Source organism: Macrosteles quadrilineatus, unplaced genomic scaffold, assembly GCF_028750875.1.
Source record: "Macrosteles quadrilineatus isolate MER2022 unplaced genomic scaffold, UCM_ALF_1.0 Scaffold_1__1_contigs__length_201487025, whole genome shotgun sequence".
Taxonomy (NCBI): Eukaryota; Metazoa; Arthropoda; class Insecta; order Hemiptera; family Cicadellidae; genus Macrosteles; species Macrosteles quadrilineatus.
The window spans coordinates 109,203,307-109,761,467 of record NW_026542594.1 but is presented as its reverse complement, the minus strand read 5'-3'; the positions used below and the strand labels follow the sequence as shown (position 1 = coordinate 109,761,467).

Here is a 558,161-nt window from a genome sequence, read left to right as displayed (position 1 = left end):
TCCGGTTAATCGGTCTTGTACATAGATACAGACAGATTTGTGTTGTAATAAAATCGGGAAAACATCGGTCTCGTATGCCTGGATCACCCCTTGCTTGCCTCTCTTTGTTATTCGTTCCAGGTCCACAGTACTGATAGCCGCGTATGTGAAACTCTACAGGTAAAATACCCTGTGTCTGTGTACAAGAAGATTATCTGTGTCCATACAGGGTGAAAAAAAGTCAAGACTCCCCCATCTAATATTTTTGTAAGTTAGAACACAGTACAGTCTTCTTGTACACAGGCACAGGGTATTTTACCTGTAGAACTTCACATACCCGTCTATCAGTACTGTGGACCTGGAACGAATTTAAGGAAGAGATTAACAAGAGGTGATTCAGGCATAAATAAATTGGATGCTGCATGCAAAAACCACGATATAGCATACTCAAGATCGAACTATTGTACAATATACACAGATACCCTTTTGGTGGTCGTGCAAACTTAGGACAAAGTTTCATTTTATGATTTTGAAAAGTTTTAGTGTCCCCAGAAAATGAGGGATTATGGGCTCAATTGGAGATTACTCCATATATAAGATGTATTAATCTTTAAACATTACCAATTTAATTTTAAACAGTATGATTTAAATTGATATTCTGTTAATTACGTTTTTTTTTTAACCCGCCCTTATGACAGTGTGTATGTGGATCTGGAATTTTTCAAGATCCGGAACCAGATCCGGTACCGACATTTTCTTGGATCCGCCCATCACTACTCTCTAAGACTATAAGGAGCATAGCCTACCTGATTAGATGTTACAACAGGAGCACTGCCTAGGTCAAGTTAACAAAACAAATATTTTCATGTATGTCCAATGTAAATCGGCCGACTTAAAGAACTGTAACTTCGTACATTAGATTTATAATTAATAAATGATACGTCTGTATTAATAGTGCATTATTTAACGAATTATAATATGAATGTATTCTGCTGTAAGGCTCCGGCATTATAGTGGACTGCAGTATCAAATTTAATTTATCATTATCTACTTATATTACGTAGCCTACAAAGCATATAATAAATAGTGTCAGCTAATAAATAATATATGTATACAAATACATAACCTAAACAAAAAATTAATAAAATAGAACTAAATCTATAGCTGTATACATTTATAAACAATTCATCTAGGCCTATAGTGTAGATGATGGTCTAAATTGGCTTTTCTACCAAAAATTCTTTGAGTTTTTATCCAAACCATTTTGATTTTATATATAATTAATCTATAATATTAATACGCTACATGAAACTTTGTGAACAATAAAGGCTTTTTTGTTTTAAGATCTAACCCCACATATTATATACCAAAATGTTCGTCTAGGTGTGTAGATTTGCAAACTAACCTTACATTTTTTTTTTAAGTCCCTTGGGCTCTGTCCCAGTGGCTTTTAAAGTTCCCATGTTATCCTTATTAAGAACATATTTGTTCACATTATGATCAGGTGGATAATTTAACCCTAGCAGTGGCCAACGAGCGTAATACGCTCGTTCGCCGTGACGCCCAGAATGGCCACCAGCGTTACACGCTAGTATGGGCCGGATTTTTTTTAACAGCGAAAAAACCGCTTTTAATCAACTCTGATGTGAACAACATGTATACCATTCGAAAGATCACATTCTGAACTTTCATTTTATTATATAAACAAACCCTGTAGCAGGTATATAATGATGTCACGACAATTAGAAATCAAATGAATTTTTGGCGCGCACGACTTTTACAGCTGACACTTGAGAACTGTCAAAACACGACTTGTTTGGCATTACCCTGCTCAATAATTTTCATCTTGGGTTGTTGCAGGAGGTACCACTGGATAGCCATTGATTTTATCTTCATTGTGGTATTGATATTTAGAACGAAATATTGATTGCACAATAGGTACGATTTTATGAAAACAGCTGTTTTCAAAATTTATAACAAATGGCCAACCAGTGTAATACGCTAGTACAGAAAATACGAATTACATACAGTGTGAGGGGTGCACAGAAGGAGCCTCCCCAAAAATGACCATTACACGCTAAGAACGACATCACAATTGGGCGCACCCCGGGCAACGCTGACATCTCAGCGGCAAATCCTTCTACAACCGGAAGACTTCGAAAAATGAATCTGCCTAAACGGTCTTTTTCAAGGCCATTAGTAACAATCTCGATTAATATCGAGGGAATATCGAGAGACAAGGAAATATTACTGTCTGATATGATATGAGGTTGGCAGCACTGAGTGCCTTATGAAGGTTTACCTGTTGGAAGTGCTCTCGGTTTTTAAAGGTTTAATAAGTTTATATGCAATTTCTTAGCCTGAAACGATTTCTAATACGTTTTAGTGTTTCTTACTGAAGAGGAGGATACTTCAAATCCAGCGTATCGGTAATATTTAGTTATCAAGATTGACATTAGCGTTGCTGTTCCACCGTACTTGCCATTATCAATGTTTACCCCAACTAGTGCCGACCAGTTCAGTTTGTGGTCGTGAGCTGTGCGTGACGTGGTTGTGCATATTTGTGCGTCATTGGTGTGTGAAAAGTACTTTATGGCACATAGTATTAAAGAGTATTTTACTCCTAAGGTGCAGAAAAAGCGAGCTCGAGTGTTTTCGCCGGACAGTGTAAAGGACTACGACGACGACAACATGGCGGACAAGGTAGGCGACATGACGTATGCAGATCTAACGCAAGTAATCAGTAATGTTATTGGAGGCTTATTGGACAATAAACTAGCCCCTCTGGCAACAAAAAGTGATATTCTAGGACTTAATGAGGAAATTACTCGGTTGAAAGAGGAGAACGTCAAAATTAATAACGAGTTAATTGCCGTTAGAGCTCGCGAAGCTGACATAATAGATAAGTTGGACGATTTAGAATGTAGATCCCGGCAAAACAATCTAATTTTCAAGGGTCTAAGGTGTAAGCGAGGTGAGGACTGTAAATCGGTTATAAGGAACTTTTGTGTCAACAGACTACAATGTAATGATAACCTGTGGATTAATCGTGCACATCCCCTAGGGGCAACTGGACTACTAATAGCACACTTTCCTGATGATGCGGATGTTAACTGGATTATGAGCAACACTAGAAACCTGGTAGGAACTGGATACTTTGTGAATAGAGACTATAGTAAAGAAGTTAGAACAAAAAGAAGCTACCTGATGGCGGTTAGGAAAGAGTTAGAGACATCTAGGACGTAGATCAATAAAGCTAGTGTTTGATCATTTGGTAATAGCAGATGTTAAATTTACTTGGTCTGGAGGGAAGCTGCGTGCAGGGGGTGAGGACGGTTGTACGAAGGTCAAGGAACTATTGGGTGTGGACATCAGTGCGTTCGTCGACAGATTAATGACCAATGGTGTGAAGAAGGCACAGTCAGACACACCACCTCTACCAAGAGATGCTGGTCCAGGGACAACACCACAGCTACAGGACGTCGGGGGTCCAGGGACAACACCACAGCTACAGGACGTCGGAAACGGGGACCCAGGGACAACTCATCAGGGAACGGCGACCAAGGGGGCCAAGTGAGGAGTCGGCGGCAGCACCAATCAGTGGGTGAATAAAACTCTAAATAGTGGTGAATTTATTAAGATAATAGCGTTTAATGTTAGAGGATTAAAAGAGAAAATATTAGATTTTAAGTTAATTAATTATTTGTCAAAGTTTGATATTGTTTTTCTTTCAGAAACATTTATTGTTGAAACAGATTTTGCATTGGTAAATCAATACTTTTCTAATTTTGAGATACATTTAATAGCAGCAGTAAAGGAAAATAGGTTAGGTAGGCCAAGAGGAGGGACTCTTATAGGTTTTAACTTATGTTCAAAAATAAAGGACTCTTTTATTTTTTCTAATGTAGAACTGCCAATAGTTTTTGTTAAAACAGGGGGTTTAAATGTTGAAATAATTCCAGGTTATCTTAATTTTAGTTATTGGGAGAGAGATTTTAATAAGTTAACAAATTATGTAAATGAGCACAGTGATAAAAAGATCATAGTCATAGGGGAGTAATGCAAGAATATCTGAGGAACAAGTCATTAACTGTAATTTATTGTATGAGAATCTTTCAATTATTAATACTAGATGTTCAAAAGATAAGGTTTTGAATGATAGAGGCAAGAAAGTGCTAGAGTTTTGTGATAATTATAACTTAATTGTTTTAAATGGCCGCACACCCTCTGATGTTAGCGGTGAATTAACATTTATAAACAAAAATGGTTCATCGGTAATAGATTTAGCATTAGCCTCACTGGAGTGTCTTAATGTAGTTAATGACTTTCGTGTATTAGATTTTGTAGGCTCTGACCATTTTCCAATTGAACTAACTCTTTGTTTAAGGCGCAAAAACACTTTAACTAGCACGGTATGTATCCCTTTGTTGCCAAAGATTAGTTGGACAGAGGAAGACGGTAAATTTTACAAACTAAGGGTTGAAAGACACTTAGACACCCTAGGATCAGTAGAAAATGTGGAGCCAAATGTTTTATTAGATAAGATAACAGCGTGTGTGAAGGCCGCGGCATTCCGGGGAAATCAGAGCTTTTCTAGTAACGCGCGATTTAAAAAGAAGAAACCGTGGTTTGACAGGGACTGCAATAAGAGTAGGAACAAGAGTTTAAAACTGCTAAAAATTTACCGTAGGTTAAACACGGAATTTTCAAAAAACGAATACTTGGAATCAAATAAGCAGTACAAAAAGTTGCTGCAAGTAAAACGATTAGACTATGAGAGAAATATGCTGCAAAAAATTAAGATGGCTAGTAATATGAGTGATTTTTGGAAAGCAGTAAAGCATTTAAAAACAAAAAATCATTTTGTGGGAGCAAATATAAGTGTTGAGGATTGGGTCCGGCACTTTAAAATGTTACTTGATCCGCCGATGGAGACTACGACCTTTTTATTTGCCGAACCACTAATAGTTGATCAGTTTCTAGATAAAGACATTAGTTTCTCAGAAGTAAATCGAGCTATCCAGGCATCAAAAGTAAATAAAGCCGCTGGTTTCAACCACACACCGTATGAGTTTTTTAAATTTGGACCAATGAGGCTAACAGATATTTTAGTTCAATTATTTAACAAAATTTTACATACAGGAGAGGTTCCAGAAAGTTTTAAGAAGTCAATTGTCTATCCACTACATAAAAAAGGGGATATTGGAGAGGTGTCTAATTATCAAGGTGTTGTTGGATGCAGTGGCTAAGTTGTTTATGGGTGTAATATTAAACCGGTTAGAATTGTGGGTTACAGATAAAAATATTTTGTGTGAGTACCAAGCAGGTTTTCGTAAAGGCTATTCTACAGTAGATAATGTTTTCTCTCTTTCTAATATGATTAATCTAAGGCTCTCAGTCAAAAAAGGCAAATTATAGCCTACTGTTTTTTTGTAGATTTTTCTGCCGCCTTTGACCGGATTGACAGAAACTCGTTGTTTTATAAACTTTATACAATTGGAATTTCTTCAAAGATAATAAGATTATTAAAAAGTTGCTATAATGGCACGTCAGCAGGTGTATGGTGTAAAGAAGGTGTGTCAGAGTGATTTGAGACAACAAAAGGCCTGAGGCAGGGATGTTTAGGGAGTCCTTTGTTATTCTCATTGTTTTTAAATGACCTACATGATGTTCTAGGGGGTGGGTGCATCTTTGGAAACTTCAAAGTGAAAGTTCTGTTATACGCGGATGATATTGTTTTGGTGTCACCTTCAGCGGCGGGTTTACAATTAATGATAAATGATCTGCAAAAATATTATGAGGATTGGAATTTGGTAGTAAATCTTGACAAATCCAAGGTTATGGTGTTTAGGAATGGTGGCGACTTACGAGCAAACGAGCGGTGGCGTTATAAAGAAAATTTAATAGAGTGTGTAAACATTTACAAGTATCTTGGGGTGGTTTTCTCATCAAAGTTTTCTTTCCAAAAACACTTTGAACAAAAGCTAACGTCCTCAAAAAATGCTGTAAATTTGTTATGGTCAAAGGTTTTTAAAAATAAAGACATTTCAGTATTGTTAAAATTTGAGTGTTTTTACTCCGTAGTAAGATCAATAATGTGTTATGCCGCACAAGTTTGGGGTTTTAATCTGTATAATGAAGTTGAAAAACTTTTACGTTTTTTCGTCAAAAAGGTTTTTTGTTTACCTCAATGCACACCTAATTACATTAACTTATATACTTAGAAACAGACCAAGACCCAATTTTCATTCATACGTTGAAACTTCACTTTGAATATGTTTTGAAAGTATTAAATATGCCCCAATCACGCTTACCAAAATTAATATGAGTTAATTAAAAATATGAGCCAGAACGTTAAGACTGAAGTTAACAAGCTAGATTCCAATCTTAATCACATGATCCACCTCTGAAAGCACTGGGAGTCGTGTGAGGGGACCCTCGTTTAGTCGTTGTGACACAGACCAGACCACCTCGACAGACGTCTCAGTCCTCAACTGTAGCCAGTTCTAAGCGAGCCGCTGCAAGCCCAGCTATGCTTGATAGGCTACTAAAAAGAAGAACAAAATCGACAAAAAACTAGGAGAGTGGGTGACTATGTGAGATGGAAGGGCAGGCAGAAGAACCCTGAATCTGCAATCTGTGGATCGTCCTAGTGATTAGTGAAGAGGCAGCAAAGAAGTCCAAGAATAAGAGAGCCTTTAAGCAACAACCTGATGTTCATCAAGCTGACAAGCGGAAAGACCTAGGTACACTGAATGCCTAGGCCTAGGTTAAAATTAGGCCTATACATATTTTCAATGCGCTATTTCTTTGAAATAAATTAAAACAATCACGGGTAAACACAAGGTCCCTTGCATTATCAATTATAAAACTATCCTTGATATAGCTGGAGGGACAACGAAAAGTGTGAGTAATGAAGGTGAATAATATCTTGGAAGTGTCTAGGTCTGTATTTAGTGGTGATAATTAGAGATGTTTTTATCAAATGACATTAGCAAAATAACAATACTTAATTAACCACTGGAGGATGTAGACATTAGGCCTGACTAACCAATGCGTAAGACTACACATTTTTTAGTAGCCTAAATTCAATTTCAGGAGATACATACCCTAATCGCTCTTCGAGTCTGAAATCCTCAAGAAAATTTTCAACATCATTCACGTCTGAGTGTTTTCTCCAAGATTTCTTTTTACTTTTCGATATACTTTTTCTCTTACCAGATACTTTAACCATATTTAATGTTTGTGATTGTAGATACCAAACCAGACACTAAAAAAGTTATAATGGCTCAAATAAACCTAACCAACAAACCAAACTGAAACTACTACATCTACATGTAGCCTACTACAGTGCATGTGCGCAATAAATACCGATGGGTCTGAGTGGTCTGACTTGCGGTGGGGCACACGGGAGGGACTAAGGCTAACATATCTTGTAGTGTCAGCGTTTGCCGCTAGAACTGCTAAGTTGAAATAATTTAAATTATTATTATTTTTTTTATTTTTTGTTATAAAATTAACTTTTTAATTATAAAATATTGTTTCAAATTATAAAATAAATTTTTAATTTTTAAAATTAAACTGTCATAACATAACCTAACCAACCAGACTTGCTGATAGTATAAAAACTATATAAGATAAAAATCTAATAAATAATTACTTATAATTTTTAATTAATTATAAAATTAATTTTAAAATTTAGTATTATAAAATTAAACTGTCATAACCTAACCTAACCAACCAAACTTGCTGATATGAAAAATTTGTTGACAAAAAGTTAGTGCTGCCAGCGGGATTCGAACCCGGGACCTCCTGAACATCACAATCCGAAACGCTACCAACCATGCCACGAACGCCGCTGAAATCTCATCGTTTCGTTACGGTAATCGTGTCGCCTCAAGAGAAGACATTAGCCACTAGAGATATGACGTCACTACACCTTTAGCCTTAGTCCCTTCCGTGTGCCCATTCCGTCTGACCTGACCATAAATAAAACCATATAAAACTATGGTCTGACTTAGGGGAGGTTCGAATGAGGCATTAGTTCAAAATTCCTCCATGGACAGCGCTGTAGTAGAGAGCACTTTGGCAATAAAGGTTTACTAGTCGCAAAAATAGTTCTGTTCATAAAATAAAATTATAAATGCTTCAAATTCTATTTTATAATTTTTTAATTATAAAATTAAACTATCATAACCTAACCGAACTAACCAAACTTGCTGATAATTAAATAATATAAAAAAGTTTACTAAAGAAAAATAATTATGAATATTAAATAAAACTAGAAATTGCTCAATTAAAATTGTATAATTACTTGAGAATAAAATTAAACTGTCATAACCGAACCAAACCAACCAAACTTGCTGATAAGGAAAAAATTGTAGACAATAAGTAAATGCTACCAGCGGGATTCGAACCCGGGACTTTCAGCACAGCAACCCGGCACGCTAACCTCTAGACCACCGAGGCCGATGTTTATAACCCGTATTGTTACGGTAATGGCGTTCCCTCAGCTAATAAGAAGCCCGGTGGGGCACACGGGAGGGACTAAGGCTAACATATCTTGTAGTGTCAGCGTTCGCCGCTAGAACTGCTAAGTTGAAAAAATTTAAATTATTTTTTTTTTTAGTTATAAAATTAACTTTCTAATTATAAAATATTGTTTTAAAATTATAAAATAAATTATTAATTTTTAAAATTAAACTGTCATAACATAACCTAACCAACCAGACTTGCTGATAATATAAAAACTATATAAGATAAAAATCTAATTAATGATTACTTATAATTTTTAAATAATTATAAAATTATTTTTAAAATTTAGTATTATAAAATTAAACTGTCATAACCTAACCTAACCAACCAAACTTGCTGATATGAAAAATGTGTTGACAAAAAGTTAGTGCTGCCAGCGGGATTCGAACCCGTGACCTCCTGAACATCAATCCGAAACGCTATCAACTATTCTACAAACGCCGCTGAAATCACATCGTTTCGTTACGGTAATCGTGTCGCCTCAAGAGAAGACATTAGCCACTAGAGATATGACGTCACTACACCTTTAGCCTTAGTCCCTCCCGTGTGCCCATTCCATAAGAAGCCCACAGCTGTGGAGCGGCTGAAGGGAGCCTCTCGGGATGAAGATGATGACGTCACCGTTTCTCGCGACTCGCGAGCGGCGAGAGCAGTCGTAAACAAAATCGTATGCTACTGGCGTGTGACGTAATTTTTTCTACTTGATTTGTTGACTGTTGAATAGTTGAGTTAGGTTAGGTTAGACGGTTAATAACGGTTGTTATTGTTTTTTGCTCTCCCTTTTTTTACTTTTTAAAATAATTTTGATTTTCTTTTGAAGTGTTTCTTTTCTATTTTTAGTTACTTTTTGTGTGTTTGTTTCGGACTTTCAATAAATTTCATATAAGTTAACACATTAAATGAACGGGACGAACCCTGTCTTGAAACCTCCAATTCTAACCTATCGTGAAGACCATAGCTACGCATCAACAAGTCAAAATATCTCTACAGTCAACAATGGTAAGCATCATATTTTAGACGACTCATCGGCACCACCAAACAAAATTTTCCTCCCAAATTCATCACACCAATTAGAAGTTAGCACAATGGAACTAGAAAACAACCAAGAAGGTGAATCAAGTGAATTTCAACTAGTATCCAATAAGAAAGCTAAATCACCATCTTCCAACTTCCAACACACTACGAAGCGATACAAAACAGTAATACAAAACAGGTTTAGTCCTTTAGCATCCACTACCGACAATGACGAATCTCCTAACTCTTCTGATAAATCTCGCATTCCACCCATTTTTCTTCATGACTCGAACAATTATCAAGCTTTGATCGCAGATCTTGACAAAGTCTTAACGCAAAATTATTTTACCGTGAACAAAGGTAGTACCATCAAAATAAATGTGTCTTCATCCGATGACTTCCGTGCACTAACAGCACATTTTGACAATTTAAAAGTACAATATCACTCTTTTTGTTCTCCTGAAAACAAACGTCTCTCTATCATAATGCGGAACGTCCCAATCTCCCTTTCTGACGAAGAAATTCACACAGAACTTAAACGAATGAATCTGCCAGTTCTTAAAGTTACTATACTATACAACAAAAATAAATATCCAATACCTCTTTGTGCCATCGAGCTCGAGGACTCCGACTCTGGCAATGACATTTTTGGCCTTGAATTTATTTTCCATTCAAAAATTCAGATTGAACTAAAGCGAAAGTCTAAAGCCATCCCTCAGTGTATTCGCTGTCAACGCTATGGACACACTAAAAACTATTGCAAACTTGATCCCCGTTGTGTTAAATGTACAGGAAACCATTTATTTTCAGATTGTCCTAAAAAGAGAGACGATCCAGTCCAGTGTGTTAACTGTAATGAGTCGCATACAGCTAATTATCGTGGTTACCCTTACTACCTCAGCCTTAAGACACGAGCAATCAGCAAAAGAAATCAACCAACAACCAATCAAACGGAAGTCAGCCATAATCTAGTTCAATACAACTCAAGTAGTACTCATTTTCCTGCTTTGTCAACCAAAAACCGCAATCCTCCAGCAAGTTCTCAAAGCGAAAACTTTGCTACCCCACACAAAACTTATGCCAATGTTACAAACGGATCGAAACATAAACGTACTGAAACACAAACTTCCCATCCTGAACCTGAAAACTCAGAACACGACTCTCTTCACCCTATTTTAAAATCACTATTATCTCTAGATAAACCTTACCTCCCTCAAATTAAATCGTTTATCTCTCAGTTAGTAACATCTATTTTCCAGAATGGATTATAATTTACACCCAGTGAATAACTTAAAAATACTTAATTGGAATGCGAATGGTTTAAAGGAAAAGCGTTCTTCATTTATTGTTTTTCTAGCTCAAAATAAAATTGACATTGCTTGTATCACAGAAACCCATCTGATATCAACGGAAAAATTTAAAATTCCAGGTTATCTCGTTTACAGATCAGACAGGGATGCGCCTAGAGCGTCTGGCGGAGTTGCCATTGCGGTTAAAAGAAACATTGCTCATCACTCATTGTATCTACCTCACATGAATAACCTAGAAATTACAGCCATAAAAATAAGAATAAACAACGATGATATTATTTTATATTCTGCTTATCATGCTCCACGGTACAAGTTTTCAAAAACGTACATTGAAAACCTCTTTCCAGATAATACTCCTACTATTTTACTAGGCGATCTAAACTGTAAGCATGAAGCTTGGGGATGCCTGAAGACAAATCCAAATGGAAGACTACTCTTAACCGCTGCTACTGCCTACGGAGTATCAATTGTTGCCCCAAATGAACCTACTCATTACTCATTTAACCACAATGTCAGGCCAGACATTTTAGACATTGGATTGTTTAGAAATATGCCTCGCCCAACACACATGACACCACTAATTGACCTTGATTCCGATCATCTACCAGTCATTCTTTCATTTGACGAACCACCTGAAATAGAACTTCCAAACGAAAAACTTATTAAAGGAGTAATCGACTGGGAAAAGTTTAAAGAATGCTTTCATGAAAATTTTCTCCTTCCTCGCCAACTAAAAGATAAAACCCAAATAGATGAGGCTATCGATTTGTTTGTCACTTCCATTCGTCTCTCAGTAGAACAAGCAACGGTTTGTCAGTTTAGACCTAACAAATCGTTTTCCTCGATTCCTCGATACATCCTGTCCCTTATTAATTTGAAGAATAGACATAGAAGATTATGGCAACGCTACAGAACTCCTTCTTTTCGCAGAAGATATAATCAGCTCATTAGACGAGTCAAATGGGAATTAGACCGATTAAGATACGAATCTTATAACAAATATGTATCAAATCTGTCCTCTGATGACAACAACTCCTTATGGCTCGCAACTAAACGAATATTGAAAGAACGCACCCCAATACCCAGTTTAATAAACAATGGTCAGGTATATGAAAGCAAAACGGACAAAGCTAATGTTTTAGCCGATTACTATCAGCGTTCATTTCGTCCGAATGATGAATTTCAAGACCCTGAATTTTCAGCTCATGTTGCCACAGTTAATTCCTGCCGACTTATCACGGTGGAACGGCCAATTAAATATACTTCTCCATCTGAAACTTCATCAAGTCTCTAAGGATCAAGAAAACTCCTGGACACGACGGAATACCTAACATTATTTTACATAATCTACCACGAAAAGGACTTGCTTTCCTTGCTTCTTTGTTCAATGCCTGTCTCACAAAATCATACTTCCCGCGAATGTGGAAACATTCTCTCATAATTGTCATCCACAAACCTGGAAAACCTGCATCACAAGTAAATAGTTATCGCCCGATTAGCCTCCTCCCCACCTTGTCTAAATTGTTTGAAAAAATCATTAAGCAACGCCTAGACTCCTACGTAGATAGTGCTTCCCTAATACCTCCTCATCAGTTTGGTTTTCGTTCCCAACTCCACGACACATCAACTTTTAAGAGTTTCTGAAGACATCATTAAAGGATTTGAAAGAAAATGTCATCATACTGCTGCAGTTTTTCTTGATGTAAGTCAGGCCTTTGACCGTGTTTGGCACGATGGTTTGTTGTATAAACTAAGAAAGTTCGGAGTCCCTTCATACCTACAGAGAATTATTGAAAGCTTCCTTGAAGATAGAACGTTTTCAGTTAATATTGATGGCTCCCTATCAACTGCCAGACCAATTCAAGCCGGAGTCCCACAGGGAGCAATTCTTTCACCTCTATTATATAACATTTACACCTCTGATTTGCCATTGTCAAACCATGTCCAAACAGCCGTGTTTGCTGATGACACCCTACTCTACTCTACACACCATGACATCGAAGTTGTGGCCAATAACATTCAAATTTCCTTAAACGATTTGGTGGAATGGTTCACAAAATGGAGAATAGCCATAAATCCGATGAAGAGTGAAGCGAAGATTTTTACCCTCCGAAAACCGTTAGACCTCCAAATTTAGAAATTCTAGGTGAACAAATTGCATGGAACCCTCCTGACCAAGTAATAAAATATTTAGGTGTGTACTTCGACCGAAAGTTAAATTGGAAATTTCATATTAATAAAAAATTAAATTTGGCTTATGGCAGATTATCAAAATTGTTTCCTTTAATCAACAAAAAATCATGTATGTCTATGAAGAATGGAACCCTTTTATACAAAACACTTACGTCCACTATTGTTATACGCCTGCCCAGTATGGGGAACTGCTTCACCAAGCTCAATTCGCAAACTGCAAACATTTCAAAATAAAGTTTTAAGGATAATTCTAAAATGTCCCTGGTATTTTCGAACCCGTCAAATTCATTTAGAACTGGGAATAAAACCTATAGAAGATTTTATCAAGAAAGTTACATCAAAATTGTTTACAAAACTTCCATTAACCAGCAGCATTGGATTTTATAACACAGGCCAACCTTCTGAAATCCAGAGACTCCAACTAAAACCCAGATTGCCTCAAGATGTTTTATTATAACCATTTTTTTTTTTTTGTTTTCATTGATTTGTGTTTCATTGGTGGACAGTGCCTTTACAGTCCGACCCGCTAAAACAGTGACAATAAGTGCCTGAGGGGCTAAGCTGACCTCTATCCATGTTAATGTAATTAATAATGTTATTTTTGTCTTTCTTATATTATACCTAACCTGTATAGCAATAAAATGCTGATCGGTTAATAAAACCTTTAAAAAAAGGTTAGGTTAGGAAGCCTACTTGTAGTAAGGTTTATTTTGTAATAAACAGTTTGATTAATTAAGTGAAGTGGATGTTAGTTTTGATCTCACTTCATTCGGCTATGGCCATAATCCTTTATGGTTTCAAACGCCATTGTAGTAATTAATCTTGAGAGTAATTAAGTGAACATAATATATCGATGTAAATTATGTTAATTTAATATGTTAAGTAACTTGTTAAGCTCAAGTAAGTTAGGCCTTAAGTCCAAGTTTAACTGTGGGACATTTATATAAGTGAAGATATGACACTGTGACAAAAACACCCATAAATTTTAAGTGATAGGTATAGGGCCTAACGATTTCATTTCAATAACATCCAGTCAGTAACTTAGTTGGTTACACGGCTGCACTTAAGTTTACGTCCCACACCCATTCAAATTGACAGTATCGAATTATCGATTATTCGATATATTGATTATTTCATTCGGTTATTTAGGTTAAGTTTTAAACTAAATAACTAACCAAACTTGATATATTGAATGAAATAATCGATATATCGATCGATATATTCCTTCTGATAAGTGTAGGACGTAAACTAAAGTGCAGCCGGTTACACTATTTTAAAGCTATCCCAATTAATTTCCATAACTAGCTATGAATTTGAAATTAATCTTGCATATTTAAGCTAATACTAAGTCTTTGTTACATTTTTTAACCAGTAAAATAAAATACTAAGTTAAACTTAAGCTTTTATAAACCTAACATAAAAAAACAAACTCAAAGCCTTTTAAAGGCTATCTAGGCCTAATCAATTGAGTTGTTAACAAATCAGTCGATAGATAAATTTGAAACCCAATCTATTTAGGCCTTGACTAAACTTACTTGGTCAGAATTAATCTGAAACAAAGATGTCAGATAGTCTGCTGGAATACTTTAAGTTAGCATCTAAGATCCTAATCAAAAGCAAGCTTCGACTTGAAAATTTACTTACTTAGGCTGTGTAACTTAGTGTGCTAATGACATTTATCGAATAAAAACTTATTGATGAAACTTGAGGTGTTGTTATTTTTATACATTCGTGTCAACGGATAAACCTACACCATCTTAGGTTTACTTAAAGTTCCGCAGAGGACCTGCAATATATTAACGTATTGAGTATTGATTAAATTAATATATCAAATATCAAATCAGTTTGAGGTAGTTATTTATTAAAAGTTATTTATTAATTTTTTTAAATTTGTACGTCTAACTTTTTTAGTTTTTTACATCCTGAATCCAAATATGCCATTACTTTTCACCGCTGATTAATATTTCTCAAGATATCGCCGTAAAAATATACAACATTACAATTAATATCATTGTATTAAGTTCACAAAATGATATTTATTCGAATAAAATAAAAAAAGGCGGACTACGAAAAAAGATGTTTCATTACATGTAAATGATCCAAATTAAATGTACAGTAATATCTTTTTGCATCCCAACCTTATATATTTAACAATTTTGGTTTTTCTTTTCCGAGTTCGTTTGGCTCCAGACCGATTTTTATGATTGAGGTCTCAAATTGAAGGTACGCACACACAGATTTGCCATCAAGCATCGGCATATATTTACCTACTGTATTACTCGGCCAAAAACAATATTTTAATTCATTTTCGAATTCTTACTTCAATTTAAGATGTATTTCACCAGTTATAATGATCTAATCCTATATGGGTATTTTGGTCAAGAACCTTAAGAGAAATACCGGCTTTCATTAAGCTTTTATTTATTTAAATCGGACGAGTTTCAAGCAAACACGAGGTGAACAACCAACATCAAGATTATTTTTCATAAGGTCCTTTTTTCTATGATTAAAAAACAATAGCGATCAGTGTCACCGGACATTGACTAGACACGAAATACGAGCTTCAAAGTTTACAATGGGATGTAAAGTTTACTTGTGTTGGTTAGTCTATGGTAAGACTATAATGCATTTTCCACCCTAATAATCATAAGAATAATATTAAACATACTTCTAAATATATTTATTTTATCAACTACGTTGCTCTTACTCCTAATTATTCGTAGGATACGACATTATGGTACCGATACGATCATAGGTACTACACTTTCGGCAACACTGGCCAAAAAATCTTCGTGCTTGGCTCCCATTGGACGGCGCGCGAGGCTTCTGATTGGGATCGAGTTAGCGAGTTCCGCCGAGGGACCGAGTTAGCGACTTCCGTACGAGGACGGAATTCGCTAACCCGGCTCTAGAGCGGGTTAGTGGGTACCGGAGTTAGCCAATTCCGAAACCGAACAAGTTAGCGAGTTAAATTTGAAGATAGGGCGTTTAACATGGGGTTAGCGAGTTCCAGAGTTAGCCAATTCCGCGGACCCATTAAAACAGTATTGAGTATTGACTTTTGATTTATTATTTGGTAAATTGAATTTAAATAATTAAAATGACATTGAAATGTAGTTAACATTATTAACTGGAAACAACTAATTCTATTTAAATAGGAAATAAATGTGATATTTTTATGGAGGCATTTTAGTGTAAATCGAATCAGGTTGATGGAAATTCGCTTAGTCTACAGGTTTGCTGGGGCGGGGGTATTATTGAAATATTTTAAGATTATGTCTGGATTCATTAAAGCTATGTGTTTGGGAAAAAACTTGAAAAAGTTACTTTTTGACATCAATACCCCTGCGCCTGTATCTAGTTCAAACGGAATAGGTTTCCCATTTATTTTTATGTTTAACATAATTTTCCTAAATTTATCTTCTGAGGTATTCATAGAACAATGTCAATAACATTAGTTTCCTTATAACAGAATTGTTCATATTTTGTTGTAGAAATATTTCACTTTGATCTTCGAACGAGTCTGTTATTTGTTTAACATTTCTTGAAGTAGTGTTAAATCTATATAATTAATACGCAACATGAAACTTTGTCGGTTGAACTCCTCCACCATTTCTTAACCGATTTTATCCATTGACGTCTCATTGGAAAGAGCGTGTCGCGTAGATTTGCAAACTGGCCTTACATTTTTGAAAACGTCCCTTGGGCTCTGCCCCAGTGGCTTTGAAAGTTCCCATGTTATCCTTATGGAGAACATAATTGTTTAAATTTTGATCAGCTGTATAATTTAATTGCTGTTATTTATTTTTCAATTCAATGAAACGCATTGAGTACATTTATTTACTACTAGCTGTAACCCGCGGGCTTTGCCCCGTTTAACTTCTTAATTTTCAAGATTAGCCTATCTCGTTCGCATGGCTCAATCACGTCCTGGTTGAAGTTTGTTCGCTACGCTCACTCACCTTTAGGTTGGAGCTCGTTCGCTACGCTCACTCACCTTTAGGTTGGAGCTCGTTCGCTGCGCTCACTTGCCTTCAGGTTAGCTCGTTCGCTACGCTAACTCGCCTCCAGGTTGAAGTTCGTTCGCTACGCTCACTCACCTTTTGGTTGCAAATTAGCTGTTGTCATAAATGTAAAAGAAATAATAGTGCTGCACCCTGTTGGTAATCCTTGTAACTTTAATGCTATTGAACATCATAGAACAGAACCAACTTGTTTAATTGAAACAGCTGTTAAGATTCAATAATTCCATTTCTCATAAGGTTATCATGGGAAACTCCAGAGCCACTGGGGCGGAGCCCGAAAGGATTTTTGAAATAAGAATATATGCCTATATGTTAATCGGGAATGTGAGCTATCATCATGCCAAATTTCAGCCCAATCCGACCAGTATTTTTCGCGTTCACTTGTCACAAACATACATCCATACATCCAAACTTTCTCATTTATAATATTAGTAGGATTAGTAGGATTTGAGTTTGTGTAAACATAACCCCCAAGATGGATCGTGTTAAGTATGGTTGCATCTTAAATTTATGTATTTATCGTTGTTTTGTGTCGCTATGAAGGATCGTGTTAGCATGATTGTAACTTAAATTTGTGCGTTTATCGTTGTTTTGTGTAGCTATAATTTGTTTATTTGTTGTTTTTTTTCTTTTAAATGCCTCCAACGCGACGACAACGAAACATAGACAGGAGGCGTAATCGTGATAACGACCGCAGCTACAGAACAGTGGCGCGTAATAGACTTAACTCATCACAGTCAGCACCTGACCCTAGACAATCTCAACTATTAGGTTACAAACGCGCCCTAACACTACCCCAAAACGACTTTTCGTTCTCAATTGGCCCTCTATCAATGACCTGTGTTGCCTGTGTGCATTTTGAGAAGGAGAAAACCGGCTGGAATGCTTTAGGTTTATCAATAACGAAGATAAACATGGTCTGAGTTACACACAGGTAATCTTTGAGTAGACTCTTTTAAACTCATTGTGAATATGATATTCGTTTTGAAATAACTCCTTTAATACTTTGCAATTGCTCGAATTCGAGCAATATGTACACTAGTGTAGTCTTATTTTGTCTTTGCAATTTGATAGGTGCATTAGGATTCCTAAAACAAATCTTTGCTGGATGCTCTATTTTTTTACAGATGTTACATGTTGTATTTTTGTGTTTGCATTCAGATATGTATTCATGTAACTCTCCACAACGGTAACATTGTTTCAGATTGGTACTGTTTTTAGGTTTTTGAAAACTTTTCTGTTGTACAACATTTAAGTTAACCGGCAATTCATTGTTTTCATAATTGACTTTTGATAAGATTGTTATTGAATCGTTTTGAGCCTTTTCAATGACTTGAGCCATAAAACCAGTTTTTTAGTAGAATACTCTGGATGGCTACTTTAAAAACATTTAATGGTAACTTTTTAACTTAACTGGTAGCTTGTTGTACAATTTGGTAGCGGTATATTTAAAGCTAGCTTAGAGTGGTGGCATAAGGCACTGATCTATTCTAATTATTACAATTCCTTGTGGCATAATCGTGCACGTCCTTATTATAAAGTAAAACATCACAGTTGTTTTTAATATACAGGGTGAGTTTTAATTGTCCCCCCCCACTTTTTCTACATTTTTTTCAAATATCAATCCCATCCCAGACCACTTTCAAACATTGTTGGGTAGTAGGTACTTCATTTTGACAAGGTGGTCATTTCCGGCCGCCATCTTGGATCCGCCATATTGGATTTAAAATATTTGTTTCAAAGTAAAGGTGGGGTTATTTCGAACAAGATTTTTACCCTGATTTCAATGCCACAAACCGTTTTTAAAAATCTTGATCCCTTATAAAGTTATGAGGGCTTTTTAAAACTTTATTTTTAGACCATTTTAACATTGTGCATTTACAAACTAAGACCATAATCTCAAAATAGTGCTAGAGAAAGATAAGTATACACTACCAGTCATTGTCTACCTATTTTCACTTGGTTATGACGAATGTATTTTTTCGGCCGCCATCTTGGATCCGCCATTTTAAAATGTGATAAGCTATTTTAAATATGAAGGGGGTGTTGTGACCAATCATTTCGAATTACTTTTTTAAGCTAAACTCAATGCTGCAATGCATTTTTTGTTGTCTAGTTTTATTTATGAAATTTTGCATTTTTTTGTTAAAAATGTCAATATTTCAAAATCAAAATATGAAATTGAAAAACGGATCATGAAATTGAGTTCAGCTCAATTTCAACGGCCGTCAACGGTTATAGTAGTACGTTTTCTGTGCTATAAGTCAGGAAATATTTGTAGAAAACATTTAAAAGCAATACCAGGTTATGAAATATGATACAATATTTACAGGAAATGTTGATTACTGTTGTGTACATCGTTAGTATCTCCATGAGTTACACACCGGTAACCTTTGAGTTGACTCTTTTAAACTCATGACTGTTATTCGTTTTGAAATACCTCCTGTAATACTTTGCAATTGCTCGAATTCGAGCAACATGTACAGTAGTGTAACAATAACACAATACTTTTACAATTAGAGAGTCTCACAACACAACCACCGCACCCTACGCTCCTCTGAGGTGTACTGGCTTTCCGCGCGTCCCTTTCCAGCTCTGGTGTGGAAGCACCTGTTTCCGCTGCGATATTATTGCCCAAGTATCGCAAATAAAATTCTAGGAATAGTATCGCTCCACTCCAGCGATAAAGTATCGCTCCACTCCAGCGATAAAGTATCGCTCCACTCCAGCGATAAAGTATCGCTCCGGTGTGTACAGGGCTGTTCACAAAATGTTGGCGGTATGAGTTTTCTCCATCAATGTATATTAGATGGTTTTCCCTTGTAGTTTCCCGCCATTATATCTGGTTAATGTTAATTTTTGTTTGCAGGTGATTGACGTACATTTATTTAAGAAACTAGCTGTACCCGCGGGCTTTGCCCCGTTTAACTTCACAAGTGAGCTCGTTCGCATGGCTCAATCACGTCTTGGTTGAAGTTCGTTCGCTACGCTCACTCACCTTTTGGTTGCAAATTGGCTGTAGTCATAAATAAAAAAAAATAATAGTGCTGCACCCTTTTGGTAATCCTTGTAACTTTAATGCTATTGCACATCATAGAACAGAACCAACTTGTTTAATTGAAACAGCTGTTAAGAAATTCCTTTTAAATATGAAAAATCATAAGGTTAACATGGGAAACTCCAGAGCCACTGGGGCGGAGTCCGAAAGCCCGATCAGAATAAAAACTACTTAGTTTTTCTATTTAATGCCCAAAGAATCGGTGTACCGAATTTCAGCCTCCTAGGTAAATGGTGATGAGTGAGTGAGTGAGTGAGTCAGTCAGTCAGTGAGGGCTTTGCCTTTTATATATTTAAGAAGATTTATATATTAAGATTTATATTTTTGTGGGACCATGTATATGGGTTTCATGATGTTTTAAATTGTTCCCAGGTTGCACTGGTGATGTATACCATGACGATGAACGGCCGACAAAAAGTTAAATCTCGTTTGTTGTTTATAAACTGACTAGCTGTAACCGCGGGCTTTGCCCCTTTTAACTTTCATTAATTCTTTTTAAATATGAGTACTCATAAGGTTAACATGGGAAACTCCAGAGCCACTGGGGCGGAGCCCGAGAGTCCGATCAGAATAAAAACAGCTTAGTTTTCCTTTTTAATGCCTAAAGAATCAGTGTACCAAATTTCAGCCTCCTAGGTAAATGGGAAGTAAGAGAATTAGTGATGAGTGAGTGAGTGAGTGAGTGAGTGAGTGAGTGAGTCAGTGAGGGCTTTGCCTTATATATATATAGATTATTAATTGTATTTGTAAATCATCACTCACAGTACTTTTGTATTTGAGAAAATATAGAATGTAGATTTGATTATTCAGCTGAGTTTAATAAAAAAGTGTAGTTCATTAGTTGAGACTAGTAAATTGTATTTGAGAAAGTAATGTAGAATATTGAGAAAGATTTAGTTTCATTTTAGAAAGGGGTCTTTTGGCATTTAATTATTGTATATTTAAAAAACCCTTCCTTATAGAGCTAAGCTAAAATTTGATTTTCTCATTACTATTAAATCACAAGTTCTCAAATACAACCTTTTCTTAAATACGTATAATTCACTGGTCTTAAATTATGACTTCTCATAAGATTGGAAAATGTTGTTAAATATTAGATTAAATAAATTTGTTGTTCCTATTGTTTTTAGCGGATATCCTGTATAGGGAATAAGCTATTACCGTAGGGCTCATAGTAAGATATTCAATTCATTTTCTCATCAATTTATTTGATTTGTTACTCATAAATAATTACTCTAAACTCTCTGGTTTTCGAAAAAATAGGTTAGAGAGTATGGGGTTAATTTTACCAAATATTCCTTTAAGTTATTCTTGCATTTACTTAAGTTTTGTTCACCAATAAATGACCTTCGTAAATGAAACAAAAATTGTGTTTCCATATATTTCGTTTTCTTTTTGAAAAACTCTAAATTGTGTGGTTCGATCGGTCTATTTAATCTAGTGTTGTAGGCCTACGGATGAACATTGTTTACAAATTGTGATTTTTTAGTTGTTTCACATACATTACAGTCTCTAAAATGTAAAGAGCATAAACCGTTACGATTTTTGTAGAAATAAATAAAGGTTTAACAGATTTACCCATTTTTAACTTAAACATAATTCTTAAAGCATTTTTTTGTTTCCGCAAGATTTTATCTAAATTTGTCTGAGTTGTTGCTCCGTAAATGCTCATTCCGTAGGACAGGTGAAAATGAATTAAAGAATAATAAACAGTGTTTAATGTTTCTAATTTACAAAATTTAGCCATTTATCTTGTCTCAAGGCAGACAAACCTGTTGACATTTTGTTAACAACATGTTTTGTATGATCGTCCCAGCTCAGATTAGCGTCAATGAAAAGTCCCAGAAATGTTGTCCTAAAAGACATCCTAAAAGACTTCCTACTTTGTAATTAATAACAAAACAATCTGTTTCCAAGCTAAACCGTGACTAAATGAAGCGCTTCGCGGTTAGTAAAAAGTTTTCGGCGACCCACACTAATCCTTTGATACAAACTACTACGTCCTGTCCTTCTCTTCAACCTTCCCGCTAACACGGGTTAGCTATCTGCTCTGCCATGAGTTTTAAACCGGTTGTTAGACTCTTTTGTATAAATCCTAAGACTTTTTACTTTGCACTTTACTACCATAACAATCTGTTTACAAGCTACACCGTGAACTGCCAAAACAATTATTATTTAGATGAACCCAACAATTAATTAGTACCCCACTATTTGTTATTGCCAGGCTTAGGTAAATTTATTCTCTACCTGCTTACTTGTTATACTTGTAATATTTGATTTTTGCATCTTTGGCCAACGAAAGTTGGATAGATTGAGTTATACAACACTAGGCCTAATACTTTAAAAATCTCTTTAAACATACTTATTTTTGCTCTTGCTTAAGTTATTATCTTTATTCAGCACCAATAGAACCAGCTTTGTTCCTCAAGATTTATACTGCGCCTTGCGGTCAGTAAAGATCCAAACAGTAAAATGAAAAAAAAAACTAAGAAGATAAAACTTAAACATTTTGTACATTTCTTAAATTTATTGTTGGTTTGAATTTGTTTCACAGATGAAGTAATAATTTTCTTTAATTATTTATGTCAATGGATAATTCTTTTTCAATGATGACCCAATTGGGTCTGACGATGATTGGAGTTTCCAATCGAAATCTATTAAGACTTATCTACTTTTGTTATGTATATTTACAGTCTCGTGAGTAAACATGAGTGTGAATTTATTTTTTAAGTCTAACAGTCGTACTTTCTTTTATTTATGTTTAATTAAATTAGTGCAATAAGGCGTATATCCAAAAGTTATCATGATTAAATAAAAATTAAAAAACTATATTCCTGTCCCTATACATGCAGGCAAGCCTATTTACTTGATACAGGCAGATTATGCAAATATTATTTCTTAACATATTGTAGATGTGTCCATCAGGCTGTGTTTTTTTTTCGTAAATTGGCAGTACTGTATTACAAATCATTTTTAGAGACTGTGAACTGTGAATCTTGGTAAAGTTCTGTTCTCTAATATTTGTTGTTTTTATGTTATCTTAATAATGAGTCAGCATAATAGTTATTTATTGGTTTGCGTTGGACAATAAGCGGGCGGGGCTGTGCGGTTGCTGTAAAGAAGCCTGCATGCGCTCTCTTTGCTGACGCCCCACACTACATCAGTTTGTTCAGCTCGTTTATATCTCTTTGAAAATAGTTTTTAGAAGATAACTTTAGTACAAAGGTTGTACATAAACGAATTATAAATAATACAATCAAATTTAAATACGATGGCATACGTAGAACTTGAATTACATCCAATAAAGTTAACGTCTACGATTTCCAGGTTTGGAGAGGGCGGGGGAAGGTTTAAGGCGGAGAATAGGCAACTTTTCGAAAATACACGTCTTGAGTGGTTCTATCACATACAGCAAATCCAGCTTTCCACGATTTCAGCTATATTTAGCTACGAAAAAAGGCAGTTTTGTGCGTTCATTGACAGGGCATAGACGCGACGACGCAGCGCAGAGGTGTTCAACTAGCGCGCACGCGCTCTTTTTGCCGACACCCAGCACTTAACCCGCTAACCTAGATTACTAACCAATATCATGTTTGTACACCTTAAAAACGTACTAAAACTTTTGTTTGAAGCATATTTCTAAATTATTTATATTTAAAAAAGTCTATTAAGAAAAACAAAATTGCGTACTCTGAAATAAAGCGTTTAACGAAGTTTAAATTTTATATCTCCCTAAGTACTAGTTTTAGAAAAATATTGTAAATATAAAAGTTGTAAGTAAATTAACTAGAAATAAAAAAACACAAATTGCAACACTCTAGCTTACATCTGACTCTACCTATGATCAGTTAAGTGAAACAATGCAATTTCTAGGTTTTGAGGTGGGTGGGGGGGAAGCTGAAGGGATAGAAATGGGGACTTTTGGAAAAATACACCTCTCACAAGGTTCTAACCAGCTTTCCACCATTTAGTTGCGATAAAAAACATTTATTTAGGAGGTCACGAATTGTGGATATTTATAGGGATGCAATGTGGATGCGAGGCTCCCCCTGGTGTGGATTAACGTCCGCGCTAGTGAGTACTACGACTATCCGCATTAGTACTATCCAAATAATTAGACCAATTCGTTAATTACGAGGAAACATGTGGTTCGGATTCCACAATAAACTATGTAGGTCCCTTAGTTGCTATTAATGCTGTATGGGCTATTAATTATCAGTTGTGTCTAAGGAACATGTCGGCCTTAGTCACTAACAAGACTACAAGATCGTTCCACTCATCCTACACTCATATTTGGGTTAAAATACGCACATAGTGGCGTGTCCCCATGTTAAATAATTGATAATTCACACAAACCATCCTTGAATAATGCCTAATAATGCCTGAAACTTCCATTACAATCTGTCGAGCGGTTTCGGAGTTCATAACGTTGAAATATATATATATATATATACATATACTCATATATACAAACTTCCTCTTTTATAAATACAGATTTATTTAAAATTGATGGCATTATTTTCCACATTTTAAGACGTTGTTCAAATAAAGCCGTAATAGTTATTCAAACAATTTTATAGTCCCAAAATTAGTTTTTTACGTTTCAAATGTGAGTATTTCTGTGTTATTTTGTCTTAAAAAACGTACACTAGTCTTTAAAAGGAGACCATGATTTATTTATTTATTCCAACGGGAAACCGGGAAACCCATTACATTTAAATCCATTACAATGTTACATAATCAATGCCCTACAATTGGTTTTCACTTTTGCGCCTTAACATCTGCAGTTGTTTAATTCTATGGAAACTCAAATCCCAAAATAAATTATATGTCGTCTGCACTTAGATAAACGATAAATAGATTATGGTCGTCTGCAATGAGTGGGCCACTGGGCCAGTCCAGTCAGTCAGGCTGTCAGGCAGTCAGACTAGTCAGTCAGCAGAGTCTAGTGATGTTAGATACCGTGATTTAAAAATATCGGTGACTTCGTTCCAGTGACAAAGAAATATCGGTGACTGAAATATCGGTGAGTCTTTTGGTTTTTTTGTCAACCACAGAGTGTGACAGTCAGTCAGTCAGTGACTTGACTACTTGACTACTAACTGACTGAGTGAAGACAGTTAATGACTAACTAACTAGTGTAGTGCTAAGTGCTAGTATGTTTTATCTATGGTGCTAGCTAGTCTGCTAGTATATTATAGTGAGCGAGAGCGAGAGACCAAGACCAAAACCAGGCCAGAGCCCAGAAGCACTGCAGAGCAGAAGTACCGAAGTCTGATTGTCTAGTGATTGATGATAGGCCACAGATAATATAACCCCTACTAGGGGTATACATTATACACACGGTTTATACATATTATATATTATACGGTCTTTTAGGGGTCATATTATCTGTGGTTAGGCCTATAGGGGAAGGGATAGGGAGTAGGCCTATAGATACTGTAGTCTGTAGTCAAATAACGACTACAATAGTAAATTTGGCCTTATATTAACTTAAGTAACTTATAAAGGAGTTGAAAATAGTTTCGGTGCGAATTAAATAATGGTTAAGTGCCAATAGGGGTACAGTTTCTTAACTGGGCTATGCTAATATCGATTGAAACTATAGATTCGATTAGTAAACCTTCATGCGATTTTTTCACCATCAGCAAGTTTGGTTGGTTAGGTTAGGTTAAGATAGTTTAATTTGATAATAAATATAAATATTGATTATTAATCAATATTTTCAATTCGATAGTTTCAATCAATATTAGCATAGCCCAGTTAAGAAACTGTACCCGCCAATAGTCCTAAATGCTGACAGTAACCTGCTCAGTGGAAAAGATAACGTTTTACCTTTTATTTGGTGTAGGCCTACAGCGATATATTTTTATCTAGGCTATTGCATTTTTCTTATTTCCCAGACCGTTAAGGCCTGAGGTGCTCTTTGTAGCTCGTGGGAAATATTTGTATTTTAATTTTCTTAAAATTCCAGACACTAGCCTACATCTTGATGCTAATGTTCAACAATGACGGTAAGTTTTATGTTTGGACTTGATAATCTACATTAGTTAGTAGCCTAGCCTAATTTTAGGTAACTTATTTAACTTTATTGGTGTTAAAAACGTTATAACAATTAATTTTATGATGGGATATTACAACAAATTCAATGCATTTGGCAAAATAACCACTTATTAACCCTTAGAGTGCCAGGCGAGAAATAAAAGTAACGCTCAAAAAATGCCGATGATTTTTCCCGAAGGTCGCGCTAAAAATGCCGAGCGCGATCTGGCGATTTTTAGGTTAAAATTTCGTAAAAATCGAATTTTCGATATTTCGACCAACGAAAATCGATGTATCGCATCTAGCAACTTTCGACTCAATGTTAATATATGGGTTAAAAGAATCCGAGTATTTATTCGGTTGTTATGACAGCTGTTCGATCATTACGAAACGTCCGGTCAGCCGGACGTTGGCACTTTTGGCTCGTTCTAAAAACGTCCGGTCGGCCGGACGTTGGCACTTTTGGCTCGTTTTAAAAACGTCCGGTTCCCCGGACGTTGGCACTCAAAGGGTTAAGATTTAGGCTAGATATTTACTTGAAACTTGCAACGAAGGTATATCCACATGTATTCTAAACGTATGTAAAATTTGGTAACAATTAAGTAAATAAACGGTATCAGCATTCTGACACATACTTTCTCCCATAAGTTTGTCAACCACCTTTATCATATTGTGTAAGCGGTGAGAGTAAATATACGGAATTGGGATTAGTATAATCTTGTTAAGAATTTAAAGGACTACATACAAAATTTTTATCAAAATCGTTTTGGGCCAGTTTTGTGAAAATCCGATTTTTCCGTTATTTTATGGGGTTTTTTATGGGAAAATAACATAATTTACCATAACTTTTGAACCGTAATTTTTAGAGAAATGGAATTTGTACCATTTTCTTTAGAATAGGTATAAAGGACTATAACATACCAAATGTTTATCAAAATCGTTTAGGCCGTTTTTGGGAAAATCCTATTTTTCCGTTATTTTATGGGGTTTTATGGGAAAATTTCCATAAAAAAATATTTTTTTTTTAAATAAAAAAAACTATCAAAACTTTAAGGACCATAACATACTATGTTAAATTAAAACCGGATTTTTTTTCTAAAATCCTATTTTCGTTATTTTACGGGGTTTTAATGGGAAAATAACATAATTTACCATAACTTTTGAACCGTAATTTTTAGAGAAATGGAATTTGTACCATTTTGTTCAGAATTTAAAGGGCTACAACATACTAAATTTTTATCAAAATCGTTCGGGCCATTTTTGAGAAAATTCGATTTTTCCGGTTTTTTATGGGGTTTTATGGGAAAATCCCAATTAAAAATCAAAATTTCAAAAAAATGAAAAAAGCCTGGAGATACCATGGATTAGAACCTACATACCAAATTTCATCGAAATCGGACCACAGGTGTAGTCCCTAGCTCTGTACACATCCAGACACACAGACACACACACACACACACACACACACACAGACTTCACTTCGAAAACCACTTTTTTGGGTCCAGGGGGACCCAAAACGAATATATCCACTCAAAACTCAAACTCGAAAATTTTGACGAAAACAATACTTTCTCCATATACTATGGTAGGGTATAGGGGGAGAAAGTAAAAATATTTAAACTAGGCCTATTTTATTAACAAAATACCCCCGCCGCAGCAAACCTGCAGACTAAGCGAATTTCAACTTGTCTGATTACATTTTTACTAAAATATTTCCATAAATAAGATACTTACCTACTTACTTACTTGATAAGTTACTTGAAGATTTCCCACTGGAAGCGTCCCTGCGCGTTGGTTGTCAAAAATATTGGCCTTTTCATTCATCCTCAAAGTACTCTCAGTGAGAAGTATGGCCTCATCAATAAGTAAGTTAATCCTTGAGTAGGCCTAGAATCTTGAATTTTTCCATTTCTTTAATATTTTTGATTTCTTTGGGATCTTGTTATAAATCTTGGAGCACATAAATTTAGGGCCATTTGCTACTAAAGTGGAGTTTACCTGGGTTAGGTGGACATTTTTACATTGCCTTGTGTTGTAATTGTGGAATGCTGCATTTTTTAGGAGAGAGAGAGAGAGAGAGAGAGAGAGAGACTTTATTACATGAGCGTTAAGCTCAGCAATGGTGTCAAAAATTACAATAAAAACAATAAACATTGACAAAAGTCAAAGTCTCTTCCACAGAGTGCAATGAACTCGTCGATCGTATAGACAGGGTTCTCAATCATCCAGCATCCTCTTCTTAAGGGACATGGAGTTTCCATTCTTAATGGTCGAAGGAAGGAGATTAAAAAGCTTGGCCCCGGCATATGATGGCTTCCTGGAGTATCTTGAAGTGTCATGTGCAGGTAAGTTGTAGTTTCCAGCATTTCTTGTGTAGTGTGGATGTACATCAGCGTTCCTGAGGAGGTTATTTTGACTGCTTGCATACACAACTACTTCACATATATATATAGTGGCAACAGTTGGAATCTTGAGTGCCTTGAAGGTGTTCCTGCAGCTTTCTCTCCACTGAAGATCTCCGAGAACTCTAATGGCTTTTTTCTGCCAGGTGAGAACCCGACTCATATTCTCTTTAGATGAATTCCCCCATAGAACAATTCCATATCTTATATGGGACTCGACCAAAGCGTGGTAGGCTGAACGAGTAGCTTCAGGTGTAGCGACATGGTTGATCCGCCTTAGAGCAAACAGGGAAGAACTGAGTTTGTGACAGAGGAAATCCACATGCATATCCCATCGCAAGTTGTCGTCTAGGATTACGCCAAGGTATTTGGTGAACAGAACTGTTTCAATTTCTGGAGGAGATGACACTTCATTCTTTAACCTTCCAAAGATAAGTTGTTGTGTTTTGCTCTCGTTAAAAACAAGATCATTGTTGAAACAGTAATCCCTGGCTCTATTGATTGAAATGAAATTTTCAATCTCCAAAGTTTTGGCAGATGAGTTGCTGGTTAACGGTACTGAGTCGTCAGCAAACATTACAGTATGACTGTGTGCCTCCATGTAGTTCGGAAGATCTGCAGCGAACAATGTGAAAATTATGGGACCCAGTACTGAACCTTGAGGGACTCCTCTGGCAACATTTATCAGCTTTGATCTGAAAGAGACGGTTTTGCCATTTTTCGTGGAACTGATTTCAACGACCTGGTGCCTTCCTTTCAGGTAGGACTGAAACCAGTCCTTAGCCGAGTCTCTAATCCCATAGGCTTCAAGTTTCTTGAGGATAAGCTGGTGGTCGAGGCCATCAAACGCCTTACTCAGGTCTAGAAAAGCTCCACTAACAGTCCTTCCGGTTTCCAGATTGTCAATGATGTACTCGACGATCTCGGTGATTGCCGTTATGGTAGATCTTCCAGGTTTAAAGCCATGTTGTCCTTTGGGCAGGATTTCGTTGGACTTAAGATGATGCATAAGTCGTGCCAGGACTATTTTTTCTAAAACCTTAGAGATTGTCGAGACAAGCGATATTGGTCTATAATTGCTTATATCTTCCTTGCAGCCTTATATACTTTTGCTATTTTCAGCTTGGGTGGAACAGTGGACTGAAATAAGGATTTGTTATTATGAATGTGAGAGGCAGACAGAGTTCTTCAATACAGGACTTTAAGAGTCTGGAGGATATGTCATCAACTCCAGTCGAGGATGACGACTTAAGAGAAGTTACTGTTGCTAGCACTTCTTCATTAGTGGCTGGATAAAGAAAGGTCATGTTATGTTCTAGGCCAAGGGGCTGAAGCACAGGGATGGTTCTTGAGAGGCTATCATCACTGTTGGCGTTTAATGTGTCCTCCGCAACAGTGGTGAAGTATCTGTTGAAACAATCTGCTATGGTTGTAGGGTTATCTATGGTTTCACCCTCGCTTATTATTTTCCAGACCACATCCTTCCTCTACTCACTAGCCTTTCTCTCGGAATTGACAATGTTCCAAATCCCCTTAATTCGGTTGCTGGATTGGGAAATCGACAGAGCATTGGTCTAACGCCTGATAGTTTTCAGCGCTAGGTCGTACACTTTTTTCTTTTGCGCAGCATCAAGCTTGTCATCATCTCTTCCAGTCAGTGTATATCTTTCCTGGGCTATTCGAAAATCATCTTTTAGTCCAAGTACGTCTTGGTTATAATGAATCATGTTCTGCCCTGACCGGCGGGGCCGTACAGTCTTGTAAGGACATGCTTTATTCAGTGCAAGAGTAAACAGGCTCATGAACACTGACAATGCTTTGTCTACATTTTTGGTCTGAAAAACCGCATCCCACGATGTCTCTCTCAGAATAGCTTTAAGATTGTTGATGTTGTGGTTACTCAGGTGCCTACGAGTAAAGGTCGGTAGGCGTATAGTTCTTTGTGGAAGGCTGAGAATGCAGAACTGGCCGGCGTGATCTGAAATGTGCTCATGTACCACTGTTGCAGCTAACTTCTCAGGATCAAGATTGGTGCACACGACATTGATTGATGTCTTAGATGTTGACGTGACTCTTGTGGCAGGTAGGTCGACCCTGTGCATGTCAAAACACGCCAAAAGATTTCTGAGGGCTTCATTTTCACGGTCTTTTGCTGGGTTGAGACTGTCAACATTTAAGTCCCCCATCAAGCATATGGGACTGTTATCAGGTGGTATTAATTCCAAGGCATTGGGAATTTTTAAAAGGGCTTCATCCAGCTGATTTCCTGCCGATAAACACCAAGCACGTAGAGATACTTCTCTCCTTTCAGGCGTAACTGAATACCAGCCATTTCGCAAACAAGTTCAGTTGTGTGGTCTCCTGTGTCAAATTCTTCAGCGTTGCTTCTCAAGGAATTATGGACGTAAATGGCGACTCCACCTCTCTGGTGGTCCTTTCTGCAGTTTAAAGATGTGACTAGGTTGTAGTTCAAAAGACGAGTACTAGTAATGCTTGAATTTTTAAGACCATGTTCAGATAATATGACAATGTCTGGTATAGATTGGCTGAGATAATGATTGATGCGCTCTATCTTGTTTGTGAGTCGGTCAACATTCTGGTGAAAAACTGTGATGCTTTGAGGGATGAGTTTGCAAAAACTCTGCCCCTTTGTTTTTGCTCCCCTCGGCACTTCTTTGTGTGGGGTGGTCCTAAAAAAGTATTCCCTTCATATCTTGAGTATGATGAGGCAGGAGAAATGCGACGATTCAAGTTGTTGTTTTCGCTTCCAGGTTTCATGCCAATGATCCCATTCTGGACGTTATCATACGAAGATATTATATCACTCTTTACCAAATTAGACTTAATATGTGCATCCAGTAAATCTACTAAGTTTGTGTTAGGTTTTAGGATAAATGCAGAGCAGGGTGGCTTCCTCGCTGGCTTTTCAGCCATAGAGCGATCTCCATTAGCTTTGGGAGTACACACGGTGGTCTCTTTGAATGATTCTGTTTTTATCCTTAGACTTATTTGAATTCTGGAGTGACTTGTTAGAATGTTCAGAAGAGCTGAAACTATGTGTAGATGGTTGTTCTTGTGTTTTTAGGGCAACAAAGTTCTCTTGCAGTGTTGACACACTCTGCCTCTTCTCCGCTAATGCTGATTTCTCCAGTGCAGACAACCTTACTTCCACGGATCTATATTTAGTCATTAGATCCTTAATTTCCTTGGTAGTGTTCACCAAGAAGTCACAGTCAGAAGGCTTTGTAGTGGGATCAATGCACGAGGGTTCAATGGTTGCCGTGAGGTCTATCAATTTACTTTTCCTTACAGTTATGTTTTCTATTGTTTTTTCAAGGTTCTTTATTTTAGTTAGATAATCAGAAATAGTCAGAAATAGGAAAAGTTGTGGATTCTTCTTTACACTCAAAGTCAAAGTCAAAGTCAAAGTCATCTTTATTGTCACAAAACGTTTTTTTTTAATGCTCTGGCTCAGCCAGACAAAACCGGTGACATTGTCAAACTATACTAAAATAAACTAGCTTATATTGGTAAAAATAAATATATAGCAGGTAACAAAACAAACAATTCACATTGATTTGTCTTCGAGAAACTGATCAATACTATAATAATTCTTTTCCAACAAAAATTCAAAAAATTTTTCTTTAAAAGATACTAATCCTATTATAGATTTGTAGTACCCAGGCAAATTGTTAAAAAATCTTTTACCCATATAAGAAGGTGTCCTTTCCACAAGATTTAATCTGTGTATAGGATATTGAAAATCTGTATGAAATCTAGTGTTATAATTGTGCCGATTATTTTCACTGTGGAGTTTTTCAAAATTTGATTTCACATACAATAAACATTTAAGAATATACAAATTAGGGACGGTTAGAATCTTTAGTTCTTTAAAAAGTTGTTTGCAAGAATGTTTTACGGGTTTAAAAGTCATAATTCTAAGTATTCTTTTTTGAAGTTTAAAAAGTTGATAGGAATCAGATGTGACGCCCCAAAGCTCTATTCCATACTGTAAAATTGACGAAAATAATGCGTGATAAATCATTAGTCTAGTGTTTAAATCAACAATATTTCTTAAGACCAACATTTGAAAACATACTGAATTTAACTTTTTAGAGGTGTTATGAATGTGATTCTTCAATAAACTATCTACATCAATTCCTAAAAATTTAGCTGTGTTGCTAAGATTTATTTTTTCATTATCAAAATAAACAAATTCAAAATAATAAACAAATAAATAAATAAATAAACAAACAAATAAACAAACTCAGTGCTGACTCCAGGATAAAAAGTGCTGTCATGGTAAGAACCTTGGCCTCGCCAAACAGTGTGCGAGAAATGGTTCCAAGAAAATAGATCTTATGATTCTTTTTTGTAGGAGAAGTACTCGTTGGGCAGCTGAGCTGTTTCCCCTATAGCAGGATCCCATATTTCATGATGCTGTGAAAACAGCCATGATATATCTTCATTAGTACTTCTTTTTCCAGGAGTGGCTGGAGCCTACGAACCATATAGCAAACTGCTGTGAGTCTCGCAGATATATTGTTGATATGTTGGTGCCATCTCAGGTCATCTCTGATGGTTAGGCCAAGATATTTTACAGAATTATCGATGTTAATGGTTGACCCTCCTAAGCGCAGTAATGGGCAACAATCAGGTTTTTTTCTATTGTGTATCTGAAGAGCCTTTGTCTTCTCATTACACCAACTAATCATTTCGTTAAGCCCTTCTTGAGCATTGATTCTTAAGGATCGAGTATCACAACCTCGTACAAGGTGGCAAACAACCAGGTTTTTCCTGTCGTTATCAAATCGGGCAGGTCATTGACGTAGAGGAGGAATAGGATAGGGCCTAAGTTCGATCCTTGAGGCACACTTATTAATACTCGGTATTATTACACTCGGTATTAATAGTAGGTGATAGAGTTGAGCGATAGTGGCGACACAGCCCGTCTTGACTTGAATGTCTAACATTGACTAGGCCTACCTGTCTCCTGTCTTTAAGGTATGTGGAGATCCATTGTAATGGCTTGCCTCTGAGGATGGTCTTCAAAAGTTCCAAAATCGGAAGATCCAAAGAATATATTGCCGATCGGAAGTTCCAAAATCGAAAGATCCAACGTTTATATTGCCGATCGGATCTTCCAAAATCGGAATTTCCAAAGGTTATTTAGCGGGTCGGAAGATCCAACATCAAAAGATCCAAAGAAAATATTGCCGATCGGAAGTTCCAAAATCGTAAGATCCAAAAGTACAGTCATAACTAGAAGTACAAATTTATTTCTTAAAGTAAACTTATGAAATAGGCTGTCCTTTTCACTTTGGATCTTGCGATCGTATGTCGGGTCGGAATTTCCAAAACGCTACTAGTCAGATCGGAACATCCAAAATGCTAGAACTGTTGCGTCTCTCAGATTGAAGGCGATGAACGCCGTAACCAGCCGCGTTGCTAATGTCAGGGGAAAAGTTTAGACACTCGAGTTTAGATCTGTATAGAAAAGTAACCAAACTACTTATTTGGTGTGTGTATTTTTTGTCCAAAAACCATTTCAACATCATATTTAAGACGTATATTCAGACAATGTTTAAAAACAACATTTTAATTCGCTCTATGTTAGATAAATATTGTCACATAAATTAGCCATTAAGTATAACGGAGTTTTTAATTAATTTTAGTTTTGTTCTAATTTATATCACGTAAAGGCAATTACTAAAATACTGTTTGTATTTTATCAATGGAGTATCAAAATGCCCTTTGAAGCACTCTTTGTATAGTTTTACAATTCTCTTAGCGTATGTATTGGCCTTAAATATATGCTATGATAATTTTTTTTACATCTCCTTTTTTAAATTTAACCATCATGACAACAATATTATCAAACATAGATGGAATGAAATACTCCTAATAGAAGAGTTAATCTTCTGAGAATACTCTCAGTAGGCTAACATTTTATTTTTTGCTATTAGAACATAGAATTAAGTATTATGGAACAAATAGGTAGTTTACTTTGTGGTTTATACTGTATTTATCTTAAGTAACTTATCTTTTTATAAAGTAAAATATGTATCTAGATAACAGCCCAATTTGTTTAGGAAATCTTAATTTTCCTCATACAGTTTCTAACTCCCGTATTAGTCAAATACTGCTTGCCTCACTGTGGTATATATAGATTGCCTTCTAACAAGGCACCATAATTGCAGACGGCGTATATCGGTTGATGCCATGTTGATGTATGTAACTAAATCATAATCCCTGAATTTAAAATCTTAGATCGAAAGACTTAATGCTAGACTTTAAAGACTTCATGATTGAAAGATACCAATTCAATAATACAAGTCTTGAATTAACTCAATAATTCACTAACTCTTGACTCTAACTCTTGTTTGTGTCTGATACTAAATACATTAAAATGTAGTATGCAAATTATTTGATTTGCATTTTATATTTATATGAAATTTTTTATATACTCAACAAATTTTTACCCTTCGTTCATTTGGGGTCTGAGGCATATCCCTAATAATTTCATGGCTTTTGTTTGATCAATGTCAATGTAAGGGTTATTAATTCCTTAGCAAGTACCTTCGGCTTCACCTGCGATGGTATAACCATAAATATCATATAGCATAAGAAATGCTTTATGATATATACTTATTTTTACGTAATTAAGTAAATCTGTATGTGTAATCTTTTTGGATTTAGTTACTTCTTTAATTATGTTACGGTAATAATAATAATTATCCGTAATGGTTGTGCCAATGATGATGAGTAAGATATCATTATTGTGTACTGCCTCCCGTAAAATTAAAATACTCCCGCGTCAGTGAACCTGCAGAGAAACCAATTTTCCATTTACCTTGCTGTAATTCTACTAAATTCTTCCCTAGTAATTGTAAGAAATATTTCCTATATGAATATTATTAATTTCAATGAGTACCTAGGTTTGCTGTTACAGGGGGGAGATAATTTGGTGTGTATGTTATTGATAGCTTGGTGTGAAGTAAACCAATTTGCCCAATCTGTTTCTCTAAGGTGTAGTTATTTCATAGGCTGTATCGTATATTTCAAATTAGTAAATCCTGTGTTGAATTATAATACAGATGTAGAAGAAACTTATGATATAAAGAAGAAGTGCTCAAATGTAATCATAGGTTGATATAGACCTTAATTGTCTTTGTTTGTAAAATACAATGTTGCAAATCCAAACTCTAACGGACAATCGAGTCGGGCGGAGCACGAAATGAGTTTTGAGAAAAAAATATGCCTATATTTTAATCGGGAAAGTGAGCCATCAGCATGCCAAATTTCAACCTAATCCGACCAGTGAGTGATTGAACCCCAATAAGAAAAACAAACACACAAACTTTCACAATGTATTATGTTGTTAGTATGGTAACACTTTCTTAATGTATTTTTGTCTATGTTTTGATAACTAGCTGTTGTACCCGTGCTTTTTAACGGCAATAGCACGGGAAATGAATACCTTTTGATCTATAAATGCATTTTATTAAATGTTAACACATCAGCCAATGTTTTGGCCTATTGATTCGTCGGAAAAGAACATACCATATTGCTGATGGATGTCAGGTGCTCAATAATTACTCTTTGTTGAACAGACATTGGTCTTATAAATATCACCATTGACTATATATACCTACCTGTAGGTATATATAGTCAATGATATCACGCATTTTAGCGAATTTCCCATATAGGGAATAAGCTATTACCGTAGTACTCATGGTAAGACCTGGACCCGAGACAGATTTAATTTTTCATTTTGAGGTCCCTAGAGGCCAAAAACACCATCCGTTCAAATTCATATATATATATATATATATATATTTATATATATATTTATATATATATATATATATATTTATATATATATTTATATATATATATATATATATATGTGTCCGTTAGCGCGATAACTCGAGCAAAAATGATCCGATTTTGATGAAATTTGGTACAAACGTGTAAACTTACGTTTATTCGAACGAGTTCGCGATCCAGCATAATCGGACCATGGGAACGGGGGATTATGGGGGGTTTTATGGGGTAAAAATGGGTTTTTCCCATTTTTGAACCTAAAAACAAAAAATTTTGCGATTTCTTTCTAAACCAATTTGTAGAGCTTAAAAAAAGAAATAATTTAGTATATTGAAGCGCTGTTGTATGCCTAACGGTCACGGAGAAAATTCAAAAATAGTGTAATTGAAAATTCCCATGTTATTCTTATGGAGAAAATGAAAATTGTTGTAGTTTACTTGTTTATGGGTATATATTGATAAAATTTGGCAAATTTATTTATTTTATCCTATACTATTGACGTATGGTCAAAAAACACTTTTTACCTTCCCCGTAGCAGCAAACCTAAGCACTCGTTAAATCTAATGTTATTTAAATAGGGAATAATATGTCTTATTTATGGAAATATTTTAGTAAAAATGTAATCAGACGAGTTGAAATTCGCTTAGTCTGCAGGTTTGCTGCGGCGGGGGTATTAAGTTTTTAGTACCGGGGGACTGAGCCTTGCTAGGTTGTGGTTTAAAGTACGTATAATCGTTAAAACCATTTGATAAAAAAATATTTTAAATATGATTTTCGAGAAATGATTTCATTACAATCCAAGACATTTGATTGATAAAAAAGTAACGACTCTGTAATACAAGCAATGTAGGCCTATAAGGTATGTAATAAGCAATCAGAATAATCATGTGTTGATGTGTTATTTTACTTAATTTTTACATTTATTTATTTATGACAAAAATACTGTTATTTATGTAGGTAGGTGCGTGATTAATTTCTTGGCACTTGACGAAATGTTTCTTTATGTTCAAGTAAGGCCCCTATTAGCCTTGAGCAACATGTGGCGCAGCTAGTGGAGCCGCCGGTGTCGGACGTGTAGAGGGCATGGAGTCAAAGGGTGCCTATTAGCCGCGGGGAGACCGGTGGCGCCGCCGAAAAAGCTGCCCGAGGTGTTGCCGGGAGTGAAACTAACACTTGAATACTATAAACAAAATTGAACAAAACACGACATCGACAGTGTACCGGACAGAACTAGACACAAAAACACAGCTTCAAAATTTATAATGTGATGGGAAGTATACTTGGTGTTGGTTAGTCAATGCCACAACCGAGCAAGGCTCGGTCCCCCAGTACTATTGTATGAAGAGGCCTTCACACTGATTCTTGTTTTCGAGTCGAACAGATAGACAGGCAGACAGTGGTCGCCTTTGTTTTCAACTAGATATAGAAAATAGGGTGGCAGAGCACAGCAAGAGTGACGTGTCCGCCACCCATCCTCCAACGCCCCCCCCCCCCCAACCAATCGACGACTCCGCAACCCTCATCACGTGGCCTTGATATGTTCGAGTGTTTAGTGTTGAGCGTCCGAGACTACGAGTGTGTTTGTTTTAATAAAACCGGGATGTTTTATTCACTCCACGGTCGTTCAGTCCACCAGCTAATTTTTACAAATTAACGCAAGTTGTATAATTTTTAGCTCCTGGTAACAGCGCTATGATGTTTTCTGTCTACGACTATTTCGTTTCGTTAAAAAAAACCGGTTCCCTGACTGCATTAACTTAACATGCTTGGATACGATAAATAGCCGAAAACGCACGATAATTTTTTGCCGGCATGGACTACGCCGGTTGTACAATGATGATACGAACAACAAAACGTTGACCTTGGCAACTTTCGTCCTAAAAATATGGGTTACTGTCCAGCGTATTGTTTCAATATTGACAGTCAAAATAGGTATTCTTCAATTATTATTTGCAAATGCTGTCTATGTAGGTTATGTTATGCAAATAATTTTATAAATTTTCATTTGAATATATTAGACTATTTTTAGTATTTAATTTTTTTCTTTCTTTTAGAATTTGGAATCGGTATCTAGAAACGTAATATTTCAGAACCTGTATAGAGAATTCTGTTATCGGCCAATTCCTATTTTAATGTTAATGTAATTCGGCTAGGACGTAATTCAAGCCATGACCCTGAGTTTTGGCTTTGTTCTATGTAATAAGTGCTATAGTCAATCGAATAAGTGCTAACATGGAATAACCATTGAAAGGCCTCTAAAATTGCTGGTTTTTTTACTGTAGTTTGGTTGTTTGCCATCTCCATTAGATATACTTTCTTCCCTCAAAGTATTCCGCACTGCGATGCATAGCTAAATAGGTGTTTCCTCTGTAAGATACTGAGAATTAAGTATTTTTTGTCATTAGCCAGGTTCCAAGGTACATTAGAATTATATTTCACCATTTATATTTCACCTTTTTCTAATTTACTTTTTGATCTTCGTTGGAAAACCTGAGCTGGCAAAATTATTAGAACACAACTGTGTTGACTTTTTTTATAGTACCGTATTGAAATTACTTATTGTGTACTTTGTGTTCTTTCGATGATTTGAAAAGAAAACATGTATTTATGTTTAACCGTTGTTAATGTTGTTTTGTTTTTACACCAGTATTCGTGTTCATCGATGCATTTAATTAAACATCATATTGAAGCTATATTGTAGCTTATATCATCGACTACATCATAGACAAGTTACGTCATTAGCTTACTAGCGTGTTTAATTTTGTTTAATTCCATCCACAGGTTATAAGTTCCCTTTTCAAATTAATGTTATTTCAACAAAACATCTGTTGAAAGATATAAGATTTAAAATTCATTTCGTATATGCATATTAATCGGATGAAAAAAATAGGTAGTCGTGTCGTGGTGTTACTGTTGGTTATTGAAGTTGGAACCAGTGAATTGAATTTTGTTGAAACAGGGTATACTCATGAATATACTCATGAATTCTACCAAACTTACGTACTCATACGATTGCCAAAACAGATTATCAAATCTTTTGTTCAATTTTTTTATATTAACAAAAACCAACTGTCTCTTTTATTACATTCATCGTATATACGAGTAAAGTCTGCTTTTATGTGTGCTTGCTTGCTTGCCTGCTTGCTTGCACAACAATATCAAATAAGAGTTCAAAGATTTTCCTTTAAAATATTCTAAATCATTTATTTCTAGCCTACAAACGTGTTTGAAGACTACTAATACCTCCGTGAAGTAATTATTTCACTACAGAACTAATGTGCACATTTAACAATTGATCATTGGCCGTATGGCTTAACAGTGACCATATTTGTTGAACGAAATGGAGCACTGAACTTTGTATTTAGATCGGAAAATTACAGTAGCAGAAATATATTTGATCATATCATTATAACAAAATGCCAAGAACATTAATTAAATCTGGGGGTTTTACTTTGCATTATTATAATACCGTATGCTACATCCCTAAGGAAAAAATCTCAATTCCTTTAAAAATAGTGGCGCAAAAATGAAAATCGTTTGCACAACCCATTTCGAAACTAATGTAATTACTTTGGTATCATAATGCTGTCATTAGTGAGCTTATAACTCAACAACGGGTTTAAACAACAAGGAGGGATAAAAATCCTGTGAGAGTATCACTTCTTGTAAGGTGATAAAAGTGTTACTAGTATCCTAGTACAGTAACCACAACCATCACAACAATAATCAATTACAATTGTTAACAGTTAGTTATAACTGGGTCAAAAATCTTACTAACATTATAAATGTGAAAGATTGTGTGTTTGTTTGTTTGAAGTTCAATCACGCAAACTACTGGACGGATCCGGCTGAAATTTGGCATGATGGTAGCTCACATTCCCAATTAACATATAGGCATATTCTTATCTCAAAAATCCTTTCGGGCTCCACCCCAGTGGCTCTGTAGTTTCCCATGTTAACCTTATGATGAGTATTCATATAAAGGGAATTAAAGAATTTAGTCAGCTGTTTCAAATAAAAAAGTTGGTTCTATGTAAAAGCATTAAAAGTTATAAGATTTACCAACAGGGTGCAAAACTACATTTTTTTGCATTTATGAAAACAGCTAATTTTAAGTAAGCAGCAACAACAAACTGTGGTATGCCATGAGAACTGTCAAGGTAGGATTGTTTACAGTTGTGTTTATGTTTTTAATTTCATGAATAATTTTTGATATTTTATGCACTTTTAATCATTTGTTTTTCTCTATTGTTCAGATGAAGTGGTGGAATATTATGGCTATGGTAGATGTGTAATACTATAGTATACTGTAAATTTATAGAAGCAAATTTTATCAACATGTGTCCTCCCCCATTGCAAGTTCCAAGTTTGAGTTCAATATAACTGCAATAAGCATTTTTTTACTTATATGCCAACCCCGTATACGAAGGACGGGTACTCTGCTAGTAATTAATATAGCAATTGAAAGTTCTATAGCAAATAAGTTGTCACAAAAGTAAGTATATTTCATATTTCGTCTATCGTATTACCTTTAATGCGGCCAATGACGATATATGACGATATAGCGATAGTTAGCAACCATAATCAATGGGAGTACAATAAATGTTATGGGAATAAAAGTAAAAAATTGAGTCATTAGAAACCAAAGATCCACATTAATTGTAGGTAACATTTGTAAGTTTATTTGTTGTGAAAAATTAACTACAGCTTTACTATACTTCCACAGTCTACCACTGTAGGCCTACCGTTACTATAGTTTTGTGAAGGTTCACTTTAGTTATCGAACACAAATGATTCTACATACTGTACAGTCTTCAGCACCTTCCAGTACTAATTCCTGTGTAACACTTATTTTTCTGTTTACTGTTTGGATCCTTCACAGTTCAAAGAGACTTATAACGAAATATCACACTCTTTACAATATCAACAAATTACTGGGCTGCGTATTCTTCATTAAATTTACCTTTACACGAACCCTCTTCTACAATACTTTCATTTTTTTATTTTATACCTACATGGCAGGACAATAAGAGCAAGTAAATTTGCATTTAGACAATTAGACTTCTAATAAATGTTTTTAAATTGTAGAAAATAATATACCTTAAACAAAAATAAATGAATATTAAACTAAAAGATAGTAACGGGTGACTAATCCTTGCTGAGTTTGGTTAATTACATTTAATTGTTAAAGAAATATACTACACAGACATGTTTTATTACAATACAAATATAATTCTATTAAATACCATAGAAATTTCATCGCAGAACTAATAACAACTTGAATAAGGTATGCAATTAAAAAAGGAATATTTAAGATCCTACTCCAGTTTTTTTTTAAACATTTATCATGCAAAATACGATTATTTTTATAGGTAAGGGGCATAATTTATCTCTCGGTACCGGTACCACACTAGACTTTTCGTTGATTAGTTGAAGCCGAAAACTGGTAAGTCCTATTGGAGCATAAATCTTTTACTGGAAAGATTATTATAATGAAATAATTAATTTAAATAATTATGTAACTAATTAGACCTGTCCATATTTTGTTTCAACTATAAAAAATAGTGTTTACAATTTGTACAATCTACCATTAAATACGGGTGAAACATTGAGTTGACGCCTGTGCACTCAAACGACACCAACTGGAAACACATTTATTGAAAATAATTGTTGTGCATTTGATAACAATATATCACTATTATTTAAACAAATTAAATGCTAAATTGATTCGTTTACGATAGCATACTTTTAATAAGCGGATTTAAAACAATTGCTTTATTTACACAATATTCGTCAATTAATAATCTGAGCCCTATCTATAATTACAGTGCCTTGTGATTCAGAACGCAACCCATATACATCACAGTTACGCAAACAGTATTTGAATAGTAAAGGGAGTTAATGTACAAATGTTGGCCAGTCGAACGCACGGGAATCGAGTAGTCAATTTTTTAAACAGTTTAATTCAGAACAGCTATTTACACATATAAAGACCAAAAAACTATGTCGTATAAGTCAATTCTCATATCTTCAACGATTAAGCGATAGTTTGCAGAACAATAAGTATTTTCAAACATGACTTAAAATTGTTACAACAAAACCTTTTACTTAGGTACACAAATTGAATCTCCAACAAAACTTGATTAGACGCAAATGTTTGATATACAGTTGAACATTTTACATTTTTTGATAAAACACATTCTTTGTAAGGAAAAAATTAAATTTCACTTGAATTAGGTTACAGCAGACATTCGCTAGTTGTGGGGAAAACTAAATATAATTTAACGTTACAATTTCAATTTAATTAAATTTGAAACTACCTGTTTGTTACAACAACCGGAAACAACTTCAAATATTTAGCGTTGGCTACTAGTACACTATTACAACTTAATAGTTCAGCTCAAATAAACCACGACAAATTCATTATCTTTTCATTTTTCAAATGATTTATTCTGGATTCTCTTACGGAGTAAACAAAAATTGTCATAAGCTATAAAAATAAGTTATTATTTGTTTAAGACGTTTGCCAGATAATTTAGTATTGTTATTGTCAAGGTTAATACTTAAACCATCTTTTAAGAATAAAAATAAACACGTTATTTTACTTTTGAAAATAAATAGTAAACAATACCAACACTAGCCCTGCATGCCTTCAAAGTCCCATATATACATGTATGTATGAATGCGTGTGTATTTAAGTGTGTGTACTTGAAAATACTAATAAAAAAATATTAATTAAAATATCAATTAACAAAACAAATAACCATTAACGTTGATGGTGACGACGTGTGTTTACGCCTTCAATCTGAGAGACGCAACAGTTCTAGCATTTTGGATGTTCCGATCTGACTAGTAGCGTTTTGGAAATTCCGACCCGGCATATGATCACAAGTTCCAAAGTGAAAAGGACAGTCTATTTCATAAGTTTACTTTAAGAAATAAATTTGTACTTCTAGTTATGACTGTACTTTTGGATCTTACGATTTTGGAACTTCCGATCGGCAATATTTTCTTTGGATCTTTTGATTTTGGATCTTCCGACCCGCTAAATAACCTTTGGAAATTCCGATTTTGGAAGATCCGATCGGCAATATAAACGTTGGATCTTACGATTTTGGAACTTCCGATCGGCAATATATTCTTTGGATCTTCCGATTTTGGAACTTTTGAAATACTCCCGCCTCTGATACCAATTTAGAATAGTTTATTTAATAGTATCTTATGTGAAAGAAAATCAAACGCCTTAGTCATGTCATAGAAGATGCACAACTGCTCTCCTATTTCGTCAAGATTATCATACAAATCAATGATCAAGCCAAATATTGCATCGGTAGTGCATTTCTTTGTTCTAAAACCAAATTGATGATCATTAAGCAGGTTTTTGTCATCCAAAAAGGGAATCAATCTTCTAAGAAATACAATTTCAAATATCTTGGAGAAAACACTTTGTACGGCTTCTGGCCTAAAGTTTTTGACCAGATTTTTACTTTCTCCCCCTATACCATAGGCTAGTATTTATATGGAGAAAGTATTGTTTTCGTCAAAATTTTCGAGTTTGAGTTTTGAATGGATATATCTGTTTTGGGTCCCCCTGGACCCAAAAAAGTGGTTTTTGAAGTGATGTCTGTGTGTCTGGATGTGTATACAGTGCTAGGGACTACACCTGTGGTCCGATTTCTATGAAATTTGGTATGTAGGTTCTAATTCATGGTATCTCCAGGCATTTTTTTTAATTTTTTTTAACTTTGATTTTTGATGGGGATTTTCCCATAAAAAACCGGAAAAATAGAATTTCCTAAAAAATGGCCGAACGATTTTGATGAAAATTTAGTATGTTGTAGCCCTTTAAATTCTGAACAAAATGGAACAAATCCCATTTCTGTAAAAATTACGGTTCAAAAGTTATTGTAAATTATGTTAATTTTCCATAAAACCCACATAAAATAACGAAAAATAGGAGTTCAGAAAAAAATCCGGTTTTGATTTGACATAGTATGTTTTGGTCCTTACAATTTTGATAGTTTTTTTAATTTTTTAGAAATTTTGATTTTTAATAGGGATTTTCCTATAAAACCCCATAAAATACTTTTCTTTGACTCCTGTACAGAGCCCTGATTTGTATACAGCAATGGGTTTACTTATCTCTGTGGTCTAATTATCACAAATCTTACTTATTTTCTATAATCAATGCCAAAATCAGAGTAAATAAAATAACCTCATAGTTCTAAATAGATCATAGTATCGGTAGGCAGCGCTACCAGCGTTGCTATGCTATTGCATGGCAACGCTGTTGGCGCTGCCTACGGATTGACAGGCAAAGCTCTCTCAAACCGCTTAATGCTTTTTACCATGCGGTTGGCATTCTGGGTTATAGTAGTACGTTTTCTGTGATTTAACCCTCCGAGTGTCCCTTGTTTTGGCCTTAACGTCTGCCTATTTTTTGCTCATTTGCAAGGTTTTATTAAAACGGATCTGAGAAAGCATGAAAACAATGTTAATTATACTGTTCTATATACCATTTTGTTTCGAAAATCATGGACTTCAATATTATACATAGAACATAAAGAACATTTGTTTCAAAAAATTTTTTTAGGTAAAAAAAAATATTTGGGAAAATTTGCAAAAGAAAATAAGTTCGCGCTCAATGAAATTGTATAAATTATAGGCCTATAAATATTTGAAAATAGCCACTTTGTTCTAAATTTTATGAGGATTACAAATATATAATAATATAAGGAAGTAGATGTTGTGAGAACAGTTTATTTAATACCACATGTTAATTTCTATTAATTATAATCATATGTTTATTTGTTATTCCATGTTTGTAAAAAGGTAAATAAACTTAGTTGAGTTTGAGTTATGACATATAACAGTGCATCCACTTAATTCTTAGTAAAATAGTACAGTAGATTTGCAAATAAATAAGTTATGGGCAAAAAACAGATTTCAGTACATAGCGTTTAGCTAAGAATGCATAGCCTAACCATAGCTAGGAATCTGGCTGATAATTTACATCAATATCACTACCTACTTCTTCAGGATCATCAACCAGCCCTTCAAAATCACTTAAATCTTATAATGCACCACGTATATCACTACTTTTGATTTTTAACACTAAAACAATGATAAACGTAATAAAACACATCAGTCATCGGTCCAAGGTTAACCAAGCTGTTTACAAATACGCACGTCAGCTGTCTGCTACAATATTTTTGGAACTAAAATGAATAGTGCTTAGAGACAGACCTCCGGAGAAAGCTCTGAATCTGTCAAATAAAACGATACCTAACTCGATCCAGTTCAATCCGATTTTGTCAGTCATAGGGCCTTCGCCGTAAACAGTGTTTGTGAGTCGCTGCAGCGACACAAAACACTACACAAAGTGTGTTATGTGTCGCTGCAGCGACAAATAACACTCGGAGGGTTAATTAATCTGTCATCCTCTTACTGAAGAATTGTACGTACCAATGATTATCATTACATTGTAGGCTACTGTATAAATAAGTCAGCCCTGAGTATGTCTTTTAATTTTCATCCAAATGCTGAATTGGTGTCACAAGTCCTGAATGTTTACAGCTTGTTATGTTAAGCAAATTATATTATTAAAAAAGCTAGTTTAGAATGTTAGCACGCTGCTAGACTTTTCAAAAACTAAAACTTAATTTCTAAAAAACTGGGGGACCCTAAACTAAAATTATGGCTTTGACATTCCCTAGTTCTCAAAATTATCTTTCTTTCAACACAAAAATCATGAAAATCTGTCGAGTGGTTGATTTAGAATCGTGAAATAAAAAAACCCTGTCACGTTTTAATATATACAAGCTTTTGGCCGTCCTACGTACGGGAATTGAGTATAGTCCTTTAAAAATGTATTTTACACTGCGTAGTTATGTCAATATGTCTATTCCTTCAAGCATATTTTAAGCAGTTCAAAATTTATTGTAAATAAAAAGCTGCCAAGATTAATTAAAACATGTGATCATTGTTATTTCTCAACCTTTCCTTAAAAAGTCTGGTAGTAAAATAATTTTGATAGCTTTTCTTTGAAGACTCGTGAGCTTCGATTCGTATACAGCAATGGTTATACTTAGGCGATCCAGAAAGTAAAGAACGTTTCGTTATGACGCTGCTAGGCGCTCGCCGATCTCGTACTTTTTGGTATGTGCGTACTCGGCAACTCAGTCGGCATCCAGCCGTGACAATTGGAGCATTCTAGCGCTGCCCGTTTTTTCACAATTTCAACTTAAGATGAGCGCTGCAATAAAAAATCCCGCCAGTTAAGGGGTGCGGTCAGTGATACGGTTTTTGTTGGAAAACACTTAAAACCGAAACTTCTCCTCAATTTTCACGGACTTTGTTGTTTAAAATTGTCACGCAACAAAGCGAAAGACCCGTTATCGGGAATCGGCGGTTTTTGCGAACCTTTTCATCAACTTTAGCGACCAGTTCCATCAGTCATAATGCTCGGGCGTCCACCCTTCGCTTCGTCATGACTCATGAGCGTCAGATCGGCCATTTTTAATCTGAATGCACCATTTTCTCAGAACTTTCAATCATTACGTTTTTTCCCTTAAACTTCATACCCTTGGCGATAAATGTCTATCGATTTTAAGTTTAATGCCAACACAAACCGTATCACTAACCGCACCCCTTAAATGGCGGGATTTTTTATTGCAGCGCTCATCTTAAGTTGAAATTGTGAAAAAACGGGCAGCGCTAGAATGCTCCAATTGTCTCGGCTGGATGCCGACTGAGTTGCCGAGTACGCACATACCAAAATGTACGAGATCGGCGCGCGCCTAGCGGCGTCATAACGAAACGTTCTTTACTTTCTGGATAACCCACGTATAATCAAATTACTTATTTCCTATAATCAATGACAAATCACAGAATAAAGAAACTAACCTCATAGTTCTATAGAATATTTTTATATTCAACCAGCTGTTAGATATAACAAATTAGCCTATATTGCACTAAAATAAACTAAAGATTTTAAAGACTGCTAAAAAGAATTAGAACTTCTAGGATTTTACTATGTAGGCCAATATTTAAACAATCTCTTGTCCTCTTACCGAAAAAATTAACGTACCAATGATTATAGCATTACACATAGGCCTAGTATAAATAAGTCGACCCTACATATGTCATTTCATTTTCATCCAAATGCTGAATTTGTGTCGAATACACTGAATGTTTATAGCTGTTAAGTTAAGCGAATTGTATCATAGGCTACCAAAAGCTAGAGTAGAACGTTAGCGTCGGCTGCTAGACGTTTTACAATTTTAAACTTATTTTCTAAAAAAAGAAACCCTAAACTAAAATTATGGCTTCGACATTCCCTAGTTCTCAAAATTATCTTTATTTCAACAGAAAAATCATGAAAATCCGTCAAGTGGTTGATTCAGAATCGTGAAATAAAAAAAACCAAGTCACGTTTTAATATATAAGATGATACCTTATGTTACACATTTTCACAGAAAAAAATTTCTTCATAACAACACACTATGGTGCATGTGGCATATTTAATGTAAATATTGATTGAAATCAAATCAAGAGTTAAATACAGGGTGATTCAAAAAGGACTTAACAACTTAACTTTGAAAATTCACATAAAATTAATGAAACAAGGTGCAGAGCTGGTATTGGTGTTGTTTTAAAGGAAAACATATCAAGTTTTGACGCGTGAAGTCCACTAGTGCCTAATCGAGCCGCATAAGCCACACAAGCTCTAGCGGTAGTTATGTTAAGAATTGCTGCTTTCACTGGACCTGAGCGTGCTATTTGTGTGTTTTGGTTTGAGGAATCAAAGTCGGCGACAACAGTTCAGCGTAATTTTCGTACCAAATACGCTAAAGATCCTTTTTGGGACAGTGGAAATCCAAATGAAACATTGCAACATGTTCCTGATAGCCCTAAAGTGAACGATTTTTTAACGTTGAGCAAGAGGAAAATGTACGGTCCCTTTTTCAAAGAGAGAACCATCAATGGGATAGTGTACCTTGATATGTTGCAACAATGTTTGATACCACAGATTGATGAGGAGGACCGAGAACGAAATGTCTACTTCATGCAAGATGGCGCACCCCCACACTATCTGTCTGACGTCCAGGATTTTCTCAAAACAATTGGCCGTGATGCGCCAATTGCATGGCCCCTTGCTCCCCTGACCTGACACCGCTAGATTTTTTTCTTCTGAGGTTTCATGAAAGATATTGTGTACGTATCTCCTATCCAAACTCTGAGCAAGAATTAACGCTGCCGCTGAGTAAGTTACACATGAAATGCTACTGCGAGTCTGGGAAGAAATCGGAGACCGATGGGATGTTTGCAGGATAACAAAAAGAACCCACATAGACAATCTTTATTTTAAGGTAAAAAAACTTGAAGTGTTTTCTTTAAAAACAACGCCAAAACCAGCTTTGTTCCTTGTTTCAATAAATTTATATGAACTTTCAAAGTTGTAACGTCCTTTATTAAACAACCTGTATTTATTATATTTATACTTTAGGATTGGATAATTAGTAGTTTTAACCTTGAAGGATCTCCTGGAGCATTTAATTGGTGTTTACATAGAATACTCCCATCTGGATTTGCAGTTTTTGTCTTGAATTGGTGTAGTTGTTCATTACTTATTTAACTTACATTAAAATGTAGGTAGTTTAGAAGAAAATCCCTTGACTTGACACTTTTTCAAATCATCACACTCATGAATACAGATATTATTTGATTTTAGAATTTAGCCTCCGGATTACGTTGAATATATTAAAATGGTGTAAATACCTGCTTCGTGGTAATCCTAATGTTGCTAGTGTCGCAACTAGTTTCGACTTTTTACAAAGTCATCTTCAGGCGAAGGCGTCAAGGATGTCAAATGGTGGTCACTTCATATGAAGGTCGTCATTACACATAAATGTACATAAAAACACGAACACGAACACGGACATTAACACGTAAAAACGGTACATTTAACACGATTAAACGAACAACGGTAACTGTAAAGGAATGATGTGACACGACCGGGATGGATGCAAGGTCTAGACTACCGGTCAACGTGGTCGGTCGGTGCGATGACGTCACTCCTTTTGTCTTGTTATCAGTCAGCTGTTGTAGGTCCCATCCCATTCATTCCTGACTCTTTCTCTAGTACTTTGATAGCCGTATCATAAATATAATTTGATTGGAAGGAAAGCTTGTCGTTTAAGATGTTTTGTCTGTCAAGTTTTACAGCTCGGTATATTTCGAATTCTTCTAGTGTGTTTCTATTAAAATGGTTGTTAGATAGATGCAGTACTGTCATGTTGTTGTCGATATTTGTATAATTATGGTTATCTGAGACTAAATGTTCGGCAAAAGTTGAGGTTTGAGCGGATGTTGTTTTTCTTGGTAAATGTTCTCTGAATCTTTTTTTGAACAACACAGAGACGTGTTAATTGATAAATTAATTCTCAAACACCAAAAAAGAAAAACATCAAAAACAAAAGATAAAAAAACCTATGTTTCAACGGAGTACGGCTCATCTCTAAGTACTAAATTCAAAAATATTATGGCCAAAAACAACGTCACTGTATCGTTTAAAACAGTAAACAAACTTGGGTCTTTATTAAAAGAACGGCCCCAAACGACAACTCCAATTTTCGATAAGACTGGCGTTTATAAGATAAATTGTGACAACTGCTCTAAATACTATATTGGCCAGAAACATTTGGAACTATTGAATAATTTGCATGCATCACAACAAAACAATGTTATAATTGAAATTGAACAACAAATATCACGAAAGATCCTAACCAAAAAGAAAATTCAATCAAAGAAACTCCACACTTTGATTGAGAAACAGCATAAAAAAGATATTATTTCATGCAACCACACATTTTACAAAAGAGTTTTAAACAAAACAAAAATTGCATTTAATGAAGATGAGTTAGCATTACTTAATAAAGGTTTAAATTTCAATTTCCCTAACAATAAAAAATCAAGTCTATTTTCAGAATTACTAAATATAGAAGCATCCATAAAAAGTGTAAGATCAGACGAAATTCGTGATTGTGCACGTATCATCATAGGGAATAAAGCAAAAGTTATTTTGAAAAACCAGCAGCGATCAAAGAAACAGCATTTAAAATATAAGCCTTTACAGCGAACCTTATCAAGCATCAAGAATAAACTTGCCGAACACAACGCTCTGATAACCAAAGCAGATAAGGGCAGTTCGATTGTTATTCTATATAATGACGACTACGTAGGAAAAGTTACCGATTTTATGAATAAGAATAACATTGAACCTTTAAACAAAGATCCCACACTCAATAACGCTAAAGAAATCAACAAAGCCATTACCAATAGTAAACATCTGATCACACCTAATGAAAAAATCGCACTGAAAGTTCCGAATCCTCGAGCCCCTATATTTCGAGGTCTTCCAAAGGTCCACAAACCTAATATCCCCATCAGGCCTTTGGTCAACTTTATGCCGAGTCCAGCCTACAAACTAGCAAAGAAACTGGATATTATAATTAGAAACCACATTATCTTAGAAAATAACCATAGTATCAAAAATAGTTTAGAACTGATTGAGAAAATACAGTCACACAAAGTCAACGGAAACCACAAATTAGTATCGTTTGATATAGTGAATCTGTATACAAACGTACCCATACAGGAAACCATGGTAATATTGCGACAGAACTTAATAAGGAATTCCAACTTACCCCCTGAGTCCATAGAGGAACTCTTATCAATGACGCAATTAGTGCTAAACCAAAACTATTTCCAATTTCAGAATAATTTTTACAACCAAAAGGAAGGATTAGCCATGGGCTCCCCACTCTCCAGCATCCTAGCAGAAATATTTTTAAACAGTTTTGAAAATGAACATCTATTTTCACCTGACAACCGTTATAGGGATAAAATAGTTTTTTACCACAGATACGTCGATGATACCATCGTACTATTCAACGGCAATAGTAGACAACTCTTTTGTTGAACAACTATCTGTGTAACATACACAAAAATATGAAATTCACGCTTGAAGAGGAGGAAAACAACAGTTTGAATTTTTTAGACCTAACCATAACAAAACAGAACTCAGCATTTACCTTCAAAATTTACCGAAAACCAACTATTACAGACCAAACCATCCACGCAGACTCTCATCATCCCCATTCACAAAAAATATCCGCCTACAATAGCTTTGTACATAGATTGCTTTCAGTGCCAATGAGTCCATCGAACTACAACGATGAAATAAACATTCTCAAACACATTGCTGTCGCTAACGGTTATCAGAGCAATATTATTGATAAATTAATTCTCAAACACCAAAAAAGAAAAACATCAAAAACAAAAGATAAAAAAACCTATGTTTCAACGGAGTACGGCTCATCTCTAAGTACTAAATTCAAAAATATAATGGCCAAAAACAACGTCACTGTATCGTTTAAAACAGTAAACAAACTTGGGTCTTTATTAAAAGAACGGCCCCAAACGACAACTCCAATTTTCGATAAGACTGGCGTTTATAAGATGAATTGTGACAACTGCTCTAAATACTATATTGGCCAGACAGCTCGTTCCTTCAAAAAAAGATTCAGAGAACATTTACCAAGAAAAACAACATCCGCTCAAACCTCAACTTTTGCCGAACATTTAGTCTCAGATAACCATAATTATACAAATATCGACAACAACATGACAGTACTGCATCTATCTAACAACCATTTTAATAGAAACACACTAGAAGAATTCGAAATATACCGAGCTGTAAAACTTGACAGACAAAACATCTTAAACGACAAGCTTTCCTTCCAATCAAATTATATTTATGATACGGCTATCAAAGTACTAGAGAAAGAGTCAGGAATGAATGGGATGGGACCTACAACAGCTGACTGATAACAAGACAAAAGGAGTGACGTCATCGCACCGACCGACCACGTTGACCGGTAGTCTAGACCTTGCATCCATCCCGGTCGTGTCACATCATTCCTTTACAGTTACCGTTGTTCGTTTAATCGTGTTAAATGTACCGTTTTTACGTGTTAATGTCCGTGTTCGTGTTCGTGTTTTTATGTACATTTATGTGTAATGACGACCTTCATATGAAGTGACCACCATTTGACATCCTTGACGCCTTCGCCTGAAGATGACTTTGTAAAAAGTCGAAACTAGTTGCGACACTAGCAACATTAGGATTACCACGAAGCAGGTATTTACACCATTTTGATATTATTTGGTTAGGGTAATACAGATAATATTGATAGTTAGGCTTAGGCTTGGGGTTCATTTGGCTGATTAATTGGGCGGTCGAGGTGTGTATGTGCGCGTATGTGTGGCTGTGTGTGTGTTGTGTGATTGTGGTATTTTTTCAAAATTAGGGACTCATAAGGGATGCAACTCTAAACCATCAAGAGACGAACAACCTCCCCTGGAGTCCCCCTCTCCCCCAGCTTACCATCTATGTTACTAAAGTAGGAGCCCGTCTCACGATGGAACCACTCTATCAACAGGGGGTCTGCTCCTGTAAGTGAAATATTATCATGCATGCACAACATAGCTGTGCAACATCGTTTCAAAACTGTACATTCAATTGTACAAAATTGTACAAACCAATACCGGTATTTTATAATTTTTTAAATGTCACCCCTCAATATCTTTGTTTGCAGAACTGTAAAAAGTTGTTTAATTTAAAATAATAGCCTAGCTAATGTGTCATAGGAAAGTCCTAACACTCAGGTTACAAATTGGAGTACCTATTCACAAAGTTTGATTAAAATTACAATTTTCAAGATTCCAAAAACAAAGAGAGAGAGAGAGAAGATATTAAAGGGGAGAATCTAAAGCCATTAAAAATTCAAAATCATTGCCCTAATATAGGTACTGTTGTAATTAATTAACATGTTAAAAACCTTTGTACAACATAAATAGTGCTAAAATGGATTTAAGTAATAATACAATTTGAATATGGAAAACAATAAACATTTGCTATTTAAATTAATAAAAAGCTGGCACCCCAGCCCCATCTTCAAATTCTCTAAGGGTCCTCCACTTCTTTCTTGTCCTCCTTAGACACATGCTGCTGGCCCTTAATGTCGCACAGATGGTTTTTACCCTTATCCAATTCATCACTAAACTGTAAGGTTTCTTCCATTTTTCTGTTAGGCGTTCTGCCATCGCTCTAAGCAAGGTCTGAAATTCTTTGCCTAGCATTCCATCTACAGACGTGACTAGTGGGGTGAAAGAAGCATTTCTTGTTTCTGTTATAGTTAAATATTTTCTCTTCTTCTCTCTTTCTGCATTTTCCTAAACTTTTTCGTATGGGAGGTTCAAGTACGATGGAGCATCAGTGTCAACGACACGTACATCGAATAATGCTTCCATCTGAACCTCCCATACACCCCTACAAGCCAAGTCTGCTTTCAGTGCTGCAGCATCCAATGACCCTTGCTCAGAGATCATTGGTTCTCGAACACAGTTTCCCCATGCAAGCTCCATCAAACTTCCAATTGTATCCCTTACCTCATTATGTCTTCTTCTCCTGTGCGACAGTTAAGGGCATGTTCCATATTGAAGTTTTTGCCACAGCCATCACATGAAGAGGGGAGGTGTATAGGAGTTTTCCCATATCTTAGTGCAAGAGCATCTCTGAACTCCAGTGGAGAAAGATCCAAGTTAAGTTTTTTTTAATGGAACACATGACAGCCATCCACTGTTTTTCACTTTAGTATTTGCTCCTCTCAAGATAATTCTTTGTTGTTTTTGAGGAAGATTTTGAATAGTCGATTTCAAAATGTTTTCTTCTTCTAATCTTCTCTCCTCTTTCAAGTCCTTTTTTGTGATAACTAAGTGTTCTTCATGGTCTTGCATACTTATTTTCCTCTTAGTTTTTAGGGAGTCTATAATGAATTTACAACATTTCTTTGAAGCTCGGAACAATGCTTTTCCTTGAGCGGTAGAATCAACTAAACCAATTCCTCCATTTTTTACTTGCAGATATAATATTTTTTGTTCATCTTGGTTTAGATGAGAGCCAAATAAAGCAGGAAATAGGTTTTGTTCTATTGAGTTTTTTATCGGATGAAAATTAATGTCTTCACTTTCCACAACTCTTTGAAAAAAATTCCATTCAGCTTGTATGGATTTTGTGGCAACGGCATGTGCAGATTGTGGATATTTTTCAGCTACATTCGCCAGACTTACCAAATGACTATTCCACTTTTCTACCTTCTTTTTAATAAAGACATCTTTTTATTTTTTGTCACATCCAACAAATCCTCCTAAAAAACTACTCCCAGTAACAACCTCTAATCCTGATATGTTGGCTAGGTCTAATGTTGATGGTTCAGATCCAACAATCAAACGGGTTTTGTGAGCTTGTGGATGGTAACCATATTTAGGCCCAATTTCTTGTAATTTCTCCCACCACTTCATCACATTACAAAGTTTTCCTTGGCATGATGAGTCATCCGCATACCATACTTGGTTTGTATCTGGGATGGTTTTTAATTCGTATATTAAAGGCAGAGTGGCTAATCCATACAATATCATAGATAGTGGGTCTCCCTGAGTAACGCCTGTTAGATAGTTAAATCTGTAAGTGATTAATTCATCAGCTGATTTATTATTATTAAGTTTGTTGGTAAATATTCTGTTTACATTGATGTGTTTAAGAATTAAATAAAATGGTTCTTTTGTATTTTGAATATCATTTAGTGTAATTCTATATTGGCGACGATGAGTAAACGAGCCAAAAGAAGAAATAGTTATTTCAATGAAGAAGAGAAGTATGAAACCAAAGAAGACACATTACAATCAAAGATAGAGAAGTTCAAATGTCAAAGCTATGATGAGTCTAGTAGGTGGGAAGATTATGAAGCACATTTTCTATTATTATGCAAGGTAAAAGGATTGGGAGAAGACTCTCAGAGAGCAGAGGATGCTCGAAGGGATCTTTTGCTTGCATATGTGGGTCCTGCACCATTAAGAAAGATTTCAAACTTTCTACTGCCTTTGAAAGTACATCAGGCTACGTGGGCAGAACTAGTTAATGGTTTCAGGTCAGTATACAAAGCTAGAAAGACTATATTTTCAGCTAGAATCAGTGCCGGATTTACCACTAGGCCGATTAGGCCGCGGCCTAGGGCCGCAAGCAAGAGGGGGCCGCAGAGGATTGCACAACAATTTTTTTAGATAGGCTAAAAAAATAATTTTTTTAACCATTAGTTTGCCGCGATCACAGGTGACCATAATAATGTTTCCGTGATTGCGGCCCACAGAAGATGTTCACGATTTTGCCACGGCCGTGGGTGTTGATGATGATGTCCCTGTGATTGCGGCCCACGGGAGATGTTAACGATTTCGCCCCGGCCGTGGGTGTCGATGATGATGTCCCCGTGATTGCGGCCCGCGGGAGATGTTCACGATTTTACTGTGGTCGTGGGTGACGGTGATAATGTCCCTTTGTTGCAGCCCGTGGGGGATGTTCATGATTTTGCCGTGCTCTCGGATACCTATGATGGCTTTGACTTGATTTAGGAGAGATGTCCACGATTTCATCCACGATCACGGGTGTCAATGATGATGTCCCCTTGATGCATAAGAGATATTCACGATTATTTCCGCGATTGCAAAGAATTTCCACCACAGGTGGAGGGGGAGGGCCGCTCAAGTAATTTGGCCTAGGGCCTCAAGTACCCTAAATCCGGCACTGGCTAGAATGGAGTTTGAAAAATGCATCAGAGAAGATAGTGAAAACCTTTCAGAATTTGTAATACGTTTGAAAAATTTAGCAGAATTTTGCAAGTATGAGAATAAGTTTGATGAAAGAATAAGAGACAGATTTGCAGGAGGTATAAATTTTCCAGAGTTTGAAGTAGAAATTAGACAACGATGGCCTGATGGTGTAAAAGAAAATGGTGACAAGTTAACATCTGAAGATATTTTTGAACTGGCCACTTCAATGGAAAGAGCTCGTCATGAGATATTCAAGAATAACGATAAAGAGTTGGAAGTATCGCAAGTAAGAAGAAACAATAAGGGATCTAAGAGAGAAGTGGAATATAACGAAAAGACAAATCATCCATGTAGTAGATGTGGAACAAAACATGAATTTCGCAAATGCCCAGCCTACCAAAAAAAGTGTTTGAATTGTAAAAAAATAGGACATTTTGCAAAGGTATGTCGGCAAAAACGAGTGAATAATTTGCATGAAAAATCAGAAGATGAAGAATCTGAAGCAGACTCTCATGACATGAGGATAAACGATGTTAAAAAGGAAAGAAGACATTTTTGTAAAGCACGTATTTATTTAAAGTTAAATAAGGTAGCTACAAACATGGAATTTGACTCAGGAGCTTGGGCCTCAATGATAGGTAAGCCTCTTTGGGAGAAGATTGGTTCACCACGACTTGACAAGACTAATTCAAAATATGTGGCATATGGAAACAATATTTTAGATATACTTGGTGAATGTTATGTCAATGTTTCAGTAGGTAATGAGACACGTAGATTAAAAGTAGCAGTAGTAAATGGAAATGAGAAACCATTATTTGGTTTACCATGGATATTAGCTTTTAATATGGAACTCCCTCCTGATGTAACTATTAGTATAAAGTGAGATGTAAGCAAAATCTAAAACAACAAAAGATGGATGATGTGAGGGTTAAGGAAGTACTAAAAGACTTTGAATATGTATTCTCTGAAGGACATGGGAAAATCAAGGGTTATAAAGCACAAATTCACGTTCAAGAAGATGCAAACCCCCAACATTTTTCTGCGCGCAGAGTTCCATTTCCCTTGAAAAAACGAATTGAGAGTGAACTTGCAAGACTTGTCAATGAGGATATCATTGAAGAGGTAGATCCTGCTACTACAGCTATTCCGTGGGCCACTCCAACAGTCAACGTAGAGAAGGACGATGTTTCAATAAGAATTTGTGGAGATTTTCGAGTCACGTTGAATCCCAATTTGGTCCCAGAAAATGCTATTATTCCAACATTTGAGGAACTAATAAATAAAGTTGCAGGTGGACAAGAGTTTTCCAAGATAGACCTACGAGATGCTTACCTACAAATGGAGGTTGCAGAAGAACACCGAAAGTATTTAGTAATAGCAACGCATAGTGGTTATTATAGATACAAATGTTTACCTTTTGGGATATCATCCAGCCCAGGTATTTTCCAGAGATATATGGAAAGACTCTTAGCTGGAATACCACAGGTTGGAGTTCTTCTGGATGATATTATAATAACTGGAAAGAATAAGAACGAACATCTAAGAAATTTAAGAGAGGTTTTGAAACGAATGAAAGAAGCTGGTATCAAAGCAAAATCTAGCAAATGCAAATTTTTTGAAGAGTCAGTAACTTACTTGGGACATACAATCGACCGAAATGGAATACATCCTACTGAAGAAAATACCCCCGCCGCAGCAAACCTGCAGACTAAGCGAATTTCCATTTGCCTGATTGGATTTACACTAAAATGTCTCCTTAAAAATATCACATTTATTCCCTATTTAAATCAAATCAGTTATACTTAGGTTTGCTGCAACAGGGAGGGTTAAAGTGTTTTTGTATGTAAAATGTTAATAGTTAGTAAGAAATAAAAACATTTTCCAAATTTGGGAAAAATATGTTAATAAATAAGCAAACTACAACAGTTTACTTATCCTCCATAAGAATAACATGGGAATTTTAAATTTACAATTTTTTGGAATTTTCTCCGCAACCATTAGGCGCATTATAACGCTTCAATATACTAAATTATTTGTTTTTTTAAGCTCTACAAAATAGTTTGGAAATAAATTGCAAAAATTTAAGTTTTTTGGGTCAAAAATGGGAAAAACCCATTTTTACCCCATAAAAGCCCCCATAAACCCCCGTTCCCATGGTTCGATCATGCTGGTTCGCGAACTCGTTCGAATAAACGTAGGTTTACACGTTTGTACCAAATTTCATCAAAATCGGATCATTTTTACTCGAGTTATCGCGCTAACGGACACATATATATATAAATATATATATATATAAATATATATATATATATATATATATGAATTTGAACGGATGCTATTTTTGGCCTCTAGGGACCTCAAAACGAAAAAAAAAATCAGTCCCGGGTCCAGGTCTTACCATGAGTACTACGGTAATAGCTTATTCCCTATATGGGAAATTCGCTAAAATAAAAGCCATACGAGAGGAACGGTCACCTACTAATGTCAAGGAACTCCGATCATTTTTAGGTTCTATTAACTACTATGAACGATTTATTCCGGGATTTCATGCCATTTGTAGTGATCTCCATAAGCTGACTGGAACTAACTCTAAATGGAAATGGTCTGAACAATAAGAGGTGACGTTTAAAATAGTAAAGGAAATTCTATCAAGTAAAGACACAGTAGTACCATGTGAAGAAATGAGACCATTGGTAATGGTCTGTGATGCATCAGAAAATGGATTGGGAAGTGTACTAATGCACAGATTTGAAAATGGACTAGAAAGACCAATTGCTTTTGCAAGTCGCACACTACTGCCTGCTGAGAAACAATATTCAAATATCGACAGAGAAGCACTAGCTATTATCTTTGGACTCAGGAAATTCCATCAATATGTATATGGTCGGGAGTTCACTTTGGTAACCGACCACAAACCTCTACAACGGATATTTGGAAAAATGTGAGATCTCCCAAAAGTAGTAAATAGCCGTTTAGTGAGGTGGGCTCTCCAGTTGAATCAATACAACTATGACATAGAGTACAGAAAAGGAGAAGATAACGTGTGTGCTGACGTTCTATCAAGACTTCCGATTGAAGAAGATCAACCTGAGGAGGCTCACATTGGTTTTTTGAATGTTGATAAGGTTAACACTATCATGTCTTATGACCTATTAAAACAAAATTCATTGACAGATAAAGCTATTAGAATGGCAAAAAACTTTACATTGAGGAATACATGACCCTCTGTTGTTCCTGAAATGTTAAAGTCGTACAAACAGAGAAAAGATGAATTGAATGTTGAAGATGATATATTATTGTGGTTTGGAAGAATCGTAGTTCCAGAATGCATGAGAACTGATGTTCTGAAGATATTGCATGCAGGACATCCTGGTATTGCATCAATGAGGTCTGTTGCGCGACACTATGTGTGGTGGCCCAACATGTATAAAGATATCGAAGTTTATATCAAGAAGTGTACATCTTGTCAAGAGAATAGAGATAATGTGGAAGAAGTACCATTATATTCTTGGAATGTACCTGATAGAGTTTGGGAAAGGGTACACATTGATCTGGCAGGGCCAGTCAACGGATCTATGTGGTTGGTAGGTATTGATGCGTTGTCTAAGTGGGCAGAAGTGGACTGTCTTAAGACAACAAACTCTTATACAATCATTCAACGATTAAGATCTTGGTTTAGTCGATATGGATTACCAAGTGAAATCGTGACAGACAACGGACCTCAATTTGTGTCAAAGGAGATTGAAACATTCTTCCAGAAAAATTCTATCAACCACATAAAAACAACTCCGTACCATCCTAAAAGTAATGGACTTGTTGAAAGACTAATTCGTACATTGAAAAGACGGTACTACACAACAAAGCAGGAGGTCGGAGATGGAATGCTAGCTCTTCAAAATGTTCTTTTTAGCTACCGAAACTCGCCTCAGAAAACAACCGGTAGGGCTCCGACAGAATTGTTTCTCGGTCGTAGACTACCAACAATTTTTGACAATATGAAACCTAATCTTAGGAAAAAGATGGAAATGAAACTTTGGAAAGAACAAGGGAGAGACAACAAGAAAGTTCGAACTTTTGAAGAAGGAGAAGATGTGTGGATTAAGAATGAACATGGAAATGGTTGGTCAGCTGGAATGGTGAAAAATAGAAATGGATTGTATTCATATGATGTACTTTGTGGAGGGGTCATTCCATGCCCATTCATCCAGGTCATGTCACCCATGATCTCAGATTTTGCTGAATTTTTTTTTATTTGTTCATTTGACCATTTTAATAAGATATACCAAGTTTTATAAAATTATCTTGAATAGTTTTTGAGTTATGAATTTTTGAAATTTTGCAAAATACGCTTATAACAGCGCTTCCGAGGCGAAAAGGTTCGGTGACGTTCTTATATAAAAAAATCCATAACTTCTACAATATTTAACATAAAGCAATATTTTTTTCACCAAAATGTTCAGAGAAATCAGAGGATTATAAAAAAAATACATTTGGTTGGTTATTTCTTCACATTTATATGTAATGTATTGCTAAATTTAAATTTTGAGTTATTTTTTAATTTACAAACAAAAAATCTTTAAAAGCGATTATTGACCAAAGGCATAGCAGTAACCAAAGCAATTTTTTTTTAAATTAACCCTAAAGATATAAACTAAAGTAATCTGGAATAAAATTAATGGTTTTTTACCAGCTAATATTTTTTTTTATTCATATAAGTTACAATATGGGTTATGGCGAAGAAATCCTATGAAATCGATAACTTGACTTTGCTATCCAAGTTTAAAACCTCTAATATTCATCCAATTGCAAACAACATCTTTTAATTAAATTAATGACTTGTCAATAGTCAATACTTAAAATTTGTGCACTAACCCTTAGATATTAAATGTGAAAACATGTGTTTTAACTGTAACCGGTACCGTATACTAGGCTGTACATAAAATTAAAGCTGCAGTAAATGATAGGCTATACCAATTATGTACTTACAAAGAAATGTATTTATTATTTATACAAGGGCTTATTGGATTAGAACATTTTTGTGATAATCATAAAGGCCTTTAACAGTAGAGGAGTTACCTTAGTTTTGGATATGGGTGCGTGTGAGCCTCAACATTTTCTTACAATGCAAGTCAGCAGCTTGAACTTCCTTTTCAGGAAAATAATACATCCTCCTTGAGCCTTTAGTTGTAGGTGGATTGACACTTGAAATTATGTTGCATAGGCAAGTAAAACAATTTTGCTGGTCCGTATGTAGAAATTTAACTTTAATATCACACTCAATGTCTTTTTTTTCTCATGACTAATCCGAAACACCAATTGTCATCATAAATGCTCAATGTAGTCAACCAAGCTATTGTCCTGTTAGATTTCAGCAAAAACAATTCCTATGTAATCTTACTAATATAAATGTGAAAGTTTGTGTCTTTGTTTGTTTGTTTGTGTGTTTGAAATTCAATCACGCATAAACCACTGGACGGATTGGGCTGAAATTTGGCATGATGATAGCTTACATTCCCGATTAACATATAGGCATATTCTTCGCTCAACCAAACTGGAGCGGAGCCCGAAAGGATTTTTGAGGTAAGAATATGCCTATATGTTAATCGGGAATGTAAGCTATCATCATGCCAAATTTCAGCCCAATCCGTCCAGTGGTTTATGCGTGATTGAACTTCAAACACACAAACAAACAAACACAGACACAAACTTTCACATTTATATTAGTAAGATTACATAGGAATTGTTTTTGCTGAAATCTAACAGGACAATAGCTTGGTTGACTACATTGTGCATTTATGATGACAATTGGTGTTTCGGATTAGTCATGAGAAAAAAAAGACATTGAGTACCTATATTAAAGTTAAATTTCTACATCCCCACGGACCAGCAAAATCATTTTACTGGCCTATGCAACATAATTTCAAGTGTCAATCCACCTACAACTAAAGGCTCAAGGAGGATGTATTATTTTCCTGAAAAGGAAGTTCAAGCTGCTGACTTGCATTGTAAGAAAATGTTGAGGCTCACACGCACCCATATCCAAAACTAAGGTAACTCCTCTACTGTTAAAGGCCTTTATGATTATCACAAAAATGTTCTAATCCAATAAGCCCTTGTATAAATAATAAATACATTTCTTTGTAAGTACAATTGGTATAGCCCATCATTTACTGCAGCTTTAATTTTCTGTACAGCCTAGTATACGGTACCGGTAACAGTTAAAAACACATGTTTTCACAATTAATATCTAAGGGTTAGTGCATACATTTTAAGTATTGACTATTGACAAGTCATTGTAATTTAATTAAAATATGTTGTTTGCAATTGGATGAATATTATAGGTTTTAAACTTGGATAGCAAAGTCAAGTTATCGATTTCATAGGATTTCTTTGCCATAACCCATATTGTAACTTATATGAATAAAAAAAATATTAGCTGGTAAAAAACCATTAATTTTATTCCAGATTACTTTAGTTTATATCTTTAGGGTTAATTTAAAAAAAAAATTGCTTTGGTTACTGCTATGCCTTTGGTCAATAATCGCTTTTAAAGATTTTTTGTTTGTAAATTAAAAAATAACTCAAAATTTAAATTTAGCAATGCATTACATATAAATGTGAAGAAATAACTAGCCAAATGTATTTTTTCTATAATCCTCTGATTTTTTTGAACATTTTGGTGAAAAAACTATTGCTTTATGTTAAATATTGTAGAAGTTATGGATTTTTTTATATAAGAACGTCACCGAACCTTTTCGCCTCGGAAGCGCCGTTATAAGTGTATTTAGCAAAATTTCAAAAATTCATAACTCAAAAACTATTTAAGATAATTTTTTAAAACTTGGTGTATCTTATTAAAATGGTCAAATGAACAAATAAAAAAAATTTCAGCCAAATCTGAGGTCATGGGTGACATTTTATTTTTTTATTGGATGATTTGAAATGGAATGACCCGGAGGTGTTATAAAAAGAAAGCATGCCGACCAGATGAGACAAAGAATGGGAGCTGTAGAATCTGCCTAAAAAGAAGGGGGGGAAAAGTGTTAGATAGTTAAATCTGTAAGTGATTAAGTCATCAGCTGATTTATTATTATTAAGTTTGTTGGTAAATATTCTGTTTACATTGATGTGTTTAAGAATTAAATAAAATGGTTCTTTTGTATTTTGAATATCATTTAGTGTAATTCTATAACGCCTTCCCTGCTATACAGTAGTTTTTTACTTCCTGGCATAATTAGTGCCGCCTCACTCTGGTATGTGTAGAAAATAAAACGTGCAGCCCTTGGCCATCTAATTCATGCGTGCCATAACGCATGTACTCTGTTTATCTTGTTGAAGGCATTGTCAGCATCAACCATTATCATACAGCTGTCTTCTTCAGTTTGACATTTTTCTTCATATTGGTCTCTCATAAAAAGTATTGCGCCTTCTATTCCTGCTTTTAATCCTACACAGAGTTGATCAGTGCCACATATGTCAATAACTTCATCACCAGCTGCAAAAATTATGCATTTTGCTAAGATACGGCGGAGCACTTCTCCGATACCGACCGGTCTAACACCAGGGCATTTGTCGATTGCAACCAAACGATTAGCCATAAGTGCTTGTATTTTTGACCAAGGTATGATTTCTTCATTTATCTTCATTGCTAATTCAGCAATTGACGCTCTTAAAAAAGCACTTTTTCTACCATGCCTTAGTAAAAAATCTGTCCATTGTTCAGAAGTACTCCCGCCAGGCCCACCACTCTCATGCAATTTTCTTGCAACTTTTTCTACATGTTCAGCTGTAATCTCAACTGACTCCAATCTAGGCATTTCTTTTACATGGCTGGGTAGTTTTAGCAATTCCGGATCAGGCATTGTGCCATTTGGATGTTTTTCTTTCAATACATCAAATACTGTGCGTCTATCACCATCTATTATAGTATCAGGACTTAATATGCCTCCTTTATTATCTTGACTAATAATCCGAGATGCTTCTTTTATTTTTCCTCTTTGAACTAATCTATTGAATTTAGTTTTAATGAACTCTTCATTATCATTGTATTCGGCTTTACCCTTTGATTTTAGGGACCTATTACATCGAATCGCTTCATCTATTAATTCGTCATAACATCTATTAGTACACTTATCAAGTCTTCTTTCAATAAATTTTCTAATATCTTTCGCCTGTCTCACCATCTTTTCTTTTTGTAATATAACAGCAATGAAACATATGAATCGCTCGGAACATTCTTGACCATTAGCTAAAAGTAAAATTTCTTCCCCTAACATTTTCACAAATCCGTCACCTATAGAGCCACATGGTAGGTCGTATTGTAATCTATTAATATGTATGATTTTTTCCCAACGAGACTTCCAATCTGAGGTAATTTGATGTTCTTCTATAGAATTACTTATGTTGAAAGATTCTACTAAAATTTTACATTCATTCAAGTTATCCAACTGTAAAAGCTTTGGTTGATACAATGTTTCAGAATTTTTCAGAGGACAAGGTGTTTTAGGTGGAATGGGTATGTTGATGAAACAGCTTCTCTTATTCTTTTTAATTTTAAGTGCATTATTATCATAGTATGGATTGTCAGTATTTGGTAAATAATCTTCAGATCTAACATTGCCTTTACAATTTTTACTATGAATTTTAAAGGCTCTTTTAGTATATTTCTTTTTACAATTGGGACAAAAATCGTATCTATCTGTGTCAAACAGAGACAAAGGAGAAGGTTCGGCAGATAATTGTGAAATTTCTGACGTAGCATCTGTAAATTCTGGTGTCACATGCACTTCTGATAAAAGCACATCTTCATCAGGGCACCGTGACTCACTCAAAAAACTGCTGTCGTCACCTTGCCACTTAAAACAAGGTCTCATGTATCTTTCGTCTCTGCCCATGGTTGTCTGATATAAACCGGTGGACGTGCTTGGAATGTCAGATCTTGCCCCTCTAACTGTTGAACAACCAGAATTAGGTTCTTGCCATGGTCCGGGATTTGATTCAACATCCCCACAAAGGAGTATTAAAGTAATTAGTATTGCAAATGTGTAATTAACATTTCTGTATTTACTTTTATGAATTAGTTTCCAAATTCGTTTGTGTTTTCCATACGAAATCCTTTCTAAACTATTAATGTCATAATGCATTGACTGTTGATTAAAGTTAATTGCCATCATCATACAGTTCATACTAGGGAATTTACTTAATGTCTCTCTATCTTCCCAAGAATACAAAGAATCCAATACACAAAGACGAATTAAAAGAAAAATTCTTAATAACAACATATCTTTCTTCATGTTTGTTCTTACTGGATTGTTTATAGGTTAGGATAGACATAAATTGGTTTATGGAACTATCTATGATAGGTACTCAATTTCAGATTGTAAGGCTTTGACTCAGAGAAAGCCAAATTGAAAAAAATTAGATTTTGCAGGTAAAGTATTTAAAGTGACACGTACAAAACTGAAAGAAAGTTTTTTTTGTGACCTCTGCTTGTCAAATGTAGCAAAAAATTACAATGTGATAATAAAGATCTTAATATTTTCAGGTTGGGATGGAGCAGTTACTTTTTATTGTAGCAGCAGTACATTTAGTTTACTGCCCTTTTACCAAAGTAGAGGAGAGTTTCAATTTGCAAGCAATGCATGATATTCTTTATCACAAATTCAATCTTTCGGAAGTAAGTGATTTTTTGTACAAGTAAAAGATTTGTTGTAGGATTCTACTATAGGTAATTAGTATATTACGCTTTTCCAATTTTTATTGTTAAATGCAGTCTGGATTGTTATTAATATTTTTGGCTTTATGGTATCTTTGTTGAGAACCTACTGAACAAAAGTTATAACCAAGCCTCTTTGCACTGTAAGAGTACTTAGTAAATTTATCAAGTCTCAGATGATTTTAAAATTTGTGTACAAAGGCTTTTTGTAAACAATGACTTTTTCCTACAGTCACCCGACAAAGTTGGCTTCCTTGTACTGTTTATAGTACAGAAAGCTGCTAATTGCTGCATATTTATACTTTGCCGTAGGGTTTATACTTTGTCGTATGGTTTATACTTTGCTGCACATCAGGATTCCAACGAAACAACACAAAACAGTGTGGTTCTATTATGCACGTAATCCGTGTACGCTTGGAAATAGGTTGGCAACACTTAAAGATAATACAATCTTTTTTCTATGAGCAGCTGATTGACTATTATAACTACGATTTAACCTGTCATTTTGTGTTTATAGTTTCGGTATTTCTGAACTTTCTGGACTTTTCTTTTAAACGTTTTTAAAACATTCCTACGATCTTAATAAACAAGAAAATACCTTTAAAGCATTTTTTTAGGCGTGGAAACCCTTTCAAATTACAAAAACATACGGAACTATATTCTCAAAACGCGGAACACATTTCTTGCCGAGGAAAAATAGCGGAGTGATACGGACCGCGGGTACTACTTTCTCTAGAGCACCATTTGTGTTGCCAGCTGAACCTAAAAACGTGTTGTATAGTGTTTGAAAGACTAATTATTTATATGCTTTATAGTGACTGTAGGAAAAATATAATGTGTAACACGAGTGCAAAAGGCCTTTGCTGCACTCGAGGTCATTCTGCACTCGCCTGCGGCTCCTGCGTAAACATTGCTCTCGTGTGCAGCAAAGTGCCACTTTGCCCACTAGTTACACAAATAACTATTTTCTCTACCGAGAGACCGGAAACCATCTGCTTACTGCATAATGTGGCAAAAAACAATTGGACTTTTTGGTTTTTTTCTGTTTTCTGTTCAAAGTAGTCCTATGTTGTCTGTTAAATTTTTGAAATGTATGTAGTAATTAATAGAAGTGGCTAGAAGGTTTCTCCGTACATTATATTCTTGATATTTTGAACAAGAAGGCTTACTCCTAAAATGGTTAATATAGCCTACTCAACTAAGGCCCGATTTCACCAAATTCGGTTAGATACCGCTTCGGTTAAAACTAACCGATGATTTAAACCACAGTTAAGGAAATCTGGTTTCACCAACGAAAACGCGACAAAACTAACACTGGTTTTATAAACGAGAGTTTAGAGTAAAATCCAGGTGGCAGTGGCAGTGAACTGTCATAATACCGGGCTGTTACGGGAGCAAGTAAACATAACCTAGAAAATAAATCAGTGTTTATGAGGTAGTGAAAACAAAACTGGAGATAGCAAGCTTACAGGAATACAATAGATTCTGAGCAAAATAACAACAGAAAGGAAGAATAAATACCAAAACAATTAACAATTAACCAAATAAAGGCAAAGCAATGTTGATCAAACATATTCGAGGAACAAATTGGTTGAGTTTTGCGGTCGAGTCAAGACTCAAAATCCAACTTTTTACAGGGATGTTCAATATTCTGTTTGTTCACTAACCGGTTTGGTACATTTGAAGTAGTGAAAAAAAAAAACTGGAGACAAAAGAATTACAAGAACGAGACACAATAAAGATAACACCAAAATAATTATTTTCTATAAAATACTAGCAGAATAATGACAATTTAGGTTTAGATTTTGCTTTACTTACGTCTGACCGAACGCAAAACAATTGTTTGAACGTTGGGTTAGGGTTACCCAAAGCCGGGAGAAGGAAAAGGGAGCCTATTTTTTGAACAATAAAATAATAAAGTTGATAATATTGGTAGAAGAGCCGGGACACTCTTTTTAGCCGAGATAAAATAGTACGGCTCTTGATCGCCAATCAGTTCAATGCGGTCGCTGATCACAGATATACGCCTTAACTAAAAACCTTGTGGGATAACCTAAATGCACTATGTGGGATAGCCTTGTATTCATTTCCTAAATGCTAAACGTTTTGATAGTTCATATCTAATAATAAAATTAATTTCATCTTTGTTATTAAAATCATTAACCCTTTCTCTCATCCACCTAGTTCGGCGAACAACATAGGCTACTCTTCATTGCCATCACTTACTTTCAAAAGCTAATTCGTACCGTATTCTCTTCTACCATTTCGCATTTCCATATAAACTTTAAACTTAAAGCCAGCTGATATTTAATTAACTAAGGATTAAAGAAGTTAACCGGTCAAAATTGGGCAGTTAATTATCTAATGACGGTTTAGTCTAAACTAGCTCTAACGGCGGGTGGTGAAATCTGATTTCGTCAGTTAAGAGTTAACTGCAGTTAGAGCATGGTTTAACGGCGGTTTAAGTGTTTGGTGAAATCGGGCCTAAGACAAAAAAAGCAACCCAACACCACAATTTCCCATTAAGCTGTGAAAATTTTGTGAGTGTTTTATCTTATAAGAAATAGAATTGTTTCTTTCCAAGAACATCAGACAATAGACAATATTTGATATATAACATACAATAGATCATGTTTAATAATTTTACTGATATGAATAACACAGCCAATTACATATACAGCTAATAATACTTTTAAGACATCCTGCAAACTATCAAATGTATTGTCTAACAACCAGACCTTGACTAACATTGATGAATTTTGTCAGTGTTTGCATGTGTTTAGTGCAAGATTACAAAGGTTTTCTTTGGTACGAATTAGACATTCCAGGGCTTACTGATTCACAACTGTTCAAATGTGTTTGTTCCATTTTAAATTGGCCTACAAAGCTAAAGATGGTGGGAATTGGTAATTATTCTACAGTACTTTTCTTTGTTGCTGTAAAAATATACATGAGTGCTATTACCCCCCTTATACAAACATACAGGCTTTTGTCAATTATATGGCTGCATAAAAGGTGTACATTTTGGATCATAAATATTACGAAAAGTAATTTTTTTATTATTTATATTAACAATGAAAAAAAGAACACGAAACCCAATGGTTACACTAGAGTGTGATGGTTTCAAGAAATGTAGTTTTGCTTGTTTCTGTTCATTTTGAACTGATCCTATTAGATTCATCCCTTTAAATAGTAAAAAAAGTAAAGTGATTTTCTTATTTATTTTTGACACTTCAAAGAACAAAGATTCTTCTTGTCAGATACCGGTACAGAAATGATTGAATTGTGTATAGTACTATTTATAGCTTTGTTGTCTAGAGTAATTTACAAAAAAAAATTATTTGGTTAATGATTGTTTCAGTATGACCATCATGAATTCCCAGGCGTTGTTCCTCGCACATTTATTGGACCTATGGCAATATCAGTTCTTTCTTTACCTATTTATTCCGTTATCAGTTCTCTTGGCCTCAACAAGTTTACAACACAATATTTGGGTATGAAAACTTTGTATTAATCAAACATGTTGTTAGTTTGCTGGGTTGTATTAGTTACGGAAAGTAAATAAAAGAAACGTCTTATAACACTTAAAACATATATTTACACTTATACTGTTACTCTCAAGGTAAATATACAAAAAAGATGGTAAGTGGTGATCGATTTCGATTGGACCCAATCATCGTCAGACCCAATAGGCGAATCTGATATGGATTAGCATTTACAGATCATCACAATCTGTTGGTGGCTCACATCAACTACGACGAATTTAATTTAAAAACTGGCGACAACTTCAACATGGGGATGGAATGTCTAGTTGTAAGTCAAAGGTACAGGCTTCTCTATTTTCACCCCTCACTGTAAATAAAACATATGATTGTAATTTCTTACATTTGTTTTGATTTTCTGTTTATATTTCGTTGTTATTTCGTCACCAGCATGGTAACCCATAAAGCCCATGTTAATTGTTATTACATTTCAAATTCATTTTTTGTGCTTATATTTGAGCCTATTTTAATTTTAAAGGGATTCTGCATATCTACAGGAAAATATATTTCTAACAGTATGCGTAGATTTTCTCTGTGATGCACACGAGATGAGAAAAAAGGTTTTAAAGAAACATGCTTGCCTATTAATATATAGATAGATAGATACTTTTAAATTAAATGGCAACCATTAATATATAGATAACATTATGTTTAAAAAGTACCTAGGTTTGCTGCTACAGGTAAACTATTAAAGTGTGTTTTTGATTAAGTTTAATCAAAATATATCCATAAACAAGCCAACGACTACAACATTTTACAACATTCTCCATAAGAATAGCATGGGAATTTTAATTGAACAATTTTTTAAATTTTCTCTGTAACCAATAACCATACAAAAACATTTTGATATGCTAAATTATTTGTTTTTTTAAGCTCTTTAAAAAGGTGTGAAGAAAAGTTGATACATTTTTTGGTTCAAGGGCAAAAATTGAGAAAAACCCATTTTTACCCCATAAAACCCGCTAAACAACGTTCCCATGGTCCGATCATGCTGGTTCGCAAACTTATTCAAGTTTATCCCGCCTTACACTCCAAACCAAATTTCATCAAAATCGTACAAAAATGACTCAAGCTAGAAAAGTTGTCCGGACGGACACACACACAAATCTATATATAGATATATATACATACATTTGTAAAAATTTTAACGAATAGTTTTTTTTGGCCTCGGGGACATCAAAATGAAACACTAAATCGGTCCCGGGCCTAGGTCTTACCATGAGACCTACGGTAATAGCTACTTTATAGGGAAATTCGCTAAAACACAATTTTCAAAGTTATTACACTTTACAGTTTTTTTATTAGTTTAACATTATATGAGTAATAATGTTGCCTGTTCAATGATAAATTTCTTACAATTGTTGCAGTTAGAGCAGTATTGGGCACTTGTGTGATAATGAGTCTGCGAAAGTTTAGACTTACTGTTCAACATATGTTTGGACCGGAGCTGGCCAGATGGTTTATAGTCATCACTGCCTCACAGTACCACTTCATGTTTTATCTCAGCCGTCCACTCCCCAACATCATCGCCTTGCCCTTGGGTAAGATAGAGTAATATGACTTAGAAAATACTGGATTTTGAGTTATGATGTTCAGCCTTACGTTTGGTCTCCTCAACACTGTAACCTTTTCAAAACTAAATCCGAACCATCAGAAGTTGATACTAATAAGTAAATAAGTTTTAAGATGACACATTATTAGCATTACACTATTAAATAATAATGGAAAACAGCAATAAATTGTGTTCATCCAAGGAGAAAGAGATTTGTGCGATTGCATATGTCATACACAAATAGCCGGCTAAACCAAAAACACTAGCAGGGGCGCCGAGCCCCCCCAAGAGCAATGGCGCATGCCCCCCCCCCCAAAACCAAGCCAAATGCTCCTCCTAAATCTAATCAAATATACAGCCGCATGTCTAAATACTATACACTCCCATAGTATGTAACTGACTCACGAACGATACACTTCCAGAGGAGGTAGAAATTTGGTACGATTGTAGGTCTTGGGTCCAAACCACCGAGAAAATTCCAAAAATTCACATTTTAAAATTTTACAATTTCTAAAATTCTACAAGTCACACCCCCATAAACCATATACTTCAAATGTTCGTCATAACGAGAAACCTTGCGCCAAACTATCCATTACTTCATAAATTGACCCTATAAGGTCGTAATTGCTTTCCAAAGGGAACTTTCCATTTACATAATGTTAAAAATACCTCAGCTGGGCCCTGTTTCATAAAGATACTAGTCTAGTAATTACTAGTCTAGTAAATACTAGTCCCGTATTTACCTGTCCTACTAATTTGTGTTTCATAAACGTTTTTATACCTGTGATAATATTTTGCCTTCCTTCTGTTCCTTGTTTAATTTGTTCAAAACTATTGTATTGTAAAACATATGATTTAATCTTTGTTTACATTCAGTCAAAACACAAAATGTTAGGATACTTGTTGTAGTACAGTTTTAGTTGATTAAAACTAGGGGTGTGCGAGTATTCGAACATCGAGCTTTTTCGAGCCGAATAGGACGCTATTCGGCTCGGCTCGTGATTTTCAAAAAGCTTGAAATGTTCGAGCCGAATACTTATTGAACTAGCAAATAAAAATTAAATTAATAAATAAGGAACTAACTTTCATTTAAATTTACTCTCCTCCGTTTCATAATTGTGTCTTGATAAGCACGAACCTCAGCTCTCAGTCAAGACGCAATGATTATCGATCGTAATTTTGAGGAAACTACCACCTATCGCGTTGTCTTTCTAACACAACTATTCGTATCGTAATATACAACGCAGTGCGAGTGCGTGATTGGCTAAGTAGCTATGACGACACACGGTTGCCGTGGCAACCTACAGTGCGCACTGAGCACTGCGCCTTGTGTGGGAGGGGAGATTATACCAACAAACTATTTCAGGAATTCTATTTTGGGACGGATGAAAGATAAGGAAGAAACAAAAAGTGGTCACGTGTGCAAATGTAGTGGGCGAGACAATAAGCTGTAAACGAGTATCGTCGTGTCGTTGTTCCTTGTTTGTTTACTTTTTCAGATTCCTTATTATCAAACGTCCCTATCTGCTATCTCTCTTTCTCTCTCTCTCTCTAACAATGTACTGATTAAACAGATAGTGGTTGACGACTTTTCTACTTATAAGTTTCCCTGCGGTTATTTTAGTTCAATCAATCCCATAACCTTTCTAATGTTTATCAAAATAATTAATTAATATGTTTTGTATTTTATTTCCTTTAAACCAACCCCTATTTACCATCTGTATTTTATAGAATAAAATGTTTGTTTATAAAGTTTGACTGGCCACACAATTTTGTACCTATTTTATTTTGTATAAAGTAACAGTTACTTTGAGTATTATATATATATATATATATATATATATATATATATCAATAAGTGGCGCGTGCTGTAATGAGTGCTTTTTATTATCAAAATAAGTAATGAGTTATTAATTTTTGATAGTACATGGGTCATTGAATACCATAATGTGTGTAGTTTCCTATTTGTATCTTGCAAATAATAATAATTGATAGTTAATTCTGGAAATGAAAAATAGTGATCGCATTCATAAACCTGTTGTCAAAACAGCAACGAGGGTGTAAGGGTTTATTGTTTCAGACGCAAGGGTGTTTCAAGGACAAAGTGTTGGGCCACCCGGATTGGGGGGGAAGGGGGGGCGGTGAGACTGTGTGAAGGGGAGGAAACTGGTTTTGGCTATTTATTGATTAGTTCGCCGACCCTTCTAGATAACAAAATTGAGTGACAGTGTTAAATCATCGTGTTCTGCATTTCATTTCTTGTTTACTTTGTGTGTTATTCTATTAATTCTAGTGCTTTGGTCTATTTCCTCTATATGTCAATTATATATTTTTTAATATATAAGTAAAACTTGTCTCTCCACCTTTTTGGATCCAAACCAACCATGTTCTTTTTTAATTAATAGGATTCATAAAACAAAAATATTTTGTGCATGGAAAACAACAAGAATAATCATGTGTTTTTAAATTTATTTTGTATTTATTTATACAAAATAGAATTAAATATTCATAGTAGTTACAATATACATATGTAATCGACTTGCTAGTTGTTTTGTCGTCATTCAAGGTCGCGTTGCTGTTCTGTTATGAAAGACAATCTGATTGTCTCAGTCTGCACTGCATATCTCTTCAGGCCTTCAATCGATATCCTTTTATTTCTTGCATCTTCATTTAGTTCAGTTCAGTTCTTATCGTGATTATCTACTATTTGATGTCTTGACAATTCTCAATGTTTTTAAACATATTAAAATAACATTGTGTTTATTTAAAAATTGACTGAACATTATTATTATTATGCACGTTTTTAAGAAAAAAAGTTTAATAATTAAGATAAGGTTACGCTAGGAAAAGCTCGGCTCGAAAAAGCTCGAGCTCGAACATTTTTTAAAAAGCTCGGCTCGGCTCGGCTCGAGGTTGAAAATCACTATTCGCACACCCCTAATTAAAACCTTATTAATCTGAGGTATTTATCATTACAATTAAATCAACTATCTCAACAACGAACTGAAGACTATGGATAAACTTCTGAAACCCGGGAAACTTAATATTGACCCTAATACAAACAATGCACAAGAAGAATGGATACACTGGTACAGAACATTTGGCAATTTCATTGATTCCTTGACGCCTGCACCAAATGACAAGATGAAACTCAATTTTCTCGTAAACTTTGTTGGACCAAACGTTTGTTTACGGCTTCATATCAGAATGCAAAAAATATCAAGAAGCAATTGGAATTTTGAAAAAATTATATGTAAAACCTAAGAATGAAATTTATGCCCGGCATCGACTTGCCATGCGAATGCAGAGGGCTGAGGAATCATTAGATGAATTTTTCCAAGCACTGAAAATCACTAGTAAAGAATGTAACTTTCAATCAGTTACGGCGGAACAGAATCGCAGTGAAAATATCAGAGATGCTTTTATCACTGGGCTTCGATCAAATTATATACGACAAAGATTGTTAGAGAAATCAACACTGTCGCTTGAAGAGGCTTTTGACCAAGCAAGGAGTATCGAAGTAGCTCAAGTTCAAGCAGAGTCGTACTTAAACAGTAGATTAAATGCCACCACTCAAATCACGCAGTCAAATCGCGCAGAGAGCAATAGTGCGAACTCAAGCCAATCACCTAACGAAGCAAATTTGGGGGACAATACTTTGTTTTCAGCTGCAGTACCGTCTCAGAAGTGTTATTTCTGTGGAGAAAACAGACATAAGCGTCATGTTTGTCCTGCAAAAAACTTCAAATGCTATAATTGCAATAAAATTGGCCATTTCAGCCGCGTCTGTAGATCAAAGAAAGAGAATGTAGATAGACCTAAACCCTTGGGGGGAAATTCCGCTAGTATTTGTGCACTGTCAAATAATAATTCAAAAAGTGTTTGTGCTTCATCCCCTCCGGTCTTATCTAAAGCTACAGTATCAGTGAGTAAAGGTAAACTCCACTCTGGCTGATGCTTTGATTGATACAGGAAGTTCTGAGAGTTTTGTCAGCAAACAGTTTGTTCAACATCACATCTTGCCATGTCGTCCTGGAAAACTTAGTGTAGCTATGGCATCCACATAACTTAATTCTGAAATAAATGAGGTCTGTCTGGCAAAGTTAGAACTTTCAGGTCACGTTTATGAGAACGTAAAACTGTATGTCATGAAAAATCTGTGTGCTGACGTTATAATTGGCCACAATATCTTACGAAATCACTCAAGTCTTAAAATGACATTTGGTGGAAACAGTGCTCCTCTCAAGATATGTGGCCTCGCTCAAGCTGGAATTGAACCGATTCAGTTGTTCACGAATTTAACTCCCAACTGTAAACCTATCGCAATTAAGTCGAGACAGTTTTCACCTGAAGATAGTGAGTTCATAAAAAAGTTAATAGAATGCAACAAGAGGGTATCATAGAAGAGAGTCAATCACCTTGGAGAGCAGAAGTTCTGGTTGTTAAGGGAGAATCCAAGAAGAAGAGGATGGTTATTGATTACTCCCAAACTATCAATAGATTCACTGAGCTAGACGGATATCCTTTGCCGAAAATTGAAACAATTGTCAACGAGGTGGCTAAGTACAAATTTTATAGCACCATAGATCTGAGCTCAGCGTATCATCAAATACCAATTGTGGAAGGTGAGAAACCATACACCGCCTTTGAGGCAGATGGTCGATTATTCCAATTCAAACGAATCCCGTTCGGAGTAACTAACGGAGTGCCTGCTTTCCAAAGAGTCATTAACGGAATCATATCACAGGAAAAACTAGTAAAAACCAAGGCTTATTTAGATGACATTACTATTGGGGGAGACAGTGAAGAAGAACATGATCGGAACCTTGAAGCCTTCCTAGCGGTTTCCCACAAGTATAATTTGACGATCAACAATGAAAAAAGTAAGTTTCGCCAGAAGTCAATAAACTTACTTGGGTACCTGATATCTTATCGTTCCATCAAACCTGATCCTGAACGTCTCCGACCACTTATGGAACTCCCAGTACCAAAGGACATAGCAGCTCTTCGACAAGGCATGGGAATGTTTACTCACTACGCAAATCTCATTCCTAAGTTTTCGGAGAAAATACAAGCTTTCAGTAATAATCAAAGCCTTCCTCTATCACCAGAATCCATCCAATCCTTTCACAAACTGAAAGCAGATATATCAGAAGCAGTCAAGTCACCAATCGATGATGAAGAACAGTTCACTGTGGAAACAGATGCCTCTGACCACGACCTGAGCGCGACTCTATCCCAGGGGGGAAGACCCGTTGCCTTTTTCTCCAAAAGTTTGACACCAACCGAACGGAAACATCCCATAGTAGAAAAAGAAGCTCAAGCAATAAATTGTGGAGTCATTAAAGCACTGGAGGTATTATCTCGTAGGAAGGGTTTTTCAGTTAATCACAGACCAAAAGTCGGTCGCTTACATGTTTGACAACAAGGCCTCTGGAAAAATAAAAAATGAAAAAATCCAAAGATGGCGCATGGAACTTTCGTGTTACAAATACAATATAGTTTACAGACCGGGTGTAGAGAACTCAACTGCCGATACTCTCTCTCGTGTTTGTTCTGTTACAGGAAGCCTTAGTCTCAAAGACATTCACAATTCACTGTGTCATCCGGGTGTCACGAGACTCATCACTGGGTTAGAAAAAAAAATCTCCCATTTTCACTTGACGATATTAGGAAGGTGACTTCATCTTGTACGGTGTGTGCAGAGTTGAAACCGAGATTCTGTAAGTTTCAAGAGCAATTAATCAAAGCAACAGCACCTTTTGAAAGACTTTATATTGACTTCAAGGGCCCTTTGCCATCTTCAACAAGAAACAAGTACATACTAACTGTTGTGGATTAATTTTCTCGATTCTCGTTCGCTTTTCCTTGTGCTGACATGGCTTCATCAACAGTAATCAAACACTTACAAAGTCTCTTTTATCTTTTTGGAATGCCTTCTTATGTTCACTCCGATAGAGGAACCTCTTTCCTGTCTCAAGAGGTTCAACAATTTCTTAACGCCTGTGGAATCGCATCCAGTCGTACAACGCCCTACAACCCCAGAGGAAACGGACAGGCTAAGAGGTATAACGGCATCATATGGAAGACAGTGAACCTTGCTTTGAAAACTCACAGTTTGCATGTTAGTCAATGGGAAAAAGTGTTAAAAGAGGCGCTGCACTCCATACGCAGTTTGCTTTGTACTGCCACAAACGCTACTCCACATGAGAGGATGTTCTACCACATGAGGAAATCCTTTTATAGCCAATCCTTACCCATGTGGCTCTCAGCACCAGGACCTGTATTGCTGAAGAAGTTCAACCATGCCAGCAAGTATTCACCTGCAGTAGAAGTTGTGGATCTAGTCAATGCTGGTCCTCAATACGCCAGAATCCGTTCAAGAGATGGCAGAGAATCAACCGTTTCCTTGAGGCACCTGGCTCCTTACGGGAATGATAACGGATCGCCCATAGATCATGAAACAGACATTGATCAAGTTCAAGAACTTGATGATCCATCAAATCAATCAACCTCTCAACCAAATGGAAGTATACGAACGGCTCAAAAGCGGCGACCTTGACGAGAACGCCGGCCACCTGACTTCTACACCGTCTGATTTGTAAAAATGAAGCCGGGAAGAATGTGATAATATTTTGCCTTCCTTCTGTTCCTTGTTTAATTTGTTCAAAACTATTGTATTGTAAAACATATGATTTAATCTTTGTTTACATTCAGTCAAAACACAAAATGTTAGGATACTTGTTGTAGTACAGTTTTAGTTGATTAAAACCTTATTAATCTGAGGTGTTTATCATTACAATACCGCTAGTAAATACTAGTGAATTTTACTAGTCACATGACCGAAACTACTAGTCACGTGACCAACTTTACAAAGGCGAACTCTCAAAACAAATTTCTAACCTCTATCACGGGGTTTCTGATGCTTCATAAAGCGTTTTAATTTTTTCTTTCATTTGATACTAAAAGTAAATAGCTGTAGAAACGCAGTGTCTTCTTTTAATAATAACTATATATAGACATATAAGTAAAACAATCACATATTATTTATCATACCGCTATTATTTATGTTCATCAATGAGCCCGCCGCCACGCCGCCGGCACGGCGTCGCTGCAAACACGGTCATTGTAGTAGCCAATTCCGAATGTAGGCCTAGTTGCGGCGCTCAAGCTCAACAGTTGGCTGGAAGTTGATCTGTTGCTGCCGCATTCGCTTTGATTTTTATAGTTTTTTTTTTTATTCTAACGTATAAAATTAAGCTTACTATTAGTAAAGAAAAGAAGATTCAAATTTTGAATGTATGCCTAATTCTATTATAAGGACGATATAAGGTCTAATATTCTTGACATTTTGTTTGGAACGTTTTTAAGTACCCTAACATATGTTTTCAAATATTCAAATGCATAAGAATATTTGGGATAAAAATCGTGTGGTGATTTTCTAATTTTGAGTCTACAAATCATGAATAATAAGCCTAAACGTTTATTGATGTAACAAATAATTATTGCAACACTGTTACAAGCAATGGAGAAGTAGGTTTTCAAGTATATTAGTAAAACACGGTCTAAGCGTCAATAGCGTAGCTCAGCAGTATAGTTCCCACTTTTCATGAGGTGGGTCCCTGGTTTGAATCCTCATCACCCACTAACCTTTTTATTCCATTAATTTAACTTTTACATGTTTTCCACTTAAATGACAGCGCTTAATCAACATAATTTATTTTATTACCTACTTTGAATAACAAATTCTGGATACTGTAGGTCTACCTAATTGAATTAAAAATAAAATGTTTTTATGATAAGCAGAAACTCCAACACAATAAATCTAATACTAGGCCTACAAAATTGTTACACATTTTAGCTATTTGGGAAGCAACTTAATAAGCACCTCAAAAAATACTATGCAACTCCTCTTTAAAATTGTCTTACTATTATTCCCAAATAAAACCGAGAGCCTTGGGTGTAAAATAATCTGATTAATGTTGCAATTGTGGATACATTTTTTAAGATCTTTGTATGCAATACGGTATGTTGTTTTAATTTGGTTTTGCTCAAAGCCTAATTTTTTATCCGTGTTATTATAGCTTAATATAGTTGATAAAACCATGAAATTTAACTCAAGTAAAAGTAAACTTTAACACAAATTTATAACTTGTAGAATTATTCTAATTAATTGGGAAATTGTACATTTATCAATATTACTAATTTTGTACTACGCCACATTTATTGATTGTAATTTATGTCTAATAATTATGTTTTTAGCACTCACAGAAGAATTTTTTTATAATAATTTGCAATTGTGAGCCAAATTTGCACTTGCAAAAGTAACTTAAAGATTCATTTTTCAATGATGTGAGTAATGAAATATCACTCTTTTAAAAAATACTAGTCTACTACAAATAATACGGGTGTAGAGAGGTTGGTATAAAATGGCAAGTATTTACCAGTGTAACTTACAAGAGTAAAACTTTATGAAACACACTTGCTGTCTACACTAGTAAAAACCACTAGTAATACTAGTCCCTACACTAGTAACTAGTATTTACACTAGTAGGTTTTTGAAACGTAGACTTGTAAAATACACTAGTATTACTAGTCCACGGACTAGTAAATACTAGACTAGTATTTTTATGAAACAGGGCCCTGTTATTATTTGTTTGTATTACCATTACTGTATTATGTTTTGTTTATTTCAGCTTAACTTAACCAATCAATAGTTTTATTAATACTTATGTAGTAAAACGGGGTGGAGCCCGTGGATAACAGCTAGTTGAAATAAGTTCAGGTTCGAAATAACTGTAATGCCAAAAATGAGGCAGGCAAACATAATGAGTTTTAACAATAATAATCACATAACAAACAACTTTGTGTACAAGGAACATAGAAAGGTAAACTAAATAAAAACCCCCGCCGCAGCAAACCTGCAGACTAAGCAAATTTCCATTTGCCTGATTGGATTTACTCTAAAATGTCTACTTAAAAATATAACATTAATTTCCTATTTAAATAGAATTAGTTTAACAAGTACTTAGGTTTGCTGCATCATGGAGGGTAAAACTGTTTTCTTTGTAAAATGTTAATAGTTAATTAGAAATAAAAACTTTTTCCAAATTTGATCAAAATACGTTCATAAACAAGCAAACTATAACGTTTACTTGTTCTCCATAAAAATAACGTGGGAATTTTAAATTTAAATTTTTTTTGAATTTTCTCCGTTACCATTAGGCGCATAATAACGCTTCAATATACTAAATTATTTGTTTTTTTAAGCTCTACAAAATGGTTTGGAAAGAAATTGCTAAATTTTTATGTTTTTTGGGTCAAAAATGGGAAAAACCTATTTTTACCCCATAAAACCCCCCGTAAACCCCCGTTCCTATAGTCCGATCTTGCTGGTTTACAGGTTTATACCAAATTTCATCAAAATCGGATCATTTTTGCTCAAGTTATCGTGCTAACGGACACACACATATATATATAATTATATACTAGCAGAGTACCCGTCCTTCGTACGGGGTTGGAATATAAGTATAAAATGCTTATTCCAGTTATACTCAAGCTTTGCGTTTGCAATAAGGGAGGACACAGTTTGATAAAATTAGCTTTTTTAAATTTACAGTATTCTATAGTATTACACATCTACCATAGCCATAATGTTCTACCACTTCACGTAAACAATAGAGAAAAATAAATTATCAACAATTCGCAAAATATCACAAATTATTCATGAAATTAAAAACATAAACATAACTGTAAACAATCCTACTTTGACAGTTCTCATTGTGAATCACAGTTTTTTGTTGCTGCTTAGTTCAAATTAGCTGTTTTCATAAATGCCAAAAAAAAATATAGTGCTGCACCTTGTTGGTAAATCTTATAACTTTTTATTGCTTTTCCATATCATAGAACCAACTTTTTTAGTTGAAACAGCTGACTAAATTCTTTAATTCCCTTTAACACTTAAAGTGCCGTTGACATGTTTGAACATGAAAATTGCATTTATTTCAATGTTAAGCAATGGCGGGAATTCCCATCATCAGCACCCAACGTGTTAAATATGAATACTCATAAGGTTAACATGGGGAATTACAGAACCACTGGGGCGGAGCCCGAAAGGATCTTTGAGATAAGAATATGCCTACAGTATATGTTAATCGGGAATTTAAGCTATCATCATGCCAAATTTCAGCCCAATCCGTCCAGTGGTTTATGCGTGATTGAACTTCAAACACACAAACTTTCACATTTATAATATTAGTAAGATAAGATATATATATATATGAATTTGAACGGATGGTGTTTTTGGCCTCTAGGGAACTCAAAACGAAAAAAAAATCTGTCCCGCGTCCATGTCTTACTATGAGTACTACAGTAATAGCTTATTCCCTATATGGGAAATTCGCTAAAACCATTTCAAAAACTGTGCTTTCAATTTAAACACATGGTACACAAATGGACACACATCTATTAGTACATATATAACACATATGTTGTATAGGACACGTCCTATAAGTACATACTAAATTTTTGTCCTAAACCACCTTTGCATAGCCTAACCTGCTAAACAATGTCTGTCTTCATTATTTTTTTGTTTGTTTAGTGCCGCCTTGAGTTTTCCTTTTCAAGATCTGACAAAATTACCTGTTTCGCCAGCTAATACTGGATTTATGAAATGTTTTTGTGACATTAAAGTAATATTTAATTTAATTTAATACTTGTTTCGTGTTCCAGTGTTGTTAGCTCTTCATTGTTGGATTCGACGACATTACTCAGCTTTCATTTGGCTGTCTGGAGCATCCATCATCTGGTTCCGCTCTGAACTTGCCATGTTCCTTGGATTCTTACTGCTCTTTGAACTGTTCTACCAACGGATATACCCATTACGGTAGACATATAAATATAACTTCTTGATCTAAATTTTAATAAGATTTCTTTCTTTCTTCAATTTGTATTCTAGGTATGAATCAAATAGAAATCCACAACCTTAGTTAACATTTAAAACTTAGCTGGCATACATGATCTATATAATAGAAAAGCATGTTTCTTTAAAAAAAATTTCTCAGCTTGTGCGCATCGCAGGGGAAATCTAATCACACTGTTAGAAATATATTTTCCTGTAGATGTGCACAATCCGTGTAAAAATTAAAATAGGCTAAAAAATAAGTACAAAAAATGAATTTGAAATTAAAAAAAAAATTAACATGGACTTTATGGGTTGCCAGGTGATGAAATAACATTGTATTGTAAACAGAAAAAAAATTGAAGAAATTCCAATCACATGTTTTATTTACAGTGTGGGGTGAAAAATAGAGAAGTCTGTACAGTGCAATTGGATTTTTTTAGCTGGAAGCGGTTAAGCTGTGGTGGAATATCTTTGAAGATGAACCTTTTTAGTGCGATCATGTGTTCATACGTATCAAGTTTTGAGGTTGAATCAAAAGAAACAAACTGGCATAATATATTCTAGGGGTGGGCGAGTGCAGTTGGCTCTCGATAGTCCGACACTTAACAGTCCGACACGCTCGGTAGTCCGACGCGGCGGCAAACTACAGTAGACAGCTGTCTAGACTGACATCGGTCTAGGCGTCTCACGTGTTTCTGGTAGCTGGTTCCAGTGTTCAGTAGCCAAGTGACTCGTGCATACGTACTGTACTTTTGGTGATCAAGTGACAGTTTACCTTCAGTGTTTTTAGTGTTAGAGTTTTGTTAAGTGTTGTGTGATGGCGAGCACAAGTGGAACCAATAAACGTAAGCATAAAACATTAACTCTTCCCGAAAAATGGGAAATTATTAAGAGGTATGACCGTGGTGAAACTCCCACGGCTATTTCTAAGGTTTATGACATCGGGCGACCTACCGTTTATGACATTTTGAAAAATAGGGAAAAAATAGAACATTTTATAAAATGTGTTGAAGACGATTCTAAGAGAAAAACACTTAAAATGAGCGAATATCCCCAAGTTGAGGAAGCTCTTTATGCGTGGTTTAAACAGCAAAGAAACAGACATGCCCCGATTTCTGGGGATATTTTAAAAGAGAAAGCACGGTTTTTTTATCGTGAAATCATCAAAAAAGATGATTTTCGTGCCAGCGATGGCTGGTTTGAAAATTTCAAAAAGCGACACGGTATTCGTTTCTTACAGATGAGTGGAGAGAAACTATCTGCCGATGTGACAGAAATTTCTAACTTTATTGAGACCCTTCAAGCTAAAATCAATGAACTAGGCCTTACGCCTGAACAAGTTTACAATGCCGACGAAACCGGCCTAAATTGGCGGCAACTTCCAACAAAAACTTTTGTAACAGGGGATGAAAAAAAGGTTTCTGGAAGAAAACTTCAAAAAGAAAGAATTACATTAATGGTGTGTTCGAATGGCGCTGGGAGTCATATGTTAAAACTGCTAGCTGTCGGTAAAAGTAAGAACCCCCGGGCATTTAAGAACATCAATATGGATTCCCTTCCAGTTGTTTACATGAATCAAAGCCGAGCTTGGGTAACTCAAGACGTTTTCAATGACTGGTTTTTTAACCATTTTGTCCCAGAGGTAAAACAACACTTAAAGAGTAAAAGTCTGCCTATAAAGGCTCTTTTACTGTTAGATAATGCTCCCGGACATCCGGACATGGAGGGATTAAAAGTGAAGACAACTGGTGGTTACATAGAGGCCATGTATTTGCCAAAAAATACAACTGCTCTGATTCAACCAATGGATCAAAATGTTATCAAGACAATGAAGGCACATTATAAGAAGCGTCTACTTATGGATATCGTCTGTCAACCTGACGCAGACATCACATCACTTTTGAAAAAATTTAACATCAAGGATGCCATTTTAAATGCAGCATTTGCATGGCAACAAGTCAAACCTGAAACTCTAATTAAGTCATGGAAAAATGTTTGGCCAGAAAACCCACTCCTCCAAAATAACGACGATGGAAATGACAATGGTCAAGATGACAACGGAGTTGTGGAGGACACACTTACACTTTGCGATGATATTAACGTTTCGCAAGAATCTTCAGAAGACCTAAGAAGATGGGTATTAGACGACAACCTGTGTGCTGACCTAACAGATGAAGATATAGTACAGGAAGTCATATCTAATGAACAAGACGACACAATTGAGGAGGCCGTGGAGGCAAAATACACGATCAGCTGTGACGAAGCTATGTTGGCTGCAAACACTTTGATTCGCTGGTGTGAAGAGCGTGGACTTGACTTGAACAACGTGTTAATGTTGAGACACATTCAAGAAAATGCAATGACAGACTGTTTACGTAAAAAGAAACAAAAGACTATCACAGATTTTTTCAACCCGTAAATGTGTAGGCCTACACCGCAGTTACAGTACAGTAATTACAATGTTGTAATGTATTTAGAAAAAACGGAGCACTAGCCTACATTGTATTTTAGTTTTGATTTATACTGTACTGATTTTTGTATTTTTATATGCAATAAATTTTTCTTTTTTGTAATATGTAATGCCTTAGTTGATTAGTTTATACCTATAACAGTTAAATAGTACGTGATATGTATTAAAAACTGGTTTTTCTTAACGTATGCAGTTAAATTCAGTGAAATAAAGCTAACCTTTGGTAGTCCGACGTTTTTTAATCCGACACCCCCCCGGTCCCGTAACTGTCGGATTATCGAGAGCCAACTGTAGTGATTTTTCAATTCGAGTCGAGTCGAGTCGAGTATTTGAGTAAAAACTCAAGTATCGAGTCGAGTCGAGTAGTTACGCGTTAAGTAGGCCTAGGCCCAGGGTTTAAGCTGCGGTAGTATTTTTAGCATCTTGCTATTCAAAACTTAAAAATGCTAAATTGTTTTGCAGGCTAGGCCTATGGCAAATTTTCTACAAATAAAATTGAAAGATGTAATGTTCAATCAAATGCAATATTAGCCTACTGGTATTTTTTGTTTTAAATGCTTAAGTTATTGAATAATATTTTTTCTACAGTTAACTTAGTTGTCTTGAGAGTTTGTAGCATTTTGCTGAAACAAATTTCATCCTAGCTTAAACCCTGCCTAGGCCTAAATAGGTAGTTTAAGTATCCCACATTTTCTAAGTTTGGTTACTAATTATTAGTTCCTCTTATTTTAGGCCTAGTAAAAAATTGGTCACAAAACCTTTTGACTGTAGCCTGGTATAGCCTATTTGGCATTTCTTTAATAAACTCACATCTTTCTAGGTTAAGTTACAATTCAAACTGTAGGGTTGTCATGTTTCTGCCACCAGATTGAAAATTGCACAATCAAAATCACAAACAGAACATGTTTATTTTACTTTTCCTACAGTTACCTAAAGCCCCCCATACACTATCGAACATGCCACCCGACCTGACAACCTGACCTGACGACAGACCCATCATCCAACCAGACTTATGTCGGGTGTTTCCCACACACTATCGAGCATGTTACCCAACAAGTCAGGTGAAATATTAGTTCTGAGATGGATTTTGAAACGACTGTTAGCTGTTTCAGGGGGATTTTTAGCGATGATTTTAGGGATTTTTAGAACCTATGGAACTAGGCTCTTAAATTTTCAATTTTATTTTTAACGAACTTCAAATCACACTCTGGATACAGTTCCTTGCACTTTTCCATCAGGATATTGTGCCCCTATGTGCATGTTTGTTGCAATAGAGTTTACTTTTGACATCCCACAACGCCTTCTGGTCTCTGTAGAGTTAAATAAATTTTGACCAGAACTGTTTATTATTATTAAATGACATCATGGAAAAATGGGACGGTTATCACGCACAACTCGCTAAATACAAGTTAACTGGAAACTGTGGCTAGTCGGGCGAGCAGTTCGACGGTTTCCCACACACGGTCCAACGTTGTGTTATATACTTCGATAGGTCCAACATGTCAGGCGGACGGCTCGAGTCGGTTGGTGCTATCGGACCGAGCATCCGACCTGACATATCCGTCGAGCATGTCGGGTTGGAACACACACTGTCCAATATGTTCGACAAGACGTTGGATCCCGACATGTCCGTCCAACATGTTGGATAGTGTATGGGGGGCTTAACAATGTACATGTTCTCTCACTGATTTGAGAAAGCAAAGTGGCCAATTCGTTCATCAGTAAGACAATGTTAACATTGTCTCACTCTAATTACTTTGTCTAACTCCAGATTTGCAACGTGAAGGCACGAAATAAATAGTGAACGCGTAACATGCAGGCAACGTCGTATGCGCGCAAAATACGTTGGCAGCACTGGCTGTAAATCAGCTGGTCAGCTGTTGTACTGTTGTATTTGTCATTTCACATTAAATGTTATATTAAAAGTTCACTTCTGTGTAAAAATAGGTTATGTTTCTTCACCAATTTATTTGTTTTATGGTAACTGTAGGAAAAGTATAATATAATGTGCAACTCGAGTTTAATGTACAATTGCCTCACTCGAGAAACCATTCCTCACTCGCCTACGGCTCGTGAGTAAGGATTTCTCTCGAGTGAGTCAATTGCTCACTTTTCTCACTAGTTGCACAAATAACTATTTTATTAAACTTCCACTAACAAAATCAATTTTATTTCAAGTTAGGCCTACTTGTAACTTCAAAGTAAAAACATTCAAAACTGACGTTGACATAACTTCACTCCAATCCATTGTTTTGTTGTTACGCTAGCTGTCACCATATCTGCTCTCTCTCTCTCTCTCTAGTCAGTCTACTCATTCTGCTTCTGCTTTGTTTTCCTATCAAAAAGCTGTTTTGCAGGGCTGACGTTGCCATATTTATCATTAAACCATTATGGTGAATGTCGGCAAAATTATCATAAAATTGCTATAGCTTTTATTTTGTAAAAAAGTAAATAGTTTGACGAATTTAAATCATGTTTATGTAAACTCATTAGAAAATTATACTGATAGTTTGTTTACGCCAATACCACAGTTGTAAAAGTACAAAAATTACCGTCCATCTGGCAGTTTAAAGTGGAACTGATCAACTGATCTTTTATTTCTGCCAATACCCAATGAGATTGCGTCATTCAGATGCATCGATGTTCCTTGCAGTAAGTTATCGGTTTGTAAAACTTAACACCAATACCGATTAATGTGAAAAAATATTATGCTATAATAGGTTATTTTTTATTTGTTGTATTACTATATTTTGGTATAAAATATTTTTTTATTTATATTTTTTGGTATAAAATATTTTTATGGCAGTTCAAACTAACTGTAGGCCTACTTAATAATATCTTCAAGAATCGTCTGCCATTGTTATACTAGTCACGAGACTCCCTTGTTGACTATCGACTATTGCAATTCGATAGATTCATTCAATGCTTTATTTAAACTTACTGTATCGTTATCAAGACGTATTGTTGACTGTTGACTGTTGTAGGAAAGTGAAAGTCTTAAGTAGTCCTCTTGCTAGCTCTGCCGAATGATGATGGTTGTTTGTTGAAAATTTGGTTTAAGCTGGTCTAACCTAACCTATATGAGTTTTTAGATCGTTGTTTTTTGTAGGAATGGGGATTAAATAAGCCATCAACACAAAACAAAATAAATACGGGTGTAGAAAATCGTGAAGTGGCACTATTTATAACTACTCGACTCGAATTTTCAAGTAGTAATTACTTTGAAAAAACTCAAGTAATTACTCGAAGGTAGAGTACTCGCCCACCCCTAATATATTCTTTTAATTGACAATAGTTAAATATAGGTACTGTGAAATAAAGACTTGATTCCTAATTCCAAATCAACTAATGAATAAAATAAATTGTTATTTAATTATTTTTGTCAAATTAAGTGATGGTTGCTTTGAAAATAATTAATTTAACATGAGTAAATATTAAAATATTGAATCTTCTTGCAAAATTAATGTAGATCATTATATTAATAGAATAATGTAGTTGCTGTGACTGGGATACACATGATAAACTGTTGGGACATAATCATGATTTACGTTTCATTTAGAAATATCTTAAGGCCCAGGCCCACCTTTTAAGGGTTTCAAGTTATGGGCCAGAATTAAGTATATACTCTTGAGATGACGAGATAAACCTTTATAGACTAACGTTTTGAGTTTTGACCCATTCAAATTATAATTATCAGCTAAATTGTATTGCTAATAATTCACTTAGGTATGCAATCTGATAAATTTTACCAGGTACGAAACAGGAAAAGGTTTTACGATAGGCCAAGGTAGCAAGATTTGAGTTTGGTTTATAAAATGCAGTAGCCTAAATAAATACTGAATGTTTTCTTATAAATCAGACTATGACATATACTAAATTAATTTATTTCATCTTAAATGAGCATTATTTTGTAAATTAAATCAACACGCCCCCTAATTGACAACATGCTAGTCTGTTTGTTTTGATTTGACCTCAAAATTTGACATGTGAACATTGAACACATGATTACACTCACTACAGCCAAAAAGGTTCAACATAAAGAAAGGAATAGCTTAAAGATATTCCAACATAACAACCACTTCTATCTTAAAAAATCCAACTGTAGGCCTAAATATTTTTGGTTCAATTTTCAACCACTGGATGGTTACTGTATTAGTTTATTCCAAACATTTGCAGACCTTGTAAACTGATTAGATGCGTAAAAAGGACTGTCTCCCTCACCTGGCCGAGGCCCCACTAGTAAAACAGGCCATGCTGCAGCGTGGGCTGCGCAACACTACATCATAGTGGTGGATAGTTGAAGCAGCAGTACCTGCGGATATTGTTAGTCTAGCAGCCACTGTCAACATAGATAATGTGTTGTGTACTAACCTTTGGCATGTATTGCTTGTTGCAGGATGGTGAAAGCAGCTGTACCCATGGGTATTCTTTGTCTAGCAGCCACTGTCAACGTAGATCCTATGTTCTGTACTAACCTCTGGCATTCATTGCTTGTTGCCGGATGGTGAAAGCAGATGTACTTGAGGGTATTCTTTGTCTAGCAGCCACTGTCAACATTGATACTGTTTTTTGTACTAACCTCTGGTATTCATTACTTGTTGCAGGATGGTGAAAGCAGATGTTCCTGTGGGTATTCTTTGTCTAGCAGCCACTGTCAATGTAGATCCTATGTTCTGTACTAACCTCTGGCATTCATTGCTTGTTGCAGGACGGTGAAAGCAGATACACCTGTGGGTATTCTTTGTCTAGCAGCCACTGTCAACGTAGATCCTATGTTCTGTACTAACCTCTGGCATTCATTGCTTGTTGCAGGATGGTGAAAGCAGATGTTCCTGTGGGTATTCTTTGTCTAGCAGCCACTGTCAACGTAGATCCTATGTTCTGTACTAACCTCTGGCATTCATTGCTTGTTGCAGGATGGTGAAAGCAGATGTTCCTGTGGGTATTCTTTGTCTAGCAGCCACTGTCAACGTAGATCCTATGTTCTGTACTAACCTCTGGCATTCATTGCTTGTTGCAGGATGGTGAAAGCAGATGTTCCTGTGGGTATTCTTTGTCTAGCAGCCACTGTCAACGTAGATCCTATGTTCTGTACTAACCTCTGGCATTCATTGCTTGTTGCAGGATGGTGAAAGCAGATGTTCCTGTGGGTATTCTTTGTCTAGCAGCCACTGTCAACGTAGATCCTATGTTCTGTACTAACCTCTGGCATTCATTGCTTGTTGCAGGATGGTGAAAGCAGATGTTCCTGTGGGTATTCTTTGTCTAGCAGCCACTGTCAACGTAGATCCTATGTTCTGTACTAACCTCTGGCATTCATTGCTTGTTGCAGGATGGTGAAAGCAGATGTTCCTGTGGGTATTCTTTGTCTAGCAACCACTGTCAACCTAGATCCATGTACTAACCAGTATCAGTGGCTTTACATTTTTTTACATAAATGACTGTTATCATAAACCCTGTGTTCTTTATTAACCTCTGGCCTTCATTGCTTGTTGCAGGGTGGTGAAAGCAGATGTTCCTGTGGGTATTCTTTGTCTAGCAGCCACTGTCAACGTAGATCCTATGTTCTGTACTAACCTCTGGCATTCATTGCTTGTTGCAGGGTGGTGAAAGCAGATGTTCCTGTGGGTATTCTTTGTCTAGCAGCCACTGTCAACGTAGATCCTATGTTCTGTACTAACCTCTGGCATTCATTGCTTGTTGCAGGATGGTGAAAGCAGATGTTCCTGTGGGTATTCTTTGTCTAGCAGCCACTGTCAACGTAGACCCTATGTTCTGTACTAACCTCTGGCATTCATTGCTTGTTGCAGGATGGTGAAAGCAGATGTTCCTGTGGGTATTCTTTGTCTAGCAGCCACTGTCAACGTAGATCCTATGTTCTGTACTAACCTCTGGCATTCATTGCTTGTTGCAGGATGGTGAAAGCAGATGTTCCTGTGGGTATTCTTTGTCTAGCAGCCACTGTCAACCTAGATCCATGTACTAACCAGTATCAGTGGCTTTACATTTTTTTACATAAATGACTGTTATCATAAACCCTGTGTTCTTTATTAACCTCTGGCCTTCATTGCTTGTTGCAGGGTGGTGAAAGCAGATGTACCTGCGGGTATTGTTTGTCTAGCCGCCACTGTTATCCTATATCCTGTGTTCTGTACTTAACAGTACCAGTGGCTTCCATTTTTATTCACAGAAATGACTGTTATAAACCCTGTATGACTGTTATCATACTTCCTGTGTTCTGTACTAACCTCTGGCCTTCATTGCTTGTTGCAGGGTGGTGAAAGCAGCAGTACCTGCGGGCATTGTTTGTCTAGCAGCCACTGTTATCATAGATTCTGTGTTTTGGCAGCGGCTCCTCTGGCCCGAGGGAGAGGTGTTTTGGTTCAATACCATTCTAAACAAAAGTTCTGAGTGGGGAGTATCCTTTATTTGCACTTCACCACACTCAAATTTAAACATAGCTTGTTTGATTTTCTTGTAAGTTATTTACTATTAAAAATGTAACCAAGATTGTTTTAGATTTTTAGAATAAATTGATTTCAGCTAGCTTACCCTAGGAAACGTCCAGATAGGTAGGTACACAGACAAGACACAGACAACACCCAATATTTAACCCCCTTGGGGAAGTGTAAACGAATATAGTTCAATCTCCATTTATGAGTGTAACCCGGGTCTGCGCCAAAAATCCATACCTAATCCCAGAGTTGAAAAAGATTATCTTTGGCATTCACCGACTGCGCCGGCACTAGTCCAGGTAGGCGAGATCTTGGTTTGGTACCCTAACTTAGAATATAAACAAACCACACATCCTTATGTTTTACAGCAAATTTAAGAAGTCTTGGTGTTCGCTGCATCCGAATATTTTTGGTTTTCTTATTGATATCAAGGAATCACAAACGAACACCATCGATGTATATATAACCTAACTGGATCGCTCCCTGGCATGAGAATACGGCTCTGAAAACGAGCCGCCACGCTGCTCACCTGAGGGGTACAGAGCGGCCCCACATCATTGAGTTAGCATTAGCAACCGCCGACATATCTTGCTTTTAACCTCCACTTTGTAATCAAAACGTTTTGAATTAATTTATTTCTGTTATTAGTTCAATACTGTATGTATTTTTTTTCATTACTTAGAATATAAAAACTATTACCGTATACAAAGACCCAGAACACACTTTTAAAACTTGTTTTGCATGAAGGCCTACCCAGCCGTGAATCTATAACCAAGGTCTGTATATACATTGCTATGGATCATCATTCTTTTTAACCGACTTCCCCACTACCAACAAAATGAGGAGGTTCTCAATTTGTCTGTGGCGATGTTTTTTTTTTCTATGTATGTTCACCAATTTCTCTGTGATTCTTTTACCGATCAGCGTGGTTCCACCACCAAAATAACCAGGAGAGTTTCTATTTGGTAACCTATATAGCATTGTGTTTAAGAAAAATATTTGTTTGGTGAAAAATGCTAAAAACCTCAAATATTCAACATTTATTTTGTTTATATTTTTGCAGAGAAGGCAATAAATAATAATAACATTCCTACAGCTGTTAGTTAAAACCATTTAAATGAAGCTACAGACAGTTTCTTCATGAAACAGTTGCTTCATATTGATTAATAAACTATTTCTTGCCATGGAGCCTAAATAAGTTACATTGAAAAAATTCATTTTGTTTTGGTTACTATAAAAAAGGTATTTCAACATTTGACCTGATTTGTGTATGATTCTGTTTTGAGTAATATTCTGACTTATAAAAATATAGTGAATAGCTGTATGATATTGACAATTTAAGGTGTATTGTGAAAACCAAAGCATTCGTAAAAACCGTGTCTCCTACTTCTGCGTCTGAGGTTCGTGAAGTCGTCTTATTAATAGGATCAAAAAAAAGTTCTGGCATTGATGAAGTCCCATGCAGCCTTCTCAAACTTTGCAATGAAAACATCTTTGAAGCATTGGCCTGCGCTATTAACAAGTCGTTTGAAACTGGTTGCTTTCCTGATTCGTTGAAAACTTCAAAGGTTGTCCCTGTATTTAAGAAAAATGATCCTCTTAATGCAAGTAACTACCGGCCTATTTCTGTCCAGCCTTGTTTTGGTAAAATCTTTGAGATTATTTTTCTTAAAAGATTGCTAAGTTTTATTGAAACAAATAACATCTTGTCAAATAACCAATTTGGGTTCAGAAAAAACATGTCTACCTGTGATGCCATTTTTGCCCTTTTAAAGGAAGTATATAACCACCTTGACATATCTGACAGCTTAGTATGTCTCTTTTACGACATGACAAAGGCTTTTGATCTTCTTGACCACAGGATCCTTCTGGATAAGCTGCGAATGCTTGGCATTTCTGGAAACCCACTGCGATGGATTTCATCGTATCTTAAAGATCGGCACATGATTGTATCCTGTCAATGTGGACAGTTAAGCAAATTTATCTGCCAATACTGATCCCATTGACAAAACTCATCAATCTGTCACTTCAGTCAGGAACTTTCCCATCTGCATTGAAAATTGCAAAAGTCATTCCAATATATAAAAAAGATGATCCACAAATTTTAAATAATTACCGCCCAATCTCAATCTTACCAGTTATGAGTAAAATATTTGAGAGGATCTTTCTCACTAGGCTTCAAAACTTTTTGGAAAAACATAATATTATCTCAGAAAATCAATATGGATTTAGACAAGGAAAATCCACGATAGACGCTGTAAATAAATTTATTGAAGATGTAATTGAAGGACTAGAGAATCGAAAAAAGACACTTGGTGTCTTCATCGATCTTTCAAAGGCGTTTGATTGTGTTGATCACGACATACTGTTAAGGAAACTGGAGCTCTGCGGCATCCGTGGAGTCCCACTTATGTGGCTTAGATCTTACCTCGAGGGTAGGACCCAGTACGTACAGGTGTCGACTTGCAGATTAAAGACCTTAAGGGTCTGTCAAGGGGTCCCACAGGGTTCAATCCTTGGTCCAGTTTTGTTCTTAATTTATGTTAATGACCTCCGCTCCTCTATGGTCGGCGGAAAAGTCATACAGTATGCAGATGACACGACTCTCAATCAGAATCCCAAGAAAGTCTTGAAATTGAAAGTTTTATCAATTTGAATGCATGCATCCAAAAGTTTCAGTCTGAAAATTTAAACACGAATCAGTCAAAAACGACGTACATAAATTTTTCCCTTCGTCACCGTAACGACGAGACAACGCCAACTGTAATGATGGATGAAACCTGCCTGAAAGAGGTTGATTCCACAAAGTTCTTAGGGATGCACTTGGATAGAGTGCTGAACTGGCAAAATCATGTAGATAGCATCTGTCCAAAAATTGCAAAAGGGGTTTTTGCCTTGCGTAATCTCAAGCCTGTAATGAGAGTAAGAATGAATGAAAAAGAACTTTTATTACCTTTAGAAAGGTTTTTAATAACTTGAACAATACTACATTGAATTATAATGGACTTGTTTACAAACACAACAAAACAATAATAAATAATTGAAGACACATGTTTTTTTACTACATTCTTCCTCCCTAATGTTAATGAACGTAGTCATTTAAATAATTAGGAGGTCTTCTGCTTCTGAAACTTCTTCTCGGATATGTGTCATGGTTCTCTCCTCTAGAAGCTTCTTGTCTAGGTTGTAAACTCTCGGCAGTAGTATTCATTTCATCTTCTTGGTTCTTTGATGATGATGGACTAGGAAAGTATTCAGGTTCAGGTTGAGAAGTGGGTAATAGAATATTTTCATCACTCTCAAAATCGGTTTGCTCTATGTCGGTTTGGTACTCACCAACCGGAGCAAGATGACGTGTAGACACGGTAGTTTCTCTTCCGTCAGGCAACTTAACATGAGCATACTCGGCATTCCCGTGAAAAAGTTGGACCTCTTCAACAAGTGGCTCATACTTGGACGTACGATTGAATCTCTTCAAGTAGACAGGGCCGGAATTGAGAAGCCATGAAGGAGCTGAAACACCATTGTTCCCAGATCTACGTGGATGTAAGAACATACGCTCGTGAGGAGTTTGATTTGTGGCTGTGCAAAGTAATGATCTCACTGAGCTGAGGGCATCCTCTAAAACTGTCTCCCATTGGTTTATTTCCAAGTTAAGTGATTTCAACACCAGTTCAATTGTTTTCCATAGAATGCCGTTATACCTTTCTACTTGCCCATTACCTGCTGGATTGTACGCAGTGGTTCTACTAGTTGAGATTCCAAGTGAGTTCAAGTAGCTTTTTAAGTCTTGGCTCAGAAATGATGTTCCTCTGTCCGAATGTATGTAACTAGGAACCCCAAAAGTAGAAAATAATGTTTTTAGTTTCGACTTAACTGTTGACGATGACATGTCTGAACAAGGGAAAGCGAAAGGGAACCGTGAAAACTCGTCTACTATTACTAATAAGTAACGGTTTCGACTTGATGAAGGCAGCGGGCCTTTGAAATCGATATTCAGCCGTTCAAATGCAGAAGTGGCTTTAATCAAAATCCCTTTGTGTTTGAAGAATCTAGGCTTCACAGCAGCACACACATTGCAGGAGTTTGTTATTCGTCTGATTTCATCAATCGAGTAGGGCAAGTTTTTACTTCGAACCCAGTGGTACAAACGTGTCACACCTGGATGACACAGATTCGCATGTAAATCAATCAACAGTTTTTCTTGATTTTAGATTGAAGAACATACTCTAGTCAGGGCATCTGCAGCCATATTATCTTTACCGGGTCTATATACAATATCATAATGAAAACACGACAATTCCAGTTTCCACCTCATTATCTTTTCATTTTTCACTTTGCCATGACGGTTGTTATCGAACATAAAAGAAACCGACCTCTGGTCAGTAATCAGTTTGAAATGTTTACCAACCAAATAGTGACGCCATTTCCGCAGTGCTTCCACAATAGCTTGTGCTTCTTTTTCGACACTTGAATGTCTTTGTTCTGCTGGAGAAAGTATCCTTGAGAAGAATGCGACTGGACGGTTCGATTGACTCAAAGTAGCAGCAATGGTACTCTCAGATGCATCAGTTTCTACGATGAACTGTGCTTCAGGGTCAATGCAGCTTACTACAGATCCGATGATTTCACTTTTTATAGTTTCGAAAGACTGGAGCCCTGCTTGGGACAAAGGGAATGTAGTACGCGCAAGTGGAATCACTTTGGTAGCATAATCTGGTATAAGTGATGCATAATGTGAAAACATACCAAGGGTCCTCCTCAGTGATGCGGTGTCTCTGGGTGCAGGTAAATTTTTCAAAGGATCTAGTCGACTGGGGTCAGGCTTGATAGTTTTGTTTGATATATGATAGCCCAACAAGTTGATCGATCGCAGTGAAAATGAAGACTTCTCATTATTAATAGTTAGGTTGTATTTGGATGCAGCTTCGATAAACTTTTTTAAGTTTATATCGTGTTGTTCTTGTGTTTTTCCACAGATTGTGACATCATCAAGATAGGCGTAAGTGTCTTGTAACTGTTCTGTTTGGATGACTTGGTCAATTACACGTTGGAATGCTGCCACCCCATTAGTGACCCCAAACGGGATACGCTTAAACTGGTAGAGTTGACCACAGGCCTCAAAAGCTGTGTAGTGCTTTTCTTCATTTCTTATCTTTACTTGGTGGTAAGCACTTTTCAAGTCGATAGTACTGAAAAACTCATAATTTGCAACTTTGTTAACAATATCATCGATTCTAGGTAGTGGGTAAGCGTCCAGTAATGTAAAACGATTTATAGTCCTGGAGTAGTCAATGACCATTCTTTTTCTATGATTTTCAGTAGTAACTACTAATGCTTGAGCCCTCCATGGAGACATACTAGGCTCTATAACGTCGTCTTTCAGCAATTTACTTACTTCGTTTTCAATAAACTTTAAATCATCGGTGCTATGGCGATGATACTTGATTGCGATTGGCTTACATTCCGGTTTTAAATTAGAAAACAAAGATACCGGTTCTACAGTTGAGGCTGCCACGCTACATACGGTTAGTTGTGACTTGTTGCCACCAAAGACTACTTTAATACTTGCATGGTTTTTCAAAATATCATGTCCAACAATTATATCTGCACAAAGATCTGGTAACAATGAAAGATTAACTTGCCTGTAAAAGTGATCAAGAATGACAAGATTTACTTTGCATTGACCCGTTATGTCGGACGTGATTGATGTAGTAGCCATTGAGACAGTACCCCTACCTGGTTTTATAGGAATACCTAAATTAAGAGCAGTAGATTTGTTTATAAAACTTAGAGAGCTTCCCGTATCTATCAAAGCAGAGACAGATTTACCATTAACTAGGGCTTGTACTGTACTCTTTGTTAACCCACCGGGCGAAGCTGCTAGGTCAATAGAGTTCATTACTTCTTTAGATTTATCCAATTGCTTGGTTTGTAGTTTACCTGCCCTGCAGACCTTAGCAAAATGCCCCTGTTTACCACAGTTATGACAAATTGTATTTTTAGCTGGACATTTGACCCTAGGATGTCTTAGATTACCGCAAAAGAAACATTTTTCAGTCACAGCAGCTAGAGAACACTTTTCCAAACTGCTTGAAGTTGCATCAACATTCTGATTGCTCGCTTGAGTTTCTTGGGACGAAGTTGCATTTACTATAGATTGGAAAGATTGAAAAGCTAATGATTGTTCATGTGCAAGTTCTAGGGATCTGGCTTGACTATATGCCTGATCTAGTGTCAAGGAAACATTTTCTAGTAAGCGCTGGCGAATAGCAGAAGATTTTATTCCAGCAATAAATGTGTCACGGATATAATCATCCCTATTCTTTTCAGCTGTGACAGCTTTAAACTGACAGTTTTACTTAGTAATTTTAAAGCCTGGAGATATTGGTCAATAGTCTCCTCAGGTTGCTGCTGACGTGCAGATAGTTTATGTCTGGAATATACTTCATTTACAGGTTTTACATAGATACTTCTTAGCACAGATATAGCATCGTTATACGTACCGCTTTCACTTATGTACTCGTTGATTTCCGCAGTAATAAAGTTTATAAGTATTTTGAGTTTATCAGAGTCGGATGGTTGTGGTGTGATGCTGGTAACAAAATTCTGAAATGTTTTGTGCCAATGTGTCCATTCCTTACTTGCAGATGATGAGCTTGGATCTACACTAAACTTGTCTGGCTTTAGGATCGTATCCATTTCACAATATCAAGTTATTAAAATTGTAATGAGAGTAAGAATGAATGAAAAAGAACTTTTATTACCTTTAGAAAGGTTTTTAATAACTTGAACAATACTACATTGAATTATAATGGACTTGTTTACAAACACAACAAAACAATAATAAATAATTGAAGACACATGTTTTTTTACTACAAAGCCTTTATGTTCAACACAAGTTTTGGTCATGGCCTATTATAGCCTCATTCATCCCCATCTTTCCTACGGATTAAGATTGTGGGGGGGTTGTGCCAGACAAAATTTTAACAGGGCATTTAGGCTTCAAAAAAGAGCCATCAGATTAATTGCAAATCTGAGGCGGAGAGAGTCGTGTAGACAAGCATTCAGGGAGCTTGGAATTTTGACCCTACCTTCCCTGTATATGTTGGAAACGGCTGTACACTGCCGGTTTCAACATAAGCCTATCCAAGGCACTGCTGTGCACAGCCACGGGACTAGAGCAAGGGAAAGTTTTCGCACTGTCCAACACCGAACAGCTGCATTTGAGAAACTTCCTTCTCAAGTAGGTGTCAGACTCCTCAACTGTCTTCCTGAAAGGCTTAAAAGTCTGGAAAGTTCCCTTCTATTCAAAACGAAACTGAAGCGTGACTTAATAAATCAGGCATTCTATTCGGTGGATGAGTTCACTGCACACCGTTGGAGTTAAGGGCCACAGTATTATATTCCCCAGGGGTTATGAGTTAAATATTTTAAGGTTTTCTTGATAAATGTATAATGTTTTTTTAGTTTTCCTCCATTTCTTAATGTATTGATTAATTTGTTTAAAGTTAAATTTAATATAAAGTGTAATTTTATAAAATAACCCCTATGTAATTATAAATAATAGAATCACACAATGTAAAAATGCTACACAATGTAAAAATTGTAAAGAGCAATAAATAAATAAATAAATAAATAAATCCTTGAAGCACAGAGGCCCTGACAACATCCTTCGGACATATAAATCGTCTCCATCACCAGCTCTGAACATCGGTGTCCCCCAGGGATCAAACCTTGGGCCCATCCTATTCCTGTTATACGTGAATGACTTGCCTGGCTCCATATCATCTGGAAATTTATGGCTTTTTGCCGATGACGCCTGTCACCTAGTCCCAAGCCCAAATCGAAACATCACGGTTGAAAACGCCCAAACTGGCTTGCTTGAAATGTCAACTTGGTGTAGCAAAAATCATCTGGTCCTAAATTCTAGTAAAACCAAATTAATGGAATTTTATAACAGGAAGAAGCCTGAACCACCTCCGATATTGACCTTGGACGGGGTGCTACTTGAAACCTGTAGTGAAACCAAATACTTGGGCCTACACATTGGGGAACACATGTCGATGCAATAGCGCCCAGACTGTCATCTGTCACCTACCTGCTGTTTAGACTTCAAAAGCTGGTTGACATCGAGATTCTCCTTAAGGTTTATTATGGCTGTTTTCATAGCATAATCTCATATGGTTTGGTATTTTGGGGTGGTTGTAGTGAGGCAAAACGCATCTTCATCCTTCAAAAGCGTGCAATTAGAAGAATATGTTGAGTCCATAGACGGACACACTGTAAACCTTTGTTCCAAGAACTGAACATCCTCACACTTCCGTCCCTCTTTATATTGGAATCCGCATTGCTTGTTAAGAAGAACCCCAATATTTTTGTAACAAACAGCATGGTCCACAATTACAAAACAAGAAGAGCAACAAATCCACATGTACCTCAAGTAAATTCCACCCTTGCAAGCAAGAGCCCTTACTTCAATAGTATAAAAATTTACAATAAATTGCCTCAGTCAGTACATCACACAAGAGCCCTCTATCAACAAATTCAAGAACCTGCTAAAAACATTCTTAAGTCAAGTGGCCTACTACAGTGTAGATGAAATATATGTCTAGGCCATGTACAATCTTGAAGAGGAAATGAAACCATCTATATAAATTAATATGAAGAAATGTATAAAAACCTGACGACCACGTCGCTGATGCGATACCAGTGAAAATTATAAAAAAAAAAAGGTCCAAGTATAAATTGGATGCAATTATTCCTTAAACGCAATAAGAGGTTTGAGATTGCGTAATCGTCAATCGTCTTAAAAGTGTTAAATTTTTAATTACTAAACATGCATTTGAAGATGTGGAATGTTTATTAATTTTCTTCACTGTCAATAATATTATGCCTGCTTCGGAAATGGGAAGCTGATTTGCAATTTCGACTACATCTTGAGCAAACAAAACCACCTACCACATACACCACTTTTAGCTGAACCAAACATATATATATTTTTCAAAGGTATTATACTGTACGTGATAACAAAAAAATTTCTACTTTTAAGAGATTTTTTAGTGCTGGTGGCTGAGGAATAACTTTCTTATTGTTCCAAAAGGCTTGGGACCTTACTGTATTTCGTTTTATAATGTAGAAGTACACCAATTGCAGGAAACGATGATGTCTGGCATTTCAATGTCTCTAGGAAAGACATTTAGTTTTTCATTAGGCCTAATATAATGGACAACTCATTGTTTTTTTTTTGGAAAATCCAAAAATGTTAATTTTTAATACCCATTGATTATGCAACCTGAACAGGTGACTTAAGCAGTTTAAAAATAATGATTGTTCTACTTTTGATTGTTTCAAACAGTTTTGCTTATCATAAAACTTCAAGTAATTAATAAATAACAAATTAAACAGTCACTAAAAATCATGAAATAATTTATTTTTGTAAAAAAAATACAACCGACTTCAAATGCTCTAAAAAGAATGAAATAATTTCAATAAAGTAAACTTTTGTATTAGTCAAGCTCACGTATTTCAAGTCTCTAACTGCAAAAATATGAATAAAATAAAAGATATTGAGAGAGTATTTTTAAAATCAATAAATTATCGCTGGATAACATAAATATATAAAAAAACATACTGAACTGTTTTGTTTATATATCAAAGGAAGTATTTTCGATTTTCTTGTATTTTATGTTTACTTCAGAATGATTGCATAGTAAAAATAACACACACAAATGTTCTACATGAATAGGAAAATTATTTATTTTGATATTATGATAGGGAAAAGAAGCTAGTTTAAAATTAAAACGTTACTTTTCCAAGTTAGAAATATGTAAATACATTTAGTCCAGTCAATAAAGGGATTGTAGAGGACATGGAGAGGGGGAAATTTTTTTTCTGCGGGAATGTGTTCGGGGTAGTTAGAAGATAAAAATACCAAAAGTCCCCGCCCCTGGCCCTGCTGCTTCAGCGGGGGGAGGGGGGGAAAGACCCCATTTTTTAGTTTTTTACTTCTACACTGAAAACCGTGCATCGTACGGAAAAAAGGAAATTACAAAAAGAAAGATGATGAAATTTTCTACAAGAATGGTTATATTCATTTCTTACGTATATGCATTAGTTTAAAAGATATTCTCAAAATAATATAAAAATTCTTCAATAAATTGATTTTTCACGCGTTTTTTGTCAAATAAGTTTATATAATCCATTAGCCTGTTGTTGTTTCACATCAATCAGGATAGAAAACAGGTTTTTGAACACTAACCTATATAATATAATATATCAATCGTATATATTGTGTTAAAAATTGTTTATATAAATTTAAATAAGTTATATATATTTGTCATGGAAACAAGTAATTTTTGCATAATTATTACATTAAAAATTAAACAGATTATGTTTGTAGCTATATTTTTCCAGGTTTATTTATATGAACTACCAAAACCAAGACTTAATACTATTGTTCATGGTCTCTCCATAATCCAATTCTTGTTCATCAGACTCAATATCTATACTGTTAATACTGTTCTATGAAATGGCAACCATACAAAGTAGGTATTTTAAAACAAGTGTGAATGGAGATGAGTGTAGGATGAGTGGCGCGATCTTGTAGTCTTGTTAGTGACTAAGACCGACTTATTCCTTAGACACAGCTGTTAATTAATAGCCCATACAGCTAATGGCAACTAAGGGACCTACAGTTTATAGTGGAATCCGAACCACATTTTTGCCTTGGCAATTACGAATTGGTCTAATTATCACGAAAGTACTGCGGATAGTTGTAGTACTCACCCGTGCGGACGTTAATCCACACCAGGGAGTATCGCATCCACCTTGCATGCCTATAAATATCCACAATTCGTATAAAAGGCGGGACATAACCGTATCTATATCATTATTATAGATATTTTGAGGTTAATGTAAATAATATTTATGCTTAGAACATAATAAACTCTTTAATTATATATTACCCTCATACATGAGCCCAAAACGTTTAATTTGAGACATAAATAAGGTCTTTCGGACAATTACTTCAAAAGATACGGCATGAAATCTAAATTCCAAGATGGCGGCAGTTTTTTCAAAATGGCGGCCGTTCCCCAACTGGGATTTCTTGGGACTTTGTGTGGGCCACTCAGGACATTGTTTTGAACATTTCCACCAATTTTCAGCCTGTTATCAATTTTGTCCGGGTCATAACCTAATTGCACTGGATTAATAAATTTCAACTATACAATATCATATACAAAGATAGTTTCTAATCAGAACTTCCCCCCCTCTCAAGGGACCGCCTCTAGTCAGTAAGATATTTATTTGAACAGAGACACCAAAATTATAGTAACCAGGAACAGTTAATCCCTTAACCAAGTTTTTTGCAAATGTACTCAAGATTATAACAGTACCAGACGGGCAATTTGTGCATGCAAGAAAATTTCCAATAAGTGTTCTCCGTTATGCCAGAACTGCTAAAGGATCTTTTTACATGAAATGCCCATTCTGGTGAATGAGGAAGATGAAGAATATACAGGCCTACGCCGAATTCTCACTTTGATAGACAATATTGAGTCTAATCAACAAGAATTGAATAATGGAAATGTCCTAGATGGTGGTTTTCAGTTCCAGATGGCACCAGTTTTTGGGACAGAAGTCGGACCCTCTCGTCCCAAGTGAGCCAGACCATGAACAATAATATTAAGTCTTGGTTTCGGTAATTGTTATAAATAAACCTGGACAAAAATAGCTACAAACACAATCTTTTTAATTTTTAATGTAATAATTATGCAAAAATTACTTGTTTCCATGACAAATATATATAACTTATTTAAATTTATATAAACTATTTTTAACACAATATATACGATTGATATATTATATTATATAGGTTAGTGTTCAAAAACCTGTTTTCTATCCTGATTGATGTGAAACAACAACAGGCTAATGGATTATATAAACTTATTTGACAAAAAACGCGTGAAAAATCAATTTATTGAAGAATTTTTATATTATTTTGAGAATATCTTTTAAACTAATGCATATACGTAAGAAATGAATATAACCATTCTTGTAGAGAATTTCATCATCTTTCTTTTTGTAATTTACATTTTTTCCGTACGATGCACGGTTTTCAGTGTAGAAGTAAAAAACTAAAAAATGGGGTCTTTCCCCCCCTCCCCCCGCTGAAGCAGCAGGGCCAGGGGCGGGGACTTTTGGTATTTTTATCTTCTAACTACCCCGAACACATTCCCGCAGAAAAAAAATTTCCCCCTCTCCATGTCCTCTACACCCCCCTTTTGAGCCTTCATTGACTGGACTAATTATAATCTTTTTAAAGATACTCGTTAATATCACTATAAGATTATAATCACCTTTAGTTATAGATAGTCATCTGCAATGTGGACATCCTCTTTAAATTTTGTATCAAAAATCATCATAGAGCCGCGCCGACTTAAAATACGTGAGCTTGACTAATACAAAAGTTTACTTTATGGAAATTATTTAATTCTTTTTAGAGCATTTGAAGTCGGCTGTATTTTTTACAAAAATAAATTATTTGTCATTCTGGCTCAGATGGTTCATCTATTAGTAAACAAATATATTAGATAGTATTAATGTTAAAATATCTTACAATTTAAAGAAAACTTTGGCTTGTCTTATGCTGTACAGTACTGCTTGCCCTATTTAAGTAAGTAAAAAAAATGTAAAGGATATCCATTAAAAACCCCTTTTTTTGGTGAATTTGTAACCAAACTAATTAATAACCCTGCTGCAGCAAACCTGCAGACTAACCGAATTTCCATTTGCCTGATTTCAATTAAACCATTTCAAATAACATTAGGTTTAACAAGCACCTAGGTTTGCTGCCTACAGGGTAATAAAGTGTGTTTTTTTTATAAAATAATAACACAGTAGCTTGGTATAAAATAAATAGATTGGTCAAGTTTGATCCAAATATATGCATAAACAAGCAAATTACAACAGTCTAGTTATTCTCCATAAGAATAACATGGAAATTTTTAATTTACAATTTTCTCCATAACCAATAACCATACAAAAACACTACAACATACTGAATTATTTGTTTTTTAAGCTCTTAAAAATGGCCTAAAGGAAATTTGGGTAATTTCATGTTTTGAGGGTCAAAAATGAGAAAAACCAATTTTTACCCCATAAATCCCCCCATAAAACCCCGTTCCCATAGTCCGATCATGGTGGTTCGCGAACTCGTTCAAATAAACGTAGGTTTACACGTTTGTACCAAATTTCATCGAAATCGGATATTTTTTGCTTTAGTTATCGTGCTAACGGACACATATATATATATATATAAATATATATATCTTTCAATATATATATGAATTTGAACGGATGGTATTTTTGGCTTCTAGGGACATCAAAATGAAAAAGTAAATCGGTCCCGGGACTAAGCCTAACTATGAGACCTACGGTAATAGCTTATTCCCTATAGGGAAATTCGCTAATATATAAATATATATGAATTTGAACGGATGGTGTTTTTGGCTTCTAGGGACATCAAAATGAAAAAGTAAATCGGTCCTGGGACTAAGTCTTACCACGAGACCTACGGTAATAGCTTATTCCCTATAGGGAAATTCGCTAAAAACAAAACTTATACATCTAAATGTTTTTCGCAATTGGTTTTTAAACTTCACTAATCAAATTAAAAATAAATTACACTGTAGAAAATGTAATCTACTAATTAAAAATTATCTGAATGTTGTTTTTAAAATTATATTACCATAGTGTGTTAAAGAAAAAAAAACTATGGAAATATAATCTTTAAAACACCGGCGTTTATCAGAAGTTACACAAACTTATTTTGTTGCTTCGTGTTTAGCAAATGACTTATCATTGGAAGATATAAATGGTATTTACTTATTAGATAAATTCTAGATTAATCAAATAAAGGTAATTCTATAAATTAAAGTTAATTAAAAAAAAAAAAAAATTAAAACATTCTGCGAACAAAGCGGATGTTAAAAAGTGTGATATGTCAGTGGTCACAATGCTATTTGAATGCTAAGGTAGGGTACACCACATGTGGTGGGGGGAGTGACGCGGCGGCGGCGGACTGTTTTCGCCTACCAGCCGAGCGTGATCCAGTTAGACTATATACATATATATATATATATGTCTATATATATATAGACTATATACGATTATGTACATCGATGACAAGACATACATGGACCCCAACACCACTACTTGGTTGATATAAGTTACATAATTATTCAGTGTTCTTAAAGTCACTAGTTTCCTTAACACAGCAGACTTCTCCGTTCCTGTGGTATTTCTACTCTGCCATCCCTCGTGGCCTTGGACTGTCAGTCTTACTGGTGCCTGTGGGAGCCTACTTTGACGTCAGAGTTAGAAGACTGCTTATTCCCTCAGTCGCTTTTGTATTTCTCTTCTCCTTTCTTCCTCACAAAGAGCTTCGGTTCATTATCTACGTTTTCCCTATATTCAACGTCGCAGCTGCATATGCATGCAATAAGATGTAAGTAGTAATTAATACGTAAATATTTAGGAGCTTTTCTATTTAAGAAAAAATGTTTTTTTATCTTTTGTCATTTTAATCAGTTATACCTTTAAAGATACTGTTTAGAGATTCAAGACTCGTCGTTGTGTCATTGGATTTTTCTTTTATTTGAAGATAAAGAAAGCGAGGTGACGACTGTGTTACTATCTCACTCTCTCTCTAACTCTCTTTGTCTAGGGAAGTAAAATGCTGAAAATAAAAGGGAAGTAGCTGGCGCTACGATCTTAGTGTCGGCTGTTTTCACTGACCCCTTTTTGTTAGCACCAAGTTAGCAACTGGAGATTCAAAAACAGTATGTGCTTACATGTGTTTCTTTACAATGTTGAGGTCACGCCAAACTATCTATATAAATAAAATTACAGTTTTGTCTGTACATTGCTTAGAATCATGCAGTTTTTGGTTTTTTTACGTTTCATAGCCTAAGAAAGCCGAAACGAGTCTTATCTCAATTTCTGTCTGTCTGTCTGTTTGTTTGTCCATTCTGTGATTCCGTCTGTAACGCCAAAATGTCATTTTACGCGGCCTACTCCTAGAAAACTAGAGTACCGATCAAGGTTCTAATCATTTTTCTTTATTTACTGGATTGGTGAGAGTATCTTTGGCTATAAAAACATGGCCTCGCTTCTTTGAAAACAAAATAACGAACCATAAAAAATCCAATTTTGTTAGATTTTTGTCAAATTTTCTCCCAATGTTTACTATTACATTTGATGAAATAACGATAAGCTGATGGATTAGTTCTCACTTCTAGCTGTCACTGATATGTTTATATTAAAATTTGTTTACAAATACCGCAACCATTTCCCATCAAGTTTTGTTAGCACATCCAAACCAAGTGAGATTAAAAACGTGCTTTACTTAACCGGTTTAATTAATCACAAGTGCAACGATTGTTCTTGAGTTTTGATAACCGGGGTAAATACCGTGAATCTGTGTTGTATTAGTGCTGGGAAACTTACATTTTATTAATCATCGTCACCAATAGCTTACAAAAAAGGTTTCCACTCATTGACGGCGCTTCAAGGACAGTAAGTGTTAAGTGCAAAGTAAAAAATCACAACTGCAGTGGGTGATCGTGGATGTTGCTGCGATCTTGGAAGATCTTTCTGATTTCGCTGTGATCGTAACAGAGGTTTAACTTACAGATGTAGCTAAACTCGCTTTTCCAATGTGTCACTTTTGGTTTCTACTTACTCACATTTCGACAACGATATCGGTACTTTTTCTACTTAGGAAGTAAAACTACACAAACGTCCAAAACCTTTATCATGTGTAAGCAGTGAGAGTAAATATACGGAAATGGGATTTGTACAATTTTGTTCAGAATATAAAGAACTATAACATACTAAATTTTTATCAAAATCGTTCGGGCCATTTTTGGGAAAATCTTATTTTTTCGTTATTTTATGGGGTTTTATGGGAAAATCCCCATTAAAAATCAAAATTTATAAAAAATGAAAAAAACTATCAAAACTGTAAGAACCATAACATACTATGTTAAATCAAAACTGGAGTTTTTTCTAAAATCCTATTTTTTGTTATTTTATGGGGTTTTTATGGGGTTTTTATGGGAAAATAACATAATTTACAATAACTTTCGAACCGTAATTTTTACAGAAATGGGATTTTTACCATTTTGTTCAGAATATAAAGAAGTATAATATTCTACATTTTTATCAAAATCGTTAGGGCCATTTTTGAGAAAATCCGATTTTTATGGGTTTTTATGGGAAAATCCCCATTAAAAATCAAAATTAAAAAAAAAATGAAAAAAAAACGCCTGGAGTTGTTTAGAGTGACAGAATATAGCAGTTCTGGCGGAGAACATGCCACTTGAGGTGGTTATAGTATACAAGTCCCTGAATGTAAAACCGCCCAGACCCCAATTTTCAAGGACCTCGGTCGACCGTAATGACGTCATCAAGATGGCGGCTGTAAGAGGATGCTGGATCGCCATGAATTGGTTATACAGTCGACCCCCTCTTAACCAACCTTTCATTAACCGATAATCGGATTATCCGCCCTTGATCGTAAAATATTACAGTTTGTGTTAACCGACCTTGCTTTGAGGGCAGTTCGGTTATCCACCGCTTTTTAGGAATCTCGGGATTTCCGCTCCCACGCTTGGCGATGGTAACCACGCTTATCTCCACAGGATGTGACTAAGAATAGATTTTTTTGTATTTATCCCAAAAAATATTGCATGTTGCCAGTTTGTCATCTAGCGCAAGCACATCTGTGCGGCAAAATTGTAAAGTGTGTTACGATTTTTATAACTGATTATCTTATCGCTAGAGTAAATAAAAATGTAACTTGTAGGGAGGGCAGGGGATGAGGGTTAACAACTCCAAGGTCAAGATCGTGACTCGAGCCTCCAGTGAGAGGCTATAAATAAACATCTTGTCTCGTAACAAAATGCGTTGCGTGTATCTTTAATTTCAACAATAAGTTCTGTACTGTATTACGATAGATTTCAAAATCATAAATTAATATTAGCCTGCAGTACCAAAGCTATTAAAATAAGAATTTTTTTATTGGCTTGCCTACAACTATAATTTATTCCACTGAGAATCAAGAATCAAGAGCTTTATTGTCATTGACCTTGTACAAGGAATAGACATAGTCAACAATAGAAATAAAACTAAAGCTATAAAATACAGTGGGTTCTAAATTAAAAATTAATATTAACATCAGAAACTAAATACTCTGTTATGCAGTAATATGGATTTTGGATGAGCCACTCAAACATTTTAGACTTAAACCTATTAAAAGGAACCTGTTTTGCCACTAGACCTAATTTATTAAAAAACCGTATGCAATTTATTTTATGGCAGTTATCTGTTTTGGCCAATCTATGGGCAGGGATATCTAGATTGGATTTGCCTCTTGTATTTTAAGAGTGTATACTCTCTCTACAAGTGAATTGATGAAGATTGGCTTTAGTGTAGAGGAGTATGTGAAAAATATACAAATTTACTACGGTCATAATATTATTAAGGTTTATAAAAAGAAGTCGACAGCTATCCACAGGGCCAGCCCCACAGATTGTTTGTATGACTTTTTTTTTTGTAATAAAAGAATTTCATTGGTATTCATTGGGTATTGGGAGAGTATTTGACTTAACCGTGTTTTGTGTTTGTTTGTGATTTTTCTATCAATTTAAACAAAGGAGGTAAGTTTAGTTTATTTTATAAAATATAATGCAATTACGACTTCAAAATAATGGGATTGCCCGTTTTAATCGAACTTTTGAGTTATCCGACGTAGGTCTGGTCCCATTAGGGTCGGTTAAGAGGCGGTCTACATACCCAAATGCCTAAACCGATTCAAATTTCATTAAAATCAGTTCAAGCACTTAGGCGTTATAACCGATTCATGGCGACCCAGCACCCTCTTTCGGCCGCCATCTTGATGACGTCATTATGGACGACCAAGGTCCTTAAAAATTGGGGTCTGGGCGGCTTCACATTATCTGTGTATATATTATCAGCATCCCAAGTGGCATGTTCTCCGCCAGAACTGCAATATTTTGTGCTACCCATCCCCACTAATATGTACTATTGTATCTATAAGGAAGAAGAACAAATTCCTTAAATATAACTATACAATTTTATACTCTTATTTTTAAAACCTCCACAGGAGTAAAAAATATCAGGTATGTTTAAAATTATTGTATGGGAGGTATAGCAACTGTGATGTGATGCATGCAATGCTACAGATGGACAGCCTCGCAGAAGTCACCTGTGGTCCGCTTGTTGAGGGTGGCAGTGGTGGGTCATGTGGCAGCCAACGCCATCTTCTCCTTGTTCCTGCTGAGCATCGCGGCTGTCAACTATCCGGGTGGCAAAGCCATTGCACGGCTGCAGAGATTAGAACCTGCAGACTTACCAGTCAATGTACACATCTGTAACCTGGCTGCTCAGACTGGCGTGTCACGCTTCACACAGATATATGACACTTGGAGGTGAGGACTTAAACAAACTTCTCTAATTGTATATAGTTTTTAAAGCTTTTATAACCAACTTAATACAATGGGATGTGGATAGTTCAAACGAAGAAGCACAACTTGAATTTTATACTTAAGGCAATCAAGGGCTTGAAAATTAAAAACTCACACTTTCAATTGCACAATTGTAATCCTACTAATATTATAAATGAGAAAGTTTGGATGTATGGATGTATGGATGTATGTTTGTGACAAGTGAACGCGAAAAATACTGGTCGGATTGGGCTGAAATTTGGCATGATGATAGCTCACATTCCCGATTAACATATAGGCATATTCTTATTTCAAAAATCCTTTCGGGCTCCGCCCCAGTGGCTCTGGAGTTTCCCATGTTAACCTTATGAGAAATGGAATTATTGAATCTTAACAGCTGTTTCAATTAAACAAGTTGGTTCTGTTCTTATTTCTTTTACATTTATGACAACAGCTAATTTGCAACCAAAAGGTGAGTAAGCATAGCGAACGAACTTCAACCTGGAGGCGAGTTAGCGTAGCGAACGAGCTAACCTGAAGGCAAGTGAGCGCAGCGAACGAGCTCCAACCTAAAGGTGAGTGGGCGTAGCGAACAAACTTCAACCAGGACGTGATTGAGCCATGCGAACGAGATAATCTTGAAAATTAAGAAGTTAAACGGGGCAAAGCCCGCGGGTTACAGCTAGTGAAAACATATATTCAGGTAATTAAAGGCATACTTTTTTATCTCGAGTAAACAATTTATAGATCGGTTTGCCGTTTCTTGATTTTACAAGCGTAAACATGTTTATCTACTTTATTTGCTAATGAAGTCATTGGTTTTCAGATACAATAAGACTGAAAACTTAGATGGGAGTCCTGAACTACTCAACTTTACTCATATGATAATTGAGGCTAAAAGTAGATTCTCTCCAAGTGTTAAACCTCTCCTTGATACTCACCAGGTAACATATAAATATTTTACCCTAATTTAAGTATTGTCTTAGCAAACAAATTCTAACAAAGTCCCTTGCATTTATACTTAGTACCTATTAAACTTTACAAAATTAAAATTTTTCTCTTGAGTATCATGTAATATGTGTACAGTAGATCCCCTCTTAACCAACCCCAATGGGACTGGACCTAAGTTTGATAACTCAAAAGGTCGGTTTAAACAAACAATCCCTAAAATCATAACAAAATGAAGTGTTATTTATTTGAAATTATATATTGTTTATTTTAAAGTCGTACTTGCATTATTTATATAATATTTTATTATGTACTTTGACTAATTTAATACAATTAAATTGTGCACATAATGTTGACTGTGTAGTGTATATTTATTACTGAATAACTTCACATACACATAAATAAAAACAACAACAAATAATTAACTGATCAGCTGGATTAAATAGGGACAGTCTTTGGAAATATGTATCAACTCTCCCCGCTTAAATTTCACATTTTAGAAGTTGATCGATATGCCTCCTCCACACAGTTCCGTCTTCCATTTTGACTTGGTATAAGAGGGTACCTTCTCTTCCAATGATAGTTCCAAAGCTCCATTTCCGTTTAGGACTTGAGTAGTCTCTAGCCTGTACACTGTCCCCCACTTGAAATTGTCTGCGTACAGCCATTGCACTTCTTGCTGACTTGTTACATTGAGGAAGCAATAATCCTAAGTGCGTTCTTATCTCTCTTCCGTACATTAAACTGTAAGCATTTGATCCGGTTGAGTTAGGGGATTGACGAAGTTGCATGAGAAGCCTATATAATTTAAGATCTAGTTTACCTCCTTCTTCTTCCATTGCCTTTAATGATTTCTTTATTGTTTGAACATATCGTTGGGCTTGCCCGTTCGAGGAAGGATGGTACGGCGCAGTAGTTTTGTGCACCACACCATTAGCAGACAAGAACTGTCAGAATGCGCTAGAAGTAAACTGACTCCCATTGTCTGATACTAGAACTAAAGGTAGACCGAATGTAGCAAAAGTTTTCCGAAGTTCCCTGATACACCATTCTGTAGACGTGTTTTTAGTTGGGATCACTTCGATCCATTTGGTGAATGCGTCTACAATAATGAAATACCATTGTCCTTGCATTGGGCCAGCAAAGTCTATGTGTACTCTTTCCCAAGGTCCTTGAGGAGTCAGCCATGGATGATTGGGTTCATTAGCAGGTTGGTTTTGTTTTAAGCGGCATTGTTTACAGGTGCGTACCAGTTATTCAATGTCCTTGTCGATGTTTCTCCATGTGCAATAGCTTCTAGCAAGAGCTTTCATTTTATCCATACCTAGATGTCCAACGTGTAGTTCTTGAAGCACAGCATGGTGAAGAACTTGTGGTATTATTACCCTATTACCCTTAAATATACACCATCTTGCAGCGTCAATTCATTGTCATGAAAACCCAGATGTTCAACAGACTACCCTGTCTGAAGGACACGTAGCACTGATTGTAGGAACTTGTCTTCAGTAGTTTTTCTAGATATCATTTGACTGTCTACTAGAAACGAGTCCAGCTGGCTGATTTGAAATAGACTACAGTCATCCACATGATTGATTGAAGTGTGTTCAGTTGGGAATCGTGATAAAAAATCAACATTCGCATGGTCTGTAGTTTTCCTGTATTCAATTTGATAGTTGAATCAAGATAAGAAGTGCGCGTAATTGAACAGCCTCGTTGCTGAGATTGATGGCAAAGTCTTGTTTGGATGAAATATTGATACTAACGGTTTGTGATCAGTCACTAGAATGAACTTACGTCCGTAACAATAGGGGAAAAACTTTTTGAGGCCCCAGTATATCCCTTTTGCTTCTTTGTCAATCTGACTGTATTTTTGTTCACATTTAGTCAAGAGTACGTGAAGCAAAACCAATAGGCCTTTCAGTTCCATCACTGTATCTGTGAGAGAGAATGGCCCCAAGGCCCACCGGTGACGCGTCTGTTGCAAGTACTAAGGTAAGATCTGCATCATAGTGAACAAGTACATTGTCACTTGTTATCTCTGATTTGACTTTCTGGAAACTCTCTTCACATTTAGTTGTCCATATATACTTTTTCCCATTCCGTAGCAGAGTGAAAATTTAAAAACGTACGTTTTCAGCAAAAGCACTTTGCAAATTCTTTTCCCCTCTTTCAAAACTTTTATTATTATTTTTATTTCATAAACATTTGAAGTTTCATAAAATGTCCATGGTAACGCAATATCTTTGGTAGTTTCTTTTTAAAAGAGCATCTTTAGTGGAAAAACGCAAAATCCTGTCACGACCATAACGGACGTTTAAATGAATATTAAAAATAGTTAATATTATTTTTATAACTATGTTTTGATATAAACTTATTTACTTTTATGACCATTATACAATAAAAAGGTCACTGAGCTTTTGGTATAATTGGTTTTTCTAGGAAAAAATAAAAAAAAACCCAAAAAATTGAAAAAGCCAATAAAATCTTTTTAAGTTTGTATAACTCCAAAAAAACTTACCTGAGACCCGAAAAATCGTTATGTTTGTATAGAGGTGTGCTTCTTTTGTGTATAAAACATTGAAATATGACGATATTTTAATTTTTGAAATTTTTATGATAGAAATCATAAACGTGATGGTCAGGGACAAGCGGTACGGTTGTGAATTGTCTGGAATAATCTAAATCTTTCTAAACAATCCTTCAATTATCCGGTTAGTTATAATAAAAATATGTGTTTCAATTGAACTAAACTGTTCAATTTACAATTATATTAAAGTTATTGTCACGACCAAACACACTATAATCCATAAGGCTGGATTGGTCGTGAAAAAACCCGCGATGGTCGTGAAACTTTGGTCGTGAAATTACGTGTTATTTGGCTCTGTTCTGGCGGTAGCCCTGCACCTCATGTTCGAGGATACAAAGTGGACTTCTAGGTTAATCTAGCAAATGAAATATCTTATAAACAAAAATTAACACCATGTCTACTTCATCGAATGACTACATACGGTCATGGACACACCAAAATTACAAAAAACACAATCTTTCCTTTATTAATCTTGTAATTCCTCCTTTCAACTCGAAACGACCGGCACTACAATCCTGACGTACACCCCGAACTAGTCTCTAAAACCAACTGACTCCATCGACGCCAGGCTTGCCACTGTCGTTCTCCAAAGTTGAAAATTTTTCCAAAATGGTCGTGACGCCAAATCGAGGGACAGACTTATTTTGTCATGGTAGTCAGTTTTTAATGACAATAAAATTATAATATGCTCCTTTTTTGTAAGTTTAATAACCATTGATGACATAAAAATATGGCTTTATATATTTCGGCATGAATAATTAGTCTAAAAACAGCGTGAAAGTTGGAAAATGCACCCTAGGGACACGTCATGGTCGTGAATTTTGAGACTTTAAAAATGCGAAAAAAATACCTAGAACCTATTTAAAACCAAATAAATGTGTGTAACATGTTGCCCCCGTCCCAAAAAATATTAAAACACATAATAATAAACTACAAATACAGTATCTACGAAGTAAAAGGCCAGGGACATGAAAACGTACGTTTTTAAATTTTCACTCAGCAGTTCATTAAGTGGGTAAAGGATTGTGGCCAAACTTTTAATGAACTTATTATAGTTGTTAGCCAATCCCAGGAACTTTCTCAATTCATTTACATTTTCTGGCTGTTTGCTGTTCACGATGGCAGAAATGTTTTCCTTTGTTTTGTGTAGTCCCTGAGCATCAATGGTGTGTCCCAAATATTGGATACTTGTTTGAAAGAATTTGCACTTGTCTCTGTTTAGTCTTAAGTTTTTGGATCTCATTCGCTCTAGTACAGTCCGTAGTCTGGTTAGTAACTCTTCTTCTGTCTTACCTTGAATAATGATGTCATTGTAAAAGCACTGTACACCAGGAATCCCCTGTAAGGTTTTGTCCAGAAACTGCTGCCAAAGGGAAGGTGCTACTTTGACTCCACACATTAAGCGATTTACTTTGTACATCCCTTTATGCGTGCTAAGTGATTGCATATGAACATTTTCTTCATCCATCCTCATATGAAGGTAGGCATTAGAAATGTCCAATGTGCAAAATAGTTTGCCTCCATTCATTTGGGTGTAAATGTCCTCAATTCTAGGAATAGGATAGTTTTCATCCTTGATCAATTTGTTCACTGTGACTTTGTAATCAGCACAAATGCGCACTTGACCATTTGGCTTGACAACAGGCACGATGGGGGTACCCCAGTCTGAGTGATCTACTTTGGTTATTATTCCACATTCTTCTAGTCTCTTGAGTTCCTTTTCAATTTCACTCCTTAGAGAATATGGCACTTGTCTTGGCTTCACAAATATCGGTTTTGCGTCATCCATGACCCTTAATTGTCCTAAATGATCAGGTATGACTCCAATTTTTCCATCGAATACATCACTAAAGTCGCTCAACATGTTTCCTAGACTTGATGTCTGATTCATTTCTAGACTTTTTATTTCACCCCAATCTAATTTGACTTCCCTAAGCCAATCTCTACCAAATATTGCATCGACATTTTGTTTGATCAAAAATAGTTTTCCGACAAAACTTTGCGTTTTGTACATGCAATTCACAAACGTTACACCTCTTGGCTTAATAGTTTCCCCTGTGTATGTACGAAGTTCAACGTTGGTTGAAAATACCTTTTGGGGAATTGACAACTTCTTAAAGTCTTTGTAGGACATATTGCTGAGGGCTGCACCCGTGTCTAGTTCCATTGGTACTGTTTTGCCCTCAATCTTCATGTTTACGATAAATTTGTCATTGCTTCTACTGTTGATGACATTAATGTGAAACTCATTCTCACTACTTTCTTCAGTTTCATATTCTGTTTGATGATTTCTGTACTTTTTTTGCATCTGCCTTTTTGTTTGCATGCATACACTTGCAATGTGTCCGTCCCACTTTGTTACACCTTCGACACGTTGCTTCCTGAAAACGACACTCATGTGCCCGATGAGATGGTGAACCGCAGCGATAACATTTTCCTTTGAGCTTTTCAAAAGCTGTTTTGAAATTAGGGCTGTTCGGTGAGGATTTCAGTTGTGTTGGCTTAACACTTTTTTCGTTATTATTTTTTACTTAATCTGATTCAATTAACTTTGTTCCAACGTATTATGGCTTACAGTCTTACTTTCTGATTTTGCAAGTTCCATTGCTGAAGCAATGTTCACTAAATCTTGATACATTCGTTTTTCACGATCTTGTAATAGTTTAGTTCGAATGTCTACGCCTTTCAACCCCCGGATAAACTGTAGTTTTAGAAATAGATCTGCAACAGATTTACCACAGCAACAATGAAATTCACAATTTACAGTCATCTTCTTAAGAGCAACTGAAAACTCATTCACTGTTTCATGTTCCATTTGATTCCGCGAAATAAATTTCTGTTGTAAAGCCCATTGGCTTGGCTGAGGATCCACGAATTCTTTCAAGAGCTGCACTAAGTCATCATATTGTTTGTCCAAAGAGTCCTCAGGAGTACAAACATCATAGAGTTGTTGATGTAGTTGAGGTGTTAGGGCATGTAGTAGTGTATATACTTTACCTTTAATATCAGGTTCTTGGTTATTTAGATACAAAAATACTTCCAGTCTTCTTATGGAGTTTGTGATAGTTTCTTCGGGGTGATATGGTGTGAAATTAATTCTTTCTGATGTGTTACATAAATGTGTACTGGGTGAAGAAGATGAAGAGGTGTTAGAGTTTTTCTGTTCAACAGCTAGCATCATTTCTTGAAGTGTACGGTAGTTGTAATCTGTAAATATTCATCTTCCATACTGCATCTGCATTCAATTTCTCTACTAAGCTCATCCAAATCTGTGCGTGAATCTATTTCATCTTGTATTTGTTTGTACTTTGTCCAGTATTTGGTAACAGTATTGAGCTTTACATTTAGTTCTGTCGCCGTTGGGTTGCCTTTTAATAATCTGTTTGCTCGTGTAAACTGGCCTTTGACCACCGTTCTTGCTTTGATTAGTTTCTGTAGTGTCTGTTCTTCAGTCATTTTGTTTTCCTCGTCGCCAATATTATGTACTTTGACTAATTTAATACAATTAAATTGTGCACATAATGTTGACTGTGTAGTGTATATTTATTACTGAATAACTTCACATAAACATAAATAAAAACAACAACAAATAATTAACTGATCAGCTGGATTAAATAGGGACAGTCTTTGGAAATATGTATCATATTTACACTTGCCTCCTATTTTTTGTATTGATAGAAAAGTCACAAATAAACACTTACCACAGTAAGTCAAATACTTTCAATGAAATAAATTATCATTCTAGGCAAGAGTCAATAAAAATTCTTATTTTAATAACTTTAGTACAGTAATATTATTGATGCTTTCCAAATCTATAGTAATACAGTGTAGATGTTTTTGTCGAAATTAAAGATACCATTTTAGATAAAGATACGAAAAAGCAACCATTTTATTACGAGACAGGACGTTTATTTACAGCCTCTCACTGGAGGCTCCAGTCACAACAACAATCTTACTTTGGAGTCTTTAACCCTCCTCCCCTGCCCTCCCTACAATTTGTGTTGTTTGTTTACTCTAGTTATAAGATAATCAGTTATCAAAATCGTAAAGCACTTAATGATTTGCTCATGCTACAAACAATGATGACAAACTGGCAATAATATGAAATATTTTTTTGGATAAATACAAAATTACTTATTCTTAGTCATATCCTGTGAAGATAAGCGTATGTATCCCATCGCCGAGCGTGGGAACGGAAATGCCGAGATTCTGCTCTTAAAGCAAGGTCAGTTTAAACAAACTGTAATATTTTACGATCGAGGGTGCATAATCCGATTATCGGTTAATGCGAGGTCTGTTAAGTACTGTAGGTAGTAACCTAATGAGTAACAAATCAACAAGTGAGAAATGCGTTCTCAGAGTATGGAATAAACTTAGTTATTAGAGGTGTGCTAGCCTGAGATTATCAATTGAGCCGAGCCATGAGCTTTTTCCAAGCCAAGCTTTTTTCTATCACATGAATTTACGCAATTAAAATAATAAGTTAATCAGGCCTAGTCAAAAAACTTTTTTTATGCAATTAAATGTTAAGATGTAGAGTAAAGTGAAATAACATTTTTTAGTAGATAAAAGGATAAAACAAAAAACTAAGTTATTGTAAATTTCACCTAATTTTATTTTCTTCAAAATAAAATTTTTTCTGGAAATTAACGTGGTCATAGATGAAGAATACAAGTGAATATTAAAATAACAAATAACTGTTCCAACAAAAACAAAGCAACTTATTAATTTGTTTAATACTTGAAGTGAACTTACTAGAATTAGCATAAAAGTTATTATTTTAAAGATTTGTAATAGGTAAATATTTTATGATCAAATTACGAGATTTTTTTTAGGAGGAATAGATAAATTTGCATAAAAATGGAAATGTAAGTAGGTCTACCTAAAATTCTCAAGTGTAAACTAGCATGAGTTTAAACTCGGGGTTAAGCATGTTCGATTTGGTCACCAGTAAAAAGCAGTATTAAATTTAGTACCTATCATAAATCTTTTTTAATTTCCATTCAACACAGTGTTGTGCTGACTATATACCTAAATATTATTTTCAAAATTTTAAATTACATCACGTGAGGTCACTAAAACATCGTCTTTTGCGATCAGGGTGAAATCCCCAGTATCTCCCGCAGTAACAGAAAAGTCATCGTCATCGTCCTAAATATCTCCTGTATCCGTCAAGTGATCCTAGGTTGTAGTTGGTTGACTACAGCTGTTTCCTGTTCTCAAATGAACACATCTTCAGGTCAAACGTAGGCCTATCATTGATTTAATCCTACTGTTGATAACATTGATTTAATCATCCACCGGCACCGCACGTGTCCGGCAATTTTTTTTAATTTCAGGTTTTTGTTACTATATTTGTGTTTAGGCCTATCAATGTATAATGTTTTGTGTACACGTGAGTGTTAGTTGTGAACTTTTAACCTTATGACGACCATTCCATGGATTAAAAAAAACATCGGCAGAATAATCAAGAAAATCTCACCTAAGGTTATCATCCTCTTTCACGGTCCCGGAATGTTTAATAATTATTATCATCCACGATCGCGGCAAAATGCTGAATATCTCCTGGCACTGTATGGTCATCAACATCGTTTTCTGCGGTCATGGAAATGTTATCATTGCTATGTGATTGGGGCAAAATCCTGATCATCTACCACAGTCGTTTGGTCATCATCATCGTCTCTCACGGTAATAGAAACTTTATCATTGTCATCTGCCATCATGGCAAAATCATGGACATCTTCCGCGGTTTGTAGACATTATTGTTGTCTCCCGTGGTCACAGAAACGTCATCATAGTCTTCTGCGATTGGGACAAAATCCTGGACATCTCCCACGGTTTGTAGACTTTATCGTCGTCTCTCGCGGTCCTGGAAACGTCATCATAGTCTTCAGTGACCGCGGCAAATTGTGGATTTTTCGATCATGGGATTTTTGCAGACACGTTTTACGATCGTGGTCGTAAAAGTTCGGCTTGGCTTGAAAATCGAGCCGCTCGCACACCTCTAGTTATTATATTTCAAATAATTTTGTAAATTTAAAATTCTACATTGGAATTCAAATTTCTCTTCCTGTCCTTTCAGCCATGAGCTTATTATTATAAAATAATAAAGTTAATAACAAGTTTTTGTTACTTCAACATTTGATCAATCAATTGTTTTTCCTAGCCTTTCTAATAATTTTGCTTTTATCTAAACTTTGTAATTCTGTGCAAGTCTCCCTTATTCAACCATCTTTCTTGGATGTTGATTAAACCCTAGTTTATTTTAACCATCTTTGATTGTTAATTTTTGTGTTAGAAAATTAAAATATTACTGAACAGTTTAACAGATATGGGATTGTATTGTTGATTTCCTATTAATGAGACAATCTTCAGTTTTAAGAAATTGTTGATTAAGAAGTGAATCCAAGTGCTTCCTTGTTTTTATGTTGGTTTTTGTGTCTAGGTACTGGATGTAGTGGATGGATTCTCACATATTGGTTTCAACTACAATCTATTCCCTCCAGTAAGAATTAAAACTAAGCCTCAATTATTCATCCTTAAACGAGTATCAAGTAGCAAAACGTTTATTTCAAATAAGTTTCAGAATGCTCCTGAAACAAAAACTGATCATGAAAGAGATGATGTTAACATTAAAGAAAATGCATCTGAAGAAATTACAGTAGAGGAAAAATTAGATGACAAATCCGATGAATCTTTAATATCCAACAGACATTTTGACGAATTGTTTGAAGATAATTTTGAAAAAAATGAAAATGAAGAAGTAGGAGACTTGGTCCTTGAAGAGCAATTAAAGTCTGTTGATGAAAAAGAAGTAAGTGAAGAAGAACCATTGCCCGCATGGAATTTATTTGACTTTGATCAAGATGTTAGTGAGGAAACAGAAATAGATAGTAACGATTTTGTTGAAAACACTGTTCCTGAGGATTTAAAGAGTTTGAATGACAGTAATGATGTAACAGAAACCCGTTTGATGCAAAATGTTAGTGTTGCTTTAAAAAATAATGACTTATTTAGTTCTGAACAAGAAAATCTTTCAACTAAAACCGATTCAGGAGAAAAAGAACAGTTTTTTAAGAAAGAAATTTCGAACACATCAGATCACTTGTTGTCAAACAAAAACATCATAGATGATAACAAATCAAACAAAGAAAACCAATCCCCTTTTTTGTCTCCAACAAAATTCAACAAAAAAGTTCCTCCTTCTAAAAAACAATCAGGGCAAGAACAAAATATCAAAGAAAACAGTAATAAATCAAAACAAATAAAAAATAGCATTAAAAATATAATTGAAAAATACTCTATGGTCCCAAGTGAGAAAGATGGTGAAGCAGATATGAGAGAAAAATCAGAACATGTGCAAAAGAAACTTGTTCCTAAAAATATACAAGCTGAGATGGAAGAGGAAGTATTAGATGAACTGATGCATGAGACTGCAACCCATTCTATAGATGATGAGAATGATCAAGTTGACAATAAAGTTAATACTGTAGAATCAAAACTCTTAGATAATGAAGAAGATCCAGTCTTCATCACTAAACAAAAAAGAGCAAATATCAAATCAAAATTAAAAGAAATAAAATTTAGTTCTGAGACTAACGCACCAGATAACAGGAACAAATACTCACAAAATAATAAATATTTTGAATTAAGAGAGAAAGAAACCAAGAATCAACTTTCAGGGAGTAAGTTAAAGCAAGTAACTGAATATGAAGTACTTGAAAACACACAGCCACAAGATGAAACAAAAAGCTCCAAGACTGTTGATAAAACTAATGATGAAATAAAAATTAAGGAAGTAAGCAAAGAGAGCCAACCCACAGTAAAATCCAGCATAGAAGTAAAAATACCCTCTAAGGGTATTAAAGTAAAAATTACTGATGGAAATGTAATTGAAATTTTAGAAACAGACTCAGGGGAATACAATGATGATGTCAAAGTAAAAATAACAGGCTTAGAAGGGGATACTATTGCCGAGGCATATAAAACTGAAGCTTCAAAAATCGATGATGATGATAATGACCTTATAAAAAGCTCATCAAAAGATACTTTTGAAAAAGATTTTAATAAAAGTAAAAGAAAAATAAAATTGAAAATGAGGTAGTAAATCTATTAAGCGATTGAATGTGCTATTACCAAAGATGAAAATTGAATTTGTATCGTGCTCCATAACAAACAAAATAAATGTTGTAATAAACATTGAACCGTTTTGATATGAACAAAAACCTCACAAAAGAATAGAAGAAAATACCAGAAAACTACCTCTACCTAAGCGAATGATCTCATTATACAAACTTAAGTCATTTGAATATCTGCCTTGTGTGGAGTTTATAAAAAAATTTGACCTTACTTTTCCGAAGAGAAAATTCACCTACAAGCTACTTACTGCAATACTATTAGTCAATTATTAACATTGATTTTACTAAATTGGGTTACTGGGGACTCAGACAATGCTTGAACATTACATAAGATTATCTGTTGGAAGATTAACAAATACTTTCGATAGAGTAGCATCATTAGTATAGTCTAGAGCTGCCCAATGGTATTACTCAAAACAACTCTTTTATGGTCTATCAGTAAACTGTTAAAAATCCGTACTATTGTTGGCTTGTAAACTTGTTTTTATAAACAGCTATAATTATTTATATCACATTGCTATTTTTGTAAACAACATGGCAAATCATTGAGCTACTCTCTATTGAAGAGGATAGTGTTGATTTTTAAAATCTAAATATATGACTATAATCGAATAATCCACCAGAAAACTTACAGACCTTTTCTTAAAAAATTATGGAGGGATCGCTATACTATACTCTATTCTCTTTACCATTAGGCAATGTGATTTGTCCCCTCTGTACTAAATATATCTGTAAGTAAACCACCAATAGCCTATTGATAGCTTCAGATAAACATTGATTCATCAGTAAAAAATAGCAGTACCCTTGGGGATAGTGTGCTGCTAGCTTTACGCTTAGTGTCGAGGTATCTTTGGCTTAAATCCTCCCCTTAAAGTTTATAATGGGCCCCTGCATATCGAAACTTTGATTAAAATGTTACTTGTTTGTAACAGTATGAATAAAGTTAACGCTCAACAACAGATGGACTGGAAAAAGCTCAATTTATATATAAGTTCATAGATTTTCTCTCCATGGCTATAATATTTGTTTACTGATTATGGTTTTAGTTTTGTCGCCTTGACTGGAACATTTAGGCTAGCAACAATAATGTAAAGCACTAAGCTGCAAAAAATTAGCAACACAATATTTTTAATTTTATGGTATTGTAAAATCTAGTTACTGCTACTTTAAATCTACAAAGGTTTCTGTTAATATTAATTTTTGTTGTATTTTATTTAGTTTGATTAAAACAATTTTAAATACCTTATTTATTTGTGCAACTAGTGTGTGAAGTGGCACTTTGCGCTTGTGTTACACATTATATTTTTCCTACAGTTCCTATAAAGCATAGAATTAATTAATCTTCAAACATTAAACAACACTTTTTAGGTTAGGTTAAATCCAAGCGTTGAACGAAATGGGGAAACACTGCACCAGCTGATCGTAGTCGTAGTATCTTTAAGTGTTGCCAAAATATTTTCAAACGTATACGTATTACGTGCCTAATAAAAGTACATTGTTTTTTTGTTGTTTGGTTGGAATACTGGAGTGCGGCAAAAGTAAGTAAATGTAGCTATTAGCTACTTTGCATGCCATAATCAACTAAGCCCGCTTTGTCAGGTAACTGTAGGAAAAAATAGTTTGTGTTGTTCTATATTCAGAAGAGTTGATTAGGGCCTAATTCTTTTTTGCTACACTACTGTGAAATCACCTGTTTTTGTTTAATGCTTATCACCTACAAAGATTCATCATTAAATTGTTAACTATGCAAAATGATTGTTTACTAGGCAAAAGTAATGTTTACTACAGTATCTTTTTTTTTTTTTTTGATTATTCTGAAATAAACAAACACAAATTTGTTATCGTTCCATCCACCGTTTCAATTTGCAGCTACCAAAACTGTACACCAAAAATGCTAATTGTAAATTTGAAATTTAGATAGATGGCCTAACCTAAAAATACTATTAGTTTTGAAATATTCCTAACTTTAATAAACAAATAGTCCAATGACTGTTTTTATAAAAAAAAATAATTACTCTTTGTAGTGTAGCAAAAAGTAACGTTCAAAACATGAATGAAAGTGTTCATTACATATTCTCGACCATATTTTAAATGCTCAATAAATGTCACACTTCAAACATATGGTCTTAAATATGTAATGACTCACTTTCTACTCTTGTTATGAAATGTAGAGGAGACAACTCACAAAATGAGTCACCTGTTTACGTGATATTTGTTGTTATAATATTACAACTTTTATTAGGGTTTTTCAGCTTATTTTACATAACTTAGCTACATAAGCACGTGTGTACCAAGCATTAATAGGTTAACTGATCTTTCAAAGGCAGAAGTTAAGTTTAATATTATGTATATCAGATCTGAGAACGTTGTAAATTATTTGAATTTAAGTACAACCTACTTTTTTGTAAAACATTCTGTGACGACAACTTTTAAAATGCCTATCTTACCATTGTAATAAATGGCACAACTATGTTCCACTGGTCTTCTTAAGCAAAATTATACAAATGTTATACTGTACTAAACATTGACCTCACCCAGACTTCTAGTGTATAACAGAACAGATAAATCACAATTTTTAATTGTACAGGCCAGAAAAAATAAGGCCAAACTGTCAGGGTGTGCCTCATTTTCCACCTAACAATCGAGAAGTTTTGCTATTTATTTTATTATTCAGTCTTTTAAAACTTGATGTTGTTAGATAAGAAATTTAAAATGCTAAGTAAAAAGGCTCTTGACATTAAATCAGTCATTAAAAATTTAATTTTAACTATACAAATTATTATTGCCGCTATTTGAAGTTTGTACACCAAAATAGTTTTAAAGATGCAAATTTCAAACACTAAATAACTAAGTAGATGACTCAGTAATGAGGCATTTTGGAGAAGGTTAGGGTGCGTGCACCAGTGAATGACCGTTTAAGTTTGAGTTTTCACTTGTATCCGACATGGGAAAGTAGGCCATTAAGTTAAACACTGTCTCAACCTAAGTTGAGGCGACTACCTGACCAGAGGGTGGAACAGGACAGTGACTATACTGACCCTTCCGACCCTCCGAGTAAATCCCTATGGCCAATAGGCAGGTGGTCATTCACTGGTACTCTTACCCTTTCTTCTATTTTGTTTTACTTTGTCACATAAAACCCATCTCCTAGAGTTTAGGTTTTTACTTACTGGACACCCTGTATATATAAATCAAGAATACAAAGTTGTTTTATCATGTCATGTGGAAGTCATGCTACGATTAAGGTCACAGCACCTCTGCACAATGTGTGAAAGTGGAGCAAACCAGCTAATTACTTAATGAACACCAACAGAATTGACGGATGTATCCGCTTCCTGTCCGCATAATGATGCGGACAGGAAGCGGATACATCCTGTCCAGCAAGAGCAGCAAGTTACATGCCTGTCCAGCAAGGGTTGTATTATCAAAACTGGATCTCAATAATATCAAAGCGTTCATTTGGAAGGATTGAATGTAATGAAAATTTTCGCACACAAAATGCAATACCCATACTTGCACATGTACAGCCAATCCTGTCTCAATGGCCAGAGATGTGTAGAAACTGATAGACTGCCAGGATCAAAATTGTGAAAACAAAACAAGCACTCAAATTTTAAAACAAATTTTTATAATTGCTTGATGTGCTGCATATGTGCCAAATATAATTACAATAGAAATGTAGATAGATACATTCAAATATGATGGTTTTGTTTTGTATATCATGTGTATTTAAATTTTGTCTCAGAAATAGAAATAGGTTTTTATCATACGGTCCAGAAAACAGCCGTTCTGAGCTCTGTAAATCATCCACAGAATCATTGTTTTTTGGTAACTACAAATGGGGAACAGAAAAAACATATGGTAAATTTTTGGTTCGCTAATCTGAAAATTAGTTTATGGCACAATATAAAATGTTTACTATTTGAAACACACATTATGAAAACCCTGCTAATCACACAATATTTTAAGTTATGTTTGTTTACAACAGAAATGTTAACCGTTTACCCATTTGTAGTTACCAAAAAACAATGATGTTGTGGATGATTTACAGAACTCAGAACAGCTGTTTTCCGGACGACTTTGTTTAACCTCAAATTTTGTGGTCTAATTTTGTAACAATTAGAAGGTTATTTCCACAGTATGATGAAAATAGTTGTTCATCACGATCACACGGAGCGAAAGGGTCTTTTTGGTACTTAATTCTATATACTATTTTCAACAAGTAGTCAATTAATAGATAAAAATACCTATTTTTTGTTAGCCTTTCCATGATGGATGAGATTTTTAGAACAAGTATTGTCAACCATCCTATTACTATGAAAAAAATGCTGATGGAAAAATGGCAAATATGCCCTTTCTATTGCCTTTTTTGGAGAGCCTTGGAATAAGTTTATAAATAGACTGATATATGCTCTCTCAGCAAATAATAAAGGGAGAAATTTTCAAACATTTCTACAAAAATTCAGTGTAGTATGTATTTAATTATATTAAATTGTTTGGCATTTAGACCTCAAGTACGTCATGATAAAACAAATTGTTTCTGGATGGTTAAAATGACAATACATATATAAACTCTTAACTATTTCAAAATAATAGACATTTATTCATATATTTTTATGAACTATTGTGCTGTGCTGGTAAACTAACATTTAAACTACTTGATTACGGTGATTGATACCGATCTCAATCTCAATCTCTTAGTTTTTGATATGAACTATAAGCTTGATAATATTTTATGTGTTTATTTTCTTGCATGTCCCAAGTGAATTTCAAACATTACAATGTGCTATAATAAATGTTTCACAGAAATTCTGCAATACAAAATTTAATGTAGGGTAGGTACAAGTACGGTTAAGTAACTTTTTCTAGTCATATGTTATATTGTACTTTTTATGTAAAAGAAAAAACATTAAAAGTCAGCCTTACTAATAGAAGCAAATAATGCACAGAATAATTAAATATTTTGGTTTAATTATTATATACCACCTTGAGAATAGTTTAAGGTTGACACCTTACTATTTATTACACTGATTATTATTAGATGTTTTAACAATATCATCCAATAATAATGATTGTTATGTGGGAATTTATCTAACTCAGCAAACAAAAGTAGAGTCTTGCAGTTTCACAAAACATATCATAAATATTGAAGATTAACTAATTTATCTTTTTAATTATTTATTTTCAACAAACTGTTCAATGCTGATTAGTGTGAATACTTAAGTGAGACTTAATTTTTATTACTGGGTGTTTTAACAGTAGACAGACCCACAAGTAGTACTGTATTGGTATTACAGTAATAACCAATTTTTTGCCTGTGGTATTTTGGGATATCTCCTATACATGGTTTGTTTTGTATATTATTTTGTCTAATAATAGTTTATAATATCAATAAGCTAACACCTATGGTTGTTTTAATACATTTAATGATGTCTGTATAAAATGTTTGAAGATGACAAATGAGTGTGACTTAAAGATGGGTAACTCACCTTACCTCCTGTAGCTTTGATTGTAGCACTTTTAACTACTGTACAGGTAGCCAAATCACTTGCCACTTGCTGGAGTCCTTGGGGACCAAAGGGTTCTGTTTGCTGCTACAGTCATTGCCTTGGAATTTTATCCTCGCTGGTGAATTTAAAACCATTGTATAGTATACATTTTAGGCCCGATTTCACCAAATTCTCGCTAACGATGGCTTAGTTGAACTTCGGTTAAAACTAGCCGATGATTTAAACCACAGTTAAGGAAATCCGGTTTCACCAACGAAAACGTGTCAAAACTAACGCTGGTTTTATAAACGAGAGTTTAGAGTAAAATCCAGGTGGCAGTGGCAGTGAACTGTCATAATACCGGGCTGTTACGGGAGCAAGTAAACATAACCTAGAAAATAAATCAGTGTTTATGAGGTAGTGAAAACAAAACTGGAGACAGCAAGCTTACAGGAATACAATAGATTCTGAGCAAAATAACAACAGAAAGCAAGAATAAATACCAAAACAATTAACATAAGTAAATAAAGGCAAAGCAATGTTGATCAAACATATTCGAGGAACTAATTGGTTGAGTTTTGCGGTCGAGTCAAGACTCAAAATCCAACTTTTTACAGGGATGTTCAATATTCTGTTTGTTCACTAACCAGTTTGATACATTTGAAGTAGTGAAAAAACTGGAGTCAAAAGAATTACAAGAACGAGACACAATGTAGATAACACCAAAATAATTATTTTCTATAAAATACTAGCAGAATAATGACAATTTAGGTTTAGATTTTGCTTTACTTACGTCTGACCGAACGCAAAACAATTGTTTGAACGTTGGGTTAGGGTTACCCAAAGCCGGGAGAAGGAAAAGGGAGCCTATTTTTTCGAACAATGAAATAATAAATTTGATAATGTTGGTAGAAGAGCCGGGATAAAAGAGTACGGCTCTTGATCGCCAACCAGTTCAATCACAGTCTAATATAAATAAAGTCTGTATAAATTATTTATTGTTAGACTGTGGTTCAATGCGGTCGCTGATCACAGATATACGCCTTAACTAAAAACCTTGTGGGATAACCTAAAGCAATGCACTATGTGGGATAGCCTAAACACAAATACTACAGTGGTTTGTATTCATTCCCTAAAAAAAGGCTAAACGTTTTGATAGCTCATATCTAATAATAAAATCAATTTCATCTTTGTTATTTAAATCATTAACCCTTTCTCTTATCCACCTAGTTGGTAGAACAACATAGGCTTACTCTTCATTGCCATCACTTACTTTCAAAAGCTAATTCGTACCATATTCTCTTCTACCATTTCGCCTTTCCATATAAACTTTAAACTTAAAGCCAGCTGATATTTACTTAACGAAAGATTAAAGAAGCTAACCGGTCAAAATTGGGCAGTTAATTATCTATTGACGGTTTAGTCTAAACTAGCGCTAACGGCGAGTTGTGAAATCCAATTTCGTCAGTTAAGAGCTAACTGCAGTTAGAGCAAGGCTTAACGGCGGTTTAAAAGTTTGGTGAAATCGGGCCTTAATGGTTAACTTTTACTATTATTTAAACCATTGTAAGTTATCCATATTTTTAGTTGTTTGTTAATATATTCTGTTACAAATGATATAAATTTTATAAAGTGTTGGAGAAACTAGCATTTGTAAATTGTATATAAAGAAATGTATATTTATGAAATATGGAGTCATTTTTTTTAACAAAATAAAAAGTTTAAACTCGATTTTATTGAATGTACTAATTGAAATGTTCCTAACAACAATTTAAATTGCCTGTTTTGTTGTGACTAAGATTTTTATTTTTTTTCATAGAGTGAAGTAAGCAAACTCCCAGTATTTTATTTTATAGAATGTAAATGCAATTTAAAAACGTTTGTATTCTTGACATTTTCTTTCTAAAACTACTCTTTTAGGAGTTGCATCGCTTTAAAACTCTAAAACAATCATAAAATCAGGGTATTCCATAAGAAATAACAAAGTTGTCGGCCATATTGGAAAATGGCAAAAGAATAAAAAGTTAGCAGTTAGCTATTGGTTTACTTCTGGTGAGACACTCTATATATGTATTTATTTATTTACTTACTAGAGAACCCGTGCGGCTCAATGAGCCGCATAGTATGAAACATAACGTTGAGGAAAATGTTATGCTTAAATTTGTGTGATTCTAGTTACATCTTAGAGTTGTTTTAAAACTTGTTATAAATATAAACTAATTTTAAATATCTCTATTTGCGTCGTCAAGGTTCACCTACATTATTTCTGCTGTCAGTTGTAACTGATAACGTCTAATGAATGCTAAACGCTCTGCTTCAAATCTATTCAACTTGTTGCAACATAGTTTTTCCAGTATTGAGAATTGAAGAAAACTGTTGCCTTACTGATAACCTGTGTTAAGTAATTTACGTTGGGTCATTTTATTTCTTTGATTTGAGACATACCAATAAACCAACAAATTTTCCCCATAAAGAATCCTGAAAAGTGGGGTGATATAAAATATTTCATCATGTGCTCAATTTTGTACCCACAAACTCTGGGTTAACAACTGGACAGCCATAATCTACCTTGAATAGGCTAAAGCAGCAACACCATTGAAAGTTGGTTAACATATTTTAACGTGTTGTCTGTCAGTCACAGTATATGCCCCGCATCAGAACATACTCGCGATGTTCAGAGGAGTCTTTCTTAATACCTATCCCAAAGTTTTTAAAGTGTGGATTCATTTGTCAAAATAGGTTGGATAATACTTGTAGCTATAAGATTTGGATAGCAATTTTCATTTTCTCCTTTTGAACAGCGTATATTATTTGCCTCTTCTGAATCATAAAATAAACTTGACCGTAGCTACTCGATCGTTGAATACATAAACACTTATTTCTTCAATTATGTTTGGTCTAATATTGCCACTAAAACTTTCAACAGCAAATGAGTTTTTGAAACTTCTTATTTTGACTTGAAATGTCTGGATTGTGTTGGTCAATTCAGTCAAAGAGATTTGTATAAGTTTGTCCGAGGAACTGGCAACATATCCTAGAAGTAAACAATTCATTTGCGTTTTTTTTCTTAATTGAAGTAGATGAGCAAGTAATACAAACGTTTACAATAAAAACATAAGGTCCGCCAAGATTTGGTATAATCTTACTACCGTACTTGAACTTATCATAGCCAAGGCATTATTATAGTTTCTACTAAATGTTTTGAAATATCTCGATCTGTCAGTGAAGAAGTAAACATTTCTTGCATGTATTCATTTGATATGACATTATGCAAGTTCACTTTACCACCGTGACAACACTATGTGCTTTCATATATTTTTTCACTCCCAAAGTAAGTTGCACAGCAGAACTGGCGAACAGTATTCATCCCACCAAGTGAATGTGTTTCTGTTAGACCAGGCCTCTCTTTTTCTACTCTCCTCATTCGCATAAGATATCTTAGTAGGCTACTGTATTAAAAATTGTCTCCTCCCGTTTTCAATATTTCTTCTTTGAACTCGAGGTATTTTCTGTTCTTCCAAAAAAACTGATTCTGTTTAACCTGGTCTTAACCTAATGACTATTACAAACATAATATTTACTCCCAAAAAGCTAATAAATTTATTTTTATAAACAGCTGATTTTTGTTTTTAAATTTGTTCTACGTATTTCTTATGGGGAAAACCCGACCTTTGAGAGGGTCTCACACCCTTAAGGGTAGGAATTTTAAAATTCTAAAACCTTATTGCAAAACTACATATTGAGACAAATCTTTTGACACCTTAAACGTTGAATTTGGTCCACAAATAAGGGAGGAGTAGTGTTAAGAAGGTGATGACCCTGAATACGCACAGATATATATAAGTAAGTACAACAATGTCACTAGAACCCAAAGGAGAACTAAGCACAAAAAAAATTCAATGAAAAAATATGCGGGAAATAGGGTCACTATGCCAACCTATTTGCAAATCTTTGAAGACTGTGGCAGACATTATGTAGGGACGAGAGCTCCGAGGAGTCAAGTGAGATTCTTATGTACATATAAGAGACAAAAGAAGTGTCTTCCCTCGCTACAATGGTGCTACCTGTGTAGATTTTGCAGCAATTTTTAAAGCTGAAAACAAAGCACCACCTGGCCAAATAAATCGTATAGTTTTTTCCAACACTAATAATGTTAAACGCGTATCCATTATATCTGTCGTTAGATCCACTTGCTTACCCTCTTATGTTCCCAACCGGAGACTTGGGTTGGGGCCCCTAATTTAAATACGCCTAAAACAGAACACATCAAAGAAATAATTTAACAATGCTAGAATAAGAGTAGTGATGGTTGGCGTCAAGAGAGGAATTGAGCTTTAGGTCAAAAGCTCAGTGTGTGGTTGACATCTACGTGCTCATAGAGTGCACCCGCCTACTATACATAAGAGATAACCAAAGCAGTATGAGAGTGAATGTAAATTTAAATATTATAGATTGCTTTTACATTTTTATACATCATAATATTTTTATATTTCTATAATCAGTCATATAAATTATTTTAGTGTGACTCTTTGATTAAGGTCTTGCTGTTTATGTTTTTTTTATAGGTACAAGTTTCAGTTTTACTCGATTTTGAGCAACAGGTTATCTAGTATATATAGATACTTGAACGAATAAGTATTTTTGGTGTCTGGGAAGATCAAAATGGTGTAATTCATACCATGCCACATATGGTAGTATCTTATCCCCATAGAATAAATTCACAAAAAATACTAATATGGCCAATCCAAACAATTATTACCCCTGCTAGCTTGTTAACACGTTCACTGCTGAAAACCTTTATACAGGTGCTCCTAAACTGCGGCGAGGCCCGGGCGGAGCCCCGACACGTTAACTGAATCAGCGATCGCTATTGGTATTGAAATATCTCATTAAGACGAATCACAAAAGAGCAGTGGGGATTGTTCTGCGTTACCCAGAAAGTGGACATAGTTCACTGAAATACCCAAAGGTAGGCAGCACTGCATGGATCAATAACCAGAGACTTTGTAATATGGCTCGAATAGAGAAAATCCCCGAAAACGGGACAAAAGCATTGCCAGACGGGATTTTACGGGAATGTTTGGTACCAACCTACACCAAAAGAAAGCTCGCATTCTACGCTACAGGTTGGCAACAATTACAACGATTCCCGGCAATGGCTGAGCTCACATTGAAGAAAAGTTGTTGGCATTGGTAAAGGACGTGATTTCCCGCCCCACACCAGTGGTACCGCGGGGCGAGAATTCCCGCCCCTCGCACTGAACGCGTTAAGCAACTCATTTTGTTTTAGTCCTAATCATAGATTGCATATAAATTTTGTAATAACTGAATAGAGAGCTCAAGGCTACATGGCTACATGCAGTTAAAAAAACATTGAAAACTGGGAGCCTTAAATTCAGAACCTTGTTTGCTCTTGTATCATCATGTTCCTTAGGTTGATTACAGAGCTATTCTATATATTTAAAACAATTTTAGTTTATAAATTTTGTAATACGTAAGTGAACTTAATTTCAAAACAAAATATAAATACTGTAGATAGCTACTTTAGTTATCTTAGGCTTATTAGTGTGAGTGTGAGGGTGACTCATATCATAAAAACACTTTAAGCTTCCTACCACCCCTACAACAGCTAACACCAAGGTAGAGTAGTAGAAGACTTTGTCCACAAACCCCCTCTTTATGTGTACTGGACATCCATCTTTTCTCTGCACAAAATTATCATGTTAGGGGTTATATGGCTGATATCTTCATGTAAATAGAAATAAATACTGACGTAGTATTTTACATGCTGTTTACACAAAAAATTAACTAAATTATTTTTACAATTTAATCTACTGCTTTTAAAAATCAATGTATAACCAAACAGGTTTTGTATTCATAACTTTATTAAAAAAATAAGTGTCTAAAATTACTCTTATTAATTACAAAATAATTAATAAATGCACGCATCTTAACTCAACACAAAATCTAATTCATGAATGTTTATAAAACAATAACAATAGAAAAACACATGATAGTAAAAATAGGTATAAATGAATTATTAACAGTCTTAGAGAAGACATAACAGTCTTCCCCACTATTTTGAACTTGCAGTGTACTATTATGAAAGCACAAAGTCCTTTGTATCGGCCCGGCATTTGCGGGTCTATTGCATTCACTCCAAAATCGTTCACTCCAAAAAGTATTTTTACAATTTATTTGCCTGTTCGTTCACTCCAATGTTCATTCGATCCAAAGGGTACAGTCAGCTCCAGAAGTAGACGGGCCTGTGGAAAATACAAATTTTAAAATGTACTGTACATTGGATCGAATGCACATTGGAGTGAACGAGCAGTATTATTGAAATATGTAATCATAGTAAACTGTCAAACTGTTGCATTCACTCCAAGATCGTTCGCTCCAAAAGTGATGGGTGTTGCGTTCCCCAATCTGCAGGCTCGCGGCACATTTACTGTCTGATAGTGGAACAAGACTGACGTATAAAAAAATGAAACAAATCTTGACCGAAGAAAAAATTATCAGTGGCACGTTCAAAGGAGATATAATCTTAATCCAATCCAAAGAATACCGATGATTTAATCTGAACCCCCATTTGAATTTAAGTGTCTACAATTTCCTTTGGTTCTTGTTTTTTTAGATTACGATTAATAAGGCACAATGGCATCCCTGAGTATCACATGTTTAATTTTAGGAAATGTATGATTTTCACACAAAGTACAAATAATAACATATTTAGTTATTGTCAATTGGTATCCCTATTGTTGTTATTTATCATAATAAAACGATTATCATTTAAATTAATAGTAGTTAAGTGCAGCAACGCGCGCTGGGTAACTGTTACTACAGTTTTAATATTAACAACTATTTTAGAATAAGATATTGTAGCATAATGATATTCTCATAATGTCCATAATGTGTCATATGCTCTTTTGTATGTGTGTGTCATGTGTGTAACTCTTTAAGGTCTCTGGGGAATTAGCTCATTTCTCTTTTGTTGGCTCATCTACAAACCAACCTTTCTTTGGACACATCTACCAAGTTTCTACACCCAGCCGTTCTCTCAAATTAGTTGAGACAAAGAAAACTAGTTTCCAATTAGATTAGGAAAATATATATGATATTGTGTGATGGCAATATATATATTCTAGGAAATATAGATGTTATATATTTGCATTACACAACTACGTAATTATTTGTGGTAAACCCATATTTTTTATTCAATTATTTTCTCTTTGAATTTAGTTTGATTATAAAAAGTCTTGACATTTTTAAAATTCGAAATCACAACGATCATGCTCTTATTTTATACACCATAGCCTTGGACATAGTTGACGTTGAACCTAGTGTTATTGTTTGGAGGAAATTATCAGAGGTGTAGATAAGAAACAGACAGAACGCATCTGTTGGTTAACATATTGTAGGGTTAGCGCAACCATCGATGTACAATACATCGATGAGCGCAACGAACTGAGTAGAAGCTGTAAATGTTTTTAGAAAGAAATACAGATGGTCCCATCTCTAGTCAAACTAGTAACTGTATAAGTCCGCCTCACGCGGGTATAGGTAAATAACTGTGTCATAATCTGTAGGTAGAGAACTTGTAAAATATCGACCTATCTATATATATACAATCTTCTTATATTTAGATCAGTTCTGAAAATCTAAGATTTATGTTAAAAAAACAAATATTTCCCATAAGAAATACATTGAAAACGGGGGTTTCACATTTTCTTTTTTGGAGGCAACTTTTGGCTGCCTTTTCTTCAGTATTAGTATCAGTTCACCTTCACTTTGGTTGATTTCCTTTTTGAAAAGTTATTTTCAAAAAAGCTAAGCAACTTACAAATAGTATTGAAGTGTGAAAATACTGAGCAAGATGTATTTTTTTTTACTTTGTACAATGAAATCTAGACTTCTACTGGACCGATTTTGGTAATTATTGGGTCGCTGGAAAGCCTAATTAGTTTAGGTTTGCAAATATTTATGACAGTTTGGTTCGATTAAATAATATTAGTGGTGACAAAATAACGACAATACATTATTGCGGTTTTTTTTTAGATTATATTTCCAAGTTCCTATTTATAGTTATTCATTGTGAAAAGTTATTTGCAGAGACAAACTCTAAAAATTAATTGTACGATTACGGTTTAAAGGCTCATCCAAAATGTTAGGTTCGTCCATTGATGCAGAAGCAACGTTTAATTGCCATGGAACGTAAGTTTTCACGTAACGAACATTTTACTATCTATAATATTAAAACGAAACAGTGTTTTTTTATTTCACGATTCTGAATCAACCACTCGACGGATTTTCATGATTTTTGTGTTGAAAGAAAGATAATTTTGAGAACTAGGGAATGTCGAAGCCATAATTTTAGTTTAGGGTCCCAGTTTTTTAGAAATTAAGTTTCAATTTTTAAAAAGTCTCGCAGCCGACGCTAAGATTCTAAACTAGCTTTTGGCATAAAATAATTTGCTTAACATAACAGCTGTTATGTATTCAGCTTTTGTGTCACAAATTCAGCATTTGGATAAAAATGTAAAGACATACTTAGGGTTGACGTATTTATACTATGTGTAATGCTAATCATTGATACGTTCAATTCTTCTGTAAGAGGATGACAGATTAAAATACTAGGATGTTCAAATTATTTTTTAAAGCAATCTTCGATTTGTTTTAGAGCAATATAATTTGTTTTAACAGCTGGTTAAATAAAAACTATGGAACTATGAGGTTATTTTATTTACTCTTATTTTGTCATTGATTATAGGCAATAAGTAAGATTAGTAGAGATAATTAGACCACAGTTTAAAATAGTTTAGACCAAAATTAATTAAACCACAGTACAAATCGAGGCTCTGTACACGAGTCTTAATAAAAATGGATGAATGCAAATTATTTTACTGCTCCACTTTTCAAGGAAAGATTAGAAAAATAACAATGTTTACATGTTTTAATTCTTCATGGTAGCTTTCTGTTTACAATTAATGTTTGTCTGCTTTAACTTTGTTTGGATTAGGCCCGGAAATATTGATGTCATAAAAAGAAGATCAAGAATAATCAGGAATCACGATTTTAAATAACCACCATAACCTCAGCCGGGTTTTATAAAAAGATAAACAGATGGATGACATAGATTGAACACAACGTCAACATTGACCTAGGATACTGCAATTAGACAAACCATCCTTTTATGAAATCTTGTTCAGTTGTGGTTACGTTTGGGGGTGCCTATATCAGCACCCCCAAACGTGAAAATGTCACTTTTATTTCAACTATGAATATATTGTAGTTTAAATGAACTAATATGGGAAATTACGATGTACATTTATTCAATGAGGGTGGGTAATTATCAAGGATAGAACTGATAACGGTATGGATAATAAACATTGACAATTACGTCACTAGCTTTACTAGCGTGTTTACTTTTTATATTCCTGCTACATGTGACCATTTCTTTTTTTTCAAATGAATGTTGTTTGAACCAAACAGCTGTTTCAAAACAAACTGTTATTGTTTTTACTTTTCTTTGTTTACACTTATTTATTTAGCAATTAATGCAGTAAAATTGATATAAAGGATAGGTGTGACGATTAGTTTTGATGTTAGGACACCAAAGTTAAATTATGTGTACTGTGAATTTTATTGGATATTATCGTTTTATTTTAGGTCGTTTCTATTCAGACCTACTGGAAATTGTGTATGGTAGTTGTATTGTGATGATAACTAGGTGGCGTTCACAGAGGCATCCACAAAATTGAGCGGAGTCATCAAGGGTTCATATTATATTGTTTTTGTCATACTGCAGTAAAAACAGTCGTTTTGAATGAATGCGTTGCGGGTCTAAAGTAGCATTTTTACTCTTTAGGGAGTAAAAATCGTTTTTAGCCTCTATGGAGTAAAAATCAGCTGTTGTCAACTCAGTTGTAAATGTTGATTGTAAACAATTGCATGTATCAAAAATATGTATCGATTCGTGCTTCGTAATCATTTTTACCTACAGTCCTACAGTCTTCCCATAGCATTTTAGCATTGCAGATACATTAATCCATTCTCACACTCAACACTGCTCACCTTTACTACTTCCTTCACCACACCCTACGTCGTGGACCTGTTTCCTTCTCTTCCCATTGCATTTTAGGATTGCAGATACATATTAACGTAATTGCCAAAGACAGTTCCCACACTCTGCACTGCTAGCCTTACTAATTCCTTCACCATTTCCTACGTCAGAGACCTGTTTTCCTCCCTTCCCATAGCATTTTTTGATTGCAGATCCCTCTAATCGCCATAAACATTTCCCACACTCCGGACCGCCCGCATTTACTACTTCCTTCACCACTTCCTACGTCATGGACCTGTTTTCCTCTCTTCCCGTAGCATTTTAGGATTGCAGATCCCTTAATCTAATCGTCATAAACATTTCCCACACCCCGGACTGCTTGCCTTTACTACTTCCTTCACCACTTCCTACGTCACGGACCTGTTTGCCTCCCTTTCCATAGCATTTTAGGATTGCAGATACGTTAATCTAATCATCAAAAAATTTCCCAAACCCTGGACTGCTTGCCTTTACTACATCCTTCACCACTTCCTACGTCACGGACCTGTTTTCCTCCCTTTCCATAGCATTTTACGATTGCAGATACCTTAATCTAATCGCCATAAAAAGTTCCCAAACTCCGGACTGTTCGCCTTTACTACTTCCTTCACCACTTCCTACGTCATGGACCTGTTTCCCTCCCTTTGCATGGCATTTTAGGATTGCAGATACCTTAATCTAATCTTCATAAAAAGTTCCCACACTCCGGATTACTTGTCTTTACTACTTCCTTCACCACTTCCTACGTCACAGACCTGTTTCCCTCCCTTCCCATAGCATTTTAGGATTGCAGATCCCTTAATCTAATCGTCATAAACATTTCCCACACTCCGGATCGCTCGCCTTTACTACTTCCTTCACCACTTCCTACGTCACGGACCTGTTTGCCTGCCTTTCCATAGCATTTTAGGATTGTAGATACCTTAATTTTGTCATCATTAACAGTTCCCATAGTCCGGACCGCTTGCATTTACTACTTCCTTCACCACTTCCTACGTCACAGACCTGTTTTCTCCCTTCCCATAGCATTTTAGGATTGCAAATACCTTAACCTAATGGTCATAAACAGATATACCACACTCCGAATAGCTCGCACTCACTACTTCCTTCAGCACTTCGTACATCACGGACCTGTTTCTCTCCCTTTTCATAGCATTTTAGGATAGCAGATACCTTAATCTAATCGTCAAAAAAAGTTCCCACACTCCGGACAGCTCACCTTGACTACTTCCTTCACAACTTCCTACATCGTGGACCTGTTTTCCACCCTTCCCATAGCATTTTAGGATTGTAGATACCTTAATCTAATCGTCATTAACAGTTTCCACACTCCGGACAGCTCGTCTTTACTACTTCCTTCACCACTTCCTACTTCGCGGACCTGTTTTACTACCTTCCCATAGTATTTTTGGATTGCAGATACTTTAATCTAATCGTCACAAACAGTTCCCCCAGTCCGGACTCCTTGCCTTTACTACTTCCTTCACCACTTCCTACGTGTCGGACCTGTTTCCTTCCCTTCCAATAGCATTTTAGGATTGTAGATACCTTAATCTAATTGTCATAAACGGTTCCCATACTCCGGACAGCTCGCCTTGACTACTTCCTTCAGAACTTCCTACTTCGCGGACCTGTCTTACCCCCTTTCCATAGAATTTTAGGAATGCATATACGTTTATCTAATCGTCATAAACAATTTCCACATTCCAGACTGCTCACCTTTACTACTTCCTCCACCACTTCCTACGTCACGTACCTCAAGTTAGTGTCGTCATTTGATTATATTTATGTTCCATACCGTTTCTGTTCTAATATCTGTGGAATAATGCTATCAGCTATTTCTTTAACTACTGCATTCAAAAGTCAACAGCTGATCATATGCCTTTGTTTATGTGTCAAATACTGCTTCCATAAGGATTACATTGAAACTTTGAGACCCAGTGGGGCGGATTCCTGAGAGACTTTTTTAACGCCATATAGATGTTGGCACTCACCGATATGGTCTTTATCACCATGCAAAATTTGAAAACGAATGATTCAGCCGTCTAGGAGGAGTTTGCGTATTACGAAATGCACAAGAGTCGACGTATAAGAGCTTCGCTCGCTTTGCTCGCTCCGCTCAATAATTATGGAAGAGGCAGGTATGATATGGAAGGTGGTATCGTTGACTAGGTCTATACACTTCTCAATTGACTATTACTCTCTCTACTGTAGGCTACTTATAATCAGTGTGCATCTGTGCGAATCGGCTGCAAATCTCACTTCAACGCTTTTCACATCGTAAAAATTGCAGAATTGCTGTTTTATTGTAAATTTATCAGATTTAAAATGCATATCGTATAGGCCTATGGTGGAATAAAAACATATTTGGTCACACAACATTTGTTTACAAGATGATTTTTCACATTAAAACTGCAAGAAACTTTGTCTTTATGTGTAAACTAGCTGATCTGAATTGTACACGGTTTTAACTGACTACTGAATTCCCGTACGTAGGACGGGCTAACACCTCGTTATTAATTATAACAAAATGACGTTACTAGCGTAAAAGCACACGTGTTTGTACTGTCATTTTTTAATTTAACCGTCAATAAAATTACCAAACCAATATGTTAATGTTACCATTGGTTTGAGCTAGTGACGTTATTTGTTTATGTGTATGATCTATACCGTTTCTGTTCAAATACCCTTGATAACTTTCAACTACGGCAAAATTACAACAAGTACAAATACACGAAAAATTTAAAATTTCCAGTAATAATAATTAAACCCTAGAGGTAGCTTCCGTTTCTTTACGTTTCACTTACTAAAAATATGTAGCTATATCAATGCTGATGAAAAGTATTTTCGTGATTGGTTTCGTTAACATGATAATGGAACCCTAACCAGTGGCAACAGAGTCCTACGTAGTGTCGGCCCGTCCTACGTACGGGAATCGAGTAGTCCATTAAAAATGTATATAGTTATATCAATATTTCTATTCCTAATTCAAGCATAGTTTAAGCAGCTCAAAATGTATTGTAAAGAAAAAGCTGATAAGATAAATTAAAACATCTGATCATTGTATTTTCCCAACCTTTCCTAAAAAATTTGAGTAGCAAAAGAAATTTTCATCTTTTTTTTAAAGCTCGTGAGCATCGATTCGTATAGCAATGGTTATAGAATCTTACTTATATCCTATAATCAATGACAAAATCACAATGACATTCCCTACTTCTCAAAATTATACTTATTTCAACACAAAAATCGTGAAATTCCGTCAAGTAATTCATTCAAAATCGTGAAATAAAAAAAAACCCTGTCACGGGACTGTCAAAAGTAAAGATATTTGAGTTTTAATATATGACGAGCTGTTAGCCCGTCTTACTTGCGGTAATCGAGTAGTCAGTTAAAACTGTGTATAATTCAGAACAGCTAGTTTACACGTACCAGATGATGATGATTTCATTTAAATGTAATTTAATATTTTTATTTAACAACCTATATGATGAAGAAAACGTCCAATAATTTGAAGATTCCCACAAAAAATGAACAATGATATGAGCCGAAGCGTGACTTTTTTTGTAGGAAACATGGACTTGACTTTGTGATGGTTGCAAAGAATGTTATTGTATGTTATTAAATGTTATTGCATATTATAGAAGAATTACTTTCGCCTATTGGGTCTGATGATGATTGGAGTGTCCAATCGAAATCTATCACCGCTTACCATCCTTTTTGTATATTAGCCTTCTTGTGAGTAACAGTATTTAAGCGTAAATATATGTTTTAAGTGTTATAAGACGTTTCTTTTATTTACTTTTCGTAAATTTAATAACACGAACAATGCTGATCAAGAAGTTATTTCTACTATATTTAATAGCATTAAAAAGTTATAAGGTTTACCAACAGACTTCACTAGTAATTCTTTTTGCACTAATAACAACAGCTTATTTGAACCAAGCACCAACACAAAGCTGTGTTAACTTTACTTTTTCTATGTTTGGGTGCAGTGGTAGAATATATTATGGTAAATGTGCAATACTATATTAAAATAACCAATTTACTTAAGCCGTGTCCTCTCCCATTGCTAACGCAAAGCCTGAGTATAACTACAATTACCATTTTATACTTATACGCCAACTCCGTACGAAGACGGGTACTCGGATGGCACAAACTATTTTTCATCATTTAGTGATTTTAAAACGTTAAATAATATTTCCGTCATATAGTAGTTGGAAAACGGCGATTTCTGGAAAGCTTCGCACGTAAACTAGCCAGACCTAGAAGTGGCCATGAAGACGACTATTGGACAAGCTAAAAAAAATCTAAAAACTCTAAAAATGTATCTAAAAACGTATTGAATTATTAACATTGAACACCATTTCCTATTAGCATATGTAATAATGGTTACAAACACAACACCTCCAAACCTTAATATTTTATACGAAAGTCAAAGTCTCTACTGTTAGTGATTACAAATTTTTGTTGTAAATAAAAGGTATACAACGCTAAGCTCTCCGTTGAAAAGGTAAATGCCAATATAAATGATCGCGTTGTCAAAACTTTAACTTTATTGAACTAGTTATTATTATTCTGTGTATAGTTAATGGTATTAATAATTTATGTGTATGTAAATTGTATTGCAGGCGTTTTCCAATATGCCCGTAGAGTAGGTCTTTAGTTATCGCCAATTAATGTCAACTAGTGGCTTGTAGGGACATAAGTCCCTAAAAAGCTCAATAATATAAAACAAATTATTCCAATATTTAAACAAACTAAGAAATATATTATCGCTGTGTCAGAATAGATATCACTGTGCGCCATATCTTTTGTGTAAAAAACAGTTTGTTGTTTGTCTTTGTTTGCCTTTGATGATGTTATTTTCAATAAATCTTTTGAATAACTACATAGCTTTTAACTCTGATAAAGGCAGCAAACATATAATTGTTTGTGAATAAATACTGGTTTATTAAGGTAGCTTTGGTCTTGTGGTTGATTGTAATAAAAAAGACCTCCCTGATTTTAACTTTGGAAATTGTCTTCGTCAAATAAGAAAAGGTAAATAAAGGTGTTTAATAACAAACGTGTTTATAATTCTAAGTTTATACTTTTTTTGTTAAGGTTTATTAGTGTAAAGTAATGGCATCCCATTGACCAAACTTAACCCTAGATTTCTTCTGATCAACATAAAAAAACTACAATTAGTGGAAGTTTATGTGGTGGTATTCCTCTTAAAGGTGCGATTGACGTTACATATTCTATCAAATTAGAGCTAATCATTGGCTGATTCTTAACTCTTTTGCGAGCAACAGACAGTACCCGTTTAAAATCTCCAAGCATATTGTTTATCCTCCCATTCGAACTTGTCATAATACTTACTTAATTAACAAATATATATTTCCTGTACGAACCTATTCCATCTTTATTTCAAGGTTATTTTCTAAAGCCTCCACTACATACAAAGTATTGATTAAACACTACAATAAATCTCAAATTTAAAAGAAAGAAAGTGTAGAATAAATCTAGAACATATGTTTTGAGATAAAAACAAAGCAGAAGTTTTTCATTTAATCTTGAATCGTTAATTATTTAGTCAATGTGGTTATTTAATGTTAAACGTTAAAAATACACAAATTTGAAAAGATTCACAGTAAAATTATTTATTTCCCCATTCCATAACGTAACTCTTAATTCTTACAGGTAACGTTATCCCTGGTTTTATATAGTACATTGCAGAATTGACTGGCAAATAAGTCATCCAGATTAATGTTATCATTGCTTATACTGGCTTGATGATAAATCACGATCAGCTGTATTGAAGTAAACAAAAATCAGCATTAAATGGCTTCTAATGCTTTTCTTATGGAGAACATTTTACGTTATATCTCGTTTTATGGTAACTTTATGGGAATTCTGCTATTTTTCCCGAGTCCTTGGGGTCAAGACCTTTAATTTAAGACCCCTCCCACTTTTCTGTGACCTACCAGACGTCCAAAATTTTCTGGTAAAAATTTTGTCTTACAGAATTATATATAAGGATTTTGCATAAAATATAATATAATATATAATATAATATAATATAATATAATATATAATATAAAATAACTATATCAAAGTATTATTTTTGTAAAGACATAACAGTTAAGGTGAACAAGTGGTCAAAAAGATTCATACTAAACTATCACAACAATATACATGCGCCACGAGCCTGCAGATTGGGGAACGCAACACCGATCACTTTTGGAGCGAACGATTTTGGAGTGAATGAAACAGTTCAAGATTGTTACATATTTAAATTATACTGATCGTTCTCTCCAATGTGCATTCGATCCAATGTACAGTAAAATTCAAATTTAATATTTTCTACTCGTTAGTCTACTTCTAGAGTTGACTGTACCCGTTGGATTGAATGAACATTGGAGCGAACGAACAGGCAAATAATTTATCAAATTAATTTTTGGAGTGAACGATTTTGGAGTGAATGAAACATCTCCGGCATTTGCCTTTGTCGCCTTGATCTCTCGTGATTCTCAGGAATATGACCATTGTTTGTTTCTGTTTCCTGAACTTCTGGAACCTCTGAATTGTTTGCTTTGGAAGTTGGCGGTTTTTCGGGAATTAATGGTCCTTCGGGAGTTGACGGTATTCCGGGATTTGATGTTCTTACGGCAGTTGATGGTCTTTCACGAGTTGACGGTCTTTCAGGATTAGCTAATTGATTATAAGGAGTAGCAGCCGTAGTGTTTCCTTTAGTGCTGTATTTAGAAGCCCGTGGAACATCAAATATGTGGATTGGTCCAGCCCTAACAACCTTTGGTTTTGGTATCAAAGTAGACCGCAATTGATCAATGTGTCGTTTTATAAGTCGGCCTGACTTATCAAGGGAAACTAGATAGTGTCGAGTTCCCAACTTCTTATTTACCTCTCCAAACTCCCAAACCTTTTTGTTGTTTATGAAGAGACGAACCTGAACTCTCTCCCCCTCATTGAATGGACGTGCAGAAGGAGCATTTCTAGTTGAAGCTTTTTGTACATTAGGAAAAATGGCATCCATTCGTATTCTTAACTTCCTGTGGAGGTAAAGTTCAGCAGGTGATTTGCCACATGCTAGAGGAGTTGCCCGGTACCGCATTAAGATCTTCTGGACCTTTATTGCCATTGGTATGTTTTCCGAAGCTGTGGACTTCAGGCGGTTCTTCAATGTTTGAACAGAGCGTTCTGCTAAGCCGTTTGTTGCTGGGTGTCCTGGAAATATGAATTTCTGGAAAACGCCAAGCAATTTGCAATAAGCTTGGAATGTATCACTTAGAAAAATTGAAGCGTTGTCAGATACCATAACATTTGGGTAGCCGTATGTAGCAAAAATCTGTTCAAGTAGATGTATGGTATTGGAGCTGGATGGTGCATCTTTGATTACTTTTATCTCCGCCCATTTTGATCTAGCATCAATACACACGAGGAAGTTGAAGCCTTGAAACGGTCCTGCGTAAACAATGTGTATTCTTTGATTCTTTCCCAGTTTTCTTTTGGGATTTCCCACGGGTGATTGGGAGCTTTGGGCGGATTTGACCGTGGTAGTGCACAATTTTCACATCCTTTCACAAGATGCTCAATGTCCTTGTCAATATTTGGCCAGTAAACATAGCGCCGTGCTAGCTGTTTCATTTTTGTGATTCCAAGATGACTTTCGTGAAGTTCATTTAGAATCTTGTTTCTAAGTAGTGATGGAATGTAAACTCTTTCTCCCCGGAAAATAATGTTTTCGACCAAAGTAAAATCAGAATCAGTTGAATTGGTGAGAAGGTCTTTCAAAATCTTAGAGAGCACTGGATCTTTGGCTGTCTCGATTTCAGCTGTGATTTCATGGCTTGAAATTTGAAAAATAACTTGGCTGCAGATTTGGTGTACCTCTTTTCCGATTTTCTTGTCTTTAGTAGAGTGAGTCTGTGAGAGAGGAGCTCTTAAAAACCAATCCACGTTTTTATTTTCCATGCCCTTTTTGAACACCAACTTGTAATTGAAACCTGACAGATATGATGAATATCTGAGTAAACGAGCTGAAGTCATTTGTGGTAGAGCCTTGTCATGTCTGAAGATCCTAGATATGGGCTGATTATCTGTTACAAGTTGAAATCGAGTCCCGAATAAGTAATAATAGAAGTGGGAGACACCAAAAACTATGGCCAATGCTTCCCGGTCTAGTTGACTATTGTTACATTCGGCATCAGTGAGTGAACGTGAGTTGTAAGCAATTGGTCTCTCAGTTCCGTCAATTAAGTGGCTAAGAACTGCAGCTAGTCCAGTAGGTGAAGCGTCCGTGGTGAGGACTAACGGTAGTTTTGGATCGAAAGGTAAGAGTATCCTGTTACTGCACAGCTCAGTTTTGATTCGTTGAAAAGCCTTTTCACATTCTGGTGTCCATTCCCATTTCTTATTTTTACGTAACAAACATCGTAAAGGAGAAGTGACAGTTGAAGCATCTGGAAAGAAACGAGAGTAGTAAGAAACCATTCCTAAGAATCGTCGTAATTCTTCAACTTTTGATGGACGCGACATTTCTTTAATAGCTTGAACTTTGGTAGGAGATTTCTTTATTTTGTTTAACTCCACCACTCGTCCTAGATATTCTATTTGTTCTTGAAAAAATGAACTTTTCTGTAGATTTTTTTGCACTCATCCATTGTTGAACCATGGAAAATTATGTCATCAAAGTAGGCCTCGGTTTTAGGCAATCCCTTCAAAATTTGTGTAAGAATTCGATTGGATTCAGAAGGTGCTGTCTTTATTCTGAAGCTTAGACGATTGACACGATATGTTCCACGGTGTGTTGACATTGTCTGGATAATACTGGACTCTTCGTCGACCTTGAGGTGCAGATAAGCTTTGTACAGATCAAGTTTACAAAAGTATAACGAGATCCTCTCAAACTATCGAGTACATCGTCAATTTTTCGAAAAGGATGGTTTGCCTGGACTATTCGTTCATTCACACCACATTTGTAGTCGACACAGAGACGGACACTTCCATCTGCCTTAGGTATCACGACTAGTGGTGACCCCCAACCACTTGACGTAACAGGTGAAATGATTCCTTCAATTTCAAGTAAATCTAGTTCCTTGTTGACCTGATCAATAAGAGCATGAGGAACGTTCCGTTCACGATTGAAAATAGGCTTTGCTTCTGATCGAAGATGTAATGATACTGTAAAGTTTGGAACGCATCCAATTTTTGGCTCGAAAATTGGCGCAAATTTTTCAAACAGTTCCTCAACTGAATTTACTGGTTGTAATTGAAGGGTAGTAGCTGGTCGGTTCATTTCAGCGTCATTTCACACAGCTCAATACCCAGTCCTCGGATCCATTGGCGCCCTAGAAGTGCGTCATGACCTGAAGGGACAATGTGAAGGTCACCTTTGAACTGTTTACCCTTGTATGATACAGAAACTGATACCTTTCCCTCTGGTTTGATTATGTCTCCAAAGTATGAACGGAAAGATGGCCTTGATGGTTCTACAGGTACGTTCAGATGTAGACGTTCAAAGTCATTCTTCGCAAGTAGAGAAAATTTAGCCCCACTGTCAACTTTATAACATTGTGATCTTCCATTTATACTGACAGAAACAATGTACTTGTCTGAATCATGTCCAACTTTAAATAAATCTACGACATCAAAGTTCTGGTAGATCGAATCAATTTTGTGCACTCCGTAATCAGAAGAGTTGTCACTTGAATAATCGTCATCATTTGATCCTGAATTTAGGTTGTTGGTTGAATTTAACTTTGATGTTGATTTCTTAGTCCTTGACATCAGTGTAGTTATGCACACCGCAGAGACATGTCCTCGTTTTAAACACTCCCCACATTGGAGTTTATACTTGTGTTTGTTACAATTTGCAGCAATGTGTTTGCTACTTCCACATCTAAGACAGAGGCCTTCTATTCCGAGGGCATTGAAGTCAGGTCTTTTGTTATTTGAACGTTGTTTACAGTTGAGAGATGTCTTGTTAGATGAGCGATTGTTAGAGAACTAGTGGGATCGTCTGGAAGACCTTGTAATTTTGTGTACTCCAGCGGAATCCACATTAAAGTTGGTAGAACATGCATGTTGGTGAAATTCTTTGCTTTCAATTTTTGATGCTTCAAGAGCAATAGCTTTCTCTAGAATGTCATCAAACTTTGTGTACACGGATTGTAAAATGTGTTCCCTAAGCCAATTGTCCTTCAATCCTCGTATGAACTGTGCCCGCAAGAAAACATCAGCAATTGACACAGATGTTCCACATTCATCGCTGGAGCATTCAACTGCAAATTCACATTCTTGAAGATCACGTCTGAGGTCGGCCACAAACTCTGAAATTGACTGGTTATCTTTTTCAAAGATATTTAAGAAATAATGTTGAGCAACAACAACACTTTTCTTTGGAGTCAATAGTTTCAATCAATCAATCAATCAATTATTTAAGATAGGGACGCCACTATGTGCGTAATTTAACCCAAATATGAGTGAAGGATGAGTGTAGGATGAGTGGCACGATCTTGTAGTCTTGTTAGTGACTAAGGCCGACATGTTCCTTAGACACAGCTGTTAATTAATAGCCCATACAGCTAATGGCAACTAAGGGACCTACAGTTTATAGTGGAATCCGAACCAAATTTTTTCCTTGTTTTTTCTTGATGTCATTTAACAGAGTTTCAAAATCTAATGATTTGAGTGGCTTGTCTGGACCCAAAAATGCAGATAGGTTGTTATAATGATCACTACCTATAGAATTACACAAGAGCTGAGCAATTTTCTTCTTGTCAGTCAAACCTTTCATTGTATAATGGTTTTCGAAACGTTCCAAATAGCTGGTAAACTTTTCTTGTTTGGCATTAAAGTTTTCGAATGTAGCAACATTTGACATTGTAAATTGAGAGCATTCTTCTCTGGGTTTTCCAATTGTTTGAATTTGAGCTTGAAACATGTTTGTTATCTCACGTACAAGTGCTTTTTGTTGTTCATTGAAAGTGTTTAGAAGCAATGTAAACTGTTGTGCATCCATTATAGTTTGAACTGTATAAAATATTAGTGTATCTTGAAACTAGAAATTGAATGTAAATTTGAAAAGTAAATGTGTTGAATTTTAAAGTGGCTAGTTGATTGTCACACTCGTCTCCAATTAAAATGACTCTTATTAATTACAAAATAATTAATAAATGCACACATCTTAACTCAACACAAAATCAAATTCACGAATGTTTACAAAACAAAAACAATAGAAAAACATATGATAGTAAAAATAGGTATAAATGAATTATTAACAGTCTTAGAGAAGACATAACAGTGTCCCATATAATTTGAGATCATTATTTGCAAAAATACTACAAACAACATTTACCATACCTTAATGGTTGGTAACAAAGGTAGCTCTACAATAATACGTAGGTAATACAAGTAGTAACTTTGTAAAATAGCTTCAGTCTATAACTAGGAAAACAATACCAAAGAGTGTTCTCACTCATTGGCTCAAAGACTCTGATTGTACTTGACTATTGAAATATTTTGTAACTAGTGGATCTGTTTCTCGAATTTGAGCAATTGCTAAGTATTACAGGCGTTATTTTAAAACGAATAACAGTCATAATTTTTGATGAAAGATTCGACTCAAAGATTATGGAAATACTCAAGATGTACTTAACAGATCGATACAATCATCATTTCTTTTAAATATCTTATCATTTTTCAAAAGCTGATCTTGTTTTTTAGTGTTTTATACAAATAGCCTTATTCATATTCATAGCCCCATAAGGTTGTCCATAATAACGATTATAAATAAAAAAAAATCATCATTTTTATTTCCTCTCCTCAGTGGTGTTCTATGACTTTCCTATGTTTCCATAGTTTGCAAATCGGCTCTTTCAATGATTACTAAGAAATGCAGCACAGTGCTAATTCAGTTTTCTTTTTAGTATATCAATTTATCCAGGCTCTCTCGCTTTTTTCCATTGTAATATTTACACCAACCCAAATTCAAATAATAGTAAATATTTCATTTCAACCAAGTCAGTAAATGTTTGTAGCAAACTGTTAAATTAGTAAACATTGACTGTTTACAGTTAAAATATGTTCTTCTTCTCACTTTTAATTTCTGACCACAGCTGGAGTTTCATAACAATATGTTTGTTTCCCATGTTAATCTTATGGAGAAATATGAAACTTTAAAGGGCCCCAGGGCCTCACTCGCTAATTATTTCCCTAAAAAGTCAATCGGTTCAGTAGTTTCGGAGGAGTAATTGTCACAAAAAACCTGCTTGCGTATTAAATAAGTATAGATTCCCTATTTATCTTATCTTACTAATATTATAAATCTGAAAGTTTGTGTGTTGTGTGTTGCTCAATCACGCATAAACTACTGGACGGATTGGGCTGAAATTTGGCATGATGATAGCTCACATTCCCGATTAACATTAAAGCATATTCTTATCTCAAAAATCCTTTCGGGCTCCGCCCCAGTGGCTCTGTAGTTCCCCATGTTAACCTTATGATTTTTCATATTTAAAAGGAATTAATGAATCAGCTGTTTCAATTAAACAAGTTGGTTCTGTTCTATGATGTTCCATAGCATAAAAGTTACAAGGATTACCAACAGGGTGCAGTACTATTATTTTTTTATTATTAGTGACAACAGCTAATTTCCAACCAAAAGGTGAGTGAGCGTAGCGAACGAACTTCAACCTGGAGGCGAGTTAGCGTAGCGAATGAGCTAACCTGAAGGCAAGTGAGCGCAGCGAACGAGCTCCAACCTAAAGGTGAGTGAGCGTAGCGAACGAACTTCAACCAGGACGTGAATGAGCCATGCGAATACTTATGAAGTTAAACGGGGCAAAGCCCGCGGGTACAGATAGTTAAAGTATAAAAGCCAATTTAGTCTATTCATATAGCTTAGAACTGCCACATTCAGGCAGCAGATACAGTATAAATATTTCAATGTATGGCTAGTCTTTGTCTTGTAGTTTTGAATTTATTATAGACAATCTATATATTAATTTAAAACTGTTTTAAAACCTAAAAATTCAAGAGTAACCGTCAATTTCGACGGGATTCACCTAGTTAATATTAACCAAACAAAGTTCTAGCAAACAGCAAAGTTTCCATGAAAAAATATTCTTACTAAAGCCTACTACAAAACAAATAACAACTATATTTACTTAACCATTGCAATGTGGTCTTAAAAATGTAAAAACTATTATTGTATGTATAACGTATAACAAATTACAATCAATTAGAAATCTATTCAATCTCACTTCTTCAAAATATATTTTAATTTTTAACTAAAGACTAGTGGTCGTCCAGTGGTCGAAAACTCGACCAAAAATATGTAATGTACCCGGATTGAGTATTGGATACTGAAGTAGACATTCCATCTATATGGACCAGTTGTCGCAATTTTTAAATTTAAAACATATGTAGTTGTGTGAGCCAGTCACAGTATGCGTGTCTAAAATTATATTTTCTATCTTATTTTTTGTTGCTAACAAAGTTGATGGGTCATAACAGTTAATTGCTATAGCTCTTACTAAGTCATTCCATAAGTTTAACTTGGTAAAAATCATCGTGTATTCAAGAGAAACTAGTAATTTAGATCAGCGCAATCTGTTGGTGGCCCACATCAACTACGGCGAATTTAATCAAAACTGGTGAAAACTTTAACAGGGATCACGATTACTAGAAAAATACCGGTATGGATCATAAACATAAACAAATGACGTTTTTGGCCCGTAAATAAACATGATTTAACATTGCTTAAATGGAACTGCCAAAACATATGTTCAATGCTATTAGTATAGGATTCGGGCCAACAACGTCATTTGTTTATGTTTATGATCCATACCGGTATTTTTCTAGTATTCGTGATAGGGATGGAATGTCTAGTTGTAAGTCAAAGGTACAGGTTTCTCTATTTTCACCCCACGCTGTAAATAAAACATGTGATTGTAATTTCTTCCATTTGTTTTGATTTTCTGTTTATATTTCGTTGTTATTTCGTCACCAGCATGGCAACACATGAAGCCTATGTTAATTTTTTTAAATTTAAAATTTATTTTTTGTGCTTATACAAGGTGCGGCAAAAAACCGAACTATTTTCTGCGGCGCGCTATTCAGCAACAATGCGTCTGAGCGTGCTGGGGGTAGGCTCGTTGAAAAGCCCAATAGATGCCATTTTAGTAGACATGGAGCAGTGGTCACCTGAGCAACGCGCGTTTGCTATTGGAGTCATATTTCAAAAGCAATGATTCAGTCATTAAAACTCAACGGCAGTTACGTAAATTCTTTAATTTAGAAGGTCAACATGGAGAAGTTCCGTCGCGTAACACAATTATGCGTTGGATAACCAACTTTAGAACAACGGGTTCTGCGTTGAAAAAGAAGCTGACAGGCCGTCCCAGGTCAGTTCGGACACCTGACAACATCGACAGAATTCGTGCTGCTGTGGAAAACAGTCCTCAAAGGCCCGCCCGCAAACAATCAGCTGCTTTGAACATGTCTGACCACTCAGTTAGACGAGTTTTGAGGTTTGAACTTAATTTTCATCCATACAAATTGGCTATTGTTCAGCAATTAAAGCCCACGGACCATGCCAAGCGACAAACATTTGCTGCACAAATGATTGATTTAAATGTGGATGAAAACATTTTAATGTTTAGTGACGAGGCGCATTTTCATCTGGACGGCTTCGTAAACAAACAGAACTATCGCTATTGGTCATTTGCAAATCCCGAACAAATATATGAACGTCCTCTACACAGTCCCAAGGTCACTGTGTGGTGTGGTGTCACAAAAACTTGTGTGATCAAATTTAAATTTTGTCTTTCTTGTCTTGGTGATATTTCTTTGAAGAGGGTTGCCAAACAGTCACGGTGGATTCGGAACGCTATCTGTTTATGTTACGAAACTTCCTCATCCCAGAACTTCTAGATCCCAGAAATTAAACTAGAGGACGTCCAGTGGTAGAAAACTCTACCAAAAATATGTAAATGAAATTAAATGTAAAAATACCCTGCCACAGCAAACCTGCAGACTTAGCGAATTTCCATGTGCCTGATTGGATTTACACTAAAATGTCTCCTTAAAAATATGACATTTATTCCCTACTAGCTGTACCCGCGGGCTTTGCCCCGTTTTACTTCATAAGTGAGGTCGTTCGCATGGCTCAATCACGTCCTGGTTGAAGTTCGTTCGCTAACGCTAACTCGCCTCCAGGTTGAAGTTTGTTCGCTATGCTCACTCAGCTGTACCCGCGGGCTTTGCCCCGTTTTACTTCATAAGTGAGCTCGTTTGCATGGCTCAAACACGTCCTGGTTGAAGTTCGTTCGCTACGCTCACTCACCTTTAGGTTGGAGCTCGTTCGCTGCGCTCACTTGCCTTCAGGTTAGCTCGTTCGCTACGCTAGGACTTCGACGGCCCCTACCCTCAACGGCACGATGGTGTCAATCCGTTTTTTTGTTGTTAATATAACGATCTCAGTTTTGCTCAAAGCGAGCGAGAGACCGTGGTCTGCCATCCATGCGTTTATGGTACGCATAACTCGGCTCAGCTTTAGCTGAGCCAGCTCAACGATATAGACGAGTCGATTTAGCCCAAAAAAGCCTCTAAGATAGAACAAATTCCAACAAATGGTTTTCGACGGTTTTTGGTAGTAATAGGTGTAGAAAGTACCAGGAAAAAAGTCTACCAAAATCGGACAACCGGAAGTCGGGGTTTTCCAAGATGGCCGCCGTGAGGCCCTCAAATCGACAAGATTACTGCAAATTCGTCGATTCATAGTTCCAGGATTGGCCTTTTTCACGAAAATTGGCAAACACATGTAGAACTATATTTCCAACCTTAAATGTGAATACTAGGCAGACAAAGTAACCCAAAGATGAATTTTCAGGGTATTATGTGCTAAAAAAATAAGGTTTTTTTACCTCAAATATATGTTTTTCTAATATTTTATACAAAGTTTGTTATAATTTCAAATTTACTTTTTCACCATTAGATTCAACACAAAAAAACCCAACAATTTAGTATATTGAATCTTTGTTCTGCTTCAATTTGTTACAGAGATATTTAAAGTAATAACTTTAGTATGTTTTCTTGCCGAGATAGCTCAATGTTAATCTTATGGAGAATAAGCATAAATATCTATCTATATATTAATAGGCAAGCATGTTTCTTTAAAACCTTTTTTCTCAGCTCGTGTGCATCGTAGGGAAAATCTACGCATACTGTTAGAAAGCTATTTTCCTGTAGGTGTGCAGAATCCCTTTATAAATTAAAATAGGCTCAAAAATAAGCACAAAAAATGAATTTAAAATTTTGAAAAATTTAACATGGATATTATGAGTTGCCATGCTGGTGACGAAATAACAACGAAATATAAACAGAAAATCAAAACAAATGAAGGAAACTCCAATCACATGTTCTATTCAAAGTGTGGAATGAAAATAAAGAAGTCTGTACATTAAATATTTTTGGTCGAGTTTCGACCACTGGACGACCTCTAGTTAATATTATTATGAAGGTCAGTTGAATATGACAAATATAATGTATCCCGTAATAATATCTGATATAGATAAATTTGAAAGACAAAATAATATAAGTGTTAATGTATTTGGAGTTGAAGACCAGAAATGTATATATCCATTAAGAAGAACCAAACTGAATAGTAATACTCACATCGATCTATTATTATTACAAGAAGGTCGTAAATCACATTACTGTTTAATTCGTGATTTTGATAAGTTAATGTTCCACTCTACAAAACATGACCAAAAGAAGCATTTTTGCAAGTTGTGTTTGCAACATTTTTACACTAATGATAAATTAGAACATCACACAACATATTGTAAAAACTTTGATGCCCAACGAGTGGAAATGTCTAAACAAGATACATTACAATTTAAAAATTATAAATATCAACTTAAAGCCCCTTTTGTAATTTATGCGGATTTTGAGTGCTTTATAAACGCAAACAACCATACTCCATCTGGATTTGCATTCGTCATAGTAAAAGATTCTAAGATTATTTCTGAAGAGTTATATAGTGGCGAAAATGTTATGGACGTGTTTTTCAAAAGGTTGTTTGAGACTTATGACTTCATTAAAAGTCAAATGGCGATATATATTCCCCTTGTAATGACTCCTGAACAAGAGGCATCTTTCCAAAACTCAACACATTGTCATATTTGTGAAAAGTCTCTATATTTTGATAGGGTGAGAGATCATTGTCATTCATCTGGTCGATACCGTGGAGCTGCCCACAATGATTGTAATTTAAACTATAAAGTAACAAAGAAAATCCCAGTATTCTTCCATAACTTGAAAAATTACGATGGTCATTTAATAATGCAACACTTGGGAAAATATAATCATAAATTAAATTGCATAGCCAAGGATATGGAAAAGTACATTTCATTTTCAGTTGATGATTTAGTATTTTTGGATTCTTATAACTTTCTGTCCCTCCCATTATACAAATTAGCTTCCAATTTAAATATATTTAGATTCATCGAAAATCCTCTACTACAACGTAAAGGTGTATATCCCTATGAATATATGACAGGACCAGATAAATCGCAGAGTCTCTACCCCCAAAAGAAGCATTTTACAGTTCTATAACTAAAGAACATATCTCTCCTAATGAATATGAACATGCTAAAAATGTATGGACCCATTTTAATATAAAAAATTTACAAGAATATCATGATTTATATCTTAAAACAGATGTATTGCTACTGGCTGATGTGTTCGAGACATTTAGAGACCTGTGTTTAAAAGATTACAAACTTGACCCCGTACATATGTATTCCCTTCCTGGACTAACATGGGAGGCCTGTCTTAGAATGACAGGAATAAAATTACAATTATTTAAAGATATTGACATGCATTTGTTTATAGAAAGTGCGATTAGAGGAGGAGTCAGTATGATTTCCACACGTTACGCTAAAGCCAATAATAAATATATGGGCGAACATTATGACCCCAATCAAGAGAGTGTCTATTTAATATATTTAGATTGTAACTCGCTATACTCCACAGCGATGTGTAAGCCGCTACCCATAGATGGATTTTGTTGGACGAATGAGATAGACTACAAATATAATCAAAATGATGAGTTTGGATACATTTTAGAAGTTGATTTAAAATATGATAAAGCTTACATGATTTACATAATGACTATCCATTAGCACCAGAGAAAATGATTGGCAAATTAATACCAAATTTAAATGACAAAACTAAATATATTTTACATTATAAAGCATTACAAAAATATGAGGAATTGGGTTTGATTGTTACAAAATACCATAGAATTTTAAAATTTAGACAGTCTAAATGGCTTGCGCCCTATATTAATTTTAATATTAAAAAACGCAAATGTGCTAAAACTGATTTCGAAAAAGAGTTTTACAAATTGTTAAATAATAGTCTCTTTGGTCGAACAATTATGAATCAACGAACGTTTCGCGACATATATCTCAAGGATGAGTCACTATTAACAAAATATGTCACTAATCCAAGGTTTGACTGTAGCAAAAAGTTTGATAACAATTTACATGCTATACATTTAAATAAATTAGTTGTAAAGTTTAATAAACCAATATATTTAGGAATGACCATTTTGGATATCAGTAAAGTAATAATGTATGATTTCCACTATAATTATATGTCAAAATTTAAGAATAAAATATTTCTAATGACAGATACAGATTCATTAATGTATGCTATAGTTACAGAGGACTTTTACAAGGAAATAGAATGTGACTTACACTATTTTGATACCTCTGGATATAGTAAAGACCATTTCTTATACTCTGATAAAAATAAAAAAGTCACTGGAAAGTTTAAAGACGAATTAGATGGTCATATTATGTATGAATATTGTGGTTTAAGACCAAAGTTATACTCTTACATTCCTCTAAAATGGTTATATGAGGAAGACAAGCAAGCTTTAGAGGTCAAAAAAGCTAAAGGAGCCGATGGTGCTACAGTTAAACATCTCCTTAGACATCAACATTATTTGAACTGTCTTGCAACTGGGCAAGATTACTATGAGAATGTGACAAGAATCAAATCTACAAATCATCACCTTCAAACCTTGACCATGAATAAGAAAGTACTATCCTTTGACGATGACAAGAGGTTTATTCTAGAAGATGGCATCAACACCCTTGCTCTTGGTCATTATAAAATTGATCAAACATAAATCTATATTTGCCATTATTCTTTGACCTTTCTTTGTCTATTACAAAAAAGCCATATTTAGTTTTATCCCAACATTGATGGCAGAGATTTCTAAATTGGTTAAATGAAAAATCATTACCAACATGATTGTTATATACATGTTTTAAATTTAAATCATCTTGTTTAAATAATATTATGAAATTTACATTATCACGTAAATGTTTATGTACTTTGCTGTAAGATTGACACAAGTAAAAACAGTTAATATTTTTATGTCGACCCATTGAGAAAAATTGTGTAATATTTGGACTATTTATGTCATCAAATACAACAACTGACTGTGATTTTACATCATTTGGTGTGATTTCACAGTCAGTAAACGTGTGTAATTTCACTTCATCACACAAACTAAATATTTCAATTATTTTTTTATATTTTTCTTGTTCTAAAGATTTAGATATTAAATATAAGTTTGTAAATTTTAATCCTTCCTTTCTTACAATTAAGTTATAAATTACAACCGTCTTCCCACTTCCACTTGGACCACAAATAACACATCGAATATTGGTAGGAAATAGACCCAACTTCTTTGGTATATTTTCCTTAGTATGTACTATTTTAAATTTATGTTTTTGTTGAATAAAAGACATTTTTTATATAATAAAAATGGTAAAAAATGATAATAAGAAAAAATGTAAAAAGGGCAAAGGTTTATTCCTAAAACCTTACAGGGGTCGAGGGTTATTGAATACTCTTATAAATAACCTTCCATTCCCACTTCACATACCATCATATCAGTACTGTGGACCTGGAACGAATATACGTGAGAATCTAGCTAAAAATGTACCTCCAAAAAATAAACTAGACTCTTATTGTAAAGAGCATGACATATTCTACATGAATAATCCCGATACCACTGCTCGGAACAAAGCAGACATGAGATTAGCAGACTTAGCTTGGACTAGAGTAACGGCCAAGGACGCAAGTCTTGCTGAAAGAGCTGCTGCTTATGCCGTGACAAATTTGATGAAGGCAAAAGCAAAAATGGGAATGGGATTAAAATTTAATAAAAAAGATGGACAACTACCAGCTGTTAGAGGCCGCAAAAGACGTGCCTCACTTCAGGGGGGTGTACCTAAAAAACGAGCTAAAAAATCTAACACCAAGAGTAAAAGAGTGTGGAATAGTTAATTTAGATAACTCATCTGGTACACATTGGACAGCATATCGTAAAAATAAAGATATTGTAATTTATTTTGACCCATTTGGAATCCAGCCTCCAAAAGAAGTAATTAAATATTTTGAGGGATATAAAATCTTCTATACAACCGATCAAATACAAGATTTAAATAGTTCCATTTGTGGAATTTTATGTTTATCATTCATAAAAAATATTTCTTTATAAAAATGGATTCATTTACTATAACATTTTCGGGTACAGAGCCAGAGCTAAAGTCAGTGTTCTTTCCTCCCATAGAATTAAATGATGATTATGTAATTGGATTAGTAGATTTTCAAAGTTATAATTCTATATTTAATGTTAAAAAACCTCTAAATACTTTAACATATTACAAAGTAGAGAAAATGACATTACCAAAAGGAGAGATCTCTGTCGATGATTTAAACCAGTTATTAAATGGCAAACTTAAAGTTATAATAGATAAAAATGGAGAAGCATTAATTAATACTAAATCCAAACTTTTATTCAAAGGGCTTATTCCAAAATTAAATCAACTTAAAGGCAATAAATTAACCATTAGAGAAGGTGATGATGTTTTCTATTATGACCACAATGCTCCAGTTACAATAGAAATTTCTGAAGGAACATATGAGGTGGTTGAGCTTGCAAAGGAAATTCAAAAGCAATTCCCAGACTTTTTCCTTACAGCTAATAATAAAACTATGAAAGCGACATTACTTTCTAGCCATGTGTTTGATTTTACAAAACCATGTTTAGGGTCTATTTTATTGGGATTTAAAGGTGTTTCTACTCCTGGTGTTCAGTTTGAATCTACAAATAAAATAAACATTAATAATGTAAATGTGATTAGAGTAAAATGTAATATTGCAAACGGGTCCTATTTAAATGGCAACAAATCACACACCATACATAGTTTTTATCCAGAAGCTCCTCCTGGCTACAAAATTATTGAAGTTCCAAGAAATATTATATATTTTCCTGTAAATAAGAGAAGTTTAGATGTTGTCAGTATTACATTTGCCGATCAGCACGACAAGGCAATTGACTTTAACGGAGAAGAAACTACAATTACTTGTCATATAAAAAAGATATGAGAATTTATAAGAGTGGGCAGCTATCTATAAGTGTACAAAATGCTAGGTCCCTAAAATCAATAGGACTAAAGTTAACATTTTCTATTAATAAAAATGGAAGATTTTCTAGACGTTACAGGGAAATCCCAATTCAACGATAGTGTGGTTAAAATTACAAATCACTCCTATGTTCCCCACAACACTTTGGCAATAAATAATTCTGATGAAATTCGAATATGTATTAATAATCAAGATTTGCTAACTCTCCCATGTAGGAGTTATCTGTATATTAAGGGAGAAATTGAAAATCATGATAAAGGTCATTTTATAAATAATGCATTTGCATTCTTATTTGATGAAATTAGATACGAAGTCGCAGGTAAAGAAATAGACATTGTAAGAAACCCAGGAATTTCTAGTCTTATGAAAATATTGAGCTCTTACAATAAAACAACTAAATTGTCAAATGTGGCATTTGATTCTGACACAAATTTAAAAGAGTTCCATAAAGGTGGCAAGTTTAGTACTTGTTTACCATTAGAACTGTTAATGGGTGTATTTGAGGATTTTAATAAGGTATTAGTAAATGTCAAACAAGAATTGGTGTTGAAAAGATCGAAAAATGATTTGAATTGTATATTAACAACCACTAGTGCTCCAGCCAGTGGCACTGCTGATACGATTCCCAAAATTACACTTAACTCTATTCAATGGGTCATGCCACATGTGATACCATCAGATGGAGAGAAGTTACGATTACAAAAGATGTTATTGCAAAATAAAAATTTGCAAATTGCATTTAGAAGTTTAGAGCTGCATGAACTTCCTTCATATCCCAATACTACAAGACATACATGGTAAGTAAAGACATCTTCAAGTTTGGAGAAGCCTAGGTATATTATATTTGGTTTCCAAACAGCTAGGGATAATAGTGCACGAAAAAGAACTGATGAATTTGATCACTGTAAATTAAAAAATCTCAAAGTGTTTCTAAACTCTGAATATTATCCTTATAGTGATTTAAATCTTGACTTTGAAAATGGAGATGTCTCTAAAGCTTATGAGATGTTTATAAGGTTTAGAGAGACTTACTATAATACTATCCCAGATCCTATGATTAGTAGGGCTGAGTTTATGAAGAAATATCCACTAATTGTAATAGACTGTTCTAGACAGAACGAAACAGTGAAAGAAGGAATTGTTGATATTAAATTAGAGATTGAAACTGCAGAAAATGTGCCAGTAAATACATCTGCATATTGTTTGATAATACATGATAAAGTGTTTGAGTACAATCCTTTGTCAAATGAGATAAATAAAATGTAAATAAAAGATGAAAAACATTCAACAAGAATTGGTTGACTCTGCAAATCAAATACGAGAAAAATATAGAGCTTTAAAACGTGGCAAGTTTCTAGAGGCTGAAGAGAGGTTCCAAACATTCCAACCTTTAATAGAGCCATTACAAGAATTAAAAAAATCGCATCTATTGGTAAAACAGAGAGGCCTCGAATGGAGATTCTTCCAATGACTCCATCTAGAATACCAATAATACCAAGATTACAACCATTACAACAATCCACCCCACAGAAATTAGATTTTGGTCTTTTAGCATCAGACTATTTAGGAAATTACCTCAGTTAATATGGCATTAGACGAGAGGCAAATCAATTTTTTATTGGGAATAAGGAAGCTGATATTGCTAATGATGATGTTACAGTTGCAAATAAAACCTACAAGGGGACAAAAGGTTTGTGGGAATTGTTAACTTTAAAAGAACCTGAGGATTATACTCAGGCTGATTTGCAAAATTATAAAGAGATTTTGGAAGCTACAAATGGACATTTAAAGAGTTACAAAGATGGTGCACCAATTTCAAGTAATAGACATACTAAATATCTTAATATAATTAAACCTCTATTTAAATCTGTTGGTGAAGGTTTGAGACAAGTGACTGGTAATAAAATAGACTATATTTATTGGGATGATCCTAATGAGCTTGTAGATAGGTTAAGACTTCTTTGGCTAAGTCGCCAAGCCGGTAACTCAGGAGTGGATAATGAAATAGATTCCATTATTGAGGAATTGAGAGAAAGTGGAATTATTTATTAAATAAAAATATGTTTATAGATAAATTTTATCGTTTATATAATCCATATAATAAGCCTGCAGAACCCAGGGCTAGTAGTGAACCTACTTTAAATTTACAAGACAATAGTTGGAATTGTTTAAACCATTTAATTGGTAATGTTAAAGATGGGGAGTTTGTAGATGATGTATCAACTTTAGGACAGACATTAACTAGAAAAGGTGATGTCTTTTTACAAGGTAAAACTAAATATGAGTTTTTAGAATCTAAGAATAAAAATTGGAATGCTAAAAAACAGAAAATTACTAATGTGGAAAAGGGTGAAAGTTTAGATGATGTGCCCACTTTACAACAGACTTTAATACGTAAAGATGGTGGTACATTTGTACAAGACAATCTATAATATTAAAACGAAACTGTGTTTTTTTATTTCACGATTCTGAATCAACCACTCGACGGATTTTCATGATTTTTGTATTGAAAGAAAGATAATTTTGAGAACTAGGGAATGTCGAAGCCATAATTTTAGTTTAGGGCCCCAGTTTTTTAGAAATTAAGTTTTAATTTTTAAAAAGTCTAGCAGCCGACGCTAAGATTCTAAACTAGCTTTTGGCATAAAATAATTTGCTTAACATAACAGCTGTAATAATTCAGCTTTTGTGTCACAAATTCAGCATTTGGATAAAAATGTAAAGCCATACTTAGGGTTGACTTATTTATACTATGTGTAATGCTAATCATTGATACGTTCAATTCTTCTGTAAGAGGATGACAGATTAATTAAATATACATAGTAAAATACTAGGATGTTCAAATTATTTTTTAAAGTAATCTTTGTAATCTTAGATTTGTTTTAGAGGGATATAATTTGTTTTAACTAACAGCTGGTTAAATATAAACTATGGAACTATGAGGTTATTTTATTTACTCTTATTTTGTCATTGATTATAGGAAATAAGTAAGATTAGTAGAGATAATTAGACCACAGTTTAAAATAGTTTAGACCAAAATTAATTAAACCACAGTACAAATCGAGGCTCTGTACACGAGTCTTATAATGAAAAAGGATAAATGAAAATTATTTTACTGCTCCAATTTCAAGGAAAGAATAGAAAAATAACAATGTTTACATGTTTTAATTCTTCATGGTAGCTTTCTGTTTACAATTAATTTTTGTCTGCTTTAACTTTGTTTGGATTAGGCCCGGAAATATTGATGTCCTAAAAATAAGATCAAGAATAATCAAGAATCACGATTTTAAATTACCACCACAACCTCAGCCGGGTTTTATACAAAGATAAACAGATGGATGACGTAGATTGAACACAACGTCAACATTGAACACAACTAGGATACTGCATTAGACAAACCATCCTTTTATAAAATCGTGTTCAATTGTGGTTACGTTTGGGGGTGCCTATATCAGCGCCCCCAAACGTGAAAATATCACTTTTATTTCAACTATGAATATATTGTAGTTTAAATGAACTAATATGGGAAATTACGATGTACATATATTCAATGAGGGTGGGTAATTATCAATGATAGAACTGATAACGGTGTGGATAATAAACATTGACAATTACGTCATTAGCTTAACTAGCGTGTTTCCTTTTTTCCTGCTACATGTGACCAAATTAATGTTATTTGAACCAAACAGCTGTTTCAAACTGTTGTTTTTTTTTACTTTTCTTTGTTTACGCTTATTTATTTAGCAATTAATGCAGTGAAATTGATATAAAGGATAAATGTGACGATTAGTTTTGATGTTAGTGCACCAAAGTTAAATTATGTGTACTATGAATTTTATTGGATATTATCGTTTTATTTTAGGTCGTTTCTATTCAGACCTACTGGAAATTGTGTATAGTAGTTGTATTGTGGTGATAATAATTATGGAAGAGGCAGGTATGCTATGGAAGGTGGTATCGTTGACTAGGTCTATACACTTCTCAATTGACTATTACTCTCTATACTGTAGACTACTTATAATCAGTGTGCGTAAGTGCGAATCGGCTGCAAATCTCACTTCAACGCTTTTCACATCGTAAAAATTGCAGAATTGCTGTTTTATTGTAAAATTATCGGATTTAAAATGCATATCGTATGGCCTATAATGGAATAAAAACATATTTGGTCACACAACATTTGTTTACAAGAGGATTTTCACATGAAAACTGCAAGAAACTTTGTCTTTATATGTGTAAACTAGCTGATCTGAATTGTACACGGTTTTAACTGACTACTGAATTCCCGTACGTAGGACGGGCTAACACCTCGTAATAATTATGAATTTTTAGAATCAGAAAATGGTGTTTGGAATGCTAAGAAAAGGAAAATTACTAATGTGGAAAAGGGTGAAAGTTTAAATGATGTGCCCACTTTACAACAAACTTTAATACGAAAAGAAGATGGTAAATTTGTACAAGACGATAATAATTATGAATTTTTAGAATCAGAGAATGGTGTTTGGAATGCTAAGAAACAGAAACTTGGCAATTTGATGGAAGGTACAGATAGTAAAGATGCTGTGAATGTTTCACAAGTTCCAAAAATGGAAGCAGGCTATTGGGATTTTAATAATAAAAGGTTAGTACGTGTTAAACCTGCCATTGATGACACTGACTGTGTTACAAAAGAACAGACTATAACTTTTGATAAAAAAGAAAAATGTTGGGATGCCAAAAAACAATATATAAGAAATCTACCAATGGGGGAATATTTAGATGATATTTGTTTAATGTCACAAGCTATGTATTATGATGGATCAAAATTTGTATATGGAGGAAGAAAATTTAATTTGATGGAATACAATCCTGATTTATTAGTTGCTGACCCCACATCTTTGAGCGGATTTAAGTATATAGATAATAGACCATATATACCAGAAAACTATGTATTTAAAAGAATGGAGGATAATCTATTGATTGGGGCTAATGGTAATATATTTCCAGTACAAGGAAAGAGTGATGTTATAAAAAATTAATGAAATTGCATACGAACTTCATAAGCCTGCAAGAAAGAATTTCATTAGAAGGTCTTTTAAAGTATTGGGTATAAATGACACCATACAAATAGATTTAATTGATATGCAAAACTATGCTAGAGAGAATTCTGGCAATAAATATATTTTAACTTTAATAGATACATTTTCTAAAAAAGCTTATGCTGCTCCACTAAAGAATAAGACAGGGTTGGTGGTTACAGAAGCCATTAAAACCATTCTACCAAAAGGGGTTAAAAACATTCAATCTGACAATGGAAAAGAATTTTGTAATCAATATTTTAGCAAACTAATGAAAAACTTAAATATTAATCACTATCACACTTTTTCTACAACTAGGGCTGCAATTGTGGAGAGGTTCCAGAGAACTTTAAAGAATTGGTTATATAGGGAATTTAGTGCTCAGGGGAGTTATAAATGGTTGGATTTACTTCCAAAGTTAATTCGAAAATATAATAATAAGGTGCATAGATCTATAGGTATGAAGCCTAACCAAGTGAGTATTAAGAACAGTAAATATGTGCATGAGAGGTTGACTTCTAAAGTAGTGCAAGTTAAAAAGCCAAGATATAAGGTAGGTGATAGCGTAAGGATTTCCAAGTATAAACATGTTTTTAGTAAAGGTTATACCCCAAATTGGACAGGGGAGCTATTTACAATAGCAGAAGTAAAAAATACAAAGCCTGTGACTTATATCTTGAAAGATGAAAATGGCAATATAATCAGAGGAGGATTCTATACAGAGGAGTTGTTAAAGACCAAGTATAAAGACATGTATTTGGTAGAGAAGATAATTCGGAGGAAGGGTGATTTATTGTATGTCAAATGGCTTGGATTCCCAAGTAGCCAGAATTCGTGGATTTCCACTAAGGATGTCCAAGGGAGCGCGCCCGAGTTCGCGTACAAACCTCGCTCGATTTTGAGAATATACATGTGAATGGATGTGGATTTCAAATAGTAATTGAGTTGTACAATGGTATTGAACATTTATATAGGCTTGTATAGGCCGAGAGCTGGATTTTTTAAAAAGTGGCTAAAAAATGATCCCCATGTTATTTTTTCTTATGGGGAAAACGTGCCTAAAGTGAGGTAAAACCGCCATATTGCCACTACTATTCTCCATAAGATTAATTTTGAGCTATCTCGGCAAGAAAACATACTAAAGTTATTACTTTAAATATCTCTGTAACAAATTGAAGCAGAACAAAGATTCAATATACTAAATTGTTAGGTTTTTTGTGTTGAATCTAATGGTGAAAAAATAAATTTGAAATTATAACAAACTTTGTACAAAATATTAGAAAAACATATATTGAGGTAAAAATATTATTTTTTTAGCACATAATACCCTGAAAATTCATCTTTGGGTTACTTTGTCTGCCTAGTATTCATATTTCAGGTTGGAAATAAAGTTCTACATGTGTTTGCCAATTTTCGTAGAAATAGGCCAATCCTGGAACTATGAATCGACGAATTTGCAGTCATCTTGTCGATTTGAGGGCCTCACGGCGGCCATCTTGGAAAAACCCGACTTCCGGTTGTCCGATTTTGGTAGACTTTTTTCCTGGTACTTTCTACGCCTATTACTACCAAAAACTGTCGAAAAACCATTTGTTGGAACTTGTTCTATCTCAAGTGCCTATATTTACTTGACTAATACGTGCAGCTATCAAAACTGCAACGTCGTCTGCGTACCCAACCAATACAATTTCCTCAGGCATTTCAGACCTCAGAAGGCTGTCATACGCGACATTCCAGAGGTCTGGGCCGAATATGGAACCTTGGGCAGCACCGGAAGTGACACTCATCGTCCGTGGGCCTTCTGTAGTGTCATACATGAGGAAGCGGAACCGGAGATAATCCTCTATGATACGTATGAGGTATGCCAGAACGTGGAAGGTGTTCTCCAGAGCTTCCAGCATATCGCACCACCTCGCAGAATTAAATGCGTTTCGCACATCGAGTGTTACGAGCAGCACAACTCTACGAGAGTAGTGGTTAAAATCCTCAGCTCTCATCACGGCTTGCTTCACCTCCTCAACAGCGTCAACAGTAGATCGCCTATCCTGAATCCATACTGTCGAGGGACAGGTCCCCCGCAGCGACCACGGCTGAATTCAGCCGGGAACGGATCATCTTCTCGAGGACTTTGCCAGCCGTATCCAACATACACAGAGGTCTGTAGAAGGATGGCAGGTCTGGGTCTCCCTTCCCTTTCCCAACAAGCACAAGCCTAGCTGTTTTCCAGCACGAGGGGAAGACTCCTTCGGCTAGGCAGGCGTTGTATATGCGCAAAAGGATCAAGGGGTTATAGTTGTCAAAATCTTTTTGAGGACTTCACCGGGTACCCCATCAGGTCCAGGACCATTATTGTTCTTCAGGGATAGGACGGCCGCCTATAGCTCTTCAAGGCTGAAAAGAGGGACGTCGTCCACCCTTCCGAAATCCCGCAGTGGGCGCAACGTGTGAGCCGGGAAAAGAGACCCAACTATCCTCTCCATTGTACAGTAGGTCAGTGAGTCAGGTCAGTACCGTCTTGCGAGTAACAGTATAAGCGTAAATACAGGGTGGCTGAAAAGTAACTTGCACCCCCACTTAACTTTTCAACCAATAATTGAGATATTTGAAATCGGTTTGCAGCAACCTTCTTAGATATCAAGGGCTACAATAATTATGTTCAATTTTGAAAATTTTGCCCTTAGGGGTAGCGGGGGTAGGGGGTAGCTCAAAATTTTCAAATGACAACCATAGTCGAGTTTGGTATCATTTTACAGGTCTTGACGAAACATAAACATTGACATAAAGAAAACCAAAATCGGCTCACTAATAACGAAATGGCGCCCTAAAACGTTTCAAATCCAAATAACCATGAGGGTGGCAAAAAAATTAACTTGCGCCCTCTTTAACTTTTTAACTATTTGAGATATTTGAAATCGCTTTGCGGCAACTTGTTTGGAAATGAAGGGCTACAATAATTATGGTTGGTTTGGCTGTTTGTCAGTTTGGCTTTTAAAATTTTTGCCCTTAGGGATAGCGGGGGTAGGGGGTAGCTCAAAATTTTCAAATCACAAGTATAGTCGAGTTTGGTATCATTTTACAGGTCTTGACAAAACATAAAAATAACATAAAGAAAATAGAAATCGGACCATTAATAACAAAATGGCAGTTCAAAATTACTTTAAATAACCATTGTCTCAATTATTTTTAGCTGCCATTTTGTTATTAATGGTCCGATTTATATTTTCTTTATGTTATTCGTTATGTTTTGTCAAGCCCTGTAAAATGATACCAAACTCGACTATACTTGTGATTTGAAAATTTTGAGCTACCCCCTACCCCCGCTACCCCTAAGGGCAAAAATTTTAAAACTGACCATAATTCTTGTAGCCCTTCATTTCCAAACAAGTTGCCGCAAAGCGATTTTAAATATCTCAAATAGTTAAAAAGTTAAAGAGGGTGCAAGTTAATTTTTTTGCCACCCTCATGGTTATTTGGATTTGAAACGTTTTAGGGCACCATTTCGTTATTAGTGAGCCGATTTTGGTTTTCTTTATGTCAATGTTTATGTTTCGTCAAGACCTGTAAAATGATACCAAACTCGACTATGGTTGTCGTTTGAAAATTTTGAGCTACCCCCTACCCCCACTACCCCTAAGGGCAAAATTTTCAAAACTGACCATAATTATTGTAGCCCCTCATATCTAAGAAGGTTGCCGCAAACCGATTTCAAATATCTCAAACGGTTGAAAAGTCAAGTGGGGGTGCAAGTTACTTTTCAGCCACCCTGTATATGTTTTAAGTGTTATAAGACGTTTCTTTTATTTACTTTCCGTAGGTAACATATTAAAGTAGCCCTTTTAAAAAGGAGTTTTCTGTTTTTATATAATAATTATTATTTTTATGTCTAGTGCAAGTGTATTGTGGTGTGTGTGTGTGTGTGTGTGTGTGTCGTCGACCGTCGTAGTCGTTATATACTTCGATGGTCGTAGCATAGATCAAAGGAGTATACTCCTTTTATCTATGGTCGTAGTAAAGGAGGCCCAAGGTCAACTCGCACGACGTGTAACGGCTTTGACCGAAATGTCCCGTGCTCCTCCGACGCCGAGTAGGCCGAACCGGGCCGAACCAGCCGAACCTATCCGAGCTCTCTCCCCGTGTTGTTATTATGTATCTATGGCTCTCTCGCACGACCGAACTCAACATCTGCCTTCTACAGTATTTCTATTTCTAGTTTCTAGTCCGGTGTACGTCATTACTAATTAAGAAACAATGGGAATTTGGGAAACATCTAGTATACTCGTTGAAAGGTATTATGTGGACACCAGACTATACCAAAAGCAGCTGAGTTTATCGTTGGTATTGCAATTACAAGCAGTATAACGCATGTTTGTGTTTCTCATAATTTTTTACGCAAATAATAACATTTATTTCTTAAATTTCGGAAGGGGGCCCAGACCCCCGGATCTCCCCCCCCCTCTGGCTACGACCACTGCTTTAATTGTACGACAACGCATCACAATTTTAGAAAATTTCAAAACCCTAAAGTACCATGTTCCCATAACTCAATCTTGCTGGTCCGCGAACTCATTCAAGTTTATCCCGCCTTACATCTTCAAGCCAAATTTAATCAAAATCGGACTTGAACCGGATTTGAACAAATCGTTTTTTTTTGCCTCTGGGGACATCAAAACGAAAAAGTAAATTGGTCCCGGGCCCTGGTCTTACTGTGCCACCTACGGCAATAGCTACTTCCCTATGAAACAATTTGCTAAAAAAGTCAATTATTGTTGTAGATTTAGATTTTATATTTGATAAACTGTTGTAGATACCTATGTGTTTTTTTCCTACTATCATATTACAATTTGTTATACTCTTCAGTCAATACTATTATACAACTGTTCAAAACTGTTAAATTAGCTATGTAAAAAATAACTCATTGATAATAATGACTTGGGAATAAGCGATAAGCCCATGCAAAAGGATTAGGGATTAGATTGATTTAGGCTCTGTGGGGGGTGGTGTCTTTTACAGGCTCAGGTATTCCCCTAAAGTGAATCGGAGCGAATTGACTTACGTCAGCGTCTACGAGGCAGTGTAAACTACGTTTCTACTTCGCTGACATCTCCCTCTACCATAGTAGGCAAATTTATTTCAGCTATTTCACTCAGCTGATAAATACTCATGGGAGTGTTTTACACTGATTCTGATTGTCTAGTAAGGTAATAGCTATTTACCTTACAAGTGTAGTAAAAGCGTTTTTACATCACGCAGGTGAATGTTGTGCAACGAGCGGAAGCGAGTTGCATAATTTACCTATGTGATGTAAACACGCTCTTGCGTAACTTGTAACGTACAAGATTTTACCTGACCCGACAATATACAGGAGGTTACGAACAATATTTTTCACTATCCATTTCACTCATCTTCTAACAGTAACATCCATGTACAAACAAAAGCTAGGTTAGGAAAATTCTTCAAAACATAACAATAAAATTCAAGAGCACAGCTGATTTCTAGCGCTGAACGTCGTTGGCTCCATAGAGGTATATTTTTTTAAGTTAAGCACTCAATGTTAATTAAATGGGTTTCATTACATCACCGAGTGAGTTTTTTCAACTTTACATCACTCGAGAAGTAAGGAAGTTGTATACATCACGCTTGGGATAGGGAAGTTTAACATGGCGGGTTAGGTAAAAGATAATGTATTACCGCTTTATCAGTTTCACGGATATCCGTTCGTTAACTGGATTCTACATTTTACACTTCTGACATTGGTTTTCAAGTACACGATTGCATGAATGAACTTTATGTGTGTGCGCCTTTTTATGAATCCATATATAATAATTATCTATCTATATATTAATAGGCAAGCATGTTTCTTTAAAACCTTTTTTCTCAGCTCGTGTGCAACACAGGGAAAATCTAAGCATACCGTTAGAAAGATATTTTCCTGTAGAAGTGCAGAGTCCCTTTAAAAATTAAAATAGGCTTAAATATAAGCACAAAAAATAATTTGAAATTTTAAAAAATTAACACGGGCTATATGGGTTGCCATGCCGGTGACTAAATAACAACGAAATGTAAACAGAAAATCAAAACAAATGGAAGAAACTCCATTTACATGTTTCATTTACAGCGTGGGGTGAAAATAGAGAAAACATTTTTGAATGAGCTATATCAACTGTTATGACCCATCAACTTTGTCAGGAACAAAAAATAAGGTAGAAAATAGAATTTAAGACATGCTTTCGGTGAATGGCTCACAGAACTACAGTACATGTTTTTTTTTTATAAAAAAATTGTGACAGCTGGTCCATAGAGATCACAAGAGATCTGATGGTCTACTTCAGTATTCAATAGTCAATACGTGTAGATTATATATTTTTGGTCGAGTTTTCGACCACTGGACGACCACTAGTAATAATAATTATTCAGGCATTGCGTGTTGTTGTATTTCAAACTCTGCAGTTAATTTTTCCTCCTTTCGTTTCTAATACAGCTGATTTCATGCAGCCTACTGATTTCTTCGGTTTACTAACAATCTAACCACCACCACGACAATTTGGATAAATGTTCAATTCTAAATTTTATATGGTTATATTTACATTGTTATTCAGCTTATAAATGGCTTATAGCCCAAGAAAATACACCAAAAAAGAAGCGAGGAATGATAACAACAAAAACAAGCCAAACGACCTTGGGACCTCAAAACTTACAGGTTTGATGAGGGCTGGGTCTATCGACTCGTCTAAGCCATTACAAGACACTCAAGCGATTTTGGCCGAACGGGACTTGAGGCTGGGGAGAGCTACGTGGAACAAGTACGTGCTGCCGATGCAAGACTTTGGCACCTCGCTGTTTAAGGAGTTATTTCAAACGTATCCTCAGTACGAGTCAATATTCGCGTACATGATAAAGTCACAAAACAGGGACCTATTCAGCTGCACTCAATTCAAGATGCTCTCTTCTCAACGCGTGATGACTAAGCTGAAGGGAATGATGGACAGTCTAGACAAGCACGACGAGCTGCTAGACATGATGACTAAGCTGGGACTGTACCACGCCAAGCTCGGAGTGACTCGCCAACATATGGAGAGCATGCAGAGGGCGATCGTCAACACAGTGAGATTGGCGATGAACAAGCAGATGCAGGGAGACGAGGAAGAGTCCCTCAACAAGTGTTTGACGTTCGCCTTCCGTATAGCCATCGCTGCTGGCGAGGAGTACCTTCAATCACAGGCACCAACAACAAACTGTCCAGGACAGACTGTGTGACAACGTCCAAGAAGAATTTGATCTAATAATAGCTGGATAAGATGAGAAATGTCTTGCGATTACATTAGCAATAAAGTTATCGTCAAAAGTGCGGGTATGGCATCTTTAACTTTTAATGTATTGAGCTAAAAATGAAAAAGACTAACTAAAAACAACACAATTAGCTGGACGTATTTTAAATTCAAGTAGGATTATACAATCATCCTTGGATCGATAAAGTCAAAATCAGATTAACAAATATTTTGCATTGGCAAGTCTTAACTAATAAAATTACATTTATTATGAAATTAATTAAGTACTAAACATATATTAGATTCATTCGTTAGATACATAAATTCACATAGTCCCGTCTCGTCCGATTGAAATCCCATTATTTATAATAACTTGTTTTAATTCAAACCAATTCATCACCATGTTAGGGCTACCGCACAAAAAACAATCAAGTTCTGAGGTAGACTTTTAAAATTTGGCTAAATAGAAGTATATTGGTCTCCATTTCAACAACTCGCAACGTTTACATTTCCATGGACATTTAAATGTAAACAAGCAGAACTTTCAAACTCACCTAATGTTAAAATTCCACACTATTCTGATCCAAACAAATTAAATACCTATTCTAATATTATCGAACTTCCCATATCGGGAATAAGCTATTATGCTATGTCTGTACGTCACATGGTAAGACCTGGACCCGGGGCTGATTTATTTTTCGTTTTGGCACAACAGTAGGCCTACTACCTGTACTGTACTGTAATGAGTTCTTGCCGGACACCATTTGGCATTGAGTGGTTATAAACCTAGAGGTTATGAGTAGTGAATGTTAGTCCTTTAGTCGGTGGTATAAGGATTTGTGCAGATTTTCTATTGTTATTTTAGATTAGGGTAGTATGGTGTAAAATATCGTGCGTCCAAAATGTGTTTACCGGACTCGTTATAGTAATCCCGCACTCGACTTCGTCTCACACGGGAACGTCCACACTCGTCCGGTAAACGCATATTTCTAGGACTAGTAACGTAATATATTTTTGCAATATAAATTTACAACGATGAGTTTACAACAGCTGATTTTTACACCCTAGATAGTGAAAATGCTACTTTAGATCCGAAATGCATGCATTAAAAACGGCTGTTTTTGCTGAAGTATGACGAAATAGTATATTTCAATACTAGGGCCTAAAGTGACTCCTTTTGACCCGAGGTCAAGTTTTACGATCGAGGCGAAGCCGAGCTTGGAAAATGAGTGAGGGTTAAAAAGACAATTTGGGAACTGGGAACGATTAGAAAGGTAATTTTTAAACCAATTAAGCAGTTCCAGTAACCCCCTATACACTTTAGCTTGTCCAGAAGCAACGATCTATCAACAGTATCAAACGCCTTGGCCAAGTCAATAAATAATACTTAGAGGTTTTTTTATTTTCACTAATTGATTCATGTATAGTGTTAGTTAGAGAGAAAAGATTGTAATTCAAACGTTTGTCTTTGCAGAAGCCGAATTGTTCATCAAAGAGAATATTAGAATGCATGAAATAGTTGTCAAACTGAATTCTAACGCACTTCTCAATTTCTTTAGCCAGGACACTAGCCAAAGTAATTGGTCTATAGTTAACACATTGAGTTTTCCCCTCCTTTGTATATAGGCAAGACTTTACCTACTTTTACTATTTTGTTTTGTAATTTACCTTGAAGTAAACTCTTGTTGATAACGTGCAAAAGGGGTTATTTCAGTTCAATAAAGTTCTCTTTAATAATTTTTGTTGGAATTTTGTCAGCACCAGGAGCAGACCTACATACCTTTTATGCTCATAACAACACTACCAAGTTCCGCCTCCGTGACAGGCAACAGCTGGAAGACGTATAGTCATTATCATTGACCACTGGCTCAAGTACCGGTGAGACAGCGCGGGTTAGGTTGGCACCTAAATTTACATAATATTCGTTAAACTATATATATATTGCAAACTTGTTCAATCCTTGTCTGATCAGAAAACCTATCCTCAGAAATGAAATTCTTAATGGAAACACATCATTCTTCTTTTTCAATCCAATCATATCATTTAAGTTTTTCCATAAAAAGTTTTTGATTCTTTTTTGACTCCACAATCTTTTTATCGTAGGTGGCACGGTAAGACCTAGGCTCGGGACCGATTTACTTTTTCATTTTGATGCCCCTAGAGGCTAAAACACCATTCGTTCAAAGTTTTATATATGTATATATATATATCAAGAAAAAAAAGAAAACCCAAAATTTAGATAAAGAAGAGAGGAAGGAATTTATTTGTCTTCTGTACAGTTCGGTATTAAACAAACCATCCAGGAAATATAAAATAATAGTGGTTTATTTACCTTTACTTTCGTCCCAGTTCAAAAAAAGTTTTAATATCTACAACCATGGTTTCGACGCTTGTTGCGTCATGGTCACGTAGTTAGCAAGTCGAGAAGTATCTTGTCATAGTCGGTCGCTTGGACGTCGCCATATTTACACAAACATGGACACGGACATAAACACAAACGTACATTAGATTAAAATAAAAGATTCTCGTGGACGGAACACAGGCCTGTGGTGAACAGCCAATTTGTACCGTCGCGGGAGCCGGCAGGAGAACACTGAGGGCGACGGCGTCTGTGATTACATGACCCTTGCACCTTCTTTGGACATGGACTCGTCCTGTGGGGGTTGTCTGTTGAGGATATACTTGCCTGACGAACTTGAGATGTTTGGATGATTTTATTAAAGATTAAGTGTAAACTATAATTTAGTTTTTCATTCAATACGTTATCGCTATCCTGTTTTAGGGCCTTATAAATATGGAGTTCCTCGAGGGTGTCAAGAGTAAAACCTTTGCTGCAAACTTCAATTATCTCAATGTTATTTTCAATATTTCCAGTGCTATGTTCTTCGTCCATAATGTGTTGAGCATAACTTGATTTTTGAGGATTTATTCGGGGATTTGGTTTATGTTCCTTAGCCCTTTTGGCAAAGGATCTGCCTTTTTGTCCTATGTAAAACTTATCACAGTCATTACATTTAAATTTGTAGACGCCAGTTTTTTCTAATTGGTTATCATTATGCTGTGATTTGGGTTTAAGTAGTCTATCAATTTTATTTGAGGTTCTAGGTGCTGGAATTATGTTGAATGGTTTGAGTTCTTTCTTCAATAAATTATGGAGTCTATGGCCATATTCAATGGGAACGTATTTAGGTTTTATTTCATTTTGTTGTTCAGTTTTATCAGACGACTGTTTTTTCAACTGTTTAATCAAAAGTTTCTCAACCATTTTTGTTTCATAGCCGTTAGATCGTGCAATGTGCTTTATTATATTTATTTCAGTGTTGTAATCTTCTGCAGACAGTGGTACCTTGATCATTATATTAATCATGCTATTATAGGCAGCTAGTTTGTGGCTAATAGGGTGGTATGAAGATGTGTGTATAGTTTGGTTGGTAGTAGTAGGTTTCCTGTATATACTGTACTTAAATCTATTGTTGAGCTTTTCTATTGTAAGATCCAGTAAGTTAATCTAATTAAATAAATTGAATGCGTTGTTTCTAGATCCATAGCTAATTTTGAATTTAGATGCTTGAAATATTTTCCTGGTTGTTATCATCAGTTGTAATCAAGGGTCATGTAATCACAGACGCCGTCACCCTCAGTGTTCTCCTGCCGGCTCCCGCGATGGTAAAAATTGACTGTTCACCAGTTCACCACAGGCCTGTGTTCCGTCCACGAGAATCTTTTATTTTAATATAATGTACGTGTGTGTTTATGTCCGTGTCCATGTTTGTGTAAATATGACGACGTCCAAGCGACCGACTATGACAAGATCTTCTCGACTTGCTAACTACGTGACCATGACGCAACTAGCGTCGAAACTATGGTTGTAGATATTAAAACTTTTTATTGAACTGGGACGAAAGTAAAGGTAAATAAACCACTATTATTTTATATTTGTCTTACCAGTTCAGGGGCAAGCCACAACAATGAAAAAGAATTGCTCAGAAACATAGGCTAAGACAGATTTGGCAGAATACTCGAAATGCAGCTGATAAAAATAGGTTAAATCATTCATCTCAAACTTTAAAACGATGGTTAGTAAATCTAAAAAATGAATGGTTTTTATTAACCTTCAAATCAATTTCAAGTTAAATTGCATGATTTCAAACTGTGGCTAAAAAAATTGTGAACTAAAGTTAATGAAACCAAAACCTTTACATATTACATTCACGCTGAGACAGGGAAACTGCCCTCCAGTTACTTTGAATAACATAGCGTTGACAGAAGTGGACAGCGTTAAGTATTTAGGATTCCCCATGGACAAAAGATTAACCTGGAAAACACATATTTGGTGTAGAAGACAACAAATGGATTCAATTATCAATTATTTTAAGATGGGGACGCCACTATGTGCGTATTTTAACCCAAATATGAGTGAAGGATGAGTGTAGGATGAGTGGCGCGATCTTGTAGTCTTGTTAGTGACTAAGGCCACAGAAAACGTACTAAATAAATAAATAAATAAAAAGGCCTTTATTTGCGAGTGAGTTTCATAATACATGGTTTTCAAACTAACTCAAGTCACTAAATCTAAACTATCCTAATATATTTACATAAGTATATACAAACCAATTACAACAGAATAATTACAATATACATTTTACATTTGTTTTTTTTCATTGCGGCCCTGAATGTGTTGTACGATTTTGAACACTTGATCTCTTGAGGGAGGCCATTGTACAACCGCGGGCCGAAATAAGAAAAAGACCTTCTTCCAGCCTCAAGCCTCACTTTAGGAAAGTGAAGCTTGCGGTCGGAGCGAGTACTACGCAGACAGATCTCCCTCCTGTACTTCAGCCTCTCGCTGAGGTAATGAGGCTCTCCCAGCGTGAGCACTTTGTGGACCAGGCAGCAGGTCAGCTTTCTGCACATGTCATCCATTGGGATGAGCTTAGCAGCATCTCTGTAGGAGGACACGTGTTCAAAGCGACTAAGGCCAAAAATGAACCTTATGGCAGAATTTTGAATTCTCTGAACTCTTGCCATATCCTCCTTAGAGACGCTGTTTCCATATGCAGGAAAGCAATATGTGAAGGCTGGAAGGACCAAGGACCGCATGAGTTGCGTTTTGGCAAATTCTGGCAGGAGAGTTTTGAATCTGCTAAGACCTCTCAATCTTCCCACTGCGCGTTGGACTGCAGATGTGACGTGGTCAGAAAAAGAGAGGTCTTTGTCAAGTACAACACCAAGCGTGTTGACAGTGTCACAGACAGACAATCCCATGCCATCAAGGGTGACTTTAATGTCAGATTTTCTCAACTCCTGCATTGAGAATATGTGGTCCAGTATGCATGCATACTGGACCACATATTCTCAATGACAACACACTTGTCAACGTTCAATCCAAGGCCATTCATGGCAGACCATTGAAAAATGCTGTGCAAATCAGCATTGATGAGTTCAATTGCTGCGGATGTCATGTCTGGCTTGTATGACAAGTGTAATTGACAGTCATCAGCATACACGTGTGCTGTACAATATTTTACACTTCTGGGCAAGTCAGACGTGTATAAATTGAACAGCACAGGGCCTAAACAACTACCTTGAGGAACACCTCGCAATTTGCAAAGCGGATCTGATGTCCCACTCCCAATTTTGGTAACCTGCAGTCGGGACTCCAAATAGGACCGAAACCAACATACAACTTTTTCGCTGCAACCATAGTACTTCATTTTTGCCAATAATAATTCATGATCAATAGAGTCGAATGCTTGAGAGTAATCTAAAATAGCTAATGTGCTGTAGAGTCCTTTGTCTTTGGCATCAAATAGATCAGCAAACATATTAGTCAGTGCAGTACATGTGCTGTGGTTTTTTCTAAACCCTGACTGTAGCTTAGGCAGTATATTATACTCATCTAGAAATAAAGTGATTTGTTCGGTTACTATCTTTTCCAGTATCTTTGAAATTGCAGGTAACACAGAGATAGGTCTTAGCTGCTGGATGGTTTTTGGCGTAGCAACTTTAGGCAAAGGTTTCACGTAGGCAATCTTCCAACTGCTAGGAAAAACACAAGAGGCCAGGCTCATATTTAATAAATGTGTAATTGCTCCTAATGCATATGGGCTAACAGATTTTATCATTTCTATAGATATATCATCAGCACCTAGAGCTTTTGATTTTATCGAGTTCATTGCCTCCTTAACATCATTTTCTGTAATAAGTTTGAAATTAAACCTATCATTATCTCCGTGTTTTTTATCTTTTTGAAATATATTCAGTATTTCAATATCTATATCTTTTCCCGATCCCATATTGGTGAAATATTCATTTATTCTGTTAATATCTAAATCAGGGGGGAGCACACTATTTCTCTTACTACTTATAATCTCACAATTTTTTAAACAATTCCAGAACTCTGCAGGTTTTTTACATTTTGCAAGCTTGTTAGAGAAGAATCTTTTTTTAGCCTCTAGTATCATGGAATTCAATTTATTCCTCGATGTCTTGTACTCATACCAGTCCGAAGAATCTCTGGTCTTCCAGTATTTGTTACGGTGCTTATTTTTTAAAAGTGACAATTCTTTAATCTTTTCATTTATCCAAGGAGCCTTTTTCCGTGTTACCTTCTTACAAACAACAGGAGCAACCTCATCAAACACCTTCTTTATATTATCGGTAATGAATTCCTCTATCTCATCAGGAGACTCTAATTTGTACACATAGTTCCAGTTAATATCAGCAATTATATTTAGTGCAGTATCAACATTGAATTTGGAATAATCTCTATATGTGATTAGCTTCGACCCCCTTTTGTCTTTCTGACAAGATATACAACAATATATTAATTTATGATCAGTCATCCTCATTCCTCTGTGGTCAACTATGCTGGGGGTGTCTACTATTAAACACGCTGGTGGCGCTGCCTACGGATTGACAGGCAAAGCTCTCTCAAAACGCTTGATGCTTTTTACCATGCGGTTGGCATTCTGGGTTATAGTAGTACGTTTTCTGTGCTAAGGCCGACATGTTCCTTAGACACAGCTGTTAATTAATAGCCCATACAGCTAATAGCCCAGTAAAAAAATGTTTTTTATCGCAACTAAATGGTGGAAAGCTGGATTTTTTATATGTAATAGAACCTCATGAGAGGTGTATTTTCCCAAAAGTCCCCACTTCTACCCCTTGAGCTTTTCCCCCCACCCCCCTCCAAACATATACATTGCAGTGTTTAACTTAATTGGTCATAATTCGAATGCTATGTAAGCTATCGAGCTGCAATTTGTTTTGTTTTATTTCTGATTAGGTTTCCTACAACTTTTGTATTCACAACATTCTTCTAAAACCAATACTTAGGGAGATATAAAATTTAAACTTCGTTAAAAGCTTTGTTTCAGGGTGCAAAATTTTGTTTTTCTCTATGTATACTTTTAATTAGAAATAATACGCAAATGTGGTACAAACAAAAGTTTTAGTACGTTTTTCAAGGTTTACAAATATGTTATTGGTTAGTCGTCTAGGTGACCGGGTGAAGAGCTGGGCGTCGGCAAAGAGAGCGCGTGCGGGCTAGTTGAACACCTCTGCGCTGCGTCATCGCATCTAGCCCAGCCAATAAACGCACAAACTGCCTTTTTTCGTAGCTAAATAGTGGAAAGCTGAGTTTGTTATATGTGATGAAACCACTTAAGACGTGTATTTTAAAAAAGTTTACGATTCTCTCCCTTGAGCTTTTTCCCCCAACCCCCTCCAAACCTGGAAATTACAGTCGTTCACTTTACTGGATATAATTCAAATTCTACGCATGCCATCGTAGTGAAATTTGATTTATATTATTTTTAATTAGTTTATCTTCAACTTTTGTACTAAAGGTTTTCTTATAAAATTATATCCAAAGAGATATAGCATTTTAATTATTTTGATAATTCTTATGTTTTAGAGTACACAATTTCGCTTTACCCTCTATATATTTTTTCCAAATTAAATACGCAGAATGTGTCAGAAACAAAATTTTAGTATGTTTCTTAAGGTTTATAAATATATGTATTTGGTTAGTCATCTGAAATAACTGATTTAGTGTGGGCGTCGGCAAAGACAGCGCGTGCAGGCTTCTTAAAGCCTCCGCGCAGCCCCGCCCGTCGATGCATAAGGACCAGCACCGCTAAGTTCTCAACTGTTTCATACAAATCCTAAGACTTCCTAATTTGTAGCCTAGTTTACTACCAAAACAATCTGTTTCCAAGCTAAACCGTGACTAAATGGAGCATCTCGCTGTCAGTAAAATGTTTTCGTCGACCCACTAATCCTTGATACAAACTGCGTCCTATTATTGGTATCTCCATGCCTCCCACTAGCAAGGGTTAACTTTCTGCTCTGCCATGAGTTGTAAGCCTGTGTTAAAATAATATCACGAACAAAGTAGAAAACTGTCGGTAATATTTATAAGCAATTTTTAATCATGATAATGAATACAAATTAAAACCAGTCAATGTTAAAACTAACTTTTTTATTAAGTCTATATAGAGGAGATTTTAAAACACTTAATAAGTGCCTTCGTCCTTATTAGCGATGTTAAAAATTTGCATAATGTCTACCACTATAAAGAACAACACTATAAAGAACACAATAAAGAACTATTATGCTGACTCATTTTTAAGATAACATGAAAACAACCAAATATTAGAGAACAGAATGTCACCAAGATTATGAAGAAAACCCAATTTGATTGACACCTCTTCACAATACGTTAAGAAAGGAAATTTGAATTATTTGCCTGTATGTATCCCGTAAATAGTCTTGCCTGCATGTATGGGGACACAAATACAGTTTTTTACTTACTTATTTGTAACTTTTGGATATATGCCTTATTACTTTAATTAATTGGAAAGTAAATAAAAGAAAATACGTCTAATAGTCTAAAACTTAAAACATAAATCTACACTTATAATGTTACTCACAATACTGTAAATATACATAAAAGATGGTAAATTGTGGGTGGTAGATTTCGATTCGACACTGCAATCATCCTCAGACCCATAGGCGAATTGGGTCATCTCATCATTGGGTTCAGTATGTTTCTTACCCAGCTTTATGTAATGCAATATATGTATCCATGTATATTATTGTCAATAGGTGTAGCCGTTGGCAGAAATAATTAAATAAATTATTATTTCAAATGAGAAACGAGTTAAGACCAACAATAAATTTTAGAAATGTAAAAATTATTAAGTTTGATCTAATTATTATTTTTTTGCAGTTTACTGTTTAGATCTTTACTGCCCGCTTGGCGCAGTTAGTAAAAATCTTGCGGAACAAAGCGAGTCCCATTGGTGGTAGATAATGGAAAGCACATTGTAACGTAAGGAAGAGTAAAGAGTATGTTTATAGTTATTTTTAAAGTGTTTATTAGGCCTAGTGTTCTATACCTCAATCTATCAAGCTTCCGTTGGTAAAAGATGAAGAAGTCAAGTATTACAAGTATTGCAAGTACAACAAGTAAGTAGGTAGAGATTAATTTACCTGAACCAAAACTGGTTATAAAAAAGTAAATTATTGGGTTCCATCTAAATAATAATTGTTTTTGCAGTTCACGGTTAAGCTTGGATACAGATTGTTTTTGTAGTAAAGTACAAAGTACAACGCCTTAGCATTTGCATACAACCTTTGAGAACTTAGCGATGTCGGTGCCTACGACGGGTGGGGCTGGGCTACGCAGATGCACTGAAGAAGCCTGCACACGCTCTCTTTGCCGACGCACCACACTATATATTGTATATAGGCTACATCAGTTCGTTCAGACGACTAACCAAATATACCGGGTGTCCAAAACCACCCGTACACCCCTTTCAAAACGATGGAAACCTTTTCTTAAAAACAAAAAATAATACAGAACTAGCTAAATTGGGTACGGTCTACCAAATGGTGATAATTTCAAATCCAAAATCACACCGGAAGTGGCTTTTTCAGACCGGAAGTTGACTTTTTTTAAAGTAAACTACCAATTTTGATTACAGAATCGGATTCTACGTTGAAAAATACTTAACTTTTGTCTAAAACATTTTTTGAAAAAACTTGTTTTCTACATCTAATCCGCCATTAAAGTCAATAATTTTTGGTCATTCATCTGTCAAAATTACTTGAAACAATAATAGAGAAAAAACAAATAACAAAGATTACATAAAGACATATGATGAATAGAATCAGCTGTTTATTTTAAACACCTTAGCAATTAAGTAACAGCTGGTCTACACATTGGTAAGTTTAATTTTTTTTATAAATTATTTTTACATTTGACCTCTTAAATGTAAAAACAAATAATTTATTTTTAAAATTAAATATAACTAAGCAATGTGTCGACCAGCTGTTATTTGCTAAGGTGTTCACAATGAACAGCCTGACTGATTCTATTATCACATGTCTTTATGTAATCTTTGTTATTTGTTTTTCTCTATTATTGTTTCGAGTAACTTTGACAGATGAATGACCAAAAATTATTGACTTTAATTTGGCATTAGAGGTAGAAAACAAGTTTTTTTCAAAAAATGTTTTAGACAAAAGTTATGTTTTTTTCTACGTAGAATCCAATTCTGTAATCAAAATTGGTAGTTTACATTTAAAAAAGTCAACTTCCGGTCTGAAAAAGCCACTTCCGGTGTGATTTTGGATTTGAAATTATCACCATTTGGTAGACCGTGCCCAATATAGCTAGTTCTCTATTATTTTTTGTTTGTAAGAAATGGTTTCCATCGTTTTGAAAGGGGTGTACGGGTGGTTTTGGACACCCGGTATATTTATAAACCGTAAGAAACATACCCAACATTTTTATTTGAAACATTTTGCGCATTTTATTTGAAAAAAATATATAGATGGTAAAACAAAATTGTGAACTCTAAAACATAAACATAATAAAAAAAAGTTAAAATGCTATATCTCTTTGGATATAGTTTTATAAGAAAACCTTTAGTACAAAAGTTGAAGATAAACTAATTACAAATAATACAAATCAAATTTCACTACGATGGCATACGTAGAATTTTAATTATATCCAGTAAAGTGAACGACTGTAATTTCCAGGTTTGGAAGGGGTTGCGGGGAAAAGCTCAAGGGGGAAGATCGGGAACTTAAAAAAAACAGTTCTTGAGTGGTTCCATTACACATAACAAACTCAGCTTTCCACTATTTAGCTACGAAAAAGGCAGCTTGTGCGTTTATTGGCTGGGCTAGATTGCGTTGACGCAGCGCAGAAGTGTTCAACTAGCCCGCACGCGCTCTCTTTGCCGACGCCCAGCTCTTCACCCGGTCACCTAGATGACTAACCAATAACATATTTGTAAACCTTGAAAAACGTACTAAAACTTTTGTTTGTACCACATTAGCGTATTATTTCTATTTAAAAGTATACATAGAGAAAAAACAAAATTTTGTACTCTGAAACAAAGCTTTTAACGAAGTTTAAATTTTATATCTCCCTCAGTATTGGTTTTAGAAAAATGTTGTAAATACAAAAGTTGTAGGAAAACTAATCAAAAATAAAACAAAACAAATTGCAGCTCGATAGCTTACATAGCATTCGAATTATGACCAATTAAGTAAAACACTGCAATTTCTAAGTTTGGAGGGGGGTGGGGGGGAAAGCTCAAGGGGTAGAAGTGGGGACTTTTGGGAAAATACATCTCTCATGTGGTTCTATCACATATAAAAAAATCCAGCTTTCCACCATTTAGTTGCGAAAAAGGGTATTTTATTGCATTCATTGACTGGGCTATAATGGCAACTAAGGGACCTACAGTTTATAGTGGAATCCAAACAACATTTTTTCCTTGTAATTTACGAATTAGTCTAATTATCAGGATAGTACTGCGGATAGTAGTAGTACCATGGAGTATGTTTTATCTATGGTAGTACTCACTAGTGCGGACGTTAATCCATACCAGGGAGCATCGCATCCACAGTGCATCCCTCTAAATATCCACAATTCGTGACCTCCTAGTAGCTGGATTACAGGACGACGCCACCCGTCCCAGTCTAATTAAGGTTAGTAAACTCAACTGGCTTCTGGGCAAAAAATCGAAGCTTTCGTTGACCAATAAACTCACACTTAACAAAGTTATGATCAAACCTATTTGGACGTACGGGATTCAGCTTTGGGGAACGGCAAGCAAATCCAACTTAAGAATAATTCAAAGATTTCAGTCACAGGCGCTACGAAGAATAGTTGAAAACTGTGAAAGTAGGCTACTTGAACTTACATACAGATTTGTTTAGTTTAGTTTTAGTTGCATGTAATGACTGTTTTTGCAAGATCTATCACTGGAGAGACTCTTACTCAACTCATTCATTTATATTATGCCTTTTACAAATTGTTCATAGTTCTGAACAGATTGTAAAATATAATAAAATAAAAAAATCTTTCTTTATTTACATTCACGTTGTTTTGTTTTGTTATTCGGTAACCATCAGAGCAACCCATTAAGGCCAATGCTAAATATTTTAGATTCGTTTTAAATTGCGCAGGCGTTATCAAATCTCATTATGCTTAGTGGCCCAGGATCTTTTATTGAATAAAATGGTTTATATTACCTGTCCGTCAATATGATCCTATTGTCGTCTTAGGCGACCGGGTTCGGGATTAAAATCCCATCATCGAAAGCATTCGATCGGGTTGACCATAACATTCTTTGTCACAAACTTGAATGTTTTGGTATACGTGGAATTCCTCTTCAATGGTTCAGGTCATATTTAGTTGGTCGTAAGCAATACGTTGAGGTGGCGCAGAATGCTGTTCCTAACTGGCCGAAGTGAGATATGGTGTCCCTCAAGGCTCTATCCTTGGACCTCTGCTTTTTATTCTTTATATAAACGACGTCGGTGCCTATGTTTTTCCTAACTCCTTAACGCTGTATGCAGATGATACCACCATGCTTTTTAAGGGCTCGTCTGAAGTTGTTTAAGAGAACATGTCTTCAACAATTACAAATTTTGATAGCTGGCTCTTTAATAATAATCTTCTTTTAAATCAGAATAAAACTAATTATGTCCAATTTCTAACAAGAAACAAAAATCCACTGCATCTTAAACTATCACAATCTTCAATAAAAGAACTTTCAGAAGTCAAGTTTTTAGGTGTTGTTATGGATTCTCAGCTGACGTGGCAATCACATATTTCAGATCTTTGTGGTCGTTTGAGCAAGGTGAGCTTTGCCTTGAGAACATTGGTTTCTTTGATTGATCAGAGGGACCTTATCAATGTCTACCATGAATGCTTTCAGTCTGTTATATCATATGGTATAGAGGTTTGGGGAGGTTCCACACATGCAGACAACGCATTTACGGGACAGAAACGAGCCATACGTATTTTATCTGGTCTCTCATCCTCGCACTCTAGTAGGGGAGTTTTTAGAAATCTTAACATACTCACACTTTATTCTCTATATGTTTTTAAAGTGGTTCTTTTCATCAAGAATAAAATTGGGTCTCTTCCTGCTGTTGGAGATAGACATAGGTATCCCACCAGACATGGCTCAGATCTTCTTCTTCCACAAATCCGCCTGTCCCTGTCTGAAATAGAAACTTTTACAGCGGGTATAAAGATGTTTAACCGTCTTCCAACCAGTATAAAGGAATGTTATAGCAAAAGAAAGTTTAAAAAATGTTTGAAATCCTACCTTGTACAAAAAGAACCGTACACTTTTATAGAATTTATGTCTGGCTGATTGTTTTTTTATTTTTTATATATTATTTATATTATTTATTAAATGTTATTACTGTAGTTCTTATTGACGACTGAGATGTATAATTGTAAAAAATTGTACCTATTCAGAAAATAAATGACTTATGACTTATCATCAGGCGGTTAAAATGTCATATCACTCAAATTGAGGTAATCACAAAAACACACACATTAAACACGAAAACACGGATTGACATTGTACAAAGATACTGGCCAGTACAGGACACTACGACGCAGCACGGGTAGATGCGTGGTCATGACAAATTGTTGGACTAATTGGTTATCAAATCGAAATAAAAAATTGTTTGTTTAATAAAATGTTCACTGTTTGTCGAAATAACCCTGGTAAGTTTGTCTTTAATATGTTCAGTCGTTATTGAGTCAGATTCGGCCTACAAGGTCCGATCTCAAAGAGCTTCGCTCAACAATTAATGTTAAGCATATTTCATTGGGTTGTTTTAACAGATCGGAATCCTCAAAGAGCTAAGGTTTACTAATTACTTTTATATTCATTTTCCGGGTTATTTGGAGTGTAAACAGTTATTTACCGGGGGTGGTAGGGGGGGGGGAAGAGGGGGGGGGGGGGTTGGGGGGTGGTTGGTGGTTTTGAGAGACAGTCGGACAGTCTCAGTCTGTGCCGGGTGGTGGCGGTGACTCCTTGCTGTGGCCGATGACTAGCTCAACTCGCTCACCACTCTGTCAAGGTAACTCATACGCCCTCGCCTTGCACAGCTCAGTAAAATAGACATGCTGAATTCTGTGTACGTTAGGCGTATAACCTATCTATTGCCAATTACGTCCTAAACGTACGATTAATTAGTGAAGCCCAATAAGCATGCAAATTTATTTTCGTTATGATATTGTAATGATAGTAAAATGAGTCCACAGTCCTTCTAATATGACACAAAACATGAAAATCCAGTCATATAATTAGTGCTATTCCTTGTTCAAATCTACTTAAACTTTATTAGTCACCTTACACATTACGGTCTGGGAGATATGATAACTGTAAAAAAGTTTGATTGACTTTAATGTCGTGATAAAACTTTTTGACGGAAAGTAATAGCTTCACATGGGCAAAACAGATTTAATAAATAAATATTTAAAAAGTGTCAAATGTAATCCAAAAGGTGCCAATACAGTATGAAGGAATGATTCAAAGTCAAAGTCATTTGTTGAGCCAGATTAACAAAGACAGTTACGTTGGCCAAGTCTTAGCTAAAACTACATTTCTTTAATAAAAGAAATTAATTTAAAAATACAAAATAAGTATAATACAATCATGTAAAAAGACAATTTAAAAAAAAAATTAAAACAGACATTCAAATATTTCTTTATTACAGTTAAGAACATTTAAAAACTAAGAGTATGTAAGTTTTTGAGTTATCGACGGAAGATATGATTTCACCACACAAATCGCATGTTAATTGTCAAACAGCATGTCATGGGCCACAATGTATAAAGAGATACTAACGGCTGTAAACAAATAAAGACTGGAAAAATTGAAAAAAATCAATAATTGTCCTTGACAATTAATTAATTGTGTGAGATTTGAGCTAGTGGATCTCTGGTTTTGCTACCTCATACGTTGAAAAACATATAATATATTTTTACGCTATTTCTTGGGTTTGGTTTAGTGACACAAATTTCAATTTTATCATTGTGGGACTAACGGATACATTTCGATTTCGAGATTTGCAAATATAAATATTTGAACGAATATTGTTTTTGGTTTCCGAGGACATCAAAATGAAAAATTAAATAGATTTAGTTATTTCCACGTCACCTGTGGTAATAATCCTTCTCTTTAGGGAAATTCGCTAAAATTAAACCTTTGTACCGGTACTGTTTTATTTAAATCGCCAATTAATAAGTAACCGCACTTTGTTTATTCGGGTGATAAACGAAACCAAAATTTGAAGGTGTAATAACATACATCATATGACATACTCATTTTCTTACTACAATTAATATTTGATGGAAAAATGGAAACAACGAAATCCCCTTTTGATTTATTTGCGACATTACAATTTCGTCCTGGGGCAAAATTAACCTGTCGACCTCGGATAGCTAATCTAATTGAGAATGTCCAGGGTTGGTAGTAATAATAATATTATTTAGTTTAAAAATATGGGCTCAGATATGGGACTCAACAAAGCTTCTTATTGCTACATAAACTTCCTCTAATAATTAATACTATTACTGTATTATTCTTATTTCCACTAAATTTGTCCAAACCCCTTATTTTATATACTAGATACACAAGTATACATTTTTGTTATAGGATTATAATAAGTCAGAGTCAGAGTTTTCCAACACCATTTAGAAGCTATGTTGTCTTCTTTAATTCAAAAAAACGCTTCTATTAGCCGGAGTAAAATAACAAATCGACAGTAAGAAAAATATATTCACTAACTAAAATGTACAAAGAGTCGTTAAAAATGTGACAAAAGGCAGACTATATGTACGTTCGTAGCTTTAGTAGTAAGATTGTTTGAATATTTAATTAGAGTAAATAATAAAAGATAAACAACCCCGTCGCAGCAAACCTGCAGAGTAAGCGAATTTCGATTTACTTGACAGGATTTCTACTAAAACATTTCCTTAAAATTGTCAGATTAATTTCCTATTTAAATAACATTAATGTCAAAGAGTAGGGCCTACTTAGGTTTGTTGCTACATGCAAGGTAATGATGTGGGGTTTTATTAGTAGGATAGTTTGTCGGTGCCGTTTTTTGGGGGGCGGGGTTTTTGGGCCAACTCACCCGCCCCACGTCTAATTATTACTAGTACGTCTACCATTCTCCCTTCCAGTTGTTTGATATGTTGATATGTTGTTGTCTATATTTCTGTTTTATCTATATATATTAACACTGACATCATATTATAATATATTACTGTTCAATATATTTAACAAATGACACCTGATTAAACATTTTTTTTCTGCTATATTATTATTGTTTTTTTTTTTACCAAAAGTTGGAACCTATATAGTGTACTTAAATTTTAACAGTTTTGCTGTATCTTTTGACATTTTTGAGATACAAGTGATTTTAAATCTTGCTATAAGAAAATACTCTAAAATTAAAAATTAATTTAAATTGGCTTACAACCTTGTAAATTGGAGACCCACTTAGTTGAAATATAGTTAAATGACAAATTTAAGAACAAAAGATTTCTATAGTAACGGAGGATCTTTACAAAGAAATAGAATGTGGCTTGCACTTTTTGTTTGATACCTCTGGATATAGTAAAGATATTGTCAAAGCTAAACATCTCCATAGACTTATATTATTTGATCTGTCTTGTAACTGTGCAAGATTACTATGAGAATGTTGCAAGAATTAAATCTACAAATCATCGCCTTCAAACCTTAACTAGGGATAAAAAGTGCTACATTTTCATGATGTCAAGAGGTTTATTCTAGAATATGACATCAATACTATTACAAATTCATTACTAGAATACATATGAGTTTTTACATCAAATACTCTGAAATTTGTCCCCTGTGAAGCAAAGCTTGAGTCGTAAACATCAAGCGAACATACTATATACAATAACAAATACATAGATAAATCGATTTATTATATTGAATTGTAACATGAACTATTTATAATATTACTTTTGTGTTATCATTATAATAGACAAATCACTACAGCTATGCAATGTAAATCTGAGAGTTAATTATCATGATGAGCTACAACTTTTAATCTAAATGGAAAAGCTATTCAAACATATACAGGGTGTCACAAAAAAGTGTGATGGGCTATACAGGACCTAATTCTACATGCAAAAATAAGTCAAAAATGAAGAATAAAATTTTTTGGATTTCGGCTTAGTTTAGCCGTAATCTGCCATTTTGTTTTTTTGGGGAAAATATTTATTATTTCAAAATCCCTTTGAGATACTTTTACGAAACTTGGCAAAATTGTTTACACTATAGTAAGTAACATTTATAAAAAAAATTATTATTTTTACTGAAATTACTTAATACGTTACATAAATTATTACATTACATTTAATACATTTTAATATTAATAATTTCAGTCTAAATTACTAAAATAAACACAGCTTCTTTATTTATGAACCGATTTTATTTATTTTTGTTTTGTTGGATTTGTCACAATAAATACTAAAACTTTTGTGTCTTACAAAATTGTGATTTAGGTACCGGTTTTCATGAAATTTGGCATTAAAAAATTCAAACGGCCGCCATTTTTAAATTTGGAAAGTTAAAATAGTAATTTTTTTTATAAATGTTACTTACTATAGTGTAAACAATTTTGCCAAGTTTTGTAAAAATATCTCAAAGGGATTTTGAAATAATAAATATTTTCCCCAAAAAACAAAATGGCGGATTACGACTAAACTAAGCCGAAATCCAAAAAAATTTATTCTTCATTTTTGACTTATTTTTGCATGAAGAATTAGGTCCTGTATAGCCCATCACACTTTTTTGTGACACCCTGTGTATCCACGAAGAAAATTGGTTTGATTAGGGGGATGTCTTAAATCAAAGAAATAAAATTACCCAACAATTACTAAACACAGGTTATCAGTTGGCCTAAGGTAACAGTTTTCTTCAATTCATAATACTGGAAAAACTTTGTTGCAACATGTTAACTCGAATTGAAGCAGATCGTTTAGCATTCATTATAAGTTATCAATTAAAACTGAGAGCAGAAATAATGTAGGTGAACCTGTACGACCCAAACAGCGATATTTAAAATTAGTTTCTAGCAAGTGTTTAAACAACTCTAAGATGTAGCTACAATTATTCGAATTCAAGAATAAACTTTTCCTCGGCGTTATGTTTCATACTATGCGGCTCACTGAGCCGCACGGGTTCTCAAGTACAGTAGATTGCAGAATTGACTTAACTGGCAAATGAGTTTAATAAAAATGTAATATTGCTTACTGGTTTGATCACGATCAGCTGTATTGAAGTAAACAAAAATCAGCAGTAAATGGCTTCTAATGCTATTCTTCCCGCCGTCACGGGATCGAGACCTTTAATTTTAGTACAATAAAAATATGTTTTGACGAAAAAAAATTAGCACAGGCGGGGAATTTGGTACAGATGTTGGGTGTACCTTCCTTTTGAACATACTAAAAGTCCCCTAAAATTGAAGCTGTGCTACGGCCGCCATATTGGAAAATGGCGGCAAATTTCTGTATTTTTCGCTATAGTGACTTTATTATTAGAGATACAGGAAAAAGCTAAATATACAAAATGTAGTCCATCTAAAAATTATCATCTTTCTCTAAACCCAACGGTTTTTGAGTTATTTGCGATTAAGTATATTTAGTATTTTCTATTTATCAAAAAAAAAGTTAAACACATTAAAATTGACGGTTACTTTCAAGATTTAGGATAATTCATCCCATTTAGTTAAATAGTGTGATACTATAAAATCTTAACATTTAACTTTATCTTATGAGTAAAACAACTCCGCCACAGCAAACCTGCAGACTCAGCAATTTTCCATTTGATTTGATGTTTTATTAAATGTATATAAATAAAATTAGGTTCAACAGGTAACTAGGTTTGCTGCTACAGGTAGGTTATTATAGTGTATTTTTTTAGTAAAATATCAATGACTTAGTATCAAATAACCAATTTTCCAAGTTTTGTTCATAATAAAGCTATAAACAAGCTAACTACAACAGTTGACGTATTCATAAGAACTAGGTGAAACCCGTCGAAATCGACGGTTACTTTCAAGGCTTACGCTAATTATTCTATCTAACTGCGATAAATTGAGTGAAATAATACAAATTTTGAGCATTTAGCATGGTTTAATGAGTAATAAGTGTAAAAACAATAATGACTATTGCGTTAGCTACAAAATATGGTAGATCATTCAAGGAATAAAATATTTCACATACCGTACGGCATCGGAGTTATTATTACTACGTTAACTGGTTTCCCTTCTTTTGGAAAACCTTTAAATAGTTTTAAAATTGTTTTGGTGTATCTTTTGGGTTTAAAAACTTCCGCGATTTCATCAGAGTACTGCAGATAAATCTATGCTTTTATTTGACAAAAAATATATGTTTGTTGAAAAGGTACGTTCTTACTTCAAAGGGAGGTCCACCTGTTAAGCTGTGTAAGTTTGATTTTTTCCTTCGTCACGTCGCGTCGATCATCATATCGTACCGTACTTCTGTGCCAATGAATAACCCTCTAGCATAGTTTTGAGAAATTGGTCGTGGAAATTCCTTGAGATGCGGATGCCATTTGTCTCAACCTTATAAAGTTGTCAATATAGTCTCTCTACGAAATGGTAGGTGTAGTGAAGCTGGCTTTTATTCTTGAACTATTGTCCCCGTTCATATGGTCGTGCGGCTTCATTGGAAACAAATAATGCAAATGGCATAGCAATTATGCATTTCCAAAAAGAAAAAAAACGGTAAATTGGCTGATACGTAAATAGTGACGTTCACATGCATTGTTGTAATCAACGTATCTTATAAAGGATGATGTGATCTAGTTTAAAAGGAACTTGGCCTTTCTATCATGACAGTATTTGCTTAAATGGTAATTACTCTTTGTGCCATTTTTTTAGTCAAAAAGTGGTGTTATTTTCAATAATCTCACCACCCAGTGGGCCACAGTCCATTATATAGGCCACTGCAAATAATTTGTCAAGATAGGTACCATTTTAGGCAAGGTTTCTGTGTTTGGGTGTTATTAGACATGATAAGAGAGTAATGAACTTTTTCTGCAGATGAATAATCTGTTGGTTAAGAGAAATATAAATTATAAATGTCACAATCTGAGTTTGAGCATTTTGTAACGATCTGGGCAAGTTAAATAGTATATTGTATACATCTATATTAGTCTATGTTTTCATAAGTAGAATGAATATATCGAAGTAACCTCTCTGAAAAGTTTGCAGTTAATTGAAATTTTCCAGTTTAATGACTTTCTAAATCATACACATATTTCTACATAAAGATTATTACAAATTTAATCCAGTTGCTGTAAACCACTATTATTTAATAAAATATGGACACGGCTCATATGGGTAACGTGCCCTTCTGCACTTGTATTATTTTGTATTGTATTTACACAATCGAAGATTTTTCCAATGTTTTAAATCATGTATGACAATAATCTCACGAACCTATGATCTGTCTTGAATAATATAGGCAAAATTGGTCAAAAAGGCAGACACAACCCGTACAATAGATATAAGATAATAAATAATTCCAAGAATTACTGTGATAGTAAGATTTTTCACTGATTTCGCAATGGAACGTTATATTGCAAAACATGACATGATACAGAAGAAAATCAATTTTATAATCAGAAAATAACATTACAAATACTTCTTTTTGGCAATTCAGAACTCCCTATTAATGTGTGTTGTTTAAAATGCAATTGAAATATTAACAGCTGTTTCATTAAATAGTAGTGAAAATAATCCATATGACCGAAATGTAAACAAATCTGTGGAGGGATCTTTAAAGGCTTCTGGGACAGAGCCCTAAGTGAATTTACTTCGTTTTTCTTTTGGTAACTCATCTACAGACCAAGACCTTTCTTTTGACACCTCTAGGCCTGTTTCACATCTACCCGGCTGCCGGGTGCCGGGTGTCGTTTAACCGGCAATGGGGTGAAGAAGTATATGGCACCGTTCACACATGCACGGCATGTGTCGTGACCGGTTAATAACTTGCCCGGCTGCCGGGTACTAGTCGAGGGATGCCGGGTGCCCCCTCGGCGAAGGCCGGCAGCCGGTGCCGGGTAAACAAGCCGGCTGGAGTAGTGGGTATAGCGGCCCAATGTGACTGTTCACATACAACCGACACCTGCCGTCTGTCGGATGCACCAAGAGTACTTTTAGTTCAGTTCTTTGTAGTTAATGTGTATTAATTTTGGGTATTTGTTCGCAAAGTTTTGGTCATGTCCATGAATAGACCATAAACTACTAATTAATTTAGTTCAAGAGCAGAATTATTTGAATTAAATAGAATTTTGACTCAATTTATTTTTTTATTTTATTTTATTACATAATATTGAATTAAATTTTACTAAATTCAAACTGAATCAAATATAAAAAAATCAAATATAAAATACGATTGCAATAAAGTTATTTCAAAGTACTTAACATTACAATTGCTCTATTACGTTCTATTTCCATCCCTACGACACAGAAGTTTCACAAGCTGGAGTACAACTGCCGGAGTGCCGGTGTCGGCGTAATGTGAAAGGTGCACTCGTGCCGGTGCCGGCTAGAAGTCGGGTTAACGGCATGCCGGGTAGAAGCCGGGTAGATGTGAAACGAGCCTACCAAGTTTCTACGCCCAGCCATTCACTCAAATTAGTGGAAACAAAGTTTCCAATGAAATATTTAGATTCCCCCATGTTAATCTTATTGGAGAAACCCCAACTTTGATGGAATATCCTGCCCAAACTAATAAAGATATCAAAAAACTAAAAACACTTTGTAAAACTACAGATCAGGGCAATTTTGTTGACACTTTAATCACCAAAATCGGTCCAAAAATGAGGGAGGAGTTCTGTTTACAAAAATCGGCTTAGCGTATTATATATTCATAAGAATAGCATGGGAGTTTTAAATTTACGATTTACAAATTTGAATATGCAAATTTTGGTTGTGTTTATTAAAAAGATGGCGATTATTTGTAACGATTCGAATATTAACCGAAGGGGTTTTCAAAAGGAGATGGAGCAAGTTATTTAAGTAATATTAATTCGTACCAAGGATCGGAAATATTGAATGCAGTAAGGTAATCAACCATATTTTGTTAAGTACGCAATAGTCATATTAATAATTTTATCCTCATTTTTACCCATTTAATAATTAACATTTTAATACTTTGATGTCACCACCACAGTAACTAACTAGACTTGACATCCCATTGTAAATTTTTTTAAGGTTGTTTTTCGTGTCTAGTTCATGTTGGTGACTGTAAATAACTTCTTGATCAGCATTGTACGTGTTATTAAATTTACGGAAAGTAAATAAAAGAAACGTCTTATAACACTTAACATATATTTACGCTTATACTGTTACTCACAAGACGGTAAATATACAAAAAAGATGGTAAGTGGTTTTATACCATCTGTTTTGTATATTTACCGTCTTGTGAGTAACAGCAAAGATTACATATGCAGCATATGTAATCTTTGGTAACAGTATAAGTGTAATATATGTTTTAAGTGTTATAAGACGTTTCTTTTATTTACTTTCCACTAATTAAGTATAGTATAGTATAGTTTGAAAACTAAGTATGGTGGGTTTTATTTATAAAAAATCGGTGAAACCCATTGCAATCGACGGTTGCTTTCAAGGTTTACGACAATTATTCATCCCACATAGTTGATATCAGAGCGATACTAGCTGGTAGTGCCATCAAAATATTAAAATGTTAATTTATTAAATGGGTAAAAATGAGTATAAAATATTAATATGACTATTGCGTACTTTACAAAATATGGTTGATTACCTCACTGCATTCAATATTTCCGATACTTGTAACGAATTAATATTACTTAAATAACTTGCTTCATCTCCTTTTGAAAACACCTTCGGTTAATATTCGAATCGAGACAAATAATCGCCATCTTTTTAGTAAACACAACCAAAAATTTGTATATTAAAATTTGTAAATCGTAAATTTAAAACTGTCATGTTAACTTATGAATAAGTTAACTGTTGTGGTTTGCTCGTTTATAGCTTTATTATGATCAAACTTGGAAAATTAGTTATTTGATACTAAGTCATTGATATTTTACTAAAAAAACACACTATAATAACCTACATGTAGCAGCAAACCTAGTTACCTGTTGAACCTAATTTTATTCACATACATTTAATAAAACATCAAATCAAATGGAAAATTGCTGAGTCTGCAGGTTTGCTGTGGCGGAGTTGTTTTACTCATAAGATAAAGTTAAATTTTAAGATTTTATAGTATCACACTATTTAACTTAATGGGATGAATTATCCTAAATCTTGAAAGTAACCGTCAATTTAAATGTGTTTAACCTTTTTTTGATAAATAGAAAATACTAAATATACTTAATCACAAATAACTCGAAAACCGTTGGGTTTAGAGAAAGATGATAAACATAAAAATGTGTATTTTTAAATGGACTACATTTTGTATATTTAGCTTTTTCCTGTATCTCTAATAACAAAGTCACTATAGCGAAAAATACAGAAATTTGCCGCCATTTTCCAATATGGCGGCCGTAGCACAGCTTCAATTTTAGGGGACTTTTAGTATGTTTAAAAGGAAGGTACACCCAACATCTGTACCAAATTCCCCGGATGTGCTAATTTTTTTTAGGTTTATGGAATTTTTCTCTTATTTTTACTGCACTATTTGAGCCATCTCCCGTCGTTCTACGACTTCCCAGTCGCCCATAATTTTGACGCAAATAATCGGCTTAAATAATAATAATTAATAATTAATAAATAATTAATATATAGATGAAGATGATAAGTACGTTTCGTAGGGTAGAAAATGTTTTCGTAAAAATCCAACGTCAATTAAAACATATATAGAGGTATTATGTTATTTAGTTTTTCTTTTTGTAAATAGTTCTCCAACAAGATAACCCTATAAACTCCAAAGTAGTATCGTACAATGAACTAGATCAAATTGTTTCATGTTTCAAGAGGGTTAACCACAGCAGTACGCATATCATGGACTCATGTGCAAGAGGAAACTACCCATTTCCCCAAATAGCTCTTGCAGGTTTTGCCATTTACAAGAAACACTGAATGTTAAAAGCTTTTCGCTAAGAGAAGCTCCATCACCTTGTCGCCTCTAGATTTTACTGAAATCCGCAAAGGGGTTTCCACCAGAGAGAAAAGATAAGACGTAAACTACCAGCAAAAGGGGTTCTTTTAATCCTTTTATTCGAAAGTGTATCTTACACTTACATGTTAAAGATTTCAACACAGGTATAATAGCGTATTTTGGTATATAGTTTAATTTATATTTACTAGCTGTGTGCCCGTTCTATGTACGGGAAATTGTAAGTTAGTAAGCTGAAACCTTCTTATATTCAAAACAGGAGTTGGTTTGCATATTTAGTGTGCATATCTCCAGATATGCTGTCAAATCAATTACTGTATAGGAATACAACAAACCTTCGCAAATACAATAACTGAGAGTTTCAAGCCAAAACGAATGCTTCGCAATTAAATGTCATCCGATCGTGTTAGTCCATAGTTTATATTCAATGATAAAAAGAATTGCTTTAGAGATCTATGAGGCATAGCCCTAAGGTAGACATATAATTGAAAGTTACTTTCCACATTGGTTAAAAATAGTTAAAATACCACCTCAACCTCACCCTTGCACACTTTATTCCGATTGAAATTTTAATTAACAAAGGTGCTCTTGTCTTTTCCACGAAACACTGAGAAATAAGGACATTAATGTGTTACCAACAGACATACACACACAAATACAGAATTGAATTAGGGAATTTGTAACGTTTTAACCAAAGCAAAGTAGGCTACATTCAAAATAAGTATTTGAAATTTAAGATAGTGTCGTCAAATTTTATGATAATCGTATTTAGGCCTACTTCTTGCGCAGTAATGATGCCACCTGTAATGAGAATTTATATTTGCTTTGCTTAATCCGAAGACGACTCAAAATGGTGTTGAAACGACGGCATAATTTATGAAAAGAAGTACAAAAGACGATTTAGATTTGTAATAATTTACAATAGTTATTCACTTCAAATATGTATCATTGCTATTGTTATTAATATTATTAATCGTTTTTACAAAAATATTTATCATGCTTAATGAGATATTTTTATAATTTATTGTTTTCTTGGTTGGTCCATGTTTAATTTATTCTATACATATTTGTGCCATTAATTCCATACATATTTTAATTATTAATTCAACTATGTATTTATTTCTCGTTACTCTTAGTTCTTTCATTGTCCAAGTATTTGCATGTACCATATTTTTATTACTGTTAATTTTGATACTCCTCTCATTATTATTATCTAGGCTATAGGCTTTTCAGTCATAATGAGAAATTCATAACTTGTAATCAAACTGTAAAATTCGTGTGAATCTGTTGCAAATATTTAAAAGTGAATAAATACACAGGTCACAAAACATTGATATGTTAACAACGTAAACCTTTCAAAATTCGTGATGGTTTGCTAAAAAAATCTTTCACTTAATGTGTTATTATTTTCATAGCATAAACTAACATTTTGGAGCCCAGACAGAAAACGCAAAAATTATACAGCAAGACATCAATTAATTTTAATAAGAAATAAAGTGCAACACCAACGATAACTAAGCTGTACCGTAAATAGTGATGTGTTTATATGTAAAAGTTATTCTTGCTGCTACCATCGGTTCTAAGGAAAAGTACCAGTGCCAAAAATCAACGTTTACAGTTCGGAACTATAGTACTTACGACCAATTAAATGTGTTGATCAAGTCCCGAAGTTATTAATCTCCCTTGGTATTGGATTTGTTTTTAAGTTTTAGAAAATCAAAGTTATTTTCCATTAATTGCATTATTTGTAAGCAATTTTTAATGTTAACATATCGATGACAGTTTGAAGAAACCAATTTTATCCAACCAAAGGTTTCTTATTTAATAGATGACGTAATCCCTAAACAATGATTGGTATATCTAGCAAACATTAGGAGGAAACTAGTGCACCTGTTGCTCGAATTCGAGCAATTGCAAAGTATTACGGGCGATATTTCAAAACGAATAACAGTTATAATTTCCGATAACTTAAAAGAATCAACTCAAAGATAATGTAATCAATCACTCCACTCTAGTTATCAAAACTGAAAACGAATGCTCTTGTGTGTATCGTGTGTTTACTATTAACAGCTGTAATTAATGCAATTTATTTGTCCGTTTAAGTAAACAAAATATTTCATCCATAGAAATACATTGGGATTTTGATGGCCTGTGGGGCAAAACCCGAGAACCTTTATTACAGGATTTGGTGAAAGGGGGCATCTACACAAACAATATTTCATTTTTAACACATAGTTTGTAAAAATCCGTCCATTATTAATGGAGGAGTATCGTTTCGTAGAAATCGCCTTCACGTATTATATATAAGGATGTGACAAACATCGCACAAAGCTGGGGTTTGGAACATTTGAAGTTTTATTTTCTAAGTAGGAAGGCCATGTATTCTAGGGAAAAGTAGGCCTACCGGTATCAAAAATCGTCGAAATGTGGTAGTGAATAACTAGGCCTACATACCCAAGAGATGGGCTATGGGCCAAGATTGGCGGTATGGCCCAGCGATTGCAGCAAAAAGAGGTGAGTAGAAGTAGAAACAAAAAGTGACACATTTGGAAAACGAGTTTAGCTACAGCGGGCTCTGTTACGATCACAGAAAAATCGGAAAGATCTTCCGAGATCGCAGCTACATCCGCGATCTACCACTACAGTTGGGATTTTTTACTTTACACTTTACACATCTGTCCTTGAAGCGCTATCAATGAGTGGAAACCTTGTTTGAAGCTATTGGCGACGATGATTGAAAATATGTAAATTTCCCAGCCCTATACAACATTGATTCACGGTCTTTTCCCCGGTTATCAAAACTCAAGAACAATTGTTGCACTTGCAATCAATTAAATCCATTATGTAAGGTACAACGTTTTTAATCTCACTTGGTTTGGATGTGCTTACATAACGTGATCGGAAATGGCTGCGGTATTTGTAAACAGTATTTAATGTAAACATATCAGTGACAGCTAGAAGTGAGAAATAATCCGAACAGCTGTTCGTTATTTCATAAAGTTTAATAGTTAAAATAATTTATTTTTGTAAAAAAATACAACCGACTTCAAACGCTCTAAAAATAATGAAATAATTCCAATAAAGTAAACTTTTGTATTAGGCAAGCTCACGTATTTTAAGTCGGCGCGGCTCTATGATGATTTTTGATACAAAATTGAAAGAGGGTGTCCATATTGCAGGTGACTATCTATAACTAAAGGTGTTAATCTGCATTTCTTTTTCATAGTTACCGTATGCGTTAAGTGTTATTTTATTACCGTAATCAGAGATCGGCATTATAGTGGTATACGAGTATCTTTAAAAAGATTATAACGCATTTAAATGTTTCTAACTTGGAAAAGTAACTTTTTAATACTAAACTAGCTTCTTTTCCCTATCATAATATCAAACTAAATTATTTTCCTATTCATATAGAATATTTGTGTGTGTTATTTTCATAATGCATTTATTCTGAAGTAAACATAAAATACAATAAAATATTTCCTTTAATATATAAACAAAACAGTTCAGTATTTATTTTTTATATTTATGTTATCCAGCTAAAATTTATTGATTTTCAAAATACACACACAATATTTAATTTCAATCATATTTGAAGTTTGAGCCGCGCCGACTTGAAATACGTGAGCTGGCCTAATACAAAAGTTTACTTTATTGGAATTATTTCATTCTTTTTAGAGCGTTTGAAGTCGGTTGTATTTTTTTACAAAAATAAATTATTTCATGATTTTTAGTGACTGTATAATTTTTTATATATTAATTACTTGAGGATTTTTGATAAGCAAAACTGTTTGAAACAATCAAAAGTTCCACAGAACAATCATTATTTTAAAACTGCTTGAGTCACCTGTTCAGGTTACATAATCAATGGGTATGAAAATAAACATCTTTAGATATTCCTTAAGAAAGAAAGGGTTGTTCATTACGCCTAATGAAAAACTAATTGTCTTTTCTAGATACATTGAAATGTCAGACATCATCGTTTCCTGCAATCGGTGTGCTTCTACATTATAAAAAGAAATACAGTAACGTCTCAAGCCTTTTGGAACAATATGAAAGTTATTCCTCAGCTACCAGCACTAAAAAATCTCTCAAAAGTGGAAAATTGGTCGTTAACACCATAGTACCTTTCGTATAGTATGTTTGGAAAATATTATATGAAAGATTGGTTCAGCTAAAAGTGGTGTAAGTCATGTAGGGGGTTTTGTTTGCTCAAGATATAGCCTAGTCGAAATTGCAAATCATCTTCCTCTAGGACTTTCCGAAGCAGGCACAATGGTATTGATAGTAACTGGGTAGAGAATATTAATAAACATTCCACATCTGCAAATGAAATATGTATATGAAAGATTGGTTCAGCTAAAAGTGGTGCAAGCCATGTAGGTGGTTTTGTTTGATCAAGATATAGCCTAGTCGAAATTGCAAATCATCTTCCTCTAGGACTTTCCGAAGCAAGCATAATAGTATTGATATGATATAGTAACTGGGTAGAGAATATCAATAAACATTCCACATCTGCAAATGCATGTTTAGTAATTGAAATATTTAACACTTTTAAGACAATTGACGATTATGCACTGTCACACTTCTTAGGTCGTGTAAGGAATAATTGCATTTCATTTATATTAAGACCCGTTTTTACGAATGCTTTGGTTTTCACAATACACCTTTATTTGTCAATATCATACAGCTATTCACTGAAACATATATGTTTTTGTAAGTCAGAATATTCAATACTAAATACAGAATTACTGTATACACAAATCAGGTCAAACGTTAAAATACATTTTTTATAGTAGGTAACCAAAACAAAATGCATTTTTTCTCAATGTAATTCATTAAGGCTCCATGGCAAGAAATAGTTTATTGATCAATATGAAGCAACTGTTTCATGAAGAATTGTCTCTACCTTCATTTAAATGGTTTCAACTAACAGCTGTAGGAATGTTATTATTATGTATTGCGTTCTCCGAAACGGCACACGGAAGATTTCTCAGGTGCCGTTTGACGTCACTAACTGCTGACTAGGCATTTATAATTTTATTTTATTAACAAAACTATTTTTTAGAATAATAAACCTTTATTCGATTTTTCCATTATCAGCACGTTTGGTTAGTTTGGTTAGGTTATGACAGTTTAATTTAATAATAGAAAATTATAAAATTGTCTGTTTCTTCAGATGCAGCAGTTAGTGACGTCAAACGGCACCTGAGAAATCTTCCGTGTGCCCCACCGTTGCCTTCTCTGCACAAATGTAAACAAAATAAATGTTGAATATTTAAGGTTTTCAGAATTTTTCACCGAAACAAATATTATACTTAAACATAATATATAAGGTACCAAATAGAAACTCTCCTGGTTATTTTGGTGGTGATCGGTAAAAGAATCACAGAGAAATTGGCGAACATACATAGAAAAAAAACATCGCCACAAACAAATTGAGAACCTCCTCCTTTTGTTGGTAGTGGGGAAGTCGGTTAATTAGGAGGAAACTCGACAAAATTGCATAAAATTGGGTTTTGATGGTTCGTTATTTTATTTCCAAAGTAGCAAGGCCATATTTTAGTAGCCAAAGACACTCTCACCAATCCAGTGAATACAGAAAAATGATTGGAATCTTGATCTGTACTCTACAGTAGTTTTCTAGGAGTAGGCCGTGTAAATTGACATTTTGGCGTCACAGACAGAATGACAGAAATTGAGATAAGACTCGTTTCGGCTTTCCTAGGCTATGAAACGTAAAAATAACCAAAAACGGCATGATTCTACACAATTTACAGACAAAACTGTAATATTATTTATATACAGTAGATAGCCTATACAAGTTTTAAAGTAGAATTTTCTAATTCCTTCAAAGCATTGTCTCATTGCAAGTATTAATTCATTAACCTACTTCATACCATGAATACAGACAAGAAATACGGCACGAGTTAATTACGTATTAATGCGTGATACCGGTTTTTTCATGAATGACAAAAATCGTTCTTTTCACGTTGGATAAATACCTTTCGCTTAAAAAAAAAAGAAACAAAAAAACTGTTTGTACATCTAACAGAAAACACCAAAATACTAGCAGCGTATATTGAACACTTTGTGACTTCAAAATCCGTGATATATTTGAATTAATTTACAATTCTCTATTGCTCTCATTTAAGTTGAAAATTACTATTATTTTGTCGTGATAATCATTAACTTATAATATTTTGAAGAAAACCCTGAACATAACTTTTTAATTAGTTTTTCCAATACAATATGAAATTAAGCACACACACAAAAGCTACATACTTCATTCTTTAGCCCAAGTTCGAAAAGTGAATTACTGCATTTTCCATGGCTAACGGCAGTTGATAAGGGTGAAAACGAGTATTTCTCATCATATCACTATTATTTGCTTTGCCCTATTATTTTCACTGTGCGCGATCTCTTCGAGGCAGGAAAACACAAAATCTAACGTGATTGGGTAATTATTTCCTTTGTCTTTTAAACAAAAAACATTATAATATTAATCTATACATTAATTACGTAAGCCAATTCTTTGCGTCAAAATTGTGGGCGACTGGGAAGAAATATTAAAATTCTATGATATAATATTGCATTGTCTTCCATTTGTGAGCTATGTTTCAAGTTTCAAGTTACTAGCTCATCGGGAAGTTAGTATAAAATTAATTGGAAAATTTGTACCGGACAAGAAAGCGAGCTAATAAAAACGTTTTAAAAACAATCAGTTTAATTTGTACACATATGGTTTTTGTTTAGTACCGAAATGAACAATTCTATTTGCACCATACTGAACTTAGGACATGTTTGTTTTACAACAATAATTACAAGTTACACAGATTACTGAAAACATTGATATCCATCAATCAAGGAAATCACATTGATCATACAAAGGAATTCGACCACCTTGCCGTAAAACGTGAAATATTTTGGGAGTTTCAAGACGATGGGAGTGGGGTCAGGAAAAGTACACACTACAGTGTTCACAAGTAGTTGCTTATACAATTTTGTCTTGAAATAAAACACACATCGGGACTCAAGTTTTTCATTAATTTTATTCTCTAAGGGAGTTTTATATGCGACAGGAGCCAGCTCGATGGCTGGCAATTAACGTGACATGAAAATTACTTGCCTGAAATATTAGGCAAATCAACAGTCAATTTATAATATGTTTTTATTTTCAATTATCACAGTTGAAATACCATACATATATATATGGGATACAATATTCAACTATATAAATTGTTTATTACAACACATGGATATTATATTTCTATAAGACCTGCTTGATTGAATTCCATCTTTACTTTAACTCATTTTCACTGATTTCCTTGCTTGGATTGTTTGGAAAGTCCCTAGTTTGGATTATAGTACTTAAATACTAAGTTTGGCTTGTTATCAGTACACTAAGAGAATCGGTTATGAATTAGCATATAATTTGGCAAATTACGTCATCCAGATCCTAATAAGGTGTACAGAATCATTTAAATTTTTTCATCATCCATTCCTCTAAAAATGCGTAACGTACTGAGGTGAAATACACATTGTAAGCATTTGTTCTTATTTTATTAGACAATTTCCCCTATAGAGAATAAGCGGTTACCGTAGTACTCATCATGGTAAGACCTGGACCCGGGACCGATTTACATTTTCGTTTTGAGGTCCCTAGAGACCAAAAACACCATACGTTCAAATTCATATGTATATATACAGGGTGTTTGGTAGTCAGTGTCAAATATTTTAAGGCATTATTATGCATAAAAATTGATATAAAAATACGCAATTTGGGTAGTTATATCTCACTCCTACTTCCGGCAACAGCAATTTTTAGAATTTTCTAAATTTTTTGACATTGCCTAATAAAATCTCATATTTCTCAACTTTTAACCTACATAATGATATTTTCAATGGCATTTTTAGAATCTTCATTAAACTTTCTATCAAACACCTATAATATGGTACAGCTAAACCCATTTAAAAGTTCTTAAAATTGACTTAAATAACAAACGTTGAAAAATCAATAAAAAGGGCGCTAGAACTCGCTTAAGAAACTGTTTTACCAAGTCGTGTTAAAAACTGTCAAATAGTATAAAAAACATCTCCACATTTTAAGCTTTAAAATGATATGCAATATGTGACATGCAATATCAGCCTAAGAGGACAAATATTGCTTTAAACATTAAATTATCATTTTTTTCATTAACTGCAATCATTAATTACAAGAACGCATTTATTGAAAGTTATGTGCAAAAGGTATCTGTATAATAAGGTTTACCCCAAGTAAACTTAAAAAATCTAATATTTTAGTACATATTGAATACCATGGTACATAGTCAAAGGGCTTTGAGTTATTTTATACCAGGTTAATATAGAGAATTTTATAAATGCACAAGTCAGAGGTAATTAAGATAATAGATAATTAACATTATTTTAACAATTTAAGTTATTTATACAGAATAATTTTGAAATACAAGGTAATATTTTTTTATATAATTGAATACAAACAGAACCATGGAAAACACCATGGAAGCTGCATCTTAAGAGTTTTAAATATGTGGTTAAAACCAGGGCCGGGGATAGTAGCTTGTAATTGTACTAGCTGCTATTCCCGGCCCTGGTTAAAACTACCTGACTTTGCGCGTTCTTTAGCATTTAAAATTCTTTAGGTGCAGCTTATCCATCATTTTTGTATGTTTCCAATAAGAAATATATTAGGCCTACCTTGTATTTGAAAATTTGTTCGGTAGAAATATTCTTAATTACATATGATCAGTATATTCGTAATCACAACTAACGTGTGTATTTATAAATTTAACTACTTTTACGAGGCATTCAAAGCACTACAACTAGTTTGGACTGTACTTTACTACAGTATTAAATTTTACAAGTTTAATTGGGAAATACTTAATTATACAGACGAGAGCACGCCCCGTGGTCGAAAAATCGACCAAAAGTATGTTTTGTGCAAACTTCTCTATATTTTCACCCCACACTGTAAATAAAACACGTGATTGGAATGTCTTCCATTTGTTTTGATTTTCTGTTTATATTTTGTTGTTATTTCGTCATCACCATAGCAACCCATAAGACCCATGTAAATTTTTTTAAAATTTCAAATTAATTTTTTGTGCTTATTTTTGAGCCTATTTTAATTTATAAAGGGATTCTGCACACCTACAGGAAAATAGCTTTCTAACGGTATGCGTAGATTTTCCCTACGATACACACGAGCTGAGAAAAAAGGTTTTAAAGAAACATGCTTGCCTATTAATATATAGATAGATACCTTTTGCACACAACATTTACTAAATGCGTTCTCGTAATTAATGAGTGCAGTTTTGTGCAAAAATGATTAATTTTATGTTTAATGCAAATTTTTCCCTTAGGCTGACATTACATGTCACATATTGCATATCATTGTAAAGCTTAAAATGTGGATATGTTTTTAAACTATTTGACAGTTTTTAACACGACTTAGTAAACATTTATCTTAAGCGAGTTGTAGCGGCCTTTTTATTGATTGTTCAAAATTTGTTATTTAAGTCAAATTTAAAAACTTTTAAATGGTTAAGCTGTACTATTTTATACGTGTTTTGATAGAAAATGTAATGAGGATTCTAAAAACACCATTGAAAATATCTTTATGTAAGTTAAAAGTTGAGAAATATGAGATTTTATTAGGCAATGTCAAGAAATTTGGAAAATTCTAAAAATGGATGTTGCCGGAAGTAGGAGTGAGATATAACTATCCAACTTGCTTATTTTTATAGCAATTTGCGTGCATAATAATGCCTTAAAATATTTGACACTGACTACCAAACACCCTGTATATATATATATACTCGCCTTTGGCTCGCTGGGGGCTCCGCCCCCAGGCCCCCTTTTTTGGTTGGGGATAAAAAGAAATGGGCCATGGCGCAAGACCTGCAATTGAGCCAAATTTCAGATCTTTAGCTAATCTAGAAGTGGGTAAAATTGATTTAGACCGATGCACCTGTAGGAATAACATTGGGGGGATTCTAATTTTCGTGGGGGGGGGAGTTATGTTTGTAAAATGTCAATTTTGAAAAGGGCGCAAGATCAACAATCATGCCAAATTTCAGATATCCAGTTAATCTAGAAATGGGTAAACGTGATTTAGACTTATGCACCTGTAAGAATAACATTAGGGGGGGGGGAGGATTCAATATTTGGGTGGGGGGTTGAAAATACGACGCCCCCAGGTCCCCTTTTTTGGTTGGGGGTAAATACAAATGGGCCATGGCGCAAGACCTACAATTGAGCCAAATTTCACATCTTTAGCTAATCTAGAATTGGTTAAAATTGATTTAGACCGATGCACCTGTAGGAATAATATTGGGGGGCCCCAAATTTTGACATTAAACCTAAGTTTTGGGGGTCAAGGAGTAAAGTTACGAAAAAACACGTAGTGTTTAAAATTTAAAGTTAAGTAAGGAGAATACAAAGCAATATTAATTTTTGCAAAAACAAATTATTTAAGTATGAAAAATGGCGAAAACCGGTAAAAATTTAAAGAAATTTACCAAATTTTGAAAGTAGGGCGTTTTTTGAAGGTTAAGGAGTGCGATTTTCGGGAAACACCTATTAAAGGTTTGTAGAAAATTTGATTCCCGTTCATGAAAATCCTTTCAAATATTTTCTATCTCTTACTGTTTTCGAGCTATAGGCGATTGAAAAAAATGGGTTTTGTCGTTTTTAGAGGTCCGCCAGTTTGGATTTTTAAGGTGGGTAAAATTTAAAAATGGGACTTTTGCAAAATTTGCCATAAACGTATGATTCCTTACTACAATAGTACCAAATTCCAAGTCTCTAGCACGTTTCTAAACGATTCATATGACCATACCAAAGTCATTATATTTTAATCTTATTCTCCATAAGAATAACATGGGGCTCGTAAAAGTGGTAAAAAAACCTTCAAATTTTGAAATTAAACCTAAGTTTTGGGAGTTAAGGAGTAAAGATACGAAAAATTATTAAAGGAGTAGAATTTAAAGTAAGGAGAATACAAGAACCAAGGAGAATACAAAGCAATAATAATATTCGCGAAAAGTAATTATTTAAGTATGAAAAAATAGCGAAAACCGGTAAAAATTGGAAAGAAATTTATCAAATTTTTAAGGTATGGCGTTTTTTGAAGCTGAAGGAGTGCGATTTTTGGAAAACGCAATTTAGGGTTTTGTAGAAAATTTAATTTCCTTTCGCTAAGATTCTTTCAAATCCTTTCTATCTCTTACTTTTTCGAGCTACATCCGATTAAAAAAACTTGTTTTTTCGTTTTCAGAGGTCCGCCATTTTGGATGTTTGGGGGGGTTAATATTAGAAAATGGGTCTTTTGGGAATTTCACCGGTAATGTAAGATCCCATACTACAATACTACCAAGTTTCAAGTCTCTAGCACGTTTCTAATTGGTTCAGATGAGCATACTAAAGTCGGCATTTTTCAATGTTATTCTCCATAAGAATAACATGGGGCTCGTAAAAGTGGTAAAAAACCTTCAAATGTTGACATTAAACCTAAGTTTTGGGGGTTAAGGAGTAAAGTTACGAAAAAAGACGTACTGTGTAAAATTTAAACTAAAGTAAGGAGAATACAAAGCAATAATAATATTTGCAAAAAGGAATGATTTAAGTATGAAAAAATAGCGAAAACCGGTAAAAAGTTGAAAGAAATTTACCAAATTTAGAAAGTAGGGAGTTTTTTGAACCCGAAAGAGTGCGATTTTCGGAAAACATCTTAAAAGGTTTTGTAGAAAATTTAATTCCTGTTCCTGGATATACTTTCAAATCTTTTCTAGCTCTTACTGTTTTCGAGCTAAATCCGTTTGAAAAAAACGTGTTTTATCGTTTTCAGAGGTCCGCCATTTTGGATTTTTGGGGGGGTTAAAATTTGAAAATGGGACTTTTGAAATTTTCACCATTACCTTATGATCCCTTACTACAATACTACCAAATTACAAGTCTCTAGCACATTTCTAAACGATTCATATGACCATACCAAAGTCATTATATTTCAATCTTATTCTCCATAAGAATAACACGGGGCTCGTAAAAGTGGCAAAAAACCTTCAAATTTTGAGATTAAAATTAAGTTTTGGGGGTCAAGGAGTAAAGTTACGAAAAAACATGTGATAAGTAAAATTTAAAGTAAAGTAAGGAGAATACAAAGCAATACTAGTTTTTGAAAAAAAAAATTATTTAAGTATGAAAACATGGCGAAAACCGGTAAAAATGTAATAAAAATTTACCAAATTTTGAAAGTAGGGCGTTTTTTGAAGCTGAAGGAGTGCGATTTTCGGAAAACGCCCAGAGGGTTTTGTAGATAATTTAATTCCTGTTCCTGGATATACTTTCAAATCTTTTCTAGCTCTTACCGTTTTCGAGCTACATCCGGTTGAAAAAAAGTGTTTTTTTTCTTTTTCAGAGGTCCGCCATTTTGGATTTTTGAGGGGGTTAAAATTTGAAAATGGGACTTTTGCAAATTCCACCGGTAATATAAGATCTCATACTACAATACTACGCAAATTTGAAGTCTCTAGCACGTTTCTAAGCGGTTCATATGAGAGTACCAAATTCGGTATTTTTTAATGTTATTTCCCATAAGGATAACATGGGGGGGGGAAATTCGAAATTTCGGGGGGGTTAAAATTTGAAAATGCGACTTTTCGGATTTTTCCCGGGGGTTTAGTCACTAGACCTACGACCACCGAAAATTTCAAGTCTCTAGCTCATCTAGAAGTGGTCTAGAATTTGTATCCCTTAGTTACATATGCGGGATTTATTTAGATATGTCCGTTAGCACGATAACTCGAGAAAAAATCATCCGATTTTGATGAAATTTGGTAAAAACGTGTAAAAATACGTTTATTCGGTCGAGTTCGCGAACCAGCATGATCCAACTGGACTATGATCCAAAAACCCCATAAACCCCGGTTTTATGGGGTTTTATGGGGCAAAAATTGGGTTTTCCCATTTTTGAGCCTAAAAATTTAAAATTTAGCATTTTCTTTCCAAACCATTTTCTAGAGCTTAAAAAACAAATAATTTAGTATATTGAAGCGTTATTATGCGCCTAATGGTTACGGAGAAAATTCCAAAAAACTGTAAATTTAAAATTCCAATGTTATTCTTATGGAGAATAAGTAAAACTGTTGTAGTTTGCTTGTTTATGATCATATTTTGATCAAATTTGGGAAATGCACTCATTTCATACTAAACTATTACCATTTTACAAAAAGAAAAACACGTTTTTACCCTCCCTGTTGCAGCAAACCTAAGTACTCGTTAAACTATGTTATTTAAACTAGCTGTTACCCACGGGCTGCTCCACCCCGTTTTACTACATTAGTATTAATAAAACTATTGATTGGTTAAGTTAAGATAAAATAAACAAAACAGAATACAGTAATGGTAATACGAAAAAATAATAACAGCTGAGGTATTTTTAACATTAGGTAAAAGGAAAGTTCCCTTTGGAAAGCAATTACGACCTTATAGGGCAATTTATGAAATAATGGATAATTTTGCGCAAGGTTTCTCGTCATGACGAACATTTTAAGTATATGGTTTATGGGGGTGTGACTTGTAGTTTTCTCAAAAGTTCATGGGTACTTTTGGCTTTATACAGGGTGGTAAAAAAGTCCCTGGACAGTTAAATATTTTAAAAAAATAATGCAGATAGAGCTACAATACTTGGTACAAAGTTACAGGGCATAAAACTCTATTTTAACACATATTCAGTTATCCAATAACTCTTCAGGGGGACGGCCCACAAGGAGTCGGAAGAAAATCTTAAATGGAAGCATAGGTCAATATGCACATCAAATTAAAGGTCTTTTTTAGTAGAATACAATGCCGCAAACCGCACTTCAAAAGGTTGATCCTGCGCAAAATGGCAGATGTTCAAAGATTTCTTGAATCCGCCATTTTGAATCTTTGAACGACTGTCATTTTTTATTCAGGCATTCTTTTGAGCTTGAATTTACGGCATCGTAATCTACTAGGAAAGACCTTTAATTTGATGTGCATATCGACCTATGCTTACGTTAAAAATTTTCTTCCGATTCCTAGGGCTGTGCCCCCTGAGGAGTAAGCGTATAATAGCAATGTAAATTAAATGAATCTTTGAACAACTGTCATTTTGCGCAGGATCAACCTTTTGAAGTGCGGTTTGCGGCATTGTATTCTACTAAAAAAGACCTTTAATTTGATGTGCATATTGACCTATGCTTCCATTTAAGATTTTCTTCCGACTCCTTGTGGGCCGTCCCCCTGAAGAGTTATTGGATAACTGAATATGTGTTAAAATAGAGTTTTATGCCCTGTAACTTTGTACCAAGTATTGTAGCTCTATCTGCATTATTTTTTTAAAATATTTAACTGTCCAGGGACTTTTTTACCACCCTGTATAAAACCAAAAGTACCCATGAACTTTTCACCCCCATAAACCATATACTTAAAATGTTCGTCATGACGAGAAACCTTGCGCAAAATTATCCATTATTTCATAAATTGCCCTATAAGGGTTTTCACATTATTTTACACATAACACTCCCAATCCATATACAGATATGAGGTGGCAATGTTGGGCGATCGTTGTGTGATTTTTTTAAATAATTTGATACAATAACTGTTTTATAAACGCCTCTGGCAACTCATAGTTTCGACATTTCCAAAGTGCAGGTCATACCCACTCATAATAACGACCTTTTGTTGTAAATTTTAATAACGGTAACATTATTAAAATTTATGCCGCTGCAAGCGATGTTTCAAAATATTAAATTTCTTGTAAGAAAACCAACTGAACTATGATATTTACCTAATGACACAGTTCCGTACTTTTAAAAAAAATTTAAACATTGACTATATGAAGTTATAGATATAATACTGTTTTGCAACGTTCACTTGAAAATCCTGTTATCAGAATAATTAGTACTACGTCTCACTGCGTCTACTGCGTCTCAACAACAAGACAACAAACCATATGTGTACAAATGAAACAGATTGTTTTTAAAACGTTTTTATTAGCTCGCTTTCTTGTCCGGTACAAATTTTCCAATCAATTTTATACTAACTTCCCGATGAGCTTGAAACTTGAAACATAGCTCACAAATGGAAGACAAAGCAATATTATATCTTTTAATTTTCATATTTCCCTTGGGCTACACCCCATGGGCTTGTTTTTATTAATTCGCTTTCTTGCAAATTTTGATACTTCCCGATGAGCTAGAGACTTGAAACTCGAAACATAGCTCACAAATGGAAGACAGTGCAATATTATATTATTGAATTTTAATATTTCCCTTGGGCTACGCCACATGGGCTTGTTTTTATTAGCTCGCTTTTTTACAAATTTTGACATCAATTTTAAACTAAGTTCCTGATGAGCTAGAGACTTGAAATTTGAAACATACCTCACAAATGGATGACAATGCAATATTATTGAGCGGAGCGAGCGAAGCGAGCGATGCTCTTATACGTCGACTCTTATGCATTTCGTAATACGCAAACTCCTCCTAGACGGCTGAATCAATCATTTTCAAATTTTGCATGGTGATAAAGACCATATCGGTGAGTGCCAACATCTAGGCCTATATGGCGTTAAAAAAATCTCTCAGGAATCCGCCCCACTGGGTCTCAAAGTTTCAATGTAATCCTTATGGAAGCAGTATTTGACACATAAACAAAAACATATGATCAGCTGTTGACTTTTGAATGCAGTAGAGAAAGAAATACTGATAGCATTAATCCACAGATATTAGAACAGAAACGGTATGGATCATAAATATAATCAAATGACGACACTAGCTTGAGATCTGTGACGTAGGAAGTGGTGAAGGAAGTAGTAAAGGTGAGTAGTCCGGAGTGTGGAAACTGTATATGACGATTACATTTAGGTATCTGCATTCCTAAAATTCTATGGGAAGGGAGGAAAACGGGTCCGCGACGTAGCAAGTGGTGAAGGGAGTAGTCAAGGCGAGCTCTCCGGAGTGTGGGAACTGTGTTTGACGATTAGATTAAGGTATATGCATTCCTAAAATTCTATGGAAAGGGGGGAAAACGGGTCCGCGACGTTAGAAGTGGTGAATGAAGTAGCCAAGGCGAGCTGTCCGGAGTGTGGAAACTGTTTATGACGAGTATATTAACGTATCTGTAATCCTAAAATGCTATTGGAAGGGAAGGAAACAGGTCCGTGACGTAGGAAATGGTGAAGGAAGTAGTCAAGGTGAGCTGTCCGGAGTGTGGAAACTGTTTATGACGATTAGATTAAGGTATCTACAAACCTAAAATGATATGGGAAGGGAGGAAAACAGGTCCATGACGTCTTGATGACTCCACTCAATTTTGTGGATGCCTTTGCGAACGCAAAGTACGTAGTAGAAAAAGAAAAGAGTAGTATCATTTAAGTTTAAGAGTAGTATCAAAGAACGTAGTATCATTTAATTTTCATATTTCCCTTGGGCTACGCCCCATAGTCTTCAAAATTTTACATGTTTACATTTTTAAAGAATGTAATAATCCTAGATGTGGTGAAATCTTTCATTCCTACTCTCAAAAAGATAATAAGTAATGTGATAAGCTCTATTCTCTCAAATGGATCAGGTCAATTATTTTCAAATTAACAATTTAACCCTCCTTAACTGGAATGCCAATGGGCTTAGAGATGAACGTGCTACTTTTATCGCGTTTATGGTGAGACATCGATGCGTTTGGCATCGATATTGCGTGCATTACTGTGACACACCTGACCAATGTGGAAAATTTCAAAATTAATGGGTATTCTATATACAGGGAAGATAGGCCTAATCCAATAGCTTCAGGTGGCGTTGCAATCTTTGTGCGAAGAACTTTGGACCATCATAATATATTTTTACCTCGTTTATCTTCGGTAGAAGCTGTTGGTGTAAAAATTAATTTAAGTCATGGTGCAGACTTTCGCTTAATTTCTGTCTACAAACCCCCGAACAAACGGCTACACAATAATGACTTGCAGGTGCTGTTTGCAGAAAATTGTTCGACTGTCGTTATGGGGGACCTAAATTGTAAACATCAGATATGGGGTTGCAGAACCACAAACCCAAATGGAAACCGTTTGTTACGACTTACAAATAACTCAAACGTAATGATTGATGCGCCACAAGAACCAACACATTTCCCATGGCAACCTAATTATCAACCAGATATACTAGATTTGGTTTTGCACAACAACTTTACAGCTCCAATCATTCAAAATGTTTTACCCGAGCTGGACTCTGACCATTCTCCCGTTATAGTCCTTTTTCACGCAACCTCAATTTAGTTGTCCACCTCAACGATTAATTAATGGAAAGATAAATTGGGAAATTTTCAGTGCAGAATTGGATAAATGTTTAGGAGGTATGCCTAAATTATCTTCTTGCATCGAAATAGAAAACTCTGTAAAAATATTTACCGAATCATTGAAAACTTGTGCCAGGAAAGCTATCTGAAATCCCTCACGATCCACGCCAAATAACGACTACCATCATCCTCCGATGAGAATAATGCGTCTGATTAGAGAAAAACATAAAGTTAGACGACTTTGGCAGCGATACCGTCTACCACACTTTAAAAGGCAACTCAACGAACTGGGAAGACGAGTGAAAACAGAACTCGAGGAATTTATAATAGACAACTATAAGAAGTATGTTTCTGATATTCATCCGAGTGACCCAAATATGTGGAAAGCAACTAAACGTCTTTTAAGTACTCCTTCAATCATACCTACTGTAATGAGAGTAAGAATGAATTAAAAAGAACTTTTATTACCTTTAGAAAGGTTTTTAATAACTTGAACAATACTACATTGAATTATAATGGACTTGTTTACAAACACAACAAAACAATAATAAAGAATTGAAGACACATGTTTTTTACTACATTCTTCCTCCCTAATGTTAATGAACGTAGTCATTTAAATAATTAGAAGGTCTTCTGCTTCTGAAACTTCTTCTCAGATATGTGTTATGGTTCTCTCCTCTAGAAGCTTCTTGTCTAGGTTGTAAATTCTCGGCAGTAGTATTCATTTCATCTTCTTGGTTCTCTGTTGATGATGGACTAGGAAAGTATTCAGATTCAGGTTGAGAAGTGGGTAATAGAATATTTTCATCGCTCTCAAAATCTGTTTGCTCTATGTCGGTTTGGTACTCACCAACCGGAGCAAGATGACGTGTAGACACGGTAGTTTCTCTTCCGTCAGGCAACTTAACATGAGCATACTCGGCATTCCCGTGAAGAAGTTGGACCTCTTCAACAAGGGGCTCATACTTGGACGTACGATTGAATCTCTTCAAGTAGACAGGGCCGGAATTGAGAAGCCATGAAGGAGCTGAAACACCATTGTTCCCAGATCTACGTGGATGTAAGAACATACGCTCGTGAGGAGTTTGATTTGTGGCTGTGCAAAGTAATGATCTCACTGAGCTGAGGGCATCCTCTAAAACTGTCTCCCATTGGTTTATTTCTAAGTTAAGTGATTTCAACACCAGTTCAATTGTTTTCCATAGAATGCCGTTATACCTTTCAACTTGCCCATTACCTGCTGGATTGTACGCAGTGGTTCTACTAGTTGAGATTCCAAGTGAGTTCAAGTAGCTTTTTAAGTCTTGGCTCATAAATGATGTTCCTCTGTCCGAATGTATGTAACTAGGAACCCCAAAATCAGAAAATAATGTTTTTAGTTTCGACTTAACTGTTGACGATGACATGTCTGAACAAGGGAAAGCGAAAGGGAACCGTGAAAACTCGTCTACTATTTCTAATAAGTAACGGTTTCGACTTGATGAAGGCAGCGGGCCTTTGAAATCGATATTTAGCCGTTCAAATGCAGAAGTGGCTTTAATCAAAATCCCTTTGTGTTTGAAGAATCTAGGTTTCACAGCAGCACACACATTGCAGGAGTTTGTTATTCGTCTGATTTCATCAATCGAGTAGGGCAAGTTTTTACTTCGAACCCAGTGGTACAAACGTGTCACACCTGGATGACATAGATTCGCATGTAAATCAATCAACAGTTTTTCTTGATTTTGGATTGAAGAACATACTCTAGTCAGGGCATCTGCAGCCATATTATCTTTACCGGGTCTATATACAATATCATAATGAAAGCACGACAATTCCAGTTTCCACCTCATTATCTTTTCATTTTTCACTTTGCCATGACGGTTGTTATCGAACATAAAAGAAACCGACCTCTGGTCAGTAATCAGCTTGAAATGTTTACCAAACAAATAGTGACGCCATTTCCGCAGTGCTTCCACAATAGCTTGTGCTTCTTTTTCGACACTTGAATGTCTATGTTCTGCTGGAGAAAGTATCCTTGAGAAGAATGCGACTGGACGGTTTGATTGAGTCAAAGTAGCAGCAATGGTACTCTCAGATGCATCAGTTTCTACGATGAACTGTGCTTCAGGGTCAATGCAGCTTACTACAGATCTGATGATTTCACTTTTTATAGTTTCGAAAGACTGGAGCCCTGCTTTGGACAAAGGGAATGTAGTACGCGCAAGTGGAATCACTTTGGTAGCATAATCTGGTATAAGTGATGCATAATGTGAAAACATACCAAGGGTCCTCCTCAGTGATGCGGTGTCTCTGGGTGGAGGTAAATTTTTCAAAGGATCTAGTCGACTGGGGTCAGGCTTGATAGTTTTGTTTGATATATGATAGCCCAACAAGTTGAACGATCGCAGTGAAAATGAAGACTTCTCATTATTAATCGTTAGGTTGTATTTGGATGCAGCTTCGATAAACTTTTTTAAGTTTATATCGTGTTGTTCTTGTGTTTTTCCACAGATTGTGACATCATCAAGATAGGCGTAAGTGTCTTGTAACTGTTCTGTTCGGATGACTTGGTCAATTACACGTTGGAATGCTGCCACCCCATTAGTGACCCCAAACGGGATACGCTTAAACTGGTAGAGTTGCCCACAGGCCTCAAAAGCTGTGTAGTGCTTTTCTTCATTTCTTATCTTTACTTGGTGGTACGCACTTTTCAAGTCGATAGTACTGAAAAACTCATAATTTGCAACTTTGTTAACGATATCATCGATTCTAGGTAGTGGGTAAGCGTCCAGTAATGTAAAACGATTTATAGTCCTGGAGTAGTCAATGACCATTCTTTTTCTATGATTTTCAGTAGTAACTACTAATGCTTGAGCCCTCCATGGAGACATACTAGGCTCTATAACATCGTCTTTAAGCAATTTACTTACTTCGTTTTCAATAAACTTTAAATCATCGGTGCTATGGCGATGATACTTGATAGCGATTGGCTTACATTCCGGTTTTAAATTAGAAAACAAAGATACCGGTTCTACAGTTGAGGCTGTCACGCTACATACGGTTAGTTGTGACTTGTTGCCACCAAAGACTACTTTAATACTTGCATGGTTTTTCAAAATATCATGTCCAACAATTATATCTGCACAAAGATCTGGTAACAATGAAAGATTAACTTGCTTGTAAAAGTGATCAAGAATGACAAGATTTACTTTGCACTGACCTGTTATGTCGGATGTGATTGATGTAGTAGCCATTGAGACAGTACCCCTACCTGGTTTTATAGGAATACCTAAATTAAGAGCAGTAGATTTGTTTATAAAACTTAGAGAGCTTCCCGTATCTATCAAAGCAGAGACAGATTTACCATTAACTAGGGCTTGTACTGTACTCTTTGTTAACCCACCGGGCGAAGCTGCTAGGTCAATAGAGTTCATTACTTCTTTAGATTTATCCAATTGCTTGGTTTGTTGTTTACCTGCCCTGCAGACCTTAGCAAAATGCCCCTGTTTACCACAGTTATGACAAATTGTATTTTTAGCTGGACATTTGACCCTAGGATGTCTTAGATTACCGCAAAAGAAACATTTTTCAGTCACAGCAGCTAGAGAACACTTTTCTAAACTGCTTGAAGTTGCATCAACATTGTGATTGCTCGCTTGAGTTTCTTGGGACGAAGTTGCATTTACTATAGATTGGAAAGATTGAAAAGCTAATGATTGTTCATGTGCAAGTTCTAGGGATCTGGCTTGACTATATGCCTGATCTAGTGTCAACGAAACATTTTCTAGTAAGCGCTGGCGAATTGCAGAAGATTTTATTCCAGCAATAAATGTGTCACGGATATAATCATCCCTATTCTTTTCAGCTGTGACAGCTTTAAACTGACAGTCTTTACTTAGTAATTTTAAAGCCTGGAGATATTGGTCAATAGTCTCCTCAGGTTGCTGCTGACGTGCAGATAGTTTATGTCTGGAATATACTTCATTTACAGGTTTTACATAGATACTTCTTAGCACAGATATAGCATCGTTATACGTACCGCTTTCACTTATGTACTCGTTGATTTCCGGAGTAATAAAGTTTATAAGTATTTTGAGTTTATCGGAGTCGGATGGTTGTGGTGTGATGCTGGTAACAAAATTCTGAAATGTTTTGTGCCAATGTGTCCAACCCTTACTTGCAGATGATGAGTTAGGATCTACACTAAACTTGTCTGGCTTTAGGATCGTATCCATTTCACAATATCAAGTTATTAAAATTGTAATGAGAGTAAGAATGAATTAAAAAGAACTTTTATTACCTTTAGAAAGGTTTTTAATAACTTGAACAATACTACATTGAATTATAATGGACTTGTTTACAAACACAACAAAACAATAATAAAGAATTGAAGACACATGTTTTTTACTACACCTACGTTGAAAAAAGACAACCTAATCTGTGAGACTGATTCACAGAAGTGTGAACTGTTGGCAGATTTTTATGAAACTACATTTCAACCCACTGATTTTGCTGATTATGGTGACGATGAGATGGTGAAAGAAACTTTGAATGGACAATTTTTATCTGCTGAACTACCAATTAAGTTTGCATGCCAATCTGAAATTAAAGCAGTAATTAAAAAACTTCCACTCCGTAAATCACCTGGCCATGACCTTATTCCTAATATTATTTTGAGAAATCTCACCAACAAAGGCTTTTCATATTTCACATCAATTATTAATGCATGTTTGTCTAAATCTTACTTCCCTTCTATTTGGAAGCATGCGGAAATATCAGTTATTCATAAACCCAATAAACCGAAGTCTTCTCCATCGAGTTACCGTCCAATCCGCTTACTTTCTACGCTTTCTAAAGTCTTTGAAAAAATCATCTTCAAACGAATTGCCTGTTACATGGATGATGCAAATATAATTCCCTCTCATCAATTTGGATTTCGGCCAAAACATTGCCCATACATCAAATCCTACGAATATATGAAACGATAGTCAAAGGGTTTGAGAGGAAACAGCACACAGTAACGGCATTTCTTGACATATCTCAGGCATTTGATAAGGTATGGCATGACGGTCTTGTCTTTAAATTGATTAATTTCGGATTTCCAAAATATTTAACCAGTATTGTAAAATCGTTTCTCTGTCACAGGACCTTCTCTGTTAAAATTAGTTCTTCCAAATCATCTGTATGACGAGTCAATGCAGGAGTTCCACAAGGTTCAATTTTGGGCCCTGTATTGTTCAATCTATACATGGCAGACATCCCTCTTCCAGAAGACGCCTCATTAGCTCTCTACGCCGACGACACTGCTATCCTGTGCCAACATTCCGACATCCACGAGGCCACGTATTCCCTGCAATACTCTGTGGATCTTCTCATTGATTGGTTCTACAAGTGGAAATTTCGCCTAAATTCAACTAAATGTGAGACAAAAATATTTTCCTTGAAAAAAACATACATTGCCACATGAAATTCAAATATATGGTAACTTTCTACCTTGGAACCCTGATGACCAGGCCATAAAATATCTTGGAGTATGGCTGGACAAAAAACTTAATTGGAACTACCACGTTAATCAAAAACTGTCCCAAGGTTATGCACGCCTTGCAAAGCTTTTCTCTTTAATCAATAGGAAATCTACTCTGAAGCCAGCTTGTACAGTTCTAATCTACAAATCAATAATTCGGCCCTTGATTACATATGCATCTCCTATCTGGGGATTAGCTATATCAAAAAACAAACTCTTCAAAATTCAAGTGATTCAAAACAAAATTCTAAGAATAGCGGTGAATGCTCCCTGGTTTGTTAGAAACAGGCATATACATGAAGAACTAGGAGTGGAGTCTATCTCGGCCTTTATTGAAAAAACCACCTCAAAATTTCTAAAATCTTTAAACGATGTTCCTGGTGCATTAACTTTTCATCTTGGTGAAGCAACTGAGAACAGGAGGCTATGTCGAAGGCTCCCTCAAGATCTATTGGATGAATGAAGCCTAAAGACGATTAAATTATTCTCTAAATTAATTATGTTACAGGGTGTACCAGGTTTGGGCGAACCCACGATGTTATCTATCTATAATATTAAAACGAAACTGTATTTTTTTATTTCACGATTCTGAATCAACCACTCGACGGATTTTCATGATTTTTGTATTGAAAGAAAGATAATTTTGAGAACTAGGGAATGTCGAAGCCATAATTTTAGTTTAGGGCCCCAGTTTTTTAGAAATTAAGTTTTAATTTTTAAAAAGTCTAGCAGCCGACGCTAAGATTCTAAACTAGCTTTTGGCATAAAATAATTTGCTTAACATAACAGCTGTAATAATTCAGCTTTTGTGTCACAAATTCAGCATTTGGATAAAAATGTAAAGCCATACTTAGGGTTGACTTATTTATACTATGTGAAATGCTAATCATTGATACGTTCAATTCTTCTGTAAGAGGATGACAGATTAATTAAATATACATAGTAAAATACTAGGATGTTCAAATTATTTTTTAAAGTAATCTTTGTAATCTTAGATTTGTTTTAGAGGAATATAATTTGTTTTAACTAACAGCTGGTTAAATATAAACTATGGAACTATGAGGTTATTTTATTTACTCTTATTTTGTCATTGATTATAGGAAATAAGTAAGATTAGTAGAGATAATTAGACCACAGTTTAAAATAGTTTAGACCAAAATTAATTAAACCACAGTACAAATCGAGGCTCTGTACACGAGTCTTATAATGAAAAAGGATAAATGAAAATTAGTTTACTGCTCCAATTTCAAGGAAAGAATAGAAAAATAACAATGTTTACATGTTTTAATTCTTCATGGTAGCTTTCTGTTTACAATTAATTTTTGTCTGCTTTAACTTTGTTTGGATTAGGCCCGGAAATATTGATGTCATAAAAATAAGATCAAGAATAATCAAGAATCACGATTTTAAATTACCACCACTCAGCCGGGTTTTATACAAACATAAACAGATGGATGACGTAGATTGAACACAACGTCAACATTGAACACAACTAGGATACTGCATTAGACAAACCATCCTTTTATAAAATCGTGTTCAGTTGTGGTTACGTTTGGGGGTGCCTATATCAACGCCCCCAAACGTGAAAATATCACTTTTATTTCAACTATGAATATATTGTAGTTTAAATTAACTAATATGGGAAATTACGATGTACATTTATTCAATGAGGGTGGGTAATTATCAATGATAGAACTGATAACGGTGTGGATAATAAACATTGACAATTACGTCATTAGCTTAACTAGCGTGTTTCCTTTTTTCCTGCTACATGTGACCAAATTAATGTTATTTGAACCAAACAGCTGTTTCAAACTGTTGTTTTTTTTTTACTTTTCTTTGTTTACGCTTATTTATTTAGCAATTAATGCAGTGAAATTGATATAAAGGATAAATGTGACGATTAGTTTTGATGTTAGGACACCAAAGTTAAATTATGTGTACTATGAATTTTATTGGATATTATCGTTTTATTTTAGGTCGTTTCTATTCAGACCTACTGGAAATTGTGTATAGTAGTTGTATTGTGGTGATAATAATTATGGAAGAGGCAGGTATGCTATGGAAGGTGGTATCGTTGACTAGGTCTATACACTTCTCAATTGACTATTACTCTCTCTACTGTAGGCTACTTATAATCAGTGTGCGTAAGTGCGAATCGGCTGCAAATCTCACTTCAACGCTTTTCACATCGTAAAAATTGCAAAATTGCTGTTTTATTGTAAAATTATCGGATTTAAAATGCATATCGTATGGCCTATAATGGAATAAAAACATATTTGGTCACACAACATTTGTTTACAAGAGGATTTTCACATGAAAACTGCAAGAAACTTTGTCTTTATATGTGTAAACTAGCTGATCTGAATTGTACACGGTTTTAACTGACTACTGAATTCCCGTACGTAGGACGGGCTAACACCTCGTTATAAATAAAATTAAACTTAGCAATGTGTAGACTAGCTGCTACTCAATTGCTAAGGTGTTTAAAATAAACAGCTGATTCTATTAATCATATGTCTTTATGTAATCTTTGTTATTTGTTTTTCTCCTTTATTGTTTCAGCAACTTTGACACATGAATGACCAAAATTTATTGACTTTAATGGGGGATTAGAGGTAGAAAACAAGTGTTTCAAAAAATGTTTGTGACAAAAGTTATGTATTTTTTAGCGTAGAATCCGATTGTGTAATCAAAATTGGTAGTTTACGTTTAAAAAAGTCAACTTCCGGTCTGAAAAAGCCACTTCCGGTGTGATTTTGGATTTGAAATTATCACCATTTGGTAGACCGTGCCCAATTTAGTTAGTTTTGTATTATTTTTTGTTTGTATGAAAAGGTTTCCATCGTTTTGAAAGGGGTGTACGGGTGGTTTTGGACACCCGGTATATATATTTGAACCAAAACAGGTGAAACGCACAACATGGAGTAAAATATCGTGTACACATGATAGGGTGCTATAGTACAATTGGGTGTTGCTCGTCCTGCACCAGTGAATAGCGTTTTTACCCTACTATACTATGGGACAGTTGGTGGGTTGCACCTACTCCTGGTTCAATGAATAGCGTTATTACATAAAAATATATATATTTAAACCAAAACAGGTGAAATACACAACATAGAGTAAAATATCCTGTACACATGGTGGAGTGCTATGGTACATTAGGGGTTGCTCGTGCTGCTGCTCATCCAGTGAATAGCGTTTTTACACTACTATACTATGGGACAGTTGGTGGGTTGCTCCTTCTCCTGGTTCAATGAATAGCGTTATTGCATATAGAAAATAAGGTTTGACAATTATATAGGGATGTGTAGGCAAAGATCAGGATTTTTGGAATTGGTGGCCAAAAAATGATCCCCATGTTATTCTTATGGGAAAAAACGCTCAAAGTGTCACAGGACCATCATATTGCCAATACTACAATCTGATTGAAGATAAAAAGGTGTTTGTTAATAATGTTAATTGTTATTTATGTAGTATTCTATAAAGTAAACACTAAATTAAATAGATTGATGTATTTATAGTTAGTAGGTAGGCCATACATTCAATCTAATCCATAATTATATGAAAAGAAACTCAAATAAACCTTAGATTTCCCACATGCCTATGTCTTAATCTGATATGATGCTTGAAATAGATTTAACATCGACACACATTAAAACTAAAAAGTAGAAAATAATTTATATGTAAAAAAACCTTTTAAAAACAAAACGTTTTTAAACGCTCTAAAAAGTGGAAAATAATTGTTAAATATGTGGAGAGTATAAATACTTGTAAGATTTAAAACGAAAAACGTGGGGTCCATGCAATTGATAATAATACATTAGTTTAATAGGTGAAGGTAATTGTAAATAATCTATTGCATGCAACCCACGTTTTTCGTTTTAAATCTTATTAATAGTATTAGTATTAATACTCTCCACATATTAAAAAAAATATTTTCTACTTTTTAATGCGTTTAAAACCGTTTTGTTTAAAAAAAGCTTTTTATTTATAAATTATTCTAATACAGCACACAGAATGACATTGTAAATTTATGTTTACTCAGTTTAAAAAATTACATAGCGCCCATAGCGTCCATGATTTGGAATATTCCATCTCAAACGAACTTTTGTAAACTCTCTGCAGCGTATTTTTAACGGGACAAATATTCTTATTTAACTCATTAAGGATCGTTGTACGATATTTGTAGACAGGTGGATTGAGATGGCCAACACCACAGGAGAAGTCAGCGGATCAATGCAGAGATGATCCGTCCTGGAATATGTTGCTGCAATGGCTTGACACTCGTGTGGCACCATAGACAAAACACTGTTTTCGTCTGTGCTTGGAACTGTACTGCTGAAACCACACTTTTCCCACACCAAGATGCTGTCTTAGGTTGTGTGAGCTACCCAGATCTCATATTCTGCTTATTAACTCGTCTCGGGAGATTTAATTTAGAGTTATCAGTTAGTAAAGAACCATGGTGGGGTGAAGAATTGCCAATTGAAAATACACTTCAACTGCGATGAGCGTTTAATCTTTGTTCATTGCATGATCAGAGTGGGATAAACTTGAAACTCTCTCAGATTATTAAATCCAAAGCCGTTGCTTCACGATTGCCTACTAAAATGAGCAAGTCGATCTGCCCCACGCTGTTTAAGCTGTAAAACGACTCATCATAGCATTCTAACAAAAACTTAATTTAACTAAAACTGTTTGGAAATGGTGTGTATACATTTAATTCGATCGTGTTTATACAGGGTGGTCTGGACCTAGCGTTAAACATTTTTTCAGGTGGTAGAGCAACACAAGTGTGACTCAAATCCACAATTTAAAAAAATATATTCCATACACCCACTTGCAGAAACATTATTTTGATTTTTTTAGAAAAACCTGTACATTTACACCAAATTTTAAAATTCCTCTAGTATTTTCATACATTTTTATAGCTTTGGCACTACCATCATATTCTCCATTAAAGTCTATGTAAGAATAGACAGCTTTTGGTGAGCCCAAAGCTTCAGAATTGCTATTTAAATTGATTAGAACTAAGAAATTTCGATTTTCACAAAAAAAGGTTAAAAATAAGCATACTTTTTTTTGAAAAATACTAGAGATTAGCAAATGCCTACAAAAACTGCTCTAAAATCTTAGCTTTTAAAATATATGATGAGGCATTTAATTTGCTTCCTTTTAAGTACAGCTATTCCAGTTTTAACTGTGGAAAACATTATTTAAAAAAAAAACACACTATAACAAACCAAAAAGACACACATGATATCTAGACAAGTACAAAACAAATTCCAAGTATCGGATTGATAACCAAACTAAAATGCAAGTTCATTTTAATTTATTTTTGAAATGTCCTCCATTCTCTCTGATGCAGGCCCTAGCTTTCTTCCGCAAAGAAATCCATGGGGTTCAGATCAGGAGATCTTGTGGGCCAGGGCACTGGAATTGAATACACATTTGCTTGTAAAAAGAGCTTCATCTGTCCACAAAATCTTTTTGAAATAGTGCTATTGTTCAATATCAGAATTCAGGAGGTAGCGACAGAAATCTACTCTAGCACCATGCTCTCCTCAATACTCCTTTAAAAAAAGACTATAAACGTTTGGGTAGCTGTGATTGGTGATTGCTTCTTAGGTCCCCATATTTTTGAGGGAAGTTTGAGTGGAGAGATGTACCTTGAATTTTTGCAACACGATCTGCCTTGAATTTTGGATGTGATTGATCCTGTGCTCCATCAAGATATCATTTATCAACAAGACGGAACACCTCCTCATTTTACGAATGACATTCGAGATTGGCTGAGTGCTAACTATCCCACGTCGATAGGCCGAGGAGGTCCAGTGCCCTGGCCCGCAAGATCTCCTGATCTGAACCCCATGGATTTCTTTGCGGAAGAGAGCTAGAGCCTGCATCAGAGAGAATGGAGGACATTTAAAAAATAAATTAAAATGAACTTGCATTTTATTTTGGTTATCAATCCAATACTTGGAATTTGTTTTGAAATTATCTAGGTAAAATAATAAGTAAAATTATAAGTGTTGCAGCCTCATGCTGTTTCTATAATAATAAAAACTAACATGTGTTACTTTTTGGTTTGTTATAGTGTGTTTTTGTTTTCCTTAAACCATGTTTTCCACAGTTATAATTGGAATAGCTGTACTTAAAAGGAAGCAAATTAAATGCCTCATCATATCTTTTAAAACCTAAGATTTTAGAGCAGTTTTTGTAGCCATTTGCTAATCTCTAGTATTTTTCTAAAAAAGAGTGTCTGTAGGCTTATTTTTAACCTTTTTTTAAATCAAAATTTCTTAGTTCTAATCTATTTAAATAACAATTCTGAAGCTTTGGGCTCACCAAAAGCTGTCTATTCTTAGTCTTACATAGAATTTAATGGAAAATATGATGGTAGAGCCAAACTTATAAAAATGTATGAAAATACTAGAGGAATTTTAAAATTTGGTGTAAATGTACAGCTTTTTCTAAAAAAATCTAAATAATGTTACTGCAAGTGGGTGTATGGAATATATTTTTTTTTAAATCGTGGATTTGAGACACACTTGTGTTTCTCTACCACCTAAAAAAATTTTAACGCTATGTCCAGACCACCCTGTATATTTACTTGTATTGTATGAGTACTAACTATGAATTGTGAAGTGAAAATGCTGGCAATAAACGACTCGGAGCGCAGCGTGAGTAGGGATAAAATGTCCATTAACTCAACCACCGGCATAATTTAATATACCTCCCTTCTAAGGCATGGTAATTGTATTAGACGGCGCGTGGCAATCGTTCTTGTAAGGAAGGCAACATTGTTATGCAGTGATATCAAATACATTTGAAAACAAACATTAAAAAAAATATAATAAATGTGTAGTAGCGTAACTAAAGTTATAAAATAATCTATTCCTAAGGTATTATTAACTAGCTGCTGTACCCGTGCTTCGCAACGGAAATAGCATTCAGTTTAGAAGAATGGGTACGTCCACTTAATATCATAACATATCTTGATAGTTAAAACGATCTCATAAATGTTAGCATTTCAATGATTACATTTTATTTAATCTTAAATTATATAGCTATTCAGAGCCTGTGTTGTTACAGCATCGGTTAAAGAATATTTTCTTTTAATTTCCATAATCAATGGCATAGTTTTAGAATCATAAAAAACTAAGACAAAGTTTTAGAATAAATAAGCCTACATCATAGTTGTATAATAGTATTTTTCATCACTAGGGTATAAAGTGACTCTTTTCGACCCGAGCTCAACCGAGGTTGGAAAATGAGTGAGGGTTGAAAAACACTTTTTACCCGTGTGATGAACTATATTTTAAAACGTTTTTATTAGCACGCTTTATTGTCCGGTACAAATAATGCAATTGATTTTACACTAACTTCCCGATGAGCTAGAGACTTTAAACTTGAAACATAACCCACAAATGGATGACAATGCAATATTAAATCATTTTATTTTTATATTTATTTTCCTTTGGGATAAGCCCCATGGGCTTCCAAAGATTCAATGTTTACATTTTGGAAGAATTTAAATTGTTAAATATATGTATTTATTAAAGTCAGCTACAAAATTTTAATAAAAAATCTTTAGACCATTTTTAAAGAAATTTGATTTTTCCATTATTTTATGGGACTGAATCAAAACTATCTAACCAGCTAAACATTCCTGCAACAAAGCATGGCCTTTGCTGCTGCCGCAGTGGCTTCAAAATTCAGGCCCAAAACCATGAACACCGTACAGTACATGATACCACAGATTAAACCAGCTCCCTTATGTTATCCTTATTTGTTATCCTTATGGATCAGCTGAAGACAATTCTTGTTATTTCAGTTATTTAAAACCTCGTTTTACCAAATAAAACGATCCAATCATAAACAATAGCTCATTCCCTACGTTTATTGCAAGAAATTAATACACAAATTTTAATGTTAACCCTAAAATAATATCAACAAGATTTCGTCAAAACTAGCACCCAGTGTCCCTATGATGGATTATCTGAATACAGATAGGTCCGATCCCAACATATTGTTTACTATAATGATTTATGTAATACAATTACAGTAACTTTAATACTAATTCAACTGAATAGAGCTGTCCATATTTAATTAATATTTAACTATGCTACCCATAAAAATTGTAAAATTTACCATCAAACAAGAGTGAAACATTGAGTTGACGGCAGTGCACACAAACGTAACCAACACTAAACACTCATCAACACTTACTCTATGTTTTACAACAATATAAGATGATTTACACTACTTAAAGTCAATGCTAAAAATATTCGTCTATAAAAGCATAGATAAAACATACTCCTTTAGTAGATTTCCCATCCTTATGGAACAGCTGAAGCCAATTTTATCTTTAGTTCTGTCGGGTGTACTCACGATTACTAGCTAGTATTCGTGGGTGTACTGTAGCGTGTTTTGTTTACAATTATTTTCTTGTTATTTCAGTCATTTAAAGCCCCTTTTAACCAAATAAAATGATATAATCATAAACAATAACCCATATTCTAGTTATATATTCTAGTAAAGCACGAATCATGAAATCTATAAGTATAAAAGAGGATGTTTGTATATATATTTGTTTGTTTGTTTGGCAGTGATAAACTCGGACACCGCTCGACAGATTGTAATGAAACTTTCAGGCATTATTAAGCATTATTCAAGGAAGGTTTGTGTGAAGTTTGGTGCAGATCTGTCAAAAGGGCTCCGCCCAAGTGGCTCTGGAGTTTCTCATGTTAACCTTATGAGAAATGGAATTAATGAATCTTAACAGCTGTTCCAATTAAACAAGTTGGTTCTGTTCTATGATGTTCAATAGCATTAAAGTTACAAGGATTACCAACAGGGTGCAGCACTATTATTTCATTTACATTTATGACAACAGCTAATTTGTAACCAAAAGGTGAGTGAGCGTAGCGAACGAGCTAACCTGAAGGCAAGTGAGCGCAGCGGACGAGCTCCAAACTAAAGGTGAGTGAGCGTAGCGAACGAACTTCAACCAGGACGTGATTGAGCCATGCGAACGAGATCATCTTGAAAATTAAACGTAACGGTACTTAAATTATAAATAGTCAAAGGCAAGACAACGTCTGTCGGGTTCAGCTAGTTAACTCTAAAATAATAGACACACCTTCCTGCTCTTCAGCAACATACTTCGAGTGAAGAGCGTGAACATCTCATGCTGTGACTGTTGATAGCGACAAGTAGGGGAAACGCGCGGCAGAACGGGGTGTGTTTCGCCGTTCGTGTTCGTCCCGTCGTCTGGTAGTCCCGCTACGCCGCAGCAGCATGCGGTGGATCCCATCGACGCACCGCAACCGCAAAAATGTGACAGCACCCAACCCATGAGTTCGAACCATCCCGCGGATCCTGTTTGACCGGACCGGTGAAACGGATAAATAGTGTGGCGCTGGCCTAGTCTTTGGCTGATTGTAATGGGGGGGGGGGGGGGTCGCGCATGAACCACCTTTTTTATACGCCTTGATATTGCACTGCTGTTAGATCCACACAACTGTTTGTTATTTAATGAATGACATATTCTCTTAACAGATGAATGGTATTTGAAAAAATGATGTATGTAGCTAATTTTTGATGAAAATGTGTAGAAAATAGCACAAAAATTTTGTTTTTGAATGTTTGTTATTTAATTTCCAAAATAGTCAGGCCATTTTTTAATGGACATTCTCACCAATCTTGAATATGGTACAGTACTGTAAAATGATTTGAATGTTGATCGGTAAATCTTTTCTTGGAGTAGGCCGTAAATTGGCATTTTGGCGAAACATACCCAATGACAGAAACAAATAAATTGAAATAAGTTTCGTTTTAGGCTTTATTAGACTATAAAACGTGAAAAAAATTAAACCCTTCACGATTCTACGCAATATACAGGCAAAACTGTAGTTTAATTTATATGTATTATAAACAATAATAGTTTTTTTTTTTTTTTTTTTTTTTTTTTTTTTTATTTGGGGGGTTAACGTTTTATAGTCTATGGATTTTCATTCTATCAAATAAAGTAGATTTGTTAACGCCAGTTGCCCCATCAGAAATCCAGCCGAAGCGGTATGGAAGATTGGATTGGATAGAATTGATTTTATCAGCATTTTGCTGGATACAAACGACGTTCAAACAAGCAAATCAATTCAAGCAGTAGATTGAGGTCTGAATGGCTCGTCAGTTTCGTTTATCTATTGAACAGAACATCTCTATTTACACAGCAATTTCTGTTGTAATGATGTTTTGGTAGTATACAGTGCAAACTACTGCACTTTTCTTAAAAGCATGGTTTTTTATATACTCTTTGAACAGCTATGGAGGGGAACGGGTTGATATGACAAAGAATTATTAAGGATACCCATATTGGCAATTAAACACCATCATCTTGAATGGTGAACATCAGAGACTGCAAATTGGCCATTGAGGTTATCAACATGGAAATGAGCAGTATCTAAAAAATTAGCTTAATGGGGAGAACGTCAGTAAAGTAAAGCCTTAACTTATGAGATGTGTATTTAATTTTAACCTGAAAACGTCGAGATCGAAATTTCACTATGTAATGAAAAATGTACGATCTGGTTGGGGTCAGGTAGTAAGGTGGTTATAATGCTAGACTTCTTCTTCTTCGTGACGTTGCAGCCCAGGGAGCTGAACCCCTACTAGACTGAGGTATAATACTTTTAGGAGTATGTCCTCTTCAGCCAGGGAATAGATTGCAGCTACGGCAGGGATTTGTAAATAACAAAAAAGTTTAATAACTAATTGCAATTCTGCCGCAGCTTCTGGTTAGGGTAAGTTTGGTTGGATTTTGTTTTTGAGGTTGGTTGTGGGAGTGATTCATGATTGGTCGAGTGGGTTGTTGTGGTTGGGTTGGGTGTTATAAGTTTACTTATGAATCATGAGTGGAGGAGGGTTGCTGAATTTATAGCTATTCATAGCATATAATAAACGTACAAAAAACAGGGTGACTCAATACATAAATCAACAGGTAGATCACACAGCTCATTCACATTTAATTTTATTTCTTAACAAAAATATACACTATTTTAAAATACAGACATTATTAGAACATTTTGGGTTGGGTTGAGGTAGTGGGCTATGACAGGTTAGGTAATACCTGTCCCAGTTTATGGTGAGGTCAAATTAGAATGGTTATGAATACAGTTTTGACAAAACTTCTGTCTGCGCGGACGTGTCGCTACTAGCAGAACTAAAACATACGGGTACCGGTTATTGGCAGTTCTGTCCGAACTGTAATTGATGGGGCTATGGGGGGCTTATGAGGGTCGTGTTTTGTTTATAATTTGTTTATTGTTACTTTTATCATTTAAAAACTTGTTAAACCAAATAAGAGTCTAATCATAAACAATAACTCGTCCCCTAAGTTATATAACCAAGTGTAGGTTAGTTTATGGTATTCTATAACACGTCCTGTACACCATCTATAACAAAGATACACACGCCGGTTATACAATGTACACCACATGATATACTGTCACCAACTTCCAAAGCTACCAAAACACCTCCACCTGGTGGATTGGCCCAACTTGGCCTGCTCAAAGCCGCCCGATACCTGATGCAAACACAATTGAATTGTTTTCGAATTCATCTGCAAATTCTGCTCTCGCACTAGCATACAAGGTTGTTGTATTAATAGTCAAAGATACAAGAGTATAATCCAAAATTATCCACCACAATTGCAAAACAATTTCACCGTGACTCATTTTAACTTGTGTCCTAATTTTTACGTGAGTTTTTCAAAGTCACAGGAATCAATGACAAATTTCATTCAATAGCCATATTTGTTAAAAAATGACGAATGCACCACAAATTATAAAAACGATGATAATGCAATTTTGACTTTGATACTTAGTCAGGAAACAAAACAACAGGAGGCAAAACAGGGCCTTAGGATGGTACAATATTCGTTATTGATAGCATTAACAAAAATGCACAGGTACATACATTAAAATACTCTCGCTGCAGCAAACCTGCCGTCTAAGCGAATTTCCATTTGCCTGGATTGATTTTCAATTAATCTATTAAATTAACATGTGTTTAACGAGTACCTAAGTTAGCTGCAACAGGGAAACTAATAAAGTATGTTTTTTATTAAAATATCAATGGCTTAGAATAAAATTAATAAATCCGCCAAGTTTTATCAAAATATATCCATAAACAAGCCTACTGCAACATTTTACAATATTCTCCATAAGAATAACATGGGAATTTTAAATTAACAATTTTTTTTAATTTATCCGTAACCAATCACCGTACAAAAACACTTTGACATACTAAATTGTTTGTTTTTTAACCACCTTAAAAAGGACTGGAGAAAAATTAATAAATTTTGTGTTTTAAGGGTAAAAAGTGAGGAAACCCCATTTTTACTCCTTAAACCCCCCCCCCCCGTTAAACCTTGTTCCTATGGTCCACTCATGCTGGTTCATTCAAGTTTATCCTGCCTTACACCTTCAAACCAAATTTTATCAAAATCGGACAAAAATTACTCAAATTATCGTCCGGACGGACACACACACATATAGTATATCTCTATATAGATATAAAAATACATACTAGTGGCTTGAAGTGACATAAGTCCCTGAAAAGCTCAAATGTAAAACAAACTATTGTAATACAGTATACACAAACTTAAATAAATCTAATACATATATCAGATATATATCCCAGTACAATATATCTTTTGTGTAAAAAATAGTTTGTTGTTTGTCTTTGTTTGCTTTTGTTGATGTTATTTTTAATAAATAATTTTATTTACTCCAAAGGTTTAACTCTGCTAAAGGCAGCAAACATGTTTGTGAATAAATACCCCCACCGCAGCAAACCTGCAGACTTAGCGAATTTCCATTTGCCTGATTGGATTTAAACTAAAATGTATCCTTAAAAATATCACATTTATTCCCTATTTAAACAGAGTTAGTTTAATGAGTACTTAGGTTTGCTACAACAGGGAGGGTAAAAGTTTTTTTTATATAAAATGTCAAAAGGTGCTGTAATAAAGAAATTAATTTAGTAAGAAATTAATGTATTTTCCAAATTTGATCAAAATATGTTCATAAACAAGCAAACTACAACAGTTGACTTATTCTCCATAAGAATAACATGGGAATTTTAAAATTACAATTTTTTTTTAATTTTCTCCGTAACAATTAGGCGCATAATAATGCTTCAATATACTAAATTATTTGTGTTTTTAAGCTCTACAAAATGGTTTGAAAAGAAATTGTAAAATTTGTGTTTTTAGGGTAAAAAATGGGAAAAACCTATTTTTACCCCATAAAACCCCCCATAAACCCCCGTTCCCATAGTCCGATCATGCTGGTTCGCGAACTCATTCAAGTTTATCCTGCCTTACACCTTCAAACCAAATTTTATCAAAATCGGACAAAAATTACCCAAGTTATCGTGCGGATGGACACACACACACACACACAGATAGATATATAAAAATTTGAACGAATGGTGTTTTTGGCCTCTGGGGACATCAAAATGAAAAAGTAAATCGGTCCCGGGCTTAGGTCTTACCATGAGACCTACGGTAATAGCTACTTCCCTATAGGGAAATTCGCTAATATTAGTTTACTAAGGTTGGTCTTTTGATAATAAAAAGGACTTCCTGATTAAAATATTGGAAATTGTCTTCGTCATATATGAAAAGGCAAATAAAGGTGTGTTGAGATTAGTTCTTAGTTAAAACCGCTAAATTAGCATCCCAACCCAGTTATTATTTTTAAGTGCATGCTCCTTTTGTAAACACTACAATAAATCTAAAATTAAAAACGTTAGTAAGTATACAAAAAAGTGTAGAATAAATCTTTAACAACTGGTTTGAAATCAAAACAAAGCAGAAGTTTTCAACAATCTTGAATCGATTATTATTTAGTCAATGTAGTTATTTCATGTTGAACATTCCTTCAACACAACAATAACCGTTAAGTTAGAAGAAAAAAACTTCATAACTTTTTTCAGCCATTCTAAGTTTAATTCCTTTGATTTGAGCCATCTCCTATGATTCTACTACTTATTTACCATTTGCCATTTACCATCCGAAGACCTCGGCACTATCCAAGGAAAGGGGAGTCGTCATCTTCTTCATCTCTTCAAATTTCTTCACTCCTTATCTGTAGAGTGATAGTTGTTTTGTGTAATTGTGTGTTAGGCAATGTGAGTTCTTAGATGTTGAAAGGTGTGTTCTTCGATGAATTCAGTAATGGTGTAATATGGTCTGTCAAGTAGGTATTGTTTTAATTTATTGGCAAATTTTCTGTTGTTGTTTAAGGATTTGAGGTGGTCTGGAAGTAGGTTGAAGAAACGTGACCCTGTTTGTATTGGGTCGTTACTAGATTTTTTAAGACGGTGTAGCTGTAGGTCAATGTCGGATCTATGTCTGGTGAACTGAGTATGTTGATTTTGGCGGAGAAGTGGTGAGGAGTTTTTTGCTAGGATAACTGTTTCGAGGTTAACTGTTCATACGCTTAACTAATTTACTTAAAAATACACAAGTTAGCCAATTGCACAGTAAAATAACTGATTTCAACATTCTAAGACGTAGGCCTAACTAAAAAGTATTTATTATTATAGGTAGGCCTAAAGTTATCCCTGGTTTTATATAGTATACAGTACATTGCAGAATTGACTGGCAAATGAGTAATCCAAATGTAATATTGCTTACTGGTTTGATGATTAATCACGATCAGCTGTATTGAAGTAAACAAAAATCAGCAGTAAATGGCTTCTAATGCATTTCTTATGGAGAACATTTTACGTTATATCCAATTTTGTGTTAAAATTTAGGGAATTTCACTATTTTTCCCGCCGTAACAGGATCGAGACCTTTAGTTTGAGCCCTCTCCCATCGTTTTACGACTTCCCAGTCGCCCACAATTTTACACAAAGAATCGGCTTACGTAATTAATTGAGCGAAGCTCACTTTCCCTCACTTTGTAACTTCTTTGTAAGGGCATCATAATGTAATGGCTTGACCAATTGATATGAAATTTGGCCAACAAATAAAGAATACTGAGCACAATGTTTTGGTAAAAAATATTTGCAAATTTCCTTCTGGATTTTATTTTACGGGTCACGCAATTTCGCTTGTTATTTTAATGTAAGTTGAAAGAAAAATTATATTGGGTTTATGACATATGGGTTTATCTCGTTTCATTTAAATAAGATAAACATATGTTAATTGTTTGTAACTGTTTTGTTTACATTTCAATGTTTACTTTCATCATAGGTTAAAGCTGGAATGTAACAGTTTATCAATTGAAGTAACAGTTTTGCTATATTTGTTTTACATTCGTTTTATATTTGTTTTAGCATGCCTCAAAGGCCACGTCATAATATTGGTCGTCGCACCGATAATGCAAATATTGTAAGAGAGTGGCGTCGTCAACAAGAAGAACCAGATGAAGCAGTGGCGGAAGAAGCTGATAATCAATTCCAACATGAATTAGATGCACAAAAATTTTACACTTGCACTAACTGTCATCGCCAACAACTAACAGCTTCAAACCAACCACCGATTTGTTCGCGTTGTCGTTCAAATGCAACTAAATTTACGGCGTTAAATAATATGGATGTGTCAAGTGTCCCGAACGAATTAACTGACCTGACGATTGTAGAACAAATGTTGATTGCACGAGTACATCCTGCTATGCCCCATTTACAAAGTACAAGCAAATGGTCAGGATGGCCAGTTTCACTACAAAGGTACAGTATGAACTATCAGATAAATTTGTCATTGTTTAGAATTTAAATAATATCGGGCAAACAAATGGTGAATCTGTTGAAAGGGAACATATTGAAGGGTGTTAGCTGCTTTAGCCATTGACAATTTTTAAATAATGCTTCGCTCATTTATGCGTCTAAAGTGTAACGGCAGACCACCCTAGAATATAGATAGATAGATTTAAAAATTTGAACAAATGGTGTTTTTGGCCTCTGGGGACATCAAAATGAAAAAGTAAATCGGTCCCGGGCCTAAGTCTTACCATGAGACCTACGGTAATAGCTACTTCCATGTAGGGAAATTCGCTAAAAGTGGTGATATTACGTTCCAGACCCTTTTTTCACACGGTCACTTTTATGAGGAGTTTTCTATAAGGGTGCACTCTTTCAGTGACAAATATTACTGTGTAAAGGCCTATTTTGCTTGGAGCGACTGTAGCGATAGTCGTACAGCGATTATCGCTCAGCTACTATCGCTGATATGGTGGCCGTTTTGCTTAGAGCGATTGATTTTCGGTCGCCACGCGATTTTTCATAGTTAGTTAAATACCAGCACTCACAATGGTGAGGTCATGAGTGCGTGTTGTAAGTCTTTAAAGTCTCCTTCAGTGAGGAGTTAGGAGACGAGGCTCTTCTCGACCCTAGTGGAATTATCAATGGACGATCGATAGAAAAGACATAGTGATACGTAGGATTTGGGACGGATACGTATCACTAGAGGTAGATAGGATATAAATAGAAAACTGTTGTGATATCAATGAAAATATATATTTACAAAACCTGGAGTCTAAATAAAAAAAAAAATATTCATACAAAAACTGATACAGTATTAACGCTCACACTACGTAAATAACACATAACAACATGGAACAGTCAAGCATTTTTAGTGAATTTCCCTATAGGGAAGTAGCTATTACCGTAGGTGGCACGGTAAGACCTAGACCCGGGACCGATTTACTTTTTCATTTTGATGTCCCCAGAGGCCAAAAACACCATTCGTTCAAATTTTTATATATGTATATATATATATATATACGTCCGTGAACGTGATAGCTTGAGTAATTTTGTCCGATTTTGATGAAATTTGGTTTAAAGGTGTAAAGCGGGATACACTTGAATGAGTTAGCGAACCAGCACGATCGGACCATGTGAACGGGGCTTTACGGGGGGTTTTATGGGGTAAAAATTGGTTTTTCTCACTTTTGACCCTCAAAACACAAAATTTTCCAATTTCTCTTTAGACCTTTTTAAAGAGCTTAAAAAACAAATAATTTAGTATATAAAAGTATTTTTGTTCGAATATTAGTAACGGAGAAAATTAAAAAAATTGTAAATTTAAAATTCCCATGTTATTCTTATGGAGAATATTGTCAAATGTTGTAGTTTGCTTGTTTATGAATATATTTTGATCAAACTTGTCAAATTTATTTATTTTGTACTAAGCTATCAAATATTTTACTCAAAAACACACTTTATTAGTTTCTTTGTAGCAGCAAACCTAGGTACTCGTTAAACCTAATGTTATTAAAATATATTTAACTGAAAATCAATTCAGACAAATGGAAATTCGCTTAGTCGGCAGGTTTGCTGCGGCGGGGGTATTTTATATTTAAATTTGAATAGAGGGATTACCTTAACAAATTTAAACACAACCATTTGAGCAATGACAATGCAAAGTTTGCTGGAAAAGAGTCGCCTGTTTCTTCTAAAATTTAATGTAGAAAATGAAATGAATGTGTAAGGAAATATAACCAAAACAGTACAATCGTTAATAGAAAAAATAATGTGAACAAAAAAGTAAATTATGGTTAATTTAACCCCTATTATGTGCCTACTGAGTGAACTGCACTGTTTTGAGGTTCTGCGCACAGTCGCTGCGCATCAGTCGCGGCGCGATTATCGTTTAGACTGGTCCCCGGGGCAGTGGTCCGCGACTGTAGCTAGCGACCCTTGCGATAGTCGCTCCAAGCAAAACAGGACAACGCAAACTCCGTCAGAGCAGTGCCCAGCTACTATCGCGGAGCGATTATCGCCACGCGACTATCGCTGCAATCGCTCCAAGCAAAATAGGCCTTAAGAAAAAAAAGTAAAAAAAAAACAGCAAGGAAAAGTCACAATGACAGTATCATCATTAGAAACATTGTGAACACAACAATTCTTTTAACGGATCGGCTAGCGTAATATTTTAACACATTTAATATGTAAAGAAAATACTATAGACAGTTCCCCCTTAAATTTTCGTTTTACGATTTATTTTTTATACTGACCACTTTTTTATATTGAACACTTAATTATATTTTAAATACTTCCAAAAAAAATAGGATGAATTTAAATTTAAAGTCCAATAAAATTAGTAAAAAACTGTACCTACTTTATGATATTGTTAAAAACCAACAATTTAGTTTAATTAATTTGTAAAAAACACTTTCGTTCACCATTCATATCTTTGAGATAACTATAATGTTCACGATTCTAATTTTCGCTCATAATACCGCAACGGTCCGATGATTATAGTAATCACGCAGTTTCCATTCATTGCGTTGGTCCTCATATCAGGTAACACAGCCTGATCGATCCGGCGGAGGCTGATATTGTTGTACCTCTGCCCTCAATCCTCCCAGTGTAACGATAACCAATACCATGCCTCTCAACAAATTGAGACTTTCTTTATTGTTGTTATTCTTTTATTGTAGGATTTGAGTCTTTTTTTACAATTAATTATTATCATTACAATAGTTCTCAAATGCATTTGTAATTATATGTAAATACAGTAATTGTGAAACAAATTTACCCTCATAATTAAATTCATATGTAAGTAGGCCTACTTACCCATTCTGAAATGAGTTAGGCTTTAAATGATTGAAACTAATATTCGTACACCCCATACAAAAAAAAATATTTCTTTTATCACTGATTTAAAACAGAACTTTGTACGGCAAATACAACCTTCAAATCTTCTAGAAGAAATCTTGAAAATATATATTGAAATATTTTCTTTGGAGATTCAGTTCAGTGATTTAAGAACATCAGAAGACCATGACGGGTACAATAATTATCTTCTATATTCGTCCCACATATTTAGCAATGTCTTGGCGATTGGCGAAGAGTTAAAACTAGCATTTTAAATAAACTTCATTGTATTCAAATTTTATAAAACGCTAATTAAAAGATAGTCTCATAAGGTCACGACTTCTCTCTTATTCTTAACTCTTCAAATATGTTAGCTTATTTTGTTTAGACAAAAAAAATATTTAATGTAATCAACAGCACAAATCAAATTTGCTATACCTTATTGTAAAATCATAATGCTAAATTATTATAATTTATAGGCTACGCATGGTATCAGTTAATATCCATGTTAAATCTCACACAGCTCTTACGCAATCTGAGATAAAATAATCAACTTTAGGTGGGTTTTCCCTGCACGAGTGAGAAGTCACTGTTCGAAAAGCAATCATGTCGGTGTACAAGTTGTTCGTGTTATTACGACTAGAAAGCCAAACAACGTGAAGTAACCAACAGTGACTCCTCGCTCGTCCAGTGGGATATCAATCATGTCGGTGTACAAGTTGTTCGTGTTATTACCGCTTGAAAGTCAAACTGACGTGGAGAAGCAAACAGTGACTCCTCACTAATACAGTGGGATAGCAATCATGTCAGTGTACAAGTTGTTCGTGTTATTACCGCTTAAAAGCCAAACTGACGTGGAAAAGCAAACAGGGACTCCTCACTGATACAGTGGGATAGCAATCATGTCGGTGTACAAGTTGTTCGTGTTATTACCGCTTGAAAGTCAAACTGACGTGGAGAAGCAAACAGTGACTCCTCACCAATACAGTGGGATAGCAATCATGTCGGTGTACAAGTTGTTCGTGTTATTACCAATAGAGAGTCAAAGAACCTGGATAGCCAACAGTGACTCCTCACTAATACAGTGGGATAGCAATCATGTCGGTGTACAAGTTGTTCGTGTTATTACCAATAGAGAGCCAAAGAACCTGGATAGCCAACAGTGACTCTTCACTCGTCCATTGGGATAGCAATCATGTCGGTGTACAAGTTTGTAAACTGGTGGGGTATTGACGTCTCACGTAAAATGTGGAAAATAGAAAATGACTACTAAGCTCATAAAATAACAAAAGAAAATAGAATTTTTTGAGAAAAGTTGGTTTTGATCAAAAATGTTATGGTCCTTAATAATCAAAAAAGAAAATAGTACAACTCCCCATTGGTGTACGGTTCAAAAGTTATTGCAACTTTTATGATTTTTAACTATAAAATATCATATTTACTCTCACCGATTACTCATGATAAAAGTTGTTGACAAACTTATGGGAGAAAGCATGTGTCAGAATGCTGATACAGTTTATTTTATTTTCTCCTTAACCATTAAAAGCATGACAACACGTCAATATACTATATTATTTGTTTTTTAAAGCTATACAAAGGGGTTTAGAAATAAATTTAATTTCTTTTGTTTGTAGGAAAATAATTTGAAAAAACGTATTTAACCCCTTAACCCCCTTAAACCCCCGTTCCCGTAGTCTGACTATGCTGGTTCACCAACTCGTTCAAATAAATGTGGGGTTACATGTTTTTACCAAATTTATTCAAAGTTGGATCATTTTTGCTCGAGTTATCGTGCTAACGGACACACTCTCACATACAGGGTTAGGCAAAAGTCTGGAACCCCCCAGTTAACTTTTTAACGCGTTGCAGTAGGAAAACCAAACTTGGCACATATTTTCAACATAAGAAATTGCACTTTTTCATCAAAGTTACAACTTTGTCCCCTTACATATGTGGTCAATTCTCTTTTAATACTGGGGCCCCAAAAATAATTAATTCCTTTGGTTAATACGTCATTTGATTTATTGATTTTATATATATATATATTGTGTTTTAAAGGGTTATAAATTAGACTAAATAGTCAAATCAAATGTAGTAACTCATACAATGTTATCAGTTCAATCAGTTCCTGAGTATTCTCAGATATGCCAAGCGAGTATACTGAGCTTAGTAGTCATTTTCTAATTTTCAGATTTTACGTGAGACGTCAAAACCCCACCAGTTTACATACTTGTACACCGACATGATTGCTATCCTACTGGAAATTGAAGCTGTTATGAATTCCCGTCCTCTTTGCGCTTTATCTTCTGACCCAAATGAACTAACTGCTCTCACTCCAGGCCATTTCCTTATTGGAGACATTCTTACTTGTATTTCTGAACCAGATCTACAAACACTCAATCTGAACCGACTTTCTCGCTGGCAAATGATTCAGAAAGCGCAGCAACATTTTTGGAATAGATGGTATCATGAATACATCCATTCATTACAACAACGCCAGAAGTGGAATGACAGGAGTTCAAAATCACTTGAAAAGGGAGACCTCGTACTCATCAAGGAAGACAATTTGCCTCCTCTACGTTGGATTTTGGGCAGAGTAACAGATCTCCATCCAGGAAAAGACGGTGTGACCAGAGTGGTCACTCTTAGAACCTCTTCGGGAACCTGCCCTCGTCCTATAGTGAAGCTGTGTCCACTACCTCCGTCATAATTGGTTTCTTTATCTATTTTTCTATTTTTATTTAATGTTCTTTTTCAATTGCTACTTAATCACATAGTTTTGTAAATGTTCCTTATTGAAAAGAAAATGTTTCTTTTGGTGGGCGGTATGTTAAGGACCATTCCATATATATATAATCAACCCTAATGCACTTTCTTAATATACTCTACAAAGATTGAATTAAAAACATATGTAAAAAAAACAAAAACAATTAGTTCAAACATTTTAATGAAAATAAAGAATTGCAAATGAAGTGAGTGTTTAAGTTGTTCTCAGTTAATACAAAGTTAATACTTACAAACATTAAATCAAACAAAGGTTTATTTAAAATCAACTTATCACAAACAACCATATATACCAGAAAACTATGTATTTAAAAGAAAGAAGATAATCTATTGATTGGGGCTAATGGTAATATATTAACAGTTAAAGGAAGTACTTATGTTATAAAAAATGAATAAAATTGCATACGAACTTCATAACCCTGCAAGAAAGAATTTCATTAGAAGGTCTTTTAAAGTATTTGGTATAAACTAAACCGTACAAATAGATTTAATTTATATGCAAAACTATGTTAGAGAGAATTCTGGCAATAAATATATTTTAACTTTAATAGATACATTTTCTAAGAAAGCTTATGCTGCTCCACTAAAAAATAAGACAGGGTTGGTGGTTACAGAAGCCATTATGACCATTCTACCAAAGGGAGTTAAAAACATTCAATCTGACAATGGAAAAGAATTTTGTAATCAATATTTTAGCAAACTAATGAAAAAAATTAAATATTAACAACTAAGGCTGCAATTGTGGAGAGGTTTCAGAGAAATTTAAAGAATTAGTTATATAGGGAATTTAGTGCTCAGGGAAGTTATAAACGGTTAGATTTACTTCCAAAGTTAATTAGAAAATATAATAATAAAGTGCATAGGAATGAAGCCTAACCAAGTTAGTGTTAAGAATAGTAAATATGCGCATGAGAGGTTGACTTCTAAAGTGCAAGATAAAAAGCCAAGATATAAGGTGGGCGATAGCGTGGGGATTTCCAAGCATAAACATGTGTTTAGTAAAGGATATACCCCAAATTGGACAGGGGAGCTATTTACAATAGCAGAAGTTAAGAATATAAAGCCTGTGACTTATATTTTGAAAGATGATAATGGCAATATAATCAGGGGAGGATTCTATACAGAGGAGTTGTTAAAGACCAAGTATAAAGACATGTATTTGGTAGAGAATGTAATTCGGAAGAAGGGTGATTTGTTGTATGTCAAATGGCTTGGGTTCTCAAGTAGCCAGAATTCATGGATTTCCGCAAAGGATGTTGAGAAGCAAGCATAAAAGGGAGCGGCATTCCACCGCGTCACCGCTAGAGACGAGAAGCAAGAAGCCTGACCACGGGTCGGGAGCATAGAGCGCACCCGCGGCCGGGAGCACGCCCGAGTTCACATACAAACCTCACACGATTTTGAAGATATACATGCGAATGGATATGGATTTGAAATGTTAATGGAGTTGGAACATTTATATAGGCTTGTATTGGCAAAGATCAGGATTTTTGAAAAAGTTGCTAAAAAATGATCCCCATGTTATTCTTATGGGAAAAACGCCCCAAGTGCCGTCTCTTTGTGGGTTCGCCACTACTGTACCAGCCTTCGCAACCATTCCTCTGGCTATTCCAATAAAACACCATTTTGCCATTTTGTTTAGGGATGCGATATTGACCTCTGGTTTGCGCCATTCAATTTATCTTGATAAACCATTTAAAATGAGGGATCACATGATAGGTGTTTACATTTGAAAATTTGGGGCTGGCCCCAAAATATTACATTTTGGGGGCTGGGGCAAAGTTGTAACTTTGATGAAAAAGTGCAATTTCTTATGTTGTAAATATGTGCCGAGTTTGGTTTTCCTACTGCAATGCGTCAAAAAGTTAACTGGGGGTTCCAGATTTTTTCCTAACCCTCTGTATATAGCCTATACTGGGACGGTGGTGTCGTCCTTAACTAACTACAGTACTATCCAACTACTAGGAGGTCACGAATTGTGGATATTTATAGGCATGCACTGTGGATACGATACTCCCTGGTGTGGATTAACGTCCACACTATTGAGTACTACGGCTATCCGCAGTACTATCCTGATAATTAGACCAACTCGTTAATACAGTACCGTGCCAAGGCAAAAATGTGGTTCGGATTCCACTGTAAACTGTAGGTCCCTTCCTTAGTTGGCATTAGCTGTATGGGTAATTAATTAACAGCTGTGTCCAAGGAATATGTCGGCCTTAGTCACTAAAAACACTACAAGATTGCGCCACTCATACTACACTCATCTCCATTCATACTGGGCTTAAAATACCTAATTTGTATGGTTGCCATTTCAATGAAAAGTATTAAACTATTAAAGTTTATTTCATATACCTACGAGGGAATTATTGAATATTTTCAATATGTGCTTCACTATATGTTCAGACAATCTGCAAGTGCATAAAGTAGGTGACACACTTGACCTTTGTGCTTGGGGTTGTGGTGGGTTGGAGGTGTGACCAGGGGGGGGGGAGAAAAATATCGTCTCCAAATCCCCGCACAGACTGTGTAACATTCTGCCCTCACCTATTTATTATCACATGCCAATACTCGGTTAGCCCCGTGTTAATGTCCGAGAAGCATACCCTGATGCATACACTAATACAACATGCCGAGACATTACGGTGGGATCTTAAAATAATTTAAGGGAAAACCTTTTTGAATTAGTTAAATTGGACTGGTTATGAAATTATATAATATAAAGTTTAAAACGTTCTCAGTCACCTTTTACGTTTTAAGATATTAAAGTTAAAAGCTGAGATATTATTGTAAAACTATTCTTTACAGAGTAGGCTATATTTCATCGGCCAATAAAAAGTCAAAACTGTACCTAGCACGATATTGGCGAAGGAATATGAATATTGGTGTTGGTGTAGTCTAAGTTATATAATTTATAATCGAAGGTTATACTAATCTTTGCGCAGCATTCATAGGCTACGAAACACGTAGTTCTGAAATTGGCAAAAAACCATATACTTAGCTCTGTTTAACTATCCTGAGGAAGCTATCCTAATGTGTCGTTAGGTTATCAATTAACTAGGGTTGCTTTCAGAGAGGTGAAAGCCAGTTGAGCGGAACAAACGTGATTTGATATTTGTATAAGTAACTAAATGTAAAAAAGTCAATAGATGTATTAATGCTTGTTTTATTGATTATAATTGTAATAATTCAAATTTGTTTTTACTATATCTTGTTATTCAGACACCTCTTCCAGAAGTGCATTGGTAGTTTTGACCAGGAAAATATTACAGTAGTTGGAATCTGATATTAACATCCAAAAAGGGCATTAAAGTATAAAAAAGAGAAAGGAAATTTAACATTCAAATTCAACTTTAGCCTACAGCAAAAACATTGGTGTTCATTTTTCACCCTTACAATCGGTTTAAAGTATTTAAGTATAAAAAACAGTAACTATTTAAAAAAACACGTGAGTATTAAAGTATAACATCAGGAGGGAAAATTTGACATTTAAATTCAACTGTGCAACATAAACATTGGTCTTCATTTCAACCCTTGCAATCGGTTAAAATCAGCTTTCTTTGCTGAAAATAATTTATGATTGTTAATACCAAGTATTCTTGATATGATTGTAATGTAACTGGAATGTAGGTCTTCCACCATTATTGGGACGATTTAGAGATGGCATTTTAATACTGGCCTTAATAAAACCATTGACCATTGGATACAGAAGATTTTGATGAAAAAGCTGGCTATAAATTTAACATGGGGATGGAATGTCTAGTTGTATTGATAGTCAAAGATAACCGTGGTTAAAAGTGTACTTCTATAAGTCCAGGTAATTAATTATTTACTTATTACGGTTATAACTGGACGTATGTATAGTCCGTGGCTTGGCAATCAAATAACAGTATTTATATAGGATAGGCTACTGTTATCAACATTTGAAATTACTGAATTGTTACCAAATTACTGTTTCATAAAATGCAGATTCCATTTCAGCCGAGCCATTAAAATGAGGATTTGCCGAACAATTATTAATATTACAGAATAGTATTTAATGATGTACAACTTTTCACATTTCATAAATTATATGTTAGTTTTGCAATGGGCAAAGGTCCAAATCCAAATGTTCTTTTCTTTTGGTTTTTATGTAGTAATTTGCTACAATCATTGACTTTATATAAAGTCAATGCTAGAATACAGTAGATGGTTTGTTAAGACCATATGCAAACATTTTTGAAATCGTTTCCCCATTTAACCAACTATTCCAAAAGATAAAAATTATATGGTGCAACACAAATAAACAACTCGATCACCTACCTATAACCTACACTTTACCTTCCTAATCTAACCTTACTTCAAAACATTTAATGTAGTCACGAGTACTCATAAACCCCGACCTACCTTCCCCACATGCCTAAATTAGATCAGTGTTCAATCTGCGTTTTATTAATAAGTGTAATAACTTACTGCACCGTCGATGTAATTCAACATAATATAATCTGTGATGTATTATCGGATTAAATATCGATTTCGATGTGGTTCGATATATCGCTTATTAAATCCTGATTTCTAACATTGGCTGTTTCTAATCAGCTGGCAACACAAATAGGTTCCCATCCCAAGAAAGTAGTCACTGGTCCGTATCCCTCCGCTCCTTGTTTATGCTCCGCGCATTGAGAAAGTAGTTCCGTATATTTTCTCGATTTTCAGTGAATTCCGCGCCTTAAAAAAATGTTGTAACGGCATTTTCTTGTTTATTAAAATCATAGGAATGGTTTAAAAACGTTTAAAAGAAAAGTATAGAAAGTTCAGAAATACCTTATGATTCTCTTGTTTACATTTTTCTTGTAAACAAAAAAACTGTCATAACTACTTTAGTCCCATAAGCCTAATGTTAAAAATTTAAAAATTTAAGTTCGTTTTAAATTGCATTAGCATTATCTAATTGAAATTTGTTTGTTTACAAACCATCTCATTATTAGTCTTAGTAGTCTTGTTAAGTTTGGCTGAAATGTGTTCAGCCGTTATTGAGTGATGGTGTTATATTGTTTGCATTGAAGTTGATCCCAAAGAGCTTCGCTCGCTTCGCTCGCTCCGCTCAATGATGCAAGAAAATGTTGACGGTAGATAGGAAAAAGGTCAGAGTTTGGACTGATTCCTTACAAAAAACGTCGAAAATACCAATGGCAACACACGAATAACAAACAACAGGTTGCTATGTAACGATAGTCAATAGTTATTTGTGTAACAAGTATATTTTTCCTACATAAAGCACATCTATATCTATATCTATACTTATTTAATACGCAAGCAGTATTTTTGTGACAATTACTCCTCCGAAACTACTGAACCAATTGATAGGTTTATTTAATCTTTAACTTTATGATAGATTATTTATTATAAATCTTTTTCAATGATTATGAAACATATTTTTCCCGTTGCGAAGCAAAAATTAATAGTGAGATGAAGAGCATATGTTAATTGTAAACAGTCAATGTGTAAATTATCTATGTTGTATTAAAAACATTGTATAGTTTTGGATGTTGGTTTGTGTTTAATGATATTAGTTATTGAATTTTTATTTTAAGGATTTGGCATATGAGTAAGCCTATGATAAATAACACCATTTCAGAGTTCTGCCAGTTTTGCCTAACTCTATCCTGTAGAGTTTGAAGTAGCCTACACCTTATTGTCTACAAATTGGCTAAATAACTTATACTTCGTTCAAACAGCCGTGGCACCTGAGGGATTAGGAGGCCCCAAGGGTTTCTATGGGTTGTCCTAATCCGTCAGGTGCCACGGCTGTTTGAACGGAGTATAGGTTCGGTACATTTTAAAAGCTGACAGCCTGTTTACGTTGACTTAAATTGTAAGCTTGCCTTTTCCCGTCCATGGGCAGTTTGATTGTTAAAAATTAACCCTTTAAACTGGAATAGGACTGTTATGTAAATTGTGAGTATTTCCATTAGTTAATAATCTTTTAGTTGACTCTTTTAAAATCATCGGAAATTATGACTGTTATTAGTTTTTAAACAAGTTATTTGTTTATAAATAACTCCTGTACTTCTTTGCAATTGCTCGATTTCGAGCAACATGTACACTAGTACTTATTTAATACGCAAGCAGGATTTTTGTGACAATTACTCCTCCGAAACTACTGAACCGATTGACGTGTTTTTGGTCTCATTGGAAAGAGCGTAACGTGAAGTTGTGCAGGAAACTTTCTTTTTAAGGAAATAATTAGAGAGTGAGGCCCTGGGTCCCTTTAAAGTTTCGTATTTCTCCATAAGATTAACATAGGAAACAAAAATTGTTATGAAACTCCAGCTGTTGTCAGAAATTAAAAGTTAGAAGAAGAACATATGTTAATTATAAACAGTCAATAAGTTTGCTAATTTAACAGTTTGCTACAAACATTTACTGACTTGGTTGAAATGAAATGTTTACTATTTGAATTTGGGTTGGAGTAAATATTACAATGGAAAAAACGAGAGAGCCTGCTTAAATTTATAGCTAAAAAAACTGAATCAACACTCTGCTGCATTTCTTAGTAATCATTGAAAGAGCCGATTTGCAAACTATGGAAACATAGGAAAGTCATAGAACACCACCAAAGAGAAGAAATAGAATTGTTTTTTTTTTTTTAATTTATCATCGTTATTATGGGCAACCTAATGCGGCTATGAGTCGACACACGGGAAGACTGAAACCCAACTAAAGTTGAACCAACTGTTTTGTGACGCGATTACGGTTGCAGTTGCGTTGGTTACATCCGCACACGGGCGCGACTATAATTGAGTTGAGACAGTGAATGAGTTCTAATTTTGTTATAACGATACTGTGTAGGCCTACTGTGTATGGTGTTTGAAATGAGTAATAGAGATGAAAAAGACCTAGTGTTTTATAAACAATCAAGAAAGCGTAGAGTAGAAGGTGTTGGGTACATCCTTATGTTAAAACAAATATTTAATGTAGGCTCTTTGTAGCTGTTGCTGCATTACAAGAAACAGACGCAAAATTTCAGTCTATGTACAGGATGTCAAAAGTGCTTACGAAGAGTTACCGCAGTTGGTATACCTGATCCTTGAAAAGCGCAATACAAATATGCGAAAAGTTGTTCAAACCAGGCGACTGAAATCACCTAGCAACCGGCAGGTCCGGTTGCTTAACGACGGATCGCCGACTGGTCCTCAACTGGTCGCATCGCAGTCGCACCGTGTGCACTGCCCCACTTAACTACATTGGTCGGGACGTAGGCAACTAGTTTGTCCAACTGGTTGCCGATTTCAGTTGGAAAACAGTCTTCCCATGTGTCGACGGCCTAAGGCTATTTGTAGAAAACACTAAAAAACAAGATCAGCTTTTGAAAAATGATAAGACATTTACAAGAAATTGTGGATAACGATCTGTTATGTACCTACATCATGAGTGTTTCCCAAAATCTTTGAGTCGAATCTTTTAAAGTCATCAGAAATTATTACTGTTATTTGTTTTGAATAACGCCTGTAATACTTAGCAATTGCTCGAATTCGAGCAACAGGGACACTAGTACATAATTATTAGTCTTTGAAACACTGTGTACACCACGTTTTTACGTTAGGTTAAATCCAAACATTGAATGATATGGTAAACGGTACACCGGTGGTTTAGTAAATTGAAACATAATTAACGAAACCAAATTTATTTAACTCACAATTCAGACTAATCTAAAGAGTAAACAAAATATTATAATATAAAACATACATCTGACAGATGTTATAAATAAAAACATATGGACTTATTTCTTGATACATAACAGGTGGGCGTTGTCATAATATCGGTAATTATTTAGAATAGGTGCCTCCAACTCAAAGCGAAATTTTAATTTTGATATCTTACTTTATAGTTTATTACCTCCTGAATCCAAATATACCATTAATTTTCACAGCAAATAAATATAGATGGATGTTTTTAAAACTAAAATATATTTGTATATTTTTATAAATTTAAGTTACCTAATGTTTACATAATAGGTTACGTACCTTGGTCCGTCTTCAGTCTTATTTTAGTCAATGGATGACTAGTTTCAGGTACAAAGACCCATTGTCAAATCCTTTTTTCAAAACATCATGTAGAAGCTAGTCAAAAATCCGACGGAAGTCTTCATCATTATATAAATACAGGTTTACACATAAAGTTTATTATTTAAAAAACACAAGTTACGAAACATATAGACGATTGATAGGCCGACCACATTTAACACGGGACAAACCGACACAGGTTACACGGCGGACACGCACAGAACTATCCAACTATCTATTGATATATATTGAGATATTGAACTATCTATTGATAGTTCTGTCGTGTCCGCCGTGTAACCTGTGTCGGTTTGTCCCGTGTTAAATGTGGCCGGCCTATCAATCGTCTATATGTTTCGTAACTTGTGTTTTTTAAATAATAAACTTTATGTGTAAACCTGTATTTATATAATGATGAAGACTTCCGTCGGATTTTTGACTAGCTTCTACATGATGTTTTGAAAAAAGGATTTGACAATGGGTCTTTGTACCCGAAACTAGTCATCCATTGACTAAAATAAGACTGAAGACGGACCAAGGTACGTAACCTATTATATATTCGAATATCAGTCTTGGTGGCAAAAAATGTTTAAATTAATATTTACACTTTTATTTGCAATTTTATTCACTTTACTAACTAAATTGCAATTAATACCACCATTTATTTTCTGCCCAATGGTAGCTAATACTTACATTTTCCTCTATAATTTACTTAGGATACTAAAACCACTTGGAGTCCACACTTTGTTATCAAAGATTTGTTTTGCCTCCGGATTAATGTATTATAATTAAAATAGTTTACAATACCTGCATTATTGAGCGGAGCGAGCGAAGCGATTTTGAGCGAAGTCGTTTTTTGGCAACAGTTTTGGGTACTTCAAGTCTTGTGGAAGATCAGCATTTGAAATTCTTCCAGATCATCGTAGGAGTCCATCATTGTCTAGAAATAATGTCAAACGTTTTTGTAGCGATTGACTTTAATATTCTTCAGAGTTTGACAACAATTCTTTTTCTGGGTGTACTTTTCCCAGACATGGCGGGCTGATATAAGTTCTGTAGTAGTTATATATGAAGATTTCGGCTATCTTTATGCTTTTGACGGAGTAAGATGAATCGTTTACAGTATGATGTGACTCGCAATAATTTCTGCAAGTTGGAAAATCTGGACAATTCTATTCCGAATGGGGTTTCCCCGATCTGGTTTATGGGGGCATCTTCTTCAGTACTTACATTCTCTTCAGTTGGTTCTGGAGGGTTACATTTCCACTCTGGCCATTCATTTTCAGGCAATTTAAACCATTGTGGACCTGTCCACCATTTTTCACAAAGCCGTAATTCATCAACAGTCATGCCTCGGGTCGCAAAATCTGAAGGGTTGTCTTCAGAAGGAATATAACGAAAGATAACATCTTTATTCAGTTTAATCTCAGAAATTCTTCTTTCTATGAACTTAGGTACTAATCTAGAGGTTAAATACCTTATTGCCAACGTAATCCTTGGTAGACTTAATGGCTACCGGTTTCGACACACTTATGGTGTCATTGTCAAGCCTACTGTCGGGGAAAAAAGTTTAGACACTCGAGTTTGGAGCTCTACAGAAAAGTGACCAAACTAACTTAGAAAAACACGCAGTATATATAAATTTTTGTTGTTTAATTCTACGTATTCCTGTGAAAACAAAAAAAAATTAGCTCGTTTAGGATTTTTTTATGACAGTCGGAAGGTAAAAACTGCCTGTTTTTAGAGTACCAAAAACCATCTTATGACTTTGAAAATTCGCACAATGTAAACTAAACGGCAGAACTTTATCAAACTTTAATACAATATGGACACATATGTAAAGAATTAATTAGTGTAGTTTCAGAATTTTTACTCTATCCAAAAAGTTTTTGTTGTAACTTTTGTAAATCAACTTTTTCTCAAAAACGGCAAACTCTAGAAAAAATTTAAAAGCTTGTTTCGAAGGTGATTGTTTTTGTATTTGAAATATTGATACTGCTCAACCAAATTGTTACGCATGTTATTAATATAAATTAACAAAAAACTGGATGATCTTTCTTCCAAAGGTTCGAAAGTATTACCACCCCAAATATAGGTGCTAAATATAAATTGTAAGATTCAGAATATGCAATGATTGTAAGTGCTATATGTTTTTTTACAAGTGTGGGAGTGACGTTGGAGGTCCAAAGCCCTAATTAGAAAAGGTAATGGAAATGGTTAATAATTAATAATAACTGCTGTTCAGTTTTGACTCAACAGTTCGCAGCCCATCGCTGCTCAGTGTCCAAGTGTTCAATTTGGCAACACTGTACGGGGTATGCGCCCAGTCAGAGCCGGTGGCGGTCTGGAAGTGCCGTATTCGGCCTCTGCACTATCCAAATTAAATGTTAACTTATATAAATTATATGCGTAACAATTAGGTTAAGCAGTATCAATATTTCAAATACAAAACCAATCACCTCCAAAACAAGCTTTTAAATTTTTTTCTAGCGTTTGCCGTTTTTGAGAAAAAGTTAATTTACAAAAGTTACAACAGAAACTTTTTGGGTAGAGTAAACATTCTGAAACTACACAAATTAATTCATTATATATGTGTCTATATTTTATTAAAGTTTGATAAAGTTCTGACGTTTAGTTTACATTGTGCGAATTTTCAAAGTCATAAGATGGTTTTTGATCCTCTAAAAACAGGCAGTTTTTACCTTCCGACTGTCATAAAAATTTCCTAAACGAGCTAAAATTTTTTTGTTTTCACAGGAATACGTAGAATAAAACAACGAAAATGAATATATACTACGTGTTTTTCTAAGTTAGTTTGGTCACTTTTCTGTAGAGCTCCAAACTGGAGTGTCTAAACTTTTTTCCCCGACAGTAGACGTGGTTTTTCGCTCCTAGGAGGTCGTTATAAAGTCTTCAAAAACACATAACGAGACGAACAAATAACAAAAACGAACACGAACACACATTTTTAACGAACAAAGTATGGCCATACAACTCATGGCGCGGCTGCGGGTTCAGGGGGGAGGTTGTAAGCTGCTCCCCCGTGCCTGGGACGCCAGCGAGTGCGTCGTGCAAAATGTCTGTCTTGACTGTACTCTTCCATTCCTGACCTAATCTCTTAATCCCTTCCTTGCGGGTGTGAGTAAGATGTAGTAACACTTCGGCCCAGTAACATTTCGGCCAAACTCAAATTTCTTAGAAAAACAGTATCACTTCGTCCCACTCGCTTTTACAGATGATTAAATAAGCTAATGGAGTAACATTTCGGCCCGACGAAAAATTGACAAGGGTTGAGGAACGCAGTTCAGGTAGTAAGAGGTACATGACCTGTATACTTTGCAACCACCCTCTGGTGGAATGTCGCCCAACCGTCACCCCTTGCATCCTCCGACCTCACATGACGGAGAATCGGTGGAATCTTACCTAACCTAACCTAACCTAACCTAACCAAACCTAACCTAACCTAACCTGTCAAATATTTTGTTGGGACGAAGTGTTACTAGTGGGCAGGTAGAGAGTTGGACCGTAGGCCACATCTGAGGGTTTCGGGCCGAAATGTTACTGGGCCGAAGTGTTACTTGGGCCGAAGTGTTACGACACGGTGAGTAAACTGTTCTCCCTTGGCTGTTGCATACATTTGATTTATGTTCACTAAACTATTGAGTTACAGACTAGTTAAAAGACTAGACGAGTTAAAATTGTGTAATAGAATGTAAGTATGTAAGTAATAAGTTGAGGTACAAATAAATTACAGCAACCCATAGTTTCCAAACACTATGCTACAATGATTGTCGTACCACTACGCAAATATAGTGCGTTATCAAATTTGGTTTTTGAGCCATGCCACACCGAAACCATGCCCGTGGGGGAGTTTTGGGGTGATTTTCATCACAATTTGTTTTACATAATAATTACATCTTACCTAGGCCATGTAAAGTTTCTGTAGCAAACTGTTTTTAGAAGTAGGTTCCGAGTTCCCCTAATTTAATTTTTTTTAATAGGGTTGAGAATAAACTATCCACTTTCACTTTTGTTTTCAACGTTATTTTTCGGTATACTACAAAGACTAATTACTTTTTAAATAAAAACATTCATTGGAATACTGAATTTCTTTAATTCAGTTACGAAAGCTTCAAAACCAATGACATTTTTTACCTAGGCCTTATATAACAAGTCAAAATTTACATTGATTGTACAGTTTTGGTTGTTGCAAATTGAAACTGTTTATCAAACAATTACAAATAATGTTTGTTTGTTTACGTCGACAACATAAAAAATATAATAGTAAACATTAAATTTGCACCGTAACCATTCTTTTCGCATGGAAAACAATCATGCATATTTCTGGTGATAACATAATACGAAAACAATTGATTTTGTGTGGTATATCTTGAGGTAAAACGTCCGTGCGCGGTACTCCCGCGGAAACAACTGACATACTAGAGCACAATCTACAGCATAATCATGACCCCGACGAAAGCAAATATTCAGTCTAAGCGATATCAAATAGCTGAAAAAGAAAAACAACAGAACAGTTGTTTGAGAAACCTGAGAAAATCATTAAATTGGAATTAGAATTAAATAGTGGAAAGAAAACAGACACTGAAAAAGATATCTCGAAGGTCAGGAAGAATATTAACAATGCGAGAAGAAAATCTTTGCCACCTCTACCTAAAACTTTACTTCAAACTCAATTGGCGCTGGATAGCATGAACATTGAAACCGGCCGGGGAGAGAATTTCTATTAGACAACGATAAGGAGAATAAAAATTGTGATATTTGGAACAGAAAGAAATATTATAGAAATGCTTAAAGACAGTGTCTTTGCTAATGGATGGAACCTTCGACTATTGCTGTGACAATTTTAAGCAGATGTTTACCATTTTTGCAGTGAAGAATGGACACTACATCCCACTTCTGTTTACCCTACTTCCTGATAAGAAGGAAACAACATATGAAGTTCTTTTTAAGAAGATTCAATCTGCAATGGGTGACCACTGTAGTTATCTTTGGTGGCAAATTTCATCTAACCCAGAGTTGGTAAGTTGTTTACAAATTTCCTTAATGGATCTAAAGTATTATGACCGTACCAACGGTAGTAGGACCGTAGATACTATGTTAACAGTTACTGTAAGTACGCGAGTATAACCTTTAATTTCGGTATCCTTAAAAGCAAAATTATTAATAACATTGATAAACACTATTGATTTTTATACTGTACCTACAAGATAATGAGCATACTATTATGATATACTCGGTATTTGTTATAGAATATTTATATGTGTTTCCCCTTTGTGAGTGAGCTGGTGTCATTCCAAGTATGTTAAGATCAATAATGTGCAAGACAAGCCACGGGTGAATGGAGGGAAACAGTACAGGAAGAGAAAAAACGAAGTAAACCTTGCAAGAGAACGTTATTTGAGTGGTGCGATTTCGCGGAAATACTTCGTTCAAATTGCTAGCAAAGCGATTCGCAAAAAAATGACGGACTTCGTTCATGCTTCGTACATGTGACAAACCTTAATCATTTTCAAGAGTTTATTTTAATATTTTACCTACAACAGTTTTTTTTTAAATGCCGTTAAAGTTTTGTTCTTACAAATTGAAAAGTTTCATATAACAGCATTGTTTACATAACATCATAGTTTTAGTTAACTACACGGGTAATGTATCAGTTTATTTTAGTTAACTACACGGGAACATTACTTGACCAATGAGGGTCAAGGATTAAGAGAAAAAGTAAAATAATTTTTAAAAAGTTAAACAATTATTGTAATGCTTCGAACTTTAACTAACCATCTCTTTACCAATTTAAATGTTAACGATAGGTGCATTTAGTGATTGGTACAACGAGTCGTCGCATCTCTGTCAGTGGCAATGAGAGATTATACATAAACGAAAACATAACCTCTTCTGGAAATCGGGTTTAGTGATTATTAGTAACTAGTGTACACGTTGCTCGAATTCGAGCAATTGCAAAGTATTACAGGAGTTATTTTGAAACGAATAACAGTCATATTTACAATGAGTTCAAAAGAGTCAACTCAAACATTTCCGGTTTGTGTGTAACACAGACCATGTTTATCTTCGTTATTGATAAACCTAAAGCATTCCGGCCGGTTTTCTCCTTCTCAAAATGCCTCGCTGTACAGGCAACACAGGTCATTGATAGAGGGCCAATTGAGAACAAAAAGTCGTTTTGGGGTAGTGTTAGGGTGCATTTATATCTTAATAGTTGAGATTGTCCAGGGTCAGGTGCTGACTTGATGAGTTAAGCCTATTACGCGCCACTGTTCTGTAGCTACGGTCGTTATCACGATTACGCCTCCTGTCTATGTTTCGTTGTCTTCACGTCGTAGGCATTTAAAAGAAAAAACAACAATTAAACACATTATAGCTACACAAAACAACGATAAATGCACAAATTTGAGATACAACCATACTAACACGATCCGTCTTGGGGGTTATGTTTACACAAACTCAAATACTGTAGTAAATAAATGTACTCAATGCGTTTCATTGGATTGAAAAATAAAATAAATAACAGCAATTAAATTATACAGCTGATCAAAATGTAAACAATTGTGTTCTCCATAAGGATAACATGGGAACTTTCAAAGCCAATGGGGCAGAGGCCAAGGGACTTTTTCAAAAATGTAAGGCCAGTTTGCAAATCTACGCGACACGCTCTTTCCAATGAGACGTCAATGGATAAAATCTGTTAAGAAATGGCGGAGGAGTTCAACCGACAAAGTTTCATGTAGCGTATTAATTATATAGATTAAAAACCGGTCGTAGGTAAAGTATTCCAAGAAACTCGTGTAAATAGTATTATTTCTATATTGATACAGTAACTAGTATATGTTTTTAATAACGAGTTTTTATTTTTTCATTTAGTATTATTGATTATAAAGAGGGTATAATTATTTTCAAGGGTTTATTATAATATAAAAAAAATTATTATTTCTATATTGTTAACTAGTATCAATGCTCAATAAGTTAATAGTGTCAATGCTTTTTAAGTTTGAGTTTTTCTATAGTTTGGATCTTTATTGATCATAAAGATCGTTTGATTACATTTATGATTGGTGTGAATATATAGATTAATATTTCACCAGACAAGGAAATACAACATTTTACCATTCAAACACGTTTTCAATTATTTAATATATCCCTAAAACTTGTAAACTTTTGAACGTAAGTATTATAAGTGGAATGCTAATGTGTGCATTATTCAATAGCAAGACAAATTTGATAACGCAATATTTGTTATTTCAGAAGTTCTACAATTTTAAGCAGTGTTCAATTTTTTTACTTTCTAAAGACTATCATTGGGCCATAGTGTTTGGAAAACTGAATAGGTTGCTGTAATTTTTCTGTTACCTCAACTTATTACTTACATACTTACATTCTATTACACAATTGAACTCTAACTAGTCTGTAACTCAATAGCTTAGTGAACATAAATCAAATGTATGCAACAGCCAAGGGAGAACAGTTTACTCACACCCGCAAGGAAGGGATTAAGAGATTAGGTCAGGAATGGAAGAGAACAGTCAAGACAAGCATTTTGCACGACGCACTCGCTGGCGTCCCAGGCACGGGGGAGCAGCTTAGGCTATGGTTTCCTAGGCGTGTGCGCATCTAATACACAGCACACTTGTCTTATGGAGTTTCGTGTAAGCGGTTTCCAAGGCTGCGTATCTAATGCGCGCGCATCTAATACGCGCGCACCAATAGCTACGTATTTCACTGACTGCTCTCAGAGCAGTCAAATCTGAGTTGCGCTGCGTTTTAGACATGTCTCGTGCAATGGATTCAGAAGTAAATTTTGTACATAAGGCAAAATTCTCCAACAACGACGAAAAATTAATTGAATTTGTATCTTCTAACGACATATTATTGAAGTACTCTGTTCATACAATTAAAATTTTATAGTATTAAATTTCATATCACTCGTTATGTAGTGTTAATTTCCCCATAATGTGTGATTTTAAAATTGAATTCCCTTGTTACATGTTCCCTACAATTAATTTGTCCTTACATATTTTCTTATTGTTGTTATTAGTAAATAAACCTAATCTTGACAAATATTCATTTCATGTCAGCACAACACCAATTCCCAGATATAAGAGCCCCCATAATAGTCCAGTCAATGAATGATCCAAAAGTAGGTGTAGAGTGCGTGAGCAGGTAACTAAGCGATTCCTTCAGAAACTTGTTCAGGGGGCTTAGGGTGTTAACATACCAAAAGTCCTGACTCCTAGGTGGTGAGCCAGGGGGTGGAGGGGGGGAAAAGGGGGGGGAAAAAGGTACGCATTTTGGGTTTTTTGATTATATCTCGAAAACTATCAACTTTTTGTATACTATAGTAAATTATAAAATTGAAGAAGATTAAATTTTCTACAAGAAAAGTATATAATGTGTTTATTTTGGTTCAACAGATTACGAGTTATAACTTATTTAATTGATATCTTATTAAAATACTCCTTCCATAAGAAATACATGTAAATTAGTATGCGAAATGGGGCGAATCCTATCCGCCCAAAGAAAATATAACTGATATTCTGGAAATATTGACAAAATTTCCAGTAATTTGACACTTTAATCATAAAATTTTGTCAAAAATTAAAGCGAGGGTGAGCGTTTAAAAATGGGATGATTTAAGGTTTTTTTTATATTTCCAATAAAAAAACACCAAAACTCGAAATTTTGTTACCTCGCCCTCGCCTTAATTTTGGATCAATTTTAATGATAAAGTGTCAAATTACTGGAAATTTTATCAAGATTTCCAGAATATCATTTATATTTCCTTTGGGCGGATAGGATTCGCCCCATTTCGCATACTAATTTACATGTATTTCTTATGGAAGAAGATGTTAATAAGATATCAATTAAATAAGTTATAACTCGTAATCTGTTGAACCAAAATAAACACATTATATACTTTTCTTGTAGAAAATTTAATCTTCTTCAATTTTATAATTTACTATAGTATACAAAAAGTTGATAGTTTTCGAGATATAACCAAAAAACCCAAAATGCGTACCTTTCTCCCCCCCCCCTTTTTCCCCTCTCCACCCCCTGGCTCACCACCTAGGAGTCAGGACTTTTGGTATGTTAACACCCTAAGCCCCCTGAACAAGTTTCTGAAGGAATCGCTTAGTTACCTGCTCACGCACTCTACACCTCATTCCTTGACTGGACTATAATTATTTTAAGAAGTCCTGAACATTTTAGTAATAAGCCAATATTAATTACTAGCACAGTACCCAAACTTCTTACGGGGTTAGCGTGCTGTATAAGTATAAAACGCTTATTGCAGTTATACTTGTACAGTAAAAGGTATTTTCATCGATTCGGTAAATCCCGAATAGGTAAATGTAAACACAGGAAAAAAAGTTGGACAGGGTAAATTAAGATTTATTGTTTACATTTTAAATTGAAATGTTTGCTTTAACACTACAGTTAAACGATCCGTGAGGGCCACGTACAGTTCCTAATTATGTACTTTTCTCTGCTTACGCTTCTTCAAAGCTTTTAATGCCAACATATGGATATCACTATCTAAATCATCGTATAACATCATAGTAGCCACTAGTAATCTCTCCCGTGAACTTATGTTACGCACCAACCGTGTGTATTGTACGCAGTCTAGGAAACCACTCACGGCAGCTGCGTTTTGGGACCTGGACAAAAGCCGCAGCGCATCTAAACCGCTGCGCATCTATTACGCGTCTAGGAAACCACAGCCTTTACCTACGCCCGTTCAGGGTGTAGGTCTAGGCTGACCGTCGCCGTGTCCTTCCCCTCCCCTCCTATCCTTTGTTGTTATCAGTGCCATTGTCTTCTGATATGTTTTGAATGAATGAGGCTGCTTCGTAAATAATGTTTGACTCAAACGATGTTTTTTCATTGAGGATGTGTTGGGGATGTTTCTTGCCGGCCTTGAATATCTCCCAAACCAGAATATCTCTTGAGTATCCAGGGTATTCTTTGATTTGTATCCAGGAAACGACCTCTTTTTCTATAATAATGTAATACATTGATGGATTTGTCAATAGATGAGACATCGTGGTTATTACTTATCAGATGATCAGCAAATGCAGAATTGGGTTGAAGATGGATGGTTTTAGTAGGTGTTCCTTATACCTAGTTTTGAATGAGCGGGCGGTTTGTCCAATATAAAAACTAGAAATGGTTACGTACCTTACGTCGTCAATCCTAAAATAAGTCTATGGCGACTAGTTTCGAAACATCAAGGTTTCATTGTCGAGCCTCTTGCCTTTTAAAAACATTGTGACATCTTGTCGTCGTCATTATACACAGTACATTTAACATAAACACACGAACACGGACACATACTATTTACAAAAATGAGTGCGCGCTTACTTACTTATGGCGCTTAATTACTTATGGCCGGCCGCGCACTCATTTTTGTAAATAGTATGTGTCCGTGTTCGTGTGTTTATGTTAAATGTACTGTGTATAATGACGACGACAAGATGTCACAATGTTTTTAAAAGGCAAGAGGCTCGACAATGAAACCTTGATGTTTCGAAACTAGTCGCCATAGACTTATTTTAGGATTGACGACGTAAGGTACGTAACCATTTATATTGTCAATTTCAATCCTGGAGGCAATGATGAATAAAATAAAAACTAGAGCAGCTGCCACAATTAAGTTTGTAAACACCAGATCCTTCCGACTTGTCAGTGGTAGATTTATTCATATTGCTTCTTAATGCAGATGAGAGTCTATTGTTAGTACTGTACGATACTACAACATTGTTCTTTGACATTTCTTTCTTCAACGTGCTGTTAAAGTATGTCCCAAACTCAGTAGATATATATATTGGTTTGCTTGTTCTCTTATTGGTGTGGATATTTTTATTTTTGTGTTTCTTAATGAGTTTGCCAATAATATTACTTTTGTATCCATTGGACACCGCAATGTATTTTAGCGTGTTTACCTCTTCCTTGTAATCTTCTTCGGACAATGGAATTGATAATAATCTATTGACAAAACTGTGGTAAGCGGCTAATTTCTGATTTTGAGGATGGTGTGAAGTGTTATGTATAGTCTGGTTTGTGGTGGTAGGTTTCCGGTAGATTCTGAATTTTAGTTTGTTTTCATCAGAGCATTTTAAAACATTTAGGTCCAGAAAATTTAATGATTTGTTGTTTTCAATTTCAAGTGTGAACTTAATATTCCTGTGTATATTGTTTAGGTACGTGCATAACATGCCCAATTGTCTTTTTGTTCCATTAAAAAGGACAATGGTGTCCTTTTTGTTGCGTGTTCGTTTTTGTTATTTGTTCGTCTCGTTATGTGTTTTTGAAGACTTTATAACGACCTCCTAGGAGCGAAAAATCACATCTAGGCTTGACAATGACACCATAAGTGTCTCGAAACCGGTAGCCATTAAGTCTACCAAGGATTACGTTGGCAATAAGGTATTTAACCTCTAGATTAGTATTTGTTAAGTAATCCGGAAGGCAACACCTCCGAAATGAACTTAGGTAATATCTTTGTAGTATTTAACCAGTGAAGGACACACTGAGAATCAGTCCAAAGTATTTTTTCCCATTCAATACACAGATTTTCGGGTAGCTGTTCGTCCCAATCAAAGTTTTCTTCCCATAGTTTCTGAATAAAGAGTTTTGCCTTTAAGACAGATGGATTAAAACAAATCGCTTAGCACATTTAGAGGTTTCCATGTGTATTGGTTTTATGGATAAATTGTCGTGGACAGTATCCCATCGCAATCCTAGTACATTTACATTACTTAAATCTTCTTTCGTCAGCTTACACGGTGGGATCATATCCATGAGAGGTTTGGAATTAGAGCACCAACCTTGAAGGTTCATATTAACTTGTGAGAACAATTGATTGGCTGAGTTGAACAGTTTGCATGCTTCATGCTCATCCTTAACACAAGTGACTACATTTATCAACGTAAAACGAGTTTATTAGTTTTTCACTCTCAGCTATTAAATTATTTCTAGACAAATGGTACTTTATAGTGGCGCTTAACAAAAAGGACTTGATATTACACCGAAGGGGACTCTACAAAACCTGAATTCCTCAATGTTACTTTGTTCGACTGGTAACGAAGCATCTTTTACCCATAGAAATCTAGTGACATTTCTATCAGGTTCGTGCAGTTGTAGTTGGAGAAATGCCTTTTCAATATCGGCTATTACAGCAACTGCATTCAGTTGAAACCTTAAGAGTAAACCGCATAGATCCTCGAGTATCACTGGACCACGATAAAGACAATCGTTTAAACTGTTAGCCGATCTTTTTGACTTAGCAGAGGCGTCATACACTATTCTGAGCTTAGTAGTAGTTTTAGATTCGTTAATCACAGGGTGGTGAGGAATGTAGTGTGTAACTGTTGAGTTATCAGTTATCGGAACCTTTTCAATTATACAAGAGGATACTTGATCATTAATAACGTTGTCATACTGTTCAAGTAAATTAGGTTTGCCCTAAAAACGATGCATTAGTGACTTAAGCCTTCCCAGTGATAAGCCATAGTTACTTGGTAGATCAGGAGGGTACTCCTTCCAGGGTCAACTGACCAAATACCTACCATTCTCCATTTTGACCGTTTCATTAAATGCACTTAAAGCTATGTCATCGTCATTCTGATAGGGACAGTCATTGATTCCTAAACTCTCTAGGCTCCATAAGTCCTTTATATTCAAATGCTTTACTCTCTGAGAGTCAGACGGTTCAAAGTACTTTTTCAATTCAAAAAGATTAGTGGGCTGAATTGCAGTCAGAAAGGAGGATGAATATACGTTGTCCATGTTTTCATGGCAATTTTCTCTACCACTTACACTTAAAATCCAACCGACTTTGGAACCGATCAGGTAAAGGCCAGACTTTAGCTCTATCCTTTCAAATGTCATGAGATCTAAGTAATACTCATTGCCGACTAAAAGATCGACTTCAGAATCTTCATTCTGATTTTTGGCAAAGATCAATGAGGGGTAGAGTGTCTTGATTTTACTGACATCAATTTTAGTGCAAGCCTTAATAAGTTTTCCGGGAATTTCTGGTACGACATTACAGTTAATCTTAAGTAAGTTTCCATCAAGTAGTTTAATAGCGGCAGTAACAGTTTGGGTTTCAACGGTCTTAACTTCTGTATTACCAAAGGTAAAAACTGATAAAAAATGTGTATTATTGTACTCAAGTTTAAGTTTTTTAGCAAGATCCTTTGAAATATACGACCTCTGACTTCCAGTGTCAAACAGAACTCGAGCAGGTTCGGTCAAGTCATCATTTACAACGTATACTTTTGCAGTTTGTAAAATTGCATTTTCGTTTGCCGAAATCAGGGAAGTTTCTTTAGAAAAAGTAGAGTTAGCAGAAGACGTTTCATTACTTTTAGTGTTTTGAGGAAATCGTTTGGGACACAGACTCCTATGATGGTTTGTCCTCTGTTTACAGTAGACACAAGGTTTATTTACTTTACAATGTTTTAATGCTAGTACCTAGTTTGTTGAGGAAATTTTAAAGCCTATTTTGATTTAATTTTAATTTCCCGCCCTTAGCGCCACCTGCGGTGGCCGAGGTCCACAATACTTATCTGTCCGTTGGGTTTTAAAATCGTAAATCATTGTACTAGTGGGGGTGCTGGCGACAAGTTTGCGTGGCTCCTGTGATTATGTAAGTGTTACAATTATTTAGTTAAGGATTATTATATTCATGTGTTAAATGTTTTTTCAGGTGCTATAATTTAATTGAGATGCATAATTAACCAATTTTGTACAAGTCATTATTTACTGTAAAATTTCGTTCGCCACGTGTGGTCAGTTAGCCTGTTTGAGTTTGTAATTTCTTGTAACTTGAATAGTAAAACATCAGAAGTGTTTTGAAAGCTATATAAATTTAAAAATGAGAATTGTATAGCTTAAATATTAGTTTCTGGACAAATGCGATTTTTTATTTAATTTGCGATCAATTATTCAAAAATGTGGTTCGGATTCCACTCTATACTCTAGGTCCCATAGTTGCCATTAGCTGTATGGGCTATTAATTAACAGCTGTGTCTAAGGAATATGTCGTCCATAGTCACTAACAAGACTACAAGATCGCGCCACTCATCCTATACACTCATCTCCATTCATACTTGGCTTAAAATACCTACTTTGTATGGTCGCCATTTCATCGAAAAGTATTAAAAGTATTAAAGTATAGGGTACCGTATAAATTAAAAGACCAAATTTTCTTAAACCGTGTCCTCTCTCATAACTAAAATGAAAATTTTATACTTACATGCCAATCCCGTACGAAGGACGGGTACTCTGCTAGTCATTAATAATCAATTCAGAAACCTTTTAAAAAACTACCAAAATGGGTTGGTTTTGTGAAAATACATTTATTTCACATTGTTTTACAGCTTCTTGATGTAGTCAATGTAATTCTAGATAGGAGGGACATAGATGGATTACTATGTCGTGATTGCCTTTACTGACATACGCTAATACTAACAACGTCACTTAGCCACCTGGTGACATCCATAATTCCAGATGTGAGTGAGAGAGATGGATTAGGACATTTGTACGAACTAACATTTTATGCCATGGCTGTGGCTCTCCACTCTTGGTGAGTAAAATAAAAACGAATCTCATTATAACAACTCATAATCTAGCTAATGCAATGTGTAATTCATTTTTTAAATGGAAAATTAAGTTCATCTCTTGAAATAAACTTCAAAGGTGGAATTCAAGCATCTCTATGTGACCCAAAGACATACTTAGCTCTTGATATTTGAGTGAAAGATACGATGGCCAAGACGGGAGTGCATTTCCAAACATAAGCCCATACCTAGGACTGTTTGCACACCTACGCTACACCTATAGGTAACTTATTTAATTGACTAACACACTTTATTTTTATAACAATAAAAAAGGACTCTCTCTGAGTTTCTCTTCACCCTATATTTGTTAGCCTTGATTATTCAGATATACAATTGAGGATGTTTTAAAAATAAGGCAATGTAAATAATGGAAAGTTTGTTGCAACCGATCTTGCAGAATAAGCAAGTTTATAATAGGGAATCTCCTGATAAGTATTGGCTTTTCTTCTTCTCGTTATGTAGTTCATTCTGAAATTAACAATAAAAAATATTTACGATTACGTAATGGAAAGAATAGAATAGAAGACGATCTGGGTTATTTTATGAAATCTATCAACACCTCCATGAGAATGTTAAATTAAGTTAAAATACCTAGTTAGACAGACAGAGGTTACGTTTAAGAAACCAATTATTTTAAACTTTTAAAACCACCACGAAAAAACACCAATCTCATTGACTACACGTGTGCAAAAAATAAAAGATGCATCTTTTTATCTAGTTATTGTTTGGGGTTCCATTTTAAAAGTTTTATGACAAGAGTGCCAGATGAGAAAAGTTTCGGTGCGTTAAAGAGAAACAGGAGCGAAAAAAGTGGTCCACGATTTTATTTTAGCTTTGTATTTTACCATCCACAAATTTTTGCCAGGAGCCAAAATTTAAATATAGAGGATTTTGTGAAAATGTATGCTACCTTAAAAACATAAAATTAAATAGTTGACTGCACGCCATGGTTATTTGTTAGTATTTTTTCAGCTTGAGCAAGAACTACCTTCAAATAGACGTTTGGCCTATATTAGTATTTACTTATGTTTACTATACCGGGTGTCCAAAACCACCCGTACACCCCTTTAAAACGAGGGAAACGTTTTCTTACAAACAAAAAATAATACAGAACTAGATAAATTGGTTACGGTCTACCAAATGGTGATAATTTCAAATACAAAATCACACCGGAAGTGGCTTTTTCAGACCGGAAGTGGACTTTTTTAAATGTAAACTACCAATTTTGATCACCGATCACCAATTTCCATAGGATCGTTTGTGTACTAAGAAGTGACGAGGAACTCACATCACTCCTTTAGTAGGACCTGTCACCACGACCACCATCACTCTTTGATAAAGTTTCAATTAGAAAGGATAATAATGCGTTAGTTCTACAGCTTAAACAGTATGGACCATCTGAAGATAAAGTTCCTGATGGCGCATATTAAACAATCGATGGAGGCTACCTAATACACCACATTATATGAGTTCCCTATGGCACATACGGACAGCTGTGCAACCAATATGTCGAATTTGTAAGGAGAACATATGGCCAATGCAATATATTTTTAAAGGATATGAGGAATCGAGCACCAAAGACTCTGAACATTTAAGAAGAACTGGATCGTTTGCTTCTGCTGACATGATTGTAGAGGATGATTTAGTAATTCCAACATTTCAAAAAGAGTTCCTTGCTAACCCCACCAACAAATCAAGATGAATTGCTCTTTTAACCGTGCATCATACAACCGCGGGATGCCAGGTCTCACAAGCTACATCTAACGCAGACAATCATTGTTTCAACAGCTCTGCACAGTGCACATTGCCCCAACCAAGACTTTGGTACTAGTGGGACAAGACACAAACTTTCTTGTATTGTTGATTACTCTTGCTAGATGCAACATATTCATGCTCATTCCTGCCAAAGGAAACAACCTAACCGAATTTTTTATATTAGAAAACTGCTAGAAGGTTTAGGCTAATTATAACATTTTCCTTCCCTGCTACACACATTCAAAGGTTGCGATACAACCTATGCCATATACAGCTAAGGAAAGAAATCAGTGTAGAAGAAACTCCAAGACTAAGCAGGGCTTCGGTAATCCGTCAGTAAATTCAATGATGATAATTCTCCTCAAGACGATATTGCAAATCTATAATCTATAATATTAAAACGAAACTGTGTTTTTTTTATTTCACGATTCTGAATCAACCACTCAACGGATTTTCATGATTTTTGTGTTGAAAGAAAGATAATTTTGAGAACTAGGGAATGTCGAAGCCATAATTTTAGTTTAGGGTCCCAGTTTTTTAGAAATTAAGTTTTAATATTTAAAAAGTCTAGCAGCCGACGCTAAGATTCTAAACTAGCTTTTGGCATAAAATAATTTGCTTAACATAACAGCTGTAAACATTCAGCTTTTGTGTCACAAATTCAGCATTTGGATAAAAATGTAAAGACATACTTAGGGTTGACTTATTTATACTATGTGTAATGCTAATCATTGATACGTTCAATTCTTCTGTAAGAGGATGACAGATTAATTAAATGTACATAGTAAAATACTAGGATGTTCAAATTATTTTTTAAAGCAATCTTTGTAATCTTCGATTTGTTTTAGAGCAATATAATTTGTTTTAACTAACAGCTGGTTAAATATAAACTATGGAAATATGAGGTTATTTTATTTACTCTTATTTTGTCATTGATTATAGGAAATAAGTAGATTTGTAGAGATAATTAGACGACAGTTTAAGCCACAGTTGTAACCAAAATTAATTAAACCACAGTACAAATCGAGGCTCTGTACACGAGTCTTAATAAAAAAGGATAAATGCAAATTGTTTTACTGCTCCTTTTCAAGGAAAGATTAGAAAAATAACAATGTTTACATGTTTTAATTCTTCATGGTAGCTTTTTGTTTACAATAATCTTTGTCTGCTTTAACTTTGTTTGGAGTAGGCCCGGAAATATCGATGTCATAAAAAGAAGATCAAGAATAATCAGGAATCACGATTTTAAATTACCACCACAACCTCAGTTGGGTTTTATACAAAGATAAACAGATGGATGACATAGATTGAACACAACGTCAACATTGACCTAGGATATACTGCAATTAGACAAACCATCCTTTTATGAAATCGTGTTCAGTTGTGGTTACGTTTGGGGGCGCCTATATCAACGTCCCCAAACGTAAAAATATCACTTTTATTTCAACTATGAATATATTGTAGTTTAAATTAACTAATATGGGAAATTACGATGTATATTTATTCAATTAGGGTGGGTAATTATCAAAAATAGAACTGATAACGGTATGGATAATAAACATTGACAATTACGTCATTACCTTTACTAGCGTGTTTACTTTTTATATTCCTGCTACATGTGACCATTTCTTTTTTTTCAAATGAATGTTATTGGAACCTAACAGCTGTTTTATAACAAACTGTTAATGTTTTTACTTTTCTTTGTTTACGCTTATTTATTTAGCAATTAATGCAGTGAAATTGATATAAAGGATAGGTGTGACTGTTAGTTTTGATGTTAGGACACCAAAGTTAAATTATGTGTACTGTACATTTTATTGGATATTATCGTTTTATTTTAGGGTGTTTCTATTCGGACCTACTGGAAATTGTGTATAGTATGAGTAATTATTTGTGGTGATAATAATTATGGAAGAGGCAGGTGATAGTATGCGATGGAAGGTGGTATCGTTGACTAGGTCTATACACTTCTCAATTGACTATTACTCTCTCTATTGTAGGCTACTTATAATCAGTATGCGTCTGTGCGAATCGGCTGTAAATCTCACTTCAACGCTTTTCACATCGTAAAAATTGCAGAATTGCTGTTTTATTGTAAAATTATCGGATTTAAAAAGCATATCGTATAGGCCTATGATGGAATAAAACATGTTTGGTCACACAACATTTGTTTACAAGATGATTTTTCACATTAAAACTGCAAAAAACTTTGTCTTTATATGTGTAAACTAGCTGATCTGAATTGTACACGGGTTTAACTGACTACTGAATTCCCGTACGTAGGACGGGCTAACACCTCGTATATTATATAAAGCTCAAATACCACTGACTCATTCATCCACGAAATTTTAGAAACCATAATACTTAGGAACCTGAAACTTGACAGGCATGTTCCTTTTGGGTAGTAGACGCTCACTAAGAAAGGATTTTACCCTCTGACCTCTGGGCTCCACCCCAGTGGCTCTGGAGTTTCCCATGTTAACCTTATGAGAAATGGAATTAATGAATCTTAACAGCTGTTTCAATTAAACAAGTTGGTTCTGCTCTATGATGTTCAATATTATTAAAGTTACAAGGATTACCAACAGGGTGCAGTACTATTATTTCTTTTACGTTTATGACAAGAGCTAATTCGCAACCAAAAGGTGAGTGAGCGTAGCGAACGAACTTCAACCTGGAGGCGAGTTAGCGTAGCGAACGAGCTAACGTGAAGGCAAGCGAGCGCAGCGAACGAGCTCTAACGTAAAGGTGAGTGAGCGTAGCGAACGAGCTCCAACCTAAAGGTGAGTGAGCGTAGCGAACGAACTTCAACCAGGACGTGATTGAGCCATGCGAACGAGATCATCTTGAAAATTAAGAAGTTAAATGGGGCAAAGCCCGCGGGTTACAGCTAGTTCTTTCTAAAAAGATATGGTGTTAATAGGCCTAGATAATTCTCTACAATTTGTACTAACAATTTTCCTTATAACACCAAACCAAAAGGATACTTTGGTGAAAAATGCTAATTGTTTGTTACAATATGTCAAAATAAATACGTTTTAAATTAGTAAAGAAAAGTAAAAAAATAAAGAAACACATTTTTAGCGAATTTGCCAATAGGGAAGTATCTATTACTGTAGGTAAAAAAAAATTATATGAAATTTGTGTCAAATCGTGTGAAAATTGTGTCAAATTGTGTGAAATTTATAAAGATTGTGTGAAATATGTGTGATAAAGTACACACGAATTCATACGAAATCTTCGACAGTGAATTGACTGAGATATCCAATTATTATATTACAGTTTTAGCTAGGTTTATGGTTTTGAAATAGTAATTGAATGGGACCCCCGACATAATCGTGTGAAAATTGTGTCAAATTTATAAAGATTTTGTAAAATATGTGTGATAAAGTACACACGAATTCACATCACAGTCACAGTGAAATTCACAATTCATGTGAAATTTTTGTTATAATTTCACAAATTGTGTAAAATTTGTGTGAAATTTATAAAAGTTGTGTGAAATGTGTGTGATAAAGTACACACGAATTCACATCACAGTCACAGTGAAATTCACAATTCATGTGAAATTTTTTGAAAATAGTGTGAAATTTGTGTGATCAAGTACACAAGTACACAAAAAATTCACATCACAGTCACAGTCAGTTGTATTTGATGACATGAATAGTCCAAATATTACGCCATTTTTGTCAAAAGGTCGACATAAAAATATTGACTGTTTTTACTTGTGTAAATCTTGCAGCAAAGTACACATACATTTATGTGATAATGTAAATTTCCTAATATTATCCAAACAAGACGATTTAAGTTTTAAAACATGTGTATAACAATCATGTTGGTAAATGACGTTTCGTTTAACCAATTTAGTGATCTCTTCCTCTAAAGTTGGGACAAAACTAAATATGTTTTTTCATAATAGACATGGAAAGGTTAAATAATAATGGCAATTACAGATTTATGTTTGATCAATTTTATAATTACTAAGAGCAAGAGAATTAATACCATCTTCCAGAATAAGCCTCTTGTCATCATCAAAAGATAGTACTTTCTTATTCATAATTTTTGACATTTTTACACACCTAAAATTGTTTAAGTCCATAATATTGTTTTAAAATGCTTATATCTCGAAAACGGCTTGAGATACGACAAAACAGTTGAAATTCTGGCACACACTGTAGGTGTCAACTTTTGATTATAAACAATATTACAACATAAAAAATTAAAAATTCCAAAATAAATTTTAACAATATTTTATATGGGTACAAATAACAGTTATCACGAAAATTTTCAAAGTCCAGACTTTTTGACATTTTTGCACACCTTGACATTTTTTAAGTCTATAATATTGTTTTAAAATACCTATATCTCGAAAACTATTTTAGATATGGCAAAATGGTAAAAAATCCGGCAATAAATATATTTTAACTTTAATAGAAACATTTTCTAAAAAAGCTTATGCTGCTCCACTAAAGCTATAGACAGGGTTGGTGGTTACAGAAGCCTTTAAAACCATTCTACCAAAGGGGGTTGAAATTATAATAATAATTTATTTTTTTATTTTGTTTAGGCAGGTCTACCATTTCCTAGGTGCAACATAATGGCAATGGTAGATGTGTTATAGTGTCCTCCCCCCATTGCAAACGCAAAGCTTGAGTATAACTGCAATAAGCATTGTATATTTATATGCCAACCCCGTATGAAGGACGGGTGCTCTGCTAGTAAATCATAATAACAATTATCTTATAATTAGTTCAATTAGTATACCTAGTCTATCTTAAAGTATTTCAAACATACCAACAAGGATAAAACCCTTGATTTGATAGTCTAGTATTGACACAGTAAATAAAATAAAAATGCTATTTATTCTACAGAAAACAATCGCATAAAGTATTGGGTGCTAAGACATTGACAACAAATACATAACCTCTAAATCGCAAAAGTTACAAAATTTGGGTGAGGGCTGATGATAAAGGATATGTATCGAAGTTCGAGGTATACGAAGGGAAGAAGCAGAACAAAGTTGAAACAGCCTTGGGCCAAAGAGTTGTCACAGACCTGACTACGGAACTAATAGGAAAAAATTACAGAGTGTATTTTGATAATTTTTTCAACTCAATTCCTTTGATGATATACCTACAACAGAACCACATTCAAGCATGTGGTACTATAAATTACGACAGAGTATTTTTCCCTAATGAATGTTTCCCAGACGGTAAACTCATGGAACATGGCGAATTCTCTTTCATGTCAACAAGAACAGGAATTATAGCTGTAAGATGGAAGGACAAAAAAGGAATAAATTTCGTGTCTAATTACCACAACCCAAATGAACGAAGCACCGTCAACAGGAAGCAGCATGATGGATCACGGATCAATAAAAGTGGTGAATTGTCCTTCTTTGGTAAAGTAATCCACATGGGTTATGTAGACAAGGCTGATATGCTAAAATCTGCGTAGCCATCGACAGAAAATCAAAAAAGTGGTGGCATAGACTTTTCTTTCACTTCTTGGATACAACAGCAGTCAATGTATTGGTCATATTCAACTCAAATTCCACAGACATGGGAAAACCTCTACTTCTAAAAGAGTTTCGACTAAGTGTATCAAGAGCTCTTATCGGGGTACCAAGAGGAGAGACAAGAGGAAGGCGCCCCTCATTGCCTCCTGTAAACAAGTTCAAGCCAATCGTCTCTCAAGAAATAAGGTATTCTGAGTGCGCTCATATGCCTACAAGATGTGCGAACAATGGCCAGAGAAGATGTGCCCACTGCTCCACAAAAGAACATGAGCACCGTTCCAGGTGAAACCTGTGATGTAGCACTATGCTTGAGTGAGAAGAAAAACTGTTTTCTAGAGCACCATAAAAAGTAGACTTAGTTTATATAAGTTTTTTCTATCATCAATAATGTTTTCCAACAATGTACATGATTTTTCCAATTTTTTATATTAAATTCTTTGTAACGTACATGATTTTTTCCTATTGTTTAAGTACCATAATAATTGTACCCGGACTCTATAAAACCCATATAAAGTAACAAATATAATTAAATACAGTAAAATTTCAAAATAAACTGTTTAGTTTATTTGTATGTCCTAAACAGTCAAATATTACAAAATACTATTCAGAGAATTACAATTGCACAGTGGGGACGGCAAAAACCCACCTATCGTAAAAAAAATAAAAAAATGTAAAAAATAAAAAATAAATGGTTTTTAGCTTATTTTAACATTCTAAACCTGAAAATAAGCACATATTTCAAAATATTTCAAAATCTTTAAATACATGCATGAAAGGGGGAACACCCGTTTAGGAAGGTAGCTAGGGAAAGAGGAAGAACTAAGGGTATATACAGGTTTTCAAATTGAAAAAAATAAAACAAAACAAATAAACAAAAGAAATGAAAACTCCCCCATTAACTAACAGGAGAGGAAAGGTTAGAGCGAATCCCAATGATCCATATCGCTCAGGGCGGTAGGGGGAAGGGAGTCATGCTGTTAGAGTTTTGGATACATGATGTGCTTGGACGATGATTCAAGGTGGCCAAAGCGTGAGAAGGAAGAAGATTTTCACGGGGAATCGGCGTGGCAAATAAGTCCCAGACTTAAAGCCAGTGCTGGTGGTGGGAACGAGGGGCTTTAGGCTTTAATTTATCATTTAGGTTATCGTTGAATAATCAAAAGAGAATATTTTACTGACTGTAAAAAAATCAATTAGACCTTTAACCATCTTAACCTTTAAAAACAAAACCAAAAACCCCGAAAACGCCAAATAAAAAAGATTAATACTAATCCTTCACCTACTATGTCTATTAGCGCACGGTTATATAGATATATTTGGGTATATGTCTGTGAAAGCGATAAACTTTGGTATTTTGTAGCCGATCATCATTCTGCTTGAAGGTGTAGGACGAGATAAACTTGAATGAATTCGTGAACCAGGTACTGGAGGCTCTTATCTCATATAATACTCTTGGACATAATAAACACAATGTCTGGGGAGTTGTGTAAGATGAAGATATCGGTTGTTGGTTGTTATCGTGAGGCAAGGCTGGCTGAAGCGTCAGATCAATAGGTACTGGAGGCTCTTATCTTATACTCTGGTATAGTACATGTGTAAGATGCGGATATTTGTTGTTGGTTGTTATCGGTAGGTGAGGCTGGTTGAAGCGTCAGATCAATAGGCACTGGAGGCTCTTATCTTAAGCTTCCTTTATTATTCCCTCATCAAGATCGTCGGTGTCCCCTTATACCTCGTTGTACACAACATCCTATGCCAATCTTTTACCCTTCCAATCAATGTAATAATAAAATACATATCTCAGTTTGATTACAATTTGTATTAAATACATCATTATATCAGTAAAATCCTTATTTACATTTTAGTGGAGGCATACTGAAAACATTTTGTTGCCTGAGCGATATTTAGTCTTCCTACTAATATTTTAAATGAGAAAGTTAGGATGTTTGGATGCATGTATGTGTGTATGTTTTTGACAAGTAAACACGGAAAATACTTGTCGGATTGGGCTGAAATTTGGCATGATGATAGCTGATCATTCCCGTTTAACATGCAGGCATATTGTTATCCCAAAAATCCTTTCGGGCTTCACCCCAGTGGCTCTGGAGTTGCCCATGTTAACCTTATGAGTATTCATATTTTTAAAGGGAATTAACAAATTTAGCCAGCTGTTTCAACTAAAAGAGTTGTTTCTATGATATGCAAAAGAATTAAAAATGTATAAGATTTACCAACAGGGTGCAGCACTATTATTTTTTTCAGCAACAAAAAACTGTGATCTGTCAAAATGATCACAATGAGATCTGTCAAAGTAGGATATTTATTACAGTTATGTTTATGTTTTTAATTTCATGAATAATTTGTGATATTTTGCGAATTTTTTATAATCTATCTTTCTCTATTGTGCTGTGAAGTGGTAGAACATTATGACTATGGTAGATGTGTACAGTAATACTATTGCATACCGTAAATTTGAGGAGGCAAATTTTCTCAAGCCGTTTCTTCTCACATTGCAAAAGCAAAGATCGAGTATAATTGCATTTATACTTATTTTCTAACCCCGTACGAAGGACGGGTACTCTGCTAGTTTTTCATATATGTAGAAAATGCATGGACCTACAGGTTTAGGTTCAGTGGCAGTATGTTAGGCCAGGCGCACACAGGCGATTTTGAGTCGCGCAACAGTTGCCCGACTAATCGGGGCACTGTTGCGCAACCCACTCGGAGACTCTGAAGTCTAGCGACAGTTGAGCTGGAGTGCGCATACAGCCAACTTTTTAGTCAAAGTCCTTAAGACGTAAGTTGGACATTACATTCGTGAACAGCGTTAACAGTACCGAATGGATTTCAATGATACAGCCGTAGTATGTGCTTTGTTGTTGAAGTTGTGATCTTTGATTTTATCCCCTTGTGTTAGATTGTTCCAATCTTTAGTAACTGCCAAGGACACTTCATCCCACAACTTCTTCTTCAAATTAATATCCGAACAGTCTTTCATTGACTTTAAATATAAAGGCGGCATCTTGTCAACTTAATCAATTAATTGTTTGACATCCTCATCACGGAACTCGTATTTAAGTAATTTTCTAAAAACTTCACACAACAAAAAGAGAGCAAACACTAGTGACAGTTCTGGCCACGAGTAGCTGAATTCCTGGCGTGAGACTGTCACAGCGACAATTTAGTTGCATGTGTGCGCATCTGCACTTGTTTCAATGAATACCAAACCTGGAGCGATAGTCCCGCAACAATTGAGTCGCAGAGCAGTCGCTGGCAAATTGGGTCCGGGAACATCGGTTGCAACAGTTACGCGACTGTCCCTAGACTGTTTCCTTGGTAGTGTGGGCTGGTGTGTATCATTCGCTAGACTGGCCTGTTAAAATTGAAATAACTTTTGAAAACTGTTAATGTGTACCTTAGGATGAAAAAATTACTTGTTGCCATTTTTTTCATTATTAAATACAGCCCCAATCCAAGATGGCTACCAAACGTCGCAAAAACGTGTTTGTAAATTAAGACATAAGGGTTATTAGCGAATTTCCCAATTTTTACAATTTCTTTCCAAACCATTTTCTAGAGCTTAAGAAAACAAATAATTTAGTATATTGAAGCGTTGTTGTGCACCTAATGGTTACGGAGAAAATTGCAAAAAAAAATTAAATTTAAAATTTCTATGTTATTCTTATGGAGAATAAGTCAACTTTTGTAGTTTGCTTGTTTATGAACATATTTTGATCGGATTTGGAAAATACTTTTATTTCTTACCAAACTATTAACATAAAAAAAGAAAAAACACTTTTACCCTCCCTGTTGCAGCAAACCTAAGTACTCGTTAAACTAATTCTATTTAAATAGGAAATAAATGTGATATTTTTATGGAGGCATTTTAGTGTAAATCGAATCAGGTTATTAAGGAAATTCGCTTAGTCTGCAGGTTTTCTGTGGCGGAGGTATTTTTATAAATTTTCTTTACAATTATAATTATATATATTTTTTTGTGTTTAAGCATTGCAGGAACAAAACCAGTTGTAACATACATAATTTAACTTTTGTGAGTATAACGGCCACTGGTATTTGTGCTAATTGGTGTGAAAATTACCAAAAGTTTTATAGAACGGCGAAACGTTTTTATGGAACGACAGTTTAAAAATAAAAGCTCGCTATGGTATTTATTGATACTACAGACTAATTGTGTGATAGATTACTGTGAACAATAGTGTACTCGGAAGTTAAAATATTTAATAACAAAACTTACATCGCATACTAAACATATTATAAGATACAGATATTAAATCTCTAAATGTATAAACTAAACAGTCATTGTTTTCACCATCAAAATCTGTTGCTCGTTCTAATGGGATGTTGTTACACTCAGCACATCCACACAATTCAGTGCAACACATCTTTTCCCCAAGCAAGAACAATATGCCGACTTGCCCCCCGGAGGCCACTTCTTCACATGTACAGAAACCTTATAATGACGTCACATGACTATCGACTACTTTTCAGCTATCGGAATCGTGATGGTTTATGCAATCGATTATCGAAGGCCGAAGAGACACGGCTTTACATCGTCACTTATTCACTTTGCTGTGCCCGGTGACCATGTTAATAGACTCGTTCTGATTATTTTCAATAAACCTACTACTTTTTAAATGGAGCCAGAATAATATAATTGGGTAAAACTTATGGTGTTTATTAAGATGTACTAAAGGGGAAAATGAGAAAAAAGCTCTACTTTTTTCTGTAAACCTAAACCATTGATTAATGTACTCACAGTACTTAGTCAATGGTTAAACGTTAAACTGTAGGGCCTATTTTACGTGACTGTAAATTCCATAAAATAATATATCTAAAACAGTCCTCTTGGGCTTCTTAAATTGTCACCTTACACTGATGGGCAATATCTGTTGGTAAATCATTCCCAAACATTAACATAACGTTAACATGTCAAAGTTACAATTATTATTTCACTCTCTTCTAGAATCGATAATAATTCCTGTAATTCGTCTACTTTAATTACAGTTATTGTATTATTGTGGATGCTATGAAATAAATTCTTAGTATTCAACGTCCTGTGAACTCAAGTTTTTATTTTATAAGTCAGGTAAATACGAAAACAATTGCAAACATCTTGGATGTTCAATCCAAAGTATCAGTAATTATTTTATTCCCAGCCTGTAACGAATATTATTGTATTTCTACTATTTGATTTATAATGGATAAACTACCGAGAGTATTCAATTCGTCAAATAAAGTGTTACAAAAAAACCCTTTACTTATTCGGTGCAACCGATACTTACATTCCGAAGAAAAACCCGTAACCACCCAGTACAATCGATATATACATTCGATATTTATGACGTCAGTATAAGGTTTCTGTACATGTGAAATTGTGCTCTCCTTGCCCCCCATACACGGGCGAGCATGTTCCCAGCACTCTATCCAGAGAGCACATCCTACTATGATCCTACTATGCCACCGAGGCCGATGTCGGCAAACTGTATCGTTCCGGTAATGGTGTCCCCTCAGTCAATCTGAAGCCTCCAAATGACACTGTTGGCAAAATTAATCCTGAAATAAAAATTCAGCCGCCGGTACGACGAAGGCTCGCAGACCCCACACACGTGCGAGCATGTTCGCCGCCAACACCGTCACGAACATGCTCGGTGATTTCTAGCTGCTATAATGAGAACATATGCAGTAGGCTACTTTCTTCCTTCACCTTAATTACCTTATCGCAAACAGATATTGCCATTGTCACATTTGATGACTTGAACGTCTTCAGTTTTACTTTACTCATACGATCCCAAACGCATATCTCACCTTTACCCAAGTGCTGGGACAAACGTTTCAAAACATTGTTGTCCTATGGTACCACGGTTGGTACCATCATTTGCTTCCTTTTCGGTCATAACTTGTTCAGAAGCAAGGTATGTAGCTTGGTTTCACTTTCATAAAAAGGATTACAATGTGAGAGAGTTACATATTCGTCTGTATTGTGTTTAGCTTGCTTCCCCAAATTTCGTGGTGCATAGTCCTTATGGGATCCATGTTAACATTGTACCGGTTTTCAAACTCATCACATAATCATGACATTTCTGGTGCTAGGTGCTATAGAACCTGTCAAAGGCAATGTCATTCTGTGTCAATCCCACTATTCCACCAATTACTTTTAGTTTCCGGTTTTCATGCTCAATCCCATGATCAGGAGACCGTGTCGTGAAAGGCACGAATCTATTACTAAAATAACATTATCAGCAATCTGACACATACCTTCTCCCATTAGCTTGTCAACAACCGTTATCATGGGTTAGCGATGAGAGAGAATATGATATTTAATAGGTAAAGTCACAACAGTTGCTTAATTTTTACAGGAATGAGAGATTGCATTATTTTGTTAAGAATTATATGGACCATCAAAAATACTAATTTCAATCAAAACCGGTTTCCATTTGAAATTCCTATTTTATTTTACTTCCTGGGGTCTGTAGGGGAAAATAACACGATACATTTATACCGTAATTTTTACAGGAATGGGAGTTCTACCATTTCGTTCAAAATTTAAAGGGCTACAACATAATGAATCGCTATTAAAATCGTTCAGGCCCTTTAAAAAAATTATATTTTTCCGCTATCTTATGGGTTTTGATGGTACAATGACCATTAAAAATCTAAATTTCAAAAACATAAAAAAAACGCCTAGAGATACCATGGATCATACTTGCCAAATTTAATCTAAATCGGATCAAAGGTGTGGTATGTAGCTATGTACACATCTGGACAAACATACTCACACACACACAGACAGGCATCACTTCGAAACCCACTTTTTTGGTCCAGGGGGGCCCAATAAAAGGTACAGATAATCATAACTACTTTTTGCAATAATCGTCATGGCCAAATAAAAGGCACATATAATCATTATTACTTTTTGCAATAATCGTCGGTGATAACTTGAGTAATTTTTGTCCGATTTTGATCAAATTTGGTTTAAAGGTGCAAGGCAGGGTAAACTTGAATGAGTTCCCGAACCAGAATGATCGGACCATGGGAACGGGGTTTTACGAGGGCTTTTAGTAAAAAATAGTTTTTCTCATTTTTGACCCTCAAAACACAAAATAATCCAATTTCTCTCTAGATCTTTTTAAAGAGCTTAAAAATATATAGTTTGGATATCAAAGTGTTTTTGTACTGTTATTGGTAACGGATAAAGTTCAAAAAATCATAAACTTATAAAATTCCCATGTTATTCTTGTGGAGAATATTGTAAAATGTTGTATTTTGATTGTTTATGGATATATTTTGATCAAACTTGACAAACTTATTTATTTTATACTTAGCTATAAATAAATTACTTTAAAACAGACACTTTATTAGTTTCCTTGTAGAAGCAAACCTAGGTACCGTACTCATTAAATATAATAGGTTTTTTAATAGATTTAATTAAAAATTAAGTAACACAAAAAATGGAAATTCGCTTAGTCGGCAGGTTTGCTGTGGTGGGGGTATTTTATATATGAAAATGAAGGTTAGAATATCCTCTTTAAGAAAATAATAGTTTTATGGTATTTTGTATTCAATAAATTATTATATTTTGCTACGGAAGGTAGCAGTGTTAAAGAAGGTAGCGGTTTTTTGAGGCAAGGTTAAGGTTATACCCCTTATTAGATTTGGAAAGTAAAAAGAGGTGATAAAAAATGGCAACAGGGCGATTTTTACTTACAAACGTATTGTTAAGCATGGAAAATCAACAAATCAATTTTAACACTCCAATCGAGCCAGAGTCTGAATACTTACATCACCCCGCACTATGGTGTGCGCACTCCAATTTAAAACAATGTTGAACATTTTAGTCGGGCAACTGTTGCGCGACTCAAAATCGCCTGTGTGCGCCTGGCCTTAATTGGCGTTTACGGCATCTTGGGCCTACAAACACCCCCCCCCCTCTCGTTTATAGGTTCCGTTAGAAAACTATACTACCTATACTCCTTCATCGCTCCTATTACACCTATTTAAAGGTTATGTATAAAGGTTTAAAGGTTGATTTATAATGGATAACCATATCAAAAACTTTCTGCAGATCAAAGAAGACTCCAGAGGCCGATGCTCCTTTGTCTAATGCATTCACAACCCTATCGATTATTGAAAACATTGCATTGCAGATGCCCATCTATGTCTTTTGCGGATGACACATCAATTGTATTGGAGAAACCTAACCACAATGCAATGGAAGTAACTACTTTTTTGGAGTCCAATAAAATCGTCCAATGGTTTCAGGATAATGGTCTCGTCATAAACAATGACAAAACTGCCATAATTGACTTCAGCATATCATCAAAGAGTAAATCTGATCTCTGTGTTTGGATTGACGATGTTGCGGTGTCGTCTGTGAACAATTGAAGTTTTTAGGGCTAAACATTGATAAGAATCTGAAGTACAAATGTCATACTGACATTGTTGCACGAAGGGTGAATCCGGAATTTTTGTTTTACGTCGGCTGGCTCCATTTGCAGAAAAAAACTGTTCTGGTGGTCCAATTTTGATAAAATTTGGTATAAGTACTAATCCATGATACCTACAGGCGTTTTCTTCAATTTTTTTTTGAAATTTTGATTTTTAATGTTGATTTTCCCATAAAAACCGATAAATAAAGGAAAAATCTGATTTTCTCAAAAATAGCCAGAATGATTTTGATATAAGATTTAGTTTGTTGTACCTCTTTGAATTCTGAACAAAATGGTACAACTCTCATATCTGTTAACATTACGGTTTATCAGTTATTGTAAATTATATTATTTTCTCATAAAAACCCCTAAAATAAGAGAAAATCTTATTTAAAAAAGGCCGGATTCTGTCCAAACTAATATGTAATAATTGTTATAATTCTTAACAACATAGTGCAACCCCCAATTGTTGTAAAAATTGTGGTTCAAAAGTTATTATAGCTTATGTTATTTTCCCATAGAAACCCATAAAAAACAGAAAAAATATATTTTGATTTAAATTTGTCTGTTATGGTCCTTAAAGTTCTAAACAAAATAGTGCAACCCCCTGTACAAATTACGGATCAAAAGCTAATGAAATGAAACTTTTGTGATTTCACCCATTAAATATCATAGTTAGTTACTCTCATCGCTTACCTCTTACGCTTATAAAGGTTGTTGAGAAGCTAATGGAAGAAAGTATGTGTCAGATGGCTGATACCGTTTATTTCTATTGTAGTAATTACGCCAACCCAAATTCAAATAGTAAATATTTCATTTCAACTAAGTCAGTAATATTTGTAGCACACGTTTCCAATTGCAACTAATATATTAACAGCAATTAAATTATCCAGCTGATCATTATGTAAACAATATGTTCTTCATAAGGATAACATGGGAACTTTAAAAAACTGGGTCAGTAACTTTAACTAACTACAGAGCCCAAGGATGGTAGGTAAGCTTTTGAAATTTGCGTGTCTGTATTGAATGCAATAATTAAATATCTTAAACTACACAGATGCTTTACCAAAATTGCTTTACCACTGTTATCTTATCTCTAAAATATTGCTTAGCTACTATAACTAGGTCATTTTGATTTAGTGAAGAATTTTAAGCAGACGTCTGATTGGGTTGTAGGACTGTTAAGTGGCTCAGTTTACTAACTAGAACATTGTACACGAGGCGTCGAGAGGCCAAGGAAGATATGTGACTTTAAAAAAAATGTTCTAATGGCAACGGGTTTTAATTAGTGCCCTTAATGTTATTTTTTATAGTTATTCTGCTACAATTTTTTTAATTGTGTTTTAAGTGCGAATAAATATATTTGAAACTCTTATAAGTATCTAAATAATATGTCCCCATATTATGTAACGGATTTCTTTAATATGAATATTCTTATAGGACCTTGTATAGTATTAATTTAGGTACAATTTTACTATTTTACTAAGAATTAAGTGGATGCACTGTTTTATGTTATAACTCAAACTCAACTAATTTTATTTACCTTTTTCAAACATATAATAACAAATAAACATATGATTATAATTAACAGAAATTAACAGGTGTTATTAAATAAACTGTTCTCGCAACAACCTCCCTTTTAACTTTGAAAGTTCTTCAACCAGCTTGGTTTGTGTTCTCCGATTCAGATTTACTGTAAATGGCTAGGCAAGGAGAGTTAGTAAAAATGTGTTTTATTTCATCAAAAGCCTCTGCTTGCTCTGGACCCCATATCCATGAAACGTTAGCTTGAACTAATGAATTCATTGGAGCTAAAATCTTAGCTTTGTCAGCTTGTCTCAATTAAACGTACCAAGAAATTTTACTATCCTATTGAACCTTTGAAGTTCTTTTACTTTTTTTGGTTAGTCCTTTTTGAGAATGGTGGACACATTTTCCTTATCAACAGAAATTCCATCGGATGAGACGAAATGCCTGAATAATTTATTACTTGACTTCCTAAACTCAGTTTTGTCTTTGTTAAGTGTCATTCCTACATTTTTAAGCTTTTCAAGTACTTGCCGAACAACTGTATCGTGTTCTTCTTTCGTTTTGCCCCAAATCATAATATCGTCCATATGGACTATGAAATTTTACTAGTTATCTAAGATTTTGTTCATGCGTTTCTGAAAATGTTCAGGTGCCGATGTGATTCCAAGTTGAAGTTTGAGAAATTTAAAACGTCCAAAAGGGGTAAAGAAAGTAGTTTGATCCTGGAAATTTGTATTTAAGGGGACTTGCCAAAAACCACTGTTTGCATCATGTTTTGAAAACAATTTTTGCTCCTGATATTGAGCTTAGAGACGTTTAAATTTTTGGAATCGGATGATAAGACTGCTGGATGGATTCATTTAACTTTGTGGTGGAGATTAGTCAACACATATGTGGACATCTCCATTAGATTTAGGCACTACTACCATTGCTGAGCACCATCCAGTAACATGATTACATTATTTTGTACCTACCATACTTTATAGTTCTTTTTTTACTTGACACATTAGGGGTAAAGGTACTGTACTAGGAGTGGTTATTGCATTTGGTTTTGCGCCATCCTTAAGTGATATTGTGTAAGGATCAAGACGACGCCCAGACCACTAAACATTTAATGGTATTCGGGAAAAAAAAGTCACTGTCTACCTCTGCAACTAAATTTACAAAAGTTAAAATTTTCAAGTACGACCAAGCAAGGGTGTTATGAGTCCCTTCACTTCATATACCATGTGATTTATTTTAACATCTTTCTATTGGATACTACAGCGTATTGGATATTTGCTCTAATACAACCTACAGTTTCTAATTTTGTTCTACCAGGCCCATACAACTCATTTAGAGTCGGCTGGATCCTACTTGGATCAACTATGCCAGGGGGAATTATTGTTACATCTGCCCCAAAATCAATTTAAATGTTTTTGGTTTCCCTCAAATACTAATTCTAGTTTCCAGGGCTTACATTTCGATCCATACCCAAGTGTACCTATGGATACTTTCTTATTTGAAGGTATATGTTCACTTAGGCCTACTTCATTTTTGTCTCTTACTTTTTTCATTTTGTTCTTGTTCATATTGATTATCTTTATAGTCAGATTATTTCCTTCTAGGATTTCTTTTCTGAGGCATAGCTCTAAACCACTGCCACAATGTACTATTTTACTAATTAAGTGAACGCACTCTTTTATGTTATAAATCAAACTCAACTAACTTTAATTACTTTTTTCAAACATAGAATAACAAGTAATAGCTATTTACCTAACCCGCCATGTTTAACTTCTCTATCCCAAGCGTGATGTATACAACTTCTTTACTTCTCGAGTGATGTAAAGTTGAAAAAAAAACTCACTCGGTGAGGTAATGAAACCCATTTAAATAACATTGAGTGCTTAACTTAAAAATTACACCTCAATAGAGCCAACGACGTTCAACGCTAGAAATCAACTGTGCGCTTGAATTTTATTGTTATGCTTTAAGAATTTTCCTAACCTAGCTTTTGTTTGTAACTGTTAGAAGATGAGTGAAATGGATAATGCAAAATATGGTTCGTAACCTCCTGTATAATGTCGGGTCAGGTAAAATCGTGTACGTTACACGTTACGCAAGAGCGTGTTTACATCACTTAGGTAAATTATGCAACTCGCTTCCGCTCGTTGCACAACTTTCACCTGCGTGATGTAAAAACGCTCTTACTACACTTGTAAGGTAAATAGCTATTACATTACAAGGGTAGTAAGAGCGTTTTTACATCACGCAGGTGAATGTTGTGCATCGAGCGGAAGCGAGTTGCATAATTCACCTAAGTAATGTGAACACGCTCTTGCGTCGTGTACTTAGGTGACTTAGGTGAACGTGTAACGTACAAGATTTTACCTGACCCGACAATATACAGGGGGTTACGTAAAATATTTTGCATTATCCATTTCACTCATCTTCTAACAGTAACGTTATTTTACAACCAAAATTTAGGCTAGGAAAATTCTTAAAGCATAACAATAAAATTCAAGCGCACAGCTGATTTCTAGCGTTTAAAGGTGTAACGTAAAGGTGTAAACGTGTAACGTACAAGATTTTACCTGACCCGACAATATACAGGGGGTTACGTAAAATATTTTGCACTATCCATTTCACTCATCTTCTAACAGTAACGTTATTTTACGACCAAAATTTAGGCTAGGAAAATTCTTAAAGCATAACAATAAAATTCAAGCGCACAGCTGATTTCTAGCGTTTAAAGGTCGTTGGCTCCATAGAGGTATATTTTTTTTTAGTTGTGCACTCAATGTTATTTAAATGGGCTTCATTACCTCACCGAGTGAGTTTTTGAAACTTTACTTCACTCGTGAAGTAAAGAAGTTGTATACATCACGCTTGGGATAGGGAAGTTTAACATGGCGGGTTAGGTAAACATAATTATAATCACTAGAAATAACTAACAGGTGTTATGAAATAAACTGTTCTCACAACAGGTTGTATATTTATTTGGGATTAAATAATGATTATTGAATGCTCAAATTAATTAATTTTAGTTTTAAACGTTTATAATGTTTTGTTCTTTTGTGTGTTCCTTTTATCTGCAAAACGTATTACTCATTGACCAAATGTTCAATTTATTGAAGTGTAAAGCTATCGGTACATTTTTTGTATTAAGTACCTATTTGAATAAATAAAGAGCTCATTAAATCAATTATTCTTAATTGAGTCAGTACGTAGGGTTGCTAAAACGGATGTGTTTATTTTGGTACATTTAAAATCTGATTAATTAGAGAAGAATCAGGTTTCATAAATCCAGTTTTACTAAACGTATTTTCGTAATACTCCCACGTTGATTGAGCTTGTTCGATGCCAAAAGTTGAGAAGAATATTTTCTAACACATACTGTGTAACCCTTGGTTTTATTCATCCACATCCACAATAATTTTGTTTTGCAATACCATTTTACAGAGTGGGCATAGTGCCCCACTTGCTTGAAGGCGCAGTCTGTGGCAAGGAACAATGGCTGTATGATTGCTTCACATTTCTCCGGAAAAACCTAGCCGAAACTTGACGACAGTAAAATGAGTTCCATTGTTGAGAACAAAGTCTCTAGCAATCCGGAATGAGAAAAGTTTCTTTGAATTTTTTGTTTGTTGTTAGGTTACTGTGTCTTACTTGAACACCAGTTTAGTTAGTATGACTAGATTGTGTTCGCACAGGTTGCTTTGGGTTTTTACTTATCCTAAGCTCTTTGTGTATCATATTTTAGGTAAAATGGATATTTTTCAGAAAAGGGCCGCCACTATTTAAACCGTGGAAATACTAAAGTTTAGGATAGGTTAGGTTAGTTTATGCAGGTAAAAATAGCGACATCATAATGTTATCTAACGAGCCAATTGAGATAATTGGTGGAGTTTACTGTGCGACATCGGATCAGCATGTCGATTTAAGGGACTCACGTCGAAGTCGTGATCAGCATGATATTCTCATCTTAGTCGAGAGGCTTCGCCTTCACAACCCATTTCAGCGAGCATCGCCTCTGTTGGCTTCAATATCTTCTGGGCCAGGTAGTGGCTCATAATGTTATCAACTGCGACCAAGCTGAAGAAGTTGGCATTTCATCAATACAGAAAACGATTGGAAAGAAATTTAGTTCAGTTACACTTCACAGACTCTGGAAAAACATTGGGTCACATGACAAAACTGATTAAAGTACACGAAAATGAAATTGCAGTCAACCATAAATCAGTTATTCCATAGGATCGTTTTTGTACTAAGAAGTGACGAGGAACTCACATCACTCTTTTAGTAGGACCTGTCACCACGAACACCATCACTCTTTGATGAAGGTTCAATTAGAAAGGGTAGTAATGTGTTAGTTCTACAGCTTAAACAGTATGGACCATCTGAAGACAAAGTTCCTGACGGCGCGTACTAACCAATCGATGCTCCCTAAGGTGAGAATTTTTTCTTACAAAAACGCCGTGTACTATCGGTTCAATATCGAAATACTAAGTATCGATATTATTTCGGATCAAATTGGTTCGATTCAATCGATTGATGGTTGAATAAATGTAATGAACACCATAATTACCGCAACAATATACATAGTGCTATCAACGGTGTTCGTGGAGTAGTGGTTAGAGCATTGGATTGATCTATAACCCAAAGGGATCTGGGTCGAAACCTACCGGTATCACTAACGTTTTGTCAAAGATTTTAAGCTTAGAATGCGATTACTTCTTAACTGAACATCTTTTGTTAGAATTTGAGGCATTTATAATTATATTTTATGAACAGAACTTTATTTTAGATTAAAAAACCTTCATTTCATTTTTATTTTATATATTTTTTATATTATCGGCAAGTTCAGTAAGTTAGGTCAGGTTATGACAGTTTAATTTTATAATAGAATGCTCTCATTTCGTCCGTAGTAAATCTTAATTTGATTTTTAGCGAAATTCCCCTATAGGGAATAAGCTATTACCGTAGTACTAATGGTAAGACCTGGGCCCGGGACCGATTTACTTTTTCGTTTTGAGGTCCCTAGAGACCAAAAACACCATCCGTTCAAATTCATATATATATATCTATATAATTAATACGCTACATGAAACTTTGTCGGTTGAACTCCACCGCCATTTCTTAACCGATTTTATCCATTGACGTCTCATTGGAAAGGGCGTGACGCGTAGATTTGCAAACTGGCCTTACATTTTTGAAAAAATCTCTTGGGCTCTGCCCCAGTGGCTTTGAAAGTTCCCATGTTATCCTTATGAAGAACGTAATTGTTTACATTTTGATCAGCTGTATAATTTAATTGCTGTTATTTATTTTTCAATTCAATGAAACGCATTGAGTACTTTTATTTACTAGGCTATTTGAGTTTGTGTAAACATAACCCCCAAGACTATGATCGTGACAATAATTTGTTTATTTGTGGTTTTTTTAATGCCTCCGAAGCGGCGACAACGAAACATAGACAGGAGGCGTAATCGTGATAACGACCGCAGCTACAGAACAGTGTGCTGCGTAATAACATAGATAAAAGGAGTACTTCTTTTAATCTATGGTAATAGGCTTAACTCATCACAGTCAGCACCTGACCCTGGACAAACTCAACTATTAGGTTACAAATGCGCCCTTTAACACTACCCCAAAACGACTTTTCGTTCTCAATTATTCCTCTATCATGACCTGTGTTGCATGTACAGCGAGTCATTTTAAGAAGGAGAAAACCGGCCAGAATGCTTTAGGTTTATCAATAACGAAGATAAATATGGTCTGAGTTACACACCGGTAATCTTTGAGTTGACTCTTTTAAACACATTGTATATATGACTGTTATTCGTTTTGAAATAATTCCTGTAATATTTTGCAATTGCTCGAATTCGAGCAACATGTACACTAGTTTATATAATATTAGTAAGATATGTGTCCGTTAGCGCGATAACTCGAGCAAAAATCATCCGATTTTGATGAAATTTTGTACAAACGTGTAAACCTACGTTTATTCGAATGAGTTCGCGAACCAGCATGATCGAACTATGGGAACCGGGGTTTATGGGGTTTTATGGGGCAAAAATTGGGTTTTCCAATTTTCCCCCTTAAAACTTAAAATTTAACATTTTCTTTCCAAACCATTTTGTAGAGCTTAAAAAAACAAATAATTTACTGTGTTGAAGTGTTACTATGCGCCTAATGGTTACGGAGAAAATTCCAAAAAACTGTAAATTGAAAATTCCCATGTTATTTTTATGGAGAATAAGTAAACTGTTGTAGTTTGCTTGTTTATGATCATATTTTTATCATTTTTGGAAAATGCATTCATTTCATACTAAACTATTAACACTTTACAAAAAAACACCCTTTTACCCTCCCAGTTGCAGCAAACCTAAGTACTCGTTAAACTCATATTATTTAAATAGCGAATAAATGTGATATTTTTAAGGAGACATTTTAGTGTAAATCCATGATTGTAGAGGATGATTTAGTAATTCCAACATTTCAAAAAGAGTTCCTTGCTAACCCCACCAACAAATCAAGATGCATTGCTCTTTTAACCGTACACCATACAACCGCGGGATGCCAGGTCTCACAAGCTACATCTAACGCAGACACTCATTGTTTCAACAGCTCTGCATATTGCCCTAACGAAGACTTTGGTACTAGTGGGACAAGACACAGTCCTTCTTGTATTGTTGATTACTCTCGCTAGATGCAACATATTCATGCTCATTCCTGCCAAAGGAAACAATTCTGACCGCATTTTTAATATCAGGAAACTGCTAGAAGGTTTAGGCAAATTAAAACATTTTCCTTTCCTGCTACACACATTCACGGATACTTCGACGGTTGTGATACAACCTATGTCATATACAGCAAAGGAAAGAAAGCAGGGTAGAAGAAACTCCAAGACTATGCAGGACTTCGGGAATCCGTCAGTAAATTCAATGAAGATAATTCTCCTCAAGACGATAGTGCAGCAGCTGAGGAGTAATTCTTTCTAAAAATATATGGTGTTAATAGATAAGTCCTTACAATTTGTACTAATAATTTTCCTTATAACAGCAAACCAAAAGGATACCTGGTGAAAAATGCTAATTGTTAGCTACAATATGTCAAAATAAATAAGTTTTGAATTAGTAAAGAAAAGAAAAAAAAATAAAGAAACACATTTAAAGCGAATTTCCCTAGAGGGATGTAGCTATCATTGTAGGTGGCACGGTGAGACCTGGAGCCGGGACCGATATATATATTTTTTGATGTTCCTAGAGGCCACAAACAAAATTCGTATATATATTCATACATACGTCAGTGAATGTGATAGCTTGAGTAATTTTTGTCCGATTTTGACAAAACTTGGTTTGAAGGTGTAAAAGTAAAGCGGGATAAACTTGAATTAGTTCGCCAACCAGCATAATCGGACCATGGGAACAGGGTTTTACGGGGGGTTTTATAGGATAAAAAATTAGTTTTTCTAAATTTTGACCCTAAAAACTCGAAATTTCCAAATTTCTCTCTTGGCTATTTTACACAAATAATTAGTAAACCTAATTAAGCTTAAACACAAATAATTTAGTATCCTACAATGTTTATGTACGGTTAATAGTTAAAGAGGAAATTTAAAACAAAATGCCAATTTAAAATTTTTATGGTATTCTTTTGGAGAATATTGTAAGAGTTGTAGTTTGCCTGTTTATGTAAATATATTTATTAAACAAGGCAAATGTATGTATTTTATATTAAGCTACTAATATTTTACTAAAAACGCATTTCAATAGGCGCCCTGTAGCAGCAAACTTAGGTACTCGTTAAACCTAATGTTATAAATAGATTTAATTGAAAATCAGTTCAGGCAAATGTAAATTAGCTTAGTCTGCAGGTTTGCTGCTGCGGGGGTGTTTTTATATTTAATATCTATAATGGGGTTTACAAGACATTTTTATGCAAACAGGAGGTTTTTAAGTCAATTAGTTTATTAGTAACACCTACTTCCGTAAACGCTTGCATTAATCGAACATGGCCGACTTATTTTTCAAAATGGCGGAAAAGTCCCCATGGGATTTTCTGGGACTTTCTTCTGTGGGTTCAGGAGACTTAGAAATATGGTTTCCAACAGGTTTCAACTTTTTTTTATTTCCCAAATTTTGCCATTTCGGACCTAATTTCCCTGGACTATAAAGAGAACTTAGGTTTGCTGCTGCAAGAGGGTAATGAAGTGTAGGTTTTAGCCAAATTTTAATAGCTTAGTATAAAATAAACAAATTTGACAAGTTTTATTAAAATAAAAAAAATCCATAAACAAGCAAACTACAACTGTTTACTTATTCTCCGTAAGAATAACCTGGGAATTTAAATTAAAAATTTTTTGGAATGTTCTTTGTAACTATTAACAGTAGAAAAACACTTCAAAATAAAAACTCCAACGTTTATTTGTATTTTAAGGTGTTATATACAGGTTCGGGAACATACTTAGAAATTCTAGGGTTGGAAAAATGTTAAAAAATTCATTTTTGTCCCATAAATGTTCCACTATAACTCGATCATTCTTGTCACACGAGTGGAAATTCGCTTAGTCTGCAGGTTTGCTTCTGCGGAGGTATTTTGTTTGCACTTAGCCCGGTTTTCATTTCCACTCTACAAATAATATGTAATTTATGACATAAGTAAATCGAATAATTATTTTTAGAACGTCATACATAACCGTAATTAGTTTATTAAAAGGTCACCAGTCGCTAGCACCCTTTGCTTTGTATTGTAGCCATCATTCGAGATTTCCATTATCACATTCATTGTCACATATGTTGCAATAAAAAAGTAAAACCCATCATCACCTTTTTTTGTTTGACCCACATGTAGCTGTCGAATATGTATACTGCCTTTTCCTATATGCATATTTTTTTACGTGCATGATAGAGTAACAACATACAGAGTATGTATGTATTATTTACTTAATATTAACGCTTTCACAATCGCAATATTCATACAAAATATGCATGTATAAATTGATAGACACTGTAAAAAAAGATGCTATTAATTTATTTGCCAATTATATAATATATTATATATTCCACAAATATATTATTATTTTATTAATGAAAATATCTGATGTGTTTCAAAATATTTAATATAGTTAAAAAAATATTACAGTATATTTATAAATATATTTGTATACACACACACACACACACACACACATATATATATATATATGTTTAATATTTAAAATATTCTCAACACGTAAAATTTTTAAATATTTAATAGAAAAATAAACATATAAAATATGTATATTATAGATACTATACTTATTTTTCAATATATATTATGAATCTATTTTTATATTTTCAAAACTTTGTACTTAAACTTATATAAATTTAATTGATATTTGGTAATATTTTAAATATATAGTTGAATATATCAAACTAAGGTTCTATAAAATACAAAGTTAAATATATATAAAATATTTATAAAATGCACATTTTTTGTGCTACTAGGGTTGTGACAAAATCAAATGGAAATAAGTTAGCATGCACATCGGTCTAAGATTATAAGATAACTAAAGAACCCGTGCGGCTCAATGAGACGCATAGTATGAAACATAACGCCGAGGAAAGTCTCATAATTCGAGTAATCCTAGTTTCATCTTAGAGTTGTTTAAACTCTTGTTAGAAACTAATTTTAAATATCTCTATTTGCGTCGTCAAGGCTCACCTACATTATTTCTGCTCTCGGTTTTATCTGATAACTTTTAATGGATGCTAAACGATCGGCTTCAATTGGAGTTAACATGTTGCAACAAAGTTTTTCCAGCATTGAGAATTAAGGAAAACAGTTACCTTACTGATAACCTGTGTTAAGTAATTTAGTACCCATTCAATGGTCAATTTATTTCTTTTATTCGAGACATCCCCTTAGTCAGTATATGCCCCGCATCAGAACTTTATCACGTTGTTCAGTGGAGTTTCTCTTAATACCTGTCCCAAAGTTTTGAAAGTATGGATTCATTTGTCGAAATAGGTTGGACAACTCTCATCGTAGCTATAAGATTTGGATGGCAATTTTCATTTTCTCTTTTTGAACAGCGAATATTATTTGCCTCTCCTCAATCATAAAAATAAACTTGACCGTAACTACTCGATCGTTAAATAAATAATTACATAAACAATAATTCCTTCACTTATGTTTGGTCTAATATTGCCACTAAAACTTGCAATAGTAATTGAGTTTTTGAAACTTCTTATTTTTGACTTGAAATGTCTGGCTGGATTGTGTTGGTGAATTCAGTCAAAATACATTTTTTATAAGTTTGTCAGAGAAACTGGCAACACAACCTAGAAGTAATCCATTTGGGTTTTTTCTCAATTGAAGTAGAGCGAGTAATACAAAAGTTTACAATAAAAACATAAGGTCCGCCAAGATTTGGTATAATCTTACTACTTGGACATATCATAGTCAATGGATTAATATAGTTTGTACTTAATGTTTTGAAATATCGATCTGTCAGTGTCAGAAGTAAACATTTCTTGCATGCTTTCATTTGATCTGACATTAGGCAAGTTTACTTTACCACTGTGACAGCACTATGTTTATCGTACATTTTTTCACTTCCAAAGTTTAAGTTGCATAGCAGAAATGGCATATATTATTCTTCTCTCCTCATACGCATAAGATATCTTATTATTAATTGTCTCCTCCTCCCGTTTTCAATATTTCTTCTTTGAACTTGAGGCATTTTCTGTTCTTCCAACAACTGATTAACTGTTTAACTTGTTCTTAACCTACTGAATATTACAAACATTAATATTTACTCCCTAAAAGCTAATGAGTTTAATTTTATAAACAGCTGTTTTTTGTTTTTAAATTTGTTCTACGTATTTCTTTTGGGGGAAACCCGACCTTTGAGAGGGTCTTACGCTCTTAAGATTAGGAATTTTAAAATTATAAAACCTTATTGCAAAACGATATTGCAAAACTCGTTGAGACGAATCTTTTGACACCTTAAACTTTAAAATTGGTCAACAAATAAGGAAGGAGTTGCGTTAACAAAAAACGGCTTCACGTATTATATATACTAGTGGCTTGTAAAGAAATAAGTCCCTAAAAAGCTCAAATGTAAAACAAATTATTGTAATATTTAAACAGAATCAAATTATCTATGTGTCAGGATAGGTATACGGTATACCTGTACAACATATCTTTTGTGTAAAAAACAGTTTGTCGTTTTGCTTTGCTTGCTTTTGTTGATGTTATTTTCAATAAATAATTTGAATGCCTCCAGAGGTTTAACTTTGCTAATGGCAGCAAACATTAATGTGAATTGGTTTACTATGGTAGCCATGGTCTTTTGGTTTATGATGATAAAAAGGCTTCCCTTATTGAAATATGGGAAATTGTCTTCGTCAAGTATGAAAAGTCCAATAAAGGTGTGTTGAGAAAAGCTTAGTTCTTGGTCAAATCCTCTATATTAGCACCCAGACACAGTTATTATTATTTCTAAGTTTATACTCCTTTTGTAAAGGTTTAACAAAATTAGTGTTAAGTAAAGGCATCCCATTGACCAAACATAACCCTAGATTTGTATCTGATCAACAATAATAAAACTACTATTAGTCTAGTGTGAGTTTATGTAGTGGTATTTCTCCTAAAAGTGCGATTGACTTTACATATTCTACCAAAAAAAGCCTAATCAACGCCTGATTACTAACTATTTAGCGACTGTTTAGGGTTACATTGCCCAGTTATCGTAACCAATTACTAAATTACTTTTTATCAGTATCTTCAACATGCATATCTTTGGTTAGGTAATTTTAAGAAACGGCAACTACCTCTAGGTTTTACTGTTATATTTGGATGCTCCCTTTACTACCATGCATGCTAAGCTATAGGTATTATTTGAACTTTTTTGCTTAGATCAACAGGCAGTACCTAATTAAAATCTAAACCAAACAATATTGTTTTCCCACCCGTTGGAACTTGTCATAGTACTTACTTTTAACGAACCTGTACGAACCTATTTAATCTTTATTCTAAGAGTAGCCATTGGAGGTTATTCCACTCCATACAAATTACAAAATATTGATTAAACACTACAATAAATCTCAAATATAAATGTTTGTAAATTTACAAAAAAAGTGTAGAATAAAACGTTAACATATGTTTTGAAATCAAAACAAAGCAGAGGTTTTCCCTTTAATCTTCAATCGTTTATTATAATGAATAATGATGAAGTTTATTTTCCACAATATAACAATACATGAGATGTAGAGAAATATGACTGGCTACTTGATCCAGTAGTGTAACCAGTTTGTTTATACTAACTTATCCGCTAACATGATGTTGTAATTTATAGTCTAGCATCTGTTATAAAACATTGGATTTCGCCTGAACTGTGAATTATTTAGACAATGTGGTTATTTCATGGTAACCATTCCTTCAACACAACAATAACCTTCAAATTGGAAGAAAAAACTTCATTATTTTTCAGCCATTCTAAGTTTAATTCCTTTGATTTGAGCCATATCCTACGACTCTACTGCTTAACATACGCTTGACTAATTTACTTCAAAATACACAAGTTTGCAAATTGCAAGATAAAATAATTGACTTCAACTTTCTAACACGTAACTAAAAAGTCTTAATAGGTAACGTTATCCCTGGTTTTATATAGTATACAGTACATCGCAGAATTGACTGGCAAATGAGTAATCCAAATGTTATATTGTCTACTGGCTTAATGATAATTCACGATCAGCTGTATTGAAGTAAACAAAAATCAGCAGTAAATAGCTTCTAATGCTATTCTTATGGAGAAAATTTTAAGTTATATCTAATTTTGAATTAAGATTTTGGGAATTTCACTATTTTCCCCGCCGTCACGGGATCGAGACCTTTAATTTGAGCCCTCTCCCGTCATTATACGACTTCCCAGTCGCCCACAATTTTGACGCAAAGTATCGGCTTACGTAATTAATATATAGACTAGTGGCGTGTAGGGACATAAGTCCCTAAAAAGCTCAAATGGAAAAGAATTTATTGTAATATTTAAACAAACTCAGAATGAAATTATCTATGTGTCAGGATAGATATTCCAGTACAACATATCTTTTGTATAAAAAAACAACAAAAAAACAGTTTGTTGTTTGTCTTTGTTTGCTTTTGTTGATACCGTTATGTTCAATAAAGAATGTGAATGATTCCAGTGGTTTACCTGTTAAAGGCAGCAAACATGTTTGTGAATAAATAAATATTGGTTTATTAAGGTAGCTTTGGTTTTTTGGTTAATGCTGATAAAAAGGCTTCCCCGATTGAAATACAGTACTGGAAATTGTCTTCGTCAAATAAGAAAAGGCAAAAATGGTGTGTTCAGATAAACTTAGTTCTTGGTCAAAACCGATAAATTAGCATCCCTACTCTACCCAGTTATTAATTCTGCTCATTTTGTACAGGTTTAACAAAATTAGTCTTAAGTAAAGGCATCCCATTGACAGAACCTAACCCTAAATTTGTTTCTGATCAACATTAAAACACCATGACTCATGACTCATCTTTTGCTGGCTACACCACGCACGCTACCGACCAATATTATAATTGGCCAATTTTTGTTAAATGTTCAGTGTTTTAGTGTTCGTGTCTCGTGTGTTATAATGACTCTTTACAGTAATGAAGAGGATTGTGTGTTTGGAATGCGTTTTCAACTTGGTATCAGCTTGAAAATGAACCTTTAGGTTCGAAACCTGGGTCGCTGACCTAAATTCCAGGATCACTGACAAGTACTACAGGTATTTAACCTTTTTATTATTAAAAACCCACTATTAGCCTAGTGTTAGTATATGTGGTGGTTATCTTCCTTAATGTACGATTGATTTACATATTCTACCAAAAAAGAGCCTAATCAATTTATTTTAACTTTGACATAACTAAAAAGTCTTTCCATTTAATTTCATTTCATTTATTTCAATGGCAAAATTGCCAATTTGTACATGGACAATTCAAAATATACATGATTCTGTGTAACAAATGTCACAAGCAAAGACAAAGAACAATAATTTAACAATCAACAAAAGAAACAATAACAGATCAGTTAACAAGAAATATCAATACACGCAATAACAATGCAAAAAAGAATAAACAAGAACAAAAACAAAACAATAAATACAATAAATTAATTTACTTTGCAATAACAAACACTAACAAGATCTAAGCAAACAGAAACAGTGAGTTTTTCATACTAGGCAGCAACAATATGTAGTAAAGCAATAATAGGACAAGTATAAACATGGGGGAGAAATTACAAGTTTTTACTAGAAATACTTAGTTACAATGAAACAGATATTGCACTATCAAACAATGCCTTATAAATTATAACTAGCTGTGTGCCCGTTCTACGCACGGGGATCTTATCATAGTCAGTTAAAACCTTCTTATATAAAGCACAGCAGTTGGTTTGCATACTTTCAGATATGCTGACAAAACTATTCCTTCGCAAATACAAGTATCTGACAGTTTCAAGCCAAAACTAATGCTTCGTAATTAAATGTCACCCGGATCTTGTTGGTCCACATGTTATATCCAATGATTAAACTAAATAAACGGTATCAGCATTCTGACACATACTTTCTCCCATAAGTTTGTCAACAACCTTTATCATGTGTAAGCGGTGAGAGTAAATATACGGAAATGGGATTTGTACAATTTTGTTCAGAATTTAAAGGACTATAACATAATGGTTAAAAGTATTTAAGGTACTACCTCAACCTCTTAATTTAACACTTTATTCGGGTTGACATTTTCATTATCAAGGCGCTCTTGTCCTTTCCGTGAAACATTGAGAAACAAGGACATTAATGCGTTACCATCATACACAAAAATACCGAACTTAATTAGGGAATCTGCTACGCTTTAAGCATAAAAAGGTACATATAAAATTAGTACTTGAAATCTTTGTTAATGCCATAAAATGTGATCATAACAATTTATATTTGCTTGGACCGGAGATGACTCGAAATTCTGTCGAAATGCTATCTGAATCGGTTTGCTATATGAAATGAAGTACAGTAGGCCTACTATAGACGATTTTTTTTTTTTTTTAAAGAGGTTGGCGGCCTCTAAAAACAAAATAGATCAAGGATAGATTGGAAAAATAACAAGGTTTACATGTGTTAATTCTTCATGGTAGCTTTTTGTTTACAATTAATGTTTGTCTGTTTTAACTTTGTTTGGATTAGGCCCGGAAATATTTATGTCATAAAAAGAAGATCAAGAATAATCAGGAATCACGATTTTAAATTACCACCACAACCTCAGCCCCAAACAAAAATATACTACAAATGACCAATAACAGCTTATGATAAAGCTTATGATAAATTGGCGGCAATTTAGATTGGTAATTTGTAATAAAAATTACCAAAATAGGCCACGAACTATTGATAAATAAACAACGTTCAAAGTGTTTGAACAATTCATGATGGTTTGCTAAATAAATGTTTTACTAAAATGCGTTATAGTTTTCTTAGCATAACATTTTGGAATCCAGACAGAAAAACCAAAAATTATACAGTTAAGACATCAATTAAATTGAATAGGCCTACGCCTGTAATAAATAAGGTGCAACACCAACGATAACTAATTTGTAAATTACTGTGATGTGTTGGTACGTAAAAATGATTCTTGCTGCTACTAAAGGTTAAAAGGAAAAGAACCAGTACCGTACCAAAAACCAACGTTTACAGTTAAGAACTGTAGTACAGCCGACCAATTATATGCGTTAATCAAGGTTATTGATCTCTTGGTTTTGGATTTTCTCGTAAAAAGTTATCGGCAATCAAAGTTATTTCCCATTAATTGCTTTATTTGTACACAACTCTTAATGTAAACTTATCGGTGTCAGTTTGAAAAAAAACCTTATACAACATAACTTTCTGTTATTTAATAGATTACGTATTCTCTAAACAATGGTTGCTGGTATATATATTAACATTATAAGGAAATGTGACAAAAATCATACAACGTTGGGTTTTTGGACGTTTATAATTTTATTTCTTAAGTACCTAGGTAGGCCGTGTATTCTATGGAAAAGTACCGGTATCAAGGACCGTTGTCGAAAGGGTTGTTATAAATAATTGGGTAAGCATACGTACCACACGTACCCAAGAGAAGGGCTATGGGCCTATTGGCTGTATGGTCCAGCGATTGCATCACACGGTGAGTAGGAACTATTGACTTTATATAGTCAATGGTAGGAACAGAAAGTGACACATTGGAAAATCGAGTTCAGCATCATCCGTAAACCTCTGTTACAATCACCCACTGCAGTTGTAATCTTTTGCTTTACACTTTACACAGCCACCATTGAAGAGCCGTCAATGAGTGGAACATTGTTTCTAAGCTATTGGCGACGGTCATAAGTAAATTTAAGTTTCCCAGCCGTATACAACACTGATTCAATCTTGATTCAATGTCTTCTTTCTGGTTATCAAAACTCCAAAACAATTGTATACACATATTTCTGGTTCCTGACCTGGATGATGCCTAGTTATTTAATTTACGGTTACACTATATTATTCCACTTGCGATTAATTAAATCCTTTATGTAATAAAAAAGTTTATAATCTCACTTGGATGGGATTTGCCTTCAAAACGTGATCGGAAATGGTTGTGGTGTTTGTAAACAACATTTGTAAACATTTCAGTGACAGCTAGAAAAAATAATCTTGATCCGAACAGCTGTTCGTTGTTTCATAGACGATTATGTGATACAAATTGGAAGAAAACTTGACAAAAATCGCACAAAACTGCATTTTTGAACGGCCGTAATTTTAATTACAAAGTAGTGAGACCATATTTTAATGGCTAAAGACACTCTCGCCAATCCAGTGAATACATTAAAATGACTTGGGTCTTGATAGGTACTCTCGTTTTTCTGGAGAAGATTGCGTAAAATGTCATCTTGAGTGTGTCAGACAGACAGACAGACAGAAAGACAGATAGACAGACAGACAGAAATTTAGATGAGACTTGTTTCGGCTTCTTTAATGTATAAAACGTAAAAATAACCTAAAAATGTATGATTCTGAGCAATGTACAGACAAAACTCTAATTTTATTTATATAGATAAGATCAATTTAACAAAGAAAAACATTCATGCAGAAAAGAAACAGACAAATTAGAAAGACATAATCGAACATCAACCCGGGACAATGAGACCTATTGCACATCACTAAGAGCCACCGATCACTGAACACCATCACTTACTTGCGCCTCGAGCAGATTTATTTTAAAGATGGATGAGCTGCAGCAGAAGATGTCGAGGTTTCCAGGTATTAGGTTCCCGTGCCTTTGAAGTCTCACAAGTGGACTGTTCCTTCCGTAATTTGAGGAAGCTGCTACCCTGGTGAAGAGGTCAGTGGAGCGAGTACCAGTGGGAACCCTGAAGTTGACCTTTTGGAGTAGTTCTGGGCAATCAAGCTCAGAGGTGACCAGACGTTGGAGGAATAGTACGTCGTGGTTGAAGCGACGGGATTCCAGTGAAGGCAGCTTCAGGAGGGATTGCAGATCATCGATAGGAGCCTCAAGGAACCTGTATCCCAGGCGAGTACCCACGAGCCGCACAAATCTTCTTTGCACACTCCAGCTCGTCCTTCAGATATTGTTGGTGAGGGGACCAGATAATGTCACAATATTCCAGGTGGGGTCTCACAAGGGAATGAAATAACAACTTTAGCGAGTAGATGATATTGAAGGTTAATGAGATTCGGTGAACTAGGCCGAGGTTGCGCAAGGACCCTCAGGGTTCAAGAAGGGGTCTGCGTAAGAGGTTGCAGACAGAGTGGACATGGCGATCCCAGCTGAGGTTTGGGGTGAACAACACGCCGAGGTCCACAATCTCCGAGCATCTAGCGAGCTCTTTGCCATCAATTGTATAGTTCCTCCGGACGGGGTTGGATATACGATGAAAGGTGATATAATTGCATTTGCTGACATTTATACCTGGCTACCTGGCTACAGAATCTATACTAATCTGGAGAATGTCAAGGTCATCAATGGATGAAAATGTTTGGTAGAGCTTAAGATCATCAGCGAATAGTTGGAAGCTGCATTGAAGGTCTGTAGTGATATCATTTATAAACGAGATAAATAGTATGGGACCAAGCAAGGAACCTGGAACTCCCGAGGTGGCATAAAAGTGATGAGAAAGTGAACCGTCGTACCTGACTTGTAGGACTCTGTCTTGCGAATCCATCGAATCAAACAGCCGTCAAAGCTGAAGGTCCTTAACTTTTCCACTAGGAGCCTATGACTGACACAGTCGAAAGCCTTCGCAAAATGGAGTTGGATTGCATCGACTTGGTGAAGATTGGCAAACGCATCAAAGATATCTGTTGCAAAGATCATCAGGTTTGTGGAAGAGGAGCGGCCAGTCAAGAAGCCGTGTTGATTGGGGGAGACGAATGGCAAGATGATGGACTTGAATCTAGGCAGAACGACTTTCTCGAAGATCTTTGAGATGACTGAGAGAATCGCTATTGGACGATAGTTCTTGACGTCATTTATAGGTCCTTTTTTATGAACTGGAATTATATGACTTGGTTTAAGGATGTCGGGAAAAATACCATTTGACAGAGACAGATTGAAGAGATTGGTAAGTGGGTGTTCCAGTAGGCGGCGGCAGTGCTTTGCAACAGCCGGCGGGATGGAATCGGGACCGCAACCTTTGTTTGCATCAATGTTTAAAATTGCTTGGCGGACTTCATGCACTTGGATAGGGTAGAACGAGTGGGACCCCATTAATTGGGACACAGGGGTGAAGCAGTCAGGTGGTACGTCATCCTGGCCAAACACTGAGGAGAAATATGTAGCATATTTGCTACATACTTCTCCTGGTTCCCCGAGCTATTACTCGGCAGCTGACTGGTCACTATCGGAGGTAGTTCCATTTAGAGACATTGAGGTGGGGAATGAGGTTGAGCTATTGAGGCTTTTTACATAGGACCAAAAAATCTTGGGGTTTTGTGGGAGGACATCTTCCACGTGGTTAATGTAATTTGTAAAACAGGCTGTGGACAAGGCCTTGCATTGAGCTCTGGTGGCAGAAAAAACGACAGTAGGAAGCTTCGTCCAGGTTCAACTTGTAGATCTTATGAAGACGTTTTTTTCAATAGTTAAGAGCTTAAGCTCTTTAGTGAACCACGTGGGGAACCTGGAGGGTCCGCACGTGGGATGAGGCATATGAACACGCATCTACAGACATTTATAAAATTAAACGCTGGTTAGACCAAAACACGTTAACCCTTAACATAAATAAAACAAAAAGTTTACCAATATTTTTTAAGAGTGAAAGTGACCCTAGCCCTAGGCAACTATTTCTTCATACCTGCGGCGACTTTCGGTCTGCGGCTTGTACTTGTGACGTCATAGAGCGGGTAGAGAAGTACGCTTATCTAGGAATTATAATTGATCAAAAATTCAGTTGGACTCACCACATTCATTATCTCAAACAACGACTTAGAAAGCTCATATATGCATTTTCTCAACTTGCTGGTGTTCTGACCACGGATTACTGTAGGACAGTTTATTATGCTTACGTGCAGTCTTTGCTTCAATATGGTATATTGGCGTGGGGCGGTGTCTCGGCCTCTATGCTTGAGCCTCTGGCTGTTGCGCAGAGGTCATTAATCAAAACAGTCCTAAGCAAACCATCGAGATATCCAACAGTGGATCTGTACTCAGATTTTTCTGTTCATGATATACGACAGTTATTTGTTAAAACTCTTTTAGTCTTTCTTAGGTAAAAAAAACAACATTTTTACCAATTTGCAGCATAACTATCCCACAAGACATAGAATCAACTTTGGTTACCAATTTCCTAGATTAAATATAACCTCCCTAAAAAGTAACCCATATTTTATCGCCCATATCTTATATCGCAATCTTCCGCCACAAATCCTGCAGTATGAGGAGAGCAGTGTCCCGGTGTACAAAAGAAAGGTGAGTACGTGGCTTGCCAGCATTGGCCGGACGGCTACGGAAGCGCTGATAAAATCCCCATATAATTGTACACGAGAGCAATGTTTACAATGTTTATGATCTCGAGTGCAGCAAAGGCCTTTTTCACTCGTGTTACACATTATATTTTTCCTACAGTCACTATAAAGCATATAAATAATTAATCTTTCAAACACCATACAACACTTTTTTAGGTTCAGCTGGCAACACAAATGGTGCCCTAGAGAACGTAGTACCCGCAGTCCGTATCACTCCGCTATTTTTCCTCGGCAAGAAATGTGCTCCGCGTTTTGAGAATATAGTTCCGAATGTTTTAGTAATTTGAAGTGGTTTCCGCGCCTAAAAAAATGCTTTAAAGGTATTTTCTTGTTTATTAAGATCGTAGGAATGTTTTAAAAACGTTTAAAAGAAAAGTCCAGAAAGTTCAGAAATACCGAAACTATAAACACGAAATGACAGGTTAAATCGTAGTTATAATAGTCAATCAGCTGCTCATAGAATTATTATCTTTAAGTGTTGCCAACCTATTTCCAAGCGTACACGGATTACGTGCATAATAAAACCACGCTGTTTTGTGTTGTTTGGTTAGAATCCTGATGTGCGGCAAAGTATAAACCGTACGGCAAAGTATAAACCGTACGGAAAAGTATAAACCGTACGGCAAAGTATAAATATGCAGCAATTAGCAGCTTTCTGTACTATAAACAGTACAGGGAAGCCAACTTTGTCGGGTGACTGTAGGAAAAATATATTTATTTATAATTTGTATCTGTTTATTGTATTGTTTAACTTTTGGAAATAAACGATTTGACTTTGACTTTGACTGGCAAATGAGTAATCCAAATGTAATATTGCTTACTTGCTTAATGATAAATCACGATCAGCTGTATTGAAGTAAGCAAAAATCAGCAGTAAATGCCTTATAATGCTATTCTTATGAAGAACATTTTACGTTATATCTAATTTTGTGTAAACATTTTGGCAGATTCATTATTTTTCCCGCCGTCAAGGGGTTGAGACCTTTAATTTGAGCCCTCTCCCGTCGTTCTACGACTTCCCAGTCGCCCACAATTTTGACGCAAAGAATCGGCTTACGTAATTAATATATAGATTGACTAGTGGCTTGTAGGGACATAAGTCCCTAAAAAGCTCAAATTAATGTCAAACAAATTATTGTAATCTTTAAACAAACTCAGAATCAAATTATCTATGTGTCAGGATGGATATCCCAGTAAAACATATCTTTTGTGTTAAAAACAGTTTGTTGTTTATCTTGTTTTATATGTTTATGTTATTTTCAATAAATAATTTGAATGACTCCTGAGGTTTAACTCTGCTTAATGCAGCAAACATGTTTGTGAATAAATATTGGTTCACTAAGGTAACTTTTTGTTCTTTTGGATGATGATGAAAAAAGACTTCCCTGATTGAAATATTGAAAATTGTCTTAGTCAAATATGAAAAGGCAAAAAAAGGTGTGTTGAGATAAGATTAGTTCTTGGCCAATACCACTAAATTAGCACCCCGACCCAGTTATTATTTATATGTTTATGCTCATTTGGTAAAGGTTTAACAAAATTAGTGAAAAGTAAAGGCATCCAATTGACAGAACTTAACCCTAAATTTGTTTCTGATCAACATTGAAAACTACTACCGTATTAGCTTGGTGTAAGTAATGTGGTGGTAATCCTCCTAAAGGTGTGTTTAACTTAACATATCCTATCAAAAAAAGGGCCTAATCAACGTCTGGCCACTAACTACAGTATTTCGCGACTGTTTAAGGTTCCATTACCCAGTTATCGGAACCAATCATGACATGCATATTTTTGGTTAGTTTTAAGAAACGGAAATTACCAATATATTTTACTGTTATATATAGGTGCTCCCTATACTACCGTGCATGCTAGGCTATATTATTTTAACCTTTTTTTCTTGGAGCAACAGGCAGTACCTGGTTAAAATATCCTCTAAACAATATTGTTTTTTTCCGCCCATTGGAACTCGTCATAAAACTTACTTAATGAACGAATACCTGTTCGAACACCTATTTCATCTTTATTCCCAAATTGATTTTCTAGGGGTCTTTGAGGTTATTCAACTTCATACAAAATATTGATTAAGCACTACAATAAATCGCAAATATAAAGGTTGTTAAATTTACAAAAAAGTTGTAAAAAAGTTTGTTCTATCTTTAACATATTAAAGCAGATGTTTTGAAATAAAAAAAGCAAACGTTCTTTTTTTAATCTGGGATCGTTTCTTTAATCTTGAAAACAATTGATTTTATTTTTGACGTAACTAAAACGTCTTAATTATTATGGGTAACGTTATCACTGGTTTTATATAGTATACAGTGCATACAGTGCAGAATTGACTGGCAAATGAGTAATCCAAATGTAATATTGCTTACTGGCCTAATGATAAATCAAGATCAGCTGTATTGAAGTAAACAAAAATCTGCAGTAAATGGCTTCTAATGCTATTCTTATGGAGAACATTTTACGTTATATCTCATTTTGTGATAAAATTATGGAGATGTCACTATTTTTCCCGCCGTCACGGGATCGAGACCTTTAATTTGAGCCCTCTCCCATCATTCTACGACTTCCCAATTGCCCACAATTTTGACGCAAAGAATCGGCTCACGTAATTAATATATAGATAGAAGATAGATGGATAGATAGATAGATAGATTTAATGTTTACTAAAATGTGATATAACGTTTTATCAAAGGTTTTTGTGATAGTGGATCACGAAGTAAGTCTAGTGGGTAGGCAGAGAGAGTAACAGCAGCCATTAGACCAGATACTTGCATAACTCAATTGTTAAGCACCAAGGCTCGTAATGGCGCTTCTCCCCTTGTCATCAGACTTAATCCAATCAATTGATTAAGTCCGACTAACCAAAAAAGTGTGGTTTGATTTTCATGTATTATAAAAACATATTTCATTCTGTCCTGGTTATATGGTCAATTTTGTGTTATTTTCAATGAATAATATTTATTCAAATGCAATTTAATAGCCCTTGTTTGTTGGCTGGAGTTTTATGATTTGCTTGTTACAGGTGCAGATCAGACCGAGTCTTCACCAATCTGAAATGATACGTAAGTTATGTTTGCAACTTACTTTAATAAATGTATGTTCTGGATGTACGTTTGTCAACTAACTTAAGCTTTTTTCTAAAGGTTTTCGGTACTTGTTCATGTTTATTTGAAGGCTATCAATTTCCGGAAAAATAAAGTTGATAACATACCTTATTTATACTTGGTTGAAATATTTATATGTTTCTTTACGTCTGTGAGTTTGTGTTCATGAGTATAAGTAAGTATATCTGTATCAGTTTGTGTATGACACATACACATTATAGTTACCATACAACATATAGTATATTATATATAGGTGAATACCTTATAAACTCTAGTACCCTTTTAAATTCATTTTAAGCATTAATACCCCCACCGCAGCAAGCCTGCAGACTAAGCAAATTTGAACTTTCCAAAAATAAGACATATTTATTCCCTATTTAAATAACATTAGCTTTAACGAGTGCTTAGGTTTGATACTACGGGGAAGGTAAAAAGTGTTTTTTGACCATACGTCAATAGTATAGGATGAATTAAATAAATTTGCTAAATTTTATCAATATATACCCATAAACAAGTAAGCTACAACAATTTGTATTTTCTCCATAATAACATGGGAATTTTAAATTACACTATTTTTTAATTTTCTCCGTGACCATTAGGCATACAACAGCGCTTCTATGTACTAAATAATTTCTTTTTTTAAGCTCTTCAAAACGGTTTAAAAAGAAATTGCTATTTTCTTTTGTTTTTAGAGCTAAAAGTGGTAAAACCCGAATTTTACCCCATAAACCCCCCCCCCCCATTAATCCCCCTTCCCATGGTCCGATAATGCTGGATCACGAACTCGTTCGAATAAACGTAGGTATACACTTTTGTACCAAATTTCATCAAAATCGGATCATTTTGCTCGAGTTATCGCGCTAACGGACACACACACACACACACACATATATATATATGTACATATATATATGTAAATATATATATGTATATATATATATGTGTGTATATATATATGTGTGTGTGTGAATTTGAACGGATGGTGTTTTTGGCCTCTAGGGACCTCAAAATGAAAAATTAAATCGGTCCCGGGTCTAGGTCTTACCATGAGTACTACGGTAATAGCTTATTCCCTATATGGGAAATTCGCTAAAAACTCGTAAAAATCCTTCAATTACACTAAAATAGAAATATGCCATTATATAATACACAATTTTAACAAAGAAGAAATCAAGGTTCTCTAAATTAAGTTAAATTAAATTAATTAAGTTAAATCAACATATAGTTATATTTTATTTGTTTTCTTTATCTGTTATTGTATTTGTTCAATATAACAACATGATTATGACCTTAGAGTCTAAACTAGTTGTTGAAGATAACAACAAGTCATTCACTTTTTTGGACGTCACAATTTATAGATCAGCGGATAAATTACAATTTAAAATATACAGAAACCCGACCACATCATCCCAGAAAATTCACATCAACTCTGGACTCACATCATCCTCAAAGTCATAACATAGCAGCATACCACAGTTTCGTAAGCCGATTGCTATCTATTCCTATGAACGGTAACGACTACAATGAAGAAATAAATACCATCGAGTTCATCGCCGTCTCTAACGGCAATATAAGTCATATGGTCGATAAACTAATACATAAACATAAAAACAAAAATAAAGCTTCAACCACGAATTCAGAAAAAATAGTTTTTACTTCAACAGAATATGGCAATATAGGTCAGCCGCTTAGAAGGTTACGTGGCGCGAGCGCCGAGTGGCGCGAGCGCCGGGTGGCCCGAGCGCCGCGTGGACTACCTGACTATGTTTTGATAGTTTTGACAGCTCGTTACCGAACCGGATAAATCAAGTGTACACTTAAACTTGTAGAATTATCCATGTCGCCATGACGCATCTGCGTCTATGTAAACATTGTCTTCTAAAAAAATATAACTTGTAAAATACAATTATGTAACAATGTCTTATGTTAGCATTTATTTAAAACGATTTTTAAATAAATGCTAACATAAGAAGTAGTCTTAGGAGTCGCAACTCGATAACTATAGTATATATCCTCAAGCAATTGAAATTACTATCTTAACATATTGTATCTATATCTATATATCTATATATATATATATATACTTATTTAATACGCAAGCAGGATTTTTGTGACAATTACTCCTCCGAAACTACTGAACCGATTGACATGTATTTGGTGTCATTGGAAAGAGCGTAACGTGAAGTTGTGCAGGAAACTTTCTTTTTAGGTAAATAATTAGAGAGTGAGGCCCTGGGGCCTTTCAAAGTTTCGTATTTCTCCATAAGATTAACATGGGAAACAAACATTGTTTTGAAACTCCAGCTGTTGTCAGAAATTAAATATTAATAAATGGTCTAAGTTTAATGGCATTAATAAATTCTTATTGAGTCTTATTGAGTCTATTGAGTCTCCATGGAAGCATGAGAAAATTCACCATGTTTACATTTGCTTTGACATTTAAATGTGAATAACCAGAACTGTCAAAAATGCCTATTTTATAATTTCAGACAGCTGATCCAGAAAAATAAAACCACTATGTGATAGGTTTATTTAATCTTAGACTTTATGATAGATTATTTATTATGAATCTGTTTTCAATGATTATGAAACAGATTTTTCCTGTTGCGAAGCAAAATTAAAAGTGAGAGGAAGAACACATGTTAATTGTAAACAGTCAATGTGTAAATTATCTATGTTGTATTAAAGATGTGTATAGTTTTTGATGTTGGTTTGTGTTTAATGATATAAATTATAAAATTTTTATTTTAAGGATTTGGCATATGAGTAAGCATGTGATAAATAACATCATTTCAGAGTTCTGCCAGTTTTTTAGTAGAGTTTAAAGTAGCATACACCTTATTGTCTACAAATTGGCTAAATAGCTTAGGTGCGGTACTTTATAAAATTTGACAGCCTTTTTACGTAAACTTAAATTGTAAGCTTACCTTTTCCCGTCCATGGGCAGGTTGATTGTTATAAATTAACTCTTTAAACTGGAATAGGATTGTTATGTAAATTGTGAGTATTTCCATTAGTTGACTACTAAAAACTACCTATTTAGTTCACTCTTTTAAAATCATCGGAAATTATGACTGTTATTAGTTTCTAAACAAGTTATTTGTTTATAAATAAATCCTATACTTCTTTGCAATTGCTCGATCTCGAGCAACATGTACACTAGTTATCTATTGCATGCGCCCAATGTTTCGTTTTAAATCCTACAAGTATTTATTCACTCCACGTAACTATGTTTATTTACTCAATGTTTTAAAAGCTATGTAAATTAATGCAAATACATACACGTTTTGAACTATGGAACGATTAAAAATAATAACTGTTATGTATTATGTTGTTGACTTATATTTAAATTAATGAAATTTATGCCCTGATTAATGTCAAATTATAGTATTTACAGCTGACTTCAATTAATATTTTTTACTATTTACATTCTTCCAGAATGTAAACATTGAAACTTTGGAAGCCCATGGGGCGTAGCCCAAAGGAAATATAATAACAGGAATTGGCCTATACGTTAACTAGTTATACGCTACCTTCATACAAAATTTTATTGCAATCGGTTCAGTGATTCTTACGTTATTAAGTAACAGACAGACACATACACAAACACACACCATCTCATTTTTATATATTAGTATAGATTTATTTATTTAATACATTCTTAGTGTGTTTAAAAACGTGGAATTTTAAAACGCTTTTTTGTTTATAAAAAAATACGATATACTTTTTAGTCTTCAATGTGTAGGTATGTTTAATTAATTGTAAACAGATGTTGTTGCTACTGTCTATGCTACTATTCTAATAATCATAAAACTAGAATCTCTCGAGATCAGAACCTGTACCTCTTAACCTCTGCTCTTTGAACTAACTGAATTCAATTGATATATTTACATTTTTCAAAATGTAAACATTAACCATTTGGAAGCCAATGGGGAGTAGCCCAAGGGAAATATGAAAATAAAATGATTGAATTATTGCATTGTTATAGATTTGTGAGCTATGATTCAAGTCTCAAGTATCTAGCTCATCGAGAGGTTGCTTGAAATCGATTGCAAAATTTGTACCGAACAGACGAGGAAGCGAGCTAATAAAAACGTTTTAGAATAATAGGACCAAGAGTTTTTTTTTTTTTACTTTTAAATTACTTTTAATAGGCCATTCGAGATAGACAAAACTCCCGCCGCGATATTCTAAAAAATCGCTAAGCAAGCGGACGCGGCGGATACTAAATTCTAAAACTAAATTACACGTCCTGTTCGAAATAAGTTGGAAGAAGACAAAGTGTTCAACAAATAGGTCCACACATATGTATTTGTAAAACTGTAATGCATAGCCATGCATACGAGGTACAGTATTTCCAAATGCTGCAATGTCAATGACTAACAAAATAAAATTTCTGCAAAACAGAGGTCTATTTTCATAAGGTCATAATTTGATTTTTTTAAATGGGGTAATCTAGAGCTCAAAAAAACAAATAGTTTAGTATGAAGCGCCGTAATGCATCTAATGGTTGCGGAGAAAATTACAAAAAAATGTAAATATAAAATTCCTATATAATGAATTTTGTACTATAATGAATATGATAAATGCTAATGGAGAATAGCTGTTTCAGTGTGCTTGTTTATGAATATATTTTGATTAAATTTGGAAGATTCTTTTATTTCATACTAAACTATTACCTAACATAAAAAAAAACACTTTAGCAATTTAAATTCAAACACTTTAAAACAGAATCCATTTATAGGCCTACATTAAAATAAGCTCAAAAATACCACGAAAAATTAATTTGAAATAAAAAAAAATAACTTGGGTCTTATAGGCTGCTAGGCTGGTGACAAAAAATCAACCAGTTTATAATCAGAAAATCAAAACAAATGGAAGAAATTTCAATCACATGTTTTATTAATGTTGGTTTTGTTATATCTGGTTTTTAAATAAAAACTACTATTGCAACTATCTCACTTGTAACCCAAAAACCACTTAGAAGTTGTATTTATGATTATAATTATTAATATTGTTTGTAAAATATAAGTACCACTTTAATATTGTCAGTTCGTAGATACTTAGTATATTATACCAATGTAATGAAATAACTTTTTTTATCTGCATCGTATGTGTCTTCCCTGGTACGTTTTCGGGCTTTCGTAACAGCGACGCGCACATCAGCAGCAGCTTCGTCGGGCACACACGAGTGTTCGTTTTCGTTCAATATTTCCTCGTTAACACACACTAACTTTCCCTTACACCCTTTTTTTCCCTTAACACACTGCCAAACTACAGACCAAATGCCTCTGGAATCTTCCTTGATCTACAGAAAGCCTTCGACACTCTTGATTGGGATATCCTCAGAACCAAATTAATCAGCATGAATATCCAAGGCAAAGCACTGGAATGGATCGACAGTTATCTGACAGATAGATACCAATATGTAGAAATTGAAAGTCAACACCATAACACCATTTACACCACCAAATCATCACTTAGAAATACATCAAGAGGAATTCCCCAAGGTTCCATATTGGGTCCCCTCCTCTTCATCATTTACATCAATAGCCTCCCCTCCAGTTTTGACAACGACCAAAAATGCATACTTTTTTCCGATGACACCACTATTGTTGTTCCAACAAATCGTCAAGCATCCAACATTAACTTAATAAAATCAACAATGGATCAAGCAACAACAGCCTGTGAAGATATAAACCTCATTATCAACAAGAACAAAACAGTACACATCAACTTCCGAATAAACAATAACAATAAAAGAACAGACGATTGGTCCGGACTGAGCATTCCCACGGTTGACTCAACTAAATTCCTGGGTATCTACATTGACGAAAACCTAAGCTGGCAGATCCATATAGATTACCTTAGTAAAAAACTGTCTACTGCACTCTTTGTACTCCGTAGAATCTGCAACACCACCGATCTGGACACTACAATGATAGCCTACCACTCCATCTTCGCTTCACACTTGAGATATGGCATTGCCGCATGGGGTTCTACATCTGCCAAAAACCTCGAAAGAATATTAATTCTACAGAAAAAGACCGTAAGAACAATCTTGAGGTTGGACCCAAATGAACACTGCAAACCACACTTCATCCGACTCAACATCCTTACCATCACATCACTGTATATCCTTGAAACCATCATTTATTCCATAAACTTAACACCTGTCCGCAGACAAGAACTCCATACACATAATACAAGACACAAAGCAAACATAGATCTACCCCAACATAGACTCTCTAAATTCAGCAATACACCACAATACACTGGCTCAAAATTCTACAACTTGCTACCACAACAATTTAAACATCTACACAACAATAAAACATTTGTCCAACACTTAAAAAAATACCTCACCAATAGACCATATTACAACATAAACGATTACATAGAGGAACATTCTTACACACACATACGCCAGCTCACTTCGTGAATATACAGAAAAATCCCGTCCAGACGGAAGAACTATGACGATTCCCCGATCTACGGATTGTGGTGAAGACATCGAAGGTAAAAGGTAAAAGGTAAAAGACCCATTCTTATTCTCCCTCTTCTTACGGTAGCAATACCCGCCACGCACTAAACTTGCATTCCCCTTTCGGGTCGCTGCAAGTTCGATCTTGGTTAAGATTTTTACACAAAGTGACAAATATTTTAAAATTAAGGGTGGAGGAACAGGTGGAGGAGGGGGGAGGGTGGTATTCCACATACCGATGGTACGTACCCTATTGGCACTTCAAGTCAGCCAATGAAAATGCAACTGGATAAAAATCCCTTGCTTAAATTTGTGTACTTACTTACAGCTGTACAAAATACCTTTACAATTTATACATTAGATTTAAACAGTATTTAAAAAAAAAATTACACTATCACCAATTGTTTATATTTCCACATAGGCTGGTATTAACCATCGCCACTTCTTTTAAATTCAGGCTTTAGATTTAAACTGTATTTTAGAAAGAATAACACCATCTCCATTGCGGGAATTGGTATAAGAAGTACCACAGATTATCATGTTAACCCTCGTCACTTATGCTTCATTGAGCAGACCCTTACAAGATTTATGGCTTCAGCGCTCGCACCACTAATTAAGCCGCGGCGCTCGGAGCACGACACCGCTTAGAAAGCGTCCTCCTCGTAGCATTGGTGCGAGAGAGAGATAGGTACCGAGCTGTGAGAGTGAGACAGAATATGGCTCTTCCCCTACTCCGCTGCCACCCCACCCCCACCCTTTATTTTATTTTACCTTTTATTTGACCAAATCATATGTTTTCTTGTAATTTTCCAAAGACTTTCGAATGACAATCATTAGGAATCAGCATTGAATATATAACACAATTATTTAGTTTTATATATCCAAAATAGAGTTGTATTCAACATTGAATGAATATACTGTAGTAGTGTTATACAATATAACACTACTACAGTAATATGGTACCATTTAACCGAAAACAGTAAAACAGTAAATACTTGATTGGCTGATTGGAGGGGTGGGGGATGTGCGTGCACACACCTTCTTTTATACGCCTTGCCATCCCGGGTCCAGGGGTATTACCATGAGTACTACGGTGATAGCTTATATAGGAAATTCACTAAAATTTATAGGTTTATGGGGGGTTTTATGGGGTAAAAATAGGTTTTTCCCATTTTTTACTCTAAAAACACAAAATTTCACAATTTCTTTCTAAACCATTTTGTAGAGCTTAAAAAACAAATAATTTAGTATATTGAAGCGTTATTATGCGCCTAATGGGTACGAGAACATTCAAAAAAGTTGTAATTTTAAAATTCCCATGTTATTCTTATTGAGAATAAGTAAACTGTTGTAGTTTGCTTGTTTATGAACATATTTTGATCAAATTTGGAAAATACGTTAATTTCTTACTAAACTACAGTACCTTTTAAAATTTTACATAAAAAACACAATTTTTACCCTTGCTTGTTTCAGCAAACCTACTTGTTAAACTAATTCTATTTAAATAGGGAATAAATGTGATATTGTTAAGGAGACATTTTAGTGTAAATCCAATCAGGCAAATTTAAATTCGCTTAGTCTGCAGGCTTGCTGCGGTGGGGGTATTTTATTGTTAGTTCTGTACGTCCAACTGTAGAGGCTATGTTTTGTTTACAATTTGTTTCTTGTTATTTCAGTAATTTAAAACCTCATTTAACCAAATAAAACGATTTAATCATAAACAATAACTGGTCTCCTAGTTATGATACTAATATTATAAATGTGAAGGTTTGTGCGTTTGTTTGTTTATTTGTTTGTTTGTTTGTTTGTTTGTTTGTTTGTTTGTTTGTTTGAAGTTCAATCACGCAATAACTACTGGTCGGATTGTGTTGAAATTTGGTATGATGATAGCTCAAATTCCCAATTAACATATAGACATATTCTTACCTCAAAAATCCTTTCGGGCACCGCCCCAGCGGCTCTAGAGTTTCCCATGTAAACCTTATGAGTATTCATATTTAAAAGGAATTAAATAATTTTGCCAGCTGTTTCTACCTTACAATTTGTTTCTGTGATACTCAATAGCATTAAAAGGTTATACGGTTTACCAACAGGGTGCAGCACCATTAGTTCTTCATACATTTATGACAACAGCTAATTTGAACCAAGCAGCAACAAAAACCTGGATTGTGAGAACTTTACTTCTTTCTATTGTTTAGGTAAAGTGGTAGAACATTATGGCTATGATAGATATTCTATAGACTATAGTATACCGTAGGTTATAGTAAACATTGACTATAGTATTATAGTAATCATTGCAAATGCAAAGCACGACTATTTAACTACAATAATCACTGTATACCAACCCCGTACGAAGGACGGGTACTCAGCTAGTATAACCATATAGTAAAGCACAAATCATGAAAATAACCCTAAAATAATATAAACAAAATGTTGTCTACCCCAGCGATCGGTGTGGACGTACATGAACTAGACACGAAAAACAAAGCTTCAATATTTACAATGGGATGAGGAGTCTACTTGTTTTGCTTAGTCTATGTTGCAGCTCAGTGGCAGTTCCGTGCTTTTATTAATTAATTCGGCATGGAGAGGTTCCGTCGTGATTATCTGTATGGATAACACCTCCCGGCTCATGGAACCCAAGCCATTTGACATACAATAAATCACCCTTTCTCCTAATTACCTTTTCTACTAAATACATGTCTTATACTTTTTTTACTTTAGGTCTTTAACAACTCCTCTGTATAGAATCCTCCTCTGATTATATTACCATTTTCATCTTTCAAGATATAAGTCACAGGCTTTGTATTCTTAACTTCTGCTATTGTAAAAAGCTCCCCTGTCCAATTTGGGGTACCTATATCCTTTACTAAAAACATGTTTATACTTGGAAATTCTCACACTATCACCTACCTTATATCTTGGCTTTTTAACTTGCACTACTTTAGAAGTCAACCTCTCATGCACATATTTACTATTCTTAATATTCACTTGGTTAGGCTTCATACCTATATATCTATGCACCTTATTATTATATTTTCGAATTAACTTTGGAAGTAAATCCAACCATTTATAACTCCCCTGAGCACTAAATTCCCTATATAACCAATTCTTTAAAGTTCTCTGAAACCTCTCCACAATTGCAGCCTTAGTTGTAGAAAATGTGTGGTAGTGATTAATACTTAAGTTTTTCATTAGTTTTGCTAAAATATTGATTAAAAAATTCTTTTCCATTGTCGGATTGAATGTTTTTAACCCCCTTTGGTAGAATGGTTTTAATGGCTTCTGTAACCACCAACCTTGTATTTTTTTTAGCGGAGCAGCATAAGCTTTTTTAGAAAATGTATCTATTAATGTTAAAGTATATTTATTGCCAGAATTTTCTCTAGCATAGTTTTGCATATCAATTAAATCTATTTGTACGGTTTCATTAAACCCAAAACTTTAAACCTTCTAATGAAATTCTTTCTTGCAGGCTTATGAAGTTCGTATGCAATTTAATTCATTTTTTATAACATCACTCTTTCCTTTAACTGTAAATATATTACCATTAGCCCCATTTAATAGATTATCTTCCATTCTTTTAAATACATAGCTTTCTGGTTTATATGGTCTATTATCTATATACTTAAATCCACTCAAAGATGTGGGGTCAGCAATTAATAAATCAGGATTGTATTCCATCAAATTAAATTTTGTTTCTCCATAAACAAATTTCGATCCATCCTAATGCATAGCTTGTGACATTAGACAAACATCATCCGAATGTTCCCCCTCTGGTAGATTCCTTATAAATAATCTTTTGGCATCCCAACAATTATGTTTTTTTATTAAAAATTATAGTCTGTTCTTTTGTAACACAGTCAGTGTCACCAATGGTAGGTCTAACACGTACTAACCTTGTATTATTAAAATCCCAATACATTGCTTCCATTTTTAGAACTTGTGAAACATTCACAGCATCTTTACTATCTGTACCTTCCATCAAATCGCTAAGTTTCTGTTTCTTAGCATTCCAAACACCATTCTCTGACTCTAAAAATTCATAATTATTATCGTCTTGAACAAATTTACCATCTTTTCGTATTAAAGTCTGTTGTAAAGTGGGCACATCATCTAAACTTTCACCCTTTTCCACATTAGTAATTTTCTGTTTTTTATCATTCCAATTTTTATTCTTAGACTAGCTGTACCCGCGGGCTTTGCCCCACTTCATAAGTGAGCTCGTTCGCATGGCTCAATCACGTCCTGGTTGAAGTTCGTACGCTACGCTCACTCACTTTTAGGTTGGAGCTCGTTCGCTGCGCTCACTTGCCTTCAGGTTAGCTTGTTCGCTACGCTAACTCGCCTCCAGGTTGAAGTTCGTTCGCTGCGCTCACTCACCTTTTGGTTGCAAATTAGCTGTTGTCATAAATGTAGAAGAAATAATAGTGCTGCACCCTGTTGGTAATCCTTGTAACTTTAATGCTATTGAACATCATAGAACAGAACCAACTTGTTTTATTGAAACAGCTGTTAAGATTCATTAATTCCATTTAAATATGAAAACTCATAAGGTTAACGTGGGAAACTCCAGAGCCACTGGGGCGGAGCCCGAGAGTCCGATCAGAATAAAAACAGCTTAGTTTTCCTATTTAATGGCTAAAGAATCAGTGTACCAAATTTCAGCCTCCTAGGTAAATGGGAAGTGGGAGAATTAGTGATGAGTGAGTGAGTCAGTCAGTGAGGGCTTTGCCTTTTATATATATAGATTGTAAAAACTCATATTTAGTTTTACCTTGTAAAAAGACATCACCTTTTCTAGTTAATGTCTGCCCCAAAGTTGATACATCATCTACAAACTCCCCATCTTTAACATTACCAATTTTACGGTTTAAACAATTCCAACTATCGTCTTTTAAATTTAAAGTAGGTTCACGACTAGCCCTGGGTTTTGCAGACTTATTATATGGATTATATAAACGATAAAATTTATCTATAAACATATTTTTATTTAATAAATAATTCCACTTTCTCTCAATTCCTCAATAATGGAATCTATTTCATTATCCACTCCTGAGTTACCGGCTTGGCGATTTAGCCAAAAAAAGTCTTAACCTATCTACAAGCTCATTAGGATCATCCCAATAAACATAGTTAGCTCTGTCCGGTGCACTGTAGAAGTCGTGTTTGTTTACAATTTGTTTCATGGTATTTCAGCCATTTACAACCTCGTTTAACCAAATAAAACTACAGTATATAATCTTAAACATTGCCTCGTGTCCTAGTTATATAACCAATCAGTAAAGCATAAATCATGAAATTAGCCCTAAAATAATAGAAACTTAAGTTTCGTCGACACTAACGCCCAGTGCCACCTGACATAAACTAGACACGAAAAATGAGCTTCACAATTTTCAATGCGATGAGAAATCTACTTGTGGTTGGTTAGTCTATGCTGTTACCCACGGGCTCCACACCGTTTGACTTCATACGTATTAATAAAACTATTGATTGGTTAGGTTAAGCTGAAATACATGAAACAGCGGTGGGGCACACGGGAGGGACGATGGCTAACATATCTTGTAGTGTCAGAGTTCGCCGCTAGAACCGCTAACTGCTAAGTTGAAAAATTGAAATTAATTTTATAATTTTTAGTTATAAAATTAACTTTTTAATTATAAAAAAATGTTACTATAAAAACTGTCATAACCTAACCTAACCAACCAAACTTGCTGATAATATAAAAATATATAAGAAAAAATCAAATGAATGTTTGCTTAAATTTCTTTATTATAAAATTAATTTTAAAATTTAGTATTATAAAATTAAACCGTCAAAACCTAACCTAACAAACCAAACTTGCTGATAATATGAAAAATATAATATGACACATAGATAATTTGATTCTGAGTTTGTTTAAAAATTACAATAATTTGTTTAACATTAATTTGAGCTTTATAGGGACTTATGTCCTTACATGCCACTAGTCCTACTAATATTATAAATGAGAAAGTTTGGATGGATGGATGTATGGATGTATGGATGTATGTTTGTGACAAGTGAACGCGAAAAATACTGGTCGGATTGGGCTGAAATTTGGCATGATGATAGCTCACATTCCCGATTAACATATAGGCATATTCTTATTTCAAAAATCCTTTCGGGCTCCGCCCCAGTGGCTCTGGAGTTTCCCATGTTAACCTTATGAGAAATGAAATTATTGAATCTTAACAGCTGTTTCAATTAAACAAGTTGGTTCTGTTCTGTGATGTTCAATAGCATTAAAGTCACAAAAATTACCAACAGGGTGCAGCACTATTATTTCTTTTACATTTATGACAACAGCTAATTTGCAACCAAAAGGTGAGTGAGCGTAGTGAACGAACTTCAACCTGGAGGCGAGTTAGCGTAGCGAACGAGCTATCCTGAAGGCAAGTGAGCGCAGCGAACGAGCTCCAACCTAAAGGTGAGTGAGCGTAGCGAACGAGCTCCAACCTAAAGGTGAGTGAGCGTAGCGAACGAGCTCCAACCTAAAGGTGAGTGAGCGTAGCGAACAAACTTCAACCAGGACGTGATTGAGCCATGCGAACGAGATAATCTTGAAAATTAAGAAGTTAAACGGGGCAAAGCCCGCGGGTTACAGCTAGTTAATCTATATATTAATAACGTAAGCTGATTCTTTGCATCAAAATTGTGGGCGACTGGGAAGTCGTAGAACGACGGGAGAGGGCTCAAATTATGGGTCTCGATCCCATGACGGCGGGAAAAATAGTGAAACTGCAAAAATGTTAACACAAAATTAGATATAACGTAAAATGTTCTCCATAAGAATAGCATTAGAAGGCATTTACTGCTGATTTTTGATACTTCAATACAGCTGATCGTGATTTATCATTAAGCAAGTAAGCAATATTACATTTGGATTACTCATTTGCCAGTCAATTCTGCAATGTAATGTATACTATATAAAACCAACTATATAAAGGGAAAACGTTACCCATAATAATCAAGACTTTTTAGTTATGTCAAAGTTAAAATAAATTGTTTTTTAAGATTAAAGAAACGATTCAAGATTAAATGAAGATCTTCTTTGTTTTGATTTCAAAACATATGTTAAAGATTTATTCCACACTTTTTTGTAAATTTACTAACATTTATATTTGAGATTTATTGTAGTGTTTAATCAACATTTTGTATGAAGTGGAATAACCTCAACGGTTACTCTTAGAAAACAATTTGGGAATAAAGATGAAGTAGGTTCGTACAGGTATTTGTTCATTAAGTACTTAAGTACTTTGTTGCTCCAAGCAAAAAAAGTTCAAATAATATAGCCTAGCTAGCACGGTAGTAAAGGGAGCACCTATATATAACAGTAGAACATGAAGGTAATTTCCGTTTCTTAAAACTAACCAAAAATATTTATGTCGTGATTAGTTTCGATAACTGGGTAATTAAACCCTAACTAGTCGCAAAATAGTTGGTATTTAGACATTGATTAGGCTCTTTTTTGGTAGAATATGTAAATCAATCGTACCTTTAGGAGGATAACCACCACATATACTAACACTAGGCTAAAAAAAGTGGTTTTTTTAATGTTTATCAGAAACAAATTTAGGGTTAAGTTCTGTCAATGGGATGCCTTTACTTAAGACTAATTTTGTCAAACCTTTACAAAATGAGCATAGACTTAGAAATAATAACTGGGTAGGGTAGGGATGCTAATTAAGCGTTTTTGACCAAGAACTAAGTTTATGTCAACACACCATTTTTTGCCTTTTCTCATTTGACGAAGACAATTTCCAATACTGTATTTCAATCTTGGAAACCTTTTAATCAGCATTAACCAAAAACCCAAAGCTGCCTTAATAAACCAATATTTATTCATTAGCAGTTAAACCTCTAACAAAGACAAATGACAAACTGTTTTTTTTTACACAAAAGATATGTTGTACTGGGATATCTATCCTGAAACATAGATAATTTCATTCTGAGTTTGTTTAAATATTACAATAAATTCTTTTCCATTTGAGCTTTTTAGGGACTTATGCCCCTACACGCCACTAGTCTATATATTAATTACGTAAGCCGATTCTTTGCGTCAAAATTGTGGGCGACTGGGAAGTCGTAGAATGACGGGAGATGAGGGCTCAAATTAAAGGTCTCGATCCCGTGACGGCGGGAAAAATAGTGAAATTCCCAAAATCTTAATACAAAATTAGATATAACTTGAAATTTTTCCATAAGAATAGCATTAGGAGCTATTTACTGCTGATTTTTGTTTACTTCAATACAGCTGATCGTGAATTATCAAACATTTGGATTACTTAATTGCCAGTCAATTCTGCGATGTACTGCGACACATATATAATTTGATTCTGAGTTTGTTTAAATATTACAATAATTTCTTTTCCATTTGAGCTTTTTAGGGACTTATGTCCCTACAAGCCACTAGTTATTGTTTAAAACTTTAACTGTGCATAAGAAAGTTATGCATAAAATACGGCACCTTTATTATCGACAAACTACGTATGTCTATGTGGTTAAGAGATTTACCTAGCTACCCTTATAATGTCCATCTGGTAGATATTAACTGAAAATTATACAACACTGAGAAAAGTCAAATTATCAACCCATGGTAGATTTTTCATAGTAAATTATCATAGGCGATAGATTACGTAATTTAATAAAGTCCTAGGGACTAGCCCTCAATACCACGATTAATGCTATGTTCATCTATGATGTAATACTTTATTGCTTCACTATATTAGTCACGTTGCTTTGTCCCCTTAGGTATATAAAATATCAACCTCAAGGCAAAACAGAATGTAAATTCTTACAAGCCAGAGTCGGATACATCATTACCGAAAGAAATGTTCGGCGTAACCGGTGAAAGAAAGGAGGAGGAAAATGTTTTACTGGAGCATTTCTGTGCACATTTGACTCGTTCCATACACAATGTGCGTCAAAACACTCGTGTAAGTTAATAACAATGTTATATTTCAAATGTGTAGACTACACGGGTTTAGTAACATTAAAAACACTATTTGGCTATCTATACTGCCGCAGCAAACCTGCAGACTCAGCAAATTTCCATTTCCCTGGTTCGATTTTCACTCATTTAAATAACATTATGTTTAATGAGTACCTAGGTTTGCTGCTACAGGGAGGGAAATAATGGGCGTTTTTGGACCCCAGATGCACCTATCGAACTGCTATAAACAGCGTGAGCTGGTTACATAAGCTTTAAGTTAAATCATTTAAACTCATCGAAAATTATGACTGTTATTACTCTTATTAGTTTAAAAATAACTCCTGTAATACAGGTACTTGACGACTTCAAGCAACCGGTAGGTACACTAGTTCTTCTAAATATTTCTTCACATAACCTTAAAGTTGCAGTTGCGTTTACTATTAGTATTATTAATAGTATTAATAATATATATATTAATTAATAGTATTATTAATAGTAATTAGTCTATATAATAGTAAACGCAACTGCAACTTTAAGGTTATGTGAAGAAATATTTAGAAGAACTAGTGTACCGGTTGCTCGAAGTCGTCAAGTACCTGTATTACAGGAGTTATTTTTAAACTAATAAGAGTAAGACTAATAGACCTGTGTTGAGACATTTTCTCAATTTTGAACAGTGTGGCATAAAATAGCGTTCGTACCACGAGCCGAAAGGGTTTTGTAGCTCTCAATCGTTTTAAGTTATTGATTTCGTCTCGAACTAAAAAATTATCTCGATCCGGAAAAACCACACTTTAGGCCCTAGCATTGACTGTATCGATAGTCAAAGGCCCTAGGTACAATAAATGTGAAAATGTTGAAAAAATACTATTTCAGGAGAAAATTATCGTTATTTACACTGAGGAAGTTTGTTTGTGAATGATTAATAACAGAGTTGCGTTTTAATTAACTAAAGGTAAAGCAAGTTTTGAATTGTTTCCTTTTTGTTTCCAGTGAAACTTTTATAACGGGTTGCAAGTAAAAAGGCCTGTCTAAAATCGAAGAGTTTGGCTATATCTGTCATATTATGTTCATCAATATCAATTGGTTTTTATCACAACACTACAGGATGTAGTAAGGTTATTTCGGACGTATTGACTGCAAATAATTAGGGTTTTCGAAATAAGAAGGTAGCCTACGAATTTTAATTTCCGAACTAAATGAACAATAGTTTTATCAAACTAAGTGGTACAATTATCTTTTGATACTGAAATCAATTATGGATGTGTAGCCGTAGAAAATTAGATAGGTAAACACACTGTTGAACAACTCGCATTATCTTACCTTCCCTAACGAACGTATTCGACATAAAGTATCATACACTGTGCGCGTGGATAGATAGATCAACGTGACACCCTTTCTTAGTAACCCAGTAACCTTGTTATAAAAATCAGGGTCTACCTTGCATGAAATGGGGTAGTAGGTTTCTTTTAGCGAATTTCCCATATAGGGAATAAGCTATTACCGTAGTACTCATGGTAAGACCTGGACGCGGGACCGATTTTTTTTCGTTTTGAGGTCTCTAGAGGCCAAAAACACCATCCATTCAAATTCATATATATATATATATATATAATATATAAAATTCTCGTGTCACAGTGTTTGTCTGCAAACTCCTCCGGAACGACTTCACCGATCGTTATGAAATTTGGTGTGTAAATTCTGTAGGTATGCGAATCGGACGTAAACTATTTCCCGTTTCGAAATTCTTAAAAGGGCTCCGCCCCAGTGGCTCTGGAGTTTCCCATGTTAACCTTATGAGAAATGGAATTAATGAATCTTAACAGCTGTTTCAATTAAACAAGTTGGTTCTGTTCTATGATGTTCAATAGCATTAAAGTTACAAGGATTACCAACAGGGTGCAGCACTATTATTTCTTTTACATTTATGACAACAGCTAATTTGCAACCAAAAGGTGAGTGAGCGTAGCGAACGAACTTCAACCTGGAGGCGAGTTAGCGTAGTGAACGAGCTAACCTGAAGGCAAGTGAGCGCAGCGAACGAGCTCCAACCTAAAGATGAGTGAGCGTAGCGAACGAGCTCCAACCCAAAGGTGGGTGAGCGTAGCGAACGAACTTCAACCAGGACGTGATTGAGCGATGCGAACGAGATCATCTTGAAAATTAAACGTAACGGTACTTTCTTTCCATCGGTCTGTCTTAGGGGAAACCTATAACTTAGGCGATACGAAGTTCGCCGGGTCAGCTAGTATATATATATATATATATACTAGCTGTAACCCGCGGGCTTTGCCCCGTTTAACATCTTAATTTTCAAGATGATCTCGTTCGCATGGCTCAATCACGTCCTGGTTGAAGTTCGTTCGCTACGCTCACTCACCTTTAGGTTGGAGCTCGTTCGCTACGCTCACTCACCTTTAGGTTGGAGCTCGTTCGCTGCGCTCACTTGCCTTCAGGTTGGCTCGTTCGCTACGCTCACTCGCCTCCAGGTTGAAGTTCGTTCGCTATGCTCACTCACCTTTTGGTTGCAAATTAGCTGTTGTCATAAATGTAAAAGAAATAATAGTGCTGCATCCTGGTTGGTAATCCTTGTAACTTTAATGCTATTGAACATCATAGAACAGAACCAACTTGTTTAATGAAACAGCTGTTAAGATTCATTAATTCCATTTCTCATAAGGTTAACATGGGAAACTGCAGAGCCACTGGGGCGGAGCCCGAGAGTCCGATCTGAATAAAAACAACTTAGTTTTCCTATTTAATGCCTAAAGAATCAGTGTACCAAATTTCAGCCTCCTAGGTAAATGGGAAGTGGGAGAATTAGTGATGAGTGAGTCAGTCAGTGAGGGCTTTGCCTTTTATATATATATAGATATATTTATATATATATATAGATATATTTATATATATATTTATATATATATATATGTGTGTCCGTTAGCACGATAACTCGAGCAAAAATGATCCAATTTTGATGAAATTTGGTACAAACTTGTAAACCTACACGTTTATTTGAACGAGTTCGCGATCCAGCATGATCGGACCATGGGAACGGGGGTTTACGGGGGGTTTTATGGGGTAAAAATAGGTTTTTCCCATTTTTGACCCAAAAAACGTAAAAATTAGCAATTTCTTTCAAAACCATTTTGTAGAGCTTAAAAAACAAATAATTTAGTATATTGAAGCGTTATTATGCGCCTAATGGTTACGGAGAAAATTCAAAAAACTTGTCAATTTAAAATTCCCATGTTATTCTTATGGAGAATAAGTAAACTGAACGTTGTAGTTTGCTTGTTTATGAACATATTTTGATCAAATTTGGAAATCGTTTTTATTTCTTACTAACTATTAACATTTTACAAAAAAAAAAAAAACAGTTTTACCCTCCCTGATACAGCAAACCTAAGTACTTGTTAAACTAATTCTATTTAAATCGAGAATAAATGTTATATTTTTAAGTAGACATTTCAGTGTAAATCAAATCAGTCAAATGGAAATTCGCTTAGTCTGCAGGTTTGCTGCGGCGGGGGTATTTTTTATGTTGTTTGTAATAGTACCGAGTTCCTAAATCCAAATTTTCGACCTCGGCGACCTTCCGGATCACCTCCAAATGCTTAAAAATCGGCGGAATTTCGCACTATACGTTTGTTCGATTTTGACCCTGAAGCATCACTTTTTTATAAAGAACAAACATAACCATTTTTAAAGTACATTAAATAACCTATCATTTAAGACCAAAATGGCTATTACAGGCCTAATAGTTTTCAAGTTATGACTCCGCAAACAACGGCTAAAATTACCAAATTTTGATTTTTTTAAAGTTTGCCCTAAAGCACAACTTTCTAATTATTTTTCATCAAAACAACCATAATTACTATAAAACTACATTAAATTACTCACAGTTTAAGACCAAAATGGGGATTATAGGCCTGACACATTTAGAGATATGCCTCTTCAAGGTTCATAAAATCTTCCATAAAGGTTTGTACTTTAAGATTCAAGTTATTCAATTTGGTCAAATTTTTTAAAAGAACCAGTTTTTTTTATGGAGGAAATCTATTGTAATTATAACGTTTATACTATCAAGAGGAATTGATATAAAGAATTAAGAGGCAACAGTGAAAACAAGTTTTAACTTTGCTGTCGTTCTGCCATGCTATATATTACTTCTTTTATGCCAAGTGTTCGCATCTGTACCTGCAGGATATGTTGAAATTAGGAAACAAGATGGATTTCAATAAACACCAGTTATTAACCACCAACGGGTTCTTCACCATTTCAGTGGCGGATCTAGAACAGTCACAAGGGGGGCGAACCGGGGGTTCTGGGTTTTCTGCACCCCCTGAAAAATTTGTGTGAACTACATAAGTTCCTAAAATGACAGTTTTATACCATTTCTTTGTCCTGATGATGATATGATGGCTTTGACTTGGTTTAGGAGAGATGTCCACGATTTCATCCACGATCACGGGTGTCAACAATGATGTCCCCTTGATGCATAGGAGATATTCACTCTTACTTTCGCGATCGCAAGGCATTTTCACCATAGGGGGATGGCCCCTCAAGTAATTTGGCCTAGGGCCGCAAGTACCCTAAATCCGGCACTGCTTAAGCAGTGGAATTGTTGGAAGGAAACTGTCAACTGTCATATGGCTAGAGATATTGGCAATGAAGCGATGTTGAGAGTTTTATGAGAAAAATATGAATAAGTCAGATACAAAAGGAAGAATAAAGTATAGTTCGGCCGCTTAGAAAACGACCTGCGCGCTAATGCTAAACCAATGCTGGAGGAGGTCGCTTTCTAAGCGGCCGAACATAGTATATCTTTCTTCTGATGTTAATACTGTTGGCAATATACAGGTGACTAATGACCCCCTCACACTGTTTCACAGGCTATGTGTTCTGAAGCAGTCAGATGAAGAATTAAAGCACTTCTTCACACATGGATTTTCACCATTACCCTTGTCTCAATTGAATGAAAAACTAAATTATAGTTCACACATCCAAACGTCTCAAGTTAGTCATACAAGTCAATCTTCAACTGATACCCCTACAGGACGAGTCCATGTCCAAAGATACAAGGATAATCTAATCACAGACACAGTCGCCCTCAGTGTTCTCCAACCTTCTCCCGCGGTGATAAAATTAAATAAATACCGTTCGTCACAGGCCTGTGTTCTATACCCGAAAACCATTTATTGTAACAATGTACGTGTGTGTGTAGATAGATACAATACATTTATTACCACCAAAAATTAAATTTATAACACAATCTGTTCTTGAGATGAAATAAATTAGATTATTTCTTATTATAGTTCTTTTATAAAACTTGACAAAATTTAATAGCTTGAAACTTAAAATACAAGCATTTAGGGAAGATTTTATAACCTTGAAGAGGCATATCTCTCAATGTGTTAGGCCTATAATCACCATTTTGGTTTTAAATTGTGAGTAATTTAATGTAGTTTTAAAGTAATTATGGTTGTTTTAATGAAAAATAATTAGAAAGTTGTGCTTTAGGGTTAACGCAACGGTTAACGTTTGCCAAACTAAAAAATTCAAAACTTGTAATTTTAGCCGTTGTTTGCGGAGTCATATCTTGAAAACTATTAGGCCTGTAATAACCGATTTGGTCTTAATAGATAGGTAATTTAATGTAATTTAAAAGTGGTTATGTTTGTTCTTTATGAAAAAGTGATGCTTCGGGGTCAAAATCGAACAAACGTAAAAATAGTGCGAAATTCCGCCGATTTTTAAGCTTTTTGGAGGTGATCCGGAAGGTCGCCAAGGTCGAAAATTTGGATTTAGCAACTCGGTACTATTACAAACAACACAAAAAAAAGAAACCTACTACCCCATTTCATGCAAGGTAAAATGCGTTAGGTTACTGGGTTATAGGTCTGGTCGAACCGATTGAAAAGGTTAGTAGGAATAATACGGCATGGAGTGAATTGTCCTTGAGACGTAGGTCTATTTTATAATTCACCAACTTGTAGTTATAATTAATGGCAATAACGATAAGAATTATTCTTAAAATTTGTTGACAGCAGCTGTCGGAATTTGACCCTGAATGAATACCGATATGTTCGTATTGTTAGGGTTAAAGTCAGACATGTTTTCGGTATGCCAACACATTGGTAAGTCATACATTTCCTTATCCGATACAGAACCAACTATCAAGATGTTGCCTTGTTCGCCTGCAGATAAAAACGCTTGTGGTTTGGGTAAGACTTGACTTTTTATGACATTTACAATACTCGTATACTATGTCATAGAACATCTTTGTTGTTTGTCATCTTACATTCAAGGACTACGAGAGGACCCGTGCGCAAACTGGGCAATTTAATAGGGTCCAACACTTGTTTTTAGAGTAAAACGATACCACTTTCAAGTAAAAGTTGCTATAGTAAACAGATTCTGAGTTATTAAACCCCCTCCAACCATCATGGACAGAAAAATAGAAATGTTGGTCTATAAATTTAATAACTTCCTTTTCCTAAAATCATTCATCATTATCATTATACTTACACTTACAGCGTGTAATGGGGGTCTTTGTAGTCAACAATTATACTAATGCCTTTTCCAGTGAAGGGTTTCAGTTGATTCTTTTCATAAACGAAGAAATTAAGAAACATAAACTGAAAGAACTTAAAATATTTTTTTTATTAGTTTTTTATCCATTAATGGTTAATGGTTAATAGTTAATGGACTTGGTAAAATAATTAAATAAAATGGTAAAAGTGTAGGTATATTTTCAACAAGTGGATTATGAAGTAAAGAGTACTTATTTCTGAGGGCATAAATATCCTGTAGAGCAAGAGTATTTCTTGACGAGATATATTGGACAGTTCTTAACGAGGATCATAATGAGCGTTGTGGATGAGCCAAGCATTCATAACTGTTCTGTGGAATTGGCTACTTTAAAATATAAGTCGCTTTAAATTACTAATGTATTTTATTTTTATTTTTAATTATAACCAATAGTAGTTTCAGCACAATGATGTCTAGTTCACTGCATCTAGTGGCAATATTTACTGCTGAAAGTGTAACACAATCAGCGATCAATACTGTGGTGGGGCTGACTGGACATAGCATATCAACACACAATGACAGTGATTCTCGGTACCTTATCTAATGAAATACAAATATACTATAATTCCATTAGTGATGTATCGGCACACTTTCAATGTGGGTTCTGCACCAGTGCCAGGTTCTGTTCAAAATAGGTTTACACGGTACCAGAAACAAATTGGTATGAGAATTAAATAGAAGTCCTACTCATTCTTTAATACTAAGATGCAAAAGTCGACATCGCATGTGATGTATCTATTTTGTAAACCGTAAAATGAAATATAATGCCTTTCTATGCAGATATCTTAAGTGCAGAAACTAGGTAAGTTTTTATTAAATCTATTATATTTAAACAATCTTGTTTTTCGTTTCCGAGTTCGTTTGGCTCTTCTACCCGACCGATTATCATGATCGAGGTCTAAAACTGAAGGTATTCACGCACGTATTACACATCAAGGTTCGGCATATATTTATCTACTGTATCACTCGACCAAAAACATAAATTTTTATGTTTTCGAATTCTTACTTTGATTTAAATGTATTTCACCAGTTATAATTGAGCAGAGCGAGCGAAGCTCTTATACGTCGACTCTTATGCATTTCGTAATACGCAAACTCCTCCTAGACGGCTGAATCAATCGTATTCAAATTTTGCATGGTGATAAAGACCATATCGGTGAGTGCTAACATCTATATGGCGTTAAAAAAGTCTCTAAGGAATTCGCCGCACTAGGTCTCAAAGTTTCAATGTAATCCTCATGGAAGCAGTATTTGACACATAAACAAACGCATGTGAACAGCTGTTGACTTTTGAATGCAGTAGATAAAGAAATAGCTGATAGCATTATTCCACAGATATTAGAACAGTAACGGTATGGATCATAAATATAATCAAATGACGACAATAGCTTGAGGTCCGTGACGTAGGAAGTGATGTAGGAAGTAGTAAAGGTGAGCAGTCTGGAGTGTGGAATTTGTTTATGACGATTAGATTAAGGTATCTGGATTCCTAAAATTCTATGGGAAGGGACGAAAACAGATCCGCGACGTAGGAAGTGGTGAAGGAAGTAGTCAAGGCGAGCTGTCCGGAGTGTGGGAACTGTTTATGACGATTAGATTAAGATGTCTGCAATCCTAAAATGCTATTGGATGGGAAGGAAACAGGTCCGCGACGTAGGAAGTAGTGAAGGAAGTAGTAAAGGCGAGCTGTTCGGGGTGTGGGATCTGTTTATGACTATTAGATTAAGGTATTTGCAATCCTATGATGCTATGGGAAGGGAGGAAAACAGGTCCGAGACGTAGGAAGAGGCGAAGGGAGTAGTCAAGGCGAGCTGTCCGGAGTGTAGGAACTGTTTATGACGATTAGATTAAGGTACTGTATCTACAATCTTAAAATGCAATGGGAAGAAAGGTAAACAGAACTGTGACGTAGGAAGAGGCGAAGGAAGTAGTAAGACGAGTTGTTTGGAGTGTGGGATCTGTTTTTGACCAATGGATTAAGGTATTTGCAATCTAATAATGCTAAGGAAAGGGAGGAAAACAGGACCGTGACGTAGGACGTGGTGAAGGAAGTAGTAAAGGCGAGCAATCCGGAGTTTGGGAACTGTATATGACGATTAGATTAAGGTATCTGCAATCCTAAATTACTATTAAAAGGGAGGAAAACAGGTCCGAGACGTAGGAAGAGGCGAAGGGAGTAGTCAAGGCGAGCTGTCCGGAGTGTAGGAACTGTTTATGACGATTACATTAAGGTATCTACAATCTTAAAATGCTATGGGAAGAGAGGGAAACAGGTCTGTGACGTAGGAAGAGGTGAATGAAATAGTAAGGCGAGTTGTTCGGGGTGTGGGATCTGTTTTTGACCAAATGAATGAAGGTATTTGCAATCTAATAATGCTAAGGGAAGGGAGGGAAACAGGTCCATGATGTAGGAAGTGGTGAAGGAAGTAGTCAAGGCGAGCAGTCTGGAGTGTGGGAACTTTTTATTATGATTAGATTAAGGTATCTGCAATCCTAAAATGCTATTGGAAGGGAGGGAAACAGGTCCGTGACGTAGGACGTGGTGAAGGAAGTAGTAAAGGCGAGCAGTCCGGAGTTTGGGAACTGTATATGATGATAATGATAAATGTATCTGCAATACTGAAATGCTATGAGAAGAGATGGAAGCATGCCCACGACATAGGAAATGTTGAAAGAAGGAGTAAAGGCTAGCAGTGCGGAGTGTAGTGGGGAATGTTTGTGGCAATTAGATTAACATATCTAAAATACTAAAATGCAAGTGGTGAAGGATGAAGTAGTAAATGCAGGCAGTTCAGAGTGGGGGAACCGTTTGGGCAGTTAGATAAATGTATCTGTAATACTTAAATGCAATGAGAAGGGAAGGAAACAGGTCTATGACGTAGGAAATGGTTAAGGAAGTAGTAAGGCTAGCAGTGCAGAGTGTGGGAACTGTCTTTGACAATTACATTAATTAATCTGCAATCCTAAAATGCTATGGTAAGAGATGGAAACAGGTCCACGTCGTAGGGGGTGGTGAAGGAAGTAGTAAAGGTGGGCAGTGTTGAGTGTGGTAATGGATTAATGTATCTGCAATGCTAAAATGCTATGGGAAGAGACTGTAGACTGCAGGTTAAAATGATTACAAAGCACGAATCGATACATATTTTCGATACATGCAATCGTTTACAATCTAAATTTACAACTGAGTTGACAACAGCTGATTTTTACTCTATAGAAGCTAAAAACGATTTTTACACCCTAAAGAGTAGACCCGCAACGCATGCATTAAAAACTTTACTGCAGTATGACAAAAACAATATAATATGTACCCTTGATGACTCCGCTCAATTTTGTGGGTGCATCTGCGAACGCCACCTAGTTATATAATCCTATATATATTGGTCTAAGAACCTGCAATGAATACCGGCTTTCATTCAAGCTATTAGTTATTCAAATCAGACGAATATCAAGCAAACGCAAGGTGAACAACCAACATAAAAATTAATTTTTATATGGATCTTCTATGATAAAAAATCAATAGCTCTAGTATTGTTTATGTTTTCTTTGTGTATGTTTTAGTATTTTCTCAAAATAATCAATACATTATTGGCTTTAATTTGAGCATTGATCGTTTGAATCAGTTATTCAATCAGAAGTTCATGATACTGTAATCTATATAAATAAAATTAGAGTTTTGTCTGTACATTGCTCAGAATTATATATGTTTAGGTTATTTTTACTTTTTATACATTAAAGAAGCAGAAACGAAGCTTATCTCTATTTCTGTCTGTCTGTCTGTCTGTCTTTCTGTCCGTCTGTAACACTCAAGATGGAATTTTATGCTATCTTCTCCAGGAAACCGAGAGTACCTATCAAGATCCAAGAAGTAATTTTAATGTATTCACTGGATTGGCGAGAGTGTCTTTAGCCATTAAAATATGGCCTCTTCGCTCGCTCTGCTCAATAAATAAAATTACGGACGTTCAAAAATGCAGTTTTGTGCGATTTTTGTGAGTTTCCGTCCAATTTTTATCACTTAATCATCTATGAAATAACGAACAGCTGATCGGATAAAGATAATTTCTTCTAGCTGTCATTAATCCGTTTGAAAATGTTATTTACAAATACCGCAACCATTTTCGATCACGTTTTGAAAGCAAATCCCAACCAAGTTAGATTAAAAACTTTTTCTTACATAACGGATTTAATTAATCGCAAGTGCAATAATACAAGTGTAATAGTGTAACCGTAAATGAAATAACGGATTTAATTAATCGCAAGTGCAATAATATAGTGTAACCGTAAATGAAATTAAATAAATATGCATCATCCAGGTGAGGAACCAGATATTCTTTGTGTATCAAATTGTTCTTGAGTTTTGATAACCAGAAAAAAGACCTTGAATCAGTGTTGTATACGGCTGGGAAACTTGTCGCTTCAATGGCGTTTGTGTAAAGTGTAAAGTAAGAAATCACAACTGCAGTGGGTGATTGTAACAGAAGTTTACTGACGATGCTAAACTCGCTTTTCCAATGTGTCACTTTCTGTTCCTACCATTGACTATTTAAACAGTCAATAGTTCCTACTCACCATGTGATGCAATCGCTGGACCATACAGCCAACAGGCCCATAGCACAGAAAACAGTAGTATGTTTTCTTTGTCCATATCCCATCTCTTCGGTACGAACTAAAAATTATTATTATTTTTATTATAATAATTAAAATTATTTTTAGTACGCCTACCGCTTACCCAATTATTCATAAAAACCTTATCGACGATGATCCTTGATACCGGTACTTTTCCCTAGAATACACGGCCTACCTACTTAAGAAATAAAATTACAAACGTCCAAAAAACCAACGTTGTGTGATTTTTGTCACATTTCCTTCTAATGTTAATATATAGCCTATTTTTTTATTTATTTTATTTTTTTTTAATAGAGGGCCAGGCTTCAAGTAACCATGGGATTGCATCGCAGCTAGAACAGCTTATTGTGCACCCTCATTCACAGGTCCTCATTCTTTGTCAAATCCCAGGTCCTTTGTGAACCGTGAGATCCTTTTGACAATGGTGACCCGTTCTTCCCTTTGATCTCCAGTCGATAGGCCAAGGAATCTCATGCGCAGACCTTGTAGGGCTGGGCACATAAATATCACGTGGAATGCTGTCTCCTCCTCCTCTCCACATTTCCTACATAAGAGGCTTTCAACTTGAATTCCCATCTTGTGTAAATGTCCACGGAATACCCAATGGCCGCTAATAAAGCCAACCACCTTCCGCAGGGTCTTCCTACTCAGCCCAAGGGCTTCTGCCGCTATCGCACCTGTAGGTGCCTTCAGCATTCTCTTTGACTGTACATTTCCTTCTGTTCTTTCCCAGTTCCTTTGATGTTCTTTGCCCATCCACTGGCGAACAGCTCTCCGTGCTGTGTTGTAAGCAATACCACACGTCGGCTCTGGACCCATGAGCGGGCTTTCAGCTCCTTTGTTTGCCCACTTGTCAGCTCCCTCATTGCCAGCAATACCTTTGTGCCCTGGAACCCAACTAAGGATGATCCTGTTGGTCTTTCCCAGGGCTTTCATGGCTTGATGACAGTCCCATACAGCCTTGGAGGTAAAGTCGAAACTGTCAAGTGCCATTAGTGCTGCTTTGCTGTCTGAGTTCATGTATATAGTGTGGCCTATAAGACCGCGCTTCAAACACACTCTCGCACACTCAGACAGGGCCACCACTTCTGCCTGGAATACAGTGGCCATTTTTCCCAAACTTACGCAGAACTGCACCTTGGGTCTGACTCCATATATTCCAGCCCCCGTGCCCGTTGGCTTTTTCGAGCCATCCGTATACCAGGTGATCCCCTTTTTCATGAATTCAGGTTCGCCCTTATCCCAGGCATTCCTGTCAACAATGTTGACATTGTATGGTTTTTCTAGATCTGTGATCTTCACCATCCTGTCTGGTAGCATTTCCAAGGAGTTCGTTTGCACCTTGTCTACAATTCTTGTGTGCTCACTGGAGGCATTATACTTCCAGTTGCCACTACAAGCCATTCTGTAGGCTGCCATCCTTGCCTCTCCTTTCACAATGATGTAGAGAGGTGGCAGGTTTAGCACTACTTCCAGGGCTGCAGTTGGAGTGCCTCTCATGGCTCCTGTGATGCTAAGGCATGCCACTCGCTGGATCTTTTGTAGTCTCTTTACAGCGGTAGTTTGCATTACCTTGGTCCACCAGACCACCGAGCCATACACCATCATCGGTCTTGCAACCCTAGTGTATAGCCAGTTAGTCATTTGTGGACTTAGACCCCAGGTCTTCCCAACAGCCCGCCTCATCATCATAAGTGTGGTCTGAGAACGTTGCGTTATATGTGCCAAATGGCTGTTCCAGGTGAGCTTGTCGTCCAGCCTTATTCCTAGGTACTTGAACTCCCTCTTAACCTGGGTCTGATTACCGAAGAGAGTTGGTACTCTATATTGCGATATCAACATTTCTCTTCCTTGTAAATGGTACCATTACAGTCTTCATTGGATTGACCCTCAGACCTTCCTGGTTACACCACCTCTCCACTATGGACAATGCCCTCTGCATGAGTTCCAGGCAAGTGTTCATAAATTTTCCTCTTATTAGTACAACAATATCGTCAGCATATCCTTGAGCGTACATGCCCTGTGCATTGAGCTCGGACAGGAGATCGTCAACCACTAGGTTCCACAGATTTGGTGACAAGACGCCACCCTGTGGACACCCTCTTTGGGCCTTGACCTCTCTCACCGTCCCACACAGAGAAGCTTGCGCTCTCCTACTTTCGAGCATGTTGCCTATCCACCTCACTACAGTGCTTTCCACATTTCTTGACACCAGCTTTGATACAATAGAGCGAGTACTGGTGTTGTCAAAAGCTCCTTCTATATCAAGAAATGCAGCCACCGCTATTTCCTTGTTTGAGATAACACTTTCAATCTTACTAACCAGCGCATGCAGGGCTGTTTCGCATGACTTTCCCTTCTGGTAGGCATGTTGGTTAGGATGCAAATGATGGCTTACCAAGACCCTATCCTTTATTCGTCTATCCACTAATTTCTCCATGGTCTTCAGGAGAAACGATGTAAGGCTGATTGGTCTGAAAGCCTTGGGCACAGCATATGTATCCCTTCCGGGCTTCGGTATGAATGCCACCCTTGACGTCCTCCATGCTGTTGGTATAACTCCACTGGCTAAGCTGGTCCTGAAAAGACGCACCAAGGGGAGTATCAACTGGTCCCCACCTTCCTGCAAAAACCCAGGATAGATGCCATCGGTACCAGGAGCTTTAAATGGTTGAAATGCCCTAAGAGCCCATTTGATACCGTTATAGGTAATCACAGCCCTAGCGCAGGCCCAATCTTCTCTTACCGTCCGCACCCTAGTCTCTCTTTCTATCTCCTCCTGGACTGTGCTCTGTGGTTGTAAGGATCCTGGGAAGTGAGCGCTCAAAAGGCTCTCCAGCACTTCTTCTGGGCCGTCTGTATATGTACCATCCTCCTTAAGCATTGTTCCTAAAGGATTAGCTTGACCTCGAGCTAGTACCCTATGAAGCTTTGCACATTCAGAAACACTCTCCATGTTCTGACAGAATTCTCTCCATGACTCTTTCTTAGCTCTTCTAATTGTCATATTGTAAACAGTGAGCATTTCTGAGTAGTTGTTCCAATTTCCTGTACGCTTTGCCACATTATACAGTCTGCGAACCTTCCTCCTCAGAGCTTCTAGCCCCCTATTCCACCAGCAGGCTTGCCTGGACATGTTCTTTACAGTCTCTGGGCACGCTTCTTGGTATGAGCTTAGTATGGCCGCATTTAGAGAATTCACCATACTCTCCACCCCATGCCCTTCTGTGTCTTTTAATTGTCTTAGTCTGTCCCCTAGCACCTCTCGATACTGGTTCCAGTCTGTCCTTGTAACGTTCCTATAGGTCTCTTTTACACAGATCGAACCTATAGTGAATTCAATGTAGCTGTGATCTGACGCTGAGTGATCATCAGATACCCCCCATTTTACAACCTTTGTCGCCACATAATTACTGGCCAAGGTTATGTCCAAAACCTCTTCCCTTAGTACCACCCCTCTCCTTTGTCTAAAGGTTGGTTTGGATCCCTTATTAAGTATAACTAAATTAGATTCAGCTACAAAACTTAACAAGCTCTCACCTCTCTCATTGATATTGCTGCTGCCCCAGGCCACATGATGGGCATTGGCGTCGCCCAACAGCAGGTGTTTTTTTCCCTGGCTCCATATTCGACAACCATCCTCATTTCTCTGGTCGGTGATGGTTCCTGGGAGTCATATGGCAGGTATACTGAGGCAAGCAGGATTTTGACGTTACCGTCACCCATCTGCCCGTATACCTCGGTCACGGCACAATCCCTAGAACAGAGATTAGTGACTTTCAGTGTCTTAATATTTCTACTGACAAAAATGCAAGCTCTAGGTTTGTCACTGTCAGTATCATATATCAACTCACCTTTTGCGGTGCCCATCCCCATGATTCTGCCTCCTGCGGTCCATGGCTCCTGGATCAGAGCCACGCCTATGCGGCCGGCAAGAATTTTCTGGCAAAGCGTAGCCGTAGCCGCCTTGCTGTGCTGGAGATTTATCTGGAGCACCGCAACCATCCTCTACTTGTGGGGATCCTTGCTCCCATGCAACCTGAAGGTTACCCTCTCGCAGCCCAAGAATGGGCGCATCGCAAGAGACTTCAGCTTCTGCAGGGAGTTTTCGTCAATTATTATGACCAGGAATTGTCCGCTGGGGTTTGAGTTCCCCCCAACGACCGCCCAGTGGTCTGTGTCAAGGTCATTCTGCAGCTTTATGCCCTGCATCACGTCCTTCTTGGTTGTTGCCCCCGTTGTGGTGGGAACAAACACCGATACCTTCACAGCCTTTACAAGTTCTTTGGCTGGAGCAAGCTTTAGCGAGCTGCCCTCAAAGGGGCTCAGCTCCTGAACCTGTTTGACCAGCCATTCCTTTGTGGTTGTGTTAGTACAGCCGACTACTAGGCATCCACCTTCAAGATGGCAGCTGCTTATCCTGACGTCTTTGCCACGAATGGCCCGTCTGGATAGCTCCCCCTTAATTTTGTTGGCTTCAACCTCTGTCAATTTCCTGTCCGGGTGTTCAGTTCTGGCGATTGCCATCTTCTCTACGGACAATGTCTCTGAATATGTGGGTGCCGATGTCCTCTTTGAAACACCCGACCCCTCTCCTTCCTTCCTCCTTGACTTCTTTTTATCACCCCCAGCATCCTCAGGTGTCAGGTGCTCTCGCCCCCTCTTTCCACCCGTCCTTCTAGAGGCTTCAACAGAGTCGGCTTTGGGAGTGCCGCCCTCACCCTGCTTTTTCCCAGCATCCTGGTTCCCAGAGGAACCGGCTTCGCCGGGAGCAGAGTTCGGGTGCTTGGCAGCCCACGCCAGCCTTCTCTCACTTCTAGATAACACCTTCTCGCCTTTGGCTAGAGCTTCTGCTATCCTTTGTCTTCGTATCTCTCCCTTGGAAAGTCGTTTGTTTTTTCGTTCCTTTCCAGTTCCCGGGAGCTTGTCATCTTCATCAGATTTTAGTAGGCCTTCCCCCTCCATTAGGGTCGAATCTTCTACATTTACACTAGCAATAGAAGTGCTTTCGACCTGTTGGTCACACTTTTCTTGCTCATCAGTTATGTTTTTGTCAGTTTGCTCACTAACTTTTGTTTGGACATCCATTTTGTTCCCACGAGTACCGGGTATATAAGGTCCACCTCCCCAGTGACCCGATTAGAGAGGTAAGGGGTTGATACGACTGGGTTCCCCCTGGTTCCCAGAAGGCTCCGTTTCTGACACTGAGTATTAGGCCCCCAGTGCCGCAAGGCTCTCAGCACGGGTCGCATTACACCTTAGCCCAGGGCCCGCAGTGCTCAGACATAGCTATTGCTATGACTGAACGTCTGGGTGGGCGCCCTGCTCTAAGAGAGGCAAGCCTCATCTTAGACCAGCACGAAACACCCAGTTCTGATGGTGCTGCTGCCCCCCACCAGAGAGTCATTCAGGACTCTAGCCTAGATCCGCCGAGATCAGCGTGACAGGGGCCACGACGTCATTGGACTACACAGGCCGGTACTTCATTTTTGTACTGGCCTTCTCGGACGGTCTTGAGCACCATATAGATGCCCCTGGGGGAGAAATTGTCCTCGGTTTCAGATATCGGTGCAGCCTTAGCTGTCCGAGGAACTACCGCACCCCCTTAACCCCCTATATAGCCTATACCAATCATTGTTTAGAGAATACGTAATCTATTAAATGACAAAAAGCTGTTTGTATAAGGTTGTTTTTTTTTTACTGACATCGATAAGTTTACAATTGACATGCATTTGTTCATAGAAAGTGCGATTAGAGGAGGAGTCAGTATGATTTCCACACGTTACGCTAAAGCCAATAATAGATATATGGGTGAACACTATGACCCCAATCGAGAGAGTGTCTATTTAATATATTTAGACTGTAACTCACTATACTCTACAGCAATGTGCGAGCCACTGCCTGTGGATGGATTTCGTTGGACTAATGAGATGGACTACAAAATATACAAAAATAATCAAAATAATGAGTTTGGATACATTTTAGAAGTTGATTTAAAATATGATAAAAGCTTACATGATTTACATTATGACTACCCATTAGCACCAGAGAAAATGAATGGCAAATTAATACCAAATTTAAATGACAAAACTAAATATATTTTACATTATAAAGCACTTATAAAGCACAAAAATATGAGGAATTGGGTTTGGTTGCTACAAAATACCACAGAATTTTAAAATTTAGACAGTCTAAATAGCTTGCGCCATATATTAATTTTAATATTGCAAAACGAAAATGGGCTAAAAATGATTTCGAAAAAGACTTTTTCAAATTGTTAAATAATAGTCTCTTTGGGCGAACAATTATGAATCAACGCAAGATTCGTGACATATATCTCAAAGATAAGTCACTATTAAAAAAATATGTCACTAATCCAAGGTTAGGCTGTAGCAAAAAGTTTGATAACAATTTACATGTTATACTTTTAAATAAATTAGTTGTTAATGTTAATAAACCAATATATTTAGGCATGACCATTTTGGATATCAGTAAAGTAATAATGTATGATTTTCACTATAATTATATGTCAAAATTTAAGAACAAAAGATTTCTAATGACAGATACAGATTCTTTAATGTATTCTATAGTTACAGAGGACTTTTACAAGAAAATAGAATGTGACTGCTGACTGGCACTATTTTGATACCTCTGGATATAGTAAAGACCATTTCTTATACTCTGATAAAAATAAAAAAGTCACAGGCAAGTTGAAAGACGAATTAGATGGTCATATTATGTATGAATATTGTGGTTTAAGATTAAAGTTATATTCTTACATTCCTCTAAAATGGTTATATGAAGAAAACAAGCAAGCTTTAGAGGGGAAGAAAGCTAAAGGAGCCGATGGTGCCACAGTTAAACATCTCCTTAGACATCAACATTATTTGAACTGTCTTGCAACTGGGCAAGATTACTATGAGAATGTGACAAGAATGAAATCTACAAATCATCATCTTCAAACCTTGACCATGAACAAGAAAGTACTATCCGTTGACGATGACAAGAGGTTTATTCTGGAAGATGGCTTCAATACTCTTACGCTTGGTCATTATAAAATTGATAAAACATAGTTATGTTCAATAAATTATATGTGTAGATATATTTAATGTTGCAAAATAATTGCAAATGTTAAAAAACTTCACTTTTTCATTTATTTACCCTTACCATCCTCTTGATAGAATTGGTCAAACATAAATCTATATTTGCCATTATTCTTTGACCTTTCTTTGTCTATTACGAAAAAGCCATATTTAGTTTTATCCCAACATTGATGAACGATTTTTAAATTGGTCAAATGAAAAGTCATTACCAACATGATTGTGATATACATGTTTTAAATTTAAATCATCTTGTTTGAATAATATTAGGAAATTTACATTATCACGTAAATGTTTCTGTACGTTGATGTAAGATTGACACAAGTAAAAACAGTTAATATTGTTATGTCGACCCATTAAGAAAAATTATGCAGTATTTGGACTATTTATGTCATCAAATACAACAACTGACTGTGATTTTACATCATTTGGTGTGATTTTACAGTCAGTAAACGTGTGTAATTTCACTTCGTCACACAAACTAAATATTTCAATTTTTTTATATTTTTCTTGTTCTAAAGATTTAGATATTAAATATAAGTTTGTAAATATTAATCCTTCTTTTCTTACAATTAAATTATAAATTACAACCGTCTTCCAACTTCCACTTTGACCACAAATAACACATCGAATATTGGTAGGAAATAGACCCAACTTCTTTCGTATATTTTCCTTAGTATGTACTATTCTAAATTTGTGTTTTTGTTGAATAAAAGACATTTTTTATATAATAAAAATGGTAAAAAATGATAAGAAAACATGTAAAAAGGGCAAAGGTTTATTCCTAAAGCCTTACAGGTGTCGAGGGTTATTGAGTACTCTTATAAATAACCTTCCATTCCTACTTCACATACCATCATATCAGTACTGTGGACCTGGAACGAATAAACGTGAAAATCTAGCCAAAAATGTACCTAAAAAAAAAACTAGACTCTTATTGTAAAGAGCATGACATATTATACATGAATAATCCCGATACCGCTGCTCGGAACATAGCAGACAAGAGATTAGCAGACTTAGCTTGGACTAGAGTTACGGCCAAGGACGCAAGTCTTGCTGAAAAAGCTGCTGCTTATGCCGTGACAAATTTGATGAAGGCAAAAGCAAAAATGGGAATGGGATTAAAATTTAATAAAAAAGATGGACAACTACCAGCTGTTAGAGGCCGCAAAAGACGTGCCTCACTTCCGGGGGGTGTACCTAAAAAACTAGCTAAATAATCTAACACCAAGAGTAAAAGAGTGCGGAATAGTTAACTTAAGACAGTTCATCTGGCACACACTGGACAGCATATCGTAAAAATAAAGATATTGTAATTTATTTTGACCCATTTGGAATCCAACCTCCAAAAGAAGTAATTAAATATCTTGAGGGATATAAAATCTTCTATACAACCGATCAAATACAAGATTTAAATAGTCCAATTTGTGGAATTTTATGTTTATCATTCATAAAAAATTTTTGTTTATAAAAATGGATTCATTTACTATAACATTTTCGGGTACAGAGCCAGAGCTCAAGTCAGTGTTCTTTCCTCCCATAGAATTAAATGATGATTATGTAATTGGATAAGTAGATATTCAAAGTTATAATTCTATATTTAATGTTAAAAAACCTCTAAATACTTTAACATATTACAAAGTAGAGAAAAAAACATTACCAAAAGGAGAGATCTCAGTTGATGATTTAAAACAGTTATTAAATGGTAAACTTAAAGTTATAATACATAAAAATGGAGAAGCATTAATTAATACTAAATCCAAACTTTTATTCAAAGGGCTTATTCCAAATTAAATCAACTTAAAGGCAACAAATTAACTATTAGAGAAGGTGATGATGTTTTCTATTATGACCACAATGCTTCAGTTACAATAGAAATTTCTGAAGGAACATATGAGGTGGTTGAGCTTGCAGAGGAAATTCAAAAGCAAATCCCAGACTTTTTCCTTACAGCTAATAATAAAACTATGAAAACGACATTACTTTCTAGCCACGTGTTTGATTTTACAAAACCATGTTTAGGGTATGTTTTTTTTTATTTAAAGGTGTTTCTACTCCTGGTGTTCAGTTTGAATCTACAAATAAAATAAACACTAATAATGTAAATGTGATTAGAGTAAAATGTAATATTGCAAACGGGTCCTATTTAAATGGCAACAAATCACACACCATACATAGCTTTTATCCAGAAGCTCCTCCTGGCTACAAAATTATTGAAGTTCCAAGAAATATTATATATTTTCCTGTAAATAAGAGAAGTTTAGATGTTGTCAGTATTTCATTTGCCGATCAGCACGACAAGGCAATTGACTTGAACGGAGAAGAAACTACAATTACTTGTCATATAAAAAAGATATGAGAATTTATAAGAGTGGGCAGCTATCTATAAGTGTACAAAATGCTAGGTTCCTAAAATCAATAGGACTTAAGTTAATATATTCTATTAATAAAAATGGAAGATTTTCTAGACGTTACAGGGAAACCCCAATTCGACGATAGTGTGGTTAAAATTACAAATGACTCCTATGTTCCCCACAACACTTTGGCAATAAATAATTCTGATGAAATTCGAATATGTATTAATAATCAAGATTTGCTAACTCTCCCATGTAGGAGTTATCTGTATATTAAGGGAGAAATTGAAAATCATGATAAAGGTCATTTTATAAATAATGCATTTGCGTTCTTATTTGATGAAATTAGATACGAAGTCGCAGGTAAAGAAATAGACATTGTAAGAAACCCAGGAATTTCTAGTCTTATGAAAATATTGAGCTCTTACAATAAAACAACTAAATTGCCAAATGTAGCATTTGATTCTGACACGAATTTAAAAGAATTCCATAAAGGTGGCAAGTTTAGTACATGTTTGCCATTAGAGCTGTTAATGGGTGTATTTGAGGATTTTAATAAGGTATTAGTAAATGTCAAACAAGAATTGGTGTTGAAAAGATCCAAAAATGATTTGAATTGCATATTAACAACCACTAGTGCTCCAGCCAGTGGCACTGTTGATACGATTCCTAAAATTACACTTAACTCAATTCAATGGGTGATGCCACATGTGATACCATCAGATGGGGAGAAGTTACAATTACAAAAGATGTTATTGCAAAATAAAAATTTGCAAATTGCATTTAGAAGTTTAGAGCTATATGAACTTCCATCATATATCAATACTACAAGACATGCATGGTCAGTAAAGACGTCTTCAAGGTTGGAGAAGCCTAGGTATATTTTATTTGGTTTCCAAACAGCTAGGGATAGTGCACGAAAAAGAACTGATGAATTTGATCACTGTAAATTAAAAAATCTCAAAGTATTTCTAAACTCTGATTATTATCCTTATAGTGATTTAAATCTCGACTTTGAAAATGGAGATGTCTATAAAGCTTATGAGATGTTTATGAGGTTTAGAGAGACTTACTACAATACTATCCCAGATCCTATGATTAGTAGGGCTGAGTTTATGAAGAAATATCCACTAATTGTAATAGACTGTTCTAGACAGAACGAAACAGTAAAGGAAGGAATCGTTGATATTAAATTAGAGATTGAAACTGCAGAAAATGTACCAGCAAATAAATCTGCATATTGTTTGATAATACACGACAAAGTGTTTGAGTACAATCCTTTGTCAAATGAGATAAATAAAATGTAAATAAAAGATGAAAAACATTCAACAAGAATTGGTTGACTCTGCAAATCAAATACGAGAGAAATATAGAGCTTTAAAACGTGGCAAGTTTCTAGAGACTGAATAGAGGTTCCAAACATTCCAACCTTTAATAGAGCCATTACAAGAATAAAAAAAATCACATACATTGCGCCAAAACAGAGAGGCCTCGAATGGAGATTCTCCCAATGACTCCATCTAGAATACCAATAATACCAAGATTACAACCATTACAACAATCTACCCTACAGAAATTAGATTTTGGTCTTTTATCATCAGACTATTTAGGAAATTACCTCAGTAAAAGTAGTATGACAGACATTACATATGGTATTAGACGAGAAGCAAATAAATCTTTGAAAAAGTTGATATTGCCAATGATGATGTTACAGCTGCAAATAAAACCTACAAGGGGACAAAAGGTTTGTGGGAATTGTTAACTTTAAAAGAACCTGAGGATTATACTTCGGCTGATTTGCAAAATTAAGAAGAGATTTCGAAGCTACAAATGGACATTTAAAGAGTTACAAAGATGGTGCACCAATTTCAAGTAATAGACATACTAAATATCTTAATATAATTAAACCTCTATTTAAATCTGTTGGTGAAGGTTTGAGACAAGTGACTGGTAATAAAATAGACTCTATTTATTGGGATGATCCTAATGAGCTTGTAGATAGGTTAAGACTTCTTTGGCTAAGTCGCCAAGCCGGTACCTCAGGAGTGGATAACGAAATAGATTCCATTATTGAGGAATTGAGAGAAACTGGAATTATTTATTAAATAAAAATATGTTTATAGATAAATTTTATCGTTTATATAATCCATATAATAAGCCTGCAGAACCCAGGGCTAGTAGTGAACCTACTTAAAATTTACAAGACGATAGTTGGAATTGTTTAAACCGTAAAATTGGTAATGTTAAAGATGGGGAGTTTGTAGATGATGTATCAACTTTGGGACAGACATTAACTAGAAAAGGTGATGTCTTTTTACAAGGTAAAACAATATATGACAACAATATATGTTTTTAGAATCTAAGAATAAAAATTGGAATGCAAAAAAACAGAAAATTACTAATGTGGAAAAGGGTGAAAGTTTAAATGATGTGCCCACTTTACAACAGACTTAAATACGTAAAGATGGTGGTACGTTTGTACAAAACAATAATAATTATGAGTTTTTAGAATCAGAGAATGGTGTTTGGAGTGCTAAGAAACGGAAAATTACTAATGTGGAAAAGGGTGAAAGTTTAAATGCTGTGCCCACTTTACAACAGACTTTAATACGAAAAAGAAGATGGTAAATTTGTACAAGACGATAATAATTATGAATTTTTAGAATCAGAGAATGGTGTTTGGAATGCTAAGAAACAGAAACTTAGCAATTTGATGGAAGGTACAGATAGTAAGGATGCTGTGAATGTTTCACAAGTTCCAAAAATGGAAGCAGGCTATTGGAATTTTAATAAAAAAAGGTTAGTACGTGTTAAACCTGCCATTGATGACACTGACTGTGTTACAAAAGAACAGACTAATACTTATAATAAAAAACTATATTGTTGGGATGCCAAAAAACAATTTATAAGAAATCTACCAGAGGGGGAACATTTGGATGAAATTTGTCTAATGTCACAAGCTATGCATTATGATGGATCGAAATTTATATATGGAGAAAAAAAAATTATTTGATGGAATACAATCCTGATTTATTAGTTGCTGACCCCACATCTTTGAGTGGATTTAAGTATATAGATAATAGACCATATATACCAGAAAACTATGTATTTAAAAGAATGGAAGATAATCTATTGATTGGGGCTAATGGTGATATATCTATATATTAATAGGCAAGCATGTTTCTTTAAAACCTTTTTTCTCAGCTCGTGTGTATCGTAGGGAAAATCTACGCATACCGTTAGAAAGCTATTTTCCTGTAGGTGTGCAGAATCCCTTTATAAATTAAAATAGGCTCAAAAATAAGCACAAAAAATGAATTTGAAATTTTAAAAAATTAACATGGGTCATATGGGTTGCTATGGTGATGACAAAATAACAACAAAATATAAACAGAAAATCAAAACAAATGGAAGACATTTCAATCACATGTTTTATTTACAGTGTGGGGTGAAAATAGAGAAGTTTGCACAAAACATACTTTTGGTCGATTTTTCGACCACGGGGCGTACTCTCGTACTTATTTAATACGCAAGCAGGTTTTTTGTGACAATTACTCCTCCGAAACTACTGAACCGATTGACATGTTTTTGGTGTCATTGGAAAGAGCGTAACGTGAAGTTGTGCAGGAAACTTTCTTTTTAGGGAAATAATTAGAGAGTCGGGCCTGGGGGTCCTTTAAAGTTTTTTATTTCTCCATAAGATTAACATGGGAAAAAACATTGTTATGAAACTACAGCTGTTGTCAGAAATGCTGTTCTGCTATCTATCTATATATTAATAGGCAAGCATGTTTCTTTAAAACCTTTTTTCTCAGCTCGTGTGTATCGTAGGGAAAATCTACGCATACCGTTAGAAAGCTATTTTCCTGTAGGCGTGCAGAATCCCTTTATAAATTAAAATGGGCTCAAAAATAAGCACAAAAAATGAATTTGAAATTTTAAAAAATTAACATGGGTCATATGGGTTGCTATGGTGATGACAAAATAACAACAAAATATAAACAGAAAATCAAAACAAATGGAAGACATTTCAATCACATGTTTTATTTACAGTGTGGGGTGAAAATAGAGAAGTTTGCACAAAACATACTTTTGGTCGATTTTTCGACCACGGGGCGTACTCTCGTTTAGAGTTAAAGGAAAGAATGATGTTATAAAAAATGAATGAAATTGCATACGAACTTCATAAACCTGCAAGAAATACATTTCATTAGAGGTCTTTTAAAGTATTAGGTATAAATAAAACCGTACAAATAGATTTAATTGATATGCAAAACTATGCTAGAGAAAATTCTGGCAATAAATATATTTTAACTTTAATAGATACATTTTCTAAAAAAGCTTATGCTGCTCCGCTAAAAAATAAGACAGGGTTGGTGGTTACAGAAGCCATTAAAACCATTCTATTAAAGGGGTTTAAAAACATTCAATCTGACAATGGAAAATAATTTTTTAATCAATATTTTAGCAAACTAATGAAAAAATTAAATATTAATCACTATCACACATTTTCTACAACTAAGGCTGCAATTGTGGAGAGGTTTCAGAGAACTTTAAAGAATTGGTTATATAGGGAATTTAGTGCTTAGGGGAGTTATAAATGGTTGAATTTACTTCTAAAGTTAATTCGAAAATATAATAATAAAGTCCATAGATCTTAATGTATGAAGCCTAACCAAGTGAATATTAGAAATAGTAAATATGTGCATGAGAGGTTGACTTCAAGAAGTCAAGAAGTTCTTGATGGGTGATAGCGTGAGAATTTCCAAGTATAAACATGTTTTTAGTAAAGGTTATACCCCGAATTGGACAGGGGAGCTATTTACAATAGCAGAAGTTAAGAATACAAATCCTGTGACTTATATCTTGAAAGATGAAAATGGTAATATAATCAGAGGAGGATTCTACACAGAGGAGTTGTTAAAGACCGAGTATTAAGACATGTATAAGGTAGAAAAGATTATTAGGAGAAAGGGTGATTTATTGTATGTCAAATGACTTGGGTTCTCGAGTAGCCAGAATTCATGGATTTCCACTAAGGATGTCCAAGGGAGCGCGCCATGAGCTGGGAGCGCGCCCGAGTTCGCGTACAAACCTCGCTCGATTTTGAGAATATACATGTGAATGGATGTGGAATTGAAATTTTAATAGAGTTGTATAATGTTATTGAACATTTATATAGGATTGTATAGGCCGAGAGCTGGACTTCCAGTTCACCACTACTTTACATTTACACTTGTAAGGGTCAATAAATGTAAGAATTAGCTTTTTTTAGGTTGATATTGAATATATTTATGGGGAATAAGTAAGAAATAAGGTTTTGACAATTATATAGGGATATTTAGGCAAAGATCAGGATTTTTGGTTTTGGTGGCCAAAAAATGATCCCCATGTTATTCTTATGGGAAAAAACGCCCCAAGTGACGTCTCTACTGATACTGTATTTGCGAAGGTTTATATAAAATAGTTTTGCCCGCATATTTGAAAATATGCAAACCAACTGATGTTCTTAATATAAGAAGGTTTCAACTGACTACGATAAGAACCCCGTGCGTAGAACGGGCACACAGCTAGTACTCAATAACAAATAATAAATTTTATTATTTTTCGGATATGGTATATATTTCAACGCTGCGGAGCAGCATGGATCCTCTAGTTATTTATTATATAGTAATTAGTTTTGTTTATATTTAATCATATAAAAAAAATTACCACATGCATAATAGCTAAGTGATATAGCAACATAAGCAAAGCTTATTTGCAAATAGCTTCTACACCTCCAAAACCAAGGAAAATCAAGAACTTTGTAGCTTAAATAATAAAATAGTGTTGTTTTCAAGTACAGTATAACTATTTTTATTATTGTAAGTAAATTATTGATACCAAAGTGTCCCTCCGACCGAAAACCTGGGAAACCGGGAAACCCACAAACTGTAAGTAGATTTTGTAAAATGCGTTGAGCGCTGTGGTAATTTTAACCACTAATATCGTACGGCTAAGCGTATTTCATGTTGTAACGTCAAGTTAAGGGAACCATAGCGCAGGAAATGAAAACAACGGTGCCGCGATCACGAGAGATAATTACTTTGTCACCATTATTGTAATGGATTTAACGACTACTTTTCCAATTTTTCGTAGATTCCGATTTTTGGCTTGGACACATTACTAATGTAAATTAATAATCTAGAATAGCACTCAATCACGATGAGACGGATTTACTGTCGCCGCTGCTCGTACAAGTAGCCTGGTTACTTCTTAAGTTGTTGAGAGTGAGTACCACCATTATTTGATTTTCCTTTTTTCTGTACTTTTCACTGGTTATAATCTCGTGTTCTGTTCATAAACATTCCAGTCGTGATGTTAACAATTAATTATAGTTTTTAAGGTACCTAATCACTATTGCAGTTTAGATGACTAATCGTCAATATATGCAACGGTTTGATGCTTAACCTTCTTCAAGTACGCAAATAAAATGGAGCCATACGCAAACTTGACGCTTCTTTAATAAAAAAATACAAAATTAAATAACATTTAAGAAAAGTAATAAAATGTTGTGATTCTGATGTCTTTATTACCTTATTTAATATATTTACTTAATTGTTATTCTTTTTCTTAAATCATTTTAGGTTGTGGAAAAATATATGTAAAAAAGGACTTTTTTAAGTACTACAGAAAGCATACATATCTTAAAGACCGTATTTCAACACAACTCATCCACCCTTGTAGAAAACGTACGACATTTTATTCATTAAAAATAATTTGTATGCAAGCCACAATTGACATACGTTCAAAAACCAGTCATTTAAGGTTTGTACTCTGGGGATAACCAACGATTTTTAACAAATTCAAGCAATGCAGCGACAAAGAAAATCTTAATAAAGAAAGAGCCTGAGAGAAGAATGCTTTTGAAGTTCCCCGCTCAGTTGTAAGGGTCGTATGAATACTGCACGAATACTACAAAAGCAATAGTCTCCTTTCAGCTCTCTCGCCATTATCTTTTCTATTTCACGTTCTGTATTATTGTACAGTGGCATAAGACTTATTCACAATATGGCGCTTTTGAGATTGGAAATTGTATATTAATTATAAAAAGATTAGGTTTGCTAGTGGAGAGATAGTTTGTTTTTACTTCACGACGAGTTTCTTGCGAACTAAGTTGAAACACAATTTTGTAAACTATCACGTAACTAGATGGCGTTTACTTATTTTTACAAGGCGGGCAGATTTTGTTTCAGTTAGGTTTGCGTAGTAAAAATGGCATCAAGGCATTTGGCTCTTGGAAGTAACTCTTGTCTGATTACAATCAATATTAATCAATGGTGAGTCAGTAGCGTCGGTAGCGTCACGGACTTCGGGCCCAAGCAGCGATTTCATGCGTTCGGACCCTGGTCGATGCCGCAAACATTTTATCAGTACTTCACCTTCGTATTCATTGGATACGTTCCACGCACGGGCAGAGTAAAGTCTATGTGGACGGGCAAATGCAAGGGTAAAAGAGGCCGCCAACCTATAAAAAATAGCCAGGTTGTGGAAAAATAAATCGGCTATGAATAAAAATCGGAAAAAAAAGACAACGACAAAGTACAGTTTTAGAAACACACACCTTGGGACGATAGAAGTGTGTTGTGTTGGAATGTGTCATATTTATCTTCACAACAGATAATTAATTAAAAATAAGTTTTATAAGTTCTCCCCACAAAGGATTTACGAAGAGCGTAGAAAGTCTTTCCGAGTTATTAAATGAGTGTTAGACAAGGCAAACATTTGCAAAGTAACAGCGGATATTGAAGCTTCAATGCCCCTTGGTGTTTCCTTCCTTTCATTCTTCATTAGGCGCACAGTTTTTTATATCTGAACTAAAAACCGAGCTGCTTATAAATTTTTTAATCAAACTATGCTACGAAGTTTACAATTAGGATTGGAAGGTAATGTGTACGCTGTACTATGATGTGATTTTAGAGCATTGCTGTTAGTGCTGTAACTTAAAAGTGAATCAAACTAAAGTTTACCGTTGTTGTTAGTTTATTTTCATAGGCCTACTGACCTTTTATAAAAAATACTAGTCAGTACATCTATCTGTCTTTTCATCTCATAAAAACTACTAGACCAAATTAGCTGCGATTTTGAACGAAGACAAATTTATAAGCCCAAGATTACTATAATACTCCCAGATTATTATAGTGCAATACGATTACTTTAGTAGATTGCTATTACTATTACTGGTTTATTTTAATATTTAGACTCAGGCTTTGCACCAGACTCTTAAAATTAAGTGCTGAACTCATGAAAAAATATTGAGCTGTCTTATGTCAACGGTAAGATAACCCAGACTGCTTACATTCAGTTTGTTTATTTGTCTCAAAATTTAATTAATTTCATCCCGCCAAACAAATGTTTGCTATATATATAACATATTTTGGAAAAAACTTATTGCTCCATTCTAATTCCCTATATAAGGAAATATGTATAGATTATACTCGCAGTTTTATGTTGTAGCATTCAGCGAGCACATAATAATAATAATAATAATAATAGAGAGGACACGGCGTGTCCAACCAAATGCACTGAAAGTGTGGCCAAATCCGCCATCTTGGTCCGTCATACAGCCTGAATCCAAGATCCGCGAGCACAGTTCGCATTAAAAACCCCGCGACAAATACACGATCATAAACAACATTAATAGTTGACAAAAAATTCTAAAATTTTGCACACTTGTAGATCTGATAATGAGGATAACGATGGTGTTGATATAAAATTATTAGGTATGATAGTAATTGATTTATAAATATTTGTATTACTTATGTAGTTTAATTTTTCACATTCAGACATGAAAAAGTTGTATTGCGAGGAAATTTTTTATTTTTTGGTCAGAGTAATTTCGTCAGCGGGAAAGTTGTGGATAAATAACCAAATTTAATTATCCGATTCACCAAAAAATTTTATCGTGCTTGGTTTTCTAAAAATATCAGGTACAAAAGGGGTCCATTGCCGCTGCTCCGCGTCACGCCCGCTGCCCCGCCGGGCCGTCGTCTATAAATGTAGCGTGCAGTGTTTTAATTGATAATTGATAATTGATAATTGAATGTTTTATTTATACTGTTGTACTGTAATATTGTATATATTAAAGACATTTTCAAACATATTGTCTATGAAGAATTCTCAATCGTTTAGCACAGATTTTTAAGGACTAATTTGCTTTCAATATCATCCAAGATAAATATTTAATAATAATTATTTAAGTTAAAAAGAACTTCCCAAATATTTGTAAAATTACACTCAATTTATTGTCCCAGAAAAACTGCAGTTTTATTGAGATGTTGCCTGACTTTATTTTTGTGAAGACTTTCGTTACTTATTTTAAAGTAGTAGCGAACTCTAACATTGAAATATTTTTGAGCAATCATTTTAATTACTAAACAAAAATGATTGTTGTCTATTTCATATCATGAGAAATGTGTACTATTTGGGAACAAATTTACTCCTACACATTGTCCAAGTACTTTGTTCGTTAGGACCTCAATTACATTGTTTTCCTTTACACTAATGTTCTCATCAAGCAACTTAAACTTACTGCGAAACGAATTTTCGCAAAACCCACATATTTTTACTACGCTTTCGGAGGGTTGTATAAGTCCTCCTCTATCCTTACTAGTTATTAAACTTAGTACATCAGGGTTCTTATTTCCTCCTAAAGCTTATATGCATTCATGGCACAATAGCTTAGTAGATATAGACCTAACAATGTAACCAGCGATAAAAATATAAAAATATTTCAATAAGCCTAAACTGACGACTAACTAAGTGAAATAAATTAAAACCACTTAGTAATTTCCGAAAAATAGCTTAATCATTAGTAGTTACCCTACTTTAGTTAGTAGTAGTAGTAGTAGTAGTAGTTAGTTAGTTAGTAGTTAGTAGTTAGTAGGTACCCTACTTTTGTGTGTGTTAAAGAATTTCTCTTTTGCGATTGCCACGTAAAATCAAAACAATATTTAAGTTGAAATCGAAGGTTAATAACTCGGGTGAACTAACCCGAGTGACCCGACACCCCAAAAACTGGAATGGGCTGTCGTAAAAGGGAAATCTAAGAAATTGCAAATGAAATCCATTCGGAGTAACGTAAGGATTAATGGGACATCCCTGTACAATGTTCACTCCTAATTCATTTACATTTCCAAGTATTGACTTTTTATGTTTTGGACCAAACAATATGTCGAATAGTTTGTACCATATGCCTACGATTACAATTTACAGCAGGTAGTACGTTCACCTTTGCCAGTAATAAATGCATGGTTTGTTCCTCGATTAACAATGAGACAGATTGTGTTATTGTTCTAATACAAATGAGAAAAAATCACAAATTTTTACTGTGTAATCGAAATTTTAAAAATCAACCCCTGAGTGATCAATACACAGCCTGAAGCCGCGTATAAGTGAGGCCAGTAGAGCAGGGAGGTTACTTACCTCTAATGTATTTCAAGCTACAGTACAGAAAGGATGACAATAACATAAGATTTATAAATCAATCTCTTATTTGATTCTAGACTCAAAAGAATTATTATTATTATTTTCTTCATAAATTATTCAATTATTTTTTTATAAATAATTTACTTCGTAACGTGTAACACTACTTAAATTAAGACCAGTTTTAATTTATATTATAGTTTACTCCTTTTTTTCCGTCCAGAGTACATGCTGGTTATTGTTATTTTAATTTATCATTGAAATAGAGTAATTATGTTTGTGTTTAATGGTAATCCGGAAGGCTAACATCAACCTACACGAATTTGTGCTTGTCTAATCAGTTAGGAATAATTCATTATAGAAACTTAAGGGTAAAGGTTTTCATTATATAAATGTTATGTCGGCAATAATACAGTAAAAACAATCGATTTACTTTAAGATATTTCCAACAATATACTACTACGACAATGTACTTCCACAAAAACCTAAGTAATTTGTATACAAAAGTATTTTTACATCTAAACAAAGCCTATGTAAACAACACTGACTCGAAGCATAGCAGACGACCAGCGCGTTGCAGACGCTGGGACTAGGCTAGCGCCGCCATCTTTGTCCGTTTCGCCGGCTAGTAAGACTGCCACGCTCCTGCGCTCCGAGTAGCGCTTCTATTTTGTTATGTGTTCGCTGGTAGCATTAAATAACTTGGGTGCATTTAACATTGCGAAGAACGGTTTAAGCTACTAGTAATGAATCCAATCCTACAAAAGGTTTAAAATACTGTACACGTTTTACTTTCAAAACTTGACCAAATACTAAACCTTCAATATGCTTACTATCAAGAAGATCTAATATCGTTGTTTCAATGCATCATCTACTGTGTGACATAGATCTATCAGCTTCAGGAGACAGGTAATAATTATTTAAACGCTGGATTTTACGTTCTGCACATTAAACAGTATCTGGGCCTATAGTGATGGTCAAAATGTGTAACCGTACATCCTGCTATATTGTACGTATTGTTCAACCGGCACGTTGTAGATGACATTTAAATTTTAAAACAATAGCACGATATTTAATTCAGGAAACGTTGGCGAAGTTAAAAGAATTTAGATGACAATTGTGTGCTGAAAACCATAAGATTTCCTCTACATTTGGAGATGTTAAATTGCCAATGTTAAATGTTTACATTTTCAAATGAGTTGTGTAGCGAAATACGAATTTACCTGAGGTAGTGGCTGTCGTCAATCACGTTTTTGAGGCTATAATAAGTCCCTAATTCCAAAATTTAGTCAAAATCATTCCGCTGGATATCAAGATATATATTATAGACAGACAGACAAACATACTTTGCTCGTAAAAACATGGGTGTTAAGTGTGAATTTTAAGTACAGTAAAAAGGTGTGCAATTTTTTACCTAACCTAATGATGGATAGGTACTTGATAAAAAAGATACTTTTTTACGCTATATAATGTTTTTATATTGTTTGAAATAATCTAAAATCGCTTTAAAATACTTTGCAAAGCGGACAGAGACTGTTACATTTTGTGGCAGACTTTAGCCATATGCATGCACTTATGTCATATGCCAGCAGCTAACCTCCAGCGGTCACGTTTCACTAAAGCTGCCATTTCTAAGTTAATATTCGTTCAATCTAAAAAAATAAGGTGTCAATAGATTTTTTATTGGTTTAAAAAAGTTATCCTTGTTATGTTTCGTAAAATCAACAGTTTTTGAGTTATTTAAGAAAGAAAATTTAAAATGGCCGCCATTTAGGTTTGGTAAAAATTTTATACCTGATACATTGTGCAAAGATTAGTCTTACCTATCACTACTTACGTGGCAAGTTTCAAGTCAATCGCTTAAGGAGTTCGGAAGTTATGTATTCATTTGTGAAAATCACATACAAGCACACAGACAAAAATCAACCTAAGGAACAAATATACAAAAGATTCCAGAGAGTTCCGGGACACCATGTATAATGTAGGCCTACTGTATAGAAAAAACCTGAAAAAGCCCAATCATATTTAAAATAGCCAAATTCCTTTGACAAACCCGATTTCTGACATAATGCTACAATTACATAATCAATAGCAAACATTTTCCAAATCCTGCCTCTTAAAAAATCCACTGTAAAAACCCTATTAAATTTACACAAAACAAATAATGTAAACTCAAGGTTAAGTATCCTATCCTATTCTCTAATAAGAGCTATGTCTGTTTGACTGTCTGTAATATATATCTCGAAATCCAGTGGAAGGATTTTGACAAAATTTTGGAATTAGAGACTTAAATCCCTAAATACTTGATTGATGATAGCCATTACCTGAGGAAAATTCGTATTTCACTACAGAACGTATTCGAAAATTAAAAACCATTGAACATTGGCCTTATGGATTGCTAAGTAAATATTTTGGTTGAACAAAATAACAAGAAAAAAATAAACAAAATAATTGTCACTACTTAAAAGTGTTTATAACAAGCAGTATAATAAAAAATTTCAAAATACAGTAAATACCTCCGCCTCACCAAACCTGCCGACTAAGCGAATTTCCAGCTACGTGAATTGATTTTTATTTAAATGTACCTATTTAATTAAGATTAGGTTTTATGAGTACATAGGCTTGCTGATTTCAGGTAGAGTATAAAAGTGTGTTTTGGGGTAAAATATTAATAACTTAGTATAAAATAAAAAAAAAATACCAAGTTTGATCAAACAAGCAAACTACATTTTACAATACTCTCAATAAGAATAATATGGGAATTGTAACATAAAAATTTTTTTAAATTTTATCCGTAACCAATAATTGTACAAAAACACTTTGATGTACTAAATTATTTTTTTTAAGCTCTTTAAAAAGGTTTGGAGAGAAATTGGGAAATTTTGTGTTTAGAGGGTCAACAATTAGAAAAACAAACTTTTACCCCATAAAACCCCGCGTAAAACCCCGTTTCCATGGTCCAATCATGCTGGTTCGTGAACTCATCCAAGTTTATCCCGCCTTACACCTTCAAACCAAATTATATCAAAATCGGACAAAAATTACTCAAGTTATCACACACACAGTTAGTTCAGTTAGTACATTTGTCACTCAGTTAGTTCACGGACACACACATATATATATGAACGAATGGTGTTTTTGGCCTCTGGGGACATCAAAATGAAAAGTAAATCGGTCCCGGGCCTAGGTCTTACCATGCCACATACGGTAATAGCCACTTCCCTATAGGGAAATTCGCTAAAAGGAAAAACATCAGTTGTAACAATTGAGTAATGATTAAAATTACACTGAAGATTTCTCGATGTAGGTGAAATTAGTTCCGATCAAATACTTATTATTTTACTTTAGCCCTCTCCCACCAAAGCCTAATCCCTGAATTACTGAGGCATTCCAAGTAAACTAATTACTAACATCTGGGGGTTGTAATTGGCATAAAACTATTACCGTATGCTAAATCCCAATTGAAAAAAAACAGACAGAATCTCAATTTCTTTAGAAGTAGTATCGAAAAAGCGAAAAATCTTTGTCAAAAGCCATTTTGAAAACTAATATAATTTCGTTTGTATCATATTTTTATCTGCTGTCTTTAGTGAGAGTAAAAGTCGAACAAAAGGACAAATGACTAGAGGGGCGAAAAATTCTGTGCGAGTAGCACTTAAACTTAAGCAAGATCATAAAAATGTATCTTGTTTTTTGTTTAATTGAAAGCTTTTACATTACAGAGTTTTTATTATTTCAGCGATGGTTTCTAATAAAAATGTGTTTCGTAAATTACAAAATGTTTGTTAAAATATTGTTTTATTTTTGAGCGAAGCTCTTTATACGTCGACTCTTATGCATTTCGTAATACGCAAACTCCTCCTAGACGGCTGAAGCAATCGTTTTAAATTTTGAATGATGATAGAGACCATATTGTCAAGTACCAAATCTATATGGGGGTAACAATATCTATTAGGAATCCGCTCCACGGGGTCTCAAAGTTTCAATGTAATCCTTACGGAAACCGTATTTGACATATAAACAAAGGCATAAGGTCAGCCGTTGACTTTTAAAATCAGCAGATCAAGAAATAGCTGATAGTATTATTCCACAGATATTAGAACAGAAACGGTATGGATAATAAATATAATCAAATGACGACACTAGCTTTTACCTTATACAAGAGCGTTAACATATTTTTTTGACGTTTATTGAAAGTTCCATTTTGAATATTAAAACAAACATGTTTGCTTTTGGTCCATCCAACTAAATTAACAGTTGAAGTTGTGTTTGAAATGTTCTAAACTTACTTGAGAGAAACTGAATTTTTAATATTAGCTTTAAAAAAAAATTATGAATTAGTTTGAATGAAAACCATACACGTAACAAAGTTTACATATCATCCATTCACCGGTTACCTTCAATAATTGTGGATTTTATTATCAGTTTGAAATGCCGCTTAGTAGCAAATTGTTTACAACGACCACAATTTTTCCGCAAGTCACGTATTTATGAATTGTCCACTTCAGGACGCAAATAGGAGAGAACAGGGAGAAGTCTTGGACAGGAAAGGTCTAGAGATGAAAAAAAAACTGGATGAGGGACAAGGAAACAATTGAGACGGTTAGGAAATTAGCTAGGGAAATAGGAGGAACCAGGGATTACCAGGGTTACCTAGGTTTTTAATATGAAAAAAGAAACAAACAAAAATTTTGTTTGTTTCTTTTTTTAAAACAAAGAAAGAAAAGGAATAGAAACTTCCCCATGAAGGGGAGAGGAGGTTATAGTGAATCCCAATGATCCCTATCGCTCAGGATGGTAGGGGGAAGGGATTCGTGCTGTTAGGCTTTTGGACGCATAATGTGTCTGGACGAGGATTTAAAGTGGCTAAAGCCTGGGAAGTTAGAAGATTTTCACAGGAAAATGGCCTGGAAAGTAAGTCCCCTACTTAAGCAAGAGATGGTTGGAACGAGGGGCTTTGGTTTATCATTTAGGTTATCGTCGATTAATCAAAAGAGAATCTTTTACTGTCTTTCACAACAAAAACATAACTGCAAAAATGGCACGTAAAATGCGAACTCAATTAGACCTTTTACCATCACTACCTTTAACAACAAAACCAAGAAACTTTAAAACACCGAATAAAAAGATCAATACAAACACTTCTAGATTGCGCACGATTCCGTGCGCCAAGTAGGCTAGTTTGATTTGACGTGTCAACAAAGAAACTGTAGTTTTTGGAGAAAATGGTTAGTTTGGACTAAACATTTTGAAGATTAGTTGTATTTAGTTTAGTTATTTAGGTACATATCAGTGTTAAATGTGTTCAAGGTTAGTTTTCAAGGTTAAAAATGAAACGTGGAAAACCTGCGAAGCGAACATATTTGGGAGATAAGCTACAATCGACTACGAGAAAATGCTTACCACTCTGCTCGCCTTTTTATAAACGACAGCGCACTGAAGTCTGAAATTCCTCAAACCTATCAAGTCGCTATGTCGGTGTATGAGAGATATTATTGAATAAGCATTATTAAGAGACACATTGCAAGCGGACAATTAATAATAGACATGTTTAAATACCGAGCTATCCTTGCTCCACTAATGCTAAAACTAGGAAAGATAAACAACAAAATCATCCAAATGCTACCGGGCAATGAGAAGGTTTGCAAAAGCTTCGATTCAATCATTCACATGCCGTATATAATACATGTTTTATTCAATCCGAGCAAAGCTCGGTCTCATGATACTTTATATAAAATAGAGTATTTAAAAGTAGGTGCAACATTAACTTAAGACTGTTTTAACTTATATATTTCAACATTATACGTAGAATGTGAGGGGGAAAGTGGCGGAGGTGGGTAGTTGTGGATGAAACCGGAAGAGGACTTGAGGAAGCTCTGGGGTGGAAATTGCTGAGTGTTCGGTTTGAAAGAACTTCCTCAGCAAGAGCTCAAAGTGGTCGACAAAAACATGCACGCTCGAGTGGGAGACTCTAGACTGGCTGATACTGCGGTTCCCACCTCACAATCCTGGGGTGGTGGGTGTGTCACAAAGTTCTACTTTAGCTCTAGCCCTGAGCTATTCTTAACCTGCTGATGATGTTCCAATCTCACAATCCTGGGGTGGTGGGTGTGTCACACAATTATACTTTACCTCTAGCACTCTAATGAGATATTCTAAACCTGCTGATGCTTTTTCCACCTCACAATCCTAGGGTGGAAGGTGTGTCACGCAGTTATTCTTTACCTCTCACCCTCTAATGAGATATTCTAAACTTGCTGATGCTGTTCCCACCTCACAATCCTGGGGTGGTGGGTGTGTCACACAGTTATACTTTACCTCTAGCACTCTAATGAGATATTCTAAACCTGCTGATGCTGTTCCCACCTCACAATCCTGGGGTGGAAGGTGTGTCACACAGTTATACTTTATCTCTCGCCCTCTAATGAGATATTCTAAACTTGCTTATGCTGTTCCCACCTCACAATCCTGGGGTGGAAGGAGTGTCACACAGTTATACTTTACCTCTAGCACTCTAATGAGATATTCTAAACTTGCTGATGCTGTTCCCACCTCACAATCCTGGGGTGGTGGGTGTGTCACACAGTTATACTTTACCTCTAGCACTCTAATGAGATATTCTGAACTTGCTGATGCTGTTCCCACCTCACAATCCTGGGGTGGTGGGTGTGTCACACAGTTATACTTTACCTCTAGCACTCTAATGAGATATTCTAAACTTGCTGATGCTGTTCCCACCTCACAATCCTGGGGTGGAAGGAGTGTCACACAGTTATACTTTACCTCTAGCACTCTAATGAGATATTCTAAACTTGCTGATGCTGTTCCCACCTCACAATCCTGGGGTGGTGGGTGTGTCACACAGTTATACTTTACCTCTAGCACTCTAATGAGATATTCTGAACTTGCTTATGCTGTTCCCACCTCACAATCCTGGGGTGGAAGGTGGGTCACACAGTTATACTTTACCTCTCGCCCTCTAATGAGATATTCCAAACTTGCTGATGCTGTTCCCACCTCACAATCCTGGGGTGGTGGGTGTGTCACACAGTTCTACTTTAGCTCTAGCACTGAGCTATTCTTAACCTGCTGAAGATGTTCCAATCTCACAATCCTGGGGTGGTGGGTGTGTCACACAGTTATACTTTACCTCTCGCCCTCTAATGAGATATTCTAAACTTGCTGATGCTGTTCCCACCTCACAATCCTGGGGTGGAAGGTGGGTCACACAGTTATACTTTACCTCTCGCCCTCTAATAAGATATTCTAAACCTGCTGATGCTGTTCCAATCTCACAATCCTGGGGTGGTGGGTGTGTCACACAGTTATACTTTACCTCTAGCACTCTAATGAGATATTCTAAACCTGCTGATGCTGTTCCCACCTCACAATCCTAGGGTGGAAGGTGTGTCACACAGTTATACTTTACCTCTAGCACTCTAATGAGATATTCTAAACTTGCTTATTCTGTTCCCACCTCACAATCCTGGGGTGGAAGGTGTGTGACACAGTTATACTTTACCTCTCGCCCTTTAATGAGATATTCTAAATCTGCTGATGCTGGTCCCACCTCACAATCCTGGGGTGGAAGGTGGGTCACACAGTTATACTTTACCTCTCGCCCTCTAATAAGATATTCTAAACCTGCTGATGCTGTTCCAATCTCACAATCCTGGGGTGGTGGGTGTGTCACACAGTTATACTTTACCTCTAGCACTCTAATGAGATATTCTGAACTTGCTTATGCTGTTCCCACCTCACAATCCTGGGGTGGAAGGTGGGTCACACAGTTATACTTTACCTCTCGCCCTCTAATGAGATATTCTAAACTTGCTGATGCTGTTCCCACCTCACAATCCTGGGGTGGTGGGTGTGTCACACAGTTCTACTTTACCTCTCGCCCTCTAATGAGATATTCTAAACTTGCTGATGCTGTTCCCACCTCACAATCCTGGGGTGGAAGGTGGGTCACACAGTTATACTTTACCTCTCGCCCTCTAATAAGATATTCTAAACCTGCTGATGCTGTTCCAATCTCACAATCCTGGGGTGGTGGGTGTGTCACACAGTTATACTTTACCTCTAGCACTCTAATGAGATATTCTAAACCTGCTGATGCTGTTCCCACCTCACAATCCTGGGGTGGAAGGTGGGTCACACAGTTATACTTTACATCTCGCCCTCTAATAAGATATTTTAAACCTGCTGATGCTGTTCCCACCTCACAATCCTGGGGTTAAAAGTGTATCACACTCACACAGTTATACTTTACCTCTTGCACTCTAATGAGGTATTCTAAACCTGCTGATGCTGTCCCCACCTCACAATGCTTTGGCGGTGGGTGTGTCACACAGTTATACTTTACTGTAATTACAGTAGTTAAGCACCCAACTCTTTTTTAATTTGCCATTTTAACAAATTTATTTTTTAGGAAGTGGCTATATCCGTAGGTGGCACGGTAAAACCTAGGCCCAGGACTGATTTTCTTTTTATTTTGATATCCTCAGAGGCCAAAAACACCATTCGTTTAAATGTCTATATTGACTTGTTATGATTGGCTTTTTGTAAATATATTTTGATCAAACTTGGTAAATTTATTTATTTTATACTAATCTATTAATATTTTACTAAAAACACAATCTATTAGTTTCCCTGTAGCAGCAAACCTAGGTACTCGTTAAACCTAATGTTATTTAAATAGATTTAATTGTAAATCAATTCAGGCAGATGGAATTTTGCTTAGTCGCGGTTGGGGTATTATAAAACGACATGGATATGGGGAAAATGATTTTGGCCCTGATATTATACAGACTCCTACTGAAATAACAGGTTGAGGATCTAATATTGGTTGTGTCCATGGAAATATTAACCTAATAAATAATTCATGGTCTGAAAGTTGAGTGAGTCTTTTTAACAGTAATACGAAGATTGGTTAACATTTAATAAGAGTGTATTCATGATCACAGGACTTGATAAAGTTTATACATAATTTGCCTCCAGGATTGATCTATTGACATAAAATGAGGTTACTAACCTGTCGTCAATCAATCCTCTATGGTCTTGGATGACTAGTTTCGGGGTTAAAAACCCATTTTCAAATCTCTTCAGTCTTCAAAAGTCAAACATATTTTCTTGCATAAGCCGTCGTCAAAATTACTTCACACATACACATAAACACACACGAAAACATTTATATTTACAAATCATGTGATATTCATGATTCAAGATATGATGATGTGAAATTCATGATATATTTACATGATTTGTAAATATAAATGTTTTCGTGTGTGTTTATGTGTATGTGTGAAGTAATTTTGAAGAAAATATGAATGACTTTTGAAGACTGAAGAGATTTGAAAATGGGGTTTTAACCCCGAAACTAGTCATCCAAGACAATAGAGGATTGATTGACGACAGGTTAGTAACCTCATTTTATGTTGTGTTTTTGAACGACATGCTTTTTAGGCGAGGTGTTATTATTGATGTAGATTTTTGTGGGCTTCACTCACCTTTATTTTTGTTCGTGATGTCCGGGACTCGTCAAAACACATAAACACACATATATACAACACAAAATCGTCCACGGCATCAAGGTCCGACGTTTCGCGGAACTCAAACAACGTTCCGCTTCTTCAGGGTATTAAAAAACTATTTTTAGCCCGCACGCGGGTCGAACGCCTAACCACGACTGCCGGATCAGCTGAGCTTGGAGGAGGACGGGCGGGGGCGGGGGTAGGTGCATTGTCCATTGTTGATAAGCCATTCACGCTCCTGGCCTTATCTCGTAGTTGTTCTAGTTCGTTTTTAACAATGTTTAAGTACACCGTACTGACATCCACCGATGGTCGTGAGAGTGGCTCGTCTTCTATTGCCATGAAAAGCGACTCTGCCGTATTTCGTTTCCTCCAATCAGACTCCTTGTATAGAATTGCAGACGAACCCCAATCAACAATATGATTCGTTTCTACAACGTGTTCACATATCTTAGAGCCATACTTATCCTTGTTTTTGACTTTTTTTATGTGTTCATTTATATGTGTGTTTAACCATTTATATTAACCATTAACATTACATTATTTAACATTATTTAACATTATTTAACATTATTTAACCATTAACATTTATGTGTGTTTATACTTTAACTGGTCTAGAAGTTTGGCCCACATAATTTCTGCCACACGAACACGGGATTTTGTAGACAATGTCTTTTGTATTTTGTTGCTCATTAACGGGTTTTAGTTTTGTGACACGACTACGGATAGTATATTTATTTTTGAAGACAGTTCTTGTATTGTGTTTGGAATTCACCCGTCTCAATTTTTCCGAAACATTTTTAACGTATGGAATACATACAGTGGTCAGGGGTTTTATCTTGGTGCTAGGGTCTTCTGGAATGTTTACCCTATTTAAGCTTTTTAAGGCCTTAGCAAAAACGAAGGGAGGGTATCCACAGTTTTGGAGATGTGTTTTTATGTTTTCCAGCTCTGTTTTAAAAATTTCCTCAGTACTACAGATGGATTCGGCCCGTTTAATCAAACCAATGGCTAGACCTGTCTTAACGTGTGTGGGGTGATTGGAGGCAAAGTTGAGGTATTGGCCTGTAGCAGTAGGTTTCCTGAACACACTAGTGATCCAACCTTGTGACTGTTTCTGGACCAATACGTCTAAAAACGGTAATTTATCATCTTTTTCCAGTTCAAAAAAAAAGTCAAAAACAAGGATAAGTATGGCTCTAAGATATGTGAACACGTTGTAGAAACGAATCATATTGTTGATTGGGGTTCGTCTGCAATTCTATACAAGGAGTCTGATTGGAGGAAACGAAATACGGCAGAGTCGCTTTTCATGGCAATAGAAGACGAGCCACTCTCACGACCATCGGTGGATGTCAGTACGGTGTACTTAAACATTGTTAAAAACGAACTAGAACAACTACGAGATAAGGCCAGGAGCGTGAATGGCTTATCAACAATGGACAATGCACCTACCCCCGCCCCCGCCCGTCCTCCTCCAAGCTCAGCTGATCCGGCAGTCGTGGTTAGGCGTTCGACCCGCGTGCGGGCTAAAAATAGTTTTTTAATACCCTGAAGAAGCGGAACGTTGTTTGAGTTCCGCGAAACGTCGGACCTTGATGCCGTGGACGATTTTGTGTTGTATATATGTGTGTTTATGTGTTTTGACGAGTCCCGGACATCACGAACAAAAATAAAGGTGAGTGAAGCCCACAAAAATCTACATCAATAATAACACCTCGCCTAAAAAGCATGTCGTTCAAAAACACAACATAAAATGAGGTTACTAACCTGTCGTCAATCAATCCTCTATTGTCTTGGATGACTAGTTTCGGGGTTAAAACCCCATTTTCAAATCTCTTCAGTCTTCAAAAGTCATTCATATTTTCTTCAAAATTACTTCACACATACACATAAACACACACGAAAACATTTATATTTACAAATCATGTAAATATATCATGAATTTCACATCATCATATCTTGAATCATGAATATCACATGATTTGTAAATATAAATGTTTTCGTGTGTGTTTATGTGTATGTGTGAAGTAATTTTGACGACGGCTTATGCAAGAAAATATGTTTGACTTTTGAAGACTGAAGAGATTTGAAAATGGGTTTTTAACCCCGAAACTAGTCATCCAAGACCATAGAGGATTGATTGACGACAGGTTAGTAACCTCATTTTATGTCAATAGATCAATCCTGGAGGCAAATTATGTATAAACTTTATCAAGTCCTGTGATCATGAATACACTCTTATTAAATGTTAACCAATCTTCGTATTACTGTTAAAAAGACTCACTCAACTTTCAGACCATGAATTATTTATTAGGTTAATATTTCCATGGACACAACCAATATTAGATCCTCAACCTGTTATTTCAGTAGGAGTCTGTATAATATCAGGGCCAAAATCATTTTCCCCATATCCATGTCGTTTTATAATACCCCAACCGCGACTAAGCAAAATTCCATCTGCCTGAATTGATTTACAATTAAATCTATTTAAATAACATTAGGTTTAACGAGTACCTAGGTTTGCTGCTACAGGGAAACTAATAGATTGTGTTTTTAGTAAAATATTAATAGATTAGTATAAAATAAATAAATTTACCAAGTTTGATCAAAATATATTTACAAAAAGCCAATCATAACAAGTCAATATAGACATTTAAACGAATGGTGTTTTTGGCCTCTGAGGATATCAAAATAAAAAGAAAATCAGTCCTGGGCCTAGGTTTTACCGTGCCACCTACGGATATAGCCACTTCCTAAAAAATAAATTTGTTAAAATGGCAAATTAAAAAAGAGTTGGGTGCTTAACTACTGTAATTACAGTAAAGTATAACTGTGTGACACACCCACCGCCAAAGCATTGTGAGGTGGGGACAGCATCAGCAGGTTTAGAATACCTCATTAGAGTGCAAGAGGTAAAGTATAACTGTGTGAGTGTGATACACTTTTAACCCCAGGATTGTGAGGTGGGAACAGCATCAGCAGGTTTAAAATATCTTATTAGAGGGCGAGATGTAAAGTATAACTGTGTGACCCACCTTCCACCCCAGGATTGTGAGGTGGGAACAGCATCAGCAGGTTTAGAATATCTCATTAGAGTGCTAGAGGTAAAGTATAACTGTGTGACAGACCCACCACCCCAGGATTGTGAGATTGGAACAGCATCAGCAGGTTTAGAATATCTTATTAGAGGGCGAGAGGTAAAGTATAACTGTGTGACCCACCTTCCACCCCAGGATTGTGAGGTGGGAACAGCATCAGCAAGTTTAGAATATCTCATTAGAGGGCGAGAGGTAAAGTAGAACTGTGTGACACACCCACCACCCCAGGATTGTGAGGTGGGAACAGCATCAGCAAGTTTAGAATATCTCATTAGAGGGCGAGAGGTAAAGTATAACTGTGTGACCCACCTTCCACCCCAGGATTGTGAGGTGGGAACAGCATAAGCAAGTTCAGAATATCTCATTAGAGTGCTAGAGGTAAAGTATAACTGTGTGACACACCCACCACCCCAGGATTGTGAGATTGGAACAGCATCAGCAGGTTTAGAATATCTTATTAGAGGGCGAGAGGTAAAGTATAACTGTGTGACCCACCTTCCACCCCAGGATTGTGAGGTGGGACCAGCATCAGCAGGTTTAGAATATCTCATTAAAGGGCGAGAGGTAAAGTATAACTGTGTCACACACCTTCCACCCCAGGATTGTGAGGTGGGAACAGAATAAGCAAGTTTAGAATATCTCATTAGAGTGCTAGAGGTAAAGTATAACTGTGTGACACACCTTCCACCCTAGGATTGTGAGGTGGGAACAGCATCAGCAGGTTTAGAATATCTCATTAGAGTGCTAGAGGTAAAGTATAACTGTGTGACACACCCACCACCCCAGGATTGTGAGATTGGAACAGCATCAGCAGGTTTAGAATATCTTATTAGAGGGCGAGAGGTAAAGTATAACTGTGTGACCCACCTTCCACCCCAGGATTGTGAGGTGGGAACAGCATCAGCAAGTTTAGAATATCTCATTAGAGGGCGAGAGGTAAAGTATAACTGTGTGACACACCCACCACCCCAGGATTGTGAGATTGGAACATCTTCAGCAGGTTAAGAATAGCTCAGTGCTAGAGCTAAAGTAGAACTGTGTGACACACCCACCACCCCAGGATTGTGAGGTGGGAACAGCATCAGCAAGTTTAGAATATCTCATTAGAGGGCGAGAGGTAAAGTATAACTGTGTGACCCACCTTCCACCCCAGGATTGTGAGGTGGGAACAGCATAAGCAAGTTCAGAATATCTCATTAGAGTGCTAGAGGTAAAGTATAACTGTGTGACACACCCACCACCCCAGGATTGTGAGGTGGGAACAGCATCAGCAAGTTTAGAATATCTCATTAGAGTGCTAGAGGTAAAGTATAACTGTGTGACACTCCTTCCACCCCAGGATTGTGAGGTGGGAACAGCATCAGCAAGTTTAGAATATCTCATTAGAGTGCTAGAGGTAAAGTATAACTGTGTGACACACCCACCACCCCAGGATTGTGAGGTGGGAACAGCATCAGCAAGTTCAGAATATCTCATTAGAGTGCTAGAGGTAAAGTATAACTGTGTGACACACCCACCACCCCAGGATTGTGAGGTGGGAACAGCATCAGCAAGTTTAGAATATCTCATTAGAGTGCTAGAGGTAAAGTATAACTGTGTGACACTCCTTCCACCCCAGGATTGTGAGGTGGGAACAGCATAAGCAAGTTTAGAATATCTCATTAGAGGGCGAGAGATAAAGTATAACTGTGTGACACACCTTCCACCCCAGGATTGTGAGGTGGGAACAGCATCAGCAGGTTTAGAATATCTCATTAGAGTGCTAGAGGTAAAGTATAACTGTGTGACACACCCACCACCCCAGGATTGTGAGGTGGGAACAGCATCAGCAAGTTTAGAATATCTCATTAGAGGGTGAGAGGTAAAGAATAACTGCGTGACACACCTTCCACCCTAGGATTGTGAGGTGGAAAAAGCATCAGCAGGTTTAGAATATCTCATTAGAGTGCTAGAGGTAAAGTATAATTGTGTGACACACCCACCACCCCAGGATTGTGAGATTGGAACATCATCAGCAGGTTAAGAATAGCTCAGGGCTAGAGCTAAAGTAGAACTTTGTGACACACCCACCACCCCAGGATTGTGAGGTGGGAACCGCAGTATCAGCCAGTCTAGAGTCTCCCACTCGAGCGTGCATGTTTTTGTCGACCACTTTGAGCTCTTGCTGAGGAAGTTCTTTCAAACCGAACACTCAGCAATTTCCACCCCAGAGCTTCCTCAAGTCCTCTTCCGGTTTCAAAATAAAGGTGAGTGAAGCCCACAGAAATCTACATCATTTTATGTTGATAAAGTTTATTTACGTTTTGATCTAATATCAGACGATAAGCAGGTAAAGAACCAATACCGGTACCTAACAGGTTATTAAATGGTTTGTACTAAAATGTTATATTATCGGGTGTCTAGGTGGACTGGTACCACATCGGCTATTACAAAAAAATCACCGAAAGTGTTGATGCGAAATTCAAAAATACTATCAATATCAAATTTGTCGACTAATGACATATTCTTCTAATACATAACCATAACGTGCATACATACATACATACATAGTTCCTCTTTTATGGATATGGATTTATGGCTTTTTAATCTGGTAAGTAGTGGAAACTACAATTTATGTTTTGATTAATTTTAAATCTTGTGTAGGGTGATATGTGAACATTTTACAAAATTTTCAAATAAAATTTTCACATACAATTATTCTAAGTCAACCAGGAAACGACCAGATTTTGTGTGTGTATTTTTATAGACAGTGAAGCTTCGAAGCAACGAACTCTGATACCTAAAGTGAATGTTGTATTATTTTAACTAAATTCAGTCAAACCAACCATTCTTCGCGCATTTTAACAAACATAAAAATGTTATCATTCAAATGTTCAATGCAACTTACAGTACCGGTATCTGCTACTTTGGCCAATCACTTTAATATAATTTAATGAAAAATTATTTAGTTTGCCTTTTTGTTGAATATGCCTACTATAAGGGTTCCCGTATTTCGTACGGGATTGGCGTATATTTGTAACGTTGTTTATATCAATTCCCACCAAGGGACTCTCTCTTTTTGAACACACACTAAACTGCATGGCTATCAAAATGCTAAATAAATTGCCAAAAAGAATCTCACACAACCCATAAAACACACTCCTAAAAAACTTAACAATTTATCAATGGAAAAGGCTTACTATAAAATAGAAGATTTTTTATGATTTCCAAATGGACAAGAATTATTTTACAAATTGGGTATATTTACCTATGAACACTTACTGATAGCCTTCATTACTTTTATCATGATAATTATTTTCTTAGTTTTTCATGCAAATTTATGTAAGCAGTAATAATTTTTAGTTCTGTAATTTTATTAGTTGTTTATTTACTAGTATGTCAAAACTCATATCATTGTATGTTTAAAGATTTAATGAGTAAATAGAGAATTTTAATTTTAATACTACCCGCTATACGCGCGTACTTTTGCCACGGAGAGCGGACGTGGAAGTGTAATATGATATTGTTTAGCTGTTGTACCCGTGCTTTGCAACGGGAAGAGGATATAAAATAGAACCATTTTGGTACTTTCCTGTTAAAGGGAACATTCATTATTATCGATGATTATTTTCTCGATATATCGATATTAACAAATTGAAACATATCAGCTGACAACTACGAAAAATATTGTTCAGTATCAACAAACATTAATGAAATGAAACTGTTCTAAAAAAATAACCTAACATAACTAACCAAACTTGCTGTGACATTTAAAAATTCCGTGTTTATAACTTGCCTTTTATATTCAAACCCAAACGGAATTTTTTGATGGTACAGCAAGTTTGGTTGGTTATGTTAGGTTAGCTTAGAACAGTTTCATTTCATTCCATATAATAGACTATTTTAGCCTAAACAATATCAGTTGTTAGTTGTTGTCAATTTGTAATGGATCGGAAAACAAAAACATCGATATATCGAGAAAAAAATCATCGATAATAATGAATGTTCCCTTTAACAGGAAAGTACCAACATTTTTATCTTTACATTCGTTGTATTAAATAGTTACACATAATTAAACATAAGTAACCAAAATTCGGATGCACTTTCGGATGCATCAGTCCTACACTCATTCGAATTAAAGGTATCGATATAGGCTATAGATTGTTCGATATATTCATTCGAATGAGTGTAGAACAGATACTAAAGTGTATATGCCAACCCCGTACGAAGGACGGGTATTCTGCTAGTTGTCTTTTAAATTGTAACAGGTTTGGTTCAAGTTTAAGAAAAAGTGGAAGTGAATTAAAAAGTGTTATGCCATTGTACAGTAAGTGTTTCTTGAAGAAAGTTGTTGAATGTTTAGGAATAGGTAATGTGTGTGAATTGCGCAATGTGTATTGGTTATTTACAGAAAGGTCAAATTTAGAAAATTCCTGTTTTACAAATGTTAAAGATTCAAGAATGTAAATGCATGGGAATGTCAAAATCTTTGAACTGGAAAAATATTGTCGGCAGGATTTGTGCTTTTTTAGAGAGAAAATAGTTCTCACAGCCATTTTTTTGAGTTTAAACAACATTTTAGTTTGCTTGCACTCACATCCCCATGTAGGAACGGCGTATGCTAAGTGGGGATAAATGAGCCCCCAATGTTAGTATGTGGAGAATGCCGTCAACATTATCTCCAGATTCTCATTGTTCCTGAGGTTACGTAAAACGAAAATACCAGAACTGAGTTTTTTTGAAATGTATTTAATTTGGTCATGAAATCTAAGACTCTCGTCTAAGATCAATCCAAGGAACTTGACATTTGGTGTAGGGTGGACCTCAGTTTCGTCCAGAAGGAGACTAAACCCACTGTTTGATCGGTTTGAATGATTTGATAAGCGGAAGTTAATGAGCTGTGTTTCGTCTGTGTTGATTTTCAATAAACTGTCGCCAAACCATTGAATGCATCCAAAAACCACTGCAACCATTGTTGCGTTTGCATCCAAAAAACTAATTTGTTCCAGATTCAGAAAATTGGAGCTAGAAACTGAGAGAGCGGTGTCGTCGGCGAACAGGGATAACTTTGAGGAGGTTATGCAGGAAGAGAGGTTGTTAATAAAAAGAAGGAAAAGGACTGGTTCCAGGACGGAGCCCTGAGGTACCCCCTAGTAACAGAATTCTCAGCAGAAGGGTAGGCTCTAATGCACTCAGCCTCGTCAACTGCCCTTATTTCTACGTATTGCCTTCTGCCACAAAGGAATGACCTGACCCAATCTAAGGCCGCTCCTCTTACGCCCACATTACTCATCCTATCGAGCAATAAGTTATGGTCCACTGTGTCGAACGCCTTGCTCAAGTCGAAAAACAAACCAGCCGTGTAGTTTGCAGCATCTAATTCACAAACCACCTCATTTATCAGTTGAAACATCGCTGAGGTAGTACCCTTAGTAGATTTACCCTTAGTAAATCCATGCTAGTTTCCGGATATAATATTATTTATTGTCAAAAGTCCCATAGCCTAATCACCATGATTTTTTTCAAATATCTTTGAAAATACAGACACAACTGATATGGGCCTATAGCTGTTGCAGAGCTTTGGATCTCCCTTTTTATATATAGGCCTGACCACTGACACCTTCAGCGCATCAGGAAATGATCCACTGGTGAATGACATATTAATTAAATGGCATAGAGGTTTTACCATATATGATGCAACCTTTTTAGTAAATATGGAGATATTTCATCAGCCCCTGAAGACTTTTTGTTTTTTAAGCCTTTGATGACATTTAAAATTTCTTTTTCCTACAGTCACCCGACAAAGTTGGCTTCCTTGTACTGTTTATAGTACAGAAAGCTGCTAATTGCTGCATATTTATACTTTGCCGTACGGTTTATACTTTGCCGTACGGTTTATACTTTGCCGCACATCAGGATTCCAACGAAACAACACAAAACAACGTGGTTCCATTATGCACGTAATCCGTGTACGCTTGGAAATAGGTTGGCAACACTTAAAGATAATTATACTATGAGCAGCTGATTGACTATTATAACTACGATTTAACCTGTCATTTCGTGTTTATAGTTTCGGTATTTCTGAACTTTCTGGACTTTTCTTTTAAACGTTTTTAAAACCTTCCTACGATCTTAATAAACAAGAAAATACCTTTTAAGTATTTTTTTTAGGCGAGGAAACCACTTCAAATTACAAAAACATACGGAACTATATTCTCAAAACGCGGAGCACATTTCTTGCCGAGGAAAAATAGCGGAGTGATATGGACCGCGGGTACTTAGGGCACCATTTGTGTTGCCAGCTGAACCTAAAAACGTGTTGCATAGTGTTTGAAAGACTAATTATTTATTTGCTTTATAGTGACTGTAGGAAAAATATAATGTGTAACACGAGTGAAAAAGGCCTTTGCTGCACTCGAGATCATTCCACACTCGCCTGCGGCTCGTGCGTAAACATTGCTCTCGTGTGCAGCAAAGTGCCACTTTCACCACTAGTTACACAAATAACTATTTCCTACAGTCACTCGACAAAGTTGGCTTCCTTGTACTGTTTATAATACAGAAAGCTGCTAATTGCTGCATATTTATACTTTGCCGTACGGTTTATACTTTGTCGTACGGTTTATACTTTTCCGCACATCAGGATTCCAACGAAACAACACAAAACAGCGTGGTTCTATTATGCACGTAATCCGTGTACGCTTGGAAATAGGTTGGCAACACTTAAAGATAATAATACTATGAGCAGCTGATTGACTATTATAACTACGATTTAACCTGTCATTTCGTGTTTATAGTTTCGATATTTCTGAACTTTCTGGGTCTTTTCTTTTAAACGTTTTTAAAACATTCCTAATATCTTAATAAACAAGAAAATACCCTTAAAGCATTTTTTACGCGCGGAAACTACTTTAAATTACAAAAACATACGGAACTATATTCTCAAAACGCGGAGCACATTTCTTGCCGAGGAAAAATAGCGGAGTGATACGGACCGGGTACTACTTTTTCTAGGGCACCTATTTGTGTTGCCAGCTGAACCTAAAAACGTGTTTTATAGTGTTTGAAAGAATAATTATTTATATGCTTTATAGTGACTGTAGGAAAATATAATGTGTAACACGAGTGCTAAAGGCCTTTGCTGCACTCGAGATCATTCCACACTCGCCTGCGGCTGGTGCGCAAACATTGCTCTCGAGTGCAGCAAAGTGCAACTTTACCCACTAGTTACACAAATAACTATTTCGGTAATTGGATGTAGAAAGAGTGAATTAAAATATTTCTTATTTATATCTGTATTCATGGATGAAGCTGCCTTTTAGTCTTTGCCTGTGTCTGAAAAGAAATTGTTAAACTCATTGGAAATGTCTTTAGGGTCTGTAATGTCTTCACCATTATCAGTTTTTAGAGATATTTCGGTGTAACTTTTTTTAGCTGATGGTCGTTTATTGTTTATCATATTCCATAGAATCTTAGATTTATTGTCTGATTTGTTTATTCTGCGTAGAGTGTCTTCTGACTTAGTTTTTCTTATAAGGCGTATATACAGATTTTTTACATTTTTGTAACAGTGAACCAGGTAGTGAGAATATTCAAGATTTTTTGTTTTATTGTATAGGGCAAACAGCTGCTCCCTCAATTTTGTTATCTCAGGCGACTGAATCGTTTAACAATACGTATTTTTATTGATTTTATTGTGCTTTTTCGGGAAGGAAATTTCAAATGAATATTTAACCTTGGGCAGAAATTCGTCAAACTTAGTTTGCAAGTCTGCTGCATTAAATACTTCATCCCAATTTTCTTTAGAAATTAGGTATGTAAACAAGTCAATGTTAGAGTTTGAAAACAATCTTTCATACTTAAAGTAGGCTTTCGGAGCTAAGGGAGTATTGATATGCAGAGTCGCTGTTTGAGCGCTGTGATCTGATAAGCCTGCGAATATTACAGACCCGTCGACGTTGCTTATGTTTGTAAAAACGTGGTCTATGAGACTACGAGACCCATTGACTTCTCTAGTATAGGTTTTTATAATATCATGCAAATCAAATGATGCCATGTTTGACGTAAGCTGTTAAGCGAGAAGTGTATCACAAGCAACATTGATGTTTAAATCACCCATAACTAAGATTGCACGGTGACGATTATAATACTTGTTGATACATTCAGTTATTCTACTAAAGAAATCTGTGTGCGTGTTTAAAGGAGGTCTGTATGTTGCCAATAACAAAATTTTCTCATTATTGTCTACGGTTATTGACACAGCGGCAAGTTCCTAAGTGCCCTCTTTGGAAAACTCGCTACAATCAAGGGGCTTGCAATTGAGACCTGGTTTGGCCAATATGCCCGCACCACCACATTTCATTTCTGATCTACAGAACGATGTAATGCATGTGAATTCGTTTATTGTAGAGTTTACAGCTTTTAAGAAGTGCTCGGTTAAACAAATTAAATCTGGACACTCATCTTCTACAAATATCTCCAACTCATTTATTTTACTCAATAATCCTCTTATATTTTGATGCAGGAACTTAAGCCTTGTGTGCGAGGACCCCACCCTCCTCTGAGATAGGTTACCCATGGGACTTCGGGTGGTTTTCGTGCTTCCCCTAAAAAATGTTTATTGACAAAAACACGTTTGGTAGATGATCTATGGGCTTGGAAAGAATTGACTCTATTATTAGTAGGAATTGTGTCGGAAGGGATTTTCTGTGACTTTAAGGTAGGGGTAGCAGGAGGGGGGCAGGTGATTGGGACGTACTCCAGGTGGAATTGTTAAGGAATTAATTATTAGTTCGGCTAGGGCTACTTTTCCTCTCATGTTGAGGTGTAACCCATGTTTGGTGAACTGGTGGCGAGGTAGGGACTGCAATGATACAAAGGAGACATGTTGGTGACGATTTGACAGGGATAAGAGGTCATTATTTACTCTGTCCACAACAGGGTTCATGGAAGGAGAGTCATGTCTAGGTGGTAGGCCAACAAGAATAATCCCAGGATTCGACACAATTTTTAAGAAAGAATCTAGCTCCGGCAAAAATCTGTTACAGCGTCCCGTCACATCAAAATTGTTGGTACTAGCTATAATAACAATTACATTTCCACTACCTAGACGTCTGTCTTTATCGATACCAGCTAGTACCTGTTCCATATTACCATTAGCTTTAACAGTACTAGACACATTAAACCTACTTTTTAACTTCTCCCCTAAGATCCAAGAGAGACCCCTACCGTGACTATCACTATATATTTTCAGGTAGGTAAGGTCTCGTGAGATATTAGGCTCAGTTCTAGGGCTCGGGAGAGAGGTACTAGGCTCTACTACAAATGTATTTATTATTATTTGTTTTTTTTTTTACTTGCTCACCTTTTGTTGTTTTTTCTTTGATTTTGAGATAGGTTTGTGGAGGGGGTGGGGAGGTTTTAATACATTTACATTATTATTTTCCCTCTCAAGAACTTTAAACCGATTAGTACAGTTGATAACGGTTTGCTTGTGAGAAGACATTTTAACATTGAATTTACTTTGTTTACTGTTCTTTCTTTTTACCTTTTTCCATTTTTCAGGGACATTCATTGATGTCTTAATACAATTGAGAAAATCGGTATAATGACTGTGTATGGCATTTATGTTTTCCATACCGTTCTTTTAACTAAAAATCTTTTGTCTGAAAGTATGTTACCTAAACTAGGGGATAACCACGAATATGGCACCCGGCATAGAAACAAAATTGCTGTTGGTGCCCATAGACTGGAATTTTATAACAAAAACCGTCATGTGCTGGAAGAACATTTTTGGAAGGGCTTCCAGAGTGGTTGAGGAAAATCGATGATTGTAAAAAATTTAAATCCCAGCTTAAAATATACTTAACACCAAAAGTACTGTATAATTTTGATGAACTGTACAGCTGATATTATCTTGTAAGTTTAAGTAGTTTAAGAATTTTGACGCGATTCAATGTACATACTTGTATGATTTATGAATAAAGTTATTTTTAATTCAATTCAATAACAAATTCATATCACGTGAAAGGTCCTTTTTAAACAAACATTTTACGTATTTCAGTTTTCTTTCTATCTTTTACCGTTTAACATAATTTTCTATGCCAAAATTATAAATGAAAAAGTTTGGATGTATGCATGTAGGTCTGTATGGATGTATGGACGTATGTATGTATGGATGTTTGTGACAAGTAAACGCGAAAAATACTGGTTGTGATGGTAGCTCACATTCCCGATTAACATATTATATACGTAGTACCTGGGGACCGAGCTTTGCTCGGAGAAAATCATTAGTTCACTCTGAAAGCAGTCTTAGTATCGGAGATACATAAATCTGTTCCCAAACTCCACACGGATCGCCTTTACAACGTCCTACACCATTTCCTACGTCATACGTATTCTTATCTCAAAAGTCCTTTCGGGCTCCGCTTCTGTGGCTCTAGAGCTTCCCATGCTAACCTTATGAGTAATCATATTTAAAAGGAATAAAATAATTTCATCAGCTGTTTCAAATACACGAGTTGGTTTTATGATATGAAATAGCATTAACAACAGTTATATAACAGTTATAAGGTTTACCAACAGTAACCCAGCAGTACTATTAGTTTTAATATAAAACTTAATTATAGAATATTTTTTTCTAATTTATGTCAATGGTTATATAAATAAAAAAAAGATTATAACTCTTGCTGTATCAACCCACGTTCCGATTTAGATTTTTTAAAGGGTTTAAGTTATGAAAATAATGTGATTGATATATTTTCATAGTAACAATTTAAAAATTACCATGTAGATGTTTAAGACCCGCAAGGCCATCGTACAGGTTGCCGAGCGATAAGAAGGTCCAAAGTTCACGCGAAAACAGTGGAAAGCCAGCTGTGACGGTACTGTTAGGTTAGATTAGGTTAGGTTAATTCATATTTTACTTCATTAATTCATAAAACTTACCTAAATAATTCACTAACTTTACCTTTTAATTCATAAAATTTACCTAACCTAACCTAACCTTGCGGGGCTTAAATTATATGATTCTTGTTTTCTGAGAACATCCTTATGGCCGTAGTAAAATATGAAAAAGTTTGAGATTGACCAAGTAAAGTAATTGCTCAGAATTACCTATATCTTAAAAACGAAATTGAAATCAGTGTGAAAATATAGTTTAAAATGATGTGTTACAAAACTATCATTACATAAAAAATATTTTATTTATATCCAATATGGCAATCCAAGATGGCGGCCAAAAACGCGTTACCTATCGAAATTACGTACTAACCAACGAATAAATATCAGCAATCCGCCAAGCAATTTTAAACATTGATGCAAACGCGGTCCAGATTCCATCCCGCCAGCTGTTGTGAAGCCGCCTACTGGAACACCCACTTACCAATCTCTTCAATCTGTCTCTGTCAAATGGTATTTTTCCCGACATACAAACCAAGTCATATAATTCCAGTTCATAAAAAAGGACCTATAAATGACGTCAAGAACAAGTGACGTCCAATAGCAATTCTCTCGGTCATCTCAAAGATCTTCGAGAAAGTCGTTCTGCCTAGATTCAAGTCCATCATCTCGCCATTCGTCTCCTCCAATCAACACGGCTTCTTGACTGGCCGCGCCTCTTCCACAAACCTGATGATCTTTGCAACAGATATCTTCGATGCGTTTGCCAATCTTCGCCAGGTCGATGCAATCCAACTCGATTTTGCGAAGGCTTTCAACCGTGTCAGTCATAGGCTCCTATTGGAAAAGTTAAGGACCTTCGGCTTTGACGGCTGTTTCATTCGATGGATAGCAAGCTATTTGCAAGACAGAGTCCTGCAAGTCAGGTACAACGGTTCACTTTCTCATCACTTTTATGCCACCGAGTTCCACAAGGTTCCTTACTTGGTCCCATACTATTTATCTCGTTTATAAATTATATAACTACAGATCTTCAATGCAGCTTCCAACTATTCGCTGATGGTCTTAAGCTCTACCAAACAATTTCATCCATTGATGACCTCGACATTCTGCAGATTAGTCTAGATTCTGTGGCCAGGTGGTGTATTAGGAACAAGATGTCCTTAAATGTCAACAAATGCAATTATATCACCTTTCATCGTATATCCAACCCCGTCCGAAGGAACTACACAATTGATGGCAAAGAGCTTGCTAGATGCTCGGAGATTGTGGAACTTGGCGTGTTGTTCACCCCAAACCTCAGCTAGGATCACCATGTCCACTCTGTCTACAACAAAGCCTTGCGCAACCTCGGATTAATTCACCGAACCTTATCAACCTTTAATAGCATCTACTCGCCAAAGCTGCTATTTCATTCCCTTGTGAGATCCCACCTGGAATATTGTGACATTATCTGGTTCCCTCACCAACAATATCTGAAAGACGAGCTGGAGAGTGTGCAAAGAAGGTTTGTGCGCCTCATGGGTACTCGCCTGGGATACAGGTTCCTTGAGGCTCCTATTAATGATCTGCAGTCCCTCCTGAAGCTGCCTTCACTGGAATCCCGACGCTTCAACCACGACGTACTATTCCTCCAGCGTCTGGTCACCTCTGAGCTTGATTGTCTAGAACTACTCTAAAAGGTCAACTTCAGGGTCCCCAGTGGCACTCGCTCCACTGACCTCTTCACCAGGGTAGCAGCTTCCTCAAATTACGGAAGGAACAGTCCACTTGTGAGACTTCAAAGGCATGGGAACCTAATACCTGGAAACCTCGACATCTTCTGCTGCAGCTCATCCATCTTTAAAAAAAATCTACTCGAGGCGCTAGTAAGTGATGGTGTTCAGTGACCGGTGGCTCTTAGTGATGTGCAATAGGTCTCATTGTCCCAGGTTGATGTTCTGATTATGTCTTTCTCTAATTTTTCTGTTTCTTTTCTGCATATAATGGTTGTCTTTGTTAAATTGATCATATTATAAATTATAAGACATTGTTTGATCGTGCAATATCTGTTTCCTTGTAACTTAAGTATTTCTAGTCAAAACTTGCAATTTCTCCCCCATGTTTATACTTGTCCTATTATTGCTTTACTACATATTGTTGCTGCCTAGAATGGAAAAACTCACTGTTTCTGTGTGCTTAGATCTTGTTAGTGTTTGTTATAGCAATAAATAATTTATTGTATTTATTGTTCTGTTTTTGTTCTTGTTTCAATTTGTTGCATTGTTATTGTATCTATTGATATTTCTCGTTGACTGATCTGTTATTGTTTCTTTTGTTGATTGTTAAATTATTGTTCTATGCCTTTGCTTGTGAAATGTGTTACACAGTATCATGTATAATTTTAATTGTCCATGTATAAATTAGCGATTTTGCCGTTGAAATAAATGAAATTAAATTAAATAAGCAGTAGTACCAAGTCAATTTCTCCAAAATGTTCATAAAAATGCACGCAGTTTTTCAAATTTGTCAATTTTGGGAAAATCCGTCATTTTTAATAGTCGTTTAAGGGGTTTTCCCGTGGACCAATTGTTTACAACTTTTAGTATGTCACTCTGCCAACCCAACATTAAAAATAAAACTATAAAACGTTTCATTGAATTTTTAAAGGTCCTATCCTATATTTCTCTGACTACTACTGTAATTGTCTAAAATAAACAACTATCTGATTAGTACTATTGTTATAAATAAATTGTCCATTATGAAAAATTTAATTTTGGTATGTTTGAAAACGTCTACTTTTTCAGTGTTCCCATGCTCGGATTTGGTCGGATTTTTGTTCGTGTATTATTCTGTATAAATGATTTCAAAATATGGCTTAAATTTCATTAAAGCATTTTTTTCCCACCTCAAAGTGTATCTGACCCGGAGTAGATGTAGCGGTGCAGCGCGTGTCACGGCTAGCGTTTCAAGTTTTAATAACAAATATATCCCAACTTTAAAGCAAGAAACAAACTGATGTGATGATTATTATTGTTCAAACTTTAATGCAGATTATTTATATTTACATTTTATATGTATGTTCATATCGCCTGACATTGTATTTGAAAAAATCAAGGTTTTACTAAAAAAATCTTTTGAAATTTGGTATTTTTTAAATTTAAAGCTGTCTTATTTAAACAAAACAATATTGAAATGGCATAAAATTTGTCATTATCTTAAAGTAGACTTAATGAGGAAGCTATGAAAACAAACCGCAGATTTATAAGACGCTAAGTTGTCAAACCATTGCTATTTTACTAAAAGCTTACGTAAATCCAATATGGCGGAAGCTTTTTCCAATATGTCGGCTTTCTGCCACTTAGATTTTTGTCGATTTTTAGTATGATGTTGTGGATACCTTTGTTGACAAAATCCCATATTTTATTTCTATTGCCTTAAGTTTTATGTTGGACCATATTTTGACTTACCTAACTGTTAAACCATCTGTCTTGCTAAATAAAGCATTGGTTATTACATTCCAGATGTAGTTCGTACACACACTGTCACATGATACATTTTTATTTACACGAAACATTTAACATTTAATACTTTTGGCCGGCCTAAACATATTACTAACATCGTCCGGACCGGTACACTGACTGGTGCATGTTAGTTGATACACCTTCAAATTCTACAACAGACAGTTTAAATAATTACATGAAAAAGGTAAACATGTTTCCATACAAGCTTTGCGTAATGCTTAAAGAATATGGAAAAAGGCTATCTGCTTAATAAGAAAAAGGAATATCTGGGTGAGAATCTCCCTTCGCGCTGGATTGGCCGTGCAGTTGACATCAATGTTGCGATGTTCTCCTCCTAGCCCAGATTTATTTCCTCGTTATTTCTGTTTGAGATGTTATTAGAAAGAAACGTGTTTGTTCATCACACGATTTGCAGCTAAAGATAAAGAATTGTCGCCGCAGTCAAAAGTATGGCCAGCCATCTCTTCAGACACGAAACAACTGAAAATATGTAGGTATTTTCTGAAAATAAAAGCTGCGTTCTACTTGCATTCAAAACAGTATTTAGCTGACAAAGATGTTTATTATTTCTTTTATAATCAACATGTACAATGATTTCATTACCAAATTAAAATTGTATTACATTAACCTGTAATTTTTTTTGTTTGTGAATAAAGTAGGTAATTAGACTCGGAGTATACCCCGTTTCTGTGAAAAGAGAACAAGAGTTTTCCCAAGTTTTCTCATTCACTTGTAAAGGTTGTGTAAATAATGTGCGAGGGTGACAAAAGCTATAATGTTCTTTGTAACTCTTTACAGTAACCTTTGTGCTTTAACGCCAGCCTCGTGTTCTTGTCATTGACGACGGTTGAGAGCAAACGCTTCATTATTGACTCCTCTCCCTCCCTCTCACTCCCTCTCTCTCCCCTTACACATTAAAGGCTAATCTAGAGATTAAAAGAGTGCTTTTCATTCAGTGTTATTATCCATTTTCATATAAGTAAAGAACACCCTTTACATTTTTAACACATTTTTAAAAGATCAAATGTATAACTATGCAGTTTTAACAATCCAGATGATGTTGAATTGTCTAACGAACACCGTATATCATTAACTCCCGGGTTTAGGTCTGTATTAACTTGTTTGACTTCCATCTTACAATATTCCCCATAAGAATAACATGGAAATTCGTAACCAACAATCATAAATATAATAAACCAGTTTTTTAGCTCTTTATAATGGTCTGGAGAGAAATTGGAAAGTTTTGTGTTTTGAAGGTCAAAACTGAGAGAACCCAATTATTACCCCATGAAACCCCCCTTAAAACTCTGTCCCCATGATCCGATCATGCTGGTTCGCGAACTCATTCAATTTAACCCACCTAACACCTTGAAACAAAATTTTATTTAAATCGGATAAAAATTACTCAAGTTATCGCGCGTTCACGGATCTTCTATCTTCTATATCTATATAAATAAAGCAAAAAGTACCCATGAACTTTTCAGAAAACTACAAGTCACACCCCCATAAGATATATACTTAAAATGTTCGTCATGACGAGAAACCTTGCGCAAAACTATCCATTATGTCATAAATTGCCCTTTAAGGTCGTTCCTTTCTAAAGGGAACTTTTCATATACGTAATGTTAAAAATACCTCAGCTGTACTTATTTGTTTGTTATTCTTTCAATTTATTACCTTACTAGCAGAATACCCGTCCTTCGTACGGGGTTGGCGTTTAAGTATAAAATGCGTATTGCAGTTATACTCACACTTTTTGTTTGTAATGGAAGAGGACACGGTTTGAGAAAATTTGGTTCTTTTAATTTACGGAAGCTAGAATAACACGTCTACCATTGCCACGATGTTCTAAGAATCAAGAATCGAGAATTTATTGACCATTCAACAATTACATGCTATCAGTCTCGTCACAAAAAAATTACAAAATGTTGCAAAAACGCACACATCAATAAAAGTCGAGTAGCATACAAGAAATAAATAAATTACGTCTGCATCATGCATCACATACAAGCATAAATTACAAGGTACATTTACATAAATGGCTACACAGCCAGGAATGGTCTACAATAATGAATAGTCCAAATCAAAAAATTCACATGTGTTATAAATAGGGCTGTTAACCAAAAAGTGTTTAAACATTGTACAGCTTAAGTGCAGTTACCTGAAATTTTTTTAAGGTCCTGGAATAATAATTGTACTTAATAAATATGTGATTCTTTTGCCTAGTAGAGTAATTATGTAGATTTTCACATAACAATAAATTGTGGACATTCTTTTTCACATAAATCAAGCAGTCTATAAAACATAAATAGCTGGAAGAGTGAGTAGTTTTAACTTAACAAACAAAGGCTTGCAGTGTGCTCTAGGCCTAGTTCCACACATTATACGTACAGCTCTATTTTGCAGGATTAGTAATTTAACAACAGAGGAGTGGTTACCCCAGAGAATAGTGACATAGGATAGATGACTAAATATGTGAGCATGGTAAACAGTTACAAGTGCATCAATGGAAACAATCATACTCAAAACTCTTAAGCAGAAAAATACCTCTACATATTTTTTTACAACAGTGTCAATGTGAGTTTCCCATCCCAACCCAGGCTCAAGATGAATTCCCAAAAACTTAACAGGGTTTGCTTTAGCAGCAATGAGACGGCTAGAAGTAAAAAAGAATTTCAAGAGTCTTTTGATCATTGAGACATAGACTATTAGCACAGCACCAGTCGTTTATGGTATTAGAGGTGTCATCTAGTCTACCTTTCAAGGATTCAGCTTTTTTTCAATAACGGAGAGGGTCAAATCATCTGCAAATAAATAAGGATGCACGAACTCATCATGAACCTGATTGGGAGGGTCGTTAATAAAAAATGATGGGCCCAAAACAGAGCCCTGCGGCACCCCGTACTCGACTAACTTAAAACTAGACATAATTCCATTAACAACTACAGCCTGATGTCTATCTCTAAGATAGGATTCAATGAGAGATAGGCTAAGGTTTTGGACACCATAGAAGGAAAGTTTACTAAGGAGTATGGAATGGGACACAGTGTCGAACGCTTTGGTGAGGTCAAACAATCTACAACCAACACTTTGTTTTTTTTTCTAGACCCTCAGAACTAATCTGAACAAGTGACAGCACTGCCTCAATTGCACTATGTTTGGCTCTAAATCCAAACTGACAAGAAGAAAATATCTTATTTGATTAAAAATAGGCTACGATTTGTTTGTTGAGAACAATCTCAAAGACCTTAGATACAATACTAACAATACTAATAGGCCTATAGTTCTCATAACTGTCCTTTTTCCCTTTCTTAAACACAGGTACTACTTTCACATATTTTAATGATCTTGGGAAAACACCAGCATGCATACATAAATTAATACCATAGGCTAAGGGTTCACATATGAACTGAGCTGCCTGTTCGATAATTATTGCATTCAAACCATGTACATCTAGTGATTGGCTATTCTTAATACCCATAATAATAGAATAAAGATTCTCAACACTAATATTGGTGAAAAATTGAACAGTGTGCAAGGTGTGTCAACATTAGTCAGAACATCTAAATGACTATTTACACTAGGTGAAATACTAGAGACAACATCACTCACTTTGTCAATAAAGAAATTATTAAAACCTTCAGATGTCAAATTATTACCTAAAAATGCTTTAGGCTTAGTGTTTATAGAGGTCAATGAGCTAAAAACAGACCAAGTGGCTTTTGGTTTGTTTGCATACTGATTTACAATGAAAAATATTCACTCTTCGCTGTGCCCAGTTTAAACTTATACATGCGCCTAAGGCGATTGTGCCAGACTATTCGGTAAACGTTAATGATTACCAAATTGAAGCATGCAATAATCACTCCGCAAACTTCAAATTCCTTATCAACTGCCATGCCATTTATGACTTGGAGTGGCTTACCTTCAATACTGTCCTTTAGAAGAATAACAGAACCACCGTGTTTAGAAGATTTTCTGCAATAGCTTACAGCAATAGAATAACCGTGAACTTTAAGTAATATTAGTTCATCAGTAGAGAGCCAGTGCTCAACCAGGCACAAAATATGAGGATTAATCTCGCTTTTAACACGTCAAGATAGTCCAATTTAGACACAATGCCCTGCACATTCCAGTTAAACAGAATAAATTTTGTGGCAACATTTCCACAGATAAGTTCACTCGACAGGTTAGATTTAGCATCACTTGGACCTAACCTGACTTCACGGACAAAAAATTCTTGTTGGTAATGTTGCGCTTTTTGGGTACATACTCCTTCACCAAAATACCCTCATCCCAAAACAAAGGATCAAGCAGCGTTGCCTTATCTTCCTCATTGACTCCAATCTAAAAAGATTTATATGACGAGAATCTAGTCACAACATCTTCACAGGAATGACCAGATATACCATTGGCCAACAGGAAACTATCAACGTCATCTTTCTTAATGTCAGGTTTTAGTCGAGAGATAAAAATCCAGTTCAGCCTATTGACACTTCCCAATTTAATCACTCCTTCACCAGCCGTTCTCTTACCAAAGACTGCAACAGATTTGGGCTTATCACTAATAATTAGCAACATATTTCTTCCTCACTGTAGGCCTATGTACATAGCTGTTTGTAGAATTAGATTTTACACTATTGTCCTGCGTTTTTTGTAACTTCCTATTTTTGTAGGTTACTGTTTTGTAGCCTGCCTTATTACCGGTACTGTTAACATTTAGGTCGGGGGATCTACTTTTAGTCTCTGAAAATTCCGTACTTGTAGATTTTTCCTCATGAAAAGAGGTAACACTAGGCCGATTAATCATTACAGAACTCTGGGAAAGCTCTACTGAAAGCTTAGCCGTAGAAGGGATGCTGGATAGCCTAGGCCTACCTGAGTCTGGATATTCACGTCCTTTGTCTACATTGCTTACCAGAGCATTCCTATAGCTGATTTTGCCTTGGTTCAGTACCAGATCGTCATTTTCATATTCTTTCGATAGAGCAATACCACTCAACATGTCAGTGTGCGAGTCCAACACAGTATGAAACTTAGCTTGCTGATGTACTACAGATGATACATTTTGAGATAATATTTTATAATTTTCAGACAAGTTAGCCAATTCATCTGTCAAAATTTGTATGTATCCGAAACAGTCGCAACACACAGGCTTTTTTTCTACCACTGCACCTAAACAATAAGCAAGTAAATTATCGAATATTCACACAATATCAAAACATTATTTATAAATTAAAAACATAAACTTAACTGTAAACAATCCTACTTTAACAGTTCTCATTGTGCACAACAGCCCTTTGTTGCAGCTTGGTTCAAATTAGCTATGTTGTTATAAATGAAAAAAACTAATAGTGCTGCACCCTGTCGGTGAACCTTATAACTTTTAATAATATTGAATCTCATAGAACAACTTGTGTAATTGAAACAGCTGACAAAATTCTTTAATTCCTTTTAAATATAAATAAATTTAAAAATATATAATAAGGTTAACATATGAAACTCCAGAACCACTGGGGCGGAGCCCTAAAGGATTTTTGAGATAAGAATATGTCTATATGTTAATCAGGAATGTGAGCTATCATCATACAAACAAACAAACAAACAAACAAACAAACAAACAAATAAACAAACAAACAAACACAAACTTTCACATTTATAATATTAGTAAGATTAAAATCAGGTGTGATTATTTGTTTCTTTTACTGTATTTTGTTTATTTCAGGTTAACTTAACCAATCAATAGTTTTATTAATACTTATGATGTCAAACGGGGTGAAGCCCGTGGGTAACAGCTAGTATTAATTAACGGCCGATTATTTGCTTCAAAATCGTGGGCGACTGGGCGGTCGTAGAACGACAGGAGAGGGCTCAAATTTAAGGTCTTGTTCCCGTGACGACGGGAAGAATAGTGAAATTCTCTAAATTTTAAAACAAAACAAACAACATATGTCCAACCAAGATGTGAACACATAAAATCCTACACTCTAATACGAGCAATGTTTGCTTGTATGTATGTATGATTGCTTGCTTGCAGAAAGATCTCGAAAACGGCTCCGACGATTTTCTTCAAATGTTGTAAATAGTTTATTTCTGGCCTAAAAACGAGTTTACTGCAGTTGGAACTGTCAACAAAAATCTAATTACGTAGAAAAATGGAACTGAAAATCACAGTTTTTTTAACATTAGTCTTATGGGTTGCTAAGTAACCATGTTGGTTGAATTAAATAACAAGTAAAAAGTAAACAAAAGGCTTGAAATTGTATACCAGCAAATTACAAAATACAGTACAAAAGGAAAAATATCACTTGTTACTATTGATCAAAGATTATACTGAAGATTACTCAATACATTGTAGGCCTAGTAAAAGCTAGCAGTCCGAAGTGTGGGATCTGTTTATGACGATTAGATTAAGGTATCTGGAATCCTAAAATGCTATGGGAAGGGAAGGAAACAGGTCCGTGACGTAGGAAGTGATGAAGTAAGTAGTAAAGGTGAGCAGTCCGGAGTGTGGAAACTGTTTATGACTATTAGATTAAGGTATCTGCAATCCTAAAATGCTAAGGAAAGGGAGGGAGACAGGTCCGCGACGTAGGAAGGGGTGAAGGAAGTTGTCGAGGCGAGTTGTCCGGAGTGTGGGAACTGTTTATGACGATTATATTAAGATATCAGCAATCCTAAAATGCTATGGGAAAGAAGGAAAACAGGTCCGTGACGTAGGAAGTGGTGAAGGAAGTGGTGAAGGAAGTAGTCAAGGGGAGCTGTCCGGAGTGTTGGAACTGTTTATGACGATTAGTTAAGGGTATGGGCAATCCTAAAATGCTATGGGAATGGAGGGAAACAGGTCCTTGACGTAGGAAGTGTTGAAGGAAGTAGTCAAAGCGAGTTGTCTGGAGTGTGAGAACTGGATGGGAAGGGAGAAAAACAGGTCCGCGACGTAGGAAGTGGTGAAGGAAGTAGTCAAGGCGAATAGTCCGGAGTGTGGGAACTGTTTATGACGAATATATTAAGGTATCTGCAATCTTAAAATGCTATAGGAAGGGATGAAACTAAATAATAAACAATTCAAGATTTTTGAAAACTTCTGCTTTGTTTTGATTTAGAAAACATATGTTAAAGATTTATTCAACACTTTTTTTGTATACTTACTAACATTTTTAATTTGAGATTTGTTGTAGCGTTTAGTCAATATTTTGTATGAAGTGGAATAACCTCAACGCCCAACGGCCATAATTAGAAATCAACCTGGGAATAAATATGAAATAGGTTCGCACAGGCAATACATTTGTTCAACATATTTGTTCAATATATTTCAAGTACTGTGACAAGTTTCAGTGGGCGGAAAAACAATATTATTTGTAGCGGATTTTAACCAGGTACTGCTTTCTGCTCCTACCAAAAAAAGGCTCAGTAAAACCTCAGTAAAACCTAGAGGTAGTTTTATTAAAACTAACCAAAAATATGCATGTCAATAATGCTGTGAAAAGTATTTTCATGATTGGTTTCGATAACTGGGTTATGGAACCCTAACCAGTCGCAAAATAGTTAGGAATCAGCCGTTGATTAAGCCCTTTTTGATAGAATATCTAAAGTCAGTCGCACCTTTAGGATGAAATACCACCAATTAATCCTCCACCAGGCTAATAGTAGTTTTTTTATGTTGATCAGAAACAAATCTAGCGTTAAATTTGGTCAATGCCTTTACTTTACACCAATTTTGTTAAATCTTTACAAAAAGAGCATACACTTAGAAATAATAAGTGCGTCGGCGTGCTAATTTAGCGGTTTTGACTAAGAACTAAGCTTATCTCAACACACCTTTATTTGCCTTTTAATATTTTGAGACCCGTAGCCTCGTTAGCCGAAAACCTATCGACATTTCGAACTTCACGTTGACCGAGCTTCAGGAGCTTATAAAATTATACACGCATTTGGAAAAAATGAGATTTATTGGTTCATCAACTTACTAAACTACACAGTTATAGTTGAGAACAAAAGAATTTAAAAATTTAAGTTAGAACAAAGGATATAAATTTTGGTTAAAGGGAGCGCGGAGTTGCGTCTGTTTTAATTGAGATTTCAACGCGGACTGCTTTGTTCTTTCGTTGTCGGCAGCTCTTGATGCGCCTCGCGGGCCAATCAGCGTTCAGCGTAGTCACTGAGCGGCACACTGCGCAAGGCTCGACCTCTTTGTCAGTCAAATACACTCCCTCGGAGGTAGCTCCGTCAGCAGAAAGCCCGAGTCAGAACCGGAAATGAACATATTCCAGCTTTGTAACTTTTACTACTAGAATATTGTTATAATTTAAACGAGGTTTGATATAGTTTGGCACTGCTGGGATATTCATATGGAGACTCAACTACCTTCAAATAATTACTCAGATAAATATTTCCTGAGTTTCTGACCACTGGTTTGGACGATGATCATTTTTATTAATTATTGATACTATTGATGAAAAAAGGTGTGATAGTCGATGTTAACACCAAACCAGGCCAGGCCATTCATGCAAATTTGGTAGTTACTCCTACCCTGCCAATTTATTATTTAGTTATCATATCTCCTAAGCAGTCAGTCAGAATTAAATTATTAGGAGTATAAACGGCTAGGCCGTTACACTCCCCCACCCTCTAGTTCGTGCTGGCCTCAGCACGAGGGTCCCTGAAAAAATCCTCACACCACAAAGGGCGTGTGTGCCTTCTGTAGATGAGACTCCTATCTCTCCTCCTATCCATCCCGTCATCACCTCAACCACCACCAAACTTAGTGTTCAATTTGGAATCTTTCAGTTAATTGTTCTCCGAGGGGCGCGACAGAGAGAAAATAAATAAAATAAACGGAAAAATCTATCTTCGGACTTGAATAGCGCTCCCTTTCACTTTTACACTTGATTGACGACAATAACGTAAATCACAACAAATTACAAGGTAGTTTGGGAACAAACAAAAAAACGGCTTACTAACCATTTCATTTACAATAAAAGAAATTAAGAATTCACAACAACTGAAGAGGATAAAACATATACTCTACTAATTTATACATTAGGTAACCTACAAACCCTACTAGTTCATCATGGAGGCTAGGATCTAACAGGATTACCATAAATGTCGCCCTAATATAACAAGGTTATCAACTAATGACAATAAAAAAGAATATATAAAACAAAACATCTGTTAAGCTAACGATAACTACCGACACAAAAACGACAACAAAAGTAATAAACAAAAGGAAACATAGATGATTTCTGAGAACTCTACAGACATAGGGGTCGATCTCCTTTACAGGTAACACAGGTTCAAGAATCATCCCTCCCCCCAGGAAACTTGCTGCTCATATACGTTGAGTAGGGTGAAATTTTAAATAACATGTCCAGCACAGAATACATATAAGGATTGGTCCGCAAAATGAAATAAATGTCTCTATTCAGGCAGGTCTCTAATTTTGAACGCTACTTGTCCGTTGTGAGAAGCAGGGCGGTGGGGCCGGCAAACGGAGTTCAGTCACCCCTGTTTATGCAGCAAGTATTCCTGACTCGCTATACTATACAACTACACATAACCCTATGATTAACAAAGGTAAATCTATATTATCAGTATCAATCAATATTAATAAAAATTACCACCGAAACTAACATTCCCATATAATTGACACAATACAACAATACAATAAATTGAAAATTGCCATTAACATATCAGTCACACCGTCATAAATACAACCAAGGGGAATTGAATCACAATTTATGCCAACGGTCCAGCTGAGGTACTGCTATCCCCAAAAAACCTATTACAACGATTGGTCCCCTAAATGAATATATTATATTATGAAGTATATATTATTATATATACTTAGCTAGACACATTGTCCAGTACCTACCTCAGCCGACGTTTGAGTGGGAGGTTTGGTACTGTATCCTTGCGGAGGGGGTTCCGGACAGTTCCCCTCAGCAAGTAGGTTCACTTATCTTCAGCTTAATAATCGTAATAAAAAGGGTTTTCTATTCAAGTTGCACTAGGTGGCCACAAGAGAGGAGCAAGGCCGTTGCACCTCCCTTCGTACACCCAGCTCGACTTCGTGTTGGTTCTTGCCCAATATCTCATCATCTAGGCGTTTGTCAATTTGTTTATGTATTTACCTAATTCAATTATTTTTTTTTAACAAAACAAAACACCATTACCAGCCTCCAAACCTCGGAAAAACAACTTACAGCTGAAAACTTTAAACAATAAAACAAAATCAAATGCAATATAACACAAAATAAAACTACAACAAAATAAAACTTACACAAGGAAATAAAACAACATCACGACGAAGACAATTTCTAATTTTCCAATCAGGAAAGCCTTTTTATTATCAAAAGACCAAAGCTACTAAACCAATATTTATTCACAATCAATTTTGCTGCCTTTAGCAGAGTTAAACCTTTGGAGTAATTTAAACTAGTGTACCTGTTGCTCGAATTCGTAAGTATTACTACAGGCGTTATTTAAAACAAATAACAGTCATAATTTCTGATGACTTTAAAATATTCGACTCAAAGATTATGAAAATACTAAAGATGTACATAACAGATCGATATAATAAACATTTATTGTAAATAGTGTTTTCTACAAATAGCCTTACTCATAGCTGCATTAGGTTTCCAGACACGTTGTGTGTCTAAAAGCCTAACGGCACGACTCCCTTCCCCATACCAACCTGAGTGATAGGGATCATTGAGATTCGCTCTAACCTTTCCTCTCCCCTTCATGAGCAAGTTTTCATCCCTTTTCTTTCTTAGTTTTTGTTTGTTTCTTTTTTAAATTTTAATGCCTGTATGTATCCCTTGTCTTTTCCTATTTCCCTAGCTACTTTTCTAAACGTCTCAATTGCTTCCTTGTCACTCATCATGTTTTATTTTCTCATCTCCTAGGCCTATCTTATCCAAGACTAATTCATGTTCTCTCCTATTTGTCTCCTGCAGTTAACAATTTATAAATACGTGACTCGTGGTTTTTATATCTCCACATCTACATACTTACATACTTCCTCTTCCACCATGTGAAATCTTCACAAAATCGCCTTGAAATTTTCCATTTACTGTGACAAACTGCGTTTCATAATGGCCCATTTCCCTATCTTGTTCCAGTCTCTTTCTGATGTTAGGTATATATTCGAACGTTTACCTTTAAAACGTTAACATAAAACACTGCTCCCAACGTATTTTCCACTCATCTAATATCTCCTCTCTTCTGTTTCCGATTTCGTCCTACCCGCCTCCTTGTCTTCCAAAATCAACAGCACATGCAGCGATTATCCAACGGTCCTAAATTGAATGTGAAATCTTCAGGCGACTGTTGGAGAGCACACTTAAAGGCTAGGCGCACACAATATATGCGCGATTATTTTGAGCGATTATTTTGAGGCGACTATTTCATCGGCCAATCTGTGCATCATGTATTTGAATGGAAGCGCGCACACAGGCGATCGAGAATTGCGCCGATTTTAAATTCTGGGTTTTGCCACAGATTCGTAGGCGAGGCAATTGTCGCCCGAAAATCTGTAACGTACAGATTGTTATCAGTCCGCGCACACGGTCGACTAAAAATCGGCCAGTCGCTTGTTGTTCTCCACAGGAGTCAGTGAACTTCAGTGTGAGTTGTGTTGTTTTCTTTGCTAAAAAAGGCCACAGCTGTTATAATAAAAACTGAAACTTTCAACAGACATTTTATAGTAATTAAAGGACTTTTTACTGTCATCAAGTAAAGTGTGTAGTTTATAAAACTGTCGATTTAAAAGTCCCTGACTTACTATCGGATGGACCCAATATTTAAGTTTTCTTCTTTTTTTCTTTGATCTAATTAGAAGAGCACAAACACAGGTTAATTCAACAAAGTCCATTTTAGGATAGCTTAAAACGCACTAAAAAATCCATTTCTCGACTAAAAAATCGCCACGTGTGCGCCTAGACATGAATCAAGGGCGATTTATTTTTGGCCGATTTTTTAATCGGCCGATCGAAAAATCGACCGTGTGCGCCAGGCCAAACACAACACGGAATGGTGCTTGCTGTATTCGGCTATCAACGACAATAGTATTATTTTTATTTCGTTTGCGTCTACCAGTTAAATAAAGTTCGTCGGCCTCCTATTGGCCGTCCTGCTCAACGTCTTATAGTCTCCATTATGTCGATCGTTGTTTGTTTATGTTTTGATTTTGTGCAAAATTTTAGTATAACCAGCTGTTTCAAATATTAGTGTCGATTTCAAAGTATTCATCTGTTCAAATGTAAACAAACATTTTCTCCCTAAGAATAATATGGGAACTTTGAAGGCCACTGGGGCAGAGCCCTGATGGAATTCCAAAGTTTTTTTTGTTTGATGGCAAAACTACATGCTAAGAGCTTTCTAACGACACCTTGAACATGGTGATCGGTAGCACCACCACTCCAAACAATTATGACAAAAATATGCCTAGCGTATTAAATATATAGATTACTAGCTGTACCCGCGGGCTTTGCCCCGTTTTACTTCATAAGTGAGCTCGTTCGCATGGCTCAATCACGTCCTGGTTGAAGTTCGTTCGCTACGCTCACTCACCTTTCGGTTGGAGCTCGTTCGCTGCGCTCACTTGCCTTCAGGTTAGCTCGTTCGCTACGCTAACTCGCCTCCAGGATGAAGTTCGTTCGCTACGCTCACTCACCTTTTGGTTGCAAATTAGCTGTTGTCATAAATTTAAAAAAATAATAGTGCTGCACCCTGTTGGTAATCCTTGTAAGTTTTTAATGCTTTTGCATATCATAGAACCAACTTTTTAGTTGAAACAGCTGACTAAATTATTTAATTCCCTTTTAATATGAATACTCATAAGGTTAACATGGGGAACTATGGAGCCACTGGGGCGGAGCCCGAAAGGATTTTTGAGATAAGAATATGCATATATGTTAATCGGGAATGTGAGCTATCATCATGCCAAATTTCAGCAAAATCCGTCCAGTGGTTAATGCGTTCACTTGTCACAAACATCCAAACTTTCTCATTTATAATATTAGTAGGATTTATTAAAAATAACATCAACAAAAGCAAACAAAGACAAACAAAAAACTATTTTTTACACAAAAGATATGTTGTACTGGGATATATATCCTGACACATGGATAATTTGATTCTGAGTTTGTTTAAATATTACAATAATTTGTTTTACATTTGAGCTTTTCAGGGACTTATGTCCCTACAAGCCACTAGTCTAATATATTAATTACGTAAGGCGATTCTTTGCGTCAAAATGTGGGCGACTGGGTTGTCGTAGAACGACTGTAGAGGGCTCAAATCAAAGTGCCTTATCCCGTGACGGTGAGAAAAACAGTAGAATTCCCAAAGTATTAACAGAAATTAAATATAACGTAAAATGTTCTCCTTGAGAATAGCATTTGAAGCTATACACAGCTGATTTTTGTTTACTTTAATATTATTTGATCACACTATATTTCCAAGCCATAGTATTCAATACAAATAGTTGGTTTACTTTTTAGCCAGTTAACTCTGCAATGTACTGTATACTATAATAAAACCATGGATAACGTTATGTATAATTGAGACATTTTGAAAACCAAAGACTTTCAGGTCAACTGTCAATATAGGCTTCGACAACTGGGAAATGGAACCCTATAAACATAAAATATTACTCAATGTGGCTAAAAAACATTTCATTTTGTATAGTACTTATTTACTTCCCTAAAGTTTCATCACGATCTGATGGTCGTGTAGTAACGCAAAAAAATACCAATATTTGATTTAATATAATATATAGATAACAGCAACCAAAACAAAAAGTGAGACTTTTTACACAAAGGTACGTTTAGTGTTCAGGGCCATCTTGACATATAAATCATTTGATTGAGTAGGGAGTAAATGTCTGTTCTGGCACACGAACTTTTGGGCAAAAACACTGTCTTTTCTGGCCCAGAGCTTTTTGTTCCAAAAGGTGAATGCATTTACTTGAGGTTTTCATATAGGTTTGTTTGATTATACAGTAGTAGTAGAGCACTTGCTGTGCAACCTAGTTGAAATATAACAAACTAATTGAGAATAAAGTTCACAATATGAATAGTAGAGTGCTTGCTGTGCAACATATAATGAACTAATCGAGCAAAAAGTTCATAAAATGAGATCAAGTGAGCAATGCCTTGGTTCCCTACCACTGTGAGTCTAATACTTTGGCATTGAGCTAACTTGATCTCTGATAAGCGTGCTCTAAACAGTTGCTATTATATTGCATTATATGGTAATTGCCATTTATTAATGAGATTTCATGGTGAACAGACTATAATATCTCAGCAAGACAATCAGCAGCAGCCTCCTGGTTAGGATTTAAGAAGGGACCTTTACCTGAATTTTCCTCTCACATATCAAAGGCAATACGAACGTCAAGCTTATTCTGGCTCAGGGCGACCTGTTCAGAGTGGGTTTGTTTCCTCAACTAGCTGGTCGCCCGGTGATGCAACGATGTACAAAGCGCAGACAAATTATGCACCGTCAGAGAGGAGTAGCGAACCATTACAAGATCATAAAGTAACATGTGTTCAGGAGGAAGATGCTAATCATTTTGTGAGATATTTATTAAGTGATTTTTAGTTATTAAATAAAGCTTGTTTTTGGTATAAAAGTGTGTATAATTTGCTATATCATTTAGTATTGTCCTTGACATCCATTAAGAAGGATGAAGGAAGAAAGAATGTTCAATATCTCTGAAAACATTAGGGTTTAACTGAGAGAAGTTAATGATAAAACATATATTGCTCTTGAATCTAATGGTGGCAATTTTGTTATTTATGCTCAAGCATGGGAAAAACTAAAACCATATCTACATTAAATTGATCAAGAGTTTATTAAAAGGTGTGATTTTAAAAAGGAGCAAAACTAAGTGTTTTCAATTGTGGATTATTTTAAGACAGCAGTTGGGGATAATAAAACTAATGCATATGTAAAAATAGAGTTGGGAGATAGTGTAATTAAATTGGATGGTGAAAAATGGAAAAATTTTAAGAAATATTTCCTACAATCAGTGAAGCATTTGAGGAACGTTATAGCAATTAAACTTATCTGACATGAAGTGCTTATTTAGCTTAACCATGAACTTTGACTTATATTTGCGTCATAATTACACGTAATTAACTGGTATATAAGTGGTGTGATAGTTGAGTGATATATGTTACTTGGCATCACGGACTTCATAATAAAATAATTAAACAAACATTATAGTTTTAAGTTAACAATATTTTTTTGTATTTTAGTTTAACAATAAGCCTTCATAAACTTACATGGTTTAGAGCTTGAAGGCGTAGTGAGGGTTGACGAACTGAGTGTTCAAGCTGAATGCACCATCGTTTTAGCCACTATTTATACTAACATTTGTGCGTCACTAAATGATTGCTTATGTGATCAGAGTACAAATTACATCAGAAAAGCTGATGTAGGCAGAGTACAATTTGCATCAGCATGGTCACTGAAGTAATCTATATATACTTATTTAATACGCAAGCAGGTTTTTGTGACAATTACTCCTCCGAAACTACTGAACCGATTGACATGTTTTTGGTGTCATTGTGAAGAGCTTAACGTGAAGTTGTGTAGGAAACTCTCTTTTTAGGGAAATAATTAGAGAGCGAGGCCCTAGGGCCCTTTAAAGTTTCGTATTTCTCTATAAGGATAACATGGGAGATAATTTTTATTTACAGAAACACATGTTTGTTACTTGAAAATAGTCAAAGTCTACTACATAATAATTGTTGTGTAATATGACTCTATGACTCTACATTTCAATCAAGGATTGTGTACCCTAAAGTTTACCCATAATGGATCTTATAACTTTATTTTAGTGCTGGGAATAGTAAAATTTAGTTGAGATACCATGATTTAGAAAACTTTACTATAATAATTTATGTATTAAAAATCACAAATCTTTGACATTATTAATTCAATCTTCAAGGAGAACTGGTAATATTGGAATTAATACTAATTTCAAATAACAATTTCACCAATATTTCTGAATTTTTAATTTTATGAGGTCTTTCGCCAGCTATGCTGGCATCATCAGACACATCACAAAACTGTAATTTGTGTAATTCTTCTTTTATGAGGCGAAAGACCTCATAAAATTAAAAATTCAGAAATATTGGTGAAGTTGTTATTTCAAATTAATATTATTAATTCATTTGAAACTGAACAGCTGATCGACAAATCAAACAAATCATCTACTTCATATAATTAATGATATTACACAAAAATAGTTTTTTCAACCAATAACTAGATTCTTTTTTTACTTGTGGGTGTATTTGAGTTTGCAGTTATGAAAGCACCAAGCCAATTAACTTTTATCAAATTTTCTTTATAAACCAACAGTATTAATGAATTACTACATGAACTTGACAAGTTAGGTAATTAATTGTCAGTATGCCAAGGGGAAGAAGAGTGGGTCCTCGAAAACAGACAAAGACACCTCTCTAGAAAATCCAACTGAGTTTTTTTTTTATATAGAGGTCAGTGGATTGCCAAGACACAGATTAGAATAATAAAAGGGGGCAGTGGTTTTATTGATGAGGAATATTAATACATGAAAAAGAGCCTCATAAATGGCACTAGGCGTCATGTGATCAGAACGGTTAACAACTTAATAGAATGTGAAGTCTTAGCTGGAACAAGTGAGTGGGGTGACATATTTTGATTTCGAGGATAAAAATGTGCCCGTCTGAAACAAACTTACCTTTAAAATGGAAAGATGGTAATTTCTGTTATATTTGGCATTTGCAGCACAAGCACTGTAATTAAAGAGCAGCATGATTCTACCCAGACCAATTTCAGTCATGAGCAACTATATTAACTTATATGTTGTTTTAAGTAAGGCTACATCTTTTAATAGGATACGCATATTCGTTACAGTAACTCTGACCAGGGCAATCTTCCTGAAGGTAGCGTTAAGACTAAAATCGTTGCATTTATTGAAGTGCTTTTGTGATAAAAATATTGTTTTTTTTAGTGTTTATTTTTAAAAGCGTGATTTTAATGACCCTCAAAATATGTTACATAGGCCTATTGGTTGGATATAATAAAATGTTTTGTTAATGTCTTTTAAAATTTTTTAAAAAATAACTAAGTTTACCCTATAACCTTGCTTGCTGCCTATAACATACTTGAACTTGAACACTTAATAATTTACTAAATATAATACTATGATAATACACATACAGCCAGAAAATGGCTGGACTGCTTCCCTTCTAAGGCTTTAATATTACTGTATTTAATTTTCGACGTCGAGTCAATGTATAACACGATGAATTGTTTTCTAAATTCCTATGTTATTTTGCGGGGCATTGATCCGCATAGGTTCACTAGAATAGTTAAATACGCAGAAAATAAACAAAAATAATTTGGGAAAAATATAAAGGTACTATGATATACCTAGTAGGAAACATTTGAAACAAAACTCAAACAAATGAACTAATTTAAAAAAAATATATATTTAAGAAAAGATTTAGAAAAATTCTGAAACAGTTATCCGGCTAGCAGAATGTAGTAGGAATATAGTTAAAATAATATCGAGCTGTATAAATCGATTTTTAAAATTAATATCGATCTATTGAATCGAACTAAATACCGATATACCAAAGTTAACAGATATTTTACTGTTTTGAGTATCAGGGCAACAGAATGCTGTAGCAATCTTTAGCTATCAGCGACTCTCTGACCTTCGGGTCACCATGTTTACCAATTATTCATTTGTGCATTTGCCAACTTCTGTGGAAAATATTTGTTGCACAGTGGACTGTTAACACCACGTGCATCCTTTACAACATGCTCGTGATTATCACTCATTTGCGTCAGCCAAAATCATGATAGATTGGGTATATTACTTGATGTCTCTGTTCAATCAAGTTGTGGTTTTGTGCTAGCTTCAGTTAGCATCTCCTTCCACTAGCTTGGTGTGTAAAACACAATTTAAGAATTAGAATCATTTTTAAACTTAAATAGTTTTTAAACCATAACTTTTTGAAACTTATACTTAAATTTAATTTTGTTTTTACCAATAAAATCTTCAATCACTTATATCTTGGAAACGGTCAAAGATAAGAAACTTTTTAAGAAATTTCATAAAAAAAGGTTTTTATGTGTGAGCAATATTAGGATATAACTTCAATTCCTCTGGGACGTGTTTGGGTTGGACTTAACTATTGACCTTTGCCCAATTCTAAATATATAGGTTATTATTTGACCTATCGAGTTGAAATTTGGTATGTATGACGGTGAGAGTCGCTAGTTCATTTTAGTGCAAACAAATTTCGGAATAGTGAATAGACTTAAACGTTGCACACGATCTTGTGAACTTTTAAAAGTCGTCTGGCGTTTGGTAATTTATCATCCGATTCATATGCAATTTTGTACACATGTTAAGGACATAAAATACAGTTGACTCACATGCAAGGATAAAAAAAAATCATAAATGTAGGACTTGGGCTTAACTATATACCTTCACCTTATACTTAAAATCTCCGTAACTGTTTGAGATATACAGTTGAAATTTGGTATGTAGGATAGTTGCAGTAACTAGTTGGTGTCAATGTAAAAAAATTCTGCAACGCTACACTACTCAAACCTCGTCAGCGGAGCTCTTGCCATCCAGCTTCAGCCAGCACTCGCCTTTTGGAACAAAAAGTTCTCTGCCAGAAAAGACAGTGTATTTGCTCAAAATGTCATGTGCCAGAACAAACATTTACTCTCTACTTGATTGTTAGTTTATTTTAATATTACAATAAGTTGCTATGCATTTTGAGATTTTTTTGGACTTATGTCCCTACATGCCACTAGTATAAATCTATTAATACATATAACATTTTGAACTTTTGGCGTTTTTGGCGTCTGGGGACACCAACATGTAAAAGTAAATCAGTCCCGGGCCTAGGTCTTACCGTTCCACCTACGGTAATAGCTACTTCACTAATATGGAAATTCGCTAAAACACACGTTATTACCCTCACTGTAGCAGCAAACCTAGGTACTCATTCATCATAATGTTAATTAAATAAATTTAAGTAAAAATCCATTTAATGGAAATTTGTTTAGTCTGTAGGTTTGCTGTGGCGGGGGTATTTTATTCTTAATATTTTTTAAAAATAAAAATGAAAGAATGCTTTATTTTTATTAATAATAATTACAAGACAAATAAATCTAAATTTTACAAATATTACTACAAAATATTTGGATTCTTTCAATAGCAGATCTCAATTTTTTTCGAGATCTTCTCAAGCACATGCTCGTTGCCCTTTAAACTGAGCAAGTCAATTTCACTCTAATCCAATTAACTACCAGACTGTAAGGCTTAACCCATTTTTCTGACAACCTAGACACAATGCTAGTGCTCTTATCAGTGTTTGAAAATCGTTGCCTAGGATTCCGCAGACTGATGTTATGAGGGGAGTGAAAGAGGCATTTTGGCTCTCACAGGCTGACATATACTTTCTTTTCTTTTCTTCTTCTTAATTTGTTATGACATCGTCGTGAGGTTTTGAAGACTTGTGAGGGAGCATCGGTGTCGACACGGATATTATATAATGCTTACCACTGTGTCTCCCATACCCTTCTACATGCCAAGCCTATGCCTGATTTTAGGCCTCCACAAAATTAATTATTCCCTAAAGCATGTTTGGCATCATCACCAAACGCTACTATCATGCATTTAGCTATGATTCGTCTTAGGAATTCTCCAATTCCGATTGGTCTCACTCCGGGACATTTGTTAATGGCTATAAATAAATTTTCCATTAAGTCTCTTATTTTATACCAAGGTATTATTTCTCCATTTCATTTTATGGCTTAAAAGGCTATTGAAGATCTCCGAAGTGTAATTTTCTTTCCATGTCTTAACAAAAAATCCGTCAAATTTTCTGAGGAGCTTCCTCCCTAGCCACCGCTTCCATGAATTTGTCTTACTACTTTCTCAACATGCTCTGCTGTTATTTCTGTGTTTTCTAATTTGGGAACTTCACCTATGGTTTAAGGTAGTTTAAGTAATTCTTTGTTTGGCATTATTGTGTCTGGATGTTTTTCTTTTAATTAATCATATACTGTAGTGTTGGAGTCACCGACATAATCTTCAGGATCAAGGATTCCTCCTAACATATTTTGGCTTAATATTCTTGATGCATCTTTTATTTTTCCTCATAGAACAAGTCTGTTGAAATAAGTTTCTGTAAACTGTTCTTGATCATTTGTATCACGTTATTTACACTTGTTCTTTAAAGATATATTGCATCGAATTGCCTCATTTATAAGCTCATCATTCCCCTCCTCCTTCCACTAATTTATTCTTCTATAAATTAGTCTTCTGATGTCTTTTGTTTGTTTTATCGTTTTCTCTCTCTGCAAAATAACAGCAATGAAACATATTACTCTTTTAGAGGTTTCTTTTCCAGTTGCCAGCAACAATATTTTTCCGCTAGTAATTGTAAAAATTTGTCTCCAATGGATCTATTTGGAAAATTATATTGCAATCTTTTAAGAGTAGCGATCTTTTCCCAACGAGGCAATCATCTAGATGCTAATTGATCCTCAAAGGTTTGTATTAGATTTACTTCGCACTATTTTGAAAGATAATCAGGAGATCTGCATTCAGTGTGTTTAGGGGATTAAGAGTTGTCAATGAATCATTACATTTTTTAGAATTATATTTGTTCAAGTGATTAGGAAATCTTGCATGACTTTTGAAAATAATCTCACATTCAGTACATTTGTTTTCATTAGTTTATGAATCACTAAAACTATAATTGCTGTCTTTATCAATGTCCCAAGTTTTAGATTTTGTAATAAGTAGGTCAAAATGACCAGACACAGGACTGCCAGATAATAATAAATTAATTATTTTATTGTTATCACCAGAAGAGATTTTTATTCGAGGCTTTCTCATAGCTATCGTTCTGGTCATTATTCTTGGTTCTGTAGATTGAAGATATATATGAAAATTGAGTTGATATATTTTGGATAGAGCAAGGCATTCAAGGGACGTGCCGTATGTTCCATCATTCCTCATTACTTGAATATATTTATCTTTCTCTGAAGCTTGGCTTTCATCAACTACAAATTTTTACTCCTACCCAATGTTTATTTATATACTGAACTGCTTGAGTTCGTAATTTAGAATGGCTATTTCGATTGTTAAATAAGTGTTGACTTACGGTACGAAATAAGCAATGTCCTTCCTTCTCTGTTCTTATAACTGAAAACTATTCTGCTGTCCCCATTCTAAAGTTCTTGATTGAGGTTAAGGCCAAGGGTATTGTTCCTCTTCTGTTATTTTTTACTTTTAATGATAAAGTTGATCACTTGGGTAAAATTTAGAATGCATTATTTTGTTAAATCTATACTATTATATAAAAATCTAATGGTGTCTGTCTGTATGTGTGTTACTAATAGGTGCAAAAACTACTGAAACAACTGGGCTTAAATCTTACAAAAATATAGCTACCATACCAAGGACCATTGTAGGAATATTCACACTTCGATACTGACCGTTGGCTTAGCCCCTTCGGCTTTAAATGTTCTGAGGTAAGGATTTTAAAAGTAAATATTGATTTGTATCCATGGCTTCAATGAGGATACTCACAATGTTTACATTTGCTTTGACATTTCAATGTAAACAAGAAGAACAACCAAATTGAATAGTTCAGAATTTAAGACAGCTGATCCAATGAAATTAAATATAATATTTCACACAATCATGTAGTTGGTTTATTTAATCTAAAAAATTATCAAAGATCATTTATAAAAAAACTATGTCAATGATTATAGAAATAAAAAATATTCTTTAAGCGTTGCTGTATCAACTCTGGCTCTGCTTTCGTTTTTTAAAGTGTCTTAAGTGCTCTGAAACTAATGTTATTGTAATTTTGTCATGGAAACAGTAAGAACATTACAATACACGGTGTTTTTTTTTTAAACTTGCATCTTTATTTATGTAAAAACCGCAATAGATAGAAATATGCAGTTGGCGGGAATCATCTATTGACGTAGGGGGCACAATTTGTTTTAATTCAACGTTACATTCACATTCCCCCCCCTGCCACTAACTTATTTTTTTTAAATAGCAAGGTACCCTTTGTGAATACTCCCATTCCATTCAACACACGCTCACGAAGGAGCTGAAGAAACACGACATTCAATTGACTTTTAGGACTAACAACAAAACAATTAACAAATTGAATGTTTCAAGTGGCGTAATTGATAAAGGTGAAAAGTCAGGTGTGTATAAGATTAATTGTGCAAGTTGCCCGAGCTACTACATAGGAAAGACTGGACGTTCATTCAAAACCAGATACAAAGAGCACCATCCATTCCCTAGAGCCGACAAACAAAAGTCATCGTTTGCACAACACTTGGTTGACAAAAATCACGACATGAACGATCTGAACACTGGCTTAGAAATACTCCACACAAGTAAGAAAGGCAATAGACTGGACACCCTAGAAGAGTATGAAATTTACAAAGCTTACACCGAAAATAATTTGGACGATATAATTTTAAACGACAAACTACAGTACAAGTCACACTTCATATTCAATAGCATTTTAAATCAGAAAAGGAACAAGAAGCCAGGAGTACAAAGTTCAACTGATAACGCCACCACACCGGGGTCGACATAGAAATCTTCCAGTCGGTTTTTGCTCGGAACGGGAACATATCACCCGTTAGTACGACAGGTCTGTTAGGTTTTTGTAAATATTTTAAATGTATTTTTTTGTTCGTATGTATTATGTGTTTAAACTTCAACGACGCTACTTCAGCCGAGTTTGTGTTTTTGTAGTCTGACGATGGCATTGTAATGTCGAAACGGCCGTAACATAGTTACACCACAAGATTTTGAGCTGCAGTGACGAAGGTAAAGCCTATTTTTAGTTATTATACAGCTCAGGGGCTAAAACATGGATTTTAATAAAAGAGCATGAAAAAAGAAAATGTTTGATGAAAAAAATTGAAAATCGGTTCATAAATTTGTGAGATATTCCCCCCCTCCCCCCCCGGAACTTAATTTTTTTTTAAAGCAAGGTACCCCTCGTGACATATCAAATGAAAGAGCATGAAAAAAGAAAGTTTTTGGTGAAAAAAAAATTGAAAATCGGCTTATGAATTTGTGAGATAATCCCCTCCCCTTTTCCCTACCCATAACTTGTTTTTTAATAGCAAGGTACCCACCCTTGTGACATATCAAATCAAAAATAAATTTCACCAAACATTTTCTTTTTTCGTGCTCTTTCATTTGATATGTCACAAGGGGTACTTTGCTATTAAAAAAAATAAGGTTTGGGGAATATCTCGCAAAGTTTTTAACCGATTTTCAATTTTTTTTTCATCAAACATTTTCTTTTTTCATGCTCTTTCATTTGATATGTCACAAGGGGTACCTTGCTATTCAAAGAAAATAAGTTGGGGGCAGGGGGGAAAGGGGGGAAATGTGAATGTAATTTTGAATTTAAAAAAATTGGGCCCCCTACGTCAATAGATGATTCCCGCAAACTGCATATTTCTATCTATTGCGGTTTTTACATAAATAAAGATGCAAGTTTTTAAAAGAACACCCTGTATATGTATGTTTTGTATTAATTTGGAGGCTACTTTAAAAAAATTCGAACTGCTTAACATGAGTTAAATTAACCTAACATAACTTGCACGTCACATTATTTTTTAGCGGATTTCCCATATAGGGAATAAGTTATTACCGTATCACTCATGGTAAGCCCTGGACCCGGGACCGATTTACTTTTCATCGTTTTTAGGGTCCCTAGAGGCCAAAAACACCATCCGTTTGAATTCATATATATATATTATATAGTTCTGTTCACTTTTTAGGGATACTTCTTCAATTAATAAGCGAAATAATAAAAACCAGAGTACGCTGAAATTCCTTTTTGGTTTAATCTGAAACGTATTTCGGCACTAAGGCCATGATCACAGTATGTATATATATATATTTTTTTTTGTTACAGCATAATTTATTTCTGGTTCAATGTAGACATTATACACAGAAGTGTTAACAAAATTAATAAGAAATTAACTATAATAACATCGTGGGTCCGCCCAAACCTGAGACACCCTGTAACATAATTAATTTAGAGAAATATATTTCATCTTCTTTAGGCTTCATACCTCCAATAGATCTTGAGGGAGCCTTCGACGTAGCTTCCTGTTCTCAGTTGCTGTACCAAGATGAAAAGTTAATGCACCAGGAACATTGTTTGTTGATTTTAGAAATTTTGAGGTGGTTTTTTTAATAAAGGCCGAGATAGACTCCACTCCTAGTTCTTCATGTATATGCCTGTTTCTAACAAACCAGGGGGCATTCACCGCTATTCTTAGAATTTTGTTTTGAATCACTTGAATTTTGAAGAGTTTGTTTTTGATATAGCTAATCCCCAGATAGGAGATGCATATGTAATCAAGGGCCGAATTATTGATTTATAGATTAGAACTGTACAAGCTGGCTTCAGAGTAGATTGGCTATTGATTAAAGGGAAAAGCTTTGCAAGGCGTGCATAACCTTGGGACAGTTTTTGATTAACGTGGTAGTTCCAATTAAGTTTTTTGTCCAGCCATACTCCAAGATATTTTATGGCCTGGTCATCAGGGTTCCAAGGTAGAAAGTTACCATATATTTGAATTTCATGTGGCAATGTATGTTTTTTCAATGAAAATATTTTGGTCACACATTTAGTTGAATTTAGGCGAAATTTCCACTTGTAGAACCAATCAATGAGAAGATCCACAGAGTATTGCAGGGAATACGTGGCCTCGTGGATGTTGGAATGTTGGCATAGGATAGCAGTGTCGTCGGCGTACAGAGCTAATGAGGCGTCTTCTGGAAGAGGGATGTCTGCCATGTATAGATTGAACAATACAGGGCCCAAAATTGAACCTTGTGGAACTCGTGCATTGACTCGTCATATATATGATTTGGAAGAACTTATTTTAACAGAGAAGGTCCTGTGACAGAGAAACGATTTTACAATATTGGTTAAATATTTTGGAAATCAAAAATTAATCAATTTAAAGACAAGACCGTCATGCCATACCTTATCAAATGCCTGAGATATGCCAAGAAATGCCGTTACTGTATGCTGTTTCCTCTCAAACCCTTTGACTATCGTTTCATATATTCGTAAGATTTTATGTATGGGCGAATGTTTTGGCCGAAATCCAAATTGATGAGCAGGAATTATATTTGCAGCATCCATGTAACAGGCAATTCGTTTCAAGATGATTTTTTCAAAGACTTTAGAAAGTGTAGAAAGTAAGCTGATTGGACGGTAACTCGATGGAGAAGACTTTGGTTTATTGGGTTTATGAATAACCCAATACTGATATTTCCGCATGCTTCCAAATAGAAGGTAAGTAAGATTTAGACAAACATGCATTAATAATTTATGTGAAATATGAAAAGCCCTTGTTGGTGAGATTTCGCAAAATAATATTAGGAATAAGGTCATGGCCAGGTGATTTACGGAGTGGAAGTTTTTTAATTACTGCTTTAATTTCAGATTGGCGTGCAAACTTTATTGGTAGTTCAGCAGATAAAAATTGTCCATTCAAAGTCTCTTTCACCATCTCATCGTCAACATAATCAGCAAGATCAGTGGGTTGAAATGTACTTTCATAAAAATCTGCCAACAGTTCACACTTCTGTGAATCAGTCTCACAGATTAGGTTGTCTTTTTTCAACATAGGTATGACCGAAGGAGTACTTAAAAGACGTTTAGTTGCTTTCCACATATTTGGGTCACTCGGATGAATATCAGAAACATACTTCTTATACCTATTCTAAATTCCTCGAGGTCTGTTTTCACTCGTCTTCCCAGTTCGAGTTAGTCGTCTAACTTTATGTTTTTCGGTATTAGCTATATAAAAGTATGTAAACAAATAAAAGAAATAAATAGTTAATAACATAAGTTTTGAATTCATATAAAATTTTGATTAAATGGTTAGGTGTATTTTTTAACATGTGAATGTGCAAGATTGTTCCCTGATTTATCTGATTTTTTCATGTATTAGAATTTTGCTTTTGTTTTTTTCATTACATTGAGAATTCGGTCACCATGTTCTTTTGAGTGTAGGTATATTTTAATACACACATTAACACATTTTTGATTAAGAGCTCAAATGAGCAAGAAAAGAAGTTGGAAGTGGAGCGGAACCCTTTTGTTCGTAGCTCCAAGGTTCAGAGATCGCCACTACAAAAAAACGTGAGGACATCCCCGCCACCTGCAACTTTCAAATGCACTAAGGAGTTCCCCCTTTTAGGAGCTCCTTCGGCAAGTGGAGCTAGGAGCGGTGCGAAAAACGTTGGAGTTGCAGGCGTCGAGCTGGCGTTGCCAGCAAGTTGTGCTGTTGGAATGCCGGAGGAGCCTTTCACAGCAACGTCGAGGTCGGAAGGCTCTGAGACTTGACGCAGAGAGTGACATTGAAAACTGGCACCAAGATATGGAAGTTACGATAAAGGCTATGCTGGACACCTTCCGGACCCAGAGAGCCGTAAATCAAGTGGTAAAAAACGGCATGGCCAAACTAGAGGATGACCTTGGATTCGTTTTTGCCTGCCGGGTGGTGACCAAGGTGGTCATGGAGAAGATTGCCGAGAAGGTTGTGTCTCTTTCCGACGAAAGAGCGCTGCCTTCTAGGAACGTAAGAGGCCTTCCACATCGGACAGTCCTCAAAAAAGAGAAGAAGGCGTCCAGACCAAAAGGACCACGGTAAAGGCCAAAGCGACTCAGACGCACCCATTGTCTGCTGTGCCCAGATCCTTTTTGGACATAGCTACAGCTTCTATGAAGAACCAACAGCCACAGCTACCTACGACCCCCCTTCAGGGAAGTTCGCGAAAGGGATCAGTTGTAGGGACACCTGGGGCTGCGTAGGAAAAACGCCGTTCCCGAAAGGAGAAGATGCAATTGAGGAGGGCGGAGGTCGGCTCTATAAAGAATGTGGGAGTGAAGGCACAGCCGACCGGCGTGGCCCAAACTGGGCCCGGCTCGGTCTCTGCTCCGAAAAAGTCCCGGCCAAAAAAGCCCAAGACGGAGGCAATCCTGGTCAAACCCTCAGGGGGGAGATCTTTCGCCGAGGTCTTGAGTGCAATTAAGGCCAAGGCTGAGCCAGAGCAGACCGATACGGTTGTACGGTCGATTAGACGAACCCGGGACGGGGACGTTCTCCTTGAACTGGGTAAGTTAAAAGACAAAGCAGCCTTTACTGCCGAACTGAAGGCAGCCGTCGGATGCTTACAGAGTGGCTAGGAGGTCTCTTTGTCGAGCCATTACCGGAGTAAACGCAGTTGCTGGGAGACATTAAGGGACGATGTCGATTTTCAGTCTTGGAGAGATTGAGGCGGCCGTCCTATCCCTGAAGAACAATAAGGCTCCTGGACCCGATGGGGTACCCGGCGAAGTCCTCAAGAAGGTTTTGACTACTAACCCCTTGATCCTTTTGTGCATGTACAACGCCTGCCTAGTCGAAGGAGTTTTCCCCTCGTGCTGGAAAACAGCTAGGCTTGTGCTTGTTGGGAAGGGTAAGGGAGACCCAGACCTGCCATCCTCTTACAGACCTCTGTGTATGTTGGATACGGCTGGCAAAGTCCTCGAGAAGTTGATCCGTTCCCGACTGAATTCAGCCGTGGTCGCTGCGGGGGACCTGTCCCCTTGCCAGTATGGATTCATGATGGGGCGATCTACGGTTGACGCTGTTGAGGAGGTGAAGCAAGCCGTAATGAGAGATGAGGATTTTAACCACTACTCTCGTAGGGTTGTGCTGCTCGTAACTCTCGATGTGCGAAACGCATTTAATTCCGCGAGGTGGTGCGATATGCTGGATGCTCTGGAGAGCACCTTCCACGTCCCGACATACCTCATGCGTATCATAGAGGATTATCTCCGGTTCCGCCTCCTCATGTATGAAACTACAGAGGGTCCTCGGACGATGAGTGTCACTTCCGGTGCTGCTCAAGGTTCCATACTCGGCCCAGACCTCTGGAATGTCACGTATGACAGCCTCCTGAGGTCTGAAATGCCTGAGGAAACTATTTTGGTTGGGTACGCAGACGACGTTGCAGTTTTGATAGCTGCACGTAGCGTTGTGCTGGCTCAGCTAAAGCCGAACCGAGTTATGAGTACCATAAACGCATGGATGACAGACCACGGTCTCTCTCTTGATTTGAGCAAAACTGAGATCGTGATATTAACAAAAAAACGGATTGACACTATCGTGCCGTTGGGGGTAGGGGCCGTCGAAGTTTAGAACGTTCGTTCTGCCTAGTACCTTGGGGTTATGGTGGACAGCAAGCTTAGCTGGCGGGATCAGATTTTCTGTACGGCGGACAAGGCGGCTAGGGTGGTCTCCTCTCTTAGCCAGTTGATGGCCAATGTCGGAGGTCCTCGGTTCAGCCGTAGAAGGCTGTTAATGTCTTCTGTCCAGCCCGTACTCTTGTTCGGTGATGAGGTGTGGGCAGACGCTCTCAATAAGGAGGTATATAGTATGCGGCTCGCCCGAGTGCAGCGTCAGGAAGCACTAAGAGTTGCATCCGCCTACCGAACAGAGTCCGAACCCGCTGTCCTGGTGGTTGCTGGAGTCATCCCCGTCAAACTTTTGGCGGCGGAGAGAAAGGCAATTTATCAGCGCCATGGGGAGGACCAGGCACGAACAGAGGAACGCACCCGCACCTACCAGCTGGTGCAGGAGAGCTGGGAACAGGAGACTCGGGGACGCTGGACCAGGCGACTGATACAGCAAGTCCAGCCTAGGGTTAATCGGTGGTGTGGAGAGGTGGACTTCTACCTCCCCCAATTTCTGACGGGTCTCGGCTTTTTCCGGTCGTACCTGTTCAGGATGGCCAAAGCCGTGTCACCCGATTGCATATACTGCCCAGGCATTCCCAAAGACGTGGAACATACCTTTTTCCACTGCCAGCGTTGGGAAAGGCCCCGCCTGGAGGCTCAACAGTTAGTAGGACTGCTTTCGGTGGACACGGTCATACCGATTATGACGGAGGGTGAGGACAATTGGACCTGTGTGTCACATTACATCCAGGGTATTCTCCGTGCCAAGAAGCTCGACCTTGACCGGGATGTGGTGTAGGCCATAAAGTATCTAAATGCCAAAAACGGTGAGAGCCCTGAGGGCTTAATTTACATGTTGGCCTGACTTGAAGTAATGTGACAAACAATTCTAGGACTGTGTCCAACAGAGTAGAGGGGGTTTTTAGTGAGTAGTCTGTGATAGATTCAGGAGTCTCACACTGCAGGCTAGCTACCTGTGTGCGTAAAAGCATTTTCCATCCTCTCCCTAAAAAAAGTAAAAAACCTTCAGCCTTCTATCTGATTACACAATCTATTTATAAAGATGTGTATTTGTGTGTATCTCTACCAATTTTTTTTTTCATTTTTTGTAAGGGAAAGGTCCAAAAAAGTCTAAACATGGTGGGCGGAATCTTCCGATATGTTCATCACTGATGTTTTGTAGTTTTTAAATCATGAATGGTGTAAGTTGGCCTAGATCGCTGGCTGCCGCGCCGCCTTCACAAGGTGTTCAGAGTAGACGATTGATCATCTTCAGTAACAAAGACCATTTCTTATAAATCTCGTTAACTTGGAGCGATTTATAGAGCTTGTTTTTGGAAATCTTCTCTCATTCTCCGTGTCTGTAATAACCCCTTCTGTAGGAAACAGTTCGTTATTCAAATCGTTATTATTTTAAAATTATACTGTGAGTATAAAGGTGTTTGTTTCTTGGGGCCGATTCTGAGATCGAAGTAACTAGTATTCTTAGTATATCTGAGAGCAGTCTTTGGTCAATGTAATTTATCCAAATATTTTGTAATCTATCTTTTATATGTTGAATTAATTGTAGTTGATAAGCACAGTGACAAGGCAGCTGTTTAGTAGGTGATTCAACTATTTCGTACATTAAGATTGCGTTACAGTACATTATACCATCGATATGTCGAGCGATCGACAAAAATAGGCTAAACCCTAACCTAATAAATCAATCGATAAATAATTTTGATCGATACGATTGCCACAACCGAAATTTACAACTGTTTACAACAGCTAATTTTTACTCCCTTGAGAAAAAAATTGATTTTTCACCATACTATGATGTTTTTAGCTGTTTTACATAAGTTAATTGGTGGCTGAAAGTTACGATTTACTGGCCATGCCAGCTGTCATCGTTTTTGGGGACCGAGCAGGTTTTTACATCCCTAGGGCTGCAAAATCAGCTGCCCGTTTACTTTCTTAAAACATGAATGCATATTAACTACACAATCAGCATCCATAGCATTGCAATAGAATTGTTTTATTGTCACCACTGCCTAGCAACAATTTATTATTATTTTTGCTGATTCCTCAAATTCACATAACCCTAAAGTTGTAGTTGTGTTGACCATTAGTGTACATTATTATTTGTGGTGTTTTTATTTAGCTTTAAGTTGACGATGCCTATGCAATCACAGTGATTGCACTATAAGTGATTCACTTGGATAAAATAAAACATCTTTGGTGATTTGACGGGATTCGAAGAACCCGGGACCTCAGGGAACGAAGCATATTCAAAGCAACCACTGTTAATGATACTCCACTTTTGATGTGATTGGTTGTAACAGAGGAAACACATTATACAAAATGATGAGTTTCTCAAATCATCTTAATCAGTTAATCAGACTATAATAATGGGCTTTCAAATGGGGTTACATTGGATAAATATAAGTTTTTGTAATTTTTAGCTTTGAAAACCTAAAAATGACATGGGTTTAGTGGATCTGTTTGAAAAGAGCTTAAAATATAAACAAAGTACTGTAGTATATCACATATTATGTTATTCCTTGATAAATAAAAGGATTACGGAGGTATCGGTAAAAATAGTATCCCATGATATTTAAAACGATCACTTTTGATATGATTGGATGTAAGATAGTGAAAACATATCCATAATATGATGAGTGTAACAAGTCATTCTGGTCAGACTATTAAAACAAACTTTTACAGATGGTTGTATGGCGTAAAATATGATTTTTTACATTTTATACTCTGAAAACCTCAAAATTCCATTGCATAAGATAAAAATAGCTTAAAACACACTAAGTAGCATACGACATCCTTTTCATAAAGGGCTGTGTCGCAAATATGAATGTTTTTAGATTTTTACTCTTCAAAACCTCTAATTCCACATACTACCAGAAACCTTTTAAAATACCGTAGCTAAAAAAAAACAAACAAAACAAATACTAATTAACATCATTTATTGTTTGATAAAGGGTTAGACAGAATATTGCCAATACAGATTTCTATGGGAATGTACCATAGTTTTGAGTCCTTATGTGACTAAGGATAAGGAGGATTTGACATGGGATCTTGATAACTCTATTATTGCAATTTGGTTTAATACAATAAACACTCCATCAATAGGTTGAGCTTTAGTATCTGCCTTGATTAGATCATGTGAACTAGTTTTCATGTGGTTTTGTGGGGTGAATATGGATTTTCAATTCTTCAGTTCTACATATTCTTTCAAGACACCAAGAGAGTTGTCAAGATCCCATTTTTTTAGTTTGCTGACGATATAAAACTGTTTTTCCTACAGTTATCTAACAATGTACATGTTCTCTCAATTATTTGAGAAAGCAAAGTGGCCAATTCGCTCATCAGTGAGACCTCTAATTACTTTGTCTCACTCACTCCAGATTTGCAACGTGAAGGCACGAAATAGTGAGCGCCTAACATGCAGACAAGGTCGTATGCGCGCGAAATACGTTGGCAGCACTGGCTGTAAATCAGCTGGTCAGCTGTTGTACTGTTGTATCATTAAATGTCATATTAAAAGCTCACTTCTGTGTAAAAATATGTCACGTTTCTTTTACAATTTATTTGTTTTATGGTAACTGTAGGAAAAATATAATGTGCAACTAGAGTGCAAAGTGCAATTGCCTCACTCGAGAAACCATTCCTCACTCGCCTCGTGAGTAAGTATTTCTCTCGAGTGAGTCAATTGCTCCCTTTGCTCACTAGTTGCAAAAATAACTATTGTTATTAGTGGTCCGATTTCTATTTTCTTTATGTTAATCGTTTATTTTTGTCAAGACCTGTAAAATGATACCAAACTCGACCATACTTCTTTCTGCTTTGAACATTTTAAACTACCAGACCCCCACTACCACTAAGGGCAAAATTTTCAAAATTAACCATCATTATTGTAGCCACTCATAACTACTAAAAGGATGTCGCAAACCGATTTCAAATATATCAAATATCCTAGTAGAAAAGTGAAAGTACTTGCACCCCAAGTTACTTTTAAGCCCCCTTCATGGTTATTTGGATTTAAAACGTTTTAGGGCGCTATTTTTTTATTAGTAGTCCGATTTTGGTTTTCTTTATGTCAATTGTTTACTTTCGTAAAGACCTGTAAAATGATGCCAAACTCGACTAAACTTCCTATTTGAAATTTTGAGCTATCCCGTACCCCCGCTGTATAGGGGTAACATTTTCAAAATCAACCATCATTTTTGTAGCCCATCATATCTAAGAAGGTTGCCGCAAACCGATTTAAAACATCTCAAAAGGTTCAAAAACTTGACGGGGGTTTTTTATTTCACGATTCTGAATCAACCTTTTGGAAATATTTTCATGATTTTTGTGTTGAAAGAAAGATAATTTTGAGAACTAGAGAATGTTGAAGCCATCATTTTAGTTTAGGCTTTCGATTTTTTTAAATTAAGTTTTGATTTTTAAGAAGTCTAGCAGCCAATGCCAACAGAATTTATCTTAATGCGTGTAAACTAACTGTTCTAAATTATGTTAAGTTTTAGTTGACTACTTAATTCCCGCACGTGGTACGGGCCAACAGCTCGTTGATATTATTACAAATGTGTAGAAAAGTGTGTATTTAAATTTAATTTGTATACATAACTAAAAAACAGCAATTGCTGCTATAGGCACCTAGTACGATGTTATACAATTTAATGGCTCTAAAGCATAATATCTTAACTCAATTCTGACTTCTATTATGTATGTTTGTGTATATATCTGTAACTAGTAAACATAATTTTAATAAACGGTATCAGCAATCTGACACATACTTTCTCGAATTAGCTTGTCAACAACCTTATTCATGTGTAGGCGTTACCTATGATATTTTATAGGAACAATCACAAAACTCCCAATAACTTTTAACCCGTAAATTTTACAGCAATGGTGGGTTGCACTTTACTGTTTAGAACTATAGTGACCATAACATACTATTTTTTTTATCAAAACCGGCACTTTTTCAAAAATTAGTTATGGGGTTTGACTAATTCCACCGGCGAATGTCACGACTCATAATCAATGATCAAAGTGTTTTTTGTATAGTAGGCTAGTTTAGTGTTTCGTTTTGTTGCTTCCCACGACCCTCAACAAGGCTGTGCCTTGTTCTTATTACTCCCACCGCCAAGTGTCATAGGTTCTGTGGCAGCTTTCCACCCTGGTTCGGCATAAATTTTATCGTTCTACATCTTAATTTTGTGGCATGTTTTACTTATATTATTGCCTTTATTTCATCTTTGTGGAGTTTTTGTCCACCATGCAGTAAATTAAGAGCGCCTTGCGCGCCTTTTGGGGCCCAGGAGGACTACCGTCAACCTTTGACATTTGGAGCATGGGCGGAGAAACATTTCTTCGTGGGGCCCTCTTTTGGGACTCTGGCCGGCCCCCTCTCCGTCGAACTTCAGCAGCCCTCCAGTGGTACGCCTGAAGACCCATGAACTAGTTATCCGTTACCGCAAGTTACTACCTGTTGTTATGTTCTTGTAGATTTATTTCACAAAAGGAAGAGACTATTTGCAGTATTAGTTGTTATTGCCTACAAAGTTATATTTATTGTTATTTCCTTTTAAAGTTTATACATTAGCCTACTTGTTGATATTTTAAATTTTATGACAGTTGTATTAAATTCATTTTTTGTGGCCCCTAAATTTTCTATAGTTACCAGCTTCTAAATGCAGTATTAAGAAGACATATTAATATTAATTGTTATATATGTGTTAATTTAAAAGAATTTTGAAAGTAAAAGCTAGTAAGGTCTTTTTAGCCTATTTTGAATAATAAAAGAAATGACTGTAAGTTAGTAGGCCAGATTGGTAGCTAAATTTATTTTAAGTTTATTTGAGAGTTTCATGTATTATTGTTGATGTTTTGTTGTTGTTGTGTTTTTTTGAATGGTTTATTACAGCTCGTTTCTCTCAAATGGCGTGTTGTTCTTGAACCTCCATCCATGGTTCTCATTTGTTAAGTAAAGTTTTGTGAGCCGCTCCTCGGGCCTGCGCATGGATCACGCTTCCATTTCGTTAGTCTGGGTGCAGGCACGAGGGCATGGTTCGGGTTTTAATGGTGAGCCGTGACATGTCCACCAAGCGTCCCACCAATGTCACGCCTCAGTGTTTTTTTTAAAGTGCGAGTGCTGGCTTCGCGCCGGAACTCGGTCGGTTTGGGTCGGGCAGCAAACCTGCAACCCAGTGTCAATGTCCGCCTTCTGTCACATTTTAACCAGAAGGTCTGCGATTGTTGAACTACAAAGACTAGGTTAACATAAATGTGTATCTGTATCCATCGTTTGGTTTTTGTGCTACCTGTAATTCGTTACACCGTTTTTTCGTTATAGTCATGTAGGTAGTTATGTTTCGCCGAGACATCAGATGAGGTCCCAGTTGGGAGGCTTTTTCCTGCTGCTTCCGGAGAGGGTCGCCCGGGGAGACCTTACACCTTCTCCCTCTTCGGGCTGCCCGTCACCCTGCTCCTGGGACCAGTAGGACACACTCCGCCTTCAAAACACCACCGCCTACCACCAAAGGAACTATGGTGCCATCAGACCGCAAGTTTTATTATTGTTATAAACATTTTTCGAAGGACTTGATATTTAAAGGAGCCCCCAATTTATTTATTATTGTTAAATATTTTTTAACTAATTGTTATTTATTAATTTGAAAGTTATTTATCTATTTAAAGGTTAAGGTTCCATAAACAAATTTTTCTAGTTACCATTTTTTTTTATTCATTGTTAGGCTAATTTTCTCAGTTACTGGTACCAGAAAGTATTGTGAATTCATAAGGGCTCCATGGGAAAATAACATAAGTTACAATAACTTTTGAAACGTAGTTTTTACAGCAATGGGAGTTATACAATTTTGTTCAGAATCTAAAGGGATATAACATACTTAAGTTTTATCAGAATCGTCCTGGCCGTTTTTATAGGACAACCAACATAAAACATCAAAAATTAAAAAAGTGAAAAAATGCCTGGAGATAACATGGATTAGAACCTACATACCAAATTTCATCAAAATCGTACCACAGGTGTGGTCTGTAGCTCTCTACACATCCACACACACACACACTTACACCCCCCCCCCCACACCCTTCCCCCCACACACACACAGACACACATAGACATCACTTCAAAAACCACCTTTTTGGGTCCAAGGGGACCCAAAACTGATATATCCACTCAAAACGCAAAGTCGAAAATTTTGACGAAAGCAATACTTTCTCCATATACTATGGTATAGGGGGAGAAAGTAAAAAGCTATAAAATTGCCAAACCAATATCCCCACCGAAGCAAACATGTAGACTAAGCGATTTTCCGTTACCAGATTGGATCATTACTAAAATATCTCCTTAAAATGGCATATTTATTCCCTATTTAAATAAACTAGTTAAACGAATACATAGGTGTGTTGATATAGTGAAGTTAATAGAGTGTTTTTTGTCAAATGTTTGAGAATTAGTCAATGTTAAAAGGACGTTTTCTTCCTTTTCAAGAGTGGCAAGGTTTGAAGGTCATAATCAAGGATCCTACAGAAGAAGAATCCTACAGTAGTCCTATATCTATAATATGCTTGAAAAATTGGGACCTGAACAATGTGTGAGTATCATCCGCTAAAGTTAGGGACGGTAAAACTTCCCTTAGCAAAGTTTCCTGGAGTAAGATTGAACATGACGTAGTGTTCACCTCCATTCATCATTAAGAACTTATAGCAGTTACGACTACACTCATAGTATAATGATAAAGAACAGTCACATGATATAAAATATAAGTGCCGGTGGCCTGAAGAAGTGATTAGGGGTTGCCTTTCATAAATAAAGCCAAAGCCTGAATCTTTACGCTTTAATTCCTTTACGCAAGTGTCAGTGATATGTTATGGCAATTTAGATTACTGTTAGAATTAATTTAATATTTACGAAAGTTTGATCAACATTTTATGAGCCTTTTTACGGGAGTACTTAGTGTGTTCTATAAAAATAATCACAGCTATGTGGTTTTTCAGATAAAAATAAAAATAATGGAGGGTTTTGACAATAGTTCATGGACTTAAATGAAGAGTAATAGAAATATGACGTATAATTTCCCCTCATTAATATGGAAGAAGACAATAGTCATTACGGGTGGCATTGATCTAAGTTATGTGTACATTTTTAACCGTGTTCGATATATTTGGATTTTATCTTTTATCCAAATGGGGAGATGGTAAATCTGTTTTCACAAGAAATTTAAACTAGACATTCCACTGGATATGAGTCACGTTCAACACTTTACTAGTACATCTCACCAAAAAGATAAACAGGATGGGAAATCCCAATAATATTTAGAAATTTAAGCTGAAATTGTCAATTACGCAATGAAATAAAGTTTGCGTGTATGTTATGATAACACCTAAACAAAGGCATTCCTCATACATGGCCTGGGCTGAGTGCAGTTAAAAATCGAACATTTAAGATTTGCAAATATATGAGGGCAAATTGCTAAATTTTGTTAAGGATTTTTTTTGGGTCGTGCTGCTCTTAGTATATCGTTTAACATCACCATAGATCATAATATAATAATTTTACAATGATGATACAGCCTGAATCGTTCAATAATATGAAACGAATAATATGAACTACATAATATTTGTTTTCATCTAAGTTTATTTATCAATGCTGAAGATACATGTCAATTAAGCCTAACAAAAATCTTGCTACTGAAGGGATGTATGTATTTTATTCTTTTGATGTATAAATAATGGAAGGAAAATAATTAGTTTCTTAAAACTAGTAAATATATTGCATGATAAAAATATACCATGTGAATCAACTCCCAAATATTCTAGTTGATTTAATCTTCAAAAAGTACTAAATATTCCAACATTCAGGTTGATTTTATTACATAAAGCATGTTAAGTCGAAAAAAATTGCGTCGTTATTGTAATCCATATATAAAGCCCAAAGTACCCATGAACTTTTGAGAAAACTACAAGTCACACCCACATAAACCATATACTTAAAATGCTCGTAATGACGGGAAACCTTGCGCAAAACTAACCATTATTTCATACATTTCCCTTTAAGGTCATAATTGTTTTCTAAAGGGAACTTTCCATATACCTAATGTTAAAAATACCTCAGCTTTACTGATATGTATTATGTTAGTTTTTTAATGTTTAATTTATTACCTTATTAAAATCAGGTGGGATTATTTGTTTGTATTACTGTATTCTGATTTGTTTACTAGCTGTGTGCCCGTTCTACACACGGAGATCTAATCGTGGTCAATTGAAATCTTCTTACATTAAGAACAGCACTTGGTTTGTATATTTTCAGATATGCTGGCAAAACTATTTTATATAAACCTTCTCAAATACAGTGGCTGACAGTTTCAAACCAAAACAAATGCTTCGCAATTAAATGTCACCCGGATCGTGTTGGTCCATATGTTAAATCCAATGATTTATACTAAACAATGTTTTAGGCCTATGATAGATCTACGAGGCATAGCCCTAAGATAGGCCTATAATTGAAAGATACTTTCCAATGGTTAAAAGTATTAAAGGTACTACCTCAACCTCACAATTTAACACTTTATTCGGGTTGACATTTTCATGATCAAGGTGCTCTTGTGCTTTCCTTGAAACACTGAGAAATAAGGACATTAATGCGTTACAAACAGACATACACACAAAAATACATAATTTAATTAGGGTATTTGCTACGCGCATAACAAAGTACATATAAAATTAGTATTTGAAATCTTTGTTAATGTCATCAAATTTTATCATAACAATTTATATTTTCTTAGACCAAAGATGACCCGAAATGCTGTCGAAATGACGTCTTACAGTATGAAATGAAGTACTATAGACGATTTAACTATTGACTATATATATATAGACTATAGTCAATGGTAGGAACAGAAAGTGACACATTGGAAAAGCGGGTTTAGCATCATCAGTAGTCTGCCCAGCGACTTGGCAGAAATTGACCTTGAGATGATCTAGGTGTACTCTCAGCTGTTTGCGCATAATCAGCTGATCACGTCAGTAGGTGTTTGTATTAAATATTAAATTATGGATAAAAAGTGTTGGCCTGACCGAGGATCGAACTCGGGTCTTTTGATTGGTAGTTGTACGCGTTAGCTGGTAGAGCTACAACAGCAGTTATGGATATAGAGTTTATAGTGGTAAATGACACCTTAACTTATATATAGGGTGGTAAATGACACCTTGTACCTATGTATATATACAGGGTGTGTATTGGAGGTTTGATTTTAACATGGAGGTTCACGGGTTCGAATCTAACCTATGTTAGAGGTTTCGAATCTAAACTGAGGTTCACTGGTTCAATCCTAACCTATCATTTAGAGGTCTAAGGGTTCAATCCTATCCTATGCTAGAGGTTTATGGGTTCAATCCTGGATGTAATCTAACTACAGTTGATTATGTCACCTGGTTTAGAGGTTCACGGGTTCGAATCTAACCAACCACTAATGGTATTATAGTGAGAGGTTCACTGGTTCAATCCTAACATATGCTAAATATGTTGGAGGTTCATGGGTTCGAATTTAACCAACCACTAATGGTATTATAGTGGGAGGTTTATGGGTTCAATCCTAACCTATGCTAGAGGTTTATGGGTTCAATCCTAACTGTTTATTTCAGCTGATCACGTGATCTAGTTTAGAGGTTCACGGGCTCGAATCTAACCTATGTTAGAGGTTCATGGGTTTAATCCTATCCTATGATAGAGGTTTATGGGTTCAATCCTATCCTAGTAGGTCTGAAAAAAAACATATTATATAGTGTATAATGCTTAAACCTTACTGTTGATCATAATTGGTAAATGTTGGAGGTTATTTTATAGTGTATAATACATATAAATCAGCTGAAAGAGGGCTTAAGTGGAATTTTACCGTTGATCATAAAAGAATGTTAAATGTGTAGTAGTATTGGAGGTTATTCTATATATGCTATAGTGTGATGAAACAAATGATAATTGTATCTGATGTTAAAAACAGCTGAAAGAAGGCTTAAGTTTACCACTGAGGATAAAAATGGTCTTTGTAAAGGCTATTAAATATCATATGTCAAACTTACATCTAATCTATGCTAAACGAGTTACTTAGGTTGTTTTTTGTATAGTGAGAGGTTCATAGGTTTGATCCTTAGCGGGTTATATGAATTTATGTATGTAACCACAAGTGAAACAGGTCTATTATACTAGAGTACTAGTGTTGATGGTATAATTATAATAATGATTAACTTAATATAAGATTCATCATAACAGATTACTAAGTGTTGATGTTATTAGTTTATAAATTCTCTACTAGGTTGCATTACTAGTGCTACCAACTACTGTTAGCCACTTATGTGACTTTGTATATGTAACATAACCTCACTTTTTACTTAATAATTTATTACTAAGTGTTAACAGTATGTTACTCTAAGTTGAGGTATTAGTTTACAAATTCTCTACTAGGTTACAGCACTAGTGTCTAGCCAACTACAGGTTAGGTGCTCTTATAACATAACCTCACTTCTGTCTTATATGCTTTCCCGCCAATTTTTCCATTGCCTCCCCTTATTAGATTATGTAATTTTAAAACTTGTTGGATATTTAGTTGAAAGAATAATGAAAACAACTGTGAAAGCTAAATATGAATTTATATATATATATACAAACTTATATTATTTCTATTTATATTATGTACATAATCCTATAACTTAATACTTAACGTTAGTAGAGGAGGAGAGGGGCAGCCATCTGAAACAGACAATAAACATAATTAGCTAACTATGGTTTAGTATGGCAAACTGTTTGAACCTAGGGTTATAAGTTTGAATTGTACCAGGGAGACTAATGTTTATACTAAATTAATTAGCTATGACCCTCCTTATTAAGACTGTATTGAAGCTATAACATAGCCTCACTTTATGTATTGTGTAGGTCGCCATTTGCTTTTCTGTCAGTTGTATTGCCAAATTGATATAACCTCACTTTTTTATAACTTTATAACTTCAAGTTGAACAAGTTTATTAATTTACCACTAAGTATCAATGAAATATATTTTGAGCTATTTTATTGAATAAAATAAAAAGTCAGGTAAAAACGATTCTATAGTAAAGATAACCTTATTTAATCAAAGATATTTACCAAAGAGTTATCTTTCTGACTATGGAATATTATTTGTATGAAACTAACTAATTGATATAGGGAATTTACTTAATGTTTTACTATAACAAATTATATTAAAAACACTGATCATATTATTTGTTACTAAAACATATTATACTAATGTATTAAAATATGAGTACTGTATATATTTTTCACCATTACATTTGATGAGTATTGCAGTATATCTTATAACTGAGGTCTGTTAGGCTTATATTTGAGTGTGGTTTCCTCTCCAAAGTATTATTTTATTGAATTACTTAACTTATAGTAACTTTAATGAATCAATAAAACAATATATATTGAAAGCTGATTTTTTTCTTAAGTTAGTAATCTAACCTGCTAATTTAACCTCTTGAAACCTAACACTGTTAGGGCTATAAATGCTTAACTGGGTTCACTTAATGAGGGGATAGTTTAAAACTCTATCTAATATAAAGCTAAAAGAGGTGTAAGAATACATCATTTCCACTATGGAAGGCATAGCAGAAGAACTACACAAACCCGCTAGGAAAAACTATACCAGACGTAATGTAACTCTTAAGGGAATAAATGACTTGTACCAGGCTGATATAGTAGAAATGCAGCCATATGCAAAGTTAAACAAGGGGTACCGCTATATTATGACAATCATCAACTGTTTTTCCAAGTTAGGTTTTGCTATACCTTTAAAGGACAAGTCAGGTCCTGTAGCTGCTAAAGCACTTGAACCTATACTAGCTAAATATAAAATGAAAAATTTTCAAACTGATCAAGGAAAAGAATTTTTTAATATTCATATTAATAGGCTGATGAAAGAGTATAACATAAATCATTACCATACATTCTCAGAAATGAAGGCGTCAATATGTGAGAGATATAATAAATCTCTTAAGAATAAAATGTATAAGTTATTTACTGCTCGTGGAAGTTACGAGTGGTTAAGTATTTTGCCAAATATTGTAAAGTCGTATAACAATAGTAAACATAGGACTATTGGTATGAAGCCTAAAGATGTTAAACAAAAACATGTTAGGATGATACTAAAAAGGCTAAACAAACTAAAAAACCCTAAAGGTAAAATTAAATTTCAATTAGGAGATAATGTTAGAATCAGTAAAGCTAGAAGGACATTTAAAAAGGGATATCTACCTAACTGGACTAATGAAATCTTCAAAGTATATGCAATTAAACCTACAAGGCCTGTTACATATATATTACAAGACTCAACAGGGGAAATCCTTAAAGGTGGCTTTTATGCCGAGGAAATTAGTAAGGCTAAAATGAGTAATGTGTTTTTGGTTGAGAAGGTTTTACAACGTAAGGGTTCTAAATTATTTGTCAAGTGGAAAGGTTTTGATGAAACACACAATAGCTGGATAAATATCAAGGATGTAGTTAAGTAAAAAACCAATAAGGCTGTAGTAGTTGTTATCTAAAGTATAAAAACACACATCCGCTTAAATCTGTGCAATCAGTAACGATGAGGTTAGTGCAACAGGATGTACAGTTTCCCGTCACAAACTTTGATATCTTTAGTGGCATGGGGTCAGATAAGAATTATAAAAATGGTCAATTATTACCATGTTCTATCCGGTCTATTATCTGTGGACCTAGTTCCTGTGGTAAAACCAACATACTGTTTAATATGATTTTTGATTCAAACGGTTTAAGATTTGAAAATATTTACGTTTTCTCAAAGTCTTTATATCAAGATAAATACAAGTTACTTAAACAGGTGTTGCCTGAAGAAATAGGATATCACGAATTTGATGATAATACATTAGTTATAAATCCTAAAGATACAAAGAAAAACTCTATAATTATATTTGATGATATAAGTTGTGAGAAACATAATATGATTAGAAGTTATTTTGCTATGGGGAGACATAAAAATTTGGATATATTCTACTTGGGACAGACATACAGTAGTATCCCAAAACAGTTAATCAGAGACAACTGTAATTTTCTCATACTATTTAAACAGGATGAAAGGAACCTGAGACATGTATATAATGATCATGTGACAACTGATATGTCCTTTGATAAGTTAAAAGAGATTTGTGCAGTTTCATGGAAAGATAACTTTGGCTTCCTGGTTATTGATAAAACATCAGACCTTAATAAAGGCAGATATAGAGTGGGACTTGACAGTTTTGTAACAGAGTTGTAATGGTTCGGATATACCATTATAATGACCTTAGAGGTTATGATACAAAGCTACATAATGTAAAATCAAACCTTTGTGCATACTACTATAAGGATAAGAAGAGATTCTGTGGTAACTACTGCAGTAGAAAACCCCCACATGGCTATATGTTTAACAAGAGATGTTGGAGACATAAGAAACCTAAAAGCTCTGCTATGACACCTCCTGTGGTGTTATTGATGATATCGTCAAGTGAACGAACATACAATAGAGATACATGGTTAAATTTTTTGTTTAGATGCCAAGAGAGGGCTGTTCCTTTAGAATTTGTAATATATCACGAAGATATGGCTAATTGCACAGTTAGGGACCCACAAAATTTAATATCGAGATTTCGACCGTTCCCGGATGTGTTTGGTAAAGCATTACCATTGCGCAACCTTCATGGCAGTGTAAACTTTACACAGATATGTAATAAAATGTTAGAGTATGGTTGTAAGATACCCTATGCCACCCGGTGTGTACTATTAACCGAAAGGACTATACCTATAACATCACCTTTTAAATTATACTAGTAGTACGCTTATTCTGCGCGTAACGGGATGAGTGAACATGAGCACAGTAATGAAAGAGTCCACCCACACCTAGCCTACTTACCGGTGTCACTGGTGAACACAATGTTATTTGTATGGGCAAATCAACCAAATCTTAGTCAACAACAATCCTTGGTTCTTATCCATTAATTAACCGAAGTCATTGGTAATATACGTAATGGATTTCCAACAGTTATCGATAGGAGGTAAATCCATCGTTCCTGTACAACATGTCTTTTGATTAAATGAAGCCTATTTCCATATTTGTTATGAGGCCTATCATAAACAAAACTAAGACAAACGGAACTAATCTAACTTAACCTAATTGCCAAAGCACGATGTAAGGAATCTCCTAAAAAATATCGTATGGCTTACAATGATGATTTAAAACGATATCGTAATTATATCATCTAAAAATGATTAAAAATCCAATATATGTTTATCTAACTAATGAAGGGTTCCCACCCAGACTGCTCGCCTCAACTACTTCCACCACCACTTCCCACGTCGTAAACATGTTTCCCTCCCTTCCTATGGCATTTTAGTATTGCAGGTATATTAACCTAACTGTCACAAAGGGTCCCCAAACTCCGGACTGCTGGCCTCAACTACTTCCATCACCACTTCCTACGTCATAAACATGTTTCCCTCCCTTCCTATGGTATTTTAGTATTGCAGGTACATTAACCTAACTGTCACAAAGGGTCCCCACACTCCGGACTGCTCGCCTCAACTACTTCCATCATCACTTCCCACGTCGTGGACCTGTTTCCCTCCCTTCCTATGGCATTTTAGTACTGCAGGTACATTAACCTAACTGTCACAAAGGGTCCCCACACTCCGGACTGCTGGCCTCAACTACTTCCATCACCACTTCCTACGTCATAAACATGTTTCCCTCCCTTCCTTTAGCATTTTATTATTGCAGATAAATTAATTTAACTGTCACAAAGGGTTCCCACATTCCGAACTGCTCGCCTTGACTACTTCCTTCACCACTTCCTACGTCGTGGACCTGTTTCCCTCCCTTCCTTTAGCATTTTATTATTGCAGATACATTAATCTAACTGTCACAACGGGTTTCCACCCTCCGGACTGCTCGCCTTGACTACTTCCTTCACCACTTCCTACGTCGTGGACCTGTTTCCCTCCCTTCCTTTAGCATTTTATTATTGCTGATACATTAATCTAACTGTCACAAAGGGTTTCCACACTCCGGACTGCTCGCCTTGACTACTTCCTTCACCACTTCCTACGTCGTGGACCTGTTTCCCTCCCTTCATTTAGAATTTTTTATTACAGATACATTAATCTAACTGTCTCCCTCCCTTCCTTTAGCATTTTATTATTGCAGATACATTAATCTAATTGTCACAAAGGGTTCCCACATTCCGGACTGCTCGCCTTGACTACTTCCTTCACCACTTCCTACGTCGTGGACCTGTTTCCCTCTCTTTCCATAGCATTTAAGTATTACAGATATATTAATTTAACAGTCACAAAGTATTTCCACACTCCGCACAGCTCACCTTTCCGCTTCCTTTACCACTCTCTACGTCGTGGATCTGTTTCCCTCCCCCTTCGCATAGCATTTTAGTATTACTAACATCTTTGAATATTTAATATTCAATGCCAACATTAAATTGAATAATGTAAAAAGCTGCTTTGTTCTAAATATATACATATCTATATATTTTCATTTATATTATTATATTTATATTATTTGCCAAACTGTTTACTCCATGAATGAAAGAGCTTAAAGTAAAAATGTCGTTCTCTCTGTCTTAAGTAGACAACAAAATTGTTGGGCGCAAAACGTAAACAAATAAAGAGAAGAAGAAGGTAGCTCCTAATGTTATTCTTATGGGACAAATTTAAAAGTGTTTTTAAGGGTTTTATAATTACTACTGAGCGGAATCGTCTAGAATTTTAATGAGGTCTTCCCACTGGTGTCATAATTATTTGTGCAAAATTTGAACGCTATAAGTGCGACGGTTCTTGAGTTTTTGGTGCGAACACACAGACTCACTCACAGACAAGCGGACAACTTTTCTCCGACTCCGCTATACACGATACATAGATTCGTTCACTTCGTTCACTCATCTATAAACGTATTTTGGATCTAAAATGTCACATTGACATAAGTTACAATGTAAACTATGCTAAAGTTCCTGATGGGCTGCCTAAAGGTTACAGAAACAAACCCTTCGGCGGTGTAAACAACCTCTGTCAGGGATCTTATACTACTGAGTTTCTTAAAGTTGCACTATCGGCAGTACCTAAATATTGTGAGAAGTTTGGCATCTCCTTTAATAATGGTGTGTATAGTGTTACAAACCATGTGCTATTTGATCAGTGGAGAGCATTTACCGGATCTAACCCTAGTGAATTTTGGCTATTAAACTCGTTTCTACTAGACCATGTACGCGAACAAAGACCAATTGAGTTACTTAAAAAATATATGGAAAAGACGATTGAAAGTGACAAGTATACAGTAGCTGAAATACCTCAATGGAGAGATGGTTGGAAACGAACATTTGTATTTAAAAGTTTTACCGGTAAATACCAAATACCAAGATTTGACGCTAAAGTAAGACAATATTACCAAGGCCTAGACTTGAGTACAGAAATAACTCTGTTAGATATTATATGGTATTTAAAAAAGAATAAAAGGCGTGCAGTGTTTTTTAGGCAAGTTGAAACCCCATAAAACTACACATGCATGCTGACATACTTCATTTGCAAATATGAGTTCCAAGGATAAACAACAGCTAACTGCTCGGCTTATTGAGCTTAGAAAAGCTATTAAACGCAAGTACAAAATGTTTAAAGAGGGTACGGAGGATACAGATTTACAGCTGGAAAAACAGTACAGACCTATTATACAGGAATTAAGAAAAGCTACCCCACCAGTACCGCTAATCAAAAGTGAAGTTAAGGAAGAGCCTATGGACTATGAAACAACAGATTCGGAAAATGAGATAGTATCTGAACCACCAGCTTCATCCACCCCTATAAGGGTAGTTGAACCACCAGCCACCCCTATAAGGCCTAAAGAATCAGAATTTACTGAACTTGTCTCAACACCAACTAATTTAGCCTCTACTACTCAGTTTATTGAGGAATACTTTGACAATCCACTGACACAACAATATATGACATGGTTTATCAAGGATATGGGTGGAAATAAAAAGGTGATAGACTACACATATGGTCCACGTTACGAAGACGGTAGTAAGTTAATGGTTGGCAGTGAGAACTTGGACTTTGACCATATAGGCAATATACGTATCGGTGGTGTTAACTATGGAGCGTCTGAAGGTCTCTATGAACTATTATTTAAGCATTTGCCCGATAAAGGTACTTACACGCAAAACGATTTAAACACCTATAAAAGTATATTGTATGCTACAAATGCACATAGGGAGAATTATCAACCTACAGGTCAGGTTAAATCAAGCAAAGGTCATAAATATCTTAAAATTATCCGACCATTAATGTCTGCACAAGGGAGAGGCTTATTATGGAAAAATATACAATCCCGAGACATTATCTATTGGGATGATGTAAATGAGCTTGTAAACAGACTTGGACATATAATCATGTCTACAGAGACTGGAAACAGAGTACATTCCAATGAGATCATTAGTATTATAGAAGAGCTACGGGAAGCTGGGTATATAAGAGGTGGTGGAAACTCTAGGTTTAAATCATTATTATAATGACCATTGATAAGTTTGGACGTAGTAGTAAATCGGGTAAAGGTCCTGTTAAAGGACCAAAGGGTGATGGATTTATTTTTACACCCGAGGGAAACTATGATCTACAGAGCAAAATCCTGGCTAATATTGGTAAACCTAAAAACAGTAATGATGCGGCTTCAAAAGAATATGTTGATAAAAGAATTATACCCAGTGATAAACACAGCTATAATCTTAGAAGTAAAAGATTAATAAATGTTGGTAATCCTGTTGAAAACAGCGACGGAGTCAACTACCAGACTGTAAAACGACTTTGCCTAACACTCAAGGACTCTTATTATGATGCACAGGGAAAACAAATAACACATCTAGCTGAGCCTAAGGATAAAGACGATGTTGTTACAAAAGGATATTTGGAGAAAAGTACAAACGAAATATTTATACCGGTATCTACACATTTGGCTAAACTTCAATCCGATATTAATACCATCAATGAAAAAATATCACACCATCACGGTTTAATAACACAAAACAAAGATCATCATGATAAAGAATTAAAAAATTTGGTGTGATTTTATTTAACTATATCCATAAAAGACACACGGGAAGGTCTGCTAATCTACCTATTGCTGGGGAAAATGATTATTTAAATTGGGGGGAACTATTTAAAGTCCCTAATGAAGAAATAGAACCAACATCCTCTGATGGAGACGAAGTAGATAGATTTAAACGAGTTTGAATTGAATAAAGATGATATATTAGCTATACAACAGTTGGTACTACCGCCATAACTAACTATAATCTGTTTATGATGGATAAAAAGTGTACTTTTGTAATTAACTATTCATTAAAGCTTAAATCTTTGACTATGTCGGTTCTTGTGTTTCTATTGCTCGTACACACTGTGTTTTGTAATAAAACATTAAAATATCTGGAGAAGTATGGCTATATAGCTGATTCTGCTTTAACCGCTGATATAACAGATGCTGTAAAACAGTTTCAAGAAACATTTAATTTGGAAGTAACCGGTACTTTAGATAATGCTACATTGGAATTATTAGACCAACCTCGATGTGGGAATAAAGATAATCCACTACCATTTTCAGTTATACCTAACCGTAAATGGAATACAACAGTAATTACATGGTATGGATATAATATATCTCATCTACATAGTATTATTATTGAAAAAGCATTCCGTGTATGGGAAAAGCATGCAAACATTACCTTTAGAAGGTCATTTCATAACCCTACAATATTTATTTCATTTTCGGTACAAAGAAAACATATGTTATATTCTAGAAAAGATGTTTGTTATTATGATTTTGATGGACCTGGTCTGGTATTAGCTCATGCTTATACACCTCAAGCTGGATATAACTCAACCGATATTCATTTTGACTCTGAGGAGAATTGGGATTATACCATGGACTTACCACGGTATGGAAACATTTCGTTCTTTCTGACATTAATACACGAGATTGGACATGCGTTAGGGATAGATCACTCTTTTGATAATGAATCAATTATGTACCCTTTTATGAGACATCCTCAAGGAATTGTAGATCTAAACGATTTTGAATTGGGTAAAGATGATATATTAGCTATTCAGTTTTTATACGGTAGACGTCCTATTCAAATAACAGCTAGTAAACTAACTACCTCCACGACTATATTTACAACAACTAGTAATCCTACAACTATATCCATAACAACTAGTAAACCAACAACATCTACAACAACTAATAAACCAACAACAACATCCACAACAACAACCAGTAAACCAACAACATCTACTACAGAAAAACCTAATAACTTTGAAAATATTAATATTTGTGAGTTAAAAAGAAACATATCTACATATTTAATTGTGAATAAAAAAATATTTGCATTCCTACTAGATCGTGTATGGGTACTGAGTCTTGACCCCTCTGAAAGAACACCTGAACAATACAATACTAGTATAAAGATTACAGACTGGTTAGGGTTTCTACCCTATGACTTTAAAGAGGTATCGGCCATTTACTAAAGAACAAGTGGTCAAATCGCTTTATTTAGCGGGAATGATGTTTATCTATTTCAATATCCGTCAATGATGTTAAATGTTAAACATAGTGTTAGTAGTATAATTGCAAGACCTGTAATTAAAGTAAATGCTGTATTAGCCGGTAACACAGGCAAAACATATTTATTGGTAGACGATTGGTCTATTTACTCACTGGATGAGTGTTCATATAGAGCTTCTCATTTAGGTCTTATAGGCTCCTACTTAGCTGGGGTTCCTAATAGTGTTAATGGGGCTTTCCGGTATATAAACGGTAGAATATACTTTTTAACTGACAGTTCAGTGTTGGAATACAACGAGTTTACCGGCACTATTACGGGCTCAGTAAAAAGTGCGTTTGATATTTTGGAAATTACCTGTATACGTGAGACGTTACTCACCAGACTGTACGAGGTGCTTAAATACCTGCAGTAATGAAAAAGACAATCAGAAAGAAACAGACTCCCAAAAGAGGAAGTGGGTTTATCGCATCAGCTATAAATAAAGTCATTGATAAGCTACCTATTGAATTACATTTACCAGCGGGTATTAATCCTTTTAGTAGTAAAAGGTATAATTATTGTGGACCTGGCACAAAATTAAAGGAAAGGTTAGCGAGGGGAGATAAAGGAATAAACAAATTAGACGAGGCGTGTAAGGTACACGATATTGCCTATTCAAAATACAAAGATAACGCGAACCGGCTAAACGCAGACCGACAGCTGATTAATAGTGCTTGGCAGCGTGTAAAAACATCAGACTCTAGTATAGGTGAGAAAGCTGCAGCGTGGGCTGTGACAAATATAATGAAAACTAAAACAGCTTTTGGAGGGGGGCGGAAAAAGAAAAGATGTACCCCTAAAAAGAAGGGTAAGGGTCTGTATCTTAGACCGTATAAAAGAGAAGGTGCCGGCAAAAGGAAAGTAAAACGCAGAGTTACAAAGAAAAAAAAGCTTGTCAATACCGATAAAACCTCTAACAAACTATGATTTGATAAAATATGCAAAATTACTTAAGGTACCAAACTTTAGAGGCGTATATATGAGGGATAGTTTACCAAAAAAGCCTAAAGTGTATGAATCGGCTATAGTGAATTTGGACAGTATATCAGGGGTTGGTACCCACTGGGTATGTTATAAAAAGATAAACAATATAATTTATTACTTTGACAGTTTTGGCAATCTCGGACCCCCACCTGAGCTAATGAGATATTTTGGGGGCTGTGAGGTTTACTATAATTATATGAGAGAACAGAGTTTTGACTCAGTCATATGTGGACACTTGTGTTTAAAGTTTCTAACTAAAAATGTTAAGCCTCACGGGTACAAGTAGCATTTTTACACATGAGTTATCAACACCTATTGATGTTAGTAATGGGGAGTGGGAGCTAGGGTTAATCGAACTATCTACATACAATTCTATACCAAATATTGAAAATAATATAAATAACAAGTTTCACTATGGTAATAATGGTCTTGTCACTATACCCGAGGGTTCATATGAGATTGAAGATATAGAAAAATATATAAAGTCCCAGCTATCTAAAGAGTACAAGTTTACATTAAAAGCTAATAATAATACACTTAAAACCGAGCTGACTTGTCAGGAAAGTATAGATTTCAGTAAACCCGGCACAATAGGTAAGACGTTGGGTTTTAATAATAAAGTATACGAGGCGGATAAAACACACGTTTCCGAACTACCTGTCGACATTATCAGAGTTAATTCAATCAGAGTGGAATGTAACATAACACGTGGCTCGTTTATTGATGGCATCGAATCTCATGTAATACACGAGTTCTATCCAGCTGAGCCACCAGGGTATAAAATCATTGAGATCCCAAAGAATGTAATTTACTTGCCCGTCATCGCTCAAAGGATAAACAGCTTAACAGTTTCGTTAAGAGATCAAGACGGAAACTTGGTAAACTTTCGCGGAGAGAGAATATCAGTACGTTTACATCTAAGACGTACCAATGGGTCTTATCATATATAATCAGGGACCTGTAGTTTCAAAACGCATTACTACCAGAACACCTGGAGGGTTAACTAGTAAGAATATGAACTTGCTGCGCTCTCTTGGCTTTAAAGTATTTCAAAATGGCTCTACTAGCAATCGAAAATGAAGCCTTGTATGATGACACTATTACCGGTATTGAATACCATACATATCAACCATACACTTCAACTACTCTAAACAATAACGATGAAATACGGATTCCAATTTTACAGCAAGATGTAATTACTCTACCGTTTGAGAGTTATATCATAATACATGGGAAAGTATCGGCAAAGAAAACAGCAGATGGTACAGAGCAAGATGTCCAGTTAATAAATAACGCAATGGCTTTCCTCTTTGAGGAAATCAGATATGAGATATGTGGAAAAGAAATTGACAGAACACGTAATGTGGGCCTCACTACAACTTTAAAGAATATCCTTTCAATACGTCAGGAGGAAATAAATCCCCTTAAAAATAGCTGCTGGCTTGGGCCTAGTAATACTGAAAAAGTTACCGAGTTTGTATATTCTATTCCTTTACGTCTACTACTGGGCATTGCCGAAGACTATAGAAAAGTTTTAATAAAAATTAAACAGGAATTAGTGCTGTTGCGGTCGGCTACAGACATTAACGCTGTATGTTTAGCTTCACCCGGTACAGTTAAGGTGGATCTTACTAAAATATACTGGCGTATGCCTCACATTACAGTTAATGACACAGAAATATTAAAACTATATAGGTATATTGAAAAGGACCCGGTAATTCATGTTCCGTTCCGTTCATGGGAGATTCACGAATTTCCCAATTTACCAGCTACTACTAATCTTTCTTGGCAGATTCGCACAACTAATCAGACAGAAAAACCTAGATTTGTCATCTTTGGACTACAGACAGGGCGAAAAGGTGACGTAACTAAAAACATGTCACAGTTTGATTCCTGTAACCTAAACGAAATTAAACTGTATTTGAATTCAAATTTCTATCCATACGATAACCTTCGGGGTAATGAATGTCTATTGTATGATATGTACACAAACTTTCAAAGAGCCTATTACAACAATACAACTAGCTCACCTATTTTGGACTTTAAAGAATTTAAGGAGAAATGTCCACTATACGTTATTGATTGTTCAAAACAAGACGATACAATTAAAACAGGACCTGTGGACGTTAGATTGGAAATTGAATTTAGAGAAAATGTTCCCGCTTCTACATGGGGATATTGTCTTATCATACACGACTGTCATATAACATACACACCTATAACCGGTGATGTGAGAAAAGTCTCCGCATAACAGGTTCACTTGTCAGTCTCTAACTGATCTCCATACTAACAAGATGGGGAGCGCATACGGATGGGTTAAACTCGAGTTCTATACAAAAGACAATCTATTGATAAAATCACATTTTATAGACTGTTATAAATATCATACGGAAACATGTGTTTTTCAAGTACCTTTAGGGGCCTCCCGTATTATAGCTAAATGGCGTAAAGAATACGAAGATACTTCCTCCTCCTCCTCTTCTGAGGATGGAGAAGAAGAAGAAGAAGGGAGGGTGCAATTTCAGGATGAAACAGGGTGATTTAGAGTCAGTAGGCAAGATGAGTTCACAAGGTGAGGACGTAGTTACAGAGCATATACTTATCCCTAGAGAAAAAGAACCTATAAATGTAATAACCGGAATATTTTTAAAGTCAGTCTACTTTCTAGACTTTGACCTAACCAAGTGTCTGATCACCGGGATCTTTAAAAACAGAGATAATAGTCTCGGGGTTTTATTTAAAGGGAGAAAAGGTTTTGTATTTTGGTCCTATGACTCTTTCTGTCAACTCTGTGACAGGTTTAATGAAATAACTATCGCTTTATTAAGTAAAAGTCAATACATTATTAAACTTGATACTAAGGCCTCAATTAAAGTAACAAGTATCTTTGGACATCAGTATGCATGTATCTCTGATGGAGAACACTCTTTGACTCTAAACCTAAATGAGTGGCATCTACTGATAAAAAATATACCTATGATAAATCGTTCACTTTTGGAACTATTTTATCTAGAGGAGGATATCAGAGTTTGTATCGAGAAACTTTTATCAGACGCAGAGGATTTATCACATAAACTCCCCGACCCATATTTTGACCGTTTGTATGGTGAAACCTCACTATGGAAGCTGTAGTAGAGTTTCAAGGGTTTAAAGATAACGATAATTGTTTTATTGTAAAAGAGTTTGCTATTGTCGCTAAATCATATAGAACACATTTAATTTTTCAAAACCCTTATAGCTTCAATTTTCTTAATAGTAAAATAAACGTACGGCAAGATGGCTAACTAAACGTTTCCATCACCTAAATTGGTATGATGGGGACATACCTTATGATTTGGACTTTATTAAAGATTTATGTAAACCCTTTACCACCTTACATACAAAAGGTCTTGAGAAAGCTCAATTCCTCAGAGAAGTGCATGATAGTGTAATTGAAATTGAAGATGATATGTATATAGATAACAATAGTAGTGGTAATATAGTTTGCTTTTATCATAAAAATATATATAACAGTAACTGTGCTCTACGTTCTGCTGAGTACTACGCAAAAGAGTTACTCTAGGCTTAAAGTTTAGTGTCTGTATACTGTCACCTACTCAAAAAAGGCCGAGCTAAGCCGTTGTAAGTCCTAGAGCGGATGTATAGTTTGGCCTAATAAGCCGTAGAACACTGGTTTCCTATGATAGGCACAAAACCTAGTAAATTGAGTAGCTCAGATTTAGAAGAACCTGTACTACCCCTTGGAACGGTTTAGTGTACTATCACCTGCTCAAAAAGGCAGGGCTAAGCTATAGTAAGTCCTAGAGTAGATGCATGGGTTGGCCTAAAAACCATAAAACGCTGGTTTGATAGATACAGACCCCCAAGCCTAGTAAATTGAGAAGCCCAGATTTAGAAGAACCTGTGCTTCTCCTTGGAACGGTTTGATATACAACAAGCCCGTAGGAATAGCAGAACTTGGAGCCACCAAAAAAATCATAAAAAATAAAAAGTAAAAAAAAAGATTAGTTTAGACCGTGGGGTAGGCCTACAGGGGATGATGCCCACGTAAAATATACATCAACGCGCTGAGACCCCTACCTCATGGGTGGTGTGGAAACGTGGGTCACCTAAGTAAAATTTTAAAAATTAATAACTTACCAATTTATCCACCTTCCACAGCTTCATGCTCACATCCAATGTCAAACTCTTGATATGGGCCAAAATGTGCTGCCACAAATTCTGCTGGTCCAAGCATATCACATCTATCAATCACATAAGCAGAGCATTAAAACAATATATATAATTAAACCTTACATAAAACAACGCTAAGTTTAAAAATACATACCTGCAGCAAACATAGATTCCATCATCCCAAATCTGTATTAATATACAACAATATACATAGCGCCGACAGACAAAACACTCTCTAGCATCAGGCATCTTGTGAGGCTATAACTGATAGTGTAGCATAGGAGCTGGGGTAGGGAAAAGGATGTGGCAGTAACCTCAAGCATTTCCTCTCCCAACCGTATATATACAAGGTACATTTGCTGTTCAACAGTACAATCTGCTGAGATATTGCTTCTGCTGTACACTGAATAGACATTCTCTACATTCATCATCACTACAAGGTAAATATTACTACTATAATTTTAGTCCCCTTCACTAGAGATGTTTTTTTTTTAAATATTAGTTACTTCCATATTGGTTGCAGAAAATATTAGTTTTCATACTAGCCTGTTAATATCTATAAATTGAATATATTAGTTTAAACCTGATTCTAATATAAGCTTTTGTTGCTAAATTCAGTTTATTATTTCAAGAAAGCCTGTAATTTGTTATATATATTACCTCTCGATCTAGCTTTCAGATCATTATTTTTACATCTTATTATTAAAAAATTCAAAATTTGTTCAAACAAATATTTGTTAATAATTTATAAATAAAATAAAGATTAATTCATATATACAAATTAAACTTTATTAGATGTTTTGCATTAAACATGTCCTTACCAAAACAGTTTACCAATATTATATTAGTGTTGAAATATTTAATACTTTGATGTGAGTGTTGAAACAAAGCAATATTCTTTTTCATACATTGTCTGTTACTCCATAAAACTATTACTTTTGAATATCTAATATATTCAACCATCCCTACCCCTTACATATGATAATATGCTATGGTGTAAAATTAAAACACTTTATTAAGCCATTAGAGATGAGTAACACAATCTTATGGACTTATTATGTGAGCTTATTCCTCAGACACAACTAAAAGACCTATAGTTTATGGTGAAATTCTAACCTTTTTTTACCTTGTCAAATTTTTAGGTCAATACTCACCCTACTAATTCAACTGTATGATTTTAGATGGATCTTTCTGCCAGACTAGAGTCATGTGAGGTGCTTTCATCCCCATTGAAGATTCCTGTTAAAGACCTTAAAGAGCCGGCCAGGATCAAAGGGGCAAAGAGAGTCAGCACACGGTTCGGGACTACAGTTATTGTCTTGGACGTGACCACATCTTCTGGGGAGGAAAGAATCACCTTTCTACCATCGAGATTCACGTCCCTCCTCACTGATGAAGATCTACAGTTTTTCACAAACTCAAGAATTTATAGTATAAAATGTACTGGTATGCATGGGAATTCCCCTAATGTACGTATATACAAGCACTAACACCATAATGTGTTTATAGAATAAACGCTTATATCTTAATAACTGTGTTTTCAATTGCATATGCATCCTCAGAGTTTAAATAATTTTAACACTTAAAGTTGTCACTATAATTTTTAAACTTACAACAAAATAGTACTGCTTTTAAGTATTTAATTTTATCATAATATTTATGTTGAAACAATTTTTACATATACCTCAAGATATACTGTGGCAATATACACCTTTTAAAAAGTTTTTATCATGGTTGGTATAGAATAACCTTAAATAACAATAGAATAACTATTAAAAACTTACCTGTTAATTGTAGACTGTCACTTGATACTAGCTGAGGTTTTCACTACAACAAAACACTATACAGAGACAACTAAGGTCTTATCAGAGTGTGATTTCCTATCTGGATTAAAAAATATATTATTTTGTTGATTTAACTTGTCTAGATATACAGAGCATATTTAAACATCAATGATTCAGTAAAATAACCAGCTAACAATAGTTAGCTAGACACTAGTGCTGTAACCTAGTAGAGAGTTTGTAAACTATGACAACTAATACCATTAACACTGGCGCTCTAGTGGTGAATTAACAAAGTGGTTTGGGTAAAAGTGAGGTTATGTTACATATACAATATAATCAGTAGTTGGTAGCACTAGTACTGCTACCTAGTAGAGAATTTGTAAACTAATACCTCAACTCAGAGTAACATACTGTTAACACTTAGTAATAAATTATTAAGTAAAAAGTGAGGTTATGTTACATATACAAAGTCACATAAGTGGCTAACAGTAGTTGGTAGCACTAGTATTGCAACCTAGTAGAGAATTTATAAACTAATAACATCAACTCAGAGTAATCTGTTATGATGAATCTTATATTAAGTTAATCATTATTATAATTATACCATCGACACTGGCGCTCCAGTGGTGAATTAACAAAGTGGTTTGAGTAAAGAGTGAGGTTATGTTACATATACAAAAGATCAAACCTCCAAGACTCATATACAAACAGATAACTATACAAAAAAACACCCCAACCGGAAATGATTGGTGATTGGTAAGGATTAAATCCGTGAACCTCTAAGACACCCACTACAATACAACACTATACAAAAAACAACCCAAAGTAACTCATTTAGCATAGATTAAATATAAGTTTAACATATGATATTTGGTGGCCTTTACAAAGGCAATTTTTATACTCTATAGTAAAGTTTAGCCTTCTTTCAGCTGTTTTTAACATCAGATACATAAATTATCATTTGTTTCATCACACTATAGCATATATAGAATAACCTCCAATGATATATTAGTTAGCATTAAACCTCTAGTATAGGCTAGAATCGAACCCACAGACCTCCAACCAATACTTACACACCCTGTATATGTAAGTTACAGAGATACACATATACAAATTATAATATCAACATAACATGCTCAACGGTAAAGTTTAAACACTATACACTATATAAAATAACCTCCAATACTACTACACATTTAACATTCTTTTATGATCAACGTTAAAATTCCACTTAAGCCCTCTTTCAGCTGATTTATATTTATTATACACTATAAAATAACCTCCAACATTTACCAATTATGATCAACAGTAAGGTTTAAGCATTATACACTATATAATGTGTTTTTTTTTCAGACCTACTAAATAGGATTGAACCCATAAACCTCTATCATAGGATAGGATTAAACCCATGAACCTCTAACATAGGTTAGATTCGAGCCCGTGAACCTCTAAACTAGATCACGTGATCAGCTGAAATAAACAGTTAGGATTGAACCCATAAACCTCTAGCATAGGTTAGGATTGAACCCATAAACCTCCCACTATAATACCATTAGTGGTTGGTTAAATTCGAACCCATGAACCTCCAACATATTTAGCATATGTTAGGATTGAACCAGTGAACCTCAGTTTAGATTCAAAACCTCTAACATAGGTTAGATTCGAACCCGTGAACCTCCATGTTAAAATCAAACCTCCAATACACACCCTGTATATATACATAGGTACAAGGTGTCATTTACCACCCTATATATAAGTTAAGGTGTCATTTACCACTATAAACTCTATATCTATAACTGCTGTTGTAGCTCTACCAGCTAACGCGTACAACTACCAATCAAAAGACCCGAGTTCGATCCTCGGTCAGGCCAACACTTTTTATCCAGAATTTAATATTTAATACAAACACCTACTGCACATGATCAGCTGATTATGCGCAAACAGCTGAGAGTACACCTAGATCATCTCAAGGTCAATTTCTGCCAAGTCGCTGGGCAGACTACTATCATCTGTAAACCTCTGTTACAATCACCCACTGCAGTTGTGATTTTTTGCTTTTTACACAACTGCCATTGAAGCGCCGTCAATGAGTGGAAACCTTGTTTCTAAGCTATTGGCGACGATCATTAATAAATTTAAGTTTCCCAGCTGTATACAACACTAATTTAAGGTCTTATTTCGGGTTATCAAAACTCAAGAACAATTGTATACACAAAAAATCTCTGGTTCCTGACCTGGGTGATGCCTATTTATTTAATTTCATTTACGGTTACACTATATTATTGCACTTGCGATTAATTAAATCCGTTATGTAAGAAAAACGTTTTTAATCTTACTTGGTTGGGATTTGCTTTCAAAACGTGATCTAAAATGGTTGCGGTATTTGTAAACAACATTTTGTAAACATGTCAGTGTCAGCTATAAAAAATAATCTTGATCCGAACAGCTGTTCGTCATTTCATAGATGATTACTATGTAAAAATTATGATACAAATTAGACAAAACTTGACAAAAATCGCACAAAACTGCATTTTTGAACGTCCGTAATTTTATGCACAAAGTAGTGAGCCCATATTTTAATGGTAAAAGACACTCTCGCCAATCCAGTGAATACATTAAAATGACTTGGATCTTGATAGGTACTCTCGTTTTCCTGGAGAAGATAGCATACAATTTCATCTTGAGTGTTACAGACACACAGAAAGACAGACAGATAGACAGAAATAGAGATAAGACTCGTTTCTGCTTCTTTATTGCATGAAACGTAAAAATATCCTAAAAATATATAATTCTGAGCAATGTACAGACAAAACTCTAATTTTATTTATATAGATTTCAGCTCAACCCAATCAATAGTTTTTTTAATACTTATGAAGTCAAACGGGGTAAAGCCCATGGGTAACAGCTAGTTGTATTACAATATATTGTGTCTTAACACGATTAACAGTTTAACTTATACGTACGGTATTTAAAACGGTTAGACAATAACATTTTAAAAGTTAATTAAAAACAGGTGACATATAGGATGGATTTGATTTACTATTATCCAACTTTAACAAGACTTAAGAGCCTGAGATCCACGCCCTTTATCTCATTTATTAACTGAATGACGTTTACAGTGAAGAGATGTTGGAATAATATTCTGAAAATGATCGTGGATTCCTTTACTTTCCAGTTCATGGAACCTAATTCAAACCTTTACATTTCATTTAACTTCCAAGAACAACAAGCACTTAGGCGTCCAATGTGCTAATGAGGTGATTTATTTCCTGGTGACTTGCTATAGACTATACACCGACTTGCTCATTAGCCACGCCCAAGGATTTTGGTCTTTACTTTGTGACATGTACTGAAGGCATTGAAATTGAAACCTTTTAGCGAATTTCCCTATATAGGGAAGTAGCTATTACCGTAGGTGGCACGGTGTTAAAAAACAAATAATTTAGCATATCAAATTGTTTTGAACGGTTATTGGTAACGGAGAAAATTGGTAACGGAGAAACTTTAAAATTGTAAATTTAAAATTCCCATGTTGTTCTTATGGAGAATATGGTAAAAAAATTGTAGTTTGCTTGTTTATGTTTATACTAGCTGAGTACCCGTCCTTCGTACGGGGTTGGTATAGCGCAGTGCGTGGTCGCGGTTGACTATGCGCGGTCCATTTGAAATCGCCTATACGCTCGTTTTCTAAACTCGTAAAATTTTTAACATTACAGTCCTAATCTCAGATAATCACATACGTCAAAAATATATGCAGCTCAAACGCACTTACAAAAATATTATCAGGTACAAAAAATCAGATATGATACTTGAGAGGGCTGCGTCTCGAAAGCCACGAATGTCCATGGCTATAAGCTGGGGAACGAAAGCCACGACAATTAGTGAAGGGTCGAAAAGGTTTAAAACCTGGGGACGTAAGCCACGACTGCGAGCCTGGTAGATTGCTGTCAGGGTGGCAGCTCACAGGGAGAACGGGAAATTTAATCTCCCTGTTATTTATGCGTCGCAAGCAAATTTGTCAGTTCAATCTGAATCCCCCGTGCTATAAAGGTTAGAAATAGACCTTTGAGCTATAGTACTGTTTGTTATTTTATTTTACTGCCTGGTTATCGTTAGTGAACTAAGCTATTGGCGACGATCATTAATAAATTTAAGTTTCCCAGCTGTATACAACACTAATTTAAGGTCTTATTTCGGGTTATCAAAACTCAAGAACAATTGTATACACAAAAAATCTCTGGTTCCTGACCTGGGTGATGCCTATTTATTTAATTTCATTTACGGTTACACTATATTATTGCACTTGCGATTAATTAAATCCGTTATGTAAGAAAAACGTTTTTAATCTTACTTGGTTGGGATTTGCTTTCAAAACGTGATCTAAAATGGTTGCGGTATTTGTAAACAACATTTTGTAAACATGTCAGTGTCAGCTATAAAAAATAATCTTGATCCGAACAGCTGTTCGTCATTTCATAGATGATTACTATGTAAAAATTATGATACAAATTAGACAAAACTTGACAAAAATCGCACAAAACTGCATTTTTGAACGTCCGTAATTTTATGCACAAAGTAGTGAGCCCATATTTTAATGGTAAAAGACACTCTCGCCAATCCAGTGAATACATTAAAATGACTTGGATCTTGATAGGTACTCTCGTTTTCCTGGAGAAGATAGCATACAATTTCATCTTGAGTGTTACAGACACACAGAAAGACAGACAGATAGACAGAAATAGAGATAAGACTCGTTTCTGCTTCTTTATTGCATGAAACGTAAAAATATCCTAAAAATATATAATTCTGAGCAATGTACAGACAAAACTCTAATTTTATTTATATAGATTTCAGCTCAACCCAATCAATAGTTTTTTTAATACTTATGAAGTCAAACGGGGTAAAGCCCATGGGTAACAGCTAGTTGTATTACAATATATTGTGTCTTAACACGATTAACAGTTTAACTTATACGTACGGTATTTAAAACGGTTAGACAATAACATTTTAAAAGTTAATTAAAAACAGGTGACATATAGGATGGATTTGATTTACTATTATCCAACTTTAACAAGACTTAAGAGCCTGAGATCCACGCCCTTTATCTCATTTATTAACTGAATGACGTTTACAGTGAAGAGATGTTGGAATAATATTCTGAAAATGATCGTGGATTCCTTTACTTTCCAGTTCATGGAACCTAATTCAAACCTTTACATTTCATTTAACTTCCAAGAACAACAAGCACTTAGGCGTCCAATGTGCTAATGAGGTGATTTATTTCCTGGTGACTTGCTATAGACTATACACCGACTTGCTCATTAGCCACGCCCAAGGATTTTGGTCTTTACTTTGTGACATGTACTGAAGGCATTGAAATTGAAACCTTTTAGCGAATTTCCCTATATAGGGAAGTAGCTATTACCGTAGGTGGCACGGTGTTAAAAAACAAATAATTTAGCATATCAAATTGTTTTGAACGGTTATTGGTAACGGAGAAAATTGGTAACGGAGAAACTTTAAAATTGTAAATTTAAAATTCCCATGTTGTTCTTATGGAGAATATGGTAAAAAAATTGTAGTTTGCTTGTTTATGTTTATACTAGCTGAGTACCCGTCCTTCGTACGGGGTTGGTATAGCGCAGTGCGTGGTCGCGGTTGACTATGCGCGGTCCATTTGAAATCGCCTATACGCTCGTTTTCTAAACTCGTAAAATTTTTAACATTACAGTCCTAATCTCAGATAATCACATACGTCAAAAATATATGCAGCTCAAACGCACTTACAAAAATATTATCAGGTACAAAAAATCAGATATGATACTTGAGAGGGCTGCGTCTCGAAAGCCACGAATGTCCATGGCTATAAGCTGGGGAACGAAAGCCACGACAATTAGTGAAGGGTCGAAAAGGTTTAAAACCTGGGGACGTAAGCCACGACTGCGAGCCTGGTAGATTGCTGTCAGGGTGGCAGCTCACAGGGAGAACGGGAAATTTAATCTCCCTGTTATTTATGCGTCGCAAGCAAATTTGTCAGTTCAATCTGAATCCCCCGTGCTATAAAGGTTAGAAATAGACCTTTGAGCTATAGTACTGTTTGTTATTTTATTTTACTGCCTGGTTATCGTTAGTGAACTGTAGTTGTTCACTCATACAAATGCAATAATTAATTTCAAACAAATAATAACTCGGGATAAGCCATTGCCGTAGATAGTGTGGTAAAACCTAAACTCTAAACCGTTTTACTTTTTCGATTTTATGTTCTCAGAGGGCAAATTTGTATTAAATCTACTAATTTATTCAACAAAATTGGTTATTAATGTGTGACGGACGATTACTGAAGGGAAATAAGGAAGAATTAACCATCAGGATCTTCGGACTGATCACTCTGAAAATATCTTAAAATTATGTTTGTTGCTAGAATACTATTCCAGATGTATAACTTAGGTTTACAAGTTTAAACATAATTTGTTAATAGTAGGCTACAGTTAGTTCCACCATAACTGCTTTGAAAAGTTATATACAAATTTAAGTTACATAAACACCGCGTATGATGTTTTATTATGATACTTATTATTGTTATTGTACACTTGTTATTGTATGTTATTATTATTGTTTAGAACCCTACAACACGCCAACTTTCCAGCGTCCCGGAATGAGGGGAACGATCCCAGACGGAAGGGAGGACGACGTACCGCTGTTCAGTCTCGAGGAGTTGGAGGCGGCCGTTCTATCCCTGAACAAGGCTCCTGGACCGGATGGGGTACCTGGTGAGGCCCTGAAGAAAGTCTTTTCAATAAATCCACAAATCCTTTTGAGCACGTACAATGCCTGTCTGGCCGAGGGGAAGTTTCCCTTCTGCTGGAAAACAGCTAGGCTTGTGCTCGTGGGGAAGGAAAAAGGAAACCCAGACCTACCCTCCTCTTACAGACCTCTCTGTATGTTGGACACTGCTGGGAAAGTCTTGGAAAAGTTGATCCGTTCCCGACTGAATTCAGCCGTGGTTGCTGCAGGAAATCTATCCCCTCGTCAGTACGGCTTCAGGAAGGGAAGGTCAACGGTTGACGCTATTGAGGAGGTAAAGCGAGCCGTAATGAGAGCTGAGGAGTTTAACAACTATTCTTGTCTGGTTGTGCTGCTTGTAACACTTGATGTGCGAAACGCATTTGATTCCGCGACGTGGTGCGATATTCTGGACGCACTGGAGAACACTTTCCACGTCCCGGCATACCTCATGCACATGATAGAGGACTACCTCCGGTACCGCCTCATCATTTACGACACTACAGAAGGCTCCAGGACGATGGATGTAACTTCTGGTGCTGCTCGAAGGATCAATACTGGGCCCGGACCTCTGGAAGTCACCTACGACAGCCGTTTGAGATCCGAGATACCTGAGGAAACTGTCCTAGTTGGGTATGCAGATGACGTTGCGGCTTTAATAGCTGCACGTAGCATTGAGCTTGCCCAGCTGAAACTAAATCGAGTCATGCGCACCATTATCGCATGGATGGCAGAACATGGTCTCTCGCTCGCTCTGAGCAAAACTGAGATTGTGATTCTGACTAAAAAGAGGATTGACACCATCGTGCCTTTGATGGTGGGGAACGTTGAAGTCCAAACCACTCGTGCCACAAAGTACCTTGGGGTCATGGTGGACAGCAAGCTCAGCTGGCGAGACCAGATCACCCGTACGGTGGACAAGGCCGCTAAAATGGTTTCTTCCTTTAGTCGGTTAATGGCCAATGTCGGAGGTTCGCGGTCCAGCCGCAGAAGGCTGATGATGTCTGCGGTCCAGTCCGTGCTCCTGTACGGTGCGGATGCTGGAGTCATCCCCGTCAAAATTTTGGCGGCGGAGAGGAAGGAAATTTATCAGCGCCGTGGGGAGGACCAGGCAAGAATTGAGGAACGCACCCGGACCTTCCAGCTGTGTCAGGAGAGCTGGAAACAGGAGAAAAGGGGGCTCTGGACCAGGCGACTGATACAACAGGTCCAACCTTGGGTTAATCGGCGGTGCGGAGAGGTGAACTTCTACCTCACCCAATTTCTGACGGGTCACGGCTTTTTCCCATTCATTCCCGACGACGTGGAACACACTTTTTTTAACTGCCAGCATTGGGAAAGGCCCCGCCTAGAGGCTCAACAGTTCGTAGGACTGCTGTCGGTGGACACGGTCATACCTCATACCGATGATGATGGAGGGTGAGGACAATTGGACCTGTGTGTCACTTTACATCCAGGGTGTTCTCCGCGCCAAGAAGCTTGACCTCAACCGGGATGCGGTGTAGGTAAAAAAATAAATAATGCCAGAAACGGTGCGAGCCCTGTGGGCTTAGGTCACATGTTGGCCTGACTTGAAGTAATGTGACAAACAATTCCAGTTCTGTGTCCAACAGAGTAGAGGGGGTTTTTTAGTGAGTAGTCTGTGATCTCAGGAGTCTCACTCTACAGGCTGGCTACCCTTGTGCGTAAAAGCATTTTCCCTCCTCACCCTAAAAAAAAAAATAAAAATAAATAAAAAAGAGCCCTAAACAGTTGCAGGCTCTCCTGAAATTTCCAGTAAATGGTTTTATTAAAACTTGATGTCATGCATATACATTTCTCTACAAAAACATTGAAAAATGTTGTAATTCACTTCAACAGATTATAGGTTGACATAATACACCAAAAACATGAACTACTATTACACAGCAATTGCATGATTTTTACATTTTTAGTAGGTACGCTATAAGAAGAAATGAACGGGATTGCACATATCAACAACTTCTAATCTTTTTTCTTGAGCATCCAGTCTCAAAAATAACTCCGCACAATCTTCTCTGGCCTTCAGCTTTGAATGTTTAGGCAAAACTGATGCAGTGATGCGAAATCCTAAATGTGCCGAAAAGTAAGGGTGACGCAGCATTCTTATGACTAATTCCATGATACCTCCCTCCATGCGTTCCATTTGTAATCGGGTGTCAACAACCCTAAACTATGATGTTACCAACCCCCGTAAAAATATTACACACACTGGTATACTGTATAGTACTGGTTCTTTAAAGTAAAATTAATGCATAAATTTATGGTTCAACCCAAACTATGTTAACCACATTCGCCAGATCGTGTATGCAGATGCTTAAGAACGGCTGGTACTGAATTTGCCTTCTTCATCGAAAGAATAATTTTCCTATACTTAACTTGATTTCTGATCAGAATTTACAAAAAATCGGTTTTTATTTATTTTTAATTATTAATGTGCACATTTGTATAACCATGCTATAGTGATACATAGTGAACAATATAACAACATTATTGTTGTGTGTAGGATGTGACAATCAAACATGCAAAAATATTGACGGGGTTTTATTGGTTACCTAATACTTATGAATAAATGTAATTGTTTGGATTTTTGAAATAAAATACCAATAATAGTCGCAGTTATTGTTTAACAAAAGTAGTGATAGAAATATACCACATCACTTATTGAATTCAACATTACAACATGTAAAACTAAACGTGTATTGGACTTCCGTGCTGACGTAAAACCTTGTATAACTTAAGTTTTAAGTTTAACTTTTATCGTTAAATAATCATATCTTCCATAATGCTCAATACAATAAGGGGTTTTCGTCATAATAAAGTAAAAACACCCATATTTATACCTCATGCGTCGCGGGTCTAAAGTAACATTTTTATTCCATAGCGAGTAAAAATAATTTGTTGCAAAAAGTTGTGAATTTGGATTGTGACAACGTATAAAATCAAAATTATTTATCGATTGATTAATTAGGTAAAGATTTAGCCTATTGTTGCATTGTTGACAGTAGCTAGACACATCGATGGTACTGTATAATGTACTAGCAGAGTACCCGTCCTTCGTACGGGGTTGGAATATAAGTATAAAATATTTATTGCAGTTATGCTCATAAGCTTCTGTTTGCAAGAGGGGAAGGACACAGTTTGACAACATTTGCTTCTTTAAACTTAAGGTATACTATAGTATTACACATCTACCTTAGCCATAATGTTCTACAACTAAAAATATATTACAAAAAAATCGCAAAATATCACAAATTATTCATGAAATTAAAAACATATACCACACTGTAATCAATCCTTCTTTGACAGTTCTCATTGCGTATCGCAGTTTTTTGTTTCAAATTACGAGTATACAGTATTAGCTGTTTTCATAAATGCAAAAAAAAAATTGTGCTGCACTCTGTTGGTAAATCTTATAACTTTTTAATACTTTTGCAAATCACAGAACAAACCTTTTTATTTGAAACAGCTTACTAAATTATTTTATTCCCTTTAAATATGAATACTCGTAAGGTTAACATAGGAAAACTACACACCCACTGGGGTGGAGCCCGAAATGATTTTTGAGATAAGAATATGCCTATATGTTAATCAGGAATGTAAGCTATAATTATGCAAAATTTCAGCCCAATCCGTCCAGTAGTTAATGCGTGATTTAACTTCGAGCAAACAAACAAACACACAAACTTTCACATTTATAATATTAGTTAGATTGTAAACATCACAATCTTAATACAAGAAATGATTTAACCAACTTACTATACAGTAAATTATTTACGTTAGCAGTATTGAAAACAAGTGGGAAGTACAATAAGGATTTTCGTCAATATTCGTCAGCCTATGGTCAATCATGTAAATTAGTCGTACTCATAAGCACGTAAAAACCCCCCTACGCTTTTGATCTGATTGGATATCGTTCATATTGGATCAACAATACATACAAATTTAACATAACCTATTGGTATTTTACATATTGATATAACAATAAATACAAATTTGTATTTGATATTGATTCAACAGGAAAAGAAACAAACAGCAAAAGAATCAACTAAGTAACAGTCACAATATACATGGAATATGTTATTGGGGTTACATTTGTCTGCTCCTTCATTATTTTTAGCTCTTACAACTGTATTTGAAAATTCATCGAAACCTCATCAAACAGCTTTAGCAAAATATTTGTTTCCATCCCTGCATATTATAATTAACATGTTCATGTAAGAGATTCCCGTTTCTCCCTCGCCCCTCCCAACTACCTGGCCCGCCGTCGTGGCTTTCGTTCCCAGGATTATAACTTCTCAAACCCTCGCTAATTGCCGTGGCTTACGTCCCCCCAGCTTATAGAGATAAACATTCGTGGCTTTCATCCTGCGTCCCTTGAGAGAATAAACCAATCTGACAATAGAAATAAAGCCATCTGGGATACTATAAGAAAATCTTCCAACTAAAACTAACACAGCAAAATAAATCAATCTTCTTAATGAAAATGGGGAAATAGTCAAAGACCCACAACAAGTTGCTAACGTATTTAATATATTTCTGCATCAGTTAGTAATCCATCTGATAAGAAAGGCAAGTCGAATTACATAAAGCCTATTCCAGATTCACTTTTTCTTAAGCCAACAAATAAGACCGAAGTTGAACAAATCGTAAACGAGATGAAAAATAAACGGTCAGCAGGAACAGATGAACTGTGACCCAAACTGTTAAGATAAGTTGCAGACCTCGTATCCAGCCCTATAGCTCATTTAATCAATGCTTCCTTTGAATGTAGCCAGTTTCCAGATGCCCTGAAAACGTACATTATCAAGCCACTTCATACAAAAGGAGATAACATTCTTTGCGACAACTACAAACCTATAGCCATTTTTACACTTATTTTACACATTCATCATCTATATCGAAATTGTTCGAAAAGGTAATACTTCTAAGACTATTGGAATTTTGTACAAAAAAAATATATTATCTCACCGAAACAATATAGATTTACAAAAACGAAACCACTACATATACAATGACCAAACTTATCTCAAATTTGGTAAATTCATTGGATGCAGGTTAACATACAATGGGCATCTTCTTTATTTGAGCAAATCATTCTAGTACAGGTAAAACTCACCTAAGAAAACATAAAAATTGGTCCGTTCATGAAACTTGCAGGAAACGTAGTTATTACCATTAGGTTTTTAAATCTGAAGAGTCTCTAGTGATTGTGGGGGTGGAAGTACCATTTTATGGGGGTTTATGGGGGTAGTGATTTTGAGAAAATTGTTATTTATGGGATCTCAAGCAAGTGGGGTGTCGTTTTCTATGTTTCTTAGGATGCAGAATCGAAAAAAACATAAAAAACAATACAACCGACAGTTAATTAGAAAAAGGCTAATTTATTCATGAAAAACGAAATATGACCAAAATTAATTATGGTAAAATAATCCAGTTAATATTAATTATTACAAAATTGATCATGAATCTGTGTCATATGTTAAGTTGTGAGGAAAATTAACCAAGAAACTGGTAGATACGCCTCTTTAACCACTACGTGTTATATTGTTCATCAGCTACTAATGCATCATCACCATCCATGGAATCGTCAGGGTCTCTAACTCGTTCTTCTCCATCATCGTCTTGACTTGACACTGACAGCTTAGTAGTGGGGGTGGGTAGCAGAAAAATATTTCAGTTCTGGCAGTGATCCTGCAACTTAGGGTTAAGATAATATATCCATGAATGTAAAACCGCCCAGATCCCAATTTTTAAGGACCTTGGTCGCCCATAATGACTTCACCAATATGGCGCTCGTAAGAGGATGCTGGGTCGCTATGAATTGGTTATAGTACCAAAATGCCTGAACCGATATTAATGAAATTTGGCATACAAGCTAAGTTCATGAACAATTTGGCATACAATTGCATCTGATGGGCATCTATTCCTAACATGAGCTGCTTTTGCAACTGCTTCTGCCCAAAACGTTTGAGGAAGATTTGCTTCAATGAGCAAACATCTTGCCATGTCGTTTAATGCACGATTCATCCGTTCAGCCACTCCATTTTGTTGAGGCGTTCCGCTGCATGTTAATCTTCTCTGAATACCATTACAATTAAAATCCATCGAACTCTCTGTTAACATACTCTCCTCCATTGTCTGTTTGAAGATATTAAATTTTTCTTCCTGTAAAATTTTCTACTTTGTTCTTGTACTTTTTGAAAAAAAAAAACTAATGCATCACTTTTCTTCTTCAAAAAGTAAACTTCAACCCATCTTGACCTATCATCAATAAAAGTAATGAAATATTGAGATTTTCCATGTGACTCACTTTTCATTGGTCCACAGATGTCAGAGTGAATAATGTCCAGCACTTCAGATGTTCTTTCACTTTTAGGAAAGGGTCTTTTTGTAAATGTTCCTTGAATACACACCTCGCGTTGTGGAATAAGCTCTTTTGTGTTCACTTTAATACCTTTAACCATATTTAAATTGATTATTCTTTTCAAGTCTCCAAAGTTCAAGTCTCCAAAATGTTGGTGTCAAGACAATAGACTTGATTTTTCACAGCTTATATTAATTTCTTCACTACTCTCTTGTACGTAATAAAGTCCATTTAACCTATTCGCATGGATCTTTGTCTGTCCATTCTGATCTAATATCAAAGCAGCACCTTTTTTAAACAAAACTTGATACCCATGGTCAGTAATTTTAGCTACAGACATCAGGTTTGTTCGAAGTTCTGGTACATACAAAGTGTCATAAAGATTAACGCTTAGATTTGTACTCCCATTTAAAATGTTCATATTAACTGTTCCAACCCCTCTGCATCAGTTGATGAAATGTTGGAAGAGATATACTTCTTCCATTTGCAGGCTTGTACTTGGTAAATTTTATTGTTCACACGAGTCATATGTGAAGTGCATCCACTGTACAAACACTACTGTATATCTTTCATTGATAAGTTTCCAAAATAACAGTCATCTTCTACGGAAGAATTAAGTCCTACTTCTTCTAGTTTAGCAATCGCTACGTTTTGTTGATCTTTATTTGCTTTGGGACAAAATTTTGCTTTATGCCCGATCGCTTTATATATAAAGCATCGAAACGGAAAATCAACTGATTCCGTTTTATTTCTATAAGAGTCTTTGAAAATCTTCCTGGTTCTGAAATTTTCCTAGCAGAGCTTCACTACTCTCTTTCTTACCATGTTCTTTTCTCGCTTCCGACTCTTCTACAATTTTTATTTTTAAAGTTTCAGGAGAAGGCAGTGCATCTCTAGTTTCAATAGCAAATTTTATGTTTTCAAATTCATCTGACAGGGAATACAAAAGAATAATTGTCAAAAGGTCCTAATTAATATCGATTTCCATTCCTTTTTATTTGTCCACCACATCAAAAAACATATTCATGTCCAGTTAGTCTGACATCATAATCAGGTGTCAGTTTTGCCAAAATTAGCTTCTTTAACAAAAAGGCTTTCCTTGCTGGTCCACTGGAATCATAGATGCTTTTTAATTTTTCCTATATCTCTGCTGAAGTGTTACGTCCTTTCACTTGCTTAAATCGCTAGGGCTGATAGAGAGAATTATATCTGCCTTTGCTTTTGCATCAGTGATTAGCCAAGCAGTAATTTTTTCACCTTCTTCTAGATGCCTTTCAATGGTACCTAACACATACCCAAGTAAATCATTTTTAACTAAAATTGCTTCTATCTGCATTTTCCATGTGTCATAATTATTTCTGTTCAAAAGTTCAATGGGATAACTCATTTCTTTCCATATTCCTCACTTAATTGAGTCTCTTAATCTGTTAAAATTGAATATTCTTTGATTACACTCACACAATAATAACTTCGATTTACTTTGTTATCATAACAAAACCAGATATATAACATATGATTTTATAAAACAGGTAATAAGTAAATTGGATGATGTTGTAACTCCATCAGTTATGCCGTAAGTATAAACGTGTTTCTATGTGCCAATTCTGAGATCGAAGTAACAAGTATTCAAACTTTACTCATATATTATATAGGATTCTAATACATATATTTTTCGACTTTATAAATGGTCCCGGTGGGACCATTGGCCATTTGTTAATTTTTGTAAAATTACGTGTTTTCAAAAAATATGTTCTTTGTTTTAGATGTATCGATAAAATAATCAATACTAATATATTCAGCAAATATCTGCTATTCAGTGGTATATGGTGGTATCACCCGCATCCAGATAGGAACAAAACTAACCTCGCTATGATTTCCTAAACTTTTCGTGTTTAGCGCTTGTGCAACACTACAAGCTACAAGTGGAAGTCGATTCGCGCGGAAAATTTCATTCAAATTTAAATTGCATGTTTCTATTGGACAACGCATAACTCATCCAACACAACCTGTTTGTTTCAGGCGACGACAGCAAGAATCATCGGTTTCCTGAAGGTAAGATCTCCTAATCTTAAGGTAAATTTTAAAAATCTAAACCAATACTACACTAGATACACACAAAACATCAGATGGCAAGGTAGAGAGGAAGAACGTGAAAAGAATTAAACCTTACACAACTGGTTATCCCCTTGGAATTATTATGTTCTGCTGGAAAAATATTAAGTATTTTAGCAGTGAACTCATCTAGTTTACACGCAATCATCTCAGAGGCTTGCCTTCTTTGCTGCTTATTTTACAGTTGATTGTGCTAAGGAAGCCATTGAATAAAATACTTTATAAACGGTGATATAAAGTCAAACAGAAACTCCGAGTTTCTGCGAAATAATTTGTATAAACTATGTCCACCAACAAAAAGATATTCCAAATAAAGTGTAAAAAAACTTTCAGAAAAATCATATATGAGTGAAATGTTTTAGAGTGGTGACGATTATTCTTTGGCTATGATCAATAACTTAATCCTTGGTGGGTTGCTCATGGATGATAAGTTAATTGCCATCACCAAATGCAGTTATACTAAAACTGTACAAAAACTAGTTCTGTAAACTAAGTAAACAATACGGTAATGTTAAGCTAGGCTAGTTAAAAACGATCGTAGGTAAATGTTAACATAGTGTTTTAACTCCATTTTTTTAAAACTCAGTCAAAGATAAAATAAATAATATGAATCATTGAATAACTATGCAGGAAATATTGTTTGGCGAGCATTTCAAGAGAATTGATAATGGTAAGGAGTTAATGAATAAGCCAAACAACATATACGTATAACCTCTCTTGTGATCGCTTCACTTCTAGCTTGTTCCTCCATTCTTCAGTTGTTTGAATTTGGGTTAGTCAACTAATTATCGGTGACTATGTGTTCAGTGGCAGGAATAGTACCAAAAATAAGCATTCATCTACTATTAACAATGTTTTCCAAAGAATCAAATCAAGGATTACCACATTTATGAACAAAAATATATGTCTGTAAAAAGAATTTATGTTGTAATACATTTTTAAGTACCACTCAAAAGTGAGCAGAAATTAAAAATTCAGATCAGAACATGGAAATAAATGCGTATCAAGAATCCTTCGTTATAAGCAGTCCTCACAAGTCCTGCACTTCATTCTCGCTCCAATTAAAACTTCGCCTTATTCAGCTGTTAACGGCTCCTTCACTTTATTGTGGTTTCTTCATTAACGGATAATATAAAATTATTTTGTTTTTTCGCTTATCCACATTTTCTATTTTAGACATTAGCCTACTAGCTGGACCGACAGACGTCGTCCTGTCCTAATGTGGTTTTATGTCAAATGCTCGTTCATTTTCAAGATGAGCTCGACGCATCGCTCAATCGCGTCCTGGTTGAAGTTTGTTTGCTATAGGCTGGGGCTCTTTCGCTGCGCTCACTTGCCTTCAGGTTTAGCTCGTTCGCTACGCTAACTCGCCTACAGGTTGAAGTTCGTTCGCTACGCTCACTAACCTTTTGGTTGCAAATTATCTGTTGTTATAAATTAAAAAGAAAATAATAGTGCTGCACCCTGTTGGTAAACCTATTAACTTTTCAATGCTATTGAACATCACAGAATCAAATGGTTTAGTTGAACCAGCTGTTAAGATTCTTTAATTCCATTTAGGCCCGGTTTCCCCAACTCATTTAAACTTAGTTTTAAGTTAAACGGCGATTTAAACTTAGTTTAACTTTGATTTGTGTTTCCCCAAATTTAAACTAGGTATTAATCTAAGTTCAAACTAAACCACCTCTTGACTTGGTTTAACTACTGGGGATAAAATAAACTGAGTTCAAATTAGTAAATTACAACAGTAACATAACCTCAAATCAAAACAAAACGTAGGGGTTAAAACAATAAAAATTAAAGCAACTACAAATTCATTTGGACGAAAATATGCTTGGTTTAGGGCTAGCTTATAAGTTAAGTTTTATTTATATTGTAATTTATTGTTTTATTAAGTTCTTTTTTTACATTTGATTTTATTTCAAGTTAGGCTACTTTGATTGCAGTACTTGCCCCTTAACTCAAGCGGAAGAGTTAATATACATTTTAGAAGAAGTAGAAGATAAAGATTATGACACTTTAGTACCTAGAACAAGAGAGCCTACTTAAATAAGGGATAGAATTTACTATTTCAATAAATGGAATGAATCTGAATTTGGCAACAACTTATAATAACTTTATAACATAACCCTAAACAGTGACGTTATTCTAGCTGCATTCGCATTTTGCTGTCTGCTCTACTGAGTTGTAGCGTAGCGTTGTGGTGGTTGTAGGAAACACTAGCCCAAAGCCCACCGAAGATTCCTTACAAACACACATTCAGGATTGCCAACCGCTTGAATTGCCGTTTATCTAAAACGAAGCCAGTAAAATGTTGGAGAAACCGAACACACATTTTAAACGGAGTTTAAAAATAAACTAGTTTATTATAAACGTAGTTTACACCATTTTGGGGAAACCGGGCCTTAAATATAAGTACTCATAAGGTTAACATGGGAAACGGATCTGCACCAAACTTCACACAAACCATCCTTGAATAATGCTTAATAATGCCTGAAAGTTTCATTACAATCTGTCTAGCAGTTTCAGAGTTCATAACGTCCAAATATATATATATATATATATATATATATATATATATATATATATATATATATATACAAACTTCCTCTTTTATAAATATAGATTAACATAACTGGTTAACAGTAAACTGTTACTTTAAATAATCATAAAGTTTATTTGTTCTTAAATTCATATAATTATTGCACGAGTTATTAGATTATTATTTACTATCGGTGTTACTTAAATCTTGGGAATACGGATTATCTATGAGTAGAAAAATCCTCGCTCAATATTTTTCAATATTCTTACTATAGATAAAGCACATTTTTCTGCGCCGTACAACTCATATTTTGAATATGAGTTTTGTTTATTTGTAAAAACTATTATCTCGTAATGTCGGTGATCAACTTTATCCAACATAGTTTTACTAAAACTCCGTAAGACACATGACAAGCTATAAAATATCTGTTAAGTACAGATACAGGCATACAGGTTTGGTGTCTCGATAATTTTTCGTTTATTATATCCCAGAAATCAACAACATATTAACTACTGACAATATCGAACATTTCGTAATGAAGAAAGCTTCATACAAAATTCGGATGTGCAATAAGCACGAATATTTGTTATAGGGTCCTTATTTACTTCTTTAGTTTATTAAAATTGTAGTTTACGCAACGATTGCGTAAACTTATCATGCCATGTAGTGAATTAAAAAACTTCCTCGTAAATTCTAATTACACGAGTTGCTTACACTACTTTACCCACGATAGTAGGAAGGGCTATACTTTGGCCCACAAATCAGAAAGCAGCATATCGACCTCACTCCTCCCCTTAAGGCACGCCCCCTGGTGCCCCACGTGTTCTTACCTCGCTTTAGGTGTACCCACTTGGTCTAACCTTAGTTTTATTTTCGTGCCAAATAAGGTAACCTCACCTTTCCACCAATTCCCGCCAAATTACACCAACGTGATCTAACCTAACTTTTATTTTTGCGCCAAACAACATAACCTTACCTTCCCACAAATGGAATGTTACTTGGAGGGCAGTAGTGGCAATATGCCGGTATGACCTCACTTTAGGCACGTTTTTCCCATAAGGATAACATGGTAGGCATTTTTGGCCACCAATCCTAAAAATCCTGCCCACGGCCTATACTCCTATATTAATGTTCAATACCATTGTACAACTTCATTACTATTTCAAATCCACATGCATTCACATGTATATTCTCAAAATCATCAACTTGACAGTGCGAGGTTTGTACGCGAACTCGTGCGCGCTCCCGGCTCACGGCGCGCTCCCTCGGACATCCTTAGTGGAAACCCATGAGTTCTGGCTACTTGGGAATCCAAGCCATTTGACAAACAATAAATCACCCTTTCTCCTAATTACCTTTTCTACTAAATACATGTCCTTATACTTGGTCTTTAACAACTCCTCTGTATAGAATCCTCCTCTGATTATATTACCATTTTCATCTTTCAAGATATAATTCACAGGCTTTGTATTTTTAACTTCTACTATTGTAAATAGCTCCCCTGTCCAATTCGGGGTATATCCTTTACTAAAAACATGTTTATACTTGGAAATTCTCACACTATCACCTACCTTATATCATGGCTTTTTAACTTGCACTACTTTAGAAGTCAACCTCTCATGCACATATTTACTATTCTTAATATTCACTTGGTTAGGCTTCATACCTATAGATCTATGCCCCTTATTATTATATTTTCGAATTAACTTTGGAAGTAAATCCAACCATTTATAACTCCCCTGAGCACTAAATTCCCTATATAACCAATTCTTTAAAGTTCTCTGAAACCTCTCCACAATTGCAGCCTTAGTTGTAGAAAATGTGTGATAGTGATTAATATTTAATTTTTTCATTAGTTTGATAAAATATAGATTAAAAAATTCTTTTCCATTGTCAGATTGAATGTTTTTAACCCCCTTTGGTAGAATGGTTTTAATGGCTTCTGTAACCACCAACCCTGTCTTATTCTTTAGCGGAGCAGCATAAGCTTTTTTAGAAAATGTATCTATTAAAGTTAATATATATTTATTGCCAGAATTTTCTCTAGCATAGTTTTGCATATCAATTAAATCTATTTGTACGGTTTCGTTTATACCTAATACTTTAAAAGATCTTCTAATGAAATTCTTTCTTGCAGGCTTATGAAGTTCGTATGCAATTTCATTCATTTTTTATAACATCACTCTTTCCTTTAACTGTAAATATATTACCATTAGCCCCAATCAATAGATTATCTTCCATTCTTTTAAATACATAGTTTTCTGGTATATATGGTCTATTATCTATATACTTAAATCCACTCAAAGATGTAGGGTCTGCAACTAATAAATCAGGATTGTATTCCATCAAATTAAATTTTCTTCCTGCATATACAAATTTTGATCCATCATAATACATAGCTTGTGACATTAAACAAATATCATCTAAATATTCCCCCATTGGTAGATTTCTTATAAATTGTTTTTTGGCATCCCAACAGTTTTCTTTTTTATCATAAGTTATAGTCTGTTCTTTTGTAACACAGTCAGTGTCATCAATGGCAGGTTTAACACGTACTAACCTTTTATTATTAAAATCCCAATAGCCTGCTTCCATGTTTGGAACTTGTGAAACATTCACAGCATCTTTACTATCTGTACCTTCCATCAAATCGCTAAGTTTCTGTTTCTTACGGTGTTTTACGGTTTAAACAATTCCAACTATTGTCTTGTAAATTTAAAGTAGGTTCACTACTAGCCCTGGGTTCTGCAGGCTTATTATATGGATTATATAAACGATAAAATTCATCTATAAACATATTTTTATTTAATAAATAATTCCACTTTCTCTCAATTCCTCAATAATGGAATCTATTTCATTATCCACTCCTGAGTTACCGGCTTGGCGACTTAGCCAAAGAAGTCTTAACCTATCTACAAGCTCATTAGGATCATCCCAATAAATATAGTCTATTTTATTACCAGTCACTTGTCTCAAACCTTCACCAACACATTTAAATAGAGGTTTAATTATATTAAGATATTTAGTATGTCTTTTACTTGAAATTGGTGCACCATCTTTGTAACTCTTTAAATGTCCATTTGTAGCTTCCAAAATTTCTTTATAATTTTGCAAATCAGCCGGAGTATAATCCTCAGGTTCTTTTAAAGTTAACAATTGCCACAAACCTTTTGTCCCCTTGTAGGTTTTATTTGCAACTGTAACATCATCATTGGCAATATCAACTTCCTTATTTCCAATAAAAAATTTATTTGCTTCTCGTCTAATACCATATGTAGTGTCTGTCATACTACTTTTACTGAGGTAATTTCCTAAATAGTCTGATGCTAAAAGACCAAAATCTAATTTCTGTGGGGTGGATTGCTGTAATGGTTGCAATCTTGGTATTATTGGTATTCTAGATGGAGTCATTAGGAGAATCTCCATTCGAGGCCTTTCTGTTTTGGCGATTTGTTTTAATTCTTGTAATGGCTCTATTAAAGGTTGGAATGTTTGAAACCTCTCTTCAGCCTCTAGAAACTTACCACGTTTTAAAGCTCTATATTTCTCTCGTATTTGATTTGCAGAGTCAAACAATTCTTGTTGAATGTTTTTCATCTTTTATTTACATTTTATTTATCTTATTTGACAAATATGCAGATGTATTTGCTGGTACATTTTCTGCAATTTCAATCTCTAATTTAATATCAACAATTCCTTCCTTTACTGTTTCGTTCTGTCTAGAACAGTCTATTACAATTAGTGGATATTTCTTCATAAACTCAGCCCTACTAATCATAGGATCTGGGATAGTATTATAGTAAGTCTCTCTAAACCTCATAAATATCTCATAAGCTTTAGAGACATCTCCATTTTCAAAGTCAAGATTTAAATCACTATAAGGATAATATTCAGAGTTTAGAAATACTTTGATATTTTTTAATTTACAGTGATCAAATTCATCAGTTCTTTTTCGTGCACTATTATCCCTAGCTGTTTGGAAACCAAATATAATATACCTAGGCTTCTCCAAACTTGAAGATGTCTTTACTGACCATGTATGTCTTGTAGTATTGGGATATGATGGAAGTTCATGTAGCTCTAAACTTCTAAATGCAATTTGCAAATTTTTATTTTGCAATAACATCTTCTGTAATTGTAACTTCTCCCCATCTGATGGTGTCACATGTGGCATCACCCATTGAATTGAGTTAAGTGTAATTTTAGGAATCATATCAGCAGTGCCACTGGCTGGAGCACTAGTGGTTGTTAATATACAATTCAAATCATTTTTGGATCTTTTCAACACCAATTCTTGTTTGACATTTACTAATACCTTATTAAAATCCTCAAATACACCCATTAACAGCTCTAATGGCAAACATGTACTAAACTTGCCACCTTTATGGGACTCTTTTAAATTTGTGTCAGAATCAAATGCTACGTTTGACAATTTATTAGTTTTATTGTAAGAGCTCAATATTTTCATAAGACTAGAAATTCCTGGGTTTCTTACAATGTCTATTTCTTTACCTGCGACTTCATATATAATTTCATCAAATAAGAACACAAATGTATTATTTATAAAATGACCTTTATCATTATTTTCAATTTCTCCCTTAATGTACAGATAACTCCTACATGGGAGAGTTAGCAAATCTTGATTATTAATACATATGCAAATTTTCTGAATTATTTATTGCCAAAGTGTTGTGGGGAACATAGGAGTGATTTGTAATTTTAACCACACTATCATCGAATTGGGATTTCCCTGTAACGTCTAGAAAATTTTCCACTTTTATTAATAGAAAATTTTAACTTTAGTCCTATTGATTTTAGGAACCTAGCATTTTGTACACTTATAGATAGCTGCCCACTCTTATAAATTCCCATATCTTTTTTATATGACAAGTAATTGTAGTTTCTTCTCCGTTAAAGTCAATTGCCTTGTCGTGCTGATCGGCAAATGTAATACTGACAACATCTAAACTTCTCTTATTTACAGGAAAATATATAATATTTCTTGGAACTTCAATAATTTTGTAGCCAGGAGGAGCTTCTGGATAAAAGCTATGTATGGTGTGTGATTTTTGCCATTTAAATAGGACCCATTTGCAATATTACATTTTACTCTAATCACATTTACATTATTAATGTTCATTTTATTTGTAGATTCAAACTGAACACCAGGAGTAGAAACACCTTTAAATCCCAATAAAACAGAACCTAAACATGGTTTTGTAAAATCAAACAAATGGCTAGAAAGTAATGTTGCTTTCATAGTTTTATTATTAGCTTACATTACATTAGCTTACATCTTTTTTGTATATTTACCGTCTTGTGAGTAACAGTATAAGCGTAAATATATGTTTTAAGTGTTATAAGACGTTTCTTTTATTTACTTTCCGTAAATTTAATAACACGTACAATGCTGATCAAGAAGTTATTTATTATTAGCTGTAAGGAAAAAGTCTGAGATTTGCTTTTGAATTTCCTTTGCAAGCTCAACCACCTCATATGTTCCTTCAGAAGTTTCTATTGTAACTGGAGCATTGTGGTCATAATAGAAAACATAATCACCTTCACTAATGGTTAATTTGTTGCCTTTAAGTTGATTTAATTTTGGAATAAGCCCTTTGAATAAAAGTTTAACTTTAGTATTTATTAATGCATCTTCATTTTTATGTATTATAACTTTAAGTTTACCATCTAATAACTGGTTTAAATCATCAACTAAGATCTCTCCTTTTGGTAATGTTTTTTTTCTCTACTTTGTAATATGTTAAAGTATTTAGAGGTTTTTTTTACATTAAATATAGAATTATAACTTTGAAAATCTACTAATCCAATTACATAATCATCATTTAATTCTATGGGAGGAAAGAACACTGACTTTAGCTCTGGCTCTGTACCCGAAAATGTTATAGTAAATGAATCCATTTTTATAAAGAATATAAAAATGATAAACATAAAATTCCACAAATAGAACTATTTAAATCTTGTATTTGATCAGTTGTATAGAAGATTTTATATCCCTCAAAATATTTAATTACTTCTTTTGGAGGTTGGATTCCAAATGTTTCAAAATAAATTACAATATCTTTATTTTTACGATATGCTGTCCAATGTGTGCCAGATGAGCTATCTAAATTAACTATTCCGCACTCTTTTACTCTTGGTTTTAGACTTTTTAGCTCGTTTTTTAGGTAAACCCCCCTGATGTGAGGCACGTCTTTTTGCGGCCTCTAACAGCTGGTAGTTGTCCATCTTTTTTATTAAATTTTAATCCCATTCCCATCTTTGCTTTTGCCTTCATCAAATTTGTCACGGCATAAGCAGCAGCTTTTTCAGCAAGACTTGCGTCCTTGGCCGTAACTCTAGTCCAAGCTAAGTCTGCTAATCTCATGTCTGCTTTGTTCCGAGCAGCGGTATCGGGATTATTCATGTAGAATATGTCATGCTCTTTACAATAAGAGTCTAGCTTATTTTTTTGAGGTACATTTTTGGCTAGATTTTCACGTATATTCGTTCCAGGTCCACAATACCGATATGATGGTATGTGAAGTGGGAATGGAAGGTTATTTATAAGAGTATTCAATAACCCTCGACCCCTGTAAGGCTTTAGGAATAAACCTTTGCCCATTTTACATGTTTTCTTATCATTTTTTACCATTTTTATTATATAAAAAATGTCTTTTATTCAACAAAAACATAAATTAAAAATAGTACATACTAAGGAAAATATACCAAAGAAGTTGGGTCTATTTCCTACCAATATTCGATGTGTTATTCGTGGTCTATGTGGAAGTGGGAAGACGGTTGTAATTTACAATTTAATTGTAAGAAAAGAAGGATTAAAATTTACAAACTTATATTTAATATCTAAATCTTTAGAACAAGAAAAATATAAAAAATAATTGAAATATTTGGTTTGTGTGACGAAGTGAAATTACACACGTTTACTGACTGTGAAATCACACCAAATGATGTAAAATCACAGCCAGTTGTTGTATTTGATGACATAAATAGTCAAAATATTACACAATTTTTCTCAATGGGTCGACATATAAATATTAACTGTTTTTACTTGTGTCAATCTTACAGCAAAGTACACAAACATTTACGTGATAATGTAAATTTCCTAATATTATTCAAACAAGATGATTTAAATTTAAAACATGTATATAACAACCATGTTGGTAATGACTTTTCATTTAACCAATTTAGAAATCTCTGCCACCAATGTTGGGATAAAACTAAATATGGCTTTTTTGTAATAGACAAAGAAAGGTCAAAGAATAATGGCAAATATAGATTTATGTTTGATCAATTTTATAATGACCAGGAGCAAGGGTGTTGATGCCATCTTCTAGAATAAACCTTATAGTTTGTCATCGTCAAACTATAGTACTTTCTTATTCATGGTCAAGGTTTGAAGGTGATGATTTGTAGATTTAATTCTTGTCACATTCTCATAGTAATCTTGCCCAGTTGCAAGACAGTTCAAATAATGTTGATGTCTAAGGAGATGTTTAACTGTAGCACCATCAGCTCCCTTAGCTTTTTTTGACCTCTAAAGCTTGCTTGTCTTCTTCATATAACCATTTTAGAGGAATGTAAGAGTATAACTTTGGTCTTAAACCACAATATTCATACATAATATGACCATCTAATTCGTCTTTAAACTTTCCAGTGACTTTTTATTTTTATCAGAGTATAAGAAAGGGTCTTTACTATATCCAGAGGTATCAAAATAGTGTAAGTCACATTCTATTTCCTTGTAAAAGTCCTCTGTAACTATAGCATACATTAAAGAATCTGTATCTGTCATTAGAAATCTTTTATTCTTAAATGTTGACATATAATTGTAGTGGAAATCATACATTATTACTTTACCAATATCCAAAATGGTCATTCCCAAATATATTGGTTTATTAAACTTTATAACTAATTTATTTAAATGTATAGCATGTAAATTGTTATCAAACTTTTTGCTACAAACAAACCTTGGATTAGTGACATATTTTGTTAATAGTGACTCATCCTTGAGATATATTTCACGAAACTTTCGTTGATTCATAATTGTTCGACCAAAGAGACTATTATTTAACAATTTGTAAAAGTCTTTTTCGAAATCATTTTTAGCCCATTTTCGATTTCAATTTTAAAACTAATATGGGGCGCAAGCCATTTTGATTGTCTAAATTTTAAAATTCTGTGGTATTTTGTAACAATTAAACACAATTCCTCATATTTTTGTAATGCTTTGTAATGTAAAATATATTTAGTTTTGTCATTCAAATTAGGTATTAATTTGCCATTCATTTTCTCTGGTGCTAATTGATAGTCATTATGTAAATCATGTAAGCTTTTATCATATTTTAAATCAACTTCTAAAATGTATCCAAACTCATCATTTTGGTTATTTTTGTATATTTTGTAGTCTATCTTATTAGTCCAATGAAATCCATCCATGGGGAGTGGCTCACACATTGCTGTGGAGTATAGCGAGTTACAATCTAAATATATTAAATACACACTCTCTTGTTTGGGGTCATAGTGCTCACCCATATATCTATTATTGGCTTTAGCATAACGTGTGGAAATCATACTAACTCCTCCTCTGATTGCACTTTCTATGAACAAATGCATGTCGATATCTTGAAATAATTGTAATTGTATACCGGTCATTCTAAGACAGGCCTCCCATGTTAGTCCAGGGAGTGAATACATATGTACGGGGTCAAGTTTGTAATCCTTTAAAAACAGGTCTCTAAATGTCTCAAAGACGTCAGCCAGTAGCAATACGTCTGTTTTAAGATATAAATCATGATATTCTTGTAAATTATTTATATTTAAATGAGTCCAAACATTTTTAGCATGTTCATATTCGTCGGGGGAGATATGTTCTTTGAGTACTGTAAAATGCTTCAATTGGGGGTAGAGACTCTGCAAACTTATCTGGTCCCGTCATATATTCATATGGAAATACGCCTTTACGTTGTAGTAGTGGATTGTCTATGAATCTAAATGTATTTAAATTGGAAGCTAATTTGTATAATGAAAGGGACAGAAAGTTATAGGAATCTAAAAATACTAAATCATCAACAGAGAATGATATATATTTTTCCGTAGCTTTAGCTATGCAATTTAATTTACGTTTATTAAACTTTCCCAAGTGTTGCATTATTAAATGACCATCATAATTTTTTAAGTTATGGAAGAATACTGGGATTTTCTTTGTTACTTTATAGTTTAAATTACAATCATTGTGGGCAGCTCCACGGTATCGGCCAGATGAATGACAGTGATCACGTACCCTATCAAAATATAGGGGCTTTTCACAAATGTGACAGTGTGTTGAGTTTTGGAAAGATACCTCTTGCTCAGAAGTCATTACTAGGGGAATATATATTGCCATTTGATTTTTAATATAATCATAAATCTCAAACAACCTTTCAAAATACCCCCGCCGCAGCAAACCTGCAGACTAAGCGAATTTCCATTTGCCTGATTGGATTTACACTAAAATGTCTCCTTAAAAATATCACATTTATTCCCTATTTAAATAACATTAGTTTAACGAGTACTTAGGTGTGCTTCAACAGGGAGGGTAAAAGATGTTTTTTTTGTAAAATTGTAATAGTTTAGTATGAAATGAATGCATTTCCCAAATTTGATCAAAATATGATCATAAACAAGCAAATTACAACAGTTTACTTATTCTCCATAAGAATAACATGGGAATTTTAAATTTACAGTTTTTTGGAATTTTCTCCGTAACCATTAGGCGCATAATAACGCTTCAATATACTAAATTATTTGTTTTTTTAAGCTCTACAAAATGTTTTAGAAAGAAAATGCTAAATTTTAAGTTTTTGGGGTCAAAAATGGGAAAAACCTATTTTTGCCCCATAGAACCCCCCATAAACCCCTGTTCCCATAGTCCGATCATGCTGATTCGCGAACTCGTTCGAATAAACGTAGGTTTATACGTTTGTACCAAATTTCATCAAAATCGGATGATTTTTGCTCGTGTTATCGCGCTAACGGACACATATATAAATAAATAAATATATATATATATATATATATATATATATATGAATTTGAACGGATGGTGTTTTTGGTCTCTAGTGACCTCAAAACGAAAAAGTAAATTGGTCCCGGGTCCAGGTCTTACCATGAGTACTACGGTAATAGCTTATTCCCTATAGGGGAAATTCGCTAAAACACATCCATAACATTTGTGCCACTATATAATTCTTCAGAAATAATCTTAGACTCTTTCACTACTACGAATGCAAATCCAGATGGAGTATGGTTGTTTGAGTTTATAAAGCATTCAAAATCTGCATAAATCACAAATGGGGCTTTAAGTTGATATTTATATTTTTTAAATTGTAATGTATCTTGTTTAGACATTTCCACTCGTTGGGCATCAAAGTTTTTACAATATGTTGTGTGACGTTCTAATATATCATTAGTGTAAAAATGTTGTAAACAAAACTTGCAAAAATGCTTCTTATGGTCATCTTTTGTAGAGTGAAACATTAACTTATCAAAATCACGAATCAAACAATAATGTGATTTACGACCTTCTTGTAATAATAATAAATCTATATGAATATTACTATTTAGTTTGGTTGTACTTAATGGATATATAAATTTATCATATTCAACCCCAAATACATTAACACTTATGTTATTTTGTATTTCAAATATATCTATATAAAATATTTTCACAGGATACTTTATGTTTGTCATATTCAACTGACTTTCATAGGGTACATAATTAGAAATCCTTCAGCATTTTTAGCATTCCTTGGATGTAATGCTGCTAAAATTGACCAAAGGAAGCATTTATTGTCAGAATTTTTAATATTTAAAACTGCATGTTTTGATTGAATACTTTTTGGTGTAGGGATATATGACTTTGGAGTTAGGGGCTTATACTTGTAAACATGCAGCTGCCAATATTTAGTATGGTCATATATTCATCCACTGCCTTGGGCTTGATATTTGTGTATGGAAGCGTCAATCTTTAAAAGTGCATTTTCAATTTGAGGCTTTAAATCTCTCTTCTCAATAGTTAAGGTAGTAAGGCTTCTAAACTCCGCAATACATTCTTTCTCATTAACTAATTTTCCATTTTGATCCATTGAATATTTCATAAATTTAATTCTCATAACTAAAGTCCATTTAATTGGAAGAGGACAAGACTTCAGAGTATTTTAAAGGTCAGGTCTAATCGATTCACCAACAAATTTAATCATTGTGTATGGACATTTGATGCAAGAATTGGCATGTCTTTTAAAATGTCCAACAAAATTTGTTTTACAGAAATTACAAGTCTTGAGACTTTGTAATATATGTGATTTTAAAGCCGCGTTATTATCACAGATTAAAATGCAAACTTTGCACAGTTTCACCTTCATTTGATGAATTACCTTGTAGTGGCGAATCAGGTTACTTTTGGTGGAGAGCAACACGGAGCAGTGTTGACAGGTGGGCCTCATGGTCCAGAATGAAATATCACCCAAATGTCACTTCTATTTATGGACTTTTCGAAAATTAAAAATTTTTTGAAATTTTCAAAATTTAAAATTAAAAATTAAAAATTACTTCAACAGGAGGTCACCCACCCAGGACTTAATCAAGAGCTACCACTAGAGACAAGAAAACCAACCATGGGTCAGGAGCATGCCCGCGCCATGAGCCGGGAGCGCGCCCAATTTCGCGCACAAACCTCGCACTGTCAAGTTGATGATTTTGAGAATATACATGTGAATGCATGTGGATTTGAAATAGTAATGAAGTTGTACAATTGTATTGAACATTAATATAGGAGTATAGGCCGTGGGCAGGATTTTTAGGATTGGTGGCCAAAAAATGCCCACCATGTTATTCTTATGGGGAAAACGTGCCTAAAGTGAGGTCATACCGGCATATTGCCACTACTGAGGGCCAAGTAACATAACCTCAATTTACGTATTGCATACGTAGGTTCCCGCTAAACAACATAACCTCCGTAATTAGGTGATCCCGCTAATTCCCACTTAATGACATAACCTCAACCAAGGTATGGAGCGAATTGACGGCCAAACCTTCTATTACATTTATAAGTTTTTTTTTTGGTGGAAGTGTCCGCTTCTTTCAATCGCAGGCCGTTGAGCTTCTAGAAGCTTCTCGAACGTTTAAACGTTCCTAGTTCTTTCGCCAATTTTCGGTTTCGTGGGGCCTTTTGGGTTGTCTGCTACTGTCAGTCTTCTTGGGTTACGTCTACGGCTCGTTACCTTTTAAACTCCATATCGTTAATTTGGAAGTTGCAATTATACCTAATTACCATGTTGTCTACTAGTTCTATACCTAATTACCATGTTGTCTACTAGTTCTGTTAATTCGGAGTTTTTGTAAGAGTGGCGAGCAACTGAGTATGTCCTCTGAGTATATCACAATTATGTTGGGGCTCCCGGCTATGAACGAAAGCAACATCAGCCTGACTAAAGACCCGTGATGAGGCCAGACTAAGGAGGGGACCTAGGTGACCACACACAAACTGCAGACCATGTAAGAAGCCGCCGCTGCCGGCGTTTGGACAACTGCCGGTGTTTGGACTTTTAACCTTACTGATTGTGCACGCCCCGCCACATCAGTAGTGGCAATATACCGGTATGACGACACTTTGAGTGTTTTTCCCATAAGAATAACATGGTGAGCTTTTTAGCGAATTTCCCTATAGGGAAGTAAGCTATTACCGTCGGTGGCATGGTAAGACCTAGACCCGGGACATATCACTATCACATATCACTATTCAAAACACAAACCTTTTCACAGTGTTCCCCCTTACTAACACCCTTTTTTAAAACATATCAACACTTGGAGAGGGAGTGAGCAAATGTTCTCCTACTGTCAGCAATTAATTGTTTACACTTATCTGACGGAGAAGTGTGTAGGTGGCCAAAGGATTTGGAAGTGGCTGGTAGGGAGTCGTTTAGGAGAGATATGATGGGTGGTGGGATAGTGAATTGTAAAGGTGGAGTTGTCAAGGGAGAAATACATGGTGTAGAAGTTGGAGGTGGAGATGCAGTTTGTGATATTGGATCATATGTCTAATATTCTATTCTATATTGTCTTGTTAAAAGCATATGGTTTATGTTTTTGTTATGATGTTTGTTTTAGTGTTGAGATGGCAATAAGATAAAAATGTTCTTTCTTTTACTAGTTTGTTTTATTCTTTTGTGAATATACTACACTGGCGACGAGGATGTCTAGAAAGAAGCAGAAGAGTGATAGGGAAGTTGTTGAAGAGTCTCACAGTGAGTTGGAGAGGAAAATGGAGAAGTTTGTCTTTGAGAAATACAAATGTGAAGAAACAGCAGAAGAGTACATTGAACATTTTCAACGTGTTTGTCGGGTGAAAGGGTTGGGGGGTTCAGATGAGCGTAGCAAGGAGGCGAGAAAAGACTTACTACTGGCTTATGTGGGAAGTGAACCACTCCAGAAGATGCAAAATTATTTCATCCCGAAGAACCTTGATTCATGTTCATATGAAGAAATTAAGACTGCATTTTTCACACTGTATGGTCCAAACCAAACGATTTTCGCTGCCCGTTTTGAGTTTGAAAGAGCTGTTAGGAATGAAAGTGAGTCCTTCACAGAATATTTCACCTGCAGAGGAAGATCGAAACTACTTAATAATAGCTACTCATATGGGGTATTTCCGCTACAAACGCCTTGCATTTGGCTTAACTGATGCTCCAGCCAAATTTCAGCGTTTCATGGAAAATCTCCTCAGTGATATCCCTTTGGTTGGGGTGAACATATACGATATCATAGTCAGTGGAAGAACCAAAGAAGAGCACCTGGGCAATGTCAGAACAGTGTTGAAACGTCTCGAAGCTGCGGGGATAAAGGCGAAGAAAGAAAAATGTCAGTTAGGTCGAAACAGTGTCTACTATTTGGGGCATAAAATTGATCAAGATGGAATACATCCTAGGGAAGATAAAGTAAAGGCACTAAAGGAAGCCAAGACTCCAACAAACAAGAAAGAGCTTCGAGCGTTTTTGGGAGCCATTAACTATTATGAGAAGTTCATTCCTCATCTTCATGGTCTTTGTTCAAGATTACACCGATTAACAAGTTCTAAGACTTCTTGGGTGTGGAATCACCAAGAACAAGAGGAGTTTGACAGAGCACGAAATCTGATTGCAGAAGATGCAACGGTTGTTCCTTGCCGAGATGATTTGCCCATAACAGTATCCTGTGATGCCTCGGAGGTTGGTGTAGCAGCAATTATTCTACAAACTGATCACGATGGTGTAGAAAGACCAGTTGCATTTGCTTCGCGTACTTTGCAGGAATCAGAAAAGCGATATTCATCAATTGACAGGGAAGCACTTGCTTGCGTGTTTGGAGTGGTCAAATTCCACCAGTATCTTTATGGCAGACATTTTACCTTAACTAGTGACCACAAGCCTTTAGAGAGAATATTTGGTAAACATCGGGATTTGACCAAGACGATGAATAACAGGTTGGTTCGATGGGCTATTTTCTTAAACAACTACGACTTTGATATAAAGTATATAGAAGGTAGGAACAACGTGTTGGCGGATGCACTCTCTAGACTGCCCAGCGAGAGTGACCTCCCATCAAGAGAAGAGTTGTCTGCAAAACTACTGGTTCAGGAAAAGATAGACGATATGGCTCTGACATCAAAGGAACTGCAAGAAGAAACTAGAAAAGATGAGACTTGCAAGCGGGTAATGATGTTTATGGAATCACAATGGCCACAAAAGTTGCCTCATGATCTTTCATATTTGTCTCCATTTTTTCACAGACGGGAAGAACTCTCTTCTGTGAAAGGAATTCTGATGTGGGGAAATATAATAGTGGTTCCACAGGCCCTTCAAAAGAAAACACTACGTGTTTTACATCAAGGACATCCTGGAATTGAAGCTATGCGGAGTTTGTCACGGTTCTATGTGTGGTGGAGCAAGATTGACGAAGACATAGAAACGTATGTGAAGACTTGTAATGGGTGTCAGATGAACCGTCCAAGGGAGCCGGAGGTACCTCTGTACTCGTGGAATGTACCAGATGGTCTATGGGAACGGTTACACTTGGATTATGCTGGACCATTTGATGGGTGGTATTGGTTAGTTGGTGTAGATGCATTTTCTAAATGGCCAGAGATATTAATGGTTAGATCTATTACGGCTGCCAGTACAGTGAACAAGTTACGGGAATGGTTTTCTCGCTATGGAGTTCCTAGAATGATAGTCACCGACAATGGGACACAGTTTACGTCAGAGCTATTTGAGAAGTTTTGCAAGGATAACGCGATAAATCATGTCTGCAGTACACCATATCGTCCGAAGACGAATGGCCAAGTTGAACGGTTCATCAAAACATTCAAGTCAAGATATTTGTCCAGCAAAGGTGACAGGCAAGATCAAACACAAAGGTTGGCGAAGCTATTGTTTGCCTACAGAAACACACCACAAAAATCCACGAGCAAACCTCCATCTGAACTGTTCTTCGGCAAAAGACTTCGATCTCCATTGGACAATTTGAAGCCTACGGTGAAAGACGTGATAACAGAATCAGTTTTTAAACAAAAGGAGTATCACGATGGCAAAAGTAGACGTAGGGAATTTTCTGAGGGGGAAGAAGTCTGGGTGCAGAGAGAAATAGGTGCCGGCTGGCATCCAGGAGTGATTGCATCAAGAACTGGTGAGCTATCATACCAAGTCAGGGTTGGTGGACTTCTGAAGCGAAAATACGAAGACCAGCTACGTAAGAGAAGCGGAGCTTTATCTGAAGGGGGAGAAGTGTGATATTGGATCATATGTCTAATATTCTATTCTATATTGTCTTGTTAAAAGCATATGGTTTATGTTTTTGTTATGATGTTTGTTTTAGTGTTGAGATGGCAATAAGATAAAAATGTTCTTTCTTTTACTAGTTTGTTTTATTCTTTTTTGAATATACTACACAGTTCTAGTGGCAGTAGGTGTTAGTAGAACATCAGCAACAGTGCAGTCTGAGGATTAGGAAGAGCTTGTAGTGCATATGAATCAGACGAGGTTGACTCCAAAGTAGATAAACAAGACAAGCTTGATTGTGAAGATGAAGATGAAGACAATATTTCTATCAGCGGAGGAGATTGATCACCACTGGCCCGGAAGGTGTATTGTTCTTCTGCTCCAGGACTTGCACCTTCTGACTGCAGTATTTCTCGAAGAACCGATTTTGGATCTGATGCATGCGATGAAATTAAAATAGATCGAGGAAGAGACTTTGAAGATGAAGAAACTACTTTCGAGGGTCTAGTAGGAATTCTAAGAAGAGCCATAATAACAAATGAAACAGTGAATAGCAACTTGAGCTGACTCAGCTAGCTAGGACTACTTCAGACCATTGAATGATGATTGCCTGCGAAGCAAACCTCCTTTTACAGCAAAACTCAAGTGGAGGGGGGAAGCTTGTGGTCGGAGGGGGGAAGCTTGTGGTTGGAGGGGAAATATTGTGTCCGTTGGTGTTAACTTAAAAGAACTGTTCTCGGTTCCCAATAATGTACTATAAGGAAGCTTTCTAAGTCCTGTAAGTAGGTCAAGGTCATTTGAAAATATTGCCAAAAGGAGAGATGGAGCAGAAATTGGCTCCATCTCTCCTTTTGTTGTAGTATAACTTAGTGTTTGTTATGTATTTTAAGGAAGCTTTCTAGGTCCTGTAAGTAGGTCAAGGTCATTTCAAAATAATGCCAAAAGGAGTGATGGAGCAAAAATTAGCTCCATCTCTCCTTTTGTTGTAGTGGGGGAACTTAGTGTTTGTTTTATTTTCATGTTTGTGTGTAAGTCTGAATTGGCTAAAGACCAATGTTACGGTCTTATTGATCAGAGGCAGCGCAGCCAACGGACTGTCCTCATGGTATTGATCAAAGACTCATTAGCTAAAGCCGGAGCAGCGCAGTCAACGAACTGTCCCCATAAAAAATGTGTGTATGTCAAAGAGAACTCCATGTCATGAATTTATTATTGGTTTCATGTTGTTGTTTTGTGTAAACGTCTCTCATCCAGTCAGATTCGCCGGTTGTGCAAGACTGACAATCATCCGTCTGCTCGCAGCCCTTTTATACGCTCGGGTTGAGTGGTGGGGGTAGAACAACGCTGCACCTGCTTATGTAAATTAACTAGCGATAGTCGGTCCCTAGCTAGAACATATGCCCGGTCGGATTCAAACCTAATATTCAACTATTTAAACAAATAAACAAGAAATTTTATTTACAGTCATGGTATATTTACAAATTGCCAACCCTTATTCTGTTGTTAACTAAGCTATATACAATATTTACAGACAGTCTGTACAACATTTTAAATTTTTTGACAGGTGGGGCTTTTGTCAATTTTTTCTTTGAAGAGCGACAATTGCTTTTGCTCGCACTGGGCTTTATCCAATGCCCTTTGACTGAATATGCAAGAGTTTTTTTTCAATTGGCCAAGTGTGGGTATACTAAATTGTCATCGGGAGTGTTTTCAAAATTTTTTGAGAGCGACAATTTTTTCTTGTAGCATTAAGCTGTTCTATATCTCCTTCTGCTGTAGTGAGGAAAGGGTCTGTGTTTAGGTATAACAACAAAAGTTTAAAATTTAATTTAACCAAATGCAGAATAGTATGCAGGCCGTTGGACCTCCAAACTAATTACAAAATGGTCAACTTAAATTTTAAATATAGAATATTTACAGTCACAAGAAAGTTTTCATTGTTAGCTGACATAAGTAAACTACCAATGACAACAAAAGTTTAAAACTTAATTTAACCAAATGCAGAATAGTATGCAGGCCGTTGGACCTCTCAACTAATTACAAAATGGTCAACTTAAATTTAAAATATAGAACATTTACAGTCACAAGAGTGTTCATTTTAATGGGAGACTTCTTTATCCTTTGTTAGCTGAAATATCACATGATTAGGAAAATACAACACTCTGCGCCCTTCAAGTACCAAAGACACGATGCACTCCATAAAGTAAAACCATCTAAGATACAAGCTAAAGCCAACATGCAGCACATGCTATTGACTAAAATATTAAGTTAGATTGGCCAAATCTGACGAAAGGTTTTAATCAAAAGTCAGTCAGTCTACACTCAACCAGTCAGCTGTACCAGTTGGGTGAGACTGACTACAGTCCGTTCGCTGCCACTACTTTTATACGCGAGCCTGTTGGGAGGGGGGGGGGGGCGATATACACAACGAACGTTTTTTGTTGGTTGGGAGGTTTACCCTGCTTCGCGGGTAAATTTCCCTACTGTCGGGGTAGGTAATTCTACCTACTAAGTAAGGAAGTCTCCAACATCATATCATTCAGTGTCGAACCTTCAACAGAGACTGTTCACATATGCTAGCTCTGTTCTGATGTTAACTATGGACAAGCCAAGTACAATCACACAAGATAAACTAGAGAGAATAAAAGAAAATTTAAAGAAATCTACCACTGCTAAAACTAGCAATTTTCGCAAGTCAATATCACTACGTCTAAAGTTTCAGAAGCAAATTAAATTACCACTACATTGGAATGCATCAGGATCAAATTATTCTAATCAATTATATTATTATAGACCCGAAGCCATATGTCAAGAAATGAAGCTTCCTCAACTAGTAAGTCCAATAGAAACAGAAAAAGTGACATTTAAATATCTGTTACAAAACAAACATTATCAATTAGTAGAACAAAGACAAAATGAAAATAGTAAAACATTTATTTTCTTTTATGACAACAAGTTTTTAGAGGTTTGCTTTCCGACACAATTAAATGTATCAAATCCTCCTGACGTTAAAGATGGAAAGCTAATATATTTGATTAACATAAGTCAGGACTCATGGAATTGGGTATAATTCACGTACAAAAGGTATCAGCCTTTCTAAAGACTCCATAATATAAACATATTTTGACCACAAAGGTTGTAGCCGGGGGCCGTTGGTTGGGGTGTTGATGGGGGTTAATGGTATGGTATGGAGGAGGGAATTCGGATAATCAGGAGGAAATAAACAGGGTAATGCAATAGGTTAGGAGTAGGTGTGTCTGGACCAAACTTAATATAAGCGTGCTAAATCTGCTACCAATAAAATTAGGAAGATTGCTGGGGACCAGAGGGACGGAGACCTTTTACCCAGATCAGAACACTTGCCTAGCCAGCTTTGATTTGCACTAATTGAACTAACTATTTAAATATTGACCTATCCTTCCAACTATGAACTGAACTTGGATAATTTCTTACTAATATTGATAAGTGAGGGAAATAATATGTAAATTGAATACTGCATGGCTAATATGTATGAATTTGATTGATTATTGCTAAGCTACATTCTGGGAACATGTGGTTTAGTTTTTCATGTTTGAAAAGGTTGGTTGCAGAAGGCAACCAACCGAATGAGTTGTGAATTCCTACATTTCAATGGTCGGGTGAGCCAGAAGGGCTCCCCGCTTGTTACCTGACTTAGCCAACCATAATTGGTACTTATATCTATCTACATAACTATACTAATTGTAACTTATCAGTTTCGAGTCACGGTCCTGGAAATTGGTTCTTGTGTCGTTTTTAGATGCCGAAGTTGAAGAGGGAGATCAGCCAAGAAGGGGGACAAGAGTAGGAAGGTGGGGATATAGCGTTGATGCAGTCGCGGCAGGCAACGAGATAGTCATGCAGCCCGGCTTCGCGAAATGGACACACTATGTAAAATATAGCGTGTTGCTATGCGTCACAAGGTTAATCTGTCAAACTATTTAACAAAATATAAACATGGTCTCTAGAACCCCTAATATACTACCACTACTAATTTTTCTAAAGATATATAAACAATATTTAATTTTACGTAATTTTTTTAGGACCTCTAACATAAGATATAAATTATATTTGGTTTTACATTAGGCCTACCTCATTTGTGGGTACAAGATAAAGCTGCTATATCACATAGTTCCAAACACACGCGCGCACACGATACAGCTAACGATACAGCTAACGGTAGACACAGCACCGTACAGGCAGCAACACTCCGCCACTACCTCCAAACGCGAACTGTGTGGATACTATCACAGCCACCTCTAATACAATTGTATTAGAGGTGGCTGTGATACTATCCAAATCTGGGTACAGCTTCGTGAAGGTTGAGTAACAAGGCTGGGTGTGGCCGCAACCCTGAAGAAACTTTCCTCCGTCCAACTAACCTAATTCCGCGGCGACCAGTGAGTGACCCATGCCGCGCCGCGCCACGCCCCGCTGACCTTACTAGAATACTACACAGTACTGTTGACTATGAATTTAATTATATCCATCATTTAATTGTATATACTGTGTTTTGCTCGTTAAACAATAAAAACAGTACCCACATACGTCACTTTGTGACGTAGGACCGGAAACCACCCGCATTCCCGAATTTCCGGCTGATGGGCTTTAAACCCGTTAAATTTACCCCATCTGCCCCGGCATATGCTTGGCGGTCAACTGTTACTATTTCACTACTATGCTGTACTGCTTCATACGCAGCAAGAAGTTCAGGGTAGTACGATGGCCAAGAGCTTTGCTTTTGTGAAAGTTTCTTAGAGAAGAATCTAAGAGGCTGCCAGGAATTTTCAACAAATTGTTGAAGGCAAGCTCCTACACTAACGTCAGAGGCGTCTTTAAACAGTCCAAGAGGGGCGTCATGTTTCGGATGAAATAGGAGTGTCACTGATGACAAACTAGACTTGCAAGCTTGAAACGCTTTCTCAGTCTCTGGGGTCCAAGGCACAGGAAGTGATCCTTTGCTATTTGCACAACCAAGCAGAGAGTCTAAAGGTGCTTATAGTTCTGCGGCTTTAGGTGAGAATCTACGATAGAAATTGATCATACCAAGGAACCGTCGAAGACCACGCATTGTCTTAGGTAGTTGGTACTCCTGAAGAGCAGATATTCGGTCTTGTGGAGGGTAGACACCTGATTCTGAAACTTTGTGCCCTAAAAACGTCACTTCAGGCATTGCAAAAACACACTTGGATGAGTTTACAATAACGCCATAGGAATGGAGTCTTTTGAACAAAGTCCTAACACTAAAATATCATCAGTGTAGCTGAACGTAAAATCTAGGTTTTGGGTTACTTCATCTATGAAACGCTGGAATTTTTGGCCAGCATTACGTAGCCCAAAAGTCATGAATGGAAACTCGAAAAGGCCGAATGGAGTTGTGATAGCAGTTTTGCATATGTCATCTGGGTGTACAGGGATTTGTTGGTATGCTTTTACTAGATCTATGGCAGAAAATACGTTACAGCCTGAAAGATTATTTGAAAAATCATGAATGTGTCGAACAGTATACCTGCCAGGAGTGGTGCGTGCATTCAATGCATGGTAGTCTCCACACGGTCTCCATCCATTTTCTCCTTTCGGCGCCAGATGCAGGGGTGAAGCCCACGGACTGTCTGATCTGATTTTACCATGTTGGAAAATTCACTCTTTGCAATGCTGAGCTTTTCAGGTGCCAGTCGTCGTGGTCGGCAGAATACAGGAGGTCCTGGAGTCGTTTGTATGTGATGTACTGTCTGGTGCTTCACTTCTCGAGGCAATCCTGGAGTACGAGTAATTTCAGGGAATTCACGTAGGATTTTAGAGAGGGGAGAAGTAGTGACTACGGATTTTACGCTACTTTGAGTCGTAACGGAAAGTTGCGCCAATTGAGCTTCGATTTCTTCTAGCGACATTTGTAATATTGATGAAGGAATGTCGTGTTATGGTAGTTGTTGTTCGGGGTCACCAATATATAGGGTGTGTAATCTGCATTAAATAATATCACTACTATATGAACGAATATTTTGATAAGATTTATTTACAAACAAATGAAGAAGTGTGTTGAATCATAACATAGTCAAAACTAAACATTTTAACAATCTATCAACAGCTGTAACATAATAAATATTAAAATAAAGTGAAGACCAAAGGCATCACAGCTGTGGCTAAGTTGACGCCACAGTCTCAAGCCTTATGGAACAATGTAAAAGTTTTTCCTCAGCCACCAGCACTAAAAAATCTCTCAAAAGTAGAAAATTTGTTGTTAATTATCACGTATAGTACTTTTGAAAAATATTTATATAAAAGTTTGGTTCAGCTAAAAGTGGTGTAAGGGGTGGATAGTTTTGTTTGCTCAAGATGCAGTCGAAATTGCAAATCAACTTTCTCTAGGACCTTCTGAAGCAGGCATAATAAAGGATATGATATATAACATGGCTGGAGAATATTAATAAACATTCCACATCTGCAAAGGCATGTTTAATAATTAAAATATTTAACACTTTTAAGACGATTGACGATTATGCACTCTCACACTAAATAATTGCATTTAATTTATATTTGGACCTCTTTTACGAATGCTTTGGTTTTCACAATACACCTTTATTTGTCAATATCATACAGCTATTCACTATGTTTTTATACGTCAGAATATTCAATACTCAGATACACTAATCAGGTCAAACGTTGAAATACCTTTTTAATAGTAATCAAAACAAAATGTATTTTTTCAATGTAATTTATTTAGGCTCCATGACAAGAAATAGTTTATTAATAAATATGAAGCAACTGTTTCATGAATAGTCTGTAGCTTCATTTAAATGGTTGCAACTAACAGCGGTAGGAATATTATTATTTATTGTATTCTCTGCACAAATATAAACAAAATACATTTTTTGTTCATTTTTAGAACATTCAGCAAATACAATAGCAACTATTAATAAAACGTTAATATACTACTAACGTTATATTTGGAGTCTCACACTACAGGCGGGATACCTGTGTGCGAAAAAGCATTTCCCTCCTCTCCCTTAAAAAAATATGAAATAAATGGATATGCCAGGTTTGATCCAAACAAGCAGACTACAACAGTTAACTTATTCTTCATAAGAATAACATGGAAATTTTTTATTTACAATTTTCTCCGTAACCAATAATCATACAGAAACACTTCAATATACAATTTTTTAAGCTATTCAAAATAGTCTAGAAAAAATTTGGAAAGTTTTATTTTTGAGGGTCAAAAACGAGAAAAACCTATTTTTACCCCATAAACCCCCGTTTCCAAGGTCTGATCATGCTGGTTTGCGAACTCGTTCGAATAAACGTAATTTTGCACGTTTGTACCAAATTTCATCGAAATCGAATCATTTTTGCTCAAATTATTGAGTGGAGCGAGCGAAGCTCTTATACGTCGACTTTTATGCATTTCGTAGTACGCAAACTCCTCCTAGACGGCTGAATCAATCGTTTTCAAATTTTGGGTGGTGATAAAGACCGTATCGGTGAGTGCCAACATCTATATGGCGTTAAAAATAACTCTCAGGAATCCGCCCCACTGGGTCTCAAAGTTTCAATGTAATCCTTATGGAAGCAGTATTTGACACATAAATAAATACATATGATCAGCTGTTGACTTTTGAATGCAGTAGATAAAGAAATAGGTGATAGCATTATTCCACAGATATTAGAACAGAAACGGTATGAATCATAAATATAATCAAATGACGACACTAGCTTGAGGTCCGTGACGTAGGAAGTGCTGAAGGAAGTACTAAAGGTGAGCAGTCTGGAGTGTGGAAACTGTTTATGACGATTAGATCAAGGTATTTTATCAAGGTATCCTTAAATGCTATTCAAAGGGAGGGAAACAGGTCCGTGGCGTAGGAAGTGGTGAAGGAAGGGGTTAAAGGCGAGCAGTCCGGAGTGTGGGAAATGTTTATGACGATTAGATTAAGGTATCTGCAATCATAAAATGCGATGGGAAGGAAGGTAAACAGGTCCGTGACGTAAGAAGTGGTGAATGAAGTAGTAAATGCGAGCAGTCCGGAGTGTGGGAACTGTTTATGACCAATAGATTAAGGTATTTGCAATCGAAAAATGCTAAGGGAAGGGAGGTAAACAGGTCCGTGACGAGGGAGGTGGTGATGGAAGTAGTAAATGCGAGCGGTCCGGGGTGTGGGAACTGTTTATGACCAATAAATTAAGGTATCTGTAATCTTATAATGCTATGGAAAGGGAGGAAAATAGGTACGCGACGTAGGAAGTGGTGATGGAAGTATTTAAGGCGAGTCGTCTGGAGAGTGGAAATTGTTTATGACGATTAGATTAAGGGATATACAATCCTAAAATGCTATGGGAAGGGAGGAAAACAGGTCCACGATATAGGAAGTGTTGAAGGAAGTAGTAAAGGCAAGCTGTCCGGAATGTGGGAACTGTTCATAACGATTAGATTAAGGGATCTGCAATCCTAAAATGCCATGGGAAGGGAGAGAAAAAGGTCCGAGACGTAGGAAGTGGTGAAAGCAGTAGTCAAGGTGAGCTGTCCGGAGTGTCCGGATCTGTTTATGACGATTAGATTAAGGTATCTACAATCTTAAAATTCTATGGGAAGAGAGGGAAACAGGATCGCGACGTAAGAAGAGGCGAAGGAAGTAGTAAGGTGAGCAGTGCGGAGTGTGGGAACTGGGAACCGTTTGTAGCAGTTAGATTAATGTATCTGCAATGCTGAAATGCTATGAGAAGGGATGGAAGCATCCCCACGACATAGAAAATAGTGAAAGAAGTAGTAAAGGCTAGCAACGCGGAGTGTGGGGAATGTTTGTGGCAATTAGATTAACGTATCTAAAATACTAAATTGCTATGGAAAGTGATGAAAACAGGTCCACGATGTAGGAAATGGCTTAGAAAGTAGTAAAGTATGAGCATAGTGTGAAAACCGTCTGTGGCAGTTAGATTGATGTATCTTTAATCCAAAATTCTATGAGAAGGGAAGGAAACAAGTCTATGACGTAGGAAATGGTGAAGGAAGTAGTAAGGCTTGCAGTGCAGAGTGTGGGAACTGTCTTTGGCAATTACATTAATGTATCTGCAATCCTAAAATGCTATGGGATGAGAGGGAAACAGGTCCACGACGTAGGGGGTGGTGAAGGAAGTAGTAAAGGTGAGCGTGTTGAGTGTGGGAATGGATTAATGTATCTACAATGCTAAAACGCCATGGGACGAGACTGTAGCACGAATCGATACATATTTCGATACATGCAATTGCTTACAATATAAATTTACAACTGAGTTGACAACAGCTGATTTTTACTCCATAGAGGCTTAAAACTATTTTGACTTCCTAAAGAGTAAAAATGATACTTTAGACCCGCAACGCATGCATTAAAAACGACTGTTATTACTGCGGTTTGACCAAAACAATACAATATAAACCCTTGATGACTCCGCTCAATTTTGTGGATGCCTCTGCGAACGCCACCTAGTAGTGCTAACGGACACACACACACGCGCGCGCGCGCGCGCGCTCACACACAAGGAAACGCCTCGAACCATAATCCGGTTTTTAATAACGAACATCTCTATCCATGTACATCAAATGATCATATACAAAATTACTACTTACATCTTAATATAAAATTACTACCAATCTACTTTACTTGCAAAGTCTTGGATAAAAGATTCCGACAACTTTTGATATTTAAACGCAATACCCCAGCACCCGTCAAAGTTTACAGCCATTTCCCGAAGAAAGTATTCGGGAATTTCTGGTGCTTTAAAAATGGAGCCCAGTTCACTCTGTGAAAGTATATTCTGAGCATATCAATGGAAAAATCATAATGGGACGAAAAAATTTCCCAATCTAAGATCTAGTAAATCTCATGACAAATTTGTCTGTTTGAACCCCGTGAGGCTCTTTGCTCTCTTGAGACAACAGTGAGCAGGCGTTCTCCATCTCCAAGCTCATACTGGCCGCTTTCATGGAGGGACAGGTTTAAGTAGTACTGTAGAGTGTAGGCTGCACTGAAAGCACACATTTTATGGTCACCCTCACACAGCTTACTCCTTTAAGGTAGAAATTGTAAACAGACGGGCCAGTGATTTTCCGTACGTTAGGATGAAACCCTCGCAAAAATCTGCCTTTGGTTTAAATAATTTTAAAAGAAATGCAAAGAGCTGTAATTAAACCTTGATTGTATGGTACAGAACCTTCATTCCAACGAATACCGTGATGACTTGTTAACCAGCGAGTGGTTATTTGCATTTTATCATTTACATTTTTAATAGGTACTATAAGAGGGTTTGAAAATTATTTGGCAATTCAATTATTGTGTAGAGTGGGACTGTTTCTGTGTAGTATTATGTAAAACATTTTACTCAGTATATTAGGATAGGCATTGCAAAGCTTGCGTTATTTTACAAGGAATCTATTCAATCTGATATTTTGGCAGCTAATTTTTCTTTAACGGGTTATATAACATGTTTTTTTATGTTTCAGAAATGGCAAGGCCGGTGAAGGGAGGCTATCTACTCAGGCATAAAAGTAAGTTAATTTTTTTTTTTTTGTAAGTACAATATAATATATTCTTTTCGGTGTACTGCAGAAAAAACTGCCGTTTTAATACATGCGTTGCGAGTCTAAAGTAGCATTTTTACTCTCTAGGGAGTAAAACGCATTAACCGTTAGGGAGCGAAGATCTGCTGATGTCAACTCAGTTGTAAATTTCTATTGTGTTTACAATTGCATTTATCGAAAGTATGTATTGATTTTTTATTCGATTGTAGTTAATCGTTGCCTTGTTGTAAATAGTTCGACATATTGATAGTATACAGTATGCTAACACAGTCGTAATAGACCAAACAATTGAGTCACTTACTAAACAGATAGCTGCTTGTTTCCGTTAGCAAATTAAAATGAAAACGAGCTAGAAGTAGTTTTGAGAAGTTATTGTTGAATGAAAACGATTTCAGATTTGTTACCTAGTTTGTTCAATGAAGCAATGTGACAAAAAATATAGTTTATCACACGGGCAAAAAGTGTCTTTTCAACCTTCGTTCATTTTCCAACGTCGGCTTTGCCTCGATCATAAAACTTGAGCTCCGGTCGAAAAAACACACTGGAGTCACTGGAACTAGGGATGAAACATACTATTTCACAGCTATGTTGTAGGTCCATTTAATCTAAAACTTTGATATAGTTTTTTTTTTTTTTTTTTTTTTTTTTTACTATGCCATTGATTAAGGAAATAAAAAACTATTCTTTAACCGATGTTGTGTCAACCAAGGCTCTGTAGAACTAAATAATGTAAGATTAATTTGAATGTAATCATTGAAAGCCTAACTTTTATAAGATAGTTTTAACTATCAAGATTTGTTATAATATTAACGAGGTATTAGCCCGTCCTTCGTACGGGAATCGAGTAGTCAGTTAAAACTGTGTATATTTCAGAACAGCTAGTTTATACGGATAAATATACATTTTCTTGCAGTTGTCCCTTGACCAAATTTGTTTTCATCCCATTATAGGCCTATACGATATACATTTTAAATTCGATAATTTTATAATGAAACCGCAATTGTGTCGATGTAAAAAGCCTTGATGTGAGATTTGTGGCCGATTCGCACATTGATTATAAGTAGGTTGAATATTATACATCACACATTATACAATATACATTGATTATACACCTACAGTAGAGAGAGTATAGTCAATTGGGAAGTGTATTGCCAACGATACCACCTTCCATCGCATACTATAACTTAGGTACCGTACCACCTCTGTCGCAACTGAAGGTAAGGGAACACTTGGCGCCGGAGCAAGTTGAGATACACAGGAAGGCATGGGGAAGGCCACAATTCTCTGGTTCGGCGAAACCACCGGACTGGCGGAAAAATGCTCCGGCGAAACCACCGGATATTCTCTACTTCGCCGGACCGCCGGATCGGCGGTTTCGCCGGCCCAGTGGGTAGTGGGGCATTGTTCCTTATGGAGATGAACACACATACCGGCGAAACAGCCGGAACTGCGACTGCCCCCACTCCTCAGTCGTGGTTCAACCCTCAAGGGTGGTGGTTGTTTTTCACTTAAGCGCAGTGTCCAATTGGTGTATTTAGTTTTATTTTGCTAATTAGTTAATTTATTTATTATTTTTAGTCTGTTTAGTTCTATATCATCATGGTCGATGTTGATATGGATTTACTTTTTGGTTTGATTTATGAGAAACCAGAACTTGACAAAAACAAAACGAGGGACAGCTGGAGACAAATTTGTGCTGCATCTCTTGTGGATAAATACAGTCTCTCATGTACGTGTCTTGTCCTTGTATTTGCACTCTAATCTTCAATAATTGCTCGTCGAATGAGGGGACAGACATTCGAAAATAATTAAAAACCTTATTTTCATTATTCCTCAACTGTAAAAATAAAGTATAAAATGCCCCATTGAGGTGTCTGTTCTCCAGAATCGGATGAACCCAAATATTTCGGTGGTGTTTTCTCTTCCTTCTGTGGTGGATCAAACACAGAACGGCCAATTTTTGAGGTCTTGACAGTGCCATTTCTAAGATTAAACTGATTCAGAGTTGATTGCAGTCTGTTTATTGTTGCCGCCTCCAGCAACATAGTTTTTGCCGGGACAAGTGTGTTCCGAACCTCAACCTCCGGCGGTTCCGGTTGAAGATAAGTGACTCTGAAGAAGAAAATTTAGTTTTTTCTTTTTTTTCCATATAGGCCCTACTTTGTATAGAGGGAGAAAGTAATAGACCTTAGACGTTATTGGCTTTTACAATTCAAGGATCAACCAATCATTTTGTTATAATTTTTCAAAAACCACATTTTATAATGGGTTTTGAATATTGATATGGTCTTATTTGTTAAGTTCTTTCATCTAATATTTTTTCTTTAGCCTTTTTAGAATTAATTGGAACAGCTGATGATTTTAAAATGATTCATATTGTACAAATAAAACATTCCTTTCTGTTCTTCTTGTAAACATGGTTTACTATTTTTTTCTCTCTAGGTGAAAAAAACGAACCTCTATCACAACAAACCTGTTGTGATGGTTTTTTTTCCGATTTCGTAAATATTTCCGCCACTAGACTTTCAATATCCATCTTTGCACGACCAACGACACTAGCTGAGAAAAAGGACTGAAGCATTGTCACAGCTACTATCGCTGGTTGGGACCTAAGAGAGATTTAAAGCGCAGCTCCAAAGTAAACAGACCCTGAGGTTACTGCCCCCCCCCCTATTCCCTTCTATCACCTGCGTCTTTTATAATTATTGCCACCACAATGCAATTACTCATACTATACCAAATTTACAGTAAGTCAAAATAAAAAAAAATACCTAAAATAAAACGAATCCAATAAAAGTCACAGTATGTACACAATTTTGGTATCCTGACATCATTACATGAACCGTCCATATAACTAACTATCATTAATCAATTTCACTGCATCAATTGCTAAGTTAATGAGTAAAAGAAGAAAAGTAAAAACAATAACAAATCGTTTGTTTTGAAACTACTGGGAAATATAGCAAAGATACGCCACTTGGGATGTTTTCCCCATAAAAAAACATGGTGAGCATTTTTTTGCCATTTTGTATAGACCCTGCTCTCGGTCTATACAAGCCCATACAAATGTTCAGTACTATTGTCCAACTCCATTAACATTCCAAAACCACGTCCATTCCCATGTATATTTCCAAAATCATCGACTTGACAGTGCAAGGTTTGCACGCGAACTCGGGCGTGCTACCACTCCCGACCCATGCTTCTCGCTCCTGACCCATGGTCGGGCTTCTCACCCTCATTGGTAAAGCGATGAAATGGCACTCCCCTGGACATCCTTTGTGGAAATCCATGAGTTCTGGCTACTTGGGAGCCCAAGCCGTTTGACATACAACATATCACCGTTTCTCCTAATCATCTTCTCTACCAAATGCATGTCTTTATACTTGGTCTTTAACAACTCCTCTGTATAGAATCCTCCCCTGATTGTGCCCCACCACTGAGGGGCGGTAACATGCCACCAGAGAAGAGCATTCGATCCAGACAAACCAATTTCTAAAAACATAAACTCTAGTTTAGCCAAGTACTCACCCGGAGATACATACAATTGTCTGGCATTTAAACCGTCTTTGACAAAAACAGCCACTCCAACAAGACTGGTGGTTGGAGTAAGAGGTACGACACTAGCTTGAGGTACGTGACGTAGGAAGTGGTAAAGGAAGTAGTAAAGGCAAGCAGTCCGGACTGTGGGAAATGTTTTTGAGGATTAGATTAAGGTATCTGTAATCCTAAAATGCTATGAGAAGGGAAGAAAACAGGTCCGCGACGTAGGAAGTGGTGAAGAAAGAAGTCAAGGCGAGCTGTCTGGAGTGTGGAAACTGTTTATGACGATTAGATTGAGATATTTACAATCCTAAAATGCTATGGGAAGGGACGAAAACAGGTCCGCGATGTAGGAAGTAGTAAAGGAGTAGTCCAGGCGAGCTGTCCGGAGTGTGGGAACTGTTTATGACGATTAGATTAAGTTATTTGCAATCCAATAATGCTAAGGGAAGGGAGGTAAACAGGTTCGTGACGTAGAAAGTGGTGAAGGAAGTAGTAAAGGCGAGCATTCCGGAATGTGGAAACTGTTTGTGACGATTAGATTAAAGTATCTGCAATCCTAAAATGCTATGAGAAGTGAGGAAAACAGGTCCGCGACGTAGGAAGTGGTGAAGGAAGTAGTCAAGGCGAGCCGTCCGGAGTGTGGAAACTGTTTATGACGATTAGATTAAGTTATCTACAATCCTAAAATGCTATGGGAGGGAGGGAAACAGGTCTGTGACGTAGGAAGTGGTGAAGGAAGTAGTAAATTCGAGCAGTTCGGAGTGTGGGAACTGTTTATGACGATTAGATTATGGGATCTGCAATCCTTAAATGCTATAAGGGGGGGAAACAAGTCCGAGACGTAGGAAGTGGTGAAGGAAGTAGTCAAGGTGAGCTGTCCGGAGTGTGGGAACTGTTTATGTCGATTAGATTAAGGCATTTACAATCTTAAAATTCTATGGGAAGAGAGGGAAACAGGTCCACGACGTAAGAAGAGTTGAAGGAAGTAGTAAGGTGAGCAGTGTGGAGTGTGGGGGAACTGGAAACCGTTTGTAGCAGTTAGATTAATGTAACTGCAGGGCTGAAATGCTATGAGAAGGGATGGAAGCATGCGCACGACATAGAAAATGGCGAAAGAAGTAGTAAAGGCTAGCAGTACGGAGTGTGGGGAATGTTTGGGGAAATTAGATTAACGTATCTAAAATACTAAAATGCTATGGAAATTGATGAAAATAGGTCCACGATGTAGGAAGTGGCTTAGGAAGTAGTAAAATATGAGCATAGTGTGAGAAACGTCTGTGGCAGTTAGATTAATGTATCTTCAATCCTAAAATGCTATGAGAAGGGAAGGAAACAGGCCCCACGACGTAGGAAGTGGTGAAGGAAGGAGTAAGACTTGCAGTGCAGAGTGTGGGAACTGTCTTTGGCTATTGCATTAATGTATCTGCAATCCTAAAATGGTACGGGAAGAGAGGGAAACATGTCCACGACGTAGGGGGTGGTGAAGGAAGTATTAAAGGTGAGCAGTGTTGAGTGTTGGAATTGATTAATGTATCTGCAATGCTAAAATGCTATGCGAAGAGACTGTAGACTGTAGGTTAAAATGGTTATGAAGCATAAATCGATACATATTTTCGATATATGCAATCGTTTACAATAGAAATTTACAACTGAGTTGACAACAGCTGTTTTTTTATTCAATAGAGGCTAAAAACGATTTGTACTCCCTAAAGAGTAAAAATGCTACTTTAGACCCGCAACGCATGCATTAAAAACGACTGTTTTTACTGCAGTATCACAAAAACAATATATATTATGAACCCTTGATGACTCCGCTCAATTTTGTGGATGCCTCTGCGAACGCCACCTAGTATATATATAGATATTTATATGTTAATATATTTATATATAATAAATTAATAACTAAAGGGTACTATATGTTTAATTATTTATTTCTATTACTAATACGTATGTCCGTTAGCACGATAACTCGAGCAAAAATGATCCGATTTTGATGAAATTTGGTATAAACGTGTAAACCTACATTTATTCGAACGAGTTCGCGAACCAGCATGATCGGACTATGAGAACGGGGGTTTATGGGGGTTTTATGGGGTAGAAATAGGTTTTTTCCCACCAAACCATTTTGTAGACCTTAAAATACAAATCATTTAGTATATTGAAGCGTTATTATGCGCCTAACGGTTACAGGGAAAATTAAAAAAATGTAAATTTGAAATTCCCAATGTTATTCTTATGAAGAATAAGTCAACTGTTGTAATTTGCTAGTTTACGAACATATTTTGATAAAATTTGGAAAATACATTAATTTATTACTAAACTATTAACATTTTACAACAAAAAACACTCTTTACCCTCCCTGTTGCAGCAAACCTAAGTACTCGTTAAACTAATTCTATTTTAATAGGGAATAAATGTGATATTTTTAAGGAGGATTTTTAGTGTAAATCCAATGGATGTTCAAGACAAATGGAAATTCGCTTAGTATGCAGGTTAGCTTCGGCGGGGGTATTTACTAATGTACCAGTCGATCAAACTCTAGATATAGTTAAAAGTAACCTAACCACGAACTCACACCTGAAGCCATTGATGAGTTGTTAATTTTATTAAAAGAGGTTTTGAAGCAGAACTATTTATTTCATATTTAATGAAAAATACTACTCGCATTTTGATGGCCTAGCAATGGGTTCTCCATTGTCAGGTATTCTTGCGGATATTTACTTAAATTATATAGAAAACAAATTCATGCTTTCAAACTGTAACAAACAAAAGCAAAAGATAATACAGTACCACAGATACGTATATGATAATATTCTGTTGTTCAATGGAAATAACAGACAACTGGATTTATTACACTCTTATGTCAACACCATATCACCTAATTTAAAATTTACAATTGAAGTGGAAGAATAAAATAAGATTAATTTTTTGGATTTGACCATAGAGAAAGTAGATAGCAGATTAGATTTCAGCATTTACAGGAAGCCTTCAAGCCAAACCATTCATAACACCTCTTACCATCCACCCTCACAGAAGTTTGCAGCATATAACAGCATGGTATATAGGCTGCTAAACATTCCAATGTCGGTCACTAATTATCAAAAATAGCTCAATATCATTAGGAACATAGCAATAGCTAATGGGTATGAAACAAACATGGTTGACAGAATAATTAGCAAACAAAGGAATAAAAATATAAATAAAAATGGTCATGAAATGCCGCAAGATAAGAAATATGCATCATCCGAACCCGAAAAATTACAAACAAAATTCAACTTTTGCTCAACACCTGATAGATGAAAATCACGACTTAAATAATCTTGACACTGGCTTGGAAATCCTTCACACCTGTACAAAAGGCAGCAAATTAGGTACCCTGGAAGAAATTTTAGTTGAATTACAAACAAAATTCAACTTTTGCTCAACACCTGATAGATGAAAATCACGACTTAAATAATCTTGACACTGGCTTAGAAATCCTTCACACCTGTACAAAAGGCAGCAAATTAGGTACCCTGGAAGAATTTGAGATCTACAAAGCCCACATACAAATTTATTGAATTGAACTAATTTTAAACGATAAATTACAATTCAAATCACACTTCATATTCAATAGTATTTTAAATCAGTGGAGAGAGTACAGCTGATATCACCGCAACCGACACGACAATGCAAGGATGACTCCAGTCAGCTACTTCCTCGAGTGCGGGAATGTACTATCCTCAACAGGCCTGTTTTTTAAAACCCCGTTTTGACAAATATCTGTGTAATTCGTGTAAACATGTTTTGTGTTTTAACGACGCCTTTTGGATGAACAGTACGACGATGGCACAGTGATGCTGAAACGGCCGTAACAAGTTGATAACAAATCAGGAGCTGGCTGACGAAGGTAAAATTTTAATTTAGTTATAGAACCAGCTCAGGGACTAGAAAATATGGATTAAAATATGGACCTTTTCTAGATAATGTCTGCCCCAAAGTTGACAAATCATCAACAAACTCTCCATCTTTAACACTACCTTCTAATTTTACAGTTTAATCCATTCCAACTATGGTCTTTTAAATTTTAATAGTTCATTAGCCGCCCTTGGTTCTGCTGGTTTACTATATGGATTATATAAATGATCAAATTTATCTATAAACATACGAGTGAAATTTATCGACAGATTAGTGAGGTGTATGTCGAGAACATTATGAGTGACGGAATAGTACGCAAATGGGTAAGGCCATCTAAAGACGGCCCCACCTACGTTCATGATGAGCAACGCACTGGGTACTGAGGACAGGGACGCCACCCAGTGCGTTGCTCATGATGGACTTTGGGGGGGCCGTCATTAAATGCCCTTACCCACTTGCGTACCATTCCGTCACTCATAATGTTCTCACCAAACACTTCACTAATCTGTCGATAAATGTAAACGGCTTTCACACATTTAGCACTTAAAAATCGAATAACAGCGCGCACTTCACAGTCGGCGGCAGTCTCAATTGGCGGCACCATTTTGATTGCTCGAAACAGAATGTAAACACGGCCGATTGTTGTCGAATTTCCGGCTAGGGCTTGCCAATAGATGCACAAATACTGTTAGAGAGGATAAATTTATATTCTTGTCATATAGTACATACATGCCCCAATCTTTAGGCTATCAAGTGTCAATGTAACTTAGGCCTATATGACTTCTTCTTCTAAGAATGAAAGTATTATTCTTCCTATGTCCGGAGTCGGTTGTGAGGTTATGTAATGTCCTCGTTACTTCATGTGTGTGCTGTTGTGTAATAACTCTAATAGACAATAAAATGTTCCATATCCACACCATTGCGCGTTGTTTAATAACCCTAACAGTGGTTATGGGCCCAGAGGCCGTTTGTGGATATGGATGTTAATAACTGGAACATTGCGATTTCGGTTTGTTCACGGGTTCGCGAGTAATGATTGATCCTAACCTACACATAGGTTGTGCCGTGTGCGACTACGTGAGACTTTTGTTCATAGTTTTGAAGACAGTACCGACAAAAAATGAGTGCTTCTTCAGGTCTACCTATTGTTGAAAAACTACAGGGGAGGGAAAACTTCTCAACTTGGAAATTTGCTATGAAGGCCTATCTCGTACATGATGACCTTTGGGATGTCATAGAGGAAACCCCACCGGACCCCATCAGTGATAACTGGAAGAAAAAAGACAAGAAAGCCCATTCAAGAATAGTTTTATTTGTGGATAAGATTAATTATTCTCACATCAGAGACACGAGAACGGCTGCAGAAGCTTGGAACGCCCTGGAAAAGGCCTTTGAGGATTCTGGCTTAACAAGGAAAGTTGGCCTACTAAAAACCTTAGTCACAACCACGCTTGAAAAATGTAAGTCTATTGATGATTATTGTGATAGAATCATAACAAACAGCTTTTAAGTTAAATGAAATGAAATTTAATGTTAGTGAGGAGTGGATTGGTACCTTGCTACTCGCAGGTTTGCCTGATCACTACAAACCGATGATCATGGCATTAGGAAATTCGGGAACACCTATCACTGGTGATTCTATCAAAGTAAAACTCCTTCAGGATGTGAAATCCGAGGACTGGACCGGCGAATCTGCTCTTTATGCCAATAGACAGTTTAGGTCCAATAAGTCAACACCGCTCAAATGTTTTAGGTGCAATAAGCCTAACCATCTAGCTAAGAATTGTCCTCATTAAAATGGCAGTAACAATAAATCTAATAGGCCTAACCAAAACAGTAGGTTTAGACCTAATGAATCTAGATTTTCAGATAGGCCCAATAAAAGTAGGCCTAATGAGTACAAACATGAAAATAGCCATGATACAAGTAAGAAAAATGCTTTTCTGGCGGTAGACAGTCATCGGCGTACCCATAATGAAGGTTTATGGTACTTGGATTCATGTGCGTCCACGCACATTACAAACGATGTAAATAAGCTTAGCAATCTAAAACCAAATAGCTGTACAATAGTTTCAGCAGATGGTTCAGATCTAGTTGCAGATTGTTCTGGCACTGTATATCTTGAGCTATATAATGGTAGTGAAGTTGTAGAAGTAGAAGCCAATGATGATTTTCACATACCAAGTTCGGCAGTTAACCTACTATCAGTGAGTAAGATAGTTAAGAAGGGACACACTGTAACCTTTGACAAAAGTGGGGGTCATGTTCATAATAATGAGACAGGTGATTTAGTTGCAACAGCTCATCTAAAAAATGGAATTTATTGTATGAATACAACAGAAATAAAAAAACTGTTTTTATTCTGAGAATAAAGGTATTTTATGGCATCGTAGATTAGGCCATCTGAACAGGAAAGGTATGTTAAAGCTGTCTAAAATATCCACAGGCTTAGACGACAATATTGTAGTGGAAGATCCATGCGAGCTTTGCATAATGGGAAAACAGACACGTTTACCTTTCAAACGGAGCAAAATGTACTCTGAAAATATTCTAGACCTTGTACATACAGATCTCTGTGGACCTATGGAAACTGCATCTGTCGGCGGACGAAGATACTTCTTGACATTCATTGATGACTTCTCAAGACTCATGTATGTGTATTTTCTCAAAGAAAAATCTGAGGTGACAAAAATCTTAAAAAGTTTCAAAGCCATGGTCGAGAAACAAACAGGAGCGAAAATAAAGAAAATCAGATCAGATAATGGTGGCGAATACGCCAATGAAGAAATGAAGAACTATCTTTCTTCTGAAGGAATTGTTCACAAACTTACGACTCCCTACTCCCCTCAACAAAATGGAGTCGCGGAGCGAGCCAATAGAACATTAGTTGAAAAAGCTCGAACAATGTTGTTTGATGCAAACCTGCCTAAAATATATTGGGCTGAGGCTATTTCTTCAGCTGTGTACTTAACAAACCGCTCGCCTTCAGTAATCCTTGGAGATAGAACACCTTATGAGATATGGCATGGGAGAAAGCCCAGTCTAGCTCACCTGAGAGTATTTGGATGCAAAGCCATGGTACAGATACCAAAAACGCAAAGAAAGAAATGGGACCCAAAGTCACAAAAATTTATTTTTGTAGGCTACTGTGCATCAACAAAGGGATATCGACTTCTCGACCCTAAGACGAACAAGATTACAATCTCTAGGGATGTAATATTTTTGGAAAACCAAAAAGAAGAGGATCCTGAGACCAGTCAAAAGTTAAATAAGCAAGTTCAGGAGAACAACGTAAACCTTTCAGCACAAATCGAGTCAAGTGAAGATGGACCTGAAGAGAACGAACATCATGCAGAAGATAATCTCCCAAATGAAGATGAGGATACTGAGGATGAAGATTTTCATGGTTTTGAAAATGAAGACGTACCAAGTGAAGCACCACGACGATCTGCTAGACAGAAGAAACCGAAAACTTGGCCTGATCATGTAATATACTACAGTGAAAAGAATGATGATACAGAAATCACCATAGAAGAAGCCCTAAGTGGTGAAAGATCAAAACAGTGGCAACAAAGTATTGACAAAGAAATACACTCCTTGATAAAAAACAAAACCTTTGAAGAAACTAGCCTACCTATAGGTGTAAAACCATTGAAAACTAAATGGGTACTAAAAATTAAGCCCGCATGTGAAAACCAAGAAGAAACTCTCAAGGCGAGATTGGTAATCAAAGGATGTAGCCAGATAAAAGGGATAAATTACAAAGAAACGTTCTCACCTGTCGTGAAATATTCATCCATACGATACCTCATATCCTTGGCAGCCAAAGAAGATTTGGAGATAGATCACATGGATGTGACAACAGCGTACTTGTACGGAGACCTTCATGAAGACGTCTATGTCATACCACCCAAAGAGATCGCTACTTCAAAGGATGGAAACGTTTGGAAATTGAAGAAAGCCGTCTACGGATTGAAGCAAGCTGGAAGAAATTGGAACAGAAAAATAGACGAAGTGCTATCTGGATTGAACTTTACCAGATCTCAAGCTGACCCGTGTGTTTACTATTCAAGAAAAGGAAATAATCTACAAGTAATTGCTCTATATGTCGACGACATGCTGTTCTTCTCGAACAACAAGAAATCCATGGAAAAGACGAAGAGTACTCTCAAGACTCACTTCGATATGAAAGACCTTGGACCTGTCAACCATTGTCTCGGCATGACCATCACTCGAAATAGAGAAGCTGGAAAAATTTGGATCTCTCAAGAAGACTACACCAAGAAAGTGCTACAGAGATTCGGTATGAGCGAAGCGAAGCCAGTAACTACTCCACTTGATCCAGGCTTGGACTTCACGACAGTAAGTGACGAAGAGACGGACATGGTGAGTGTTCCATACCAAGAAGCTATCGGTAGTTTACTGTATTTGTCACAAATACAAGACCAGACATTTCTTTTGCTACCAACTTATTAAGTAGATTCAATAACTCTTACAGTAAGGTACACTGGTTAGCAGTTAAAAGAATTTTTAGGTACTTAAAAGGGTCTGTTAATTTTAAATTGGAATTTTCAAGGGAAGGGAATAAAAATGTAATAGCCTATTGTGATGCAGATTGGGGAAACAAAATAAATGAAAGATATTCTGTTACAGGTTGTTTGTTAAAATGTTCTGGTAGTTTAATATCTTGGTTCAGCAAAAAACAGAGAACAGTAGCATTGTCCACTTGTGAGGCAGAGTATATGGCATTGTCATTTACAGTTCAAGAATTGTTATGGTTAAGACAGTTAATCTCAGAAATTGATCAAAAAAATTCTCTGAACCCATTTGATGTATATTGTGACAACAAAGGTGCTATTCAGTTGACAAAGAATTTTGTAACTAATGCTAGATCAAAGCACATAGATATTAGGTATCATTTTTTGAGACAACATGTTGAATCAGGGGTTGTTTGTATTAAGTATCTACCTTCTGAAGAAATGTTAGCAGATGTTCTGACCAAGCCCCTAACAAAAGTTAAACATGAGAGTTGTGTACAACATTTTGGAATTGTTAGGCATAGTTAGTTTAGGGCCTAACATATATTGTTTTCTAAAATGCATAGACCTAAAAAAAAGAAATATGTTTAGGGGCCTAGTAATTTTTTCTGTGTGTTTTACATATTGTGTTATGTTTATTTTGCTGAATATAAATTTAAGGGGTGGTGTTAGAGAGGATAAATTTATATTCTTGTCATATAGTACATACATGCCCCAATCTTTAGGCTATCAAGTGTCAATGTAACTTAGGCCTATATGACTTCTTCTTCTTCTAAGAATGAAAGTATTATTCTTCCTATGTCCGGAGTCGGTTGTGAGGTTATGTAATGTCCTCGTTACTTCATGTGTGTGCTGTTGTGTAATAACTCTAATAGACAATAAAATGTTCCATATCCACACCATTGCGCGTTGTTTAATAACCCTAACAAATACAGCGCAAATGTCCAAAATGCCAATCGCAGCGCTGGAACGGAGAAATTTAAAAAACGGTACTTACTTAAAAAACATGCCTCGTATTTTTATTTAATAAATAATTCCACTTTATCTCAGATAATGGAATCTATTCAATTATCCACTCCTAAGTTCCCGGTTTGGTGACTTAGCCAAAGAAGTATTAACCTATATACAAGCTCATTAGGGTCATCCCAAGAAGTATAGTTTATTTTATTACCAGTCACTTGTCTCAAACCTTCACCTTCAAAGACTTTAAAAGAGGCTAAATTATATTAAGATACTAGCTGTACCCACGGGCTTTGCCCCATTTAACTTCTTCATTTTAAAGATGAGCTCGTTCGCATGGCTCAATCACGTCCCGGTTGAAGTTCGTTTGTTACGCAACATCATAGAACAAAACCAACTTGTTTAATTGATACAGCTGTTAAGATTCATTAATTCCTTTTAAATATGAAAAATCATAAGGTTAACATGTAAACCTCCAGAGCCACTGGGGTGGAGCCCAATAGCCCGATCAGAATAAAAACTACTTAGTTTTCCTATTTAATGCCCAAAGAGTCGGTGTAATGAATTTCAGCCTCTTAGGTAAGTGGGAAGTGGGAGAATTAGTGATGAGTGAGTGTGTCAGTGAGGGCTTTGCCTTTTATGTATACAGATTTAGTATGTGTATTACTTGGCATTGGTGCACCATCTTTGTAACTCCTTAAATGTCCATTTGTAGATTCCAAAATCTCTTTATAGTTTTGCAAATCATCCTGAGTATAATCCTCAGGCTCTTTTAAAGTAAGCAATTGCCACAAACATTTTGTTCTCTTGTAGGTTTTATTTGCAACTGTAACATCATCACTGACAATTTCACCTTCATTACTTACAATAAAAAAATTATTTGCTTCTCGTCTAACACCATAATATGTGGTGTCTGCATACTACTTCTACTGAGATAATTTCCTGAATAGTCTGATACTAAAAGACCAAAATCTAATTTGTGTGGGGCGGCTTGTTGTACTCTTGGTAATCTATATGGGATCATTCGGAGAATTTCCATTTGAGGCCTCTCCGCCTCAAAGCAAGTCAATTGCTTTGTCGTATTCATCGGCAAATGTAATGCTGACAACATCTAAACTTCTCTTATTTACAGGAAAATATATAATATTTCTTGGAACTTCAATAATTTTGTAGCCAGGAGGAGCTTCTGGATAAAAGCTGCGTATGCTGTGTGATTTGTTGCCATTTAAATAAGACCCATTTGCAATATTACATTTTACTCTAATCACATTTTAAATTATTAATGTTTATTTTATTTGTAGATTCAAACAGAACACCAGGAGGAGTAGAAACACTTTTAAATCCCAAAGGTTTTGTAAAATCAAAAACATGGCTAGAATGTCACTTTCATAGTTTTGTTATTAGCTGTGAGTGAAAAGTCTGGGATTTGCTTTTGAATTTCCTTTGCAAGTTCAACCACCTTATATGTACCTTCAGAAATTTATATTTTAATTGGAGCTTTGTGGTCATAATAGAAAACAGCCTCACCTTCGCCAATGGTTAATTTGGTGCCTTTGTTGTTTTTTTGTTAATTAATTTGAAAATCTACCAGTCCAATTGCATAATCATTATTTAATTCTATAGCAGGAAACAACACTGACTTAAGCTCTGAACCCGAAAATGTTATAGTAAATGAATCCATTTTTATAAGCAAAATTTTTTATAAATAATAAACATAAAATTCCACAAATAGAACTATTTAAATCTTGTATTTGATCGGTTTTATAGAAGATTTTATGTCCCTCAAAATATTTAATTACTTCTTTTGGAGGTTGGATTCCAAATGGGTCAAAATGAATTACAATATCTTTATTTTTACGACATGCTGTCCAGTGTGTGCCAGATAAACTGTCTAAATTAACTATTCCGCACTCTTTTACTTTTGGTGTTAGATTTTTTAGCTCGTTTTTTAGGTACAACCTTCTGAAGTAAGGCACGTATTTTGCGGCCTCTAACAGCTAATAGTTGTCCATCTTTTTTATTAAATTTTAATCCCATTCCCATGTTTGCTTTTGCCTTCATCAAATTTATCACAGCATAAGCTGCTGCTTTTTCAGCAAGATTTGCATCCTTGGCAGTAACTCTAGTCCAAGCTAAGTCTGCTAATCTCATGTCTGCTTTGTTCCGAGCAGCGGTATCGGGATTATTCATGTAGAATATGTCAATAAGAGTCTAGTTTATTTTTTGGAGGTACATTTTTGGCTAAAGTTTCCCGTATTTTAGTTCCAGGCCCACAACAACGATACGATCGCACGTGGAGACTGACTGGAAGGCTATTTTAAGAGTTTTTAATAACCCTCGACACCTGTAGGGCTTTAAGAATAAACCTTTGCACTTTTTACATGTTTTCTTATCGTTTCTTACCATTTTTACTATATAAAAAGTCTGCTATTCAACAGAAAAACAGATTTAAAATAATACATATTAAGGAAAATATACCAACGATGTTGGGTCTACTATTCGATGTGTTATTTGTGGTCCAATTGGAAGTAGGGTTACGGTTGTAATTTATAATTTAATTGTAAGAAAGGAATGATTAAAATTTACAAACTTATATTTAATATCTAAATCTTTAGAACAAGAAAATTAAAAAAAAATAATTTAAATATTTAATGTGTGACGAAGTAAAATTACACACGTTTACTGACTGTGAAATCACACCAAATGATGTCGAATCTTAGTCAGTTGTTGAATTTGATGACATAAATAGTCCAAATATTATACAATTTTTCTCAATGGGTTGACATAAAAATATCAACTGTTTTTACTTTTGTCAATCTCACAGCAAAGTACACAATCATTTACGTGATAACGTAAATCTAATAACCTAATATTATTCAAACAAGATGATTGAAATTTAAAACATGTATATCAAAATCATGTAAGTAATGACTTTTCACTCAACCAATTTAGAAATCTCGGTTTACCAGTGTTGGGATAAAACTAAATATGAATTGTTCGTAATAGACAAATAAAGGTCAAAGAATAATGGCAAATATAGATTTATGTTTGATAAATGTTATAACGACTAAGAGGATGGTAAGGGTAAATAAGTGAAAGACAGATGTTTAAAACATTTGCATTTATTTAGCAGCATATATATACAATCATTGACTATATCTACACTTACAATTGATCCTGAGTCCTAGGGCTTCGCAGTCCTGGCTATGTTTGATCAATTTTATAATGACCAAGAGCAAGAGTGTTCATGCCATCTTCTAGAATAAACCTCTGGTCATCGTCAAAAGATAGTACTTTTTCGTTCATAGTCAAGGTTTGAAGGTGATGGTTTGTAGATTTAATTCTTGTCACATTCTCATAGTAATCTTGCCCAGTTGCAAGATAGTTCAAATAATGTTGATGTTTAAGGATATGTTTAACTGTGGCGCAATGAGCTCCTTTAGCTTTCTTTACCTCTAAATCTTGCTTTTATCTTCATATAACCAGTTTAGAGGAATGTAAGAATATAACTTTGGTCTTAAACCATAATATTCATACATAATATGACCATCTAGTTCGTCTTTAAACTTGCCAGTGACGTTTTAAAGTAGCTATTACCGTAGGTGGCACGGTAAGACCTAGACCCGGGACCGATTTACTTTTTCATTTTGATGTCCCCAGAGGCCAAAAACACTATTCGTTCAAATTTTTATATATGTATTTATATATATTTATATATATATATATATATAGACTTATATATATATATATATATATTAATAAATGAAATAAGTAATTAAACATTTAGTACCGGTACCCTTTTTTTAAGTTATTAATTTATTGAATAAACTAACATGTTTCGGCTCTTAGGCCATGATCACAGTTATGAACAAATAGTAAATAAATAGAAATGTAAATAATAAATAAGTAAATTATCATATGATTTTGGAATTTTGTCTAGTATATAGGTTGGCTTAAGTGTTGTTTTCCTTTGATTTATTATATAAGATTTTTTCATATATTATGTTTTCTTTTTGAATTTGCATTGTATTAAGAATGTTTTCAGGATCTTTTTATGGTTTCTATATATGTGGAATTCTTCTTTAATGAATAATTTGGCTTTGTTTGGTTCTAATTCAATTATTGATAAATTATTTTCTATATTTTGATATTTATGATTAGTTTTTATTAGGTGTTCTGCGTAGTTTGATTTCATACTTGTTGAATTTTTAGATTTAAATGCCTGTATATGTTTTTTTGAATCTACATTTGAAGCTTCTACTAGTTTGGCCAATATAATACTTGTTACAGTCTGTACAGGAAATTTTGTAAATACCGCTTTTGTTAAATTTTGTTACTAAGAAACAAATCTCTAAAACAAAATGAAATAAAAGACATAATCAATCTAACAAAGACAATAATCAACACAACAACAACAAGACATAATCAATATAACAAGACATAATCAATACTTTGGAACAAAATTACTTTGAATACAATAACAAATATTACAAACAAAATGATGGTCTTGCAATGGGTAGCCCTCTTTCTGGCTTATTAGCAGATTTATATATGAATTATTTAGAAACAAACAAAATTATAAACAATTCAAACCCCATGAAAAATAAGATAATATATTGGTTCAGGTACGTTGACGATGTTATTTGCTTATTTGAAGGATCCGAAACTGAGAGTGACACACTTCTAACATACATAAATTCTATATCTAAGAATATCAAGTTTACCAAAGATGCTCAAAAAGAAAAAATCAATTATCTGGACTTAACAATCTCAAAAATTAACGCAAAACACTCATTTGATATTTTTAGAAAAACAACCACTTCTAAATTAATAATACCTAAATCATCGAACCATCCTTGGCAGCAAAAAATGGCAGCATTCCACTCCATGATTTACAGACTAATAACATTGCCCCTAAACAAAACAAATTTTGAAAAGGAAAAGAAGATAATAAAATATATTGCAGCCGAAAATGGATATAAGGACAATCTTATTGATAATATGATAAAAAACAAAATTAAGAAACAAAAGAAAAAAGAAGAGAAATTGAAAAAAGAATACATATGTCTCCCTCATAACTCTAAATTAAATAAAGCAATAAGGAAAACCTTATCTAAAACAAATTACAAAGCAACATATAGAACAAAAAACAACGTCTTTAAGATTATAAATTCAAAAGTGTCCAAACATCAACAAATAACTGAAGAATCATCAAAATTTAACAAAAGCGGTATTTACAAAATTTCCTGTACAGACTGTAACAAGTATTATATTGGCCAAACTAGTAGAAGCTTCAAATGTAGATTCCAAGAACATATACAGGCATTTAAATCTAAAAATTCAACAAGTATGAAATCAAACTATGCAGAACACCTAATAAAAACTAATCATAAATATCAAAATATAGAAAATAATTTATTTATCAATAATTGAATTAGAACCAAACAAAGCCAAATTATTCATTAAAGAAGAATTCCACATATATAGAAACCATAAAAAAGATCCTGAAAACATTCTTAATACAATGCAAATTCAAAAAAAAAACATAATATGTGAAAAAATCTTATATAATAAATCAAAGGAAAACAACACTTAAGCCAACCTATATACTAGACAAAATTCCAAAATCATATGATAATTTACTTATTTATTATTTACATTTCTATTTATTTACTATTTGTTCATAACTGTGATCATGGCCTAAGAGCCGAAACATGTTAGTTTATTCAATAAATTAATAACTTAAAAAAAGGGTACTAATTATTTATTTCATTTATTAATAATAATAGTAGCCCTCAATAGTGAACGATATATTTATTCAATATATATATATATATATATACGTCCGTGAACGCGATAACTTGAGTAATTTTTGTCCGATTTTGATGAAATTTGGTTTAAAGGTGTAAAGCGGGATAAACTTGAATGAGTTCGCGAACCAGCACGATCGGACCATGGGAACGGGGCTTTACGGGGGGTTTTATGGGGTAAAAATTGGATGTTCTCACTTTTGCCCCTCAAAACACAAAATTTCCCAATTTCTGTTTTACCTTTTTAAAGAGCTTAAAAAAACAAATAATTTAGTATATAAAAGTATTTTTGTTCCATTATTAGTAACGGAGAAAATTTAAAAAATTGTAAATTTAAAATTCCCATGTTATTCTTATGGAGAATATTGTCAAATGTTGTAGTTTGCTTGTTTATGAATATATTTTGATCAAACTTGTCAAATTTATTTATTTTGTACTAATCTGTCAATATTTTACTCAAAAACACACTTTATTTGTTTCCTTGTAGCAGCAAACCTAGGTACTCGTTAAACCCAATGTTATTAAAATATTATTTAACTGAAAATCAATTCAGACAAATGGAAATTCGCTTAGTCGGCAGGTTTGCTGCGGCGGGGGTATTTATTTTTATCAGAGTATAATAAATGGTCTTTACTATATCCAGACGTATTGAAATGGTGCAAGTCACATTCTATTTCCTTGTAAAAGTCCTCTGTAACTATAGAATACATTAAAGACTCAGTGTCTGTCATTTTTGAATCAGAAATATTTTGTTCTTAAATTGTGACATACGATTATACTGGAAATCATACATTATTACTTTACTAAATTTAAATCAGGTATTAATTTGCCATTCATTTTCTCCGGCGTTAATGGATAGTCATTATGTAAATCATGTAAGCTTTTATCATATTATTTTAAATCAACTTCCAAAATGTATTCAAACTCGTCATTTTGATTATTATTGTAGTCTATCTCATTCGTCCAACGAAATTCATCCTCGGGCAGTGGCTCACAGTGGAGCTACTGATTTTTTATTATAGAAAACCCATATTAAAAATTATTTTTATGTTGGTTGTTCACCTTGCGTTTGCTTGAAACTCACCCGATTTGAATAACTAATAGCTTAAATGAAAGCCGGTATTTCACTGACGGTTCTTATACGAAAATATATAGGATTATATAATTAATTATAACTGGTGAAATACATCTTAATTGAAGTAAGAATACGAAAATGATTGACATTATGTTTTTTGTTGGAGTAATACTGTAGGTAAAAATACGCCGATGCTTGATGTGAAGTCGTTGCGTGCATGTCTCAATGTAAGACCTCAATCATGAAAATTGGTCGGGTAGAAGAGCCCAAATGAACTTGGCAAAGAGAAACCAAATTTAACTCCCATAAGAAGTACATGGAGAGCAAATTTCGTTTACGTATAAACAGAGTGAGAATATAGATAATTATATGCCGATGCTTGATGGCAAATCTTTGCGTGCATACCTTCAATTTGAGACCTCAATCATGAAAATCAGTCGGGTAGAAGGGCCAAACAAACTCGGAAAAGAACAACAACAAAAAAATATTTATATTAAAATGGCTCCAGGCATGTACATATTCATTGGGAGAATGTTTTTTAGTTAGATTACTGTAAAATGCTTCTATTGGAGGGAGAGACTCGGAAAACTTATCTGGTCTCGTCATATATTAATAGATAAATACGCCTTTGCGTTGTAGTAGTGAATTGTCTATAAATCTAAATGTATTTAAATTGGAAGCTAATTTGCATAATGGAAGGGACAGAAAGTTATAGGAATCTAAAAATATTATATCATCAACAGAGAATGAAATGTACTTTTCCATATCTTTGGCTATGCAATTTAATTTACGATTAAACTTTCCCAAGTGTTGCATTATTTAAATTCCATCGAGACAATGTGTTGAGTTTTGGAAAGATGCCTCTTGCTCTGGAGTCATTACAAGGGGAATATTTATCACCATTTGACTTTTAATAAAATCACAAGTCTCAAATAACCTCAAATAAACACGCACATAACGTTTGCGCCACTATATAATTCTTCAGAAATAATTTTAGAATCTCTCACTACAACAAATGCAAATCGAGGTGGAGTATGGCTGTTAGAGTTTATAAAACATTCAAAATCTGCATAAATCACAAATGGGGCTTTAAGTTAATATTTTGAATTTTTAAATTGTAATGTATCTTGTTTAGACATTTCCACTCGTTGGGCATCAACGTTTTTACAATATATTGTGTCACGTTCTAATTTATCATTAATGTAAAGTATTGTAAACACAACTTGCAAAAATACTTTTTATGGTCGTACTTCACTAATTTATCAAAATCACGAATTAAAAAATAATGCGATTTACGATGCGTCATTCTTTAAAAGAGCATTTTCAATTTGAGGTATTAAATCTCTTTTCTCAATAGTTAAGGTGGTAAGGCTTCTAAAATCTGCAATAATTTTTTTTTTCATTCGGTAATTTTCCATTTTGATCTATTGTATATTTTATCAATTTGATTCTCCTTACTAAAGTCAATTTTATCGGCAGAGGACAAGACTGAAGATTATTTCCAAGTTCAGTTCTAATCGATTCACCAACAAATATAATCATTGTATATGGACAATTGTTGCAAGAATTGATGTGTCTTTTAAAATGTTCATAACATTTGTTTTACAGAAATTAAAAAAAATTGTGACTTTGCAATATATGGGATTTAAGATCCATGGTGCTATCACAGATAAAATCACATACTTTGATGGGGATTTTAAGTGTTAATGGAGTTGGCCAATAGTATAGAACATTTGTATGGGCTTGTATAGGCCAAGAGCAGTATTAAAAAAATGGCTAAAAAAGCTCACAATGTTATTCTTATGGGAAAAAACGCCTAAAGCGTCGTCTCTTTGCCCTCTTGCCCCTAATTTACATTTACACTTGTGTAGGTCAATAAATGAAAGAATTCGCTTTTTACGCTTGATTTTGAATATATATAGGGGATAAGTGAGGATTAGTTATATTTATAAGGTTGGACAATAATTGTATAGGGATATGTAGGTAACGATCAGGATTTATGGAATTAGTGTCTAAAAATGATCCCCATGTTATTCTTATGGGGAAAAACGCTCAAAGGGACTTATATTTGCCATATTGCCCCTACTTGCACTAAAACAAACCTAAGATTTTAAAGACTTCTCTGAAAATAATTTGAACATCTAGTATTTTACCATTTTTTATTGTGTATATTTAAATAATACAAGAGCACGCCCCGTGGTCGAAAAATCGACCAACAGTATGTTTTGTGCAAACTTCTCTATTTTCACCCCACACTGTAAATAAAACATGTGATTGGAATGTCTTCCATTTGTTTTGATTTTCTGTTTATATTTTGTTGTTATTCCGTCATCACCATAGCAACCCATAAGATCCATGTTAATTTTTTTTAAATTTCTAATTAATTTTTTGTGCTTATTTTTGAGCCTATTTTAATTTATAAAGGGATTCTGCACACCTACAGGAAAATAGCTTTCTAACGGTATGCGTAGATTTTCCCTACGATACACACGAGCTGAGAAAAAAGGTTTTAAAGAAACATGCTTGCCTATTAATATATAGATAGATGTCATCCACTCACCAAAGGATTGAACTATCAAAAATATAGCATTACACATAGTATAAATAACTCAACCCTACGTATTTAATTATTATTTAAATGCTGAATTTGTGTCACAAACACTGAATGTTTACAGCTGTTATGTTAAGCAATTATATTATACGAAAAGCTAGTTTAGAATGTTAGCGTCGGCTGCTAAACTTAAAAAAAAAATTAAACTTAATAAGAAAAAAGCTGGAACCCTAAACTAAAAATGTGGCTATAATATTGTGGTATAATTACTTCGTCAAGTAATCCAAATGTTGTCGATGTGAGGTTAAAAAGTTTCATGTTTCACCGTTAAAACGGCATCGTCAGGGTACAAATACATAAAAGACATTACTGTCACACGCACACAATAAATAAATAACACGAAACGAACATTTGGATAGGATGGGTAATGGTTAGCTGGTCCCGTAATCCGAGGATCTAAAAAGGTCAGGGATTAAAACGACTCCACTGGTCCCGAGGGATCCAGGTAGTTTTGGGGAGGCTAATCCAGCGGGGAAATGATGCACGAAGCGTGGTGTAAACAAACAATAAATACTTCGTCAAAGAATTGTGCGAATTTTGGAGTTCCCTCGCCAGGTCATCATGTCATCGCAAAGCAATGCATCACTTCACTGTACAAGTCAAAAACAGCAAATACTTGCAGTGCTCTCTTCGAAGCGAAGTCTTTTAGCGAAGTCTCCCCTACCTTCAAATGCACCACTATGACGGAAAGTCTAAATACCTTTATGCTACCCCTTCTCCCAATAAATCCCCGATGTGTGTTAGGAATAAAGTAAGCAGACAGATATTTTTGTCATGTTAAAAAAGGTTTTTAGTCAAAGGAGGGCAACTTTAATAGAGCACGATGTTGCGACATTTTTATAGAAACTCTTCGCGAGGACCTGTCTTCATGGTGGAACGGTGGAGGTTGCTCGAAAATTCGTAAGTAAATATGTGTCACCCTGTCACAAACTGACCGATCAAGAGACAAAATTTAAATGACAGGTGTTTATACAAATAATGCCAAGACTGTCCAAGCCAATATATAGGCAAACAGGTCGTGGGTTCGTTACTTCGTTTTAACAGAATTTCATTTCCGCTGCGAAGCACGGGTACAACAGCTAGTTAATATTACAATAGATTATTTAAAATTTTATTAACACTACTACACATTTTTATTATATTATTAAATTGTTTGTTTTAAAATGTATTTGATATCACTACATAACATTGTCACCTACATGACATATAATGTTTTAGATTATTTTATTCTTCAATAAAATACGGCAGCACGTGGAAGAACAATTATTTGTATTAACAGGACATAACTTTAAGTGTTAGCAACAGAACTCACTTGTAAAACAAAGGAAATCATATGCAATACAGACAAGTAAGACAATTTAAATAATTATGTGTTAACAGAACTAATGTATATCGTAACACACCCCCTCGATTGATATTTTGATTTTTAAAAAATATATTAATCGGTTTAACGACAACAAATTATTACATCAGTCTATATTCATTATAATCTTGCGCAATTGCACGAACCTTTCTTTACATGGAGCGGCGAGATTATCCTGACTACATACTGCACATCAATTATTCCTTTCATACATGGATCTTTTATAAAATGCACTCTGATGTCAATATGTTTGCCTCTCTTTGAGTTTTTAAAAGTTTTTATAGAAGAACTTGCACTTAAGTTATATTATTTCAGTTATATGATTTTTTTTGATAAGCAATCAAACAAATCATATGAGCTAACTACATTAAGGAAAACTTAAATGTTACATTCTTTTTGGGAACCACGCATATTTATACTTCTGAGATAAGTTTCGAAGTGTTCATATCCTAATGGTTAGTGTCTTAAACTTTTTTTTCTGTGCGAGATTAAAGGGGTCTATCCCTTTTATATTTGCAAACATTCCAGGGGTTACTTTACCGTTAAAGCGGTTGAGTGTACTTGAACGTGTCAATTTAGATTGTACAAGAGTTTACGAATCTACTCTTCAAAATTGATATGTATATGAAATACACTGAACGCACTTGTTGCAGAGCGTTTGTTTGGCCGAGCGTGGCGGGAGGAGTGGGTGGTGCTGTACGACGACTCTACGCTGGCGTGGTTCAAGGAGAAGGGTCGCGGGGAACCTGAAGGTAGTGTCGTGGTCAAGGAAGCCCCTGAGATGCTGGCAGTATCCCAATGGACATTGAGGATCCCTGGTCGTCCCGTACTGCCCTCGGGCTGTCATGTCGTCCAGCTCATGGCGTTCGGCACCCGTGGAGGTGACAAAGTCCATTGGCTACTGGCTCAGTCCGAGGAGGAAGTCAAGTGAGTATATACTATCACGCCCAAGCGTAATGCTCAGCCAATTATATAAAATATTATAACTGAATGAAGCTAAACGTAAAGTTGTATCAGCAACACATTGTCTGAAGAGTATGCCTGACACAGTCCCATGGCTGCTTCAGCTCAAGATGCAGTTGTACATGTGATAGACCTAAGTCTCTCCTAGAGTGGATATAGGGCACTGGTTCGACCCTGAGAACAGTAATTAGCTTTTTGATGGTTCGACGCTGGACCTAGCTCTCCTTAGAGATCATATTGTTATAACCCTAGAGCTAACTGGTCTTAGTCAGTAACAAAGCTATCATCATAACCATTCAACTCCACTCACTCATCTCTCGCACACGTCTGTGTTGTAAATTCGTTTAAATGTAATTAAATTCCAAAATAGGTAATCGGTGAGCTCTCTGTCCACTAAAATATCACGATACAATTGATGTAGCAATGCCGCAGTTTGCCTGCCTTAAGACAAAATTTTCAGGCAAAATATAGGAAAAATCACTAATTTCCTAAGTTCTTACGAAAATAAATGTACGAGAACGTAAAAAAACATACGGAAAAAATTAATTCGTAAACTTTCAATAAATTTTATCGTTTATTTATTTGGAACACACATACCGCTCAACATAAAAAAGGGGCTATAGTCTGTCATATAATATTCTTGTAAAAACCTACAGTTTTTACCAAAATATTTGCTGCAATAGCTACTATTTTAATAACAATTTTATTATTAGTAACGTAACTAAAACATATAGCCTAGTACACTGGTCTTACGCTGTTGATGTTTGTTTTGCAATTCCTAGCCATTGGATGACAGCCATCAGCAATACGGTAAGTTCTCTGTAATGTGTAAAAACTAGGTTAAAATTTATTTACGGGAGGATTGTTCTTAAAGGTATATTTCACTAGAATCTTGTCATGGAGGTTGTAATATTTATGCCAGGGGTTTCTTATACTGTACATTACTAGGGCCTGAAGTGGCTCTTTCCAAAGCGGAGTTAAAAAACGGAGGCTACGTGTCGCTGACGTCGAGGTCGGAAAATGGTAGAGGAAATATAATGAGGATCGAAAATACACTCTCCGTCCGTGTTATAACCTGACTTATCGTGTTAAATGAAATCTCTAAACTCTAATTTTTGATATAGTTTATAAGTTAAATATAGTTTAATAAGGTAAATAACTTCTTGATCATTTACGTGTTATTAAATTTACGGAAAGTAAATAAAGATATAAGTTGTCATTTGCCTATTGGGTCTGATGATGATTGGAGTGTCCAATCGAAATCGATCACCACTTACCATCTTTTGTATATTTACCGTCTTGTGAGTAACAGTATAAGCGTAAATATATGTTTTAAGTGTTATAAGACGTATCTTTATTTACTTTCCGTTTAATAAGGTTTAAAGAGAAATTGGGAATTTTTTTGTTTTGAGAGTCAAAAATTAGAAAACCCAATTTTTAGAACATAAAACCATGCTGGTTCGCGAACACATTCAAGATTATACCGCCCTACACCTTCTAGCCAAATGTCATAAAAATCAAACAAAGATTACTCAAGTTAACGCGTTGATGTTTTATGGGGTAAAAATTGGGTTTTCACATTTTTTAAACCTGCAAATCAGCTGTAACGGCTATTTGTACAATATTTGGGCCAGTGACATAATTTTTAGGGGATTTCCTAAATAGGGAATAATAATACAAACGTGTAAAACCTACGTTTATTCGAAAGAGTTTGTGAACCAGCATGATCGGACTATGGGAACAGGGTTTTATTTTGCTTTAGTTTGCTAGTTTATGGTGTTAGTTTGATCAAAATTGGAACATTTCTTTATTTTATACTAGGCTGTCAACATTTTACTAGTAAAATTCACTTAATTATTCTCCTTGTAGCAGCAAAACTGCCACCCACTCATGGTTATAGTAGTAGATTTTTCTTGGGGTAAGACTATTTCCGCTTCGATATCAACCATACAATTATGTATCTTATCTTATGTATGTTGTTGTTTTAGCTGCCACCACCCCCGCAGACGCAGACAGACAACAAGTCTAACCACGACTGTTTAGATTCTCAGCCACAGCGTCTGTCCCCCACTACCGTCCAGATCACAAGTAAGCTACGTTACTAGGCTAAAATAAATTAGGACACGTATGACACAAGGGTATTGGTAAAATCTAGACAAGGGTAATTTACCCGCGGGCTTCATCCCGTTTGACTTCATATGTGTTAATAAAACTATTGATTGGTTAAGTTAAGCTGAAATAAACAAAACAGAATACAGTTTTTGAGTACTGTCAACAACAAATTCTTCGGTAAAACACTTCACAAAAATCTGGAGGGCAGGTCCAGAATTGATGGCGTCTTAAGTCTGTAAATTGTATCCGTGTTGTTTAATAAGTTCAGTGCTAAATGGTTTTGAAGAGATTCCAATTTCGTAATACATCGTTCACTTAAGGTCATGATTTCGTCCTTAACTGTAGGCATCTTAACAAGGTCTTGATGTAGTGTTCTATTGGTGACATACCGAGGTGCATTTGTTATTTTCCTCAGCATTGTCGATTGGTATACTTGGATAATTTCTATATTAGAAGTACTCGCCAAGCCCCATGGTTGCACTCCATATGTCCATATTGGTTTCAATCTGGTTTTATATAGCAATAATTTGTTTTCTAGACTAGGTTTTGATTTTCTTCCGATGAGCCAATTTAACTGATTAGATTTTAAATTTAGTTTATTAATTTATTATTTCCCAACGGATTACACCATTTTACAATGTTTATGTACAGATGGCATTTACAATAATTCAGGATTTGACATGTAAGATAGTTTTACTAAACTAAAGAAGTAATAACAATAGTTATAACAAAGTAGTAGACTAAGAAAGTAATAACAATAAATTAACACTGGTAAAGTAACAACGAAAACAATATTTACAAGCAGGGGTGTGGTTTCTCAGGTTAGCAAGGAGACTTCTTTTTGAACGGGAGGGCTCACAGAAGAAGCCCAGTTGAGCAGCCGCCTGCTACCAGCCTTAAACAGACTGAAAATTCCGCTGTTGTAGGAATAGTAGGCTGGGAAAAAGCGTCTACTGAAGATTGTCTTGAAGCGTGTGCCTCTGGGCGTGGTAATGTCGATACCGCTCAGGATATTGGGACAATCGACGACACATTTTACCAGCTTGTAGAGCAGAATGATGTCGGCATGATGACGTTGGAGTGAAAGAGGTAGAAGATTGAAGGGCTTCTCCACATCGTCAACCGGGGTGCTGTGGTAGGTTAACCCAAGTCTCGGTCCAAGCATCCGTATGAAGCGGGTTTGAATTTTCTCCAGTTCGTTGACATGGTTCTTGTGGAAAGGAGACCAGACGACAGACCCATATTCCAGCTGTGGGCGTACCAGGGAAATGTAGAGCTTGATCAAGGTGAAAGGTAAAAATGATGATTATGATGTTGTTAAAAACTAACAATGATGTTGTTTAGGAAACTTACGGTGAGATCCTTTTCCCCCAAGGGTGGTGCGTTCCTTTAATTCGGCACTGAGGTTTAGAAGGTGAGCGGCTTCACGGGAAGTTCTGTCTCTGGATAGCTTGACCGAAGAAAATCGTGGATTCAATTTGGTCTCAGATCCGGCAAAAATTCTTCATTGCAGTGACTACGTCAGAATTCCTGCCAAGAACAAGTTTGAGAGGCCGAGGTTGATCAGGTTTTTTACCACCAACACTAAAGTCAAATTCCTTGGACCTGGTAGCGTCCACTATCCCGTCGGTTAAACCATAGATAAAAGGAGTGTGTTAAACTGAGTTATACGTCAGCGAGACGATGCATGCATCTTCATCACACCTCCATTCAGAACAACGCGTAGTGCACGTCGGTAGCATGCTCCCTAGGTAGAAAGGTGAAGTCAGCCTCCCTGGACCCGGTGGTGTCCAATCTCCTGTCTGCCAAGTCGAGTCTGATGTCAGCAAGACGATGCATCCTTACCCCTCCTCTATCCAGACAAACACTCACCACATCCAACAGTTCACAGTAGAGCCTGTCATACACAATTTTTGCCAGTCAGATGTCCTACAGCATGTCACACAATAGCAGCAGCGTGTAGAAGGAAAAGCCGGAAGATGATCATCAAGCAGGGGCCCATGATCACGTGTTACCCAGATCTCGACTTTGTTGGTTGTCATTCAACTGCACTAGTCAAAAATCCACTACGTAAGTCAAACCATAGACAAATAGAATAAATATAGGCCGTCAGCTGTGCTGCGGTTAGTGGTAAGTTCTGGCGTCCACCGCTAGGTTTGCCATGTAGTTACGGCGCACACCGCTGCAGCGTCTGCTAGTCGCATATGGATCCTGCGCTCCTCGCCTGCAGCGGTGTGTGCCGTAACTACACGGCACTCATAGCGGTGGGCACCGGAACCTTCCTTTGACAGTCTATATTTATTCTATTTGTCTTATGGTCAAACGATTCATTTTCTGTACCGTGCTGCTACCTAGCATCAAATTATGAACTACGTCCACCATGATTATGGATAGCACATTGCATTCATTTACGATTTTGACATCAGCTGACCTCTTTCAGCAGGAATCACATCTTCGCCAATTAGGTCTTGTATCCTTTTCAGAAGAAGTTTTTTCAAACAACTTGGACATTACTGGTAAAAGACTTATAGGTCGATATAAACTTACCTATTCAAGAGGCTTCCTATGTTTCGGAATGACTCTCAATTATTTTGCTCTTTTGAAAAGATCTGGTATATTTTCAAGTTTTAACATTGTATTAAATAACATAGTCAAAAATATTATTCCTTTTCGTGGAAGCTCTTTAAGTATTTTACCAGTTATGGGGTCGTAACCAGGAGCATTGTTAGAATGAAGAATGTTGGTGATGATATATTTTACTTCTTATGGTTTGAACTTCCGCAATGGGAAGTCAAGTTGTAGTGGATCATCCAAATATTCAAGTATCTCTTCCTCTTTGTTTACTACCACATTTGGTTTGAACACATTCTCAAAGAATTTAGCAAAGGTTTCAGACTTCTCTGTGTTACATTTTGCCCAGCTCCCATCAGATTTTAAAATCGGCGAAATTCGAATCTATGGGCGCTTCATTCGCTTCGTAGCTTTCCAGAGGGAATAATCCGTAGCTTCGGAAGGTGACAGAGATTGGGTGTAATTCTCAAAACAGCGATTTTTTAAATCATATAACAGCTGCTTCAAATTTCGAGATGCCCTATTAAAATGCTTTATCAACTGGATTCCTGCTATTTTGTCAGATTTTCTCAACCTTCTTTTTTCCGCAATCTTCTGTTTAACGAAAATAGGGTAACTTAATCCAGAAGTTAATCCAGGTTTTGACAAATAATTAAGGACAGGAGTTTATGTTTTCACAGAACTTTGAATACAAGTTATAAACCAATGGCGTCTTCTAAATTTTGATTGCTTTGTAATTGCATTTTTAAGTTTAAATTATTGTTTATATCTTGACGAAAAATTTCCCAATTAGTGTTCTTGTTGTATAACCGTTCAGTTACTTTTTGGTGAAAATCTTGTGTACTGATTTACAATATTATCGGTAAATGGTCAGAGGATAGGTCAGGACTTGATTGTATATTAGTGTAGTTTTGATTAATACCTTTTGATATGAAGAAGTCCAATGATTTAGGAGTTTTCCTCATATCAGTCGGCCAATAAGTAGGTTCACCTGTTGAAATATGATTAAGAGTGTTGTCATTTATTACTCTTAGCAACTGTCGATCTGTTGGTGTAGCCAAGCGTGAACCCCACTCTTGATGCTTGGCATTAGACATTATAGTCTTCTTTACTATGCTGAGCCAAGCCATTGGCGTTCCAAATACCAATTTTTAGAACAATATTAATTTTAAATGAGCAATTACTGTTGTTAACAGATTAAGAAGTGTATTAATCTGCTCTGGTTGCTTGGATAGTATACTTTCGAAGCGAGCAAACGAATCTTGAATTATGAATGACAAACCTGCTTCTTGTTCTGTGACTTCATTATTACGGAATTGGTTTCTTGAATCACAGCCCTCTTACTGTTTCTTGTAGCTTGTGCAAACGAAATACCTTCAGTTAACGAACTGCTCTTACCGGGGTCACTAGTTTCGTTTACCTGTGTGTTCCTGAGTTTTTTCTGGAGTTTTTCGCCGAAGGGGTGGGGATTGCTTATTTTTAACATAATTGCATACGGGACAACCCTTGTAATTTGTCGGGTGTTCTTTGGAGTGCAATTAATTCACGGAGTCACGTTCAATTGTTCTCGGAGTGCAGTTGGAGGCTCTGATATGGGCTTAGGACAGGCTTTAGTATCATGATTTTGTGTGCATTTGACTCAACGAAAATCGTTGTGACAGTAGGATCTGGCGTGGCCATACACAGTATGGCCAACGTGTGTGACAACAGTGTGTGACAACGTTTACATTAAACAACTTTTTTTTCTTTCTAGGTGGTTCAAATGAAACCTTAGCATTTAACAAAAACTGGATCTGAAATATATCCTTGTTTTGAGCGTTAGGTTCCAAATCTACAACGAAAATAGACATGGGTTCCTTAGTGAATATATTTTTAAGATTAGTAAGGTTTCTTACCACATGTCCTTTTTCTTCGATTACAGCTGTAATTGTATCAACACTTGTTAAGTAATGCATTTCCCTCAAACCAACGCTGTTAGCTCGTTCTTGCTTCAGCTGGTAGGTGTGGAAGCTTACGTTTAAGTCCCTTAGACCTTTTACAATGTGTCTGTAATCATTAGATGACGATGGAAACAGTTTCATTCTATATTGACCAAGACACTTGTATGTATATCCAGTATTGGTAACCAAGGCATCCAAAGCTCTGACCATTGGTCCAATATTTGTTACTCCGGGAAGGAAGATTGGTGGAGGTTTGGCCACCTTAGTCGTCTGACGTAGTCTTCCACCATGTTTTGACATCATAAGTAACAAACAACGTGCCGGCATTTCATCATCCATTTGCTCGTCATCATTGGAGTACATAGGCTCATATAGCTGTTTCGAAGGGGGTGGTGTCTGTCTGATTAGTTACACGATGACGTTTTTGCACATGATCTGAGGATGAACCAATATTTCACTTGACATTTCTTGATTGGACAATTTGTCAGGAATCATTGGTATACCTTTATTCAACTCATTAGCGTCAGAGAAATTTTGGTCGTTTGAACTTTCCTTGGACAAGGAAGAGCTAGGCCTATAGTAATCATGTTCAAGTGTGTGAATGCTCATTGCCATGGTAACAAAATTAAAACTAACCTAAGAAACAAACTGGACAGTCACTAACTGAATTAGTTTATAGGATTTCACAAAAACACACGAACCTTTAGTATTTACATATTTAACGAATATAAACAATTCTTTTGACACAAAAACCTAGTTATTCTTTAAGTAAAATCGTAAGAAAATAAAAAAAAATGTCATTAAGAGAACTCACATACACGTTTGCTAAAAATTCATCAGCTGTACTTTTTGACTATTTTGTGTTGTACTGTATTTAGAATTTCCCGTTTGACATCAATAGAGCGGAGGCTGGCGTTTACCCCCCCTCCCCCCCCCCGTGGGAATTTTCGACATATACATTTTTTGGTTTGTATTGACATGTACTTTAAGGTTTTAGGTGTTTGCCACTTGTGAATTACAGCATGTTCCGGAAAACACGAAAATATCATGAATATATATTTTTAAAAAATGGTTTTTCTTTAGTGAGTTCGTTTGGCTCTACAACCCGACCGATTTTCATGATTGAGGTCTCAAATTGAAGGTATTAACGCACAGATTTCACATCAAGCATCGGCATATAGTTGCTTACAGTCCCACTCGGCTTATACGTAAACAAAATTTTTTCCCGTGTATTTCTTATGGGAGTTAAATTTGGTTTTTCTTTTCCGAGTTCGTTTGGCTCTTCTACCCACCCGATTTTCGTCATCGAGGTCTCAAATTGAAGGTATGCACGCACAGATTTCACATCAAGCATCAGTATATATTTATCAACAGTCCCACTCGGCGGCTTATATGTAAATTAAATTTACCCCCCATGTATTTCTAAAGGGAGTTAAATTTGTTTTTTTTCTTTTCCGAGTTTCTTTGGCTCTTCTACACGTCCGATCTTCATGATTGAGGTCTTAAATTGGTAGTATGCCTACATATATTTCACATCAAGCATCATCGTATATTTATCTACTTTATTACTCGACCAAAAAACATAGGTTTGATATATTTTTTAATTCGTAGTTCAATTTAAATTGTACAGTATTTTACCATTTGTAATTATATAACCCTATATATTTTTGTCTAAGAACCTTCAGTGAAATACCGGCTTGCATTTAAGATATTAGTTATTCAAATCGGACGGTTTTCAAGCAAACGCAAGGTGAACATCCAACATAAAAAAAAATTATAAGGTTTTTCTATGATTGAATATCAATAGCTTCAGTATTGTTTAATTTTTTTTTTATATGTTTTAGACTCAAAATAATCAGTCAATTATAGGCTTTAATTTGAGCTATTGGTCGTTTGATTGTTTGAATCGGTTAAGTTTAAGAAACTGTATTACACAATCAAAAATAATCAATTTGATTATTTCTCGGATATGATATTTATTTTAACGCCGCAGTGCAGCATGGGTCGTTTAGTATAGATTTTTTAGTTTGTTTTGATTAGATTAGTTGATTCCTGTGCGTAGGACGGGCCCACAGCAAGTTAGATCTTAAAAATGCAAGTATGGTGAAGTCATCAGATTGTTTTCAGTGGCATGCAAGCAAATGAAATGAAACGAAGTGAGCAAAGTATTTTGCAAGTACTGTACTTGATGCTTTTGAACAATGCATTATTCTGCTTGAAGTTGAAAACTGTGATCAGAATTCCTAGATGGTCTGTTTATCAGCTGGAGGACCTGTACCCGAATCGGTGGAAGACAATTTACTCAATGTAGATAATCTAGGGAAAGCTGCATGCAAACAGATTAGTTGAGATATGAGCAATAAAAAATATTTTTCTGGAGTTTTACTGCTGTCCCAAGAACGTGATATTAACCTTGAGAAGCTGATGACATACCCATTAGATCCAGTACCATGGGCATCAGCCACTGTCGATGGATGCCCAACCAAAACAGAAAAGGCCAAACTGCTCCATGCTTTGGAGAACAAGGGTATAGACGAACCTCTCAAGATTGAATAATGTATGTATGTAATTGACGGTATGGCTTACTTTTCGGTTCTTACTAATATTCCAGAAACCTCTGGTGAACTAGCACAGATTGCCTTCAGCAGTTTTCCGAAACTCAGCAGGGTATACTTTATTGTGGATACCTATTTAGATGTAACTATTAAAACATTGAAAGAGAGAAGAGGATATGGAGAAACGTTCTTAATGAGATGTCCAAAATCAAGATCCCACGGGATTGGAAAAAAATCCTAGCTAATGGTAAAAATAAAGAACAATGGGCTAACATGCTAAATAATGAATGGTCTCAGCACAAATAAAATTCAAACAAGCTTCAATACACGTTTCTAGGTAATGTAAGGTTGTTTTTGGTGATATTTTGAAATTCACCCCCCACCCGCAAACAGGGTTGAAATTTTTTTAATGGCAACCCATATCAATCGGCACATTATTTTAAAGAGATTTAAAAAAATAAAATTTTTGCCGCAAATCCGATTTTGATACGAGGAAAACGAAGTTTTAGACGTTAATTTTACTGGAACCTTACATTCCAGTAAAATTTACGTCTAAAATGTCTCAAATAAAATTTATTTAATTTAATTAGAATCTCTTAAAATTGCTTTCCTAGAGGTACTCTTTAAATCTAATGTTATTTAAATAGATTTAATTGAAAATCAATTCAGGCCAATTTGAAATCCGCATTGCCTGCAGGTTTGCTGCAGCGGGGGTATTTTTTTAACTTTTTTATTTTCATTTGAAGCCTTTGAATATATACTGAAGAAGTCCATAAAAAAATATTTCACCAGTAATTAACGTCCCCTTATGTAATTTTAATAAAACGGTTTTTAAATTGAACAGTTTTTCTTTATTTTCCGGAATACGCTGTAATTTAAAAGAGGCAAACAACTGAATTCTTAATCTGGTAGGTAATACCAAAAAAAAAAAGTATAAGTCATAAATTCCCACGGGGGGGGGAGGGTTTCATATTGGTGGCTCATGGTCTACAAGGCGGAAAGATTCCTTCCACCATGTTTTGACATCATAAGCATTAACATGTATTAATTAAACTATTGATTATAAGTTAAGCTGAAATAAACAAAACAGAATACAGTAATACAAACAAATAATTACACCTGGTTTTTGGTAATAAGTTGAAAGAATAACATCAAATAAGTACAGCTGAGGTATTTTTAACATTAGGTACATGTAAAATTCCCTTTAGAAAGGATTTACGACCTTACAGGACAATTTATGAAATAATAGACAGCTTAGCGTAGGGTTGTCATGACGAACATTTTAAGTACCTATATGGTTTATGGGGGTGTGACTTTTAGTTTTCTCAAAAGTTCATGGACTTTGAGATTCATATATGGATAATAAAAAAAAGTATTTTAAATACATGAGTTAACCATAAACTTTGATACCACAGAGTTCAACATTCGGTGCCAATGTTTACTACTTCACGTTTTAAAGAATATATTACCGCAATGATATTTAGGCATATTCGTATTTATCACGCTTTGTAATTCTGAGCCAATGGTTAAGTTCGTAATAATTATTATACACATTTCCACGTTTGTAGATCATAATGAAGTTCCTGTAATTGATATCGATATAGTGCCTGGAATTACGTCTGAGTAAAGTGTTGTCGTTCCGTTACAGACGGTGACAGTCCTGCCATCACCAAGAAGGACGTTGTAGACTGTGGGTGCAGCGATGGAGGAGTTGGTGGAGGTGGCGTGGGGACGACACTACTACTGTGGGGACAAGGTCTGGGCTGGAGCTGGACCTATCCTTCGCCTAACCGCTGCACCGCCAACCATCACTGCTGCTGCTGCGACGCTGCTCCACAACCACATGACGTAAGCCACAACCAGTGCTGCGGTTGTGACGCCACCAGCAACCATCAGGCACCACCTCCACCACCACCCTCCACCACCTGCGTTGACCATCACCACCTCCACCACCACGACGTCAACCTCCACCACCTCTACGACACCTGCAACTACGCCATGGACGACGTCGACTACTCCATGGACTGTAGTGGTGACTTTGGCTTTTAATTAGCGCTTCGACTAGGAAACAATGCCCCTTCTACTCCTCTGTGTTCACCGAGCTGGGAGCTGGTCTCTCGGCTCTCGATCGATGTTGCGTGTTATTTATCTAGTGAGTAAGAATTTCGTACGCGTCTAAGGTTCAAACCGTTACCGTCTCGTAAACAAATCGGCTTTACAACGATTGTAGACTACGAGGCTATTCGTCGTAAAACTGTCCACAAATTATTCGTAATCGACGGAAGACAATCTTTTCGACTAATCGACTGATGTACAATGTACATTACTGGTGATCGAATAATCTACTCAGTAGACTTAGTTGTGATAAGTAATTGGAAACCTCTTGCGGTAACCTATTCTCAATACGAAAAACTGACCAGTGCGTCATCACCTCAACGGTCAGCGTAGACTAGTGCATCCCTTGTCAACGTCAACAGAATGTCAAGTACCAGCCGATAGATTGGCGACCCCAATAACTAAGTGTTCACAGCAAATTGTCTGACTTAAATGTTTGTAGTTGTTGTCTATTTATACCTTTTTATACCTGAAAATACGATTTTTTAAATTTTTACAGACAGAAATTCTGCAATTTTCCAACTCCCGAGTGTGAATATATGTACATAATAGCATTGACCAAGCCGTTGATCCAACGGCATTTCGATCGAAACCGATGTTATTCGATAATCGTTTTCGATTCGCAGCTTGAAATATTTGTTGTAAATCCATTTTATCGAACATAGTTGTCTACCGATATAGTTTAAATCGTTGTAATTTATTCGTTTAACACATTACGTTTAAGGTTAAAACGCGTTTGCGAACAGGCGAATAAGGAGTCTAACATCAAAACTTGTACAAAGATACAATCGATGTTTTTCACTCAGTTGGTGTTAATAGTCAACTAATGTGAGATAAATGTCCGTTAGTTTGCTTTAAATACCCACAGACTTGTTCGTATATAGTAATAAACAATACGTTAGGCCCTCTTAGGAACTGTCAACTACCACTAAGTATCGCCTTTCCGCATCATGTAATCGGTTATATTGTTATTCTACTCACGGCATTCCTACCATTGTTTTTTTTTTACCATAATTCTTATGCCAAAGGAAGTTTTAAGATATGATGTTATTGTCTCAAAAATTGAGGTTTGGAATCATAGATCATTAATTGGCCTACTTATTAGCCGAGGTATGTGAAGTTTAAAACTTATCTCTTCCTTGCTATCTGCCGCAATAGACAAATCACGATGTTGCTGTATTTCGTACATGTTTAGATCTTAATAATAATAATTTAATACCCCCGCCTCAGCATACCTGCAGACTAAGCGAATTCCCATTTACCTGGGTGAAATTCCCCTAAATTATACCCTAAAAAATTGTCAGATTTAGTTCATATTTAAATATCATGAATTTTAATAATTGAAAAATAATGTTAAACCTGTGAGTTGGTATTAATGTTCCTTAAAACATGTGTTGTTTATTATTGAATGATAATACAAATTATCCCCTTTGACTCATAACATGGGCTTTGTTAGAGTAATAAACTAATTTATTAATCTAGAGGTTAAATACCTATTTTTCCAACGTAATCCTTGGTATACTTAATGGCTACCGGTTTCGACACACTTATGGTGTCATTGTCAAGCCTACTAGACCTAGTAGACGTGGTTTTTCGCTCCTATGAGGTCGTCATAAAGTCTTCAAAAACACATAACGAGACGAACAAATAACAAAAACGAACACGAACACGAACACGAACACACATTTTAACGAATAATACTGTATGGCCATACAACTCACGGCGCGGCTGCGGGCTCAGGTCTAGACGTTGGCAAAAAGGTATTAAACCTCTAGATTAGTATTTGTTAAGTAATCCGGGATTCAACACCTCAGAAACAAACTAATTTCTTTTATCCAACTTTTATTGTTTTTATTTGGTTATGGGCCCAGCAAGTGTTAAAAGAATGTATTTAAAAGTGAATGTTGAAAAACTAAGCAATTCTCAATCATGGAAAAGGTGGAAATGCCATATGGAATTAGTTTTGATACATCATGGAACTAGTGATCTGATTACTGGTGAAAGGACAAAACCTGAAGAAACAGAGGAGTCGAAGCTTAAAGAAATCAGAAAAAGAAGACGAGAACAAGACTGAGCCTAGAAAATGTACCAGTGGTCTATTCTTGTGTTTTGTAGCAAAGGAGCACAGGAAAGACAACTTTATTGCAGATTCTGGAGCATCGCAGCATATATGTTTACGGAGGGACTTCTTTCACACATATCAGTAAAGTTGTAGTATTGATGTCCTAGAATAGTTTAAAAGTGATTTTAGAACGTTTAAGCTGGGGTCTGGGTCCTAAATAAGTACCAAGTATTCGAGTAAGAGTGAATATTGGTAAGAATCGATACATCACAACTTTTGTTAAGTAACTTTTCAGGAAAATGTTTTTATTTCTTGTACTATATATAATTTATGCATTTGAATTTGCCGCCGAGAGAGAGTAGGGGTTTTCAATTGAACCTAGTGGGGTCAGCACAATGCCCATTGGTTAACTTGGCGGAAGGATATTTTTGCGAAGTTTTAGCGTCGCATCGGGACGCTTGGCCCAGTCTGTTGGTTGCCGGGTTTACCTAACACATGTCACTCTGACATAATTAATATTCTTTGCCATTGTGGCTTTCCCTCTTATAGTTTTAATTCTCTATTATTGCCACTCGGAATAGTCCGTGGCCCCTTTGTATAGTACTCATAACATTTTTGCCTCTTTAAATTAAATTAATTGTATTAACCAGTGTGTAAAGTCAGTTTAGCAGTGAATCCTCCCATTCCGGTCTACCGCGATCGCGTAGGAACTTCTAGTGAGCGCTCATTTTGGACTGTATAGACCTTTAGACGTGCGTTATTCCGAAATCAAAATCAAGACTTCAACATAAGAAGATAGTGTCAAGTGTTGTGCCTTCGTCTTGAGGACATTCTACCATCTACCATCGCAACTCGACCCCGGCGGCGCTTCCTTGCCGCTCACTATGTCCGACATAATTCCAAAGGTACATTCATCCATAAATCATTTATCATTATTAATTAACCCCATATTAAACAACTTTAGAGAATGTATGGTTAATGTAGTTAACCATACATGTAATGTTAGAGAATGTTCTTCCAAGCTAGGAAGAAACCTGATGTCAGTCAGCACAACAGTGAAGAAAGGATTTAGTTTCAAAGTAACCAAAGAAAAATGTGTCTTCATGAAGAATAACGTTGCACAGCTGTATGGACATTGTGTAAATGGACTCTATGAAGTTGAAATGTATGTTCTGTTGCCGCATTCAAAAGATGAAACGGCGTGTAGTATAAAGAGAAAACCGTCCAAGAGTGGCATGAATCTCTAGCTCATAAAAATCAGACACATGTGTTAGAAACTCTTAATACCCCCTCCGCAGTAAGCCTGCAGACTAAGCGAATTTCCATTTAACTGGCAGGATTTCTACTTAAATATTCCCCAAAAAAATTGTCTGATTTATTTCCTATTTAAATAACATTAATTTTAGTGCATAAGTTACATAGAATTGCTGCTATCGGGAAGATATTGAGGAGTGTTTGTTTATTGAAATGTTGATAGCTTAGTATGAAATAAACAAATTGCCAAATTTGATTACAATATATCCATGAACAAGCAAACTACAACAGTTTATTTCTCCATAAGAATAACATGGGAATTTTAAATTTACAATTTGTTTAACCATCTTCAACACCGTTGGGTATACAATAACGCTTCAATGTAAAACATTATTTTTTTAAGCTATACAAAATGGTTTGGAGAGAAATTAAGAAATTTTGTGTTTTTATGGTAAACAAATGGGGAAAATCAATTTTTACCATAAAACCTCCGTTCCCATCGTCCGATTGTGCTGGTTCGCGAAGGTTTATAGGTAGGTTTACACGTTTATACAAAATTTCATCAAAATCGTATCATTTTTGCTCGAGTTGTCGTGCTAACGGACACACACACACACAAACACACACACACACGCACACGCGCGCGCACACATAAATATGAATTTGAACGGATGGTGTTTTTGTTGGCCTCTGGGGACCTCAAAACGAAAAAGTAAATCAGTCCCGGGTCTAGGTCTTACCATGAGACCTATGGTAATACTGTAGCTTATTCCCCATATAGGAAATTTGCTAAAATTAACTTTAACTTAGTTATATTGTCGTGAAAATTTAGGCCTAACACTATTATTCATTTGTGTTATAAATAAAATGGTATTACAGTATTGGACACTTATAACAAAAATATTTTGTATAAATCAATCAAATAAATAAATCAAACGGGTAACTATACAGTTTAGTATGTAGCCCATTTTCATTTTCGAGGCATTTGACAGTTTCTAAACAGTTCAGTTACCCCTAAATATATTTACGTACGACCGTTTTTTAATGTAGCAGTTTCAGTTCAGTTCTTAGAATTGAAAAGTTTCTCATAACAGCATTTTTTACTTTCATATCAGCATAGTTTTACTCATAACAACACAGGAAATGGACCAATGAGATTCAAGGATTGAGAGAGGAGAAGTAAAATTATAATGATTGGAGCTTCAACTAATCAGCGGTTTAGGCCAATTCAATTGTTGAGTGGTGCAATTAGTGTTTGGTACAACGTTTCGTTGCATCACTGTCAGTGGCAATGAGAGGTTATAAACGTAAACATAACCTCTCTTAGAAGTTATGAGTCGTGATTTTTAGTAATTAAAACACTGTCGTAGGTAAATAAATGTACGCAACTCGCGTAATAGTAGTTTACGCAACGATTGCGTAAAGATAGTGTTAACGACACGAGTAGAAAATTTAAGGTACGATCCTTGGCGAGTGCCTTAAAAACTTCTACGAGTGTCGTTAACACTATTTACGCGAGTTGCGTACACTACTTTACCTACGACGGTGTTTTAATTACTAAAAATCACTACTCATAACTTCTAAGAGAGAGGTTATGTTTTGGTTTAAAACCTCTCATTGCCACTGACAGTGAAGCAAGGAATCAAACACTAATTCACTAATTGCACCAATCAACAATTAAATTGGCCGGAACAGCTGATTAGTTGAATTTCGAATCATTACAATTTTGCTTCTCCTCTCTCAATCATTGAACCTCATTGGTCCGTTACCCGTGTTGTTATGAGTAAAACTATGCTGTTATGAAAGTAAACAATGCTGTTATGAGATACTTTTCAATTCTAAGAACTGTACTGAAACGGCTACTTTAAAAAACGGTCGTAGGTAAATAGTGTTAACAACATTCGTAGAAGTCTTTATAAATTAAATTTTTTACTCGTGTCGTTACTACTATCTTTACGCAATCGTTGCGTAAAATACTATTGACGTGTCACAAGGTTTAGTACCAATCGTAGCAACATTTGTATAGAATGAACTAATAATTGTTTAATAATTAATAATGATACTTTGCGAAATTGTTATTTAATAATATTACTATACAATATTTTTATAATTTTAGGTCATAAGTATAATAGTTTTTACAGGGGTTTCCTAATACTTAATTAATTGAATTCGTAATGTCAGTAATTGTTATTGTTATAATTATTACTATTTTTAAATAACAAATCGGATTGGCTAACCTGTATTTTGTTGTATGGGTGTATAAGTTATTTACATTATAACGTTCGCTTCTGTTGTACATACGCGTATATAGATGTTGTCCTGTCGAGTTGGGCGCACCGCCATGCAACTGACCGACCACCCGATACTGTACTGTAGTGTAGTAGTCTATGTAAAATGTCATTGAACTAGTTTGTGTGACGAGGATAATGTAATCGAAACACCATGAGTTGTAGATCAAAATGTTTTATACGGACGTAACTGTGGTCATGTACACGTAGAAACCTCTTAGGCGGTCGACACACGGGAAGACTGAAACCCAACTAAAGTTGAACCAACTGTTTTGTGACGCGATTACGGTTGCAGTTGCGTTGGTTAAATCCGCACACGGGCGCGACTATAATTGAGTTGAGACAGTGAATGAGTTCTAATTTTGTTATAACGATACTGTGTACTGTGTATGGTGTTTGAAATGAGTAATAGTGATGAAGAAGCCTTAGTGTTTTATAAACAATCAAGAAAGCGTAGAGTAGAAGGTGTTGGGTACATCCTTATGTTAAAACAAATATTTAATGTAGGCTCTTTGTAGCTGCTGCTGCATTACAAGAAACAGACGCAAAATTTCAGTCTATGTACACAAGATGTCAAAAAGTGCTTACGAAGAGTTATCGCAGTTGGTATATCTGATCCTTGAAAAGCACAATACAAATATGCGAAAAGTTGTTCAAACCAGGCGACTGAAATCACCTAGCAACCGGCAGGTCCGGTTGCTTAACGACTGATCGCCGACAGGTCCTCAACTGGTCGCATCGCAGTCGCACCGTGTGTACTGTCCCACCTAACTACATTGGTCGGGACGAAGGCGACTAGTTTGTCCAACTGGTTGCCGATTTCAGTTGGAAAACAGTCTTCCCATGTGTCGACGGCCTAAGGCTATTTGTAGAAAACACTAAAAAACAAGATCAGCTTTTGAAAAATGATAAGACATTTACAAGAAATTGTGGATAACGATCAGTTGGAAAACAGTCTTCCCGTGTGTCGACGGCCTTAGTGACTTGTAAAATGTTGCTGTATTAGAAGCTAGATAGGATATGTTTTGTGACGCTGTACAAATGTACAAGTGTACATAAACCTCATAGTTTGTGACCTGATCTCTGATTGATTCGTAAATCGTAATATAAATCACTATGTAGATAACTTGTGGTTTGCAGAACATACTATTGTACGTGTGCACGTAGATACCCCGTAGTCTGTCAACCTCTGAAGGATCAGCAAATTACTCCATATGTTACAGTGCTAACTGTCATGTAGGATATGTTTTGTAAGGCTGTACATGCGTACTAACACGTAGTTGTTCCCTAATGTACATTATGCCGATTGGAAATTTCAATATTTGATTTATGCAAAGTTCTATTCAAAGTTAGCATGCAGAATATTATGCGTGGTATACATGTGTACCCGTACATGTACAAGTAGATACATCGTAGTTTCACTTTACGCTATTGTCGGATGTGTAGTGCTGACATCAGTTCCTATATCGGATATGTTGAGTGTGTACATGTACACGAATTTACCTCAAAGTTAGCATGCAGAATATTATGCGTGGTATACATGTGTACCCGTACATGTACAAGTAGATACATCGTAGTTTCACTTTACGTGATTGTTGGATCTGTAGTGTTGACACCAGTTCCTATATCGGATATGTTGAGTGTGTACATGTACACGTAGGTAGGTACCTAAAAGTATTCATACAATACGCATTAGGCCTCGGGTACGATACGAGCGGCGAGCGGTGAGCGGCAAGCGGCGAGTGGCAACCTGAGCGGCACGTAAGCGGCGGTGGTGGCTACGATACAAGCGGCACATTTTTTAACGCTCATCAAATTTCCCCAGGTTTATGAGTCAGTTTAATGGAAAATGTTAAACAATGCTTACCTGCTAGACGTATTGCAACTATTGTTGCAATCTGACAATTGGTTGCCTTTAAAAAAATTAGAAAACCCTTAACCCTAACTTTGTCCCATACTTTTCTGGTGATTGAAGTGTTTTAAAACTCCCGTGCTGGTCATTCCACAAACATTCCCTGGACTAAACCTCACGTATCGACCCGTATCGCATGTTTGCTGCTGTTTCCCTGTCATTTTAGGCCGAACTGAAGCATGACTCACCTGAACGGCGAGCGGCGTTTTCGCGAAAATCGGTTTTGACTTGGAACCATAAGCGGCGCTGAGCGGTGCCGCTTACCACCGCTCACCGTTCAGACGTATCGTGGCCACCCTCAACAAATTTACACGCAACTAAATGAGACCCGATGTCAGAGCGGCGCCGCTCATGCCGCTCGCCGCTCGTATCGTACCCGGGGCCTTACGCAACTGTCAATCCTGAACTAGTCCGTACAGTTTGTTATAGCCTTACTACACACAGGATAAGTAACTTTGTGTTTTTATGTGTACACGTAACACGTAGGTACCCAGCAGGGTCCAATCACCAATCACCTTTGCCAGTTGATTTAACGTGTTTCCATTATTAGAATGTTTTGGAGGAATCTAATAACTGTATAAATAAATCTATATGATAAATTTTCTGTGCTGAATTCAAATTAGATGTACGTTCAAGTCAATCAGGAATTGAGATGAAAGTAGTTATAATTTGATTTGTAAATCGTGGTATAGGACTACAGTACATAATTTTCTTGGGAGAGAATTGGTGTATGACTTTGGAATTTCGTTGTAGTCTACTAATATTTTCCACTGTCTTCTACTAGCATTACTTAATACTAGTAGAAGACAGTGGCAAATTATACATAAGAAACGGTAAACTGTAATTTATTGTACAACTTTATAATAATCGAAAGTACAGTAAAACTTGAGGTGTTCTGGCATTGCAGCGACAGTTCATGCCCAGACTTACTCAAGCAATTTAGTGCAATAGGTGTAAGGGTCCATTTTCTACTTCAAAATTGAATATTTATTATATTTTACTAGTCTAAGAGACTCTTGTAATAGCATGTACAAACATTGACAGATTTATATGTAGAAATTTTTTTGTAAATAGAATTAAATGTGTTTCTACAATGTAAATGTGAGTCGTGTTGGAAATCCAATGTTACCAAATGGCTAATGTTCAGTAAGCCCAAATAGTGTGTTTATAATGTAATGTTCAGGAAATAAAATGCAAAATTTTTCTTTATTTTTAAATCCCCCAAGTCATATTGCACGTACCGTAGGCCTACCAGTAAATCTTATAACAGAAATTATGAGCTCAGGAACTATTTTATAAATATATATATTTAAGAGGTGGATGGTCTCTTTTGACCTTGCATTTGCCCGTCCACATCGCCTAACTGCCCGTGCGTGGAACGTATCCAGCAAAGCAAGAAGCAAGGGGTGAGCCAGTACAGTACAAAGGTGTGAACTGTACTGATAAAATGTTTCGGCAGTGACCATGATCCGAACCCCCGACATCGCTGTTTTGGGCCCGAAGTCCGTGACGCTACCGACTGAGCCACCGACTCACCAACAAAATGCAACATAAGAAGGTTTAAGGTCTGTGGTGTAAGGTACTCTTCTATGTTTCAACTTAAAATATAGTCTACTAGCTGTTTGCCCGTTCTACGTACGGGAATCTTGTAGTAAGTTGAAACCTTATATGCAGAACAGGAGTTGGTTTGCATATTTAGTGTGCATTTTTCCAGATATGCCGCCAAAACTACTACTGTATAGGAATACACTCGCCTTTAGCTTGCTGGGGGCTCCGCCCCCAGGCCCCCTTTTTTTGGTTGGGGGTAAGTACTAATAAGCCACTGGGGACAGGGCGCAAGACCTACAATCGTGCCAAATATCAGATATCCAGTTAATCTAGAAATGGGTAAACGTGATTTAGACTTATGCACCTGCAAGAATAATATTAGGGAGAGGATTTAATATTTCGGGGGGAGGGGGGGTTGTATTTGTAAAATTTATCTTTTCGTAATGGGCGCAATGAAAGGTTGTTTTGTTAAATGTGATGAAGGAAGTAGGCCTAGTAAAGGCGAGAAGTGCGGAATGTGAAAAACGTTTGTGGCGTGGCAGTTAGATAATTATATCTAAAATACTAAAATGCTATTGGAAGGGAGGAAACAAGGATTGGATGATGAGTAGCTTTAACCTTGAAGAATCTTTTGCAGCCCTTGATTGGGGTTTACATTGAAAACTATTACCTGGACATTTTTTTTTACTTGGTTTAGTTGTATTACTTATTCACACAAAAATGTAGGTAGCCTAGCCTAGTTTAGGAGAAAACCCCTTGACACTTAAAATCATCACAATCTTGTGTAGGCCTTCAGATAATATAGGCTATAATGCTTAAGGATAGAGCTTCCAGAGCAAATTCAAGTTTTGACATTAATTTGTCGTTTTGCAACATTTGTCGACAGGCAACACGCTGCAACGCAAACATTTTAAAACTTTTCAGGAAGTTTAGGAGTAAAATCCCTACACACTTTTAAAAATCATCCTACTCTTGTGTACAGATAATATAGGATATAATGCTAATAGATATATAGCCTCCAGAGAAAATTCAAGCTGTGTCATTTGTTGGTTTGCGACATTTGTCGACAGGCGAAACGCTTTTAACAACATTTTTACGCCAACATTTTAAACTTTACAGATAGTTTAGGGGAAAAATCCCTATACACTTTTCAAAATCACCACACTCTTGTGTACAGATAATATAGGCTAAAATAATGCCTAAAGAAAAACTTTGACATATGCCGTTTTGCGACATTTTTTGACTGGTGACACGCTGCAGCACCAACATTATAAAACTTTGCTGTTAAATGAAACTGATTTAAGCATGCCGAGTAAGAGTTGCATCATGAAATAGAAGTATTACGATGTCTGAAAAGTATTTTAAAAATAACTTTTAAAATTATATTTACAATGTTTTTTTATCAAGAGAGAAGAATTCTCCTAAGTAGTTTAGGAGAAAAATCCATTGACACTTTTTAAAATCATCAAGCTTCTTTGTACAGATAATATAGGCTATACTGCTTGAAGATAGATAGCCTCTAGAGGAAATTCGAGCTGTGACATTTGTCGGTTTGCAACATTTTTTGACAGGCGACGCATGCTGCGTCACTATTTTAAAACTTTGCTTTAACTTAACATATATCAATTTTTCAAACTTAGCTCAGTTTGAAAACGATTAACCTATTTAAGTAGGCCTATATCTTACAAATTGTACACAGCCAAACGTAGAGCCTGAGCTTAGCCTCCTCTAAGAGAATAAGAGAAAGCCATGACATATGCCTAAAATAGTTCGATAGCTAAGCCACGTAGGCTAGGTCTAGCTCAACTATAGGGTAAACGTTTGCCGGGTTGATCCTTGTTGGTGAGTACCAAAAAGGAAACTTAGGTATAAAAATGGTTGTAAATCCAAGTTTCGTTATCCTCGATATAATTGCACTATTTTATCGACACTGACAAAAGCTAGGCTAGGCTGCCCTATAAGTTAATTGGGAGTTTATTTGATATCCATTCCTAAACTTATAGCCATCTTAAGACATAAATAACTAAAACCACAGAGAAGTAATATAAACTCTCATCCTCTGTAGGCCTAAAGCTACCTATATTTTATTTGGGTTAGGATTAGTACTTTTTTGAGAGTGTCATTATGTACTGAACACACCTAGATATAGGGTATTAGTGATTCCTGAAATAATCTATTTATAAAAAGCAACCTAACCGAGTTATCTATTGATGTACCCAGTACTTTATACAAAAATTAAGGCTTAGGCCTATTGATATTAGTTGTAAAACGGAGCAGAATAAGGCACTTATAATATATATTGGGCATTGATTAGTGTTAATAAACTAAACATGGATGAACGGCAGTTGCCCAGTTGCACCGATGGTCAGGGGGGTGGCCCTAATCTCGAATGCCCAGTTGCACCGATGGTCATTTTAGTGTGATGCCCAGTTGCACCGGCGGTCAAAGATCCCTGACGCCTCCCCTCTCATTGAAATGTTGTTAAATATAGTTAGGACGGTAAACGGTTAGGTTAGGTTAGGTTATGTTTACAAAAAATACAAATCAGTAAATATATTTCAAGACAAAGAGATAAACGTGTTATGGAAAAAATATATGATAAGGTGTGTTGATATCAGTCTATGTGTTTGTAATTTTTGTTTGTTACTCTTTACCCCGTAGCAAAAAGAAGGGGTTGGCTGCTAGTTCCCTATATATGGTAAATATTTAGCGCAGACTATATACGATTGAACGTAAAAGAGCGTATAGGTATATAAAAGCTTTCAAGGAGAGGAAGGAGCATCCAAACGTGACAGATTGTTGACCGCCGGTGCAACTGGACATTCTTGGGAGGGAGGTCTTAGTCGACCCTTGCAAATTCCTTTGACCATCGGTGCAACTGGGCACAAACCGGACGAACATCTAAGTCAAGCTACTAACCCAGTTGTTCAAACTAGGCTAACCTGAAAGCGGATCCATCTCAAAACGGCCAAAACTTTAAAAACGATTGATGTATCTTAAATTTTATTTTTCGAAAATAGATAGCTAAATCATCCAGTGCAATCATCCCACACTGCTAGTTGCAACACTTAAACTTTGTTAGGTAAGCTAGTGGTAGGTTACAATTAATTATTATCCCTGTGACCGATTTAGTGTGACATCTGACATCAGTCATAAACAGACGACATTTACGACAACGACACGACAACCAACGAAAAGAGTAATTTAGTGATGATTATTAAAACCATTAAAATTAAAAAATACCCCCGCCGCAGCAAACCTGCCGACTAAGCGAATTTCCAGTTGTCTGAATTTATTTTCAATTAAATATATTTAATTAACATTAGGTTTAATGAGTGCATTGGCTTGCTGCTAAAGGGAGGGTAAAAAAGTGTGTTTTGGTTAAATATTATTAACATAGTATAAAATAAACAAATTTACCAAGTTTGATCAAAATATATGTATAAACAAGCAAACTACAACATCTATATAAAGTATATAATACGCTAAGCAGATTTTTGTAAACAGAACTCCTCCCTCATTTTTGGACCGATTTTGGTAATTTAAGTGTGAAAAAAATTGCCCCGATCTGTAGTTTTGCAGTGTTTTTCATATTTTGGAATCTTTATTAGTTTGGGCAGGATCTTCCATCAAAGGTGGGTTTTCTCCCATGAGATTAACATGGGGAATCTAAATATTCAATTGGAACCTTTGTCTCCACTAATTCGAGAGAACGGATGGGCGTAGAAACTTGTCAGAGGTGTCTAAAGAAAGGTCTCGGTCTGTAGATGAGCCATCAAAAGAAAAACTAAGTAAATTCCCTTGGGGCTCTGCCCCAGAAGACTTTAAAGATCCCTCCACAGATTTGTTTGCATTTTGGCCATGGTGGATAATACTTTTTAATGAAACAGCTGTTAATTTTTTAATTGTATTTTAAATTAAACAACACATATTTATTGGTACTGAATTGTCCAAAAGAAGTATTTGCAATATTATTTTTCACCACACTATGATGTTTTTGGCTGTATTACATACGTTAATTGGTGGCTGAAAGTTACGTTTTGCTGGCCATGCCAGCTGTCATCGTAATTTGGGGACCGAGCAGGTTTTTACAGCCCGGGGCCGCAAAATTAGCTGTCCGCTTACTTACTTAAAACATGAATGAATTTTAAATACACAATCAAAATCCATAGCATTGCAATAGAATTGTGTTATTGTCACCGTTGCCTAGCAACTATTTATTTTTATTATTGATGATTCCTCAAATTATTTTTTCACATAACCAACCCTAGCAGTGGCCAATGTTAGAAGTGGGGAATGGCCAACCCATTTTGGCGATTTTGCAGACCTTTTTTTGAAAATTCGTAAAAATTCAACCGTACAAGTAAACCTAGCCAACCTCATATTCATTTTGTTCGGAAAGAACAGGAGAATCTAGAAATAGTAATATCATAATGATTTAGACAGTGTATTTTATCGGTAAAGTGAAAAAGATAAAAAAATTGATTTTTTTTTTAATTTCAAAAGCGGCCTCGGTATTTTTTTTCCTACGGATTTTTTATGGGAAATTCATTATATACATTTTGTAGACAATCTAACTCCCTACATAGAAATATATAACATGTTAGGAAAATATTTTTTTTTATAAGTTTTTGGGGCGAAATATAATGAATGACAAACGGAGAACCGAAAAAATTGAAAACCGTACAGTGTTACTTTATGTTGTAAAAGGTTCTATAATATATGTGTATACTAATAGTGATATATACATGTTTGTAAAGCTAATAAAGTAAGGAATCAAAAAAAGTCATAAAGGTAATGGTAAAAATAATGTTTTACCTATAAACATACGTATATAAAATAATGTTTTTATATTTTAGCGATTTCTCGAGAAAAAAATTCACAGTATTTAGTACACAACTTTTGTACCAAATTTTTTTACTTCAAACCAACATAATAATCTTGTAGTGTATTCAATTACCTACATAAAAATTTATAACATGTTAGAAATATTTTTTTTTGTAGGTACGTAATAGGGACATAATAATACAATAACCGCAAAACCGCAAAACCGCAAATAAGTGTAAACTATAGCCTACAGTGTTTGTTTGTGTTGTGAAACATTATGTAGGCTAATGATATGTAGCCTACATATTTTCAGTATCCATTTCCACCACTACGCCATGCGCGCGCCCTAGCTTCCGCCATTCTTCACACCAATACACATTCTTTTCAATTACCTGTTTCGCCAGTATATGCGGTAACCGGTCTTCAGCAAGGGATAAGACTCGAACTAAGTAATTAAGATTACTATGTAAAGTGTACAAATATACTGATTCTGCTCCTGTTTCTAAATATAGCGCATAATTAGGTGTATTATTAGGCAATTGAAAGATTTTCATAATAAACATTTTCAAAACCCCTTCAATTTTATCATTCTTTTGATATCCCCAAACCTGACAGCCATAACACAGAATTGATTTAACTACCGCATTAAAGCAACTAAACTTTCTTTCCAACGAAATTCTACTACTGACAAAGAATTTATACCAGATATTATTGATTGCTAACTTTGCACTTCTTGATTTTGTGCTCATCTGATGTTCCCACGTTAACTTGGAAGTTAACTCTACCCCTAAATATTTATAACTGTTCACTACTTCAATATCTCTTCTTTTAAAAGTCCATTTTTCGTTCTCCTTTAACTTACCTCCATTTCTAAAAACAATAATTTTTGACTTATTTATATTTAGTTGTAAGTTCCATGTATCACAATACTTTTCTAGATTATTGATCATAAACTGTAAACTTGTGGCAGTCGGTGCTAGCAGAACTACATCGTCTGCATACATTAAAATGTTTACTTTCTTTCGCCCAAAAATACAACCACCATTAATGCTACTAGACATATCATTTATAAATAAACAAAATAACAAAGGTGAACACACGCATCCTTGCCTCAGACCTACTTTAGTTTCAAAGGATTCTGTTACGTTTCCGTTGTACCACACGCCTGATTCAGTACCGTCGTACAAAGCTCGCAGTGCTGTGCGCATGCGCGTTGATAAACCCAGAGCCGGTAACTTATAGAAAAGAGCGTTTCTGTCAACTGTATCAAACGCAGCGCTAAAATCTATATACCCCCGCCGCAGCAAACCTGCAGACTAAGCGAATTTCCATTTGACTGACTGGATTTACACTGAAATGTCTACTTAAAAATATAACATTTATTCCCTATTTAAATAGAATTAGTTTAACAAGTACTTAGGTTTGCTGCATCAGGGAGGGTAAAACTGTAATTTTTTGTAAAATGTTAATAATTAGTAAGAAATAAAAACATTTTCCAAATTTGATCAAAATATGTTCATAAACAAGCAAACTACAACAGTTTACTTATTCTCCATAAGAATAACATGGGAATTTAAAATTTACAATTTTTTGGAATTTTCTCCGTAACCATTAGGCGCATAATAACGCTTCAATATACTAATTTATTTGTTTTTTTAAGCTCTACAAAATGGTTTGGAAAGAAATTGCTAAATTTTATGTTTTTTGGGTCAAAAATGGGAAAAACCTATTTTTACCCCATAAAACCCCCCGTAAACCCCCGTTCCCATGGTCCGATCATGCTGGATCGCGAACTCGTTCGAATAAACGTAGGTTTACACGTTTGTACAAAATTTCATCAAAATCGGATCATTTTTGCTCGAGTTATCGTGCTAACGGACACACATATATATATATATATATATATAAATATATAAATATATAAATATATATATATATATGAATTTGAACGGATGGTGTTTTTGGCCTCTAGGGACCTCAAAACGAAAAAAAAAATCGGTCCCGCGTCCAGGTCTTACCATGAGTACTACGGTAATAGCTTATTCCCTATATGGGAAATTCGCTAAAAGAAACTATACAATTTGTTACCATTAGAAGCTAGTCGGAGTTTTATCATACTTGTAAGATTAAACAAATTATCAATAGTGGAGTAATCCTTACGGAAACCTGCTTGCAACTCAGTTAAAATTCCTTGACTATTCACCCATTCCCATAATCTATTATGTAATAAGCTTGTATATAATTTTGAAATACAATTGATAAAAGATAGGCCCCTGTAGTTTTGAGTTAAATTCCGGTCACCTTTCTTGTGCAATGGAAAAATTATAGATTTTTTAAAACTTCCTGGTGCGACATCTGATTGAAATATCCTATTAAATATATCTAACATAGTATTTAGTAATGCTTGAGGCGCATTTTTGAAAAATTCATATGGGATGCCATCATACACTGGAGCCTTATTATTTTGCACTTTAGTCAAAATTAACTGCAAATCTTGTCGAGTAAAATCTCTATCCACTAATTCATTCATTATAAAAGGCTCAGCATAACTTATTGTTCCCGACATTATTGGAGGATTCAATAAAGTTTGGAAATGTTGTACCCACTGTTCAGGTTCAATCCCTGCAAGCGTATTTTTTTCCGATACTCGAAATTTGTTTATGGCAGTCCACAATGTTTTCCCATCCTTAGCGTGAATAATACAATCTATAATATTATTTTGAAAAGCTATCTTTTTGTTTTTACACATTGAATTATACCTCCTGCTTGCCTCTAAATATGCCTGCTTGTTTATTAATGAATTAGTTTTTCTAAACAATCTCAGTAGACTAAAGACTCTATTTCTAAGTGAGAAACATTCCCTATCAAACCATGGTTGTTTTTTTATAAACACTGCACCTGTTTTACTTGTATTATCAAAGGCCGACTCTTTAATACACCTCGTTATCTTATCTATACTATCCGCATTATCATTTGTAATATGAAGGTGTGCAACCTTTTTATCTACATTCTGTTTGTAAATATTTTTATTTCGTTCAAACCATTTTAACCTTGGAAGTGAGTTAAGGTTGTTCGCTAACCTTTCCTCACCTCTTGCTTCCGACATTTTCACACATAATTCGATTGGCATGTGATCAGAACCTGCGTGAGATATTACTTTAAAGTCATAAGCTTTACTTAAAACACCTATTGGAACTACCGCTAAATCAATTACTGACATCCCTACAGAACTAATAAACGTGTATTCTCCCTTACAGTCTCCCGGGGTTCTCCCATTTAAAACAATATGTCCTGTGTCTTCAAATAATTTTAACAATCTACGCCCATTTGTATTTATTACATTGTCTTTAGACATTCTTTTCCCATAAAAATTCTCACTTAGATAATCTAACTCTAATAGTTCCTGCTCATTGCTTATTCTTCCATTTAGATCTCCTAGAACTATTATATTTTTATTATGATTTTCGCTTAACAAAACTTTTAAACTATTGAAATCGTTCTCCCACTCGTTAAAACCCAAATATATAGGCAGCAAAAACAAATGATCACTAATATTACTATGCACTTCTAAACATGATACATTGTGGATTTCATTAAAACTTAAACTGTTAACAAACTTAGATCCTAAATTTATGCAAGAAATTAAACCTCCCTTAGCTCTACCAAAATTTGATGTTCTAACGGCAAACTTAAATGATAACCTGTAATTAAAAAATAACTTTGAAATAAATTCCCTATCTTCTTCCGTTATAAAGGTTTCTAACAAAAAAATTACATCATACTCATTGATTAATTAAAAAAAAAATTACTACTTTCTCCACTGACCTTACTCTTCAGACCACATACATTATAGGATATTATTTTCAAGATATGTCCATCCCCTAAATCCTCTTCTTTGGGACTGGCGTTGCCTCCTCAAGCCTGCGTTGGCCCTGCTGCTGATGGTGTGGCGTTGGTCCTGGTCCGGCTGCTGTTGTCCATCCTGGGTCCGGTCCCTGTAGGTCGCCCATCATCTTGGTCGTGGTTCTGTTTTGCGGGTCCATTGGTTGCCAAGTTTGACAGAAAGTCTGTAAAGTCTATACCGAACATTCTCTGCAGAACAACTCCTCCATCCTCTAGCCCTGCCCTTAGTGACCTATTCTCCCAAGTAAACCTCTCACCTTTGATTATCAGGTGTTCAAATCTAAGCTTGATATTTTTCTGATTAGTGACTCTCTCCAGCTCCGTCCTTACTGCCATTAGATGAGCTCTCTTGGTCCTTACTTCTTTGGTATAATCCCTGTGGACTACGTAGCCTGTACCTCGCAGATTGCGTGCATGCATCATTATATAATCAATCTCCACATCTTCTGGAATGTGAGCAATTATAGCTTTTTTATCGCCCTCTCCAATAAAATGAGCTCGGTTAATCCAGACATTGTTTGTGTAGCCCATAACCTCCTGCAGGAACCGCTGAACTACTTCTTTACAGTCAACCTTGTCTCCCCTCCACTTTAAGCCTTTAAAAATTAGGTTGTTTCTCCGTGATCTGCTTTCTAGGTCATGAACTTTCGCTTGAACTGTGTCATTTTGTGCTTTTAGGTTATCAATAACCTCTTTTTGCTTATTATTCTCCTCTTTCAAAGACTGTAATTCCCTCGACAAAACATTCAGTTCATCCTTAGTGGCCAAAGCTGTCAACTTTTCATCCCAGAGTCTATTAAGACTTAACATTAATTGACCTAATGTCATCTCACCAACCTTCTCGTTCTCCATATCGCAGTGTCGGGGTCGCCGTTCTGATGAGCTGTTACTATCCTCAGGCGAACTAAGGCCGGGGCCACACTTGTAATTTTCAACCAGCGAGACTGTTTTTTTCCGTTTTCACGTGCGACGCACGTGAAACAGTTTGCCCGTGGCCACACTCGTCTTACGAGATAGGTTTTTCGGGCAAACCAGCGAGACTGATAGAGCATGCCACACTGGCAATAAAAATCGTCCGTGTCCGTGATACGCACTCCCCCCCTCCACGCTCACTGCACAGTTGGAGGGAATCATTTTTTGGTGCGCGGAGATGGATGTTAGACGAAGGAAAAAGTTGGCGGTGTTATATTATTTGTATTAAAAAAACAATCCGAGAAGGTTAAACGAAGACATTGGTTACACCCCATAGTTGAAAAGAGACCACTTCATGGTGCGTTTTATACGTTGTTTATTGATTTAAGACAGGACGATGACAAGTTTTTTTTAGTTATTTTCGCATGTCAATAGCGTCGTTTGATGAATTGCTTGCGAATATCAACAGCAACATCCAAGGCAATGATACAAGATTAAGAAACTGCATCAGTCCACAAGAAATGTTGACAGTGACGATAAGATGAGTGACATGAAGCTGATAGCATAGCTAATTATTACGCATTTATCTTTTAAAATTTGACCAACCAAACCCTTGATATTAGCCCCTAAGACTTTATTTTAATTTTAGGTTATGAATTATGAAGAGTGCCTGATTTGATATTTTCTAAGGTTTATGTATTTCAAAGTGAATACAGTAATTTGCGGAAATAACGAAATTCCTACGAACGTTATCGCCCAGAATGTCGGCCATGTACTTCCGGTTTCCGTTCTCATAACATCAGCGATACTTAAAACTACACTGATGTAAACGTTGTTTTAGACATTTACTTTATAGAGCAAATTGTATTGCTATTCTGTAAAGGAAATTAATAAATCTGTGTCCACGTCGGCAGGAGTAGACATAGTAATTATTTATACATATTATACACCTTCAATAAGAAAACAAAAACACTTAAACAAACTTGAAAACTAAATAACTGGAGACGAGTACAACATATATCGACGATCGGTCGTAAACTCAGAACGAAACTGATGAATGGGGGAGGGACACTAGGGTTGTGATGCCAATTAGACAAAATGTTACCAACACTACCAACTTTAATTTCCTCAATGGGGAATTCTAAATCCCTGACAAAACTCATCATTTTTAGTTTCTATGTCTAATAAAAATGGTTTTTAACTACAATTTGAAGACAATAGTAATAATAATTGATTAAAAATAATGTAATATAATAATATAATAATAATAATAATAATATAATAATATAATAATAATAATTATAATATAATAATAATAATAATATAATAATATAATAATGTAATATATATTATATTAGGTTTTATGCCCACAATAACAAATGTGTGATAAAATGAACAGACTGATAATTACTTTCCAGGTAGCAAAACACTAAAAATATGTTATCTCACAAACAATTTAATATATTATAAACAAAGTAATATTAAGTTTGACTTCTTTAAAATGCTGTCAAATCAAACAATATCACATTGATAAAACAATAATAGCACTTTCTGTATATAGTTTAACGCAATAATATTAACAACAACTCTACACCATAGGTTAAAACTAAAACGTCCGTGGAAAAAATTCAGCGAGATAGGATGAGTGTGTTCACTCCCATAAGCCGCAATGCCCCGCGACTAGTTTTACGTGCAACGCCCGTGGGATGTTAGTAGAGAATACACGTGCAATTCCGTTTGTCAGTCTCGCTGGTTTTACCAGCGAGACTGACAAACGCGTTCACGGACGTTTTTACTCTAGTGTGGCCTGCCCCATATACCGTAATGTATCTCTCAAACCCACGGGTAACGCCCGTGGAAAAAAATCAGCGAGATAAGATGAGTGTGGCCCCGGCCTAAGCACTCGTTTGCTTCCTCGCGACACAGTTGGAGTAAAAAAGTCACTAATTTTTTTGCCACTCATAAAATATCACATATATTCTCAGTCAGTCATACATCCCTACACAATCCCAGGTTTTTTGCACAAACACACAAACGAACACAGCGACCGGATAACGCACGAACGTCTAACCACGTTGCCGTCCAAAACTATAACTGGTTTTTCAGAAATTAAACGACTGAAACTGGTCGAATGTTATCATTTAACTATCTACGGTGTCCTAGAACTCTAAATTTCGCCCTATAGTCACTGTTAACTGATAACTAAACTGATAATTTACTTAAAACCGTGGAGTCGAAATCGAGCATGTTTCCTACACAGCGTCAGGGCTGCCAACCTCGAATGGTATATATATTATTCTCATCTGAGTTGATTGTAAGTGTTTTTTTTTACCGCTAAAAAAATTTCGGCCCAGATCGTCACAAGGAGTCTTTGGCCATTCTAAGCATCAACGTCAGATCGTCACCAGGAGTCGATCGGCCACTGCTAGGTAAAGTAGTAGTTGTGTTGACTATCAGAGTGCATTATTATAGTGGTGAATAGTGGTAATAGGGTATAGTGTGGTGAAAAATAGCGTTCGTACCACGGACCGAAATGGTTTTGCAGCTCTCGATCGATTTAAGTTCGAGACGAACTATAAACTATATAACTAAAAACTATATCGAGCCGGCAAAACCTCATTTTCGACCCTAGGTACGAAATATACTATTCTGATTTTAAAATTGATTTTCTTCTGTATCATGGTTATGTTTTGCAATAACGTTCCATTACGAAATCAGTGGAAAATCCTTTTATCACAGTAACTCTTACAATTATTTCTTATTGGAATATCTTATATTAATTGTATGGGTTGGTGTCAGCCTTTTTTACCACTTTTGGCTATATTTTATCATATTATTCTAGACAGATGTTCATGAGATTATTGTCATACATGTTTTCAAGCAATGGACAAATCTTCGATTGTGTAATACAATACAAATTAATACAAGTGCAGAAGTGTCTTATTAGCTTTAACATTAACCCCACAACCAATTTCTCAAAACTATGCTAGAGGGTTATTCATTGGCACACAAGTACGGTATGAACTGACGCGACGTGACGAAGGAAAGATCAATCTTACACTGTAACGAATGGACCTCCCGTTTAAGTTAGAACGTGTATTCTCAACAAAAAGATATTTTTTCTCAAATAAAATCATAGATTAATCTTTATTACACTGATGAAATCGCGGAAGTTTTTAACCACAAAAGATCCACCAATACAATTTGAACACTATCTAAAGGTTCTCCCAAAAGAAGAGATGCCAGTTAACATACTAATAATAACTCCAATGTCGTCCGGTATAGGAAATATTTTATTCATTGAATGATCAACCATATTTGGTTAGTAACGCAATTAATATCATTATTTTTTTAAACTCTTTAAACAATTCTAAATGCTCAAAATATGTATAATTTCACTCAATTTATAGCAGTTTGACGAATTAGCGTAAGCCTTGAAAGTAACCGTCGATTTCGACGGGTTTCACCTAGTTTTACAATATTCTCCATAAGAATATAATGGAAATTTAAATAGTATATTTCGTACCTAGTATTTCGTAACGTGCTCCAGCAACAAGGCAAAACAAAGACAAACCTCAACCTTTGTATAATATTGATGAAAAACAACAAGAGGCTGAAGAAAACAAGGCTGAATTGATTGACTCTGTACACTTGGTAAACGCCGTCAAACAAAAGGTATGGTTCAAAAACTTACTGATAGATAGACAATACCTTACGTGTCAATTTCAAACTTGATACGGGTGCTGAGGTAAATGTAATACCTTATGATATCATTAAGAACTCTGGCTTATCATATAAGCTAAGAAAAAGTAAGGTACGACTAGAAGCATACGGTGGCTTTAAGATAATACCTTTGTTAGAGATTACTGTTCAAGTAGAAACGAATGAGAAATTAGATATAATGGATTGTATTGTAGTAAAAGGCAGTTCCACACCTATCTTAGGGCTTGAAGCATGCACAAGATTAGGGTTGATACAAAGAATCGATGACCAAGGTAAAGTAAACTTGAATACGAGTGCTTGTAATGGCAAACAAAACATATGTGAATAAATACAAAAGATGTATTTAGTGGTTTGGGCTGTTTTCCTGACCAATGCTCTATTAAGTTAACTAATAATGCGGTACCTAAAGCCAATTCAGCTAGGCGTATCCCATTGAAAATCACCAAAAAATTTAAAGACAAGCTTGATGATCTCATAAATAGAGGTATAATTGAACAAGTCAGTGAGCCTGTAGAATGGGTGTCAAATGTAGTGATAGTTGAAAAACCTGATGGCTCATTGAGAATATGCATTGACCCACAAAATTTGAATAAGTACCTACATCGTTAGAGAGAGATACACGATTCCCACCATTGATGAGATATTTCCAAAATTGGGTAATAAACAATTGTATAGCATCTTAGATATAAAAGATGGCTTCTATCACATCAAACTAGACGAAAAATCTAGTCAACTTTGTAACTTCAGCACAATATATGGAACTTATAGATTTTTACGTTGCCCATTTGGTTTAAGTAATTTGCCTGAACTATTTCATAAGTGTGTAGCAAGATATTTTGAGGATATCCCGGGAGTAACGGTCTACTTTGATGATTTATGCATAGCTTCTAACTCTAAAGAAGAAAATGATGAAATACTCAAGAAAGTCCTAGAGCGGGCCAGAAGTCTGAATATAATTCAATATAAACAAGTTCCAATACTGTCTACCTGAAATTAAATATTTAGGTGTTATTTTTAGCAAAAATGGTATGCGTCCCGATCCAGAGAAAGTTGAAGTTATAAAAGCTCTAAAGAACCCTTCTAATAAGAAAGAACTGCAAAGTTTATTGGGTATGGTAAACTTCCTTCGATCTTTCATCCCTAACTTATGACAAATAACTTCGCCACTTAGGGAGCTTTTCAAGAAGAATGTTCATTGGCAGTGGACTGATCTACACTCAAGAGCTATCGATAATATTAAACAACTAATCTCTAGTGACCAGATTATTGCTCCCTTTGATATGACAGCTCCTATCATTATACAGTGTGATGCGTCTCAAGATGCCCTTGGGTGCTGTTTGCTACAAAACAACAAACCTGTTTACATGGCGTCTAGGTCTCTTAACTCAGCTGAGGTCGGATATGCCCAAGTTGAGAAGGAATTGCTAGCAGTATATTTCTCCTGTTCAAAACTACACGCTTACATACGGACATGAAGACATCACTATTCAATCTGATCATATGCCCCTTGTGTCACTAATGCAAAAAAACCTATCAATAAAATACAGAATAATAGATTAAAAAGACTTAGGCTAAAGTTATTGCCCTACAATTTCAAAATACAGTATTTGGCTGGAAAGTACATGTATATAGCTGATTTCTTGTCACGATGTGGCGTAAAAACAAATGAGCCAGTTGACCTCACCATGCTAGATATGGTACACTGTGTAACCGAAACAGGAATTGTAAATTTTTCAGATGAACGACTTGAAGAGTTCAAAAAAGAAACTGCAAGTGATGACATTTTGGGACAAGTTGTAAAGTATTATGTAAATGGATGGCCTACATCATTGCCTTGTGGTGGAGATCTGGCACATTATTTTAATATCAGATCTGACATTGAGTTGAATGATGGCTTACTGTATTTCAAAAACCGTATAATAATTCCGAAGAAACTGAGACCCATAATTATCAACCGACTGCATGAGACCCATCTTGGGGAAAGGAAAACGAATTCAATTGTCTCCAATTTCTATTACTGGCCCGGAGTAAGAGCAGTTTTGAAGAACATTGTTGACAGATGTAATATTTGTCAGAAATATAGAAGATCAAACATCAAAGATTCACTCATTTGCCACGAGATACCTAATGTTCCTTTCTTGAAAGTTTCCGCAGACATTGCTGAATGTGCTGGGAAGATATACTTGATACTTGTTGACTTCTACTCTAGATGGTTAGAGGTGGTCAAAATGAATAGTAAAAACAGTTTATCCGGGAAGATCTTTAGATATTTAATATTCTATGCATTTAAAATAACATATGATATTCTTCATGATTATCTTACATCTGTTTACATCTGTACCACTGCCAGTTATCTTAATACACTTGTTAGAGTAAGTTACGTGTAATGTCTTGTTACCAATTTTCATCCTTTTGCTTTCTTCTTGCCAGCTTTCAGCAAGAAACTTGGTTAATTTATTTTTACTGTCACCACTTTGTAGAAGGCTTCTCCATTTTATGATTCTGTGATCACCTTTAATATTCTTGAAGTGTATTCCTGCATCTGAACCTCTACTACGACGTTCAGCAGATTTTATTGACTTGTTTTTATAAGTGTCAAATACAGCATCAATTCGAGTGCTATGATAGGCTGTTTTTAAAACTTGATTGAGGGTTGTATCAGACAATTGATCAAATGTTGTGTTCTCTCCATGTATTTCTTTGAATTAATGCCATCCCATCAATTATCGTAGCTGATGAAGATACATTTCCATCTGCATGTGAGACTAAGCTTTCCAGATGTTTTCCCAGAACAGACTTCATTGTTTTCTTCATATTTCCATCTGGGTTGGAAATACTCCAAGGTTACATACACAACCAAGAAGGTTACAAGGAAGTTTTTGTATAGTCCTAAGGGATGACTGAACACTTCAGGCATATCCAAACGTCGGTTTTGCGCTATGAGTACCATACTGGCAAACAGCTTTCTGTCTGACCTAATGATCACGTCTTTTTTTCCAGTTTTTGAAGTTGTTGTGGTGGTAAAAGTCTTTAACTTAGTTTTTTTGATGGGGTCAACAAACCTCTCCCCCCTTTCCAAACGTTCTTTTTTAAATGTTTCATAAGCTTCATCGCCTTTCTCTCTTACATTAAGTAGAGATGACTGGACATCTAAATGTACAGCTCTTCCTGTTGATACGCTTACTATATCTGAAGGATTGGTGTCAAATGGATTCGTCCACTTATTTTCCAATGGTTGAACTGCAGATGCAACGCATTGTTAATCTATTTGTATCCGAGGTGCATGTAGGTATGTGTGGGAAAACTTACTAGTGACATTTAAGTTTTCTCGTAACTGTCTCAAAGCTGAGGCACGGTATTCAGCAGTAATATAGTATTTTTCCACAGCACCTTTTTTCAAACTGAATCCTTTTGTTCCTCCGGATGTTTGTGTATCTTTGTTGACTGTCTCCTCCAGTGTCTGATCTACAGGAATACGTAAAAATGGGGTTTGACACCCTAGTTGTGCAGAGAACCCTCCACCTTTCAGGTATTCATTAATTTCAGGATGAGTTTCAGACAGATTAGACATTTCAGCAAAGTTTACTGACAAATATCGTGCGGAGTTAATTTTTTCCAACGCAAAACACCAGGGGATCATTTGCTGGATACTTGACATGAAAAGGAACCAGTTTTCTTCTCTGTTACTTCTTATTAGTCCAAGTATATTTATGACAGCTCTACCATATTTATGTATGTCATCCAGAACGATGAGAGAGGCCCATTTTCATTCTTCAGATGGTATAAATAAACTCAAAAAGTTCCATTACTTTTGTGATCTATAATCTTCAAATGTTCTTTTAAAAGTGTCTTTGCACATGTTGTCACAGAAGCTTTGTATAAGTACATCTACATTTCCCATCTCAGAAATCACTTCAAGAAAGTCAGTTTCCAAAAAATCCACAAATTTTCTATGGATTATTCGCATGAGGGCTTCGTATATGCACTTATGTAAACGAATCCCGCGGTTGTACTGTTTACCTTGAAGAACATTTTGAATGGATCCTTGTGAAATACATCCAGTTTCCACCGCTATGTCACCAAGCCCAGCATCAAAAAACAGTTTGCCAATGATAGAAAGTAGGTTGCATATTATATGAAATCCTCCCATCATTATGAAAACGTCTTTAAAAGTTTGGGGGTGGCACCGAACAATTTCCATAGCTTTTGCAAATATTGCTTGGTCTAGCACCAATGTCACTGTTTCTAACTGAAGCTGTGACTTGATCTGCATACATTGTCTTAAAATTTCATGAACAGTTGACATTTCTGTTGCAGGATTGTTTATACACGGCAAATATGCAATAGTATCAGCTTCAATAACAACATCTTGTCTTATAAGTATATTAAATCCTGTCCATGAACATACAGTCTGACATTGATCATTGCGCAGTCTACTAAATATCCTAAGTAAGATCTTTCGTTTTGCTTTCTTAAAATGTTCAATATATTCATATGGAAGCTCAACAGTGGTTATTGCAGGAGGGTGTTCCCTTTTCCCAACTATATAATCTTGTACACAAGGGAGTGACATCGAGATACTCCGTTGCTTTCCTTTAGATACTGCATTTCCAGTTCTCTGAGGTAAGCATGTAGATGAAGTTTGTTGAACAACTATACCATTGACTCGATAAGAAGTTCCAGCTCCGCTCAATGTCTCTCCAGTTCGGTCTATATTGTCATAGGCTAAAACTGTAGGAATACTGGCATGTATGCTGGTCGGTAGAGGAACTTCGCCTTCGCTGACGGTATTAAGTTTCTCCATACACAATGTTGTATCTATTTCCAAAAGTTTTGAATAGCTACATCCATGCCCTAATCGATTCAAAATAGAAATAAGCTGAACGTTTTCGGTTAGAGTCGTGCATGTCATTGGTAGAAGGACATGTTTTGGACTAGAAATTGTTCCTTTGAACGCAGCGTACACTATATCTTGTGCAACCGACCATACACGGTATTTACATGTGATCGAGAAGCTGAATCTCCCATTATGCTTTGCAAAAAAATAATCAGTGAAGAAGGTATGCCTATGTAATTCATGTGAAGCTCATGAGGTGATGGAGGCCAAACTTGAGGTTTTACGATGTTTTTCAAATCGTCTTTTATCTTTTGTGCTGCTTCAGGAATGGGATCCTTCTTTGTTTTTGATTCAAGGTGTTCCTCTAGTGAAATTTTACACATAGTCTGACAGCAACAAATCTTATTTCAAATTATCTGGAACAACGTATACCTTTCCATCAACATTAACAAACATTAAAGAAGAGCCAAATTCTTTACTTACGTTATAGCGAAAAATGTTCTTTGTAGAATCTGTTACTCCACCAGCAAAGTCATCATTGAAGTAAGAAATTAGTTTCCCAAGAAGAAAACTTTGAGATTCTACTCTTGGTTTCAAGAAAAGGTTCTCGTATAAAGTTAAAAAGGTTGTTATATGCATTCTTTTCTGCTATAGTATATTCATCAACATATTTGATTTCTTCTGGTCTGACTCTGGTGTATGCAAGATAACAATATTTATGGTAACATGATTTTGCAGCTACAATATCTCTAGACGTTACTGCCATTAATTTTTTATCTCCTCTTCCAATAGCGAGTTCACGCAGTTTCTTATCAGTTCCAAGCTCAAGAACTTGAGCTAATGGCTCCTTAGATTGACTTACTTTCTTATATTTACTTTTTTTTATCACAAAAATGCATTGTCTTAAATCTGGTACTTTCTTCTTTTTTTTCTTTTTTTTTAACGCCAGTGGCATTTTACAAGAGAGTACGAGAGTTAAATGCGTAGTGGATGTGCCGGGGATTGAACCCGTCCCTCCCGCACCGAAGTCCGAGACGCTAACCACTAGGCTAGCAACACAACCCGTTTACACAACGGTACTAACCGTTTCAATCGTTTCTGGGGCGGACACTATCTTACCACATATAATGCATTTATCTGGTCCACTTTGCATATTTGCAACATTTTATTTATTTTCAGCCGCGCACATTTTTGTTTTGTTTTCATTTTTCTTCAACCATTTGAAAATTGATGTTTAAATAAATAAGGTCAGCTGTTCTAGGCTAAGTGAAGCGGCAACAATGTATTTAAATTACTGTAGCTGTTTATATGGCCAGGTGACTTCCAACCGTCGACGAGCAACAACGGGTGTGGATGGTACTTGGATGGGCGACCGTTTGGTTACTTCCTACGTTAATTAAAATAACATGTTTCTTCTAGGCAGCAATTACCGAAGGGTATTTTATATAAATGCATCCCACACAGCACACGAATATTCCTAGAAGGTTCCATGAATATTCACTGAGGATATTGAGAATATACCACGAATATTCTGGAATATACCTAGAACATTCTCAAGACCATGAGAGAATATTCTAAGTCCCACCTTGCAAACATTCTGAGAACATTCCACGGAATATTCTCAGAATGTTCTTAGAACATTCTAGAATAATCCAGGAATATTCCTTTCGGGTTATTTGTGAACGTTCCAAGAACATTGTGTCGAATGTTCTCAGAATATTCCTAGATTATTTCTTTTGTGCTACTTGTGAATATTCCTAGAATGTTCTTGTTCAACATTCTATGAATGTTCCAAGGAGTTTCTAAGGATGTTCAGAATATACTTTAAATATTCCAGAGTACTTTTCCAGAATATTCTGAGAATGTTCTCCAGATTTCTATATAAAAATGATATTAGAATTTGTTTGTTGACTGAACTGAGTATATTCAAGGAAATTGCCTGGGATGTTGAGAATGATCAAAAACATTTTGGAAAATTTCAGGAAATCCTATTATTCTTCATGTTGTAGCCTACAGTGTATACAAGTGAGTTAACAAATTTTTAGATTTTCTCGAATTTGAAGTTGGCAGATGTTGATTGCAGTCAATGCCCAGGAATTCGAGTGAAGCAGAATCATTGCAATTATAATATAAATTGAAAGCAGAAATTAAATTGAAATATCATCCAAAGAAAATATTGGAAATAAGGTCAACACTTAATATTTGGTATCAAATTTAACTTACCAAATTTAAAATTAGAGTTTTAGGAATTTTTTGCATACTTCAACCTCCTTTGTTTGAATAATCTTTTATGTAAGTCTGGAATTTTTGAATTTTATTTTAAGTTTCTTTTTACATTTAAACAGACCAATGCATCTGCAACTACGCATGCAACTTGTAACGATTGCAGTACAAAAACACCAATAAATAATAACAATGGTCTATAAAAAAAAGTGCAAGTGATTACCCATTGGGATTATGCAAATATTGACTAAATCAGAACTTGTATGTTTAGAAACAAAGTAAAAAAAGTGTAAAAAAATTATTACAGCTGGCAATAAAGGCATTGTAAATGATCATTCAATTTTAGTAGTTTATATGGAACATTTATTTTAGAACATATAAAGTAAATCATAAACAGTGGTAATTTATCACAACAGTCCGTACTAACACACCTCACACTAATAGCAAAACATTTGTCTTCAATCAGTTCACCAGCACCTCAATCAATGACTCTGTAACAAAAAACTGTGTTTTAGCTTTAATTTAATAAACTTGGGTAACACATTCAATGTGAAGCCTACAGCGTAGTTCACACTAGTAAACATATTGTATGTGGTACTATGGAGTTATTGTATGAAGTTTTGGCTGTTTTTTTTATATTTGTGTCACTATAATATAGTAACATATACAGTACAGTAGACTCCCTCTTATCCAGACTCTCGGGACCGTGGTCAGTCCAGATAATGGTTTTTCTGGTTAAACCGAAGTCCCCAAAACTCATTAAAAGGACCGTTTAAATGCATACAGTATTTGATTAAAATGTAGTAGAGCATTGTATCTAGGCACATAATCACTGTTCTCATATCGTTATTATCACAAGAACAGTCGTTTCAGTAATGCTTACCTCCCACTTCCTGCCGATCTAGTCCGGTTAAACCGAAGTGCTGATAAAAAACTGCCCGTTTAAAGAGATGTAATTTCCACCGAGTGTTGTCTGGTTTAACCGATGTCCAGCTAAAAAGTACGTGTTAAATAAGAGGAAGTCTACTGTACCTTATCATGGATTTTAAAAATGGTAATAATGACCCCTATTATGCAGCAGGGAAAATCAATTTTACTTAGCCTATCATATTTTCAGTTTCTAAAAATAAATAGGCCTACTGACAATAGCTTCAAAATTATATAAAATATATTGAAAGAAATAGGCCTGCTTATTAATCTGTAGGCCTATGGGTCTTTTCAAAAAGAAGGCCACCGCCAATCTTTAATACATTCATACATTAATACAATAAATACATTCATTTCTTACTAAACTATTAACATAAAAAACCACCATTTTACCCTCCCTGTTGCAGCAAACCTAAGTACCTTTTGTCGGATGAATATCAGAAACATACTTCTTATAGTTGTCTATTCTAAATTCCTCGAGTTGTTTTCACTCGTCTTCCCAGTTCGTTGAGTTGCCTTTTAAAGTGTGGTAGACGGTATCAGTAGAGGCAATAGGGCAAAGAGACGCCACTTTAGACACGTTTTCCCCATAAGAATAACATGGTGAGCTTTTTTTGACCACTTTTTAAAAAATCCAGCTCTCGGTCTATACAAGCCTATATAAATGTTCAATACCATTGTACAACTCCATTACAATTTCAAATCCATATCCATTTGACAAAATAGTATGGACAAATCATCATCCACAATTATTATTTAGCGATACAAATTTTGTATATTCACAAAATCATCAACTTGACAGTGCGAGGTTTGTACGCGAACTCAACTCATGGCGTGTGCGCGCTCCCGGCTTATGGCGCGGACATGCTCCCGGCTCATGGCGTGCTCCCTTGGACATCCTTAGTGGAAATCCATGAGTTCTGGCTACTTGGGAACCCAAGCCATTTGACATACAATAAATTACCCTTCCTCCTAATTACTTTTTCTATCAAATACATGTCTTTATACTTGGTCTTTAACAACTCCTCTGTATAGAAACCTCCCCTGATTATATTGCCATTTTCATCTTTCAAGATATAAGTCACAGGCTTTGTATTCTTAACTTCTGCTATTGTAAATAGTTCCCCTGTCCAATTTGGAGTATAACCTTTACTAAAAACATGTTTATACTTGGAAATCCTTACGCTATCACCTACCTTATATCTTGGCTTTTTAACTTGCGCTACTTTAGAAGTCAACCTCTCATGCACATATTTACTGTTCTTAATATTCACTTGGTTAGGCTTCATACCTATAGATCTATGCACCTTATTATTATATTTTCGAATTAACTTTGGAAGTAAATCCACCCATTTATAACTTCCCTGAGCACTAAATTCCCTATATAACCAATTCTTTAAAGTTCTCTGAAACCTCTCCACAATCGCAGCCTTAGTTGTAGAAAAAGTGTGATAGTGATTAATATTTAAGTTTTTCATTAGTTTGCTAAAATATTGATTAAAAAATTCTTTTCCATTGTCAGATTGAATGTTTTTAACCCCCTTTGGTAGAATGGTTTTAATGGCTTCTGTAACCACTAACCCTGTCTTATTTTTTAGTGGAGCAGCATAAGCTTTTTTAGAAAATATATCTATTAAAGTTAAAATATATTTATTGCCAGAATTTTCTCTAGCATAGTTTTGCATATCAATTAAATCTATTTGTATGGTTTCGTTTATACCTATTACTTTAAAAGACCTTCTAATGAAATTCTTTCTTGCAGGCTTATGAAGTTCGTATGCAATTTCATTCATATTTTATAACATCATCCTTTCCTTGTACTGTAAATATATTACCATTAGCCCCAATCAATAAATTATCTTCCATTCTTTTAAATACATAGTTTTCTGGTATATATGGTCTATTATCTATATACTTAAATCCGCTCAAAGATGTAGGGTCGGCAACTAATAAATCAGGATTGTATTCCATCAAATTAAATTTTTTTCCTGCATATACAAATTTTGATCCATCATAATACATAGCTTGTGACATTAAACAAATATCATCTAAATATTCCCCCATTGGTAGATTTCTTATATATTGTTTTTTGGCATCCCAACATTTTTCTTTATTATCAAAAGTTATAGTCTGTTCTTTTGTAACACAGTCAGTGTCATCAATGGCAGGTTTAACACATACTAACCTTTTATTATTAAAATCCCAATAGCCTGCTTCCATTTTTGGAACTTGTGAAACATTCACAGCATCTTTACTATCTGTACCTTCCATCAAATCGCTAAGTTTCTGTTTCTTAGCATTCCAAACACCATTCTCTGATTCCAAAAATTCATAATTATTATCGTCTTGTACAAATTTACCATCTTCTTTTCGTATTAAAGTCTGTTGTAAAGTGGGCACATCATTTAAACTTTCACCCTTTTCCACATTAGTAATTTTCCGTTTCTTAGCATTCCAAACACCATTTTCTGATTCTAAAAATTCATAATTATTATTGTCTTGTACAAATTTACCATCTTCTTTTCGTATTAAAGTCTGTTGTAAAGTGGGCACATCATCTAAACTTTCACCCTTTTCCACATTAGTAATTTTCTGTTTTTTAGCATTCCAATTTGTATTCTTAGATTCTAAAAACTCATATTTAGTTTTACCTTGTAAAAAGACATCACCTTTTCTAGTTAATGTCTGACCCAAAGTTGATACATCATCTACAAACTCTCCATCTTTAACATTACCAATTTTACGGTTTAAACAATTCCAACTATCGTCTTGTAAATTCAAAGTAGGTTCACTACTAGCCCTGGGTTCTGCAGGCTTATTATATGGATTATATAAACGATAAAATTTATCTATAAACATATTTTTATTTAATAAATAATACCACTTTCTCTCAATTCCTCAATAATGGAATCTATTTCATTATCCACTCCTGAGTTACCGGCTTGGCGACTTAGCCAAAGAAGTCTTAACCTATCTACAAGCTCATTAGGATCATCCCAATAAATATAGTCTATTTTATTACCAGTCACGTGTCTCAAACCTTCACCAACAGATTTAAATAGAGGTTTAATTATATTAAGATATTTAGTATGTCTATTACTTGAAATTGGTGCACCATCTTTGTAACTCTTTAAATGCCCATTTGTAGCTTCCAAAATTTCTTTATAATTTTGCAAATCAGCCGGAGTATAATCCTCAGGTTCTTTTAAAGTTAACAACTGCCACAAGCCTTTTGTCCCCTTGTAAGTTTTATTTGCAACTGCAACATCATCATTGGCAATATCAACTTCCTTATTTCCAATAAAAAATTTATTTGCTTCTCGTCTAATACCATATGTAGTGTCTGTCATACTACTTTTAATGAGGTAATTTCCTAAATAGTCTGATGCTAAAAGACCAAAATCTAATTTCTTTGGAGTGGATTGTTGTATTGGTTGTAATCTTGGTATCATTGATATTCTAGATGGAGTCATTGGGAGTATCTCCATTTGAGGCCTCTCTGTTTTACCAATAGATGTGATTTTTTTTAATTCTTGTAATGGCTCTATTAAAGGTTGGAATGTTTGGAACCTCTCTTCAGCCTCTAGAAACTTGCCACGTTTTAAAGCTCTATATTTCTCTCGTATTTGATTTGCAGAGTCAACCAATTCTTGTTGAATGTTTTTCATCTTTTATTTACATTCTATTTATCTCATTTGACAAAGGATTGTACTCAAACACTTTATCATGTATTATCAAACAATATGCAGATGTATTTGCTGGTACATTTTCTGGAGTTTCAATCTCTAATTTAATATCAACAATTCCTTCCTTCACTGTTTCGTTCTGTCTAGAACAGTCTATTACAATTAGTGGATATTTCTTCATAAACTCAGCCCTACTAATCATAGGATCTGGGATAGTATTATAGTAAGTCTCTCTAAACCTCATAAACATCTCATAAGCTTTAGAGACATCTCCATTTTCAAAGTCGAGATTTAAATCACTATAAGGATAATATTCAGAGTTTAGAAATACTTTGAGATTTTTTAATTTACAGTGATCAAATTCATCAGTTCTTTTTCGTGCACTATTATCCCTAGCTGTTTGGAAACCAAATATAATATACCTAGGCTTCTCCAAACTTGAAGACGTCTTTACTGACCATGTATGTCTTGTGGTATTGGGATATGATGGAAGTTCATGCAGCTCTAAGCTTCTAAATGCAATTTGCAAATTTTTATTTTGCAATAACATCTTTTGTAATTGTAACTTCTCCCCATCTGATGGTATTACATGTGGCATTACCCATTGAATTGAGTTAAGTGTAATTTTGGGAATTGTATCAGCAGCGCCACTGGCTGGAGCACTAGTGGTTGTTAATATACAATTCAAATCATTTTTCGATCTTTTCAACACCAATTCTTGTTTGACATTTACTAATACCTTATTAAAATCCTCGAATACACCCATTAACAGCTCTAATGGCAAACATGTAATAAACTTGCCACCTTTATGGAACTCTTTCAAATTCGTGTCAGAATCAAATGCCACATTTGACAATTTAGTTGTTTTATTGTAAGAGCTCAATATTTTCATAAGACTAGAAATTCCTGGGTTTCTTACAATGTCTATTTCTTTACCTGCAACTTCGTATCTAATTTCATCAAATAAGAATGCAAATGCATTATTTATAAAATGACCTTTATCATGATTTTCAATTTCTCCCTTAATATACAGATAACTCCTACATGGGAGAGTTAGCAAATCTTTATTATTAATACATATTCGAATTTCATCAGAATTATTTATTGCTAAAGTGTTGTGGGGAACATATGAGTGATTTGTAATTTTAACTACACTATCGTCGAATTGGGATTGCCCTGTAACGTCCAGACAATTTTCCATTTTTATTAATAGAAAATTTTAACTTTAGTCCTATTGATTTTAGGAACCTAGCATTTTGTACACTTATAGATAAATTCTTATAAATTCTCATATCTTTTTTATATGACGAGTAATTGTAGTTTCTTCTCCGTTAAGATCAATTGCCTTGTCATGTTGATCGGCAAATGTAATACTGACAACATCTAAACTTCTCTTATTTACAGGAAAATATATAATATTTCTTGGAACTTCAATAATTTTGTAGCCAGGAGGAGCTTCTGGATAAAAGCTATGTATGGTGTGTGATTTTTGCCATTTAAATAGGACCCGTTTGCAATATTACATTTTACTCTAATCACATTTACATTATTAATGTTTATTTTATTTGTAGATTCAAACTGAACACCAGGAGTAGAAACACCTTTAAATCCTAATAAAATAGACCCTAAACATGGTTTTGTAAAATCAAACACGTGGCTAGAAAGTAATGTCGCTTTCATAGTTTTATTATTAGCTGTAAGGAAAAAGTCTGGGATTTGCTTTTGAATTTCCTTTGCAAGCTCAACCACCTCATATGTTCCTTCAGAAATTTCTATTGTAACTGGAGCATTGTGGTCATAATAGAAAACATAATCACCTTCTCTAATGGTTAATTTGTTGCCTTTAAGTTGATTTAATTTTGGAATAAGTCCTTTGAATAAAAGTTTTGATTTAGTATTAATTAATGCTTCTCCATTTTTATCTACTATAACTTTAAGTTTTCCATTTAATAACTGGTTTAAATCATCAACTGAGATCTCTCCTTTTGGTATTGTCATTTTCTCTACTTTGTAATATGTTAAAGTATTTAGTGGTTTTTTAACATTAAATATGGAATTATAACTTTGAAAATCTACCAATCCAATTACATAATCATCATTTAATTCTATGGGAGGAAAGAATACTGACTTTAGCTCTGGCTCTGTACCCGAAAATGTTATAGTAAATGAATCCATTTTTGTAAAGAAATATTTTTTATGAATGATAAACATAAAATTCCACAAATAGAACTATTTAAATCTTGTATTTGATCGGTTGTATAGTAGATTTTATATCCCTCAAAATATTTAATTACTTCTTTTGGAGGTTGGATTCCAAATGGGTCAAAATAAATTACAATATCTTTATTTTTACGATAAGCTGTCCAATGTGTGCCAGATGAACTGTCTAAATTAACTATTCCGCACTCTTTTACTCTTGGTGTTAGATTTTTTAGCTCGTTTTTTAGGTACACCCCCCTGAAGTGAGGCACGTCTTTTGCGGCCTCTAACAGCTGGTAGTTGTCCATCTTTTTTATTAAATTTTAATCCCATTCCCATCTTTGCTTTTGCCTTCATCAAATTTGTCACAGCATAAGCAGCAGCTCTTTCGGCAAGACTTGCGTCCTTGGCCGTTACTCTAGTCCAAGCTAAGTCTGCTAATCTCATGTCTGCTTTGTTCCGAGCAGCAGTATCGGGATTATTCATGTAGAATATGTCATGCTCTTTACAATAAGAGTCTAGTTTATTTTTTGGAGGTACATTTTTAGCTATATTCTCACGTACATTCGTTCCAGGTCCACAGTACTGATATGATGGTATGTGAAGTGGGAATGGAAGGTTATTTATAAGAGTATTCAATAACCCTCAACCCCTGTAAGGTTTTAGGAATAACCCTTTGCCCTTTTTACATGTTTTCTTATTATCATTTTTTACCATTTTTATTATATAAAAAATGTCTTTTATTCAACAAAAACATAAATTTAAAATAGTACATACTAAGGAAAATATACCAAAGAAGTTGGGTCTATTTCCTACCAATATTCGATGTGTTATTTGTGGTCCAAGTGGAAGTGGGAAGACGGTTGTAATTTATAACTTAATTGTAAGAAAGGAAGGATTAAAATTTACAAACTTATATTTAATATCTAAATCTTTAGAACAAGAAAAATATAAAAAAATAATTGAAATATTTAGTTTGTGTGATGAAGTGAAATTACACACGTTTACTGACTGTGAAATCACACCAAATGATGTAAAATCACAGTCAGTTGTTGTATTTGATGACATAAATAGTCAAAATATTACACAATTTTTCTCAATGGGTCGACATAAAAATATTAACTGTTTTTACTTGTGTCAATCTTACAGCAAAGTACACAAACATTTACGTGATAATGTAAATTTCCTTATATTATTTAAACAAGATGATTTAAATTAAAAACATGTATATAACAATCATGTTGGTAATGACTTTTCATTTAACCAATTTAAAAATCTCTGTCATCAATGTTGGGATAAAACTAAATATGGCTTTTTCGTAATAGACAAAGAAAGGTCAAAGAATAATGGCAAATATAGATTTATGTTTGACCAATTCTATCAAGAGGATGGTAAGGGTAAATAAATAAAAGACTGGAGTTTTTTAACATTTACATTTATTTTATATCTACACATACAATTTATGTTTGATCAATTTTATAATGACCAAGCGCAAGAGTATTGATGCCATCTTCCAGAATAAACCTCTTGTCATCGTCAAAGGATAGTACTTTCTTGTTCATGGTCAAGGTTTGAAGATGATGATTTGTAGATTTAATTCTTGTCACATTCTCATAGTAATCTTGCCCAGTTGCAAGACAGTTCAAATAATGTTGATGTCTAAGGAGATGTTTAACTGTAGCACCATCAGCTCCTTTAGCTTTCTTCACCTCTAAAGCTTGCTTGTCTTCTTCATATAACCATTTTAGAGGAATATAAGAATATAACTTTGGTCTTAAACCACAATATTCATACATAATATGACCATCTAATTCGTCTTTAAACTTGCCAGTGACTTTTTTATTTTTATCAGAGTATAAGAAATGGTCTTTACTATATCCAGAGGTATCAAAATAGTGCAAGTCACATTCTATTTCCTTGTACAAGTCCTCTGTAACTATAGAATACATTAAAGAATCCGTATCTGTCATAAGAAATCTTTTGTTCTTAAATTTTGACATATAATTATAGTGGAAATCATACATCATTACTTTACTGATATCCAAAATTGTCATTCCTAAATATATAGGTTTATTAAACTTTACAACTAATTTATTTAAATGTATAGCATGTAAATTGTTATCAAACTTTTTGCTACAATCAAACCTTGGATTAGTGACATATTTTGTTAATAGTGACTCATCCTTGAGATATATGTCACGAAACTTTCGTTGATTCATAATTGTTCGACCAAAGAGACTATTATTTAACAATTTGTAAAAGTCTTTTTCGAAATCAGTTTTAGCACATTTGCGTTTATCAATATTAACATTAATATAGGGCGCAAGCCATTTAGACTGTCTAAATTTTAAAATTCTATGGTATTTTGTAACAATCAAACCCAATTCCTCATATTTTTATAATGCTTTATAATGTAAAATATATTTAGTTTTGTCATTTAAATTAGGTATTAATTTGCCATTCATTTTCTCAGGTGCTAATGGATAGTCATTATGTAAATCATGTAAGCTTTTATCATATTTTAAATCAACTTCTAAAAAGTATCCAAACTCATCATTTTGATTGTATTTGTAGTCTATCTCATTAGTCCAACGGAATCCATCCACAGGCAGTGGCTCGCACATTGCTGTAGAGTATAGTGAGTTACAGTCTAAATATATTAAATAGACACTCTCTTGATTGGGATCATAGTGTTCACCCATATATCTATTATTTGCTTTAGCATAACGTGTAGAAATCATACTGACTCCTCCTCTAATCGCACTTTCTATGAACAAATGCATGTCAATATCTTGAAATAGTTGTAATTTTATACCAGTCATTCTAAGACAGGCCTCCCATGTAAGTCCAGGAAGTGAACACATATGTACGGGGTCAAGTTTGTAATCCTTTAAACACAGGTCTCTAAAAGTCTCAAAGACATCAGCCAGTAGCAATACATCTGTTTTAAGATATAAATCATGATATTCTTGTAAATTATTTATATTAAAATGGGACCATACATTTTAAGCATGTTCATATTCATTGGGAGAGATATGTTCTTTAGTTAGAGTACTATAAAATGTCTCAATTGGGGGTAGAGACTCTGCAAACTTATCTGGTCCCGTCATATATTCATAGGGAAATACACCTTTACGTTGTAGTAGTGGATTTTGTATGAATCTAAATGTGTTTAAATTGGAAGCCAATTTATATAATGGAAGGGACAGAAAGTTGTATGAATCTAAAAATACTAAATCATCTACAGAGAATGATATATATTTTTCCATATCTTTAGCTATGCAATTTAATTTACGATTAAACTTTCCCAAGTGTTGCATTATTAAATGCCCATCGTAATTTTTCAAGTTATGGAAGAATACTGGTATTTTCTTTGTTACTTTATAGTTAAATTACAATCATTGTGGGCAGCTCCACGGTATTGCCCAGAGGAATGGCAATGATCTCTCACCCTATCAAAATATAAGGGCTTTTCACAAATATGACAATGTGTTGAGTTTTGGAAAGACGCCTCTTGCTCTGGAGTCATTACCAGGGGAATATATATCGCCATTTGACTTTTAATATAATCATAAGTCTCAAATAATCTTTTGAAAAACACATCCATAACATTTTCACCACTGTACAACTCTTCAGAAATAATCTTAGACTCTTTCACTACAACAAATGCAAATCCAGATGGAGTATGGTTATTTGAGTTTATAAGCACTCAAAATCTGTATAAATCACAAATGGGGCTTTAAGTTGATATTTATAATTTTTAAATTGTAATGTATCTTGTTTAGACATTTCCACTCGTTGGGCATCAAAGTTTTTACAATATGTTATATGACGCTCCAATTTATCATTAGTGTAAAAATGTTGTAAACACAGCTTACAAAAATGCTTCTTATGGTCGTGTTTTGTAGACCGCAGCATTAACCTATTAAAATCACGAATTAAACAATAATGTGATTTACGACCTTCTTGTAATAATAATAAATCTACGTGAGTATTACTATTCAGTTTGGTTGTTCTTAATGGATATATACATTTCTGGTCTTCAACTCCAAATACATTAACACTAATATTATTTTGTCTTTCAAATTTATCTATATCAGATATTTTTACGGGATATTTTATATTTGTCATATTTAACTGACATTCATAGGGTACATAATTAGAGACTCTATTAGCATGTTCATTAGAGTTCTGTGGATATAAAGCTGCTAAAATTGACCAAAGGAAGCATTTATTATCAACATTTTTTATATTTAAAACTGCATGTTTCGATTTAATACTCTCTGGTGTGGGAATGTATGACTTTGGAGTTAATGGCTTATACTTATAAACATGCAACTGCCAATATTTAGTATGGTCATATATCCATCCACTGCCCTGGGATTGGTATTTGTGCATGGAAGCGTCAATCTTTAAAAGAGCATTTTCAATTTGGGGTATTAAATCTCTTTTCTCAATAGTTAAGGTGGTAAGGCTTCTAAAATCTGCAATACATTCTTTTTCATTAACTAATTGTCCATTTTGATCCATTGAATATTTTATAAATTTAATTATCCTTACTAAAGTCCATTTTATCGGCAGAGGACAAGACTGAAGATTATTTTTAAGTTCATTTCTAATCGATTCACCAACAAATTCAATCATTGTATATGGACAATTATTGCAAGAATTGACATGTCTTTTAAAATGACCAACCACATTTTTCTTACAAAAATTACAATTCTTATGACTTTGTAATATATGCGATTTTAGAACCACATTATCATCACAGATTAAATCACATACCTTGCACAGTTTCACCTTCATTTGATGTACTAGCTTGTAGTGGCGGACCAAATTGCTCTTCTTGGACAGCGAGGCGGAGCAGTGTTGACAGGTCGGCATCACGCTCGAGAATGAAATATCACCCGGATGCCACTTCTATATATAGGCTCGTCCCCGGTGACGTCACCACCTGAGGATTCCCCAGTCTCGTGACCGCTTCACTTGGCCCTTGTGACAGTGCCCGTAAAACTGTCTAAAAACGCTTATATCTCGAAAACGGCTTGAGATACGGCAAAACGGTTGAAATTCTGGCAAACGTAGTGGGTGTCAACTTTTGATTATAAACAATATTACAACATAAAAAAATCAAAAAGTAAGAAAAAAATTTAACATTATTTTATATGGGTACAAATAAAATTTACCATGAAAAATCGTCTAAGTCCGTAAAACTATCTAAAAACGCTTATATCTCGAAAACGGCTTGAGATACGGCAAAACGGTTGAAATTCTGGCAAACGTAGTGGGTGTCAACTTTTGATTATAAACAATATTACAACATAAAAAAATCAAAAAGTAAGAAAAAAATTTAACATTATTTTATATGGGTACAAATAAAATTTACCATGAAAAATCGTCTAAGTCCGTAAAACTATCTAAAAACGCTTATATCTCGAAAACGGCTTGAGATACGGCAAAACGGTTGAAATTCTGGCAAACGTAGTGGGTGTCAACTTTTGATTATAAACAATATTACAACATAAAAAAATCAAAAAGTAAGAAAAAAATTTAACATTATTTTATATGGGTAGCGTGCATTTTATATGGGGGAGCACGCACACGCCATGAGTTGAGTTCGCGTACAAACCTCGCACTGTCAAGTTGATGATTTTGTGAATATACATGCGAATGGATATGGATTTGAAATTGTAATGGAGTTGTACAATGGTATTGAACATTTATATAGGCTTGTATAGACCGAGAGCTGGATTTTTTAAAAAGTGGTCAAAAAAAGCTCACCATGTTATTCTTATGGGGAAAACGTGCCTAAAGTGGCGTCTCTTTGCCCTATTGCCTCTACTGGTATCGCTGCCAAATCGTCTAACTTTATGTTTTTCTCTAATCAGACGCATTATTCTCATTGGAGGATGATAGTAGTCGCTATTTGGCGTGGATTGTGAGGGATTTAAGATAGCTTTCCTGGCACAAGTTTTTAATGATTCGGTAAATATTTTTACAGAGTTTTCTATTTCGATGCAAGACGATAATTTAGGCATACCTTCTAAACATTTATCAAATTCTGCACTGAAAATTTCCCAATTTATCTTTCCATTAATTCATTGTTGAGGTGGACAACTGAATTGAGGTTGCGTGAAGAAGGTTACTATAACAGGAGAATGGTAAGAGTCCAGCTCGGGTAAAACTTTTTGAATGATTGGAGCTGTAAAGTTTTTGTGCAAAACCAAATCAAGTTTATCTGGTTGATAATTAGGTTGCCATGGAAAATGTGTAGGTTCTTGTGGCGCATCAATCATTACGTTTGAGTTATTTGTGAGTCGTAACAAACGGTTTCCATTTGGGTTTGTGGTTCTGCAACCCCATATCTCATGTTTACAATTAAGGTCCCCCATAACAACAGTCGAACAATTTTCTGCAAACAGCACCTGCAAGTCATTATTGTGTAGCCGTTTGTTCGGGGGTTTGTAGACAGAAATTAAGCGGAAGTCTGCACCATGACTTAAATTAATTTTTACACCAACAGCTTCTACCGAAGATAAACGAGGTAAAAATATATTATGATGGTCCAAAGTTCTTCGCCCAAAAATTGCAACGCCACCTGAAGCTATTGGATTAGGCCTATCTTCCCTGTATATAGAATACCCATTAATTTTGAAATTTTCCACATTGGTCAGGTGTGTCTCAATAATACACGCAATATCGATGCTATGTCTAACCATAAACGCGATAAAAGTAGCACGTTTATCTCTAAGCCCATTGGCATTCCAGTTAAGGAGGGTTAAATTGTTAATTTGAAAATAATTGTCCTGATCCATTTGAGAGAATCGAGCTTATCACATTACTTATTATCTTTTTGAGAGTAGGAATGAATGATTTCACCACATCTAGGATTATTTGTTCAAGGTTTTGAAACACAGACGTATCAGGAGCATCATCAGATTGTTCTTGTGAGAATGAATTATTAATGTTGCGGCGGCTCGTAGCAGTAACTTTAGCAAATGAAACTCGTGATGTAGAAGGTTCCTGAGGCGAAAAGTTTGTATGAATCTCAGGAAAATGAGTAGCAGAATTCAAATCAGGGGGAGAAGGAGTGTTTTCTTTTTTCTCAGTAGCATTTTGAGTGCGATTGCGAGGACTACCCCGATTGTGATCTTTGTTGGTTATTTTCTGGTATACTTGACAGCCTCTGTAGTTAGCTGGGTGGCTTTCACCACAATTAACACATTGAGGAGCTGCAGTTTTTTGTTTATGACATTCAGAGTAGTGATGTTGACCAGTGCACCGCACGCACCTTGGGTCCAGTTTACAAAAGTTCTTCGTGTACCCATAGCGTTGACATCGAGTGCATTGGTGAATTTTCCTAGATTTTCTTTTCATTTCGACACTTACAACTGCAAAACAGATTGTGGTTAAATTAAAGATAGCTTTGCCGTCGTCGTTGTTTTCTAAGTCTTCTGCACAAAGAGGGAGTGGAAGTTTGTTTTTGTTGAGTAACCTAGTGACTCTAATGACAGGATAGTTTTGATCTGTTAGCTCAGTTTTAATTTCATTCTCAGATAATGATGTAGGGACGTTCCTGACAATCACTTCTAGTTTTTTGTCATGTAGGGGTTGAAAAGTATGATATTTAATGTTAGAAGAATCATAAAAAGCTGTCAAATTTCTAAAGTCATCTATATTAGACAAGTTCACTTTAAGGGACTGCCCTCGAACTTGAGTTGAAAAAGTTGCCTTTACCATATTTCGGACATCTTTTATTATTTCTTGGTGGTTGTTAACGTTGTGCAAAAATATAGGAGGGATTTTTAACTTTGGGTCATTTACTTGATTTTCCAAAGTAGAATCATCCATCTTGTGTGATTGATCCACGGCATTGTCATCACCATTAGAACAATAAGAATGTTCAGATAGAATTTGATATTTATTGCCTTTACATAGTTCACTTGAATCCAAAACATAGCGTTTCGGTTGAGATTCAGAGGAAGAAAATGTAAGTTTACGTTTTGGAAAGACAAAATCATCATCAGGATCACTTACATTTTCATCAAAAGGCATAGCAAGGAACTTGTTTGTTTGTTGTACATTATACTTAGCTTTGTTTACATTAGATGTTGACATTCTTGTAACAGGAGGAGCTTGTAGGTTAGACCTATGTTTGAACAAAGTTTTATTGTTTTATTTAACTATTTCCACGATACTATGAAACAAGTACAGGAACAAACAAAGAATTAAACTTGTCACAAATTTAAAATAGAGTCCGAGCTCGAAAATACGTAAAAAAAGATAATTATTCACAGAGCAAAAATCAACACAGTCACTATAAATAAGAACCAGCTGTATCCTTTCCCCCATTTTCTTATGGATGTAAACAAAATTGTATTATGGCCATCTGTTTTGATGTAAACAAATGTAAACTTGAAAAAGTTGACAACAGAACTCAGCACAAACTCTGAAGTTTCAAGGATGAAGGAATTTCTCAGGATATCATCAAAACACGCAAAAGACACATCTAGAGGATAATTTCTTTAAATTAATACCTAATATGCCTATAATAATAAAAGTTTAGGTGTCGTTTTACTGAATACAAAAATTCCCTTTTAGATTCAGAACAAATTTGTGTACATTTTTCAGTGTTAACTATTATTGTATCGGAATACATATAAACCTTCCCAAATACAATATCTGACAGTTTCAAGCCAAAACGAATACTTCGCAATTAAATGTCTCCCGATCGTATTAGTCTGTATTTTATAATCCAAACTGGGACGGGTGGCGTCGTCCTGTAATCTAGCTACTAGGAGGTTACGAATTGTAGATATTTATAGGCATGCACTGTGGATGCGATACTCCCTGGTGTGGATTAACGTCCGCACGAGTGAGTACGACTATCCGCAGTACTATCCTAAAAATTATACTAATTCGTATATACCAGGGCCAAAATGAGGTTTGGATTCCACTATAAACTGTAGGTCCCTTAGTTGTCCCTTAGCTGAACAGCTGTGTCTAAGGAATAAGTCGGCCTTAGTCATTAACAAGACTACAAGCTCGTGCCTCATCCTATACTCATCTCCATTCATACTTAGCTTAAAATACCTACTTTATAATATGCTACTTTAAAATATTAAAATACCTACCACCATTTAATTGCAAATTATTAAATACCCCCGCCGCAGCAAACCTGCAGACTAAGCGAATTTCCATTCGCCTGATTGGATTAACACAAAAATGTCTCCTTAAAAATATCACATTTAACTTATTCCCTATTTAATTAGAACTAGTGTACATGTTGCTCGGATTCGAGCAATTGCAAAGAATTACAGGAGTTATTTCAAAACTTATAACAGTCATATTTACAATTAATTTAAAGTTGAGATTGTCCAGGGTCAGGTGCTGACTGTGATGAGTTAGGCCTATTAAGCGCCACTGTTTTGTAGCTGCGGTCGTTATCACGATTACGCCTCCTTTCTATGTTTCGTTGTCGTCGCGACGGAGGCATTTAAAAGAAAAAAAACAAATAAACAAATTATAGCCACACAAAACAACGATAAATGCACAAATTTAAGTTACAATCGTGCTAACACGATCCGTCATAGCAACACAAAACAACCATAAATACACAAATTTAAGATACAACCATAGTAACACGATCCGTCTTGGGGTTTATGTTTACACAAACTCAAATATGTACTCAATGCGTTTCATTGAATTGAATAATAAATAACAGCAATTAAATTATACAGCTGATCAAAATATAAACAATTATGTTCTCCATAAGGATAACATGGGAACTTTCAAAGCCACTGGGGTAGAGCCCAAGGGACTTTTTCAAAAATGTAAGGCC

The 558,161-nt window shown here is 35.3% G+C and overlaps 3 protein-coding genes across 6 annotated transcripts; 2 read left to right on the top strand and 1 right to left on the bottom strand.

The window, feature by feature from the left end:
• The first annotated feature begins 9,434 nt into the window (after positions 1-9,434).
• On the top strand, positions 9,435-128,088 carry LOC128983058 (uncharacterized). Of its 4 annotated transcripts, none has more exons than XM_054402211.1 (10): positions 9,435-9,513; positions 65,658-65,789; positions 69,190-69,322; positions 70,738-70,911; positions 81,654-81,807; positions 90,569-90,713; positions 105,036-105,262; positions 109,023-109,268; positions 110,110-110,227; positions 119,264-128,088. In XM_054402211.1, the coding sequence occupies exons 1-10, from the start codon at positions 9,511-9,513 to the stop codon at positions 120,920-120,922; spliced, it is 2,991 nt and encodes a 996-aa protein (XP_054258186.1). In that variant the 5' UTR covers positions 9,435-9,510; the 3' UTR covers positions 120,923-128,088. The 4 variants fall into 4 exon arrangements, with proteins under 4 accessions (XP_054258186.1, XP_054258194.1, XP_054258177.1 ...); XM_054402219.1 differs by lacking the exon at positions 9,435-9,513 and adding an exon at positions 25,195-25,378; XM_054402202.1 differs by lacking the exon at positions 9,435-9,513 and adding an exon at positions 26,103-26,128.
• A 56,643-nt stretch (positions 128,089-184,731) lies between these two features.
• LOC128983048 (uncharacterized) lies at positions 184,732-516,398 on the top strand. Its single transcript, XM_054402183.1, has 8 exons — positions 184,732-184,797; positions 302,125-302,164; positions 446,956-446,988; positions 475,889-475,933; positions 500,417-500,690; positions 501,509-501,536; positions 502,715-502,814; positions 511,553-516,398. Exons 2-8 carry the CDS (start codon positions 302,158-302,160, stop codon positions 511,951-511,953), a joined length of 888 nt encoding a protein of 295 aa, XP_054258158.1. The 5' UTR covers positions 184,732-184,797; positions 302,125-302,157; the 3' UTR covers positions 511,954-516,398.
• LOC128999757 (uncharacterized) lies at positions 212,824-215,043 on the bottom strand. The gene has a single exon (XM_054426422.1). It carries the CDS (start codon positions 215,041-215,043, stop codon positions 212,824-212,826), a length of 2,220 nt encoding a protein of 739 aa, XP_054282397.1.
• Positions 516,399-558,161: the final 41,763 nt, after the last annotated feature.

Excerpts from the sequence above, each read along its gene's own strand:
- LOC128983048 (XM_054402183.1), top strand. Across the intron at positions 446,989-475,888 it reads GAATCATCGGTTTCCTGAAG|AAATGGCAAGGCCGGTGAAG; the intron begins GTAAGATCTCCT and ends TTTATGTTTCAG. Across the intron at positions 500,691-501,508 it reads CAGTCCGAGGAGGAAGTCAA|CCATTGGATGACAGCCATCA; the intron begins GTGAGTATATAC and ends TGCAATTCCTAG.
- LOC128983058 (XM_054402196.1), top strand. The coding sequence starts at position 28,463 with ATGATGGCTTCCTGGAGTATCTTGAAGTGTCATGTGCAG. Across the intron at positions 70,912-81,653 it reads CATCATCGCCTTGCCCTTGG|TGTTGTTAGCTCTTCATTGT; the intron begins GTAAGATAGAGT and ends TTCGTGTTCCAG. Across the intron at positions 110,228-119,263 it reads CTCTCCTTGATACTCACCAG|GTACTGGATGTAGTGGATGG; the intron begins GTAACATATAAA and ends TTTTGTGTCTAG.
- LOC128999757 (XM_054426422.1), bottom strand. The coding sequence starts at position 215,043 with ATGGTCATTGACTACTCCAGGACTATAAATCGTTTTACATTACTGGAC.